Source organism: Rhinatrema bivittatum, chromosome 6 (genome assembly GCF_901001135.1).
Source record: "Rhinatrema bivittatum chromosome 6, aRhiBiv1.1, whole genome shotgun sequence".
Lineage (NCBI taxonomy): Eukaryota > Metazoa > Chordata > Amphibia > Gymnophiona > Rhinatrematidae > Rhinatrema > Rhinatrema bivittatum.
This window is the reverse complement of record NC_042620.1, coordinates 8,702,812-9,239,343: the sequence shown is the minus strand read 5'-3', so window position 1 is coordinate 9,239,343 and position 536,532 is coordinate 8,702,812. Positions and strand designations below refer to the sequence as shown.

Genomic DNA, 536,532 nt, shown 5'->3' with positions numbered 1-536,532 from the left:
CCATTAATCTCCAAAATAAGTGCAGCCCTGTGACGGACTGCCTGACCAGGGAGGCTATGCCTGCTGCATCTCCCCCTCCTGTGCCTGTGGGGCAAGCAGGGAGGCGGCTGCACGCCCAGTTAGTGAATGTGCAGGGCGGCTGCTCTGGCGAGGTGTACATAAGCCCGTACAAATGCTAGTGACCAGTTCAGAGGGTAACTCGTTGTGAAACGGTTGTAACTCTGCATCTCTCACTGCAAGAAGCAGCTTAACTGCTTCACACTGAAAGAGTTAAACTCATTCCCGTCTGCATATAAAATGTTAAATAGCCCCAGTCTGTGGCTGCCAGGGAGAGAAGGGACTGACAGAGACCAAATAATAATTTGGGTAATAAAGTCCACTTCCTAAGACCACAAATGTATTTCAAAGTTATGAGCGTTCCCAGGCAGGAAACACGATAGCTGAAATTGCCAGACTCATGCCCTGCCAAATCTACGGAGACCTTTCCCCTGCTCTGTCTTTATGGGGAAAAGTTTAGTCAATGAAGCCCAAGCTCTGACTATTCCCTGCCCATCCAAGACATTTTAACAAGTTGTTGAAATGTTATGGAACCTGCTTTGGATGGATTCAGGGACCTGTACGCACCTGTTATCTCCGACAGGGAAATATCATCAGGTTGAGAAGCCTAAAGAGAAAACGACAAGAAAAAAAAAGGTTGGAACGTAGATACAAGAATTCGCCCTCACCCATGTCATAGAATCCCACACCCCCGTGGCGCACCACTGCTGCCCCTGCCGAGCACATTCTGGGGCCGCTCAGTGCGCGAGCGCGCGTGAGAAATGGAGAACACGACAGCAGAGCATTTTTATGCTCCAATACGTGTGTGAGTTAAGAAAATTCAGCTTCCACACTAACCTCTGATCTCGTATTAAGGTTTTGTGCTGCCAGCCTTGAGATTTTGTAAGAAGCATCTTTACCCTACAAGGTTGAACTATTTCATAATTGCTTGTTCCAGCACGTGGGAGTGAGGATGAACCAACAGCAGTCGCATCAGCCCAAAACTTACAGCAACAGCTGTGTACACAGCCCACAGAGAGGCAAAATCCCATTTATTAACTGCCGACGCGTGCAGGAACGTTTTGGATGGTTGTGCGAGGTTATTTTTCTTAAATTCCCATTTGAAGGTGCACCGAGAAGGCGGAGATTTGTTACGCAAGTTCTGCGCAGAGCTAGATGTAATGGGGGCGTCCGGTTCTGGACCTAAAGAGGTCGCCCTTCCCTTTACAAAAATGTCAGCAGTGGCTTCAGCTGGTCTGAGTGCCCTCAGAGGGACAGAGGTCTTACTAGGCCTTGCCTTCATGTGTTGTCAGTGTGGGAATAGCAGTCCTCAAGGAGAAGGGAACTAGGAGGGTATAAAAATATCCTCGCGCTCCCTGGTATGAGGGAAAAGGACAGAAGTACAGGGATTCCTGTTGTGCTTGGGGCCAACCAGGCCCAGCTTTAAGCACAGAGAACATAGGCATTTGCCTAGGGCACCAGCCCAAAGAGGAGGAACTGCACCGAGGAGGAGGAGCCTGCCCCTGCGTCCACTTCAAAGGGGTGGGGGTAGGGTGACTCCCCTCACCCCCAAATTTCCAATCTCCAGGGTCTCCCACTCACTTTCCAACCCAGCCTATGGATGCCATAATCTTAAATCCGGTCCGGGGGCCAACTCTTCACAGGCAAGGTTTAGAGGAGACCGAGAAGAATTCCAGGCAAGACGTTCCTGGGGTTCCAGGAGGAGTGAACAGGAAGAGAGATCCTGAGGAGCATCAGATGGAAGGAGGACTCCCTGGAAGCTGAGGGGTGAGTGTACTGGGGGAGGTGTCAAAGAAGAGGCACCAGAGTCAAAGGCTGAGCTAATGCAAATTAGCCAGAGACTACAGAGGGAGAGAGAGAGACTCCAGAGAGAGAGAGAGAGTAGGAGAGAGAAAGAGAAAGAGAGACTCCAGAGAGAGAAAGAGAAAGAGAGACTCCAGAGAGAGAAGAGAGAAAGAGAGAATAGGAGAGAGAGAGACTCCAGAGAGAGAGAGAAAGAGAGAGAGAGAGAGAGACTCCAGAGAGAGAGAGAAAGAGAGAGAGAGAGAGAGAGTGAGAGAAAGAGAGAGAGACTCCAGAGAGAGCGAGAATGAATGAGTAAAGGAACCCCTGTGGAAAAAGATTTTAGCTGCCCAACAGGTACTGCCCACAGTGCTTCCCTGTTTTGGGAAAGGACATTTTTTATTTGTGTTGCTGTATTGCGCTGTGGTGTGCCATGGGATCGTAGGACTTTCTTTCTCTACCATCAGCTCAATAAAGACTTTTGCTGTGAACGGCAGCACGGTTGTGTAGACTGGTGAGCAGGAAGAGTCCCCGAGTGACCAAAACCCTAAGGGCCATGAAAAGACTGAACATAAGACTTGAGTAACCCTCAGTCCTGAAAGTATTGAGAGGAGATTATTTTGCTGGGGGAGAGGTGACATTGTGGGGTGAATTCATCTTTATTGTGGGAGTACCTTAAAAAAAAAAAAAAAAAAAAAGGCAGCTTCTAGGAGAAGGTAAGGTAAGAATCTGATAGAACCAAGTTGGCATTGTCCTTCCACCTGGGTCAGTGGGGAAAATACTCTTGAATGATACCTTCCTAACTCCTCTCTCTTAATGGATGAGAGTCCATTCCTCGGCGACGACTCCCTTCTTTCCAGAAAAATTACATTTCAGTCCCTGGGCCAGAGGAGTCTCAGTCAATAAAGACACAGGCAAAACTCTGAATGAATAAGGGGAGTGTTGCCTTTTCATAGGTAGGGTTGTTACTGTTTGAGTGTATTCCATAATACAGGTGTAACTGTGGGTGGATTAGTTTATGTGCATTACTACAGATCCTGGGAGTATGTTAGGTCGGGTCTGTGTATGTGACAGTGGTGAGGTATTTTACTGTATCGGTCTTATTTGTTGTGTTTTCTCAAGAGGACATGCATTGGTGGTAAACTGCTGTCTTTTCATAAGTAGGGCTATTGAGCCTGGAAGTAGAAGGAGTTTGAGTTGCTGTTACTGAGATGTCACCAGAACCAGAATATATATTTTGTAGGGGTGAGTTGTGTGGGGAATGTCATAATTCGGCTTTACATCCATTATTGTGGGTCAGGGGGGTTCCCGTGGATGCAAACTGTACTTTTACATCTAGCCCTGTGACGATCATGGGTCAGTGTGCCATGCATGTGAGAACCATCTGTCAGGTGTGTCCCGACCGAAACAAGGTTGAGAAGCACTGCCTTAAAGGACTGGGCACAGCTGTCTCGCCCAGTCCTCATTAAGACTGAGACCCACAGGGAATCCTGGGTAAAGGGAGGGGTTAAGCAGGCTCTGGGGCAGAGACAGAGACCCACCATATGAGAAGCCCTGCTATGTTTAAGTTTGGGACTGACATTATTAAGCCCTGCTATGTTTAAGTTTGAGACTGACATTATTAAGCCCTGCTATGTTTAAGTTTGGGACTTGCCTGGAGTCAAGGTGAGCTGCCTCCAGGTGATTGTTTTCCTTTGCATTATCCTTTATTTGTGAGATACCGGAAGCCAGGGTGAGCTGCTTAAATGTTTGGTTTTGCTGTGCACTGCACGTCTGTTTGTTTTTACTGTAAATAAACTGTACTTAAGGAACAGCCCGAGTCTGCCTCCTTTATATAATCTCTGGCTGTTCCTAAGCTGCTACTGCTCCAGTTACCACAAGCATCTATAAGTGAAATTTCTTTTTTCTGCAAGACAGTTTTTTGTGTACCGCAAGAGCTGGATTAGGTTTAAATGTGTTTTTCAAGTTTTTTTTGCCCTGGGGTATTGGGTTTTTAGAATGATTTAATTTTGTTTTTTATTTTCATTTTGTTCTTTGTATGTTTATTGAATTGATTTCTGTAATTTAGTTGGCTGGATTAATTGGTTTTTAAAGGGATTTGGGGATTATGAAGTATGGTTTATGGATGGGTGGGTTTGTATGTTGTACTTATAGATTTAATTCTTTTGTCATCATTTCCAATTTTGTATTTCATTGAGATTTTTTGGATATGATATATACAATTTATTGATTTGTTTGATTAAAGAAAGTTATTGTATATTTTTTATATTTGTATTATTTGATTATTATATACACTTACCTCTGTCCTTTTCATATGTTGATTCGATCAGTTTGTGTTTTTTTTGATTTGCCAGTTTGTTTACCTGATTGGACTGGCGCACAAAAAAACAAACATAAAAATAAAAACAAACCAAGACTGAAAAAAATGGACAATATAGTAAAACTCTGCCTTCCTTCATATAATCATTAAATATACAGTGCATGACTCAAGGCTCAAAAATCCCACCATGACTCAAGCTTGACAAATGGGTTTAATGAAAGGCTTGTTGAAACAAAAAAAAGGTTTGTCGCTCCTTGCATGCTTGTTATTTTGTGCTACTGAACACACCCACTCTAATAAGCCTCGCTAGACACAATGATGGAAAAATCTAGCAGGCCTCCTTGAGATATTAGCGCGTGCGTTGGGTTAGAAATACCTAACATGACATTAATCCATAGAAAAGAGGAGTTCCTCAGTAGCGTAGTTAATATACCATTCTACTGGTGACCAGTGCAAGGTGTGTCCCACCCCAGTCAATAACCAGGCAGCTGAGTTCTGAATAACCTGGAGCTAGCATTCCCATATGTACCGAGTTGAAATAGTCGATACTGGAAAATACTAACATCTGCAGTTCTGTCTGGAATTCAGTTGCTCGCAGCAAAGGCTTCTGTGCAGCAAGCAGAGCTTGAAAAATCCAGATCTCACTATGGTGTCACCTGCTCATGCAGAATTTTGACCTTGATTGGTCTTTCAATTGTTTCTTTAAAGTCCTCTTTCATCTTATCTCTTTCCGCTAACATGCCAGTTTTGTCGAACATTTTTATATAGTCTGCAAAACAAATAGGCACAATTTTGTCATCAATCCCTGTCACATTGAAGAGAACCGGACCGAGCACTGATCCTTGTGGCATCCTGATGCTCACTTTTTCTTTACATTCATCACCCTCTCTGATGCCTCTCTATTCTATTTCTATTTCTCTTCTATCTTCCAAACTAGTTCGCTTCCTCTCCAGTCTTCCACGTGGAACAGTGTCAAAAGCTTTACTGAAATCCAGAGAGATCACAAATACTGGGCCCCCCCAATCTATTATTCTGACCACCTCATCAGAGAAATCAATCTTTTCTTGGCATCGTTTTTCCGTAGGATCCAGTAAGCCACTAATATACGAACATAATGAGTTGGACTGAGGTCCATCACACCCGGTATCCTCTCTGCAGGATCCCAAAGAATAGCTCCAATCCGTTGGCTCATAACCGGGATGAGCAGTGCCTTCCAAGATTACATGGCTAATAGTGGTTTATGAATATTTCCCCCAGGAACTTATCCAAACCCTTTTAAAACCCAGCCTCGCTAACTGCTTTGACCGCATCCTCTGGCAACAAATTCCATAGTTTAATTATTTGCTGAGTGAAAAAATGCTTTCTCTGATTTGTTTTAAAAGTGCTACTCATTAGTTTCATGGAGCGACCCCTAGTCCTAGTAGTATTTGAAAGGGTAAATAACCGTTCCCTATTTACCTGTTCCATCCCATTCATGATCTTAAAGACCTCTATCATATCCCCCCTCAGCCGTCTCTTCTCCAAGCTGAACAGCCCTAACCTCTTCAGCCTTTCCTCATAGGGGAGCTGTTCCATTCCCTTATCATTTTGGTCGCCCTTCTCTGTATCTTTTCTAGTTTTTTGCTGTTGTGTAGAAATTGTGCAGAGATTGAGTAGAAATTACTGTGCTGGGCAGGATACAAAAGGATAATATAAGAAGCTCTATGTCCCAGCACTCTGGCTACTGGGGGTCACTAAACACCATATGGACTCCTGCTGAGTCACTTTGCCTGAGCTAAGCAGGTCTCAAGAACAACGTTAAAAGGAGTTTTTCACTTCTTTGCAAGCAAACACCCTACAATACAAGCCAGAAGGACTGCTTGGATAAGGACTATGTGGCTAGCATGAGGTCACTACCACAGCTTGAACTGACCAATGGCTCAAGTCACATCCCTCAGCCAAAGCAACCAGGGAGAGACGAGCATCCACCCCATCCAGAGATGGACCGATAAAGAGAAGCGGGTCCTGACCCAGTGCCTAAAAATCTGCATTTAAAAAAATAGACACACAATTTGGTATTCCAAGCAACGGAAAGCAAAGCAGCCTAGTGAGGACAACGTCCCTGACTGGAGGGCAGAACGGAGGAGAGAGAGCCTTTCAGTATACACTTTGCTATTATAAGGTAGTATGGTGAGAGCTCCAGAGTCTATAGTGCTCGTGCATTTCCTTGCTCCTTTCACACCTGGCGCTTGCTAAAAGAATCTCTCTCTCTCGCTGACAATACCTTTGACAGACAATTTCCTATAACGCAAGAACTGCATACAGTGCCCAAGATGTGTTAATACAGAGGCAGTATCATAGTCTAAGCTTTATTCCATATTGCTTTTCGGATAATTCCTAACATTCTATTTGCCTTTTTGACCATCGCTGACTACTAAGCCGAGGATTTATTTATTTTAGTGTCTTTAGCTCACGTCTTTTCATTGTTGCTCAAGGCGAGTTACATTCAGGTATGGTAAGTATTTTCAAAGTACTGCCCAAGTGACACCAAAATCCTTTTCATGGGTGGTAACTCTTAATAGAGAACCCTGCATTGAGTAACTATAATTTGGATTATTCTTCTCTTGATTTTGTACTTATCCGTGTTAAATTTCAGCCATTTAGATGCCAAATCCCCCTGTCTCTCAACGTCCTCTTGCAATTCCTCTCAATCAGTTTGTGATTCAGCTACTTTGTATACATTTTGCATCATCTGGGTGAGGAACGGGATGGGTGACAGAAAGCAGAGCATTGTGGTCAGTGGAGCCCACGCTGGCGAAGGCAAAATGACCAGTGGGGGAATCCAGTGCTCAGTGCGAGGGGCGGTATTTTCAATACCCTTATTAGCAAACTTGGAAAGGAATGTAGTGTAGATGCCTGAAATAACCATCAGCAGAAGTGGGATTAACCAAAACTGGGACAGAATTTTAAAATATTTGGCATAGATGAGTAGAGGGCCAAGAAGGGGAGATGATAAAGCAGCAATTTGGCTCTGAGTTCCTAGGGAGGATTAACCTTATTTATTTATTTAAAGAGTCTTCTATACCGATATTAGAGCAGACATCATATCGGTTTACATTGAACTAAAGAGCGGAAATTACAAAAAACAGGGACGAGGGGAGGGGATACAATCGCACCAATAGGAAAGAGAGGAAAGCGTAGGTAAAAAATAACTGACGAACTTGAGAAACTTTGAGAACAGGTACAAGGCAATTCAAACATTATGACATTATAAAGTATAGGGGGAGTGACTGAGGAGGGACTGTTAGGGGTTTTGGGGGAAGGCTTGTTTGAAAAGCCAAGTCTTTAGTTGGGATCTGAATTTTATGATGCATGGTTCTAGCCTGAGATAGGTCGGGAGTGCGTTCCAGTGCATGGGGCCAGCAATGGAGAGCGCCCGATCCCTCGTGGATGTGAGGTGAGCTTTCTTTAATGAGGGCACATGGAGGGTCCCTTTGTTAGAGGTCCTGGTAGGTCGGTTTGGGCATGTGAGGCGGAGGGGCTCGTCGAGCCATTTGGAGTTGTGTGTGTATATAGCTTTGTGAATAGTGGTGAGGGTTTTATAGAGGATACGAGATGGGATGGGGAGCCAGTGCAGGTACTTGAGGATTGGGGAGATGTGATCATATTTATGTGCATTGGAGATAGTTCTGGCTACTGCATTCTGCAGCATTTGGAGGGGTTTTATGGAGGAGTAGGGTAGGCCTAGGAAGAGGGAGTTGCAGTAATCCATTTTGGACGCTAGTGTGGCCTGGATGACGGTGCGGAAGTCACTGGCATGAAGTAGCGATTTCAGTTTTTTCATGACATTTAGTTTGTAGAATCTCTCTTTAAGGACAGCATTGATGTGTTTTTTGAGGTTCAATTGCTGGTCAATCTGAACCCTCATGGATTGGTGCTGGGACTTTGAAAATACTCTCAGATGGAGATGTCACCTAGCATGGGCAGCAAGCTGCAGGAGTGATCAAGCTGCAGGGATTCAAGCTTGCAGCCATGACAGCTGGGGACATCCTTAGAGAAGGGGGATGACCACCATTAGAGCAGAGCAGATGGTCAAGCTCATGCGACTGGCAAGTGAGACATTTGTAGCTATTGCAGACTGAGTGGGCCAACTGGTTCTTAATTCCTGACATCTACTAAGTTACTCTGGGTAAAGTGCAGGGAAGAGAATGCACTGTGCCACAGGCCCATAGGGCGTAACACACAGCATACCCTGCTATACAGCGTGTAATACACCGGCTAGTATTTATTTCCAGAATTTAGATGCTGCTAATCCTGTTAACTCTGTGTAGCTCACAACAAAAACCATAGAAAATGAAAATAAAACAGCCACATTGCTTCCTAGCCTTGGGTCTATGGTACCATCCCAGGGGGTCCCTGTAGAAGGGATGGAAGAAAATTTAGCTAGGGAGAAAATGAGTGGATTGCGGCTTCCTGGGATTAGCTGAGCTGCTGCTGCCACAAGCCAGGAGAGCGAGAGCAGGGCCGCAGGCCAGGGATAGAGGGGGCTCCATTCGCACTCATTAGAAGCCTGAAACTGCACTTCCACACGTTCAGCGCAAGAAGAGCGGGACCGATTGTAAACCCCACCGCCGCACTTCATGAAGATGGGGAGAAGAGGGGGCTGATTGCAGCCTCCGAGGAAAGCTGGGTTATCCCCGTGGTGGAAACGTTTCCCACTACTGCCGAGAGAGAGGGAGAGGAGAGAAGAGCTGCACCCAAAAAAAAAAAAAAAAAGAGAGAGTGGCTGGGACTGGGGCTGGCATTGTGAGGGAAGAGGGAGACGGGAATCCATGACGGAGAGGGGAGTGAGAGTGAACGGAGAGAAGGCGAGGACCTCCAGGAATCCCACCGGAAAGAGGAGCACTAGGGATGGAGGCGGAGGGAGGATGAGGATGAAGCTGACTCCATCGAGTGCCCTCGGCTGAGTGCCCGGCTTTACCTGGCCCTGGACGCGCGTGCAATAAGGGGAGCGGCGCGTCCAGACCAGCCCCTGGCGCATGGAAATTCATCTCGATGAGGCCCTTAGCTGTTACCCACCCTGTGCGCCCGACGCGCACATCTTAACCCTCAAGATCTAAAGCCGGCCCCAGAGCAGGTGTTAACTCTCCAGGAGCCCCAAACGTTTACTGAAAAGCAGAAAATACTGCCTTTTGTACGTCCTCTGACTTAATATTGTGGTGCTATCAAGTCAGAGGAACCGTAAAAAGGAGAACCAAAACAACAAAAATAAAATAAAATGTGGCCGGCAGACAGGTTAGGAGCTCAGTTAACAGCATCCTTTTTCCTAACCCGCTGAGGGCCACTGCTGCAGGGGATGTGCACAGATTCCCCCAGCGCAGCCTTTTCTCTGCGGCAGTCCATTTAAATATTAAATCGGGCGCCCTGGAGAGGTGGATCGGAGAGCGAGCGCCCCGATACTGCATTGGCCTTCTTTCCTTCCCTATTTTACTTTTTCTAAAATCTGAATTATTGTTGTTTGTTCGTAAGAATCAGAAAAGAACAGCAGGCTAAAAGTGGGTCAGTGTTCAGGAAGGGCAAGTTAGTTACCTGGTTATCCACACAGGAAGGTCTTTTGAAAGACGCCTCATTCCTCGCCACCGAGGGTGAACGTAGCTGCACTGTGAACAGCCCGGGGGGCGGAAAGTAGCTGCAGGGATTTAATCTGGAAAGGCTCCTGCACACGCTTCAAAGACTGGGCAGGTCCCTATGAAAATTAGACTGCAGTGCTGACTTTCTGCCAGCTCACACGACGTTGCCAGCCTGGGGCTTGTTTTGAACTCGCTTCCTTTTCCCCGTTGCAGTTGGCCTGGAAGGTGCAGTGCCCGCAAGCTTCAATAATGAGGGCAGTGTTTAAAGAGCTGTGGAAACTGCCCCTCCCTGCGTATTCAGTTTAGATCAGCATTTGATACATTAGGAATGATTCTGGGATGCAGATCAGGATCTTTTTTGTTTTGGCATGCAAGAATGAGAGAGCAGTGTATGGGGGGGTCCGTGAAACTTCGAGACTGAAAAGGGGTCTGTGTTCCCTGAAATACTGCAAAGCACAATCCAGTATTAACCCGTGCCAGGAACCGATTCAGTGTGCCACGTCTCTCAATCTCTGCACGCCAGATTAAATAAAGAAGTCTTCAGCAAAGGTTGGGGTGCACGCGAGAACGCGCAGCTCCTAAGGCAGCGAGTCCCGCATTCCTGGGTCAGCAACCGAGGAGGCCTGCTCAGGAGATGAACCCCACCTGCTGAAGGGTCGCAGAACGCTTGGCGGATTATACGCCACGGCAGAGAATCAGTTCTAAGCAATTCCAAACCATCCTTTCCCCAGTTGGAAGCCAGTGTTGCTCTTTCGAAACAGGAGAGACAGATGTGGTCATGCTTCCCTCGCCCAGAAATTAAGCAGGCGGCTGAGTTAAAAAAAAAACATAGGAACCTAAGAAGCTGCCCTACCGGGTCAGAGCGAGGGTCCATGCAGGATACAAGTATCCGGCGTTAAATGTTCTCCGAGGAAGAGCAGGACGGCGGTCCTGACACGTGGGTGACATCACGGGATGAAGCCCGGCGCAGACCTTTGATCTCAGAGCTTTCGGCACGTCCTACTGAGGCCCTCATCCTGCCCCCTAGGCAGAGCCCCTCAGTCTCCTTCCCCCCCCCCCCCCCCCCGCAGTGCCCTGTGGTCGCGGGAGCCAGGGGTGTCACGGCATTCAGCTCTGCTCTCTCCTCTCATTCATTTTTTCTAGAGCTGCAGCTGTTTTTCCTTACCTTTTCTTTTTCTCCTCTTCCTTCCACTGTCTGCCAGCCACAGGGCGAGCCTTAGTTGCGGTGCAGCCTGGGTCTAAATCTATCCCTTAATTAAATAAATGTTGCACCTGCCGTTTAGTATCGGTGTCTTCTCCTTGCTCTGATCTTGCACCTGTGTCAGGTGCTGGCAGGACCGCGGGCAGCCCGCGAGTGATTCAGGAGGGTCGAGCTGACTTCTACCCGGGCAGGAGTTCCATGTGCTTTCACCGATCGATTTGGCATCGATGGAGGCTTGGGACAGTGAAGAGATGGAGGACCACACCGTTCCTGTGAGGGGCAGAGCTCATCCTTCTCACATTCGGAGGAACTGGTCTGCATGGGCAGCGGCCCCGGATGCTGTCTCCTCGTGAGAGAGGGTGAGCAGGAGCTGCAATGCCCAGTAACGGTCGCTGGTGCACGAGTGTCCAGTGCGCACACAAGCCGACGTGTCGATGCCAGGAACGCGTCAGGGGACCAGGTCTGCCATCCACAGCCATGCTCACCTTGATGCCGAGGTACGTGACTGCCCTCTTGTAAGATTTTAAACACCTCTATCATATCCCCCCTCAGCCGTCTCTTCTCCAAGCTGAACAGCCCTAACCTCTTCAGCCTTTCCTCATAGGGGAGCCGTTCTGTGCCCTTTACTTCTCTGCACCTTCTCCAGTGCAACACCTGCCACACACACAGGTGGGGCGCAGGCAGCCAAAGCATCGCAGTAATCCAGAGTGGGAAGTATTAGTGCCAGGACTGTGGAACAAAAGCCATGCCTGCAAAGTAAAGATTTTAAAGGACTCACTAAATGAAGCTTAAAGCAACCATAGGGGCGGATTTTCAAAGGGATACGGGCATAACCCCCGAAAAGCTGCCCCTTCCACCCCCTGCGCGCGCCGAGCCCATCTTGTATAGGCTCGGCGGCGTGCGCAAGCCCCGGGGCTTTCCTGGGGGGGGGGGGGGTGCGTCATCGGGGGCGGGGCCACAGCCCCCAGCCCAGAACATGGTGTGCTTGCAGCTGGCCGGCAGCGTAACCTGTAAAATAAAGGTGGGGGAGGGGGATTAGTTAGGGCTGGGGGGTGGGTTACATAGGGGAAGGGAGGGGAAGGTGGGGGAGGCCGGAAGGAAAGTTCATTTCGGAGCGGCCTCGGAGGGAACGGAAGATGGCTGCGCGGCTCGACGCAGGCTGACGATTTTGCGCGCGCCAACCCTGTATTTTATAACACGCGTGCAGCAGCGCACGTGCGTGTTATAAAACCGGGAGTAGATTTGTTCGCACCGGGTTGCGCGAACAAATCTACTCCCGCGCGCACCTTTTAAAATCTACCCCATTGTGAATTAGCGCTCTGATCTGGGCAGGCACTCGGTCCCGTAACTTGGGCTACCACAAGAGTGACTGCTCCCTCACAGATAAAACCAGTTTGCAGCGCTGCAGTACCCTGACTTCTGAGGGGGGGGTTTTTTAAGGTTGAAAGCTAACATATTATATGCTCCAGCAAGCGTTAAGCACGGACAGGCAGATGGAAACGACTTCAAACGTGTCGGCCCAGGGTGGTAACATGGGAAGCAAAACCTGGATGTTATCCCCGGATACTGGAATCCGCCACAAAGGTGCCACATCGACACTGAAAAGGAGGGCAAACGGACTGAGCCGTGGGGGACCCCGGGCTTCAGAGCCTGCCGAGAAGAAGTGGTGCCTGAGATCCCAGCAGCAGACAGGGCTATGCGTTCATTCTTTAGTTTCTGCTGCTGCGTTCATTCTTTAGTTTCTGCTGCTGGGCTGTGAATCACCCCCAGCTCTTCCTGGCTGCTTCCCTTCTGGCCCGGCTGCTCCTTTAGGAATAACACAATGTTTGCTGCAAGGAGCAAGTCTGGACGTGCGGAGCAGTCCACAAGCAGCAGCACTGCAGGCCCAGCTCCCCGAGCCCCGCTGAAAGCTGATAACACCAGCTAGTAACAGGATTTCAGGCGCAAGGCACCACACACCAGGAGAAGGAGAGAGAGCCAGAAATAGACACAGACAGCAGGGAAGCCTGCGAGTGGGGAGCCAGGCCCTAGGAGAAGCCGAGCAGGGAAGAGAAGGGGGGGGGGGGGGGGGGAGGACAGCTGCATGGGGGGAAAGTCAGACAGAGGGAACAATGACTGGAGCCTCTTACTGTCTAAGAGCGTCTCCCCACTTACCTGCTGGGCAGTGTCTTCTCCTGCTTGCTCCATGCTGGGTGCCCTGGCTGCTTCTGGCTCACATCAGCTTGCGTCCCCAGCCTGTGCAGATCGTGTGTCAGCGCCAGGGCTCCGGCAGCACATTCCAGGCGTGTCTGTGCCCGGCTTGGCACCAGGCTCCACAAGTCAGAGCCACCGGGCCCACTGCGGGACTGGACGGACTAGTTTTGTTTACACTACACGAAAGGTGACGCGTTTCCCTGCTGAAACAGCCCAGGCGTAATCCAGGCTCAATTATTTGGGAAAAAAGAAAGCAGCTAGTGAGGGCTGGATGTATTCCAGTATCCCAGTCTACTTGGAAATGGGTTGCATGGGTACCTTCTGGAAAACTGAGAACACTGTTTAAAGCCAGACGGGGGATTTTGGCAGAAGTGAATTGCGCTGCTTAAGAAAGATGCATATTCCTGTTTTATTGCTTTATTTTATTTTGAAATGCTAGCATTAATAAAGACATGTTTTAAAACAATTATTTAGGTGAAAGACTCAGTCAGGGCTGGTGCTAGCTTTTTTGCTGCCCTGAGCGAACAATTAGACAGTAACTTTAATCCTGGCGTGTGGGCGCACATGGGCGCGCGTTTGCTGGCTGGCCAAGACGAGTCAGTTGTATAACACATGCACATGTATGCACGCAGGTTATAAAATAGCCTGGACGCGCATACGTGCGAGCCCAATCATCATACACAAAACTGTATACAATCTGGCACCAATCGATCTAACTTACCAAGTTTGCCCTAATAATCCCTCTAGACCATTAAGAAGAGCCTATCAAGGCACTCTCATAGTCCCTCAAGCTAGAACATCACTAAAGAACAGAGCCTTCTCTACGGCGGGTCCCTCTCATTGGAACAATCTCCCACCGGACCTCAGACAGGACCCTTGCCCAATATCTTTCAAGAAAAAATTTAAAACTTGGTTATTTAACCTTGCATTTCCTGAATCAGCTTTTTAGGTTATCACATGCTTTCTATTCACCAAGATGTTTAAATTCTATCTCATATCTCAATTTTCGCTAGCCCTTGGTCCCTTTTAAAAGACCTTCAGACACCTTTCAGTCTTTTACTCCTTTAATCCCTCCATAACTAGAAATATGTTTAATATGTGTCATGCATGAGTATAGGTGTATATATTTTTATTTTATATGTGTGTGTGTGTATATATATATATATATATATATATATATATATATATATATATATATACATACACACATACGTAAAAAAAATACATATACATAAACAAACATACATATATATATATATATATATGTATGTTTGTTTATGTATATGTTTATGGATATGTTTATATATATATATATATATATATATATATATATATGTGTGTGTGTGTGTTATCATATATTACATTACTATGTAATGCAAACTGTTTTCATGGGTCAGTTAAATTTATAAATAAGTTGCCCAGTTTATTATACTGTATGTTCTTGGTTCCATGTATCGCCTTACAGGCAGTTTTTTGTTCCATGTAAACCGGTTTGATTTGTATCTAATGCAAGAAGATCGGTATGTAAAAACTAAAAATAAATAAATAAATAGATTTTAACCGGACGCGCGCATCTGCGCGCAATTGCTGCTTCTAACGCGCAAGTGGGGGAATTTTATAAGGGACCTGCGCCACCATTACCAGATTCCCCAGTTCCTTCCCAGTTTGCCCAGGTAAGGGATAGGACTTCCTAACATCCCTACTTAAATGACCTCCCTTCTCCCCCTTTAGCCCTGACCTTTAAAATCCTGCTAATCCGTTTGGCTTTTTTGTTTTACCCATAGCAGTGGTAAAGTTTAGGCGGCAGGGGACCCCAGTCCCCTCTCTTGGCCGTCCCCTCCCCCGCCCCTGTCTAACATTTTTTCGCTTGTGCGCGCAGCGGGAGAGTCACGCGTTCATCGGCGGCTTATAACATCGGCTCAGCATGCACCGGCCCAACTCGTGCGTATTATTTCCTGCTTTTGGCGCGCGCATGCAGGGCTTTTCAAATTCGCCTTTTACTGTGCTGCCACCTCCCCTCAGTTCATTCATCTTCCTCCAGTAAATCTGACGTCCTAAGTGAAGTTTAAATCCCCCGCCCTCTCCAGCCCTCTACACACAGTTAAAAAGGATACATTTATAATAAAGTTTGCATTAAAAGGAACATTCAGAGTGCAGACTTGAGATAAAATTATCACTTATTTATTTATTTATAACTTTTATATACAGACATTCAATTGAATATCACATCGGTTCACATACAACTGGGGAGCAAAAAACTAGAAGGGTGAAAGGAAGGATAAAGTTACAATTAACAGGGAATCGTAAGGAACGGGGTGAGACTGAGGAACAGTTGAAGAGACCAAGTGAGCGTAATAGCAAGGAAGGAGACAGCAAAATTAAACAACTTTGTTGAGATAGCAACTATATAACATATTATATTATATTATATTTACATAACTGTATGACAGTCAATAAGCACTAATTAATGCAGCAAATTGTAGTTACAATGTATAATAGTTGAGGTTTACCGGAATTGGCTATAGGGAAGTTAGGTAGCAATAGGGGTTACATTGTTAGAGATATGATACCGGGGGTGAAGACAGAGACGAGGCTGGGATTAAGTGAATACTTGTTTGAACAACCAGGTTTTTAACTTTTTTTTTTAAAAGTGTTTGTACAGTGCTCCAAGCGTAGGTCTGGAGGCATCGAGTTCCATAACGTAGGACCTGCGATGGAGAGAGCACGTTCTCGGGTGGATGTGAGCTGGGTGGATTTGTATGAGGGGGTAGTTAGAGTCTCCAGGTAGGCGGATCTAGTAGTTCTGTTGGGGATATGAAACTGGAGAGAGTCATTAAGCCAGTGAATCTCATTATTGTGTAGGGTTTTGTGGATAATAGTTAGGCTTTTATGAAGGATTCTAGCTGGGATAGGAAGCCAGTGGAGGTCTCTGAGGATTGGAGTGATGTGGTCTGATCTGCGGGAGTTGGTAAGAATTCTAGCTGCTGCATTTTGCAGCATTTGCAGTGGTTTGGTGGTGGACGCAGGTAATCCTAGAAGTAGGGTATTGCAGTAGTCGATTTTTGAAAATAGTGTAGCTTGGAGGACAGTTCGGAAATCGTTATGGTGTAAAAGGGGTCTTAATTTCTTCAGTATGTGTAATTTATAAAAGCAGTCCTTTGTAACGTTGGTTATGTGTTTTTGGAGATTGAGGTGGTCATCCAGGGTGACCCCTAGGCCTCTAACATGTTGTGAGAAAGGGTGAGGAGGAAGAGGAGAAGTGGGAGGGTGGCGGGCAGGAGAGATGTAGAGTAATAGGGATGTGAATCGTGTCCTCGATCGTCTTAACGATCGATTTCGGCTGGGAGGGGGAGGGAATCGTATTGTTGCCGTTTGGGGGGGTAAAATATCGTGAAAAATCGTGAAAAATCGAAAAATCGCAAAACCGGCACATTAAAACCCCCTAAAACCCACCCCCGACCCTTTAAATTAAATCCCCCACCCTCCCGAACCCCCCCCAAATGACTTAAATAACCTGCGGGTCCAGCGGCGGTCCGGAACGGCAGCGGTCCGGAACGGGCTCCTGCTCCTCAATCTTGTTGTCTTCAGCCGGCGCCATTTTCCAAAATGGCGGCGAAAAATGGCGGCAGCCATAGACGAACACGATTGGACGGCAGGAGGTCCTTCCGGACCCCCGCTGGACTTTTGGCAAGTCTCGTGGGGGTCAGGAGGCCCCCCACAAGCTGGCCAAAAGTTCCTGGAGGTCCAGCGGGGGTCAGGGAGCGATTTCCCGCCGCGAATCGTTTTCGTACGGAAAATGGCGCCGGCAGGAGATCGACTGCAGGAGGTCGTTCAGCGAGGCGCCGGAACCCTCGCTGAACGACCTCCTGCAGTCGATCTCCTGCCGGCGCCATTTTCCGTACGAAAACGATTCGTGGCGGGAAATCGCTCCCTGACCCCCGCTGGACCTCCAGGAACTTTTGGCCAGCTTGTGGGGGGCCTCCTGACCCCCACGAGACTTGCCAAAAGTCCAGCGGGGGTCCGGAAGGACCTCCTGCCGTCCAATCGTGTTCGTCTATGGCCGCCGCCATTTTTCGCCGCCATTTTGGAAAATGGCGCCGGCTGAAGACAACAAGATTGAGGAGCAGGAGCCCGTTCCGGACCGCTGCCGTTCCGGACCGCCGCTGGACCCGCAGGTTATTTAACTCATTTGGGGGGGGGGTTCGGGAGGGTGGGGGATTTAATTTAAAGGGTCGGGGGTGGGTTTTAGGGGGTTTTAGTGTGCCGGCTCACGATTCTAACGATTTATAACGATAAATCGTTAGAATCTCTATTGTATTGTGTTCCATAACGGTTTAAGACGATATTAAAATTATCGGACGATAATTTTAATCGTCCTAAAACGATTCACATCCCTATAGAGTAATTCAGTTTTCGAGGAATTTAGGGCGAGGTTAAGGTTGGTGAGAAGGCTATTGATTGAGGAGAGGCATTTATCCCAGACTTTAAGGGCATTTGTTACAGAATCCATGACCGGTAGGAGTATCTGGACATCGTCCGCATATACATAGTGTGTAAGTCCAAGATCTGCAAGAAGTTGGCATAGAGGTAGTAAGTAAATATTAAAAAGGGTGGGGGAGAGGGAAGAGCCTTGGGGAACACCATGTGATAACTTGACTGAGTTTGATTCATGATTGCCAATTTTGACTTTGTAGAAGCGGTTGTCTAAGAAAGAGGACAACCAGTTCAGGGCTGAGCCCGCGATACCGATATCTGAAAGGCGATTGATAAGGAATTTATGGTTGACGGTATCAAAGGCTGCAGAGATGTCTAGCAAGGCCAGGATGTAAGTTTGGCCTTTATCTAACCCTTTGAGGATTGTATCTGTAAGAGAAATTAACAAGGTTTCCGTATTGAAGAATTTTCAGAAGCCGAATTGAGAAGGGAATAGCAAGTTGTGACTATCAAGGTGTTCTATGAGCTGAGCGTTAACTACCCTTTCCATGAGTTTTGCTATGAATGAAAGGTTGGATATCGGTCGGTAGTTGGCAGGAACTGCTGGGTCCAAATTGGGCTTCTTTAGGATGGGTTTGAGGGTGGCTTGTTTCAGTTCGTCGGGGACCTTACCTAGGGTGAGGGATCGGTTACTAATTTCGGAGATAGGTTTGGCTATGGCGCCTGGAATAGCAAGGAGCAATTTTGTAGGGATGGAATCTTCTGGGTGGGAGGAGGGTTTCATTTTCTTTAGGAGTCTAGTTATCTCTGAAGCCGAGGTGAGTTCGAATGAGATAAGAGTGTTACAGGTTGATTTTTGGGTGGTAAGGGGGGGGGGGGGAGGTTGGGGGGAATTTCGAGATAATGTTGGTGATTTTGGTGTGGAAATAGTTAGCTAATTCCATACACTTGTTTTTGGCGTCTGTATCTGAGATAGGGGGAGGTGTTGAGTTTGTGAAGGATGAAACATAAGCAAAGAGGGCTTTGGCCTCGTATTGGTAGTTGTGGATTTTCTGAGCGTAGTAGTCTCTTTTTGTTTTCATAATGGAGGTTCTGTAGGTGTGGAGGGTGTGTTTGTAGGAAGCCTGAAGGGCCGGGGAGGGGTTCTTACGCCATTTCTTTTCCTTGGCTCGTAATTGGAGTTTAAGAGCTTTAAGTTTGGGAGTAAACCAAGGTTTTTTTTTGTGTTAGATGGTGTTATTTCTTTGGTGATAATGGGACAATTTTCATCAGCAATTTGTTTAGTGATGTTCTTCCAGGAGCTGTAGGCAGTGTCCTCGTTGGTGAGGTCTAGATTCAGTAGGTTCTTTGAGAGGGATAGGGACAGGTTCTCTAGGGAACAAGACTTCCTGTATTGTTTTGTTTGTTGTTTGGGCTGAGCATTTTGTTTGTAGAGAGGGTTGTTTTTATGAGTGCATGGTCGGACCATGGTATGGAGGTGCAGATGGGGGGTGAAGTTGTGAGGAGGTGGGAGTTTGTGAAAATCAGGTCGAGGGTGTGACCAGCTTTGTGGGTAGGACTGGAAATAATTTGAGTGAAGCCCATGGCTGACATAGAGGTTAGGAAGGCCTCGCATGACGGTGGTAAAGGAATACAGTCAACATGTAAGTTGAAATCTCCCAAGATGATAGCAGGGGTGTCTATATCTATCCGAACTGCAATGAATTTGATGAGTGGTGATGCATTAGCATTGAGGAGGCCAGGTGGGGTGTAGACAAGGCATATTTGAAGCTGTGGAGATTTGAAGTAGCCGACTTCGAATTTATGTAGTTTGTTGACTTCTTGGGGAATCAGCTTTAATTCTTTCTTGGTAGCTAATAGGAGGCCGCCTCCTCTTTTTTTGAGTCTGGGGATGGAATACATATCATAAATGTTGGAAGGGAGTTGATTCAGAAGTACAATATCTGTCTGACTAAGCCATGTTTCTGTGATAGCACAGATGTCAGGCTGGGAGTCCTGCAGTAGGTCGTTCAGGATGGGGAATTTTTTTGTTAAAGATTGTGAGTTAAAGAGGAGAATGGATATAGTGGTAAGGCAGAGGAGTTGTCTTAATGGTGTAATCATGATGGGGACCAGTGATCTGAGGCTTGAAGAGGGGGTAGGGGTGAAGATTTGGTTACGGACATGTGGTCGAGGGTTGAGAATGGAAATGGGGTAGTAAGACATGTTGTGGTAAGGGTAGTAAGTAGTCTGAGTGCTGGGTGGCATGGCTGTGGGTATAAAGAGTAGTAAGGGTGGGATAGGTGGCAAAGGTTGGAAGGGGTGCAAGAGAGAAACGAGTGCGTATAGAAGATTGCACTGTAGGAGCCTAGGACCTGGGGGAAGGGGGATACAGGGTGGACAGTAGGGGGGAATGCAGAGAATGGGAGGTCAGGGGGTGACCTAGTGGGTAGCGAATAAGGGGCTGCACTAAGGAGCGCAACAAAGGGGCAGGCGCGCGACGCCGGGAAGCTGCAGGCAATTTAAATGTCCCGGGAGTCGCCGCTTGCTGATGTCACGAGGGCGCCTGGAGCAGGATTGGCTGCGGGGCTGTGATTGTGTGCGGGACAGACGTGCAGGATCTGAAGCAAGGCCCAGCGAGATGGCAGGTAAGGAGGAGGAAACACCTCGTGGTTGGCGGGGAAGCCCATGTGGGGTAGGAGTGGATTAAAAGGCCTTACACCCTGACGGGCTTTAGCGCCGATCACACAGGCCTGACCAGCGCCTCACTCCACGATTGATTGCAGGGCCGCCGATGGCTGAAGAGAGTGACGCCGGGAAGCTACAGGCAATAACCTGTACATTATATTTACAAGCACTGCTGTGGTGCCAACTAGAAACCCTATAAATACTCCTATATGGTATTAAGAACATAAGAAATTGCCATGCTGGGTCAGACCAAGGGTCCATCAAGCCCAGCATCCTGTTTCCAACAGAGGCCAATCCAGGCCATAAGAACCTGGCAAACCCAAAAACTAAGTCTATTCCATGTAACCATTGCTAATGGCAGTGGCTATTCTCTAAGTGAACTTAATAGCAGGTAATGGACTTCTCCTCCAAGAACTTATCCAATCCTTTTTTAAACACAGCTATACTAACTGCACTAACCACATCCTCTGGCAACAAATTCCAGAGCTTAATTGTGCGCTGAGTGAAAAATAATTTTCTCCAATTAGTCTTAAATGTGCTACTTGCTAACTTCATATCTACTCGTTCAAGAACTCTCATGATCTTAAAGACCTCTATCATATCCCCCCCAGCCATCTCTTATCCATGCTGAACAGCCCTAACCTCTTCAGCCTTTCCTCATAGGGGAGATGTTCCATCCCTTTATTATTTTGGTTGCCCTTCTCTGTACCTTCTCCATTGCAACTATATATATCTATATCTATATAGATATATATATATAAAACCCTCTAAATAAATAAATAAATATCTTTTTTGAGATGCAGCAATTAGAATTGTACACAGTATTCAAGGTGCGGTCTCACTATGGAGCGCTATAGAGGCATTATGACATTTTCCGTTCTATTAACCATTCCCTTCCTAATAATTCCTAACATTCTGTTTGCTTTTTTGACTGCTGCAGCACACTGAGCCGACAATTTTAAAGTATTATCCACTATGATGCCTAGATCTTTTTCCTGGGTGATAGCTCCTATTATGAAACCTAACATCGAGTAACTACAGCAACGGTTATTTTTCCCTATATGCAACACCTTGCACTTGTCCACATTAAATTTCATCTGCCATTTGAATGCCCAATTTTCCAGTCTTGCACGGTCCTCCTATAATGTATCACAATCCGCTTGTGATTTAACTACTCTGAATAATTTTGTATCGTCCACAAACTTGATAACCTCACTTGTCGTATTGCTTTCCAGATCATTTATATATATATATATATATATATATATATATATATATATATTTTGAAAAGCACTGGTCCAAGTACAGATCCCTGAGGCACTCCACTGTTTACCCTATTCCACTGAGAAAATGTCTTTTAATCAGTTTGTAATCCATGAAATGACATCGCCTCCTATCCCATGACATTTTAGTTTTCTTAGAAGCCTTTCATGAGGGACTTTGTCAAATGCCTTCTAAAAATCCAAATGCACTACCATCTACCGGTTCACCTTTATCCACATGTTTATTAACCCCTTCAAAAAAATGAAGCAGATTTTAGGCAAAACATCCCTTGGGTAAATCCATGTTGCTTGTGTTCCATTAAACCATGTCTTTCTATATGCTCTATGATTTTGATCTTCAGAATAGTTTCCACTATTTTTCCCAGCACTGAAGTCAGGCTCATTGGTCTATAGTTACCCGGATCGCCCCTGGAGCCCTTTTTAAATATTGGGGTTACATTGGCCACCCTCCAGTCTTCAGGTACAATGGATGATTTTAATGATAGGTTACAAATTTTAACCAATAGATCAGAAATTTCATTTTTGAGTTCCTTCAGTACCCTAGGATGCATACCATCTAGTCTAGGTGATTTGCTACTCTTTAGTTTGTCAATCTGGCCTACTACATCTTCCAGATTCACAGTGATTTCGTTCAGTTCGTCTGACTCATCACCCCTGAAAACCATCTCCGGAACTGGTATCTCCCCAACATCCTCATTAGTAAACACGGAGGCAAAGAATTCATTTAGTCTTTCTGCAATGGCCTTACCTTCCCTAAGAGCCCCTTTAACCCCTCAGTCATCTAATGGTCCAACCGTCTCCCTTACAGGTTTCTTGCTTCGGATATATTTTAAAAAGTTTTTATTATGAGGTTTTGCCTCTCTGGTCAACTTCATTTCAAATTTTCTTCAGATGGATCCTTCTTCCAATTTTTGAAGGATTTTTTTTGGCTATTTTCTTCAGATGGATCCTTCTTCCAATTTTTGAAGGATTTGTTTTGGCTAAAATAGCCTCTTTCACCTCACCTTTTAACCGTGACGGTAATCGTTTTGCCTTCCTTCCACCTTTCTTAATGTGTGGAATACATCTGGACTGTGCTTCTAGGACTTTATTTTTAAACAATGTCCATACCTGTTAAACACGTAACCTTTGCAGCTGCACTTCCAGTTTTTTTCTATTTTCCTCATTTTAATAAAGTTTCACTTTTGAAAGTTTAGTGTTAAAGCTGTATTTACTTATTGTCCCCCTTCCAGTTATTAGTTTAAATTTCATCATGTTATGATCACTATTGCCAAGTGGCCCCACCACCGTTACCTCTCTCACCAAATCCTGCATTCCACTAAGAATTAAATCTAAAATATCTCCCTCTGTTGTTGGTTCCTGAACCAATTGCTCCATGAAGCAGTCATTTATTACATCCAGGAACTTTATATCTCTAGCAAGTCCTGATGTTACATTTACCCAGTCAATATTGGGGTGTTTGAAATCTCCGATTATTATTGCACTGCCAAATTGGTTTGCTTCCCTGATTTCTCTTAGCATTTCATCATTTGTCTGACCATTTTGTCCAGGTGGATGGTAGTATACTCCTATCACTATACTCTTACCCACACACATGGGATTTCTACCCATATAGATTCTACTGAGCATTTAGTCTCCTGTATGATCTTTATCCTGTTGGACTCTATACCCTCCTGGACATAAAGTGCCACACCCCCATCAAGTTGATCCTCCCTATCATTGCGATATAATTTGTACCCTGATATAGCACTGTCCCGTTGGTTGTCCTCCTTCCACCAGGTCTCTGTGATGCCAATTATGTCAATCTCATCATTTACTGCTATACACTCTAACTCTCCCATCTTACTTCTTAGGCACATTGTAGCGCATGATGGCTATGGGATTGACCTTGAGAAAGCTTTGAGTAAACAATTACAATATACTAAACCTCCCATACTAAATTAGCATTAACTGCCAGCACTCAAGCAATAATAATCTTACCTATGAAAAAGTAACACCACAAATATAACACCAGCTTCTAAAATACCAATTCACCTCCTATTAGGAAAACAGAACAAGCCAGGCTGCTCTACATCCCTACATAGAAACTACACACTAGCAGAATACCTCACCTCAGTAACAGACAGACCATCACCAAACACTGAAGAAAAGACTATAAAGTATAAATAGAAATGTGCAGACAAAAACTGAACTGGAAACCGCAGACTCCATGCAATGCAAGCATAGAAACATTACCATTCATCTCAACCTTGCTTTTCCAGAACCCTCATTTTAGCTAACACATGCTCTCCATTTCTCGCAACATATCCCTCCTCATTTCTCTTCACAATTATGATTTGGTTTATTATAAGTTCTCTCTCATTTTTCACTTTTTCTCTAACTCGCGTTACCTTGAAGAAACCCTCAGATACCCTTTAATCTTTTTCTGCCTAATGGATCCAAGTTCAATTCAATTGGATCGACTGTTTATTGTGACTTTTATTACTATGTAATGCTAATTGTTTTCCTGGTCAATTTACTTTATGACTATGTTACCCAGAGTTTTTCCTTATACGTTAATGGTTCCATGTACCGCCTACAGGCAAGTTCTTTGTTCAATGTAAACTGGTTTGATTTGTATCTAATGGAAGAAGATTGGTATATAAAAACTAAAAATAAATAAATAAATAAAAACACAAAAATAAAATCAAGAAATATAAACCATCAATCACAATAGTAAAACCATATTAACAATGAAGATAAATATTTCAAGATAGCCGAAGAATAAATACCCAATAATTAAAAACTCACATTTTTTAAATTTCCCAAACACCAGTAAAATATTTGAAAACAGCAGACAAATCAAATACCTAATAATTGACCATGATATGGTACTGCTTAATGCTGTTTGCCCTAAAGATTGTGCCTATTGGAAAGGGCATGGCAGAAAAAAAAGGGGGGAGGGCTATTAATTCTTTATCATAAAAATCTTATGGTACAGAAAATTGAGGATGATTGACCACCACCAGTGGAAACCTGAGTAATTCAAGTGCTAGAATGAGCGTTCTGTAGTGTCCACCAGAAACATCCAGGACAGATTTGCTGCATTCTATGGATTTACAACCATTTTAGCTGTAAGATAATCTAATTTAATAATTACTGGAGAATTTTTTTAACTCTTTATTTAATAAAGTCATGAACGGATACATGGTGGAGGCACGGTCATAAAAAAAAAAAAAAAGAGGAATACAGGTATCAGACAGTTCCAAGTATTGACTCTTTGTGAGTGCCAGAATTCTGACAGGGTAGAAAGTGTCCTCTCAGACAAGAACAGAAAGAGCATGGAAAAGTACAAAATGAAAATGCAAAAAAAGTCATCAGTCGATCTGGAACATATGTAAACAAAGCAAGTTTTAATGAGGACATTCAGTTAGTAGCATATCACCATTTACAACATTCACACCTTCTTTTGCCCTTCAAAGAAAATCTAAGCTGGTCAAGGTCTGCAACCATACAACCTTGTTGTTTCCAATAATCAAAACAAGGGCTGAGCTTCCAATACGAGGCAATAGTTAATCGTGCTGTGAAGCCAGCAACTTATAACTAGGGCAAATCAGTGAGCCTGCTCCTCTTCCAAGCAAACCTAACAATCAGGCCGATACAGTAAAAAGTCGCGGGAGAGCAGGCGAGTGCACAGGCCACTCTCCTGTGCGCGTGATTCAGTATTCAAATGAGGGCCCGCGGTAAAAAGAGGCGCTAGGGACACTAGCGCGCCCCTAGCGCCTCTTTTTTGAGAGGAGCAGCGGCTGTCAGCGAGTTTGACAGCAGACGCTCAATTTTGCTGGCGTCTGTTCTCAAACCCGCTGACAGCCACGGGTTCGGAAACTGGACGCCTGCAAAATTGAGCGTCCGGTTTTCAACCTTTGAGCCGCGGGCTGATTTTAAATTTTTAAATTATTTTTTACTTTTGGGACCTCCGACTTAATATCACCATGACATTAAGTCGGAGGCTTTTCTGTACACTTTCCCGGTCCCGGCAGAAATTAGCGCCTACCTTTGGGTAGGCGCTAATTTCTGAAAGTAAAATGTACGGCTTGGCTGCACAATTTACTTACTGAATTACGCGGGAATAAATAACAGGGCCATCAACATGCATTTGCATGTTTCAGGGAGGTTGGCCGCGTGCATTTTTGACGCGCTATTACCCCTTACTGAATAAGGGGTAAAGTTAGTGTGTCGAAAACGCGCGTCCAAACGCGGGTTAACAGTGCGCTCCACCGTATCGGCCTGTTAGACGTTAAATGCACAGGGGAATCTCTCTCAGATCTCTCTTACACCACTTTACTCCAAGCCTCTCACTCCAGGGCAGTACCACTACATATGTAAATACGTGCCTCTTTTCCCACACCCTCGCCAACAGGTGGCATCAGTTAAGAACAGTATTCCTGCCTGCAGTAATTTAATTAGTACTTTTACTTTAGTGGTAACAAATGGAGGTGCCGTGAGCATTCTTCCAGTTGGACTTCCATGCTCTCTCATCCAAGTCAGTTTTCCATTTAGGGATTAAAACCAGGGGAGAATCCTTCCCATATCTGACATGCAATACATAGAAATCCATTTCTTATATGTGTCTATATCAGTGGTTCTCATCCCTGTCCTGGGGATCCCACCAGCCAGTCCGGTTTTCAAGATATCCACAATGAATATGCATGAGAGAACATTTGCATGCACTGCCTCCATAACATGCAAATTTTCTCTCATGCATATTCATTGTGGGTATCCTGAAAACCCGACTGACTGGTGGGGTCCCCAGGACAGGGTTGAGAACCACTGGTCTATATCATTAAGATGGTATGGTATGTGCCCCATACCATTAAGTTGCTGGAATGGTCTTTGTAGGTCAAAATGGATGCCCAAAACCTCCCTCAGCTGCTGATAGGCCTCCAGGGGCTGATGACCTTCTAGGTCAAACTCCTGCTGAAGTACAGGAAACATCTGGAACCCAGTATCACCCCAAAGATACACTAAAGCGAATAAGCCTTTGTCTCTCCAGTCTTTAAAAACCAGCCATGGAGCAATGTTTGAGTTTCTATGTAATGGAGCTAATGGAGAGAGGCATTCAGTAGAAAGACCCGGGCATGTGGACACCTGCCATCATACTCCCACATAGAATGGGCCAGAATGCTGCTATTTATACAGATTAGCCAACTCAAATTATAGGCTGCCGGCATCAGCATTAAAGTTGGTAATCCAACCGTATCAACCTGCTCTTTTTCCAAGGGCAAGCCAGACATTATTTACGTTAGTGAACCAGGGCTAGCAGCCCAATAATAAATCCAAATATTAGGCAAAGCCAGTTCTCCCTGCTATTTAGGCATCCACATCTGACTTAGTCTACCTCTAGCCTGTCTGTTGTTCCAAATAAATCTGATCATGACTCTATGCAGCTCGGTAAACACAGCTGCTGGAACATTGCAAGGAAGATGATGGAACAAATAAAGCAGTCTGGGCAGGATGCTCATTTAACAAGTTATACCCATCCCTAGACTAGAATGGGTAATCAATCCATTTATTGATGTCCTCTTATCTTAGCAAGGAGTACAGTATAATTTAACTTGTAGAGGTCATTATAAGACCATGCAATTTGGATACCCAAGTATTGGCATCCATGTTTGTCTACTCAACTCAAAGACTGTGGGGATTCTCAGCTTGTCACTGAGGGGAAATATTTTGGATTTATCATAGTTCACCTGTTAACCAGATAACCTACCATAATCTGTTAAAAGGCCCATAAGGGCTATGCCAGAGTTAGCAGGAGCAGTCATATAGATCAAGACGTCATCAGCATGGAGCAAGATCTTAATGCTTTATACCACCCAGTCTTATACCTTGTGTGTTTACATCCTGTCTAATTGCTGAAGCAAGCAGCTCTATTACAAGGTAAAAAGGAGTCGAGACAGAGGGAAACCCTGTCTCATGCCTCTAGCAATTGTAAAAAAAATGATGATCGAGAGCCATTGATCAACAATCTGGCAGGAGGTTTTGCATTCATGGCTTGAACCATAAAAAGAAACCTGTCTGGGGTCCTGAACATGACATCACCTCAAACAGGAACCGCCACGAAGTCCTGTCAAAGGCTTTATCCAGATCCAAAGACAAGACCAAAGCAGATACACCTTTCTTTTTGTAAGATGTATAATGTTAAACAGGCATCTGGTATTACAGCTGGAGGCTCTTCCTTTTACAAACCATTTGATCCATAATGCTGAAGAGATAATTACTGGAGATTTTAATATACATTTGGATGACCAAGGAGGTTCTCGTGTACAAAGTTTAATGGCAACGATTAGCACAGTAAACCATCTGCAACTAGTTTAAAGCAGGGACCTATAGAGCTGGGCGTATATTAGATTTAGTGCGCTGCCAAAATGAGGATATGTTTAATTTCTCCGAAGTACAGGAAGTAATGCGGATAAGCATTACTTTGTTACTTTTAAAGTTGAATCCTCCATGCAGACACAACAGAGGATAACTTGGAGTATATGAAAAATGTCCTGTGTAGGGCCCAGAGGATTTTAAGAGAAAATGGGAACAAGAAGTTGTAAGTGTAGATTGGGATACTTTTTCTTGCGAGTTCTTAGCAGAATTATGGAATTAATCCTTATCAAAGGAATATGATGAACTGGCACTGTTACAGGTTATCCATGCTCAAATTAGGGCAAAATATGCACTAAATATTCTCTAAAGAGCTGAGGACCATAAAAAAGTTGAGATTTATTATTTTTATTTATTTAAAATTGTTGTATATTTCTGAAGAAAAGTTTCTGAATCCACTCCTTATCAGTATTTAGAAGGAATGATATAACCAAAGTGGCAGATTGTACTGACTCTAAAGTCGTTGACTCCAGTATATCCGTTACATTTAATGGAATTTGTGGTGATATCCCTTTGTCATTTTCATTTAAATTTTTCCATTGAGGGATATAATAAATTTGGGTTAATGGAGGCAATGTTTGCTGAGGTATTTTTAATACCTCCATTGCATATTTGTTCCAAAGCTCTCTAGCAGAGAGATGGGGGATCTTGGGGAAATTTACCAATCTTAGATTTTTTTCCCTTTGTTGATTTTCCAACCCCTCCATTTTTCTCGTTAAAAATTGATTTTCCTTTATCATTAACTCATTTAAATGTTTTAATTTCTTAAGTTCACCAGTGTTATTTTCTATAACTTGATCTCTTTTTCTATCATCCATTACTATTTTATTTATTTTTTGGTTCATTTCCTCCATATTACTCATCATTGGGTTCAATTGTAGTGTGACATTCTTATTAACTATCACCAATGTTTCCCAAATTGTTTCCAAGGAAATAACTTGAGGTCTTTCTAAAGATATTGTTTCAATTTTCCCTTTTATCAGATTCTGATCCTGAACAGGTGGAGGAACCTCAGCTTCAGAAATATTGGAGAAAAGTTTTATCAACTATCTGTCAGAATGTACCCAGACGTAACTAAGGAAACTCAAAAACGGCGGAAAGAATTTCTTAGCTTAAGGGCTGAAGCCTTAAAATTGGGAGCTTCATATAAATTGAAATTCCCTTGTAAGTGTTGCCTAGAATGCCAAAAGGTAAAATATTGTTTCTACCAACCCTCACAGTTGAAGAAATTCCTGTTGGATAAACAAAAAGATTCTCTCCTGAGCAGTACAGGGGTTATACCTCAGTAAAACCTAACTATTATTATTGAATTATAGGTACTTTGTAATGATTGTCTGGTATTTCCTTGTTTTTTCCAAATTAAGTATATGCCTGAGTATTTCTTGCTTCTTTCTTCCCCATTATTGAGGACTTAGTACAGTGGTGTAATAACAATGGACATGTTTAAGAGTTTATGGAATGTTTATTACTTAAATATATATTGTATATGAGCTATTGTTTCCACCCAATTTCTGTATCAAGTTTATGCTTGTATATTTTAAAATTGATAAATAAAGAATTAAAAAAAAAAAAAAAATTGTTGTATACCACTTCTTCAATAGAGGTAGGTCGAAATGGTTTCCAATAAAAACATACATAATAAAATAAAATATAAAACGTTTGTCGATACAGCATAAAACAAAATAAAATAACAGATTTCATGACAAAGGAGGAGTTGCAGGTGCTTGCGTCAAAACAGCGGGAAGGAAGAGCTCAATTAGAAGCTAAGTGTTTAAAAGCCAAGCTACACAAGCAGGTTTTCAGATAAGCAGAGAAAATGGCATGGGTGGGGGAAGGAAGATGGTAAAATATCTTACTAGCAAGTGTTGAAAGAATATAGATTGAAGTATCAAAAAAGGGCATCAGATTATTACTGTACAGAAATAGTTGCAGCTACTAGCCAGCCTTCTCAACCATATGATACAGCAACTAACTAGGAAAGTTGGTCATTTAGAAGTTGCACCGTCTTGCGACCAACTTGCAGATTATTTTGAAAACAAGATCATCAGTATCCTCACAGGAAGGAATAATTGAAGGCAATCATAAGCCTGATTTGTACTTGGAAAAAATAGCTGAAGGTTGGTCAGAATTTAGATTGACAACAGTGAGGGAATAACATTATGGCAGGGTTAACGTCTTGTGATTCTGCACTTGACCCATGTCCATTTTCCTTGGTTCAATCAATGCAGAAGGTTGTAATGATTCTAAATAAATTAGTTAATGGATCGTTACTAGAAGGAGCTGCTCCTGAGGAACTGAAAAGATCAACAGTAAGGCCTGGGAAATAAAGATTTAGTAAAATCTACTTTGGATTTGAGTAATTATCACCCAATACGAATTCTTCCTACGCTAGGTAAAATTATTGAAAAGGCAGTACTGTTCCGGCTAAAGGATTTTTTGTAAGAACATGAGATTTTTGGATAAAAACAGTTTGGATTTCAGAAAGCACAGAATACTATACTTTTATTGACCGCCCTTCTGGACACTTTACTGTGCAGTTTAGGAGGTAGACCTGGTGTTCTGCTTCAATTGAACATAATTGCAGTCTTTGGTACGGTATACCAAAATTTACTTATTGGCCATTTGCATGCTAACAGGATTACTGGAATAACTCTGAGATGGTTTGCCTCATTTTTACAAAAAAAAGGGTATTACAGGTGAAACAGGGTGACCGTTGTTCATCTTGGTGACCTCTCACCTCAGGAGTACCTCAAGGATCAGCCTTATCCTCTGTTCTGTTTAATAGTGTTTTAGCCCCACTGAGACAGATATTTCAGGAACTTGGCTTAGAATATTTCATCTATGCAGATGACATCCAGGTATTATCGTGGCTTTTTAATCAAGCATATGGAACAGATACCAGCCAGTAATTACCACTTCATGTTTGTCTTTTACTTGATTTTAGTTTATTTCTTATTAAGTAATTTAATAATCAATTTAATAAATCAAGTAACTTTATGTTACTTGATTTTATCAAGTATGTTTATTGATAGTTTTAATTCATTATTGTATTTACCTAAATTATGTCTTTTGGATTTTGTAATCCGTTGTGAAGGTCAACACTAAACATCAGTATATAAAACTGATTAAATAAAAATAAGTTTGGGATATGGGAAGTTCCCCTAGCAGTTTTAGAGAACTGTATGATGGTAACAAAGAAGTGGTCCCATAATCACGGCAGAAAAGGACCAAATGGTCCATCCAGTCTACCCAGCAAGCTTCTTGGCCTAGCATTGAACATTGCAAAACCTAAGCTGCTAGGTGTTGGTAAATTCCCTGTAGCTGTAAATATTTTAGGGACAACAATCCATTTATTAGCTGAACTCTCAGCTGACCTTGAAAGCATATGTACGTCATTCTTCAAACTGAAAATGCTGAAACCATTAGGGCCTAGATTCCACCAACTTGTTCCGTGCAGAATTGCAATCCCTTGTGTTGGGGAATTCAGATTACTGGGGCAGCTTATGTGATGGGCTGCCGGAGGTTTTGTTACAAGTACTGCAGCAGCAGGTGTACTGGGATCATATCATGGAAGCCTTGGAAGGGCTACACTGGCTCCCTGTAAGATGGAAGTCTAAATTTAGACTTAAGTTGCTTTACTCCGAGTATGACTGTTCAGTGAAGCAAAGGTTGCAGTAGTATATACCTGGATGATACCTGCGTTCATGTAATAAAAATATGGTGCTAACTCCCAAACAGGCAGATAAAAGGGTGGGAAGTAGATCTCGGGCATTTTCATAGGCAGCACCTATGTTATGGTACACATTGCCCATTGAACTGCCAAAGATGTTACTGTTTGATTATGCCTTTTTGAATGTGTTAATTGATTGTAAATTGATATCATTTTATGATTATGTACTCTGCATTGAGTGATTGTTTGGAAATACAGCAGAATATACATTTTAAAATAAATATTTAAAACTAATAAGGATAAAAAAATCTCCTATACTTCTTACCTGGGAACATTTGGTTTCCAGTCACTTTCCCCTCTCTCTCATATATGCACTTTAACTTTCTCATACATACTCATGCTTCCTCTCTCAGAAGCACACACACGCTCCTTCATACATATGCTTACATACAGACACTCACTCATACTCCCATTCATACTACCTCTCACATACACACCAGTACTCCCTTTTACACACACATGACATGCTCTCACACACTCCCACACATTCATACTACCTCTCACATGCTCCGTCTCACACATACACACCAGCACTCCCTTTCACACACACACACACACACACACACACACACACAACACGCTCTCTCTTGCTCACACACTCCCACATTCATACTACCTCTCACATTTTCTGGCGGATCCAGTAAATATTCTCTATTTTTTTTCTACTCCAGACGGCAGGTTTTACACCATCTACCATTTCCTGAAGACAGAGAAATACTGAGGGACTGCAGATGGCACACTAGGTTATGTAGTCTGTCTCCATCTGCTGGCAGGGATGCAAAACTCTGGAGTCTGGAATGATTTGGTGTATGAACAGCAACAAATAAAGAGGATGGGGCAGTGTGCATGGGCCCAATTTGGGGTACTAATGCAGAGAAGTGTGTATGTGGTGGGGGTTGCAATTTGCAGAATGTGTGTATGGGGGGCAGAGGGCAATGTGCCAAGAGAGTTGTGTAGTGTGGGGCAGAGTGGTGGGTGAGGTCTGCCAAGGGGAGGTAGGGCCTGTGCAGTGTGAGGTAGTGTTCAGAGGTGTGCAGTGTGGAGTAGTGTGTAGAGATTTGTGTACACAGACATGTGCAGTAGGGAGGCAGTGGGCTGAGAGGAGTGAGTAATGTGTAGTGTAGTGTGCAGAGACATGTGCAATCTGGGTTGCAGTCTGCAGAGACAGACTGAGCAGGACAGGTGAGATCCAGGCAGTGGTGAGCAGTGTGCACTGTGTACTGAGAGGTGTGGGGTGGTTACAGGAGAGTCTGTGTTGGGAGGGTGCAGTAGAAAGCACACACTAGTTGCATAAGCAGAAATCCAGCAACCAGTTGGGCATGCACCCATCTGTGCTGTGTATAAATGAGCCATTTCAGAAGTGGTACACGGTCCTAAGGGAGAGTGAGGTGTGCTTCATATAGGGGTAGATTTTAAAAGAAGCGCGATCAGCCTACTTTTGCTTGCGCATCAGACTCAAGCAAAAGTACGCTGGATTTTAGTAGATACGCGCGGAGCCGCGCGTATCCACTAAAATCCCTGGATCGGCGCGCGCAAGGCTATTGATTTTGTATAGCCGGCGCGCGCCGAGCCGCGCTGCCTAACCCGTTCCCTCCAAGGCCGCTCCGAAATCGGAGCGGCCTCGGAGGGAACTTTCCTTTGCCCTCCCCTCACCTTCCCCTCCCTTCCCCTACCTAACCCACCCGCCCGGCCCTGTCTAAACCCCCCCCTTACCTTTGTCGGGGGATTTACGCCTCCCGGAGGGAGACGTAAATCCCCGCGCGCCAGCGGACCTCCTGCGCGCCGGGCCGCGACCTGGGGGCGGGTACGGAGGGCGCGGCCACGCCCCCGGACCGCCCCGGGCCGTAGCCACGCCTCCGTACCCGCCCCCAAAACGCTGCCGACACGCCCCCGAAACGCCGCGACGACCGGGCCCGCCCCCGACACGCCCCCGACACGCCCCCCTCCGAAAACCCCGGGACGTACGCGAGTCCCGGGGTCTGCGCGCGCCGGTAGGCCTATGTAAAATAGGCTTACCGGCGCGCAGGGCCCTGCTCGCATAAATCCGCCCGGTTTTGGGCGGATTTACGCGAGCAGGGCTCTGAAAATCCGCCCCATAGACTTTAGATATATTTTTTGTAACTATTTTAACAGACAGAATACAATAGACTGTATAAGAACATGCCATACTGGGTCAGACCAAGGGTCCATCAAGTACAGCATCCTGTTTCCAACAGTGGCCAATCCAGGCCATGAGAACCTGGCAAGTTTCCAAAAACTAAGTCTATCTCATGCTACTGTTGCTATTAATAGCAGTGGCTATTTTCTAAGTCAACTTAATTAATAGCAGGTAATGGACTTCTCCTCCAAGAACTTATCCAACCCTTTTTTAAACCCAGCTACACTAACTGCACAAACCACATCCTCTCGCAACAAATTCCAGTTTAATGGTGCGTTGAGTAAAAAAGAACTTTCTCTGATTAGTTTTAAATGTGCCCCATGCTAACTTCATGGAGTGCCCCCTAGTCTTTCTACTATCCGAAAGAGTAAATAACCGATTCACATCTACCCGTTCTAGACCTCTCATGATCTTAAAGACCTCTATCATATCCCCCCCTCAGCAGTCTCTTCTCCAAGCTGAAAAGTCCTAACCTCTTCAGCCTTTCCTCATAGGGGAGCCGTTCCATCCCCTTTATCATTTTGGTCGCCCTTGTCTGAATAAATACAGAATAAAGCTAACTTACTTCCTTAAGCACAAAATCCAACACCCAGAGATGTAATGAACAATGCAAAATCCACCCAAAAATAATCAACCATCATTTCCATTTCCATAGCTGCCCATCCCCCTGCCACCACCATAAACATTGCATTATTTTTGCAAATAATCCCAAAACTTCGTCCAGATATGCTCATATTTATCCATTTTTTCATTCAATGAATAAGTAAGTTTCTCAATGATTGCAGTCTCCACCATTTGAGAATACCACTGTGATATATTGGGAGCGCCCTTCCAGTACAACGGAACTGTGAGCCTGGCAGCAAGGAGACAATGATTGATGATGTCCCCTCCAGTTACCCAAAAGCCCCACACAAGGTGTTAAAGAAAAACAATTATTGCACATTAATTTGATTTCCCTTTCTATATCTTCCCACAAAGATATTACTTGTGAACAGGGTCATGTATGGAAATAAGTACCATTTTGTCCACAGCCGTGCCAACACAACAGAGAAATTGACCCGAGAAAACTGTTAAAAAAAAAAGAAAGGGATAACTATATGTACAATGTAATAATTTTACCTTGAGATCAACTCTTTTTGCATGTATGAATATAGAGTGCACTTCCTGCCAACTCATCCCAGTCAGTATAAAACAATGAGAGTTGTAAATCATCATTCCACTGTTGTATCACCGAGGTAATTCTGTCCCGAATGTCATCTATCAGCTATATAACGATTCATGCAAGATATAATATTCCCCTCCAATGTATGATCACTAAGAAACCACTCAAAATAATGGAGTCCATCCCCTAACTCCTCAGTCTTGTCAGAGCTTCCCTCATCTGCAAATACACAGGCTGAATATCTTTCGCTGTTTGAAACTGCTTATCCAGATCAACAAAACTCAATGCTATCTCCTCTCCATAGCTGCCAGAGGAATCAAAAGCCACGTCTGCCGATTAGCCATGGCTCGAAAAAAGGAACAGTATGATTGATATGGCAGCACTGGGGAACCCTCTCCCCTTGGAATTCCCATAGGCTTACAAGCTTTCCTTCAGAGATGCATCATATGGGCAATTAAGGGATTTCTCCTTATGATTCTTCTGGCAACTACTGATAGAGAGGGCAACATCAGAAGTAGAGGCAATTCATTTCCCTCCATGTGGGTCCTTTCCACTTGAAACTACCCACTGGAGGCTTCCGGGTTAAACTACTCTGTATACACGCCAACCATGCTGCCCAGTAATAACTCTGAAAATATGTTAATCCCATGCCCTCCTGTGATTTGGACCTATACAACACCTCCCTCCGATATATGCTAACTTGTTATGCCAAATGAAACTCCCTACCTGTCCATTCAAAGCCATAAAGTCAGACTGAGACCCATTACATGGAAGGTGTTGGAACAAATACATCAGCTTAGGCAAAATACACATCTTAATCAAATGTATTCACCCCAGCCAGGAAATGCATAAATCAGACCAATCTTTTAGATCCTTCTTAATAGTCACCAGAAGTGGTGAATAGTTTAAGAGAAATAATTCCCTAAAGCCAGAGGTAAACTGAATGCCCAAATATGTGAACCCATGAGACACATCCCTAAAAATGCCGTAAACTCCTAGGCAGCGAGGTCCTACCCCCCAAAAAAAAGAAAGAGCTCTAATTTTGTGTGGTTGATTTGATAACCTGAAAGTACTCCATTTTCAATCAATATCCACATTAAGGCGGAGCCAGAAATATCCGAGTAAGTCAGATGTACCAGGTCATCATCCGCATAGAGTTACTTTAGGTTGAACCCCTTCCACCTTGACCCCCTGAATCCTTGGGTGCTCCCGAATCACCTGAGTGAAAGACTCAATGGTGATGTCAAATAAAAGAGGGGATGGGGTCACCCCTGTTAAGTTCCACTTGCCTCCAAAATAGGAGATGCAAACCGCCCACTGACCCAAAAATATGCCCTAGGGCAAGTATACAAAGCTCGCACCCATTTATTAAGTTCCTCTGGGAACCCAAACCTCTCCAAGGCTTGAAATAAATATAAGAGATTCCAAAGATCAAAGACGACCAAAGGGTATTAATTATCTGCAGATAAAATTAAAAAAGAAACACCTCAACATACACTTAGCAAAAGCTGACTGGATATCTGCATGAAAGATGGAGAAGATACTGGCAACATGATAAAATCTGAAATGGGAATACAAAAGCCAAGCAGTTTAAAAACCAAGAATTTAGACAAAATACTTAGGATGTTTAATATGATCTCTTAGGTACTGTTTTCAAAAACCTTCTAAATAGGTTGACATGTTTCGCATAATTCACAGATACCTGGCGATTTACACATCAAAATAACAGCCTGGATTAAGGTTTCAATAAATGCCTTTACAAAACCTTGACATCTTGTACTAAACCTTTCTCATTACATACTGTGATTCCAAAAATGGGATATAATTGGGCTTTTCTGACAAAGGAAATGGAAAGGCACATTTTTAATCAGTCCTTTGTTCAAATATAAACCTAGCTTTATATTAAATAAATATAGACCTAGGTTTCTGTTAAAAGGCTTAACCTTTGGAGACATTCACCGCATTTACAGTTTAACAAAGGACTGATTAAAGAAGGCTTTCATTACAATTTTATGGTGGTGAGCCTTTTGTTTGTGTTGCGATCCCGGGGCGGCCCCGGGATCGGCACTCACCCCGGCGCGGTTTCGCCGGGGGTGCAGGGACCTCGGGCGCTGCGTCCCCGGCGCGTCCCGACCTTGCTTGGGCCTGCAGGGCCCTCCGGCACCGCGCTCCGGCCTCTGCAGCTCCGCCGGCGTTCCTCCGTGGCTGACTCCGCCCTCTAGACGCACGCGCGCGGCAGGCTCCAAGTCTTAAAGGGGCCAGCGCGGGAAACCTGTGCACTGCCCTCCGGATGACGTCAGACGCTCAGGGTATTTAAACCCTGCACCAAGATGCTTCCCATGCCTTGCAACGAGGTTCCCAGGTTCTCCTGACTCCAGTTGCTGCATCCTGAGCTTCTCTGCGCTTCCTGACCCTTGATCCTGGTTCGGCTGATGGTGATTCCTGGCTCTTGACCCTTGGACTGGCTTACGACGTTTCCCTGGCTTCTGACCCCGGTTCGGCTTACGGTGATCCTCTGGCTTCTGACCCCAGACCGGCTTACGTTGACGCTTTGGCTCCTGACCTCGGACTGGCTTACGGTGATCCCTTGGTTCCTGACTCTGGACTGGCGAGCGACGACCCTTCGGCAATTGACCTTGGACTTCATCCGATTTGGCCCTCGCGGGTCCGCCTAAGTCCCAGCGGCCGGGTCCCTACAGGCTCCTCCTGGGGGGACTCCGGCTTCCAGGGTGAATCTCCTAAGTCCCAGCAGCTGAACTCCTACAAGCTCCTCTCGAGGGAGGATCAGCTTCCAGGGCAAAGATCCTCCCACTACTGGACTGGCTCCGTCGTCTCCACCTTCCTCGCCAAAGCCCTTGGTCGCATAGGGCTTCCAGAGCTCCTCCTTCGGCCAGTTCCGAGCCTGTCTTTGCCGCCTCCCGGTCGGGGCCACTGCTGCCACCATCTACAGCAACTTCTCCTCTGGTTCCGATCGGCCCAAGGGTCCACGAATCCAACAGTTTGAATCATCTTCAAGCGCTGTGTGTTAGAAATGTGCCCTTCCATTTCCTTTGTCAAAAAAGCACAATTATATTCCGTTTAGGAATCACAGTATGTAATGAGAAAGCTTTAGTAAAAGGTTTTGTAAAAGCATTTATTGAAACCTTAATCCAGGCATGGCTTTACCCAGGGCAAGTCTTGCCTCACAAATCTGCTTCACATTTTGAAGGAGTTAATAAACATGTGGATAAAGGTGAACCGGCAGATGTAGTGTATTTGGATTTTCAGAAGGCATTTGACAAAGTTCCTCATGAGAGGCTTCTAGGAAAAGTAAAAAGTCATGGGATAGGTGGCGATGTCCTTTCGTGGATTACAAACTGGTTAAAAGATAGGAAACAAAGAGTAGGATTAAATGGGCAATTTTCTCAGTGGAAGGGAGTGGGCAGTGGAGGGCCTCACGGATCTGTATTGGGACCCATACTTTTCAATATATTTATAAATGATCTAGAGTGAGGTAATCAAATTTGCAGATGATACAAAATTGTTCGAGTAGTTAAATCACAAGCAGATTGTGATAAATTGCAGGAGGACCTTGTGAGACTAGAAAATTGGGCATCCAAATAGCAGATTAAATTTAATGTGGACAAGTGCAAGGTGTTGCATATAGGGAAAAATAACCCTTGCTGTAGTTACACAATGTTAGGTTCCATATTAGGAGCTACCACTCAAGAGAGAGATCTAGACGTCATAGTGAATAATACTTTAAAATCATTAGCTCATGTGCTGCAGCAGTCAAAAAAGCAAACAGAATGTTAGGAATTATTAGGAAGGGAATGGTGAATAAAACGGAAAATGTCATAATGCCTCTGTATCGCTCCATGGTGAGACCGCACCTTGAATACTGTGTACAATTCTGGTCGCCGCATCTCAAAAAAGATATAGTTGCGATGGAGACCACTCAAGTCCCAATGGCCCTTTTTACGATAGATGCTGAAAAAGCATTCGACTTGGTTCATTGGGACTATTTGTTCACTCTTGGAAAAATTGGGATTAGGAGGTAATTTTTCTACCTGGATACACAAGTTATACAGTAACCTCTCAGCCTTTATAAAGGTCGATGGCGGTTATTCTGAGATTTTCCCAATAAGGCGGGGTACGTGTCAGGGTTGCACACAGCCAAGCCGCACATTTTACTTTCAGAAATTAGCGCTTACCCAAAAGGTAGATGCTAATTTCGCCGGGCACTGGGAAAGTGCACAGAAAAGCAGTAAAAACTGCTTTTCTGTGCACCCTCCGACTTAATATCATGGCGATATTAAGTCGGAGGTCCCGAAAGTTAAAAAAAGTAAAAAAAAATAGAAAAAAAAATTTGAATTCGGCCCGCGGCTCGAAAACTGGACGCTCAATTTTGCCGGCGTCCAGTTTCAGAGTCCGTGGCTGTCAGCGGGCTCGAGAACAGACGCCGGCAAAATTGAGCGTCGGCTGTCAAACCCGCTGACAGCCGCCGGCCCCTGTCAAAAAAAGAGGCACTAGGGATGCGCTAGTGTCCCTAGTGCCTCTTTTACCGCTGGCCCTAATTTTAATAAATTAAAATACTGTATCGCGCGCACAGGAGAGTGGCCTGTGCATGCGCCGGGAGAGCGCTCTCCCGCGATTTTACTGTATCGGCCCGAAAGTTGGAGAAGCTGTGGTACCCATATACGATATGGCGTCACTGCTGGCTTATAACCTCCAGAGCTGATGAGATTTATTTAATATTAGGCCCTAAGGTCTGGTAATCCAAATGAGTTCAGACAATATCAGACCCAATTTGGGGGATCCTTATGAGAATTCTTATTCTTTAGAATGGGGGGGGGGGGGGGGGGGGGTACTTTTTGGAAACACAATGACAAACAAGTTTAACACAACAGCAAACAATAGATGTTTGTATGCAGCAATCAGTTATTGTTATGTAATACAACTTATGCTTTATGCATGCTTTCTATGGCTGTCGAATAAACAATAAGTTATTTTTTTTAAAAAGTCTTTTATTCCATCCAGGAACTTTATCTCTCTAGCGTGACCCGATGATACATTTACCCCGTCAATATTGGGGTAATTGAAGTCTCCCATTATTACCGCACTACCAATTTGGTTAGCTTCCCTAATTTCTCTTAGCATTTCACTGTCCGTCTCACAATCTTGACCAGGTGGACGGTAGTATACCCCTATCACTATATTCTTCCCCAACACAAAAGGGATTTCTACCCATAAAGATTCAGTTGTGCATTTAGTCTCATGCAGGATGTTTATCCTGTTGGACTCTATGCCATCCCGGACATAAAGCACCACACCTCCTCCCGGGTGCTCCTCTCTATCATTGCGATATAATTTGTACCCCGGTATAGCACTGTCCCATTGGTTGTCCTCCTTCCACCACATCTCTGATATGCCAATTAATCATTCATTGCTATACACTAACTCTCCAGACTTCTGGCATTAGCATACAGACATTTCAGAGTGTTTTTTGTTTGTATTTACATTATCCCTGACAACTGAAAAGCAGAATTTGGAATCTATTAGCTCAGGTGATTCTTTACTTATAGGCACATGGACTACTTTTCTCCTAGGACAAGCAAGATGGTAGTCCTCCTGTGGATGACATTATCCGATGGAGCCTGGCATGGAAAACTTTTGTCCAAGTTTCTAGAAGCTTTGACCAGCAGACTGAACATGCCCAGCCTGTTACTATCCGCACGTCCATGGGAGGTCCCCCTTCAGTCTCTCCTTTTCTGTGGTGCAGTTGCCTCACAGTCCGTGGAGCTCCAACCTTTTTCAGTTTTTTTCGATTCCTCGAGTTGTTTTCCAAATCCTCATCGGGTCCTCCTTCACGGTTGGTACCTCTTCAGTATGGTAGGTTTGTTTTTGGCCATTTTTTTTTCCAAATTTGCGGTTTGTCTGACAGTCCTTGACCGCACGCCAGGTGTTTTTCATGGCATCGACTGGTTTTAGTCAGTGCCCCCAGTGCCCATAGGCCATGTCCCGGAGGGACAAATCATGCAGAACCAATTTTTCAAAAGCAGTGATTAAGGGGTCAGGGGGCCAGGAGGGACACAATGAGACTTCCAGGATAATATAGACATATCAAATCTTGAAGGCGTAGCTGAAAAGTTTAACCTTTAACATAATCAAAAAGCGTTGAAAAAAAAGTGTGGTTCTTAAAGGGATTGTATTGTATAGTGGGAACAAAAGAAAGATCATGTTGTAGAAGAAGTTGCTCAGATTGGGATAAAGCGCAAGGCGGCAAATTAAATATGGCAGATGAGGCTTGGGTTACTGCCAAGGGTCGAATGTCTGGGTCTGTGATACAGTGGTTCGAGGCATAGGGTTTGGTGGCTTCTGATGAGGACGAGATTGGTTTTGGGGACGACTAAGTAGGGGTGGCGGCTGGTTCGAATCTAAAAACGAGGCAAAAGAGGATTAAGTAGAAGGTCCAAAATCTAAAGCTGGTTGATTGTGAACTGTGGGCAAAGTGGAAGCCCCAATTTCGTCCCCTGAAGAATCATCTGATGAACTTCCTGCAAACTTGACTTTCTTTTTCAGGATACGAGAAGTGGAGGACATCCATGGGTATACGAAACTGCGTGAATAGTCAGAGGCATCTCGTTGGAATTTCTTAAATTTGTTGGCCTTAAGGTCTGTCCTAAATTTTTCTAAGTTTTGTTTGAAAACACTCAGTTGTGCTGAAAATGAATCAATTGGAAGAGCAGATTTTAACTGATCAATCTTCACATTAACCTTTTCTTGCAAAGAGCAAGCTACCTGCTTTGTAGTTTCAACGATCAATGGCGTAAGGTCAAACAAGCATTTCAGTATTTGGTTCCATTTTGCAACAAACTCAAGGTTATCAGCATGTAGACGGGGTTCTTTGTTGACTCTTAATCCACGGGGAATGCGACGGACGCAGCAATATTCAGTTAAAGTAGCAGCATTTAGTTCAGCTCTCATAGCCCGTTTCTGCAGGGTGATGGTCTCAGTCCACATAAAGGTAGGCAGAGGAACGAGGTCTTCAGTGAAAAAGGGGGGTGCAGAGAACAAAGCCTGGTAATCTCCTCAGAATAGCTAAAGACGTATTTATGAGCTGTGGTCGCCATGCAAATTCACCGCAAATTACTGGGCAAAAGCACAGGAGGGCGGATTAAACCGCACACATATAGATAAATAGTAACAAAGGTAATGTGTGGCATGAAATATATTGATTAATAACCGTGAACAATGAGATGAATCTGTAGCTTACTGTCCTAATCAAACCAGAAATAGCCTGAGTAGTTGCTGCTGAAAGAAAAATGTTTCTTTTTAAAAAAAAAAAAAAGTAACAGCAGCATAGCAAAGGAAGAAATTCAAGCAAAAAAAGGAATAATTCCCTGCTGCTGGCAACACCTCTGGGAAGGAGTCTTCAGAGGATAAGAGGGAACCATGACATCTGGCTGTTAGACCCCTGGATCAGCCTGAGGGATGGCCAACGAATGAACCTAACACCCCAGGGAGCGTCTTCTAACTTCTCTTCTTCTGTCCCTTCTATCATTTTTCTTAACTGTAGGTTTGCACCTCTACCATCTGCTGGAGATAGAAATAGTGAGGGACTGCAGGTGGTACTCTCGGTTATATAGCAGTGCCTCAAAGTTTTTAGTTCTCTGCCTCCATTTGCTGGTAAGGATGCAAAACCCCACTTGTCTGGACTGATCTAGGATATGACAGGAACCCTTGCTGTGGTTACACAATGTTAGGTTTGACATTAGGAATTACCACCCAGAAAAGAGATCTAGACATCATAGTAGATAATACATTGAAATCATCAGCTCAGTGTGCTGCAGAGGTCATAACAGCAAACAGAATGTTAGAAATTATTAGGAAGGGCATGGTTAATAAAACGGAAAATGTCATAATGCCTCAATATCGTTCCATGGTGAGACCGTACCTGGAATACTGTGTACAATTCTGGATTATTAGCCCAGAAGGAGATCTAAGCTTATATATTTGAGTGCGTGACTGCCTTTTCCTGACCGTCCGAGCCAATAATGTACCTGTCTTATTTCCATGTTCATATCATCTTTGCTTAGTATACCTGATCACCCATTCAATTTTTCCCAGTGGAGAAGGTACAGGGAAGGGTGACCAAAATGATAAAAGGGGATGGAACAGTTCCCCTATGAGGAAAGGCTAAAGAAGTTAGGGCTGTTCAGCTTGGAGAAGAGGCAGCTGAGGGGAGACATGATAGGTCTATAAAATCATGAAAGGACTTGAACAAGTAAATGTGAATCAGTATTTACTCATTCAGATAATACAAGGACTAGGGAGCACTCCATGAAGTTATAGCAAGTAGCTCATTTAAAACAAATCAGAGAATTTTTTTTCACTCAATGCATAATTAAGCTCTGGAATTCATTGCCAGAGGATGTGTTTACAGCAGTTAGTGTAACTGGGTTTAAAAAAGGTTCGGATAAGTTCCTAGAGCAGAAGTCAATAAACTGCTATTAATAAGGATTAGTTAGTTTTATATACCATCGTTCCAAAAGAAGATCAGTACACCTTGGGATCTATTCATTTAATGTTTGGGTACTTACCAGATACTTGTGACTTGGTTGGCCACTGTTGGACACAGGTTACTGGGCTTGATCGACCCCTGGTCTGACCCAGTATGGCATATCTAATGTTCTTATGGTCTTCTCAGATATCATGACAAAAACTGACAAATTTTGAAGTTACGATGATGAAAAATTATACATGACCTGGAGGCCTGAAGGGCGCATGGTTCAAAACAGGATAGGAATAAAATAAAATAAAATAAAACCTGAATTACTGAGAAAGCAGAGTTGCTTACCTGTAACAGGAGCTTTCCAGGGATAGCAGGATGTTAGTCCTCACAGATGGGTGATATCATCAGATGGAGCCTGGCACAGAAAACCATTGTCAAAGCTTCTAGAAGCTTTGACTAGAACACTGAGCATGCCCAGCATGCCACTATCCGCACGTCCACGCAAGGTCCCCCTTTGTTCTCATAACATAGCAAAATTCAAGCAAAAAAATAAAATAAAACGCAGGAAAAAAACCAACTCAGTGGGGTGACGGGTGGGTTTCCTGAGGACTAACATCCTGCTGTCCTAGGAGAATACCTGTTACAGGTAAGCAACTGTGCTTTCTCCTAAGACAAGCAGGATGGTAGTCCTCACAGATGGGTAAATACCAAGCTCCAGGCTGTTCCCGGCAACAAACGAGACCAACACGTACTGAAAAAGGTGCCAATGAGCACAAAAACAACTGAGGTACTGTTGGAAGTTAGGGAGACAGCCTGGCCTCAAGTAGAGGGCCCTAGGTAGGAAGAGTTCGGTTTAAGTCTGGAAGAGATTGCACAAGACAGATTGTCTGAATTTCCCATCTTGTCAACCATCCTTGTCCAAGCAGCATTGGGCAACGAATGTGTAGGGAACACCACGTCACAGCCCTGCAAATCTCGACAATGGGGACTGCCTGTAGGTGAGCCACCGATGCCGCCACAGCCCTCACTGAGTGAGCCTTAATCTCGGGTTTCCAGTTGAAGGCCCAATCGTGCATAGCAGAAGGAGATGCAAACTGCAAGCCAGTTGGATAAGGTCTATTTGCCCACCGTGACCCCGTCTGTTCTTATCAAAAGAAATGAACAGCTGGTTGGACTGGCTATGGCCCTCTGAGCGTTCTAAGCAGAAGGCCAAAGCTCTCTTGCAAACCAGTATATGTAGAGCCCGTTCCCCCTGATGGGAATGGGGTCTCGGAAAAAAGGTGGGCAACAAAATGGACTGATTAAGGTGAAAATCAGTGTGTATGGGATGTGTATGGAGGACCACACGATCAAGAAAAAATTGTGCGTAGGGTGGGCACGTCACCAAGGCCTGAAGCTCACTTACTCTGCAAGCCAAAGTAACTGCCACCAGGAAGAGGACCTTCCAGGTGAGGAATTTCGGCTCACAGGTGTGCATAGGCTCCAAAGGAGGATGCATGAGCTGTGCCAGCACCACACTGAGGATAGGCTGAATCAAGATGGGTGTGCCAGAAATACTGCAATGGTAAGCACTAATCGTGCTCAGATGGACTCTGACTAAGGTGGTCTTAAGTCTGGCCTTGGAAAGGTGCCATAAGTAGTCCAAGAACCTGGGGAGTAAATGGATCTAATCCATGTCCCCCACATATCACACTGAAAACCTCTCCTAATTTAAATTGTAAGACTTCCTGGAAGCTACCAGTACCTGGGTAACACTGTCTGACAGAGCGAGTGGCTGAAGGACTAGGCGCTCAACATCCAAGCCATCAGGGTTAATGCCCGTAGGTTTGGATAGCACAGGGTGCCCTGATTCTGTGTTATCAGATCTGGCGCAGTCCCCAGGCAGATGGGATCCGTGATTGACAGATCCTGAAGGAGAGGAAACCAGACCTGCCTGGGCCAGTAAGGTGATACCAGGTTCATGGTCCCCTGATCTTGCTGGAGCTTCAGAAGAATTTTCATAAGAAGTGGAAGAGGAGGATATGTGTATAGGAGACCCATGCCCCAGTGAAGGGTGAAGGCCGACCATATTGAATAGGAAGCAAAAATTGCTCACCCTGTGATTTAAAGGGGATGAGAACAGGTCCACATTCGGAGTTCCCCACAAGTGGAAGATCCTGGCTGCCACTTTCGGGTCCAGTGACCACTCGTGCGGATGAAAGGAGTGGCTTAGACCGACCGCCAGCACATTCAGTATCTTGGGCAGGTATGTAGACTTCAGGGACATCCCTTGCGACAGAGCCCAGGACCAGATCTCTATGGCCTCCTGGCAAAGGAGTAATCTCGTGCCTCCTTGCTTGATGTACCACATCACAACCTGATTGTCCAAGGTGGTTTTGATCCATATGGACAAGCAGTCACGGAATGCCCAAAGTGCGTAATGCACTGCCCGAAGCTCCAAGAAGTCTGACGCAGAGCTTCTTGAGTGGTCCATTGATCCTGCGTATGTAGGTTGTCCACATGGCCCCCCCCCCCCCCCCAGTCATGGTGAGAGGCATTGATGGGAAGCACAATTTGAGGTGGGGCAGCCTGGAAGGGAACTTCCAGCTCTGGATTGGTGAGGATCTCCCACCATGATAGAGGGGTCCTCAGACGTTTCGTGACAAAGACACGGGCCTCGAAGTCCTGGGATGCTTGCTGCCACTGCGATTGCAACATCCATTGTGCTCTGCACATGCAGAGACAGGCTAATGGGGTAATATGAACAGAGGCTGCCATGTGGCACAGAGAGCAAAGCAATAGGCGGCCTCTCACATACCGACTGTTTTACACTATGGTTGCCAGCAAGGACAGGGCAAGAGCCCAATTGCAAGGTAAGAATCCTTTTGCCTGGGCCATGACCAGTCTGGCTCCAATGAAGTCCAGCTGGAGAGATGGACAGAGGTGGGATTTCAGGTAGTTCATAAATCCCAGGGACTGCAGCACCCGCATGGTCAGGGCCAAAGCATCCCACACTCCTGCTCAGGAGTCGCTTTTGATCCGCCAGCAGTCTAGGTAAGGGAAGACTTGCACTGCTTGCCGTCTGAGGTGCGCTGCCACCACTGCCAGGCAGTTGGTGAAGATGCAAGGGGCCGAGGTGAAACCAAATGGCAGCACTCTGTGTTGGTAATGAGCTTTCCCCACCACAAAGCGCAAATATTTCATGTCTCTGGGAAAGATGGCGATGTGGGCATAGGCATCCTTGAGGTCGAGGGAGCAGAGCCAGTCCCCCTTTTTGAGCAGGGGGATCAGCGTACCCAGAGAAACCATTTTGAACTTTTCCCTTCTGAGGAATTTGTTCAACGCCCTGAGATCGAGAATGGGCCGCAAGCCCCCAGTTCTTTTGGGGATCAGGAAATACCTCAAACAGAACCTCTGACCCTGGTGGTGATGGGGGATGAATTCTACTGCTCCCACTTGAGGGAGGGCTGAGAGCTCTGCGAGAAGTATGTCCTGTTGGGCAGATGAACCCCATGATGGACATGGGGATGAGTCCTTCAGGATTTCTCTGAAGTTTAGTCGATACCCCTGACAAACAATAGTGAGTAACTATCAGTTTAAGGTATTTATTAACCAATGGTGGGCAAAGCAGAGAAGTCTGCCCCCCAACAGGGGATCGGGTGGCAGGGGTATGACGTGCTGACTCATGCTCCCTCGCTTCCAGTCAAAACCCCATCGACAGAGCCTGTTGGGGGGGCCAACTGGGGGCTAGGAGTCCTCTGTTGGTGGGAGCGGCCCCTGGAAGCAGTGTGGGGCGTGTGAGACCGAGAGGCAGGGGCATATTTCCACTGCCTATAAAAAGAACTTTTAGAACTGGGTTGGGGAGGTTTCCGTGCAGAGGACGGCAGGTCTGAAGCACTGGAGGATAGCTGTTGAAGGGTTTCATGGTGATCCTTCAACTGGGCTACCGTATCCCTGATCTTATCCCCAAAGAGATTCTCTTCTGTACAGGGGAGGTCAGCCAATTTCTCCTGGACCTCTGGCCTTAGGTCGGAGGCACGGAGCCAGGCCATTCTATAGGCACTAATGCCCAAGGCAGCCACCCTGGCAACAGTCTCAGACATCGTAGGTGGATTTCACCTGGTGTTTTCCCGCTTCAAACCCTTGTTGGTGCTGCTGCTGCAAGAGACGTTCCGCAATTTCTTGGACCTGCTTCCGATTATACTGAGCCATGTACAATTGGTAGGAGGCTATCCAGGCGATGAGCATGGCGCCCTGAAAGACCTTCCTGCCCAAGGCATCGAGCTCCCTATGCTCTTGCCCCGGCTGGGCCGAGGCATGGGTGCGGGAGTATTTGACCCGTTTGAGAGTGGACTCCACTACCAGACTGGTGGGGGAAGTGGCGTCTCTTGAAGCCCAAGGCCTGCTGCATCAAATAGGTAGCATCTGCCTTCCTAATCACTGGGATGATGGATATTGGGTGTTCCCACATCCTAAGGAGATCTTTAAAGATGCTGTGGATGGGAACAGCCACTATCTTCTTTAGGGCATTGACAAATTGGAGGACCTCTAACATTTTATGCCGTGGATCCTCCTCTGTGAGAAGCTGGAAGGGGATGGTCTTGGCCATAGTCCGTAGAAAGCCCGCGAAGGAGAAATCCTCCGGGGGAGAAGGGTCTGAAAGAGGATAGTCAGAAATCTTGGAGGAAGACTCTGAAGAATTGTCTCCCGATGGATCATAAGGCTTCTCTTCCTTGCTGAGGTCCCGGTGGGGTCTACACGGGTGAGGTTTGTGCAAATCACTGGACTTGGGCACCAAGGGCCTCGAGGGCACCAAAGGCTCCAAGGGGGCCGACGGTCCTGGTGGAATCAGGGGCACCAAGGGTCTCAAAGCTGGATGGCCCGGGCAAGGGCTCGGGAAGCGACGGCCTTGGGACCACTGCACTGGATGGTGCTGGCGGTCGGTGCGCATATTCCTCCTCTGAGGACCCAATGATGGGAATCGCACTCGAGGGAAGCATCGGTGGCCGCTAAAGAACAGAGGATCCCTAAGGCACCAGTTGTGTCGGGAGTGCTTCAAGCAGGTCATCCAGACACTCAAGCAGGGGCACCAGAATGGATGGCATGGGCTCCAGCATGGGGACGGAGGCAGTTCAGTGTTCCGTAGGGCTCAGAGTACCGCATGGTGCCCGGCACCAGTATTGGTGGGGAATGCCTGGGACTCCCGGGTCTGAGGAGGGTGGGGCCTCCTTGCCATGGGGTTGCTTTGGTGGCTGCTGATGCTGCACCGGGACAGGTGCCATGCGATGGCAACTGTTGTTGGTGTTTCTGGGATCTCCCACGATGCTCGGCCCAGTCTGCACCGAGTAATCTGAGGATCCCGATGGCTTTGAAAGTGGAGAGACCATAGAAGAGCAATCACAGTCTCCATGGTCCTTAGACAAAGTCGCCGGGGGTGTAGAGAGGGAAAGTGTATTAAGTGATTCCCCTCAACCCTGGTGCTTCAATGATTCTGACGAAGGTGTGGATGGAGCAGGCTTCTTGGAGCCAAAAGGTTTCTCCATTTTATCAAGCCATGCACGATAGCCCTTGGGGATCATCTGATCACACAGTTGACACCCCCGGACATCGTGCAATGCCCCCAGGCAGAGGATACATGATGGACATGGGCCATGGGCCCAGGCAAAAACCGGACGACACCATGAAGAAAAATAACCAGCATGTGGTCAATTTCTGGCAGCCACTGAGGAGCAGCTCACCAGGAATCAACCGCAGAGGTAGAAAAATTAAACCTACCGCACTGAGAGGGGGACGCCATCTGGAGAAAGGGAACCCTGCGTGCAGATGGGGAAGAACCAGGACAAAGACAAGAGAAATACTCATAAGAGCCTAAGCTCCAAAACTGCAAGGCAACTGCACTGCAGAAGAAACTGAAGGGGGACCTCGTGTGGATAGTGGCATGCTGGTCATGCTCAGTGCGCAAGTCAAAGATTCTAGAAACCTTGACAAAAGTTTTCCGTGCCGGCTCCATCTGATGTCACCGATCTGTGAGAACTACCATCCTGCTTGTCCTAGGAGAAAACTAGCTAACAAGGAGGACAAAAATATGCCTGAGGCATATTTAATGAATTTGAGCTTAAGTTGCTCTGAAAAACTGGCAACCATGAGTGTGAACAAAAAAAATCTGTGTTTGTTGGCTGCAGTAGAAAAAAAACCTAAGGTGAGCTATGTACACAGAAATTCTCACACATGTTCAGAGTTCTCTTCAAGAAATTCCTAGAAAGCTCTGGAATCAGTCCATTAGCACTAAGTGGCAATATCACCCATCTGTGTGATTGATGATTCACCTTGTCTTCAGAGAATACAAAGATATCAGAGACCCATTTTCTGAGAAGCTGACAGAGAAAATGAAATGCTTCCCACAAGAGAGCATAAAAACCTGGTAATTCTGGGGGAAAGAGAAGAAACAGCAGCAGCAGCACAGTATGTTGAATCCTGCCACCAGGCCAGAAACATAAGACCAGAGACAAGCCTGAACAAGAATAATTGTGTTTATTTCTCTTTTGTGCTTTGTAATTCTTTTCTTTTAGAATTTTATGTATTATTTTGGCAACACATATACAAAAAAAGATCAAAAAAGTTTTCTGAATCAAAATCTGGTAAAAACCATCATTTTATTCTCCTATTTCTATGACATACTTATATACCATCTAAAACCAATTATCTGTCCCTAATATACAGAGGGTCTAGGTGAGAGAAAGGCAGGGAAATTAGCACATGGGCTGAAGTAGATAAGGGGAGCAATAGAGCACAGTGGCGTGCTTCTGCTCCAGGAAGACCCTTGCTCAGAGCAATAGGCCCTTTTCACATGTCATACAGTCACAGGTTATGCCTGTACAAATAATTCCTTCCAATAATGCCAAAATACTACCCTGCCATACACTTACTTATGCACAGCCAGAGCCAAAGAAAGCCACCAGAGGCCAGCTGGGATTCCAGGCGTTCCACTATTGGTGCACTGGGCCATCTCACTAAGGTTTTCAGAGAGGATGCAATAGAGCTCATTGTCTTCATGCACACATCCCTTGGACAGTGTGAGAAGAAAACAGCTGCAGCGTTTGCTCTGTGATGTTCATTCAGCCCAAGCTCCTCAGTAACAGCAAAAGGCAGGAATGGGCCTACACTAGTGGTTTTGACCTTTCGGGGAAGCAGATACCATTTAGATTCTCAAACCTAGAATAAAAGACTGAATGAAAACCCCTAATAAGTGGATGGGATTCTCACTCCTGCCTGCAAGAACCAGGGATCTCTTTTCAGCCCCTCAGAGTTAAGGGTGTGAGCCCTGGTTATGGAACCAGCATTCAGGATTAAGCTTGGACAAGCCTCAGTCTAGAATTGTTAGCTATTAAAGCATTCATTTGGTGGTCAGCTACCGATCCCAACAGCCCAGAGACAGTAATCAGTGACTACATGATCTAACATGCTGGGTTCTTTCAGAGCCAGGTTTACTGCTCCACCTTGGAGATCTTCGCATATTCCAAAGCCCTCTTCCTCCACACTCCAGAAAGAGGAGACATTGGCTTGGGACAAAATATCCCCACTTTGCTGTCTGAAGGCACGAATAGCTCAGTCAGTTTTTAATCACAGAAAATAAAACATTGCTTTATTTCTCAATAAAAAATACTTTATCTTTACAAGTCATCAGCTTTCGACTCTTCTCTTGGTTGAGTGGCACGTTTTCTCCCTGTTCGAGCAGCATTCTCCCGCTATGTGCATAGATGTGAGGTCTCAGACCCCTCTGTCGTCTCTTTACTGTTGAGGTAGGTAGACTCTGGTTTCTAGTACAGGAAGCAGCGGTCCTGCTATCACACAATCAGAGCAATGTCAGACAGGGTGCTGAGGCTCTGTGGCAAGAGATTCTTCTCAGCACCTGCAGGGCTTCGAATCACAGGCAGCCCTGAAGCACAGGTTATCTTGAAGGTTTGAAGCAGTTCCTCCCCACTGCTCGCACTTTTCCCCTTATGAAGGGGGGTTTTACTGCAAAGGAGAAAGAAAATTGATTACAGAGTACAAATCCAGAGTAGCAAAAGCATCAACCTTTCCTCAAATCAGCCAATAAGGCACAAGGGCTACAGAGAAATTACCTAAGCAATGGGGAGAGCAACTTTCAAAGCGTTTTACACCTGCGTCAATCAGCTTTCCAAAAATTGCCCTCCTGCAAGGTGGCTAAAAGTTTTACCTACATAGATTGAAAGTGTTCTTGAGGGCATATTTGGGTTGGGGAAGAAAAGTATATGCCTAGTCTTTTTCAGCTCTGTACAGCCTACTGCACATGCTGTCTTCTCGTGGCACGTTTCAAAGAGAAGCTACCCATCAATGCAGGGGGGGTCTGAAGAGTTCATCTCTGCGGTCTCCACGTTCTGCACAGTAGCACACACCTCTGCATGGGAAGTCACTCAGGAAGGAGCTGCAATCTCTTAGTAGATCAACGGAAGACTTAGCCAAAGATGATGAACTGAGCTTTGCCATGCAGATCCCTTTTTCTGAGCTCTGAGAGTTCAGACGGATCTTCTTTAGATTATTACATTGGTCCAGTAAGAGACACCACAATTACTTGCCTATTTGTCTTCCCCTCTAGTCCTCTACCATGTCTTTTACTCAACATCTCAGCTCTCAATATCTGTCCCAACATATTTACATTTCATTACGGTGATGACCTGCCCCACCCTCTGCTAGTAGGCTATTTTAGGCCTTTGTGTTTTCCTCTTTGGGTCTTAAAAACTCCCCTCATTTCTGTTTTTATATTTTAATTTGTAATGACCAATGCTAAAATTTTACAAGCAATATTTATCATACAAGAGCATCTACCTCTCTCTATATTATAAAAATATTAGGGGCTCCATGTAATCATTGTGTCCCGTCTGCCCATACACGATGCAATGACCTCACCCGGAGCAGCAGGAAGGGCTATAGGTAGCAAGAGAGGAGTGTCAAAGCCTGCATCAGTGTGGGGCCGGCCAGCCAGCCAAGCACTGCTGCCAGCAAGCAGAAACATGATAGGAGCTTCCTGGGCCACCCCAGCAAAAGTGGAGCCATGGCACAAGCAGAAAAAGGGCTGGTGGGGGTTTCACAGTGAAAGGAAACAAACAAAACCTCAAAGAGCTGTCAGTGGCACATGAGCTGATGGCATTTCCCAGGCCCCACAGTGCAGGAGACAAAGAGAGGTGGCAGGCAGCCCCCTCCCTCCAAACACTGAAATCAGAAGGGCTGGTAGGGTTCCTGGGCCCACTACTGCACCAGCAAAAGAAGAGCAAGTATGTAGGCAGCAGATGAACTGGTGGAGGTTCCCAGGCTTCAAAAGCACAGGAGAAAAAGTAGAAGGGGCAGCAGGCAGAAGGGCTTGTGGAGGGTGGAGCTTTCCAGACCCCCTCAGTCGCACAAGGATGTCTTCGGAGCCTGAGGTGAGAGGGGCTGGGAGGGGGCAATGGGAGGATGGGGGGTGGAAGGCGAGTGAGAGGCCTGGAGGAAAACAAGGGATAAGAGGAGGTGTAGTGGGAGAGTGGGATGCTTCATTAAGGAGATCCTGGAGACAGTATCTGCAATGCGTAGTGATTGGATGGATGATCAGGCTGCTAACATTGCTCAATGCCAGAAATCAGTGGCTGAGTTGGAGAAGGCTAACCTGGAGTTTCATGAGAAATCAGAAGATCTGGGGAACAGATCTTGCCGGTATAACTTGTGATTCTGACAGAGTTTGCTGTGTACAAATGGTGAGCAGTATATGTGCAGTGATTTTGGCTTCTGATGACGCTCTATGCAGGACAGTGCATTTGATATCGATAGAGCTTACTGATCACTTGGCCCTCGCTGCCTGTTTCCACAATTTCCAGACCAAGGGCAAGGCTTTCTTCTGTTCTAGGAAGATGGGATCACTTGAGATTTCTAATGATCTCTCTCCTATTACTATTCGCAAGAGGAGAGAGAGAAGGAGGATATCATTACAATTCTTCAAAGGAAAACAGATATCGATGGTTCTTCCCCTTTGGTTTGTTATTCACTATTAGCAGTGTCCCCGAGTCTGCAAATCTATTTATTTATTGAAGGTTTTTCTATACAGACATTCGCTGTTGGACATCATATCGGTTTACAGGCAACAGGCTGCTGGTCTAGTGCTGAATTTTCCTGAGGGCTGCTTCGAATAATGGCAGTGGGTCACTAGAGTTGAAAGGAGGCCGAGGAGGCACTCTGGAGGCTCCTTTTACTTCTCTGAGAGACATAGCCACTTGGCAAGGGAAGGTTTTTCTATTCCTGTGTTTTGCATATGTCCAAGCATCTGATATTGATATTTGAAAGGGGCTTTGCGGTTCTGCATTCTACAATGACTGACTGTGGCCTTTCCTATTTTGGGTTGAGGGAATGAGAGTTTATCATAACCTAATTTGTTTGTGGGTTCGGGGAGGGGGGGGGGGGGGTCAGTTTGATGACACCATTCTCCCTGAAGGAAGATGTCTGCTGGTTAGTAGGGCAGACATTGTGGGGAGGGATGAAGGGCAATTGGAGGGAGGGTTTTACGGATTGGTCTGCACATAACGTTTACATGGGTCTTTTATATGGTGGCAAGTCTCAATTTGTGGGCTGTTCTTTTCTCTACCATTTTACTGCCTGGATGGTGGGGTTTTGAATTCACCTTTTGAGCAGTAATTACTGTTTCGGGAGATTTAAAAGCTATTCTTTTTCGCTAACATACCCAAGGAAAAAAGACCAAGGCTTGTTGCATTTACTTGCATTTATGAGACTAGTACTGGTGGGAGCGGGAAGAATTCAGCACTATTTCAGAATAAAATGTGCTTCAAATCACTGGCAAAATGAACTCTTCACTACGTCCCCTCAATCCCTGCTCTACAACACTTCTGAAATTGCACAAAGTTGAAAGAGCTGGTTTTATAACAAAGTTCATCAAGACTTTCTTCCTCTGTTCGGCCCATTCTTAAGGAAGTCATCGCAGACCAGACTTCTCTGATTAATTATCGCCCAATCTCTTCCCTGCCGTATCTAACAAAAATCCTTGAAGCTGTTGGACTGCACCAACTCTCAGCCTTCATTGATTCAAATGATCTGCTCGACCAATACCATTTGGTTTTTGGAAACATCATAGCACTGAAATACTGCTCTGCCATGCTGAAAAGAGGTTTTGACCGAGGAGTTACATTTATCTTGGTACTTCTAGACATCGCCACGGCATTCGACAATAGATTATGCAATACTCTTATCAAGATCAAAATCCTTAGGAGTATCTGGCCTCGGGTTATCCTGGTTTACCTCTTACCTGGCCAAAAGATCAGAGTGAACTCATGTACATCATATCCTGGGTCACCCTGAGTTCTCGTGTACCTCAGGGCTCTGCCTTATCTGCAGCTTTATTCAACATCTATTTGATCCTGTTATGCTGCCTATTAACAAGCCTTGGGGTACACTATAAATAATATCCAGTTCTTTCCTTGCAAATTCTCTAGGCCTTTGACTGAAGAATTTCTTATAAGTTGTCTCACTACTAGTCAAAGTTGGCTTAATCAGAACAAACTGGCTTTAAATGTTTGGAAAAACAGAAGTTATGTTCTTATCTCATTTCCCAACATTTGACACAAGAGTATTCTTTTTAAAAATCATAACACTGCTAAATTAAATGCTCGCAATCTTGGGGTACTTATTGACCTATCATTTTCCATGAAGGAACATATTAAAGTTGTTACTCAAACTTCCTTTCACACACTTAGATTACTGCGACATCTGAAGCCACTGCTTGATGTTAACGACTTTTGAACCGTTTTGCAAACCCTCTTCTCAAGTATTGATTATTGTAATTCCCTCTTCATTGGCCTCCCAGCATAAGTCACTCATCCCTTCAAATTATCCAAAACTCTGCTGCACGATTACAGACAGGAACCCCGATTCGTGAGCATATCAATCCCACATTTCAATCCCTCCACTGGCTTCCGATACCATACCATACAGGTTTAATGTTTAACCTGAGACCCAAGCTTCCTCCTAAATCTCTCACTCCCCCCCAACTTATTGTACTTAGTTAAGTTATACGTTTAATTACCTCAACAAGTGAATCCCTCTTATTCCGCAAAATCCTTTCCTAGATAATTTGTTCCTAGTTAATCTGTTGGCTACCTTCTTATGCAGTTTTTGTTCTCTGTAAAGGCTATGCCTATTAGAGATGTGAATTGGAACTGAAATCCGAACTGATTTTGGTTCCAATTCACATCTATAGAGATGTGAATCGGAACTGAAATCCGAACCGATTCTGGTTCCAATTCACATCTATAGAGATGTGAATCGGAACTGAAATCCGAACCGATTCTGGTTCCGATTCACATCTATAGAGATGTGAATCGGAACTGAAATCCGAACCGATTCTGGTTCCGATTCACATCTCTAACCTATGTGACAGCTTCTGCTGTCCAAGTTTCTAAGTTACCTGTAAACAGATACGATGTGCAAACGGATGTCGGTATATAAAATACGCCAAATAAATAAAATACCATATACAATATAAAATAATAATTCATTCACTTACTAACAATATTCACTTTCCATGGATTACAGCAATCTTAAAAACTCAGGTGCCAACTAGGTCATTGAGATCTGCTAATCAGATATTCCCTCACCTAAAGCAGCACACCTCAGTGAAACCAGAGACCGTGCATTCTCTATGGCTGGTCTTCTACAGAATTCAATGCCAAAAGAACTAAAACATCAAGGAGCCTACATTTTTAAAAAAGGCTCTAATAACTTATTTGTTCAAGAAAGCATATGAGAATTAGAGTTAGGATACACCCATATTGCTGACATCTTCCTCCTTATTGTCCTTAAGACTTCGTTTGGTCATGATTTAATGTTTTTATTATTTAAGCTGTTTGTTTTTACTTGACTGTATTATTGTATCCAGTCCTGAACATAGGAAGGGCGGGTAACATTTTTTTAAAATAAACACAAATAAAATCTCCAATGACCTTCAAGTGGATGTGAAGGAAAATAGATGGGACATGGAAGGCAGATATTTTGTTAAGTTGTAACATGGGAATGAAATATTTGCTCTGGTCAATTTATATGCCCCTGAGGATCAGAACCCCTTTTTTGATACATTATCTGAAGTGTTGCTGGGTTGTGTGGAAATTTGATCAAAAAGTGGGCTTTCGATATTACTAGAAACCCAATTTTAGATAACTTTTCAGGGGGAGAAGCGGGCACCAAATCATGTAGGGCTCACCTTAAAGAGTTTCATAGAGAGTTGCAATCTTGTGGATATCCGGAGAATATTAAATCCCACTTGCCACAATCACTCATTTTACTCCAAGCCACATAATTCCTATTCCTGCATTGATTATTTTCTAATAGATAAAGTTTTAGAGACCAAAACTTTATCTTCTTTTCCATATCCCAGTTATATTCCCTTGTTTCATTGTAACTTTTTACCTCCTCTAATTACAATCTCATGTTAAGTGTTATTGCTATTGTTTTTGTTAAGATCTTAGTTCTCTGTAAACTGAGTTGATTTGATTTGTATCAAGAAAGTCGGTATAAAAAAGCTCTAAATAAATAAATAAATAAATAAATAAATAAATAAATAAAAGATGCTGCAATAGGTCACTTAACTTTATCAGACCATGGCCCAATCTGGCTAGATCCTCTCTTATTTATTTATTTATTTCGGATTTTTTATATACCGACATTCTCAATACAAGTAAGAGATAGGGGTAAGAGATTTTGATGATATAGCTTGCTCAGCAATAGAGATTTTGGTGATCATTTTATTTATTTATTTAAAACTTTTTTGTATACAGACGTTCGTTTAGCAAACATCACATCAGTTTCCATGTAACATAAAAACTGGCCAACAGGGCTTTACAATGAAACTGATAATAGAACTGGGGGGTGGTAAGGGGGGGAAACGTGATGGGAATTACTGTACAAGGGAAATATAAGCGAGGTAGCATGATTATAAGCATGGGAACATGATTATATATAGGCAATAGAATTATATACAAATATTATATACAAGAAGGTTGTTTACACTGAAAAAGTTCTGGGTAAGGGCGGTGAGGAGGGGGGCAGGGGTTTGGAGAAGATGGGTGAGAAGCGGGGGGTTCAAGTGTAGGCTCGTGCGAAAAGCCAGGTTTTGAGGTTTTGTCTGAATTTTTTGGGGCAGGTGGTGGAAATAAGAAAATTATTCCTTGCCTGCTAATGTTCGTTCCTGTAGTACCATGGATCAGTCCAGACAGTGGGTTATGTCCCCCGTCCAGCAGATGGAGTCAGAACAGAGTTTGAGGGCGTCAGCATATACAGCAGTGCACCCTCTGCTGGAGCTCAGTATTACGCATAGCAAAGCCCAAAAGAACAAGCAACATTTTGGATCCAGATCCGTAACCAGAAAGAAACAGACAAAGATAGAAGTAAAAAACGGTCAACGAGACCACAAAACAGCCAACTTGTGAGGAGCTGTGAACAGCCATAATAACCAGAGAAAGACAGAAAGACAGCTACATGGAAGAATCCGAGCAGGAACCAACGAAACCCCTAGCGGAGGGCGTCTGGACTGATCCATGGTACTACAGGAACGAAAATTAGCAGGTAAGGAATAATTTTCTTTTCCCTGTACGTACCAGGATCAGTCCAGACAGTGGGATGTACCCAAGCTTCCCTAATTCGGGTGGGGTCCTGAGAGACCTGCTCGGAGTACCTGATCGCCAAAATAACCCGTGGTTTGCGGCGCCAGGTGTAGCCTATAATGTCTGGAAAAAGTGTGCAACGACTTCCACATCACCGCACAGCAAATTTCCTGTGAAGACACGGAACGAGATTCCGCCCAGGACGCCGCTTGTGAGCGCGTGGAGTGAGCTGGAATGCCGCGAGGCGGCACCCGCCCCGCTACAATGTAAGCCGATGAAATGGCGTCCTTTATCCAGCGCGCAATGGTTGTCTTGGATGCCTGAGATCCTCTCTTCGGTCCTGATCAGAGGACAAACAAGTGATCGGATACCCGGAAGTCATTGGTAACCTTCAGGTAGCGGAGCAGAACACGCTTGACGTCCAAGAGCCGGAGAGACCGTGGTTCCTCTGGAGCGAACGCTGGGAGTTCCACCATCTGATTTAAATGGAAGGACGATACCACCTTCGGTAGGAAGGATGGCACCGTACAAAGGGAAACTCCGGAGTCGGAAAAATGCAGATATGGATCCCTGCAGGACAACGCTTGAAGCTCTGATATACGGCGAGCAGACGAGATGGCTACCAGAAATACCGTCTTGAGGGTCAGGTCCTTAATGGTGGCCCCCCGCAGTGGTTCAAACGGGGAGCCCGCAGCACCAAGTTGAGGCTCCAGGAAGGGAAAGGGTCCCTGACCGGTGGCCGTAGGTGTTTGGCACCCTTCAGAAAACGTGCGATATCCGGCTGAAGAGGCAGAGAGCAGTCCTTCGGTACCAAGACGTTCAAGGCTGCCACCTGGACACGGAGCGAATTATAGGCGAGACCCTTATCCAGACCATCCTGTAGGAAATGAAGGATCATCGGGACAGTCGCCTCCATAGTTTGGACCCCGCGGTCGGAACACCAAGCTTCGAAGACCTTCCAGACTCGAACATAAGCAAAGGAGGCTGAAGTCTTACGGGAACGCAGCATAGTTGAGATCACTGTCTCCGGGTAGCCTCTGTGGCGGAGGCGGCGCCGTTCAAAAGCCAAGCCGCAAGACAGAAGAGTTCTGCCTGCTTGAAAAATACCAGCCCTTGGCGAAGAAGGTGTGGGAGATGAGCCAGGCGAAGTGGACCGTCCACCGTCATCTGAAGTAGGTCTGTGAACCATGGCCGACGGGGCCACTCCGGGGCAACGAGAATTACGGTCCCTCGATGTTCCAACCTGCGGAGAACCTTTCCTACCAGGGGCCAAGGAGGAAAAACAGAGCAGTTGATCCGACGGCCACGGAAGGGTGAGGGCATCCACCCCCTCCGCGCCGCGCTCTCTCCTGCTGCTGAAGAAGCGCGGAGCCTTGGCGTTGAGAAAGGTCGCCATCAGGTCGAGGCGTGGAGTCCCCCAACGACGGACGATGAGATGCATTGCCTCGGAGAGAGCCCACTCTCCGGGGTCCAGCTGTTGACGACTCAGGAAGTCTGCCTGAACGTTGTCCACCCCGGCGATGTGAGAGGCCGCGATCCGAACGAGATTGCTCTCTGCCCACTCCATCAAGGGAGTTGACTCGAGGGAGACATGCTTGCTTCTTGTCCCCCCTTGACGATTGATGTAGGCCACGGTGGTGGCGTTGTCCGAGAGAACCCTTACCTCTCTGTGTCGCACCAAGGGAAGAAACCGCTGGAGAGCTAAACGCACGGCCCTTGTTTCCAGTCGATTGATCGGCACTTTGCCTCCTCTGGTGACCAGGTTCCCTGCGTGGTGCTTCGTTCGCAGACGGTGCCCCATCCCACGAGGCTGGCATCGGTGGTCACCACCACCCAATTGGGTACCTCGAGCGAGACTCCCCGAGCCAGATGCGAGGGGACAAGCCACCAATCCAGGCTTTCCCTGGCCAATGGTGGAAGAGGCAGGATCACCTGGTACTCCTGGGAGACTGGTTTCCAACAGGATAGAAGAGACGCCTGTAATGGCCGCAGGTGTGCAAACGCCCAGGGTACCATGTCGATGGTGGAGGCCATCACTCCCAGGAGCTGCAGATAATTCCAGGCGGTGGGTTCTGCCAAAGCCGAAAACCGAGTCACGTGCTCCCTCAAGGCTTGAGCCTTGTCCGGGCGCAGAAACACCATGCCTAGCCGGGTATCGAAGCTCGCTCCCAAGAAATCCAGGTGTTGTGAGGGCACGAGGGAACTCTTTGGAAGGTTCACCACCCAGCCAAGAGAACGTAGGACTTGTACGACCCTGGCCACTGAGGTCTGACCATGTGTGAAGGACTTCGCACGAATCAACCAGTCGTCCAGATAGGGATGTACTAGAATACCCTCCTTGCGAAGGGCCGCCACCACCACCACCATGATCTTTGTGAAGGTCCGAGGCGCGGTCGCCAAGCCGAAGGGTAGCGCCTTGAATTGAAAGTGTTGACCGAGAATCTTGAAGCGAAGATACCGCCGGTGAGCCGGCAGGATGGGAATGTGCAAGTACGCTTCCGATAGGTCCAGGGAAGCGAGGAATTCTCCCTTGTGCACTGCGGCAATCACTGACCGAAGCGTCTCCATGCGGAACCGGTTGACCCTCAGGGCTTTGTTTACCTCCTTCAAATCCAGGATGGGCCGAAAGGAACCGTCCTTTTTGGGAACGACGAAGTAAATGGAATAATGGCCCAAGCCCACCTCGCCGAAGGGGACGGGAACTATGGCCCCTATTTCCTGCAGCCGGTCTAGCGTTTGTTGAACCGCCATCCTCTTGAGATCCGAACCGCAGGGGGAGAAAATGAACCTGTCCCTCGGCGGGCGGACAAACTCCAAGGCGTAACCGTCCCTTATGGTGTCCAGCACCCACTGTTCTGTGGAAATATCTGCCCACTCCTCGTAGAATTCCATGAGTCGGCCTCCGATGCGGGGAGGCGAGGAGTGGGCTCCTTTGGCATCATTGGGCTGACTTTGCGGGCGGATTTCCTTGCCCCGAACCCTCTCGCGCGGGCCTCCGCCCATGAAAGGAACGAGACCAGGGCTGGGATCCGGCCGGCTGTGTCCGAGGACCAGGCTGTCGGTAAGACCTGTAGCGACGCTGCGCCCTGGCCCTGGTTCTACCAGAAGAAAAGGACCGGAAGGAACGCTGTCTATCTTCCGGCAGCCGATGCACTGAATTCTCCCCCAATGACTTGATGATCTGATCCAGGTCCTCTCCAAATAGAAACTTGCCCCGAAAGGGGAGGGAGCCAAGGCTCGACTTGGAGGAAGCATCTGCTGCCCAGTTTCGAAGCCACAAGAGCCGTCGGGCTGCTACGACCGATACCATGGACCGCGCCATGACGCGAAAGAGATCAAATAAGGCGTCCGCCCCGTATGCTATGGCAGATTCCAGGCGGTCTGCCTGGGCGGCCTCCTCGGGGGGCAACTCCTGAGAGGTGAGAAGTTGTTGTACCCAGAGCAAACTGGCCCTTTGTGCCAGCGAACTGCACATCACGGCCTGCATCCCTAGGGCGGAGACTTCGAAAACTCGCTTGAGGAAGGTTTCCAGCTTACGATCCTGCGTATCCCGCAGGGCCGTTCCACCCGTGACCGGGATGGTCGTCCTCTTGGTCACTGCCGACACCGCTGAATCCACCTTGGGCACCTTGATAAGATCCAAGAAATCCTCAGGCAGCGGGTATAGCTTTTCCATGGCACGTGTGACCTTCAAGGATGCCTCGGGCGTGTCCCCACTCCCTGGTGAGGAGCTGGAGAAAGGACTCGTGGATAGGGAAAGCCCTCGCCCTAGGACGGAGCGCGGCAAGCACTGGATCCCCTTTCCGAGAGGACGTAGCGACGGCCAGAGCCACAGGGATCGGAGGGTCCGGAGGCGGGTCGAGGTCTAGCTCCTGAAAAATATGGTGGATGAGCTCATCCAGCTCTTCTTTTTGAAAAATCCATAGGGCCCGAGGATCGTCCCCCTCTGTCTGTCCATCCGGGTGCGCCTCCGGTGGTTCCGGGGAGTCGCCTCCTGCTGGCGAAGCCGCCCCCGTGGTACGTCGGGGTGGCACGGGGGGAGAGACCCGGCAGGGACCCAAGCGTAACAGGCGAACTGGTGGGAACACTAGCAAGTTTGGGAGCCTTGGGGGGAGGGGGCTCCAGGGGATTCCCCCCCCGTCTCTCCCATACCCTGCAAATAAGCTCTGTGCATTGCCAGAATAAAATCAGGTGAGAAAAACGAAGAGCTGCCAGGAATCCCTGGGGGGGGACCTTCCTGGGAGCCCCGGTCGGGCAAAACCCCTGCCGCGGGCAAAATCTGTTGAGAGCCAGCACTAAAAATCCTTTCTCCATCTGGGAACGTATCCACCTCACGCTGCCCACCTAAAATGGCCGCCGTTCCCGCCAATGGCGGCGACGTGGCTGGCCCGCGCCGCCTGGGCTGAGGAGGCGGCAGGTCCGAAATTGCACCGGAGGGCTGCAGGGTGCCTTCCCCCTCGGGGAGGCACAGATCGCAGAGCCCCTCCCTCAAAAATTGATTCCCCGGCTCGCCGCAGGCCTCACACCTTGAGGACCGCGGCATGGAAGCTCCGGGTAAGAAAAGCCTCGGGGGGAGGGGCCCAAGAACGAGTCCGTGCCGCGGGGGGGGGCCTGGAATGGCCCACACAACCCGCCGACGGGGTCCAGGAACTCCGGGGGGGCTTCCCCGGTGCAGCCGTGCACACACCCGCGGGCGGAGCCTACGGACCGCGGGACCCACCGGCACCACCGGCATCCACGGGGCACTACCAAACAGAAAGAAGAAGAAAACCTGTGGAGAGAAATAACAAAAAACTGCCACTTACCCCAACGGAAGAGGAAAGAAGCACAGCAGAGAGAAGGCAAAGCAACAGACACACGCCTCCTCAAAAATTGAAATCTTTTTTTTTTCTTTAAACTTTACGGATCCAAAATGATAGAAGAAAAGACAGGGACATACTGTAGAAAAGTAGAACAGAAATTGAAAACAAATGAGAAAGCCCTGTCACTCTGGGGGAGCTTTTGGATCCCCCCACTCACATCTGCTGGAGTCAGAAGAATACTGAGCTCCAGCAGAGGGTGCACTGCTCTATATGCTGATGCTCTCAAACTCTGTTCTGACTCCATCTGCTGGACGGGGGACATAACCCACTGTCTGGACTGATCCTGGTACGTACAGGGAATGAAAATTATCCACACCTTGATACAGAAAGAGGTCCGTTTTCAGCTGCTGGGTGGCTCGACTAATTAGCCGGATAAACATAAACAGACTAACTTTAGGGTAGCCCTACAGCTCGACCAGAGTTAGCCAATTAACTTAACTGGCTGACTCTGCTCCTCCCCAGAACGCCTCCATCTAAATATAGCCGGATAAATCATTTAGGGCCTCATTTACTAAGCATTTTTCCCATAGACACAGAATGAGAGAAATGCCTTAGTAAATCAGACCATTACGATATCCGTCTAAATGGCTTTTGAATATGGACCTCAAAATGTCTCATCTTCAGATCCTCATCCCGATAGTGGAATCCCTCCACAAAACGTGGTCTTACTGGAACAGCTGCCTTTCAACAATCAAAAACCTGCTCAACAGCCTCAACTTCGTGCTAAACACTAGCAAAACGGAAATCCTCATAATTGCCCCAGACAATTGCACCCTGCTCAACCAACCTAGTTCCGCCCAACTCTCCTCTACATCGATAGACCACACACCGCAAGTAAGAGGTCTTGGGGTGATTCTAGACAACCAACTCAACTTCACCAAGTTCGTTAATAACACCACCAAAGAATGCTTCTTCAAATTGCAAGTTTTAAAAAAACTAAAACCACTTCTACACTTCCGAGACTTCTGCTTGGTACTACAAGCTATCATCCTCCCTAAACTGGACTATTGCAACTCACTCCTGGGCCTGACCGCCAGCACCATCAAACCACTTCAGATGGTTCAGAATGCGACGGCTAGAATCTTCACTAACACCAAAAAAAGGGAACACATCACCCCTATCCTCCAGAATCTTCATTGGTTGCCGGTAAAATTTAGGATACACTTCAAATCCCTTATGATGATTCATAAGGCTCTTTACAACATCTCCCCCCTCAACCTATCTTTCCAACTGCAGCAGCACACTTCCAAGAGACCGATCAGAAGTGCATACCAGAACATGGTTCACACCCAGCCGGCTAAAACCTTACTGAGGAAACTAGCTTTGTCCACAGCAGGTCCCCCCGTTTGGAATCTGCTCCCACCGGACCTCCGCCAAGAACCATGCCTCTTGACATTCAAAAAGAAGCTTAAGACTTGGCTATTTACCCAAGCTTTCCCTGAGAGCTAAAACCTGATAAAGCAATAATCATTATATATACCTATGTACATATGTTTTCTGAGTTTGGAACCTAGTTTCAGTTAACTGAGTTTTTGAATGTCTCCCTAAAAGTGCTCCTGTACACCTGTTTTAATGTATTTCCGCCCCAGAGGCGAATGTTCAGTTCCATGTAAACCGGTGCGATATGTATTGTATATAGGATCATCGGTATATAAAAATAATAAATAAATAAATAACACTTTGGGATTGCTTAAAAGAAGTGGTGAGGGGTAAACTGATTTCTCGAGCTGCATCTAGAAAGAGGGTGATAGATCAAACTACAACTGATCTACTTCTACGGATTGCTGAGTTGTAACTCCAATGTAAGAGCAGCAAATCCTAGAACTCTGGATGACTTGGAAGAAACAAGAAATAAGTTAAATGCATTTAAGGTAGAAAATATTCATTTCAGATAGATTTGATTAAACAAATATTTTAAGTTTGGAAATTAGGCTAGCTGACTTTCGATTAGAAGGTTAAAGGATACATTTCTGGAGAACCAAATTCTTAAAATTAAGGCTCAGATGGGACATTTTGTGACAGACAATGAGAGCATCTGGAAGAGATTTACTCAGTTCTAGCAAGAATTGTAGTCACAGGTTGATACTATTCACAAGGAAGATATTGATAGCTACCTAGATGGCATATTTCTTCCATCTTTGCCCCCAGAATGTTAAGAAATGCTTAATGGGGAAATTGCTGAATTGTGGATCATCCAGATGAGTAAGGATTTGAAAGTGACTAATTCCCCTTGTCTTGATGGCTTTTCTGCTAAATTCTATAAGAAATTTAGCACACTGCTAGTGAAAAAGAAAATTATTTCCTTACCTGGTAATTTTCGTTCCTGTAGTACCATGGATCAGTCCAGACCGTGGGTTATGTCCCCTTCCAGCAGATGGAGTCAGAGCAAAAAGTGAGAGTGCGGTCCCTCATGACTGGTACGCCCTCTGTAAACCTTCAGTATTAAGAATATCCAAGCAACAAAGAAAAACACCTTAGATGGATCAATACAAAAATGAATATCAACTAAATTGAACATCAAACTGTAAATCTGAATAGGCAAACTTGCAATGTGAACTCTCAGTCAGTCCCAAACAGGTCCTGAAATGATTACACAGTCGAGCTGAAGGATTAACCCAAAGAAAAAAAACCCAAAATCCTTAGGGTGGGCGTCTGGACTGATCCATGGTACTAGAGGAATGAAAATTAGTAGGTAAGGAAATAATTTTCTTTTCCCTGTACGTACCAGGATCAGTCCAGACCATGCGATGTACCAAAGCTTCCCTTAAATAGGGTGGGCCACTGATATCCCAGCTCAAATGACGTGAGCCTCAAAAGAACCAGAGGTCGTTGATTGCAGATACAAGCGATAGTGATGCGCAAAAGTGTGCAAAGACTTCCAAGTGGCCGCTCGGCAAAATTCCTGTGGAGAGACCACTTGGCTTTCTGCCCAGGAAGCTGCTTGAGCTCGGAGAGAATGAGCTTTAATACCGTCAGGAGGCTAACGCCCCGCGCCAATGTATGCGGTAGAGATTGCTTCCTTTATCCATCGGGCAATGGTGGTCTTTGAAGCCTAGTTCCCCTTCTTGGGACCACTCCAGAAGACAAAAAGATGATCTGATAAGCGGAAGTCGTTATTAACCTCCAGATATAGAAGGACTCCTCGCTTGACATCCAGGCGCCTGAGCTCCTTGGAATCCTCATCCTGGAATGATGGCAGTTCCACCAATTGATTCAGATGAAAAGACGAGACCACCTTTGGAAGGAAAGATGGTATGATACCCGAGGATACTCAGATCCGTAGAGCGGAGATAAGGCTCTCTACATGACAAGGCCTGCAGTTCCGAGATTCTGCGAGCGGAACAGATAGCAACCAAGGAAACAGTCTTAAGAGTCAGGTCCTTGAGGGTAGCGCTCTACAGCGGTTCAAAGGGCGGCCCACCAAGAATACAAAGGATCAAAATCAAAACTCCCTGAGGGGAATAAATTGCGAATCGATGTTTCACATGCTTTACTCCCTTCAAGAATTGGACCATGTTCGGGTGTGTCGCAAGAGGAGGGCCATCCTGATGATGAACTAAGCACCTAAGTCTGCCACTTGAACTCGAAAATTGTAGGCTAATCCCCTCTCCAGCCCTCGCTGTAAGAACGACAAGATCTGGGCTATGGTCGCACGCCATGGAGAGAGATGTCAGGACTGGCAACAACCCTCAAAATCTTTCCAAACTCGGATATAGGACCTGGAGGCGGAAGGCTTCCTAGCCTCGAGAAAAGTGGAGATAACCGCCGCTGGATACTCTCGTCTCCTCAGCCGACACCATTCCAAAAGCCAGGCCGCTAGACAGAAGCGATCTACCTAGTCGAAAAATACTGGTCCCTGCCGTAGGAGATTTGACAGATGCCGCTAGGTTGATTAAGTCTGTGAACCACGGCCAATGAGGCAACTCCGGAGCCACGAGGATCATGGGCCCCTGGTGACCCTCTATTCTTTGGAGCACTCTTCCCATCAGGGACCAAGGCGGTAACACGGAACGTAGGATGTTCCTTGGCCACAGGAGGGCTAGGGCATAGACGCCTTGTGCTCCGTGCTCCCTTCTGCGGCTGAAAAAGCACAGCGCCTTTGCGGTCCCATCACATCCAGATGGGGGAGTCCCCCATCGCGTGATGAGTAGTGCCACTGCCTCCTGGGACAGTTCCCATTCTCCAGGATCTAAGCGCTGGTGACTTAAAAAAACCGCCTGAACATTGTCAACCCCTGAAATGTGAGATGCCGCCAGATGAGACAGGTGGAGTTCTGCCCACGGCATCAGCTTGTTCGTCTCCCGAGTCACATGGAGACTTTTTGTTCCCCCCCTGACGACTGATGTACGCTACAGTTGTGGCGTTGTCGGAGAGGATCCGGACTGCTCGGCCTTGTGCTAGGGGCAGAAAACGCTGCAGCACAAGACGGACCGCTCTTATCTCTAGATGGTGTATTGGCCAAGTTGCCTGTTCTGGTGTCCACTGACCCTGCGTTTAGTGCCGACCACACACTGGCCCCAGCCAGTAAGGCTGGCGTCTGTTGAAAGGAGCACCCATTGTGGAACCTCGAGCTCTACTCCTCTAAGCAAATGATCTAGGTCGAGCCACCAGGTCAGGCTGTCCTTGGGTAGGGGCAGTATCGGCAGAGGAGCCTGAAATTCCTGAGATACCGGCTTCCAACGGGAGAGTAATGCTCTTTGTAAGGGACGTATATGGGAAAAGGCCCAAGGCACAACATTTATCATGGAACCTAGCAACTGGAGAGCGTCCCAGGCTGTGGGAAGTCGGAGGTTCCGAAACGCTGAACCTGAGCAAGGAGCGATTGGACCTGCTCCAGACGAAGAGAACCTGTGCCTACTTTGATGTCGAAATGAACTCCCAGAAAGTCGAGGGACAAGGATCCATTCCTTCCTCAGGGCTGCCGTCACCACTACCATCACCTTGGTAAAGGTGCGAGGAGCGGTTGCCAGGCCGAATGGCAGGGCCTGGAACTGGAAGTGCTGCCCCAAAATCTTGAAGCGAAGGAGGCGCTGATTCTCTTTTAGGATGGGGATATGAAGATAAGCCTCCGTCAAGTCCAAGGACACCAGGAACTCTCCCCAGTGCACCACAGCAATCCCTGAGCGCAGAGTTTCCATCCTGAAGTGTGGTATCTTGAGCGTCCTGTTGACCATCTTGAGATCCAGGATCGGCCGGAAGGAGCCTTCTTGCTTGGGGGCTACGAAGTATACGGAATAATGGCTGAGTCCTTGTTCCGGTAGTGGCACCGGAAGAATGGCTCCCAGACCCAGGAGGCAGTCTAGCGTCCAACGTACTGCGCCCTGTTTCCTTAGTCCGCACAGAGAAAAGACAAACCTGTCTGAGAGGTTGAGCAAATTCTAAAGCGAAACCGCGCTGTAGAATATCCAGGACGCCCTGGTCTGAGGTGATTGTAACCCACTCCTCGTAGAAGAGTGACAGGTGTCCTCCTATCCGAGGAATCGAAGAGTGGGCCGGCAATGTTTCATTGTGAAGATGTAGTGGCAGACCCTTGGGCGAGGGTGTCTTGGGCTGATCCTCATCCCCGAAAGGAATGAGACCAGGACTGCGATCTAGACGAGGGAGGCCTGTAGGACACTGGCCGCACCTGGCGAAAGCGCTATTGTCCTCTGAAACGGTTCCGCGCGGAGCTGTACGTTCTGGATCTCTGAGGACGATCTTCCGGTAACTTAAGTACCTTATGCTCCCGGAGCGACTTAATAAGTTGCTCCATCTCCTCTCCAAACAACAACTTATCCTTGAAGGGAAGGAAGCAGAGTTGAGACTAGGAGGAGTAATCCGCGGACCAGGTCCTGAGCCAGAGGAGGTGCCAAGCTGAGACTACGGAAGCCATAGATCTGGCCAGCACCCGGAGAAGATCATACAGCGCGTCCGCGCCATACGCTATGACGGCTTCTAATCTTTCCGCCTGTTGTGCCTCCCCCTGGAGGCAGGTCTTGACGGCTGAGGGGGGATATGATAGAGGTCTTCAAGATCATGAGAGGTCTTGAACAAATAGATGTGACTCTGTTATTTACACTTTCGAATAATAGAAGGACTAAGGGGCATTCCATGAAGTTAGCAAGTAGCACATTTAAGACTAATCGGAGAAAATTCTTTTTCACTCAATGCACAATAAAGCTCTGGAATTTGTTGCCAGAGGATGTGGTTAGTGCAGTTAGTGTAGCTGGGTTCAAAAAAGGTTTGGATAAGTTCTTGGAGAAGTCCATTAATGGCTATTAATCAAATTTACTTAAGAAATAACCACTGCTATTAATTGCATCTGTAGCATGGGATCTTCTTGGTGTTTGGGTGGTTGCCAGGTTCTTGTGGCCTGGTTTTGGCCTCTGTTGGAAACAGGATGCTGGGCTTGATGACCCAGCATGGCAATTTCTTATGTTCTTATGTCCTGAGTCCTGAGTAGTAGTTGGACCCACCGGAGTCATGCACGCTGCATCAGGGAGCTACAAACAGCAGCCCGAACTCCCAAGGCAGACGCCTCAAACATCCCTTTCGACTTGCGCCGAGGGCGTCGGGTCAGGACCAGTTGGATGGGCAACCAGCTGAACCCTAGAGGATCCCGAAGGGGCCACTGGAACAGCAGGGCCAGAATACTGGTGCTGTTCCGGGCCGTGATGGTATCGATCCCCGAGGCCCCCCTGCCACGTCCGGGAGTTCCCCCAGACTGACCACTTTAGGAGGAGGGGGAGCCAAAACCGCATCCTGGTGCTAGCTGAGCCTTACCAAATAAGCCCCATGCATCAGCAGAATAAATTCTGTGGAAAAAGGCTCCGGGGGAGGGACGGCCGGAGGGGGGGTGGGGGCGGAGGGTCCTCTGAGGGCAGCTCTGCGTCGGGGAGGTGACCTCAGAGTCTGGCGCGCATTTGCTCGCGAAACAGACCACCCTCTAGGGCTCGAGGTGCCCTCCCCGCCAGGGAGGCACCAAGCACACAGGCCGTCCCAGGAGAGCTGCGATCCGGGCTCCCCGTAGGCGCTGCATCGCGTCAGCTGCGGCATGGAGGCAAGTAAAGAAGGGCTTGGAACCCAGACCTCCGAAAACCTTCGATAGCAGGAACAAAATCAAAGTCCTGCACTGCCTGATGAACTTTAACGACCAGTTCCGTTTTTGTTTTCAAGCCAGAGGGATGTCATGTCTCTGAAGCTTAGGGGCTGCCCTGAGGAAACGACATCTCCGGGCAGCGGGTCGACATTGAGTGGGAGAGGTTGGACCACCAACTTCACCCCTAAAGGCAGCAAATGACAGCCCTGTAAAAGGAAACTTAAACTTACCCCCAAAACGATACAGCAATAAATACAAAAGATGACAGGTCTCCCACTGAATGAAAGCTCTGCCTGCAAGCCTGCAGCAGAACAGCCATAGAAAGTAGAGCAAAGCTACAAGGAAAAGCCTTTGCCTTTTTTTTTTTTAAATAAGTTCCATCCAAGTAAAAAGTGTTAAGAAAACAGGAGAAATCAATCAACAAAGACTATTCTCACAGAAAGAAAATTGGAGAACCGATGGTGCTGGAGTCAGAGAAATACTGGGGGTTTACAGAGGGCGCACCAGTCATGAGGGACTGCCCTCTCAGTTTTTGCTCTGACTCCATCTGCTAGAAGGGGGACATAACCCACGGTGTGGACTGATCCTGGTACGTACAGGGAACCTCTGGCTTCCATGTTTAACTAACTTCTTTCAGATACCAAACTAGCCAGAGGCTCCAGTCTAGCTGGGATCACTGCTCTGGTAAAAGGAAGAAAAGAGGCAACTCTGTGCAGTTCATAAAGGTCTCTCTCTCTATTGAATATAGATTTGAAAATTTTGGACAAGGTATTAGTGATTCAATTGGATAAATTGCTTCTGTTTTGGTTCATGGGGATCAAGTGGGTTTTAACCTAGATCACTTAGCATCAGATAATGTGCGTAAAATGTGTAATTTAGTTTGGTGGGTGACAGAAAATAACATCCCATCTCTTTTGCTTACGGTAAATGATGAAAATGTGTTTGACTACGTCCATTGGTGGTTTTATTTAAAGACTTAAAAAGACTGGGTTGGGAACAAACGTTTGCCAATGGATTTGTAAGCTGTATAACTGCGCATCCACCTGTGGGTATTCTAGAGATTTCATGATTGGTCTTGGAATGAGGCAGGGTTTTTCTGTTTTCACATGAAACCTTTTGTGGAATGGGTCCATATTTCACAGAAGATTAAGGGAATAACAGTATGTTCTGTTGATTATAAGATATCATTGTTTGCTGATCTGACTCATCTGAGTGCTCTTCTTACGGAGCTGAAGAATTTTGGAAGGTTAATGAGGACAAATCAGAAATACTGAAGATCATCTTAGCGAGGGATCAGATCGAACTTTGATTTCTGTTTAGGTGGGCTATGGAGAGGATTAATTACCTGGGAGTTAACACTGGCATATAGCACATGATCAGTTGTACCAGCTTAATTATGCTAAATTATTTTGTGAGCTTTCCCAGGATTTGGAAAAATGGGCAGGATTACAGCAGTCAAAATGAACATTCCACCCTGTCTATTTTTTTTCAAACTCTGCGGGTTCCATTTCTTGATAAAGTCTTGAAATTGTGGCAGAGAAATATTTCCAGTTTTACCTGGAGGTACAGACCTCCCTGAATAGTGCAATCTGTGTTATTCCAACCCAAAAATTGGGGTGGTTTGGGTATTCCAAATATTCTATGGTATTCTACAACTTCTAACTTTAAGGTGTTAATTGAGTGGCAAAGAGAAAAAAAATGATTAAACAGTGGGTCCAGCTTGAACAGCGATTTATTGGCAGGGCTCCACTCTTCTTCTGTATGGCTCCCTAGGAGGAACTGGTAGCCTTCTCTTTTTAAGGTTTTACGCTTTCTTGTGGATGACAGAGATTACCATTAGAGCTCATCTTTTATATATAACAAGAATTTCACCCCTGAGGGAGTCTTCTGGATATTTTAAACAGTGGCAGGCCATGGGTGTCCACAGGTTAGGGCAAATCTGGGAAGGGAGGGGACTGCTATCTTTTCATACTCTGCAGAGGAAGCTTTGGTTAGCTTCCAGAGATAGATTCCCCAATACACCACTGGGGGAGGAATCAAAACGAATCTCTTACAAAGTAGACTGTGTTTGAAGGGTAATACGACAAGGCTGATATTTTGACTAGGCCTATTTTTAAAATCTATGCCATGCTGAATGAAGAGTTGAAGGTTAAATCCAAGCATATCCTGGCCTGGTAGAAAGATTTAGGTGAGGTTATGAATGAGACATCCTGGGATCATTGGTCTTTTTTTTACTGCAAGTGTTTCATTTCCTCTTTATTGATAGAAAATGGATATAAGGTGCTTTTCTGATATTACCTCTCCCTGAGCGTCTTCATAACTGAGAATACGAGACTTAAAATTACTTAAATACTATGAATTTTAGATTGCTTTGCATTGATTTATATCATGAATACACAGTTTTATTTTTTGTTTAATTTATTTTAATGGGTGATTTTACATTATCTGACTATATTTGTGTTTATTTTTTATTTTATTTGAATAATTTAGTAGTTATGTTTTATATGAATTTAACTGTACTTTTATTTGCATTTTATGTTTGGAAACTTTGTGATGGCCTGCCTGAATGATGGTATATAAGATTATTATAAATAAATAAATACAACTATTTCCAACTCTAGATAAAAGATATTGGCATGGGTGTGGAGATCTGGGAGCCTTTTACCACCTTTGATGGACTTGCCCTAAAGTTAGAATATTTTGGAAGCAGGTGCAAAATCTGAGAACTATAACGCTTGGGGATTACCATTCAAAAAGACCCCAAATGTTTCTTATTGGTTGTACATGTCCCTACGATTAGTTCTACTGCTGAAGCGCAAACCCTCTTTTTGCACATTTCTTTCTTTAAAATCCCTCCAAAGTTTGGGACGGGTTACATAAAAACATTTATAATAAGAACAGATAAGCCATTGCCGCTCATAGTGAGCTACCTTATTGGTGGAAGAAACTTTCATTGTCCCCTTTATCACTGGTGTGCGCTCTTGTCCAGAGTTTATTACATGGGGAGACTTACTGCTTATAGGAATAATAAAGTTTGGAAAGCTATGTAGAATCATCCAATTGTGAAGCCCTCCTCTCTCCTCCTTCCAGGCTATGGGATTCAAACAAATCATAAACAATCCCACTCACAAGGCAGGCCACACGCTTGACTTGATATTCACAAATGAAACCATCTCGCCCATCTCCCCACCTTCCTGCTCCCCCATCCCCTGGTCAGATCATTCGCTGATAGTCACAGAATTAGCCATTAAACAAAAACAGACCCCCAATGCAACCAAATCCGCTATCCAATTCAGGAAACCTTGTTCCATGGACATTCTCAACAACAGCCTTGCCAAAGACCTAACAAAACTGGACCTCTCTGATGCTGATACCGCCATTAACTCCTGGCAAACCATCACACACTCAGTAGCAAACACATTTTGCCCCTTATCCTCAAAAGTTATCAACCCAGCACGCACGGACAAAAAACCCTGGTTCTCTACTGAATTAAGAAAACTCAAACAAGACCTACAACACAAAGAATAACGTTGGCGGAAAGATCCCTCCCCTACTTCACTGGCCTCTTACAAAACAGCAATGAGCCTCTACAGAACATCCATCACCCACACCAAAAGAGATTTCTATGCCAAAAAAATACATGGCTTCTTATACGACCCTAAAACTCTATTCTCATACGTGGCAGCCCTTACCACCCCCATTCCCCCTACCTTCTCTGAAGAAGAAGCCCAAAACAAATCTACAGAGTTGGCGATTTTCTTTGACAACAAAATCAAAAACCTACTCGCCCCCCTGGCAACATCCAACACTTCATCAATCCCCTCACAACCTCCTAGCCAAAAGCCAAGCCAAAATCCATCACCAACTATCCTTAAACAGACACTAGAATCTCTTGAACCTACATCATCCCTTGAAATAGAATCGATTATCAAGAAAATGAAACCCTCTTCACACCCATTGGACCAAATACCAACCAAACTCCTCCTCACCATTCCCAACACCATTGCCAAACCTCTGGCAGAGATCATAAATTGCTCCCTCAATCAAGGATCTGTCCCTGACTCTTTAAAAATTGCTTCGCTGAAACCCTTACTAAAAAAACCCAATCTGCACCCAGCCAACCCTGCAAATTTCCACCCTATCGCTAACCTACCTTTTATAGCTAAACTAATGGAAAAGCTTGTCAACATCCGACTCACTGACTACTTGGACTCTCACAATATTCTATACCCTTCTCAATTCGGATTCAGGAAATGCCTAAACACAGAATCCCTCCTTCTTTCTTTAACGGACACCATCCTGATGGGCCTTGACAAGGGACAATCATACCTTCTAGCCCTACTCGATATTTCGGCGGCGTTCGACACGGTAAATCATGACATCCTCATCAACCGTCTAATGGAAATAGGCATCTCTGGCTCCGCACTGCTCTGGTTTAAATCCTTTCTGAACAGGCACTACAAAGTTAAAATAAACAACAAAGAATCCCACCCCATTCCGTCGAAACAAGGAGTACCACAAGGTTCTTCACTTTCCCCTACCCTGTTCAATATATATCTGCTCCCATTATGCCAGCTACTCAATAGCCTCAACCTCACCCATTTTATATACGCGGACGATGTGCAAATCATAATCCCCATCTCGGACCCCATCTCCTCTACTCTAAATTTATGGAACTGCTGCCTACAAGCCATCAACCTTCTTCTCTCGAGTCTCAACCTGGTCCTAAATACGTCCAAAACGGAACTCCTGGTTATCTCCCTTAGCGATAACTACTCCTCCGCCAATAATGCAATTATCCCACTAGCAAGCCAGGTCAGAGACCTTGGGGCCACCCTTGACTCTAGAATGAATTTCAAAAAATTCATTAACGCTACAACTAAAGAATGCTTCTTCAAGCTACAGGTCCTGAAGCAACTAAGACCCGCTTTTACACTTCCAGGATTTCCGTTCAGTGCTTCAAGCAATACTGTTCTCAAAGATAGACTATTGTAACGCTCTACTACTCGGTCTCCCCGCTTCGTCTACCAAAACCTCTACAGATGCTGCAAAACACAGCGGCCAGGATCCTCACGAACACACGGCGCAAGGACCATATCACTCCAATCCTAAAACTCTTACACTGGCTTCCCATTCAATATAGAATACTTTTCAAAGCTCTATCATCCACAAATCCGTACTCCAACTCACCTTCCCTCTCGAACTACATACTTCCGCAAGGCCGATCAGAACTGCTTACAAAAGTTCGCTCAAGGCCCCCCCCAACAAATCCTCGGTCCACAACTCTATTCACAAGCGAGCACTTTCGACAGCAGGTCCGCTACATTGGAATTCGCTTCCACAAGACTTACGCCAGGAACAATGCCATCTTACATTCAGAAAAAAACTGAAAACCTGGCTGTTCGCACAAGCCTACCGTTGAAGGAACTTCTTTCAACCAACACTGTCTCTCACCCTTCGACCTCTCCCTAATCCCTCCCCCCTACTCACCTCCCCTCCTCTCACTGGACATACGGTTAACAACACACCATGTTAATAACCGCCTAGGATAAATCTCTGTTTATTTATTACTAATATATTGTTTTTGTTGATTATATCTATCACTCTTCAGTTGTTATAGTTTAAATTCTGCCCTGTCTTCCATCTCCCATGTTTTTACGCTCCCTGTTTAATGTAACTTTACCTTCTACCTAGATGTTAATTGGTTTCCCCCTGTTCTATTGTAAACCGGTACGATAAGACCTGGTCTTGAGTATCGGTATTGTAAAAGAAGTTAAATAAATAAATAAATAGAATGGTTATCTGGGAATGTCTCCCTGCTGTCACAGTGCTGCTGGAGCTGAGTTCTCTGTGTTCTGAATTCATTATGGGGTAAGCAAGGGTTTGATGTATTTCAAAATTAATGGGGCAGAGCCCTTGTTAAATTAAAAGAAAAACAACCTATGAAACTATGAATCCGCCTTGAACAATATATCTGATGAGGGGGCAGACTATACAGTACCTTTTTGTAAATAAACAAAACTGTTGTCTGGTGTCCTGCACTGAGCTTGTTTCAAGATGCTGCCCACTACTGAAGTAAAACTAACACACCTGTACGTGCCCACCTCTTCCCTGTCCCCATTTGTGTGCCATGGGACTACATCCACTGTCCTGCAGGCTCGTGGAACCTTCCCCCGTTTTCAAAGATGGGGTCAGTGGCACTGCGCCAGCACACTGAGCCATAAGGAGTGCGGCCGGCACATGTGAGCTGGCTTAGGGGACCAGTCTTCAAAGCATCTGCAGCTCCAGTCATTCACACCTGCTTTGTTTCATTGAAAGTAACATGTGCAGATATGAAAATAGGATGTACCCTTATTTTCCTCCAGCTAATCTAAACGTGTCCCCGGGAATGCCTCCACGCAATGTGTTGGGGAAAAGTGCATTCTTTTAACTGCATTGAGGGAGGACAACATTCAGACAGCCAACTAATGCAGGTAAAAACGTTAGGTGAAAACTGTCCTCAAGGTGCACACTATCGGGTCCCCCTGTCATCCTTCACTCATTTGTGGATTATTTCCAGTACCACCTCTTCTCTAACTGAGCCTGTAATTAATTTATATGATTAATGCCGTTTCCCATCTTAGGTCCATTGCCTTCCCCTTCATCTAGAAATAGTGAACAAAATAGATTTAAGATTTCTGGTTTTGTTGGTCCTTGAACTCACTATTGCAGAGTGATGATAAATTTGAGGAGAGTGCAGAGCTGAAATATTCCACAGATTCTCCCTCCTTTTCTTGACCTCGCTCCTGCTCCTGTGTCCTGGGTAGGGCACAAACAGGGAGTGTGCTTATTTGTCCTCTAAATATCAGCACCCAGCTGCATCACTTAGGCATGCCCTGGACTCTGCACAGGAAGAGGAGAAAGAAATGGGGGTACGGAGAGAGAGCTGTGTCCCATCTCACATGTTCTGATTGGGACATTGGCTTCCAAACGGGTGCAGTTTTGTGGTATGAGGAGGATGTGCACAATGGAAAAATACCAAATACAGATGCTTACCCCAGTTTGGCAACCTCTGGTTTGCTAAAGCCATTGAGATGCAAGTCATTCCTCAAGTGAGACCTTGGCACAGACCACTGTCAGAAAATTTGGGAAAAGTAAGAGAAATAAGGGTCAGACGTGCTGGGGCTTCTCTCCCATACCCTCAGCCCAAGGCAGAGGAACTGTGCACGCAGAGCTTCCCCCACCAACCAAACGCACTGCACTCGTAGGTCTCCCCGCCATGGGCAGAAAGAGCGTGTACTCTAACTCAGGTCAGACAGGAAATGCTGGAATATGGTGAGAGGTGAACTGTGACAATACTGGAGCTTGCTGATATCAGAGGACAGGAGGTGCTGGAACATAGTGAGGGGGAGACAGATAAATCGATGGGTAGAGCATGCTCGAATATAGTGCTGGTAAGAGTGAATATTACTGAGATCAGAGGCCAGGGCAGCAATCAGGATGGTCCCCGATGTGACAGGGAATGCAGGAGGAGGAGGATGAAACACAATCTGCCCTGCAGCTGCACACATTGCACTGGTCCCTCACCGTTTCTTAAGCCTCCCCCACCCTGCTGTGCAGACCATGCTCTGGGAGGGAAGCATGAGGCTGCACCAGGCCCTGCCTCCCCAGTCTCACACCAGCCTGCTAAGCAGAGATTTATCATCTTTTATTTATGATGAACAACTGGTGGCTGATTAGAGCAAAGGATTTTTTTTGTACACTGATGAACTGGTGACTGGCCGGGAATGAGAGGGGATACTTGGGAGAGGGAAGGAAAGAGAAGGGGCTTTAAAAAACATAAGGGCAACTTTAAACAAATAGGTATTCACTTAAACCTTCTTAAAACGAGGCAGGGCTGACTGATGAGACAAAAGAGCAGGTAGGGGAGGGAGTACATCCTTCCTCATTCCCCCTCTCGTCACTCATCAGCGCTGCAACCTGTCCATGTAATTTAAAGGAAGGTAGCTGGCACACAAAAGGTGGAAAACACTGGGCTCGAGGATGCTGGAACATGCAGGGGTGAGGAGACTGATAATGCTGTAGAGCAGGGCATACTCAATCTGCCCTCTTGACCCCATAGCTAGCTGAGTTATCAGGATAGCATCAATGAATATGCATGAGATAAATCTGCATGTAACACTAACATCTACCTGCTCCCTATATGTCATCTACTAGGCAGCCTTAATCTTAAATACTTTCTCTATGCTGATGACATCCAAATTCTAATTGAGATACAAAATTCACGTGACGAAACCTACAAAATAACAGCAAACCATCTCACATCAATCAAGCAGCTATTAAACAAAATGAAACTTGTAATAAACACTGAGAAGACTGAAATTATAACCCTGGATAGAAAAAGCAGGCCATCACCTCCACCACCCCTCAAACTACAAAATCACATAGACACAATCTCCCCCATCTCACATGCACGCAACCTTGGAGTCATCAGACAGTGAACTATCCCTTAAAAATCACATATAAAAAAATAAGAGAAGGATACCACAAACTACTAACCCTGAGACGTCTAAAACCTTTTCTAACCCCACAGGACTTCAGAACTGTACTTCAACTACTCATTTTCTCCAACCTAGACTATTGCAATTCCTTATTATTCGGTCTACTCCAGTCCACCATCTGCCCCCTACAAATCCAACAAAACTCAGCAGCAAGAATACTAACAGGAACAAAGAAATCCGATCACATAACCCCAATTCTTACATCATTGCACTGGCTACCTATAAAATTCCGAATAGTCTACAAACTTTTAACCTTGCTACACAATGTTATACACAAGGAACAAATCGACTTGCTAGACGTGTCTATCAAGCCCCATGTATCTGCCAAAGGACTCCTGAAAATTCCCCCCCACCGCTCCACACATCTTACCCCAATCAATACCCAACGACCTACAACAACCAGATCTACTACCTCGCGCATATATCAGAACGAGTCCTCATAACAGTCAAATAAATGTCAAGCTTTATATTGTCATGTAAATAAGCCGTCCTATTACAATGTTTAGTACTATCATTTACAATGTTTTATCACTACTTTTTATAATCCTTCCCTTCTCATAACTATTCCTCTCTGCATACTTCGCTCCAGCTTCATATTGCCTCAATGTAAAGATAATATGACCTGTAATCACACTCTCTCACTAAACATCATGTAAACCGATGTGATACCCTCAGGTGAATATTGGTATATAAAAACAGATAAATACATCAACGAGCACACTTTTTCCCTTGCCAGTCCCAAACTCTGGAACACACTACCAACAGAGCTAAGTCTACAGCCCAGCCTGAAAACATTTAAAAAGGACCTGAAAACCTGGCTGTTTACTAAAGCCTATCATGACACACAATAAACCTCAACCAGCACCCTCAACTCTCTTGTAAACTGAGCAAATCCACAGATATCTACCCACACTCCAAACATATATCTACGAAAATAACCTATAACCTATTGTTATAACATCAGTATTTTGTGAGTCCACTGTTAATCTAAGCTACGGTATACAGTTGTATTATGTGAGTTTCACTGTTAAACTAAGCTAATTTGTTAACCTTGTTATCTAACCCTATCTTCATTCTTATAACATGACTAAACTTCTTGAGCTCATTAACTTAAAATAAATTGTAAACCGTTATGAAAGCAACACTACTATGCAAATCCTCCTCCTAACCAACATGTTAGACTGCTGTTAATTTTAACTTCCCCATGACTCCTCTAACAATACTTTGCACATAGCATGTTGTGATGGCAATACCGAACGACGGTATAGAAAACTCTACAAATAAATAAATAAAATAATGGAAACATAGTACATGCAAATTTCTCTCATGCACACTCACTGTGGAGTCAGCAGGCAGGACTGAAAAGCCCTGCTGTAGAGTGCCTGAGGGCAGGGGATGCAGGAATATTGTTTAACTATTTCTATTCTTTCCTCTCTTCTTCCCTCTCCAAGTTCGGCTACCCCTGTTAAATGTAACTGTACTTCGGTCACCACAGTTCTAGTTTTATGTTTATAATGCACTCCCGTTTTATGTAAACCAGCAAGATATGTTTTCATGATTGCCGGTATATAAAAACTCTAAATAAAATAAATAAATAAATAAATATGACAAGGTGTGGGTGGGAATTCTGGAGATTTACGAGTAGGGGATACTGTAATTTGGCAAGGGGGTAGGGGTCATAATGGTAAAGGTAGGAAATGCTGTAATATGATGAAGGGGTGATAATGGTGGAGCCTGCTGAGACCTCAGAGTAGGGGATGCTGTAATATGGCAGGGGGTGGATCACTTACCAAAGGATATGAATCCGAGATATTTCCCATATGGAAGCTCCTCAGACATAATCTTCTTAACACATCAATACCTGGGAGAAGCAATAAAAGGAAGATGTCTCAGCTCCTAGTTTTGTTTATTTATTTAAAAATGTTTCTATACCGCCTTTACAAAGTTTAGTCAAAACGGTGTACAAAGATATAGTTCAAAAAATAAAAATAAAAATCTCTAAAAATTACAAAAACAGATAATAAAATACAATAAACAAAAATCCATAATTATTAAAATTTATATTCTAATAAAACATCATCAATATACGTGCCAAATAATTAGTGCAAGGAGGTAGGATGGTAGCATAATGAAAAGATGTTGGATTATTTGCTGGAATTATTGTTGTTTGATAGGTGTAATTTTGAAAGCAATTTGAAAGAGATGTGTTTTTAAAGATTTTTTAAAATGAGTTGAATTGGATATAGATCTTAATGAGTCCGGTAATGCATTCCAGAGAGTTGGGTGAGCCACCGAAAAGGCCCTTTTTCTTGTAATAACTAAACGAGCCTGTCGAGGTGAGGGAACATCATGAAAGTTTTTTGACAGAGATCTTAAGTGTCTAGTAGGCTTATAAATTCGAAGAAGAGAACACAGTCTGGTAGAAGTAGAATGATGAATAAGTGAATGAATGATAGTGAGGATTTTGTACTGTATTCTAAATTTTATTGGCAACCAATGAAATGACTGAAGTACTGGGGTAATGTGATCTCTGATTGAGGTGCCTGAGAAGATACAAGCTGCTGCATTTTGAACTAATTGAAGTGGGTGAAGTGTATTATCCGGTAAACTTATATATACAGAATTACAATAGGCAAGGCCAGAAAGAAATAAGAGATTGAAGAATAGTATGAAAGTCATGAAAAAATAGTAAAGGTCGAAGATGCTTCAAGAGTTTTTTATAGAAGGAGTTTCTAGTCACCAATGAAATGTGTTGCTTCAGAGATAAATCCGTGTTAATAGTTAGATTTGTTGCAGATTTAGAAATGGGAATAGAAGTGCCATTAAACAGAAAATGTGAAGGGGGACCTATAGAAGATTCTGAGATGGATGTGAGATGGACAATTTCCGTTTTTGCTGGGTTTAATTTCAAACAGTTATGAGAAAGCCATGTATTTATTTATTTATAAACTTTTCTATACCGATATTCGTAGCAACATCATATCGGTTTACATTATAACAGTAGTAGGAAATTACATTGAACCGGGGGGGGGGGGGGGGCTAACAAGGGATATAGAGGAACAGTAAGACTTCGCAAGGAAAAGACAGAAAACCAATCAAGGATAACAGTTACTTAAAATTTAATGCATATAGATAATTGTAGGGGTAAGTACAAAGATACTAGAGATAGAGTGTGTGCCCAAGAAGTGCTGTAAGGTACCATGAACTGTAAGTCGGCAGCATACATTTTAAACTGTAGGTTTAAAGAAGAGAAAAGGGCCGAAAGGCAGAGATGTCTGAGAAGCAGGGGTTTATCCTTAGGCCTCCTGTAACTCCTTTCCCTGGGTTATGCTCTGCAGCTCTATCCTCTTCCTGTTTTTTTTGCCTGGTAGTTTCCTGCCATTCCTTTTTTTTTTTACTTCCATCTCAAACAGAACCAGGGCTGGGATGCAGCGCCCTAAGCCTTCGTTCATAACTACATGGGGAGTCCTTCCCTCTCCCATCCAACATAACTAGCCTGGTCACTGCAGTGGGTCCTTGGCCGAGGTCATGGGCTCTGAATCTGGCCACCGGATTCACCCCATCCCTTGCATTTCTATAGCGCTGAAGATCCACTCTAAGAGAAGCTACCTCACTAGCTATTTGGAAAGGAAACGAAAGCAGAGATGCACAAAAGAGCACAAATAAGTAAGGAAACAGTGAAATCTTACACAAAGCATAAACCAATAAAGTGCGTCCAATTTCCTATCAGGGGGTTCTCAAGCACTGCTCCTGTTCTATGTTCATACAATAATTTAACAAGAGACCCCCAAAGATCCCATGCAGACATGGTGAGAGCATCACACAGCCATGATGCTAGTCTGGAGCCAGATCTATTTTGTACACTTTGCTCTGAGCCAGATATAAACCATCCCCAGACTCAGTCTTCAATGGGCAAAACCAAGTCAGGCTTTCAGGATTTCTATAATGAATATGCATGAGATCTAGCAGGATGCATCTAGATCTCATGCATATTCATCATGGAACTCCTAAAAGCACCGACCTGGTTATGTCCCTCAAGGACCAAGGTTAGGTACTTTTGGTTTAGTTGACTGCAAAAGGTACACTGCCAACTTAAAAAAATAAATAAATAAATAAATTATATATATATATATATATATAAACATCAAACCCCCTCTTTTAGAATGTGTGCTGAGTTTAATTTAAGAACCTCACCCACCATGGAATGGCAGAATGCTACAGTAATGGTCTTGAGATCCATGCTGAAAATCGGTCCGTTCCTGAAATACCACAGATCAGTCAAGACTCCCTGCTAGCAGATGGAAACAGACAAAGCTATTTAACATAGAGTGCCACCTCTACCCAAGCCAAGATGAGAATAATTATATAGAAACATATATATAGAAACATAGAAATGACGGCAGAAGACGACCAAATGGCCCATCCAGTCTGCCCAGCAAGCTTCACATTTTTTTCTCATACTTATCTGTTTCTCTTAGCTCTTGGTTCTATTTCCCTTCCACCCCCACCATTAATGTAGAGAGCAGTGATGGAGCTGAGACCCTCAATGAGTATAAGGGAGGCAGAGCCTCTATGGAAAACTCGTTCCAACAACATTAAGCAGAAGCTCATGTAACCAAACAAAATACCATGACAAGTGGGCTTTACTGAATTGGCAGGGTTCTGGACTGATCTGGGGTATTCCAGGAACAAAAATTAGGAGGTAAGAACCAATTTTCTTTTCCTGTTCATACCCCAGATCAATCCACTCCTGGGATGTACCCAAGCACCCCTATTCTGGGCGGGAATGTGATAGCCTCATTCGCAATACATTCTCTCCAAACCCCTCAGAGTCCGGATCCTGGACATTCAACCAGTAATGTCTGGAGAAAGTGTGTAACGATTCCAAATAGCTGCCTGACATTTATTGTGAAGAAATCAGCTGACACTCGGCCCAAGAGGTTGCCTGCGCCCAAGTCAAATGAGCCCTTAGACCCTCCAACACTGCACGGCCTTTATAAATATACGCTGATCTAATTGCGTTCTTTGGCCATCTCTTAATAGTAAGCTTGAATACCCTGCACCCCTCGTTTGGCCCATTTCCAAGCACAAAAATATGATATCTCTGGAAACTATTAGTTACCTAGAGATTCCTTAACAACCCCATCGCATATCCAACACACAAAGTTCCTTCGTGTGCAGCACAGCAAAATCCAAATTCGGATAGGTGGGAAATTCCACTGTTTGACTAAAATGAAAGGCCGAAACAGCCTTGAGCAGAATTGAGAGCACAGTTTGCAAGGACACCCCATGCTCCATAAGCTGATCTCTACAAGAGAACACCTGGAGTTCTGAAATTCTTCTGGCCAAACTAACCACCACAACTCCCCCCCCCTTCAAGGTTAAATCCTTTAGCATTGTCTTCTGTAATGACTGGAACAAAGCTTCACACAACACCCTCATCACCAAATTAAGATTCTATAAGGAACATACCTTCCATATTGGGGGCCACAAGTGTATTGCCCCTCAAAGAAAACAAATCACAGCCAGATGCGAGGTCAGAGACACTTCCTGCACCTTACCCCAAAGACAGACTAAAGCCTCTACTTGTACCTGAAAGAAATTATAGGCTAGACCTCTCACTAGACCTTTTTGTAATAAGGTCAAGGTATAGAAAATTGAAGCTGAGTAGGCTGCCCAACCTGTTCAACACGATAAGCCTCAAAAATTCTCCACACCCTTACATAAGCTAAAGATGTGGACGGCCGACTGGCTTATAGTAAGGTGGCAATGACATCTTTGGAATATGTCTTCTATCTCAAGAGGTTCCTCTCAAAAACAAAGATGTGATCCACCTGACCTGTAAATATGGGACCCTGGTGCAACTGTCTCGGAAGATGACTGAACCTTAATGGACTGTCCACCGCCAAGTTTACTAGGTCCATGAACCACTGCCAACATGGCCATTCCGGAGCGACGAGAATCATTTTGCCTGGTTGTCTTTCTATGCACTGTAACACCCTACCCAGCAATAGCCATTGGGGAAAGATATAAAGAAGAATCCCTGGGTGGCCATGGTAGCACCAAAGAGTTGATTCCTTCTGCTCCTTATTTTTCCTTGCCATAGTAAAAGTGCTGTCTTGGCATTTTGTCTTGACGCCATCAAGTGCATGCAAAGCATTATCCACCTGGCACGAACGAGAAGCATTGTTTCCTCCTATAGCTCCCATTCTCCAGGATCCAACTTTTACCTGCTGAGAAGATCCACCCACGTGTTATCCAGTCCGGCTATGTAGGATGCTGCCAGAACTGCCAGGTGCTGTTCTGCCCAGTGAACTAACAACTGAGCATCCTGAGAAGCCATCTGACTTTTGGTCGCTCCCTTTCGGTTGAAATAAGACACTGTCGTTGCACTGTCCAATAGAATTTGTTCTGGCTGACCTTATAACCATGGCAGAAAGAAAAACAAAGTTAAACGCACTGCTCTCATGTCTAACTGATTGGTAGACCATGATGCCTCCTCCTTTGACCCTCGCAGTCTGGCCCTGACACACCACTCCCCAATCGGAGGGGCTGGCATCAGTAGACCCTATCACCCAATCTGGGATTTGCAACTCCATCCTCCATTCCATATTGACCTGACCAAGCCCCCCCCCCCCCCCCCCCCAATTGGAAGAGGAATTTACAACTCCTCCAATAACGGGATACAATGGGAGGGGAGTGCTCTTTGAAGGGGCCGCATATGCACAAATGCCCAGGGAACTAAATCTAGCATTGATGCCATAGACCCCCGGACATGCAAATAATCCCAAACTTTGGGAACCTTGAGTCGCGACAGGTGGCCAACCTGACTCTGCAGCTTTGCCATCCTGTCCTCCATGAGAAACATCTTGCCAATCCAGGTGTTGAATTGAGCTCCTAAGTACTCCAAGGATTGGGATGGCATTAGATGGCTCTTTGCTAGGTTCACCACCTATATAGGAACCCTCAACTTCTCTAGGACCCGCTGTACCACCAGCTGACAGTGGTCCACTGACTTTGCCCAAATGAGCCAGTCATCCAGATATGGGTGTACCAGCACTCCTTCCTTCTGAAAGACTACTGCCATCACCATCATTTTGGTGAACATATATGTGTCACTGTCACCAAACTGACAGGAAGGGCACAAAAGTGAAAATGGTCTCCCAAACTCAAACCACAGGAACTTCTGGTGCTCCTACATGATTGGAATATGTAGGTACACCTCATAAGGTCTAGCGATGCCAGGAACTCTCTCTTGCAAACTGCTGCTATGACCGAATGCAGCGTCTGCATACAAAACTATGGTACCTTGAAGGACTCATTGGCCTTCTTTAAATCCAAAATCGGTCTGAATGTCCCTTCCTTTTTCAGGACCACAAAATAAATGGAATACCAACCTTTTCTTCTCGGAAAACCAGCACCATCGCTCTTAACTGTCGCAAGCACTACCTGTTTTTGGCATGAGTAGCACAAGGGGAGACCATGAAGGCTTCCCACGCCAAGCGTGTAAATTCTAATGTGTAGCTGGAATTTTATCACTCCCAAGACCCACTTGTCCATTGTGATTCTGGTCAACTCCAGGTAAATGTAGGCCAACTGCCCACAGCCAGAAGAGTGGGCTGGCCTCATTTCATTGTGAAGACTTAGCTACCCCAGTTACTTGATCAGGGATATCTTGGATAGGCTTTTGCCCACCTCGAAAGAATTGGGTCCTGCCCGAGCTTGGCTTCTGTACTGCCGAAGGGCCTCTGTCTGATGATACCCATCTATAGTCTCTAAAATATGAACAGGTGGGCTAGGGTTACTTTCTCCCCTTCAGCTTGTTCTCGACAATATATTCCCTTGGAATTTCCCAGATGCTTTACCAGCTACACTAAATCTATTCCAAATATGTCTTTGATTGGAAGGGCCCCTATCTGAAACTTTGACCAAACATCTGCAGACCAGTTTGTTAATCAGAGCAGCTGACTGGCCAAAACTACTGATATCATAACTCTGGAGGACATCCTAATCAAGTCACGTCATACAAGGCATCTGCAACATAGGCCACCACTGCCTCCAAGCACTCAGCTTGCTTCGTGGAGGACGATGACTATATGTCTCTTACACCTGCAACTGCTGAACCCAGCGCAAACAAGTTTTCTGCATAAAACTCCTGCATACCACAGCCTGGATACCCAAAGCAGGAACCTAAAAAATCCTCGAGGTGAACTTCCAGCTTCCACTCCTGAACATCTTTCAGTGCAGCGGACCCTGTCACTGGAATGGTTTTCTTGGTTACCGCCAAGATCAAAGCATCTACCTTCAGAAGCATCAAAAGCTCAAGTATCTCCTCCAGCCATGGGTACAACTTCGCAATGGTCTCAGGGATGTCCCACTCCTTGATGACTAGGTGCTTTACTGACTTTTAGAAGGGAAAAGCCTTAACTGGACCTCTCAAGCAGACTATGATGGGGTACACCTCCTTCCTGATTCGACTTTACCTGACGAAGGTTTGATACTTAGCTGCTTAAGCAGCTGTGGAATCAAGGGCCACAACTTTTCCCTGCAAAACTGCCAGACTACCGTAGGGTCATCCCATTTGGTCACCAGCACCTCCTCCAGATCCGGATTAAAAAAAAAATCAGTAGGAGACTCTGCCCCCAGAGAACCATCCAACAGAACATTATTGCCTTCAGAGTCCTGGAGTCTCCTAGGGCTGCCTCGCTGCTTAGCCAAGATGAGCACTCTCCGAATGTTGGGCAATTTCTTTTTTGCAGGACACAAGTCACCTTGCAGCTGACCCTGAATACAAGGGTGCTTTTTCCCTGCTGCTTTTCTAACTAGACAGGCTCTGTGAAGTATTAATGCAAAATCTGAGGAAAAGACCTGAGAATCTTCTATATCCTCCTGCATTAAGGCCTCAGCATCTTCTGAGGCTTCCAGTCTTTCCGCAAGGCCCTGCACAGCAGGTGACTACATTCAAGATGGCCGCAGTTCCCGCACTCATGGGTAAAGGATCTGTGGCAGCTCCCGACCATTTCCTAGGCCTTTTACATGCTGAAACAGAGTCTGCACTCTTACTTGCTAAAACAGAACCTGTTCTGGCTGAGCTGCCTTCTCCCCCGGAGTTGCAGTGCACCCACAAATTCACACAGATGAGACTATTGCGCATATTCCTGCACAAGAGACAGGCCTTGCCATGATGCTTGGCCAGCGCCATGTGCGCCTCACACGTGCAGCCTCCTTGTTTCTCACTGTGGCAGTCTCATCAATGCCAGGATCACCACTACCACCGACTCTCACCTGGGTCTGGATCACAAATCACTCACAGAGCCAGCTGAAGTTGAGAAATGCTCTCCAAGCTGCTGTTTAAAACCATCAGGGCTCTCTGGGGATTGAGGGAACTGGACCATCAGTTAATCGAAACCTTCTTAGTTATCCAGGGTTGAGCCAGCACCTGGGTTTCCAAACCCCTGCTTGTCCACCTCAACCAGGGAAGAATGGCCCCCACCTGGGTCCTAACAACCTCCTAGGAGGAAGCTCCTGAAAGAAATCCATCTTCCTCCTCTTTTTTTTTTTTTTTTTAGATTCCAGACTGCAGGTGTTAAATTTCTACCACCTGCTGGAGAGAGAAATACTGGGGGACTGCAAGCGGTGCTCTAGGTTAATTAGCAGCGTCAGGATAGCTTTTCTTCTCTATCTCCATTTCTTGGCAGGAAGGTAAAACCCAAGCATCTGGACTGATCTTGAATTTATACGCAACTGTTGGGAAAGCTCATTATTGGACGGGAAACCTGGATGGTGGGATTTAACTTCAGTCTCACACTCACTCCCCTTCCCTTACTAAGGGCCTTATTTACCAAGGCTATCCCAGGCTTGCGCTGTTAGTGCATACCTGCGATAGCCTGTGAAGGTAGCGCGTGCCTGCCGACTCCGCTACTAAATCGGGGCAGGGTCAGCCCCGGAAGAGGAGTCGGGGCGTCACCGGGGCCGACTCCGCAGCCAGTGAAAAGGTAAGGGCCTTTTTGCATCCTATTTCGCGCCCAATAACTACACCTTATACGATGGCGCTATTGGGTGCGAAACCGGCAGTGATCGCACCGCGGTGGTGCGATCGCTGCCGGCTAGCGCAGGACCGCCCCCCATTAGCACAATTCTCTAAAGTATCGCAGGCCTGCGATACTTTAGAGAATGAGGCCCATAATCCCAGTCTGTAACCCCCCTCACTAATGTTACCTTAGTAGCTGATGAGACTGAGGCAATCTTTGTGTGAGTGGGTAGTGGCAGGGTGCATGTGCGCATGAGATTGAAGGAGGTTTTATTACTGGTTACTATACTGAGTGGGTATTTTGAATTAATCCTGACCCTTGTTAACAGCTAAACAGCACCTTCTGCTGTTCCAGTCACGTACTTGCTCAGCTTTAGAGGTCTCTCTACTGGTCACCTTTGTGATGTACATTTCTAGTCTGTCCATTATGTTCATGTTCTGTTGAGATATGACCTATGTGTATGTGTTTTTAATATACGATTTCTAATGTATTCAAAATCTTTATCATCTCACAGAAAAGTTGTATAAGAATCTCATTAAACAGTGTAGCGCTTCTTGATTCTTGAACACTTTATTTTATAAAAGGACCTTCATACCACCTATGCATCTCGGTTGTTTCAACTTTAGAGAGCCTTGGGTCACATTTAATCATTGGTCCTACTCGTTCATTTCAATGTTACTTTTTTTAGGTGCAAGTGCCAGTATAAATGGCAACAATACTTGTCTGTGGCAACACAAGAAGATCACTGGACTTTCCCACACTTAGGGGAAGTATTGCTGGCATTTATTCTGGCATTTTACTTGCACCTAAAAAAATGTTACAACGAAATGAACTGGTAGTACCAAGGGAAAATTAAGATTTACCTGATAATTTTCTTTCCTTTACTTCTGCTCCACCAGTTAAGAACATGTGGGCTTAGTCCCCTCATCCAGCAGTTGGAGGCAGAGTTTTGTTTTGGTTTTTTTTTTTTTTTTTTAATGACCTCACCTGTACGTTTGTCATTCATGGAACCAGATACAGCCAGCGTACTACTGTCAAAGCTACATTTAAATTATAGCAACTAGCAAACACAAAAATATAACAACTGAAATCTAAAATTCTGACCTAATCTCAGCAAAACACACACAGAAATCCAATATCTATACTTTGAGATAAATCATCAACTTACACTATGAGAATTACTTTAACTAAGAAATCTAGTCCTAAAAATCCTTGGAGAAATGAAAATCTCCAACCATTGCCCCCTTTTATTCATTTTTTTCTTTTCTTTTTATAATTTATAAGATTTAGTCAATCAGATCTCACTCTCAGAGGCAGCCCAATTTGATGTGGTTTCGCTGTATAATACACAGGGGCGGATTGGCCTATCGGGCATCCCCTGGTGGGCCGGTCGCTCCAGTCACATGGTCACTCCAGTCACGTGGTCTGCCGTGCGCGGCCGTGACGGAGCCACGCTCGGCAGACCACGTGATGTGTCCTGGGCTGCGAATATCCGGGCCGGTCTGACATCGTGAATCCGCCACTGATACTACATACCCCAGGATGATGAAAGATTGAGCGAACTTTTGAGGGAGAATAGAATCCCTTTGGATTTTGTATGTACCTTGGCTTCTATTACTCTTCAGAGCAATTTCTTTTTTATGTTCATTGGTAATTTTTATTTGCAAATAAAAGGAGTAGCAATGGGTGCCATGATGGCACCTGATGTTAATTTGTATATGGGTTGTTTCGAAGAAAAGTGGCTTCCTTTGAACTCATTTATTCAGTGTATAAAGATATGGAAGTGATTTATTGATGATATTCTGATTGTACGGGCTGGGAATGAGAATGGTTTCTCAGTGTTATGCAGTGGTTGGGATTGCTTTACATCAGCATTCAGTGTAGTTGGTTTACCATATCTGGATATTTTTATATCTAGGCATGATTATGATTTTGGCTTTACTAGCATCGTAAGTCAACAGCTAGGAATACCGAGCTTCATTATGACAGCTGTCACCCTCAGCATTTACATGCAAATTTACCAACTGGGCAATTTCTTCGTTTAAGAAGATTGTGCTCTGATATTTATGATTATAAAATAAATCTAAGGAAATGATCAAACATTTTGAGGAACATGAACATCCCTCATATATTCTAAGGAGAGCCCAGTGGATTAATCGGGATCTGTTTATACCATCAAAGAGAGATGGCAGCTCCAAAATGATTAGTGTTTTACCCTATTCACCATTTATATACCATGTTCCGCAGAGTATTTAGGAGGCACTGGCACGTCCTTTGTTTATATGAGGTTTTTCAGCCAGGTCCACTATTTGCTTTGAAACACAGTAAAAATATCAGATATTTTACTACACTCTAATTATGAAGAGAATGCTAGTTGGTCCTTAAACAATGAGGTGAATTTGGGTCGTCATCCATGTAACAACTGCTCTGTTTGTCAGCAGTCCTTTTCTGGTGAGGTTTGGCCTCTCTCTAATAGAGGATTTTTTTAAATCTGTGCACTAACGGATTGCTCCATTAGTGGCATTTGGTGCCCTTGTTTTTTTTTTGTTATATATAGGCAAAACCAAATGTTCTTTGCGAACATGTCTTATTGAACATTGAAGTGCCATTACGAAGGGACGTATTGAAGCACCCTTAGTGCAACACTGTTTATCAAAGAGACATTGTTTTACAGATCTTAATGATGTTTCTACTGCTACCCCGGGTTTGGGATTACTTGCAGGTGCTTGGTTCTATGGCGTCTACTCTAGAATTAGTCCTTTGCTCATATGAGACCCTTGCAGAGGGCGTTACTTTCTCGTTGGGACCCGAAGTCGGAAGAGTTCCAAATCCGATTACCACTCTTGGAACCTGCCAGGTCCAGTCTCCGTTGGTTGATTCCGGCCCATGTGCAGCGCGGGATAGACCTGGAGGAGCTCCAGTGGGTGGTTGTGACGACAGACACCAGCCTTTCTGGCTGGGGTGCGGTTTGCCAATCGAGGGCAGCACAGGGCCATTGGACAGGGCAGCAGGCAAAACAGTAATAAATCGCTTGGAAACCAGGGCAGTATGTCTGGCGCTGCGCAGTTTCCTTCCCCTGGTGAGCCGATCAGTGCGAGTATTGTCCGACAATGCAATAACGGTGGCTTACATCAATCGTCGGGGGGAACCAGAGGTCGTCCAGTGGCATTGGAAGCCAATCAGCTAATGCTCTGGGCGGAGCGCCATCTGGTCCCGGCTGGCAGCTTCCCATATAGCCGGGGTCTACAACATTCAGGCGTGCACTGTATTGCATCGGCCCCTTTCTTTGGGAATGTCTGAGCTTAAAATATACTTATGCACTAAGTTCAGGTTGGTAAGACCCTAGATTGTTTGATTTACACTCTGTTTTATCATCGGGTTTGCAAACTGAACACTATGTGCTGTCAGACTCTGCTGCCTTTTAATGGTCACAGAGAGCACAGCACTAAGACGTATGAACTGGCACATGGCAATCCTCAGTAAATATTTCCTTACCTTAGAAAACCATTCCCAATACAAATGAAGTATCTTTTTCCCCTTTCCTTTTTCTATTATTTTTAAATCATAGCCTGACTTACCTTAGCCAGCTGAAAGCTCTGGTTCTTTTTCTGCTTTCAAAAAGATTAAACAATTTCAATAAAGGAGTGTTACCTTCTCTTCTGAACTGTTTTTTAGTGTACAACCTATTACCACATTAAAGGGATGGGAGCCCTTGAGTCCTGACAAGAGGTGGTGAACTTTCAAACTGTCAATAGCATGCTTCGCTGCAAGCCTTATGAATTGCAGGAGCTTGGCCTTCACAAGCATTTCAGCTCAAACTATATATGCAGTGCTCTCCCTGAGAAAACAAACCCCTTCAGATGGACAGTGAGCTGAGTTGCTGTCCTGGCTCGCGTCACTGCAGAGAACAATCTGCAGGATTCACCACCATGAAAGAGCCATAAAAAGTCTCTTCAGTTAAAAAACCGAGTCAAGTCTTGTCCACAACCACCATCCAATAGCTGTATCTGGTTCCATGCATGACATACGTACAGGTGATCTCATAATAAAAAAAAAAAGAAAAAGAAAAAGTACTCTGCCTCCAGTTGCTGGATGAGAGAACTAAACCCAAAAGTTCTTGACTGGTGGAGCAGAAGAAACATAGAAAGTATAGTATTGTAGGCAGCAAATGCCCATCCGTGCAGGTTACCCCCATGTTTCTCTTAAGGGCAATAACTGCCGCTCCGTGCAGGTTACCCCCATGTTTCTGTTAAGGGCAGTAACTGCCGCTCCGTGCAGGTTACCCCCATGTGTCTGTAAGGGCAGTAACTGTCGCTCAGTACAGATTACCCCCATGTTTCTGTTAAGGGCAGTAACTGCCGCTCAGTGCAGGTTACCCCCATGTTTCTGTTAAGGGCAGTAACTGCCGCTCCACGCAGGTTACCCCCATGTTTCTGTTAAGGGTAGTAACTGCCGCTCCACGCAGGTTACCCCCATGTTTCTGTTAAGGGTAGTAACTGCCGCTCCATGCAGGTTACCCCCATGTTTCTGTTAAGGGTAGTAACTGCCGCTCCACGCAGGTTACCCCCATGTTTCTGTTAAGAGTAGTAACTGCCGCTCCATGCAGGTTCCCCCATGTTTCTGTTAATGGTAGTAACTGCCGCTCCGTGCAGGTTACCCCCATGTTTCTGTTAAGAGTAGTAACTGCCGCTCCATGCAGGTTACCCCCATGTTTCTGTTAAGGGTAGTAACTGCCGCTCCATGCAGGTTACCCCCCATGTTTCTGTTAAGGGTAGTAACTGCCGCTCCATGCAGGTTACCCCCATGTTTCTGTTAAGGGTAGTAACTGCTGCTCCATGCAGGTTACCCCCATGTTTCTGTTAAGGGTAGTAACTGCTGCTCCATGCAGGTTACCCCCATGTTTCTGTTAAGAGTAGTAACTGCCGCTCCATGCAGGTTACCCCATGTTTCTGTTAATGGTAGTAACTGCCGCTCCGTGCAGGTTACCCCCATGTTTCTGTTAAGAGTAGTAACTGCCGCTCCATGCAGGTTACCCCCATGTTTCTGTTAAGGGTAGTAACTGCCGCTCCATGCAGGTTACCCCCATGTTTCTGTTAAGAGTAGTAACTGCCGCTCCATGCAGGTTACCCCATGTTTCTGTTAATGGTAGTAACTGCCGCTCCGTGCAGGTTACCCCCATGTTTCTGTTAAGAGTAGTAACTGCCGCTCCATGCAGGTTACCCCCATGTTTCTGTTAAGGGTAGTAACTGCCGCTCCATGCAGGTTACCCCCATGTTTCTGTTAAGAGTAGTAACTGCCGCTCCATGCAGGTTACCCCCATGTTTCTGTTAAGGGTAGTAACTGCCGCTCCATGCAGGTTACCCCCATGTTTCTGTTAAGGGTAGTAACTGCTGCTCCATGCAGGTTACCCCCATGTTTCTGTTAAGAGTAGTAACTGCCTGTGTAATACACAGAGTTCATATAGAATAGTCATACTGCAAAGGGTTAGATTGCTTATACAGGGACTGGCTGTGTTTAAAAAATGCTTGATCACAGACAGAGAACAAAAAGGTTAATGCAAAGTCTGAGAAAGTGTGATATTTTCCTGCTGTGAGAGGCTCTGTGATGCATTGCTATGCAAACAGATATCAGTGCTGCCTTTAAAATGCTTAAAGGAAAGCACAGTATGTCTTAAGCTGCTGTGAGCTTTTTCCTTTGTTCACATTTTTGTTCACTTTGTTCACATTGTTCCCTTTGTTTGTACAGCTGATATCCTGCTGCTTTGAAAGAGGGGGTGGCAATACAGGTATTGTATCCCTTTTAAAAAATGCATTCTAATGCTGTAAACAAGAGGACAGGAGAGTAAAAACGTGTTTTCAAACTTCTAAACAATGAATAATTGTACCGGAGGGGGGATGTGCAAGACTGGAAAAGGAAAATTGGTTCTTACCTGCTAATTTTCGTTCCTGTAGTACCACGGGATCAATCCAGACTGCTGGGTTTTGCCTCCCTTCCAGCAGATGGAGACAGAGAAAAACTCTCTTAACCTGATGAGACACCTGCTGCTCCTTAATATTTACTCATACCCAAGCAGAAAGAACTTTATATTTCAAAACATTCATTAATTAACCTAACTTTTAGCCCCATAATGAGAAGAGTGTGAAAACACAAGTTTAAAAACACAAAAAACATTCGGCCTTAAACAAATGGGGACCAAACAGGACAAACCTACACCATTCTTCAGGAAAGACCATAACACAGGGGTCCCCAACCACTGGTCCGCGGACTGGGACCGGGCCGTGGGAGTTTTTTGCCGGTCCGCGGCGCTGCCAAGCACCGGCAGATGTGTCGCGCGCTCCCGGTCTCTCCCGCTGCTCTTCCTTCCCTGCTGCCGTTGCCGCTGGGCTATCAGCACGTTCAAGCCCAGCGGGAACGGCAGCGGTGCAAAAAAAAAAAAAAGCTGTGGCATCCACGGCTGGCCTGTTCTTCTTCCCGCACCCCCTCCCTCTGACCCGGAACAGGAAGTGATACGCGGTGCGCGGGAAGGAGAAAGAGCCGTGCCGCATGAAAAAATAGCAGCGGCGACAGCAGCATCGGCCCCCGAGCAATCGAAGCAGCTGATAATAGGTAAAGGAGACAGCAACGTGAGCCTCCCGCGGCCGATGGGATTCTTCTTTCTTGGCCTGCGGGGGCTGGAGGAGGAGGTGGTGCAGCTACCATTTGTGCTACCGTTTGTGCTGGGGGGGGGGGGGAGAGGAAGTGAGTGAGAGAAAGAGAGAAGCAGGCAGCCAGCATGTGTGTGATTGACTGGTCAAGGAGCTGATATGTGTGTGTGTGTGAGACAATGAAAGTGATTGCTCAGGGAGATGACTGATGTGTATGTGAGAGTGTGAGACATTTGTCAGGGAGGTGACTGATATGTGTGTGTGTGTGTGAGAGAGAAAAAGCATGGAAGTGAGAAGTCTGGGTATGTGAGAAAGCATGGGCGTAAGAAGCCTGGTGTTGTGGGGGTGAAAGAAAGCATGGGAGTGAGAAACCTGGGTGAGTGTGCATGCATGAGAGAGAGAGAGACTGCTTGGTAAGGTGACGGTGTGTGTGAGAGAAAAAGACTGGTGTGTGTCAATGTGAGAGAATGTGATTCAGGGAATGAGAAGCCTGTGCACGTGGAGAGTGAGCATGGAAATGAGAGAGACTGGTGTGTAACAGAGAAAGTGATTATGGGAATGAGAAGCCTGTGCATGTGAAGAGAAGAGAGCATGGGAGTGAGAAACCTGGGTGTGTGTGAGACACAGCATAGGAGGAAGAAGCCTGTATATCTGAAAGAGAACATGGGAGTGGGAAGCCTGTGTGTGTGTGTGTGAGAGAGAGAGAAATAAAGTGATTATGGGAATGAGAAGCCTGTGCATGTGAAGAGTGAGCAGGGGAGTGAGAAACCTGGGTGTGAGAGAGACATCATGGGAGGGAGAAGCCTGTATATCTGAAAGAGAACATGGGAGTGAGAGACTGGTGAGTGTGTGTGTGTGTGTGTGTGTGTGTGAGAGAGAGAGACAGAGAAAGTGATTATGAGAGTGAGAAGCCCATATATGTAAGTAGAACACGGGAGTGGGAAGCCTGTGTGTGTGTATGGCATGAGAGAAACTGTTCAGGAAGGAGACTGGTGTGTGTGTGCCAAAGACTGTTTGGGAGATGATTGGTGTGTGAGAGACAGAAACTGGTCATGGGGGCATGACTGGTATGGTGTGTGTGTGAGTCATGGGCACTAAGGAAGAGGACCATAAGTATAGAGCTTAGCTTCTACTGCTGCTTCTGGTGTGTGCCACGGCCTGCAGGGAAGGGGAGTAGGACAGCTGCTGGAGGGGGTAAGTAAAAGTGGCTTTTTAAGTTTATTTTTCTTGACTGCCATTTTAATTGTGTGATGTCTGCTTTTTTGAAATATTTTATTGGTGTTTGGAGAATGTTTAATAGTTTTTATGAGTTTTTAATTGTTGGATGTTATTCTGTTCATAGCTGTTTTGAAACATTTATTCTGCTTATTAGTATAGTTTTACAATTATTTCTCTGTGGGGATCTATAGCTGCTTGCTAGTTCTGTTTTCCTAATAAGAGGTGTATTGGTTTTTACGACCTGATTTAATATTTGTAGTGTTGCCTTTTCATAGATAGGTTTGCTCCTGTTTGAGTGTATTCCATAATACAGGTGTAACTGTGTGCGAATTAGTTTATGTGCATTACTACAGATCCTGGGAGTATGTTAGGTCGGTTCTGTGTCTGTTACCGAGATGAAATATTTTGCTAGCATGTAAGCGTTTGTATCGGTCTTATTTGTTGTGTTTTCTCAAGAGGACATGCATTGGTGGTAAACTGCTGTCTTTTCATAAGTAGGGCTATTGAGCCTGGAAGTAGAAGGAGTTTGAGTTACTGTTACTGAGATGTCACCAGAACCAGAATATCTTTTTTGTAGGGTGAGTTGTATGGGGAATGTCATAATTCTGCTTTACATCCATTATTGTGGGTCAGGGGGGTTCCCGTGGATACAAACTGTACTTTTACATCTAGCCCCGTGACGATCATGGGTCAGTGTGCCATGCATATGAGAACCTATGGTGAGTTGAGTCACATTCACATTATGTCATAATTAAATGATAAATGTGCACTAAAATCCAACCCCCTCCATAACCCCGCCCTCATATGACCAAAGCCCTGCCCCTGCCCCGCCCTGCCATGGAAAAATGGTCTTGCTTGAAGCCGGTCCCTGGTGCAAAAAAGGTTGGGGACCACTGCCATAACAGACATACACAAGTTTGAGCGGACTCTTCCTCTACCCCCAACAACCTTCAATGGGTGGGTGTCTGGACTGATCCGTGGTACTACAGGAATGAAAATTAGCAGGTAAGAACCAATTTTCCTTTCCCTGTATGTACCCGGATCAGTCCAGACTCCTGGGATGTACCCAAGCCACTTCTAAACGGGGTGGGATTGTGAAAGTCCCGCTCGAACGACACTGGCCCCAAAATTGCCAACGTCCGCCTGTTGAACATTTAAACGGTAAGTGTTGAGCGAACCTGTGTAAGTTCTTCCCAGGTACCTGCTCTGCAGATTTCCTGAGGAGAGACCATTTGGGATTCCACCCAAGAAGCCACCTGTGCCCCCGTAGAATGAGCTTTCAGTCCTTCTGGAGCTGAGCGACCTTGGCAGATATAAGCTGAAGTTATTGCTTCCTTTAACCAATGAGCAATAGTAGTCTTAGATGCTTTTTGTCCCTTCTTCGGGCCATGCCATAAGACAAACAGATGGTCCGATAAACGGAATTCGTTAGTGGACGCCAAATAGTGCAATAAAGCCCGTCTGACATCCAGACGCTTCAATTCTCTAGAATGAGGATCCGACAACTCCACATCTGTAAAGGCCGGAAGCTCCGACTGATTCAGGTGAAAGGCTGAAACCACCTTTGGCAAAAAAGATGGAACTGCCCGAATCAAAACTCCAGAGTCCAAAATGCGCAGGAAAGGCTCCCTACAGGATAAAGCCTGAAGCTCAGAAACTCTCCTGGCTGAACAGATGGCCACCAGAAATACCACCTTCAACATGAGGTCTTTCAAGGTAGCTCTCTTAATGGGCTCGAATGGTGCTTCACACAGAGCCCAGAGAATCAAGTTCAAATTCCAGGAGGGACAGAGCTGTCGAGTCAGAGGACGAAGATGCTTTACTCCGCGAAGAAAACGTGTAACATCTGGGTGAGTTGCTAGAGAAGAATCCTGTACCCGGCCAAGCAGACATCCCAAAGCAGAGAGTTGGGCCTTGAGAGAATTAAAGGACAAACCCTTTTGAAGCCCGTCTTGAAGAAAGGAAAGAATAAGGGGTCAGAGGCCTTCCTAGGGTCCTCCTCCCAAGCCCCACATCAAGACTCAAAAATCTTCCAAACCTGCACATAGTCATGGAGATAGAAGTCTTCCGCGCCCTCAATAGAGTAGAGATTACCTCCTCCTGATATCCCCCCCTTCTTTGCAACCTGCGCCTTTCAAAAGCCAGGCCGCAAGACAGAAGCGAGCTGCCTAATCAAAAAATATGGGACCTTGTCTTAGTAGATTCGGTAAATGAGTCAACCGTAGAGGTCCTTCCAGACACAGGTTCACGAGATTGCGTACCATGGGATGGCACGGCCACTCTGGAGCTATGAGAATGACACGTCCCGGATGAATTTCGATTCTCCTTAGCACCTTTCCCACGAGTGGCCATAGAGGAAAGACATACAGGAGTATGTTGGACACCTAGGGAACTACCAGAGCATCGACTCCTTCCGCCCCGTGATCTCTCCTGCGACTGAAAAAGCGGGCTGCCTTGGCATTTGCTCAAGTCACCATGAGATCCACGTGAGGTGTGCCCCACCGGCGAGAGATCAGATGCATCGTGGAGAGCTCCCATTCTCTGGGGTCCAGCTGACGACGACTGAGAAAATCTGCTTGTACATTCGCTGTCCCTGCAATGTGCGATGCCGCCAATCTGTCTAGATGTTCTGCCCAGGACATCAATAGGTTCGCTCGAGGGCTACGGGATGACTTTTTGTTCCCCCTTGCCTGTTGATATAAACCACCATTGTCGCATTGTGCATCAGAACTCAAACTGCCCGATGACGCAGCAGGGGAAGGAAGTACTCGAGAGCCAAACGAATGGCTCTCGTCTCAAGAACATAAGAAAATTCCATACTGGGTCAGACCAAGGGTCCATCAAGCCCAGCATACTGTTTCCAACAGTGGCCAATCCAGGCCATAAGAACCTGGCAATTACCCAAAAACTAAGTCTATTCCATGTTACCATTGCTAATGGAAATGGCTATTCTCTAAGTGAACTTAATAGCAGGTAATGGATTTCTCCTCCAAGAACTTATCCAAACCTTTTTTAAATACAGCTATACTAACTGCACTAACCACATCTCTCGCAACAAATTCCAGAGTTTAATTGTGCGTTGAGTAAAAAAGAACTTTCTCCGATTAGTTTTAAATGTGCCCCATGCTAACTTCATGGAGTGCCCCCTAGTCTTTCTACTATCCGAAAGAGTAAATAACCGATTCACATCTACCCGTTCTAGACCTCTCAATTTTAAACATCTCTATCATATCCCCCCTCAGCCGTCTCTTCTCCAAGCTGAAAAGTCCTAACCTCTTTAGTCTTTCCTCATAGGGGAGCTGTTCCATTCCCCTTATCATTTTGGTAGCCCTTCTCTGTACCTTCTCCATCGCAATTATATCTTTTTTGAGATGCGGCGACCAGAACTGTACACAGTATTCAAGGTGCGGTCTCACTGAAGGAGTTCGATTCCATGAACCCCTGAAGACTGCACAGCTGTGACGCCTCTCGTCTCATCATGCTGCAGTGAAACGCACAGCCATCTTGATTTACTAACATTTGCAACGCAAACGGAACCTAATACGTAATGACGTACTTACGCACTAACGTTTAGTGAACGTGACTCCATTTTGGATTCATATTTTGTATTGTATTAATACGAACGCCGTCGCAAATGTCTAACCCGTCAATTAAATGACGAAACAATAGTCTGATCATAAGCTACACCTATTAGAGACCACGCTAGCTATTGCTTGTTCAGCAGTTTGTAAAATGTTTGTTCAGCAAAACCAGAACGCATGTGTGAAAGATAAGAACTGTAAAGTGTATAAAGGTTTGCTCCGAAGGGGGCGTGGCATGCAGTTGTACTAAGCCGTTGTCTTAGCTGCATCTTGCTGGCAATAAAAGTCTATCTTTACGGATCAGTTGTCTGGACCTCCTTACTGACTAAAAAGAGACGGTTACATTGGCGAGCCAGCCAGGAGGTACCGGAGACGCTATTTTAGCTCTCCAGAAGGTCCGGTAGTTTGGTGGCGGAGCAGTCCCCCAGATATACCTGGTGAGTGGCCACCGCTGAGTTCAGCGATCAGGTTTCTGAGGGGATCGTTCCACAGAAATTCTGCCGGGACCTCTGGGTTGATGATCCGGGAAGAAGGCTTCCACGACGATCGGAAGACCCCTGCAGGCGAGTATTATGGGTATATGGGAATAAGTAAAGACTAGCTAGCAAAGGAAATAGCCCGGTCTTTTCCTGGCGGACCGAGGGGGCCTTGATCACACCCCACGCAGTGTGTTAGTAGGAATTACATTCCGAAGACCACGCGGATGATATGTATGGAAATAGTAAGTAAACGTATACGATAGTGGGAATAGGTTTCTTGTTGTGTGAAAGAGAGTGAATGGCCTCGCAGTTCTAGGCCGGGCTGACCGCGTCCTAGTCGGGGCGATTGTGACCCTTTGTGTCTGACGGATACAGACCCCTTACCTATCTGTCTTCCCTTCCCTCCTTTGTCTGTGATTCTATCCTAATGGGAGGGAGCGGGTCGACTCCGTTAAAAGTCATGACGGAACACTATAGCGAAGTGTTCGATGAACATAAATGTACAAAACCCGGAATGATTCAACGATGCACCCATAAATGGCCCGGTTTCTGTGTAAATTGGCCCCCTACAGGAACTTTTAATTTCCAAACGGCCACACGGGTCCATAAAATAGTCATACGAGAAGGAAACTCGGGTTGCCCTGAGGATATACCATACATAACCGCGTGGATCGCAGTTATTGAAAATCCTCCATCATGGGCAAGGAAACTAGTGGAGGGAGCCGCCCTCGTAATGGTGACTCAAGCATGTAAGATGGGAGACCGGAAATCCCCAAACCGGAAGAGAAAGGGCAAGGCGGCCATATTGGACCCTACAGAGCATGCGTCATCTGAGGCGGCCATATTTGTAGTACAAGGGAATCCACGGACTCCAGAAAAAAAAATTAAACCCCTGCCGCCCGCAGCATTGCCCGACGCTGAAAATATTTTGCCGCCGCCATATGCCCCTAGTTATCCCCCCACATATCCCACGCCACCAAGCCCCTCAGTTCCCTCCAATGCGCAAGCTGATCCAAGAATGGCACTGGCTCATGAAGAACGACCCGAAACGGCGATCGCAAAGGAAGAAGGCGGCGGCGAGTCATCCGTGTCAGACGGAACTCGCAGTAAGACCCAAGCCGCAGCTAGTTTGCAATTACCAATCAGGGAAACATCAACTGTTGTTCCTGTAGTCCCAACTGAAGAAAACGAGCATCGTACTACGCAAACAATAAGATTATTTACCTACATACCTTTCACATCCAGCGATCTTTTTAATTGGAAACAGCTGGGGCCATCATACGCTGAAAAACCAGAACAGATGATAGACTTTTTACGGGGCATTTTCGCCGCCCATAATCCTAACTGGGCTGACATTCGGCACCTAGCCTCCATTCTTTTCACCACTGAAGAACGCCGACAGATACAATTAAACATGGAAGAGGCAGCTCGATTAGGAGCCGGATCAGACGGACGTCCCGAAGACGTAGTAAGAGACTTAGCCCCGACTGCCGATCCTAACTGGGATTTCCAGACCGCGGCAGGGCGGGAGCGCATTACCGCCTATCAGACCGCATTTCTTGAAGCTTTAAAGAAAGGGAAGCAGAAAGTTGTAAACATGGGAAAAATCCAAGACGTGGTGCAGAAGAGAGATGAGTCCCCCGGAAACTTTCTGGAGCGATTAATGGACGCGTACCGTCAATACAGCCCGTTTGATCCAGAGGATCCCAAATATCAATCCATCATATTGATGAGCTTCGTTAGCCAGTCCTGCCCAGACATTCGCCGGAAGTTGCAAAAGCAGGAAGGGTTCGAGGGCATGAATATCAGCCAATTAAAAGTAATGGCTGATAAAGTGTATGTAAACCGAGAACCGGATGGAGACAGCAAGGAAAAGAAAGAAACTAGAAAGTTAAGAGAACGTGTTAGTTTGTTAGCCGCAGCGTTGGAAGAAACTAATTTCGGGAACCCGTCTAGGCAGTATCACGGGTATCCCGGATTCCGAGGAAGAGGCAGACCACCCTCAAGAGGGCTGCCAAGAGGACGAGCGAATAGAGGAGGATTGGTTAGAGGGGGAAGAATGCCATTGGGAACCAACCAATGCGCATATTGTAAACAAGAAGGGCATTGGAAGTCTGAGTGTCCGGTGTCCCTGCAAGCAAAGCAGGAAGAATATGCGCCGCCCAAATCTAAAGAAACGGAATGGCAGATGACTGTAGGTGAAACTTCCGGCGAGGATAGTGAAGCATGACTAGATAGGGGAACTCTTCCCATAGACCCCCTAGTGGAGATAAAAGTGGGGCCTGAAACGTTCAAAGGACTGTTGGATACGGGGGCTCAACGATCTGTGATGACCACAGCCATCACCACGCCTACTTCAAAAAACATCTCTATAGTCGGGGCTTCCGGAAAACCACTAACTGCTCCCTTCCATCAGAAACGGCAGGTTACAATAGGAGGACAATTAGTGTCCCATCAATTCCTCTACGTGCCAGGGTGCCCAGTACCTCTCATAGGAAGAGACCTCCTATGTAAATTAAGGGCTACCTTGCAGTTCGAACCTACCGGTGAAATCAAGGCATCCTTTGCCAATAATCCAGTTTCCCTTATATGTCCACTACAAGAGGAATGGAGACTACATCTCCCAGTCCTTGAACAAATCACTCTGCATCGATACGAAGGGGACGCCCCTCTTAACGAACAACGCAGACAACTGATGGATAGTGTGCCCCAAGTATGGTCCGAGCAGAACCCGGGAGGAATAGCTATCGACGCTACCCCCATATGGATAGAGATGAAGCAGAATGCACAGGTGATCAATCAACCTCAATACCCCATTCCATATATGGCCAGAGAAGGAATTGAAGTACACCTGCAAAGACTGTATGATTTGGGAATTCTCAGGCGAATCCGATCTGCTTGGAACACCCCTCTACTGCCCGTAAAGAAACCCGGTTCTTCTGACTACCGACCTGTACAAGATTTACGGAAAGTGAACAATCAAGTAGCAGATCTAGTAGCCCTCGTACCAAATCCATACTCAATCTTGGCTCAAGTTTCCCCTACATCCAAGTGGTACAGTGTCATTGACCTCAAAGATGCTTTCTTCTCCGTTCCAGTAGCAGAAGAATGCCAGAAGATCTTTGCCTTCACATGGGAAAATGCACAAACTGGAATCAAGCAGCAGTACACATGGACTCGCTTACCGCAAGGATTTAAGCACTCACCCACGATGTTCGGGGAGCAACTGGCAAAAGACTTGAAGATGTACCAAGTCACGTATGGGCCAGTAATACAGTATGTGGATGACCTTCTGTTTCGTGAAACGTATCACGAATGTGCAGTAGCCACTCTCCACTTACTAAAGACGTTGTACTCAAAAGGATACCGTGCAAGTAAAAAGAAGGTGCAAATTTGTGAATTGGAAGTAGAATACCTGGGCTTCCAAATCCGGGAAGGTACCCGCTGCCTTGGAATATCCCGTACCAGTTCAATACGAGGTCAACCTGTACCCACTTGCAAGAAAGAGCTCCGAGCGTTCCTTGGAGCTGCAGGATACTGTAGGCTGTGGATTGCTAACTACGCTGTTATTGCCCAGTCCCTGTACGACAAGCTGCGGGGAAAGGAGGCAGAATCTCAGCCTTTTCAGTGGGAAACCCATGAACTGACAAGCTTACAACAACTGAAAGATGCTTTGATTGAACCACCTGCTCTAGGATTGCCAGATGTAATGAAACCATTCCATCTATTCGTCGATGAAAAGAAAGGCATGGCCATTGGGGTATTGACTCAAACTCTAGGCTCATGGGAGAGACCTGTTGCATATCTGTCAAAAGGAATGGACAATGTAGCAAAAGGATGGCCAGGTTGTCTTCGAAGCATTGCGGCTGCATGCTTACTAATTCCAGAAGCAGTCAAATTAACTTTTGGACAAATCTTGAATGTAACGACCCCCCACACCATTCAAGGACTGCTAGAAACTCATGGACCAAAATGGATGACTAATTCACGTCTTGTAAAGTATCAAGCTTTGCTATGTGAAACTCCTGAAATCCAAATACAGGACAGCAAAAACTTGAACCCGGCCACTCTTATGCCGGCACCTGAACCCGTCGCACATGACTGTGAGGAGGTCATGACTACAATACATTCCAGCAGACCAGACTTGAGAGATCAACCATGGCAGGGAGCGTGGACACTATTTACTGATGGGAGCAGCCAAGTTATTGATGGAATTCGAGTTGCTGGATATGCTGTGGTTTCTGAAGACGACATTATTGAAGCTGAGCCCCTACCTCCTGGGACATCAGCCCAAAAAGCTGAACTAATCGCTCTCGCTCAAGCTTTACAATTGGCAGAAGGACAGACTGTGAATATTTATACAGATTCCAAATATGCTTTCCTCACAATCCAAGTACATGGAGCCCTATATAAGGAGCGAGGGTTTCTAACAGCTGAAGGAAAGCAATTGGCTAATGCGCCTGAAATACATCAATTGCTAAATGCTGTATGGGCACCACAAAAGGTAGCTGTCATGCATTGTAACGCCCACACCGGAAAGTCAGATCCCGTTGCAAAAGGAAACCAATGGGCAGACAAAGCAGCGAAAGAAGCAGCCCATGCCCATTTATTATCAATCCCAACTACAACATGTCCACTTCTGCAATTCCCAACAGAAACCCCTACCTATTCGACAGAGGAGAATGACTGCGAATGATCCGATTAGCTCATGTCCCTGTGCAGACTTGGACCGGTATCCTCGATTGGACTTCCTCACTACCAAATTGGCTTACTTCAATCCCCGGATTGAAGGACATTCTCTTTCCTCTTCTGTTTTTTATTCTAACTTGCATTTTGTTCCCTCTTTGTTTACCTCTTATTTTCAGAAATCTACGATCTATGATTGAAACCATTGCTGATCGCAGGGCTGCAGCTCATGTTATGATGATCAATAAGTATGTGTCGATTTCCTCATTCCCTGATTCTGACGCATCTGACTCTGATGATATCTCTTTTGATTCTGATAACGATTATTTTGATACTAAACTCTAATCCCACCTAATTCAACGAGAGGACCACTTTTGTTGCTAGGGTAAGCCGGGCTACAAAGGGGGTTGACGCCATTAGGGCCCATCCGTCTCAAACCCGTGAAGAAACCAACAACCTAGCAGCATCTTAGGGTCCACCTTGAAGGTTATTAGTATTAATTCTTGCTTCTCTTTACAGTTACTTAACAGCTACAAGTGATACTTCCACTTTCCGTCGCCGTTGAAGTATCAAAGGGGGGAATGAAGGAGTTCGATTCCATGAACCCCTGAAGACTGCACAGCTGTGACGCCTCTCGTCTCATCATGCTGCAGTGAAACGCACAGCCATCTTGATTTACTAACATTTGCAACGCAAACGGAACCTAATACGTAATGACGTACTTACGCACTAACGTTTAGTGAACGTGACTCCATTTTGGATTCATATTTTGTATTGTATTAATACGAACGCCGTCGCAAATGTCTAACCCGTCAATTAAATGACAAAACAATAGTCTGATCATAAGCTACACCTATTAGAGACCACGCTAGCTATTGCTTGTTCAGCAGTTTGTAAAATGTTTGTTCAGCAAAACCAGAACGCATGTGTGAAAGATAAGAACTGTAAAGTGTATAAAGGTTTGCTCCGAAGGGGGCGTGGCATGCAGTTGTACTAAGCCGTTGTCTTAGCTGCATCTTGCTGGCAATAAAAGTCTATCTTTACAGATCAGTTGTCTGGACCTCCTTACTGACTAAAAAGAGACGGTTACATCACCATGGAGTGATACAGAGGCATTATGACATTTTCCATTTTATTCACCATTCCCTTTCTAATAATTCCCAACATTCTGTTTGCTTTTTTGACTGCAACAGCACATTGAACCAACGATTTCAATGTGTTATCCACTATGACACCTAGATCTCTTCTTGGGTTGTAGCACCTAATATGGAACCCAACATTGTGTAATTATAGCATGGGTTATTTTTCCCTATATGCATCAACTTGCACTTATCCACATTAAATTTCATCTGCCATTTGGATGCCCAATTTTCCAGTCTCACAAGGTCTTACTGCAATTTATCACAATCTGCTTGTGATTTAACTATTCTGAACAATTTTGTGTCATCTGCAAATCTGATTATCTCACTCGTCGTATTTCTTTCCAGATCATTTATAAATATATTGAAAAGTAAGGGTCCCAATACAGATCCCTGAGGCACTCCACTGTCCACTCCCTTCCACTGAGAAAATTGTCCATTTAATCCTACTCTCTTTTTCCTTTCTAGCCAGTTTTCAATCCACAAAAGGACATTGCCACCTATCCCATGACTTTTTACTTTTCCTAGAAGCCTCTCATGAGGAACTTTGTCAAACACCTTCTGAAAATCCAAGTATACTACATCTATCGGTTCACCTTTATCCACATGTTTATTAACTCCTTCAAAAACGTGAAGCAGATTTGTGAGGCAGGACTTGCCCTGGGTAAAGCCATGCTGACTTTGTTCCATTAAACCATGTCTTTCTATATGTTCTGTGATTTTGATGTTTAGAACACTTTCCACTATTTTTCCTGGCACTGAAGTCAGGCTAACTGGTCTGTAGTTTCCTGGATCGCCCCTGGAGCCCTTTTTAAATATTGGGGTTACATTTGCTATCCTCCAGTTTTCAGTTACAATGGATTATTTCAATGATTGGTTACAAACTTTTACTAATAGGTCTGAAATTTCATTTTTTAGTTCCTTCAGAACTCTGGTGTGTATACCATCCAGTCCAGGTGATTTACTACTCTTCAGTTTGTCAATCAGGCCTACCACATCTTCTAGGTTCACCGTGATTTGATTCAGTCCATCTGAATCATTACCCATGGAAACCTTCTCCATTATGGGTACCTCCCCAACATCCTCTTCAGTAAACACCGAAGCAAAGAAACCATTAAATCTTTCCGTGATGGCCTTATCTTCTCTAAGTGCCCCTTTAACCCCTCGATCATCTAACGGTCCAACTGACTCCCTCACAGGCTTTCTGCTTCAGATATATTTTAAAAAGTTTTTACTGTGAGTTTTTGTCTCTACGGCCAACTTCTTTTCAAATTCTTTCTTAGCCTGTCTTATCAACGTCTTACATTTAACTTGCCAATGTTTATGCTTTATCCTATTTCCTTCTGTTGGATCCTTCTTCCAATTTTTGAATGAAGATCTTTTGGCTAAAATAGCTTCTTTCACCTCCCCTTTTAACCATGCCGGTAATCGTTTTGCCTTCTTTCCACCTTTCTTAATGTGTGGAATACATCTAGACTGTGCTTCTAGAATGGTATTTTTTTTTTTTTTTTTTTTTTTTTTTTTTAACAATGACCACGCCTCTTGGACATTTTTTTTTTACTTTTGTAGCTGCTCCTTTCAGTTTTTTTCTAACAATTTTTCTCATTTTATCAAAGTTTCCCTTTTGAAAGTTTAGCACGAGAGCCTTGGATTTGCACACTGTTCCTCAAGGCAGTTGGATCAACCATGACGACTCCTCCGGAGACCACTGGCCCTGAGCCGCTTGATCCTGACAGACTGCTCCCCATCCGGAAAGGTTGGCATTGGTCGTCACTACCATCCAATGGGGATTTCCAGGTCCACCCCCACGCTCCAAATGCGGCTGCACTAGCCACCACGAGAGGCTGGCGCTGGCAACTTCTGGAAATGGTAACGGAAGATAGAACTCCTCCAACAGTGGGTTCCAACGGGATAACAAGGCTGCTTGCAAGGGCCTCATATGTGCGAAAGCCCATGGAACCAATTCCAAGGTTGAAGCCATGGATCCCAGAACTTGTAAGTAGTCCCAAACTCTGGGCACCGAAGTCCGCATCAGAGAATGCACCTGACCACGCAACTTGACGCATCTTTCTCCAGAAAGGAAAACTTTGCCCAACTGGGTGTCAAAACGGGCCCCCAAAAACTCCAGTACACCTTGGAAGGGACTAGGTGGCTCTTGGAGAAGTTGACCACCCAGCCTAAGGATTGTAGTTGGCTCAAGAACCTGTCCACCGCCCGAGAACACAGGTCCGCAGATTTTGCCCAAATGAGCCAGTCGTCCAGGTAGGGATGCATGAGCACTCCCTTTCTCATAGAAACCACTACCACCATTACCTTTGTAAAGGTCCTCGGCACCGTGGCTAGGCCAAATGGTAGGGCACAAAATTGAAAATGCTGTCCTAGGATCATAAACCTGAGGAACTTCTGGTGGTCGCTCCGAATGCCTATGTGTAGGTAGGCCTCCGTCAGGTCCAGAGACGCCAGGTACTCGCCCTTTTGCACCACCGCAATGACCGACCGAAGTGTCTCCATGTGGAACCGGGGCACCTTGAGGGCTACATTGACCTTCTTTAGGTTCAGAATGGGATGAAACATTCCTTCCTTCTTGGGGACGACAAAATAAATGGAATAACGCCCCCTTCTTTGTTCTGCCGGAGGAACCAGTACGATAGCCCCTAGACTTTGGAGGCGCATCAGGGTCTGGCGTACAGCCAACTGCTTTGCTGGGGAACCGCAAGGAGACACTAGATAGAGGCTTTGAAGCAGGCGGGCGAGAAAAGTCTAACGTGTAACCGTGCTCTGTTATAAAAAGAACCCACCGATCTGACGTGATATGGACCCACTCCTGCAGGAAAAGAGACAGCTGTCCCCTTATCCTGAGATCCACGGAGTGGGCCGGCCTCGCTTCATTAGGAGGACTTGCAGCTTGCGGTAGCCAGACCAGATCCGTCCGGGGGAACGCGCCGGCCACGATAAGCTGGGGACCAGGACTGAAACCTCCCCAAGGCTTGCCTGTAGCCCGAGTTCTCAGCCCTGCTCTGGTGAAAATGCCTCTGGCCCTGAAAGCGCGGGTGGGCGGGGGAGAACCCCCACTGGCCCCTCAGTCTGTCCTGTCAGAGCTTGTGGACTTTATTCTCGCTCAAGTTTTTGATTAGCTGTTCCAGACCTTCTCCAAAGAGGAGCCCATCCTTAAAGGGAAGAGCCCCCAACTGCGACTTAGAGGAGACATCCGCAGACAATTCCGCAGCCATAACAGATGTTGCGCTAAAACCGAGGAGACCATCGTACACGTGGATGTGTGGAGAAGGTCAGAGGGCATCCAAGCCATACGCGACCGCTGCCTCCAAACGCTCAGCGTGTTTCGCCTCCGCCAGCTCAAGATCCTTGGCACTCTGCAGCTGTTGGACCCATCGCAAGCTTGCCCGGAGCATGTAGCTGCTGCACACTGCGGCACGAATGCAGAGTGCAGACCTCAAAAATCCTCTTTAGGTAGCCCTCTAACTTGCAGTCCTGCAAATCCTTCGGCGCCGTTGCTCCTGCTACTGGAATAGTCATCCTTTTCGTAACCGCAGAGACTGAAGCGTCCACCTTAGGGCTGCGCAAGAGCACCAGGACGTCCTCTGGCAAGGGATACAATTTGTTCATAGCCCGGCTAACCTTGAGACACGATTCAGGAGAATTCCACTCCCGGAGGATCATCTACTGAAGCATGTCATGTAGCGGTAAAGTTTGGGCAGGACCGCACAACCCTGCTAAAATGGGGTCCACTGTGCCTGGACTTGGAACCGTCAGCAGGTCCATGATCCCCAGCTTAACCAGAACGTGGGGAATTAAAGGCGCCAATTCATCCTTCTGGAACAACCGGACCACCTTCGGGTCATTGCCCTTCACCAGAGGGGCCTGGTCTGCCATGGCCTGGGTCATCTATAGGAGGGGAGGGAGCCACAGCCCTTCCCCTGGATCTGAATCATAAGAGACGGGTTCCCAGAGAGAAGGCCGCGACCCCGGAGCCTGCACCCGCCAAATCCGCATCACCACCGGCGATGCATCCCTCCAAGGAACCTTGCACGGTGGGGCGGCAGGCCCCTGAAAAGGAGAAGCCTCCCGCTTGTCCCCTGTACTAGCCAAAAAGGCTTGGTGCATCAAAACAATAAATTGAGGGGGAAAACAGCAGGGGCTCTGCCGAAGTGCCCTCTAAAGGGTCAGAATCTGCATCAGGGGTGCCCCCACCTGCTGCCCGGGCTCCCACAGGGCTCAATTCAGCCGGGGAGAGGGCCGGAGGATGGTCCCCTCCCCCCAACGCCCTGGCCTCCATGGCACGAAAAGTATCTAAGATGGCCGCTGTTCCCACGCTGACCAGGAATGGGTCCTCCGGAGCCTCTGGGACAGCGAGCAGCCTTCTGGCGCTGCGTGAGAATCGCCTCTGCGGCCGCGCCAGAACTCTCCTCCCTGCCAAAGAGGCACCTGCTGCACATTCCCAAAAGACTGCAGGTAAGCTGATCGCCGCAGTGATTGCACCGGTTGGATCGCAACATGGCTGAGGGGAAGGAGAAAAAGCCGTGTGGGAGCTGTCTGCTCAAGAACAAAAAATACCCCTCAAACTGTAACAGGGATTCCCCTGCCTTACCTGCCATCGCCACGAAGAAAAAGAGAACAGGGAACTCCCCACTTGCTTTTTTTTTTTTTTTTTTAACTTTAAAAAAAATCACAAAACAGACAGAAGGACTTCCCTGAAGACTGTGACAGCTAAAACCAGACGATAGCAATAAAGGGGGTAAGAAGCCAGACCTCCAACTATCCCCCGCAGTCTGTCCTGTCAGAGCTTGTGGACTTTATTATCGCTCAAGTTTTTGATGAGCTGTTCCAGACCATGAGCTGTTCCGACCATACTATAAAACCCAGGGTTCCCAACCCCTGCTCGTCCGAAGATGCCTACAACCAGAGGGGATGGTCCCACCAGGTCCTCACCAACCCTCTGGGAGACTCTGATTTCTGTCCTAACTTTTTTTTTTTCCCTAATTTATTAGTGCTTGGATCAGAACCGCAGGTTTTACACCACCTCCATCTGCTGGAGACGGAGAAATACTGAGGAGCAGCAGGTGTCTCATCAGGTCAAGAGAGGGCGCTCTCAAAGTTTTTCTCTGTCTCCATCTGCTGGAAGGGAGGCAAAACCCAGCAGTCTGAACTGATCCGGGTACGTACAGTGAAAGGAGACATGTCATTGCATGTCACAACCAGTAAGACGGGAAAATCAGGGAAATTGTAATGTGAGAAGGACAGAATGCAAAGACCAGCGTGATAGGCCCAGCCTGTATAAAGGTTGGAGACCAACAGGAAATTAAGTGCAGACTGGCCATCCAACTGAAGATAAGGCTGCTCAGTCTACTGAAGCACTTCCCAGCTGTTCCCCATGCAATTCCTAGAGATCCTGTCTGCAGTTAACTCTTCGACTGCCTAGAGACTTTGCCTGCAGTGATCGCCTCCTAGAGCTGATTGTCTCAGGGAAGTAATTTGCCACCAGTTTGTACGTATCTCTTTATTACCATTTGTATTTTATGTTGTAATCTATTTTATTATTGCTAGCAGAAATACATTGCCTTATTATAGCTAAGAGAAAATATAACCACTTTTTACCTATAATTACCCTCTGAGTATTACTGCTATTTATATAGGAATATGACAGACAGGAAATGGGGGGAGGGTAGATGAATGCTTGGTCAGTTCTTATAAGCTGATCATTTAGAGGGTTGCAAGGGCAAGTACAGGAACCTCCTGCATAAGCATACAAGACTGGCAAAACGTGAGGGCTCTGTGTACCCATGTACACAACACTGCCGCTCCGTGCAGGTTACCCCCATGCCTTAGTTAATGACAGTAATACTTACAAGCAAAACCCATAACAAAAATACTGCCACATTGTTAGGTGGTGGGGAGCTGCTTGAACATTCTTTGCTTTTGGACTTGGCCGTAGAAGCTGTATCAGTACCCCAGACCATAAAAGTTAGGGCCCCAGCATCGTCTGTCTTCAGAATCCAATACATTTTTTTCCCTGCCCCACCGTCAAAGCGGAGAGCGATGTTGCAGTTGTGTCAAAATCAAGGCTAATTAAGGGTAGTAATCCCCCATGCCTTCCGTGCAGGTCACCCCCATGCACCCTTTTCCTCATTCCCATCCTCAAGCCCTTAGGGATCCTCAGTGTTTATCCCACGCCCCTTTGAATCCTTTCACTGTTTTCATCTTCACCACCTCTTCCGGAAGGGCGTTCCATGAAAAAGGACAAGGAATGATTAAATGCGACCTGAGGCGTTCCAAAAGTTGAAATGACTGGGATGCACGGGTGGTACCAAGGTCCTTTAATGAGATAAAAAGTGTTCAATAACAAGAGGCTCTATATTGTTTAATTACATTCTTATAAAACTTTTCTGTTTGGTTATAAATATTTTGAATAAGTTGGGAATGCTGTAATTAGAAGAATTAAACTGGTGCATTTGCCATCTTGGACTCATTGTTAGGGTAACTGTTTAATATGTACTTAATGTAGACCTCCCCGAGATTATACCACTTATATAATTGTATTTAGTTATCTAATTCCCCCCCCTGCTTCCTAGTTCCCAGTTGCATTCCCTTGTTTTATTGTAACTTTTTCTTCTCCTTCCAGTTAATGTTTATTGTGGATTGTTAATGTTGTTAAGACCTTTGTTCCCTGTAAACCGATTTGATTTGAATTTGAATCAAAAATGTGAGGAACTAGCTACATTCTTTTATAACAAAATACATTCTATTTTAAAGAGATTTAATTCATCTCCTGCTCCTTTTCACACCAACCAAGCTACATCAGCCGCTCAAGATAAATTTGAAACAAAGCTATTTAATCTTGAGATTACTACTGGTATTGAAGTTGAGTCAATTCTAAAGAAAATGAAACCAGCTTTCCACCCCACAGACATCTTACCTACTAAGACTCTTCTTACAATACGTTCTACAATAGCAAAACCTATTGCAAAGATTCTTAACAAATCCATCACCACAGGCATAGTTCCTTCTATACTTAAACATGCTATCATTACCCCTATGATAAAAAAATCTAACCTAGATTCATCTGATCCAGCAAACTTTCGACCAGTATCAAACCTACCCTTCCTCTCAAAGATTATGGAAAGAGTCATCAACAAACAACTATCTGATTATTTAGATGATCATCAAATACTCTTCCCATCCCAATATGGGTTCAGAAAGTACCACAGCACGGAAACGCTTTTGATATCACTTTCTGAGGTACTACTAAAAGCTTTAGATTCTGGCAAATCATACCTCATCGCCCTTCTTGATATATCAGCTGCTTTCGACACGGTAAACCACAACACCCTTATTACCCGTCTATCTGAAATAGGTATCTCGGGATCGGCTTTACTATGGTTTCAGTCATTCCTGAGCAATAGAACATACAGCGTTAGATGTGGACGAAGTGAATCCAAGCCAAGAAACCTCTCTCAAGGAGTCCCCCAAGGATCTTCTCTCTCCTCCACTTTGTTCAATGTTTACCTTACACCGCTATGCCGGTTACTCTCTAAATTGGGTCTTCAACACTTCATCTACGCAGATGATGTTCAAATACTCATACCTATAACCAGCACAATCACAAATGCACTGAGTACCTGGAAGGTAGCTTTATTAGAAATTAAAACAATCCTCACAGACAACCAATTGGCTATAAATACCAATAAACCTGAACTTATCATAATCTCACCTCCAAAAAATACAATTCTGATCAACTCTGATATTTCTCAAAACAACTCCTCTATTTCACAACAAGTACGCAGCCTTGGTATCATCATTGACAGCAATCTCACGTTTAAAAAATTCATCGCGGACACGGTAATAAATGGTTTCTTTAAGCTATACACTCTTAAACGTATTAAATCTCTATTATACCAATATGATTTCCGCACAGTCTTACAAGCAACTATTTTGTCAAAAATTGATTACTGCAATGCTCTATTACTGGGTCTACCTAAAGCCACCATTCAACCTTTGCAAATGCTGCAAAATGCAGCTGCCCGCATTATCACTGACACAAGCCGCCATGATCACATCACTCCAGCTCTTCAGTCTTTGCACTGGCTACCCGTGGCTTACAGGATAATTTATAAATCTATGTCGCTGATACACAAAGCCATTCAAAACAGAGAAATGCTCTGGTTCACAGATCAACTGCAATTCAAAATGTCTTCCCGCCCAACGAGATTCCAGAATTTAGCCAAACTAAATATCCCAGCACCCAATCTGACTAAACTCTCTAGTACAAAAGAACGATCTTTCATCATTGCTGGATCAACTATATGGAACACCATGCCCTCTGAATTACGCCAGGAACTCTGCCACAAAAAATTTAAACAAAACCTTAAAACCTGTCTATTTAAAAAAGCCTACTATCAATGATCTGTATCCTCAACTACTCTTCCTATCCGCCACAATCTCTCATATATTGCTTATATTCTTTTAATACATAGTTATATACTGTATTGTATTTGTTCAGTTACCATGTTAAATTGTAAAGCGCAATGCTGTATTACTGTTTGAATGTAAACCGAGGTGATGTTTTTTACGTACCCCGGTATAGAAAAATCTATAAATAAATAAATAAATAAATAAATCACGAAAGTCGGTATAAAAAAAAGCTGTAAATAAATAAATAAATAGATAAATGTAAATCACTTTGATTGGGTAGTGGATGCATGGAATAACCTCCCAGTGGGGGTGATGGAAGCAACAGCGATATCTGAATTCAAGAAAGCACGGGATCTCTGAGGGAACGATGGGAATTGTAAGGGCTAAATAAATAAATTAGATGGTTGAGCAGACTACATGGGCCACAGGATCCTTTTCTGCTGCCATGTTTCTGTATCAAGAAAAATAAACAAAACCATATGCTCAGCTGCCTACAGTAAGCACAAGTCTTGGCTTGCTTTGGCTGACCCTTACCTCTCTGTTTGTTCCAGTAGTATTTCTGCTCCCACTGGTTGGTAAGGATATTAAAGTAGCGAGGCTGCTCAAAGAAGCGCAAGTATCTGCTAGTGCTGGAAGAGGGGAACACTCGCTCAAAGCCACCACGTCGAGAAAATTCATCCTCCGTTTCCACCAGGATCCGCACATCGTCGGGGGTCAGTGTCTCTAGGATGGAGGAACAGAAGTCCTACAGCAGGGACAGAGAGAATGGAGTCCATTGCAGTACAAGGCCACATCCCACATCTACTCTCCTTACCCAGAGCCAGCAGGGGGCAAGCCTCGTACCCCCACCCAGAACCAGCATTCTTCCATCCATTCCCCTTCATAGCCAATATGGATGGGAGATTCCCATATTTTCACACCCATTCCCCTTCACCCAGAGCCATTCATTTCCTCTCATCCAGAACCAGCAGGGCACACCTCTTAACCACTCCCCCACCTATTCCCTTCACCCAGGATAGGCAGAGCAAATCTCCCCACTACCAATATAATCCCTCTAAGACATTGGCATGACAATTTTATATATAGAATGATAGACAGACAGAACTGCTGAGACATTTCCCCTTCCCCCCCAGTTTGGCAGGCTACCTTTGCCCACCATTCTCCCTCTTTTTCACGTAGATAACAGCTGAATTAGCCATGCTGTCTGGGTACGTCTAGGTGGCAGAGCTCTCTAAGTCTTTCAGCTAGGTGCTCCCTCCTGTATCCTGACAGGATTACCTCAGTCTCCTCAGTCAGTTTTTTTTCCACGAGACCGTTAGGGCACGCAGAGCTCTTTCTCCAGAGAAAGATATATTCTGTGAGGAAAAAAAGTCTTAAAAAAGTTAAAAGTTAAAAGAAATGATTACTACAGGTAAAAACATCTTAACATCCAAACCAGAAAAGCCTCGTCTAGGCCTTAAATTCTGTTCGAGTGGTAAGTTAATGTCGGCAACAGATAGCCACATCTCCTGCCACTTCTACCTCGGGACCCACGACCAGTCGACTTGTGAGGACTGCAAGAAAATGGCCCCTCAGGACCGGAGGCAGAGAGAACATCAAGAGCTGAGATCCAGGACTTCGGACTCTTATGCCTCTTCAGAAGTCTCTGTCAGATCAGTTCCAGCACCAACTTTGAAGAAAAAGTCCCCTTTGAAGAAGAGGGCCTCTTCTGTCGACCCCCACAGGTCAGGACACCGCCCGTTAAGCGTCAGCCGAAAATCGGCTAAGAGCGTGGGAGATGCGTTGGAGGCATTGCGACTGCATGCTTCACCGACGCATGCATCAAGATTGAAGCAGCGAAGCATCGAAGCACTACCACATCGACGCAGGGAAATGTAATGTTACTGATGCAGACGCCTTTGCTCGACGCATTCGACTCTACATCGACGCATTCGACGCAGAAACACCCTAAGAAGCATCACTCAGGTCACAAAAGACGCAGAGAAGCTTCGACAACACAGGAGATGAGTATCGCTCAACCTACATCTCCACTTTCTCTGTCAGACTCCCCCCCATCTTCACCTGGGGCACTGTCTCATATTTCCATTGACTCCAAGGGTTTGAATAATTCTCCTTCACCAACCAGGAAGCCTCTTCCACCCGCTCTTCCACCCCACATAAGACACTTACAAGATCAGTCTATGTCGGGCTTAGCAAACCAAACTATTTCTCAGATTACTACTCTTCTGATTCAATTTCTATAGTCAATAGAGCAATCTCAGTTGCCACCGAAACTGCTTCTGTCTATACCACAAGCAGATCCGGTACAACCATCTAAGATTCCGATAACGCCATGGGATGTCCCAATCTCCCCAGGGTCTCCCTTGGAGGATCCCATCTGATCCAGATGAGATACCTCCAGAGCATTCATCACCACCAGTGGACCTTACCTATTCTCAGTTGATAGACAAGGTGGGTCAATTACTGAACATACAGACCAAGAAGATACCAGATCTTTGTCAAGAGATGCTGGCTATCCTCAAAATATTGGACGTGCCATCTGAACCAATGGCCCTTCCACAACACACTGCATTGACAGCTTTACTGGAGAAATCTTGGACTACTCCCTTGACAGTTCCTCCAACATTTCGTAAAGTTGACCTGAAATACAGAATGAAGGATTCTCCTTTCTATACCACTGTTCAACTTCCACACCAGTCAATGGTAGTTGAGTCGGCGATGCAAAAGGCTCGCAAATCCAGAATTCACTCCAACACACCGCCGACTAAAGATAATAAGATATTGGATGACTTCACAAAGAAGGCATATTCCTCTGCAATGCTCAATGCCCGCATTCAAAACCACCAGTTTTACATAACATAATATCTTTGAGAGTCTGCAAGCATTGCAACCACATCTTCAGCAATCCTCAGCAGATACTTCCTTACCTCCTCAATACTATAACCTTGAGGAAGGTTTGCGGCATTTACTGAGATCCATCTATGAAGGTTTTGATGTTTCGTCTAAGACTTCAGCAAATGCCTTAGCAGCCAGACGCCTCGTGTGGTTGCGATCTAGTGTCATAAGGGACAATGTCCACGACAAATTGGCTAATTTATCATGTCATCCAGACAATTTGTTCGGAGATCAGTTCACTGATACTGTAACAAAACTCAAGGAGCAAAAAACAGCAGTTCTTGCCTTAACATCTCCGCAACGTCCACATACTTCACGACATCAGTATGCTGCCTCGACTTATCGTAGGTCTTCTTATAAAACCTTTAGATCTTACACTTATTATAAGGCTCAGTACAATCAGCCATCAAGGCAACAGATTTAACAGCAGCCTGCACACCAGCGTACTAGAAATCCTAAGCAACCACGGCAACATTCCCATCCTCAACTGGCAAAAGCCCAGTTGAGTTTTTAAAAATAACAATGCCACCGTCATCACCAGTCGGAGGAAGGTTGTCCAACTATCTTCCAGCCTGGAATCACATTACTTCGGATCAATGGGTTTTATCAATAATACAGAAGGGCTATGCCCTCAATTTCTCATCCCTCCCAACTCTCCCACACTGGGTTCCTCAGAAGGAACATATCCTACAAGAAATCCAACTTCTTTTACAAAATCAGTGCATCCAGAAGCTACCTCCCCAGGAATTTCATCAGGGCTTCTATTCCCAATATTTCCTAATTCCCAAGAAAACAGGAGGTTTACGCCCAATTCTGGACCTACGCTCCCTCAAACACTTACACAAGGAGAAGTTCAAAATTACTTCTCTCAAATCCATTCTTCCATTCCTTCAACCCGGGGACTGGATGTGCTCACTGGACTTGAAAGATGCTTATGCTCACATACCAATGCACCCCAGTTCCTGGTGTTACCTTTCTTTCCAGGAGGAGAATCAACATTTCTAGTACAAAGTTCTTCCATTCAGCCTGACTTCAGCCCCCAGAGTTTTCACCAAATGCATGGCAGTGGCGCACCTTCGTTGTCAGAAGGTGCAAATCTTTCCCTACCTGGACGATTGGCTCCTAGTAGCATCCGATCCAAGATTACTATGAGAATCTTCTCAAAACGATTTCTTGCCTGGACAACCTCGGACTCCTCATCAACTACGAGAAGTCAAAACTGGAGCCCACTCAAATTTTACAATTCATAGGAGCCTACATCGATACGATCCAAGACAAAGCTTTCCTACCTCACCCGAGAGCACTAGCTCTCTCTACAATCTCTACGACACTACTTCACAGTGTGACAGTACCAGCTCGTCAAGTGCTCACTGCCCTTGGGCACATGGCGGCAGCCATTTATGTGGTTCCACACACATGCCTTCATATGCGCCGCCTACAATGGGGTCTCAAACTTCAATGGACTCAATATCTACAGCCATTGTCCACACCCGTTTCCTTGACCACCAGCATGAAACGGGACCTACAATGGTAGTTACTCCCACAAACACTTACTTTGGGTTCACCACTGAGACCCCTTCAACATCAAGTGATACTCACCACAGATGCATCTCCCACAGGATGGGGAGCTCATCTGCAAACGTTACAGACACAAGGTCAATGGACCCCGTTTGAACAGACACTTCATATCAACCTTCTGGAGCTCAGGGCAGTAAAAAAACGCCCTTCAAGCCTTCGAAGATTCCTTACAAGGGAAAATAGTCATGGTGCACACAACAACCAAGTGACCATGTTTTATATAAACAAAGAAGGAGGGTCCGGTTCTTGGAACCTCTGCAAGGAAGCAGTGCAAATGCTGGAATGGGCACAAGAGGAAAGTAGAGAAGTTTTGCTAGGTTTACCAAAGCCCCCTCAGGCTCGCCCCAGCCTTTCTCATCGATTGGTCACAAGACCTATTCTATGCATTCCACCCCCGATACCACTCATCTCTCGAACACTCCAGAGATGCATCGAGGATCAAGTGGATCTAATCCTAATTGCACCAGCATGGCCTCATCAACCATGGTACAATTACCTACTACGACTATCAATCCATAGCCCGACTCCCCTGGGCAACAATCCACAACTTCTCACCCAGGACGAGGGAATACTGCTACATCCTCTATACTCCTTGCTACACCTCACGGCATGGAGATTGCAAGGATCGCTTATCAGCATCTAAACATTTCTCCTACTCTTCAGGACGTACTGCTGTCCTCTAGAAAACTATCAACTAGACTGAATTACCAGAGAAAGCGGACACGCTACACTTCTTGGTGTCCATCACTAGGTATCGACCTGTTAAATTGCCCACCTGAACGGTTTCTTTCATATCTCCATCTACTGTATAGCAAAGGACTTGGTACGTCCTCGCTACGAGTTCATTTAAGCGCTATAGCCGCTTATCATACCCCTCTAGATGGAGAGCCTATTTCATGTCATACCTTAGTATCCAGGTTGATGAAAGGCGTATTACACCTCCGTCCACCAGTTCACAAACCACCGGTACTGTGGGACATTAAGACAGTTCTCAAACAGTTGATGCTTTCGCCTTTTGAACCCTTAGAAACGTGTCACCTGCGCTACCTTTCCTGGAAGGTGTTTTTTCTGGTTGCTTTAAGTTCTGCAAGGAGAGTTAGCGAATTGCAAGCCTTAGTTCACTACCCTCCTTATCTTCAATTTCACAATGACAAGGTGACCCTACGCACTCACACTAAGTTTCTACCAAAGGTGATCTCCAGTTTCCACATTAACCAGATCACCTTGCCTACATTTCATCCTAAACCTCATACTAACGCTGAGAAGAAATTACACACTTTAGATTGCAAACGTGCTCTAGCGTACTACAAAAAACGCATGCTTTTACCCAATCGACCTTCACAACTATTTCTTTCTCATTCAAGCCGAACGCTCCAGGGCGTCCTGTGACAAAAAGAACTTTATCCACATGGATATCGAACTGTATACAGTTTTGTTATCAACAAAGGTTGCAAAATTTACCAGAAACACCTAAGGCGCATCAGTGCGTGCCATGGCAGCCTCGATCGCCTCTCTACATTAAGTTCCTATCATAGACATATGTAAAGCGGCGACATGGTCCTCGCTTCACACCTTCACATCTCACTATTGTTTAGATAAACAAATGGTGAATGATGCCCTAGTGGGGTGGACTATCCTTCAGAAGAGCACAGATTCCATATAATTACAGCCTTCATAGGAACTGTCCGCTATGTTTCCCCGAATTGAGCAAAAAAAACCCCCAACAATAATTATTACACATTACCTGCTCAATACGTCAGCTGGGGGCTCCCAGACAGCATGGCTAACTCAGCTGCTTATCTAGGTGAAAATGTTTCCTTAGATACAGATGAATTAGCCATGTTGACCCGCCCGCCTCCCCAGACAGTTCTAGCATACCTAACTCGCTTTGATACTGACTGAGGAGACTGAGGTAATCCTGTCAGGATACAGGAGGGAGCACATAGCTGAAAGACTTTGAGAGACTTAGAGAGCTCTGCCACCTAGTGGCATGGAAGACGTACCCAGACAGCATGGCTAATTCATCTATCTATGGAAAACACAGTTTACGCTAAGCAAACTTGTTCTTCCCTGCACCTTGCATTTCCAGATTTCTGTATATTTCATTTCAGCATATCCCTGCATAGTTGGGTATTTTACAAGGAATTCAGTGGCTGCTATACCCAGGGAATGACCCATCATATTTCTATCAAAGAAATCAATATCAAGCAAAATAAAATAAACTAACCCAGTAATGAAGGGAATAAACCCTAGAATGAAGGGAATAAACCCTAGAATGAAGGGAATAAACCCTAGAATGCCTAAATGCTTATAGAAAAGACATCAACAAAACCAAGAAAGAATTCTTCTCCAAAAAGATACATCACTTCATTTTCGACTCAAGAGCACTTTTCTCCTACGTATCAGCCCTCACCAAACCATCCACACCCATTATACCAGATGATCAAGCGCTCAACAAAGCCAACGAACTGGCTGTCTTCTTTGACAAAAAAATCTCCACACTGGTCGCCCCCCTCAAGGTTCCTAATCACTCTAATCACTCAGCTTCCTACAGTACCCAACCATCGGACCCATCCAACCAACAACCTAATACTACCCAAGTCACACTCGATACATTCGAACACACTTCCACCATAGAAATAGAAAACATACTCAAGAAGATCAAGCCTTCATCCCATCCTTTGGATCACATCCCCTCCAATCTGCTGAGCTCCATCCCCAACATCATTGCCAAACCATTGGCAGACATCATCAACTGCTCCCTCACTGAAGGCCATGTCCCTAATCAACTCAAGCTGGCAATGCTCAAGCCTCTCCTCAAAAAACCTAACCTTCCCACTACTAACCCAGCCAACTTCAGACCTATAGCAAACCTACCAATGATTGCCAAAATTATGGAGAAAATTGTAAATAGACAACTTTCAGAATTCCTCGATGATAACAACATCCTCACCACAAACCAATTCGGTTTTCGTAAAACCCGGAACACCGAATCCCTACTAGCTTCACTATCAGACACCATTATATTCAATCTGGAGAAAGGTCAACCCTGCCTCCTCGCTCTACTGGATCTATCCGCAGCGTTTGATACAGTGAGCCACCCATGCCTACTTCAGCGTCTTTCAGATATAGGCATTACAGGATCAGCGTTCAAATGGTTCAAATCATTTCTAGACAACAGGTTCTACAAGGTCAAAGTGAACAACAAAGAGTCTCACCCCATAGAATCCAAGATGGGAGTACCGCAAGGATCCTCATTGTCACCCACACTTTTCAATATCTATCTTCTCCCACTCTGTCACCTACTTACCAATCTCAAGCTAACACATTTCCTTTATGCGGATGACATTCAAATACTCATTCCTATAGCTGAATCTCTTCACATAACTATGGCGTACTGGAATAAATGCCTCACAGCAATCAATAACCTACTCGCCAGCCTCAACCTGGTACTAAACACGAACAAAACAGAAATCCTACTCATAGCTCCTGAAAATCACTCTCTACCCATCGCTCCAACGGCTAGCCAAGGTCCAGTCACTTCTTCCGCCCCACAAGTAAGAGACCTGGGTGTACTGCTGGACAACAGATTCAACCTCAACAAATTCGTAAATAACACCACGAAAGAATGCTTCTTTAAATTGCAGACACTAAAGAAACTAAAACCACTACTAAACTACAGAGACTTCCGCCTGGTCCTACAGGCCATCATACTCCCAAAACTGGACTACTGCAATTCTCTCCTTCTGGGACTTCCCGCCTGCACCACCAAACCACTCCAGATGGTAATGAACGCCACAGCTAGAATTCTCTCAAACACCAAAAAAAGGGAACATATCACCCCCATCCTTCAGCAGCTCCATTGGCTACCGATTAAATATAGGATTCACTTCAAAACCATTATGATGATACACAAAGCCCTTCACACATCGCGCCTCTCAACTTAACTTACCAACTCCAACTACATACTTCCAAGAAACCGACCAGAAGCGCATACAAGAACCTGCTAACCACCCAGCCGGCAAAAACTGCTCTAAGGAAACGCGCAATATCCACAGCGGGCCCCACACTCTGGAATTCACTCCCTACAGACCTTCGCCTTGAATCCTGCCATAATACATTCAAAAAGAAACTAAAGACTTGGTTCTTCACACAAGCTTTCCCGGAGAACTAAGAGCAGGATGAGCTAATACTATTTCAGTTTAGCCTTTGACCAGACTCACTTGTTGCCCATAGTCCTTGAAGAGCATCATTGAATCTTAATCAACCCCGATGGTTTACTGTAACCTCTCCTCTAATCTTTATGTTATCTGTTAAAAATGTTAAATGTATTTATAATATTTATAATGTTATTTAAATGTTAATTGTTATTTGTTATAATGTAAGCCGCCCACGTGGCGACAGTTTTTTACTTCACTGTACACCGGTGTGATATGTATTTTATACAGGAACGTCGGTTTATAAAAACTAAAAATAAATAAATAAATAAATAAATATTATGTGGCTGGCAACCTGCCCAATGAGATTGCCCCAGCTCCCAAACATTAAATCTGCTTTGCAAATTTCCACTATAGGATTACCTTATCTCAGGCCTTACCAAACATTTAGTCAATGTGACCCCATTTTAGCTCTTGGAAATTCACATGATCTCAGACAACGACCAAAACAAATTAGTAGGAGTGCAGTCCCTTCTCCCTGCACTCCAGCTGGTTCCCTCTTTTTATCTCCACTTTCTTCAGTCAATCCTTTCTCTCAACCTCTCCCCCCCAGCAGACCCTGCTCTCAATCTTCACCTCTCCAACCTCTTTTGCATCTCCCCCAGCCGATCCTCCCATCACCTTCCTTCCAATCCTTTTCTCACACACCCCAGCAACTCTTACACCACCTAGTGAACCTTCTGTCATTCTTCCTTTCACATCCAATTCCTCAAATCACTCCTACACCTGATCCCTCCATCAAAACAGCATAAGAATTATCATGCTAGATCAGACTAAGGTCCAAGTACAGCACACCCTACAGCATGCGACTGCTGCTGGAAGAGCAAGATTGCACCAGATCACAAAATGTATAAAGAATCAGAAACTTTCCACAGCTGTCAATCATCTACCAGCATCCAAAGCAAGAGAAGAGAATCAATAAACTGTTTTTGTTCAGAGAAACAGTACAGTAGCTGGAGCATCTCTCTGGCTTCTGACCTTTGGCTTAAACTGATAGAACTCGATAAGATCCTCTTGACCAGGAAATCAGTTTAAAATAAAACACACATTGATTTGTCCCATAGTTGCTAACAAGCAGGACAACCAGTTTGCCCCATTCCCCCACAGATAAACTCCTTATCATGGCTGGTCAAGGTCGGCAGAAGGAAGCAGAAGTGTCTTGAGCCATCCCTCCCTTCTCTAGACTCAGTACCCAACTTGCTCTGTGAACTGCATGAAACTACGGTGTCCCTAACGGCTCAAAACATGAATCAGGCTTCAGGCTGCAGGAGAGGAACACAGTCCGAGGGCTACCATTCCTGCTTGTCCTCGGAGAAAGCAAAGTTGCTTCCCTGTAACAGGTGTTTTCCGAAGACAGCAGGATGTTAGTCCTCACATATGGGGGTGACATATTGTAGATGGAGCCTGATACAGAAACCTTATATCAAAGTTTCTAGAAACTTTGACTAGGCACACTGAGCATGCCCTATACCACATATCCATTCGGGTCCCTCTTCAGTTTCGTAACATGGAATTACGATAAAATAAAAAATAGGAGAAACCCAACTTCGCAGGGTGGCAGGCGGTTTCCTGAGGACTAACATCCTGCTGTCCTCAGAATACCTGTTACAGGTAAGCAACTTTGCTTTCTCAGAGGACAAGCAGGATGGTAGCCCTCACCCATAAGTTAATCCCTAGCTACAAGCTGCGCCCCAACACCAAAAGGGGGACCAACAGACACCTAACAAGGTGCCAACAGGCACAACACCTGATAACAGACGGTAACAGCCTGAGCCTAAACGGGCCCTAGGTTAGTAGAGTTGGATTCTACACCTCAAACAAATAGGTTCTGGAGGATAGACTGGACGAACCTACTGTCATGTCAGCCAATCTGTCCTCCAGAACAATATCCAGACAATAATGTGATATGAATGTGTGGAGAGAACTCCACGTCACAGCCTTGCATATCTCCTTCACAAGAACTGCTCGAAGGTGGGCCACTCACGCTGCCATGGCTCTGAAAGAATGAGCCTTGACATGACCCCCAAGATGTAGTCCCGCCAGGGTATAAAAGAAGGAGATGCAATCTGTTAGCCAATTCGATAGTGTCCGTTTGGCAACGGCAATGCCCAACCTATTCTTATCAAAAGAAAAAGTTGGGTGGACTGTCTATGGACTTCTGTCCGTTCCAGATAGAAGGCTAAGGCTCGTTTGCAGTACAAACAGTACAGTGCTTGTTCACCTTGGTGCAAATGGGGCCTCAGAAAGAAAACTGGCAGGACGATTAATTGGTTAAGATAGAAATCCGTCACCACCTTAGACAAGAACTTAGGATGCATATACAAGACCACCCTGTCATGAAAAAACTTAGTGTAAAGTGGGTAAGTCTCTAAAGCCTGGAGCTTGCTGACCCTGTGTGCTGAAGTGACCACCACCAAAAATATGACCTTCCAGGTGAAGTATTTCAGGTAACAGGTGTGCAGCAGCTCAAAAGGAGCTTTCATAAGCTGAGCTAACACTACGTTGAGGTCCCAAGACACAGCAGGAGGCCTTAGGAGAGACTTCAATTGAAGCAAGCCCCGCATGAAATGTACAACTATAGGCTTTACAGAGATGGGCATATCATCTACACCTTGGTGGTATGCTCCAATTGCACTAAGATGAACTCTGAGTTGGTTTTTAAGCCAGTTTCTGATAGGTGTAGAAGGTAGTCAAGCAGTTTGTATGTGGTGCAGGAGAACGGATCTAGGGCATTCTGCTCACACCACATAAGAACATACAAACAATCCATACTGGGTCAGACCAAGGGTCCATCAAGCCCAGCATCCTGTTTCCAACAGTGGCCAATCCAGGCCATAAGAACCTGGCAAGTATACAAAAACTAAGTCTAGTAATAGCTATTGCTAGTAATAGCAGTGGTTATTTTCTAAGTCAACAATTAATAGCAGGTAATGGACTTCTCCAATCCTTTTTTTAAACACAGCTATACTAACTGCACTAACCATATCCTCTGGCAACAAATTCCAGAGTTTAATTGTGCATTGAGTAAAAAAGAACTTTCTCTGATTAGTTTTAAATGTGCCACATGCTAACTTCATGGAGTGCCCCTAGTCTATTATCCGAAAGAGTAAATAACCGATTCACATCTACCCGTTCTAGACCTCTCATGATTTTAAACATCTCTATCATATCCCCCCCCTGTCGTCTCTTCTCCAAGCTGAAAAGTCCTAACCTCTTTAGTCTTTCCTCATAGGGGAGTTGTTCCATTCCCCTTATTTTGGTAGCCCTTCTCCGTACCTTCTCCATTGCAACTATATCTTTTTTGAGATGCGGCAACCAGAATTGTACACAGTATTCAAGGTGCGGTCTCACCATGGAGCGATACAGAGGCATTATGACATTTTCCGTTTTATTCACCACTCCCTTTCTAATAATTCCCAATATTCTGTTTGCTTTTTTGACTGCCGCAGCTCACTGAACCGATAATTTCATTGTGTTATCCACTATGACGCCTAGATCTCTTTTTTGGGTTATAGCACCTAATATGGAACACAACATTGTGTAATTATAGCATGGGTTATTTTTCCCTATATGCATCACCTTGCACTTATCCACATTAAATTTCATCTGCCATTTTGAAACCCAATTTTCCAGTCTCACAAGGTCTTCCTGCAATTTATCACAATCTGCTTGTGATTTAACTACTCTGAACAATTTTATATCATCTGCAAATTTGATTATCTCACTCGTCGTATTTCTTTCCAGATCATTTATAAATATATTGAAAAGTAAAGGTCCCAATACAGATCACTGAGGCACTCCACTGTCCACTCCCTTCCACTGAGAAAATTGTCCATTTAATCCTACTCTCTGTTTCCTGTCTTTTAGCCAGTTTGCAATCCATGAAAGGACATCGCCACCTATCCCATTACTTTTTACTTTTCCTAGAAGCTTCTCATGAGGAACTTTGTCAAACGCCTTCTGAAAATCCAAGTATACTATATCTACCGGTTCACCTTTAGCCACATGTTTATTAACTCCTTCAAAAAAGTGAAGCAGATTTGCGAGGCAAGACTTGCCCTGGGTAAAGCCATGCTGACTTTTTTCCATTAAACCATGTCTTTCTATATGTTCTGTGATTTTGAGGTTTAGAACACTTTCCACTATTTTTCCTGGCACTGAAGTCAGGCTAACCGGTCTATAGTTTCCCAGATCGCCCCTGGAGCCCTTTTTAAATATTGGGGTTACATTAGCTATCCTTCAGTCTTCAGGTACAATGGATGATTTTAATGATAGGTTACAAATTTTTACCAATAGGTCTGAAATTTCATTTTTTTAGTTCCTTCAGAACTCTGGGGTGTATACCATCCGGTCCAGGTGATTTACTACTCTTCAGTTTGTCAATCAGGTCTACCACATCTTCCAGGTTCACTGTGATTTGATTCAGTCCATCTGAATCATTACCCATGAAAACCTTCTCCAGTACAGGTACCTCCCCAACATCCTCTTCAGTAAACACCGAAGCAAAGAAATCATTTAATCTTTCCGAGATGGCTTTACCTTCTCTAAGAGCCCCTTTAACTCCTCGATCATCTAATGGTCCAACTGACTCCCTCACAGGCTTTCTGCTTTGGGTATATTCACAGTATATTTTTACTGTGAGTTTTTGCCTCCTCAGCCAACTTCTTTTCAGATTCTCTCTTAGCCTGTCTTATAAATGTCTTACATTTAACTTGCCATTTCAGTCCGTAGAACTTTCTAGTGGAAGGCTTTCTAGAAGCCACCAGGACCCGAAACACATCCTCAGAAAGATCAAGCGGCTGCAGGATTAACCTCTTAACATCTAGGCAGTGAGCGACAGGGCCTGGAGGTTAGGATGCCACAGCTAACTCCAAGCAAACTGTTAGCTCCGAACTGAACAGATTGCTAACTCCCAAGCAGACTGTTAACTCCAAACTGAACAGTAGTTGAGGACAAATCTTAGTGACTCCAACAACCGAATGGTCAAGCGCACGGACCTGGTGTCACCTGCCTGAAATGTACTCTTGACCAGCCAATCATGCAGATAAGGGAAAACATGCACTCCCAGTCTGCGAAGGTGCATCACCAGCTTGGCCAGGCATTTTGTGAAGACCTGTGGGATGGGCGCAAACCTGAACAGCAATACCCAATACTGGAAGTGCTGTTTTCCCACCATGAATCTGAGATGCTTCCTGTGACCTGGGAACATCTCGATATGGGTGCATGCGTCCTTTAGTTCAAAGGAGCATAGCCAGTCCCCTTTTTACAAAAGGGGATCAAAGTGCTCAGGGAAACCATCTTAAACTTTCTTTTTTTTTTTTTAAATTTGTTCAAGGCCCTCAGGTCTAGGATGGGATGGAGTCATCCTGTTCTCTTTGGAATCAGGAAGTACCTGGAGTAGAATTTCCACCCTCTTTGCCCTGGTGGTATGGGCTTGACCGTTCTGGCCATTAAGAGGGAGAAGAACTCCGTTCGTATTATCTCCTGATGTGCGACTGGCCCCCAAAGTGGGCACAGAGGGCAATTTGGCGGGACACCCAATAGATTTAATTGGTACCCCTGGCGGATGATGGATAGACCTCACTGGTACGAGGTTACACTGGGCCATTGGAGGGTCCATTGTCCCAGATATGGGCAACTGGCTTACGCTCCCTAAGGACAGTCAAAACCCCGTCCCCGAAGTTAACGGAGGAGCTGGCTGGGGCTAGGGAGCTCTCTGTTGCCTGGGACGGCCGTGGGAGCTCTGATGGTGTAGACAGGATCAAGGTGGTGGGGGATATTACTTCTTTTGGCAAAAAGACTTCCTGCCTCCTAGAGGAAGACGACGGGTCTGGAGTACTGGTGGAGAGTTTCATGATGGGCGCGGAGTTGGGCCACAGCATCTCTCACCCTATCTCCGAAGAGATACTCTCCAGTACACGGCACATCAGCGAATCTTTCCTGTACCTCTGAATGGAGATCCAAGGCCCGCAACCATGCCATCCTGCGGGCACCGATTCCTACTGCAGAGACCCTTGATGCTGCCTTGAAGACATCATAGGTCACATGGACCTTGTGTTTCCCACACTCTAGACCCCTGTGCATTAGCGACATGAGGATGTCTTGTCATGGAGCAATTGGTTCAGGAACCAACAAGAGAGGGAGCTATTTTAGATTTAATTCTTAGTGGATCGCAGGATTTGGTGAGAGAGGTAACGGTGGTGGGGCCACTTGGTAACAGTGATCATAACATGATCAAATTTAAACTAATTTATTTATTTAACAGCTTTTCTATACCGATATTAGTAGGCACATCATATCTGTTTACATCAAACAATAGATGGAAAGTACATTGAACAGGGAGAGGGGAGGGGGACCACATAAAGTAACATGGTGCAACAACGGTGCTGCAGCTAGAGGATGCTATAATGGTGAGCCTGAAAAGGAGAACTGGAGAGGTAACAAATTAACGTAATAACTTAGAGGGCATGAGGTTAGCGGTAAGGTGAGAAGGTGAAGTGATGGAGTACATGGAAGGGGGGACAATAAATATATTGTCAATATGTAATAACAAAGGGGGACAATAAGTAAATCTGCAGCTCTAACACTAAACTTTCAAAAGGGACCTTTGATAAAATGAGGAAAATAGTTAGAAAAAAACTGAAAGGTGCAGCTGCAAAGGTTAAAAGTGTTCAACAGGCTTGGTCATTGTTTAAAAATACAATCCTAGAGGCGCAGTCCATATGTATTCCATGCATTAAGAAAGGTGGAAGGAAGGCAAAACGATTACCATCATGGGTAAAAGGTGAGGTGAAAGAGGCTATTTTAGCCAAAAAAACATCCTTCAAAAATTGATAGCAGGATCCATCTGAAGAAAATAGAATAAAACAAACATTGCCAAGTTAAGTGTAAAACATTGATAAGACAGGCGAAGAGAGAATTTGAAATGAAGTTGGCCAAAGAGGCAAAAACTCACAATAAAAACTTTTAAAAATATATCCAAAGCAAGAAACCTGTGAGGGAATTGGTTGGACCATTAGATGACGTAGGGGTTAAAGGGGCTCTTAGGGAAGATAAGGTTAGGGAAGATAAGGCCATTGCAGAAAGACTAAATGAATTCTTTGCTTCCTAATGAGGATGTTGTGGAGATACCAGTTCCTGAGATGGTTTTCAGGGGTGATGAGTCAGACGAACTGAACAAAATCACTGTGAACCTGGAAGATGTAGTAGGCCAGATTGACAAACTAAAGAGTGGCAAATCACCTGGACCGGATGGGTATGCATCCTAAGGTTCTGAAGGAACTCAAAAATGAAATTTCTGATCTATTAGCTAAAATTTGTAACCTATCATCCTTTGTATCTGAAGACTGGAGGATGGCCAATGTAACCCCATGGTGAGACCGCACCTTGAGTACTGTGTACAATTCTGGTCACCGCATCTAAAAAAGATATAGTTGCGATGGTGAAGGTACAGAGAAGGGCAACCAAAATGATAAAGGGGATGGAACAGCTCCCCTATGAGGAAAGGCTGAAGAGGTTAGGGCTGTTCAGCTTGGAGAAGAGACGGCTGAGGGGGGATATGATAGAGGTCTTTAAGATCATGAGAGGTCTTGAACGAGTAGATGTGACTCGGTTATTTACACTTTCGAATAATAGAAGGACTAGGGAGCATTCCATGAAGTTAGCAAGTAGCACATTTAAGACTAATCGGAGAAAATTATTTTTCACTCAACGCACAATAAAGCGCTGGAATTTGTTGCCAGAGGATGTGGTTAGTACAGTTAGTGTAGCTGGGTTCAAAAAAGGTTTGGATAAGTTCTTGGAGGAGAAGTCCATTAACGGCTATTAATCAAGTTTACTTAGGGAATAGCCACTGCTATTAATTGCACCAGTAGCATGGGATCTTCTTAGTGATTTGGTAATTGCCAGGTTCTTCTGGCCTGGTTTGCACTCTGTTGGAAACAGGATGCTGGGCTTGATGGACCCTTGGTCTGACCCAGCATGGCAATTTCTTATGTTCTTACTATTGAGGCAACTACTTAGCCACCTCCTGCACCTGCTTCCAGATGTTCTGCGAGTATTGGCTCATAAAGAGCTGGTAGACGGCTATGTGGGCAACAAGCATGGTGCCTTCGAACATCTTCCTTGCAAAAGCATCCATCACTCTGTGATCCTTCCCTGGGGGCGCCGAGGAATGGGTCCGATAGCGTTTGGCCCTCTCGAGGGCAGAATTGACCCCAGCAATTGGTGAGGCAGCTGACGCTTATCGAATCCAGCAATCTTTTGGCAAGATAATCCCCATCAACCTTATTAACGGGAAGCACTGTGAGGGGGTGTCCCCAAATCCTCAGCAGCAAATCCTTAAAGATTTCATGTACTGGGACAACCATGATCTTCTTAGGAGGCTCCACGAACCGAAGGATCTCAAGCATTTTGTGCCTGGCATCCTCTTCAGTTAAAAGCTGGAATGGGATGGCCTCCACCATCACCCTCACAAAACCTATGTAGGTTAGTTCCTCAGGTGGCGACCTCCTTCGCTCATCTGGAGACGGGTATGACAAGAGACCATCCAAGTCCTTGGAGGACTCAGTTTGATCATCCCCTCAGGGATCATAGGGACCATAATCCTCAATGTATGCCACAGGGGATGGGGTCCTAGGTGCTCGTCCTATGATGGGCGACTATAGGCCTCGGCGGAGCTTTCTCGGAGGAGGAACCAGTGATGACCACCATATCGGTAGGGGAAGGCCTTGGTGCCATCCTGAGAACTGACGCCACCTGGGCCAGTAATGCACTGATGAGCACATTGAGCTTCTTCAGAGGCGGTACGAGGATGAGTGGCTCTGGCACTCCCTGCAGCGCCTGCTCCACTATCAGCTAGACTTGACGCTCCAGCTCTTCCTCAAACATAGCTGATGCTAACACAGACTGGGAGGAAGGAGGGGTGGCCAGATCTTCCTCAGACCCGTGCTAGGGTTGGAGATCATCGTGGATCCCAAGCATTGATGGAGAATGGGTGTTCCTCGCCATGGGGTCGCTTCGGGGGCATCGGGGCAAAAGCCGGTGCATCCCCATGCATTGACGGGGACCTGTGCCAATGTTTCTTCAGAGATCCTTCGATGCTAATGGCTTGGGCTTCTTTGACCCAACTAGCTGATCCATTATGTCGAGTCAAACAGAACCTCCCTTCAGAGTCACCCTGGTGCATAAGTAGCATCAGTGAAAGCCGTATGTGGCCATGATGGGGTGAAGTAAAAGGAGAACAGAATGATGGTGGTGGGCGGCAATAGCTGGCGGGCATCGAGGCACTGCCACCACAGTGGGAACAGACAGTGAAAAGAAAATGTACCCAAACGCCGAAAACCCTGACTGGGGACACTATGGGGAGGCACCAAGAGGGGGATGGACGAAGAAAATGAACGCAAAAAAACACGAAAATTAAGTTTTCCACAAGGCAGAAGCCAAGTTTTTTTTTTTTTAGAGCTCAATCAACGCGCGAGGCTCAAAGCTGGGAAAAAGGAGGAGCTGCATCGCCTCCACAGAGAGTTCCCACTCCCCGGGATCCAAACGTTGTCAACTCAGGAAGTCCGCCTGAATGTTGCCCACGCCCGCAATGTGGGAGGCTGCAAGGTGAGAGAGATGGATCTCCGCCCCCAGGAAATCCAAAGACTGTGACGGAATAAGACTGCTCTTGGTGAAACGGATAACCCAACCGAGGGATTGTAGAAGTTGCACCACCCGAGTGTCCGCTGCATGCCCCTGTGTCAGTGTCTTTGCTCGGATGAGCCAATCATCCAGATATGGGTGAACTAAGATCCCTTCGCATCTGAGGGCTGCCGCCACCACCATCATAACCTTCGTGAATGTTCGGGGGACGGTTGCAAGACCGAACGGGAGGGCCTTGAATTGAAAATGCTGACCCAGGATCTTGAAGCGGAGGAAACGCTGATGCACTTTGAGGATAGGAATATGAAGATAAGCCTCCGTCAGGTCCAGCGAGGCAAGAAATTCCCCCCCGGTGGATTGCCGCGATCACGGAATGTAGAGTCTCCATCCGAAAGTGAAGGACCTTGAGATACTTGTTGACCATCTTGAGATCCAGTATCGGGCAGAAGGAACTCTCCTTTTTGGGAACCACAAAGTAGATTGAATAGTGTCCTGAGTCCACCTCCTTGGGAGGTACTGGAATGATAGCCCCGAGAGCCAGGAGCCTGTCGAGAGTCTGGCAAACAATAAGCTGCTTGTGGGGTGTTCCGCAGGGAGAAAAGAGGAACCTGTCTTTTGGGGGGTCTTACAAAATCCAATGCGTAACCTCGCATTGGATTTTGGAGGGTTAGGATGTCTAAAATCCACTGATCCGAGGTGATGCGAATCCACTCCTTGTAAAAGAGCGAGATGCGCCCCCCGATCCTGGGGGGTCAAGGAGTGGATCAGTCTGGCATCATTGAGAGGAATTGGCAGGAGCCCCTTGGGCCACCCCGTCCTTAGTTGGTCTGCGACCTCGAAAGGAACGAGTCCACAACTGAGATCTAGAAGAGGGTGTCCTAGGCATCATCTGTCTAGTGGTGCGGGAGTGGCCACTAGACAGATGAGAGGTCAGTAGTTACTGTACCCAGCGAAGCCCCGCTCATTGCGCGAGGGAGCTACAGATGGCCGCTCGGATCCCGAGGGCGGAAACCTCAAACACCCTTTCGAGATAGACTTCCAGCTTCCGGTCCTGCAGATCACGCAGGGCCGTGCCTCTTGTGACCGGGATAGTCGCACGTTTTGTGACCCCCAATACTGCAGAGTCTACCTTCAGGACCTTAAGAAGATCCAAGAAGTCCTCGGGGAGAGGGTATAGCTTCTCCATTGCCCTGCTGACCTTCAGTGAGGATTCGGGCGCGTCCCATTCTCTGGCTAACAGTTGCATGAAGGTAGGATGGGTAGGGAAGGCTCTTGATGGAGGACGAAGTCCCGCTAGTACTGGGTCCCCCTTCTTTCCTGAGGTGGAGGGCCCTGGTGGGTCCTGGGGAGCCTCGATGTCTAACTCTTGTAGAATGTGCGGAATGAGAGCATCCAACTCTTCCCACTGGAAAATCCGTACTACCCTCGGGTCGTCTCCTTCCATCTGTGCCGCGAGCAGTGAGTCATCCAGGCCAAGCAGTGGATAGACTAGTCCGGGATCCGGAACTGGATGAACTCCCTCCACCGGGGGCAGTGCAAGCCGCACCCCAGGGGTATCTGCAGCCCTGGGCACTTTGGGTGGCGGGGGTCCTGTCGTGGGGTCTGGAGGCTGACTCATTCGTGCCAGATAAGCGTTGTGTATGAGTAGCACAAAATCCGTGGTAAAACGTGAAGGGCCCGGGGGGGGGGGGGGGGGCAGGGCAGGAGGAGTCCCAGGCTGAAAACCCCCCACTCCATGTGCTGGCTCCCAGTCCTGTCCTCCTTCTTGCCTTCCATCCCACTCCCCATGTCCATTCTACTCATTCAGTGCAAATTTTCTCACTCATTGTCAGTCCAGCCAGGTAGCCAGAGCATATGCAATAGCACCCACAGACGCTCTTCAGGGTTATGACTGTTTGCCTCCTCCAGTCATGTGCAGCAGCAGCTAATTTCAATGCTAGAAGCATCAGCCCTCCCCTCATCCACTTCCTGCGATTTCAGGCTCCTCATAGTGGTGACCAGGTACAATTTTCCCCGCCTCCTCTACATGCCGGTTCAGGTACCTCATGGCATCGATTAGCCCTGTGCTTCCCTGCTTCCTTGCCATGCTGAGGAGGCAGGGAAGAGCAGGTCTGATCGATGCCATGAACATCCAGCAGTCCCATTCTACTCCTGCTCTTCTCTGCGTGACTTTGGGCTCATTGAGCCTGCGATCTTCCTCTCCTCCCGACGTGGGCTGCATGGAAGTAGGCAGTGAGATCAGCTGGCAGCAGCCTTAGAGAATAACTCCTCAGAGAAGAGGTCAGCCTGCTCTATTTCTCAGCAGTTTCACTTATCTCCTTTCCGGCAGAGCCCATGTGGGAACCACTGTATTACATTATCCCTGTATTTCTGGGTGTGAAGTCAGAGTTCTTTTCTGGAAGCTGGGTGACCTCCATTTGTGGAGTTGCATCATCAGAAACCATCAGGGAACGGCTTTGTAATATGTTGCCAACCCCAGCGGTTTGCACTGAGCTCTCAGTACCTCTCTGTATCTGTCCCGGCCTGATGTCTTGCGCTCCCCTGCAGCCTTCCAGCATGGCCTCTGGCATCCTGGCTGTGCCCTGCATTCTGTAACTAATTAGGGAAGGAAAACTGGTTCCTACCTGCTAATTTTCGTGCCTGTAATACCATAGATTAGTCCAGACTGCTGAGTTTTGCCTACCTTCCAGGAACTGTAGACAGGGAAAGTTTTGCAGACATTGTCACATAACCTGGTGTGTCACCTGGAGTCCTTCAGTATTGATAAATACCCACGCCAAGATACCAACAATACCAATAACAAAAATATCATCCCCCTGAATAAGTAGTGGGAAAAGGAAACTTAGAAGAGATAACTTTGCCCACACTAAAAACATACAAGACTAACAAAACCTGTGCCATTCTTCAAATGAATTACAACAACAGATCGAGCAGACTCTCCAAATCTCCCCTCCTCAACTGGGTGGGACTCTGGACTGATCCGTGGTACTACAAGAACAAAAATTAGCAGGTAAGAGCCAATTTTCCTTTCCCTGTACATACCCAGATCAGTCCAAACTCCTGGGATGTACCAAAGCTTCCCTAAACAGGGTGGGACTGCGAGAGTCCCGCTCAAAGTACACTTTCACCAAAGCCCATGGCCTCTGGGGCCTGGACATCCAAACAATAATGCCTGGCGAAAGTGTGCAATGACTTCCAAGTAGTCACCCTACATAAGAACATAAGAAATTGCCATGCTGGGTCAGACCAAGGGTCCATCAAGCCCAGCATCCTGTTTCCAATAGAGGCCAAAACCAGGCCACAAGAACCTGGCAATTACCCAAATACTACAAATCTCTTGCGGCCAGACTTGCTGACATTCGGCCTAGGCGGCCACCTGGGAATGGGTAGAATGAGTCCTTAACCCTTCTGGGATAGGATGACCCTGACAGATGTACGTGAAGCCAATGTCTTCCTTCAATCACCAAGCAATTGTGGCTTTTGATGCCTTATGACCCTTTTTTGCACCACTCCATAGCACAAAAAAGTAATTTGAGAATCGGAAGCTGTTAGTGACTTTAAGATACTATAACAATGTGTGCTTGACATCCAAGAGTTGCAACTCTCTCGCATGAGGCACCGTAGCATCCAAGTTTGGGAAAACCAGGAGCTCCCCTGACTGATTTAAGTGGAACGGCTATACCATCTTCGGCAGAAAGGAAGGAACTGTCCTCAAGGAGACCGCTGAATCCGTAATCCTCAGAAAAGGATCCCTCATGACAAGGCTTAAAGTTCAGAGATCCTTCTGGCTGTAGAAGAGGACCAGAAGGCTCATCTGCATACTGCTCCCAGCATCCCCTGGGAGAGGACACCAAAGGTCACAGCAAGCAATCCAGGCGTCGAGCTCTACAGCCCCAGCTTCCAGAAGCCCCACACCCTTTCAGTAGAAGAGGAACGGAAGCACGTGCTTAATATGAAAATCATCTTAATAGTGGCTGAAGAGGATTGGTAAGTATAGCTTTGGAAATTCTTAGTTTGGAGAGATGTTTAATAGTAGGATAGGGTCCCAACTCTTCTCTGTGAAACTGACGAATCACCTTTGGATTGTTCCCTTCCACAGCCGGGACCTTCCCTGGCCTCTCATTCAGATCCTGTCTCCCCAGGAAAGGATCTGCCTCTGGAGGGCTTTCTCCAGATGGAACCTTAGAAAAATTGTCTGTAGAAGTCCCCTGCGCAGGCATCCCAAGGACTTGCTGAACCCTGGTAGACCCAGAAGCCCCTGAAAGCTTGGATGTCTTCTTGGGCCGCGAACCTTCTGACACCCCCTGTTTGGAAGCATGCCACCCCGCGGCTCTCCAGGCCAAGTAAGCCTTGTGCAACAAGAGAATGAAATCAGATCAGAAGGTGGAAGAATCAGACATCTCCCCCAGGAGGTCCTCGTCCTCTCTCGACTGAACCCTCCGGGCCTCAGATCAGCTGGGGACAGCGGTGAAGGGAGACTCCCCCCCTGCAGCCTCTGAAGCAGCCGTGAAAGTAGCCAAGATGGCCACCGTTCCCTTGCTCTCCAGGAATGGATCCGCTGCTTCCCCCGACACAGCTGAGGACCTCCCAGGCCCGCACTGCCATGTTGAAGCAGCCACGGGAACACAGGCTGGCTCGAGAGAGGTGCGTGTCTCCCCGCACGTGGTGCGCACCTGCATCCGTGTGGCATGCTTCAGCCCACTCAGATGCCCGAGGAAAAAACAAGCCACGAGAGCCGCTAGAGCTGAGCCTGTCTAGCATCAGTCCTGCTCTGCCAGTGCCGACAGGGAAGAAAAAAAGAAAAGCAGCACTAAGTTTTTTTTTTTTTAAAGTTTACTACAAAGACAAAAAGGACTTCCTTGAAATGAAGAGTGGCAGCAGGGTCTGCTAATCCTTCTGGAAGCGAGGGAAGTGGCTTCACCAGCTTGGAAGGATCCCCAACCCCCTGCTCGTCCACTTCAAAACCAGGAGGGATGGCCCCAACCTCCTGGCAGGAAAGTTTCCTATCTTCTACTTTTATTTATTTATTTATTTATTTATTTTAACAGGTTCAGACTGCAGGTTTGCACCTCCTCCATCTGCTGGAGACAGAGAAATACTGAGGGACTGCAGGTGGCACACCAGGTTGTGTGGCAGTGACTGCAAAACCCAGGAGTCTGGACTGATCTGGGTACATACAGAGAACCCACCTAAGACGTATGGAGCTTCAGGAAGCCTTATGGCACAACTCGATGACATAAGCACTGTGTAAGTATTTAATGCTCCTGTTTACCCCTGAACCAGAGCATTTGCTTTGACCTGGACCTGTTCTGACCTCGCTCTGCTTGCTGTCTGTCCCAACCTTGGCTTGGTGCTCCGCCCACCCCAATCCTTGCCTGATTGACTATATTTCCTCCTTGGGTCTTCTCATCTACATCAGCTGCCACCTGTTGGAGTCAGATTTCAGGTGGTGCCAGTGTCAGAGAGCTATCATGTTACCAGCTTGAAGGCAGGGTACTTGGCTCAGCGGCAAGCTGGATTCTAGTTGGCGGTTACATGTGCAGGTAAGTCCTGTATAGTTCTTGCTGGAGCCCTCAAGTAAGCAAGAGTTGACCTCTGGGTGATTTGAGGGGTAGCGACAAGATGTTGTGACATTTTATTCAATACAGCATGACTAACCAACTATTTTAGCACGATTATAAAACATTTTTGATTTGGTGGTTAGCATGGTACTCCCCTTTACATTTATTTAGAAATAGCAAGAGCTCCCCCTGGCAAATCACCGAGTGACAGGGCAGACTGAGAACCACTGCGGACATCCTATATGAATGTGGACGGAATATCCTCTTGCACAGAAAATTTCTCTATTTAAAGTCACAGATGTTGTTAAGAAAAGTATTCTAAAGATAAGTTGCCCTGGTTTAATAGGCATGGGTTGGGATATGTGTGCCTGCTGTCAGCGACTATGTTGGAAGTATCCAAGGTCTTAGAAAATGTCACAATTCTTATTTGACCATTAGATTTTTGTAACAGGAATTAGATCCTACTTTATGGGAAATGCCAAGTACTTTGTGAGCTGGATTGGCCACTGTTGGAGACAGGATGCTGCGCTTGATGGACCTTGATTTGATCCAGAATGGCAATTCTCATATTCCTATTCTTCTGTGGTAATCCCTGTACATATCTTGTACCATATCAAGTTTACAGAGCTACACAGAGGATCCCCTGAACCTAGAAAGAGGTTCTTTGACCAAATGCCATACCTTCCTTTTTGCATGAAAGAAGCTATAAAGAAAAGCAGAATTCAACTGTCAGATAGCACATGTGCTCCTACCTCATCTGGCTGCTTCTGACTCAGGTAATACGCTCTTTTCACCTTCTCCTCTGGGAAGAGCTCCATCATGAGCCTGCATTTCTCCTTCTCAAGGCTGGATAGACTGAGCAGGGAAAAAGGGCAGAGTTATTCTCTCCTTCCATACACTGGGCCGAGCTTCCCACCCACAGTGAAGGAAATGGGAGGCCATAACTCCAACAGTGACCTCCTGTTAGCAAGCAAAAATCAATGCAAGCCAGGCTACTGTTACCGGAGTATCTCAAACAGGGAAGCAGTAGGGGATGGCCCAATGGCTCTGCAGCAGCACAGCACTGCTATGTGGGAGATGTAGATTGGATTCCAAAGCTTGGTTCCTGCCCTTTGGCTGGACATGCAATGTTCACTGCACCTGGTGGGGACGGAAGTGACAATGACTAGACAGACTTAGGGTGTACTGAAGGAGCCATGATCTGTAGTAGCTGGTGGAACACTTGTTACAATAGCTGGGGCTAGAAAAAAGGGAGTCAAAAACTCAGGTAACTCATGATGCTGTAGCCTTATGTAGGGCTGGTTCTGATTGAGCCAGGAGCCCAAAAGGAGGAGGAAATGGCTGAGCAACCCCCCCCCACCCCCACACACACTTCCTCCCCCCCCCCCAAAAAAAAATCTAAAATTTTCTTTTAATAATGCCAAGAAAAATGCAAAAAATAAAACAAAACAGAATGATGTGACAGCCTACATTAATATAATACTGTACTTAGCAGTACTGGAGAAATTACTTACCTGATAATTTTATTTTCCTTAGTGTAGACAGATGGCCTCAGGACCAATGGGTTACGTTCCCCTGCCAGCAGATGGAGACGGAGTCAGGTTTCAAAGCTGACGTCACCCTAGATACCCCCCTGCAGTGACCTCAGCCCTCCAGTGTTCTCTTCAAAAGCCACTGTGGACATACTATTGAAAAAACTTGATTAAAAATGGATAACCGTAACTGTACTCAACCAAACACTGAACCTCAGTAATTATACAGATGCCCTGATCTAGGGATTAGATGACGGCTTACCCATAATTTCCTGGAATTGATATCCACTCCACGGGCAAATCCTTGGCACCATTCTTGGGCAGCCATGGGCAGGATGCTGAGTCCATCTGTCTATACTAAGGAAAATAAAATTATCAGGTAAGTAATTTCTCCATTTCCTAGCGTGTACCCAGATGGAGTCAGGACCAATAGGATGTACAAAAGCTACTCCCGATGGGGGCGGGAGGTTGCCTGTGGTCCGGTTAACACCGCCCTTGCAAAGGCTGAATCCTCTCGGGCCTATACGTCCAAGTAATAGAACCTGGAGAAGGTGTGCAAGGACCATGTTGCCACTCAGCAGATATCAACAGGAGGCAGCTGTCCATCTTCCACTCATGAGACCACCTAAGTCCTAGTGGAATGAGCTTTAAACTGAGAAAGTAGTGGCTTTCTTGCCTCCACATAGGCTTCCGTGACCACCTCATTAATCCAGCAAACTATGGTAGCCCGCAAAGCTAGTTCACCCTGCTTCCTTCCACATGAAGGACAAACAGGCAGTCCATCTTTCAGACTGGTTCTGAAACTTCCAGATACTGCACCAAAGGTCTACTGACATTCAAATGACTGAGGCGGTGGTATTCTTCTGTATTCTTGTGCTTATCTAGAGATGGCAATGAGCTGGACTGATTCAAATGAAATTCAGAGATTATCTTGGGCAAGAAGGATGAACGGTATGAAGCTGGAACGCTCCTGGAGTCATTGAGAGGAACGGTTCCAGACATGACAATGCCTGTAAATCAGAGATGTGACGTGCCAAGCATTTAACCACCAATAACACTGTTTTCAAGGTTAATAAACACAAGGAAAGACTGTGCAGCGGCTGAAAGGAGGGCCCTGCCAAAATTTCTAATACTAGATTAAGATTCCACAAGGGAACTGGCCACCGTAGGGGTGGCCGGAGGTGCTTCACCCCTTTCAGAAATTGGGCCAATTCCGGATGAGCCGACAGGCGAGTTCCATTCACCTCACCCCTGAAACAGGAGAGAGCCGCTACCTGGACCTTCAAGGAGTTAAGGGTCAAACCTTTAGTCAAGCCGTCCTGCAAAAATTCCAGAATTAGTGGGATTTTGACCACCCGAGGGGGGACACCGCATTCCTCGCACCAGGCCTCAAATACTCTCCAGACCTGCACATATGTTAGGGATGTAGAGAACTACCAAGCGCGGAGTAAGGTGGCAATTACTGCCACAGAATATCCTCACTTCATCAGGCTAGTCCCCCCCCCAGGGTCAGACCATAAGACAGAATCGAGGCGGATCCTCATCCTCTCCCCCCCCTAAATTATTTTCTTGTTAACATGTTACTTTTGTTATATGTAAAGTTATTATTATTTTCTAGTTAACACGCTACTATTGTTCGATGTAAAGTTACCTCTGTTACCTCTGTTCGATGTAAAGCGCTACCTCAGGCGCCGTTTTGTGTTACAATGTGAACCAATATGGTATCATTGATGAATGTCGGTATATAAAAATTTTAAATAAATAAATAAATAAATAAAAGACTGGGCCCTGTGCGGTGGGAGGCACGGGGTGTGTGTGTGTGTGTGTGTGTTTCTCAACCAGAAGTCTCCGCATGACCACATACCAGACGCCTGGGCCAATCTGGAGCTACTAGTTGGACTAATCTCTCGTGGCTACGGAGGGAAGGTGTACAGCAACTCTTCTTCCTGCCAGGTCTGAACGAGAGCATGGATCCCTAGGGACTACTATCTCTTCTGCGACTGAAGAATCTGGGAATCTTTGCATTGTGAGATGTGGCCAGCAGGTTGATGGACAGGAGACCCTAGTGATCTATCAGCTGAAAGGCTTTGGCTGACAACATCCACTCTCCTGGATCCAGACTCTCCCTGCTTAGACAGTATGCTCTGACGTCTATTTCTGTGATGTGGGAGGCTGAGATTCCAAGAGGTACATATCTTCTGCACTAGAGGACGCAAATGTTTCACTCCTCGAAGAAAGTGAACCACATCTGGATGCGTGGCCAGGGAGACTCCCTGCACATTACCCCAAAGCAGCCCAAAGTCACCATCTGCACCTGAAGGGAGTTAAAGGCTAGTCCTTTAACCAATCCCCTCTGTAGAAAAGTCAAAATATGTGAAACTGAAGCATGAGTAGGCCGCACTCCCTGATAGGTACACCAGGAATCGAAAACCCTCCAAATCCACCAGTAAGTCAAGGATGTGAATGGTCTTCTGGCCTGCAGCAAGATAATGACGACATTCTTGGAATAACCCTTCCATCTCAAATATTTCCTCTCAAAAGCCAAGTCTCAAGACAAAACTGAGCAACCCGATCCGAAAATACTGGATCCTGATGTTGAAGCTTCAGCAGATGTCCAAACCTTAACGGCTCATCCACCACCATTTTGACCAGGTCCGCGAACTATGGTCGACGTGACCACTCCAAAGCCACCGTAATCACCTCGCCTGGATGATTCTCTATCCACCGAAGCACTTTGCCCACCAGCGGCCATAGGGGAAACATAAAAAAAACCAATTCTCCGAGACTAGGTTAGAACCAGAGAATCTGTCCCTTTTGCCTTGTGTTTTCGCCTACAACTGTAAAAACAAGGCGCCTTCATGTTGTGTCATGATGCCATTAAGTCCATGTGGGGAATTCCCCATCTGATTCAAACAAGGCACATCACTCCCTCTGACAGCTCGCATGCTCTGGGGTCCATTCTTTGTCGACTGAGAAAACCCACCTGAATGTTGTCCACCCTGGCTATGTGAGATGCCTCCAGACATGCCATGTGCTGTTCTGCTCAGCAAACCAACTCCTGGGCCTCCTGCTCTTGATTTCTCCCTGCCAGCTAATGTAGGCTACCCACTGTTGCATTGTCCAATATAACATGTACCGGATGATAATCTAACTGTGGCAGAAAGAAAAGCAATGTGAAATGCAATAGTTCCTGGGCCTTTCAAGTACTATTAGTCTTCTGGTTCCACATAGATGTTTGACATAATTCCCCATTACCTTGTCTGACAAAACTCATCGCTCAACTGTGCAACTATAGAAGAAAGGAAGCCACACTTTGCGAACTGCTCTCATGTCCAAACAAACTCTAGACCACAAAGTCTTCTCCTGAGAACCCTGACCCTATGCTATTTGCCTCCAGTCAATCAGAATAGCATGGGAGGTTACCACCACCTAATCAGGGATTTTCAATTCCATTCACATCTCCAAAGCAGCTCGGAAAAATCATCAAGAGGTAATGGACAGGAAAACTTCTTAACTGCTAATTTTCGTTCCTGTAGTACCACGGATCAGTCCAGACTCCTGGGTTTTACCTCCCCACCAGCAGATGGAGGCAGAGAGGTTTTGACAGACTCTGCCCTATACCCTGAGGTGCCACCTACAGTCCGTCAGTATTTTGTTGTATTAAAGCAGAACTTTTTAAAACCAATTAACCGGAACATTATGAACTCCATACTGGCTATGACTGGTAAAACCTGCTCACTAAACCCAAGTTGAGAAAAACTTTGGAGAACTTGCCTGCGGAGAATATAAGGTAGTATTGAACGAGCGGACTCTCCATTATCTTCACGCTGAAAAAGGGTGGGACTCTGGACTGATCTGTGGTACTACAGGAACGAAAATTAGCAGGTAAGAACCAATTTTCCTTTCCCTGTACGTACACAGATCAGTCTAGACTCCTGGGATGTACCAGAGCTGCACTACACGGGGTGGGACCCTGAGAGTCCCACTCGGATCACACCTTCACCAAACCCCCCAGATCTTGGGGCCTGAACGTCCAATCGGTAATGCCTAGCAAAAGTGTGTAAAGACTTCCAAGTAGCCGCCCTACAAATCTCCTGCGGTGAAATTTGCCGACATTCTGCCCACGAGGCTGCCTGCGAATGCGTAGAATGCGCTCTAAGACCGACCGGAAGCGGCCGACCATGAAGCAAGTAGGCCGAACTAATAGCCTCCTTCAACCAGCGGGCGATCATAGTCCTATATGCCTTGTAACCTCTCTTGGACCCACTCCAGAGAACAAAAAGGTGATCCGACATACGGAAACCATTGGTAACCCACGCATGTCTAATTTCCTCAGATCCCTAGCTTGAGGATCAGAGCAGTCCAAGTCTGGAAACGACAGGAGCTCTATCGACTGATTCAAGTGAAAAGCCGATACCACCTTTGGCAGAAAGGAAGGAACCGCCTGCAAAGAGACCCCCGTATCCATAACTCTGAGGAAGGGCTCCCTGCAGGATAAAGCTTGGAGCTCAGACACCCGGCAAGCAGAGGAAATAGCCACGAGAAAAACCACCTTTAAAGTAAGGTCCTTTAGCGACACCTGCTTTAAAAGGTTCGAAAGGTGCTGCGCATAGAGCTTGGAGAACCAAATTTAAACTCCAAAATGGACAAGGATTCCTGATCTGAGGCCACAGGTGCTTTGCCCCACGGAGAAACTGTGCCACATCAGTCTGTGCTGCTAAGGACACACCTCATATTTTACCACGGAAATAGAGGGCCACTACCTGAACCTGCAAAGAGCTACACTAGATGCCCTTAACTAAGCCAGCCTGAAGGAAAGATAATATGTCGGGCACCAGAGCCCGAGTAGGGTCCACCTTGTGGTCTATGCACCAAGACTCAAAGACCCGCCACACTCTGACATAGGCTAAGGAAGTGGAGGTCTTCCTGGAACGCAAAAGGGTAGCGACAATCGCATCCGAATAACCCTTGCTCTTTAGTCTTTGCCTCTCAAAATCCATGCTGCGAGACAGAAACGATCCGCCTCTTCCAAACAAACGGGCCCCTGACGCAGAAGATTCAGAATGTCCCGAAACCTCAGGGGACCTTCCACCGTCAGGTTGACGAGATCCGCATACCGTGGACGCCTCGGCCATTCTGGAGCTACCAGGATAACTTCGGATGGGTGAGCGTCGATGCGCCTCAGCACCTTGCCGATCAGAGGCCAATGAGGGAACACATACTGGATGTGCTTTGGCCAAGGGAGGACCAGAGCATCCACTCCTTCCACCATTGGCTCCCAGCGCCGACTGAAGAAACGAGGAGCCTTGGCATTCTGTAAGGTTGCCATCAACTAGACACTCGGTCTGGACCACTTGCTGAAAATGAGATGGAATGCTTCCTCGGAGAGCTCCCACTCCCCGGGATAGAGACGGTGACGACTGAGAAAACTGGCTTGGACGTTGTCTACTCCTGCAATGTGAGGCGGTGATGCTGCTTAGGTGCTGCTCCACCCAGCTTATCAACTGTTGGGCCTCGATCACCACAGGCCAACTTTTGGTGCCTCCTTGGCGATGGATATAGGCCATGCTGTCGCATTGTCTGATAGAGCCCTGACGGACTTGGCCTGCAGAAGCAGGAGAAAGGCTTGTAGTACAAATCGCACTGCCCTGGTCGCCAGACGATTGATTAACCATTGAGATTCCTCCACAGACCATTGGACTTGTACCAATTTCCCTTGGCACACCGCTCCCCAGCCGGAGAGTTTGGTGTCCGTGGTGACGACCGTCCAAGTGGGAACCTCCAAGCTGACACCCCGACATAAATCGTCAGAGAGGAGCCACCAATCTAGACTGGAATGTGCAGTGTCTGTAAGAGGTAGGGGAAGATGAGACTGGGCTCCAATGAGAAAGCAATGCTGACTGAAGAGGTCTCATATGAGCAAAGGCCCAGGGAACCAGCTCCAAGGTAGAGGCAATCGAGCCAAGGACCCGCAAGTAGTGGAAAATTCTGGGAAGATCCTGAGCTAGCAAGTCCCGAACCTGTCCTTGCAGCTTGACAAAGCGCTCCTCAGTGAGAAAAACCCTGCCCAGACGAGTGTCGAACAGGGCTCCTAGGAACTCCAAGGACTGGGAGGGAATCAATTGGTTCTTGGCCAAATTGACCATCCAACCCAGGAACTTCAGCAGCTGAAGAATCCGGTCTACTGCCGAGCGACAAAAAGATTCTGGCTTTGCCCGAATGAGCCAATTGTCCAGATAGGGATGGACCAACAAGCCTTCCTTCCGAAGCTCCACTGCCACCACCATGACTTTGGTAAAGTCCTTGGGGGCCATGGCTAGCCCGAAAGGAAGAGCGCAGAACTGAAAATGGTGACCCAGTACGGAAAACCTGAGGAATTTCTGGTGAGTGGTCCGGATTCTGATGTGCAAATATGATTCCGTGAAATCCAGCGATGCTTGATTCACCCCCTTGTGTACTGACGCAATGACAGACCACAGAGTCTCCATGCAAAAGTGGGGCACTTGAAGACATTTGTTAATCCTCTTCAAATCTAGGATGGGCTGGAATGTGCCTTCCTTCTTGGGCACCACGAAGTAGATGGAATAGCGGCCCCTTTGTGGCTCCGGCGGCGGAAACGGAACAATGGCTCCGAGAGAGTAGACGGCGCAAAGTGTCCCCTATTGCCTGACGTTTCTCCCTGTATGAACATGGGGAAACGAGAAAGTGGTCTCGAGGTAACCGAGCAAAATCTAAAACGTAGCTGTGTATTATCACCTTGAGGATCCACTAGTCCAATGTCAGTTTGGCTCACTCCTTGTAAAACAGAGACAACTTACCTCCAATTACCAGAACGGAGGAATGGACCTGCCTCGCCTCATTGCACTGACTTAATCCCTCTTGCGGCTTGGGAGGTCCCAGATCTGCCAAACAGACGCCCTCGAAAGGGCTGGGACCAGGACTGTTGTCTGCTTACATTCTGTCGAGATGAAGAGCCCGCCAAGTGGGGGTAAAGCTTATCCATCGCCTTGCTAATTTTGAGACACAAATCCAGAGTATCCCACTCACGAAAAGAGTCAGTGACTGACAGATGAAAAGGAAAGAACCTGGTCGGACCTCGAAGCCCAACCATGATCGGATCCAAGGACCCCATCCGAGAGTACTCCGGAGAGTTGTCAATGCCCAATTCCTTTAGGATCGCTGGAATAAGGGGTCCTAACTCGTCCCTCCAGAAGAGACAGACCACCATCTCCGTCCATCCCATGGGACCCTGTATTGGAAAAAGGTTCCTGGGCAAAATCGGGATCCACCCCCGGAGGGAGCTTGCCCCTGAAATCCTGCTCCTCTGACTCAGACCTCAGAGGAGAAGTCCGCCCCTGGGCAAGACAAAGTGATCCGAAGGGGGCCCTTAGCCTTCCCGCCCCCCTGCTCCATCTAGAGGTCTGGACCTTTTAAGGGTTCCGGCCCCCAGAACCGTCCAATTGGTGTCCAGCATTGCTGCCTGACTGCCTTTTTGCCGCCCTCCAAGCTTTGAAAGACTTATGCAGGAGCATGACAAAGTCAGGGGAAAAAGAGGAGGAGGAGAAGTCCGAAGCCCCTCAGGGCTCTCCTCTGCCGGCCCAGGTAATTCATTTGACTGTCCGACTCCCCCGGAGGCTGCTCTCTGCGGGGACAAAGGAGGGGGGGGGGGGAATTCCCCTCCCCCTCCATGGTTTGCGCCACTGCGCAAAACGTTGACAAAATGGCTTCCATTCCCACACTCAGCAGGAACGGATCTTGTGAGGCCGATATGGTCTGGCAAACCCCCTGGGCTCTCTGCTCGGCTTGAAAACTTCGCTCCTGGTGCTCCCCGAAGCTCCCTCACCGCGGGGAAGGCAAGCCGAACATAGGCCGTCCCTTGAGATGCGCGCTCCCTTGTTGCCGCACACGCAGCATAACCGAAGCTCTGGGGACGGGACGGCAGAGCAGAGAAAAAAAGCCCGCAGCGGGAAGAAACCAGCGCACAAGGGAAGAGAACGGAGAGTCTGCCCGGCAGGCAAGCGCGCAATATTTTTATTTAAAAAAAAACAAACCAAAACAATTCAAACCTGCAGGAACAGATCCTGTCTTCCTGGGGTGAGTGAGTTGGGCTCCCCGGTATCACCCCCGAGGCAGTCGACAGACCATGCCTGCTTTATCCCACCTGTGAGTGCTTAAATTGGCTGCATTCCCAAGCTTTGTTCAGCTGCGGCGGGACCTCCTGAACATGCTCTTCAGAGACTGGAGGCTAGATTGTTCCCTACGGGTCTCCACAAGGGGGAATTTATTTATCGCGTCTTATATACAGTCGTTCGGTTTCGCCATCACAACGGTTTACAAAGTTTCGATGTTTAACAGAGTTTCCAAAAGGGTCTTATGATTGTTAACATAGATATTGTTGGTTTTATAAATGTAGTTCGGTTGTCGAATTATACAGGTTTCGGTTATGTGTTATATTACTTTCTTGCATTGGTTCCACATATTTGCATAGGATCCGTAGGAGGGAAGTGGTGTTTGAGAGTCATTGGATGATTTGGCAGGCTTTGGTAAACATCCAGGTTTTTAGATCTTTTTTGAAAGTTTTTAAGTTTTATTGAGTCCTAAGTTCGATTGGGAGGGTGTTCCAGAGTTTGGGGCTTCCTAGGGTTATAGCTCTCTTCTGAGTTGAGGTGAGTTTGGAACGAGCAGGTGGAATCTTTAATAGACCTTTATTACTGATCGGAGGTTTCTGCTTGGAGAGTGTAATTGTATGGATGTACTTAGCCAGTTTGTTTGTTTTTTGTATATTATTTTGTGTAATATGGATAGTATTTTGTATTCTATTCTAAATTTTATTGGGAGCCAATGCAGTGACATAAGTGTAGGAGTAATGCAATCATGTTTTTTAGTTCCAGTGAGTATTCTTGCGGCTGCGTTTTGGAGGATTTCGAGTGGTCGGATGGTGTTGATAGGTAAGTTGAATAGCAGGAAAGTAATAAAATACATTACTTCACGTGAATAGCAGGAACTGACAATTCAGCATCACACTGCCGCACACTGCTCTCCAGGTAACCACGTCCCACCTCTCCTCTCTGTCAACCCAGGCCTGCTCAACACACTACACTATGGAAAACTTCCAGCCTACTACTAAACGTTTCACCAGAGCTCAAGCACTGCCGTCCCTGTACAGCAGAAACTGGAACTTGCTGTCACAAACTGTCTCCTCTTTTTTTTCTAACATAATGAGTAAAAGAAAGTTCACAGCCATAAGAGAGGAATCCAGGGAGCAGCAGTGCAGGGGGAGAGAGGTAAGGCAGGGGAATGAGGGAATCAGCACCACCGGCTTTCAATCCCTCCTCTGTCAAGGACTAGAGCACCATAAAGGGCCACCGACCCCCCTGCTTGACCAGGAGGATAACCCCCCACACCAGGGACCTGTCTACTCCTGGGATCCATTTGTCCAACAATCCAGATGACTGCAGGTTTTGCAACTCTTTCTGCTGGGTACAGAGAAATACTAAGGGTATGTAGGTGGCACACTAAGTCATATGGCAATATCGGTGAAACTTTTTTCTCTGTCTTCATCTGCTGGCAGGGAGGCAAAACCCAGGAGTCTGGACTGATCTGGGGTATGAACAGGAAAGCTGTATTACCTGCCTTATCCACAGTGGAAGGCAGGGTACACTGAAAAAGTCACAAAGACAGAAAATACTACAATACAAACATGGTCATACATAGGAAAATTAGTTCTTACCTGTTAATTTTCGTTCCTGTAGTACCACGGATCAGTCCAGACAGTGGGTTGAGCCTCCTTTCCAGCAGGTGGAGACAGACTAAAACTTGAAGGATGCCCTATATCAGGACAGAGCCTATCCTCTACCCCTTCAGTATAACGTATGTCAAAGCATAAAACAACAAACCCAAGAATAGGATCAAGCAAGTAACTGTAAAGCTCAACGGAGCAAATATAGAATAATGTAGAAAACATGGTATACCTATACACTCTTGCATCAACTTGGTATAAGAAAACGACCAAGGCTTCCGGTGTAATTGCTCAGTAATCTTGCACAAAGAAATATATGGAAATCTGCAGACCTGCAAGAAAACAAGCTTCGAGAGGAGACAGACAGGGAAGGGCGTCTGGACTGATCCGTGGTACTACAGGAATGAAAATGAACAGGTAAGAACTAATTTTCCTTTCCTGTACATACCCGGATCAGTCCAGACAGTGGGATGTACCAAAGCTTCCCTAAACTGGGTGGGACCGAGACAGTCCCGCTCGAAGCACTTGCCGCCCAAAGGAACCGAACACCGGAGCGTGTACATCCAGACGGTAGTGCCGAGCAAAAGTGTGCAGAGACGTCTAAGTGGCGGCCCTGCAAATCTCCTGCGGGGAGACAGATTGACTCTCCGCCCACGAAGTAGCCTGAGAACGCAGAGAATGGGCCTTCAGACCCTCAGGAAGCGGACGACCTTGACAAAGATACGCCGAGGAAATGGCTTCCTTCAACCACCGCGCAATCGTGGTCTTAGAAGTCTGTTTACTGCGGTTGGGACCACTCCAAAGGACGAAGAGATGGTCCGATACCCGGAAGTCATTGGTGACCTGGAGATAGCGAAGCAAGACTCGTTTTACATCTAGCCGACGAAGGTTGCCACCTGCCGTACCCGCAATCTCCTCCGGACAGAACGCTGGGAGTTCGACAGACTGGTTGACATGAAAAGCGGAGACAACCTTAGGCAAGAAAGAAGGAACCTTCCTGAGAGAAACCCCGGAATCCGAGAAACACAAGAAGGGCTCCCGACAGGACAGTGCTTGAAGCTCGGAAATACGGCGAGCAGAGGAAATAGAGACCAGAAAGACAGTCTTTAGAGTAAGATCCTTGAGTGTAGCGTGGCGAAGAGGCTCGAAGGGAGCCGCACAGAGAGCACGAAGGACCAGGTTGAGACTCCACGATGGACACGTGGCCCGAGGGGGGGGGCGGAGGGGTCCAATGCCCCTCAGGAAATGAATCACGTCAGGGTGAGCTGCTAAGGCATGACCGTCCACCCAACCCAGGAGAGAGCCGAGCGCAGAGACTTGAACGCGAAGAGAACTGAAGGAGAGGCCCTTAGAGAGACCCTTCTGAAGAAAAGAAAGAATCAAAGGAATCGAAGCGGAGCGCGCAGGGACACCTGCCTCCGTACACGCGGACTCAAAAACTTTCCAGATGCGCACATAGGCCAGAGAAGTCAACTGCTTCCGGGCTCGCAGCAGGGTGGAGATGAGCTCCTCCCTATAATCTTTGCGCCTCAGACGACGCCATTCAAAAGCCAGGCCGCAAGACAGAAGCGATCGGCCTGGTCGAAAAATACAGGCCCCTGCCGGAGGAGATTAGGGAGATGACCGAGGCGCAGGGGCCCGTCCACCGCTAGATTGATGAGATCCGTGAACCACGGCCTTCGCGGCCACTCGGGAGCGACGAGAATCACCGGTCCCCGGTGGAGCTCGATTCTCTTGAGAACTTTCCCCACCAGTGACCACGGGGGAAACACGTACATAAGGATGTCCGCTGGCCAAGGTAGAGCCAGAGCATCCACGCCCTCTGTGCCGTGCTCCCTCCAGTGGCTGAAGAACCGATTGGCCTTGGCATTGCGCAGAGTCACCATGAGGTCGAGATGAGGAGGACCCCACCTGTCCACTATCAGAGCCATGGCTGCGTCCGAGAGCTCCCACTCTCCCGGATCGAGCGACTGCCGGCTGAGGAAGTCGGCTTGAACATTGTCTTTTCTGGCGATGTGAGAAGCCACAAGGCACTGTAGGTGACGCTCCGCCCAAGCGAGGAGACGGCTGGCTTCTAAGGCTACCAGGGGACTGCGAGTGCCCCCTTGGCAATTGATGTAGGCCACTGTCGTGTTGTCGGACAGGACTCGCACCGCCTTGCCACGGATCAGGGGAAGGAACTCCTGAAGCACCAGGCGGACTGCCAAAGTTTCCAGTCGATTGATGTGTCAGCGCATCCCAGCTCTATTAATCTCGCTGACAGTCAGATACGAACTCCTAGTCCCAGTCTGCACCTCCTTCCATTGCCTGACCCAAGGGGAGGGAAATGACTGGCAGGACTGCTGAGTGACAGGCGTCTTCCTCCTTTGGCCACTTTCATGAGGCAGGTTGGAAGCTGCAGATCATCCCCTCTCCTTCTGAATGCTGGGGTAGACAAGGGTCCATGTAGCAGACTGGACATTACAGTGTCCGGTTACCTTTATAACCAGACACCGCACAATTACTTCAAAAACCAGTCTGTGCGGTCCAAAACCGGGCAGTTGGTCACCCTAATACAGTCTTGGGTGGATGAGCAGACTAGTCTTTCTACTGTCATATTTCTAGGACTTTTCCACCTGCATAAGGAAATTCTCAAAGAAAATCTAGGCAGTAGTTTATGTTTGAACACTACTTATGCGCAGACTGTGTACCTAGGTGACCCCTTAATGTTACAATGTAATTTAGGAGAGGAGGGAGGAAGGAACTCATGGGAAAAGGCGTGTGAACTTGGACGTAACGCACCTGATGCTAGAGCTGCTGGCGCTTATGCCGTTCACCACTATTTCTTCCTTGGGAGGAAGGACGAAACCAGCCAGGTTCATGAGATCTCGAATCATTTGCCCCTTGATAGTGATGTCCAAAGAAGAATTCGAATGAAGGCTGAGGAGAAACATAAGAAATAACTGAAGATGCAGTGAGGGCTTCTCCCTACTCACATCCTGTCCTGTAATTCTAGATGGACAGCTCTTCATTCGTCACCATGCTTCCTCTCGGACAGCTGCAGTTTTACATCCTGTCCCTTCTTAACTCTCAGCTCGCATTTGCCTTTTCAGTCTGTAGCCTCGGAGCCCTCCTTGCACATCTCTAATTTCTGTAGCCCTGTTTTCATTTACTGCACTACTGACTGGATTCAATATTTTCCAGGTTCTGCTGCTGCCCAGATCCACCTTTCTCCTTTGGCTCTCTTATGCAGCAACTATTTTCTTTCCTATGGCATCCCTTGGTGCTAAAGACTCCCTGTCAACATGCAGCACAAAGGAAGTAATATACTTACTGGGTGAGAGGACAAATTCATAGACAAAAAGGTTATCAGCCAAAACTTGTTAAAGGAGTAACATGAAATGTGTGTGATTAGTCTTCTTCATCCATTAGATTCATCAGCAAGTTTGTACAACATGAACCAACAACAATGATGAATATATAAACAATTCTTGTTTGGATTACACCAGCAGCATTTGATGATAAAGTAACATGCAACATATATAAAAGGAGAAACATTTCTACAAAGATCTGCTACTAGAGAATCCGTGCTCTGCTTGCAGAAATGGTTCTTCTGAAAACTGCCCGGCTAATATGCAGGTAAAATTATACCCATACACCCTGTACGCACGTAATTTAAGTGCACCAGGACTCCGGGCGAGGTTTACATTTACACAACCCGTACACCCTGTACGCACGTAATTTAAGTGCACCAGGACTCCGGGCAAGGTTTACATTTACACAACCCGTACACCCTGTACGCACGTAATTTAAGTGCACCAGGACTCCGGGCAAGGTTTATTTTACACAGCCCATACACCCTGTACGCACGTAATTTAAGTGCACCAGGACTCCGGGCGAGGTTTACATTTACACAACCCATACACCCCGTACGCACGTAATTTAAGTGCACCAGGACTCCGGGCGAGGTTTATTTTACACAGCCCATACACCCCGTATGCACGTAATTTAAGTGCACCAGGACTACGGGCGAGGTTTGTTTTACACAGCCCATACACCCCGTACGCACGTAATTTAAGTGCACCAGGACTCCGGGCGAGGTTTACATTTACACAACCCGTACACCCTGTACGCACGTAATTTAAGTGCACCAGGACTCCGGGCGAGGTTTACATTTACACAACCCGTACACCCTGTATGCACGTAATTTAAGTGCACCAGGACTCCGGGCGAGGTTTACATTTACACAACCCATACACCCTGTACGCACGTAATTTAAGTGCACCAGGACTCCGGGCGAGGTTTACATTTACACAACCCGTACACCCTGTATGCACGTAATTTAAGTGCACCAGGACTCCGGGCGAGGTTTACATTTACACAACCCGTACACCCTGTACGCACGTAATTTAAGTGCACCAGGACTACGGGCGAGGTTTGTTTTACACAGCCCATACACCCTGTACGCACGTAATTTAAGTGCACCAGGACTACGGGCGAGGTTTACATTTACACAACCCATACACCCCGTACGCACGTAATTTAAGTGCACCAGGACTCCGGGCGAGGTTTACATTTACACAACCCATACACCCCGTACGCACGTAATTTAAGTGCACCAGGACTCCGGGCGAGGTTTACATTTACACAACCCGTACACCCCGTATGCACGTAATTTAAGTGCACCAGGACTCCGGGCGAGGTTTACATTTACACAACCCGTACACCCTGTACGCACGTAATTTAAGTGCACCAGAACTCCGGGCGAGGTTTACATTTACATAACCCATACACCCTGTACGCAGGTAATTTAAGTGCACCAGGACTCCGGGCGAGGTTTATTTTACACAGCCCATACACCCCGTACGCAGGTAATTTAAGTGCACCAGGACTCCGGGCGAGGTTTATTTTACACAGCCCATACACCCCGTACGCACGTAATTTAAGTGCACCAGGACTATGGGCGAGGTTTGTTTTACACAGCCCATACACCCTGTACGCACGTAATTTAAGTGCACCAGGACTCCGGGCGAGGTTTACATTTACACAACCCATACACCCCGTACGCACGTAATTTAAGTGCACCAGGACTCCGGGCGAGGTTTATTTTACACAGCCCATACACCCCGTACGCACGTAATTTAAGTGCACCAGGACTCCGGGCGAGGTTTACATTTACACAGCCCATACACCCCGTACGCACGTAATTTAAGTGCACCAGGACTCCGGGCGAGGTTTATTTTACACAGCCCATACACCCCGTACGCACGTAATTTAAGTGCACCAGGACTACGGGCGAGGTTTACATTTACACAACCCATACACCCCGTACGCACGTAATTTAAGTGCACCAGGACTCCGGGCGAGGTTTACATTTACACAACCCATACACCCCGTACGCACGTAATTTAAGTGCACCAGGACTCCGGGCGAGGTTTACATTTACACAACCCGTACACCCCGTACGCACGTAATTTAAGTGCACCAGGACTCCGGGCGAGGTTTACATTTACACAACCCGTACACCCCGTACGCACGTAATTTAAGTGCACCAGGACTCCGGGCGAGGTTTACATTTACACAACCCGTACACCCTGTACGCACGTAATTTAAGTGCACCAGGACTCCGGGCGAGGTTTACATTTACACAACCCGTACACCCTGTACGCACGTAATTTAAGTGCACCAGAACTCCGGGCGAGGTTTACATTTACACAACCCGTACACCCTGTACGCACGTAATTTAAGTGCACCAGAACTCCGGGCGAGGTTTACATTTACATAACCCGTACACCCTGTACGCAGGTAATTTAAGTGCACCAGGACTCCGGGCGAGGTTTACATTTACACAACCCATACACCCTGTACGCACGTAATTTAAGTGCACCAGGACTCCGGGCGAGGTTTACATTTACATAACCCGTACACCCTGTACGCACGTAATTTAAGTGCACCAGGACTCCGGGCGAGGTTTACATTTACACAACCCGTACACCCTGTACGCACGTAATTTAAGTGCACCAGGACTCCGGGCGAGGTTTACATTTACACAACCCGTACACCCTGTACGCACGTAATTTAAGTGCACCAGGACTCCGGGCGAGGTTTACATTTACACAACCCGTACACCCTGTACGCACGTAATTTAAGTGCACCAGGACTCCGGGCGAGGTTTACATTTACACAACCCGTACACCCTGTACGCACGTAATTTAAGTGCACCAGGACTCCGGGCGAGGTTTACATTTACACAACCCGTACACCCTGTACGCACGTAATTTAAGTGCACCAGGACTCCGGGCGAGGTTTACATTTACACAACCCGTACACCCTGTACGCACGTAATTTAAGTGCACCAGGAGTCCGGGCGAGGTTTACATTTACACAACCCGTACACCCTGTACGCACGTAATTTAAGTGCACCAGGACTCCGGGCGAGGTTTACATTTACACAACCCATACACCCTGTATGCAGGTAATTTAAGTGCACCAGGACTCCGGGCGAGGTTTGCATTTACACAGCCCATACACCCTGTATGCACGTAATTTAAGTGCACCAGGACTCCGGGCGAGGTTTGCATTTACACAGCTCATACACCCTGTATGCACGTAATTTAAGTGCACCAGGACTCCGGGCGAGGTTTACATTTACACAACCCGTACACCCTGTACGCACGTAATTTAAGTGCACCAGGACTCCGGGCGAGGTTTATATTTACAAGCATTTTGAAAAGGGTCTTGCATTTATAGGAAGACTGGCAATGAACTGAGGAAAAGCCTGAATAAATGTGCCTAAGTTACACCAATTTTCAAAGCTAGTATATTATGCTATGAAATCTACGCCTGATACTTTGTGCCAGGGATACACATACACTTTTACATTTTGAAAAATATGCGTATACATTTTTCCAAAGTCTCTCTGGCACAAAGTATCAGGCGTAGATTTCATAGCATAATATACACTTAAATGTGGCGTTCTGTCAGGATGCTATTAAGTCCACCTGATCTGAAAGAGGCACATTGCTGCCCCGGACAGTTCCCACTCTTGGGGGTCTAGTCTTTTCCGACTGAGAAAACCCACCTGAACCTTGTCCACCTGAATAAGTGAGATCCTCCAGACATGACAAATATTGTTCCACCCAGTGACCCAATTCCTGGGCTTCTTGAGCCACCCCTTGACTCTTGGTTCCTCCCTGCTGGTTGGTAGGAGCTCCTGTCGTTGCATTGTCCGATAGAGCATCCTGGTTCCCCTTTATCAGGCAACTGAAGTTACTGTCGACACATTATCCAATGGGAATCTTACTGTTGGAGAGCGCAACCATGGAAGAAAGAAGAGCAATGCGTCTGCGAACCGCCCTCATCTGCCAACAGCTGATATCCTCCGACAACTCTCCCGCCGCCCACCAGCCCTGTGCTGCTTGATGCTGGCAAATGGCTCCCCAGCCTTTCAGACCGGTGTTGGTGGTCAGTACCACCCACTCCGGGATCTCCAAGTCCACACCCAGCTCTAGTGGCCCAAGAGAGTCACTTGGAGTTCCCCTCATAGTGGTAGCCACAACTGGAGCCCCTCTGCACAGAGGATTCCATCAGGAGAGACGAGCTCTCTGAAGTGGCCTCATCTGCGCACCTGCCCCAGAAATCAGAGCAAGTGAAGAAGCCATAGAACCCAAGCCTTGCCCCAGATTGTGAGCATCTAAAGCCGCAATAACCAGCAGTCTTGCAATTGCAATTTCAGCACCCTGTCCTCTGCCACATCTAGTATCAAAGCAGGCTGCTAGTACTCCAGTGACCAGGTTGGAACCATGTTGCTCAATGCCAGACTCACCATCCAACCCAGGGTCTGTAAAATCTGCATGACATGTGAAACCAGCTTCCACCAAATGTCATTTGACTTTCTTCAAACTAGTCAGTCACCCAGATAAGGATACACAAACACCTTTCTTTCGTATGGATGCTGACACTATCACCATCACCTTGGTGAAAGCAAGAACACTCAAACTGAAAATGCTCTCCTAGCCCAATGGAGCGAAAAATGTATTTGCTTTTCAGAGATGGGAAATAGGTAGATACACTTCTGTGACAACCAGAAAAGGTCACAAAATCTTTGCATACAGCCACAATCACTGAGTGTAGGGTCTCTATTCGGAAACATGGTACACTCCAAGCCATCTTCACCCTCACTTGACCTAGACTGGGCTGATATGTACCTTCCTTCTTCGAGACCCCAAAATAAATGAAATACCATCCTCCGTTGACACCTAGACAATCACTTCCAGATGTTGTAGACTTTGCATAGAGCAAACTATTCACCTTCCTTATGTATCAAATTAGAACTAGTACCTTCTTTCCTCGGAACTATGAAGTAGAAGGTAGAACTACTTTATCGTGGCTACCCTTTGGGACCTGGGATCCATCTTGGTCCACCACCTGCTTACCTCTGGAGACATAAAGAGTGAGCAGGAAGCCTTCATGAACTGAGCACAAAGACTAAGGTGAAGTCTTCTCTTATGCCTGCCAGGCCCACTGGCCCAAGGTCACCCTGGTCAACCCTTGCAAGAGAGTGAATCTCCCGCGAAGAGTGGATCAATTTCCTTTTACTGCACGCCAAGTCCTGCGGCTGCCAGTCACCTGTATCTATGCGGAGAACCCTTTGCCTGGCTAGTAGCGCTGGGGAAAGGCTAAGGACCAATTAAGTCCCTAGACAGTACCACCTTAGAAAGTGAAACAGGCTACCAGCCTCTTTATCCTCTTAGTGCCCAACTAAAGACTGGCAAGGCCCAAAAGCAGATACCATAGCTACCCCTAATGGTAAGACTAAACCTTTCTGATTAGCATAAAATGAAATTCCAGTCCCCTATCCCAAGGGACCTTCAGGACCGCAAACCTACGACATGGATTGCTGCCTACTGTGCACCCACTGAATTGAAGTCACTCCCCTCCTGTCAGTGAATCCTCTGCAAGAGGAGGGGAAAACCAAACAGGCAATATAGCCTGCTACTCTCCAGCCCTGTCCTCGGAGCATCCCATCCTTAATAAACTAGGAATGAAGCAGAACAGAGAAAGGAAAAGAGAAATCCCTTCTTGTTTTTCCAAGAATGCTCAGCAGCCCGAAGGACCTGTCTGGGTTATAGGGATCTTCAAAATACCTCATCAGAGGTTTCCAGAAGAGACCTCTCGGGGCCCCTGCGCAGGCTAATCTCCCAAGCCAGGCAGGAAACCGACCCATAGTTAGGGGAAGTAGCACTGGGAGCACTCATCTGCAGAGCTATCTGGACCTTAAGTCTGGCTTCACAGAAATCCAGAAAGGCCAGCCTGAAAAGGTTGTCAACCAAGGCCTACTCCTGGCTATCTGGGTTACAACCCTCCTAGGAGCAAACTGCCCCTCCTTAATCAATTTCCAGCTAGGATACTGCAGGCAGACCAGCCTGCTCCTCCCGGAAAATGAATTATCTGCATCCCAGAGGAAAAAAGGGAAAATCCTGAAACTTTCTGAATCCCTAATACACAAGCGATTGAGGCACCATGCAGGAACACTTCCCGCCGACTCCCCCATACTGGACACTGGCTTCCTGTGCTCAGTGGAAACCACCATATCCACGAGGGACGCGGCATCCCAGTCGCACTGTACTTCAATTCCTCAGGAAATCAGAACCGGGATCCACTGCATTCCAGGCCTGCTTCCTCAAGGAGTCTCCCTGCACAAGCCTCATACGCGCTGTTTCCATTCATCGGGGCCTAAAATGGACGATCTGAGCAGGTCTCTTCTGCAACATCTCGTCCCACAGAAAAAAAAACCCTAAAATGGCTGCATTTCGCGCCCTCCCAGACACGACTCTTAGCTCCAGTGAGGCAAATGCCTAGCTGCTCGTGGAGGTGGTAAGCTCACAAGCAACATCAGCTTAAACCTTTGAAACTCTTCCTGACTACTACTACAGCGGGATCTGCCACAGTAGGTGCGTGGTGCATAAAGCCTCATAGAAATACTGGCTCCGTCCAAACTTCTCCCTATCCTCAGGCAGCGCATCTTATCAACCGGGATCCACAGTGCAGGCTGGACTACAGTGCCCTTGTCCTGAAGCCTCACTCCACTGCTGATATCCTTAGCTGCTTTTTTTTTTTTTTTTTAAAGGATAAATTAAACTTTATACTTTCCTTTGCGTCGTCTTCAGAAGGCCAGGAGGGAACCCACTCCAGATGGGGGGGGGGGGGGGAGAGAAGAGATCTGGGAATGAGGGAGCCAGTACCACTGGCTATCAGACCCACCTCACGGCACTGGTAAGAGACAAACAAGGGCTACCGAACCCCTACTCTACCAGGGGTAGGTATATAAAAAAAACGTTTAAATAAATAAATAAAAATAAATCATGCTCGCTACCCAGACACATTACACATATCCGGTGAGGGTCAGTAATGGACATTGTATGGGTGCAGTCCGGGAATAGACGGAATCCGGATGCCATGGCCTGTGAAAAAATTTAGCCGTGGTGCGGTCGACGGGAATCGACCAGAATCAGGTAAAAAAACTTACCGGACCACCGCGGACATAAAAATGAAAACGCGGGACCCCTGTGAGGTAGAAAGTTGTATAGTAATTCCGTGAGGAAAATTCCTGTCAGGAATCTCTGTGGGGCTCCTTAAGCCCCGTGGCTACTGCTGTGCGGAAAAAAGAAGACTGAAGGGGGACCCCTGCTGGTTGCAGGGTTAGTGCCATCCTGGGCATACCCAGTAGGTGCCAGTCAAAGTTCTAGAAACTGACAAAAGTGTTCCGTGATTGGGCTCCATCCTGTGATGTCACCCATGTGAGGACTACCATCCTGCTTGACCTGTGAGAATACAAATAATCAACAGACCTTACAAGAGAATCAATGCAACGAAGTAGCTCAGTTTTTTTTAAGACAAAATTGAAAAATTAAGAAAGAAAATCCCAAACACAACCAAACAAGAGATTAAGATGCTCACTAGGGACGTCAATTTATGGTCAGAGTTTGAAGAGATATCACACAATGAAGTTGAGAACATGATAAAAAAAGCTGAACCCGGCTCCTCACTCAATTGACACCATACCCATAACAGAATTAAAAAAATAGCCAATACAGTCGCTCCAAAACTAACCAATATTATCAACCTCTCTCTAGAAGAAGGATCTATGCCAGATATACTAAAAGGGGCCATAATCAAACCAATCATTAAGAAAAAGAACCTGGTCCCCCTAAATCTGAGCAACTATAGACCAGTTTCAAACTTACTTTATTTATTTATTTGTACGTTTTTATGTACCAAAGTTTAGCTAGAGGCCTTCATTCCGGTTTTCATTTAAAACAACGAATTACATGTGCAGAAACCATTGGTATAACAGAACAGCAAACTGGTGTAACAACGAGTTACATGTAACGAAATAACTGGTATAACATAACAGGTCTAACAGATGAGGACAGGTTATAACAACGGTTATGACAACGAATGCAAATGGGTTCTTACCTTTAATAGCCAAACTGAAAAAACTGTCCAAAAACAACAGAGCACTTAGAAAGTAATAACATACTATATCCTGCACAACATGATTTCCGTAAACATTACAGTTAGCTCTATCAGACAACATATTAAGAGGATTTGACACAGGAACACACTACATCCTGGTTCTACTAGATCTCTCAGCAGCATTTGACACCGTGAACCATAAAATACTTATCGATAGACTAAAAGAAATAGGACTCATTAACAAAACAATAACCTGGTTTGAGTCATATCTAAGAAATAGATTTTTCCAAGTACAAATCAAAAACTCCCTATCTGAAAAAATTAAGCTACAAACAAGAGTCCCACAAGGATCAGCCCTGTCCTCCACACTTTTTTTTTTTATTTATTTATTTATTTTTTTAACATTTACCTCCTCCCAATATGCCACCTACTCGCAGGACTCGGAATCATCCACTACATATACGCAGACGACATACAACTACTGTTACACATCACAAACACCATTGAAGAAACAATGAAACTAGCCAAAATGTTTCTAGAAATAATAAAACAGCTAATAAACAAAACGGAGCTAGTAATAAACATTGACAAAACAGAATTCTTACACCTGGAACGAAAAAATATTCACCCTATCCAGCCTTCAATCACAATTAAAAATAACCAAACGGTGGATTTAGCCATGAAAGTACGGAACCTAGGAGTAATAATTGACCAAGAACTAAACATGAAACAACACATTTCACAGAAACTAAAGGAAGGGTACGCCAAACTAATGGTCCTCAGAAAACTGAAACCCTTACTAACTCTGAACAATTTCTGCACAGTTCTACAGGCAATGATATTCACAAGAACAGACTACTGTAACTCCCTGCTACTAGGATTACCTCAAGTTACCATTAGACCACTTCAAATACTACAAAATTCCGCTGCGAGAATATTGACAGGCAAAAAAAAAAAAAAAAAAAAAATAGACCACATCACAGGAACACTTGCTGCTCTACATTGGCTACCTATCGAACAAAGAATACAATACAAAGCACTGTGTATAATCCATGGCTTAACACGGCACTTCGAGTACAGGTAGCACACAGAAACCTAAGATTGGCTAATAAAGCAGTACTAACTGTCCCCTTTGTTAAATCAGCGCGCCTTACTCAAGTAAGGGAGAGAGCACGGTCGCTGGCTGGACCTGTTCTGGGGAGCTCCATGCCACTCGAACTTAGCTTCAGGTTACTTTGTAATCTATTTAAAACTAATCTAAAAACCTGCCTTTTCAAACAAGCTTTTTACAAAGACGAAGAGGAGGAGGGAAACAAGTAAATGCTAAGTAAGCACCAAGTAATCAGTTTCTTCTTTAACATCACAAAATACATATTAACACTAGACCTGAACCATTTTAGCAGTTTTTCAACCAACATTTAAGCTTTAATTATCACATAGCTCTATTATTAAAATTATGTTACTGTTCCATGTTGGCACATGTATAACTTGTAATCTATACCAATTAACCTTGAATATCCTTGTGTGCCTTTTTGTAAACCATTGTGATGGTGATTTAACTTAACGACGGTATAGAAAAGGTTTTAAATAAATAAAATCTACACAATCGAGCACCCAGAAAACCGCCCAGGGAAGCACCTTAAGCTGGCTGTTCTGACTCCCAAAAAAGCACCTAGCTAAGCTGGCCACTCGGACGCCGAGATAGGTGCTCAGCTAGATGGTTTTCAGGACGCTCGGACACCGACATAGGCCCCCCCCAAGTCAGTGCTGACACTTAACTCGTGCCCTGACCATGTCGGTAAAAACCTGCATTAAAAAACCCGCACTAGCATTAGCGCGGCTCCCTGCATTGCCTCCTATAAGAACCTCCACATGCAGCAAGGCGCTAGAAACCTTGGGGTTCAGATTGACCAGCAACTGAACCTCAAAAAACACATCAATGCTGTCCTTAAAGAGGGATTCTACAAACTAAATGTCATGAAAAAACGGAACCCGCTACTTCATGCCAGTGATTTCCGCACCGTCATCCAGGCCACACTAGCGTCCAAAATGGATTACTGCAACTCCCTCTTCCTAGGCCTACCCTACTCCTCCATAAAACCCCTCCAAATGCTGCAGAATGCAGTAGCCAGAACTATCTCCAATGCACATAAATATGATCACATCTCCCCAATCCTCAAGGACCTGCACTGGCTCCCCATCCCATCTCGTATCCTCTATAAAACCCTCACCACTATTCACAAAGCCATATACACACACAACTCCAACTAGCTCGACGAGCCCCTCCGCCTCACATGCCCCAACCGACCTACCAGGACCTCTAACAAAGGGACCCTCCATGTGCCCTCATTAAAGAAAGCTCACCTCACATCCACGAGGGATCGGGCGCTCTCCATTGCTGGCCCCATGCACTGGAACGCACTCCCGACCTCTCTCAGGCTAGAACCATGCATCATAAAATTCAGATCCCAACTAAAGACTTGGCTTTTCAAACAAGCCTTCCCCCAAAACCCCTAACAGCCCCCCTCAGCAATTCCCCATAGTGCTATATAATGTTATAACATTTTTCATTTTGCCTTTGCACTTGTTTCAAGTTTTTCAAATTTTCCTACTGTTTTTGCCCTTCTGCCTTCTGTTCTTTCCTATTGGTTTAATTTGTATCCCTTCCCCCTGTTTTTTGTAATTTCTGCTCTTTAGTTCAATGTAAACTGATATGATGTATTTTACTAATATCGGTATGGAAGACTCCTTAAACAAACAAATGATTAGCTAATCGCCTCCTTTGCATGCTGTTAGCATGCATTTGCGCAGGAAAAGCCGCGGGTCTGAGCGCATTTGTGCATGCTTTTTCCTGCACACAAAACCCTTATTACATCACCTTATAGGGCTTTGCGCACCTTATTACATTGGCTAATATCTGCAGAAAATGCAGGCACAAATGACTACAAATACTATGTCTCTGTTCTAAAGCTGACAGATTAAAAGAACCTGAGAACTCTGCAGCAATGTGGGCAGTTGGATTATTGCCCCCTTGTGGCAAAATGAGGATCTTTGTGCCTATTGTGAGTCCTTGTTTTGCCCTGGGACATTGTTTTCCTTAGCGAGAAATCTTTTCCTTTTCAAACACTGATCTAACCTGCAGCATCCTGTAGTTATTGGCAGTCAGGACTAAAAGAATTAATCTTGCTACCTTAATCTAAAATAAGGCTTAGATTTCATGCTCTCCAGGAGCTGTAATGTTGTAACAGTCTGCAGTTTAACTGGTCAAGGAGTCAGTGCTTTGAAGCCCACATGGAACTGGCTTAGAATGTGTCAGAACTCTAGTCTTGACTAAGAAGCACAGCCAACCAGGCCTGTTTCATGACCCTGTCCCACATCTAAAAGGTATTTAGTGGACAATGTTACTGAAGCTTCCCCAAACACTTACTATTAAAGGTTACTTTAATTAGGTAGTGTTATTTGTACAATCCTCTCTTCTTTTCCCTGTTTGTCTCCAGGTTGTATTTTTCATGGTCATTGTTCCTTCTTTTTCTTAATAAACTTCTTGGTTTGTTAGTCCTGTGCCCAATCAGTGATCCACAGAAGTGAGTTATTAGATAAATTGCAGTATTTTTGTCTCTCATCTGTAGGTGTGATCCCTGGGGTCTCACTGTATCTAGAAACCACTATGGATAACTTACAGAACAGGTTACTTGCCCAGAGGTAAGCAGGAACCCAGCTGGCAGGCAGGAGGCTGTCAATATAAGAGAGAGCTTGTGCAGATGCAGGCAAGGACTGAAATGCTTGGTAGACCACTCCAAGGATGTTCAGTGCCTGTTAGAGGCAGCAATAAGGTGTTATGTGACACCCCTCAATGTCTTACATTGACATGATGTACAAACTGACTTGCTAATAACACTTACTGAATATGATGGGAAAAAATGTGTGATTCCATGATGCAAGTTTTATGGGAAAGGGTAACTAGATAGGCTTTTATGAGATTTGCAAAAGAATCAATAGAGGGGACAACTACATGCCAAGCATCAGGGTGCAGGACAGACTGTGCTGCATACCTAGGGGAAATGTTGACTTCCAGAATCCAAGGCTTAAGATTCTCATCTAGGATAATATCAAATCCAAAGAGTTCATGGCAGCAGTAGGGCTTCTGTACATACATCTTCACCAGACTGGTCACGTAGGGTTCAGACCTGGGGGAAAAGGTGGATATAGATATGAGGAATAGAATTTTACAGAAACAAAAGCAGCATGGAAAGGAGCAGATGAGGACCACTTGCTCGTTTGTGCCTAACTTATTCAATCTGTTATCTTCTCGCCCTCTCCACTGCCACTAAAGTACAACGTGTCTGTCCTGTCCCAAGCTCCTATAGCAGCTGATAACCTGCTCTCACTTAAAGTACATTCTGACTTATTTTTTAGCTTCCCTCCCCCCTTCATTTTCATATCAGCTCTTGTCCTTGAGCTGTTCTTTCTTTGAAAATGCTGCCTTCTGATACTTTATTGATATTTTAATTTCCTTAGTGTTCGTGTAGGTCAATCCCAACGAATGGGTTATGCACCTCTGCCAGCAGATGGAGGCAGAGCAAAAGCTGACATCATGGCTATATAGTCCCGCCTCGACATCAGGCCGCCAGTATTCACCAGCAGATGGAGGCAGAGCAAAAGCTGACATCATGGCTATATAGTCCCGCCTCGACATCAGGCCGCCAGTATTCACCAGCAGATGGAGGCAGAGCAAAAGCTGACATCATGGCTATATAGTCCCGCCTCGACATCAGGCCGCCAGTATTCTCCAGCAGATGCTGGACATGCAATTCCCTTCAGGGGATTGCCTGAAAGATGGAAAGGAGATGTCTAGTAGCACCGCTTGCCTCCTGAAGTGTTACCGTGTGGTCCCTCCCTCAGTAGAGTGCCTCAGTCCGGTAGCCTTGACTAGCATGGCCCTAAATTCCAATTAGTGGTTGCAGGCCAAGAGAGGTTCGGAGGTGAAGGCTTTAGCCTTCTTCCCCCATAGCCGGACTCGTTCCTGCTCTCAGCCAGGGAGGGCTAAGCTCAGGTAAACGTTTTAAACTTAAAAATAAGTCAGCAACAGGATGACAGCAGGAGAAGGGTCCGTTCCCTCTACGTTCAGCTGTCCCACTCACGTCTCTGGGGATTCTGTGAGGTTATTGAGCAACCTTTTGGCTAGGCCTCATTTCCAAGCTTCTACCATTTTGGCATGAAGTAGACCGCGGGGTACTTTCAGGCGCTTTTTTGCTGCAGACTATGGACCGTCCAGGTATGCACCCAGTTTAGGTGTCAGTCCTGGGCGTCCAGTTTGGGCATCCAGTGGGACAAGCAGCCTAGACACGTGGGCTTATATGCACATTTTGTGTGTCCATATTAGGAGCGCTTGTATATGTGCGGGAAAGCTAGGCGTGAGCCTTCATCGGGCTGTGTGCTTATAGCATGGCACCTGCGGCAAAGAAACCTAAGCGCCTATCTGTACTCCCTGCCACATCAGAGCCATTCAACCGGAGCTTTAAGCCTATGTCAGTGCTGCCTGGATCCTCAGGGAGGGTTTCTTCCTTTTGATTTTGCTGATGATGGTCCATCTCCTCGGTCTGAAGGGAATGGGACCAAGGGAGACATTGCAGGGGTGTCTCCTCTCTTGACTGGTTTGCGGGCCAAGTCCTTAGGGAACACTGGCTCGCATGATATCAGGTTTGGACCTATGAGGCCTGGAATAGACCCAGCCTCCTTTTCCTGGGTGGAATTCTTCCAGGGTTTATAGACATTTCTAAAGAGTCAGTCTGCTGAAGCAGCAGTTCCTATTAAGGTAGGTCCAGGCTCTCTGAGTGATCCTCCGCCTGTTTCCACAGTTAAGCACCTTAGTGCAGTGAGCTCTGACAAAGCTCGAATGCAGCTGATCAGGATGATACCGATAACGATGGGAGCTCTCCTGATGAGGAAAGTTGATATTCCCCTAGATTTGGAGCCATATATAACTCTTCTACTTTTTTTTTCAGAGAGATGAGTTGCCAGGTCTGATATCTCAGACTCTGAAGAACCTCAGAATGGCTGGGCCTGACTCCTTGGGGACACGGGATTCTATTTTGATCACCCTCTACATGCTGCTTCTTTCTTTCCCCTCTTGGATGCAATCCAGGAGTTGATTGATCTGGAATGGAATGCGTTGAGAGTACTTTAAAGGAGGATGCGCCTTAGCAGGTTTATACCCCTTGGACCGCAGGCTAGAGAGCAGTTGCATTTTCCTAAGTTGGATGCTTTGTGGGTTCTGCCACAAAATATACTACCATACCAGAAGAGGGAGATGCGACTGAAGGATGTTCAGGATAGGAGGATTGAGGTTATCCTGAAGCAAGCCTTTGAGGCAGTAACAATGAACTTGCAATTTGCTTCTCGTTGTGCCTTGGTAGCTCAGGCTACCTTGCGGCTTTGTTAAGAGTCCGATGGCGTTGGAACCGATTTAGGACCTATGGTAGAACCGGGGGCTGCCTTCCTGGCTGATGCGGGCTGAGACTTGGTACGCACAGCCTCCAGAGGGGCTGCTTCAATTACTGTGGCCAGGCAACAGCTGTGGATTTACAACTGGACTGCAGATATATTTCAAAGTACAATTTGCCTAAGCTGCCTTTCAAAGGCTTGCTTTTGTTTGGCAACGATTTGGATAAAAATGGCAAGTAAATGGGGAGAGACCCAGGTCCCATGTTTGCCGGAAGATAAGAAGCCAGTTTCCCAGACTTCTCAGGCAAGTGGCCGCTCTCAAGACTACTGGCGTTTTCAGCCTTATAGGAGAGGTTCTCCCCAGAGATCCTGTCCCTTCCATAGATTTCACTCCTTTTGCTCCCGAGATCTTTGAAAAGATATGGGCTCTGGAGGCAGAACCCCTCGGTCTTCCCAATGAAGGGGTGCGGGCTCACCTGGCGGTGCAGAAGATAGATGACCACATATCCAGGTTTTTTCCCCCACAGGTGGGCACAGATTACTTCAGATTAATGGGTTCTTGAAGTAATTCAAGAATGGGCTATGCTCTAGAATTTCTTCGCATTCCTCCATATGCCTTCATGGTCTCTCCATGCAACTCTCCTCAGAAGAGGGTATAAGGGTGACCAAAATGATAAGGGGCATGGAACGGTTTCCCTATGAGGAAAGGCTAAAGAGGTTAGGGCTGACTGCGGGGGGGATTTGATAGAGGTCTACAAAATCATGAAAGGACTTGAATGTAAATTATTTAATGTAAATCGGTTATTTACTCTCTCAGATAATAGAAGGACTAGGGGGCACTGCATGAAGTTAGTAAGTAGCTCATTTAAAACAAATCGAAGAAAATTCTTTCACTCAGTGCATAGTTGCCAGAGGATGTGGTTAAGGCAGTTAGTATAACTGGGTTTAAAAAAAGTTTGGATAAGTTCAGAGAGGAAAAATCCATAAACTGCTATTAATCAGTAAGGAATAGTAGCTTGAGATCTATTTAATGTTTGGGTACATGCAAGGTACTTGTGACTTGGATTGGCCACTCTTGGAAACAGGATGCTGGGCTTGATGGAGCCGTGATCTGAGACAGTATGGCATATCTTATGTTCTTATATGGAAACATCACAACTGCCCTTGATTCTGAAAGTGGAGATCCTGGTTCCTGCATTGCAGTGAAATACAGGCAGATATTCCATTAATTTTGTCGTGCCCAAGAAGGAAGGGTCATTTCAACCCATACTGGATCTCCAGGGCATCCATTGACATCTACGAGTCACACATTTCATAATGGCGGTTCAAACAGGGGGAGTACCCTATGTCTCTGGATCTGATGGAGGCGTATCTGCATATTTCCATCCAGCAGGAACATCAGTGGTTCCTCCGATTTGCCAACCTTGATTGTCGTTACCAGTTTCAAGCCTTGCCTTTTGTACTAGCCACAGCACCCAGGACATTTTCCAAGGTCATGGTAGTGGTGGCCTTTTGCAAGGAGGGCATTCTAGTTCACCCCTATCTGGACGACTGGTTGATTCGAGCCAAGACACTGGAAGATAGTCTTTGCATTTTCCACAGGGTGGTTTCCTTGCTATAGGAACTCAGCTGGGTGGTGAATCTGGCCAAGAGCAATTTGCAGCAGTCTCAGATGCTGAAGTATTACGGGGTTCGATTCGATACAAGACAAAGCAGAGTGTTTCTGCTGGAGTCTTGGATCCTCTCGCTGATGCTGCGAGTCTGATCCTTGCGGAACTCTGTTCGTCCAACTGTGTGGTTTTATCTACAGGACCCGAGGGTTGATGGCTGCCATAAAAAGTGGTTCTCTGGGCGAGAGCACATATGCACCCCTCTTCAGCATGCCTTGCTCTTCCAATAGAGTCTACAGTCTAAGAATTATGCAGTGAGGCTGCTCCTTCCATTAGACGTGAAATCCCAGTTGAACTGGTGGTTACACATGGACCATCTCAGAAAGGGAATTTCCCCGACGCCAGAGAATTTGATACTTATGATAGATGCAAGCCTCTGGAGCTCACTGTCAGGAGTTGGTGGTGCAAGGACCTGGAATGCAGTGGAGCAGCAGTGGAACATCAAAGACTGGAGGCACGAGTGGTTCAGTTGGTGTGCCTATGGTTCGCTGAACAGCTAGAGGCTCAGGTGGTCCAGATAACGTCCGAAAAAGCGATAACAGTGGCTTATGTGAATCATCATGGTAGAAGCAAGAGTCGACAGGAGTTGGAGGAAATAGATGCGCTCATGGTATGGGCAGAGCAGCATCTCCTAAGCATATCTGCCTCTCACATTGCTGGAAAGGACAATATCAGAGCCAATTTCCTCAGCATGAGAAGCTTGGAACCAGGAGAATGGGAGCTGGCTGACGAGGACTTTCAGCTCCAGGTGGACCGCTGGGGTCTACCGGATCTAGACCTGTTGGCAAACTTCAACAAAGGAAAGTTCCATGCTTCTTCAATCACAGGCAGGACCCAAAAGGGTTGGGCATAGATGTTCTCATTCAGGAGAGACTACATGGCGCCCTGCTGTATGCGTTTGTGCCTTGTCCTTTGATAGGCAGGCTGGTACAGAATATTGCAAGTTAAAAACCAACACCATCCTTTTAGTGGCCCCCAGATGGGGCTTGAAGGCAATGGTACGCAGATCTCCAGAGACTTCTGGTGGGCAGTACCCTCTAGCTACCATCTCAGATGGATCTGTTACGTCAGAGGCCCATTCTACTCGAGGATCCAGGTCAGTTCTGTCTTATCGTTTTGGCCATTGAAAGGGCTTGGCTGTTGAAGAACGGTTATTCGCTGTCTGTAATTTCCACTCTTCTTCAGGCCCAGAAATGTTCTACTTCTCTAGCTTATGTTAGAATTTGGAATTCTGAGGCTTAGTGTTCTGAGTGAGGTACTCAAACACTCAAGGTGGATATTCCTTTGATTCTGGAATTTTTACAGGATGGCTTAAGGGTTTGGCCCTTAATAGCTTGAAGATTCAAGTTGCGACACTGGCTTGTTACAGCAAAAGAGTCAATGGAAGGCCTTTGTCTTCCCATCCGGACGTGCTCCGTTTCTTGCAGGGATTTAAACATCTTCGCCCCCTGTTGCAGCTTCTGGTGCCTTTGTGGGATCTTAACTTGATCCTCTAGTTCTTGGCAGATCTGACTTTTCAACTGCTGCGTACTCTTTCCTTGCGGCTGCATACTTTGAAGACAGTTTTTCTAGTGACAATCTTTTTGGCTCGTCTGGTCTCTGAGCTACAGGTTCTTTCTGGATGCGGTTCAGCTTTGGACTGTGCCTTCTTTTGCTTAAAGTGGTTTTGCACTTTCATTTGAATCAGTCTATTTCTCTGCCTACCTTGGTCAGGGACAGAGATGAAGCTGAGTACCACCTTTTGCATTCCTTGGACATCAAACGTCATTTACTAAGCTACTTGGAGGTGACAAGACTGTTCGGAAGTTTGATCGTCTGTTTGTGCTCCATGGTGGAGTTAAACAAGTAGCACCAATGACACGAGCAACGATGGCCCGCTGGATTAAGGAGGTCATTACAGCAGCCTATGTGGCTGTTGAGGTTGCCTTACCGAAACAGATTAAACCGCATTCCACGAGGGCTCAGGCGGTATTATAAGCGGAACTTCATTTGTTGTCGCCTGCTGAAATTTGCCGAGCAGCGACATGATCATCTTTGCACACCTTCTCAGAGCATTATTGCTTGGATGTTAGGGCTAGGGAGGACGCCACTTTTACGCAGGCGGTTTTGACTGGGTTGCTGGCAGCCTCTCACCCATTTCGGAATTAGCTTTTGTACATGCCATTCATTGGGAATGACCTACCCGAACACTAAGGAAGGATAAATGACTACTTACCTGATATTTCCTTTCCTTTCATGAAGGGTAGGTCAATCCCTGTCCTGCCCTCGGCTGCCGGATTTGGATTTTGTGATTAGCCTTCTTAAAGTGAGAGATGCAGGGAATGAATCCTGCTCTTCATTGATAATTGGTAAGTGGCTTCTCTAGTTCTTAGTTTGCGAGATATGTTCCTTCTTTTGACTGAGCTCATTGTTCCTGTTGGTTGAGAAACACGAATGGTTGCCTGTTGCTAATAATGTTCAAGTTTAATCAGGTTTGTTCACAGTTTGGCTTTTCCAGAGAATACTGGTGGACTGTTGGGGCCGGACTATATAGCAGTGATGTAAGCTTTTGCTTAGTCTCCGTCTGCTGGCAGAGGTGCATAACCCACTCGCTGGAACTGACTAACCCTTCACTAAAGGAAAGGAAATTATCAGTTAAGTAGTATTTTTCTGTTTTCATTATATCTGTCCTTTCTTTTTTATAGAGCAGAGGTGGGTAATTACAATCCTCAAGGGCCGCAAACCGGTTGGGTTTGCAGGAGATCACTAATGAATATGCATGACATACATTTGCATATAAGTGAGGCAATATACATGCAAATATTTCCTGCATATTCATTAGGGATATCCTTAAAACACAACTGGTTTGCAATCCTTGAGGACCGGACTCATCCACCCTGTTCCAGTTTGTACATCTTAAGCTCCAAGAGCCCATATTTGGTACTACTTAGCCGGCTAAGTAGCGGCTACTGAATATCTGGCTACATTCAGTAGTCACCTCTTAGCCGGATAAGCCACTTATCTACCTAAGTAGTTAGCTAGATAATCTTGAGGATGGATTGGGGCGGCACTATTTATCTGGCTAACCTAGCCGGATAAGTGCCAATATTTGGACTTATCAGGTTAAGTTAATCAGATAAGTTAGATCTCCATAGAGCCTGAATACAGAGATATTAAGCAGCACAGCTGTGCTGCTGAATATTTCATGAAAGTTATCCAGCTAAGTTTTATCCGACTAACTTATAATCATTTTCTTTTGAATACTGGGCCCCAAAATTCTATGCCTGGATTACTGTGCAAGTCCATGGATCATTTTTCTGGCCCTATTTTTTAATTGCTTCCACCTTCTCAATGTCCTTTTTTAGGAGTCAACTCCAGAACTGTACACGGTACTCAAGGTGGGATCTCAGCAGAGACCTTTACTTCTTTCTTTCTTTCTATTAGTGATACCTCTCGCTTAATGTACCCAAATATACTAATAGCTTTCCCAATTGTTTGTCACACTGATTGACTACTTTGAAGTTATCAGAGTTGATGTCCCAAGTTCTTTCCTAGAAACACAGAAGCATGACGGCAGAAAAAGACCATATGGCCCATCTAGTCTGCCCATCTGTCCAATTAATGTAGGTTATAATTCTCATCACTTCCTTAGAGATCCCTTGCATTTATCTCAAGCTTTCTTTAATTCAGAAACTGTTTTTGTCTCCACCATTTCCACTGGGAGACTGTTCCACACATTCACTACCCTCTCTCTGTAAAGAAATGTTTCCTAAGATTACTCCCGAGACTAGCCCCCTTCTACCTCTTCTCATGACCCCTTGACCTAGAGCCTCCTTTCCATTGAAAAAGGCTCATCTACCGTGCATGCAAACCTTTGAGATATTTCAATGTCTCTATCACAGCTACCCTATCTCACCTTTCCTCTAGAGTATACATGTTAAGATCTTTAAATCTTTCATCAAATGCTTTAGCATGAAGACCATTGACCATGTTAGTAGCCACCATCTGGACGGACTCCATCCTGTTTCTATCCTTTTGAAGGTGTGGTCTCCAGAACTGTACTCAGTATCCCACGTGAGGTCTCACCAGGGACCTATACAGGGGCAATATCACAACCCTTTTTCTGCTGACCAGTCCTCTCTCTAAGCAGCCAAGCAGCTTTCTGGCTTTTACTGTTGCTTTATCCACCTGTTTAATGACTAGTTCTTCCCATCCAAATGGTATATGGCCCTTTGATTTCTATATCCCAAATACATGATTCTGTATTTCTTTTGGAATAAAGTATAGTTGTTCAACTCGACCATTTTTTCAAATTTTTGAAGTCATGCAGAGGGGAAAAATAATCCCAATTACAGGTATATAATTCTAGGTTCTGTGTTAGAAGTCACCACACAGGAAAAGGACCTCAGAGTCCTTCTGAACAATACCTTGAAATCTTCAGCTCAGTGTGCAGCAGCAATCAAAAAGGCAAACAGAATGTTATAAATTATTTGGAAAAGAATAGAGAACAAAAAGGAAAATTGTTCAGTCCAGATGCATGGGTTTTTCTTCCCTACCAGCAGATGGAGACAGAAGAATAGCTTTTACCGTACACCAGTAGTACATTAGACAGTGTGCCACCTGCAGTCGTTCAGTATGATCTGTACCCAAGCCTAAACATTACACTGTATGTACAACCTTTCTTCCCCCAAAACGGGCAGAGGAGAGGTAACTCCAAATAGAAGAACAAGTTTACATATGGAAAGTTGAATACCAAACCAAGCTAACATCTATGTACATACTGAAGAGCACGGTCTTAAAATCCAGGGTGGGGCTCTGGGAGTGATCTATGGGACTCCAGGAACGAAAATTAGCAGGTAAGAACTTATTTTCCTTTCCTTATCATTCCCCAGATCAGTCCAGATGCATGGAATGTACCCAAGCTTCCCTAAACTGGACGGGCAACACAGTCTTCTCCAAAGCCAGGTGAGTCCAGCACTTGAACATGCAGTTTGTAATGTTTGGTAAAAGCAAGTAATGAAGACTATGTTGCCGCCCTGCAAATCTCTTGAGGCAACACCAGCTAACATTTAGCCCAGGATGCAGCCTGTGCCCTAGTGGAACGAGCCCAAAGACCTTCCAGAACCAGAATCCCTTTTCCTATGTAAGTAAAAACAATAGCCTCTTTTATCCTTTTATCCAATGGGAGATATTTGCTTTTGATGCCTTCTTCCCCTGGTTACATCCCGCAAAGAGCACCGATGATCTGCTCTCCGAAAACTGTTAGTGACCTTCAAACAGCACAACAGCATTCTACACACATCCAACAATCAAAGCTCCCAAGGCATGTGGCAAAAAAGACTCCAAATTCCCGAAAGAAGGCAATTCCACAGCCAGACTTAAACGGAGAGGAAACAACTTTAAGTTAAAAAAGGGAACTGTGTGCAGGTATACCCCAGCCTCTGAAAACTCAAGGAAAGGGTCCCTAAACGACGATGCCTGTAGCTCCAAAATACACCCCCCCCAAACAGATCACTACAAAAAGACTGATTTCAATGTGAGGACCCCCAGTGACACTCTCCATAGCAGTTCCAAAGGCAGTTTGCACAAGGTCTTCAGGACCAAATTAAGGTTCCATGGAGGCAACACTTGGCCAACTGGCGGATGAAAATGCTTCACTCCTTTCAGAAACTGCACAGTATCTGGGTGCGACACGAGTGAGGAACTGTGGACTCTCCTCCTGAAACAGGGCACCACTGCCACTTTCACCCAAGTAAACTTAGGGCTAGTCCTTTTTGAAGGCCTTTCATCAAAAAGGAGAGAATTCAAGCAACAAAGGCTTGTAGTGAGGCAATCCCTTCTTAAGACACCAGGTCTCAAACACCTTTCACACCAGCATATAAGCTAAAGACGTGAAAGGTTTTCTTGCCTGAAGCAAAGTTGCAATAATCTCACCTGATTAAACTCTCAATTTCAAATGACTCTGCTCAAAAGCAATCCACCTGATCCAAAAAAAAGTTGGGCCCTGATCAGCAACCTGGGCCGGTGCACAAACTGCAGCAGACCGTCTACTGCCAGGTTTATCAGAACCACAAACTACCGTCTCTGAGGCCACTCTGTGGCCACCAAGATTACCTTTCCACAATGCAACTGTTGCGTCCGGTCTTCAACGGCTTCGCCTCGCCTACCTCTCTCTACTTTGGCTCCTCCTGCTCAACTTGGACTGATGGCCACCGCGGCATCTGCTTGCCCTTCTCTCCGGCATCCCCGGATCAGTTTTGGTGCTGCCTCCTGCCATTCTCCTTCAAGGTACCTCTAGGGCACCCGGGCCGCCCTCATCTTTAACTTCACGTTGGCGCGAACCTCAGGGGTGTCCCCCTGTTCTGATGTCACGACTCCAGGATATATCTGCCTACAATATTTGCTAGCTCGTTGAGTTAGCAACAGGATTCGTACGGATGGGATTCGCTCTCCGTTCCTAAGCTACTCTGCCACTCCAGCTCTATCTGGAACTTTTGCTACCCTTCAGGGTCGCTAACGAAGTACCCGCTCCTCGGGAACCTCTCTGCTTCTTTCAGGAGCTATCAGGAAACCGGTACTCGCTCCTCGAGGGCCCATGTTCCCTGTATCGCTGCCTGCAACCTCTAACCTTCTACTTGGAAGAACTAACTTACAGTCACTATCAGTGAATACAGAAAACATCTCTCTCTACAGTACTGCTTTGCCGGAATCAGGTACTCGCTCCTCGAGGGCCTGCTCTTTGCTCTGGTGCCAGACCTCTCGTCTAGTGGAATCTCTGCTACTGCTAGTGAGTACAACACCAGAGTCTCTCTGCTCTAAGGGATCAGGTACTCGCTCCTCGAGGGCTTGCTCTCCCTGTCTCGGAGCTCCCCTATTTCTATTTGGGACTCTGCATGCTAATCTTATTGTGTACTCATATCTCTCAGTCTCGTTCCACTACAGCACTGCTCTACAGAGGATCCGCTGTTCCAGCGTTCTGTGGGAGACGTGCCCAGCCGGGCTCAACAACAACTACTCACTACTGCCACCTCTGGTGGTTCCATAAACTGTTTAATAAAAGATTTAAATCTGTGTTTGTCTGCCAGAGTCTAGCCTGACACCGTGGTCCCTCACAGGACTGCCCCCCGTGGGCGTGGTCAGCTGCCACAGTGTCCAAGGATCCACCCAAACACCATTAACCATAACAGCAACTTTATATGCCTGACAATTCTGCAGGACCCCTTGTGGCCAAGGTTGGGAAAGAGCATTGAGCCATTTCACTCATCTCCCATCTGTGACTGAAGAATCGCCAAGCCTTGGCATTTGCACTCAATGCCATCAAGACAACCTGAGGCAGCCCAAGGGACATCACCTCGTTTGACAACTCCCACTCTCTGGGGTCCAGTGTGCCTGCTGAGAAAATCCACCTGCACATTCTCCACTCCAGCCACAGAACCAGGAAGTGCTGCTCCGCCCAACGAAAACTTTTGAATCTCCAAGAAAACCACCTGGCTCCTGGTGTCTCCTTGCTAATTGATGTAGGCTACGGCCATTACCCCATTGTCAGAGACAACCCTCACTATCCGGTTGCAGACAAGTGACAGAAACAAGAGTAATGCCTTCTGGATGGCTCTGGTTTCCAGTCGGTTGATGGACCAGAATGCTTCCATCAATGACCACAGTCCCTGGGCTGCTTGACTTTGACAGGTGGCCCCTCCATTCCTTCAGACTGGCATCCATCTTTACTACCACCCAATCTGAAATCTCCAGCCCCACTTTCCTTTCCAAATTGTCCCATGAGAGCCACCAGGACAGACTGACCTGACCTCCCCAGGAAGGTGTAAACGGAGCCCAAAGTCCTCTGACTGGGGGTTCCAGCATGATAGTAGCACTCTCTGCAATGGATGCATGTGCGTGAACACCCAGGGTACCAGATCCAGCCTAGGTGCCATGGAACCAAGTACCACATGCACAGGCAATCACACACAAACACACACGCTCACCCTCTGCAACACATACACACACAGGCAGTCACTCACCCATACCCATGTACCTGCAGTCACGCATACATCCTCCACACACACACAGCCTATCACACCCACCTAACTCCCCCACCCACAAACACACAGCCAGGCTCTCACCCACCCATCAAGGTAGTCGTTCACACACACACAGGCAATCATACATACACGTAAACCCCCTACACACAGACTCTCACCCATGCACACAAAGCATTTCACTCGCTTACCCACCCACACCCCCTCTCAACCCCCCCCCCCCCACACACACAGCCATACAGCTTCTCACCCACACACCCAGGTAGTCAGTCACTCACAAGCTCTCACCTCCACTACACACGAGCAGTCACTCATACACACAGGCTCTCATTTACCCATACCCAGAGCCTGTAACCCACACATACACAAAATCTCATCCACCCAGACTCTCTCCCACCCATGCCGTCATTCAAACACACAAAGGCAGTCACACAAAGCTTAACCACCCTCCCAGACAAAATCAGAGAGCATGGAAGGCCTCCCATACTTTCTCAGGCTCTCACTGACATTAATAATCAAACACTGCTGCTGGTACCGTTACCTTCAATCTGTCCCTGGCTGATATTTTGCTGTCCTGCTCTGCATCTCATGCATACAGAGCAATTTCAGATTGGAATCTGGTCAGCTGTTCCCGACTAATTTCCTTAATCTGCTTGGTTACCTCAGAGTCCTCCAGCTGATCAAGGCCATTGGCACAACTTCACTGCTTCAGCCAGTAGTTTCCGACCATCCCACACTTGCAGTCTGACTCTGCTTTTCGCACAAGGTAGAAGGCAGGACTTTGTTTCGAGTCGATTTGCCAAAGGAAGGTCCCATCTTCTGTCTCATCCTGCGCTGCTCTGCATCTCCTGCAAACGGTGCAATCATATTGCGTCTGCTGCCAATTGGCCCTGCCGCCATGACCATGAGAATCCCTTCCTGAAGCTCAGACTAATGTTTGCCTTCTTATTAGCTCGGCGGCCCCAGTCCCTCTCTCCTCTGTTGTGCATGTAGGGGACGGGATGCCCGCAACCTGCAAACAGCCATAAACTGCCCTCCAATCTCCACAGAGACAAGAGGCCCTGCAGCTGGAAAAAAAAAGGGTTGAAAGCCAGGGATTAATTGAATCCCTTGAAGGCCCTGACCACAAGCCAGTGCAGGAGGACCTTGCGAGACTGGAAGATTGGGCATCCAAACGGCAGATGAAATTTAATGTGGATAAGTGCAAGGTGTTGCATATAGGGAAAAATAACCTATGCTATAGTTACACGATGTTAGGTTCCATATTAGGAGCTACCACCCAGGAAAAAGATCTAGGCATCATAGTGGATAATACTTTAAAATTGTCGGCTCAGTGCGCTGCAGCAGTCAAAAAAGCAAACAGAATGTTAGGAATTATTAGGAAGGGAATGGTTAATAGAACGGAAAATGTCATAATGCCTCTGTATCGCTCCATGGTGAGACCGCACCTTGAATACTGTGTACAATACTGGTCGCTGCATCTCAAAAAAGATATAGTTGTGATGGAGAAGGTACAGAGAAGGGCAACCAAAATGATAAGGGGAATGGAACAGCTCCCCTATGAGGAAAGACTAAAGAGGTTAGGGCTGTTCAGCTTGGAGAAGAGATGGCTGAGGGGGGATATGATAGAGGTCTTTAAGATCATGAGAGGTCTTGAACGAGTAGATGTGAATCGGTTATTTACACTTTCGAATAATAGAAGGACTAGGGGGCACTCCACGAAGTTAGCAAGTAGCATATTTAAAACAAATCAAAGAAAATTATTTTTCACTCAGCACATAGTTAAGCTCTGGAATTCAATACCAAAGGATGTGTTTACAGAAGTTAGTGTAGCTGGGTTTAAAAAAGGTTCGGATAAGTTCCTACAGGAAAAATCCATAAACTGCTATTAATTAAGCAGCAATAGTACCTTGAACTTTATCTAATGTTTGGGGTACTTGGCAGATATTTGTGACTTGGATTGGCCACTGTTGGAAACAGGATACTGGGCTTGATAGACCCTTGGACTGACCCAGTACAACAATTCTTATGACTTGGATCAGACATCTGCCAACCAATTACTCAGCCAGACACCTAGCTGAGACAGCAGACATCATATTTCTGGCTGATGTGCGCAGAAAATCATACAGAGCATCCGCTATGAAAGCCAAAGCCGGCTTTCAAACATTCTGCCCCTTTGGACAACAGAGAAGCACCCTACCCCTCTCTATTGAATCTACCACAGACAGGAATGTGCCATGAAGCTACTGCACATTACTACTTGAATTCCCAACGCCGAGACTTCAAACATCCTCTTCAGATGTAGCTCCATTTTGCGATCCTGTGCATCCCATAGTGCCCATGCACCACCGCCACTGGAATGGTGGTCTTCGTCACCGCTGAAATCAAGGCATCCACCTTAGGTAATGTCAGCACATCTTCTGGCAAAGGATAAAGTTTCACCATGGCCCTTCCAACCTTTAAGGCTGTCTCCAGAGTGTCCCACTCTCTAAAGTGCAGCTTCTTCACTGTATGATGGAAGGGACTCCGAAGTCTCTCCATGACTGGATCTTCCCCTTCATGCTCCTAAGCTTCTATTAGCTGCTTAATCCCCAGTTCTTTTAAGACCTGGGAAATCAATGAACGTAATTCATCCTTGCGGATTAGACAGATCACCTTAGGGTCATCTCCCTTCGTTACCAGAATCTCTCCCTCCTGCAGGAAGTCATCATCTTCTTCCTCGTCCCCAGGGAGATCCAGCAAGAAGTCCTGCCCCCACCACCACCCCTATATTAGAATTCACTGACTTCCTCTCCAAGACTGGTACAGGGAGTCACTTCCTTTTGGAGGGGCACAACAGAGGTCTCCCTCTCTCCCCAGGGACCACTTTCCTCACTTTGAGAAGCCGAGAAATTCCACTGGAGCTGGTTTGCTTTTCCCATTCCTTTTCTGGCCAGGTAAGCCCTGTGGCATGAGAAGAGCAAACTCCATTGAGAATGCTTCCTCCAACTCAGAATCCCACTCTGTGGATCCTGCTGCCTCCTCCAAGTCTCCCTAGGGACCTTCTGAGGCCTCCACAACAGGAAATAGCACTAGAGGAGAAGCAGCTTTCTCTCATTTACTCCTGCACCATGGGGCCAGAAAGCAAGATGGCCACGGTTCCCATGCTGTAGGGGAAACTTGCAGTGCCTTGCTCCAGAGCCCGGGGTTACTGCTTCCTCCCCGCTGTCTTTTTCATATCTGTTGCAGCACCAGCCAACTCCAAGCCTCCCTCTCCACCACCTACACATGGCCCACATAGGCCTAAGACTTGCAACTTGCAGTGCTTATCCCTACAGGCTCGGCAGCGTTTCCTGGGCTCAGTAGGAACTGCCATTGCTGTCCACCATGCAGTTACTGCTGGCTTGTACTCACCGTGCTCCCTGGTTTGACCTGCCACCAAGATTAAAACCACCCCGTGTTCGACTGGCAGCTGAGTCACACCCTCTGATGAATCAAAAAGATTCCCCACTTGGGAAACACCGGTCCTGCTGCTGCTCCCGACTTTTTTTTAAGCCTTAAAGAAACACCCCCCAAAAACAGAAGTGTACTTTCCTGCTCCAAGGCTTCCACCTGGCCAGACCACTGGCTATCAAAATCCTCCAATCATTCTGGGCACAGCACCTACAAGGGCCACTGATCCCCTGCTTGCCTTGACTCTACCAGGGGGATGACCCCAGCACAGAACATAACACCCTGAGAGCAATTTGTCTCTTTTTCAGAGAATACTGAGTGACTGCAGGTGGCACACTTTCTAATGTATTACTGGTACAGTAAAAGCTTTTCTTCTGTCTCCATCTGCTGGTAGAGGAGACAGGTAATTAAAATATAAACTGTGGAAAGTACCTATTCTGGTAAATATTATTGGTTTATATTCTCCTTTATGTTTCTTTACAATGACTCTCAGACGTAGTATTAAATACTCCTGATGAAAAATTTACTAATTATGATTACAATTCAACATATGATTGCTTTTAGTAAAGTTTTTTCTGTTTAATGTATAACCTTAAATTGTTGAATTGTGAAGAAATGTATTTTGAATTTCAAATGTTGTAATTTGAAATGAATGAAAGATGGCTTTATAATTAAATGAAAAATACAATAAAGAAATATATAAAAAAAAAAAAAAAAAAAAAATCCATGCGCCTGGATTGATCTGGGGAATAAGAAATTGAGAATATCATAATGCCTTCATATAGAATCCATGGTGCCACCTTGAGTAGTGTGTGCAGTTCTAGGTGCACCCATCGCAAAAAAGGACATTAAAAAAAGGTATAGAGAAGGGTGACAAAAATGATAAAGGAGATGGAAAACCTTTATGGAGAAAGTCTAAATGGATTAGAGCTCTTTATCTTGGAGAAGATAAGACAGAGGGGATATAATTGAAATTTATAAAATTATGAGTGGAGTGGAACAGGTAAATAGGAGACACTCCATGAAATCAGCAACCAGCAGATTTAACACAAATCATAAGAAGTATTTCTTCACTCAATGCAAAATCAAGCTATGTAACCTGCGGCTGGAGGATGTGGTCAAGGCAATGAACATAGTGGGGTTTAAAAGAAGGTTGGATAAGTTCTTGAAGGAAAGGTTTATAAACAGTTATTAGCCAGGTAGACTTGGGAAAGCCGGCGCTTATCCCTGGGAGTGAGATACAAACAGATCAACTACTGGGGATCTGATGGGCACTGTCAAGAGACAGGATACTGGGCTCAATGGACCTTGGTCTGATGCAGCATAGCATTTATGTTATCGTCCATTTTATCCGTTCCCTCTAGCAGATATGCTCTTGCAGATTTTCATATCATTTGCAGACAGGCACATTTTCCCTTCTAACCCGTTTCCAATGTTACTTATAAAAAACTAGTGATGAGGTCTGGACCAAGCACTGTAGCAGCCCGCTGGTAACTTCCTTTCACCAGAGAAGACCCTATTGACCACTACTATCCAAGAACTGTTGCTCCACCAGCTTTTCATGCAGTTTATAATCAATCTTCCAACTCCCAGAATAACTAGCTTGCTTACTAGACTATGTGGAACAGTCAAAGATTTTACTGAAATCCAGGCAAGGGGGGTGCAAAAGATATGGCTTACCTACTACTGTGGTCACCTCATTAAAGAATTCAATGAAATTTGTTTGGAAAGATCTTCCTCATATGGACCCAGTTTGCTATGACTATTCTATTCTTCAGTTTCCATTAATTTGCCCACAGTGGTGTCAGAAGAGGTGGTCTATAAGAACATAAGAAATTGCCATGCTGGGTCAGACCAAAGGTCCATCAAGCCCAGCATCCTGTTTCCAACAGAGGCCAAACCAGGCCACATGAACCTGGCAATTACCGACTCCCCCACATGCAACGCAATAACAGACACCCTATCAACCCTAGGACTAAGTCAAATCATCAAAGGCCCAACACACAAAGCAGGTCACACACTAGACCTAGTCTTCGTCAATACTAATATATGGGCTAATTACCACACAAATATCACTAATATCCCATGGTCGGACCACTCTACACCAAACTGTCTTCCAACCGTAAACCTACAACAGAAAAAAGCCCACCTAGATCCTACTCCTACCGGCCACCCTTCAACAGAGACACTTCAAGATAATCTGCAAACAGAACAAACATAGACCTATCTAACGCAGAAAACGCCACCTCATCCTGGCTCAACATCACAAAAACAATAGCAGACAAGATAAACCCCTCGATAAAGAAAACAATAAAAAACCCAAAACACCAGAACCAATGGTACAACGAAAACATCAGATCAGCCAAATGCGAACTCCAAAAAAAAGAAAAAACTTGGAGGAACAACAAAACTATGCTACTGAACACCTACCGATCACACTTAGCATACTACAAAAAACCTATCCACAACACAAAAAAAGACTTCTACTCAAAAAAAAACCAAATACAAAACCAACAAAAACAAAACCAAATACCAACACAACCCAAGAATGCTCTTCAATATTGTACATTGCCTAACCAAATCCTCCAATGACCAGACATCACCAACTTCTAAGCAACGACTTTGCAGACTTCTTTAATGAAAAAATCAAAAATCTCATAAGCAACAACCTCAACACCACGCAAGACCCAAAAATACAAATCAAACAAACACAAAGCTGGCCCAACTTTGATTCAGCATCATCACTGGAAATCCAAAATATCAAAAAACTGAATCCAGCTAAGCATCCTATTATTATTTAACAGCTTTTCTATACCGACATTAAAGTACACATCATATCGGTTTACATAATAACAAAAGGTGGAAAGTACAAACAGGGGAGGGGGGGTGGACAACCGATAGGCAAACAGTATGAGGTTCCATAACAGTGGACCTGACAAACTAAAATAGCAAAGAGAAACGGGAAAGATGGGAACATAGTTAAATATAGAAATATTCAAGTTTACAAGGTTACTCGATTTACAAATTTACATGTGGTTCTGAGATGAGTATTTGATTTACAGGATTGTTTTATAATGATTACATAGGGTTTAATATGAATACAAGTTTTACAGGATTAAGTAGGATTAATTATAAATTAAGTATAAATCCTTTATACTTATTCTCCTAGATCTCTCGGCTGCTTTTGACACCGTTGATCACGCCATCCTCCTCAATCAACTCTCAAACATAGGAATAACAGGTTCTGTACTATCCTGGTTCAAAACATTCCTCAGCAATAGAGGCTATAAGGTCAAAATCCACAATAAAGAATCATCCCGCTATACCTCGTCTTTAGGAGTACCGCAAGGTTCCTCTCTTTCCCCAACGCTCTTTAACATTTACCTTCTCCCGCTCTGCCAACTGCTAACCCGCTTGAATCTAACACATTTCCTATATGCCGACGTGCAAATCTTGATTCCCATTAAAGAATCCATCTCTAAAACACTTGAATTTTTTGACATTTGCCTTCGAGAGATCAATCTCCTTCTTACTAGTCTAAATCTGATATTAAATACAGCCAAGACAGAACTTCTTTTCATCTCCCCAGAAAATAGTAACGTCTTTCTGTGTGTTCCAACCAACCTTCTTACCACCCAAACAAGGGACTTAGGAGTTATTGACTACCATCTCAATTTAAAATCCTTCAAACAACAAAAGACGGCTTCTATAAATTACAGGTTCTGAAGAGAATCAAACCTCTCCTTCACCTGCGAGACTTCAGAACGGTACTTCAAGCAGTAATTTTTTCTAAGATAGACTATTGTAACTATCTTACTTGGACTCCCTTCCGCATCCATCAAACCCCTTCAGATGCTCCAGAACTCGGCTGCGAGAATTCTGACTAACACGAGGAGAAGAGATCACATATCCCCCATTCTGAAGAACTTACACTGGCTGCCTATACACTTTAGAATTATCCACAAATCCATCACCATCATCTACAAAGCTATCCAACACCATGCTATGCTTGACCTACAAATCCCACTCAGACGACACACCTCCACTAGACCCATCAGAGAAGCTTATAAAGGATCACTTCTCGTCCCTCAAACAAAAGCTACTCACCATTTAACTTTTAGAGACCGAGCATTCTCCACAGCCGGACCATCAATATGGAATTCTATTCCCCCGGATCTGAGACAAGAACCATGCCTACCCACTTTCAGAAAAAGGCTCAAGACTTGGCTGTTTAAGCAAGCCTTCCCAGATTCCGTTTGAATGACAACTACATCCTCTAAGAGACTTCACAATATAATGTAAATATTTATTCCTTAACTGATCATTTTTCTTGCTCCAATTCTTTCCCACAGTTAGACTTTACACACAGGCCTTTCCTAACTCCAACATTATTTAACTTCCATCAATCAACACACTTCGCTAATATTAGCATTAATAGCCTCCTCTTACAATGTTGTTATATTTATATAATTATCTGATCTACATTTCCCTTCTTACTCCAAGTTATTGATTTCCTTGTTACATGTAACTGCTTTTCTGCACTATTGTTCTAATTGTAAAGTTTATTATAATCGCACCCCTGTTTCTTGTGAACCAGCATGATGGGACTATCGTCTTGAATGTTGGTATATAAAAAAAAATTTAAATAAATAAATAAATAAAATACCCTGTTCTAATGTAACTTTACGACCTTCGCACTTGTTAATGTTCTGTTATTTGACTCACTCCCCCTGTTATATGTAAACCAGCATGATGTGATTTTTAATCACGAATGCCGGTATAGAAAAACTTTAAATAAATAAAATAAATAAATAATTGTTAGCTGCTGGGGGAGGGGGGGGGGGGGCGCAGATTCATGAAATTAGTCCGGGAAGGCCTGGTGAAAAAGCCCGACTTTAGCAATTTTCTGAATTTAAATGGGCATGGCTCCAGACGAGGAATGGGGGGTAGAGAATTACAGTGCGTAGGGCCAGCGATAGAGGGGGCACGGTCCCTTGTGGCTAAGAGACAGGCTTTAAGTGAGGGGACTTGTATGGTGCATTTGAGGTTCGTTCTGGTGGGGCGGGCGGATTGTGTGTGTTGAAATGGTTCATTGAGCCATGAGGAATTATGATTGTAGACAGCTTTGTGTATGATGGTGAGGGTTTTGAAAAGGATGCATGATGATATGGGGAGCCAATGTAGGTCTTTGAGGATGGGGGTTATATGGTCTGATTTATGTTGGTTACTGAGTATCCTTGCAGTCGCATTTTGAAGCATCTGGAGAGGTCTGATGGTGGAGAAAGGGAGGCCAAGGTACAATGAGTTGCAGTAATCCAACTTAGATGTTAATGTAGCTTGGATAAGTTTTGAGATCATAAGTGTGGAGTAGGGGCTTGAGCTTTTTTATGACCATGAGCTTATAGAAACCTCCTTTTATGACGGAGTTAATGTGGTTCTTAAGGCTCAGATGTGGGTCAATTAGAACGCCTAAGTTTCGTACAGAAGGTTGTGAGATGAAGGAGGTGGTCAAGGGGTCGTTAGGAGTCAGCTTAAAGGTCTGGTGGTTATGGATGAGGAGGAGTTCAGTTTTCACAGAGTTGAGGGCGAGTTGAAGGGAGGTGAGTAAAGTGTTAATAGAGGAAAGGAATTTCTTCCAGAAGCTTAGGGTGGCAGTTAGTGATTCACGGATAGGGATGATGATTTGGACATCATCTGCGTAGATGTAGAATTTGAGACCAAGATCGGATAGATGATGACAGAGGGGGAGGAGGTATATGTTAAATAGGGTGGAGGAGAGGGAGGAGCCTTGGGGTACTCCTTGCAATAGGGTGAAAAGAGAGGATTCTGAGGTACCAAGTTTTACAGAGAAGCGTCTGTTAGTTAGGTAGGATGTGAATCACAGGAGAGCAGTGCCAGAAATGCCAATGTCAGCTAGGCGGATGATGAGAAGATCATGGCTTATCGTGTCAAAAGCCGCAGAAACGTCGAGGAAGGCGATGAGGAAGTTTTGACCTTGGTCAAGGCCGGTGAGGAAGAAGTCCGTGAGAGATAGTAGGAGGGTTTCGGTACTTAGATTTTTGCGAAAGCCAAACTGTGAGGAGTGAAGTATGTTATTGTCGTCAAGGTATTCCATGAGCTGGGTGTTTACTATCTTCTCCATGATTTTTGAAATAAGAGGGAGATTGGAGATAGGACGATAGTTGGACGGGTCTTTAGGATCAAGAGAGGGCTTCTTGAGGGGTTTGACTACAGCATGTTTGAGGGGATCAGGGATTGAGCCAGTGGACAGGGAGCAGTTTATAATGTCTGCTAAGGGTTGAGCAATAGTAGTGGGGATGGAGAGTGGCGTTTTCGTGGGTATAGTATCGGATGGGTGGGATGCAGGCTTAGATTTTTTGAGGATTGCCTCAATTTCCTTAGATGAGGTGTGGTCAATGGAGTCTAGTGAATTTTTCAGGGTAGTGGAGTTATTGTTGGGTTTGGGAGGGAGGGGCATGTGGGAGGGCTGCAGGGGGGAACCTGAGCAGTATGTTGGCTATTTTGTTGTGGAAGAAACAAGCGAGTTCTTCGCATTTTGTGCTAGTTTCTTCCTCAGCGATGATGGGGGTGGAGCGATTGGTGAGAACTGCGACATAGGAGAATAGGGCTTTGGCATCCTATCGATAGCATACCCATACAGACGATCAAAGCCATCGAGCCATCAATAACTAAAACATTAACTGACATCATGAACCTATCCCTCACAGAAGGAAACTACCCCGACTGCCTAAAATCAGCAATTATCAAACCCATACTGAAAAGACCAATCTTGATCCAGAAAACCCACTAAACTACCGACCCATATCAAACCTACCATTCATTGCCAAAATTATTGAAAAAATCGTCCACTCCCAACTCAGTGATCACCTGGAAAGGAACATCCTACTTTCCATGCAATTCAGCTTCAGGAAACAACTAAACACCGAATCACTACTCCTATCATTAAACACCGTGCTCAAAGGATTTGACAATGGCCACAGCTACCTTCTAGTCCTACTAGACCTATCAGCAGCCTTCGACATGGTAAACCATTCAATTTTGATTGACCGTCTATCCGAAATCTGTGTAAAAGAAAAAACCTTACAATGGTTCTCATCCTATCTATCACAAAGGACCTACCAGATGTCAATCAACGACACCCTCTCAAAGAAAATAAACCTTGACACTGGAGTTCCCCAAGGCTCCGCACTATCAGCGACACTCTTCAACATTTATCTTCTCCTGATATGCCACTTCCTCTCAAGCCTTAAACTGACTCTCTTCATATATGCTGATGACATCCAAATACTTATCCCAATACACAACTCTCTGGAAGACGCCTACAAAAAAACAGCCAGTTACCTCACCAAAATAAAGCAACTACTAAGCAACATGAGACTTATCCTAAAGAAATAATCATGCTGGATAGAAAGAATAAACCTCTGCACATACCATCACGCAACATAATGAAAAGTCAGCAATCTCCCCTGTCATCCATGCCCGCAACTTAGGAGTAATAATTGACAAGGAACTATCCTTCAAGAACCGCATCTCCACAAAAATCAAAGACTGATATCACAAACTCCTAACCCTACGACACCTAAAACCTTTCCTTTCCCCCAACGACTTCAGAACAGTCCTCCAACTACTCATCTTCTCCAACCTGGATTACTGCAACTCCCTGCTTTTCAACTTACCTCTCACCACCATCAGACTGCTCCAAATCCTTCAAAATACAGCCGCCAGAATACTCACAGGAACAAAAAATATGATCACATTACTCCAACTCTCATCTCACTACACTGGCTCCCAATAAAATACAGGCTAGACTACAAAATCCTATCCATAATACACAAAAATAATATATGAAAAAACAAATTGGCTAAGTGCATCCATAAAACTCCACTCACCAAACCAAAATCTCTGTTCAGCTAACAAAGGTCTATTAAAAATTCCACCTGCTCGCCAAAAACATACCTCAACTTGGAAAAGAGCCATATCCCTAGGAAGCTCAGAGCTATGGAACTCCCTCCCAACCGAACTGAGAACACAACAAAATTTAAAAACCTTCAAAAAAAGAACTAAAAACTTGGATGTTCAAAGTCTACCAAAACACCCTATGACTATGCTACAACTTCCCTCCCTATCAGCCCATATAAACATGCAGATCCAATCCAAAACATGTAATTTAACCTGTACAACTTACAACCAAACTATGTTTATAACTTCTAAGATAACTATGTTAACAAGCGTATGAATTTTTGAACACTCTGGTAAACATTGAAACTTTGTAAACCGTTGTGATGGCGAAACCGGACGGTATATAAAACTTGATAAATAAATACTTTCGTTCAGCAATCTCCCCATTAATATTTACACCAGAGAGGTGAGGCTAAGCATCCTGTAGATTCCCGCCTCCTCTCTGCCACCACTTTTGTGAAGCAGAACTACAACCGCTCTTCTCCAATCTTGCAGCAGTGCTCCAGTTCCCAGGGATCTATTGAACAGGTCACGCAGCGGAGCCGCCAGCACATCTCTGAGCTCCCTCAGTATCCTGGGATGAACCTCATCAGGCCCCATGGCTTTGTCCACTCTCAGTTTTCCTAGCTCTTCCCATACATTCTCTTCTGTAAAAGGAGTTATGGCTATCCCATTCCCTTCTATGGTCTTGTCAACCAGCAACAGTCTTTCCCCAGGGTCTTCTTTAGTGAACAACGAACTGAAATATTTGTTTAATATTTCTGCAATTCTTTGTCTGTCTCTACAAAAGTCTTCTTTTAAACACTACAATATTACTGGGAAGACCTCATGAAACAGTTCTTAACAGATAAAGCCCAGACTTACGCAATGATAGTTTTGATGACAATATCTTTAATTTTTTCCCAGATTTTATCACTGTTGATACCTTTCTGAATCAGGTAACTCCAGAGAGCCTTTAGTGCCCTGTAGGGAGGGGAAGACAAAAAACAAAATACCTTAATTAGCATTAACATGCAAATGCCACCGATTTTAGAAAATTCTAATGACATGTAAGCAAGCTGACAAGGGTGAGTAAAATCCGTGGTGAACTGCTGAAGATCCAATGTGTGAAACTGCTATATTCACTCAATGCACCTGGAGACAGCCCTCTTAGACCTCTGTGTTGAAGGTTCCGCCTGTAGATTCCAAGGTACACCAGTGCTTCCAGTTTTACAAAACGGAGTTCTTACTTACAGAAGAGAGAGTGGGAAGGAAATATGGTGGGGGGAAACGTTTAAAGAGAATTCCATTATGGTCAGCAACATGAAAATACAGATTTTTAGACTTCCTTTAGCTCTACTTTTAAATTAGAATTTCAAATCAGCTATGTGGTGGTGTTTATCTAGGTCTGTTAAAAGGGGTTTAAAAAAACTGACAAGCCCCCTTCCCCCCCCCCCTCGCAAAACCCATGGAGAAGGAAGTATATTAGGTACCCTAAGCAAACCTTACACCCTTACACACACGCTAAACCCCCCCCCCCCCCCACCCCACACACACTCCCATACCCTTTATAGACAGACATAACTAACTTTTTTTTTTTTTTGTTATAAACAATTTTATTGGGTTTTAGTCAAAAATAGATAACAACACAGAGACGGGTGTGTTCAGATCCCGTTCTGAATGAGCCTACCCAACATACAGTATAGCACCCCCCCCCCCCCCCCCGCCCGCCAGAACCCAACTCCCCCCACCCACCCCCACCCTATTCCCCACCCAGATCAAAACAGACATCAACCACTGCACGATAGTGGCACGATCTTCAAAACGACCAGCCAAAGAGCCACGACCTCCTTCAATCATTTAGGACCAGACTGCGTGCTCGGGGAGTAAGTCGCTGGAGATAACAGTTCCAAGTGTTGGAGAAGATGCGTCGTTTACGTGGAGAACCCCGCGCACCCATGCTCTCCATAGTCAGCAATGCATGGAAATGGTTCCTCCACGCTCCAAAGGATGGGGCATCCGAAGAGCGCCAAACCTGCAGGATTGTCTTCTTCCCCACCATGTATGCCTTTTGTAACAGCAGGCGAGAACCAGGATCTCGGACTCGGAGTGGGGAAATGCAGCCAAAAAGCGCCCACAAGGGTGAAAAGGGTAGGGCCACATCAAGCAGATCTGTCATGTAATCAACAAGCCTGCGCCAAAATTTGTGCACTGAGGGGCATGTCCAAAAAACATGAGACATGGAGCCCACCGCCAATCCACAGCGGGGGCACATCGGCGAGGGCGCTATTTTCAGTTGATAAGCCCTTTGGGGGGATACATAAGCTCGACACAAAAATCTGAACTGCATTTCCCGATAATACGTGTTAGACGAGATCCTGGATATTCGCCTGAAACATACACTAAGAATAAAGTTAGTAATACAAAATGCTCCATCCCCATTCCAGCGCGTAACCAAAGGGGAGCAAACATCTATTGGGGTCTTTCGCTGCAGGGCCTTATAATAACTAGAAAGGGAGGGGACGCTCAACCTCTCAAAATGGAAAATGTCATCCAGCGCCTTATACACTGCCATCTCCTGCGCTGCGGAGGACAATGTCCTCACATAATGTCGTACCTGCAGGTAGGGAAAGGTGTGGGAGGGTCCCAACTGATAAAGGGTGCGAAAGTCCAGAAACTGCATAAACAACCCCTCCCGTGTCCATAAATGCCCCAGGCGAATGATACCCTTGGTTTCCCACGTACGGAACATCGTAGATTGAGAGCCGGAGGGGAACTCAGCATTACCCTGTATTGGGAGAAAGTAAGCGCAAACCGCAGAAATACGTAGAAGGCTAGTTAAACGGCTCCAAGTACTGCGCAAAGGTCGAACAAGAGCAGACGAGTGAAGAAATGGAGGAAGGCACCTAGCCTTAGCCTGCAACACATATGAGGGAGCCAACGGGTGCAAGAGAGCCCTATCCACTATTAAGGGGGTATAATCAGAGGTCTCAATCAACCAATTGCGGATTATCCACAAGTTACAGGCGAGGTTATATTTGGCGAGGTCAGGGACCCCCACACCTCCCCGTGCCCACGAGTTCTGTAGCCACTTCAACGGAAGCCTCGACTTCCCACCACGCCACAGAAAGCGCCGCAGGGTGCACTCTAATGCATTCAGGTCCCTGCGAGTCAAAAACAACAACACATTTTGCAGGAGGTAGAGCCATTTCGGGAGCAGGGTCATCTTAAACAGCGCAACGCGCCCCATCAGCGAAAGAGGCAGACCCCCCCAAAGCGCTAGCTGATCCCTGGTGTGGCGAAGGAGCCCCGGGACGTTAGCTTGATAAATAGACTCTGGATCTGAAGGGAGGCAGACCCCCAGATATCGCAAAGTCTCCCCTGCCCATTGTAACGGAAAGGGGCCAACCCAGGTCTCCTTCAAAGAGGGGGGATATGCTAAAGCCGAGGATTTGAATTCATTGAGGCGCAAACCCGAAAAGGTCCCAAACACCCCTATTAAGCGCAAAAGGGGCGGTAACGAAACTTGAGGTTTAGTGATGAAAACTAGGAGATCGTCAGCAAAAGCCACGTGCTTAAAGATTACAGAATCCATGCGAATCCCCCGGATAGCCGGTGGGTCATTAATTGCAAGTAGAAGGGGTTCCAACTGCAGCAAGAACAGTAGTGGGGACAAGGGACAGCCCTGTCTGGTACTGCGCGAAACCGAAAATGTATCGGACTGAGAGCCGTTCGCTACTATACGAGCCTGGGGCCCGTTGTAAAGCAGGCGGATAGCTTGTAGGAACAGGCCCTCGAATCCCAAACGCCGCAGCACTGAAAATAGGTAATCCCACTCCACCCTATCGAACGCTTTCTCCGCGTCGAAACTGATGGCCAGATAGGGTTGGGACATTCGCTGACTCATGGACATGGCCGATAAAATCTTTCGAATATTAGAACTTGCATAGCGCTGACGGACGAAACCCACCTGATGTTCACCTATCAGGTGTGGAAGACAAATTGCCAATCTGTCCGCCAATATTTTAGCTAGCAGCTTGTGGTCGCAATTTATCAACGAGATGGGACGATAAGATTCTGGGAAAAGGGGGTCTTTCCCCGGTTTAGGTATTAAAACAATGTGCGCTAAATTATCATGTTCCGGGAAGGAACCTTGGGCAATTAACTCAGTAAAAGTCAGGGCCAGAGGCTTGGAAACATAATCCTTTAACACTTTAAAAAATTCCGCAGTAAACCCATCGGGTCCAGGGGCCTTAAAGTTTTTAGAACGAGTAATGGCAAGCTGAACCTCCGATTCAGAAATAGGGGCATTCAGTTTGTCCCTCTGAGCTAAAGTCAGGCACGGGAGCGGTAGGCTCTCACAAAACTCCCGACACGCCGTTTCATCCCACCCCTCGGACGTGTAGAGAGAAGAGTAAAAGGTCCGAAAGCGCTGGAGGATCGTCGGGGTGTCCTGAACGATGTTAGACGGGGAAACGCGTAGGGCCAGGATAAACCGGCTGGCCCTAGAAGACCTAATAAGGTTGGACATCATTTTCCCGGCTTTGTTACTGTATTGAAAAAGCTGAAATTTATAGTAAAGGTAACTTTTTTTTGCCCGTTGGTGGAGTAAGGAATTAAGAGCATGCTGTTTAGACAAGTAAAGGGCGTGAGCGTCGGCCGTGGATGACCGGACCAGAGAAGTCCGCGCAAGACGGACCTGGACACTCAAGGCCAGAATCCGCTTATCAAGCATCCTTCGACGTTGAGAGACATAAGATATAATATCACCCCGCAACACCGCCTTGGCTGTATTCCAAAAAAGTATGGGATGGGATTCGTGAGCTTGATTATGGGTTGCAAATTCTTTCCATTTATCGGCAAGATAGGCGTTAAATTTCTCATCCTGCGCCAGATAGTAGGGATAGCGCCATTGTCTCGGCAGAGTAGCGGGAGGCCGAAACCCCACGTCTACCCATACCGGAGCGTGATCCGAGATTACAATGCTCTCAATTCCTGCCTCCAGGACTCTATGAAAAGCGTGTACACTTAGAAGAAAATAATCAATCCTGGAGAAGGAGGCATGCGCTCTCGAGAGGTGTGTGAAATCTCGTTCCGTAGGATGCAAAGTCCGCCAAACGTCCAATAGGTGCAACTGTGATTCCAACCGAGCTGGACCCCGACCCATCCCCGCATCCCAGCCGCGAGTCTGGGAGGCATCCAGCTGGGCGTCTCTAATGGTGTTAAAATCTCCCCCCAAGATCAGAGTGTCATTCAGATAGGGGAGCAGGTGGGAATATAACCCCTGATAAAAGCGGGGGTCATAAGTATTGGGCGCATACAGGTTACATAGCACCACCGTGCAGTTAAAGAGCTCCGTGACCAAGATAAGAAACCGCCCCTGGGGATCTTTTATTTCCGCGCGGATGGTAATAGGGAGCCCTTTATTAAACAGAATAGCCACCCCCGCTGACTTAGAGGTGGCCGAAGCGTAACGAACCTCCCCCACCCAAAGGCGGCGAAGTTTCTCATGTTCTACGTCCGTGAGGTGGGTCTCCTGTAAGAATGCCACCATTGCCGAATGCTTGCGCAGCAAAGAAAGCACTTTGGTACGTTTTATCGGGGAATGCAAGCCGCATACGTTCCAGGATACCACTCTAGTGGAATTACTCATTAATGAAAGAGAGGCGATAAGTAATAGAGTGTGTTCGCCGAATGTAGCCGGCGGAGGTCCTCCCAGCTAAAACCTCCCCAGCGTAAAGTCCCGCAACAATGGCTAGGTCGAATCGACACTCAGTCGATGATCTTTGTCTGTTCAAATCTTGGTGAGCCCTCCCCCCCACCCACCAACCCACCTTCCCCCACCCCCCATCCAACCCAGCCCCAACTACTACCCACGGAGATAGAGCATAGTCCCACATTACGGTACCAGGCATTCCCCACCCTCCCCCATCCCCCCACCCACTTTCTCCCACCAACCCCAAGAGGACACTTACCCCAATCCCCCATATCACCCATTCCATACCCTCAGCTTGGAGGGCTTAGAGATCTGCATTGATGTGGCCAGACCTACCTCATGGTCAACAAGTGAGTCTTAAGGCCCAAAAAGGAACCTTTGAACATGTTTATACCTGTAACATTAAACCACCACAGGACCAGTAACATATATCAGGGTAAAACAGAACAGAGCAAAATCCGGAGCCACAACACCACCGAACGGAGAGGGCGAGTGGGAGCAGGGCCTGCGCGATCGGCGCCGGAGGCCCGCCGGGGTAAGGCCTACTTGATTTCACTTACCCACGACCGCCTCCGACCCCGACCACGAGGCAGCCCCTGCCTTCCGCCGAGAAACGCTGACGTCATCGGGCCGACCTTCCTCCGCCTCCGAGGGACACGCTGCCGGCGCACAGCCAATCAGGGGACAGCCCTGATTGGCCTTTAAACCCGAGAGGCTCCCGGACTGAGCCCCTTTCAAGCGGACGCCGCCGAACGGAGAGGGCGAGTGGGAGCAGGGCCTGCGCGATCGGCGCCGGAGGCCCGCCGGGATAAGGCCTACTTGATTTCACTTACCCACGACCGCCTCCGACCCCGACCACGAGGCAGCCCCTGCCTTCCGCCGAGAAACGCTGACGTCATCGGGCCGACCTTCCTCCGCCTCCGAGGGACACGCTGCCGGCGCACAGCCAATCAGGGGACAGCCCTGATTGGCCTTTAAACCCGAGAGGCTCCCGGACTGAGCCCCTTTCAAGCGGACGCCGCCGAACGGAGAGGGCGAGTGGGAGCAGGGCCTGCGCGATCGGCGCCGGAGGCCCGCCGGGGTAAGGCCTACTTGATTTCACTTACCCACGACCGCCTCCGACCCCGACCACGAGGCAGCCCCTGCCTTCCGCCGAGAAACGCTGACGTCATCGGGCCGACCTTCCTCCGCCTCCGAGGGACACGCTGCCGGCGCACAGCCAATCAGGGGACAACCTTGTTTAGCCCTTTAATTTCAAATGTAACAGACCCCCAGGCGCCGCGCGCCTAGCGTCGCGCGCCTAAGGAGCACGCCAAAGGAGCCTGCTCCTTTGTGCGCTCCTTAGTGCACTCCCTTTGTGTACCCCGTATACTCCTCTGTCTTCACTGCTCTCCCCTCCAATCCCTCCACAGCCCCCAGCAACTGCCAGCCCCCATATATTCCCTCCAACACTCAACACATGAATCTCTAAAACACAAAAAAAAAAAAAAAAAAAAAAAAAAAAAAAAAAAACAAACCATCCAACACTCAACAACCTGACAACCCCTGCCACCACTCAAAACCCACACAATGGCCTCAGACCAATACATCCCCAAACTAATCCATCGCCACAACCACCACCACACTCCTAAAGCCACACCCACCACTAGACGCCTCACCAAAATTCACACCAACCCTAACATACCCTATACCACAATCACTCTCATCACCCTCCTCCTCATTAATGCACAGTCGATCACCAAAAAAATCCCAGTCATCCATGACATACTCACAGTTGACCAACCAGACATATTCTGTATAACCGAATCCTGGCTGAAACATTCTGATACAGTCCTACTCAATCAACTGCCCAGAAACACATACAATATTTTCTCCATTCCCAGAAGCAAAAGAAAGGGAGGTGGCCTACTATTCCTAGCACACAAAAAACTTAAATTCTCTTCCCACTCCCTTAACTTACCACCTCCTATCGAGACCAACCTATTCAAATCAAAACATCTCCAAATACTCCTCCTATATGCCCCACCTGGTTGCCTACAACATAACCTTTCCCCCCTGATTGAATCCATCACAACCCACATAAACTTACAAGAGCCAGCCATCATACTAGGAGACTTCAATCTCCATATCGACACCCACCCTCCCTCCCCCACAAGCGAACTACTCCTTTCCACCATGTCTGCCATTGGATTCACCCAAATCATCAACACGCCCACTCAAAAATCGGGCCATACCCTGGACTTAATATTCATAAACAACAAAATATCTGCAACTGGACCACCCTCTACAACCCCCACCCCATGGTCCGACCACAGCCTCATCCAAGCCAAGCTTCAAATCCAATCCAACCCAATACAAACAAACAACCGAATCATCGAATTCACCAAACCATGCTCCAGTGAAGACATCGCCGAAGTGCTACCTGAGGCACTAAAAACAATCAACTTAAATGATGCCAACTCAGCCACAAACTCCTGGATAACCATCAACACAGACATAGCCAATACATTATGTCCCACGATAAGGAAGGAAATCAAGCAATCTACAAAGCAAAGAGCTCCATGGTACACCCCAGAACTGAAAACCTCAAAGCGAACACTGAGACAAACTGAAAAACAATGGAGACGAACCCCCACCTCAAACCTGAAAGACAAATTCAGAACACTACTACATAACTATACAACAGACCTCAACACAGCAAAGCGCAATTTCTACACATCAAGAATTCATGATTACCAATATAACCCGAGGACCCTCTTCGCCTATGTCAAAGACCTAACCAACCCCATCCAAAATGACAATAAGCCAAACTCCAGCAACATCTCAAGTGAAAAACTAGCACAATTCTTCAAGGACAAAGTTAACAACATCATCGCCAAAATTCCCCAAAACTACAATGACCCAGTTGACATCCCCCCTCCCATCCACACATGGTCACAATTCACACCCGTTGCTTCCACAGAAATCGAACCTATCATCAGAAAAACCAACCCTGCATCACACCCTCTAGACCCCATCCCCATCAAAACCCTAAAACTCATCAGAGAGATTATTGTCAAACCAATAACCTACATCATCAACTTATCCCTAGAACAAGGAATCTTCCCAGAAAAACTCAAAAACGCTATCATCAAACCAATCATCAAAAAACCTCAACTCGACAAATCCGACCCAGCAAATTACAGACCAGTCTCCAACCTCCCATTCCTAGCAAAAATCATCGAAAAAACAGTCAACAATCAACTCACAGAACACCTTGAAACCTATAATGTTCTACAGCCCGCACAACATGGTTTCAGAAAATTCTTCAGCACTGAAACCCTCCTCCTCTCTCTCACTGATACCATCCTTAGAGGACGCGACAAAGGCAAATCTTTCCTCCTGATACTTCTTGATATATCCGCCGCCTTTGACACCATCAATCACAGAACTCTCCTCACTAGACTTAAAGAAATTGGTCTCCAAGACACCACAATCAAATGGTTCAACTCCTACCTCTCAAACAGATCCTACATCGTCAAGACAAACTCATCTGAATCCTCTCAAGTGCCCCTCACTCATGGAGTCCCTCAAGGTTCTTCCCTATCCTCAACCCTATTTAACATTTACCTCATCCCACTATGCAAATACCTTTCAGAGGCAAACCTCACCTACTTCATCTATGCAGACGACATACAAATATTACTCCCCATAAACAAGTCCATTCAACTAACCATGGAAAAATGGAACAAACTCAGCTCAAATCTATCCCACTTGCTATCTCAATTATCTCTATGCCTCAACCAAGCCAAAACAGAAATCATTCACATCCACGATGACCGACCCTCTCTTCCACTCAAGTGCACCCCCTCCGACCACCCAGGAAGCTCAACCAACCCGGGAGTGCTCCAAATCTCACCCACGCCGTCCACAAGAAACCTAGGCGTAACAATCGACAGCCATCTCAACTTTAAACGACACATCTCCAATACAATCAAGGATGGATTCTTCAAACTCCAGACTCTAAAAAAACTCAAACCCCTTCTCCAAGAGCACGATTTCCGAACAGTCCTTCAATCAATTATCTTCGCAAAACTTGATTACTGCAACTCCCTCCTCCTTGGCCTACCAGAAATTCACATCAAACCCCTCCAAGTGCTACAGAACGCTGCCGCCAGAATCATCACTAACAACAAAAAATCCTCACACATCACACCCACTCTCAAAGAACTCCACTGGCTACCCATTACCCAAAGAATCCAGTATAAAACCCTCACCCTCATGCACAAAAAAATAAACAACAACAACATGAACTGGCTAAACAACGGAATACAACCTTACCCTACTCAAAGAACTCTCAGATCCACCAACACTGGCCTCCTAGCCGTACCCAATCTCAAATCTGCACACCTCAACGTCACCCGCAAACGAGCCATAACAATTGCGGGCCCCTCCTTATGGAACTCCCTCCCCACCTGTCTCAGAAATGAACCTTCATTGCAAGTCTTCAAAAAACACCTCAAAACATGGCTGTTCCTAAAAGCATTCCCACCTGACACGTAACCTACCCAAATTCAACTGCAACACACCACGCCCCCCTACACAAGCATCTCGCATCACCATCTTCCCTCCCTTGCACCACCTTCCCCCCTCCTATCCCCCCATTCCCCCCTTCAACCCTCCCTGCCAACCTAACCTTAATATATCCTCATCAACAAGTCATTTATGTACATATGTTATATACTACATCAAATGTTCAACGTAATCCTGTTATTCCTGTTATAATTTGTATAATTTGTTATATTTATTACAATGTTACAATTTATTATTTTTATTACAATGTTATAATGTAAAATAGGGCTGTTACTACCCTATTCTTTGAGTTATCTGGAAACCGATGTGATATCTCGATCGAACGTCGGTATATAAAAGAAATAAATAAATAAATAAATAAATAAAGTGTAAGCAAGCAGGTCTTGAGAGCATCCCGTAAGCACAGTGCTGCTGCAAAGGAGTGCACACAGGAAAGCCGAAACACATAAAACAAAGAAGAACAAGATAAAATGCACGAGCAACCGTCATCGTGGAGAGCGCAGAAGGGGAAGAGAAACAGAACCCCCAAAAAAAGCACACAGGGCAGGCTTGAATCCTAAATAGTTCAGGAAGCCCCACAAACAAGGCCAGGGTGTTGGTATTTAGGCTGGGGGGATATACTCGCAGTAAATACGGTAATTACAACTTCTTGCATAAAGGAAACACAAAACCAAAGCGGCTTCATCCATGCCGTGATAAACTAGCTGTAATATGTGCAACTGTATACAGTCGTGGCACTGTCTCTTACGTAAAACCCTGCAGTAAAAGAAGGAGAAAAAAAACCAAAAGACCACGAGTCTGGTAGCTAGTCCAATCCAGAGTCACTGATCAAAGTCCGGTGCCGGGGGGAACGAAAAAGGCATACCACCATAGAAGGATCAGTCCAGTCAGGCACCATCCCCCCTCGGTGATCACAGCGTCGCACGAGGTTGTAAAAGTAGTCCCGGGTCCCAAAGGGAAGGACAGATAGGCCAAAAAAATTAAATGGCGAAGAAGAACCGGACCGAGACGCGAGGAAAAAACAAAAAAAAAACAGGAGGTCTCCTGTATCGGAACAGTCCAAATTAAAAAAAACTTTACCTTAAATCGGCAAGTAGTTCGCCGCCACCTGGGCTAGAAAAGTACGAAAAAGATAAAAAAACCAGTTTTCAGCCATTAGCCAGTAGACCATTAGCCAGTAGACCAGGAAGGTGGAGGATCTTCATCGGATGACGTACGAGGAGAGATTGAAGAATCTAAATATGTACACCCTGGAGGAAAGGAGGAGCAGAGGTGATATGATACAGACTTTCAGATACTTGAAAGGTGTTAATGATCAAAAGACAACGACAAACCTTTTCCTAAGGAAAAAAATCAGCAGAACCAGGGGTCACGATTTGAAGCTCCAGGGAGGAAGATTCAGAACCAATGTCAGGAAGTATTTCTTCACGGAGAGGGTGGTGGATGCCTGGAATGCCCTTCCGGAGGATGTGGTGAAGACCAGAACTGTGAAGGACTTCAAAGGGGCGTGGGATAAACACTGTGGATCCATAAAGTCAAGAGGCTGCCAATGAAGAGTGGGTGACTCGCCAGAATGATGGCTACTGCCTGGAGTCAATACCCTTATTAAATAAACATACACAGGCTTGACTCCAACATCGCTCTAAGCTTCAACAGCAAGAGGAAATGTGGAAAAAAGGATTCACACTCACAAAGAGGGGAATAGCTGGCTTGTTACGGCGGTTACTACCCCAAATCAAATAAGCCTGATACTTCACTTTCAATGCATATACAGCATAGTTCTCTGATTCAACGGCAGGGGAAAAGAAAAGAGGGTTCGCACTCACAAAGCGGGGAGTAGCTGGCTTGTTACGGCGGTTACTACCCCAAACCAAATGGGCCTGATACTTCACTTTCGATGCACATCCAGCATGGCTCTCTGCTTCAACGGCATGGGAGAAGACTTATACGTCACGCATATCCAGCATAGCTCCCTGCTTCAACGGCAGGGGAGAAGAAAAACAACCAATAAGGGCTAATAACATAGTCTGGGTAAAACAAATAAGCATGGGTGCAGCTTGCTTATTGCGGCGGCTACTACCCCAAACTAATCAAGCTAGATATTTCACTTGGATGCAGCTCCATCACTGCTCTCTACATTAAAGATGGGGATGGAAGGGAAATAGAACCAAGAGCTAAGAGAAACAGATAAGTATGAGAGAAAATATGTGTGAAGCTTGCTGGGCAGACTAGATGGGCCATTTGGTCTTCTTCTGCCGTCATTTCTATGTTTCTATGTTAAGTCTCCAAAAAACCCTGGGCAGCCGCCAGAGTATCAAACAGGTGCGGTTTGTCAGCATGCCACAGACGGAGGCGAGCCGGGTAGAGGAGAGAGAATTTGATGCCGCGATTGTGAAGAGTCGTGCATAGCGGGGAAAACCTCCTGCGCGCCTCAGAAACGGCCATCGAGAAATCCTGAAATATTCGAATGACGTGGTCTTGGTACTTTAATTGAGTTTTACTACGGGAGGCCCGCCATACCTCCGCCTTGTGAGCGGAATTAAGGACCTTAGCGATGATAAGGCGAGGCCGGCCTGAGTTATTAGACCGGGACCCCAATCGATGGGCTCTTTCCACAACTAACTTCCCACGCAGTTGCGGCAGTTCTAGGGCAGTCGGCAACCAGTCCTCCAGCAGGGAGCACAATGATTTCTCCGCGATGTCTTCGGGGAAACCCATAAAACGCAGGTTATCCCTACGAGTCCGATTTTCTAAGTCTTCTATTTTTTGTGTGAGCGCCGCTATAGTCGTCGTGTGCGCGGCTAAGCTGCTGGAGGCCACCCCCGCGCCATCTTCCAGATCGGACACGCGAGTTTCAATCAGGTCCAACCGGGGGTGTAGGGCCGCTATAGAGTCCCGAACCTCCCCAAGTTCCGAATGCAGTAGAGCCCACTTCTCATCTAAGGCTTCCTTAATCGCCGTTTTTATTTCCGAAACTGTGAGAGCTGGGGGGTCGGCAGCAGGCTCACCTTCACTAGCGGCCGCCATCTTGGCATCAGGAGCCCGCGGTTTTTCTTTCTCTCTCCGCCCGCTTTTTGTGGTCATGCCAGGCGATGTCCGACACCAAGTATGAATGGTGGACATACAATAGTTAAAATTGTGCGATGTGGCTAGAGTCAAAAGCTAATTACACAGGTAGATGGGCCACGATGTGCGAGGTAGGCCTGGGAGCCAGAGGCAAGTACGTCCTGCCGGCTCAGCACATCACGTGATCTCTCAGACATAACTAACTTTACATGAAAACAGAACATTCAAGAGTATAATCTTCTCAGGCAAAAAAATAACAGCATGCATATTATATTTAAACGCACTGCTGTGGTGCCAACCAGAAAACTCTGCAAAAAAGATACTTGGAGCACCTATGGAATTAGACTTTTTGTAATGCGTATTGGATGCAAGCTTGGCCCTCAGAAAGCTATGAACAAACAGAATTATCATTACAATATAGTAAACCTCCCATACCAAAACAATCCTAACAACCGTATCTATTAAAAGGCAACACTGCACATATTACACCAGGCCCTAGAACACCAATAAAAGCTCTCTTATTAGAAAACCAGGCTGCTATAGATCCCTACACAGAAATCACATGCCAGCAAAATACCTCACCTCTGTCACATATGCAGAATACAGATAGACCCTGACCAAATAGAGAAAGAAGAGATCATAAAGTACAAACAGCAACGTGCTGAGAAGTGCTGAGAAGAACTGAACTGGAACCCACAACAAGCCAGGCCTCTACATGCACAGCAACAATGGAAAAATAGAAACATTACCATGCTTCATAAAACATTAAATAATAAAATAAAAATATTTAAATCATAATAGTAAAGTCATAGTCATACAAAGAATATTTCAAACCAGTTTATTAATAGAATATTGAAAATTTCCCAAACACCAACAAAATTTCAAAAATCTGAACAAAAATCCAATTAAAAAATGTTCTATTCCACCCTCCTAAAAAAAAAAAAGATGTCAAAAGAGCAGAATCATCAAATTCACCCAATAATTAAAACTAATGAGAAATTACTACTTACCTGATAATTTCCTTTTCTTTAGGACAGTCAGATGAATCCAGAACAAGTGGGTTATGCACTCCTACCAGCAGATGGAGATGGAACAAGCTGACATCTGTATCGCTCCATGGTGAGACCGCACCTTGAATACTGTGTACAATTCTGGTCGCCGCATCTCAAAAAAGCTATAGTTGCAATGGAGAAGGTACAGAGAAAGGTGACCAAAATGATAAGGGGAATGGAACAGCTCCCCTATGAGGAAAGGCTGAAGAGGTTAGGGCTGTTCAGCTTGGAGAAGAGACGACTGAGGGGGGATATGATAGAGGTGTTTAAAATCATGAGAGGTCTAGAACGGGTAGATGTGAATCGGTTATTTACTCTTTCAGATAGTAGAAAGACTAGGGGGCACTCCATGAAGTTAGCATGGGGCACATTTAAAACTAATCAGAGAAAGTTCTTTTTTACTCAACGCACAATTAAAGTCTGGAAATTGTTGCCAGAGGATGTGCTTAGTGCAGTTAGTATAGCTGTGTTTGAAAAAGGATTGGATAAATTCTTGGAGGAGAATTCCATTACCTGCTATTAAGTTGACTTAGAAAATATACCACTGCTATTACTAGCAACGGCAACATGGAATAAGCTTAGTTTTTGGGTACTTGCCAGGTTCTTATGGCCTGGATTGTCTTATGGCCTGGATTGTCCTGTTGGAAACAGGATGCTGGGCTTGATGGACCCTTGGTCTGACCCAGTATGGCATGTTCTTATGTCCTTATGACATCATAGTACATATACCCCTGTAGTGACCTCAGCCCGACAGTATTCTCTTCAAAAGCAACTGTGGACAGACTAGGAAAAAACTTGATTAAAAACAGAACATATCAATATTCAGCCAACAGGCAACACTGAACTCAGATAAGAACAACACTAGTCTAAGGACTGGAGTAACACTTACCTGTAAATCCCTGTAACATGTAGACACACAGGAGGAGCAATATGCAACTACATGGCAGCCAAGGGAGGGAAGCTGGATTCATCTACTGTCCTAAAGAAAAGGAAATCAGGTAAGTAGTAATTTCTCATTTCTCAGCATCCAGTCAGGTGATTCCAGAACAAACTACTCCCAAATAGCTACTCCCAAATAGGGTGTGAGGCTGTCCACGGTCCAGACAAAACTGCACACGCAAAGGCTGCATCCTCCTGGGCCTGAACATCCAGGCGATAATACCTGGAAAAAGTGTGTAAGGAGGACCATGTTGCAGCTCCGTAAATGTCAATGGGAGACAACAATCTAACTTCTGCCCATGACACTGCCTGAGCCAGATTGGAATGAGCCCAGACCTGACCAGGTAATGGCTTCCCAGCATCCACATATGCAGCCATGACTGTCTCCTTAACCCAGTGAGCTATAGTAGCTCACGAGACTGGCTCTCCTTGTCTAGTACCACCACCATGAAGGACAACAGGTGACCCGACTTCCGCAAAGGCTCAGTAAACTTCAGATAGCTAATATGCCTCTTGACATCCAAGGGTCACAATAGACTATACTCTTCTGCATTTCACTCTTTATCCAGAGACCAAAGGGCAGCACCCGAAACTGGAAGTGGCATCCCAGAATTGCAAACTGCTGGATGAGTTGATGCTCTAGTTGGATGGGAATGTGGAGATATGCCTCACAGATCCAGCGAGGTTAGAAATTCCCCCAACTGCATGGCCATTATTACCAAGCACAAGGTTTCCATCTGAAAATGCTTCACTCGCAAATGACTGTTGATGCCTTTCAGGTCCAGTATGGGGCGAAAGAAGCCCTCCTTCAGCACAATGAAAAATATAATATCGCCCTGTATTTTCTTGAGACGTGGGCACCAGAACCACGGCTCTCAGACTGAGGAGCTTTGCCAATGTAACCACAACCACCTGGTTCTTCTGCAGGGAGTGGCAAGGAGGTGCTATGAATACGTCCCAAGGAATATTGTGAAGCTCCATCGCATAGCCTTCTCATATCACCTCCAGGATCCACTGATTGGATGTGATCTTGACCCACTTCTGATAAAAGAGAGAAACGATCCCCTATCTCCTGTTCCCAGGGGTGGGTTGCCAAACCTTCATTAGGAAGGTTGGGAGGGACCATCACCCGAGCCTGCGCCTTATCTGGGTTGATGGGGACGAAAGAAATGAGACCTACCGAAGGGCTGTGTCCTCTGAAAAGTCGCTCCTCTATAGGGTCGAAAACACCTGAATCCTCTAGCATGACCTCTCATGAGAAGGGAGCGCTGTGCCTGTCATCTTCCAGCAAGAGAGGAACCGGAGATTCACTCCACTTCCTGGCCAGTTTCTCCAACTCACTGTCAAACAAGTGCAAGCTGTTAAAGGGCAATTTGGTGAGGTTAGCCTTGGAGGTCACATTAGCCGACCAATGTCTAAACCATAACTGACACCTGGCTGCCATAATCAAAGCCACTCCTCTGGCCGAAGTGCAGACCAAATCACAGCCTGCATCAGCTGGTTCCATAACTGATCTGGGATTGACTCCACAGTCATCAACCTCCTGGGAAAGAAGAAAACAAGAGTGAGCCACCAAGGAACAAGAAGCAAACTGCAAGGACATTGCCACAGCTTCAAACACCTGCTTAAGGATAGTCTCAATCTTTTTATCATGAGCATCCTTCAAGGCCACTCCTCCTTCCATGGGAATAGTGGTCTGCTTTGAGACTGAACACACCAGCGCATCCACCATCGGAAAACGTAAACGTTCTCTCACCACAGGATCCCTGAGGCACCCCATTCAAAATCACTCAATTCCTGAATGGCTTCCATCACGGGGGGAAAACCAAGAGGCTTTACACAAGGAAAACAAAATAGAATTTCCTCTTTGGCTCAGAAACTGAATCCGTACTCCAAGCATGGTCAAGGTCTGGGAAATCAGAGCTGGCAGTTCATTTCTGTGAAAGAACCGCAACATAGTTCTATGTGGTTCCAATCTGGGGGGGGGGGGGGGCCCCAATCCTCAAGAGAGGCAGGATTGGCAACATCATCCGTGCCATCTTCATCTCCACTATAGGAGCCATTGTCGCTCAGGGGATACACTCTGGCACATAACAGAAAGTACAGGCAAGATTCTACTGCACCTTCGCTCTAGGAGCATTGGACAGGGCTGAGAACCAAGTCTGAAGAAAGGATTGTAACCGCTGGAAAAATTCTACCCTTGAAAAAGTAGAAACATTCAGACCAAGAGGTACCCAAGGAGTACTGACTGAGCTATCGTCCTCTGCTGAGGAACCAGTTAGGGGAGATCAAAAATCAGGTGCCCCACTTGCGACATCTTTACCCAGGCCTACATCCGGCTGGGAAGAACCAGGCTTAGCGAAATCAGAGGAAGATAATTCACCCTGAGCCTCCAAACAGCCTGACAAGCAGTACAGAGTGAAAGGCGCTTAGGCTTCTTAGGTACAGGCGCCATTAAGGAGGATGGTCAGGTGTGCATAATAGTTATTTGAATGTAGTATGTATCTAGTGGTGTTTTAATTAACAGCATTTACAAGTTGTGCGCCTTGTGAGATATATTAAGGTGTTTAAAAATTTCTGTGTGCCTGAAAAAGTATTTTCATATAGCACCTGAATTGTGATATATTTATTAACGCTTGTATATAGAATTGATGTTAATTTATATTCAGTATTTGTTTGTATGTATAACTGACATTAAAAATTTATATACAGGAGGCGCTGTTGAGCATTGATGGAGACAGACGCATGCTAGTGAGGCTCCGCTAGTCCTAGAACCTTATCCTTTATAAAACTCCCAAATGTTTTCAGTGATTTCCCTCCAGAGCCTTGGACGCAGAGCAGATATACTGCAGGAAGAGAAATAAGATTAAAATCATAGAAACAGAAACATAGAAATGACGGCAGAAGAAGACCCAACGGCCCATCCAGTCTGCCCAGCAAGCTTCACACACCTTTTCTTTCATACTTATCTGTTTCTCTTAGCTCTTGGTTCTATTTCCCTTCCACCCCCACCCCTATTGTAGAGAGCAGTGATGGAGCTGCATCCAAGTGAAACACCTAGCTTGATCAGTTAGGGGTAGTAGGGGTAGTAACCGCCGCAATAAGCAAGCCACACCCATGCTTATTTGTTTTACCCAGACTATGTTATACAGCCGTTATTGGTTGTTTTTTTCTTCTCCCCTGCCGCTGACGCGTGAAGTATCAGGTTTTTTCTTCTCTCCTGCCGTTGAAGCAGAGAGCCACGCTGGATATGCATTGAAAGTGAAGTATCAGGCAAATCTGGTTTGGGGTAGTAACCGCCGTAACAAGCCAGCTACTCCCCGCTTTGTGATTGCGAATCCTTTTTTTCTTCTCCCCTGCCGTTGAAGCTATGCTGGATATGTGTGAAGCATCAGTTTTTCCTTTTCCCCTGCTGTTGAAGCAGAGAGCTATGCTGGAAATGTGTGATGTATCAGTCTCTCTCCCATGCCTTGAAGCAAAGAGCCTTGCTGGATATACATTGAAAGTGAAGTATCAGGCACATTTGGTTTGGGGTAGTAACCGCCATAACAAGCCAGCCACTCCCCGCTTTGTGAGTGCGAACCCTTTTTTCTTCTCCCCTGCCGTTGAAGCAGAGAGCTCTGCTGGATGTGTGAAGTTTCAGTTATTCTTCTCCCCTGCTGTTGAAGCAGAGAGCTATGCTGTATATGCATTGAAAGTGAAGTTTCAGGCATATTTGGTTTGGGGTAGTAACCGCCATAACAAGCCAGCTACTCCCCTCTTTGTGAGTGCAATCCTTTTTTCACATTTCCTCTTGCTGTTGAAGCTTAGAGCGATGTTGGAGTCACAGTAAGCATGTGTATGTTTATTGAATAAGGGTATTGTGTCCAGGCAGTAGCCATCATTCTGGCGAGTCACCCACTCTTCATTGGCGGCCTCTTGACTTTATGGATCCACAGTGTTTATCCCACGCCCCTTTGAAGTCCTTCACAGTTCTGGTCTTCACCACATCCTCCGGAAGGGCATTCCAGGCATCCACCACCCTCTCCGTGAAGAAATACTTCCTGACATTGGTTCTGAATCTTCCTCCCTGGAGCCTCACATCGTGACCCCTGGTTCTGCTGATTTTTTCCTACGGAAAAGGTTTGTCGTTGTCTTTGGATCATTAAAACCTTTCAAGTATCTGAAAGTCTGTATCATATCACCTCTGCTCCTCCTTTCCTCCAGGGTGTACATATTTAGATTCTTCAATCTCTCCTCGTACGTCATCCGATGAAGATCCTCCACCTTCCTGGTCGCCCTTCTCTGTACCGCTTCCATCTTGTCTTTGTCTTTTTGTAGATACGGTCTCCAGAACTGAACACAGTACTCCAGGTGAGGCCTCACCAAGGACCTGTACAAAGGAATAATCACTTCCCTTTTCTTACTCGATATTCCTCTCTCTATGCAGCCCAGCATTCTTCTGGCTTTTGCTATCGCCTTGTCGCATTGTTTCACAGACTTCATATCGTTAGACACTATCACCCCAAGGTCCCTCTCCTGTTCCGTGCACATCAGCCTTTCCCCCCCCCCCATCGAATACAGTTCATTCGGATTTCCACTCCCCATATGCATGACTTCGCACTTCTTGGCATTGAATCTCAGCTGCCATATCTTTGACCACTCTTCCAGTTTCCTTAGATCCAGTCTCATTCTCTCCACTCCTTCCGGTGTGTCCACTCTGTTGCAGATCTTAGTGTCATTCGCAAAAAGACAAACCTTACCTTCTATCCCGTCCGCAATGTCGCTCACAAAGATATTGAACAGGACCGGTCCCAACACCGATCCTTGCGGTACACCACTTAAAACCACTCTCTCTTCAGAGAAGGCTCCATTTACCATCACACATTGTCTTCTGTCCGTCAACCAATTTGCAATCCAGGTCACCACCTCGGCACTCACTCCCAAGCTTCTCGTTTTATTCACCAGTCTCCTGTGCGGAACCGTATCAAAAGCTTTGCTGAAATCCAAGTATATGACATCGATCGCTCTTCCTTGATCCAATTCCTTGGTTACCCAGTCAAAAAAGTCAATCAGATTTGTCTGACAGGATCTTCCCCTGGTGAATCCATGCTGCCTCTGGTCCATCAATTCTCCAGACTGTAGATAGTTCACTATTCTCTCTTTCAGCAGTGACTCCATTACTTTTCCCACCACCGAAGTGAGGCTAACCGGTCTGTAGTTGCCAGCCTCCTCCCTGTTCCCACTCTTGTGAAGCGGGACCACCACCGCTCTTCTCCAATCACTCGGCACCACTCCCATTTCTAGGGATCTATTGAACAGGTCACACAGCGGACCCGCCAGAACATCTCTGAGCTCCCTCAATATCCTTGGATGAATCCCATCAGGCCCCATGGCTTTGTCCACTTTCAGGTTCTTTAGCTCTTCCCACACATTTTCAACTGTAAAAGGATTTTCATCTATTCCACTTCCCTCCAGTTTCTTGTTGTGTAGAGATGGTCCTTCTCCAGGGTCTTCTTTATTGAACACAGAGCTGAAGTATTCGTTTAATATTTCTGCCATTTCTTCGTCTCTCTCCACACATTGATCATTACCACCTTTCAATTTCACTATACCACTTTGGACCTTTCTCTTTTCGCTGATGTATCTAAAAAATGTTTTGTCACCATTTTTTATCTCCTTGGCAATCCTCTCTTCCGCTTGACTTTTTGCCAACTTGATTAATTTCTTTGTCTCCCTCAGTTGATACAAATATTCTTCTTTGTGCTCCTCCCTTTGAGATCCTTTATATTTTTTGAATGCTGTTCTTTTAGCTTTAATTTTGTCAGCCACCTCCTTTGAGAACCAGATAGGTTTCAATTTTCTTTTGCTTTTCTTTACATTTCTAACATATAGAGCAGTTGCCTTGGTGATTGCTCCTTTTAGATTGGTCCACTGCTGCTCCACATCTCTCTCGTTCTCCCATCCTTTAAGTTCATCCTCCAGGTACTTCCCCATTTCCTCAAAGTCTTTGTTTTTGAACTGTAAAACTCGGGTCTTTGTGGTTCTTTTCCCTATTCTTTTAGTGATATTAAACCATTCTGAATACTCAGGATATTTGCCAATACAGATGCAATGGCTACAAGGCGAACACGCAGCGCTCAGGAGCAGCCTATCATGGACTTTTATCGGAAGGAAGGAGATTCCATGCCCGGGAGTGAAACCAAGACACAAAAGTTTGGCCCTCACCTTCATAATACTGATAAAAATATGATGGAGAAAATCTTGCAAGAAATTAGAAAGCTGAGTGCGGAATGGCTCAGGACATGAGGGCCATGAAAGTTTCCATTGAAAAGTTAAAGACACAGAACGAGTTGTTAGGCCCCAGGATGGAGGAGTTAGAGAACCAGGTCTCTGCGGTTGAGGACTAGGAATCCACTGCAGCGAAATCTATTATGGCCCTAAAGAAGCAGGCCAAAGTTTTGGAAGAAAAAATGGTCGACCTAGAGGATAGGTCTCGGCGTAGTAATATTCATGTGGTAGGGCTTCCTGAGTAAGCAGAATGCCAGGAGACACGGCAGTTTCTAGAAACATTTTTGTGTGAGCTATTTACACCAGGGGAACTTGACTCGAAGTTAACTCGAGGACAGACTACCGGGCCGGATCCTGCAGAACAGCAGCAGACCGCACACCTTCATTATCAAATTACACACAGGTCTATCCAGTAAAGTGTGGCCGCGTTTACCCAGCTCCTAACCCGCATTCTACTCACTTTCCGGCCGCGTTAGCCCTTCCTGCGATCCTGAATCCCCTTTAACCTACTCCTACCGCATCCTAAAATCCCCGGGCAACCCCTTCCGCACGCGGCATGTATATTGCATGCAAACGAGCGAATTAGCTATTCCCTAGCATCCCGTAACCCGCGCCTGACTATCGCTATCTTTCCCTGCCATTTTGTCGTGCGTTTAACCTGCTAACTTACCGCCTACCCTTACCCCTGCGGTAGAGGCAGGGGTAAGGGTAGGTGGCAAGCTTTCCCCCAGCCCCCGCTCACCTGCCCCGGCCGCGATCATGGGTGCCGGTCTCCGGGGCAGCCCCAGTCCTCTCCCCTCCTCCCGAAGCGGAAAAAAAAAGCGAAAAAAACATTGCAGCCCCCTCCGATGTCCGGAGGGGGCTGCAAAAAGTAAGTCGCTTCGCCGCTTTGTACTGCCACGTCTTGAGCGGCCAATTGCACGCACAGGGGCCGCTTTCCCCCGTGCAGGCGTCCATCTTCGCCGGGAGGCAGGAGAGCCACGATCCGTTCCTGCTGATGGCCGGAGGGCTGCAAAAAAAGTAAGTCGCGCAGCGGGAGGCAGGAGAGGTCCGATGGGGGCTGCAAAAAGTAAGTTGCTTCGCCGCTTCACACTGTCGGTGTCTCTTCTTCCCTCCTCCCGAAGCAGGGCGCGAAAAGCAGCCTTGCTCTAGGAGGAGGGAAGAAGAGACACTGACAGTGTGAAGCGGCGAAGCAACTTACCTTTTTTTTTTTCTTTCATTTATTTATTTATCAATTTTGCATATTATACACAAAGAATCCTTTACATTCAATCAAGAGGAATACACAAAAGAAAATTGTTACACCACATTAATTGTAATAATACAACTACTTTTAAACAAATATTTATCCCCTTTATTCTAGGTAATGTTGGGAGAGAGGAACAGGAAAAAAGAGGAGTGAAAAGGGAAAAATTAAACCAATACTCTCTTAACAACCCATTCCTTTAGCTGCATTTCTAAACTTCCATGCTCCCTAGATATACCCAGTTCCTGACACACTGTGTCCACTCCCTCCAATTTGTTCACTGGACTCAGTGGTACTGTGTTCAAATTGGTGGTCACAAATGGTGGAGACTGACCTGGAGCAAGTGGCGTCCTCAGATCTGGAGGGCTCAGTGTTGTTTCCCCAGACAGTCGCGATGCTCCCAACAGCGCCCCATCAACGGGGATTTGGGCTCCTCCTCCATGGTAAATAGCAGCGAGTTCGGGGATAGTGGAAGGAAATAAAGAAGGAGAAGAGCTGGTAGGGGCACAAGGAGGAGCTGCAGTTTCTGAACTAATTAAGGAAGGCCCGGTGACCCTAGAATCTCTTTAGGAACTAGTAGCCTCATATGGCCCACGTTTTCAAGGGCTGACGAGGCAACTGAACTCAATATCTGGGAAATTGGATAAAGTGTCCCAGGAACATGATGCTAAAATTGGTGAAAATTCAAGCAAAATCATGGAATTACAAACAGCAGTACAATCGTCTCAGAATATGTGTCAAGTGTTAATTCAAGATAAATTAGCTACTAATAGAAAAGTGGAATTTATTGAAAACAGTCTTCGCAGACTGAATCTAAGACTTTTGAATTTTCCAAAAGTTATAGGGGAATCTCCCCGAATGACATTGAGGAGATATATGTTAGAAAGTCTGAAAATGTCTACTGATCAGATTCCGTGTATAAATAAGATTTATTTTCTTCCATTTAATAGGAATAGAGAAAGTAATCCACCACAAGTAAATTTTAGTAACTTGACAGAAATGTTAGAATCCTCTATAGAAATTCATGAAAGGGCGACTTTACTGATTTCCTTGACTACAGAAATGGATGTTAGCTTGTTAATGAAGTGCTATTTTCAAAATATTAATGAGAGTTTTATGGGCCAGAAAGTCCAAATATTCCCAGACCTATCTAAAACAACTCAGGAGAGGAGGAAGGCCTTCCTTTCTATGAGACAGGAAGTGAATCAACTCGGGGCTAAGTTTCTTCTAAGATACCCCTGCAAAGGGGTTGTTACCTATAACAGAGATGTATATATTTTTTATGCCCCAGAACAACTTAGAGTATTCATAGACTCTAGAAGGGGAGCCTTTATTACCTCCTCTCCTAATCAGGAACCGGGCTGATTTATTCAGATCATAAGGAAAGGAGGTAAATTAATTAAGTATGACTTATTTTCTTGATAGATTTATTTGTATTTCTTCTTTGGAACTCCCAAGGTTTTCTTCTCCTCTATTTAATTTTTATTATTTTTCAAATCTTTGTGGTCTAATAAATAGATGATGTTTCGGAGATATTATATAATATATATGGAAATAATGTTACAAAATTTCTGTGCAAAGTATTCTCTTTGTAATGTTTAAAAAAAACCAATAAAGAAAAAAAAGAAAAAAAACCCAACCCATTCCTTTATAAATTAGAACCAGATCTTCTATGTTATGGGGGTTTCCTTTCTGGCATCTATGAAGCCCCTTAATTGTTCTGGGTTAAAGAATATATATGTGTTCCCAGAGTACTTTACTACGCATCTTGCGGGATAACGCAAAAGGAAATTTGCACCAAGAGATATAACTTCAGGGCGCATAGTTATGAAGGATTTTCTGCGTAGTTGTATAACCCTGGAAAGATCAGGAAAGATGCGGATTAATCCACCCAAATATGTTATATTAATTGCTTTAAAGTAATGTTTCATAATTAAGGCTCTATCGAACTCTGAAAACAGAGAAACAAAGAGTACAGTTCTTTCACAAATTTCAAGTCCAGAGCTTTCCAAGTACTCAGATAGGTTGTTAAAATTCCCAATGTCCCCTACTGGGGATATCTGTATTTGGCTCTGTCCTTGTCTTAAGAATAAGATCTTTTTTACAGCTGGTATTTGCTCTTTTGGAATCTGTAGGATTTCGTTCAGGTATCTCTTAAAAGTCAGTAGTGGAATTTCCCCCACCACTTTCGGAAAGTTCAGAACCCTAAGGTTTAGCTGCCTGAGGTAATTTTCCACAGATTCTAGCCGTCGTGTTAAAACCGCCTGGTCCTTCACACATACGGCATTAATATCAGACATTTGTTTTAGATCTAATTTTACTTGCTGTAATTCTTGTAATTGTTCTGTTCCCCTCAGATGTAATTGCTTTTCGATAGAGTCCATTTTGAGTGAAATTTCCTCCGTTTTTAGGGTTTGCTCATTAAATGCCGTGGTTAACCCCACAACCAAGTCCCAGAGGGACTCCATTGTGATTTCCGCCGGTCTTTTCACCTCTATGGGGCCTCTTACTAGGCCACTCGTTGCCTCTCCTCCACCCGCAGCTGTTCTAAATCTCTGCAACATATCCTCATTTCGGTACTCACTCCTTGCTGCAGTTTCGAGAGGGCTCGAGGCGTCGGGTGATCCCTCCACATTCGCAGTGCCTCCCGGCAGTCCACCCAAAGAAGTCGCTCCTGTGACGTTTTGCACTGGCGACTCAACTTGCCCGGCTGTACACGCTGAGGTAGCATTCGGCGGTAGTCGTGGTTCTGGGGGGGGACAACGATATTTCCCCAAGCGAAGAGGGGACTCCTCTTCCCATACCGCTAGCGGGGCTCGTTGTTCCTGATGGAATGGGGGACGCATATTCGGTAATTACCCGCTGTCCTGCGGTAAGTGAGGGCTCGGGTGGGTAAACCCTCACCTTCCCCTTTTTTTTTTATGAGGCATTAAAGAAATTGTTGAAGAAAATCCAGTTAGGTATAACGAAAGGCAGGAGCGTCTGAAAGTGCGTCTGGTCAGGGAGCCATCTTGAATCCTCTCCCCACAGCTGCAAAAAGTAAGTCGCTTCGCCGCTTCGTACTGCCACGTCTTGAGCGGCCAATTGCACGCACAGGGGCCGCTTTCCCCCGTGCAGGCGTCCATCTTCGCCGGGAGGCAGGGGAGCCACGATCCGTTCCTGCTGATGGCTGGAGGGCTGCAAAAAAAGTAAGTCGCGCAGCGGGAGGCAGGAGAGGTCCGATGGGGGCTGCAAAAAGTAAGTTGCTTCGCCGCTTCACACTGTCGGTGTCTCTTCTTCCCTCCTCCTGCGAAAAGCAGCCTTGCTCTGGGAGGAGGGAAGAAGAGACACCGACAGTGTGAAGCGGCGAAGCAACTTACTTTTTGCAGGCGTCCATCTTCGCGAGCAACTGGAGGCAGGAGAGGTCGTCCGATGTCCGAAGGGGGGTGCAAAAAGTAAGTCGCTTCGCTTCAGTCTCCCACCCCAGCCAAGACCCCGAGGGACTCCGGGGCTACTGGATCGGCTAGGATACCGGTTCTGCCAGACCCGGTGGACCCGGGGGATCCGTTTTCACCGGACCCGTTGTCATTGGATGAGAAGGGGGATGTGGTCTCTCCGGTGGAGGAGGGTGATGCACAGGTCCTAAGGCTGTTCCGTAAGGAGGAATTGGACAATCTAATCTTGCACGTGCTCCAGGAACTGGAGCTTCCGCCATCACAGGATACGTCACAGGTCTCCACGGGGGATGCTGTTCTGGCGGGGCTTTGTGATCCACCGCAGACTTTCCCTTTCATCCGAAGCTGTCGCAGATTGTGTCCCGGGAGTGGGAGGCTCTGGAGGTCTCCTTACGGGTCACTAGAGCTATGGAAAAGCTGTATCCTCTTCCGGTGGAGACGCTAGACCTCCTTAAGGTTCTCAAGGTGGATTCGGCAGTCACGGCAGTCGCCAAGCACACCACGATCCCGGTGACTGGAGGTACAGCGCTGAAGGATCTTCAGGATCGGAAGTCGGAGGTGTTGCTCAAACGCATTTTTTAAGTGGCCGCCTTGGGGGTCCGTGGGGCGGCTTGCAGTAGCCTCATACAGCGGGCCTTACTTCGTTGGGTGCAGCAACTGTTGATGGCCCAAGACCTTCCCCCTGGAGAGGCGGAACAAGCGGCCCGCATGGAATCAGCTGTGGCTTATACGGCAGATGCGCTCTATGATCTTCTGCGGACTTCAGCACACACGATGTCGTCAGCTGTCTCGGCGCGTCGTTTGCTGTGGCTCCGGCACTGGTCGGCAGATGCTTCTTCCAAATCCCAGCTCGGGTCTTATCCTTTTAGGGGTAAGTTCTTGTTTGGAGATGAGCTGGAGCAGCTTATTAAGGCATTGGGAGACAACAAGGTGTATAAGTTGCCCGAAGACAAGCCCAGAGCAACCCGTTCGGCTGACGGCTTCCGAGGCAGTTACCGAGGACAGCGGCGTTTTAGGTCCAATAGAGGGGCTTCGGGCTATGTCCCTAGTCAGTCTGCTTCCAGGGCGCAGTCCTGGCCTTCTTCCTTTCGAGGCAGGCGGCCTCAGCGATCGGGAGCTCATGCCTTTGCTAACAACAAGTCCATGCAATGAAGGGACGCCAGCCCATTCCTCCATTCCGAACATCGGGGGTCGACTGTCTCACTTTTTCGAGGAATGGGCCTGGATTACGTCCGACCAGTGGGTGCTAGATATTATAAGACACAGCTACGCTTTGGAATTTGCTTGTCCCCTCCGGGATCTCTTCCTGATGTCGCCTTGCGGACCGCCCCACAAGCAGCAGGTGATGCGTCAGACGTTGGAGCATCTGAGGGCGCTGGAGCCATTACGCCAGTTCCTCCGTCGGAGCATCGGACCTGTCGTTATTCCATCTATTTTGTGGTCCCAAAGAAGGATGGTTCCTTCCGCCCAATTCTGGACCTCAAACAGGTCAACAAAGCGTTGCGAGTGCCTCGCTTTCGCATGGAAACGCTGCGGTCGGTGATTGCAGCAGTGCAGAAGGGAGAATTTTTGGCTGCTTTGGATCTGACGGAGGCATATCTTCACATAGGAATTCAGGAGCACCATCAGCGATTTCTGAGGTTCATGGTCCTAGGGCAGCACTACCAGTTTTGGGCTCTGCCTTTTGGTCTGGCGACTGCTCCTCGCATTTTTACCAAGGTGTTGGTGGTGGTAGCGGCAAGCTTGCGTCGGTAAGGAGTTCCGGTTCATCCGTACCTGGACGATTGGCTCGTTCGGGCGAAGTCGGAAAAGCTCTGTCTCGTGGCGGTCCATTCGGTGGTGAGTCGCCTGCAGTCTCTGGGTTGGGTTGTCAACTATGCCAAGAGCCAGTTGGCACCCTCTCAGGTGATAGAGTTCCTAGGAGCGCGCTTCGATACATCGGCGGGCAAGGTTTCCCTACCTCTCGATCGCATGCAGCGGCTGATGTTCCAGGTTCGGCATATTCTTTCACTTGCTTCTCCGGTGGTATGGGTCTATTTGCAGGTTCTTGGATATATGGCATCTACCCTGGAGTTAGTCCCTTGGGCCTTTGCTCAATTACGACCGTTACAGCGAGCGCTACTCTCGCGTTGGGACCCCAAGTCGGAGGAGTATCAGGTCCCCCTGCCTCTGATCGAACCAGCCCGGTCCAGCCTGTCCTGGTGGCTCAATCCGGATCACCTGCTGAGGGGAGTCTTTCTCGAGAGTCCACGTTGGATAGTGGTGACAATGGATGCCAGCCTCTCCGGTTGGGGGGCAGTGTGCCAGTCGCGGTCGGCTCAGGGCCGTTGGTCTCCCTGGCAGGCACAATGGTCCATCAACAGGTTGGAGACCAGAGCAGTTCGGCTGGCCCTGCAGCATTTCTTGCCAATGATACGCAACAAGGCGGTACGGATTCTCTCCGACAATGCAACCATGGTGTCCTATATCAACAGGCAGGGCGGTACCAGAAGCCGGGCCATGTCCGAGGCCGATTTGTTGATGAAATGGGCGGAGCGTCACCTCGGATTGCGGCGTCTCACATAGCCGGGGTCGACAATGTTCAAGCGAACTTTCTCAGCCGGCAACGGTTGGACCCCGGAGAGTGGGAAGCCATGAGAATGATCATTCGGAGATGGGGGATCCCGCACCTGGACCTCATGGCGACTTGTCAAAACGCAAAGGCGAATCGCTTCTTCAGTCGCAGACGAGACCACGGGTCCGAAGGGGTGGATGCCCTGGTTCTCCCCTGGCAACCAAAGTTCTTCTGTACGTGTTTCCTCCATGGCCCCTCGTAGGGAAGGTGTTGCGCCGCATAGAGTCACACCAGGGGCCGGTGATCCTGGTCGCTCCCGAGTGGGCTCGGAGGCCATGGTTTGCCGATCTGGTCAACCTAGCGGTGGACGGACCGTTACGGTTCGGTCGCCTCCCCGGCCTGTTGCGTCAGGGTCCAGTATATTTAGAGCAGGCACATCGATTCTGTCTAGCGGCCTGGCTTATGAGAGGAGGCGTTTAAGAAAGAAGGGATACTCTGAGGCTGTGATTTCTACGCTGCTCCGAGCTCGGAAAACCTCTACGTCTCTCACTTACGTCAGGGTCTGGAAAGTCTTTGACTCATGGTGTCGGCAGTTCAGCTTGTCCCCTCGCCAGGCTACTATTGGTGACATCCTGTCTTTTTTGCAGGCCGGGTTGCAGAAGGGCCTCTCTTTCAGCTCGCTCCGGGTACAGGTATCGGCCCTGGGCAATCTTTGTGGCAAGATTGGTGGTCGTTCCTTAGCGGCTCATCCGGATGTGATACGTTTCTTGAAGGGGGCCAAGCATTTGAAACCACCGGTTCGTGCGGTTTGTCCGTCTTGGAGTTTGAATTTGGTTCTCCGTTCCCTGTGTGATGCACCTTTTGAACCATTGAAGCGAGCAACGCTTAAAGACTTGACACAAAGCGGTGTTTCTTGTGGCCATTTGCTCAGCTAGGCGCGTCTCCGAGCTTCAGGCTCTGTCATGTCGCGAACCGTTCCTGTGTATTACGGATTCGGGTATTTCTCTTCGCACAGTACCTTCTTTTTTGCCAAAGGTTGTTTCGGCTTTTCACGTGAATCAATCCGTCGAATTGCCAGCCCTTTCGGGGGCAGACAAGGACTCCGGAGGTTGGACGTCCGTCGGGTTCTTTTGAGGTATTTGGAGGTTACTAATCAGTTTCGCGTGTCGGATCGCCTTTTTGTTCTGTGGAGTGGTCCAAAGAAGGGGGCGCAGGCTTTTAAGACTACCATTGCCAGGTGGTTGAAGACCGCTATTGCTTCTGCTTACATAAGCGGCGGGCGTCCGGTACCTGAGGGTCTTAAGGCACACTCTCTTAGGTCTGAGGCGGCATCTTGGGCCGCAGGAGATTTGTCGAGCAGCCACGTGGAAGTCCTTACACACATTTGCTAAGCATTACCGATTGGATGTGAGGGATCCTAGAGTGGATTCCTTCGGTGATAGGGTGCTTCGCGCGTGACTCTCCAGGTCCCACCCCATTTAGGGCAGCTTGGGTACTTCCCAGCAGTCTGGACTGATCCTGGTACGTACAGGGAAAGGAAAATTATATCTTACCTTCGATAATTTCCGTTCCTGTAGTACCAAGGATCAGTCCAGACGCCCGCCCATGTAACCGGAGAGTCCAATCAGTGTGTCGTTATCTTTTACAGATCAATGTTGAGCTTGAAGAGCCTGTATGTTGTATGTGTTGCGGAACAAGTTACCCCTTCGTTGGGGGCAGGTTTAGGTTAGATTTAACTTGATCTAGTCACTAGTTGCAGAGTGTCTCTAAGTTTTAATCTCTCTCAAGTCCTTTTGGGAGGATAATGGTTTTTCATTCTGCTTTGTTATCAATAACACTGAGGGATCGCAGGTGGCACCCCGGGTTATATGGGTGGTGCTTTTCAGTTTTATCTCTGACTCCATCCGCTGGAAGGGAGGCATAACCCAGCAGTCTGGACTGATCCTTGGTACTACAGGAACGGAAATTATCGAAGGTAAGACATAATTTTCCTTTATTTACACTTTCAAACAATAGAAGGACTAGGGGGCATTCCATGAAGTTAGCAAGTAGCACATTTAAGACTAATTGGAGAAAATTCTTTTTCACTCAACGCACAATAAAGCTCCTGAATTTGTTGCCAGAGGATGTGGTTAGTGCAGTTAATGAGGCTGGGTTCAAAAAAGGTTTGGATAAGTTCTTGGAGGAGAAGTCCATTAACTGCTCTTAATCAAGTTTACTTAGGGAATATTTATTTATTATTTTTTATATACCGACATTTGATCTCAATTGAGATATCACACTGTTTTACATTCAGGTACTGTAGGTATTTCTCTATCCCCAAAGGGCTTTACAATCTAAGTTTTTGTTCCTGAGGCAATGGAGGGTAAAGTGACTTGCCCAAGGTCACAAGGAGCGACAGCAGGACTTGAATCCTGGTCTCCTGGTTCACAGTCCACTGCTCTAACCACTAGGCTATTCCTCCTGATGCAATTAATAGCCACTGCTATTAATTGCATCAGTAGCATGGGATCTTCTTAGTGTTTGGGTAATTGCCAGGTTCTTGTGGCCTGGTTTGGCCTCTGTTGGAAACAGGATGCTGGGCTTGATGGACCCTTGGTCTGACTCAGCATGGCAATTTCTTGCGTTCTTATTTGTCAGACCCAGAGGACATACCAATTGCGGAGGGAGTGGTCTGGCTGCTTCTCGAGGAGTTAAGAAGACCCCTTATTCCTCATGTCCTGGAAGAACTGGACATTAAGATGCTGCAGGAGGAATCGGATAATGGAGTGGATCCGGTTCTGGATGGCCTTTGAGATCCCCCAAAGGATTTTCCGCTCCCCAAGAAGGTTAAGAAGCTGGTGAATCGGGAGTGGGATTCTCCAGAAGCTGGTCTTAAGGTGGCCAGAGTGATGGTAAAGTTATATCCTTTAATTGAGGATATTTTACGGCTTTTGGTGCTGCCCAAGGTAAATGTTTCGGTGTCAGCGGTCACCATTAAGACATCTATCCCAGTTGCGAGGTCGGTGGCGCGAAAGGACACTTGGGACCAGAAGCTGGAAGTCCAGTTGAAGAGGATGTTTGAGGTCTTGGCCTTAAGCCTTCAAGAGGTTATCTGTGGTAGCCTGATACAAAGGGCCTGCTTGCACTGGGTGCAGAAAGCCCAGGAGAAGGCTTGGGGGTTCATCTGGTGATTCTAAGCAGGCGGCCCAGTTTGAGGCTGGGGTTGCATATGTTGCCGACATGCTTATATGATTTGATCCAGACTTCGGCCAGGAGTATGGTATCAGCATGCCATCTGCTGTGGTTACAGAATTGGTCAGTGGATATGTGGTCCAAGTCTCAGCTCTGCAATCATCCCTTTAAAGGAAAGCTGCTATTTGGAGAGGATCTGTAGCAGTTAATGAAGCAGTTGGGGGAGTGAAAGGAAAACAAACTGCCAGAGGATAAGAAGAGCGTCAGAAAAACCTTTCCTGCTTGCTCCCATTTCCGGGATGTGAGCCATTTTCGCCCCAACAAGAGTTCTTTGGTGACATTGCAAGGATTGAGAAGGCAGCAGGCTCCTCAGGGTTCCTAAAGACCTTCCAGAAATAGTGCCGGTCAGGGTACCGGAGGTAGTAAGTCCTCGTAACGAAGCCATATCGATCCACTTTCCCGAGGAAGCAATCAGGGGAACTCCTGACATGATTTTACTGGGAGTGGACCAGGATCCCCTTGGACCAGTGGGTTCTAGAGGTGATAAGACGGCTGTGCTTCAGAATTTTCTCACCTTGTCAGGGAAGCCTTTATGGAATCTCACTGCATGTCCCGCAGCAAGCGAGAGGCGCTACTGGATACATTGCTTCAACTTCAGAGGTTAGGTGCAATCGTTCCAGTGCCGGAAAAGGAGCAGGGATCTCAAGAAGGAATGTAGTTTTCGGCCCATTTTCGACCTGCAGAGAGTCAATGTGGTGCTAAGGGTTCCATGCTTTCGTATGGAGATATTGAGAACAGTGATAGTGGCAGTTTGAGAGGGAGAATTTCTGGTCTCATTGGATTTAATAGAGGCCTATCTACGCATCCCCATACGTGTGGAGCATCAGATTTTTTTTTTGCTTCATAGTGCTGGGGCAGCATTTCCAGTTTCAGGCTCTGCCTTTCGGGTTAGCAACGGCTCAGTAGACTTACACAAAGGTGATGGTAGTGGAGGGGGCTGCACTGCGAAAGGAAGGTGTTCTGGTTCACCCTTATCTGAGTGGCTTATTTGAGCAAAGTTGTAAGTAGAATGTTGCCATTCAGTTCAGAGGATGCTGGAGATGTTATGTTCACTAGGCTGGGAGGTGAACTTAGCAGAGTCATCTCGCTTCGAGCCAGTCTTTGGAGTATTTGGGGGTGAGATTTGACACTCATCTGGGCAAGGTATTTCTTACCTCAGAGAGGATTCTGAAGTTGCAGTCGCAGGTAGCCCGTCTGTTACGTAGGGCTTGGGTTTACCTGCAGGTTTTGGATTCTATGGCTTCTACATTAGACTTAGTTCCATGGGCCTTTGCTCACATGCATCTGCTTCAGAGGGCATTTCCAACCTGTTGGGATCCATTATCGGAGGAGTTTCATCGACTCTTACTGCTGCAGGGGGTCTCAGATCCAGTCTCTCATGGTAGCTGTTGTAACCCAATTTGGAGAAAGGAGTGGATCTGGAAATCCTGGACTGGGTAGTTGTTGACCACACTGCTAGTCTCAGAGGCTGGGGGGGGGGGCAGTTTGTCAAGGGCGGATGGCCCAGGGGCAGTGGTTGCCAGCAGAGGCGACCTGGTCTATCAATCATTTGGAAATGAGCGCAATTCGCAATGTGTTGAGGGTGTTCCTTCCTCAGGTGCGGGGTCAAATGAGAGTTTTCTCAGACAATGCAACAACGGTGGCATATGTCAGTCGTCAAGATGGGACGAAGAGTCTAGGAGTGGCTCTGGAGGCCTAAGAATTATTTGTCTGGGTGGAGCAATATCTACAAGGGATTGCTGCATGTTACAGGAGTGGACAATGTACAGGCAGATTATCTCAGCAGACAGCAGTTGGACCTGGGAAAATGGGAGTTGTCGATGGAGGCCTTGGACCTCATCTGGGCCAGATGGGGCAATCCCCAACTGGATTTGATGGCATCGCGCAGCAATGCCAAAGCAAGGAGATTCTTCAGTCACAGGGATTGACACTTGTTCTTCCATAGCCAACAGGGATTCTACTGTACGTTTCCTCCATGGCCTCTTGTAGAGCAAGTCTTAGGCACATAGAGCAACATCCAGTTAGGGTGGTATTGGTGGTGCCGGAGTGGTCGTGGCTACCGTGGTTTGTGGATCTGCTTCATCTCGTTGTGGATGGACCCATCAAGTTGACTCATCTTCAAGGTCTGCTCAGACAAGGACCTATCTTCTCAGATCGGGTGGAACTTTGTCTTGCGGCTTGGCTTTTGAGAAGAGACGTTTAAGATGAAAGGGGATACTTGAAGTCTGTGATCATTACATTGCTTCAGGCACAGATCTGCCACATCCCTAGCTTATGTATCAGGCTGTGGAGAGTGTTTGATTCCTGGTATGTAAAGGAGGGCCTGGGACAGATGCAGCCCTAGGCGAAACACGGGACTGTGTCAGGGGACGCGTTCTAAATTGTTGCTACTGTAAGTCAGTGGAGTTGCCGCATGAAAAGAATAAAAGTGTTCTGCTCCTTAGAGCTTTTGATGAATCTCCGTGGTTGGGGCTAAATTCTTTTTCTGCACTTTTGTTTGGGGATATTACTGAAGTGCAGCGTTTGCTCTTTTGTGTTTTGGGTTGGTAATTGAAATCTCCCAGTACTGTCTCAGTTCTTCCCAGACCATTCATTAGTTGGATCATCCCTAGGATCATCTACAAGCTCAACAACTGCCAGATCATCACCTAGATCATCTTGCAAATCCTCTGAATTATCTGAATCCCCATTCCCAGTGGGATGGCTAAGACCTAACCGGCGGAGCTGTCCCCCGAACCCCTGGGCAGGGACCCTTTAGACCAACTTTTGACTCAAGGGCCATATACCCCTGCACCTTTCCTGGCCAAATAGGCCTTGTGCAGGAGTAAAACAAAATCAGTAAGAGAATTCCTCCCCCTCACTGCCCCCACAATCTGGTGCCTCCAGGACTTCCTCCCCCTGATTCTCAACCCTGGGCTGTACTGCCGGAGTCAAAGGAAAGGGGAATCTCGAGGCTCACGAGAAGGCGCCTGCTTCCTGCCATGAGCAACCCTCCTGCCTGTTGCAGCAAATTCTTCTCCAGAGGCCTCTTGGCAGGACCCTGGGGTCGGCTAGCTCTTTTGTCAGCTGCTGGCCCTGAGGAGGGTCCATAACTGGAACAAAACACGGCCAAATTAAGCTGCAAGTGGTGGCTGCCACAGGCTCAAAGGTTGGCATGCTAGAAAGTCAGCACAAGCAGGACAGCCTGCCTGCCATGCCAAATTCCAACAGCCACGGTGCACGTCACATCAGTGACTGCCCCGAAATCAATGTGGCACCGCTCACCAACTTCTATCCCCTGAGCAGAGCAGCCTACAACACCTTAGGCCGGCAGGATCTACGCTGCAAACTCCCTTTTTTTTTTTCTTAAAGACAGACAAAAAACAGAAGAAAGGACTTATTTTCCTGCTGCTGGTCACTGACTGAAGACTTGGGGAAGAAGACCTCAGGGGAAGGATGGAACCAGGACCCCCTGGCCTTCCTACTCCTGGATGCTGCGGGCTAAAGCCGAACAGGGATTGCCAACCACCCACTTGCCCTGAAGGATAGCCCACGAAGGAACCTAACACCTTAGGGAGCATCTCCTCTAATCTTTTCCCAATTTCTTCTCCTCCTCTAATCTATTTTTTTTTTTTTTTTTTTTTTTGCTAGACTGCCGGTTTGCACCTCTACCATCTGCTGGAGAGAAACACTGAGGGACTGCAAGTGGCAATTTTGGTTAAGTAGCAGTGTCTGAAAAGCTTTTAGTTCTCTGCCTCAATCTACTGGTAGCGATGCAAAACCCACTTGTCTGGTCTGATTTGGGGTATGAAAAAGCACTCGGATTGACCCTCCACATGGTCCTAATTTGTACAAGATCCAAAGACAGCAGTGCCATAGGTGCTGGCCTTACAGAAAAGCAAGGCTGGAAGGACCAAGATTTTTCTACTTGTGTGACCTCTTTAGGTAACAGTGTTTTATATGCTAGGGCTTCTGGGTCCATGCTGCATTCTTGATTTGTATATGAAATTAAAAGGAGATGCTACTCAATTCTGGCAAGTACGGGATGACCACTCTACATGTGGAGGCATCCGTGGTAGAAGGAAAAGTAGAGAAGAGCATTTGGATTTAGACCAAGAGGCTGCTGATTCTAAGACATACTACTTCCCTTTCCTGTGCCTAAGCTGTATCACAGATCAGCCCAGCCTCACTGGAGCACGGAAGCTGAAGCTACCCTTTTACATAATTGCAAGCTTGACAAGCTGTTCATACCAATTAATAATGCTCCTTTCCTTTTTAGAAAATATGCGGGGGAACCTCACAAACAGCAGCAATAAGGAGGGGACCTGTGGGATTTGGGCTGTTACAGAATCCAACTGCAGAAGTCAAATTTTGTATTTAGAGCACTTAATGAAAGTCCCCTTGGATAAAAATCAAAACCACTAGCTTCAGATATAAGAACAAAAGAACTGGATACTATGAGATCTACAGGAGCAGCTCCAGGCACTGATGTAAGATGGTGATTTCCTACAGGCTCTCCTAACAAAAATACAACCAGTATCTGCTTGCTCAGGAAACAGCAGAGCAAAAATCCTCTGACACTATTCTGGCAATTTATGTATTTATTTAAACTATTTATAGCTCGCCTATCCACAATGCTAGGTGGGTAACAATATAAAACATCCATAATTTCAAGAGTAAAAAATATATATATATATATTTTTTTTTTTTTTAAAGACCACTGATTGCACATGAATACTCCATGTTCAATATTATGTAGAGTGAGTATTGTGCAATCAAGTTTACGTGTTCATGGTGGATTGTAAATACATAACATATATATTGTTACCCATCTGGAGAAAGAGCATTTTTGCTGAACAAAAATGATTTTCAAAAAACAAAACAAAAAAAAAACAAACCAAAGACCAATTATGCTATTCGCTCTGTAAATGTCTTCCACCCCATCCCTACATTTACCAAGGCACTGCAACAGCACTGTTTCCTCACCCTCCACCCCTCACCAGTTAATGTACGGGCACTCAGAACAGCAGACATTCCCTCCCAGCACCATATATGCTTCCAGTTCCCCATGCCTACCATTTATGCCCCTGGCACGCTGTCTCATCCGTGTTAGTTTCATATTCTGTATTTTTCTTGTTCACACTGTAGTTGGTCAGATGCATAAACTTGTTGTTGAGGGTCTTTGTGGAGGATGAATACCTGATAAAGGGAAACAAGCAGTTAGGATAAAATATCAGTGATGGGACCTGCATGGTAAGACTGACATCTTTATCTTGGCTGCTTATATCATGCTTGGAGTCTTTTGAAGTGTGGTTGGCATGAAACCACAAACCGTGCGTTATCTCCCTCCCCAGGGCAGGTCTAAATTTCAGTAAGCCCTCAGACTCTTACTGAACTGCTGTTTGCTAGAAATTGGTTATATCATGTCATGGAAGTTACTGTCAGGGAGAGGCATTTTCTACATAGCAGTCTCAAACACAAGACAGACATCTCAAATCCAGTCACATGAATCTATGAATCTGGAAAGCAAATAAGCTTTGAGGAAAAGTTAGCTGGTTAGATTGATATAAAGGCTGATGCTCAATGGGACCAATTTACATTTGTTTCTAAAGATGGGATTTTCCATAAGGTAGCTAAAATTAACTCAAGTCCTTTGAATCCTTGTTCTACCACACTATTGAATGTGCTTGCTAAGAACCAATATTTTAATTTATCCTTGGAAACTGGATCACTTCCTATAGTTTTAAAAAAGATTATAGTAAGATCATTTCTAAAGATGCCTAACCAAGATTCTACCATTCCTGCTAACTACAGACATATCATCTCACTTTTTTCGCTAAACTCATTGAGTCAATTGTGCATTCTCTACTCTCTGATTTCATCAAGGAGCATGCATTTGTGGATAAGTTTCAACTTGGATTCCAAAAGCAACATAGCACAGAAACCCTTCGATTAGCCAGTATTGAATCATCATTAGATGTTTCAGCAGTGGTGCGCAGCATGGCATGATTTTTCTTGACATCTCCTCGGCCTTCAATACCATTAATCACAATATCCTTATTTCAAGATTAGAATCTCTCGGCATTTTCGATGAAGTACTTAAATAAGTCATTTCATTCATTCAAGACAGATCACATTACATATGTTTAGGTAATGCATGTTCTTCAGTGAAATCAGTTTCAACAGGAGTGCCCCAAGGATCTGCACAGTCTGCTGCCATTTCCAACATACACATTGCTCCCATCTGTAAGCTTTCCAGTACTCTCGGTGTCAACTAGAGAGTTTATGCCAATGATGTTCAATTTTTCGTATTGTATTCCCTTTCATGGTCAGGTACTTTTAAACATGTTTCCCTCTGTTTGCAGAATACAAACATATGGCTATTTCACAACAAACTACTAAATATAGATAAGAGAAATTTTGTCTTGAGCAAATTTTCTCTAACAGATCTTCCTTCACATTTGGCATTTGATAATTATAACATTCCCATTTGTAGACCAGTGTGCAACCTTGGGGTGTTGCTAGATTGTGAGCTTTCCTTCAGTCATCATATTAAGTCTGATGTTAAGAGCTCGTTTAAGCTAAACTTGGTTTAAAAAAAAAAAACAAACTGCACTCACTGCTTAACACCAATGATTTTTGTACCATTCTCCAAGTACCTGTTCTCAGTAATTTAGATTTTTGTAACGCTTTGTACGTTGGACTTCCTGACTCTACCCTGCACCTGCTCCAGTTGGCTCGTGGCATGTTTTATCTGAGGCAAGGCTCTACAACCTTATTAGCAGATTATTAGCAGATTAACAATATTAGCAGATTTTCATTGGCTTCCTATTAAGTGGAGAATAATGAATATACTTCCTGCCATTATCTTTAGGCTCTTGAACGCTGACCATCTAAATTGGGTAAACTCTGTTACTAATTTTCAGGCCGCCACATTCTTTGAGAACTGCTCAAAAGAATTTACTTGAAGTTCCAACTGGGAAGTTAGTCCACTTTATCATCATTCGGGGCAGAGCTTTTTGTTGCAGGCCCGCTATTTTGAAATTCTCTTCTCGATGATACCAGGACAGACACTTCTTTTAAGACCTTGAAAGGGGCACTGAAAACTTTCCTTTTTAAGAAAGTTTTTTTGGTTGAGTAGATCTCTTCTTTTTATAATCTGTTATTTGACTATGATTTGATTTATTTATATTTTTGTATTTTTTTGGTTATGTATGTTTTGTTCTTCATTTGTAAACTGCTTTGAAATTTATGATGTTGCGATATATAAATTTTAATAAACCACGAACATGATGGAGGTCACCTCATTTCCATAGCGTATTCCCATCATCCTTGGACATGGTCGATATGGATCACTGTCAGTCCATTGTTGACAATTTGAACATAGAGATACGTGGTAAATCCTAAATTGCTTAAACAAATCGTTGTATCCTCTTGTCTGATTATTTTAATTCTGTTATTCAATGTACAATCCATGTTGAAGAAAATCCCAATTATCACCGATTTGCTTTATGAGAGAAACCCCTCTATTTCCTGTTTTAGAGAGACTTAGTTAAGGGACTCCGACAGCGTACCAATTAATCAGATTAAACCCCCCCAGATTACTCTGTTGTATCCCTACCTAGGTCAGGTAAGTGAGGAAGGGGACTAATAGTCATATCTTAAAAACAAAAAAAAATATTTGCTAGGTCTTTCTCCCATGGACATTTCAATTGCATTTTTTTTAAACTTATGTATAAATTTCAGTATTAAAGCATAAAAGACTTTATACAGAAAAGAAGATTACAAAAACTAAATTTCATCAGCATTAGGCACATAAATGCCAAACATCTTTTAGTACAGGCATCCTCTTTAGAGAGAAGAAAAATAGGAGGAGAAAAAAAAAATTAGGATATAACAAAAGAAATTACCAGAAAAAAAAAAAGATCACTAAAGGAAAATTGGTTCTTACCTGCTAACATTTGTTCCTGGAATACCACGGATCAGTCCAGACTCCTGGGTTTTGCCTCCCTTCCAGCAGATGGAGACAGAGAAAGTTTCACTGACACTGCCACAGAACATGAGGTGCCACCTGCAGTTGCTCAGGATTGACCTGTCCCTAAGCCAAGATAACCACGCTAGAAAACTAACAGCAAACTCTCTGAAACAGGAAGATGGTGACACTGTAACCAACTGGAAACTCCTTCCCAGAAATTAAACAGAGTGGAAAACCACTAACAACTCTACATTACATACAAACCATCAGAACAAGCGACAAACTTTCCCATCCTCACTGGGCAGGTCTCTGGACTGATCTGTGGTACTACAGGAACAAACATTAGCAGGTAAGAACCAATTTTTCTTTCCTGTATTTAGCTAGATCAGTCCAGACTCCTGGGATGTACCTAAGCTCCCCTAAACTGAGTGGGACCTGGAGAGTGGGGGCTGGAGTCCCAACATCCAAGTGATAGCGTCTGGCAAAAGTGCACCGCAACTCCCAAGTAGCCACCCGGCAAATCTTCTGTGGAGATACCTGCTGATCCTCAGCCCAAGAGGTCACCTGAGAACGTGTCGAGTGAGCCCTCAAACTCTCAGGCACTGGATGACCTTAGCAAACGCGCCATGGTAGGCTTAGAAGAGACAACTCTTCTTCGGACCATTCCACAGAACAAACAGGTGATCTGATCTATGAAACTTATTAGCAACGTTCAGATACCTCCCCAGTGAGCACCTTATGTCCAAGAGCCTCAGTTCTCTTGCTTGAGGCATGGAGGAATCCACATCTGGAAAGGCTGGAAGTTCCACAATCTGATTAAGATGGAATTTTGAAATCACCTTAGGAAGAAAAGAGGACACCATGCATGTCATCCCCCCAACTCTGAAATTTGCAGAAACTGATCTCAACACAACAATGCCTGGAGCTCCAAAATCCTCTTGGCCGAGCAAATAGCCACCAGAATAAAGCACCTTAAAAGTTAAAGTTACCCTTTCTCAGTGGTTCCAACGGAGCTGCACACATTCCTATAAGCACCAGATTAAGGTTCCAAGAGGGACAGATCTTTCGCATCAGATAACGCAAATTCTTCACTCCCCAAAGAAAATGCAACACACCCAGATGCACAGACAAAGATGAGTGTGTGGGGGACATACTGTACCCCGAAGACAGCCTAAAGCTATCTACACTCTCAGAGAGTTAAAGGCCAGACCCTTGACCAAACCCTCCAGCAGAAAAGTCAAAATTTGTGAGCCTGAATAGGCTGCATTCCACAAATGGTACAGGAGGACCCGAAGACCCTCCAAATCCTGACAAATGGTAAGGATGTGGAAGGTCAAATGGCCTACAATAAAGTGGGATTAACCTCCTCAGACTATCCCCGTCTCAGTCATCCAAAGTACATAAGCTACTGGAGGACAAACCAAAAGACAGAAGATCTTTTCCCACTTGTGCTCGCTTTCGGGACAATAAGAGATTTCGCCAGAATAAAGGCTCATTGGGATCTCAGAAGCAGGGTTCAGACAGGGCACCATCCTGGGAATATCCCATCCACGGTGGGTGCAAGCCATTCTGGGACAACTCTGGCACAGGAATTGGTGGTACAAAGTCCTCACAGAGAAACACCCTGCTCTGCTCCATATCTAAACTCACGCTGAGATACCCTAGCGCCTGAGACAGGTGTAGAGTGCTCTTGGCAGAGTTCACCATCCAGCTCCTAAAACAAGGAAACAATCTTGCCAGACACAGTGACTGTTCTGTTCTTTTGACCAGCATTACCCAGTTGTCCAGAGACGGATGGACCAGAATGCCTGCCTTCTGCAGACACACCATTACATGGCCTTGAAAGTGGTCCTGGATGCAGTAGCAAGCCCAAAGAACAGGGCCTAAAATGAAAAATAACACTCAGAACAGCAAAATGCAGGTAACACTGACGTTCCTGACAAATGGGAATATGTAGATAAACCTCTGCCAGGACAAGACACATACTGACACTATTATGGAACACAGAGTTTCCATTCTGAAATGAGCCGCACACAAAAGTTGATTGATCCCTTTTAGATCCAGGATGGGCCAAAAGGACCCCTCTTCCTCCTTGGGAACGACAAAAGAAAAGGAATAGTGCCATATTTACACGAGATCCAATAATAGGACTATGGCCTTGAAACCCAACAGCCTCCTTAATGTAGTCTCCACTACCACTTTCTTCTGTAGAGAGTTGTATGGAGAAACCTTAAATACATCCAGAGGAATTCAGAAAAAATTCTAGAGCCTGGCCATCTCTTACCACTTCCAGAACCTACTGGTCAGTCGTAATCTGGGCCTACCTTTGATAAAGTGAGCTAGATACCCATATACTCCTGATTCAGTAGATGAGCTCGCCCACCTTCACTGTGAAGATCAAGATGCTCCAGCTCCGAAGCCCCCATCCTTGCAAGGCTTTTTAGGCCGAAAGGTCTGAAATCTTTAGAAGGGAAGAGATTTTTGAGTAGTTGCCTCTGGAGCAATTGAAGAACCTTGGATTTGGCCCAGGTATTCACCATCCTTTCCAACTCACTCCCGAATAAGAAAGAACCCCTAAGGGCAACCTTGTGAGATTGGAGTTGAATATATTGTCCGCTAACTGCATAGCCATAAATGATGCTAGCCATTATCATGGAAGCTACACCTCTGGCAGCTATCCGCATCAAGTCACAGCCTCCTTGGCTAATAATGAGGCTCCTGGTTCCAACAGCAAACTGCCATCAGAACTCACTCCTTGTGTCTCCTGAGAGAGACACAAGGAGCGAGTTCCTGAGAGAGATACAAGCCAGCTGAGTCATCAGGCAGCAACAAGAAGCCATTTACAATTTTATAGCCATGGCCTCCAAGGCCTGCTTAAGGATAACCTTAATCCTCCAATCCTGATCATCATTTTGAGCTGCCCCTCCTTCCACCTGGATGGTGGCTCATTTTATACCAGCAATTACCAATGGATCTACCTTCAGCTGTTCCCTTGCCTTCGGGTCCAAGGGGCACAAACTTGCCAAAAAGCGCCCCCCCCACCTTTTTCTTTTTTACAGGAGAGGAAGAAATAAAGACACTTTACTTACTGACCAATATGGGATCTTACGATTGCAAGCCTTTCGCTTCATCCCCAGCTCAATATCTGCAGGATCTGAGCCAACAGACTTGGCAACTCATTTGTAAAGAAAAAAATATGAGTAGAGTTCGAAGAGGCTCCCAATCAGGTGCAATTTTTCCATCTTCCAGAGATGAGAAAGCCAATTCCCCATTGGAATCCTTTGATGTATCATAATCCACATCCAGTTATAGCCTCCCTGCAGCATTTGTTTTCCTGCTGTGGCTGACACATGGGAGGCCCAAGCACGCAATCCCTACTTAGATTACTTTGTCTTTATCGGGTATCTCTAAGAAAGGTCTGCAGGCCCTGGAAAAATGACCCCTCACCCCTTCCCCAAGAAGAGGACAGATCTATCCTGGGGCCCATAGATCCAAACCTGGCCCTCTCCGACCCCTCTCTCAGGGATTCTTCTGCCATTGGGAAGATGAGGTAAAAGAACTGAGCATTGTCTCGCCTCACACTCTACTCCCCTCCAGAGACATTATAGGCCAAGGGAATATCCCAACATTGACAAAATCTCTAGTATCCAACTTGCATTGAGCATCTAGACAGTGCTGAGACAGGCGTAGAAAGAACAAAGGTTGGATTTCCCTCGGGTGGTGAGCCTTACAGATAAGCAGGTGCTTGGAATTGTTCATTCCCAGCGCCTAGTTCTCCTGAGTTTCAACCTCAGATGGCCTCCTGCTTGCACACCAATGCCACCCAGGTATATGCTCACAAATACATGCGTAAGTCTAGCTTGCAATCATACATGCACAAGTACCTGTGTAAGTATGCGCACAAGTCCAGGCTGCAGCCATATGTGTACAAGCACCCATACATGTGGCTCTCATGTCAAGAAACCATCATGTGGCGAAAATGCGCATGAACAGATAACTGGTGCTGCGCCCTATCACGCAGCTGACCAAAGCCTGCCTGCACATTCACAGCATTTAGGCCTGGATCTGCAACAACTGGCCTCAAAAATTGCTGAAAGCCTGAAGAGCTTTCCACCCCCCACCCCCCCCAACAAGCTTTAGTAGTGCATCTTTAGTAGTGCAAACCCCCCGGCAGCCAACTCAATCGCTTCCTTCAGCCACTGAGCAATTGTAGCCTTAGACACCTTACATCCCTTCTTTGGGACCACTCCACGTTAGAAAGAGGTGATCTGATCTACCGAAATCATAAATGATCTTTAGATACTTCAATAATGCATGCCTCCCTTCTAAAAGCCTAAGCTCCCCCGCATGAGGCGTAAAGGAATCCAAATCCAGAAAACCTGGAAGCTCCACTGTCTAAGATGGAACGCCAAGACTACCTCAGGCAGAACAGAAAGCACCATGATTAAAGATATCCCCAAATCTGACATCTGCAGGAAGGGATCTCAATATGATAGTGCCTGGAGCTCCGAAATTCTCCTGGTTGAACAAATAGCCACCAAGAAAACTACTTTAACAGTCAAGTCCTTAACCGTTGCTCTTTAGTTGTTCAAACTGAGCCTTACACAATCCTCAGATTCAAAGACAAACGTTCCACACCTAAGGATGCTAGTTCTTAGCTCCCCAAAAGAAATGTATAACATCCGGATGTAAGGACAGAGGATACCCTTACACCTTACCCCGGATAAAACCCAATGTCACTACCTGGACACCCACAGTCAAAGGCCAGTCCTTTGACCAGAACCTTTCTGTAGAAAAGCTAACATATGCAACACCATAGCCTGAACAAGCTGAGGCTGCACTCCATCAACAGCAGACCAGGATTTGAAGATCTTCACAAATTCATACATACATCAAGATTGTAGGTGGTCATCTAGCCTGCATTTGAATTTGAAAAGAAGTTGGCCGTAGAGGCAAAAACTCAAAGTAAAAACTTTTTAAAATATATCCAAAGCAGAAAGCCTGTGAGGGAGTCAGTTGGACCGTTAGATGATCGAGGGGTTAAAGGGGCACTTAGAGAAGATAAGGCCATCGCGGAAAGATTAAATGATTTCTTTGCTTCGGTGTTTACTGAAGAGGATGTTGGGGAGGTACCCATACTGGAGAAGGTTTTCATGGGTAATGATTCAGATGGACTGAACCAAATCACGGTGAACCTAGAAGATGTGGTAGACCTGATTGACAAACTGAAGAGTAGTAAATCACCTGGACCGGATGGTATACACCCCAGAGTTCTGAAGGAACTAAAAAATGATATTTCAGACCTATTAGTAAAAATTTGTAACTTGTCATTAAAATCATCCATTGTACCTGAAGACTGGAGGATAGCTAATGTAACCCCCATATTTAAAAAGGGCTCCAGGGGCGATCCGGGAAACTACAGAACTGTTAGCCTGACTTCAGTGCCAGGAAAAATAGTGGAAAATATTCTAAACATCAAAATCACAGAACATATAGAAAGATATGGTTTAATGGAACAAAGTCAGCATGGCTTTACCCAAGGCATGCCTTGCCTCACAAATCTGCTTCACTTTTTTGAAGGAGTTAATAAACATGTGGATAAAGGCGAACCTGTAGATGTAGTGTACTTGGATTTTCAGTAGGCATTTGACAAAGTTCCACATGAGAGACTTCTAGGAAAAATAAAAAGTCATGGGATAGGTGGCGATGTTCTTTTGTGGATTACAAACTGGCAAAAAGACAGGAAACAGCGTAGGATTAAATGGACAATTTTCTCAGTGGAAGGGTGTGGGCAGTGGAGTGCCTCAGGGATCTGTATTTGGACCCTTACTTTTCAATATATTTATAAATGATCTGGAAAGAAATACGGCAAGTGAGGTAATCAAATTTGCAGATGATACAAAATTGTTCAGAGTAATTAAATCACAAGCAGATTGTGATAAATTGCAAGAAGACCTTGTGAGGCTGGAAAATTGGGCATCAAAATGACTGATGAAATTTAATGTGGACAAGCGCAAGGTGATGCATATAGGGAAAAATAACCCATGCTATAGTTGCACAATGTTAGGTTCCATATTATGTGCTACTACCCAAGAAAGAGATCTAGGCGTCATAGTGGATAACACATTGAAATCGTCGGTTCAGTGTGCTGCGGCACTCAAAAAAGCAAACAATTTTGGGAATTATTAGAAAGGGAATGGTGAATAAAACGGAAAATGTCATAATGCCTCTGTATCGCTCCATGGTGAGACTGCACCTTGAATACTGTGTACAATTCTGGTCGCCGCATCTCAAAAAAGGTATAATTGCGATGGAGAAGGTACAGAGAAGGGCGACCAAAATGATAAAGGGAATGGAACAGCTCCCCTATGAGGAAAGACTAAAGAGGTTAGGACTTTTCAGCTTGGAGAAGAGACGGCTGAGGGGGGATATGATAGAGATCTTTAAAATCATGAGAGGTCTAGAACGGATAGATGTGAATCGGTTTTTTACTCTTTTGGATAATATGAAGACTAGGGGGCACTCCATGAAGTTAGCATATGGCACATTTAAAACTAATCGGAGAAAGTTCTTTTTCACTCAATGCACAATTAAACTCTGGAATTTGTTGCCAGATGTGGTTAGTGCAGTTAGTATAGCTGTGTTTAAAAAAGGACTGGATAAGTTCTTGGAGGAGAAGTCCATTACCTGCTTTTAATTAAGTTGACTTAGATAAAAACCACCGCTATTACTAGCAACGGTAACATGGAATAGACTTAGTTTTTGGGGTACTTGCCAGGTTCTTATGGCCTGGATTGGCCACTGTTGGAAACAGGATGCTGGGCTTTATGGACCCTTGGTCTGACCCAGTATGGCATGTTCTTATGTTCTCAGTAGTCTCCTCTCAGAAGCAAAGCTGTGAGTCAGACGTGAGCCACTTGACCCAAAAATATAGGGCTCTGGAGAAAAAGATGACCGATGTCTGAACCTCAGGGGCCAGTCTATGGCTATGTTGATCAGATCTGGGAAGCAAGGTCGATGTGGCTACTCTGGATCTACCAGGAAAATGCTTCCTGGATGATCCCCATCTGCCATAATCCCTTGTCCACCAGAGGCCATGGAGGGAAGACAAAGAAGAATCCCTTGAGTCCACGGCAGCACCAGAGCTCAGATTCCTTCTGTAGAATGTTCTGTTCAGCAGCTGTAAAACCATGGATGCCTTGGTGTTATCTTTGGTCGGGATATACCCATCTTCCGTGAAGGAGATACACTGCTGCCTCCAACAGCTCCCATTTCCTGGGGTCTAATTTTCTCCAGCTGAGAAAATCCACCTGAATGTTGTTCACATTGGTGATGTGAGACACTGCCACTCACTCCAAATGCTACTCTGCCCAGAGAAGTAACTCCTGAGCCTCTCGAGCCACTACCTGAATTCTTGGTTCTGCCTTGATGGTTGATGTAGGCCACAGTCGTCGCATTGTCTGATAGGATCCGTATTGGATCGCTGTGTAACCTTGCCAGACAGGCAGGCAACGCAAAATGCACCGCTCTAGTCTCTAACTGATTTATAGACCATGAGTCTCCTGTTTCGACCAGTGGCCCTGCGTCGACTGATCTTGCCACCTTGCCCTCCATCTGGAGAGGCTTGCATCAGTGATGACGATTACCCAATTTGGAACCTCCAATTCTGCACCACACTCGAGACCGAGGCAAGTAAGCCACGGCTCTCGTGCTAAATTTTCAAAAGGGAAACTTTGATAAAATGAGAAAAATAGAAAAAAACTGAAAGGAGCAGCTACAAAGGTAAAAAGTGTGCAAGAGATGTGGTCGTTGTTAAAAAAAAATACCATCCAAGAAGCACAGTCCAGATGTATTCCACACATTAAGAAAGGTGGAAGGCAGGCAAAACGATTACCGGTATGGTTAAAAGGGGAAGTGAAAGAAGCTATTTAAACCAAAAGATCTTCATTCAAGAATTGGAAGAAGGATCCAACAGAAGGAAATAGGATAATGCATAAGCATTGGCAAGTTAAATGTAAGACATTGATAAGACAGGCTAAGAGAGAATTTGAAAAGAAGTTGGCCTTGGAGGCAAAAACTCACAGTAAAAACTTTTTAAAATATATCCAAAGCAGAAAGCCTGTGAAGGAGTCAGTTGGACCATTAGATGATCAAGGGGTTAAAGGGGCACTTAGAGAAGATAAGGCCATCACAGAAAGATTAAACAATTTCTTTGCTTCGGTGTTTACTGAAGAGGATGCTGGGGAGATACCCGTACTGGAGAAGGTTTTCATGGGTAATGATTCAGATAGACTGAACCAAATCACGGTGAACCTAGAAGATGTGGTAGGCCTGATTGACAAACTGAAGAGTAGTAAATCACCTGGACTAGATGGTATACACCCCAGGGTTCCAAAAGAACTAAAAAATGAAATTTCAGACCCAAAGCTGAATCAAAGCTGGCCCAACTTTGATTCAGTATCATCACTGGAAATCCAAAATATCATCAAAAAAATGAACCCAGCCAAGCACCCTATCAATAGCATACCCATATACAGACGATCAAAGCCATCGAACCATCAATACCAAAACATTAGCTGACATTGTGAACCTATCCCTAACAGAAGGAAACTACCCCGACTGCCTAAAATCAGCTATTATCAAACCCATAATGAAAAAGACCAACCTTGATCCAGAAAACCCACTAAACTACTGACCCATATCAAACATACCCATTCATCGACAAAATTATTGAAAAATCGTCCACTCCCAACTCAATGACTACCTGGAAAGGAACAATATCCTACTTCCCACGCAATTCGGCTTCAGGAAACAACTAAACACTGAATCACTACTTCTATCATTAAATGAAACCTTGCTCAAAGGATTCAACATCGGCCACAGCTACCTTCTAGTACTACTAGACCTATCAGCAGCCTTCGACACAGTAAACCATTCAATACTGATTGATCGCCTCTCCGAAATCTGTGTAAATGAAAAAACCCTACAATGGTTCACATCCTATCTATCACAAAGAACCTACCTGGTGTCATCAACGACACCCTCTCAAAGAAAATAAACCTTGACACTGGTGTTCCCCAAGGCTCCGCACTTTCAGCGACACTATTCAACATTTATCTTCTCCCGATATGCCACTTCCTCTCAAACCTTAAACTAATCCACTTTATATATGCGGATGACATCCAGATACTGATCCCAATACACAACTCACTAGAAGACACCTACAAAACAAAACAGCCAACTGTATCACCAAAATAAAGCAACTACTAACCAACATGAGACTTATCCTAAACATAAATAAGACAGAAATAATCATGCTGGATAGAAAGAACAACCCTATGCACATACCAACGCTCAACATAATGAATCCAAAAAACGGCAATCTCCCCTGTCACCCATGCTCGCAACCTAGGAGTCATAATTGACAAGGAACTATCCTTCAAAAACCACACCTCCGCAAAAATCAAAGACCGATATCACAAACTCCTAACTCTATGATACCTAAATCCTTTCTTTTCCCCCCCAACAACTTCAGAACAGTCCTCCAACTACTCATTCTCCAACCTGGATTACTGCAACTCTCTGCTATTCAACTTACCTCTCACCACCATCCGACCTCTCCAAATCCTTCAAAATACAGCCGTCAGAACACTCACAGGAACTAAAAAATATGATCACATTACTCCAACTCTCATTTCACTACACTGGCTCCCAATAAAATACAGGATAGACTACAAAATCCTATCCATAATACACAAAATAATATATGAAAAAACAAACTGGCTAAGTGCATCCATAAAACTCCACTCACCAAACCAAAATCTCCGCTCAGCTAACAAAGGTCTATTAAAAATGCCACTTGCTCGTCACAAACTTACTTCAACTTGGAAGAGAGCCAATTTCCCTAGGAAGCCACAAACTATGGAACTCCCTCCCAACTGAACTGAGAACACAACAAAATTTAAAAACCTTCAAAAAAGAACTAAAAACTTGGATGTTCACCAAAGCCTACCAAAACACCCTATGACCCTATGCTACAACTTCCCTCCCCACCAGCCTATACAAACTTGCAGAACTAATCCAAAGCATGTAATATAACCTGTACAATTTAACAACAAAACTATGTTTATAATGACTAAGACAACTATGTTAACTTTTGAACACCCTAAAAACATGGCTATTTAAACAAGCATACCGCAAAGAGAATGGAGAATAGAATCCAAAGAATTGTAGAAAGCGATGAGTTTGTGCTTTGACACAACACACCTACTCATAATGAGTCTTTTTACTTTTAAGCAGTAACAGATAACCTGTAGATTATTAATAATTTTGAACCGACCTGATAAACCTAAACACACCTCACCTAGCATCATATAGCTATTATGAAACTCTGTACCGTACCTTACAGGCACCTGTCTAGATGTTAAAATAAGTTAAACAACATTATTTTAAGTGCCTTATTGTTAACTGTTGTGACGGCTTCTAGCTTAATGACGGTATAAAAAAGAGTTTAAATAAATAAACCCTGTTAAACATCGAAACTTTGTAAACCGTTGTGATGGAGAAACCAGATGGTATATAAAACTCGATAAATAAGTAAATATTAGTAAAAATTTCTAACCTATCATTAAAATCATCCATTGTACCTGAAAACTGGAGAGTGGCTAATGTAACCCCAATATTTAAAAAGGGCTCCGGGGCGATCCTGGAAACTACAGACCAGTTAGCCTGACTTCAGTGCCAGGAAAAATGGTGGAAAATGTTCTAAATATCAAAATCACAGAATATATAGAAAGACATGGTTTAATGGAAGACAGTCAAGCATGGCTTTATCCAAGGCAAGTCTTACCTCACAAATCTGCTTCACTTTTTTGAAGGGGTTAATAAACATGTGGATAAAGGTGAACCAGTAGATGTAATGTATTTGGATTTTCAGAAGGCGTTTGACAAAGTCCCACATGAGAGGCTTCCAGGAAAACTAAAAAGTCATGGGATAGGAGGCCATGTCCTTTCATGGATTACAAACTGGCTAAAAGACAGGAAACAGAGTAGGATTAAATGGACAATTTTTCTCAGTGGAAGGGAGTGGGCAATGGAGTGCCTCAGGGATCTGTATTGGTACCCTTACTTTTCAATATATTTATAAATGATCTGGAAAGAAACACGACGAGTGAGGTAATCAAATTTGTAGTTGATACAAAATTATTCAGAGTAGTTAAATCACAAGCAGATTGTGATAAATTGCAGGAAGACCTTGTGAGGCTGGAAAATTGGGCATCCAAATGGCAGATGAAATTTAATGTGGCTAAGTGCAAGGTGATGCATATAGGGAAAAATAACCCATGCTATAGTTACACAATGTTAGGTTCCATATTAGGAACTTCCATCCAAGAAAGATCTAGGTGTCATAGTGGATAACACATTGAAATAGTCTGTTCAGTGTGCTGCGGCAGTCAAAAAAGCAAGCAATTTTGGGAATTATTAGAAAGGGAATGGTTAATAAAATGGAAAATGTCATAATGCCTCTGTATCGCTCCATGGTGAGACCGCACCTTGAATACTGTGTACAATTCTGGTCGCCGCATCTCAAAAAAGATATAATTGCGATGGAGAAGGTACAGAGAAGGGGAACCAAAATGATAAGGGGAATGGAACAGTTCCCCTATGAGGAAAGACTAAAGAAGTTAGGACGTTTCAGCTTGGAGAAGAGACGGCTGAGGGGGGTTATGATAGAGGTGTTTAAAATCATGAGAGGTCTAGAACGGGTAAATGTGAATTGGTTATTTACTCTTTCGGTTAATAGAAGGATTAGGGGGCACTCCATGAGGTTAGCATGTGGCACATTTAAAACTAATCGGAGAAAGTTCTTTTTTACTCAATGCACAATTAAACTCTGGAATTTGTTGCCAGAGGATTTATTTATTTATTTATTTAACATTTTTATATACCGACCTTCATGAAAGAAATTCATATCAGATCGGTTTACAAATAACATGGGGGAATAACAAAGTCAAAACCATATAACAAGAGATGAAAGTTACATATAACAAGGGGTATTAACCTGGAGGGCTAGGATAGCCGCAGCGATAGTAAGGCATAACTGAATAAAATTAGATAATACAATAATATGAAGAGGAGAGGCATAAGTGTATTGACTACACTTGTAGGAGTGTTTAGTAAGGAAACAGTGTCTGAACTAGTGAGGAATTGCTGGTTCTGTAGGCTAGGGGAAGGCTTGGATGAAAAGCCATGTCTTAAGTTTTTTACGGAAGGTAAGCGGGCATGGTTCTAATCTGAGTTCTGTGGGCATCTTGTTCCAGATGGCTGGGCCGGCTGTAGAGAAGGTTCGTTCTTTGGTTGATGATAGGCGAGTAGATTTCGTTGTAGGGGGTTGCAGGGTGCCTTTATATGCTTCTCGAATCGGTCTGTCTGATGAGTATAATTTGAGGGGAATCTGGAGGTCTAGTTGTTGTTGGTTGTGAATGACTTTGTGGATTATAGTGAGAGCCTTGTGTAATATTCTATATTTGATTGGCAGCCAGTGAAGGTTCCGTAGTATGGGAGTGATGTGAGTTCCTCTGTTGGTATTGGTCAGGATTCTAGCCGCAGCGTTTTGGAGCATCTGTAATGGTTTGATAGATGAAATGGGGAGCCCGAGGAGAAGAGAGTTACAGTAATCTGTTTTGGAAAAGAGCGTGACTTGCAGCACAGTCCTGAAGTCTTGGAAGTGGAGGAGGGGTTTGGTTAGTGCAGTTAGTGTAGCTGGGTTTAAAAAAGGGTCGGATAACTTCTTGGAGGAGAAGTCCATTACCTGTCATTAAGTTGACTTAGAGAATAGCCACTGCTATTACTAGCAACAGTAGCATGGGATAGACAGTTTTTGGGAATTTGCCAGGTTCTTATGGCCTGGATTGGCCACTGTTGGAAACAGGATGCTGGGCTTGATGGACCCTTGGTCTGACCCAGTATGGCATGTTCTTATGTTCACGAAAGACTGTCTCTGGGTTCCCCATCTAATGGAAGAGGAAGATGAAACTCTCCCAATAACGGATTACAGCGAGAGAGAACAGCCTCCTGCAGAGGCCGCATATGCACAAACGCCAGTGTCGAAACTACAGAATCCAGGACTTTTAAATAGTCCTAATCTGACTCTGCATTTCAGCAATCTCTCTCCGTGAGAAACACTCTCTCCGCCAGCATGTCGAACTGAGCTCCCAGATACTCCAGAGTTTGAAAAAACTAAATGGCTCGTTGTTAGGTTCACCACCCATCCTAGAGACTTCAAGGGCATCGGTACCTTTTGAACGGACTGTTGACAGAGGCCGTCTGATTTCAGACAAATGAGCCAGGAGTCCAGATATGGATGCACTAACACATCCACCTTTTGTAATGCAGCCACCCCACCAGCATCACCTTGATGAAGGTACATGGAGCCATTGCTAGTGGAAGGGAATGGCTCAAAACTGAAAAATGTATCTTAGGACCATAAACCTCAGGAATCTCTGGTGCTCCGGCCTAATGGCTACGTGTAGATATGCCTCTGTCAAGGCGAGAGATGCCAAGAACTCTCCATTGCGTACTGCCGCTATGACAAACCTCAGAGTTTCCATGTGGAAATGGGGAACCTTGAGAACTGCATTTACTTTCTTTAAATCCAATATCACTTGAATTGGATACAGGGGGGGAAAGAAACAGAATGCTTAACTTAAAATTGATCTCTGGCCACACTAAGCATGTTCAGGGTCTGAGTCAACAGACTTAGGAAGACATCTCTGTGAAAAAAGGAAAAAAATGAGCAGAGTCCGAAGCGGCTCAATCATATGCAACCTCTCCCTCGTTTACAGGTGAAAAAAAACAATTCCCCATTGGAATCCTCCAATGTTTCATAATCCACATCCCCTTGAACATTACCAGGGACAGCCTACCTGTGGCATTTGTCCGCCGTGACTGGCAAATGGGAGGCACGAGAACGCGATCCGTACATAGTAGGGTGTTTCGCCTTTGCTGGGCGTCCCTGCAGAAAGGTCTGAGGGCCTGGAAACATCCTCCTTCTCCTTCCAGGAGGAGGATGGATCTATAACGAAGCCCATAGGCCCAAACTTGCTCTCTACAACCTCTCTCTTTCGGTGAAGCTTCTGCCCTCAGGAACAAGATAAGAGGAGAACTGACATCTGCCTCGCCTCCTACTCCAACCCCCTCCCCTCCAGAGACACCAGAGGACCAACATGGGCCAAAAGCTGTAGACAAATCGCTTTCAGCATCTAAATAACGCTGACACAAACAGAGAGTGAGGACTGAATTGCTATCAGTTTGCAGGTCTCACATAGTAAGGTGCTTGGACCTGTTTTTCTCCAGTGCCTAGCACTCCTGAACTTTGGCTCTAGGTGGCCTGCAGCGCGCACACCAATGCCACCTGGGCAATCATGTACACCCCTCCAGGATGCATGCAAATACTAGGTTGCGGTCATACGCGCACAAGTACATGCGCAAATATGCACTCATGTTTATGTTGCATTCTTAGGCGCACAAGTCCCCTCACAAATAGGTGCTCCAGAGTAGGTCGCGGCCTTACATGTTCCTGTACCTGCACCAATACGTGCTCCAAGTACCTGCGCAAATACGTGCTCTAGACCAGGTCACAGACGTATACACTCAAATCTAGGCTGCGGCCTTATGCGCACAGGTCCCCACATATGCAACCACCACACGGAGAATGTGCACACATACCTACGCACGTGGGAAAAGAACTACTGCCGCGGCCTACCACATGGCTGAGCAAAGCCTGCCTGAACCTTCAGTGCATTTAGGCCCGGATCTGTTCAACATCTAGCACCGAAAATCATCGAAGACCTGAAAAGCTTCTCAACAGCTCGGCCTCTTGACCAGCCGAGAATCCATGGAGACTGAAGCAGACGGCCAGCATCCACCTCTGCTTGTTCTTGCCTCTCCTGCCGACGCTGCTAGATAATCCAAAAGGGCTGCTGTTTCCTCATTGATGGGGAAAGCCTCAGCGCTAGACCCCATCACCCGCGAGGCTCGTTCTACCAGTGCGGCCATACTCGACGCAGATCCCCAAATGCCCTGCTGCTTTTGCCGCACGCGCACACTGTTCCTCCCCACACCTGCGGCACCACCAGCAGCTCAATGGCAAGCAGGGGAACAGTCACTCTGCGTTATGGAGCCAACATCTGGTTTCCTCTGCAGAGAGAAGCTGCTGAAAAACCCTATCGCTGAGCTCCCTGAGGTGCTAAGTTAGCTCCCCCACTGGAACATCTAACTAGTTCCTTGTTCTCTTTTTTTTTTTTTTTAAACTCCAAGAACAAATAAAGATACATAGAAACCAATACTTTCCGGGGACTTCCGGCGATGACGTGTGGGAGACGGAAGTGAAAGGGGAAAGCTCCGAGGCTCCGCTCCCCTGTATCAGCAAAAATAACTATTAACTGCTTACCGTTTCGCCGCCCTGACTACTGGATCGGCTGCTGGAAGTGCTATCGCACAGCTGAGACCGGGTAGACCCGTGGGTGATGCGCAGGTCGAACACCCGTGGCAAGCTTGAGCGCCGACCGCACCGACTGCGTGTAGCCAAGATGGCCGCGGCAGCCCAATCTGGAGAGCCCCTGCTTGCTACGGTCACAGAGGAGGCCCTGCAAAAAATATCGCAGCGAGTCACAGAAGCGCTGGATGGCCGCCTCTACAAATTACAGACGGCGATGGAAGATATCAAGTCGGCGGTGGAGGGCCATGCGAAGCGGCTAGACACCGCGGAGGGCCTTATATCAGACCTGGGGGACCGGTTGGCTACGACGGAGCAGCGTCTGGTGGGCCTGCAGGGCAGACAGCAAGAGCTCCTGGCTAAGATGGAGGAACAAGAGGACAGGGGACGCCAGAACCATCTGAAAATAATAGGTCTCCCGGAGGAGGTGAAGGAAGGGGACCTAAAAGAAATCGTTGAGCAGTGGCTCCCACAGCAGGTAGGCCTCATTCTTCCCGGAGACAGGATCCAGTGTGAGCGGGTACACCGCGTGGGGCCCATGCGGGACCGGCCTGGGGCGCCTGAGACCGGTAATGACCAGGATCCTTAACTGGGATCATAAGACCCGCCTTTTAAGGTCTTATCGCCAAAAGAAGGAGGTGGACTATAAGGGCCACAGATTGTTGTTATTTAATGACTTATCAGCCGCCACGGCAGCGCAGAGGAAGGAGATGGCTCCGGCCTGCACGGCTCTATATCAGCGAGGTATTCGCTTTGCCCTGCTCTACCCGGCTAAACTGCGGGTCCAGCATGAAAATAAAACCCTTTTTTTCAACTCTAAGGAGGAGGCTGAAGGATTTGTGGCGAGCCTTCCTCATGCAGCTGGAGAGTGAGGGGCCTAACCTTTGAGGACTTAATCACAATTGGGATGGTCTTTTACTTGTTTTTTACAACGACCACAGTTTTTCCATTTTCCCTTCTCTTGGAACTCTGATGTTGGACTATCACCATCTAAGGTTAAGAGGTCCTGATCGTGTGGTTTCAGTGATGAGGATTGGCGCCTCCTGTTCCGAGAGGCTTTGGGACCGTTGCTGGGGAAGGATTCTTACCCCACTGAGTTATTTACCCTTGTGGAACCCTGGCCAGTTGTTTAAGTGCCTCAGAGCCCAATATCTCAGGATCTACTTTGCGGAACTTGTCTAGCTCCCAACTGATGGACCCCACACATGGATCTGCTGTTCGGAGGCAGGGGTTATAGGCTCTTTTGGGGGCTCTACTAATTATGGTTAGAGGCAGCGGACGGGGGGGGGGAGCGGGGCGGGAGATGGGAGTAGGAGAGAATAGGGGTGTTCCTATGGAGCTCAGCAGTTTGAGCCCTATGGAACGAAGGGGGAAACTTATGTTGATGATGTGGATGTGTTGTATGTATGTGAGTATGAGTGTTAAGGGACTGGGGTGGGAAGAGAAGGGGACTCAGGGATTCTGGTCTTCACGAATTCTATTGGTGGCAAGAGTATGGATTGCAACTTCCCCTCAAGGCCTAGGCTGGGAGGCCGGGAGGGATTCCAACAAACAAGACGGGGGGGATTAGGCGGCTTCGGCTACCCCCTCCCCTTTTTCCTAATGATTGTATTACTGCTATAACGTAATGGAGCCTGTTAAAATTGTTACTATGAATGTGGATGGTATCCACTCCCCAATCAAGCGGACCAAATTATTTGCATTATTCAAACGTATGAAAACGCAAGTGGCGCTCTTACAAGAGACGCATTTGGAGGACGTGGAACATGCAAAATTAAAAAGGGATTGGGTGGGACAAGCATATTATTTGTCCTATAATAGACGCCAAAGGGGAGTTGCCATTCTTATTCACAAAAATTTGCCGTTTCAGCTGGAGCGTATCTGCCAGGATGTGGAGGGCCGATATGTTCTTGTGGCGGGCACTTTGTTCCAACAACGTATTGTTTTCTGTGCTGTTTACGCCCCTAACGTATACTCCCAGGGGTTTTTTGTATCACTAATCAATCTCCTGACTGAGTTTTCGGATTACAGTCTCGTAGTGGGTGGTGATTTTAATATAGTGGCAAACCGCCAGCTTGATCATGCACCCCCCAAGCTCACTTCCCGAGGGGAGGGTAAGGAGGGGGTAAACTTGCTGTGTCACGAGCTCCAATTGCTGGACATTTGGCGCGTATTGCACCCGCAAGAGCGAAATTTCACTCACTTTTCTCATCCGCACAATGTATATTCCAGGCTGGATTATTTGCTTGTCTCAGATCAGTGCTTTGCTAAAATACAGGAAGCTAATATAGGGACTCTCTCGTTATCTGACCATGCCCCAGTGACCATGGTTATTCATTGAGGGTTAACGGCTCGACCCCTGCACTCTTGGCGCATGCGGCCCGATCTCTACTTAGACCAGGAATTTCATGGGTACCTGCAGGCCTGCTGGAAGGATTATGTAGCAAATAACACGACCCTGGAGGTTACCCCATCGACTGTGTGGGAGGCGGGGAAAGTGATCATGCGAGGGGCCATTATTGCTTATGTGGCTAAGAAAAATAGACGCTGCAACGCCGACATTTTGAGGCTTACGGGAGTTCTTAAAGCGGCCCAAAGTGCCCATATGAGGGTTTTGTCTGAGGATACTAAAGCCCAATTGGATCGGGCGCGGGAAGCTTTAAATAGCCTGCTACATCAGCGGGCTTCTAAATCCCTTAGATTTTACCGATACCAGCTGTATAAGTACGGCAACCGAGCCAGTCAGCTTATGTCCCACCTGGTTAGACCTCGAGGTCAGCGTGCCTCGATTGTGGGAATTAAAGATAGGAATGGGGTGCACCAAACAACTCCTAACGGAATAGCGAACCGGTTTTTAGAATATTACACGACCCTATATGCCTCGAAGCCAATGGATAAGGGACTCGCAGATAAGATGTTTGCAGACTTACCTTGGCCGCAGTTAACTCTCTAGACCATTTAGAGATGCTGAATAGTCCAATAACTACCCAAGAAATCTATGCGGTTATCAAAAAGCTTCAACTGGGCAAAGCGGCGGGCCTCGATGGGCTGGGGTCTGAGTATTATAAAATTCTGAGTTTTGGGGTGCTTGAGCCTGTGCAAGCTTATTATGCTGATTTACTACATACTGGTAAAATAGCGCCAGCCTCCAATCAATCAGTCATCGTAGTACTCCCTAAGCCCGGGAAAGACCCTGCGGAGGTGGGCTCTTACCGCCCAATCTCGTTGCTAAACGTGGATGTTAAAATATTGGCTTCTGGGTGTCTACCGTCCTGCCGAGTATCATTCATGAGGACCAAACTGGGTTTATCCAGGGTCGTCAGGGGGTGAGGAATGTGCGGCGTTTAATAGCTGCGTTAAGTTATCAGGTGAGGCTGAAGCATTGATCCTGAGCTTGGATGCGGAAAAAGCGTTTGATTCGCTTTCCTGGGAGTACCTGTTCTGGGTGTTGCAAAAATATGGTTTCTCAGGGGCATATCTAAAATGGCTACAGGTACTCTACCAACACCCTAGCGCCACTATCTTAATTAATGGCCTGCCCACTGAGGCTTTTCTGATCTCCAGGGGGGTGCGACAGGGGTGCCCCCTATCTCCTGTGTTATTTGTTATGGCGCTGGAGCCCTTGGCCATTTGTATACGGCGTGCAAAAGCCATTAGTGGTATCAGTCTGGATGGGCATCCCCTGAAGCTGGCCATGTTTGCAGATGACCTTTTACTATTTGTGGGGAAACCGCGTACAAGTGTACCAGCCATTATTCATTTATTTGATCGGTTCCAATTGGTTGCTGGTCTCAAAATTAATTATGATAAATCGGAAGCCTTGTCATTACATGAAACTCTTCCAGCTACGTGGGGAGGGGAGTTTCCCTTTCGTTGGGCCGCCGGCAAGATTAAGTATTTGGGGGTAGTGATCCCGAGGGACTTAGGGCAGCTGCACTCCTTAAATATAGCCCCCTGCATTGCCAAATTCCAGGCTCAGTTGGGGATGTGGAAAATGTTGCCCCTCTCGTTTTTTGGCAGGGGCGCCCTGGTAAAAATGGTGTTGGTGCCAAAACTTTTGTATTTTTTACACATGCTCCCTTGCTGGCTGACAGTAGCCGAGGTGCGCCGCCTACGTTCTGCCATTCAAAATTTCTTATGGCGAGGGAAACACGCACGATTAGCATATGTGGCTATGGAATTTCCACGAGAGTGTGGGGGGCTGAATTTGCCGGATTTCCGGCTTTATAATGTGGCCTGTCAAATGAGGTTCGTGGGGGAATGGTTAACGGGGTCCTATTGTTACTGCGATGTAATGCTGGGGCGTATGTCTACCCCTGGGTCTCCGCTGAACCTCATTCAAATGAGGGTGGATCAGCGCCGGGTAGCATACTATCCTACAGTTCTCCTAACCCCCTGTATCAAAGCGTGGAGATGGATGCGGAGAAAGTATAAATTATCGGGAGGGCGATCTCTACTGCTCCCCTTTTTGAATAATGTGGAATTTCTCCCTGGGCGTGATTGCAGACCAGTATTTCGTCAATGGGCAGAGCAGGGGGTGATGTTTGCCTTTCATATGTATGATCCTGTTTCAGGTACTTTGTTGGACTTTGCTACGCTGGCGCGGACCTTCCAATTGCCTGCCAAGCAATTTTTTGCCTCTCTCCAGGCCCGCCACTACCTGACTGCCTTTGCTTGGACACGTCTGGAGCTTGAAGCTGAAATACGGTTCGCCAATAACATTTTTGATACTGCGTATCTCCGGAACACCATCACTAGTTGGAAGAGACTGGGACAGAAGCTTGGTGATGCTGCTCCCGTTCGCCGTATGGCTGTTCGGTGGTCTACAGTTTTGGAATCCCCGATCGCCGAGAGACAATGTCTAGCTGGTGTCGAGACCTATATAAACTGTTACCTGATATCAGTCTTCGGGAGCTTCAGTTTAAGCTTCTTCATTCTCTTTACTACGATGATGTTCGGCGGTTCAAGATGAAGTTGGCTACCTCACCTACCTGTATTAAATGTGGAACTGCTGATGGTACCTTGGTGCACCGACTGATTACCTGCCCGTTACTCCAACCCTTTTGACACGAAGTGCTGGAGGTGGTGGGGAAATGCATAGGTGTGCCTCTGCGGCTCACTGCCTGGATGTTACTTTCGTGTATGTCTCCTCGAAATCTACCTGGCAGTTGTGCTAAGGCCCGATTTGAGAGGGTAGCTGTTTTGATGGCATGTCGCACTATCCTGGCTGGTTGGACAGAGCCATTGCTTGCGCCTACACTAGCCGCCTGGTTTGGGAGAATGGCCTCTCTAGCACAAATGGAACGACTGGACTACCTGGCAGGCAAGAGGCGGCCAGACCCAATGTACTGTGCCTGTTGGGACACTTGTTTTGCTACTCTCCCTAAATCATTGCAGGAGGAACTGTGTCGCAATGGGTATACTCTAAATTGGTCCTCTAAAGTGAAGGGGAAAGGGAGGGGGGGGGGGGGGGGAAGTAAGGTATGAATGCTGGATGGATGAGTGGTGTTTGGGGTTGGGGGATCGGGGTTAGGGAGGGGGGAACTAGGAGGGGGGAACTAGGGGGGGGGGGAAAAGAAAATTGGGATGGGCAGTGTGATGAGTTCTTGTTGGTTCTACACTGTTTGCACTGTTGTAATCATGTGCTTAAGTACTGTGTTTTACAAGTTTTCATGGTGTTATTGCTGGTTGTCTCTGCCACCCCGGTTAATAAACTATTTTGAAAAAAAAAGAAACCAATACTTTCCTTTGGTGCAGAGTTTCCGGTTCCAGGAGTGCAGGCCGCACAGCAGATCAGAAAAGAGCCAAACCACTGGCTATATCCATCTCCTTTCGCCAAAGATTAGTAACTCAACCCAGGACAAACCGTATAAAAGGAATCCTTCCCTGCTCCACCAGGCTTGCCGTGCAGAGCTGCCAGCAAGTTCCACCGCTGTCTCATGAGGGATGAGGGATCTGGACCATCAGATGTCTACCCCACTAATCTCTGGACTGAGCTATCAGAAGGGTCACCAACCCCCTGCTCATCTGCCTCATACCAGGGGGAATGGCCCCACCAGGACCCAAGAACCCCCAGGGGGATCCAGAAATCTATTTACTGAATTCTTAAGTTAAATTTTAGGTTGCTATGAGTGTAGGATTGCATACAATTAGGGGCCTTTAAATGTATTGGTGTACTCATTATATATCTGGTAGTGGCCTATAAGGGAATGATCAAACTCTTGGATAAGGTATGGGGAATTTGTGAGTTTAAGTTAAAAGACTGATTTGTTTAAGTGTGAAAGTGACACCTGCCTATAAATTAAAGGATGAGCTGGGGTGGGAAATACAAAGACACAAACTTCTGTTTGTTGCCTGACTACCTATTTAAAATCAAACACATGAACACTAATATACCACAATAGTTTACTTCTCCCCAATACTTTTAAGTTTAAAAACTTTCTCCAAGCAGTGCTTACTGATTCTAACCAGCCTCCAGCAAGGTGATCCTCTCCTCTCAGTGCTCTGATCATAGTTCAGAGGTAGCAGAAGGGGCAGAGCTGGTGGAATTATGTGCGGAACGTGAGAGAGCAGCCTGCAGTTGCTCAACAGGCCCAAAATGTGTCATATTAACTCTGTTCTGTTTCAGAAAGGAGCAACAAGAGTGTTGCTCTTCCTAAGGGATGAAGGTGCAGTACAGCAAAGGACAAAAAGTACATTACAAGGTAGCTGTTTCAGGGCTGCTCTTCCTGAACACAACATGCTGAACTTACTTGCAGCTTGCAAAGCGAACCAAGCCATCTGTAAACATGTAAATGCGGAGAGGGTCATACGACGTGACGTAAACATAAATACGCAGATCAAACTTGCTTCCACTGATGAGGTAGGGTTTGTGTATGTATCTAAAGGAAGAGGGAAAGCAAGCAAAAAAAAAGAGCATTATCACACCTTTCATCAAACACATTTTTCAATGACTAAAAAGGCAGCAAACAGCTGCTTCTTAGGCGGGTAGCCTGGCTACAAGTTTTGAAACAAAAGGGTCAATATTTAGCTATAACAACTGTTCTCTAAAGAGAAACATCCCTCATAGGCACATGACCTATTCTTCCAAGCTCTGGAACTTTCTCAAAGTTCACAAACCACTATTTCAGGTTGTAATCATTGCGATCTGCTCCTCTTTTGATAGTAATGAAAAGGGAGAAGGGACAAGTCCCAAAAGGAGACTGTCAAGCTTTCTGGCTGAATAAGGCGGCTACATTCTGAGAATAATCACAGGTGACTATCCTCTTACAGCACTAAATTCCCCTTTCTACGGATATGAGCATCCTTAATAGAGTGACACTCATGGAATTAACTGCAGACGGCAAATATTCAGAGAAATAAAGATGGGTGCCTTTTACAACTTTAGTTTTTCATAAAGTCAGATAACACTGGTGAAAGGAAAAGTGGTTCTTACCTGCTAATTTTCATTCCTGAAATATCACAGATCAGTCCAGACAAGTGGGTTTATTCATCCCTACCACCAGGAGACAGATAATTAAACTTTGAGGCACTGCTACATCACAGACTGCCACTTGCAGTCCCTCAGTATTGACCTGTATCCAAGCCAAGATGTCTACCTTAAACCCCAATAAACCTGGGGCGAACAGAGAGTTAAAGGTTGGAGCCCCTAAAAATAAGGCCCCCTTAACCTAACAGAACACACATCTCAAACTAGGTACACTTATTACTCTGAATACATCACATATCAGCTCAGCAACATCCAGAAGAAAGGAAGTCTTTCAAAAGATAGGGACGGGTCTCTGGACTGATCCGTGGTACTTCAGGAATTAAAATTACCAAGTAAGAACCAATTTTCCTTTCCTGTTCATCACCCGGATCAGTCCCGACAAGTGGGATGTACCCAAGCCCCTCTATTCTGGATGGGAACTTGAAAGTCCCGCACGCAACACACCTCCTCCCGGTGCCTGCACATCCAAGCGGTAACGTTTGGTAAAAGTGTGAAGAGAAGACCATGTCGCCGCACAACAAATCTCCTGCAGAGAAAGCAGTTGACACTCTGCCCATGAGGTTGCCTGCGCCCTAGTGGAATGTACTTTCAACCCCTCCAGCACGGACTGGCCCTTTCAGTCATCGTGCTCTGGGAAGCCTTATTTCCCTTCTTAGCGCCACTGCACAAACAGATGATCAGATCTCTGAAAGGCATTTGTCACCTTAAGATATCGTAAAAGAATTCTGCGCACATCCAACAAGTGAAGCTCTCTCATCACAGGAGCATCCACAGACAAATTCGGAAAGGCCAGTAACTCGACCACTTGGTTAAGGTGAAAGGAAGAAACCACCTTAAGCAAAAAGGCATGGAATCCTACATAAAGGAAATCCCCTTCTCCGAAAAACGCAGGAAAGGGTCCCTACAGAACAAAACTTGCAGCTCGGAAATCTTTGTAATCCTGTATTTTATACTTTCAAATATGTAAACCGTCGTGATGGCATGTCTGAATGACGGTATATAAAACTGTGATAAATAAATAAATCAATCCTTCCAGCTGAACAGATAGCCAGCAGGAAAACAGCCTTCAGGGTTACGTCTTTTAGAGAAGCTCTCCTAACTAGAGATGTGAATCATGTGCCAGATAGTCTTAACGATCAGATTCGGCTTGGGGGGGGGGAATCTGATCATTAAGATATGTGAATTGAAATAGTTTCCGATTCAAATTCACATCGCTAATTTTTTTTTTTGGGAGGCCCGCGCCGCTAAAAAAAACAAAACCCACCCGACCCTTTAAATTGACCCCCCCCTCCCGACCCCCCCAAAACCTTTTAAAATTAACTGGTGGTCCAGGGGGGCCTCGGGGAGAGGAGAGATCCAGGGGGGCCTCGGGGAGAGATTTCCCGTTCCCAGGCATCAGCTGTTCTAAAAAAAAAAAATGGCGCCGATGCCCCTTTGCCCTTACCATGTGACAGGGTATCCGTGCCATTGGCCGGCCCTTGTCACATGGTAGGAGCACTGGATGGCCAGCGCCATCTTTAAAGATGGCGCCGGCCATCTTTACTCATCAGCCCCTATAGGGGCTGATACAGGGGCTGATGAGTAAAGATGGCACCGGCCATCCAGTGCTCCTACCATGTGACAGGGGCCGGCCAATGGCACGGATACCCTGTCACATGGTAAGGGCAAAGGGGCATCTGCGCCATTTTTTTTTTAGAACAGCTGATGCCTGGGAACAGGAAATCTCTCCCCAAGGCCCCCCTGGATCTCTCCTCTTCCCCGAGGCCCCCTTGGACCACCAAGTAATTTTAAAAGGTTTTGGGGGGGGTTGGGTGGGGTTTTTTTTTTAGCGGCGCGGGCCTCCCTAAAAAAAAAAAAAGGGTCGGGAGGGTGGGTCGATTTAAAGGGTCGGGTGGGTTTTTTTTTTTTTTTTTTTTATAGGCGCCGATGGCCCGAGAGCGGGAGATCGCGCCGGGCCCCCCCCCCCCCACACTGGACCACCAGGTAACTTAACATTTTGGGGGGGTTCGGGAGGGTGGGGGAGGGTAAGGAATTTGTTTTAAAGGGTCGGGGTGGGTTTAGGGGTTGTTTTGGTGTGCCGGTTTTCCCGCCCTCCCCCAAATAATTCCCGTGCCCTATTTAATGATACAATACAAATGCCCCTGACGATAAATCGGGGGCATTTGTATTGTATCGTGCACTCTAACGATTTAGAACGATTTTAAAATTATCTGACGATAATTTTAATCGTTCAAAAACGATTCACATCCCTACTCCTAACCAGTTCAAAGGGAGGACCACACAGCACCCAAAGAACTAAGTTTAGATTCCATGCTGGACAAATCTTCCAAACCGGAGGACACAGATGTTTTGCCCCCTTTAGGAACCAAACCACATCCGGATGAGACGCCAACAGTCTTCCCTGAATCCTACCTTGAAGGGAACCGAAGGCTGTCACCTGAACCCAAAAGGAATTACAGGCCAAACCCTTAGCCAAACTGCTTTGCAAAAAGGCTGGAATCTGCAGAACATCCACCTTCAAAGGCTGCACCTTATTCTGTAAACACCAGGATTCAAAGACTCTCCACACTCAGACATAAGCCAAAGACGTGGACAGTCTCCTTGCCTGAAGCAAAGTCACAATCACAGACTCTAAATAACCTTTCAAGTGGAGCCGTCGCCTCTCAAAAGCCAAGCTGCTAGACAGAAGTGATCCTCTCAGTCTGAAAATCCAAGTCCCTGCCGCAACAGCTCTGACAAATGGGCCAAGCGAACGGGAGCATCCACCACTAGACAAAGGAGGTCTGCAAACCATGGCCGGCGCAGCCACTCGGGTCCCACCAGAATCATCCTGCCGGAAAAAAGTTTGATGCGCTGCAGCACTCGTCCTACAAGAAGTCAATTTATTAAGGCTTTTATATACCGACTTTCTTGATACAAATCAAATCAATTCGGTTTACAATGAACTAAGCAGAATATACAATTAACCAATCAACAAGAGATACGGAGCATACAGTTACATTATAACAATGTGGAAACACGTACTGCAACAGGTGTGTTGGCCACGGCTAAATGACAGCGTCGATGCCCTCCGATCCAACCTCCCTTCTGTGACTGAAAAACCAATCTGTCTTCGCATTTCTTGGAGTTGCCATGAGGTCTACCACTGGTTTTCCCCACCTGGCCTGAATCAAGGCGAAGGCCTTCACTGACAACTCCCACTCCCCTGGATTCAGACACTGTCTGCTGAGGCAGTCTGCCTGCACACTGTCCACTCCAGCCACATGGGAAGCCACTATCCTTACTAGATGTTACTCTGCCAAAACAAACAGTTCTTGCACCTCCGGCGCTACTAGATGACTCCATTACACCCTGACAGTTGATGTAAGACACTGTTGTCACATTGTCCGAGAACACTCGTACCGACTTGCCCTGAATGAGTGGGAGATTGCCAGTAAGGTTTTGCGCACTGCCCTGGTTTCCAGCCAATTGATGGACTAGGTCGCCTCCTCCAATGACCACTGACCCTGGGCGATTTTCCATGACAAATCACCCCCTAGCCCAAGAGACTAGCATCTGTGGTCACTACCACCCAGTTGGGCACTTTGAGGTCCATTCCTTTCTCTAAACTGTGCCGAGATAGCCACCATGAGAGACTGGACCTGGCCTCCTCTGGCAATGGCAAAGGAGGCTGAAATTCCTACAAAAGCGGATTCCTCATGGACAACAGAGCCCTCTGCAGAGGATGCATGTAAGCAAAGGCCCATAGAATTAATTCCAGTGTAGAAGCCATGGAACCCAGGACCTGTAAATAATCCCAGACCCTGGCAACAGACAGCCGCCGAAATACCTGACTCTGCAATTTGACTATCCTTTCCATAGTCAGAAACACCTTCCCTAACCGGGTATTGAAGCGCACCCTCAGATATTCCAACAACTGGGTCGGCATCAAATGACACTCTGCCAGAATCATCACCCAGCCCAATGAATCCAGGAGTTGCAAGACCCACTGAACTGAGCACCAACACTTCACTTCTGATTTTGCCCATACAAGCCAATCATCCAGGTATGGGAGCACCAGGATACCTTCCTTCCTAAGTGCCGTTGCTACCACCACCACCATTACACCTTTGTGAATGTGTGTGGCACATTCGCAGGCCAAAAGGAAGGGCCCGGACCTGGAAGTGCTCCTCCAGGAACCTCTGGTGTTCGGACCAAATGGGGATACGTAGAAGGGCTTCTTTCATGTCCAACGACATTAGAAACTCCCCTTTGCGCACTGCTATCACCATGAGCAGTGACTCCATCTGAAACCATGGCACCTGGAGGACTAACCCTCTGCAGATCGAGAATGGGCCAAAAGGTCCCCTTGTTTTTTGGCACCACGACGTACTCTGAGTACTGACCCTGCCCCTCTCCAGAGGGGGCACAGGAATAATGGAACGTTGTAAAGCTTTCTCTATGCTTTTGGCCAGGGACACAAGAACACAGACTCAGTAAAAGTATAATGTATTTTTATTAATCAATATAAGTGTTCTCGGGAGATGCTGGGTACTGGGTGCCCTTAGTCTTACAAACTGACCAGCATCTCTCTGGATACAGGAAGTGACCCTTGTTTTATAGATAACATTCAAATACAGGAAAAGGATAGAAGGTTCTAGAGATTTGCATGACTGCCCAAAGGATCATTTACATAAGTTGTAATGTCAACTGCATGACAACATCATCGCTAACTACCCTGATTGGCTTTCCAGGATGTGTAGCCCATTTCCCATGGCTCTCTTTGTTGTGTTAAACTCTTACTGGACAAGACAATCAACACGTCTGTAGTTATGTTGATTACAAACTCCTGAGAATATTGCCTGAAGCTCCCCTGTGGTTTCTTCTTTGTGACCCTATGAATAGACATCACCTGTCTGGTGCCAGCTTGCCTGCTTCTACAGATATCCAGGGACATTCTGTAAGTCACTCAGAGTCCATTCAGCCCAGGCAGGCCAAAGACACGCAGAGGCTTCTGGGGATTTCCTTTTCTCCATGTTGGTTTTCTGTTCAGGCATACTTCTCAACGTAGGAGTTGTAGCCGTTGCAATGTCTCTCGTGCTGCCTCCCGCACTGTTTCTCACTTGCCCCAGGAGATGTAGCAGGAGATTACAAAGGCGTCCCTAAGCGGATGAGAAAGTTCTAAGGTGTAGCCATCTCTCACCACCTCCAGGACCCACTGGCCTGATGTGATCTTGGTCCACTCCTCATAAAATAGGGACAGCCTCCCTCCAATAGCCTCTGGAGAGGAGCGGACTAGCCCACCTTCATTGACCAATTTTACTTCCGCCTTCCCCTTGGGGGCCACCATCCCTCGAAGGCCTGCGTTGGGCTTGAATGGAAAGCTGTCTGCCCGAACTCTGTTTTTGCGCAGCACCGGCACACGGCTTCTGCCAGTGCAAAACCTCCTCGCTTCTCAGAATTAAGCTCGGGGAGGAAAAACCTTCTTGTGGGTTTTCTTATCCTCAGGCACCTTATTCCCCTTTGATTCCCCCAATTGCTTCATGAGCTGCTCCAAATCCTCTCCAAACAGCAGCTTTCCCTTAAAGGGGAGATTAGAGAGCTGGGCTTTAGACCGCACATCCACTGACCAATTTCATAGCCAGAGGAGTCTCCGCGCCGCTACCGCCAAGTCCATGCTTCTGGCGGAAGTTTGGATCATGTCAATCAAGGCAATCCACCAAATCCACTTGGAACCCCAGCTTCCAAGTGGGCAGCCTGAGTTGCCTCAATGGCATTTCCAGACTACTTATCATGCACCTTCTACGCCCAGCACAAGCAGGCTCTCTATATCAGACTTCCACAGACTGCCACACATAAGAACATAAGAAATTGCCATGGTGGGTCAGACCAAGGGTTCATCAAGCCCAGCATCCTGTTTCCAAAGAGGCCAAACCAGGCCACAAGAACCTGGCAATTACCCAAACACTAAGAAGATCCCATGCTATTGATGCAATTAATAGCAGTGGCTATTCCCTAAGTAAACTTGATTAATAGCAGTTAAAATGGACTTCTCCTCCAAGAACTTATCCAAATATTTTTTGAACCCAACTACACTGGGTAATGATTCAGATAGAGTGAACCAAATCACGGTGAACCTAGAAGATATGGTAGACCTGACTGACAAACTTAAGAGTAGTAAATCACCTGGACCGGATGGTATACACCCCAGAGTTCTGAAGGAACTAAAAAATGAAATTTCATACCTATTAGTAAAAATTTGTAAACTGTTATTAAAATCATAAATTGTACCTGAAGACTGGAGGATAGCTAATGTAACCCCCATATTTAAAAAGGGCTCCAGGGGCGATCCGGGAAAGTACAGACTGGTTAGCCTGACTTCAGTGCCAGGAAAAATAGTGGAAAGTATTCTAAACATCAAAGTATTCTAAACATCAAAATCACAGAACAATCTCCAGAATCTTGGAAAGAATAGTAAATAAACAACTCTCGGAGTTCTTGGACTACAACAAAATCCTCTCTCCGTCACAGTTCGGCTTCCGCAAATCCTGAAATACAGAATCCCTCCTAATCTCTTTAACAGACCCCCATCCTTCTGAACCTTGACAAAAAACAACCTTGTCTTCTAATTCTCCTCGACCTATCAGCGGCATTTGACACAGTGAACCACACTATTCTCATAGATCGACTATCGGCATCAAAGGTACCGCCCTCAGCTGGTTCAGATCGTTCCTTCAAAACAGATTCTATAAGGTTAAAAACAACAATAAAGAGTCACACCCCATCAGCTCTACCTTGGGAGTCCCACAAAGATCCTCATTATCTCCAACTCTTTTCAACATATACTTGCTCCAGCTTTCCCAGCTCCTTTCCAAACTAAATCTAACTCATTACTTATACGCAGATGACGTCCAAATTCTCATACCGATTACCGACTCGCTAGATAAAACACTGGAGTTCTGGAACACCTGCCTTCAATCCATAAACAACCTTCTTTCAAGCCTCAATTTGATTCTGAATACTAACAAGACAGAGCTTCTCCTCGTCACCCAAGACGGAAATTATCCAGAGACCAACACACACCCCTCAATTCAACCAGTTTTCTCCCCACAAGTCAGAAACCTAGGAGTCATCATGGATAACAATCTGAACCTCAAAAGTTTCATCAATAACACCACAAAGGATTGCTTTTTTAAACTTCAAGTCTTAAAACGGTTGAGACCCCTCCTCCACTTCCAGGACTACCGCACAGTTCTCCAGGAAATCTTTTTCAAAAATCGATTACTGCAATTCACTCCTCCTCAGCCTCCCTTCCAACACCATCAAACCTTTACAGATGCTGCAGAACGCAATGGCAAGAATTCTGACCAAGACCAACAGAAGAGACCATATTACTCCCATCCTGTGGAATCTCCACTGGCTCCCAATCAAATTCAGAATTTTATACAAAACTCTAACGATCATTCACAAAGCCATTCACAACATCACACCACTGGAACTCAAGATCCCACTTTGGCCACGAATACCCTCTAGACCGGTGAGATCAGCATATAGAGACACCCTCCACGCCCCCCTCATCAAAACGTCAGTAAGAAAGAGAGCGCTTTCCACATCTGGACCAACTCAATGGAACTCTCTCCCGCCAGATCTCCGGCTCGAAAGATGCACGATTACATTTAAAAAAAAAAAAAAAGACTCAAAACCTGGCTGTTCACCCAAGCCTTCCCTTGCCCAGACGAACAGTAGAGGCATCAAGGGCGTAGATGGCTCCTCTGCTCTAGTCCTCTTCAGTGGTGGCTCTATGGTCATTGGAGCCGCCCCAGGAATCGAGCCAACATCGGGTGTAGAAGTTCGTCGATGTCTGTGCCGATGTTTTTTTCGGTGCTCAGTACCTTTCTTTTCCAACACCGAAGTTGATTTTATCGATGACCTGGATAGCGTCGGGGATGGGTAGTCACCACTTCCTTCACGAAGCCGCTTGGTTTTATGTTTAAACGGTTTTTATTGTTTTAATAACAATGAATAATACAAACCTGGGGAGGGTGTGTTCCTGAACCCTCCCCATATCTTAACGTTCAAAAATACAAGCAATAGCAACAAAATATACCCAACAACAGAAGATACCCAACCCTCCCCCCTTTCCAAACTCACAAAGGCAAGTAGATGTGTTACAGTCCACCCGTAATAAATCCATCCAATACTATCCATTCCATAGTATCAATAGATTAATCATTGAGTACCAGACTACGTATGCGATGGGGGAGTGACTGAAGATAGGACTGCCAGATATTAAGAAAGCTCTTTCTATAACGTGGTGAGTGTCGAGAGACCAGGCATTCCATGGACATCATGACATGTAGACTTTCTCTAAGCCCAGAAGGATGGGATTTCGGATGATCGCCAAACTGAAAGAATTGTCTTTTTACCGACAAGACATGCTTTTTACAAAAACAGGCGGGAACCAGGATCTCGAATCCGAATAGGGGATACACATCCAAATAACAGCCACAAAGGTGTCGCGGCGAAGGCAATACCCAGTAAGTCTGCCAAGTAGTCCGCCACGCGCCGCCAAAAGCACAAAATAGGGGGGGCAGGACCAGAAGGCATGGGACAATGGGCCCATCCGGTGTCCACACAGAGGACAACCCGCCGACAGGGCTATAGTTAAATGGAAGGCTACTTGAGGCAACACATAAGCCCGGCTAAGGAATTTAAATTGTAATTCCCGGTAATAAGTATTGATTGAGATCCTGGTTATGCGCCGAAAACAAACCTTTAGAATATTTTGAGTAACAACAAAGTCCCCATCTTTATTCCAACGAGATTCTAAGGTAGAGTACATGTCTCCCTCAGATAGTCTCCTTATAAATCAATAATAATTTGACAAAGATGGGGATTTAGTCCTCTCAAAGCGAAATAACTGATCTAAAGCTTGGAACACTGAGGGATCTCTATTGATGTCCAATTTGGAGATATGGGAAGGTATGCGCAACCCCCAGTCCATACACCGCCTGGAAGTCTTTAAACGGTATTATCGTCCCCTCCTGTGTATGTGACCCAAGCGGGTGATACCTTGTGATGCCCAAATCTGGAAACTAGAGGATTGTGTACCCGGGGCGAATTCAGCATTTCCAGATACTGGGAGAAAGTAGGCACATAAAGGAGATATCTTGAGGAGTCGCGTCACCCTCCAAGTCAGGCGAAGGGGCCGCACAAGGGCCGTACCCTTGAGAAAAGATGGGAGATGCAGAGAGTCAGATTGCAGTACATATACGGGAGCCATCGGGGCCATTAGGGCCTCATCAGAATATAACAGGGTATAAATCGAAGCAGCCGTTAGCCAATCCCGAGCAAGTCGTAAATTACAGGCCAAATTATAGGCAGCCAAATCCGGGACCCCCAGGCCTCCCCAGCCCCACTGAGCTTTCAACCGGATGAGAGGTATACGGGATTTCCCCCCTTTCCAAATAAATCATCTGAGCACACTATCAAGCCTGTTTATATCCCCCCCCTTTTTTTTTTTTTTTTTTTTAAAGAACTGGTAAATTTTGAAGCACATAAAGCCACTTGGGTAGAATGGTCATTTTGAACAAGTTTATCTGGCCAATCAGTGAGAGGGGTAGGTTACTCCAATTGGTCAGGGTAACTATGGTAGTGTGTAATAAACAGGGAATATTTGCTTGATATACGAGTTCGGGATTGGACGGGAGATATACCCCCAGATAACAAAGGTCCGGTCACCCATGTTAACGGAAAAATATCTGACCAGTTTGATTTCAGGGTAGGCGGGTGAACTAATACTGCGGATATAGACTCATTTAACCGAAAGCCAGAAATTCCACCAAAGGTCTTCATTAACCGCGTTAGGGTAGGCGGTGAGGAGAGAGGGTTTGTAATGAAAACTAATAAGTCATCCGCAAATGCCACTCCCTTAAATATCCGCGACCCAAATCGTACCCCCCGAATTCCAGGACACTGATGTATAGCCAATAGGAGGGGTTCTAAGTGTAAAATAAATAGGGGTGACAACGGGCACCCCTGCCGTGTGCCCCTAGTCACTGCAAAGGATTCAGATTTAGCTCTGTTCGCAAGGATGGCTGCCCGTGGGTCCGTATACAGCAATTTCACCGCCTGAAGAAAAAATCCGTCAAACCCCATATGTTCCAATAGATGGAATAAATACTGCCACTCTACCCGGTCAAATGCCTTTTCGGCATCAAAACTAATAACCAAGTATGGGGTATCCATCTGTCTGCACATTGTCAAGGTCTTCAGCATCCGACGTATGTTGGCTAGTGCGTATCGTTGCTGGACAAATCCCACCTGATGATCACCCACAAGAGTAGGCAAAATTGTCGCTAAATGGTCTGCTAATATTTTCGCCAACAATTTATGGTCCAAATTTAGCAGGGATATCGGGCGGTAAGACTCAGGTAGAAGAGGGTCCTTGCCCATCTTGGGGATAAGTGTGATTAAGGCCAAATTTTCATGGGGGGGAAGTAACCACGTGTTACCAACTCGGAAAATCCCTCTGCTAAGGGCCCCGAAGCCGCTTGGTTTTAATGACCACTTTTTTAGCCGCTCCTGCCGGTGACGACTGTGTTGACGTCGAGGAAGAAGCTGAATTTGGAAAAGGCTTTCTATTTTTTCCAGATGGGGCCGTCTGCCTTTAGCAGTCATTTCAGCACATTGAGGGCACGCAGTCACACTATGTCCCGCGCTCAAATGACACACTCGACATGGGGGTCAGTGATTGGCATTGTACGAGGGCAATTTGGGCATTTTTTGAACCCGTTTGCCATTACAAATAATTGTTTGAAGGCCGGACAGCTGTCGACAGCCTTCCGGCAACAAAACCCGATGGAACGGTATCTACCGCAAAAAAGTTTACTCAGTGATCGATGGAAAAACAGGAGACCCCTATGAAGGGGGAAAATTTTGATAATTTTTTAAAACTTTTTCCATGAGGAAAAAATATGTGAAGTATCACACAGGGCTCCTTAACCGCGAAGCTAACTGCAGCGCGGAAAAAAGAAGACTGAAGGGAGACACCTGTAGCTCAAGGGATAATGGCATGCTGGGCATGCTCAGTGGGCTCAGTGTGCCAGTCAAAAGTTTCTAGAAACTTGGACAGAAAATTTTCCGTGATAGGGCTCCGTCCAGTGATGTCACCCATATGTGAGGACTATCATCCTACTTGTCCTGGGATAACTGCAGCCCCCACCTAGGGAATATTCTAAGACTTCATCTGTTCCGGCAAGGGATATAATTTAGTCACAGCTTTGGCTATCTTCAAGCCCATTTTGGAAGATTCCCACTCCTGATCCACCACCATCTTAGGCAACAGAAAGGGCCCACCTAAGGCTATGTAACCCCTCCAGGTCTGGGTTTACGCCCTCATTATCCAAATCTTCCTGAGTGACCTTAATCCCCAGTTCCTGCATAACTTGGGGAATTAGCAGGCCCAACTCATCCCTGTGGAACAGGCGGACCACCCGAGGATCATCACCATCCATGATTGGGACCTCGTCCGGGTGCAGTATTAGGTCCTCCAACACAGTAACCAGATCCTGGTCCGGATCACAAAAGCATAAGAATGTGCTAACAGAGTCCCTGCCTGGATCCACCGGCCCTCCCTGAATCTGATATGGATCATCCATCTCATCCTATGTGTCTTTTTCCACCTCAGACCTCTTGAACCTAAACCCCGCAGGATCCCTCTGGACTCCACCTGCCTAGGCTTCTTGGCTGCCCAGGACTTCCTAGGTAAAGGCCTCTTGGTCCCTTCTCCCTTCCTGAACAAATAGGCCTTATGGAACAGAAGAACAAAAGCCCCGGGATCTGAAGAAAAAGGGTCCGGGTCTGCATCCCCCTTTACCTGATCCCTTCCCCTGCCACCAGCAGGGTCTTGTTCCCCAGGAAACAGCATGGGAGGGGAGTCCTGAGGCTCTGAAACAGCAGTCTGTCTCCTAGCACATATAGACAAAATGGCCGCCAGCTCCTCTGCCCCCCCCCACCCCCCCAAGCCACCAGAGCTGGCCCAGCCGACCTTGTGCTCCTACCTCTTCCTACCCCCCCTCCCCCCCAGAGGTCCTGTTTAGGTCCCAGCCCCTCTGGAGTCACATTTGTGGCAAAACGCTGCCGAATTGAGGACCGCTCAATGAGAACTGCAGCCACGACAAACTTTGCCACACTGCACGGGAGGCGACATACCAGCATGATCGGGCCTAAAAATAGCCCCTGACGCAAGAAAAAGAGCAGCGCTGTCCGGTGCTGAAAACAGCCCCTGGGCTCGACCGAGGAACAAATTCACAACCCCCACCCCTGCACCCTTACCTGCCTCCCGGCAGAGAACTCCAGCTGCTCACACTGCCTCAGCCCTGCTTGTTTGTTTTTTTTCCAATAAACTTAAAACAAAGACACACAGGGCCAGGGAAGGGAAGAAAACATACTTCCCTGCTTCTGAAGGAGGCCGAGCACTGAGGGTGCCAAGGACCCACAGGAGGCGAGGGAACCAGGACACTGGTTTTCACTCCCCCCTGACAATGAGGGATAAGCTAAACACAAGGGATCTCCAACTCCCTGCTCTACCCAAGGGATGGCCCACGAAGGAACCTAACACCTAGGGGGAGCTGAATTCTCCTTATAATATATATTTTTTTAAACTTCAGGCTGCAGGTTTGCACCTCTATCATCTGCTGGAGGCAGAGAAATACTGAGGGACTGCAGTGGCACTCTCGGTTACGTAGCAGTGCCTCAAAGTTTTGGCTCTTCCTCCATCTGCTGGTAGGAATGAATAAACTCACTTGTCTGGACTGATCTGGGGTACAAACAGGAAAAATAATATAAATGGGCTTTAATCTGAGAGCAATCCCGAAAGTCCTAAACCAAAGGCTATGTCTATAAAATAAAGGCTCTTGGTGAGTCAATGGCCAAAACTGCAGGCCCCAGCTGGGCAAATCTCGGTGAGATACACAACCAGCTAGTCAATTAAAGTTGAATTTTAAAAGCCAAGTGAGCACCAAAATCGGGAGATATTTATTTATTTATTTATTTTTAATTTTTTATAGACCGAAGTTCTTGTAGGAACTACAAATCAATCCGGTTTACATACAACTTTTAAATGCCCAAAAAGAGTAGTGGGCTTTACATAGAACAGTTGATCAATAAAACAGGTAACAATAGAACTAACAATAAATTATGGAACAAATAGAATAGATAACCAATTAAACATAGTAATGTAGTAATAAATATTATATAGAAAAAAAAAAAAAAAATGCGCAAATGTAGGATATGTACACGAACGAACCCAGGCGCTTGTCACACAACTATTTCTGCTATGGAGGTGTAAGTCTTAATAAAACTATTTCCAGGCATATGTATGGGGAGAACCAGTGGGATTTGGAGGACCTAGCTCTAGACTGGGCGAACTGGTGGATGAACTGGTCATGACGTGGACACACACCTGTTATAAGATTCCCTCACTTCCACTGCTGGGCATGCACAAGCATAAAATGAGGCGCACATATACGCGCGCACCTAGGCTATTTCATAACAGACGCATATGTGCGCACATTATAAAACTGCCGCATCTCTGAGCATGCAACACATGCATATATGTGCGCTCGCATGCCCATTTGAAAGGTACAGTCCTTGATCTTGAATTTTAATTCATTTGTTGTGAGCAAAAAGAAACCAGATGGACTTTCTAAAGGCTTTAGTCCAGGGGTTCCCAATCTTTTTGGGAGCATGGACCACTTTTCAACCTTTGAAATTTTCACAGACCCCCACATGCTTCTCTTTAATTTTTACCTGAGTCACATGCCATATTATATATATATATAAGTTATTAATGTAACAAAGTTATATGCACATACTCATTCACAATAAATGCAACTTATATAATGCTTACTGATATAAACTGAATACATATAAATGAAAAGCACAGCAGTAAATGTGCAAGAATGTACTCACAGTCATTAAGTTATGCGGTGTAACTACAGGCAGCCACAGAGTTTGATCTGTCTGAATCTGGAGCGACTGGTGGCGTGATGGGGGAAGAGAGAGACTGGCAGAGGGGGAGGGCAAGACAGACTGACAAGGATGGAATGGTGGAGGGAGAGAGAGGGACTGAGCAGGGTGGACTGATGGAAGGAGGGACGGCAGAGAGAAAGACTAATAGGAATGGACTGGTTGAGAGCGTGTGCGACTGGCTGGTCTAGACTAGTGGAGGGAGGGAGAGAGAGGGACTGGTTGGGCTGAACTGTGGAGCAGAGAGAGAAAGACTGGTGGGAAAGGGAGAAGCAGGGATGTTTGAGACAGACCCACATCACTAAAAGGGAGATGTGGAGAGAGGTTTGGTGTGTATATTTCCCTCCCAAACCCCCAAAATGTTTTTAGGGGGTTTTTTTTTAAGAAAATCACCTGTGACAGGGAAACCACCCTGTCACAGGTGATTTTGTTGGGGGTCCAATAAGCTCCCTCTCCACAGCTTCCTGTTACCAAATTCCATACCTGGAGAGACAGGTCACCCCCACTCAAAGCACGTGTCACCGCTACAAGCATTTTGCACCATTAGTGCAAGGTGCTGGGCATGCACGTCCGAGGCATCGCTAGACAGAACCATCTCTTACGTAAGACAAACGTCTGGCCAATTTCAACCAGCTCGTAAAATTACCACTAAAATTATTCAAGAGCAATCAATCAACAAAAATTCTTCTATATGGGAGTGAGACAGAATACCAAGATAAACCCCGCACCTCAAATTCTACCTTAAGTACTCTGTGTTCACAGAAACTCCCCCAAACAAGGCTGCAGAGCAGAACAAAATCATTTTCCCTTACCACTCACAATAAAAAAAAAAAGTAGTCAAATTCTGGTGTCACCTCAATAACAGCAACACAAACCCCCTCCACTACCAGGAATATTGTATAATACAAAATCCTGCAAAAAAACACACTCTGAAACTATAGCAAACATTCCCTACCATAACACCCTAACTGCCAAACTCAAACAGTAACAACTTACCTATAAAAAGGCAACACTGCATATATTAACACCACACCCTAAAATACCAATACACCTTCTATTAGGCATACAGAACTGGTCAGGCTTCTATAGATCACACACATGCAGCAAACAGACAGATCCTCGCCAAATATAGAATACAGACCACAAAACAAACTGGAAACCACAAGAAGCCAGACTCTGTATGCAGTGCAATAATGCAAAAACAGAAACATTACCATTCTTTATAAAACAATAAAATCAAGAAATATACAATCATAACAGTAAAAACATAATAAAAATAAATATTTCAAAGCAGCTGATGAATAGAATAAAATCAAATTAGAAACTTACTAAAATTTTGCCAAACAAAATATTTCAAAATAGACAAATAATAATAATTAGAAGTAATAATAATTTAAAAAATCTTCTGCTCTCCATACCTGGGAACTTTTGATTTCCAATCACCCTGAGATATCTTAGATTAGTGGGATGTAAAGGGGCACACAAACTTTCTCCTCTCTCTGTCATATACACATTCTGAAACACACATGTTCATTCCCTCACTCATACTCTCTTACACACACATACTCCCTCTCTCTCTAATGCTCTCATATACACATGCTTTTACTTACATATGCTCCCTGTCTCTCTCACACACGCTTCATCTCTCATACACCTGATCACACATGCATGCTTTCACTCTTTTTCTGAAGTCTGCGGGGGATGGGTGGGTGGAGAAGATGGGGTCTTCTCCCTAAAGTTGCCGGCAGGATGGGGTACAGCAGCAAGCTGTAGGGCCCTCTTCTTCCTAGGTCAATGGTCTGTTGAGACTTCTCTCATACACATATGCTCTCTCTCTCATACACACATGATCTCACACATTCTGTCTCATTTATATGCTTTCACATATATGCAAACCTGCTCTTATATATACGTATGCTCTCTCATATAGACATGCTCACACACACACACACACACACAAATACACATGCTCTCACTCTTTTCCTGAAGTCTGTGTGCGGAGGGTGGATATCGCGATCTCCTACTCACTCAGGCTGCCAGCAGGATGGGGTGCACCAACAGCATCTCAAGCTTTTTCTTTCTTGGCCACTAGGCTTGTAAGGCCTCTTCTTTCTTGGCCGCCGGCGGGATGGGGTGTACAGGTGGCTTGTCAGGCCTTTTTTTTCTTGGTCGACAGCTGATGGTATTTGCTGCAGCCTGTCTGGTCTCTTCTCTCTCTTTTTCTTGATCACCAGCACGATGGAATGCGCCAGCGGCCTGTCAGGCCTCTCTTTTCATAGTCACTGGCTGATGGGATGTGCTGCAGTCCATCGAGACTTTTCTTTCTTGGTCACCAGCAGGATGGGGTGTGCTGGCGGCCTATTGGAACTTTTCTTTCTTGGCCACTGGGATGCTGTGTGCCAGTGGTCTGTCGGATCTCTTCTGGCCACCAGCACTGGCGGCTTGTTGGGCCTCTCTTTTGTGGTTTCTGTCAAGATTGGATGTGCTGCATCCTGTTGGGCCTCTTCTATCGTGGCCAACATGAGATGAGGTCTGCAACAGCATGACAGACCTCTTTCGCAGCGCAGACCAGTCTTTCTCCTCTCTTCTCCTAGTTCACTTCCTGCAAACCCCCTATTATGGTCTGGCAGACCCCCTAGGGGTCCGAGGACCACAGGTTGGGAACCACTGCTTTAGTCTTCTCCAGAGAGTGAAGAAGAATTCTCTTAAGTTCATGGTATGGAGACAGCTTCTCCCTTGTGGGCATGAGAGAAAGTAAATATGTATAAAGACAACTGGCTGGTCAACATGGAAATCCAATGCCACACAGAAGAGAAATGTTTTATGCATACACCATGGCAATCACTAGGGCCTGGAGTTACAAACACTTTGGTGGTATCAGACATCATCTTCCAGGTCAGGTGTTTTTGCTCACAAGTCTACTGGCTTTCAGCAGATATCCTGTGACACAGCACAGTCTTTGCTCATAGACACAGTCCCCAATGACCTCTGTCTGATTGTTAAAGATTCAATATCAATTATGTCACAAATTTGCATAATTTAGCATTAGGATTACATCTCTCACTATAAAAAATATTTTTTTTTATTGGAAAACTTTAACTATATGTAAATACTAAATTTACCAAGAACACAAACTATGTATCAAGATCTTCAGAGGGATAACCATGTTAGTCTGGTGTAACAAAAATGACATGAGGTGAGTAGCACATAAGAACATGCCATACTGGGTCAGACCAAGGGTCCATCAAGCCCAGCATCTTGTTTCCAACAGAGGCCAATCCAGGCCATAAGAACCTGGCAAGTACCCAAAAACTAAGTCTATTCCATGTTACCATTGCTAATGGCAGTGGCTATTCTCTAAGTGAACTTAATAGCAAGTAATGGACTTCTCCTCCAAGAACTTATCCAATCCTTTTTTAAACACAACTATACTACCTGCACGAACCACATCCTCTGGTAACAAATTCCAGAGTTTAATTGTGCATTGAGTGAAAAAGAACTTTCTCCGATTAGTTTTAAATGTGCCCCATGCTAACTTCATGGAGTGTCCCCTAGTCCTTCTATTATCCGAAAGAGTAAATAACCGATTCACATCTACCCGTTCTAGACCTCTCATGATCTTAAACACCTCTATCATATCCCCCCCTCAGTCGTCTCTTCTCCAAGCTGAAAAGTCCTAACCTCTTTATTCTTTCCTCATAGGGGAGCTGTTCCATTCCCCTTATCATTTTGGTTGCCCTTCTCTGTACCTTCTCCATCGCAATTATAATCTTTTTTGAGATGCGGCAACCAGAATTGTACACAGTATTCAAGGTGTGGTCTCACCATGGAGCGATACAGAGGCATTATGACATTTTCCGTTTTATTCACCATTCCCTTCCTAATAATTCCCAACATTCTGTTTGCTTTTTTGACTGCCGCAGCACACTGAACTGACGATTTCAATGTGTTATCCACTATGACGCCTAGATCTCTTTTTCTTGGATTGTAGCACCTAATATGGAATCCAACATTGTGTAATTATAGCATGGGTTGTTTTTCCCTATATGCATCACCTTGCACCACATTAAATTTCATCTGCCATTTGGATGCCCAATTTTCCAGTCTCACAAGGTCTTCCTGCAATTTATCACAATCTGCTTGTGATTTAACTACTCTGAACAATTTTGTATCATCTGCAAATTTGATAACTTCACTCATCGTATTTCTTTCCAGATCATTTATAAATATATTAAAAAGAAAGGGTCCCAATACAGATCCCTGAGGCCCTCCACTGCCCACTCCCTTCCACTGAGAAAATTGTCCATTTAATCCTACTCTGTTTCCTGTCTTTTAGCCAGTTTGTAATCCACGAAAGGACATCGCCACCTATCCCATGACTTTTTACTTTTCTTAGATGCCTCTCATGAGGAACTTTGTCAAATGCCTTCTGAAAATCCAAGTACACTACATCTACAGGTTTACCTTTATCCACGTGTTTTATTAATCCTTTCAAAAAAGTGAAGACTAACCAATTTATTGAAGGATGAGCTTTTGAGGACAGAATCTATCATCAGATTCATGAAGTGTAGTACAGGGGTGGGCAAAATATATGATGGATGGAGGGAGACAGAAAAAAAAGGTAGTGAATAGTCAGGCAGAGAGTGAGAGCAAACTGATGATAGCATTATAGTTCAGATTACTGACAAATGACAGAATGATCTGAGAATAATTAAGTTCATAGATAAATGAGATGAGTGATGAAGTCATGGTCTCTGTTCAGACCTTGGGTAATGGTGTTTTTTGATGAGTTCCAGTTCAACAGTTTCTCCCTGGTGTGTTCCTTTGAAGTTTCTCTTTTGGAGTATGGCAACCTTAAGGTCAGACAGAGAATATATCCTGTAAGGTTAAAATGTTCCCCTATTGGTTTCTGAATGTTGCCATTGCTAATGTCAGATTTATGTCCATTTATTTTTACCTTTGGGATTAACCTGTCTGTCCTATGTAGAGAGCAGAGGGACACTGCTGGCGGGTAATGGCAGATATCACATTGGAAGAAGAGCAGGTGAATGAGTCCCGGATGTTGTAGTTGATGTTGGGTCCTGTGATGTTACCTCAGTTAATATACAGCAGAGATGCAACTGGGTTTCTGGCACGGTCTGGTTCCTGAGCTGGTGTCATTGTTATGCAATTTGTAATTGCTGGTTAGTATCCGTTTGAGGTTAGGAGGCCGTCGGTAGGCCAGGATATGTTTGCCACCCACAACCAATGAGAGGAGGGTGGTATTGTCCAGGATGGGTTGTAGATCCTTGATGATAGGTTTCAGTGGTTTCAACTGGGTACTACAGACAATAACCAGAGATGTTCCATTATTTTCTTTTTTTGAGATGATCCTGTAGCAGAGTGGTCCTGGGCATTTGTCTGGCTCTGTTGATCTGTTTTATTACTTCATTAGATGGATACTGTAATTCCTGCAGATGGGAGTTGCTCACTGAGGGCTCAGATCAGATGAGTTTGAACCATAGGGCTTGGTTGTAGACAATGGACCTGGATGTAGGAGATGGGTGGAAGCTGGAGGCATGTAGGTATAAGTGGCATCAAGATGTAAATTACAAGCTTAACTGTGAAATGTCAATTTTTTAAAAAATTGAAATATAGTCCAACCATCCTTTACATATTTTCTTGAAAACGTCCTTGCGTTTCCAAGCATATGGATGCTGAAAATGCCCTCAGCATCAGAAGTTTGATCTGCTGTTAACTGCATAAAAAGCTATGTGCATACACATTCAGGCCGATGCTATATAGTGCACAGCTTTACATGCACATCCAAAGCCCCTTATACAATAAGGGAATTCGTGCGTCCAAAATAACCGTCCAAACCAGCACATAGCTAATAGTGCTCATCACAAGTAAATTCGTGTTGATGAAACTATTAGCTATTACCCACCTATGCAAAAACAAAACTGTGCCCAACACGCACATTTTCACTCAAAAATTAATGCCTATCCCGGAGCAGACATTAACTCGAGGAGCCCCCTAAAGTTAACAGAAAAGCAGTGGCAAAATTAAATCGGAGGAACCAAAAAAAGGAGTAAGGGGGGGGAGGGAGTCACTGGTGGTCAGGTTAGGAAAACGGATGCTCAATTTCCATTTTCCTAACCTATGGCACCTCTCCTGGCCTCCTTTTTACTGTGGCACTCCATTTAAATATTAAATCAGGAACCGGGAAAGGTGGATTGGCACACATTAGGAGAGCTGACAGTCATGAGCGCCCGTTTTACAGGCGCCGATATTAAGAACATAAGAAATTGCCCTGCTGGGTCAGACCAAGGGCCATCAAGCCCAGCATCCTGTTTCCAACAGAGGCCAATCCAGGCCACAAGAACCTGGCAAGTACCCAAAAACTAAGTCTATTCCATGTAACCATTGCTAATGGCAGTGGCTATTCTCTAAGTGAACTTAATAGCAGTTAATGGACTTCTCCTCCAAGAACTTATCCAAACCTTTTTTGAACCCAGCTATACTAACTGCACGAACCACATCCTCTGGCAACAAATTCCAGAGTTTAATTGTGCGTTGAGTGAAAAAGAATTTTCTCAGATTAGTCTTAAATGTGTTACTTGCTAACTTCATGGAGTGCCCCCTAGTCCTTTTATTATCTGAAAGTGTAAATAACAGATTCACACTACTCGTTCAAGACCTCTCATGATCTTAAAGACCTCTATCATATCCCCCCTCAGCCGTCTCTTCTCCAAGCTGAACAGCCCTAACCTCTTCAGCCTTTCCTCATAGGAGAGCTATTCCATCCCCTTTATCATTTTGGTTGCCCTTCTCTGTACCTTCTCCATCGCAACTATATCTTTTTTGAGATGCGGCAACCAGAATTGTACAAAGTATTCAAGGTGTGGTCTCACCATGGAGAGATATAGAGGCATTAAGGAAAATTAGTTTCTTACCTGATAATTTTCGTTCCTGTAGTACCAAGGATCAGTCCAGGACACCTGGGTTGTGACTCCGCACCAGTAGATGGAGACAGACTAAAACTTGTGGGCGGAGCCATATATGCCCCTGTGCCAGTCACAGCCCCTCAGTCATACGAATGTCAAAGTAGAAAAGCCATAATACAACATAGCTAACCATACAAACTCGTCAGGTAAACGAAAATAACTCCAACACCCCCACAGGAACCAGACTCTCCAAACCGAGAGAGCGAAGTACAAGGGGTCAGTGTACTGATGACAACAATGAGCGGACTCTCCGTTACAACAGCGCAGCACTGCGGGCGGGATCCTGGACTGATCCTTGGTACTACAGGAACGAAAATTATCAGGTAAGAAACTAATTTTCCTTTCCCTGTACGTACCAGGATCAGTCCAGGACACCTGGGATGTACCAGAGCTAAATTACCGAGGGTGGGACGCAGAGAGTCCCGCTCGGAGTACCCTCTCTCCAAAACCCCCGCAATCAGTAGCCCGAACATCCGATCGGCAATGTGTAATGAAGGTATGTAACGACTTCCAGGTAGCAGCCCTGCAAATCGCTTGAGGCGACACCTGTGAAAATTCCGCCCAAGACGCCGCTTGAGACCGTGTCGAGTGAGCCCTGAGGCCCCCAGGAATAGGTTTTCCTCCCGCACAAGGTATGCCGAACCAATGGTTCCTTGTTTGCCAACAGACGATCGTCTTGCGGGATGCCGCGGCCCCTTTCTTTGGACCCGAAAAGGAAAACAAAAGATCTGTCATCGGTAGCGTGGAAGGGAACTCCGCACAACAAGTCCCTTGAAGTCCCTCGCTGGAGGATCAGAGGAGCTCCCGTCCGCAAAGCGGGCAGCCCCTCTGACTGATGCCGATGAAAAGACGAAAACGACCTGAAGGAGAAAGGTAGGGATCGGACACAAGAATACCCCCGAATCAGAAAGACACAAAATGGTACTCTACAGGAGAGAGCCTGCAACTCAGAAAAGCGCCGCGCCGAGGCAAGCATCACCAAAATACCGTCGTCAAAGAGAGATCCGGAAGAGTTGTGCGCTTCAAGGGTGCAAACGGTGCCGAGCACCAGGTGGAAAGAACCGAATTGGAAAACGCAATGGCGGACGGAGAAGCTTAGCCCCCCAGAGAAAACGGGAAAACATCCGGACCCGCAAGCAACCAAGCGCGGACCCCCCGGGAACTGCATGCCAAGCCTTTGGCCAGACCAGCCTGGAGAAGCCAGAACATCAGATACCGAAGCGGCAGTGGAATCCACACCCCGCTGCACGCACCTTACCGAAAAGACTACCCAGGCCCGGACGTACGCCAAGGATGGAGACTGCTGCCCGGAACCTCAGCAGCATAGCCACCAGCGCGGCAGAGTAACCTTCCCCGTTTAGCCGAGTCCTCTCAAAACGCCAGGCCGCGAGACAGAAGGGATTCTCATCCTCCCAACAGACGGAGCCCTGACGGAGGAGCCCCGCGAATCCCTGGAGACAGATGGGACGCATGGGAGCCGCCACCGACAAACTGAACAAGGTCCGCGAACCACGGACAGGGAGACCATGCCGGAGCCCCCATGATCACGTTGAACGGGTGCAAATCTATGCGGCGCATAATCGTGCCGAACATCGGCCACGGAGGAAAGACGTACAGCCGGACATCCATCGGTCAGGGAAGCACCAAGGCGTCGACTCCTTCTGCTCCTCTTCCTCGGCGCAGACTGAAGAATCGCAGAGCCTTTGCATTGTGGCCTGTGGCCAACCAGTCCATGTGGGGAATACTCCACGTCTTGCAGATGAGGCGAAACTTCGACCGCCAGCTCCCATGCCCCGGGATCCAGATGATGACGGCAGAAAATCCGCCTGGACGTTGTCGACCCCGACGATGTGAGAGGCTGCAATGTATGTGAAGCTGCAATGGACGTGAGATTTTGCTCCGACCAAGCCATCAAGAGCCGCGCCTCGTCTGCCACCTGTGGACTTCTCGTCCCTCATTGGCGAGTGATGTAGGCCACTGCGGTTGCGTTGTCCGACAAAACACAGACTGCCCGTCCCCTCAGCAGAGGTAGGAACGATTGCAGCGCCAGACGGACCGCTCTGGTCTCCAGTCGGTTGGTAGCCCATCGGGCTTGAGACGCTGACCGTAGGCTTGGAACTGACGTCCCTAGGCAGACTGCTCCCCATCTGGAGAGACTGGCATCCGTGGGCACCACTGTCCGGTTGGGCAATAGGAGTGACCCTGGAGAGGTCAAAAGACTGGAATCGAGCCACCAGGACTGGCCGGATCTCGCCCGGCCTACGAGTGGAAATGGACGGTAGAATGCTTCCGAAACCGGCTGCCAGCGGGATGGTAAGGACGCCCGCAATGGCCGTAGATGAGCAAACGGCCAGTGGACCAACACGAGAGTGGAGGCCATAGTACCCAGGACCATGAAGTAATCGCCGACCCGCGGTAGCCGGAGCGACAGCAAGCGCCTCACTTGAGCCTGTAGTTTGTACCTTCCTTCCTGCGATAGGAACGCCCTGCCCCGTTTCATCGAATACGGCTCCAAGGCATTGCAGGGTCTGCGTGGATACCGGCGTGGGTACCAATGGACTTCTTGTTGAACTCGACTAGCCAGCCTAGAGACTGCAAGAGTTGTAGGCCCCTGGCCACTGACAGTCGACACTGATCCTCGGACTTCGCCCGAATCAACCAATCGTCCAGGTAAGGATGAACCAGAAATCCTCCCGGCGAAGTTGCGCCACCACCACGACCATCACCTTCGTGAAAGTACGAGGTGCCGTTGCGAGCCCCAAACGGGAGAGCCGTGAATTGATCCTTAGGCATCGCTGAAGAGACGGTGGAATGCCTAAGTGAAGGTACGCCTCCGTGGAACCTAGTGAGGCCAGGAACCCTCCTGGATGCACCGAGGCTATCACCGACCGAATAGTCTCCATTTGGAAGTGAGGCACCCGCAGGCATCTATTCACCCCTGTTAGATCCAGGATTGGTCTTGAAGTGCCGTCGTTCTTTGGAACAATGAAGCAAATAGAGTGACGTCCTTCGCCGTGCGGACTGATCGGAACGGAGGAAATGGCTCCCAAATGTTCCATGCGCCGGATGGTGATTAGCACTGCTGCCTTCGCTTCGGGAGCCTTGCACGGCGAGACCAGGAATTAGTGTGCTGGGGAACGAACAAAATCTAATGCGTCGCCGTGCTTCATCACGTTGCGGACCCCCTGGCCCAATGGTATCCAGGCCCCCTCGCTGACGGGGCTCCACCGTGTCTATCGGAGCGTGTACCCCGAAAAGACTGCTGCCATTGATGGTTACGGGAAGAAGCCGACCTATAAGAAGAACCGGTAGACCTGTGATGACGCAACTTCCTGGGCCCTCGGAACCGGGAGCTGGGCGAGCAGACGGAGCGCGCCCTGAATCTGTCCTCGGGCAGCTGCTGTGAATGAGCCATCTGCAGCCAGGTTGCGCAGCCACAGCAGGCAACGCGCCGAAACAGCCGCCACCCCGGACCTAGCAGACGTACGCAGCAAATCGTGGAGAGTATCTGCCCCATACGCTATTGCTGCCTCCAACCTATCTGCCTGTGATGCCTCTTCCGCCGACAGACCTGCATTCGCCTGAAGAATATGGGCCCAGCGCAGACTCGCTCACATAGCGAAGTTGGTACAGAAAGCAGCCCGCACACCCAGGGCAGACACCTCAAAATCTTCTTGAGTTACACGTCCAGCTTCCTATCCTGTATATCCCGGAGAGCCGTGGCTCCCGTAACCGGAATGGCCGACCTCTTCGTCACCGCAGAGACTGCGGAATCCACCTTGGGCCGGCGAAGGAGTGCCAGCACATCCTCCGGTAGCGGGTAAATCTTGTCTATGGCCGTACCGACCTTAAAGGCGTATCCCATTCATTGAACAGGAAAACTGTCGATGAAAATTGAAAAGGAAAATCCTACTGTCGGCCCCGAGAGACCTATGCTCCTCTTCCTCGGAGAGCATCGGATCCAGGATTGCCTCTTGGCAGATCCATGTTTGTCTCTCGACGGGCCCCCCCCCAGCGGAGCCTCCATTGCCAGTTCCTGAAGCATTGCTGGAGTTAGTAGGTACAGTTCCTCCCTGCGAAAATAGTCGTACCACCTGGGGGTCATCCCCTTCCATGGCGAGTGCCCCTTTGCCCACGCTGGGCTGGGCAGGACCGTCCGCAGCCGAGGACCGTCCGCAGCCGCCTCCCCGGCCCCCATCAGGGACTCCTCTGGAGACTCTGAGTCAACTGCCGATGAAGAATCCGTCTCAGACTCCTGAGGTACGCCACGCGGCGGACGCTTCCCCCGCGAGGGCTCCCGAGAGCCCCCCGCAACATCCATAGTGTTCTAGCCTTCGGAACAGACCTGCGGGTGGCCCCCCCCCGCGCGACGCCCCTCCGGCAGCGCTAAATACGCTTATATTTTAAAAACCCCGCGCAACAGAAGCGCAAAAAAAAAGATAAAAATCTGAAGAACCATCCGCGGGAGCCAACGGGGAACGAGGCCCCTCCGTGGGGAACCCCCCCCCGCCGGATCCCGCTGCGGGGTTTTTTTTTTTTTTTAACAAAGCTTGCAGCTGTCCTTGGTTCTGGAGCCCTTTTCCTGCAGGGGTGAGTGAACCGGGCTCCCTGGTGTCACCCCTGACGCTGCCACTAGCTCAGCCGGGTCCTCAACCCTGGCAGCGGCCTCAACCGGGGGAGGGTAGTCCCCTCAGGACCTCTCAACCCCCCCGGGAGGCAGGGCACCCGGGACTAAAATTAAAAACAAAACCCAATTTGCCACGAATACCTCGCAAAAACAGTCAGGCCTAACAAAATCAGCCCCTAAAAAGCAAAACTGACTAACCACCAAAATCAGGTCAGGTCAGGCAGGGCTGTGACTGGACCTGCACCATCTACTGGAGACAGAGTAAGACTGAGGGGCTGTGACTGGCACAGGGGCATATATGGCTCCGCCCACAAGTTTTAGTCTGTCTCCATCTACTGGTGCGGAGTCACAACCCAGGTGTCCTGGACTGATCCTGGTACGTACAGGGAATGACATTTTCCGTTCTATTAACCATTCCCTTCCTAATAATTCCTAACATTCTGTTTGCTTTTTTGACTGCTGCAGCACACTGAGCCGACGATTTTAAAGTATTATCCACTATGATGCCTAGATCTTTTTCCTGGGTGGTAGCTCCCAACATGGAACCTAACATCGTGTAACTACAGCAAGGGTTATTTTTCCCTATATGCAACACCTTGTACTTGTCCACATTAAATTTCATCTGCCATTTGGATGCCCAATCTTCAGGTCTTGCAAGGTCCTCCTGTAATGATCACAGTCTGCTTGTGATTTAACTACTCTGGTCCAAGTACAGATCCCTGAGGCACTCCACTGTTTACCCTTTTCCACTGAGAAAATTGACCATTTAATCCTACTCTCTGTTTCCTGTCTTTTCACCAGCTTGTAATCCACGAAAGGACATCGCCTCCTATCCCATGACTTTTTAGTTTTCGTTGAAGCCTCTCATGAGGGACTTTGTCAAATGCCTTCTGAAAATCCAAATACACTACATCTACCGGTTCACCTTTATCCACATGTTTATTAACCCCTTCAAAAAAATGAAGCAGATTTGTTAGGCAAGACTTCCCTTTGGTAAATCCATGTTGACTATGTTCCATTAAATCCTGTCTTTCTATATGCTCTACGATTTTGATCTTGAGAATAGTTTCCACTATTTTTCCCGGCACTGGTCAGGCTCACTGGTCTATAGTTATCTGGATCGCCCCTGGAGCCTTTTTTAAATATTGTGGTTACATTGGCCACCCTCCAGTCTTCAGATACAATGGATGATTTTAATGATAGGTTACAAATTTTAACTAATAGATCAGAAATTTCATTTTTCAGTTCCTTCAGAACCCTAGGATGCACACCATCCGGTCCAGGTGATTTGCTACTCTTTAGTGTGTCAATCTGGCCTACTACATCTTCCAGGTTCACAGTGATTTCGTTCAGTTCGTCTGACTCATCACCCCTGAAAACCATCTCAGGAACTGGTTTCTCCCCAACATCCTCATTAGTAAACACGGAGGCAAATAATTAATTTAGTCTTTCTGCAATGGCCTTATCCTCCCTAAGAGTCCCTTTAACCCCTCTGTCATCTAATGGTCCACCCGACTCCCTCACAGGTTTCTCACAGATGAAATAAACTTTTCAAATATTTCTGTCATCTGCTGACCCTCCTCACTAACCCCACATTGGAGAAATTACTTACCTGATAATTTTGTTTTCCTTAGTGTAGACAGATGGACCCCAGTTAACATAACATTACATCATAATATATCATACTTTATCTTTTGGATTGAATTTTTTATATTGTATTTATGAATAAAAAAGATAAAGTATGATATATTATGATGTAATGTTATGTTAACTGGGGATAAAAATTTCTTTTTCTTCATATTGTATATTTGGGTAAAAAGTGTTTAGATTCCCTATATATATATGTTAAGCTGGTGAAGGATTAGGGAATCTGTGCTCGCTCCATATTTGAGTACCATATGTAGTTACACAATGTTAGGTTCCATATTAGGAGCTACCACCCAAGAAAGATCTAGGCGTCATAGTGGATATTACATTGAAATAGTCAGCCCAGTGTGCTGCAGCAGTCAAAAAAGCAAACAAAAGGTTAGGAATTATTAGGAAGGGAATAGTGAATAAAACAGAAAATTTCATAATGCCACTATCATTCCATGGTGAGACCGCACCTTGAATACTGTGTACAATTCTAGTCGCCGCATCTCAAAAAGATATAGTTGCGATGGAGAAGGTACAGAGGAGGGCAACCAAAATGATAAAGGGGATGGAACAGCTCCCCTATGAGGAAAGATACTATGGGTACTTGCCATTTTACTCTGCACCTCTTAATCCTGACAAGACATCATCATCATCCATCCATTTTCTTGAAGTGTAGAACCCTTGTTCTAGCATGGTTCGGTTCCGGGCCAATTTCTCCCTTGAGCGGCATGGTGTGATCAACAGACTCCAGGTAGTTCTCCATTATAACCTCATCTAGTTGCTTGAGAAATACCCCCGGCAAGGATTCAGTATCCTCCTACAGCTAGCATGCTCCAATCTCTGTTCAGTAGATTTAAGTACCCAATTAACAGCACCTCTTTTGCATAATATGTCCATATCTCTCTCTTCCCCTTGTGATGCCGGTCAAAAGATTATATCTAGATAGATATTACACCCCTTAGGTTTTTTCAAAACAAACTATAGCGATTCAGCTGCACTTTGATCACTTGGCTTTTATTTTGTCCATATAGATAGAGACATTCGTTTTCACTTTTCCTGGGAATTTTAATCTACCTATTTCAGCTAGACGTAAAATGTAAAAGCTTGGTTGTGGCACTCTGTATGCTCCAAGGAAAATAGTCCACTTCATCTCAGCAATTGCTTGAGGTTGTATCAACCTCTGAGTTTAAGATCAAGTCCGGTGACCTGCTTAGAAATTCCATAAGTAAAAATGTTTCACTATCAAACGAGAGTTACAAATTGTTAATTAAGTTACTCTGTTAATATGTAAAGTAATAAGACACCATTGTCATATTATTCCATTAGTTAATCTGTAAACCGATGTGATATACCATATTGAATGTCGGAATATAAAAACAAATAAATAAATAATGAAGGTTTGAGAAGGGAGCCTTCTTGACATCTATTCCAAAATTGTGAAATGCCCTACTCCTGGAGTTCAGACTGAGATGTGTGACCACGCCCCCCCCCCCCCCCCGACGTCACTGAGAGCTCCGTCGGCAGTTGAAAAGCGCCTCACCACCAGGCACCGCGCACCGTGTGTCACGCGACAAAGGGGTTCTCCCCTTTGTGCACCCCCTTCGTGCAATCCTTTGCGCTTCATTTTAAATTCTTTCATTTTTTTGTTAATTAACCTTTTTTCCAAGTTCTTACCTTATGGCTTGTTAATTTTTTTTATTATAAATGTTCATTGTATTTGACTATGGAAATATATTTCCTGCATTTTCTGTTTTAATGTAAACCGGTATGATTTGCATTTGATGTAAGAATGTTGGTATATAAAAGATATAAATAAATAATTTAGGAAAAAATGAAAGGCCTGGCTGTTTCAGGAGGGTATATAGTTATGATACGGAAATAATTGAAGAGCGAGGTTTGGGAAAAGGATATCTGGTATAGACAGTCTTCTAAGAGCAAGGAGTTTGGTCTATGTTTATGATTTTATGTTCATTTGTATTTTATGCTTTTATTATGGTTTTTGTTATATTGAAATTTTGGTTGTATTTATTATGTTGTTCACTGCTTTGGGTCACATTATCTGGAAGGTGGTATATAAGTATATATAAAATGTTATAACAAAAAAAGTGAAAAACTTATTGCTATAACCGTGGGAAAAAAATCAGTGGAAAAGTCATGATTAGCAGTGAACCCCCCACTTATGCTCTAATCACCGAGGACTCCTTCCATTACCCATCTCTCTCAACATCTCCAGTTCTTTCCTATCCCCTGTGAGGGACAGATCCAAATATACTGCAAGGTAGTCAGAAGTCCAACAGTCCTCAAATGCACTGAATAATGCAATACGCCGATAAGCAAAGAGCAACGTTACCTCTGCACCAGCAGCGGCCTTCTCTTGGGCAGCTGGCTCCATTTGTGAATTACTTGGATCCCAATGCCTCTGGCAGATGCTGGCTAGAAAACAGGATGACAGCATGAGATTATATCCTACACAAGGTCTCTCCCCATCCCCTGTCTCCCCAACTTACCGGCTTCACAATCCATTTCTGACGAATGCCACCATCCTCCCAAGCCTTCTTCAACAGCTTTATGTCTTGCGGTAACACAAAGGACTGTGGAAAGAAGTTAAACTCTTTCCTGCCGAAACGAATCTGCATCTTGCACAGGTTCCGCCACAGTCTGTCTTTCCTCCCAATTTGAAAGGTCCCAGGAAAATGATTTAGCTTAAGAAGAACAACATCTTTTTAAACAACTACCTGTAGGGATATTATTTGTATACTTACAAGCCCCACACAGCACTGTACTCACTGTAAATTAGGCTCATGTACCCACCTACATTTATAGCTCCTTCTATGATGCAGAGCACCACACCGAAGGCTGTAATCCCTTTCATTAATGCCATGCAGGAATTAAGCAAAGGCAATAATGAACATGTTCACCCTCTGTATGATAATTCAGAGCACAAAAACCCAGCTACAGACAATTCTACAGCCCAGCGGGCAGACACCACATGATGCTCACCACTTTTCTTTTCAGTTTAGCTTTCTTACATATGCCTGTTTTGCTCCAAGAAAACAAATACAAAACAAAAAGCTACCAAATTCATTTCTTCTTCTATTCCCTACTTCAGCGCAGTAAGTGCCTAATATCATTACTGCCTCTAAAAGATAAAATGTTTTGAATACAGACACTAAGTAGTCGAGAATGACTGTGCTCACCAGGCGACCAGGAGCCAGTATGAATCTCTAAGGAGCCCAAGGACGTCAGTGATTTTTAAAAAAAAATGTATTCCCCCTCCACCCCCACTCACAACAATGCATCCTACATGCAACATGACTAAGAGCACAATCACAGCCACCATTTCATGGGCATAAAGCTGCAGAGCTCAGTTTAATACCTTCTGATATTCACGGATGCTTTTAAACCCTGGCGACTTCATATGATGGCCCCAGCATCCCAACCAGTCATAGTTTTCTGTAGAAAGGAAAAGTACAGGTACAGATAGAAGCAATACATCCCGCCACTCTACAGACACAGCTGGACTGGCATCATCTGTATTCATCTTTACTGGGAAATGTTAACACTTGCAAAGAAATGCACCCTACTTACTTTCTTCATGCATCACCTTTTAACAAAATTAGTGTCTATGCATGACAAGCTGATATTTAAAAGAATATACAGAGAACCATGATCTGATCACCAAATAGAAAAAAAAAACAACTAGAATTAAAAAAAAAAAAAAAGTAGAAGAGAAGAGCTTTAGAAATTATGGCCATGAAAGAGTGCCAATCCAGACCGATGGTTTTAGAAAAAAAGAGAGATTGTAAATGATCTATTAAAAAAGGTGAAATCACTATTTACCTGAATTTCCTTTCCTCTAGGACAGGCAGGCCAGTCCACACAATGGGTTATGCACTCCTACCAGCAAATGTAGACTAAGATTTATTTATTTATTTATATTCTTTTATATATTGAAGTATAGCTGAGTGCCTTCACCCCGGTTTACAGTGAAACAACTTCATACAGAGAACGAGTTATAAATTGAAAGTAATTACAGATAATATAAATGTAACATCTCGGCAAAAAGCAGAGTGGAACAGGTTATCAGTAGGCAATATATAACTTAATTAGAAAAGGCTTGTTACAGAAATCAAGAAGTAGGATAAACCAAGATTTATCATATCAGACTGTGAATGATTGTCTAAACAACCATGTTTTTAGTTCTTTTTTGATAAACTGCCTAGCTGATGTCAGACTCATGGAGCACTGCACTGACATCAACCTGCCAGTAGTCCTTCAAAAGCCAACTGTGGACAACTAATTAACATTATGGGGCCGATGCAAAACAGTGCACTCAGCTGAGAGCACTGTTTAACTGTGGTTGGAAGGCGTATAGTAGAGTCCCCAGTGTCCAGGTCATTACCAGGGCATCGATCCCTTGGGACTGCAGTTCCCACCTGCGGCTGAAGTATCTGGATACTTGGGCATTGGATCTGTTTGCCAGAAGGTCCATGTGCGGTGTCCCCCACCAATTCACTATCAATTGGAAGGCTGCGGACGACAGCCTCCATTCTCCTGGATCTAGACTTTCCCTGCTGAGGAAGCCTGCTGTAATGTTGTCTTTCCCGGCGATGTGGATGGCGGAGATCTCCTGGAGGTTTGCTTCTGCCCACGCCATCAGGGGGTCTACTTCTAGCGACATCTGTTGGTTCCTGGTTCCCCCCTGCCGGTTGATGTAGACCACTGTCATGGCGTTGTCTGACATTACTCTGACCGCTTTGTTTCGGAGTCTGTGAGCGAACCGCAGACAGGCTAGACTGACTGCCCGTGCTTCTAGGCGGTTGATGTTCCATCCAGTCTCATCTGCATTCCACTGCCCTTGAGCGGTTAACTCCTCGCAGTGTGCTCCCCCATCCTCATAAACTGACATCTGTGGTGAGTAGCGTCCAGGCTGGGGAGGATAGTCTTAATCCCCGGCTCATGTGGCTGGTCTGCAGCCACCACCTTAGTTGGGTCCGAGTAATAGACGTACGGTGTAGTTCTGGGACCGTGGGCTCCACCGTGATAGGAGGGAGCGCTGTAGGGGCCTCATGTGGGCTCGCACCCATGGCACAACTTCCAGGGTGGATGCCATCAGCCCGAGGACTTGCAGGTAATCCCATACTGTGGGACGAGGATCGTTCAAGCAAGGTTTGCAGCCGGTTCCACAATTTTGATCTCCTTGTGTGGGTCAGGCTGACCTTGTCCTCTTTGGTGTCTAATCGGACTCCTAGGTATTCCAGCGACTGTGAGGGCTGTAGGGAACTTTTGTTTGGGTTGACCACCCATCCTAGGCTCTCCAGTAGGGTTATGACCCTGCTGGTTGCTTGGCGGCTTTCCTCCGATGACTTTGCCCTGATCAGCCAGTCGTCCAGGTAAGGGTGAACGAGGATTCCTTCCTTCCTCAGTGTTGCCGCCACCACTACTACTACCTTGGTGAACGTCTGGGGTGCTGTGGCTAACCCGAAGGGTAGTGCCTGGAACTGGTAGTGACGGTTCAGGACTTTGAAGCATAGGTAACGCTGGTGTTCCTGATGAACTGGGATGTGTAGGTAGGCCTCCGAAACATCCAGGGCTGTGAGAAACTCTCTCGATTGTGTCACCCTTATTACGGATTGTAGGGTTTCCATGCGGAAGCGGGGAATTCTCAGGTGGCGGTTGACCGATTTGAGGTCCAGGATGGGTCTGAATGTTCCCTCTTTCTTGGGGATGATAAAATAAATGGAATAATGCCCAGTATTTATCTCTTGCGGAGGCACTGGGGTTATGGCCTCGAGGGCCAGTAGCCTGGACAGTGTAGCTTCCACTGCCGCCCTCTTGGACAGGTCGTGGCAGGGGGACTCCATGAACTTGTCCGGAGGGATTCGTAGAAAATCCAGGTAGTACCCCTCCCGAATGATGGCTAGGACCCACTTGTCCGACATTATCTCGACCCTTCTGCGGTAGAATAGGGCTAGTCTGCCCCCTATGGCTTCTTCCTTTGGATGAGCTAAACATTTCCAAATTATCTCTATCAACTGAAAAGCAGGTTGTTAATATAAACAAAAAACACACTTTGAAATGTCTGTATGCCAATGCCAGAAAACAAAGAATTAAGATGGGAGAGTTAGCGTGTATAGCAGTAAATGATGCGATTGACATAATTGGCATCACAGAGACGTGGTGGAAGGAGGATAACCAATGGGACACTGCTATATCAGGGTACAAATCATATCACAATGACAGGGAGGATCAACTTGGTGGGGGTGTGGCACTTTATGTCTGGGAGGGTATAGAGTCCAAAAGAATAAAGATCATACAAGAGACTAAATGCTCAGAAGAATCTATATGGGTAGAAATCCCATGTGTGTTGGGTAAGAGTATAGTGATAGGAGTATACTACCGTCCACCTGGACAAAATGGTCAGACAGATGATGAAATGCTAAGAGAAATCAGAAAAGCTAACCAATTTGGCAGTGCAATAATAATGGGAGATTTCAATTACCCCAATATTGACTGGGTAAATGTAACATCAGGACTTGCTAGAGGCAAAGTTCCTGGATGTAATAAACGACTGCTTCATGGAGCAATTGGTTCAGGAACCAAAGAGAGGGAGATATTTTAGATTTAATTCTTAGTGGAACACGGGATTTGGTGAAAGGTAACTGTGGTGGGGCCTCTTGGCAATAGTGATCATAACATGATCAAATTTAAACTAATAACTGGAAGGGGTCAATAAGTAAATCTGCAGCTCTAAACACTAAACTTTCAAAAGGGAAACTTTGATAAAATGAGAAATAGAAAAAAACTGAAAGGTGCAGCTGCAAAGGTTAAAAAAGTGTTCAACAGGCTTGGACATTGTTAAAAAATACAATCCTAGAGGCGCAGTCCATATGTATTCCACGCATTAAGAAAGGTGGAAGGAAGGCAAAACGATTACCGTCATGGTTAAAAGGTCAGGTGAACGAGGCTATTTTAGCCAAAAAAACATCCTTCAAAAATTGGAAGAAGGATCCATCTGAAGAAAATAGGAAAAGCATAAGCACCGTCCGGTGAAGAGAATTTGAAATGAAGTTGACTGTAGAGGCAAAAATTCATTATAAAAACTTTAAAAAATATACCCAAAGCAAGAAACCTGTGAGGGAGTCGGTTGGACTGTTAGATGACAGAGGGGTTTTTAAAGGGGCTCTTAGGGAAGATAAGGCCATTGCAGAAAGACTCAATGAATTGTTTGCTTCTGTTTTTACTAGTGAGGATGTTGTGAGATACCAGTTCCAGAGTTGGTTTTCAAGGGTGATGAGTCAGATTAACTGAACCAAATCACTGTGAACCTGGAAGATGTAGTAGGCCAGATTGACAAACTAAAGAGTAGCAAGTCACCTGGACCGGATGGTATGCATCCTAGGGTTCTGAAGGAACTAAAAAATGAAATTTCAAATCTATTAGTTAAAATTTGTAACCTATGATTAAAATCATCCATTGTATCTAAAGACTGGAGAGTGGCCAATGTAACACCAATATTTAAAAAGGGCTCCAAGGGCAATCCAGGAAACTATAGACCAGTGAGCCTGACTTCAGTGCCAGGGAAATAGTGGAAACTATTCTAAAGATCAAAATCACAGAAAGACATGATTTAATGGAACACAGGTGTTGCGGTTCCGGTTGCGAACCTCGCAACCGGACCCTTACCTTCTCTGCCGTAGGAAACGCCGGTCAAGCCTCTGGATCGCCCGGGCCTGCTTGGGCCTACATCACGGCGTCCCCATGAGGGAGATGCCGCCGAATGCTACACAGGCCCCGCCCCTTAGGCTCACGCGCGCAGAGGGAACCCTTTTAAAGGGCCTCTGGCGCGAAAGCTGAGCCAGCCCCCTACAATGACGTCAGACGCCGAGGGGGATTTAAACCCGGTGTCTGACCCCAGGTTTTGCCTTGCAACGCGGTCGACTCGTTTGAGTGGAGAGTTGGATTTTCAGAAGGCGTTTGACAAAGTCCATCATGAGAGGCTTCTAAGAAAACTAAAAAGTCATGGGATAGGAGGCGGTCTTTTTGTGGATTACAAACTGGTTAAAACACAGGAAATAGAGAGTAGGATTAAATGGACAATTTTTCTCAGTGGAGGGGAATGGGCTGTGGAGTGCCTCAAGGATCTGTATTGGGACCCGTACTTTTCAATATATTTATAAATGATCGGGAAAGGAATACAACTAGTGAGGTCCTCAAATTTGCAGATACAAAATTATTCAGAGTACAGTAGTTACATCACAAGCAGATTGTAACTCATTGTAGGAGGACCTTGTGAGACTTGAAGATTGGGCATCCAAATGGCAGATTAAATTTAATGTGGATAAGTGCAAGGTGTTGCATATAGGGAAAAATAGCCACTGCTTTAGTTACATGATGTTAGGTTCCATATAAGGAGCAACCACCCAGGAAAAAGATCTAGGCATCAAAGTAGATAATACTTTGAAATAGTCTGCTCAGTGTGCTGCCTCAGTCAAAAAAGCAAACAGAATATTAGGAATTATTAAGAAGGGATGGTTAAAACGGAAAATGTCATAATGCCTCTGTATCGCTCCATGCTGAGACCGCACCTTGAATACTGTGTGCAATTCCGGTCGTCGCATCTCAAAAAAGATATAGTTGCGATGGAGAAGGTACAGAGAAGGGCGACCAAAATGATAAACTGGATGGAACAGCTTCCCTATGAGGAAAGGCTGAAGAGGTTAGAGCTGTTCAGCTTGGAGAAGAGATGGCTGAGGGGGGGATATGATAAGAAGTCTTTAAAATCATGAGAGGTCTTGAACGAGTAGATGTGACTTATTTACACTTTCGGATAATAGAAGGACTAGGGGGCACTCCATGAAGTTAGCAAGTAGCACATTTAAGACTAATCGGAGAAAATTCTTTTTCACTCAACGCACAATAAAGCTCTGGAATTTGTTGCCAGAGGATGTGGTTAGTGCAGTTAGTGTAGCTGGGTTCAAAAAAGGTTTGGATAAGTTCTTGGAGAAGTCCATTAATGGCTATTAATCAAGTTGACTTAGGGAATAGCCACTATTAATTGCATCAGTAGCAATTACTGATCTTCTTAGTGTTTGGGTAATTGCCAGGTTCTTGTGGCCTGGTTTGGCCTCTGTTGGAAACAGGATGCTGGGCTTGATGGACCCTTGGTCTGACCCAGCATAGCAATTTCTTATGTTCTTGTAACGTACAACTTTATTTTCTGATATGATCGCTCGTTTAGAATGTGATTGGCAGCGCGTTTTTGACGCGCATCTATTACCCTTATACAGTAAGGGGTTTAGCGTGTCGAAAACGCGTGGCCAAAGCCCCCCCCCCCAAAAAAAATATTAATAGGGCTCATAACATGTTGATGAGGCTATGAGTTAGTCCCCGGGATACTGAAAGTAAAATGTGTGGCCAGCAGTTTTCCTAACCTGTGGCTGTCAGGTTCCTAACCTGTGGTTCACTGACAGCCACCTCTACTACTAATATGGAGGTACTAGGGATAATAGCAACTCCTCATTTTAAAACTTAATCATGCACCTAGGAGAGGTGGCTGGGTGCGCGTCGGGAGAGTGGGAGCTCAGAGAGCGCCTGCTCTCTCGTGTTTCTTTCTGTATTGGCCTTTAGGGGGATCCACTGTGTTTATCCCATGCCCCTTTGAAATCTTTCACTATTTTTGTCTTCACCACCTCCTGCAGAAGGGCATTCCAGGCATCCATCACCTTCTCCATGAAGAAATATTTCCTGACATTGGTTCTGAGTCGTCCTACCTGGAGTTTCAATCTGTGACCCCTTAGTTTTACTGATTTCTTTGAAACGCAGGTGGTTTGTCGATTGTGCATCATTCAAACCTTTCAGGTAGCTGAAGGTCTAGATCATATCTCGCCTGCAGAGATATGATACATACCTTCAAGACAGAGGCATTACTCATGGACCAGGGATCAGAGCATGCTGTATTGAATGAGTCAGTAAATACTGTCACTTCAGGAGCCGCTCGACTGTTGGCCCAAGCCGTTACCCGCAGGAGCCGGAAAAGAGGCCAATAATCCACTGGGTCCTGCTCAACTGCAAAAATAAAAATCATCCTCACTGCAGAAGCCACTCCCAAGCCTCTCATTCTGATCATTTGGCCGAGCTAGGCCACATCCAGTAGATGGTGGACATACAGTAGATGTATGTCCATCTACTGGAGACAGAACATACTGGAAGGCTGGCGTCCGTGCAGGGCTATATGATTGTGACATCAGCAAGTCAGTTGATCTCAGTCTCCATCTGCTAGTAGGTGTGCATATTTATTTATTTAAAAATATTTATATACAGCTTTTAAAAATAAATTATTTTTTGTCAAAAACGGTTTACAAAAATATAAAATAACTAAATTAAAAATAACCCACTTGTGTGGACTGGCCTGCCTGGATGAAGAGGAACACTAAAAATTAGCAAAGATTTCCAGTCAATTACTAAATTAAAGCAATTTTTCATGCTTCATGGTGTTATGTTTTTTTATGCCTGTACTCTTGTAAATCAATTAGATTTTTAATAAGTGGTATATAAATTTTTTAAATAAGTCAACATCAGTTCAAAGAAAAGATATACCTGTTCCATGTAAACGTTTGAATGCTATTTTTTTTACTACCTGTTCTATGAAAACCGATGTGATGTTCATACGAACGTTGGTATAGCAAAATTGCTTACCTTGTAATAGGTGTTATCCCAGGACAGCAGGATGTAGTCCTCACATATGGGTGACATCAGTAATGGAGCCCTATGTACGGAAAAACTTCTTTAAAAGTTTCTATAAAACTTTTGAATGGCACCGGAGTGCCTACTGAGCATGCTCAGCATGTCATGATATTCCCTGCCACAGGGGTCTCTCTTCAGTCTTGTTTTGTAGCAATACGCGTTAGCCAAAAATAAAAATAAAATAATAAAACGTAACGGACCCAACTCCGCGGGGTGGCGGGTGGGTTTCGTGAGGACTACATCCTGCTGTCCTGGGATAACACCTATTACAAGGTAAGCAATTTTGCTTTATCCCAGGACAAGCAGGATGCTAGTCCTCACATATGGGTGATTAGCAAGCTAGAGGCTGAGTCATTTTGTAGTGAAGCAACCGTGAAGTATTGTTGATGAAATGAATCAGCCGAAGATCACAGCAGGTCGGATGTAGAAGGAGTTGGGATTATACTGGAAACAAGTTCTTTAAGACGGATTGTCCATAGGCTGAATCTTGTCTTCCTTCTTTGTCTAAACAGTAGTGAGCTGCAAAAGTGTGAAGAGAACTCCATGTTGCTGCTTTGCAAATGTCCAGAATAGGTATAGAGCGAAGGTGTGCTACTGAAGTTGACATCGCTCTTACTGAGTGTGCTTTTACTCGCCCTTGAAGAGTAAGGCCTGCCTTTTCATAACAAAATTGTATGCAATCTGCTAGCCAGTTTGACAGAGTATGCTTACCCACTGCTTTACCTGGTTTGTTTGGATCATAGGATACAAATAGCTGACTGGATTGTCTTTGGGCTGAAGTGCGGTTTAAATAGAAGGACAACGCACGCTTACAGTCCAAAGTGTGTAAGGCTCTTTCTCCCTGGTGAGAGTGAGGCCTGGGAAAGAATGTAGGTAAAACTATTGATTGGTTCAAGTGGAATTCCGTGACAAGTTTAGGAAGGAATTTTGGATGTGTCCGGAGGACTATCCTGTCATGTAGGAATTTTGTAAAAGGTTCGTATGTGACTAGTGCTTGTAGTTCACTGACCCTTCTAGCTGATGTAATGGCTATGAGAAATACCGTTTTCCAAGTAAGGTATTTCAGGTCACAAATATTTATGGGTTCAAAAGGAGAACGCATAAGCCTAGCTAATACTACGTTCAGATCCCATGGTATGCTTGGGGAATGAATTGGAGGTTTAATATGAGTTAGGCCTCTCATGAATTTACTGACGAGAGGCTGTGTGGAGATAGGTGCATCTCCCAACTTGTTATGATAAGCTGAGATGGCACTTAAATGTACCCTTACAGATGATGTCTTAAGACCAGAGTCTGAGAGATGGTAAAGGTAATCTAGTAGCGAGGTAGTGGGGCAAGTGAAAGGATCTAAGTCTTTCTGAGTGCACCACAATGTAAACTGTTTCCATTTGTAGGAATAATTCTTTCTAGTGGAAGGTTTACGAGCAGCTATAAGTACTTGAGATATAGTGGTTGGAAGGTTGAAAGGTTGTAAGATCAAGCTTTCAACATCCATGCTGTCAGGGACAGGGATTGAAGGTTGGGATGGCGCAACTGACCCTGTTCCTGAGTTATGAGATTGGGAGCTACTCCCAGGCGAATTGGATCCCTGACTGATAGATCTAGCAGTGTGGGGAACCATACCTGTCGAGGCCAATATGGGGCTATGAGTATCATAGTCCCCTTGTCCTGTTGTAGTTTGACTAGTGTTTTGGTTATGAGTGGTATCGGTGGATACGCATATAACAGGCCTGAATTCCAATTGCGAGCAAATGCGTCCTTTGGTAGGCTGTTCTGCTGCCAGAGGAGAGAGCAGTAATTGTTTACTTTGTAGTTGAGATGGGATGCAAAGAGATCTATCGTCGGTTGACCCCAGCGTTGGAAGATCTTGGATGCTATTGCTGGATCCAAGGACCATTCGTGTGGTTGGAACTGACGACTGAGGCGATCCGCTACTGTGTTGTGGATGCCTGCTAGGTATGTGGCCCGTAGAAGAATTGAGTGTAGTAGGGCCCAGTCCCAAATCTGTGCTGCTTCTTGACAAAGAAGGTAAGAACCTGTTCCTCCTTGTTTGTTGATGTACCACATGGCTACTGTGTTGTCCGTCTGGATCAGAACAGTCTTGTGTGATAGGCAGTCCTTGAACGCATGCAGCGCATAACGTATAGCTCGAAGCTCCAGGAAGTTTATTTGAAAAGAGGCTTCGAGTTTTGTCCACTTGCCCTGTGTCTTTAGATGACCAATATGTGCTCCCCACCCTAAGGTGGATGCATCTGTAGTCAAAGTCACTTGTGTAACTGGTTGCTGGAAAGGTAGGCCTTTGAGCAAGTTGTTCATTGATGTCCACCAGAGGAGTGCAGACCTGAGCTCTGCTGTGATATGAATGGGAGTGGACATTGGTTGAGTGGCCTGTATCCACTGTGCTTTGAGTGTCCATTGCAGTAGTCGCATGGTCAATCTGGCCATGGGAGTTACATGAACCTTGGAAGCCATGTGCCCTAGAAGAATGAGGCACTGGTGAGCTGTTACTTGGAATTGGTTTCGAAGATTGTGCGTCAACAGGACAAGTGTTTGAGCATGGTCTCTTGGAAAAAAAGCCGTTGCTAGTGTAGTGTTCAATTCCGCACCTATGAACTGTATCAGATGAGTTGGTGACAGATGGGATTTCTGGTAGTTGATGAGAAATCCCAAGGAGTGAAGCACTTGGATGGTGAGCTTGAGAGAAGTGAGAGCTCCTTCTTTTGATTGACTCTTGATGAGCCAATCGTCCAGGTAAGGGAACACATGCACTTTTTGCTTGTGGAGGTGTGCCACTGCTGCAGCCATGCACTTTGTGAATACTCGTGGTGCTGATGCAAGGCCGAATGGCAGCACTCTGTATTGAAAGTGTTGATCCAGTACCCGAAAGCGCAGGTACTGGCGATGAGGAGGAAAGATGGGAATGTGAGCGTATGCATCTTGAAGATCCAGAGAGCAGAGCCAATCTCCCCTTTGAAGAAGAGGCAGAATGGTGCCTAGGGATACCATTCTGAATTTTTCTTTTCTTAGGAATTTGTTGAGATTTCCAAGGTCTAGAATGGGTCGAAGGCCTCCTGTTTTCTTTGGAATGAGGAAATATCTGGAGTAGAATCCTCTGCCCTTTTGAGGCCCAGGGACTGGTTCTATGGCCCTGGCTCTCAGAAGGGTGGATAATTCTGTTTGAAGAATTATGGAATGTTGATTTATTGTGCAAGAGTGAAGTGGTGGATTTTCCATTGGGATAGTTAAGAAATCCAGCCTGTAACCGTGAGTCGTGATGGATAACACCCACTGGTCGGTGGTGATGGAGGTCCAATTGTTGTGGAAGTACTGAATGCGACCTCCTACTGGTGTTTCTGGGAACGGGTTGATGTGGCTGCTGCTCTCTGGGGCTTTTCAGAAACCAGAAGTAGTTGTTGTTTGTGGAGGTGGCTGAGGTCTTGCTGGCCTTTGCCTAGGCTGCTGGCGTTGTGTTGGGCGGTTAGCCCTTGGCCTACCTGCTGGGGGGTAGTATCGACGTGGGCGGTAGTACGGTCGGCGAGTGTCACGTCTTGGATACTTTCTGGAAGAAGTTTGAGTTTCCTGAGGTTGAGAGGATAATTGTTTTAATGTCTCGGTGTGGTCCTTTAAGGTTGCCACAGCTTCCTTAATCTTCTCTCCAAAGAGGTTATCCCCCAGGCATGGTAGATCCGACAAATGCTCCTGAACCTCTGGGCGAAGATCAGAGGCCTTCAGCCATGCCCACCTTCTTGCAGCTATACCAGATGCTGATAATCTTGCTGCTGTCTCAAAGCAATCATAAGTTGCTCGAACTTCATGTTTGCCCGAGTCAAGGCCCTTGTGTATAATATTTTGGAAGGACTCCTGAAATTGCTCTGGAAGAGAAAGAGAGAGTTCCTGAACCTGTTTCCAAAGGTTCCTTTGGTACTGGTTCATGTACAGCTGGTAAGAAGAAATTTTTGAGACCAGCAGGGAACCCTGAAAAATCTTTCTTCCTAAGTTGTCCAGGAATCTGCTTTCTTTCCCAGGTGGTACGGAAGCATGGGACTTTTGTCTTTTTGCCTTCTTTTGGGCAGATTCAACCACCACTGATTGGTGAGGCAGTTGAGATCTTTGGAATCCTGGAGTAGGCTGTACAAGGTAAGTGGCTTCAGCCCTCTTGTTTACCGCTGGTACAGAACTTGGGTGCTCCCAGATTCTGTGCTGTAGTTCCTGGAAGACTTCGTGAACCGGGATTGCCAACATTTCCTTGGGAGGGTCCACAAATTGTAGGACTTCCAAAGTCTTTTGCCGTTCATCCACCTCTGTTTGGATAGGAAAAGGGATGGTGTCCGCCATCTCCTTAACGAAATTCGTAAATGAGAGGTCCTCAGGTGGAGATTTTCTATGGTCATCCGGTGGAGAAGGCTCTGAGAATAATTCTTCATCCGAAGAATACTCAGAAGTAGAGTCCCCAGGCTCATGATGTGGCATGTGGTAAGTAACTGGGTCACTAGGATGTGGTGGTACAGGTGAACGAGGCCTAGAAGGCCTTGGTACTCCCGATGGGCCTGGAACTGGATCCTGTGGTAATTGCCTTGGTACTCCAGATGGGCCTGGAACTGGATCCTGTGGTAATTGCTTGGCAAGGATATCCAAGAGTGTGTCCAGTTTATTAAAAACTGGATGTAGCATGGAGACATCCTCCTTAGGTACCGGTGCTGGCGTCGCTGGCACCGAGGAAGGGATCGGTGGAGGCGTATGCGGCATCGGTGACTGTACCGGGGTAGGAATCGCTTCCGGTTCCCGTGCCATCGTCGGTGACCTCGGAATCGATGGTAGCGGAATGGGCATAGATGGTGATGGAATCGGCATCGATGGCGGAATCGCCTCACGTAGAGCTTGTTGCACCGCTTGACGAATGAGGGAATCAAGTTCCACTCTCACAGCTGGTGAAAACAGAGCAGCTGTGGAGGGAGGCGGCGGAGGCGATGCCGATACCCCCTCAGAGCCCTGAGGAGGTTCGGAACCCGGCACCGATATCGGTGGGGATCGCCCTTCAGTAGGCCTTGGAGCCTCTGTCTCCGTCCGGGTTTTCTTTGCCGGAGAGGCCGTACCTGTGGAAGTATCTTCGGTCACCGTATCCTGTCGCCGTCGATGGCGATGCTTCTCTTTTTGTTTGTCACTTCCAGAAGTCGATGCTTTCGATGATATCGACTGGGATGAAGCCGAGGCGTCTCCCGCCTCCGGATGTTTTTTCTTCATCATAAGCTGACGAACTGAAGTCGATGGAGAAGACTGAGTTGAAGTCGACGCCCGTGGAAGCAGTTGTATGGAAAAAAGCTGCTCCATTTTTTCAGCCCTAAGACGTCAACCTTTACTGGTCATTTCAGCACAAGACTTGCACATTTGAATGTTGTGGCTTTGCCTAAGCAAAGAACACATTCAAAATGCGGGTCGGTAATCGACATGGTTCTTGTGCAGTTTGGGCACTTTTTGAAGCCGGAGGCCATGGCGCCGGACGGCCGTCGACGGCGAAAAACCCCCAAAATTATCGTTCCCAGCCGGGAATCGATAACAGAAAAAAGTTACTGCCGGTAATAAAATGGAAAAACCCCTGCGGTGAATCAAATTTTTCCGACTTTTTTATAAGGTGAAAATCACCTCAAGACTCCAATCAACCCGCGATGCTAACGGCTTCGCGGAAAAAAGAAGACTGAAGAGAGACCCCTGTGGCAGGGAATATCATGACATGCTGAGCATGCTCAGTAGGCACTCCGGTGCCATTCAAAAGTTTCATAGAAACTTTTAAAGAAGTTTTTCCGTACATAGGGCTCCATTACTGATGTCACCCATATGTGAGGACTAGCATCCTGCTTGTCCTGGGATAAAAACAAAGCTTCAAATAAATAAAAGAGTTGAAGATAATAGCTCAGCTATCTTAACCTACCATACAAAAAAGTGCATGAGTACTGATATTAATTTACCCCACAAAAACAGGTATAAAGATGAAAGATAAAATCATTAGGAACATATATATAAAATGAACAAAGCCCAACCTGCATGTGTCTTGACTGCCAGAGTCTGTTTCAAGGGTACCTTTTACCAGTGAAACCAGATATGGAAGCACATATGGAGTGAACAAGAACTAGGTATTGTGTGGTCCCTACAATGAAGGCAAAAAGCCAGATAACTTACCGTTGAAACAGTCTCTAGCAGTGGAAATCCATGTAGGTCTGGCATTGTGTTTTTAGCCTCCTTCCTGAGGGAAGAAAAGTAGGCGTAGAGCTGAGTGTATGTCCATATACCCACTTGGGTTTGGTGTCTTATCCACACCAACGTTTCAGGACATGTTGGGGGGTAGGGATTCCAGAAGATTCTGAAAGGGATATCAACTAAAGGTGTGGATGTATAATGCCTGGAAAGTAGGCTTTAGTTCTGCATGGAACTTCATGTAAAAACAGATGTTCTGCAGATTACCAGCTTTTCATGCTTTAGAGGTATTTGTTTCAGGATAAAAGGAAAATTGGTTCTTACCTGCTAATTTTTGTTCCTGTAGTACCAAGGATCAGTCCAGACCGCTGGGTTGTGTCTCCCTTCCAGCAGAGGGAGTCAGAGAAAATAAACTGAAAAGGCACCCCTCTTAACCTGGTGTGCCACCTGCGATCCCTCAGTATATACGATATCAAAGCAGAATAACCATTAAAGGAGAACAAATCCTCAAACATAACAGTGGCTACAACAATATGCGCGGTAAAATAAACAAACCGAACCGCCGCATAACATATCAATCAAGAAGATTCCTTCCCCTGCCTGTAAAGAATTCTGCCGAGGTAAGAAGGAAGAAAACATACAGAAAAATCGGACTCGCCAAAAAACCCAAGGGCAGGCGTCTGGACTGATCCTTGGTACTACAGGAATGAAAATTAGCAGGTAAGAACCAATTTTCCTTTCCCTGTACGTACCAAGATCAGTCCAGACTGCTGGCATGTACCAGAGCTACCCTAATTGGGGTGGGATCTGGAGAGTCCCGCACGAAGAATACTGCTGCCAGTCTACCTCTGGATCCCGGACGTCCACATGATAATGTTTCGCAAAAGTATGCAAGGATTTCCAAGTGGCTGGTCTACAAATCTCCTGCAGCGAGACCGATTGGCTCTCCACCCAAGAAGCCGCTTGAGACCTGGTAGAGTGTGCTTTCAAGCCTTCTGATATGGCACGTCCTGCACAAAGATAAATGGAGGAAATGGCCTCCTTCAACCACCTAGCAACCGTAGCTTTGGATGCCTTGTGTCCCCGTCTAGGACCACTCAATAAGACAAACAAATGATCCGATAATCGAAAAAAAGCATTGGTCACCACTAGATAGCGAAGGAGAACTCTGCGCACATCCAACTTATGCAGATCCTTATCCGTCGCAGAAGTTGGATCCAAATTCGGGAAGGCCAGTAACTCTACCGTCTGATTGACATGAAAAGCCGATACCACCTTGGGCAAGAAGGAGGGAACGGTCCGCAGAGAAACTCCAGAATCCGAAATACGAAGATACGGATCCCGACATGACAAAGCTTGAAGCTCTGAAATTCGCCGTGCGGAGATAATGGCTAAAAAAAAAAAAAAACAACAAAAAAAAACAGTCTTGTGTCAAATCCTTCAACATAGCCCGCTGGAAGGGCTCAAAAGGAAGACCACATAAGCCCTTGAGAACTAAATTCAAGCTCCAGGCAGGACAAATTTGTCGTACCGGTGGGCGAAAATGCTTGGCCCCCTTCAAAAAACGGGACACATCTGGATGAGCTGCCAGTGAAAAGCCATCAATCTTGCACCGCAGGCAACCCAGTGCCGCGACCTGCACCCGGAGAGAACTGCAAGCTAGACCTTTCTTCAGTCCCTCCTGCAGGAAGGATAGGATGTGTGCCACCGAAGCCAGACACGGGGGGACGTTCAAACCTTGGCACCAAGAGTCGAAAACTCTCCAAACACGAATATAGGCCAACGACATGGAATCCGAATATCCCCTATTCCTCAATTGCCTCCTCTCATAAGCCAGGCTGCTAGACAAAAGCGATCTGCTCGATCAAAAAATACTGGACCTTGTCGAAGGAGATTCGGAAGGTGGGTGAGAAGCACCGGACCGTCGATCGCCAACGAGATCAGATCCGCAAACCACGGCCTTTGGGGCCACTCTGGGGCTACAAGAATGACAGACCCCACGCGGTTCTCTATCCGACGCACGATCTTGCCCACTAGTGGCCAAGGCGGAAACACATACAGCAGTACGCCACGAGGGCACGAAAGGACGAGAGTTCCACTCCTTCCGACCCGTGGTCTCTCCAATGACTGAAAACCCGGAGTGACTTTGCATTTGTCCGAGTTGCCATCAAGTCGAGGTGTGGAACTCCCCAATGACGAGTGATCAGCCGGAAGGCTGCGTTGGACAATTCACTCTCGCTGGGATCTAGATGCTGGCAGCTGAGGAAGTCTGCCTGCACATTGTCCACCCCGGCTATGTGCGAGGGCACCAACCGGACCAGATGTCGCTCTGCCCACGTCATGAGCCTTTCGGCCTCCCAGACCACCAACCGGCTCCTGGTTCCCCCCTTGGTGGTTGATGTAGGCTACCGTCGTCACGTTGTCTGACAAGACTCGCACCGCACACTGAGCTACCAGAGGGCGAAAAACATGTAACGCCAGGCGTACCACCCTGGTTTCCAATCGATTGATTCACCACGTCGCCTGATAAGTTGTCCAACGACCCTGAGCGGATTGAGACTGGCAAACTGCTCCCCAACCAGTGAGGCTGGCATCCATCGTGACTATTACCCACTGCGGCTCCTCCAGGTCCATCCCCTGTAACAAGTGGGCTGGAATCAACCACCAATCGAGACTGGACCTGGCTGGTTCTTCCATCAGTGGAAAAGGCAGGCGAAACTCCTCCGATTTTGGATCCCACAGAGAAAGCAATGCGCGTTGTAATGGTCTCATATGCGCCCACGCCCAGGGAACCACTTCCAGAGTAGACGCCATGGAGCCAAGTACCTGCAAATAATCCCATACTATGGGCAGGGGTAAGGACATGAGCTGACAGATCTGCGCCACTAACTTGAGCCTCCTCTCCCGAGTGAGGAAGACCTTGCCTACAGAGGTGTCGAAGCGTGCTCCCAGGAACTTGAGAACCTGAGATGGTACCAACTGGCTCTTGGCAAAGTTGGCCACCCAACCAAGGGACTGGAGCTAGAGTAGAACCTTGCTCACTGCTTCCAGACAGAGGCTCTCCGATTTGGCCCGGATGAGCCAATCATCCAGGTATGGGTGAACCAAGATCCCCTCCCGCTGGAGGGCCGCTGCTACGACTACCATTACCTTGGTGAAGACCCGAGGCGCTGTCGCTAAGCCGAACGGAAGAGCTTGGAACTGATAATGCTCCCCCCCCAGAACCATGAACCGGAGAAACTGCTGATGGTGCTCGTGTATCCAAATGTGAAGATACGCCTCAGTCAGATCCAAAGAGGCCAAATATTCTCCTGAGTGGACGGCCGCAATGACCGACCGTAGAGTCTCCATGCGAAAACGGGGAACCCGAAGTGCTCGGTTGACTGCCTTGAGATCCAATATTGGCCGGAAGGACCCCTCCTTCGGGACTACAAAATAGATGGAGTACCTGACGGCCCTGCGCTCTTTTGGAGGGACTGGAACAATAGCCCCCAGGGATTTCAAGCGACTCAGGGTTTGCGCGACTACCTCTTGCTTGGTCAGAGAGCCGGCAGGAGAAATCAGAAAAAGATCCCTTAACGGGCGGGCAAAATCCAACTCGTAACCGTGGGCGATGATACTGAGGACCCACTGGTCCGACGTGATCCTGACCCACTCCTCGAGAAACAGGGAGAGACAACCTCCCACCACTGGAACCGGGAAGAGGGTCGGAACACCTTCATTGGGACTGCTTACCTCCGGTGGCCCCTTGAGAACCTCCCTCCTGAAATGGCCTCCAACCACAAAAGGAAGTAGGCCAAGACTGAGCTCTCTGAGTCTGTTGACGGGCGGGGAAAAGCGGGCGGCCGCGACTTCCGAAATCTGCGCTGTCCTCGGAAACGGTAACGTGCTGCCCCAAAGGGCCTGGAAGACTTAGGCTCGTCTTCTGGCAATTTATACACCTTATTCTCCCCAAGAGACTTAATAAGGGCGTCAAGTTCCTCCCCTTAAAAGGAAGAATACCCAACTGAGTTTTGGAAGAAATGTCCGCGGACCAGTTCCGGAGCCAGAGAAGCCGTCTAGCCGAAACTGCAGTGGCTATGTTGCATGAAGATGCCCGCAACAGATCATAATATGCATCTGCTGTGTAAGCTACCGCGGACTCCATCCTATTCGCCTGATCTGCTTCCTCTGGCGGCAACACCTGTGATGTGAGCATTTGCTGGACCCACCCGAGGGTCGCTCGCTGTATGAGGCTACTGCAGACCGCCGCTCTAACACAGAGCGCTGACACCTCAAAAATGCACTTGAGGAGGACATCTAGCCACCTATCCTGCAAGTCCTTAAGAGCCGTCGCTCTCATAACAGGAATGGTGGTCCGCTTGGTGACCGCAGTAACCGATGCGTCCACCTTGAGAATCCTGAGGATATCCAAGGCTTCCTCGGGTAAAGGGTAGAGTTTGTCCATCGCCCGTCCCACTCGCAGGGTCACGTCCGGAGATTCCCACTCCCGAGTGACCAATTGCTTAAGCATTGGGTGGAAAGGAAATGTTTGGGGCAGGGCACGCAGCCCCGAGAGTACTGGTTTCCCCTTAACTGGCTCCGAACTGGGGACTGGTGCCTCCACTTCCAGTTCCTCCAGGACATAGGGGATCAAGGGATCCAACTCCTCCCGGCGAAACAGCCGAGAAACCCAGGGGTCAACCCCCTCTACCGGAGCAGACTCATCAACACCCCCATCTAGGTTTTGGAGGAAAGGATCCAGAAAAGATCCCACGGGAGCAGGATCCGGAATCCCCCAGGGGCCGAAATTGCATCCAGAGACGTGTCCTGCCGCGCAATCTTCGCGGGAGGGGGCTGCTCATCCTGCTGAGCTGCCGCCTCCAAAAAAGCCTTATGCATAAGTAAAATACATTTTGAAGAAAAAACTGACTGGCCCTTTAAGGGATCCGATAGGTGAGGAAGAGGAGGAAGGGGGAGGACCGGGCTCCCTGAGGAGGCGGGCCCCGGATCGCTTGGTCGAACGGGACTCAGACTGGGAGGAGAAATCGGAGAATCCTCTCCCCCAGTCAGCAGGCAGGGCTCCGACAAAATGGCCGCCGTTCCCGCACGCACCGGTGATGGACCCGGACGCGATTTGCGCCATTCCGCGCCTCATTGTAAAATGGGCCCAAAATCTCCCCCCCGGACGAGCCCTCTTCCCCCCCCCCCCCCCCGGGGAGGCAGCGGGCGTAAACCCTGTCCCGCGAGATGCAACCCCGCCTCCCCACATGCTGAGCACGATAGCCCTCGTGGCATCCCCCGGGGGGGGGGTGTTCCAAACAGCACAGTAGGAAAGAAAAAGGAAGAACTTAAAATACCCTGCCGACTCGCAGCCTTCTGTAGCTCTGGGAACGCTGCAGCACCTGAGGAAACTCGTCTCGGGGCGCCGAGGGGAGGGACCAGCCCACCGGTTAATCCCCCTCCAGAGATAGACGGCCCTCCGGGAACAAGGCTTTTAGAGCTGCCAGCTCCTGCCTTACCTCTACCGCTGCTAAGTGAAAAGCCTGGAAAAATAAAAATCGCATTGAGCTTTTTTTTTTATACAACCAACTTGCTGTAGCCAAAGGTGTTAGCTAAAGCTTCCAGAGCCTTAGAACTCTGTAAAAAAAAGATGCAACTAAATTTAAAGAAATTGAAAGATCAGGACCACAGGTTCTGTCAACCCTTCTGCTGAGAGTCAGAGAAAATACTGAGGGATCGCAGGTGGCACACCAGGGTAAGAGAGGTGCCTTTTCAGTTTTTTCTCCGACTCCCTCTGCTGGAAGGGAGACAACCCAGCGGGTCTGGACTGATCCTGGTACCTAGAGGGAATGAATATTATTGGCTGTTATGTACTTTTCTGGGTGAGTTTATTCCCTGCTTTATGTTTTTACGATACAGTTTTTGGATAGATGCATCCACACATTTTATCCTCATTTCATCTTCCAGCATAGAAGCAAGATTTTACAGCCTTATCAATCACTCCATAGAACAAAAGAAAGGTGCTGTTCTGGAGTGAGGAGAGGGTAAGAGAGGTGCCTTTTCAGTTTTTTCTCCGACTCCCTCTGCTGGAAGGGAGACAACCCAGCGGGTCTGGACTGATCCTGGTACCTAGAGGGAATGAATATTATTGGCTGTTATGTACTTTTCTGGGTGAGTTTATTCCCTGCTTTATGTTTTTACGATACAGTTTTTGGATAGATGCATCCACACATTTTATCCTCATTTCATCTTCCAGCATAGAAGCAAGATTTTACAGCCTTATCAATCACTCCATAGAACAAAAGAAAGGTGCTGTTCTGGAGTGAGGAAGAATAGTGCATCCACTGAAGGAGAGGACTTACTCTTGGTAACTCGGAAGTGGGAGCGCAATACGATCTGCTTCACTATATTTGGCGTGACTGTGGTCATTTTCCATTTCAGCAGCTTCCTCTGTGCCCATGGCAATAACTCCACTGAAGGGAAAAGGAAGCAAAAAGAAGTAAAACCTGTGCTCAGGTACAATGACAGGGAAAGGAGGCAAAAAGAACAAAGAAAAAAAAATCCTAAGAGTAGAGACAGTGACTTTTGTTTCCCTACAAGTTGAAATCACACCATCAAGCTCAACCCAGGTCAAACAAGGCTCATCAGATATTTGGATGTAAAGATCCAGAAGAAGGGGAAAAACATCTCAAGCAGAACTTCAGTCCCATGAGGGCCAAAAGATCTGAGTATTCAGTAGTGCCCCATCAATCTCTAAGTGCTGTGACCTTCCAACCCTTCACTCAGCGAGACTTCCCATCCCCACAGACTGCAACTGACACCCCACACACTTTGGCACATCTCCAATCCACACTCCCATTCAGCAGTGCACTCACACTCGAGTGAGGGATTTAGGAGCTTTGTTATCCATAAGATTGGATTTTATAATGGTATTGGTTTTCTTTTGGGGGGGGGGGGGTTTCTATAGTTCCTCCTTTCTCTTCCAGCTCAATTGGAACCAGTGCTGGGATTCTGGTGCGGCGAGCCTTCATTCATCACTCTGCTATGATCAACCTTAGTGCCAGGATCTGAAGATCTCCGTCTCTACAGAGTGAAGTGGCCACCAGCTTTCATCAGCAGAGATAAAATGATCAAACTTAGTGCCAGGATCTGAAGATCTCTGTCTCTACAGAGTGAAGTGGCCACCAGCTTTCATCAGCCAAGATAAAATGATCAAACTTAGTGCCAGGATCTGAAGATCTCCGTCTCTACAGGGTGAAGTGGCCACCAGCTTTCATCAGCCGAGATAAAATGATCAAACTTAGTGCCAGGATCTGAAGATCTCCGTCTCTACAGAGTGAAGTGGCCACAAGCTTTCATCAGCCAAGATAAAATGATCAAACTTAGTGCCAGGATCTGAAGATCTCCGTCTCTACAGAGTGAAGTGGCCACCAGCTTTCATCAGCAGAGTTAAAATGATCAAACTTAGTGCCAGGATCTGAAGATCTCCGTCTCTACAGAGTGAAGTGGCCACCAGCTTTCATCAGCAGAGTTAAAATGATCAAACTTAGTGCCAGGATCTGAAGATCTCAGTCTCTACAGAGTGAAGTGGCCACCAGCTTTCATCAGCAGAGTTAAAATTACAGAGGTCCCAGTGGGTAGCTTGATGGGGAGCTTCAAATGAAGCAAACCCCATATGATTTTTATTTTAAAAACATTCTGCTGGATATTTTGCAACTAAAAAGCTGAACAGACACCACTTTCCTTTTACATAATGATGGTATTATGGTAACTGCACCAAGATGTACCCTAACAAGAGTTGGTTTTAAGCCCAGACTCCGAAATGCATAAAAGGTGTTCAAGGATTTTGAGTGAGAGACAGGAGAAAGAATTAAGGATTTCCCTGTTACATCAGACTACAAACCTCCTCCATTTGCAACCATAAGACCACCGAGTGGATTCCTTCCTGGAAGCCAGAATTATCTGTTACCGAACTAGAGAGCCAAAAAATCATATTACCTAGCTGTCAACATCCAAGCCATGGGGACATGAGATTTGGATGTAGGAAATAAATTTGGCTCTGCATTATCTCCAACCTGACTGCATTCCAGATGAACACACTTTGGAAAACTGAAAACCAAATGGGCCAAAATAGGGCTATGAGACTCAGACTCCTAATCTCTGATGAGTATTAATAAGGTCTTCCCTTCAGAGATATGTACAGAAATCCCCTCCACAAGGATGCCATCCTGCAGAGAGTTGGTACCTTTCTGTTCTGACCCACTGCAAACAGATCTTGGGATTTTCCCACTGATAAAAGATGCTATTCACTAAGTTCTGATTCAGGTAACTGATAATTCATCCTGTCTGCCAGAATGTTTGTCCTTCATATTGTCCTGTATGACCTGGCCCAGCCCCAGTCTTATGGTTTCAGACACACAAAAGATCCTTTTCCTCCCTGCTTGTTCAGGGAAATTGTCTGAACAAGGACTATTTGATTTCTAAAACCCTTAGAGTACAGTATATTGTCTTTACCAGAAGACTGATGTGGAGCATCTTCTCCTCGAAGGACCAGGGTCCATCTAGGTAAGCTCCCCAAAACAAGATGGCTGTATCTGTGGTTAAGACAATTTAGTGCTGGTGAATTTGGAAAGCCATGTCCTTGGACATGTTAATGGAAAAGCCACCAAGACAGTGAGTCCAGACGTCTCTAGTGCACATAGATAGGTTCTACTGGTCCTTTAGTGTCCATAAGGCCCAACATTCTCCACATGGCTCCAATTCTTCAACTGGAGATATTAAGTATGAGATTCTAGCATGGAAAATTGCCATGGTCTCTAGACTTCTTGGGCAGAAATTGGACTTGGAATAACTGATGACAAACCCTAGCAACTGGATTTGTCCATTACTACCTGAGAAGTGCCCTTAATCAGCCAATAGCCCAGGAGGGGAAACACGTAAAAATGCTGTGATGAAAGCCAAACATCTTGCAATGAGCTGAGGAGCCGAAGTGAGGTCAAATGGCAGTGTAGGCAATGTAAAGGTATATGTAGCCAGGAGGAGACTGCTGGCTCTCTTGTCCCTTCGTTCTCCGGGGAGTACTGGCCGCACCACAGAAACTTACCACTTATACCTTTCTTCCAAAGCCCATGTTTATGCTCCCTGTTCAATATAACATTACCTTCTTTATATTGTTAATTGGTTTCCCCTAGTTCCATTGTAAACCGGTACGATAAGACCTCGTCTTGAGCATCGGTATATTAAAAGAATTTAAATAAAAAAATTAATAAATACCGTATATTCGATATGAAAAGCCCAGGAAAGGACACCTGTGTCTCAGAATCAGACAACTTTATTTTCAGACATTTCAGGTTTACCACTTAGAACGAGACAGACAACACATGCCTCTACAGCCCTTAACACAGCATAGGCTTCTACTGAGTAAAGCTCTGCAACATTATTTATTCTTATTTATTTCTATACAGTCGTTCTGTTAGACAATCACAAGGGTTCACATTCAAATTAAAATGTAATTTAAAATTCTTATATACTGCTTCATCATAAAAAAAATCAAAGCGGTTTCCATAAAAACATACGTAAGTAAAATCTTCGATGTACATAAAAAAATAGAGCCTACAATAAATCAAAACAAATTACACACCACATAAATATAAGATAGTACATACATCAAATCAAAGTTACTTAACTATAATTCAACCTTTAATCACACTTCACTCTGTCAGGCTATTCTCTTCATCTTGTCTAATCAGTTTCGAAAGCTATTTTAAATAGCCAAGTTTTTAATCCTTTCCTAAAAATGTTAAGATCTTTTTGAATTCTTAAGTCTTCGGGTGGCAAGTTCCACAACCTTTGCCCAGCAATTGAGAGTGCTCTCTCTTACCTCTGATAACGCTCAGTAAGCCCTTGTTAGCTGACCTTAGATTTCTTTGGAGAATATGAAAATGTAGTGCTGCTCCCAGCCAATCCACATCTTTGTTGTTTATAACTGCATGAATGGAGCTTAGAATCTTATATTGTATTTGATATTTTATTGGCAACCAATGTAATGACATCTAGATTGGGTTAATATGATTGTATATCCCCCCCCACCCCCATCATCATCAGCACTCTTCTCACTGCATTCTGCAGTAGCTGCAAAGGTCTTAAAGTTGATGCTTGAAATCCCAATAATAAGACATTACATTAGTCAAAACTGGAAAATATCATGGTTTGTAACTGTACGAAAATCATTTGAATTCAGTAATGGCTTTAATCGTTTAGTAAGCAAAGTTTATTGTAGCCTGATTTAATCACCATATTGATATGTTTGTTTTTTTTTATAACCAGTTTATCTATTATTAGGCCTAAGTCTTGGGCATGTTAGACTTTATCAAATATGCTCCTACTGTGAACTGTAAAGATGTGTTGATGGGCTTTATCCTGTTAAGCCAAATAATTTCTGTTTTTTGCATATTTGATACTAATGTGAGATGTGATAGCAATTTTGGAATGGCAGATAAAGGAAAATTGGTTCTTAGCTGCTAATTTTAGTTTTGAAGTACCACAGATCAGTCCAGACTCCTGGTTTTGCCTCCCTTTCAGCAGATGGAGACAGAAAAAACTTTAACCCGTTGGGGAACCTGCATCTCCTCAGTATTGATCCATACCCAAGCATAAAATATTCAACAAAACTTCTAACAAATTAACCCTACTACATTCCCCGGAACGACCAGAGGAAAAAGAACATTCGTAATTAAGAACTGTAATTAAATTTAGAATACTTCTTGAAAACGACTAAAGAGAAACCTGTGCTATTCTTCAGAATTATTATAGTGAACAGATCGAGCTGACTCTCCAAAATTCCTCTCCACCACTAAGCGGGACTCTAGACTGATCTGTGGTACTACAGGAATGAAAATGAGCAGATAAGAACCAATTTTCCTTTCCCTGTATGTACCCAGATCAGTCCAGACTCCTGGGATGTACCAAAGCTTTCCTAACCGGGATGATTAATACCCTTATTCAATAAACACACACGGTTAATGCGACTCCAACATTGTTCTATGCTTCAACGACAAGAGGAAATGTGGGACAAAGGATTTGCATTCACAAATAAGCGTGGGATTAGCTTGCTTGTTGCGGCGGTTACTACCCCTAACCAATACTTCACTTTGAATACATATACAGCGCAGCTCACTGCTTCAACGGCAGGGGGAATGAAGAAAAGAGGATTTACATTCAGAGAACTACCAACTAGGATTGAATTCCATAGTCTGGGAAAACAAATAAGCGTGGGAGTAGCTTGCTTGTTGCAGCAGTTACTACCCCGAACCAATACTTCACTTTGAATACATATACAGCACAGCTCACTGCTTCAACAGCAGGGGGTATGAAGAAAAGAGGATTTATATTAGGACAGCCAACAAGGAATAAATTGCACAGGCTGGGTAAAAAAATAAGCATGGGAGTAGCTTGCTTATTGCAGCGGTTACTACCCCTAACCAATTAGGCTTGATACTTCACTTTTATGCAGCTCCAGCACTGCTCTCTACATCAATGGCAGGGGTGGAAGGAAAATTAGAACCAAAAAGTTACCAATAAGGGCCCTGGCCTCACCAGTCACAGTAACAGCTAAGTATGAGAAAAATAACTGTGAAAGCTTGCTGGGCAGACTGGATGGGCCGTATGGTCTTCTTCTGCCTTCACTTCTATGTTTCTATATATGTTTCTATGGGACTGTGAGAGTCCCATTCAAAGAACACTTTCACCAAAATTGCAGATGTCTGGCACCTGGACATCAAATTGTAGTGTCTGGCAAAGGTATGCAAAGACTTCCAAGTAGCCGCCCTGCAAACCTCGTGACAAAACTAATTAGCACTCTCCCAGGAGGCTGCCTGTGAATGGTAGAATGAGCCCTTAACCCCTCCGGGATGGGTTGACTGCAATAGAAATATTCGGAACCAATAGCTTCCTTCAACCAATGTGCTATCATGACCTTTGACAGTTTCCGACCCTTTTTTGCACCACTCCATAGCACAAAGAGGTGATCCGACATTCTGAAACTGTTAGTGACCTCTAGGAGGCGAAACCTAACAACGGCATATAAAACTCGATAAATAAATAAATACCACAACAAAGCCCTTCTGACATCAAGATGTCTTAATTCCTTTGCATGAGGCATATCAATCTCCAGATTTGTAAAGGCTGGAAACTCCACTGTGACTTAAGTGGAACGCTGAAACTACCTTCGGCAGAAAAGATGGAACTATCCTCAGCGATGCTCCAGAATCCGAAATCCACAAAAAGGGTTCCCTACATGACTGGGCTTGACGTTCAAACACACTTCTGGCTGAACAAATTGGCACCAAGAAAAGCACCTTCAAAAATCAGATCTTTTATGGTAGCCCTCTTAAGAGGCTAAAATGGTGCTTCACACATGCCCTTGAGAATCAAGTTAAGGCTCCAAGAAGGACATACCTTACGAAAGGGGAGTGCAAATGCTTCGCCCTTCAGAGGAAACGCACCACAGCCGGATGCGCAGTCAGAGTTGCTCCATGAATCTTGCCCCGCAAGAAGCTCAAGGCCAACACTGGCACACTAAAGGAACTAAAGGACAAACCTTTTGTTAGGCTTCTCTGCAAAAAGGCCAGAATCTGCACCACAGATTCTTGCTGTACACCAAGACTCGAAGACTCTCCAAACCCGGACATACACCAAGGAAGTAGAGGTCTTGCGAGCTCGCAGCAGAGTAGAAATAACATCCTCAAGATATCCTTTCTTCCTTAATTGCCTCCTTTCAAAAGCCAAGGCACTAGACAAAAGCGATCCGCTTGATCTGAAAATAATGCCCTGCCGCAGAAGATTTGGTAGTTGCCCAGATCTGCAAACCAAAGCCTTTGTGGCTACTCCAGAGCCACAAGAACCACATTTCCTGGGTGGACCTCTATTCTCCTTACAACCTTGCCCACCAGCGGCCATGGAGGAAACATGTAGATCAAAACATTGTGCGGTCAAGGAAGCACCAGGGCATCAACCCCTTCCACTCCATGCTCTCTTCCGCGACTGAAGAAATGCGGTGCCTTGACATTCCTCTGGATTCCCATCAGAACCATATGAGGCATGCTTCACCTGCGAGAAATGAGGCTCATTGCTTCCTCTGATAGTTCCCATTCTCCAGGATCCAATTGTTGTCATCTGAGAAAATCTGCTTGCACATTGTCGGACCCCGCTATGTGCAACGCCACTATCAAAGCCAGATGCTGCTCCACTCAGGACATCAGTATCTCCGCTTTCAGAGCAACCGCTCAACTCTTGGTACATCCCTGGTGGTTGATGCAGGCCACCATCGCATTGTCTCACAGGACTGATTGCACGGTTGTGCAGAAGGGGAAGAAACCCCTCCAGAGCCAACCGCACCATTCTCTTCCCTAGGCGATTGATGAACCAGGTCTCTTCCTCCACCGACCATTAGCCCTGCTCCGACTGGGACTGACATAAGCCCCCAACCAGTGAGATTGGCGTCGGTAGTCACTACCATCCATGGAGGCACCTCAAGGTCCACTCGGCGGCACAAATGGTCCCAGCCAAGCCACCACAAGAGACTGGACCTGGCTAACTCTGTAAGCAGTAGTGGAAGATGAAACTGCTTTGAAATCAGATCCCACTGTGATAGCAACACTTTCTGTAGAGGTCTCATATGAGCAAATGCCCATGGGACCAGCTCCAAGGTCGAGGCCATGAAACAGAGGACCTGCAAGTAAATCCCAGACCTTGGGCACTCGGGCCTCCAACAGGTTTTGAACCTGCACCTGCCGTTTGACAATCCGCTACTCCATAAGAAAGACCTTGCCCACACAGGTATCGAAGTGGGCACCCAAGAACTCCAGAACCTGTGAAGGAGAAAGGTGGCTCTTGGCCAGATTCACTACCTAGCCCAAGAATCTCAAGCCGTGCAAGACTACTTCCACCACCTGTCTGCAAAGATCCTGAGACTTCGCTCGGATGAGCCAGACATCCAGTTATGGTTGAACCAGAACACCCTCCTTTCTGAGGGCTGCCGCTATCACCACCATTACCTTGGTGAAAGTCCTCCGAGCAAGGACTAGACTGAATGGAAGCGTGCAAAACTGAAAATGCTTCCCAAGGATCATGAGTCTGAGGTACCTCTGATGAGCTCGGTGGATCCCAATGTGTAAAATGAGTCAACAGACCCCCGATGGCTGGGATTGAGGAGTGGGCAGACCTCATTTCATTGTATGGACTTGGCTCCGCTAATCCCTTGGCTGGAGCCCTCTCTGTTCACTCTGCATCCACAAAAAGACTAGGACCAGGACTGAGACCTCCCCCAAGGTCTGCTTCTGGCTTGCACCTGGAGACACCTTTGGCCTCGAAAGCGAGAGCGAGCTGGCATAAATCCTTTGGGCCCATCCACCAGTAGCTTGTGCACCTTATCTCCCAGATGCTTAATCAGCTGTTCTAAGTCTTCTCCAAAAAGAAGCTTGCCCTTAAAAGGAAGCGCCCCCAGTTGAGCCTTCAACAAAACATCTACTGACCAGTTTCGCAACCATAAAAGCTTCCTTAGCAGAGACTAGACACCACTGCCCTAGAAGAAGCGTGGATAAGATCATATAAAACATTGGCTCCATAAGCAAGCGCTGCCTCCAACTGTTCCACCTGCTCAGATTCCTGAGGTGACAGATCCCTGGCACTCTGCAACTGCTGCACCCATCTCAAGCTTGCCCGAAGGATAAAACTGCTGCATACTGCAGCCCGGATCCCAAGAGCCAAAACCTTGAAAATCTTCTTGAGGTGCACCTCGAGCTTCCTGTCCTACAAATTTATTTATTTATTTATTTATTTATTTATTTAAATGCTTTTAAAATATACCGACATTCATAGGACATATCATGCCGGTTCACAATCAACATTGTAAAGGAGGAAGAGGAAATTACAAATAACAGGGAGGGGGGAGGTGGAGCAGTGAAGGAAAAAGGAGAGGATGCTGGTGCAGCAGCTTCAGAGCTGCTGCACCAGCTACTGGAATGGTGGTTCTCTTTGTGACAGCCGACACCGAAGCATCCACCTTCGGCACCCTCAAGAGCTCCAAAGTCTCCTTGGGCAAGGGATAAAGCTTATCCATAGCCCTACTCATTTTAAGGCCAGTCTCTCCCTGACCACCAATTATTTAACCATTCTATGCAAAGGAAAAGTCCTGGCCAGGCCCCGTAAACCAGCCATGCCTCAATCCACCGTGTCCTGGTCTGGCTCCTCATGCGGCACCGCTATTTCTAACTCCGCTAGGACGTGCATGATCATAAGATCCAGCTCCTCCCTTTGAAACAGGCAAATGACCTTAGGATCATCCCCTTCCATAGATGGAATCTTCCCATATTCCTTCTCCTCTCCCACTGTTGGGCGGAGGAACATTGAGAGGGCCATCCCCAGAGGGCATCCCCTGGTCGGATTCCTCAGAGGAAAAGTCATCTGTGGCACACAGCCCAGCTAGACCACTGACCTTACGGATCTTTGTAGCCCCCAGAGCCTCTGACCACCTGGGCACCTTTCTGGGCAGGCCCTCAGAAGGCCTGCACCTGGAGTAGAAGCTCCTCTTGATTTTGCTGGCCAGATATGCTTTGGCATTAAGAGGATAAAGTCTGGAGAAAAGGGATAAGGACCATAAATTACTCCTCCAAGGGAGCAGGATCCCCCCTAGGCCTCAGCGGGGCTAGAATCGGCTGGTGACAGTGCTGGCGGGAGATCCCCTCTCCCTGCCGCTCTCTCCTCTGCAGCGGTGAAAGTTTTCAAAATGGCCACCTCTCCCGCGTTTAGCAGGAACGGGTCAGCCGTTTCTATTAAAGCAACCAGCAACCAACCAGGCCCATGCTGCTTAAATGATGCCACCACAGTCTCCCTTGAGGTATCCTCCCCACCAGAGAGAAAGCAGGAGCATCAGCCGGCCTTGGAGAGCCGCGAGCAATGCTCCCCACATGTGGAGCAGCGGCTCGCACGCAGCATGGCCCGGTGCGATTCAGACCGCGCAGTGCACGGCAAATAGACGGGATCAGGAGTTGTGAGAATGATTCACCTAGAATGACCTGCCTCTGTCTGCCCCCAGCGATAGGGAGAATGAAAGAAAAAAAAAATCACTTTTTGTTTTTACACTAGAAAAAAAGAAAAAATTTACTTTCCTGAAAAAAGGGTGGCAGAGGCTTCCCACGATCCTTGCTGAAAGGGAGGGAACTGGACCACCAGCTTTCACCCCGTCGTGACAAAGAGCAGTTTAAGGTCCCCAATCCCTGCTTGTCCTATCCTACTACCAGGAGGGAAGGCCCCCACCAGAACCTGCCACACTCCTGGGAGGAAAGTCTCAAAACGTTCCAAAACATCCAAGTCCTCTTAAGTCTGGTACAGAACCGCAGGTTTTGCACCACCTCCATCTGCTGGAGACAGAGAAATACTGAGGAGATGCAGAAGGCACACCGGATTAAGAGGCGGTGCCTTTGAAATTTTCTCTATCTGCTGGAAGGGAGGCAAAACCAGGAATATGGACTGATTTGGGTACGTACAGGGAAATAGATATTCAAAGTTTTAAGAGCATGATCAAAATAGTTGTATACTGGAATAATGAACTGCACATAGCATACATAAAAAACTGAGACCTAGGAGGATCACGTGATGCAGTGAACACAGATGTCTGATCTTGGGCTCTCGGCATCATCCTCAGAAAATAGTGTCCCATCGCAGTTAATTTCACTCCTTTCTGGACAAGAACTTACAAAACAGCAGCTAAATAGTATACAGATTTATAACCCGAATTCCCAAGGTAATGTCCACTAGATTCACCAAAAGAGAGAAGGAGAAACCGCACCTGTCTGACTCAAAAATGGCCGCCACAAGAAAAAAATATACTTTGCCACTAATGGTAAAAGACGCAAACATCACGGCACTTACTGAAGTGGTAGTGGCGGTGCTGAGCAGTAAACTGGATGCCATATCTGCTCAGAATGCAGAGGCGCACACCATAATCGCTGATTTTGGCTCATGTCTAGATGTGGTGGAAGGGAGAGTCAACGTGGTGGATGACGACTCCATGGCAGCTGCGGTGAAGATACATAGCTTGGAAAAACTGGTACTCCATCAATCTGAAAAGACTGAAGATTTATGGAACCACTCACGGCGAAATAACCTGAAAGCAGTAAGCATTCCTAAATTGGTGGAAAAGAGACAACTGAAATCAATGCTGAAAAAAGGGCTAGTGAAAGAGTTGGGCCTTCCAACAGAAAGCAGGCCTCTTCATTGAACGTGCGCATAGGCTGGGTGGAATCGCGGCAGAAAGAACTAGGCCTAGCATGGTGATCTATAAATTACTGAATTTTGCACAAAAAAGTAGAGATCATGCACCCGTATCATAAAAATAAAGCACTCCGATTATGTGATCAGCGCCTTTTACTACTCCAGGATTTTTCTCCACAGGTCTCCTCCAGAAGGAAGACGTTTGCAACAGTCTGCTCGGCATTTGTGAAAAAACAGATCCAATTTGCATTGTTGTATCCGGCAAGGCTATAAGTTTAGCATAACAAGGTAAATCTTTTTGAATCTGTGGCAGATGCACAAAAATTTGTGGAGGAATTACCTATTGCTGGGGAATGAGAAAGCTGTCACGAAAAATCTAATGAGGAACTGGATACGGCCTCCAGAACAAGCTTATTTTTCTTTTTTTTGATCTGTCACAATACCTATCTTGTCATCTGAGGCATGAATCTTTAGGATATTGATTGACGTTTATGGCGGAGCCAGAGACAGTCGACTGCAGTTGAACTTGAAACTAGCAGCTAATGTTTAATCAACTGCCACCAGGTTTATATGTTAATATGTCACATAGTAACCTGAAAGGAGGTGGAACATAAGAACATAAGAAAATGCCATACTGGGTCAGACCAAGGGTCCATCAAGCCCATCATCCTGTTTCCAACAGTGGCCAACCAGGCCATAAGAACCTGGCAAGTACCCAAAAACTAAGTCTATTCCATGTTACCATTGCTAATGGCAGTGGCTATTCTCTAAGTGAACTTAATAGCAAGTAATGGACTTCTCCTCCAAGAACTTATCCAATCCTTTTTTAAACACAGCTATACTAACTGCACTGACCACATCCTCTGGTAACAAATTCTAGAGTTTAATTGTGCGTTGAGTAAAAAAGAACTTTCTCCGATTAGTTTTAAATGTGCCACATGCTAACTTCATGGAGTGCCCCCTAGTCTTTCTACTATCAGAAAGAGTAAATAACCGATTCACATCTACCCGTTCTAGACCTCTCATGATTTTAAACACCTCTATCATATCCCCCCCTCAGTCGTCTCTTCTCCAAGCTGAAAAGTCCTAGCCTCTTTAGTCTTTCCTCATAGGGAAGTTGTTCCATTCCCCTTATCATTTTGGTAGCCCTTCTCTGTACCTTCTCCATCGCAATTATATCTTTTTTGAGATGCGGCAACCAGAATTGTACACAGTATTCAAGGTGCGGTCTCACCATGGAGCGATACAGAGGCATTATGACATTTTCCATTTTATTCATCATTCCCTTCCTTATAATTCCCAACATTCTGTTTGCTTTTTTGACTGCCGCAGCACACTGAACCGACGATTTCAATGTGTTATCCACTATGACACCTAGATCTCTTCTTGGGTTGTAGCACCTAATATGGAACCCAACATTGTGTAATTATAGCATGGGTTATTTTTCCCTATATGCATCACCTTGCACTTATCCACATTAAATTTCATCTGCCATTTGGATGCCCAATTTTCCAGTCTCACAAGGTCTTCCTGCAATTTATCACAATCTGCTTGTGATTTAACTACTCTGAACAATTTTGTGTCATCTGCAAATTTGATTATCTCACTCGTCGTATTTCTTTCCAGATCATTTATAAATATATTGAAAAGTAAGGGTCCCAATACAGATCCCTGAGGCACTCCACTGTCCACTCCCTTCCACTGAGAAAATTACCCATTTAATCCTACTCTCTGTTTCCTGTCTTTTAGCCAGTTTGCAATCCATGAAAGGACATTGCCACCTATCCCATGACTTTTTACTTTTCCTAGAAGCCTCTCATGAGGAACTTTGTCAAACGCCTTCTGAAAATCCAAGTGCACTACATCTACCGGTTCACCTTTATCCACATGTTTATTAACTCCTTCAAAAAAGTGAAGCAGATTTGTGAGGCAAGACTTGCCCTGGGTAAAGCCATGCTGACTTTGTTCCATTAAACCATGTCTTTCTATATGTTCTGTGATTTTGATGTTTAGAACACTTTCCACTATTTTTCCTGGCACTGAAGTCAGGCTAACCGGTCTGTAGTTTCCTGGATCGCCCCTGGAGCCCTTTTTAAAATATTGAGGTTACATTTGCTCTCCTCCAGTCTTCAGGTACAATGGATGATTTTAATGATAAGTTACAAATTTTTACTAATAGGTCTGAAATTTCATTTTTTAGTTCCTTCAGAACTCTGGGGTGTATACCATCCGGTCTGGGTGATTTACTACTCTTCAGTTTGTCAATCAGGCCTACCACATCTTCTAGGTTCACAGTGATTTGATTCAGTCCATCTGAATCATTACCCATGAAAACCTTCTCCATTACGGGTACCTCCCCAACATCCTCTTCAGTAAACACCGAAGCAAAGAAATCATTTAATCTTTCCGCGATGGCCTTATCTTCTTTAAGTGCCCCTTTAACCCCTCGATCATCTAACGGTCCAACTGACTCCCTCACAGGCTTTCTGCTTCGGATATATTTAAAAAAGTTTTTACTGTGAGTTTTTGCCTCTACAGCCAACTTCTTTTCAAATTCTCTCTTAGCCTGTCTTATCAATGTTTTACATTTAACTTGCCAATGTTTATGCTTTATCCTATTTTCTTCTATTGGATCCTTCTTCCAATTTTTGAATGAAGATCTTTTGGCTAAAATAGCTTCTTTCACCTCCCCTTTTAACCATGCCGGTAATCGTTTTGCCTTCTTTCCACCTTTCTTAATGTGTGGAATACATCTGGACTGTGCTTTTATAATGGTATTTTTTTTTTTTAACAATGACCACGCCTCTTGCACATTTTTTACTTTTGTAGCTGCTCCTTTCAGTGTTTTTCTAACAATTTTTCTCATTTTATCAAAGTTTCCCTTTTGAAAGTTTAGCACGAGAGCTGTGGATTTGCACACGGTTCCTCTTCCAGTCATTAAATCAAATTTGATCATATTATGATCACTATTGCCAAGCGGCCCCACCACCTTTACCTCTCTCACCAAGTCCTGTGCTCCACTGAGAATCAGATCTAAAATTGCTCCCTCTCTCGTCGGTTCCTGAACCAATTGCTCCATAAAGCTATCATTTATTCCATCCAGGAACGTTATCTCTCTAGCGTGACCCGATGTTACATTTACCCAGTCAATATTGGGGTAATTGAAGTCTCCCATTATTACTGCACTACCAATTTGGTTAGCTTCCCTAATTTCTCTTAGCATTTCACTGTCCGTCTCACCATCTTGACCAGGTGGACGGTAGCATACCCCTATCACTATAGTCTTCCCCGACACACAAGGGATTTCTACCCATAAAGATTCAATGTTGTATTTAGTCTCATGCAGGATGTTTATCCTATTGGACTCTATACCAATTGATCAAAGTTATTAAGTCTCATAACATCTCTTTTTCGATTTGAGATTTATATATATTCTAATGGGAACGATTTGGTGTAATCAGAGGTCTGCACTATTATACTGGTAAGACTGGTGGCAGTTGACAATGGGGGTGGCAGGAAATGGCCAATGAATTTGGCACATCACCTCCAAAGCAATACAGGATATGGGAGGAGAAGATAAAATCAATCAGCCCAAAAAAGGTACCTAGGAATTTCTACAAATCAAAGGAGAAAAACTGGAAAGCTATGACTACAAATGCTCAGTTTGGGCAATAAAATCTCTGACCTGCAGGCCCTAATGGTAAAGGCGGACTTGGACACAGTTGCTGTTAGGGAGACATGGCTCACGGATTCTCATGATTGGGATACAGCCATACCGGGCTATAACTTGTTAAGGAAGGACAGAGAGGACAGAGAAGACAGAAAAGGGGGAGGAGCAGCTCTTTATGTCAAAACAATATTTAAGCTACTGACCCGATAGGAATGTGGGGTAGAGAAGAAGCATCATGGGCCATCCTAAAAAAAGATGATGGTACATCCATTTTTACTGGTGTGGTTTACAGGCCTCTGACTCAATTGGAAGAACTAGACAGAGATCTGGTCAAAGATATCTAAAAGGTAGGAAAGAAGGGAGAAGTGTTGATTGCTGGAGACTTTAACCTGCCTAACAGACTGGAAAATCCCTTCCCTGGAAACGAGCAGAAGAAGAGATAGCGGATGCCCTGCAAGGGGCTCTCTTTAAACAAATTGTAATGGAACCCATGAGGGAGGTAGTTATACTCGACCTAGTACTCACTAACAGGGATAATGTTGAAAATGTCTGGGTAGGTGCCCACCTCAGCATCAGTGATCATCAAACAGCATGGTTTGACATCACAAACAGGATACAGTGAAGTCACAAGACCACCCAAGTTTTGACTTTAAAAATACAGACTGTGTCAAAATGGGGACATACCTAGAAGGCAGAACCAGAAGAGTGGGAGAAAATGGGAGAGGTGGAACAACAGTGGACAAAACTAAAGGGAGCAGTCACAAAAGCAACAAATCTATATGTTAGAAAAGTAAACAAAAGTAAGAGAATTAAGAAACCAATCTGTTTCTCAAAAGGTGACTGACATAATAAAAGCAAAAAAATAAAAAGCAGCATTCAATAATTCTAAAGGATCCCAAAAAAGAGGAACACAGGGAAGAATATCTAGTAAAACTTAGGACGATGAAGAAAATAATCAGGAAAGCAAAAAGTCTGGCAGAAGAAAGGATTGCCAAAGAGGTAAAAAGCAAGATGACAAAACATTCTTTAGATACATCAGAGAAAGGATAAAGGTCCAAAGTGGTATAGTGAAATTGAAAGGTGGCCAAGATCAATGTATGGAAAGAGACAAAGAAATGGTGGAAATATTAAACAAATACTTTAGTTCGGTGTTCACTAAAGACGACCCTGGAGAAGAACTGTTGCTAATTAACAAGACTGTGGAAAGGGGTGGAGCAGACGAAACTCCGTTTACAGAAGAGAATGTATGGGACGAGCTAGGAAAACAAAGTGGACAAAGCCATGGGGCCTGATGAGGTTCATCCCAGGATACTGAGGGAGCTCAGAGATGTGCTGGCGGCTCTGCTGTGTGACCTGTTCAATAGATCCTTGGAAATGGGAGTGGTGCTGAGTGATTGGAGAAGAGCGGTGGTGGTCCTGCTTCACAAGAGTGGGAGCAGAGAGGAGGCGGGAATCTACAGGCCAGTTAGCCTCACCTCGGTGGTGGGAAAATTAATGGAGACTCTGCTGAAAGAAAGGATAGTGAACTATCTACAATCCGGAGAGTTTCTTGATCCGAGACAGAATGGATTTTCCAGGGGAAGGCCCTGTCAGCCAAATATGACTGATTTTTTTTGACTGGGTGACTAGAGAATTGGATCAGGGAAGAGCGCTCGATGTGATTTACTTGATTTTAGTAAAGCTTTTGATATGGTCCCACATAGAAGACTCATGAATAAAATGAGAAGCCTGAGAGTGAGCGCCAAGGTGGTGGTGTGGATTACAAACTGATTGACGGATAGAAGATAATGGTGAATCATGTGATGGTAAATGGAACCTGCTCTAAAGAGAAAACTATGTTAAGTGGAGTGCCACAGGGATCGGTGTTGGGACAGGTTCTGTTCAATATCTTTGTGAGCGACATAGGGGAAGGGATAGAAGGTAAAGTTTGTCTATTTGCGGATGATACTAAAATCTGCAACACAGTGGACACAGAAGGAGTAGAGAGAATGAGATGGGAATTTAAGGAAGCTTGAATGGTGGGATTCAATGCCAAGAAGTACAGCGTCATACATCTATGGTGTGGTAATCCAAAAACGTTGTATGTTGCCAGTGCACAGGCTGGAGCAGATTTCTCTTTGTAGAACTGAATTTGCATTGTGGCTAAGTTTTCTTGCTTATTACTTACAAGTTTTGTAGAAGGCTTCTGTGAATAATTCCTGTCTGTGTTTTCATTTCTTTATAGTAAGATATTATTCTAGTAAATTAATTTGCTGTTTGGTTGCTCTGCTATAGAGTTAAGATTGATTACTGCAATGCTCTGTTTACTGGGTCTACCCAAAGCCACCATTCAACCTTTGCAAATGCTGCAAAATGCAGCTGCCCGCATTATCACCGACACAAGCCGCCATGATCACATCACTCCAGCTCTTCAGTCTTTGCACTGGCTACCCGTGGCTTACAGGATAATTTATAAATCTATGTCGCTGATACACAAAGCCATTCAAAACAGAGAAATGCTCTGGTTCACAGATCAACTACAATTCAAAACGTCTTCCCGCCCAACGAGATTCCAGAATTTAGCCAAACTAAATATCCCAGCACCCAATCTGACTAAACTCTCTAGTACAAAAGAACGATCTTTCATCATTGCTGGATCAACTATATGGAACACCATGCCCTCCGAATTACGCCAGGAACTCTGTCACAAAAAGTTTAAACAAAACCTTAAAACCTGGCTATTTAAAAAAGCCTACTATCAATGATCTGAATCATCATCTACTCTTCCTGCCACAATCTCTCATATATTGCTTATATTCTATTAATACAAAGTTATATACTGTATTGTTTTCGTTTTGTTACCTTGTTATATTGTAAAGCGCAATGCTGAATTACTGTTTTAATGTAAACCGAGGTGATGTTATTTACGTACCCCGGTATAGAAAAATCTATAAATAAATAATAAATAAATAAATAAGAAAAGAAACAACAAAAAACACTCCAGCTTTAAATCTATTTCTCTTTTGCAGTTAGCTGGTACAAATAATCTGTTTAAATCTTAATATTGGGACATAAAGACTGTTTTAAAAAAATTGACAAAAAAGGATAGACAAACTTCTAGAAGAGACCTGATCCAACTGGATTGGGTGTGTCTCAGACCTTGGGGGGAGGTAAACTTAGTGAAGCAGGAGAGCCATTGTGGCCAGTGCACAGGCTGGAGTATATTATTGGTCTGGCTGTTTGATAATTTGTTTGCTTTAAGATTCAGTATGCCTGCATTTCTCTTATTGTAGAGCTGTCTTTAATATTCTGTTTAATATTGGCACATAAGTGCTGAGGGATCATTTAATAGATAAAGGACTATTAACGTTCCAGGAAGTGCCCTGCTTTACCCAGCTTGTCCCAGGTTAAACTGTTTGACTCCCTCCCACCCCTGGGGTTTGTTTTCTAATATAGACTGCCTTACTTAACATTAGCAACAAGATAAATTAGTAAATTGTTAACAGTAAAGGAAATACCAATCCAAAAATTTACCAAAATGAGGACTATCCAATGTAACTGCTGTGGAGCCTTTATTCTGAGGGAAAGCATCTGGAAACTTAGAGCTTGCCCAATTTGTGCACAACTCTCTTCCTTGAAAAAGGAGCTGACTGAGGTTAAAGCTCAATTAGCTTCAATTACAAGAATTACACCCACATTGCATTACTCAGAAAATAATTCCCCAATACCACAGAAAAACCAGGAGTCAAGAAAAAGAGATTCATTAGGCTCAGGCAGGACACACAGTCACCCATTCTTGACAGATGGGCAGCCAACAGGTATACCCCCCCACTCAAACAGGTCATTAAGGAATTCATTAAAAACCAGGATTACACTGGGCTCTGGTAGAATTAGACCTGTGATGAGGAGACACACACTGTACCAAATGCAAAAAGAACAAAAAGCCTTCTCTATATTAAAAACTGAAGAAGTTCTTGAGAAAAACATTGAAGTGTTACCAGAAAAGGGAAAAAAAAACCCCAATGCATGCAGAATTTCAAGATCCATAACCAAAAGAAAAATCTAATTGAGATGGATAACTCTGTCAACAGTGGCACAACTGCAAAAGGAAAGAGTGAAGTGAATAACAAATCTCAACTAAAGTCTCATAAGGAGTCCAGGAAAAGCAATAACCTTAAAGAGAGTACCTGGAAAGCTATGACCACAAATGCTCATAGTTTGGGAAATAAAATCCCAGATCTGCAGGCCCTAATGACGGAGGCAGAATTGGACATTGTTGCTATCACAGAGACATGGTTCACAGAATCTCATGATTGGGATACAGCAATACCAGGCTACAACTTGTTAAGGAAGGACAGAGAGGATAGAAAAGGGGGAGGCGTGGCTCTTTATGTCAGAAACAATATCCAAGCATCTGAGCTGCAAGGAAGTTGGGGCAAGGAAGAAGCACTATGGGTCGACCTAAAAAAAGATGACGGAGCGTCCATTTATATTAGAGTGGTTTACAGGCCTCCAAATCAAAAGGAAGAGCTGGACAGAGATCTGGTTGAAGACATCCATAAGATAGGTAAGAAGGGAGAAGTGGTGATCGTTGGTGACTTTAATATGCCAGATGTAGACTGGAAAATCCCATCTGCAGAATCTAAAAATAGTAGAGCGATAGTGGATGCCATGCAAGTAACTTTGTTCAAACAAATGGTAATGGAACCCACGAGAGAAGGAACTATACTCGACTTAGTGCTCACTAATGGAGATAACGTCTCTGATGTCCAGGTGGGCGCCCACCTCAGCACCAGTGATCATCAAACGGTATGGTTTAATATCACTAAAAGAATATGGAAAAGAACCACAAAGACCCGAGTTTTACAGTTCAAAAACACGGACTTTGAGGAAATGGGGAAGTACCTAGAGGAAGAACTAAAAGGATGGGAGAACGAGAGAGATGTGGATCAACAGTGGTCCAATCTAAAAGGAGCAATCACCAAGGCAACTGCTCTATATGTTAGAAACGTAAAGAAAAGCAAAAGAAAATTGAAACCTATCTGGTTCTCAAAGGAAGTGGCTGACAAAATTAAAGCTAAAAGAACAGCATTCAAGAAATATAAAAGATCCCAAAGGGAGGAGCACAAAGAAGAATATTTGATTCAACTGAGGGAGACAAAGAAATTAATCAAGTTGGCAAAAAGTCAAGCGGAAGAGAGGATTGCCAAGGAGATAAAAAAATGGTGACAAAACATTTTTCAGATACATCAGCGAAAAGAGAAAAGTCCAAAGTGGTATAGTGAAATTGAAAGGTGGAAATGATCAATGTGTGGAGAGAGATGAAGAAATGGCAGAAATATTAAACGAATACTTCAGCTCTGTGTTCACTAAAGAAGACCCTGGAGAAGGACCATCTCTCTACAACAAGAAACTGGAGGGAAATGGAATAGATGAAAATACTTTCAGTAGAAAATGTATGGGAAGAGCTAAAGAATCTGAAAGTGGACAAAGCCATGGGACCTGATGAGGTTCATCCCAGGATACTGAGGGAGCTCAGAGATGTGCTGGCGGGTCCGATGTGTGACCTGTTCAATAGATCCCTAGAAACGGGAGTGGTGCCGAGTGATTGGAGAAGAGCAGTGGTGGTCCCGCTTCACAAGAGTGGGAACAGAGAGGAGGCTGGTAACTACAGACCGGTTAGCCTCACTTTGGTGGTGGGAAAAGTAATGGAGTCACTGTTGAAAGAGAGAATAGTGAACTATCTACAGTCCGGAGAATTGATGGACCAGAGGCAGCATGGATTCACCAGGGGAAGATCCTGTCAGACAAATCTGATCGACTTTTTTGACTGGGTAACCAAGAAATTGGATCGAGGAAGAGCGCTCAATGTCATCTACTTGGATTTCAGCAAAGCTTTTGATACGGTTCCGCACAGGAGACTGGTGAATAAAACGAGAAGCTTAGGAGTGAGTGCCGAGGTGGTGACCTGGATTGCAAACTGGTTGACGGACAGAAGACAATGTGTGATGATAAATGGAACTTTCTCTGAAGAGAGAGCGGTTTTAAGTGGTGTACCGCAAGGATCGGTGTTGGGACAGGTCCTGTTCAATATCTTTGTGAGCGACATTGCGGACGGGATAGAAGGTAAGGTTTGTCTTTTTGCGGATGACACTAAGATCTGCAACAGAGTGGACACGCCGGAAGGAGTGGAGAGAATGAGACGGGATTTAAGGAAACTGGAAGAGTGGTCGAAGATATGGCAGCTGAGATTCAATGCCAAGAAGTGCAAAGTCATGCATATGGGGAGTGGAAATCCGAATGAACTGTATTCGATGGGGGCTGATGTGCACGGAGCAGGAGAGAGACCTTGGGGTGATTTTATTTATTTATTTATGATTTTTATATACCGGAGTTCCTGTATACAATACATATCACTCTGGTTCACAGTTAACAGTAATAACTACTGCCGGGTGGCAGTTTACATGGAACAAATCTTGGAACAAAAAACAGAAAATTTGGTCTAAGTAAATAAGATAGTGTCTAATGATATGAAGTCTGCGAAACAATGCGACAAGGCGATAGCAAAAGCCAGAAGAATGCTGGGCTGCATAGAGAGAGGAATATCGAGTAAGAAAAGGGAAGTGATTATCCCCTTGTGCAGGTCCTTGGTGAGGCCTCACCTGGAGTACTGTGTTCAGTTCTGGAGACCGTATCTACAAAGAGACAGAGACAAGATGGAAGCGGTACAGAGAAGGGCAACCAGGAAGGTGGAGGGTCTTCATCGGATGACATACGAGGAAAGATTGAAGAATCTAAATATGTACTCCCTGGAGGAAAGGAGGAGCAGGGGTGATATGATTCAGACTTTCAGATACTTGAAAAACTTTAATGATCCAAAGACAACGACAAACCTTTTCCATCAGAAAAAAATCAGCAGAACCAGAGGTCACGAGCTGAGGCTCCAGGGAGGAAGACTAAGAACCAATGTCAGGAAGTATTTCTTCACGGAAAGGGTGGTGGATGCCTGGAAAGCCCTTCCGGGGGAAGTGGTGAAGTCTAAAACTGTGAAGGACTTCAAAGGGGTGTGGGATAAACACTGTGGATCCATCAAGTCTAGAGGGCGTGAATAAAGAGGAGGCAGCAAAACACTGCACGGAGCGGCAGTAGCCACAGAGGCATTCACGGAGCGGGATGCCAGTGGTTGGAGTTCCACCTTCACGGAGCGGAAGGATGAAGGGCTGCCATCTCCAAAAAAAAAAAACAGGGGTGGGTAAGAGTATGGGGCAGGGGTGTGGCCTGCTTGTTACAGTGGTTGCTACCCCTAATTGAGCTGGATGTTCACTTGGATGCAGATACGGCACTGCTCTCTACATTGGTGATGGGGTGGAGGGAAATTGTGGTGGGGTGAAGGGGAATTAGGGCTGGAGGGTACTGGAAGCCAATAGTAACAGGTGGGAGAGAGAAAAAGGGAAATAAAAAATGGATAAAGTGCGTAGCTTGCTGGGCAGACTGGATGGGCCGTTTGGTCTTCTCCTGCCGTCATTTCATTTCTATGTTTCTATGAGATGGGGGGTGAAGGGCTGTTGTGCACAGAACAAGAGAGACCTTGGGGTGATACTGTCTAGCAATCTGAAAATGACGAAGCAATGTGACAAGGACTCAGAGCTTCTCATGGTATCCTAACAGCTAAGCACTGGATCTCTGGAGACAGACATGGTGAGTGTAGAGGTTCCCATTTCTCAGAGCTGTGCAAAAGGAATTTTGCCTTCTTCAATGGGCCCTTAGCGCCCTCTCTCCGCAGCTCCATCTTAGTTTAGCTGCTTCACACACCAAAATCCAACTCCAGTCTTACACACTCCCTCTAAAGCATGCTCACAAACATTCACTATCATTAGGCCCTAACACACATCTTACAAGACATACCATGTGGCACACCTAGTACTAGTCTTACCTGTTTCATCCCGTGTTCCAAAATAGAGAGTGGGAGGCACATTAGGGAACATACTCAGAGAAAGAGCTGGTTTAATGATCTTCTCTTCATGCTTTGACACTGGGACCAAATTGTCACATTCTCTGGGGAAAGCAGAAAGGTAAAACACTGCAGAAGATCCAAACAAACAAGGCATCTTTGACAAAACAATAGAGCTAAGTACTTTTCAGTAGGAAATCAATTCCACAATTAACTTGTCTCCTGACATACTAAAGAGTAGCCAATGAATACTTTCAGCCCCCATCATAAATAAAACAAAGATACTAGTTGTTATTGTCAGGCATGTAGCCCCAGGCCTTCATGAGCAGATAGTCCCTCTATCCTTATCATATATCATTTCTGGGCAAACTCCTCTGCCTCACCTGGATACAACAGTCATGGATGCAGAGGGTGGGGATCCTGTCTCTGAAGAATAATCCGACTCATCTGCAAGGGAGGAAGAAAAGATAAGGCATCTTATTAACTAAGACCCGTACCAGGAAGAGGAAGCTGCATCAAAGTGCTACTCTTTGGGCTGCATTTGTGCCAGATCTGTGTCTCCGAGAACTTTAACCCAGAATCTATTCCCAAATCTCAAACTCCTTGCCCAACATAGCTGTCTGGATGTCCTGACACAACTTATCTTTCCTCTCAAAGCCACATCCCCCTGGTTTGTTTTTTTTTACCTATGTGAATAATATGGTCATCCTCCCACTCCCCTCAGTCCATTACCTTGAGGTCATTTTCAATTTTTTTCTTCTGTACCCACATCCATCTCTTCCTTTCTGAACACACTAACAAACTTTACCTGCTCTCTCATCACTTCTCACTTAGACTGCTGCATTCCCCTTCTCAAAAGTCTCCCACTAAACCACTGCGCGTCACTACAGTCTATTCAAATTTCAGCTGCATGACTCATTTTCCTGCACTTACGTCCATATAACCCCCTTTGCTAGGCGATATAAGGTGTGCGTGGCAGAGGGCCCAGTTTAACCTGCAGTTCTGTGCACATACATTTCTACTGACACAGCAGGGAATTCTGCACACACAATGTGCATACAGGTTAGCGACCTCTCATGAAAATCCCATGATTTAGTTCTTTGCTTTATTTATTATGTAAAACTGTTTATTGAAAACCAGAAATATCACATACATTTGACATACAGGACTCTGTAAGCATGCCAAATTAAACCAAAACTCAGCCACATATGCAATTAAACCATTTTTATATATACTTTCTCCCACAGAACCATCCCCCCTTCCCAAGTGAGAACTAACAAGGGAAAGAAAAAAAATACAGGATAAAACCTCTTGTAAAACTGGACATACACATTCAGGGGTAGTTGATAAGCTCACTTCTTTCCCTAGGGGACAATCTTTGCAAATAAGTCTGCCAAATACTAAGGAAGGCAACCAGAACAAAATTAGATTGGTGTCAGGAAATACTTTAATTAAATGTAAAAACCAATGTATTTCCTGACACCAATCTAATTTTGTTCTGGTTGCTTTGCTGCTATGTTGATTCAGCTTCCCTGTTGTTTTCTGGGACCAAATACTGAGGAAGGTACATTTCGATTTGAACGAGCGCGAGCTAGTCTGATTCTGCATTAATGCATGCAGTTTATTCCTCCAAAATCAGATACTTGGAGGGGGGTGTCTTTCTCATGTCCGTGCAAAAGAATGGCCTTGTTCGTAAACACTTATCCCTCTCCCGTATCTGAAAAAACAAGACTACATCAAAAAGAACACCTTCAGGGTGAAAGACCCAGCAACAGGGACAGATATCTTCGAATCTTATCCCAAAAAGTTCAAATAGCTGGACAATTCCAAAAACCATGCCCCTAAATGTCTGACACTTGCTACACAGCTCGGAGTTTAAGTAACCCACTCTGTACAGCCAAGAGGGAGATAAATATGCCCCGAGTAAAAATTTATATTGCATCCTCCGTCAACTCAGGTATACACTTTATGGCATGATGGAGAGAAAATCAGCCAAGGAAGGTATCTCTGCCTTCCATCTAGCATATAATTCTACCCTGAAATCTCAGCCTTAAAATTAAGGAGCGATTTACAATGATGAGAAATTCCCATCTGACCCCACCTATCTACTTGAAAAAAGTCCTCCAGCTGATCTATGAGCCCATCACCAAGGTGAGACTTCATCATTATGTACAAACATTACGGAAGTTGAAGGTAGGCAAAAAAGGACTTAGGGGAGAGAGAAAAGCACATAGAGAGAGTATGAAAGGACAACATAGCACCCTCAGAGTCCACCACATGCAATAAGATTATATCCTTTGCCTCCCATTAATAAAAAAAAAAAAAAAAAACCCATACCCTGTATATGCCTGGGAGAAAATCCAAGTTACACAGATTCTAGCGGACACTGACCCAATCTATGACAAAGATATGCCCACGCCTTATGCAATGTTATCACTGCAAAATGACATCATATAGAGAGGCAACCAAGCCATCCAAGCATGTAGGACATACAAGGGACGCAATGGTTTAATCAGTTCACTCTCCAGCTCCAGGAATTAAATATCCAATCCTTCATGTGCTGCAGTAAACAGGCCATATTATATTCTTCTAAATCAGGGACCCCCATTCCCCCATGAACCCACCAAGTGGATCATGGAAATCCTTGCTCATTTCCCACGCCAGACAAAAAGAGATAACATATGAAAATTAGGTCTTACCTCCGATAATTTTTGTTCCTGTAGTACCTAGGATCAGTCCAGACTCCTGGGTTATGCCTCCGCACCAGCAGGTGGAAACAGAGCAAAACTTGACAGGCTCTGCCATATATACCAGGGTGCCGCCCACAACCTGTCAAGTATTACGCCATGTCAAAGCAGTGTGGTTCCCCAATATAAACTAAACTATATACATGAAGAGCAACGGGGAACCCTCGGGTCACTTCCCCCAACAAGAACCTGATCCAGACAAACGAATCACAACAGATTGAAAAAATGTTGCCATGAGCCAAACATTTCTTTGTTTATCCATAACAGCGGACTCTCCAAACGTGCTGCAGCATAGGGCGGGACTCTGGACTGATCCTAGGGTACTACAGGAATGAAAATTATCGGAGGTAAGACCAAATTTTCATTTCCCTGTACATACCGGATCAGTCCAGACTCCTGGGATGTACCAGAGCTAATTACTTAGGGTGGGAACCTGAGAGGCCCGCTCTCAACACGCCTGCTCCAAAATTTCCCTCTCTGGGACCCTGTACATCTAGATGATAATGCCGCGCAAAGGTGTGTAACGATTTCCAAGTTGCTGCCCTACAAATCTCTAGAGGAGAGATCTGTTGAGACTCCGCCCAGGACGCAGCCTGGGCGTGCGTGGAATGCACTTTCAGCCCCAAAGGCAGCGGTCGACCCCTCAGGAGATTTGCCAAATTTATAGCTTCCTTCAACCAGCGCGATATGGTTGTCTTGGAAGCCATGTCCCCCTTCCTGGGACCCTTCCAGAGCACAAAGATGGTCCGAAACCCGGAAACCATTGGTAACTCGAGATAGCGTACAAGGGCCCTACGCACGTCCAACTTCCTCAAGTCCTTGGAGGACAGATCTGATCGCTCGAGCTGTGGGAACGCCGGAAGCTCCACAGACTGGTTCAGATGAAAGGCCGACACTACCTTTGGGACGAAAGAAGGAACCGTCCGGAGAGTAACACCAGACTCAAAGATCCGCAAGAAGGGTTCCCGACAGGATAAGGCCTGAAGCTCAGAAACTCTTCTGGCGGAAGTGATTGCCACCAAAAAGACCACCTTCAACGTGAGGTCCTTCAACGTAGCTCCCTTCAAAGGTTTGAACGGGGGCCCACACAGCGCCTTAAGCACCAAATTTAAATTCCAGGAAGGACAAGGGGACACCAGAGGTGGACGTAAATGTGTCGCCCCCTTCAGGAATCTAATCAAATCAGGATGGGATGCCAACGATCCACCGTCCACTACGCCGCGCAAACAACCAAGGGCAGCAACCTATACTCGCAAGGAATTCCAGGACAGACCCCTTGACCAAGCCCTCCTGGAGGAAGGCTAATATGTCTGGAATGGAAGCCTGGGTAGGTCGAACCGCTCGGGAGACACACCAGGACTCAAAATCCTTCCATACACGCATGTAGGACAAAGAGGTTGACACCTTGCGAGACCGCAAAAGAGTGGCCACCACCGCATCCGAATAACCCTTGCCTTTCAACCGGCGCCTTTCAAAAGCCATGCCGTTAGACAAAAGCGATCTGCCTGATCGAAACAGACGGGGCCCTGATGAAGAAGATCTGGAACTGCCGGGAGACGGAGCGGGGGTTCCAAGGTCAGATTGATGAGATCCGCGAACCACGGCTTTCGGGGCCACCAGGATGACCTCCGCGGGATGGTCCTCTATGCGACGCAGGACCTTGCCTATGAGAGGCCACGGGGGAAAGACGTACAGAAGAACTAACGTCGGCCAGGGGAGCGCCAGGGCATCCACGCTCTCCACACCTGGTTCCCTGCGACAGGTGAAGAAGCGTGGCACCTTGGCATTCTGAAAGGTTGCCATCAGATCCATGGCCGGTCGTCCCCACCTGTCGCAGATGAGCTGGAAGACATCGTCCGCTAGCTCCCACTCTCCTGGATCTAGCTGGTGACGAATCAGGAAGTCCGCATGTATGTTGTCTACCCCTGCGATGTGAGACGCAGCGATGCTGATCAGGTGCCTTTCCGCCCATTGGAAGAGCAACCGGGCTTCCAAGGCCACTGGGCGACTCAGAGTCCCCCCCCTGACGATTGATATAAGCCACTGTGGTCGCATTGTCTGACAGGACCCTGACCAATTTCCCCTGAACTAATGGTAGGAAAGCCAGCAAGGCCAGGTGAACCGCCCTGGTCTCCAACCGATTGATCGACTAGCGCGACTGTCGCAGACCAGTGACCTTGCACGGACTGTCGTAAGCATACCGCCCCCCAGCCGGAGAGGCTCGCGTCCGTGGTGACCACTGTCCAGTCCGGGGCCACAATCGAGACCCCCTGCAGAAGATTGCCCGGATCCAACCACCAATCCAGACTGAAACGGGCCGCAACCGTCAGAGGTAACGGGAGAGTAACGCCGACTGTAAGGGACGCATGTGCGCGAAAGCCCACGGAACCAATTCCAGCGTAGAAGCCATGGAACCAATCAACTGCAAGTAGTCCCAGACTGTCGGCGGCTGCATCTGCAGAATAGCCCGGACTTGAGCTTGTAGCTTGCAGCAGCGGTCTACCGAGAGGAAAACCTTTGCTTGCCGTGTGTCGAAGAATGCTCCCAAAAATTCCGGAGACTGTGAGGGTTGAAGACGACTCTTGGCTGTGTTGACCACCCAGCCGAGCGAGTGTAACAGCTGCAAAACCCGCTGAATCGCTGACCTGCACAACTCCACAGACTTTGCGCGGATCAGCCAATCGTCCAGGTATGGATGGACTAGCAGGCCCTCTCGGCGCAATTGGGCTGCCGCCACCACCACCAGTATCTTGGTGAAAGTTCTGGGGGCCGTCGCTAGCCCAAACAGGAAGGCCTGGAACTGATAGTGCTTCCCCAACACAAAGAAGCGAAGGTATTTCTGACGCTCCTTGCGAATCCCGATGTGCAGATATGCCTCCGTGAGATCCAGCGACGCCAGGAATTCTCCCGGTCGAACGGACGCAATCACCAACTTCAGAGTCTCCATGCGGAATCACGGGACCCAGAGACACCGATTGACCTCCTTCACGTCGAGAATGGGTCGGAAAGAGCCCTCTTTCTTTGGAACGATGAAGTATATGGAGTAGTGTTCTCTTCGTTGTTCCGAGGCGGGGACGGGGGCGATGGCACCCAGATCCACCAACCGGACCAACGTCTGGCGCACCGCTTCCCACTTGACAGACTCCGCAGGGGGAGGGAAAAAACCGGTGCTGGGGAAGGCGAGCAAAATCTAAAGCGTAGCCGTGTCTTTATCACTGAGAAGTCCCATTGGTCTGTCGTGATTGCAGTCCAAGCCTCGTAGAAGAGGGACAGCCTGCCCCCTACCTTCGGGACCGAGGGATGGACCGTTGCCAAGTGGGTGGAGGCGGGTCTACCGAAGCGTCTACCTCAAAAGGACAGAGAATGCTGCCTCCCGCTTCCTGAGCGAAAGGAAGAAGACGACAAAGAGGTACCCGGACGGGATGACCGGGACCTACGACTGCTCAGATAGCAGGATTGGGACGAAAAGGACCCCTTAGACCTATACCTGTCCTCCGGCAGACGGTATCCTTTATTCTTGCCCAGTAGCTGGATCATGTCATCCAATTCCTTACCAAAGAGCAATTTTCCCTTGAAGGGGAGGGACCCCAGCCGAGACTTAGAAGCCCCGTCCGCCGACCAGTTCCTCAACCACAAGAGACGTCTGGCCGAAACAGCGGAGACCATGGAAAGAGCCAATGTCCGGAAGTGGTCATGCAGGGCGTCTGCACTGTAGGCTACCACCGCCTCCAGGCGTCCGGCCTGCCGAGCTTCATCCTCTGATAGGCCCTCGTTGGCCAGAAGCTGGTGCACCCAACGCAGGCCGGCCCGCAAGGCGAAGTTACTGCAGATCGCAGCTCGGGCACCCAGGGCAGAGACTTCGAAAATCTTCAACTGAATTTCCAACTTCCGATCCTGAAGATCCTTCAGCTCTGTGGTACCCGTGACTGGAATGGTCGACTGCTTTGTCACCGCCGAAACAGAGGCGTCCACCTTTGGGACCCTCAGGACCTCCAGCGCCTCCTCTGGCAAGAGATAAAGCTTATCCATGGCCTTCGATACCTTCAGACCCAAATCCGGAGTATCCCATTCTCGAAAGAGCAGATCAGTCGAGGAAAAATGAAAGGGAAAAGTGGTAGGAGGTCCACTGAGGCCCAATAGTACTGGATCCATGGAGCCGATCCGGGACTGCTCCGGAGGCGTCGCAATCCCCAATTCCTCCAAAATGGCAGGAATAAGGGGGCCCAATTCATCGCGACAGAAGAGACGTATCACCCTCGGGTCGTCTCCTTCCGAGTTCTGGCCTTGTTGCGCCGCTCCTTGCGCGGGACTGCCATCCCCCTCTGCCCCTCTCGAGGGCGGGGAGAGCTCCTCCTGATCCTCAAATTCCTCCGAGACATCCGAGAAATCCGTATCCTCTTTGGGTGGAAAGGCCCGCAGCGGCCGCTTAGCCTTGGAAGGACCGGCGAAGTCGTATGGCCGTGAACAAGCCTTGGGCGCCGTGGGCAGGGACCCCTGGGGCAACGGCTGATACGGGTGCTTCTTGAGAACCTTGCGGGCTTTAAAAGCCCTGTGCATAGCAAGAATAAAACCCAACAAAAAAGAGGCGCAGGAGCCATCCGAATCTGTGTCAGTCTCCCGCGCAGCTCCCTTTCCCGCAGCCGCTGCAGGGGAAGTCGGTCCAGAAGCTGGACACTGTGGGGAGAGGGGGGAGGGGGGAGAATCCCTGGACCCCTCCGCGGTCGACTCCGCACTAACAGGTGCCGGCGGCAAAATGGCAGGAGTTCCCCCGCTCCTCCTGGACGGCTTAGAAACCTGAGGGGATCGTGATCCCACCGCGATCGCTACGGACGTCCTCTGTACCAGCACCCACCGAATCGCCCCTCGCCTCCCGGGATGCAGGCCGAGCACAGCCCGTCCCGGGAAAGGCGCGCGCTCCCGGTCCCGCAGGCCGCGCCACGTGGCATGCCTGCCCGACTCAGATAAGCAAAACCGTGAAATTCCCCGGAACGAGCACCACGAGGGAGGGGGTAAAACCAGAGGAAATCGCCGCCGCACTGCTCGGAGAGACGCCACAAGAAATAAACAGTATCTTGGGTTTTTTTTGTTTTGTTTTTTTTAACCTCATCAGCGCTGTCCCCCGACAAGTGCTGGAACGGGTCGGCTGGGATGAGAGAGCCGGGCTCCCTGGTATCACCCCGGCTGGGCTTACGCAAGTAGGGTCCTCAACCCCTAGCCCCAGCGCTCTGCTCGACCAGGGGGGATGGCCCTCTCAGGACCTGACAACCCCCTGGGAGCAGAAACTGTTCCTCTAGCCTGTGAGAGGGAATAACAAACAGAAGACTAGGTTTTTTTTTTTTGTAAACTTAATTGAAAAAGACAAAAAGCCAAAGAAGAAAGAACACCGACTCCCTAGCTCCAAATCTAGTCCTCAAACTTCACTATTCCCCCTTATTTATTTTTTTTTCTAGGCTGTGAGCTATGCACCCGTACCACCTGCTGGAAACAGAGAAATATTGACAGGCTGTGGGCGGCACCCTGGTATATATGGCAGAGCCTGTCAAGTTTTGCTCTGTTTCCAGCAAGTGGTATGGGTGCATAACCCAGGAGTCTGGAATGATCCAGTATGTACAGGGAACACAGACTAGTTTAACATCTCTCCTCTGGAGCAACAAGGAGACACTTTGCAAAATATATAAGCACTGGGGCCAGATAAGCATTTTAGATAAGTTCACCCTACCTATCACTGAAAGAGGTAGAGCTTTCCATTCCAAAAATATATTCTTAAGAACATAAAAACTTGCCATGCTGGGTCAGACCAAGGGTCCATCAAGCCCAGCATCCTGTTTCCAACAGAGACCAAACCAGGCCACAAGAACCTGGCAATTGCCCAAACGCCAAGAAGATCCCATTCTACTGATGCAATTAATAGCAGTGGCTATTCCCTAAGTAAACTTGATTAATAGCAGTTAATGGACTTCTCCCTCCAAGAAGTTATTTTTATTTTATTTATTTATTGGGTTTTATATACTGGCATTTGAATTCATCATTATAAATCCATCATAACAGTTTACAAAATATAAAGGTTACATGTTAAGGGAAAAACAGAGTTTCAAAAAGGTTCAAACTGTTAAACATAGGGGAAACAAATGTTAATTACTGTTCTGGTTTACTTTAACTTGTCCATAGTTGTGATAAGTTAATTTAATCTATCCAAACCTTTTTAGAAACCCAGCCGCACTAACTGCACTAACCACATCCTCTGGCAATAAATTCAAAAGCTTAATTGTGCGTTGAGTGAAAAAGAATTTTCTCCGATTAGTCTTAAATGTGCTACTTGCTAACTTCATGGAATGCCCCCTAGTCTTATTATCCAAAAATGTAAATAACCGATTCACATCTACTCATTCAAGACCTCTCATGATCTTAAAGACCTCTATCATATCCCCCCCTCAGCCTTCTCTTCGCCAAGCTGAACAGCCCTAACCTCTTCAGCCTTTCCTCATAGGGGAGCTGTTCCACCCCCTTTATCATTTTGGTTGCCCTTCTCTGTACCTTCTCCATCACAACTATATCTTTTTTGAGATGCGGCGTCCAGAATTGTACACAGTATTCAAGGTGCGGTCTCACCATGGAGCGATACAGAGGCATTATGACATTTTCTGTGTTATTAACCATTCCCTTCCTAATAATTCCTAACATTGTTTGCTTTTTTGACTGCTGCAGCACACTGAGCTGACGATTTTAAAGTATTATCCACTACGATGCCTAGATCTTTTTCCTGGGTGGTAACTCCTAATAAGGAACCTAATATGGAATATTTAACATTGTGTAACTACAGCAAGGGTTATTTTTCCCTATATGTAACACCTTGCACTTGTCCACATTAAATTTCATCTGCCATTTGGATGCCCAATCTTCCAGTCTTGCAAGGTCCTCCTGTAATGTATCACAATCCACTTGTGATTTAACTACTTTGAATAATTTTGTATCATCCCCAAATTTGATAACCTCACTCGTCGTATTCCTTTCCAGATCATTTATATAAATATTGAAAAGCACCAGTCCAAGTACAGATTCCTGAGGCACTCCACCGTTTACCCTTTTCCACTGAAAAAATTGACCATTTTATCCTACTCTATTTCCTGTCTTTTAACCAGTTTGTAATCCACGAAAGGACATCTCCTCCTATCCCATGACTTTTTAGTTTTCTTAGAAGTCTCTCATGAGGGAGTTTGTCAAACGCCTTCTGAAAATCCAAATACACTACATCTACCGGTTCATCTTTATCCACATGTTTATTAACCCCTTCAAAAAAATGAAGCAGATTTGTTAGGCAAGACTTCCCTTGCGTAAATCCATGTTGACTGTGTCCCATTAAACCATGTCTTTTTATATGCTCTACGATTTTGATCTTTAGAATAGTTTCTACAATTTTTCCCAGCACTGAAGTTAGGTTCATTAATCTATAGTTAACCAGATCGCCGCTGGAGCCCTTTTTAAATATTGGGGTTACATTGGCCACCCTCCAGTCTTCAGGTACAATGGATAATTTTAAATGATAGGTTATAAATTTTAACTAATAGATCAGAAACTTCATTTTTTAGTTCCTTCAGTACCCTAGGATGCATACCATCTGGTCCAGGTGATTTGCTACTCTTTAGTTTGTCAATCTGGCCTACTACATCTTCCAGGTTCACAATGATTTGGTTCAGTTCGTCTGACTCATCACCCTCATCACTCCGGAACTGGTATCTCCCCAACATCCTCATTAGTAAATACGGAAGCAAAGAATTCATTTATCTTTCTGTAATGGCCTTATCTTCCCTAAGAGCCCCTTTAACCCCTCCATCATCTCATGATCCAACCGACTCCCTTACAGGTTTCTTGCTTCGGATATAGTTTTTTAAAGTTTTAATTATACGTTTTTGCCTCTATGGCAAACTTCATTTCAAATTCTCTCTTCACCTGTCTTATCAATGTTTTACACTTAACTTAACAATGCTTATGTTTTATCCTATTTTCTTCAGATGGATCCTTCTTCCAATTTTTGAAGTTTGTTTTTTTGGATAAAATAGCCTCCTTCACCTCACCTTTTAACCATGATGGTAATCGTTTTACCTTCCTTCCACCTTTCTTAATGCGTGGAATACATCTGGACTGCGCCTCTAGGATTGCATTTTTAAACAATGTCCATGCCTGTTGAACACTTAACCTTTGCAGCTGCACCTTTCTGCTTTTTTCTAACTATTTTCCTTATTTTATCAAAGTTTCGTTTTTGAAAGTGTAGTGTTAGAGCAGTAGATTTACTTATTGTCCCCCTTCCAATTATTAGTTTAAATTTCATCATGTTATGATCACTATTGCCAAGTGGCCCCACTACCTTTACCTCCCTCACCAAATCCTGTGTTCCACTAAGAATTAAATCTAAAATAGCTCCCTCTCTTGTTGGTTCCTGAACCAATTGCTCCATGAAGCAATCTTTTATTACATCCAGGAACTTTATGTCTCTAGCAAGTCCTGATGTTATATTTACCCAGTCAATATTGGAGTAATTGATATCTCCCATTATTATTGCACTGCCAAATTGGTTAACTTCCCCGATTTTTCTTAGCATTTCATTACCTGTCTGACCATTTTGTCCAGGTGGACGGTAGTATACTCCTATCACTCTGTATCGCTCCATGGTGAGACCACACCTTGAATACTGTGTACAATTCTGGTCGCCGCATCTCAAAAAAGATATAATTGCGATGGAGAAGGTACAGAGAAGGGCTACCAAAATGATAAGGGGAATGGAACAGCTTCCCTACGAGGAAAGACTAAAGAGGTTAGGACTTTTCAGCTTGGAGAAGAGACGACTGAGGGGAGATATGATCGAGGTGTTTAAAATCATGAGAGGTCTAGAACGGGTAGATGTGAACCGGCTATTTACTCTTTCGGATAGTAGAAAGACTAGGGGGCACTCCATGAAGTTAGCATGGGGCACATTTAAAACTAATCGGAGAAAGTTCTTTTTTACTCAACGCACAATTAAACTCTGGAATTTGTTACCAGGGGATGTGGTCAGTGCAGTTAGTATAGCTGTGTTTAAAAAAGGATTGGATAAGTTCTTGGAGGAGAAGTCCATTACCTGCTATTAAGTTCACTTAGAGAATAGCCACTGACATTAGCAATGGTAACATGGAATAGACTTAGTGTTTGGGTACTTGCCAGGTTCTTATGGCCTGGATTGGCCACTGTTGGAAACGCCCTCCTCCTCTCCCTTACTGATACCATCCTCAGAGGCCGTGACAAAGGCAAATCGTTCCTCCTGATACTCCTTGACATATCAGCCGCCTTTGACACCATCAATCACAGAACACTCCTCGCCAGACTTAAAGAAATTGGTCTTCAAGACACCACAATCAAATGGTTCAAATCCTACCTCTCAAACAGATCCTACATCGTCAAGACAAACTCATCCAAATCCTCTCAAGTGCCCCTCACACATGGGGTCCCACAGGGTTCTTCCCTTTCCCTCAACCCTCTTTAACATTTACCTCCTCCCACTATGCAAATACCTTTCAGATGCAAACCTCACCTACTTCGTCTATGCAGACGACATACAAATACTTCTCCCCATAAACAAGTCCATCCAACTCACCATGGAAAAATGGAACAACCTCAGCTCAAATCTGTCCCAATTACTATCCCAACTATCACTATGCCTCAATCAAGCCAAAACAGAAATCCTTCACATCCACGATGACCGTCCCTCTTATCCCCTCAAGTGCACCCCCTCCAACCACCCAGGAACCTCAATCAACACGGGAGTGCCACAGATCTCACAAATCTCACTCACTCCATCCACAAGAAACCTAGGAGTAACAATTGACAGCCAACTCAACTTTCAACGACATCTCCAATACAATTAAGGATGGATTCTTCAAACTCCAAACCCTGAAAAAACTTAAACCCCTTCTCCAAGCGCACGACTTCCGAACAGTCCTTCAATCAATTATCCTCTCAAAACTCGACTACTGCAACTCCCTTCTCATCGGCCTACCAGAAATCCACATCAGACCCCTCCAAGTTCTACAAAATGCCACCGCCAGAATCATCACCAACAACAAAAAATCCTCCCACATCACACCTACCCTCAAAGAACTCCACTGGCTACCCATCACACAAAGAATCCATTACAAAACACTCACCCTCATGCACAAAAAAATACACAACAACAAAATGAACTGGCTAAACAACGCAATCCATCCACACCCCACACAAAGAACCCTCAGATCCACCAACACTGGCCTCCTAGCCATCCCCAATCTCAAATCTGCACACCTCAACGCAACCCGCAAACGAGCCATAACAATAGCGGGACCCACCCTATGGAACACCCTCCCCACCTGTCTCAGAAATGAACCATCACTGCAAACCTTCAAAAAACACCTAAAAACATGGCTGTTTTTAAAAGCCTTCCCACCCGACCCTTAACCTGCCCGAACGCAACACACCTCATCCCATACTCAGTCTTCTCACCCCCCTGAATCCCTCACTCCACTACTTCCTCCCACCCCACCTTCCCCCCTCCCTTCCCTCATCCCCCCCACCTCTATTCCTAAATTACCTTACCAACAAGTCCCTAATCCTAAATTTATTTTATCAACAACACATTCATGTACATATGTTATTTTCTATAACCTTTTGTTATATCCTATAACCTTTTGTTCCATGTACCACTGTTATAATATGTTATAATTGTTTTTTTTTTGGTTACCATGTTATAATGTAAAATAGGGCGGACTACGCCCTATTCTCTTGGTTATCTGGAAACCGATGTGATATCTCGATTGAATGTCGGTATATAAAAGAAATAAATAATAATAATAATAATAGGATGCTGGGCTTGATGGACCCTTGGTCTGACCCAGTATGGCATTTTCTTATGTTCACTATACTCTTACCTAACAGACATGGGATTTTTCCCATATAGATTCTACTGAGCATGTAGTCTCTTGTATGATCTTTATCCTGTTGGATTCTATACCCTCCCAGACATAAAGTGCCACACCCTCACCAAGTTGATCCTCCCTATCATTGTGATATAATTTATACCCTGATACAGCACTGTCCCATTGGTTATCCTCCTTCCACCAAGTCTCTGTGACGCCAATTATGTCAATCTCATCATTTACTGCTACACACTCCAACTCTCCCATCTTATTTCTTAGACTTCTGGCATTGGCAAACAGACATTTCAAAGTGTGTTTTTTGTTTGTGTTAACAACTTGCTTTTCAGTTTATTAGGGATAATTTGGAAATCATTAGCTTTGGTGATTTTTTACATGTAGGCACATGGACTACGTTTGCTTTTATTGGAACCTCTCTGTTGGGATCCCCTAACTCTCCTGTTTCATTAGTATCCTTCAAGGATACATTTCTCCGAACCATGCACTGCTGAGCGACTATCTGCTTTCCCCCTTGTTCTAGTTTAAAAGCTGCTCTATCTCCTTTTTGAAAGTTAGTGCCAGTATCTTGGTTCCACTCTGGTTAAGGTGGAGCACTTCCTTTCGGAAAAGTCTCCCCTTTCCCAGAGTTTCCCCAGTTCCTTACAAAACTGAATCCCTCTTCCTTGCACCATCGTCTCATCCATGCTTTGAGACTCCGGAGCTCTGCCTGCCTTTGGGGACCTACATGTGGAACAGGAAGCATTTCAGAGAATGCCACCCTGGAGGTTCTGGATTTCAGCTTCCTACCTAAAATCCTAAATTTGGCTTCCAGAACACCTCTCCCACATTTTCCTATGTTGTTGGTGCCCACAAGTACCACAACAGCTGGCTCCCTCCCCAGCACTGTGTATAATCCTATCCTATTATTCTTAAGTGACTAACAGGGGGAGTATATTAAAATCAGATTTTTTTTCCAAGGAATAAGACAGTTCTATCCCTAGATACCGGAAGGATGGTCTTTCCCATTTAAAAGGAAACTTCCTTTCCCAATCTGCCTGACAATGGGCATGGAAAAAGCCATGTTTAATTTAAAACCAGAAAAGGCCCCAAATATAGCAAAGTCCTCCAACAAGGCTTTCAATGATGCCAACAGATAACTGAGATGTACCAACAAATCAGCTGCGAAAGCCGCTTCCTTAAAATTTCTGGTTTTAACGGCTATCCCTGAAATAGTGACATTCTGTTGAATGGCAACTAATAATGGTTCGAGGAATAACAAACAAAGGTGATAGCGGACATCCTTGCCGGGTACCACGCTGCAAAAGAAAATCAGCAGAAAGAGATCCATTAACTAATAGCTGAGCTCTGGGTGCAGAGTATAAGAATGAACCACTCTCAGCCAATCACCACAAAACCCAAATTGCTCCAGGACAAAGAAAAGGTAATCCCACGCTACGTGATCAAAAGCCTTTTCAGCTCAAAACTAACCAGCAAGGATGGCAATTCATGAGAGATACTCCACACAATGGAAGCCAAAACTCATCTCACACTGAACACAGTGGTATATGAAGCATTGTAGAGATTACTTACCTGATAATCTCCTTTTCCTTAGTGTATGCAGATGGACTCAAAACAAATGGGTATAGTGTGCTCGTGCTAGCAGTTGGAAACGGATCTGACGTCAGCACGGGTACATATACCCCTGCAGGAAGTCTAGCAAATCAGTAATCTTCCTTGCAAAAGCTTTATGGATATATGTGACACTGACCGATCGATTAAATGAACAGGATTACCCTGACCAATTGATGGTAGCTGGAGACCGCCAGTGTACTCAGCCGGAAGGCTGAGTACACTGGCGGTCTCCAGCTACCATCAGGGTGGAAGCCCTATTATAAGCAAAACATGGCTTACCGCGAGTCAGCAAATCCCCATGTATACCGGCAGCCGGGCGGGATGCTGAGTCCATCTGCATACACTAAGGAAAAGGAGATTATCAGGTAAGTAATCTCTACATCTCCTAGCGTGTAGCAGATGGACTCATTACAAATGGGATGTACAAAAGCTACTCCCGGACTGGGCGGGAGGCTGCCCGAGGACCGTTTAGGATTGCCCTCGTAAATGCTGTGTCCTCCCTGGCCCGGATGTCCAGACGATAGAAACTGGAGAAGGTATGGAGGGAGGACCACGTCGCCGCTTTACATATCTCTGCAGGCGACAGCAGCTTAGCTTCTGCCCAAGAGGCCGATTGTGCTCTGGTAGAATGAGCCTTGACCTGTAGAGGCGGTGGTTTTCCCGCCTCTACGTAGGCTGCCTTAACTTCTTTAATCCAGCGGGCGATGGTCGGCCGTGAGGCCGCTTCCCCTTGCTTCTTCCCGCTGTGCAGGATGAACAGGTGGTCCGTCTTTCGTACTGCTTCTGACATTTCCAGGTATCTGGACAGCAGTCTGCCGATGTCGCGATGGCGTAGCATTCGACCTTCTTCCGACTTCTTCAAACCTTCCGTGGTAGGCAAGGATATGGTTTGGTTGAGGTGAAATTGTGAGACCACTTTGGGTAAAAAGGAAGGAACCGTGCGAAGATGGATAGCCTCTGGAGTGATTCTGAGAAATGGATCACGGCAGGACAGTGCTTGTAGCTCTGAGATGCGGCGTGCTGAACACACAGCCAGTAAGAACACCATCTTCAAGGTTAACAAACGGAGAGACAGGCCTCAAAGTGGCCTGAAAGCGGATCCCGCTAGAAATTCCAATACTAGGTTGAGGTTCCACAAGGGCACTGGCCACTTCAGTGGCGGGCGAATGTGTTTTACTCCTTTCAGGAAGCGTGAAACGTCTGGGTGTTTGGCAATGGAGTTGCCGTCACTCCTGGGACCGTAGGAAGACAGCGCTGCTTCCTGAACCTTGATGGAGCTGAGGGACAGACCCTTCTGAAGTCCATCTTGTAGGAAGTCCAAGATGAGAGGAATCTTAGCGGCATGTGAATTGGTGCTGTGAGAGTCGCACCAGGCTTCAAAAACTCTCCTGATATATGTCAGTGATGTGGAGAACTTGTGTGCTCGGAGGAGTGTATCTATTACCGGCTCCGAGTATCCTCTTTTCTTCAATCTAGCCCTCTCAATGGCCAGAGCCTAAGAGAGAATTGAGCTGGATCCTCGTGGAGGATGGGACCTTGCTGCAGCAGGTCCCTGTGCGGAGGATGGCGTAGAGGGTTCCCTGCCAGTAGTCTTCTCATGTCTGCGTACCAGGGTCTTCTTGGCCAGTCCGGGGCCACTAGAAGAACTAGGCCTCTGTGTCGCTGAATCTTGTGTATAATGGCGCCCAGCAGGGGCCACGGAGGGAAGGCATATAGCAGGATTCCCTGAGGCCACGGCTGTACCAGGGCATCGATCCCCTGGGATAGCGGATCCCGCCTGCGGCTGAAATATCTGGGTACTTGAGCGTTGGACCTGTCGGCTAATAGGTCCATGCCCGGCGTCCCCCACTGATCCACAATAATCTGGAAAGCTGTGGGCGACAGCTGCCACTCCCCCGGGTTTAGGCTTTCTCTGCTGAGGAAGTTTGCCATCGTGTTGTCCTTCCCGGCAATGTGGACGGCGGAGATGTCCTGAAGATTTGCTTCTGCCCAAATCATCAGGGGCGTTATTTCTAGGGACACTTGTTGGCTTCTGGTTCTGCCCTGTTGATTGATGTATGCCACCGTGGTGGCGTTGTCTGACATCACTCTGACCGCTCTGTCGCGAAGTCTGTGGGCAAATCGCAGGCACGCTAGCCTGACTGCTCGTGCCTCTAGTCGGTTGATGTTCCACCTGGACTCCTCTCTGGTCCACCGCCCTTGGGCGGTGAGTTCCTCGCAGTGTGCTCCCCATCCGTTCAGGCTGGCATCTGTGGTGAGCAGAATCCAGGTTGGGGAGGACATTCTTGACCCCCGGCTCATGTGGCCGGGCTGTAACCACCACCATAGCTGATTCCGCACTCTGGTTGGCAGAGGTAGGTGTATGGTGTAGTTCTGTGATTGTGGGCTCCATCAAGATAGAAGGGCGCGTTGCAATGGTCTCATATGAGCCCGCGCCCATGGCACCACCTCCAGAGTGGATGCCATGAGGCTGAGGGATTGTAGGTAATCCCGAGCTGTGGGCCGGCTGGCGCTCAGCAGGACCTGCAGATGATTCCGGAGTTTTGACTTTCTCTTGGAGGTCAGGCTGATCTTGTCTTCTTGGGTGTCGAATTGGACCCTTAGGTATTCCAGCGACTGGGACGGCTGTAGGGAACTCTTGTGTATGTCGACTACCCATCCTAGGCTTTCCAGAAGAGCTATAACTGTTGGTTGCCCGGTGACTCTCCTCCGGTGACTTTGCCCTGATCAGCCAATGGTCCAGGTAGGGATGGACGAGAATTCCTTCCTTCATGAGTGCCACCGCCACTACTACTATGACCTTGGTGAAGATCCGCGGCGCGGTGGCTAACCCGAAGGGTAAAGCTCGGAACTGGAAGTGCTGATTCAGGACTTTGAAGCGTAAATAGCGCTGGTGATCCCGATGGATTGGGATATGTAAGTAGGCTTCCGACAGATCTAGGGAGGTGAGAAACTCCCCTGGCTGTACTGAATTCTTGACAGACCGCAGAGTTTCCATGCGAAAGTTGGGGACCCATAGGTGTCGATTGACTGACTTGAGGTCCAGGACAGGCCTGAAAGTGCCCTCTCCTTCTTGGGTACTATGAAATAGATGGAATAATGCCCAGAATTTCTCTCTCCTGCAGGTACTGGGATTATGGCTTTTAGGGCCAGGAGCCTCTGTAAGGTCACTTCTAGTGCCACTTTCTTGAGCGGTGAGCAAGGAGATTCCACAAACTTGTTCGGCGGAAGCCGAAGAAAATCCAGGTAATATCCTTCTCGGATGATGACGAGGACCCACTGGTCCGAAGTGATCTCGACCCACCTGCGGTAGAAGAGGGTTAGCCTGCCCCCTATGGCTGCTACCCTCGGATGGGTCGGCTGATTGTCATTGTGGGTTGCGGCTGGGGCCAGAACCCGAGCCGGTTCTCTTCTTGTTGTGCTTAGTCCGAAAGGGCTGGTTCCTGGCCTGAGAACGAGGTGCTTGATAGCGAGTCCTGTAGGGGTTGAAGCGCTGAGAGTTTCTACCTCTGGATAGTCTAGAAAAAGAACGCTGGCTCCTCCTCGACCTGTCTTCTGGTAGACGGGGTAATGGAGAGGCACCCCATTTAGTAGCCCAGTTCTCAAGATCGCTGCCGAACAGTAGGGAACCCTTAAAGGGCATTCTTGTGAGTCGTGTCTTGGAGGACGAGTCTGCCGCCCAATTACGTAGCCAAAGCTGTCTCCTGGCTGCCACTGAGGAGGACACTCCCTTGGCTGCCGTACAGATGAGGTCGGAGGCTGCGTCAGTGAGAAAAGCAAGAGCTGATTCCATGTCTTCTCCCGGGGTGTTTCTCGCTTGTGATAAACAGGAACGCGTCACCACGGTGCAGCAAGTCGCAATTCGTAGGACATGGCTGCTACCTCAAAGGCTTGTTTCAGAATGGTGTCCATGCGTCGGTCATGCGTATCCTTGAGGGCCGCTCCCCCCTCCACCGGAATGGTAGTGTGCTTCACAATTGCGTTAACAATGGCGTCTACCCTGGGGCACGCCAGCAGCTCCTTGGACACCGGATCCAGAGGGTACATGCCTGACAAGGCCCGACCCCCTTTGAATGAGGCCTCCGGTGCCTTCCATTCCAGATCGATTAGCTGCTGTGCTGCTTGTAGGAGGGGAAAATGGTGAGCAGTTTGGCGCAGGGCCCTCTAACAGGGGATTCATTTTGGGGTATCCTGGCCCGGAATGGCCAGCTCTGATAGGCATTGTGAGACCAGGCCTGGAAGAACTTCTTTCCGAAAGAAGCGTCTCATGGTCCGATATGGTTCTATCTCCGAGAGAAGTTCACCCTCCTCGGGGGGCTCCTCATTTTCCTCAGAGCAATCCGAATCCCCATAATCGGGGCTGTCGGGTGGCGAGTGGCCGCGCCTAGGTCTCGAGGGTCCAGGGGCCGGATCAACCGGGACGGAAAGACCCATACGAGGAGCAGACTGCATCTGGACAAAGGCGTCAATCCCCTTGAATAATTCCACCCAGGAAAGCGAAGCCGGATCTGGCCGTAGGGGCACCAGGTCTCTCGGGTTCCCTGGCTGCTCGCCGCGGCCTGCTAAGTCCGGTGTGTTCCCTGAGGAACCGCTGGGCTGGGACCGGTCCTGTCCTGGAACTCCCATAGCCTCCTCACATTGGGCACATAGTGAGTCTGCTTCCTCGCTCTGTGTGGCTCTGAGATTGCATGCTGAGCAGAGGCTTAGAGCTTTCATGCCTGATTCTGGAGGTGCTGGCTCTGCGGACGCATGGGCTCTCTCATGCTCCATTCGCCTGAAATTCGGTGTCGCCCAACGATGTGCACCTAACAGCATGCGCCTAGAACGGGCGCCTAGTCAACGTGCGCCTATCGCGTGCGCTAGCAACGTGCGCCTATCGCGTGCGCTAAGCAACGTGCGCCTATCGCGTGCGCTAAGCAACGTGCGCCTATCGCGTGCGCTAAGCAACGTGCGCTTAGTTGGCGAAGATGAGTGGGCAGGCAAAATGGCGACCTCCTTGGTGGGCTGCCTCGTAGGCAGGCCCAGTTAGTCCACACTTCCTCGGAGACCAAGTAAAGATGTACGCCTTACCTTGTCTTCGGCGCTTCCCGGCTGCGACCCGGGCGGTTTCCGGCTGCGGGGGGAGAGGGTGAGTACCTTCACCGCCGCACTTAAGGAAGTGCACCCGCTGCCTCTAGGCCGCGCCCGAACTGGTGTCGCTCAGGGGCCAAGTCCACGCCGGGACCGAGGCTGCCTCTAGGCCACGCCCGAACTCATCTCGCTCGGGGGCCAAGCCGCGCCCGAGCCCTTCTCACTCGGGGGCTGGGTCCCTGCCGCGAACCGGCCCGAGGCTCTTATCTCCGAGGGACCACGGAAGTCAGCTCGGGAAACTCAACTGGGTGAGTTTCCGCCTGGTATCACCACAGGAGTGTGGGGCTCGTCTTCAGTAAGTTTCTTCTATGAATTTAGTCGTTAAAATTCGGAAACACGCTCAGCGAGCGTGAGGTAGCTCCAAACTGCTTTGGAGACGGAAATTACTGATTTGCTACACTTCCTGTGTGGGTATATGTACCCGTGCTGACGTCAGATCAGTCTCTAACTGCTAGCACGAGCACACTATACCCATTTGTTTTGAGTCCATCTGCTACACGCTAGGAAATGTCAGTTTTACTTTCTCTGTCTCCATCTGCTGGCACGGATGAAAAAACCCAGGAGTCTGGACTGATCCGTTGTGCTGAATGCATGATAATCTATCTGCATAAATCTTGTCAAGTAGCTTTACGTCGAAAATGAGCAAGGAGATTGGCCTGCAAGAACCTGGGTCCATGGGATCCTTACCTTTTTTAGAAATTAAAGTGATTAGAGCCTTATTGGAATGAGCTGGGAAAGATTGTTTGAATAAACTCTCAAAAAAAAGAAGCAAGGGTGGTGCCACTTTCTTTTGGAGGATCTTATAGCCCCCCACCCCCGTATCCATCGGGCCCAAGCGCTTTATATGATGAGCCCCCATATTGGATTTCCTCCAGGTGTAACAGCGCATTTAATTTTTCTAATTGCATATCTGAGTAGTGGGAGAGCAAATCTTTGGAAGAAAGACGACCTGGCTGAGACATCCCCTGGTTGCCAAGCATAAAGCTGCTGAAAATACTTAAGAAAACCACCACAAAGCCCCTCATTTTTTCTGGGTCTTGTCCCAAACCGCCGCTATACATTTTGCCCCGTATTTACGTTTTACCATATTAGCTGGTAATTTCCCCGATTTACTACCATACTGAAAAAGTTGATATTTGTAATAGAACATAGATTTAACTGTGCGCTGGTGGATCAGGGAGTTCAGGGCAGCCAATGAGGTTAAATAATTGGTCCTTGCCAACTCAGAACGTTTACTCCCCAGCCTTTGTCTATCACCTGCAGTTCCAACTTCAAGAGCCAGGCATCAAAAGCCCTACGCCTGGGTGCAACATAAGCTATGATCTTACCCCAGAGTACCACTTTACCTGTTTTCCAAAATAGCACCGGCATAGTGACATGTCCCTTATGTTCTTGAAATGCATCCCAGCGTTGCTGCAAAAAAATCTTGAAAATGTTTTATCATTGATCAAAAATGCTGGGAAACTCCAAGCTCGCCTCCCTTGACCATCCGTACCCCAATATAAATCCACCCAAATGAGGGCATGATCAGAGATCAGCAAGAGACCAATCTCTGTGGCAGAGACATGAGAAAACAAAGCTGGCGAGAGCAAGAAGTAGTCTAATTGAGATTGAGGGAAGAATTTGCCAAACATCTAATAAATACAACTATTTACATAACAGGGGGATATGCTTCAAGATCACCTCTGTTGGGCCAGGGTGTGACTTAACTGAGGACCACTAACCACATTGAAATCTCCTCCCAGAACCAGAGGGTATGTCTCCCAGAAGCTTATAAAGAAAGCAGAACCATACTGGTTCGGGGCATACACATTACAAACCGTAATCGGTTTCCCCTGTAAGGACCCTTTAAGAATCTAGTATCGACCCCTAGGGTCACTGATCGTGGCACTATGTTTAAAAGACAATGATCTGTGCAATAAAATAGCTACTCCCACTTTATGAGTTCCAGAAGAAGCCCAGAATACTTCACCCAAATCATTTAACAACATGGATGTTCCAAAGCTCCCTAAATGGGGTGGGACCTGGAGAGTCCAGCTCACAAGACACTTTCGTCAAAAGACCGAAACTCACGAGACCCCACATCCAGCCGATAATGCCTTGCAAAAATATGCAGAGACTTCCAAGTCGCTGCTCTAAAAATTTCTTGTGGAGAAACCAACTTAAGCCTCCACCCAAGAGGGCCCTCAAACCTTCCGGAACCAGCCTACCCTTGAGGATTTAAGCCGATCCAATAGCTTCCTTAAGCCACCTCGCAATAGTCGTTTTGGAGGCCTGAGAACCCTTCTTCGGACCATTCTACGATCAGACACGCGCAGCAGCCTGACCTCACCAAAGCTGCAGCAGTCGGGGCAGCCGCGAGTTCTCTTTCTTTTGTGGGTGCTGGGAGTTCGGAGGGCCCCTCCCAAAACGCAGGCCACACGAGACCGTGGCGATTCAACCGCACAGGAGTTGCTCCACACGCACAGCAGGCCGACCCCCTCACCATTGACCCGCAGGAGGACTGAGAAACCCAGGCCGAAAAAAAAAGAGAAACCCCGAGAATTAACAATGCCGTCACCTGCACGGGGGGGGGGGGAGGGGGAAGAGAGCGATACTTACAGTTGATCTGCTTCACCCTTTTCTTTTTTGAACAAAAGAACAAAACTTTAAGCAGCCTCACCGTAGCTCCCTGCTCCTAACACTGAAGAGAGCTGTCCAGCTCAATTCAGCAAATTAAGAGGAGGAAGAGAAAGTGAGCCAAAAGAAGAGTCACCTAAGTGACCTCGTGAAGGGGAGGGATCTGGACCACCAGATGTGCACCCCACAGCTAGCCCTGGACTAGGAGTACAAGAGAGTCACCAACCCCCAGGCTGTCTGCCTCAACCAAACAGGGTAGGGATCCCTCAATAGCGACCCCGACCCCTGGGAGGAAGGCTCAAAAAAACAAAAAAAGTTAAGAGGAAAAAAAATACTGGCACCAACTGCAGGTTTATGCACCAGCCACCATCTGCTGGAGACTGAGAAATACTGAGAAAATGCAGGTGGCACCAGGGTATATGAAGCAGTGTCAGTTTTACTTTCTCTGTCTCCATCTGCTGGCACGGATGAAAAAACCCAGGAGTCTGGACTGATCCGGGTACGTACAGGGAAACACGCTTTGTGTGTTTTTTGCACAAAACAGAGAGGGGGAAGGCAGTTTTTCTTCTGCCCCGGTGCTTTCCTTTCCTGCACCACCAGAGATATCGTCTGGATCTTGCTCCCTCCCTGGGCAGAGGGCTCAGTCCTAAGCCAGAAGCTGGCCTTATTTGTTTTAATTGCTTACAAAAACCTAAGCAATTTACAAACAAAATCAAAAAAATACAAGTCATGATCTTCAAACAGAAGACAAATAGATCTCTATAAATGCTAAATCAAACACTTGTTTAAACAAATTAGTTTTTAACATTGATTTGAAGGTCTTCGAGTCCTTTGTCAAGTGCAATGTTTCTGGAAGGGAATTACTGCTTAGGCCTTGCCCATTCTGCAGGCCCAAGCAGCCCTGGTAGCTCCCCCCACCCTGCCAGAGTAAAGGAAGTAGTATAGAAGTCACCGCCATGGATCATCCTCCTCCTGCAGACATTTCTCCCAGCTCCCAAATGATCTTTTATGTGCACAAAAGGAGAAGATGCGGCCATGGGTGCAGGAGGAATAAGCAGAGAGATTTTTTTTTTTTATCTTGGAGGAAAATGGCAGCAAATGGAAAGTTTATGTGCATATAATCACCTTCCTCCCACATATTTTAATTTGGGCTTGTGTGTTTTTTTTCTTCTCTCTCAGACAAGCAGGATGGTAGTCCTCACATATCAGGATGGAGCCCTATCATGGAACACTTTTGTCAAAGTTTCTAGAACTTTGACTGGCACACTGAGCATGCCCAGCATGCTACCAACCCTGCATCCAGTAGGGGTTCCCCTTCAGTCTCTTTTTTTCCACGCAGCAGTAGCCTCGTGGTTCTCAGGAACTCTGTGAGAATCTCTCACAACTTTTTCCTCACTGAAAATTTCTTTAAACTTTCACATTTTTTTCTCCACCCCGGGTCCCCCATCAACTGCCAACCTCCGCAGATGCCGGTAAGTTTTACCTCTTTCTTAGCGGTCGGTTCCCGGCGGTGCTTTCATCGGTACCTGATGGCCACCGACCACGTGCCGCCCTTCTTTTTTGAAAAATGGCGACTGGTTTTCGAAAGTGCCCCAAGTGTCAGAGGACTATGTCCATTACGGACCCTTATAACGTTTGTGTCTTGTGCTTGGGGCCTACCCACGACGTCCAATGGTGCACTAGCTGTGCCCAGATGACTCCTAAGGGCTGCAGGGCCCGTTTAGATAAGATGGAACACCTTTTCAAGCATGTGTCCCCGTTTGCACCGGCCAAGACTACATTGGGTCGAAAGCCTTCATCTTCATTGGCCCGTTGCCATTGACATCTCAGCGCCATTGAGACACCGGTGACCACCCGTCACCGGCATCTTCACATTCAAAGGCATCGACATCTTCGTCCTCTGTGCCGGAGAAGGACCGAGCATCGGGAAAAGCACCATCAGCCGGGCAACACAGGGCACCAAAAACCCAACCAGCTCTGCAGACTGGTCCAGCATCGGGGTTTTGACTCTTTACTAGAGAGCAAAAGTCAAGGATTCTACTCTCGGTATTTTCTAATTCCAAAAAAGTCAGGCGGCATTCATCCTATCCTGGACCTATGCGCCCTAAACAAACATCTCTGCAAGGAAAAGTTCAGAATGGTATCCTTGGACACCATGCTCCCTCTCTTGCAAAGGGGAGATTGGCTCTGCTCTCTAAACATAAATAAATAACATAGATCTTCAGGAGGTTTATGCCCACATTGCCATATTCCATCCTCATCGAAAATACCTCAGATTCAAAGTAGGCCACAGTCATTTCCAATACAGAGTGCTGCCATTCGGCCTAGCATCAGCACCTCGCATATTCACTAAATGGCTAGCAGTAGTAGCATCTCACTTGCGACAACTCAGCATCCACGTCTACCCATATCTGAACGATTGGCTGCTCAGAGGTCCATTCAAGGAGGCAGTCCTTCACTCGCTCCATTTTACCATCAATCTACTACAATCATTGGGTTTTCTCAAACTATTCCAAGTCACATCTGATTCCATCACGCTCCCTCTCATTCATCGGAGCAGATCTCATCACCATCCAAGCCAAAGTGTTCCTCCCAAAGGACCGACCACAGACGTTATCAACTTTGGCCAAAACAGTACAGACTCAACGAACCACCACAACTCACCAACTACTAACCTTGCTAGGCCACATGGCGTCCACAGTTCATGTTACGTCAATGGCTTGACTAGCCATGAGAGTAACTCAATGGACTTTAAAGTCCCAATGGTCCCAATCAAACCAAGATCTGTCCCACACTGTCCACGTCACCAGCCAGCTTAGTCTCTCACTAGCGTGGTAGATGCAAGAGTCCAATCTTCAGATGGGACTACCCTTCCAACCTCCAGAACCTCAAATTACAACAGATGCCTCCAACCTGGGTTGGGGAGCCCATGTCAACAATCTCCAAACTCAGGGAACCTGGACCAGAGCAGAAGCAAAGCACCAGATACATTTTCTGGAGCTCCGGCAATTCGTTATGCCCTCTTCGCTTTTCGGGATTGCCTATCCAACAAAGTAATCCTAATTCAGATATTCAGATAGACAACCAGGTAGCGATGTGGTACCTCAACAAGCAAGGGGGCACAGGCTCTTACCTGCTCTGCCAAGAGTTGGTGCAGATCTGGACCTGGGGTCTCTCCCATTCCATGCTACTGAGAGTAATCTACTGGCAGGCGTGGACAACGTGATGGCGGACAACCTCAGCGAGACCTTTCATCCCCACAAATGGTCCCTAGATCCCACTGTAGCAAACAAAACTTTTCCACCAGTGGGGCCGCACACACATAGACCTCTTTGCGTCAATCCACAACCGCAAAGTAGACAATTTCTACTCTCTACACCGTAGTCAGACACCACCACGAGATGCCTTCGCCTACTCGTGGGCAACGGGTCTTCTCTATGCCTACCCTCCACTTACCAGCAAGACTCTTGTGAAGTTATGGCAGGACCGGGGCTCAATGATCCTCATAGCCCTTCACTGGCCGTGACAGGTTTGGTTTCCCATCCTTCGCGACCTCTCAGTCCAGGAACCAATACGCCTGGGCACAGATCCAACTCAACACAGAACGGGATTCTCAGTCTTCTGAAGCTCCACTCCCTGCCTCTGACAGCATGGATGTTGAAAGGTTGATATTACAATCCCTTAACCTTTCAGACAATGTGACCCAGGTACTCGTAGCTTCACGAAAGCCTTTTAATAGGAATTCTTATCATTCCAAATGGAAAAGATTCTCCTTGTGGTGCACGACAAATGGAATAGATCCCTTTTCCTGCCCTATAACAAGGTTCCTGGACTACTTCTGGTACCTCTCGGAGTCTTGCCTACAAAGTTCCTCCATTTGGGTGCATGTCAGGGCCATAGCCGCTTACCTCAAAGGGATAGGAGATTCCCCGATCTCGGCACAACCCCTCGTAGGGCGCTTTATGAGAGGCTTACTCCAACTAAAGCCTCCACTGCATCCTCCGGTTCCGGCTTGGGACCTCAATGTCATCCTAGCGCAGCTCATGCGGTCTCCATTTGAGCCTCTACATTCCTGCGAGCTACATCATCTCACTTGGAAAGTGCTCTTTCTGCTTGCTTTAACATCTGCTCGCAGAGTCAGTGAGCTACAGGTGCTGGTAACATATCCTCCTTACACAAAATTTCTCCAGGATCATGTGGTACTCCGCACTAACCCTTAATTTCTGCCAAAGGTAGTGTCTTATTTCCACTTAAATCAGTCCATTGTACTTCCTACCTTTTTTCCAAAACCTCACTCACACCCAGGTGAGCGGGCCCTGCATTCCTTGGACTGTAAACGTGCGCTCGCTTTTTATTTGGAGCGCACTACAGCCCATAGGAAGTCCACCCAACTGTTTGTATTCTTCGATAAAACCAAACTCGGAGTTCCAGTGGGCAAGCAGACCCTGGCTGGCGGACTGTATTACCTTCTGCTACCAACAAGCAAGCCTTCCGCTACAAGGACGCATGAAAGCGCATTCCGTAAGGGCCATGGCAACGTCAGTAGCGCACCTCCGTTCTGTACCTCTTGCTGACATCTGTAGAGCTGCTACATGGAGCTCTCTCCACACCTTTGCAGCTCATTATTGTCTCGACAAGGCTGGCAGACAGGATTCCATCTTTGTCCAGTCTGTCCTGCATAACTTGTTCCCAGTTTAATAACCAAACTTCCTTCCTGCGACCCACTAAGAAACTCAGGCTGCCCTCATATCCAAAACCACCCCTGTTGTGCCTGTTGCACGTTGTTGGGTGCTTTTGGTTCACATATTCGGGCATCCTGTAGCTTGCTATTCACCCATATGTGAGGACTATCATCCTGCTTGTCCTGGGAGAAAGCAGAGTTGCTTACCTGTAACAGGTGTTCTCCCAGGACAGCAGAATGTTAGTCCTCACAAAACCCGCCCGCCAGCCTGCGGAGTTGGGTTCGCTTACATTTTATTATTTTATTTTTCGCTCGTACTTTTTGCTACAAACTAGATTGAAGGGGGACCCCTGCTGGATGCAGGGTTAGTGCCATGCTGGGCATGCTCAGTGTGCCAGTCAAAGTTCTAGAAACTTTGACAAAAGTGTTCTGTGATAGGGCTCCATCCTAATGATGTCACCCACATGTGAGGACTAACATCCTGCTGTCCTAGGAGAAAGAAGAGTTGCTTACCTGTAACAAGAGTTCTCCCAGGACAGCAGGATGTAGTCCTCACATGTGGGTGATGTCACTGGATGGAGCCCTATCATGGAAAACTTTGTCAATGTTTCTAGAAACTTTTGACTGGCACACAGAGCCCACTGAGCATGCCCAGCATGCCATGATCCCTGCAGCCACAGGGGTCTCCCTTCAGTCTCGTTTGTAGCAATAAGTGTGAGCGAAAAAAATAAAACGGCAGTGGACACAACTCTGCGGTGTGGCGGGTGGGTTTCGTGAGGACTACATCCTGCTGTCCTGGGAGAACACCTGTTACAGGTAAGCAACTCTGCTTTCTCCCAGAACAAGCAGGATGGTAAACCTCACATGTGGGTGATTAGCAAGCTACAGCCTGATTCATATTTAATTTCGACCAACAGCATACAACTTGTGCAACAGGCACAACAACTGGTGTACTGTTGGGAAAAATGAGGCAGCCTGAAAAATCACAGCAGGTGGATGTGGTAGAAGTTGGGATTAAATTGGAAATAAGTTCTTCAAGATGGATTGGCCCCTGGAGAGGAAGGCCTGCTTTCTCATAGCAGAATTCGACAGTTTCCTAGCCAGTTGGAGAGAGCTTGTTTGCCCACGGCAACTCCTGGTTTGTTTTTGTCAAAAGAAACAAAAGAGTTGGGTGGATTTTCTATGGACTGCAGTGCGGTCTAGGTAAAATGCGAGTGCACGTTTACAGTCCAAGGTGTGCAAAACTCTCTCGCCCTGGTGAGAGTGAGGCCTATAGAATATAGACTGATTCAAGTGAAAGTCTGTTACCACCTTGGAAAGGAATTTAGGGTGAGTGCGGAGTACCACTCAGTCACGGAGGAACCTTGTATAGGATGAGTATGTGACAAGGGCTTGTAATTTACTGACCCTTCGAGCCGATGTAATGGCTACTAGGAAAAGGACTTTCCATGTAAGAAATTTTATATCACGGGAATGGAAAGGCTCAAACGGGGATCGCATGAGCCTTGTAAGCACTACATTTAAGTCCCATTCTGTAACCGGTGGTCGAATGGGAGGCTTACGGTGAAGTAAGCCCTCATAAATTGACTCACTAGGGGTTGCACTGTTAGAGGGGCATTACCTATTCCTTTGTGGTATGCCGCAATGGCACTCAAGTGTACACGTACCGAAGATCGCCGCATCTCAAAAAAAGATATAGTTGCGATGGAGAAGGTACAGAGAAGGGCAATCAAAATGATAAAGGGGATGGAACAGCTCCCCTATGAGGAAAGGCTGAAGAGATTAGGGCTGTTCAACTTGGAGAAGAGACGGCTGAGGGGGGATATGATAGAGGTCTTTAAGATCATGAAATGTCTTTAACGAGTAGATGTGACTCAGTTATTTACACTTTCAAATAATAGAAGGACTAGAGGGCATTCCATGAAGTTAGCAAGTAGCACATTTAAGACTAATTGGAGAAAATTCTTTTTCACTCAACGCACAATAAAGCTCTGGAATTTGTTGCCAGAGGATGTGGTTAGTGCAGTTAGTGTAGCTGGGTTCAAAAAAGGTTTGGATAAGTTCTTGGAGAAGTCCATTAACGGCAGTTAATCAAGTTTACTTAGGGAATAGCCACTGCTATTAATTGCATCAGAAGCATGGGATCTTCGCAGTGTTTGGGTAACTGCCAGGTTCTTGAGGCCTGGTTTGGCCTCTGTTGGAAACAGGATGCTGGGCTTGATGGACCCTTGGTCTGACCCAGCATGGTAATTTCTTATGTTCTTAGATGTCTGGAGACCAGAATCTGAGAGGTGGCATATATAGTTTAACAGAGATGGAGTGGGACAGAAAAAAGGGTCAAAATCTTTTTGAGTGCACCACTTGGTAAATCTAGTCCACTTGGAATGGTAAGATTTGTGTGTGGAAGCTTTCGTGAAGCTACAAGAACCTGAGAGACTTGAGTTGAAAGATTGAGTGGGTGTAGGATCAAGCTTTCAACATCCAAGCTATTAAAGCAAGTGTTTGTAGATTTGGGTGGCGTAATTTACATAAGAACATAAGAAGAACATAAGAAAATGCCATACTGGGTCACACCAAGGATCCATCAAGCCCAGCATCCTGTTTCCAACAGTGGCCAATCTAGGCCATAAGAACCTGGCAAGTACCCAAAAACTAAAGTCTATTCCATGTTACCATTGCTAATGGCAGTGGCTATTCTCTAAGTGAACTTAATAGCGGGTAATGGACTTCTCCTCCAAGAACTTATCCAATCCTTTTTTAAACACAGCTATACTAACTGCACTAACCACATCCTCTGGCAACAAATTCAAGAGTTTAATTGTGTGTTGAGTAAAAAAGAACTTTCTCCAATTAGTTTTAAATGTGCCCCATGCTAACTTCATGGAGTGCCCCCTAGTCTTTCTATTATCTGAAAGAGTAAATAACCGATTCACATCTACCCGTTCTACACCTCTCATGATTTTAAACATCTCTATCATATCCCCCCTCAGTCGTCTCTTCTCCAAGCTGAAAAGTCCTACCTAACCTCTTTAGTCTTTCCTCATAGGGGAGCCGTTCCATTCCCCTTATCATTTTGGTAGCCCTTCTCTGTACCTTCTCCATCGCAATTATATCTTTTTTGAGATGCGGCGACCAGAATTGTACACAGTATTCAAGGTGCGGTCTCACCATGGAGCGATACAGAGGCATTATGACATTTTCTGTTTTATTCACCATTCCCTTTCTAATAATTCCCAGCATTCTGTTTGCTTTTTTGATTGCCGCAGCACACTGAACAGACGATTTCAATGTGTTATCCACTATGACACCTAGATCTCTTTCTTGGGTTGTAGCACTTAATATGGAACCCAATATTGTGTAATTATAGCATGGGTTATTTTTCCCTAAATGCATCACCTTGCACTTATCCACATTAAATTTCATCTGCCATTTGGATGCCCAATTTTCCAGTCTCACAAGGTCTTCCTGCAATTTATCACAATCTGCTTGTGATTTAACTACTCTGAACAATTTTGTGTCATCTGCAAATTTGATTATCTCACTCGTCGTATTTCTTTCCAGATCATTTATAAATATATTGAAAAGTAAGGGTCCCAATACAGATCCCTGAGGCACTCCACTGTCCACTCCCTTCCACTGAGAAAATTGCCCATTTAATCCTACTCTGTTTCCTGTCTTTTAGCCAGTTTGCAATCCACGAAAGGACATTGCCACCTATCCCATGACTTTTTACTTTTCCTAGAAGCCTCTCATGAGGAACTTTGTCAAACGCCTTCTGAAAATCCAAGTATACTATATCTGCTGGTTCACCTTTATCCACATTTTTATTAACTCCTTCAAAAAAGTGAAGCAGGGGGGCTGATGACGTCAGCGGCTCGAGTGGCTGCCTAACCCGGAGCTCCTGGCTATGCCGGTTTGCATCCGCTGATTATCTCAACCATCCTCCTCTTTTTCGACCTGAAAACCTTGCCTGGCTCTTCCCTGCAGGCTATAGATGTCGATTCGAGCTTCCAAACCCGACTTTCATAGGTTTTCGTATAAAAAATCGGACCGGGAAGATTTGGCTGCAAAAAACAAAATGGCCGCCGCGACGGGAGATATGCTGCCGGAGGACACGGCTGAGCCGGCTGAAACTGCGGCGCTCCCCGATTCTGAGGTACCCTCCAGGGGTGAGTTTAAAGCCTGGTTTGGGGCTCTGAGCCGTGATCTTACCGCGTTTAAGTCCGAAATCAGGGAAGTTGTGGGAGACATGAAGGAGGAGCTCAGTGACATGGGCAGGAGAATTTTTGAATATGAGACATTCACTGAGGCTCAAACGGATAAACTGAGCTCTCTACAGCATAAGCATCAAGACATGGCTACTGAAATTATGCAGCTTTCCTCCAAACTGGAAGACTTAGAAAATAGGAACAGGAGAGCTAATCTCCGGTTTCGGGGCATCCCTGAGTCTCCGGAGTTTGCTGACTGTATGCAGGTCATTACTACGTTATGCACTGAGTTACTGCAACCAGAGCCTGGAAAGGAGATTGCTAACGCTGGGGAGCTGCTCAAGGTGAAGCTGGAACGCGCACACCGAGTACAGGGACAGCGGATCCTCAATAAATCTAAGGATGTGATAGCCTGTTTTCATGACTTTCCTGTGAAGGAGCAAGTTTTAGCGCTGGCGAGACAGAGGGGGAAGCTGCTGCTGCAGGGGCATGAAGTGCAAGTATATGCTGACCTTTCTCCTCTTACAATTAAAAAACGCCAGGACATGAAACCCATCACTGCTATCTTGATCAGAGAAAATATCAGATACCGTTGGCTCTTCCCGTTTGGCATCAGTTTTTCCCTGCAGGGGAAATCATACAAAGCGCAATCGGTGCACGAAGCGGCTGGAATCCTCAAGGATCTTGGTTATAGTGTGGCGGATCTGCAGCCCTCGTCCTCTCCACGAGCTGATCGCCGGGAGGAACCGCGTTGGCAGCGGATGGGAAAAGGGGGCAAGAGATTGCGGAGAACCCCTGATCCAGAAATTGTGAAAGGAGCTCCTACTTGATCTGGACTTTAATGTTTTGCTGACATGCTCTATGTTTCTCCTTCCATGCTGATTCTGTTATGCTGGAGGGTTGGTTACAGGTTATTTGCTTGTTTTATATGGATGCTACCGGGTAGGATAGCGACTGGAAAGCTGTCATCATTTACCCGAGTTTGTTGGTGGAACCCAAGAGCTGATTGTGGTTCCTATGGGGATGGGGGGAGGGGGGGGGGGTGAGGGGACGATGGGGGATCTCATTTATTTAAGCGTTCTGACAAGGGGTATCCTGGAAGGGACACTAAGGGTTACCTTTCGATTTAAGTGGAGTCTCCGTGTAAGCTCTCTGTGCAGGGGACTTTTCCTCCATTACCACTCTTTCAATGACTACCTTTAAGGTTATGTCCTTTAATGTTAAAGGGCTCAATACGCCGCGTAAGCGTAAACTGCTATACAAAGATCTACGGAGAGCTGGTATAGCCATTGCCTTTATACAGGAGACCCACTTGAAGAGGCGCTATGAAAGTCTAATGCACTCTGATTTTTATCCGCATCAGTTTTGGGCACCCAGTTCTAAATTGGCCAAGTATGCAGGTGTGGGGATCTTGTTCCAAAAAGATTTTGCATTTGAGCTGCTTGAATGTATTGCTGATCCTATGGGTAGGTACCTGCTGCTTCGCCTTACTATTGCGGGGGAAAAATATACATTACTTAATCTCTATGCCCCCAATGTACACCAAGGTAAATTTTTTGACTCTGTTGCGGAGCTGGTCCAAACGAAACACGAAGGACAACTTATAGTCATGGGTGATTGTAATATTCCTTTGGATTCCTCCCAAGATACATCTGGCGGGAGGAGCTCCACCTCCAAAAAAGATCGTACCAGTTTGCTTCAGTTTCTCTCGCAATTCCAATTGGTGGATGCGTGGCGTTTCCTGCATCCCACTCTGAAGGATTTTACTTTTTTTTCGAACCCCCATAATCTTTATACGAGGATAGACTATATTTTTGTTGATAAAGGGGTGTTACACAAGGTTCGTAAAGGAGTCATCGACCCGATTACCTGGTCTGATCACTCGCCGGTATGGGCTGAGATCTCCTTCCCTAAATATGATCAGGGCCTACGTTTTTGGAGGTTAAACGATAGCCTTCTTGACGATGAGCCTTTTGTGGCTCAGTGCCGGCAAGTTATCGCTGACTATACCACTCATAATCAAACACCCGGCCAATCTCCCATACTTTATTGGGATTGCTTAAAAGCGGTGATTAGGGGGACCTTTATTGCTCGTGCTACCTTTGTTAAGAAACGGGATGCGCGAGAGCGTCTATCCTTAACTACCACCTTGATGGAGCTAGAGCGGCAACATAAAGGTTCACCTACAGCAGCTCTTCGGATGGCTGTGGATGATTGCAGGACTCAAATTGGGGCGTTGGACGCGGCTAAAATTGCCCATGAGTTGGAGCAAGCCAATCAAGTTTTCTTTGAGGGGGGCAATAAAGCCGGGAAACTTCTCGCGAATAAGCTGAGAGTTAAACGCTTACAAAATATTATTCCAAAAATTATGGATGACCGGGGCATTATGCTCACATCTAACGATGCTATTCGTGAGCGTTTCCTTCAATTCTATTCTGGGTTATACTCTCAGAACAAAGATTGACACCGGGGATGTACAGGCCTTTTTACGGGACACCCCCTTGCCCACCTTACCAGAGGCAGCTAAAACGGTGCTTGATCATGAAATCTCAGAAGCTGAAGTGCTATATGCCATTAAGGAGCTTAAAGCTAATAAATCACCGGGGTTGGATGGCTTTACGGCCAGATTTTATCAGTGCTTTGTCCACGAGTTAACTACTCCGCTTACTGCTATGTTTAATGCACTCCGAACCGATGGCACCCTACATCACAATTCTAATGTGGCAGGCATCACGGTTATTGCCAAGCCGGGGAGGGACCCCGCCAATTGTGGCTCCTATAGGCCTATATCCTTGCTGAATATAGATCTTAAGCTCCTAGCTAAAATTTTGGCCAACAGGCTTAATGGCTATATAGCACAAATCATCCACCCGGATCAAGCCGGTTTTATTCCGGGCCGTATGGCGTCCGACAATGTCCGGAAGTTGCTGAATTCCCTCTGGTGGGTGAGACGTCATAATATTCCTTTTCTTTTTATGGCCATGGACGCAGAAAAAGCGTTCGATTTAGTGCACTGGCCCTTTTTATTTCAGGTATTACGTACTATGGGTTTTGGGGAGTTCTTTATTAAATGGATCCAAAAATTATACGATAAGCCGAGGGCTTGCATTAAAGTTAATGGGGGCTATTCCCCGTTCTTTACTGTAGAATGGGGCACGAGACAGGGGTGCCCGCTATCACCTCTGCTCTTTGCCTTGTTTATTGAACCCTTGGCCCAAAGGATTCGAGACTCTGGGGAAGTTGTGGGTGTCAATGTGGGTAACTATTCCTCCAAGTTGGCTATGTTTGCCGATGATGTCATTCTGACCCTGACAGATCCGGTGCGATCCTTGCCGGCTGTGGTGGATATCATTAAATCTTACAGCCAAGTCTCCGGGTATTCTATTAATTGGGATAAAATTGAAATTTTAAATGTCACCTTACCGGAGGACCATGTAAGAGACCTGAAAGCACGTTTCGCCTTCCGGTGGGTGAAGGACAAGATTAAATACCTTGGTGTATATATAGGGGCGCATAAGGATATCTTTAGTCTTAACTATCCCCCCCTACTTACCAAATTATATCGGGAAATGGAAGAGTGGAACCGGTACCACATTTCCTGGTTGGGCCGGATTGCCACGTTCAAAATGAACCTGCTGCCACGGATAAGCTATTTATTTCAAACTATCCCCTGTATGATCCCTGTTGCCACCCTGTTGAAATGGCAACGTAGGATTATGAAGTTCCTGTGGCAGGGGAAGCAACCCAGAGTGGCTCAAAAAGTTTTATACCAACCTAAGGTCAAGGGGGGCCTCGCAGTTCCCAATCTCGTACGCTATTATGTGGCTGCTCAACTTCGTGCTGTAGTAGATTGGCACAGATTAACCACTCGCAAACCCTGGACCACCTTGGAGCAGGAATTGATAGGGCCCTTTTTGTTGACTAACTTGCTTTGGCAACCTTGTCGCCAGTGGCCTAAGTTGGAGGATTTACCTACTCCAATACAGTGTACTCTACAACTTTGGCATAAATGGAAGCCTTCTGTAGTGGGGGATAAGATGGGATCTATCCTCTTTTGTCCCTTTTATTCCAGGACTTTTCTAGCGGGAACGGCTCCTCAAGTATTTCAGGGCTGGCTAGCTAAAGGTATCTGTAATTATGGTCACCTTTGGGAAAATCACTCGTGGGTGGAGTTTTCAACTCTGCAGTCCAGATATGACTTACCACAGGGTGAACTCTATCGATATCTACAGTTTACTAGTTATGCCCGGGCCTCCAATATTTCATCGGATTTGCTGAAACCGATCTCTCTCTTTGAGAATTTCTGCAGATCCGCTGATAAAGTCACCCGCTTAATGTCCAAAATTTATAGATTGCTTATTCAGGGCATGCATACCAAGCCTTCCTTTATTACCTCTTGGGAGGCAGATCTTGGGTCGCCCCAGGGTGAGGATTTTTGGGACACTATCTTTGCTACTGGCGGCAAGGGTGTGATCTCGGCCGCGTTTGTGGAAAATAGCTACAAGCTTCTTTATAGATGGAATTATACCCCCTCTAAGCTGCACAGAATCTACCCTACCACTTCCGACAGATGCTGGAGGGGGTGTGGGGAAAGAGGATCTTTTTACCATATGTGGTGGGAGTGTGCAGTTGTCTCCAAATTATGGAAGAATCTAGATACTTGGCTCACGGATATTTTACATATACCTATAACTTTGACTCCCATAGTGGCTCTCCTTAATGCCGATTACGCTCAAGGGGACACAGCGTTGCATCGTTTCATTAAATTGGTGGCCACTTCTGCACGTTGCAGGATTGCGTTTCACTGGAAGGATAAGGGGGTTCCAACATTGGTGCAGATCCAATCTCGGGTGGCTAAATTATGTGCTCTTAGCAAGATTAAGCACATAGGCGGAAGCAGTTTGGGGTCTTTCAACGAACTTGGGCTCCATACTTAGCATGGACGCAACTTCAGATGCGGTCTTGACCCATTTTTTTGGATTTCCTTTGATTTTTTCCCTTCCGTATGAGATCCCTTGTGCTGACGGGGGGAGGGGTGGGAGTTAGGGGGGGTATTAAACGGGAAACACAGAGACTGATTGAAAGTTTCTATTGTATTTATTTTATTGTCTATATTCTTATTGTACGTTTTATGCAGATGAATGATGGTTTTGTATCCTTTGTATTACATTTCTCGAATAAAACTTAAATTTCAAAAAAAAAAAAAAAGTGAAGCAGATTTGTGAGGCAAGACTTGCCCTGGGTAAAGCCATGCTGACTTTGTTCCATTAAACCAGGTCTTTCTATATGTTCTATGATTTTGATGTTTAGAACACTTTCCACTATTTTTCCTGGCACTGAAGTCAGGCTAACCGGTCTGTAGTTTCCCGGATCGCCCCGGGAGCCCTTTTTAAATATTGGGGTTACATTTGCTATCCTCCAGTCTTCAGGTACAATGGATGATTTTAATGATAAGTTACAAATTTTAACTAATAGGTCTGAAATTTCATTTTTTAGTTCCTTCAGAACTCTGGGGTGTATACCATCCGGTCCAGGTGATTTACTACTCTTCAGTTTGTCAATCAGGCCTACCACATCTTCTAGGTTCACCGTGATTTCATTCAGTCCATCTGAATCATTACCCATGAAAACCTTCTCCATTACGGGTACCTCCTTGCCTTGATTCTGTGTTATGAGCTGGGGATCCATGCCCAGACGAATGGGTTTCTGGGCAGAGAGATTGAGAAGTATGGGAAACCATACTTGTCGAGGCCAGTACGGGGCTATGAGGATCATTGACCCTCTGCCCTGTTGTAACTTCACGAGAGTTTTGGCTATGAGCGTTATCGGAGGATATGCATAAAGGAGGCCTTTGTTCCAGGGGCGAGCAAAGGCGTTCCTGGTGAACCTTTGTCGACGGCTGTGGAGGAAGTAGAACCTTTCCACTTTGTGGTTCAGTTTGGACGCAAAGAGGTCAATGGTTGATTGACCCCAGCGTTGAAAGATTTTGCTCACTATACAGGGATCCAGAGACCATTCGTGGGGGTGGAAACGTCGACAGACTGTCCGCTAGGACATTCTGTATGCCTGCCAGATAAGTGGCTCTGAGATGCATGGAATGTGCCAGGGCCCAGGCCCAAATCTGCACTGTTTCTTGGCAAAGCAAATATGAGCCTGTACCTCCCTGTTTGTTTACATACCACTTTGCTACTGTGCTGTCTGTTTGTATCAGCACAGTCTTGTGTGAGAGTCAGTCTTTGAAAGCATAAAGGGCATAGCATATCGCTCGACGTTCTAGAAAGTTGATTTGAGACTTTTCTTCAAGTGGGGTCCACGTACCTTGCATTTGGAGGTTGTTGACGTGAGCTCCCCAACCCAAGGTGGCTGCATCCGTTGTCAAGATTACTTGAGGAGCTGGTTGCTGAAAAGGTAGGCCAGTCTGTAAAGTAGTTTTGTTTGTCCACCAGCGAAGTAAGAGATGTAATTCGTGGGTTACTCGTATTAGGGACGAAAGTGGCTCAACAGCTTGGAGCCAAAAGATTTCAAAGTCCATTGAGTCCTTCTCATGGCTAACTTCGCCATCAGGGTAACGTGGACTGTAGACGCCATATGACCCAGTAGTGTAAGAAATTGATGGGCAGAAGCTACTTTGCACATGCTCAGAGAATTTGCAAGGTTGTGTGTACGGTCGCTCAGCAGAAAACCTTTTGCGACTGTAGTGTTGAGGTCTGCTCCAATGAAGGTGAGGAGTTGAGACGGGTTCATATGTGATTTCTGATAGTTTATTAGGAATCCTAGAGAATGTAACAGACATGGTGCTTTTTAGGGCAGCGAGAGCTCCTTGTTTGGATTGACTCTTGATGAGCCAATCATCTAGGTAGGGAAAACGTGAATGCTGTTTTCTCTTGATGTGCAGCAGCTACTGCAAGGCATTTTGTGAACACCCGAGGGGCTGAAGCTAGTCCGAATGGTAGAACTCTATATTGGAAATGCTTTTGCCCCACTATGAATTGCAGGTATTTTCGATGTTGTGGGGAAATAGGGATGTAAGCGTAGGCATCTTGAAGGTCAAGAGAACAGAGCCAATCTCCTTGTTGTAATAAGGGAAGAATGGTCCCGAGGGAGACCATCCTGAACTTTTCTTTTTGAAGAAATTAATTTGTTGAGATTGCGGAGGTCTAGAATGGGACGGAGGCCGCCTGTTTTCTTTGGAATTAGGAAATAGCGGGAGTAGAACCCTCTGCCTTGTTGAGACCGGGGAACAGTTTCTACAGCTCTGGAATTCAGCAGGGTGGAGAGTTCTGACTATCTGAGAAGTGTAGTTGTTGTGTGACCACAATGGAGTGGGTGGTGAATCCAGAGATATCATGAGAAATTTGAGACGGTATCCTCGGTTCATTATGGCTAACACCCATTGATCTGTGGTTATAAGGCGCCAATTTTGTTTGAAATAATGGAGGCGACCTCCTACAAGCAAGTCTGGGCTTGGATTTTTGGAGTGGCTGCTGCTTTCTGGGAACCTTTCAAAACTCAGATGCCGGTCCTGTTTGTGGGGCTGGTTGAGTCCTGGTTTGTTTTGTCTGGCGTGGACGTCCCCGTTGAGGTGGTTTTGTAGGTCACACGCTAGATGCAGGTGGGTATCGACGAGTCGGTAGAAGGGTTTCCTAGTGTCCCTTCTTATGGGCTTTTGAGCGGAGGATGGATGCTCAGCCGGTAACTTTGAAAGCTGGTGTAGTGTCTCATGGTGATCTTTTAACTGTGAGACAGCATCTTGAATTTTATCACCGAAGAGGTTGTCTCCGGTGAATGGAAGATCTGCCAGTTTATCTTGCACTTCTGATTGGAGATCTGAAGCCTTTAACCAAGCCCATCTCCTGGCACTGACTCCTGTAGCCAACATGCGTGCATAAGTTTCAAATGAATCATATGCCGCTCGTACCTCGTATTTTCCTGATTCAAGGCCTTTTTAGATATTAGCATTAAGTGGTTCTCTTTGTTGTTGTGGAAGATTGTCTGTTATATCCTGTACCTGTTTCCACAGGTTCCTCTGATACTGTGTCATATAGAGTTGATAGGCTGCTATACGTGACACTAGCATGGAGCCTTGGAATATTTTGCGGGCCTACCACATCAAGAAATTTTTGTTCTTTCCTGGGGGGGCAGAAGAATGAGTGTTTTGTTTTCTGGCTTTCTTCTGTGCTGATTCCACCACCACTGATTAATGTAGTAGTTGTGGTTTTTGGAACCCCGGTGTGTGCTGTACAAGGTACGTCACATCAGTTCTTCTATTGACGGGTGGAACTGTACAGGGATGTTCCCAAAGACGGTGCTGTAGATCTAGAAGCACTTCATGGACCGGTATAGCCATGACTTCTTTGGGGGCATCGAGGAATTGGAGGACTTCCAGTGTTGCGTCTCTGGTGTCCTCTTCTGTAACCAGGTCAAATGGTATTGTCTCAGACATTTCTTTTATGAAATTTGTGAAAGATAAGTCCTCGGGGGGAAGACTCTTCTTTCCTCTTGTGGAAAAGGCTCGGATATGAGATCTTCTGTATCTATGTCCATATCCACATCTTCCCATGGAGTATACTGGGGTTCTAAATGGGATCCAGGTGGAGGAAGAGTATCCTGCATAACAGGATGTTTTGGCATCGATGAAATTTTCGATCCTTTTGAAGGAGGATACTTTGGCATCGATGGAGGTAAGTCGGGCATTGACGGTAATCCGGACGGCATTGATGGAAATCGACGTCCGGTGTCCCCCGATGGACTGGGAAGAGGCATCGAAGGCATCGACGGAGTTCTCGGTCGGTGGGGTTTTTGAAGTCCCAATGGACCAGGTAAAGGGTCTGATATCGATGGAATCAGCAGAATAGGACTAGAATCCATATCCTCATCTTCCGATGAACCCGGAAAGGGTATTGTTGGTGGAGTCATCGGAGGTTCCATCAGTGTCACTGGCATAGGCTGTGTTCGGAAGGCGCCAATCAAGGCATCAAGTCTGTTTAACAATGGCGCGAACACAGATGGCTCTGGTGTTGTATGGGAACCAGACAGGCAGTCATTGAGGCATTGTTGAATGCCTCAATGACTGCCTGTCTGACCAGGACATTTAGCTCTTCCCTGGAGATTGGGATAGGATCCACTGTCACATGAGAAGGCACAGTGGGTACTACTGGCTCAGCCAAATGAATATGTGGTGGCTCAGTCTCCAACACAGATCCCGGTGGGGAGCGCCTCGGTGCCTCGGGTACAGAGGGGCACAGAGACTCGTGTACCCGGGCCTGTTTCGCTATCGGATCGATGGCCATCGATGCCCATGCAGTACCGGTTCCTTCACTTGGCATGGATTTGGTCCGATGACGCTAAACAAAAGCGATCGGCCTGGTTGAAAAATACAGGCCCCTGCTGAAGTAGATGAGGAAGATGGCCTAGCCGAAGAGGTCCGTCGCCAGGTTGACGAGATCCGCGAACCATGGTCTGCGAGGCCATTCGGGTGCTACCAGAACCACGAGCCCACGGTAGAGTTCTATTCTCCTGAGAACTTTTCCCACCAGAGGCCACGGAGGGAACACATACAGAAGGACATCCGTGGGCCAAGGGAGAGCCAGCGCATCCACGCCCTCCGAGCCGTGCTCTCTCCAGCGGCTGAAGAATCGATTGGCCTTGGCATTGCGCAAGGTCGCCATGAGGTCCAGGTGGGGGGGACCCCACCTGTCAACAATCAGATCCATGGTTTCTTTCGAGATTCCCACTCTCCCGGATCGAGCGATTGGCGACTGAGAAAATCGGCCTGAACATTCTCCTTGCCCGCGATGTGGGAGGCCACCAGGCAATCCAGGTGTCGTTCCACCCAAGCAAAGAGACAGCTAGCTTCTAGGGCTACCAGGCGACTGCGGGTGCCCCCCTGACGGGTGATGTAAGCCACGGTGGTGGAGTTGTCGGACAGCACCCTCACCGCTTTGCTGCGTATCAGGGACAGAAACTCCTGCAGAACCAGACACACCGCCCGAGCCTCCAACCGATTGATGTGCCAGCGAGTCTGAACCGGCGACCAGATCCCCTGGGTGGACTGGGACAGGCAGACCGCACCCCTGCCCGAAAGACTGGCGTCCGTGGTTACTATCATCCACTGAGGAGCTTGAAGGGGCATTCCCCGGAGAAGATGAGGAAGCGAAAGCCACCACTGCAAGGCGGCGAAGGTAGAGTCCAAAAGCAGGACGACTATGTGAAACCGTTCTGACACCGGCTGCCAACAGGATAGCAAAGTTTTCTGTAACAGTCGCATATGAGCAAAAGCCCAGGGAACTAGGTCGATGGTGGAAGCCATGGACCCTAAGACCTGCAGGTAGTCCCAGGCTGTTGGAAGAGGCAGCGAGAGCAGATTCCGAATCTGGTCGATCAACTTGAGGGCACGCGCACGAGGCAAGAAGACCTTGCCCACTCGAGTGTCGAAGTGGGCTCGCAGGAACTCTAGCTCCTGGGAGGGCTGAAGCTTGCTCTTGGAAAAATTCACTATCCAACCGAGAGACGCGAGGAGAGCTAATACCCGATCCACCGCCTGTCCGCAAAGGGCCTCCGACTTGGCTCTTACAAGCCAGTCATCCAGATAGGGGTGGACTAGGATTCCTTCCCTGCGAAAGGCTGCCGCCACCACCAGCATGACCTTGGTAAAGGTGCGAGGTGCGGTCGCAAGGCTGAAAGGCAGCGCCCGAAACTGGAAATCCCAGTTGAGTATGTGGAAGTGAAGATACTTCTGGTAATTGCGGTGAATCGGAATATAGAAGTACACCTCTGTCAAATCGAGCGAGGCGAGGAACTCTCCGGGGCGGACCGCCGCGATGACCGCCTGCAAGGTTTCCATGCGAAAATGTGGGATCTTGAGGGCCCGGTTGACCCTCTTGAGGTCTAACATCAGCCGAAAAGCCCCGTCCTTCTTGGGAACCACAAAGTAAATAGAATACTGGCCTGCGCCGAGCTCCACTTTCGGAACCGGGACAACTGTGCCCAGACTCAATAGTCTGATGAGGGTTTGCTCTACCGCTTCCCGCTTGAGACGACCGCATGGGGAGAATACAAAGAAATCCGGTAGGTTGCAAACAAGCTCGAAAGCGTAACCGTCTCTGACAATGTCAAGGACCCACTGGTCCGACGTAATTTTGACCCATTCCTCGAAGAACAGGGAGAGGCGACCGTCCAGAAAAGGGACCAAGGAATAGGTCAACTGAACTTCATTGTGTGGCAGGCTTAGGGGTTGGGCGCTGGGACTGGCCCTCGCGAAAGGAGCGACGCCCACGAAAGGGCTGCGACCAAAATTGAGACCAAGAAGAATAACCCCTGGAGAAGCCACCTCATCCGCGGGGCGTATATCTCCTCTGTCCCCGGAAGTGAGGACGGGAGGGTGTAAAGGAGCGCGATTGTTTCAGATGGTCCTCCGGAAGCTTATGAACCTTATTTTCCCCCAAGGAATCAATAAGCTTCTCAAGGTCCTCTCCAAAGAGCAACTTACCTTTGAAGGGCAACGTGCCTAGCCTTGCCTTGGAGGACAGGTCGGCCGATCAATTACGCAGCCAGAGGAGTCGTCTAGTGGATACCGCCGAGACCATCGCCTTCGCCTGGACGCAGAGGAGGTCGTAGAGCGCATCAGCCCCATAAGTGAGGACGGCTTCCAGACGTTCAGCCTGCTCCGCCTCTGCAGACAGGAGGTCCTGGGTGCTGAGTAATTGTTGAACCCACCTGAGACCTGCCCGCTGCATGAGACTGCTGCAGATAGTCGCTCGGACCCCCAGAGCCAGGACTTCAAAAATACGTTTCAGATGGGCCTCGAGCTTACAATCCTGGCCGTCCTTCAGAGCCGTGTATCCCACCACAGGGATAGTGGTGTGCTTGGTGACCGCAGAGACCGAGGAGTCCACGGTGGGAATTTTCAACATATCTAAGCATTCCTCCGGGAGGAGGTAGAGCTTATCCATAGCCCGCCCCACCTGGAGTCCCACTTCGGGAGCCTCCCATTCATGGAAGAGCAGCAACTTGTGCATAGGATGAAAAGGAAAAGCGCTTGCCGGAGCTCTGAGTCCCGCCAGAACCGGATCCATATTCTTGGGCAAGGAGACCGTAAGGGTATCCGCAGAGGGTCCCTCCAGCCCCAATTCCTGGCGGACAAAGGGGATGAGGTGCTCCAACTCCTCCTGCTGAAACATGTGGAGAACCCTAGGATCATCCCCCTCCAGGGGCGGGAGGGTGCTCGCTGAATCTGAAGTGGGATCGGGATGCGGAATAACTGGGGCCACCGGGGGGGGTCAGGGATGGAGGCCACCCCCGGAACCACTCGCACCCGAACAGACCCCAAAGGCTCCGTGGCCGGGCAAGCAGGTAATGGCGCGGGGCGTGGAATCTTTGCCCTGGGGGGGGGGGGGGGCCGGGGGGGGAACCCCTCCTCCTCCTCCTGCAAGCTAGCCAAATAGGATTTATGCAGGAGGAGGACAAATTCTGAGGAAAAACGAGACCTGCATTTCCTGGGGGGGGGGGGGGGGGCGAGGAGGGGTCAGGGACCACATTCTGGGGGGCCTCGGGGCTCAAATCGGAGGTTGGGGGGAAAAATTTGCAAAAATCTGGCTCCCCAGCCTCAGGCAGCTCTAAATCGGGAGCTGTAGAAAAGCCCAAGATGGTCACCGTTCCCGGGCTTTGCCAACCCGGGAACGGCCTTGGCCATGCGCTGGGGATTCAGTCCCCAGGCTAAATTTGTCTGCCCTGCCGAGGAGGGGCCTTCCTCACCCAGCAGGTGGGCTGAGCAGAGCCCCTCGCATGATAGGCGCAACGAGGGCTGCCCACAGCGTCCTCAGCAAAGATGTGCCACGCGCTAAAGAGAAAAAGTTAAAAATAGAATTGATTGGCAGCCCGCCGGCAGGAGCGAAGGCAGGGGAGTGACGCCTGCACGCTCCTGCCTGTCTGGCTGCCGGTAAAACCAAAAAATTCTTTTTTTTTTTCAAAACTCAGAACTGAGCACAACAATGGAGCACAATGCTCCCCAGGCAGCCAGAAGGGGGGGGGGGGGTGGGGGGGGGGGGAGACGAGCGACTGGACCACCAGCCTCGGTCCCCACACCTGGAAGCTATCATGGACTTAGGCTATGCTCCGCACAAGGGGCGAAGATCCCTTGAGTCCAGCAAGAGCCAGGAGACGGGACCGTCTTCTGCACAGAATAAAAGTTAAACTCTCTATTTTTTTTTTTTATTGGAAGAAATCCGACCAAAATCCCTAAGGAAGAAGTACTTGCTTGATCCAGGAAGAGAAAGAAAGGCTGACTAGCCTAAACCAGGAGACCGAAGGGTGAGCTGATCCACCTGCTGGAGACAGACAAATACTGAAGGGCTACAGGGTAGGCTCTGTCCTCATATAGGATACCCTTTCAGTTTTGGTCTGTCTCCACCTGCTGGAAAGGAGGCTCAACCCACGGTCTGCACTGATCCAGGTACATACAGGGAAAGCCCTATGGCGTTTTGACTGGCTGCAAGGGAGCATAAGCCCCATGTCCGTACCCTTGACACTGGAGCCCCTGGTTGGAGGTCAGCTACGGTTCTTTTTGGATCACTGACCACAGGTCACCTCGGACCAGTGGGTCCTGTCCATCATTTGTTGCTGGTATCGGTTGAACTTCCTGGAAGTCCCTGCGGACTCTTGCTCCTGTCCGTTGTGGGGCCAGTCCCTGCATCAGGAAATTCTCTGGATGGAGCTCTCTGCCCTCGTAATGGCCAGAGCAGTAACACCTGTACCACTGCATTAGCAAGGGCAGGGGTTCTACTTCTGTTATTTCCTGATTCCAAAGAGAACAGAGGGGCTCCGCCCCATCTCGGATCTGAGGGCCTTGAACAAATATCTGTGAAGAGAAAAGTTCAAGATGGTTTTGCTGGGTGCTCTGATTCCCCTCTTGCAAAATGGGGACTGGCTGTGCTCCCTTGACCTCAAAGACACATACGCCCACATCGAGATCTTCCCCTGTCACATGAAGTATCTACGGTTCCTCGTAGGCAACAGCCACTTCCAGTACAGGGTGTTGCCGTTCGGCCTGGTTTCAGCCCCATGGGTTTTCACCAAATGCCTGGCAATAGTGGGTGCCACCTCAGATGGCTGGGGCTGCACATGTTCCCCTACTTGGACGATTGGCTGTTCAAGAGCACCACTTGGGAGGGGGCGTTTCGCTCCCTGCACTTGACCATTCAGGTAGAGTCCCTCGGTTTTGTCATTAACTACACAAAGTCCCATTTCACCCTACTGCCTCAGTTGGACTTTACCTGGACACGTCACAGGCCTGGGCCTTTCTTCCTCGCGGTCGGTGTTGCTCTGGCTTCTCTGGCGAGTCAAGTCCGCCGAAAGTGACAGGTGTCAGCCAGGCTTCTGCTTCACTTGCTGGGTCAAATGGCCACATCTGTCCATGTTACTCCCTGGGCTCGCTTGCAAATGTGGAGGGCTCAGTGGACCCTGCAGTCTCAGTGACAGCAAGCCACCCAGGACCTCAGTGTACGTTTGCGTCATGCCACCTCTCCAGATCTCCCCGTCATGGTGGGAGAGTCTGCCCAATCTGGAGCAAGGAGTTCCTTTTCAGCCCCCCCCCCCCCAGGTTGTGCTTACCAACAGATGCTTCCACCTTCAGTTGGGGTGCGCATAAGAGCGGCCTCCGCACACAAGGTCTGTGGTCTGCTCAGGAAGCTCAATGCCAAATCAACTTCGTGGAGCTTCGAGTGATCAGGTATGCGCTCTGGGCATTCCAAGATCGCTTGTCCAAGCGGAGGGTGGACTGAACCAAGTGGCAATGTGGTACATCAACAAGCAGGGAAGTATGGGATCGTCTCTCCTGTGTCAGGAGGCTGTCCAGATTTGGTCCTGGGCTCAGTCCAAGGGCGTGCTGCTCTAGGCCATCTACCTGGTCAGGATGGAGAATGTAGTGGTGGACCGGCTAAGTCGAGCGTTCCAACCCCACAAGTGGTCCCTGGATCAAGCAGTGATGGATCGCATCTTCCGCCTCTGGGGGATCCCGGATGTGGACCTCTTCACCTCCCCCTGCAACAATAAGGTGAGCCACTTCTGCTCTCTGTACAGGGGGGGGGGGGGACGGATGGCCAGCTTCGGACGCCTTTGCTCCTCATTGGAGCAAGGGCCTTCTGTATGCTTTTCCTCTGCTTCCGCTGGTGATGAAGACCCTCCTGAAGCTCCGGCAGGACAGGGGGACCATGATTCTCATTGCCCCTTGTTGGCCGAGACAGATCTGATTCTCACTCCTGTGGGAATTCTCTGTCAGAGAACCAATTGGTCTGGGGACCTCCCCCAGCCTGATCTCGCAGATCAGGGCAGGCTGCGCCATCCCAACCTCAGGGCACTGTCTCTGATGGCCTGGATGTTGAAAGGCTAGTTCTGCAGCCCCTTGACCTCTCTGACAGCGTGTCTCAGGTCCTTATAGCTTCCAGGAAGCCTTCCACCAGGAAGTCTTATAACCTGAAGTGGAAGAGGTTTTCCTTCTGGCGTGAGTCACGGCTTGGATCAGTTTTCTTGTCCCACTCCGAGGTTGCTTGACTACTTGCTATACCTTTCGGACGCTGGTCTGAAGACCAACTCAGTCAGAGGTCAATGAGTGCCATCGGGTCCTACCACCAAGGTATTGATGGTTCACCGGTCTCCATGCAGCCCATAGTGGGCCAGTTCATGCAGGGCCTGCGCTTCAGCTGAAGCCTCCCCTGCAGCCACTTATTGTGTCCTGGGACCTCGACATGGTGTTGGGCTTGGCTCATGCGAAATCCTTTTGAGCCACTGTGCTCCTGTGATCTGAAGTACCTGACCTGGAAGGTCATCTTCTAAGTTGCAATCACTTCAGCGTGCAGGGTAAGCGAGCTTCAGGCATTGGTGATGTATCCACCCTACACGAAGTTTGTTCACGATAGGGTGGTCCTTCATACTCACCTTAAGTTCCTGCCGAAGGTGATCACTGATTTTCAACTTAACCAGTCAATAGTTTTGCCCACCTTTTTCCCCAAGCCTCATTTGCACCAGGGAGAATGGGATCTGCACAGCTTGGATTGTAAGAGGGCCTTAGCTTTCTACCTTGAGCAGACAGCAGTTCACACAGCTCTTCATCTCCTTCGAAAAGAATAGGTTGGGACTGCGGTTACCAAACAAACACTGTCAAACTGGCTGGCGGATGGTATTTCCTTCTGCTATGCGCAGGCAGGCCCTCAGCATGGAGGCCAGATCAAGGCTCACTCCGTCAGAGCTACAGCAGCTTTGGTGGCCCATTTGCGACCCGTCCCCATGGCCAAGATCTGAAAGGCTGCAACACATTTGCTGACCATTACTGTTTCGACAGAGATGACAGACAGGACAGCAGCTTTGGCCAATCTGTTCCTGGGAATCTCTTCCTGTCTAGGGCCCTTGTTTCAGGCTGTCTCCCTGTGTTCTCCACAGCACCACAGTTGTTGTGCCTATTGGCACCTGCTTCAGTGCCTGTGGGTTTAGTAACGTTAGGGAGCAGCCTGTAGCTACATATTCACCCATGTGTGAGGACTACCATCCTGATTGTCCTAGGAGAAAGCAGTTGCTTACCTGTAAAGGTGGTCTTCTAGGACAGCAGGATGTTAGTACTCATGAAACCCGCCCACCACCACCGGGCTCCGTCTGATGATGTCACCCATGTGGGAGGCCTAACACCCTGCTGTCCTAGGAGAACACCTATTACAAGTAAGCAACTCTGCTTTGTATGCTCCGCCATGCAGGATAAAGTAAGAAGGACACAGCTCTGTGCAGTACCCAGGTGTGAAAAGAGCACAATGCAAAGGTCTCAGTACACAGTAAGCTCAACAAGACTACCAGCAGCAGCCCTTGCCCCACACATACTAACACCACCCAGAAGACCACTAGCAGCCCTCACCACACATAACCACTTCATCCAGAGGGTCAGTAGCAGTCTTCATCAAGCCTCACAGACAGCAACAGCATCCAGACGGCTACTAGCAGCACTCACTTACCATCATTCTCCTCCTGACTGCTGGCATGTTCTAAGTTATCTGGAAGCTCTTTCTCCACATCTTCAGCCTCAACTGGGTCTGAAAGAAGCCAGTCTGTTTCTGCACTGCAAAGAAAAAACAACCTATAAGTGAAATGGAAAGCCTGCAGATCTGCACTTCTTTTCCCAGTTCCAACTTAGCAACTACTTGTATCTGAAAATACATCTTCCCCAGACTCCTTTTTGCCTCCTTCAAGAACATACAGTATGGGGCTTGTTACACTCAAAGTTTCTATTTGCACATATGATTTCCATACAAAAATACCTTCCCCATAAAGCTTCTCTCACACTTAGCAATGTCTCCTGATATTGGGTACAGAAGATCCCTCACAGGGTTACCGAATAGGCAAGCTAAGTCTAGGGAAGTCAAGCAAGAAACCTATTGCAAGTAGCTCAGCATTACTTACTTCAGGTCTCGCAGATTGTCTACCTCCCATTTTCCTTTCTCCGGACTGCACTGTCTCTTGTCCAGCTGGATGGTGGATATCTGCATGGTCATGTCACTTACATTCATTTGCTGGGCTCCAGCTCCCTTCATAGCAAGGTCTTTGTTTTTCATCTGAACTGGAGTCACAATTATATTTGTACTAGTGTCAAGCTTGTCTGGGTTAGAGGCTAAGAGGTGAACACTAATCCGTTTTGTGCAGACATTGGTGCTGCCCGTGAGGTTACCAGAAAAGCTCAAGTTTCTGCTCTCCATGAGATGAGGTTGTGTTTGGTTGCCTTCTTCCTTGGAAGTAAGTTGAGACGCAGACTGCATTTGCCCTCTGCTGCTCCCACTGGGCACATCGTTGTGTAAGCCTACATCTGTCTGATGTTCATTGTCCAAGCTGAAGTCACTGCCCTTATTTTTGCCCCAGCTGCTTATCATCACTTTCTTCACAGCTTCAGTCAGCCTCATCTCTCTGTTCCTGGCATGAAAGATCTTCTGGCCTTTCCCATTTTCTTCCATCTGACAAGGAGCTTTATCCAGTCTTAGTGATGTGCTACTTTGATCATGCAAGGCAACTGCAACATTAGTGGCTGTTTCCAAAGAAACAGGACTGTTCTTGAGAGACTTGAGGGGAAGGCTTGGGGCAACCCCATCTCCAGTGCCCCCAGAATGATGCCAAGCCTCAGGTGCAGTGGGTTGAGGTAGATGGGCAGTCTTCACCTTTCTACTCTGTCTGGACTGATATGAAGGCACTTTAGCACTGTTTGGCCGTAAGAATAAATTAGTATTTAGTGCTGGCTTGAAAGAATTGGAAATGAGCTTTCCTGAGCTGTTAGGCGGTGAGCTCCTCACCCCAGGGTTTGGCAGCTCCCCAGTGGCACTTGGTGGGAGGTACGGATTCGCACAGGATGACAAAGATGACGACATGACACTCTCAGCTATACCAACTTTTGTGACAGAGGTGCAGTTTAGTGGATTCCTGTAGGGGGACGAAAGGTCTCTCCTTCCCAAACCCCCAAACTTTAGGCACAGAGATTCCAGTTTCTGATAGGATTTACATCCAGAAGAATGAGCAGGTTGCTGAGAAGGCAAAGTACCCTCAGAAGAGTTGTTGAGAGAATGGATGAGCTGTTTTGTTGTACTCTGTGCAGCTGTTGTAAGTGGTGGTGGAGTAACATTGGCATTACAAAATGGATCCGAGTAGAAACATAAGGTTCGTTGAGGAGGAATCCCTGAGTGACCCAGCTTTTGATCCTGTACCGAATTCACATTCTTCCTCTCCAACCTCCAGATTGACTTCACCTGCTGCACAGGGGGGCTCCTGGCATTGCTGTCTTGGGGTCTCTCAGCAAGTTGGACCCTGAAGCTCCGTGACCTGTGATGGTTGTTCTTTCCAAAGCTTATATTGAATTGTTCGGTACTTGCAGAGGCCATCAATGGCCATGTCACTAGAAGCTCAAGCTGACAAAGGCAACATCTCCTCACACAACCGTCCACCTGAAGCAAGGAAAAAGAACTGTCAAACTTTACATTCTAAACTAGGAATTTATTTTGCAGATTGCGATACTGTTGATTGGCTTGATGTAAGAACCACCTCAATACGAATTTGAGATCACCTAGGTCCCTTCATTAGAAGAAAGATAAGACAGGCTCTCTGGTATCTAGAGATGTGAATCGGAACTGAAATCCGAACTGATTCTGGTTCCGATTCACATCTAGAGAGATGTGAATCGGAACTGAAATCCGAACCGATTCTGGTTCAGATTCACATCTAGAGAGATGTGAATCGGAACTGAAATCCGAACCGATTCTGGTTCAGATTCACATCTCTAGTATCTATCATGGCCAAACCTCTCACAACAAATTAATTCCTCTGAATATGTACCATGTGGTGATAGGCAATACCTTCTTCCTTTTGCACCTCGCTCTCTGCAAAGGAGAAATTACTACTTATGGGATCATTTCTGTTTCTTTATTTATTTAAAATTTGTTATATACAGACATTAGTAGGGAACATCGTATCTGTTTATATCTGAACTAAGCAGGTGGAAACTACAAAAAACAGGTAATGGGGATGGGTAGTGAACAGAAAGAGGCCGAGGGGGGCCAGAGACAAAGCAGAGAGGAATATAATGCAAACAACAAGTTATGTACTAAAGTAACATTTGACAACAAAAACTTTACAGGCTCAGTTGAACAAATTGAACAAAACCTTTTTATAGGCTCGGTTCATATGGAGGATGGCAAGGGGGTGATGTTAGTGAGTCTAATCAGGGTAGGCCTGCTTAAAGAGCCATGTCTTTAATTTCTTTTTGAATTTGGTGGTGCAGGGCTCAAGACGAAGAAAGGTGGGAAGTGCGTTCCATAGCGAGGGACCAGCAATGGAGATGGCACGATCTCTGGTGGAGGTGAGGTGTGCCTTTTTTTAAGAGAGGGAACCTGGAGGGTTCCTTTATTGTTTGCTCTGGAGGGTCGGTAGGAGAGTGTAGGGCAGAGGAGTTCATTGAGCCAGTTGGAATTGTGGCAATAGATGGATTTATGAATGATGGAGAGAGATTTATAGAGGATGCGTGATGGAATAGGGAGCCAATGGAGGTCTTTAAGGATGGGAGTGATGTGGACAGATTTCCGGGCATTTGTGATGACCCTAGCGACTGCGTTCTGGAGCATTTGAAGTGGTTTTATTGTGGAGTAGGAAAGCCCTAGCAAGAGGGAGTTGCAATAATCCAATTTGGAGGAGAGGGTGGCCTGAATGACAGTGCAGAAGTCATGAGAGTGGAGTGGGGATTTTAGTTTTTTTAGGACATTAAGCTTGTGGAAGCCCTCCTTGAGAATAGAATTGATATATTTCTTTAGATTCAGTTGCTGTTCAAGGAGGACCAAGAGGTCTCTCACAAAAGGCTGAGAGGATATGGCATGATAGGCGGGATCACTAGTGAGCGCAGGTTTAGGGGTTTGGTGTTGGGATATGAGGAGCAGTTCAGTTTTGTTGGTGTTTAAGGCCAGGTGGAGGTTTGTAAGAAAACTGTTGATGGACGCGAGGCAAGAGTCCCAGAGCTTCAATGCCTCAGATAATGAATCATGGATGGGTATAATGATTTGGATGTTGTCAGCATAGAGGTAGAATTTGAGTCCAAGGTCCGATAGGAGATGGCAGAGGGGTGTAAGATAGATGTTAAATAGGGTAGAGGAAAGGGAGGAAACTCTGTGGGACAACTTGGGACAGGGAGTAAGGTGTAGATTCTGCATTACCGATTTTAACAGAACTTTCTGTTGGATAGATAGGATTTGAACCACAACAGAGCTAAGCCTGAGATGCCTATTTCCGACAGATGGGTGAGGAGGAGGTTGTGATTGATAGTATCAAATGCTGTGGAAATATCCAATAGGGCTAGAAGGTAGCAATGACCTTGTTCCATACCCCTGATGAGGTGGTCAGATAGGGAGAGTAAGAGTTTGTGTATTAAGGTGTTTGCAAAAACCAAACTGGGATGGGTGGAGGATCTTGTTGCTTTCAAGATAAGCCATAAGTTGGGAATTAACTATATTTTCCATAATTTTAGAGATAAAGGGAAGGTTTGAGATGGGTCGGATGACTGAAGGGTCGTTTGGGTCTAATGAAGGTTTTTTGAGAAGGGGTTTAACCACTGCTTGTTTGAGAATGTCTGGGACTATGCCAGAGGAGAGCGAAGAATTAATGATGTTAGCTAGTGGTTTGGTGATGGTGTCCATGGTGTGGCTGTCTGGTTTGAATTTTTTTTTTTTTTTTTAGAATTGATTCAATTTCCTTAGATGAGGTAAGATTGAGGGAGTTGAAGGAGGCAGAAATTGGGTCAGGGCGCGAGTGGGTGGAGTGTGAGGAGTTTGGGAATCTGAGGAGGATGTTAGCAATTTTCGTATGGAAGTACAGGGCTAGTTCTTCACATTTAGCCGAAGCTTCATTGTCCTGGATGGGAGGCAGTGCAGACTTGGTGAGGTCAGCAACGTAAGAAAACAGGGCCTTGGGGTTGTACATGTACACTGGTGTATTTTGGACGCATAGAAGTCACGTTTGGATTTGAGGGTGGTGAATCTGTAGTGGTGGAGGGCAGATTTGTAGCTGGAGGCATGTTGCAGTGACGGGTCTTTTCGCCAAATTCTCTGTCTGAGATTGTTTAATATTTTTAGATCCGCAGTGTACCAAGGTTGATTATTTGTTGCGGATGATAGCAACTCGCATCTGGAGGTAGGACATGGTTTATTAGCAATGCTGAGAGTGAGGTTGCTCCAGGAGGCCAGGGCTACGGCAGGGGTGGAGCAGTCAAGTTCGAATAGGGCGTTGGATAGAGCTGAAATTAGGTCCTCGCTCGAACAGGGTTTTCTGAAAACAATAGTTGTGCTTAGTGCCTGGTTCTGTGTGGCTGGAGCATTTATGGAAAGTAGTGTTTCAATGAGGAAGTGGTCTGACCAGGGTACCGGAGTGCAAGAGGGTGAGTTGGGAGAGTGAATACGTGGATTAATGAAGATAAGGACATTTAATGTCTTTTTAATATCTTTTTAACCTGTCCTCTTTAATGGAGGACAGGTTAATCCACACCAGTGGATTATGCATCTCTACCAGCAGATGGAGACGGAGCAAAGCTGACATCACGGTGTATATATACCTCTACACTATCATCACCCTGCCAATATGGAACAGCTCCCCTATGAGGAAAAACTAAAGAAGTTAGGACTTTTTAGCTTGGAGAAGAGACGGCAGAGGGGGGATATGATAGAGGTGTTTAAGATCATGAGAGGTCTTGAACGGGTAAATGTGAATCAATTACTTACTCTTTCAGATAATAGAAGGACTAGGGGGCACTCCATGAAGTTAGCAAGTGGCACATTTAAAACTAATTGGAGAAAGTTCTTTTTCACTCAACACACAATTAAACTCTGGAATTTGTTGCCAGAGGATGTGGTTAGTGCAGCTGGGTTTGAAAAAGGTTTGGATGAGTTCTTGGAGAGGTCCATTACCTGCTATTAATCAAGTTGACTTAGAAAATAGCCACTGTTATTACTAGCATCAGTAGCATGGGATAGACTTAGTTTTGGGGTACTTGCCAGGTACTTATAGCCTGGTTTGACCACTATTGGAAACAGGATGCTGGGCTTGATGGACCCTTGGTCTGACCCAGTATGGCATGTTCTTGTGTATTCTTTGCAAAAGCCAACTATCTTTTCCATAATTTTAGAGATAAAGGGAAGGTTTGAGATGGGTCGGATGTTCGAAGGGTCGTTTGGGTCTAGTAAAGGTTTTTTGAGAAGGGGTTTAACCACTGCTTGTTTGAGAATGTCTGGGACTATGCCAGAGGAGAGCGAAGAATTAATGATGTTAGCTAGTGGTTTGGCGATGGTGTTAGGGATAGAGATCATAGCCATTAAGACAACCATTCAAACAATCAGTTAACAGAAAAAAAGAACAAAAGAACATAAGAAAATGCCATACTGGGTCATACCAAGGGTCCATCAAGTCCAGCATCCTGTTTCCAATAGTGGCCAATCCAGGCTACAAGTACCTGGCAAGTACCCAAAAACTGAGTATATTCCATGCTACTGATGCTTCTCCTCCAAGAACTTATCCATCTTTTTTAAACCCAGCTACACTAACTGCACTAACCACATCCTCTGGCAACAAATTCCATTGAGGTCAGACAAGGAGTGTAATATCACTAATCTAGGGACTGGATCTGACACTTACCAGTAATCCCTGCAAACGCAGCCAGTTAGGAGGATAATGGCACCACCATCTGGCAACCAAGGGCAGGAAGGTGGATTAACCAGTCCTCATTAAAGAAAAGGAAATTATCAGGCAAGTAGTAATTTCTCCTTTCTTAGCATTCAGACAGGTTAATCCACACCAGTGGGATGAACCAAAGCCAATCCCGAACAGGGTGGAAGGCTGCCCACGGTCCGATCAACACCTCACACATGAAGGCTGCATCCTCCCATGCTTGCACATCAGGGTAATAAAACCTGGAAGTTGAAGAAAGAAAGAACATGTTGCAGCTTGGCAAATCTCGACAGGAGACAATCATCTAATCTCCACCCATGAGACTGCTTGAGCCCTAGAGAAATGAGTGCTAACCTTAATCCAGTGGGCTTCTGTAGCCTGCGACACTGGCTCACCCTGTTTACTCCCATAGTAGAGTATAAACCTCCGGTCAGTCTTCCTTAGATGTTTAGAAACCTCCAATACCTCAAAACATGCTGCTGCTTAAAACCCAAGGTCCATAACAAGTGATGTTCATCCACCTCTCTTCTTCTGCCCCGAGTCAGCAGGGATAATTGATTCTAGTGAAAATTTGAGACCACTTTGGCCAAAAGGATGGAACAATTTGCATTTGAACCGCTCCCGGAGACACTTGCAGAGACTGTTCCCGGCAAGACAGAACCCGCAGTTCGGAAACTCTACGCACAGAACATCATCCTCTACTAAGTAACCTCAGGAAAAGGCTAAGCAATGGTTGAAAGGTGGGATGAACCAGATTAAGACTCCACAAGGGCACCGGCAACCATAAGGGGGCACGAAGATGTTTTAGCCCTTTCAAGACCGTGCCACAACCTCTGAAAAACAGACCAGAGCTGCCACATGTACCTTCAAGAAATTAAGGACCAAATCCTTAAACAAACCATCCTGCAAAAATCCAAACTCAGCAGGATTTCAACTGAACGAGAATGAACCCCTCGTTCCTCACACCAAACCAAAAACATTCATTCACCAAACATGAACATAGGCTAAGGAAGGGAATAACTTTTGCACTAGAAGTAAGGTGGAAAACACCGCAGTGGACTTACCATGGTTCTGCAACCGAACCTTCTCAAGGGCCACATTGTAAGACAAAAATCAATTCGGATCTTTGAGAAGAATAGGCCCCTGCCGCAGCAGATCCCTTTGGCTGGTAATTGGAGAGAATATTCCACCAGAAGCCTTCGCAGATCTGCAGACTACACTCTCCTGGGCCAACCCTGTATGTGTCTTGAATTTCCGAATCATTCTGCCCATAATGGACTTCAGCGGATAAAAGGCATATAGAAGCTTGCCTTCTGGCCACTCCTGCCCAAGGTCATCAATGCCCAAAAATTTCCAATCTCTCCTGGGACTGAAACAGCAAGGAAACTTTGCATTGTGTGAGTCACTAACAAGCCTAGAAACAGAAGGTCCCAGAAGCCCAATATGAGCTAGAATGCTTCATTGTACCATTTCCTCTCTCCTGGATCTAATCTGCTGAGAAGGGCAGCTGTTACATAGTCTTTTCCTGCATTGTACGAGGCTGAGATCTCCTGAAGATGTACTTCCGCCCATTCCATGAGTTGGGCTATTTCCTGTGACATTTGCTGGCTTTTGGTTCCTCCTATTGATCAATGTAAGCCACTGTTGACGCATTGTCTGAAATTATCCAGACCACTCAACCCTGCAAGCAAGCAAAAAATCGCAAGCAATTCAACTGAACGGTATGGGTTTCCAGCCGATCGACGCTCAAGAGGTGGTACTCTGTACTCCAGCACCCCAGCGCTTTCAACTCCCGAAAGAAAGCCTCTCAACCCTGGAGGCTTGTATTGGTCATGCTTTGTAGCCAGTCCGGGGTTCATAGTCGAACATTCCTCATTAGATGTTCCACCTGCAACCACCACTGGAGTCAGATGCTGATCTCCACCAGTAACTGAAATTGTATCAAGAAGTTCTGAGATTGTGGACTCCAATGCATAAGCAGTGTGCACTGAAGAGGACACAGATGCACCCTTGCCCATGGAACCACCTCTCAGATGGCTGCCATCAACCCTCGCGCACTTGTAGATAAGACTACACCGCTGGGCATATTGTTTCTGTCAATAGTCTCACTTGTGCTACCAGTTCTGAATGCAGACCCCAACAGGGACACATATCTTGCTTTGTATCGAAAACAAACACCTAGATAGTCCAGTGTCTGGGATAGCTGCAGATTGCTCCTGGCCAAGATCACCATCCAATCTAGTTCATGCAACAAGGAGATCACCTTGAGTGGGGCCTGAAAATTCTCTCTCATAGCTCTTGGTTTGATTAGAATGCCATCCTCTCTCGGGAGATCCAAGATAGCTACTTGCTGATGGAAGCAGCTTCATTCTTCTTTACCTCTTCAAAATATTGCTTCATATTTACCTTTTTCCTCGTTTTGGTCATGGGCAACAGGAAGGGTAAGGCTAGAGTATACTCAGAAGCTTATGAGGTTTCTTCTCCAATTGGTCCAATGGACAAGCACATCTCTCAGAGCTCTGATCTTCCTATGTGACTGTGCCAGACCTGGAGTCGTCATTATCCCTAGAGATGCGCCGTATTCCTCTGCAACCCAGGTCTCCCGTAGCCGCTGAAGTTGTCAATGGTAGCGTTTTCCATCCGTCGCTTTCGGATGACATCGGAGCGACCATCTCAGCAGCATCTGGGGGTGCCCGAATGTCAGATTCTAGTCAGGTTTCTCTTGACTGAATGTTCAAGGAGTTGAACCTCTGCCTGATTCATTGTCTTCAATTTCCACGAAAGGGGACGTTTCTAAAGAGGTACAGTTTGTTCCTTTAAGCAGCCTACCAACATTGCACTGAATATCAACTGGGAATCTATTGCAAACCTTTCTACTCAGGTTGCACAGTTTGTCTCACAACAAGACCTTTCTAATTCGGTTCAAGCTACTCACTCTCAAATGCTTGATATTTCATCAAGAGCTGATTCACTGGAAATTAAGAAGGCAGCTTTACAGAAAACTGTAGATGTGGTTTCTTCTGGTCATCTATATTCGCCGCAGGAATATTAGGATCATTAATTTTCCTAAGAAAAAGAGGTCATCTCCTGTAGAGCTGTTATGCAAATATTTTATGGAGATTTTATCTATTTCTGAAAGTTTGCTTCCTCCTATATCGAAAGCCTATTATACTCCTATGAACCAGAAAGTTAAGCCGGTGAGTAATTCCTGCTGTTGCTGATTTGAATCTTCACATCTCTCCTTTTCTTGAAAAATCAGAAGATGAAGAAATTCAACCTTCAATTTTGCTTGTTACTTTTGTATTAGGCTCTGATCGTGACTATCTTGAAGTTTTTTCAGAAGAGAGATTCCATTTTAGGGCTTAAGATTCATATGTTTCCAGATGTAGCTAAAACCACCCAATCCAAAAGGAAACGTTTCCTCTGATGCATCCTGTTTTGAATTTGGGGGCATTATTTTGATTGTATTTTCCTTGTAAGTATGTTGTTAAATACCAAGGAATCAAATATGCTTCGACTCCTCTTAAGTGAATGTTTTCCTCAGTCAAAGCAGACAGGATCCTACTCCCCCAATCGGTCAATGATTTTCATGGTTCTGGGCGCTAATAATTTTGTTGAAGATCTCCCCTTAGCTTTCATCTGATTTCTTTGTATTTTATTTCTTCTTTAAATTACATTGGTTTCCCCACTTTGTGATCTGATAAAGTACTTGAGATCTATTATTTCCTCAATTTATATTCCTGTATTGTTTATTCTGATCTCTGTACTATTTCCAATCAAGTTTAACTTTATTTATACATTTTCAAAATATAACAAGAGTATAAGAATGTCATCCTCACTCAACACTGTGCTACCAGCACCACGACCTTAGAGAAGGTGCTGGGTGCGGTGTCCAAACCAAAGGGTAGCACTCAAAAAGTGATGTCAACCCAAAACAGCGAAACACAAACCAATGATGCTCCAGCCAGATAGGAATATACAGATACCCCTATGACAACTCAGAGACTTAAACTCCCCTGTCTGTACTGCTCTTATCAGCAAGCATAAGATTTTCATGCAGGAACGAGTCAGTTGCAAAAGTGGTTGACTCCCTTGAGATCCAGGATGGGGCGAAGGAATATCGTCCCAAATTACCTTAAGACATGGGCCCTCGTATCACAGCCCGCAGACAAAAGTCCTGACAACTTACACTCCCACTGTATGTCTCTTCTGCAGAGAGCTGCAGGGAGTCACCATGAAATGTCCCAAGGCACGCCGAGAAACTCCTGAACACAGCCATCTCTTATTACCTCCAGACCCCACTGCTCTGACGTGGTCTTGATCCACCTCCAATAAAAAGGAGACACAGATTACCCCTTACCTCCTATTCCTGAGAGTGGATCGGCCCACACTCATTGAGGGGTTCGGGAGGGCACCACTACTTGAGCCTGCACCCCATCTGAGCTGCTTGGGATGAAAGATTGAAATCTACCCAAAGGTCGAGCCCTATGAAAAGTTGCTCCTCTGTAGGGTCAAAAACAATTGAAACCCCCAGCACGATGTATCATACCAAGCAAGCGTGGTGCCTGCTTTTAATCCTCTGGTAACTGAGGAACCTGGGATTCACCCCCCCTTATTGGCCATTTCTTTTTCTTTTTTTACTCCCAAACCAATGTAATCCTTAAAAGGCCATTTCGTAAAAGTAGGCTTTGAATTGTCTCAGCACCCATTTGTCAGCCATAGCTGACGCTCAACCCTAGTTTCTGAGATCAGACAAGATCAGGCTCATCCAAGTGTGGTGAGGCAGCGGGGCATTGCTCCAAATTCAAACCAGACTCATCTACTTCCTGAGAAAGAGCAAGGAAGATCGATCTACCAGGGAGCAGCAAGAGGCCATCTGCAATTCATCACCACCACCTTGAGGCCTGCTTAAGCATAGCCTCATTTATCCTACCTTGCGCCTCCAAGACGCTCACCCTTCCACAGGGATAGTCACCTGCTTGATGACAGCACACACCAACTCATCCACCTTCAGAAGCACAACTGCTCTCTCTCTGCCAGATCCAGGGGTACAGCACTACCATGGCTCATCACCCTGTAAAAATACCATCTGAGACGCCCCATTCAAGATCAATCAATTCTTGAATATCATTCATAACGTTTCACGTAAGGAATCTAACAGGATTCTTGCTTGGCTTCAGCACCAAGCACACCCAGCATTTTCAGTGCCTGAGTGATATGAGCTGGCAACCCATTCTATGAAAGAAATGCAACAATGTGCTATACAGTTCCAACCCGAGAAACTTCCCATCCTCCAGGGAGTAAGGGCCGCTTTCACTATCCGTGTCACCTGGGTCTCTATCAACGTGACCCGTAGCAAGTGTAGACACACTCCGACACTTACCTGCGATCCTGAACTCTTAGGCCTACCACGTCTGTAACTAAGCAAATCCCGTGAGTGGGGCCTAACCAAACAGTTGCTCAACCTACAAGGTGTTTTACGGCAGACTTGCACACAGAAAAGCTCACTTACGCCACCCGTGGTCCATACCAAAATCAGGGGGCATTGATCCTGCCCCCATTGAGAAGCCTTCCCCTGCTCACACTCCAGTTAGGGGAACCCCAAAACCAGGCGACACCTCTGACAGGTGCCCCTCCGGACTCATTCCTGCATCATGCTGGGAAGGGTGAGCTCAGCAAATGCAGCCAGAGGAAAAAGAAAAAACCTCTCCCTGAGCCTCCACGTAACACTGACACAATTGTGTGTGTGTGTGTGGGGGGGGGGGGGGGGGGAGGAGACAAGCTGAGATGCCTAAATATGACAAACAGCACAAAAGTGCACGCTCAACCCACCAAGCTGCTATGACTTCCCCAGCAACCTCGGAGACATGAATAGATGTTGGATCGACGCATCGAGGCTCAGACCCAAGAAGGGGAATGGAAAACCTCCCTTTTTTTTTTTTGACACTCCTTACCTGAACTCAGCTTGTCCCGGCCGAGTATAAAGTCTGTCTCCGGCTGCGAGGTGAGAGGGCAAAGGGCTTCGCTGCTGCGCTCAGATTCCTGCACCCACTAGCCTCTCAGCTGTTTCTCTCTCTACAGCTAAGTCCACACCGGAAAACCAGTTACCAGACTGAGGCAATCATCTGAGGGAGAGATCTGCAGATATCACCTCAGGAAAACTCGACTGAGGGAGGGACTGTAAGGTATCACCCCAGGAGAGCGGGACAAATTAATTTACTCCTTTTTCTCTATTTTCAATATTTTATTTTAAAAGTAATCCCTAGTAGGGAGATGCACATCCATCATCTGCTGGAGATAGAGAATAGTGGCGGGGCTGATGCTGGTGTAGGGGTATATATACCGTGACGTCAGTTTTGCTCCATCTCCATCTGCTGGCAGGGGCACATAACCCACTGGCATGGATTAACCTGACAGGCCAATACAGTAAAAGTCGCAGGAGAGCGGACGAGCGCCCACTCTCCTGTGCGTGCGCGATTTAGTATTCAAATGAGGGCCCGCAGTAAAAAGGGGCGCTAGGGACACTAGCGCATCCCTAGCGCCTCTTTTTTGACAGGAGCGGGGGCTGTCAGCGGGTTTGACAGCAGACATTCAATTTTGCCGGCGACTGTTCTCAAACCCGCTGACAGCCACGGGTTCGGAAACCGGCAAAATTGAGCGTCCGGTTTCCAACCCGCGAGCTGCGGGCCCATTTTAAATTTTTTTTTTTTTTTAATTATTTTTTACTTTTGGGACCTCCGACTTAATATCGCCATGATATTAAGTCGGAGGGTGTACAGAAAAGCAGCTTTTACTGCTTTTCTGTGCACTTTCCCGGTGCTGGCAGAAATTAATGCCTACCTCTGGGTAGGCGCTACTTTCTGAAAGTAAAATGTGCGGCTTGGCTGCACATTTTACTTACTGAATTGCACGAGAATAACTAATAGGGCCATCAACATGCATTTGCATGTTGCGGGCGCTATTAGTTTCGGGGGGTTGGCCGCGCGTTTTCGATATGCTATTACCCCTTACTGAATAAGGGGTAAAGCTAGCGCATCGAAAACACAAATCCAAATGTATCGGCCTGTGAATGCTAAAATTGTATGCATTAAGAAAGTTTTAAGAAACATCAGAAGAAAAAATAATCTGCTTTATTATTGGAGCCAGCTTTTTTTTTTTTTTTTTTTTTTTTTTTTTTTTAAAGACGAGTCCAATACTGCAAAGTTGTACCATACTGGGCCTAGAGAAAACAAGACTGCAAAGTTAGAAACCTTTCGCTGATCCAACAGAATTATACAAAGATGATGCACTATGAGATTAAGGCCACATCTAAAAAAAAAAGATTTCCAGTCTTTAAAAAAAAGAAAAATAGCCTCACTGGTATGAAGTCCCTTTACAAAGCAAACCTTGCCCTGACAGAACTTGGCAAATAGTTTGCAACCAAGGTTAATACAATACAGCGCCTTTTATCCAGAATTTGGTTCAGATAATGGGAGTTTTCAGATATAAGGAACTTTACTGCACTTCACTTAGTCTGCAATGTTAGTTTTCTTTAACAAAATGTAATACCAATAACTTAGATAACCCTACAAAATGTCAAAGAGAAAAACTGCATCATGGTATACAGACCATTTAAAAGTAATCAAACGCAAACTTCAAAATCTAGAACGACGATGGAGACTGAATCCACATCCAGACAGAAAACAAGAATTTCATGCCATTCTACGGAAATATAAAAAAGAAATAGCTAAAAAGTCATTTTATGCAACAAAAATAAAAAACGCTTACGGAAATCCGAAAGTTCTATTCTCAATAGTAAAAATCTTACAACAATCCCAGATTCTACCTCATTGACAATCTCAGACGACTTAAGCTGAATATTTTGAAAAGAAAACAAATATATCTGCCGAATTTGAAACTTTGCCTATTCCGAATCCATCAATGCCACATCCAGTTTATTCATTATCAGAATTTACAAATATTAGCATTGATTCTGTCATTAACATCCTATCTAAATCTAAACCATCAAATAGTCCATTTAACCCATGTCCTGGTTACCTACTTAACGAAATCAGAGAACATTTTGCACCATCACCAAAATAGTTAATGCTTCACTATCACAAGGTCACTTTCCAGATTCCCTCAAAAAAACTTCAGTTTTGCCAATTCCAAAAAAGAAAAACCATGACCCCTCTGATTTGACAAACTATCGACCAATTGCTTCACTCCCATCTATTGCAAAAATAACTGAATCCGTTGTTTTACGCCAAATCTCTGATTACATTGAAACAAAAATTTATTACACAAGAATCAACATGGTTTCAGAAAATCTCACAGTACTGAAACTTTACTTTTCATCTTTTGATTTCATTTTTAGAGACTTTGACTCTAATACCAATTACATTTTAGTTCTAATTGATATCTCCGCTGCATTTGATACTTTAAATCCCAACATACTATTACCCAATCGATCCCACATAGGTATCACAGGTTCAGTACTAAAATGGTTTTCCTCTTTCATTTCAAATCGATCACAGCATATTACCCTAGGACATTCAAAATCAAACTGGTACTCCACCAAATCAGGTGTACCACAAGGATCATCGCTATCTGCTCTCTTATTTAACATCTATCTAATCCCTCTCTGTCGCCTTTTAGAAGGCCTCAATTTGAACTTCAATATTTACACTGATGATATCCAATTTATGATTCCATTCTCCGTTTCTTGGTCTAACACTTTTTCCTTATTACACCTCTACTTAACGACCATAAAAACCTGGTTATCCCACAATAGATTAAAACTTAATGCTTCAAAAACTGAATTAATATACTTATCTACTGCACCAGACTTGGCTCTTCAGCCTCCACAATCTTTCATGTTTGAAAACCAGACTATTCCTATAAACAATCACGCAAACAATTTAGACATGATTATAGATTCGAAATTATCCATGACAAATAACATATCAGATACAGTCAAAAAAGTTCTTCTTTAAATTACTTATGCTTAAACTCAAACCCTTACTAACGACAGCTGATTTTTGCTCTATAACAAAAGTACTAATTTTAACTAAACTTGATTACTGCAACTCTCTATACTTAGGTCTACCTTTGTCAACAATACACCCTCTGCAGCTTGTTCAGAATGCGACTGCCAGAACCATTTTCAACTTACCAAGATCAGAACATATAACACCAATATTACAACAATTACATTGGCTTCCAATTACCCAACGTATCACCTATAAGGTCCTAACCATGATCCATAGTCTGCTTTACAATACAAATACTGTCTGGCTTTGTTCACTATTACATATCTATAAACCTTCAAGACAACTCCATTCGATGGACAAATGCATTTTAGAAATTCCTTCAGACAAGTCAGCAACCCTGGCTTTAACTTGAAAGCGTGCTTTTTCTGTGGCTGGCCCAACCCAGTGGAATGCTTTACCTGATCACATAAGATTGACAATTAATCATAACGAATTTAAGAAAAAACTGAAAATTCATCTTTTTTTTTTAAAGCATTTAATAACCTGTAACCCAATCTGCTGAATCTTTTACCAGTTCTGATGTACCTAATGTATTTAATGTGATTGTTTTGTTCCTACTTTTTATGAGTTTAATGTTGTAAACCACCTAGATGGGCAGATACCTGCCTTATTTGTGCTGTATGTAAGAATTTTAAATAAATAAATATCTATTTTATAGAAATAAAAAGGAAGAAAAATGTTACAAAAACCCAAACTACACTGTAATGCATCACTTCTCAAACCTTTTCTATCTTAGATATATTGAGGAGCTTTGACAAATCATGAGACCCACAAGAAAGAATGAATTTCAAATCCTAATAAAGCTGCTAAAGCTTAGTTTAATAGAACATCTCTGGTTGTAGCTTATAATGAAGAAAACCCTAACTATATTCTAGCAGAGAAGCAGCTGGTGATCTATACAGATACAGGGTCATCCGCTATTTTATCAGGGGTGGGCATTTCTGGTCCTAAACAATAAACCGGTATCCCTAACATATGCATGAAAGATCTGCATACAACTAAGGCACTGAACATGCACTCTGCACTGCTCTGGTTCAAATCCTTTCTGAACAACAGGCACTACAAAGTTAAAATAAATGACAAAGAATCCCACCCCATACCTTCTAAACAAGGAGTACCACAGGGTTCTTCACTATCACCTACCCTGTTCAATATCTATCTACTCCCTTTATGCCAGCTACTCAATAGCCTCAACCTCACCCATTTTATATACGCGGACGATGTGCAGATCCTAATCCCCATCTCGGACCCCATCTCCTCTACTCTAAATTTTTGGAACAGCTGCTTACACGCCATCAACCTCCTTCTCTCGAGTCTCAACCTGGTCCTTAATACGTCCAGAACAGAACTCCTGGTTATCTCCCCTAGCGATAACAACCCCTTCGCCAATAATGCAATTATTCCACCAGCAAGCCAGGTTAGAGACCTTGGGGCCACCCTTGACTAGAATGAATTTCAAAAAGTTCATTAACACTACAACTAAAGAATGCTTCTTTAAGCTACAGGTCCTGAAGCAGCTAAGACCGCTCTTACACTTCCAGGATTTCCGTTCAGTTCTTCAAGCCATACTGTTTTCAAAGACCGACTATTGCAAAGCTCTACTACTCGGTGTCCCCACCTCTTCTACTAAACCTCTACAGATGCTGCAAAACGCAGCGGCCAGGATCCTTACAAACACACGTCGTAAGGACCCCATCACACCAATCCTAAAAATCCTACACTGGCTACCCATCCAATATAGAATACTCTTCCAGACTCTCACCATCATCCACAAATCTGTCTACCAGCAATCCACACTCCAACTCGCCATCCCTCTCGAACTACATACTTCCGCAAGGCCGATCAGATCTACCTACAAAGGTTCTCTCCAGGCCCCCCCCCTAACAAATCCTCAGTCCACAACTCCATTCATAAACGAGCACTTTCGACAGCGGGTCTGCTCCATTGGAACTCGCTTCCCCCAGACATACGCCAGGAACAATGCCATCTCTCCTTCAGAAAAAAACTGAAAACCTGGCTGTTCACACAAGCTTACCGTTGAAGGAACCTCTATCAACCAACATTGACTCTCACCCTCCGACCACTTCCCTAACTCCTCCCCTCCTCCTCGCTGCAGTCCCTGCCCTGCCACCCCCCCCCCCCCCCCGCCTACCTCCCCATGTTTCCTCCCTCCACAGGATATATTATGTTAATAATCGCCTAAGATAATTCTGCTGCCGAGCTCAATTAATCTGTTTATGTCTCGCTACTCTATTGTTTTTCGTTGACTATTTTATCACTCTCCAGTTGTAATCGTTTAAAATCTTTCCATCTCCCATGTTTTTGCTCCCTGTTTAATGTAACTTTACCTTCTATATAGTTAATTGGTTTTCCCCAGTTCCATTGTAAACCGGTACGATAAGACCTGGTCCTGAGTATCGGTATAGTAAAAGAATTTAAATAAATAAATAAATAAATAAATAAATAACTTACACGTATTCATTAGGGTTACCCCGAGAACCCGACCAGTCTGCAGCCCTTGAGAACATGTTCTAGAATCGAGATAGCAAATATCGTTAAGGGTTCTCCATGACACCTGGGAATAAGGAGCCCCCCATCATCTGAAGACTGTATGCCTAAATGTTTAATCACAGGCCTACAGAAAACTTGTATATTTTTGCAATAAAAAAAAAAAACAACCACCACCACCTCATACCATCAGAACTGAACTTTTTTTTTACATACTGAAGTATAACATGGCCATAGTTTACCAAAGCTTTGCCTTGAGGGCAACCTTAAAATATCAATTTTTCAAATGAAAAAAAAATATACAAGTTTTAATAAACCAATATATCCGATTCCCATATTGCACTGTTGATCAAGCAGGACAATCAGAGCAGTTTTAAAGAGAAGGCTCCGTACTTAGCTTATTTATCTTTTTTTTTTCTTTTCATTTACAGATGACATTACATTATTCTTGTGGTCGAAACCTGTCCAAGCTCTGAAGTGACTACATATTCACCTATTAAATAAGAGTATAAACTCAGAATTAGTTTTTTTTTTCGGGCCGATTCAGTAAAGTCTGCAATAGGCCTGGCGGTAGAAACGGGCAAAAGGAGGCGCTAGGGGCACTAGCGCGACCCTAGCACCTCCTTTTGGCCCGGAGCGGCGGCTGTCAGCAGGTTTGACAGCCGACGCTCAATTTTGCCGGCATCGGTTCTCGAGCCCGCTGACAGCCACGGGCTCGGAAACCGGACGCCGGCAAAATTGAGCGTCCGGTTTTCGAGCCGACAGCCACTGGCAGACTTCAAAAAAAAAAATAATTTTTTTTTTACACTTTTTTTACCCTTTGGGACCTCCGACTTAATATCACCATGATATTAAGTCGGAGGGTGCACAGTAAAGCAGTTTTTACTGCTTTTCTGTGCACTTTCCCAGTGCCCGAAGAAATTAGCGTCTACCTTTGGGTAGGCGCTAATTTCTGAAAGTAAAATGTGCGGCTTGGCTGCACATTTTACTTACTGAATCGCGCACGAATACCTAATAGGGCCATCAACGTGCATTTGCATGTTGAGGGCGCTATTAGGTTCGGCGGGTTGGACGCACGTTTTCCACACCTTACTGAATAAGGGGTAATGGAAAACCCGCGTCCAATGGCGGGTTAACAGTGCGCTCTGGATACGGGCCGATACGGTACAGTGCGCTCCGGAGCGCACTGTACTGTATCGGCCCGTTTGTTATGTAAGTACTTCAAGAACTAATGTTCTTCACCCTGTTCCAATCCTTTCAGTGATATTAAGGCTCTTCTTAAGATCCCAAAGTTCAGCTTTTAATTAGTGACTGCACATAAAAGTCCAAATACCATGGAAGGAACTAAAAACCTAAATTCCACCCTAACTCAAAAGGACAGCAGGCGTTCTCCACTGCCAGATTCTTCAATCTACAAACCAAAGGGTCCTTAAACACTCCGCTTCTTCCTATATTCAATGTTACTTTTCATTTAACCAGCCTATTAATATGGAAGGCGCCATTTCTGAGGGGGAGCCAGAATTGATTTATACAGCTGACTCTACTGTGCCTCCTTAGGTCCTGAAAAAAAGGTGGCAGTGGGCCTTTCTGGGTTCTTACATCAGAAATTAAGCCCTGGATAACAGACACAAAAGGGGGTTGAATTAGCACAAGTTTGAAACTTGTGAGCTGTCATCAAGGCCAGGGTAGAGCGCTTACATTTAAAAGCTTGTGCTAATTAACCCCTTTTTGGGGCTGTTGTTTTTCTGCAGTATTTGCTTCAGTATCGCTCTTTCCCCTACTGTTCCCTGTAGGAAAGAAGGCTAGCTCTCTCTACTTCCTGTAAGGCAAGGGGCTGGAGCAGAGCACGCCTGCAGCTCTGTCTCTTTCTGAAAAGAAGTGGCAGAGCTGCGTTCCAGGCTGTTTCCCTAGAAATGAAGCCCTGCTTGTATCCCGGGGTAAGGTGACCTGCCCCAGACTAGAGGGAACAGCCACTGCTATTACTGGAATCAGTAGCATGGGATAGACTTAGTTTTTTGGTACTTGCCAGGTTCTTATGGCCTGGATTGGCCACTGTTGGAAACAGGATGCTGGGCTTGATGGACCCTTGGTCTGACCCAGTATGGCAATTTCTTATGTTCTTATTTTTTTTAAACATTTGCTTTTTCCTTTAAATTGGCAATATGATACAGTTTTAAGGTTTCTTTTGAGACGGAGATTTGCCCAAAACATTTTTTCTTTAATGTTTTGATCCAGTGTTTGTTAGTTTTAATTTTTTATCTGTATTTCTAAAGATGTGCAACACAAGCCCATTTTATACAAAAGAGGCATTTATTCATTGAAAAAAGATCAAATAAAAGCACTCCCAGAGCTTCTGCCCATGCTAAGTCCTCCTCCAAGTGTATAGGTAAGCATTTCCAAAGCCATGAAACCTATTTCCAGAATCGGAGCTAGCTGCATTCTTACCGCATGGCTCGGCTGCACCACCAAGGGTTAAAACAAAGGGGTAGCCCTGGATCATGGGTACACACACAACCAGTAAGAGTAAAACCATCCTGCCCCAGTATCCCAGGAAGAAAGGGAATGCCACCTTCCAAAAGTCATAAGCTACAACCCTGCCACATGAATATGCAACCACCGACTGACTAAAGCACATGGACTAGACTAACTACACTTACAAAAGAGGATAGTGATTAATATTAAGCAGAAGCTTTTTGCAACTTTACTACTATTATGTATTTCTATAGCACTACAGTTTCACATACACGACAGTCCCTACCTATAAAGCTTACAAGCTATTCAAGACATACATACAGAAAAGAGAGTTTAGGAAATTCATTTAGTAAGAAAATATTGAAAACCAACAAGGCTGTGATCAGGATACCTTGTATGCTATCAAGGACTGCTGTTAGATTCTACCTTAAGTTCAGAGTTCCATTTATGAGCAAAGATAGACGCGGGCTTGAAGGTCAGATTCTCCGCCATCATACACTGATATACAGCAAAAATAACCTTGAAGGCTGAACATAGTTGACCACCTGTTCAAGGACATCAGAATTCGTCAGGGAGCAACCAGCACACCATGCTGCAACAAACTCTTAGGGGACTGGAGGTGTAAGTAATGCATGTGTCTAAGTAGCAAATTCTGTAACTAATTACAGATGTTTGCTGTGGTCAGCAGAACAAAATCAGTCATACATGTGGGCAATGTCACTGACAGAGCCAACCAGAGAATGTGCTCGCTCTTTCCGAGCACGCCAGGATGATCCCAAGCAGTCCCTTCCTTAGTTCAACTTCCACTCAGTGGAGGCAGGTGGGATTGTATGGCTGATTTGCTCTGCTGTCCACAAACACTTGTTACAGGTAAGCAAAGCTGCTTTCTCTATAGCAAAGCAGGTACAAATACAGTCACGCAAGTTTTGCAACCCGGTTAAGAGAGGATGGAGGGAGAGTTGAAACTATGAATTGAATAAGTTCTTTAAAACTACTTGTCCAAAGTTACTATCGTTGCAAGAGTCCTATTCTAGATAGTAAGATTTGGTAAAGGTGTTTACAGATGTCCTGAATTGTAGCAAAGTGAAGATGCATTAGTGAAGCAAAAGGAAATGCACTTAGAAAGCCATTTAGATAAAGGTCAGTTTTTGTCTGGAAGGCCTTGCCTGGATATGTTATACCAAAAGCAAGAAACAATTATGGAAAATTTCCTGAAGGATTTGGTTCTCTCCAAGTAGAACAAAGCTCTCTAGCAATCTAAAGTATGAAAAGATTGCTCGGCAGAAAGGAATTAGGTTTTGGGAAGAAAGAAGGAAGAAAAATGAGGTCAATAGATTCATTTAAATGAAACAGTAACTATCCTAGGTAAAAAAGTTAGAATGAGTTCTAACACACTACCCTATTTTAAAAATCTACATGTAAGGAGTATAGTAACATACAGGCTAATACAGCATGGTGCACTCGGCTGAGCACACCGTTTAGCACGCGATTGGCTGCGCGTTCTCGATGCGTGTCTATTACCCCTTATACCGTAAGGGGTTAAGCGCGTCGCAAAAGCGCAGCCAAAGCCCCTGAAAACTAATAGTGCTCATCACATGCAAATGCATGTTGATGAAGCTATTAGTCAGTCGCCCAGGATACTGAAAGTAAAATGTGCAGCCAAGCCGCACATTTTACACTCAGAAATTAACACCTGCGCTTAATTTCTGAGCAACCCAGAAAAGTGTACAGAAAAGCAAAAAATACTGCTCTTCTGTACATCCTAATTTAATATCCTAGCGATATTAAGTCGGAGGAACCAAAAATCTAAAAAAATAATAATTTTGTTTTAATCTGCCTGCAGTCAGCAGGTTAGAAAAACCAACGCTCAAAATTTTACCAGTGTCCATTTTCCTAACCCATGGCTGTCAGTGGGTTCGGAAACAGACGCCAGTAAAATTGAGCGACGGTTGTTGGAACCCGCTGACAGCCACCTCTATGCTAATATGGAGGCACTAGGGACGTGCTATTACCCCTAGCACCTCCTCATTAGCGTGACCCCTCATTTAAATAAAGAATTGTGCGTCCAGGAGAAGTGGCTGGGCACGCAATACAGAGTGCCCACTATCCTGCGATTCTTACTCTATCAGCCTGATAGTAAGTGAAGGAAGATAAAGACAGCAGCAGATAAAGATACTAAGGTTTGCAGTTGAGGTTACTGCTATGAGAAATAAAGTTTCCAAGGTAGAAATCTGAGCTCCACAGTTGCTGAGTTTTCAACTGGGCCTAAACTTCATTAAGGTCCTACTGCATAAGAAGAGGGACTTTGATTGGAGGTTGAAGATGGTAGAGGCTTTTTATGAATTTTGTTATTACTGGATAACTAGATACTGGTAGTCCTTGGAAAGCTGATATGCTGCTATCAAGCTCAAATGAACACACATTTAAATCCTGATTTGGAAAGATGTAGGAGATACTGGAGTAGAAGGGAAGTGGAGCAGCTGAATGGGTCCTCATCACAAGAAGAACACCAGAAGGAGAAGTTTTTCCATTTGAGATTGTAAGAGCATCTGGTGGAAGACCTCATGTTAAAATAACTTGCTTAACTTCAGAAGGGAAGGGTATGGCCAGCACTATTTTGATTTCAACAGAGCTAAAGATTGAAGGTTTAAGTGATGAAGGGATTCACTCAAGTCAGGAGAGTTGGAAATACTTGAAGACGGACTGGCGAATCCACCATTTGTCTCTGAAGCCATGAAAACCAAAAGGAGCTATGAGAATAATTGCTCCCTTGTCTTTCCTGAGTGTCATTTTTTGGTATGAGTGGAATTCGAGAGAAAGCATATGTGACTGTCTTGATCCATGGAACAGATAATACATTCAATGCCAAGGAATCAGGTGCTGGTCTCTTTGAGCAGTAAAGTGGGAGCTTGCGAATGCATGGAGTCACGAAGAGAACTATCTGTGGTGTCCCCCAGATTCAAAAAATGGATTGCATCATGTTGGGATATAGAGACCATTTGTAAAGTTGAAGGATGTCAACTCAATGAGTCTGCTAAAGCATTGTCCTTTTCCAGAAAATACACAACATTTAGATGTATTTTCCATTTCACCTAGTTCCATATCTTGACAGCTTCCTTACATAAAACTTTGAAGACCCTGTTCCTTCTTGTTTATGTAGAACATTGTCATTTTATTATTTATCTGAATTTGAACTACTGATCCCTTTAACCATGTTTTGAAGATGCCTCAGAGTTCCAAGAGACTGATGTGAAGATTCTCTGAGAGATCCAAGCTCCTTGAAAGCAAGATGTTGAGATAGGCTCCCCATCCATGAGGAGAGGCATCCATGGTTAATATCTGTTGGACCTGCAAAGGATAAAAAGTTTGGTAGCAAAGAAGATTTGGTTTTGTCCACCATTGTAATGAGCAAATGAGAAGTTTAGAGAGATAGTGTACAACATTGGTTGTAGATGTTTCCATCGTTGATATATGCCATTGAGCTTGTCTCATATTCAGATACACAAAGATTGTGCCATGCACTGTAGTTGTCATATGGCCTAGTGTCCTCATGAGGGACTTGGCAGGAACTGAGTGACATTTGGATAGAGTTTAAACTATATCCATCAAAGCATACATTCTTTGGATTTGAAGAAAGGGGTCTCTTTTCTTGGTGTTCAAATGCACACCTATGAAATACAACTAATGCGCTGAGGATCAAGACAGACTTCTCAAAGTTCACTATGAACCCTAGGGACTGAACTATAATAGAGTGTATAAAATGTATCATGCATGAATTCCTTGCAGCAGAGCCATAGCTAGCCTATGGCCAATATGGCCACGGCCATAGGCACCATCCTTCCTAAAGCACCACTGCTCATACACAATATTGGGGAAAAGCCGCCTCCCCTCTTCCCAATACAATCCAGAGGTCTGCTGCCAGGGGGAGAATATGAAATGCACCTGCACTTGGAGTCTTATCTTTAAGTTTCAAAAGATTCATACACCGTCCTGAGAAGATGGCGCAACCCTTCCTCCATGTCTTATATAGGTTGAAGAAGCCCTGAAGATGTTTCCAATGTTGGTAGAAGAGACGTTACCTATTGTAAACAATCATATAAGTACTGAACAATGTAAAACTGGTGTTATCTAATACGAGCACCTAGCATCGCTAATTGGAATGATTTTTTGGCAAAATCATCCAAGTACTTATGATCCTTTCCAGGAAGGTTATTGGAATGGGTTCTTGTCCTCTTAGCACGCTGCATAGCTGACTCAACCACAATGGATTGGTGTGGTAATTGTTGGGTTGAATACATTTTACATTGCTTCATCTTATATTTGAGGTCAATCTTTCGAGATGTGGATGCTATGTTGAAGGGAGTCTCCCAGGATTTCTCAAGCAGTGCATCGAGGACTTTATGCGATGGTAGGCTAGTCTGTTCCGTAGGTAGGTCAAATATTTTTAAGAGACCTAAGGTTTCAGATCGTGGATCCGGTACCGTTTGAATTTCCAATTGTAGAGCCGAACCCACCTTGCTAACAAATTTAGGGTAAGATAGATCTTCAGGAGGAGAGTATGGCTCCTGTGGTCCATCAGCAGGATCAGATAGGTATTCCATTGATGAGGTGGGTAACAATGGTATAGAAATCGGCTGCTGCGGAATTGAGGAAGGACTTGGTTGTGCTGGTTGAACTGGCAATGGACAAGTCGGAGACGGTGACCTTGGAGATGTACTTCTTGGTCTTTTAGGAGAATGCATTCTCAAGTCCGAAGGAGAACTTGGAGGGCTCTGTGGTGAAGGTTGAGGAAGTTGATATGCTGTTTGAATTGACGTAAAGAGTCCCGTGAGAGCTATGGAAATCTGGCACAACAGGCTTTGGTGCAGATCAGGTACTTGAGGTGGTAGTGTGTTCAGTGGCAATGGCCAAGGAATGGGTGCCTGTAAGTCATCCCCACCTATTGGATCTGGTTGGGTAGGCGGTGGTGTTAATCTTAAATTCCCGTGGTCGTTTCCTTTGGATGGGCTCATGAAACTCTGAATTTCTGTCTCGTGAATGTGAAACTGAGGACAAATCTGATGACCTCCGGGAAGATGGAGATGACTGGGAGGAATGAGAAGAAATATTCACCCACTCATCTGCTGAGACTATCTGTGATGTAGGAGATCGATGATGAGTAGAACTCAGTTCTAAGGGTAAAGTACGCTGTAGTCGTGCATGACATGAATGGTCAGCAGGCGTAGAGGTACCTGAAATATATGAATGTGTCACATGTTTCCTCTTATGGGAACGTTTTCGCGGCACGTGCTCAGAGTGACGATTGGGTGATGTGTCTTCTCTTTGTTTTTTCTCCTGGGACACCTCTGATAGGGCTGATACAGCAAGGCTGCGCTTATGGGCCCTTTGTTTTAGATGTGTCAATCTTACCTCATCCTGCATCGAATGAAGAGGAATGTTCCAGTATTAATAATGGAGCCGGCGTTTTCTGATGCGTCAGCATCTGTGGGTGCGTTACTAGTTACGTCGGCGTTTGCACAGGCATCAGTAGATGAGTCGGCATCGACGAAAGCACCCACTTCAAAGGTTGCAAAGTTTTGTGTGGCGCCAACCGATGCATCGGTCTCGAAGCAGTCAAAGGCCTCGATTGCTGCACCAAGGGTAAGATATCCCGAGGCTGTGTCGAACTTCGCTCGGACTGTTTTTTATGGGCATGTCTATGTTTAGGGACCTTCTCTGTTCAGCGGTCTCCCTCACACGAGGAAGGGCTTAGTGAGGGTGCCCGTTTTGTAGTCAGTGCCTGTCGCTTCTCCGGTCTCGGAGAAGAATGTGATTCTAAGGGGGGGGGCATACGAGCTTCTCGCCCGCCTCAAATTTTCGATTTTTTTTCCGCCCTTTGGCGTCTTGCCCTGGGCAACATCTGGCCACAGTATCTACAGTTAGCCTGATCATGGTCTGGGCCCAGACACACAACACATAATGTCAGTGTGACATTTTTCCATAGGCACAAGGTTTGAACCCTGAAGGCCTGGGAACTTTACCTTCCTTCATTTTCTGTCTTTAAACAATTATATTGCTGAAGAAAAAATATCTTCGATGAGATCTGGTGCTCCGCGTGTGTTCCCACGCACGGAAAACACAAACTGGGGAGAATCTGCTTTTCCTGCGCGAGAACGGATGCGCACAGAGTTGAACTCTGTGTAACAGCTTTGACAAGCTCCACCTTCCCGGCCTGACGGACAGCCCAAGACAGCACAGCTGATTCAGCCTGCTATCTACGGGAAAAGAAGTTTCTAAATGATACATTTAAAACTAAGAAGAAAGGAGGAGAGAGTGGAGGTGAACTCTATTGCCTGCTTGGAGGTGAGTTGAACTGCCTCTATTACTTAAGGAAATTGGAACTGAATTGTTTTACCTATTTTGCGAAGTTTGGAGGTGAGACAGTTTGCCTGGGCTGAATTGAAACTGAGACGTGAGAGCTCTTTAATCTTGATGGAGAACAGCTGTTTGTGACGCATGACATGAGGACGAACCCAGAAGCAAGCCCATAAGAACGGGCTTGATTGCAGCGCGCAGCTGACGCCAGCGAGCAGTTAAGGCTGGCTTAGCCTGGACTTTGATCAATAATTTTTCCATATTAAATTTCATCTTGAGTCTTCAAGAGCTCCATATTATACCTCAGGTAGGACTTTTGTTGTTGTTTCACCTCTCAGCTCTCCTAAGAGAGTAAACTTCTGAATGTTTATATGTTGTTTTGGGCCTTCTGAGGCTATAAAGGGCTCAGAGCAAATACAATCAGTTAAATATGCCTCATACCAAGAGGAAGGCCAAAGTTAAGGCTTTCTTCAATTTCCTCAAATATGGACTCTGGCAACAGAGTATTTTAGAACGGCTCGGAACCCCAGTAGTAAACCCTAACGGATAGAAGGAATAGTGCGAAATCCTACTTCTATGGTCCCTGAAACATCTTTAAATCCTGGGGCACTGGAGACACCTCCCCCACCCGGCAGTGAAGGGATTTTCCCTTCGGTTAAGCTGGGGATAGTACAAGATACTTTAAAGCCTCAAAAGTTTCTGGAGGGAAAAGAATCGTTCAAAGATATTTACTTAGAGGCTGAATTACAACTTGCACAAGTCTTAAGTGAATTTCTAGAAAAAACTGATATTGACTCCTATCGGTTACTCCCTGAGGTAGAAAGACGGATGGAGCCATGCAACAGGAACTGTGATATTAAAGCCCCCTGGTATCACATTGGAAAATTTATGGAACTTTATGGTTAAGTTAGATGCTTCAATTGTTAAGCTTACTCGAGAAGTTAGAGAAACAAATAACTCTCAAAGAAAATTTAGAATAAGTTTAAGGTCATCCTAAGAAAATTGAGTTAGATAAGAGATGTGAGCATATAGGAAAAAAATTCAACATCAAATTAAGGTAGAAGATGAATTTCAAAAAAAGTTTGAAAGTTTAGAGAACAATATTAGGGCTTTAAATTTAAGGGTAACAAACTTCCCTATATTAAAACAGCTGGGACCAAGGGAATTGTTTAAAGAATATGTTACGCTGATCCTTAAAATACCAGATGCAGATTATCCAGTTATTGTGAGGGCCTTTTTTGTAGGTATAAGGAAAAAAAGAACAGGCAGGATTAGGACAAATACAAGTAATACCACAGAAAGATCAAGGTGGTCATGATCAGGGTCCTTTATTAGAATCTTCAATTAATATTTCAGAATTAATACAAAAATCACAAGAATTAGATATAAAAAATAGAGGCACATTGATGTTACAATTTGCCTTTATCACAGATAAGGGCAATATTTTAAAACTTTTTTTCCCCGCAATAGATCTAAAACCTTTTACGGACAAAAAATCTGGATGTTTCCAGATTTGGTTAGGGCCATCCAGCTCCGTAGGAAAAGTTTTCTCAATTTAAGAAAAGAGGTACTGGATAAAGGAGGATTCTTTTTATTGAAATACCCCTGCAGATGTATTATCAAGTGTGACAGAAAAAATTCTTTTCTAGACCCAGAGCGGCTTAGAAATTTTCTTCGGGGGGGAGGGAACATCCAGGTGAAATAGAAATAATGGGGAACCCCATAACATTACCAATTAGATGAAGATTACAAATTATTAATTTCGTTTGTGGTATTTCTCACAGAAGTTACTCTTTTTTTTCTTGTAGTTAGCGTTGAACAGGGAAAATTATATTATTGTAAAAAACATTTTTGTGTTTTTTCCTTGATGTTTATTTTTTGTTTCCTGTTCTGAAATTTCAGACAACAAATTGTATGACTGATTATTGAAAATTCATAAATTAAAAATAAATAAATAAAACTAAGAAGAAAAATATTTTTACTCCACGCATAATTCAACTCTAAAATTCAATGCCAGAGGATGTGGTGAAAGCTATTAATGTAGCTGCGTTTAAAAAAAGATTTGGATTTCCTTGAGGAAAATTCCAGGAACAGGAATTTATGAGGGGTGAAAGTCTGTAGTGCCGACCACTCCCCCTAGCCCCGGAGTTTTCCTTTTCCCCTTCTCCCTTTCAGGGAGCGATTGGAGTTCCCGCCCTGCAGCTCTGCGACGACCCCTTCCCCAGAGCTGCTCACCGTCGGGATGGCGTTTTTCCCTGACGGTCTCTTGGGGATGGTGACGGGTCACCCCTCCCCCTCCCTCCCGCCGCGATGCAAAAATCGCCGAACGGCTCCGGAGCTCGGCACGGGCTTCAGCAGACCTCAGAGGGATTTTCTTCAGCTTTTCCTGAGGGGGAGTATGGCTTACCTGGTAGGCAGCTTGGAGGAGAGTCGGACCGCGCTGGCAGGAAGCAGCATGCCCCGTTTCCCCTTAGCGCGGGAACGGCGGCCATTTTCTCAGCTGACTCGGAGGCAGCTCTCTCTGAGGAGGACGCGACGCTCCTCTCCAGGTTTCCTCTAACAGTATGGAGTTTCGGAGCGCAACGGACCAGGGCAGGCAAGGGGACGACGTCTCGGGGGGCCCCTCATCAGCACTTCCCGCTTTTTCACAAGAATTCATTGTTTTAATGCACAAGGCATTTTTACAGAGCAGGGATCCGAATCTTGGAATTTGGGGTCCCCCTCCCCCCAAACTGGCCTGCTTGACACAGCTTTCGACGGCAGACCCTCCCTTAGGGAGGGCTTCTTTGCCCACAGGGGGTGCGGGGTCCACTCAGCCCCCCCCCCCCCCCGTGATTCCTATACCGCTGCAACAACCGTCGGGGGATCCATGGCAAGATCCAGATGCGGATGATCCCTCCCTGGCGACCCAGGTAGAAGGTGACGACCCGAGGGTCCTCCGTATTTTTCAAGCAGCGGAATTGGATGATCTCATCCCCCACATCCTCCAGGAAATGGACATTGACCCTCCTCCGGATCCTGTGGCTCAGGATCCGAAGATTAAGAAAGGGGATCCTCTCCTAGCGGGCTTACGACCTCTAGCGAAAGCTTTTCCCACGCATCACAACATCTTGCAATTGATTTCAAGGGAGTGGGATACTCCTGAGGCCAATCTTCGAGTCGGTCGAGCCATGGAAAAGTTATACCCTCTCCCCACTGATTTCTTAGAGATTCTTAAGGTTCCTGCTGTTGATTGAGCGGTATCCGCGGTCACGAAACATACTACCATCCCGGTCATGGGCGGGACGGCGTTGAAGGATGTCCAGGATCGCAAGCTCGAGGTTTACCTCAAGCGTATCTTCGAAGTCTCAGTGTTGGGGATGAGGGCTGCTATCTGCAGTTCCCTAGCACAGCGAGCAGCTCTGCGTTGGGTACAACAGCTTCTCACTTCCCAATCTTTGCCACAGGCAGAGACTATTCAGGCTGATAGACTTGAAGCGGTGGTTGCCTATGGAGCTGATGCTTTTTATGATCTCTTAAGGGTCCTCGCTCGTTCCATGGTGGCGGCGGTGTCCGCTCGTAGTCTTTTGTGGCTACGCAACTGGGCGGCAGATGCTTCGTCTAAGACGCGCCTGAGTTCCCTTCCTTTCAAGGGTAGGTGCCTATTTGGGGAAGATTTGGATCAGATCATCAAATCTCTTAATGAGAATGCGGTGCACAAGCTACCAGAAGATCGTCCACGTTCTTCTAGATCTTTTTATTCCTCCAGAAATAGGTACCGGAATCAACGGAGGTCGCATCCTACTAGACAGCAGACACCTCGTGCTCCTTCTACACGATCACACACTTGGAACCGGTCCTTTCTAGGGCGCTGCCACGGTAAGGATACTCAAGGGGCAGGTCCTTACTCGAAGGCTTCACAATGATGCCAGAAGGACCCAAGAGGGGATCCCCCACCTGGGGGGTCGCCTTACTCTCTTTTACAAGGAGTGGGCCCAAATTACGTCGGATCAATGGGTGCTGGACATCTTAAGACAAGGCTACGTATTAGATTTTGTACACGAACCCCGAGATCGTTTTCTGTTTTCTCCTTGCGGTTCCCGTCTCAAACAATTAGCAGTCTGACAGACTCTCGATCGACTGCTACAGCTGGGGGCGATAGTACCGGTAGCGGCCTCCGAACTGGGAAAAGGTCATTATTCAATCTACTTCATGGTTCCCAAGAAAGAGGGCACTTTTTGACCTATCCTAGATCTCAAGACGGTCAACAAGTGTCTCAGAGTTCCTCGTTTTCGTATGGAAACGCTCCGTTCAGTGTTAGCAGCCGTGCATCCGGGAGAATTCTTGGCCTCTTTGGACCTTACAGAGGCATACCTTCACATCCCGATCCATCACCATCATCAGCGCTTCTTACACTTTAAGATTTTGGGACAGCATTTTCAGTTTCGTGCTCTCCCTTTTGGTCTAGCGATGGCTCCGCGTGTCTTCACCAAGATCATGGTAGTGGTGGCGGCGGCGCTCCGCAAGCAGGGTATCCTTGTACATCCCCATCTAGACGACTGGCTCATTCGGGCGAAGTCGAGGACGCAGGGCTACCGTGCTGTAGACAGGGTAGTACAGCTTCTTCAGTCTCTGGGATGGATCGTCAATTTCTCAAAGAGCAAACTGCTACCATCCCAATCGCTGGATTTTCTGGGAGCACACTTCGACACCAGCCGAGCCAAGGTATTTCTGCACCCGGACAGAGCTCAGGCTTTGCGTGCTCAGGTAACACGGTTCATGGCACTAGTTGCTCCCACGGCATGGAATTATCTCCAGGTACTGGGAACCATGGCCTCAACAATCGATTTGGTTCCGTGGGCCTTCGCTCATCTCAGGCCTCTCCAGAGATCTCTGCTTTCACGATGGAACCCAGTGTCGAGAGATTTTCAAGCAGTACTGCCCATCCCGGATGTTGTCTTGCATCCCGGATGTTGTCTTGCTCAGCTTACAGTGGTGGCTGGACCCTCAACAATTAGCTCAGGGGTGTCTCTACAGAACCCGGATTGGGTGGTCGTCACCACGGATGCCAGTCTCACCGGCTGGAGGGCGGTCTGTCAGGACAGGTCTCTCCAAGGCCGATGGAACAGTCCACTTGGCCCATCAATCGGCTGGAGACCAGAGCAGTCCATCTAGCGCTGCAGGGGTTCTACCCACTGGTACGCAGTCGAGCAGTTCGGATTCTTTCGGACAATGCAACCACAGTGGCGTACATCAATCGCCAGGGGGGCACCAGAAGCCATTTAGTCTCGTTGGAGACCGACGAGTTGATGACATGGGCGGAGCTACACTTACAGCGGCTAGCAGCTTCGCACATAGCGGGCGTGGACAACGTTCAGGCAGATTTTCTCAGTCGACAACACCTGGATCCCGGAGAGTGGGAACTCTCGGAGGATGCAATGTGAAGGATAGTACAGCATTGGGGGAGACCCCATGTGGATCTAATGGCAACCGCGACAAATGCAAAGGCCGCCCGTTTCTTCATCCGCAGGCAAGAGCGCGGCGCGGAAGGAGTCGACGCGCTGGTTCTTCCCTGGCCTCGACAGTGTCTCCTGAATGTCTTTCCTCCGTGGCCTCTAGTGGGCAAGGTTATCCGACGGATAGAGACGCATCAAGGTCCGGTGATCCTAGTTGCACCGGAGTGGCCTCGTCGACCATGGTTTGCAGATCTTCTCAATCTGGCAGTAGACGGCCCTCTTCGGCTCAGTCATCTGCCAAGTCTTCTTCGCCAAGGACCAATATTTTTCAAGGAGGCAGATCGCTTCTGTCTTGTGGCTTGGCTTTTGAGAGGCGTCAATTGAGACGGCGCGGATATTTATTTATTTTATTTATTTTAATTTTTTATATACCGGCATTCGCGATGGGAGTCGCATCATGTCGGTTTACAATTAACAGGGTGTGACAAGAGGAGAAAAACTTAGAACATTAACATGTGATATAAGAAGGAATAGCAGTTACAATAAAACAGGGACATAAAGTAACTTGGAAAGTAAGGAAAGCGATAGAAAATTAACAATGTGATAAAAAGAGTAACAAGGTAATATACCGTATATAATAAATTTATATAATATAATAAAATATAATATATAATATATAACATACCGTAAGCAAAATTGCTTACCTTGTAATAGGTGTTATCCCAGGACAGCAGGATGTAGTCCTCACATATGGGTGACGTCATCCACGGAGCCCTTAAGCGGGAAAAACTTCTGGCAAGTTTCTAGAAGCTTTTAACTGGCTGCCTGAGGCTACTGAGCATGCCCGGCATGCCATGATATTCCCTGCCACAGGGGTCTCACTCCAGTCTTGTATGTAGCAATAAGCATAAGCAAAAATAAAATAATAAAGTCTGAGGCCCAACTCCGCGGGGTGGCGGGTGGGTTCCGTGAGGACTACATCCTGCTGTCCTGGGATAACACCTATTACAAGGTAAGCAATTTTGCTTTATCCCAGGACAAGCAGGATGCTAGTCCTCACATATGGGTGATTAGCAAGCTAGAGGCTGAGTCATTGTCCGTGCATGGAGCGGTGATGCTTTGTTGTGGAAATGATGCAGCCGAAGTTCACAGCAGGTTGGTTGTAGAAGGAGTTGGGATTAAACTGAAAACAAGTTCTTTAAGACAGATTGTCCATAGGCTGAATCCTGTCGTCCTTCCTTGTCTAAACAGTAGTGAGCTGCAAAAGTGTGGAGAGAAGTCCATGTTGCTGCTTTACAAATGTCAATGATTGGTACTGAACGAAAATGCGCTACTGAAGTTGACATTGCTCTTACGGAATGTGCCTTTACTCGCCCTTGGAGAGGAAGGCCTGCTTTTGTATAGCAAAATTGTATGCAGTCTGCTAACCAAGTGGATAGAGTATGCTTTCCCACTGCTTTACCTGGCTTATTTGGGTCATAAGAGACGAAAAGCTGATTGGATTTTCTGAGGGACGTAGTGCGATTCAAGTAATAGGACAATGCACGTTTACAGTCCAAAGTGTGTAAAGCTCTTTCGCCTTGATGAGAGTGAGGCTTTGGAAAGAATGTGGGTAGAACTATAGTTTGATTTAAGTGGAATTCCGTAACTACCTTGGGAAGGAATTTTGGATGTGTTCGGAGAACCACTCTGTCATGGAGAAACTTTGTATAAGGTTCATATGTGACAAGTGCTTGTAATTCACTAACCCTCCTAGCTGAAGTAATAGCTATGAGGAAAATAGTTTTCCATGTGAGAAATTTAAGTTCACAGGTATCTATGGGTTCGAAGGGAGAACGCATTAATTCTGTTAAGACCAGATTCAGGTCCCATTGCGTAGCTGGGGGCCGAATTGGTGGTTTTAGTTGAGTAAGTCCTCTCATGAATCTACTGACGAGAGGTTGTGTTGAAATTGGTGCATCTCCTATCTTGTTATGATAAGCTGAGATTGCACTTAAATGTACTCTGATTGACGATGTCTGAAGACCAGAGTCTGAAAGGTAGTACAGATAATCTAGTAGAGTAGCTGTGGGGCAAGTGAAAGGATCTGTATTGTTTTGCTTGCACCAGGAAGTAAATCGTTTCCACTTGAAAGAATAATTCCTTCTTGTGGAAGGTTTGCGGGAAGCTATAAGCACCTGAGAAACATTAGTTGAGAGGTTAAGTGATTGTAAGATCAAGCTTTCAACATCCATGCTGTCAAGGATAGGGATTGAAGGTTGGGATGGCGCAACCGGCCCTGATCCTGAGTGATGAGAGTGGGAGCTACTCCCAGGCGTATTGGATCCTTGATTGATAGGTCTAGCAGTGTGGGAAACCATACTTGTCGAGGCCAATATGGGGCTATGAGAATCATGGACCCCTTGTCCTGTTGTAGCTTCACCAACGTCTTGGTGATAAGCGGTATTGGAGGATATGCATACAGTAGGCCTGAGTTCCAAGGGCGAGCAAAGGCGTCCTTGGCTGGTTGGTGCTTCTGGTTGTGTCGAGAACAGAAGCTGTCCACCTTGTGGTTCAGATGCGATGCAAAGAGGTCCATTGTTGGTTGTCCCCAACGTTGGAATATGTTGGTCGCAACAGAGGGATTTAGGGACCATTCGTGTGGTTGGAACTGGCGACTGAGTCGGTCTGCTAGTACATTGTGAATCCCTGCTAGATAAGTGGCCTGTAGGAACATTGAGTGGTTCAAGGCCCAGTCCCAAATTTGTGCCGCTTCCTGACAAAGGAGATACGAGCCCGTACCTCCCTGTTTGTTGATGTACCACATGGCTACAGTATTGTCTGTTTGGATTAGCACAGTCTTGTGTGAAAGGCAGTCCTTGAACGCATGCAGTGCATAACGTATAGCTCGAAGTTCCAGAAAATTGATTTGGTAAGTGGCCTCGAGTTTTGTCCAAGTCCCTTGCGTTTGGAAAGAGTTCACATGAGCTCCCCATCCCAAGGTGGATGCATCTGTAGTTAATGTTATCTGAGGGATCGGTTTTTGGAAGGGCAGGCCCTTGCGCAAATTGTCCTTGAGTGTCCACCAACGTAGCGATGAGCGCAGCTGGTGGGTTATTTGGATGCGAGAGTGAAGTGGTTGAATGGCTTGGATCCATTGTGATCGAAGAGTCCATTGGGTTAGTCGCATGGCAAGTCTTGCCATAGGAGTGACGTGAACCGTTGACGCCATGTGGCCTAGTAAGATTAGAAATTGATGAGCTGTTGCTTGCGGTTGTATGGACATGGAGTACGCCAACCGGGACAGTGTTTGAGCACGATCTTCTGGAAGAAAAGCTTGTGCAAGGTTTGTGTCTAGTTCTGCTCCTATGTACTGTAGCAGATGAGACGGCTGAAGGTGGGATTTTTGATAGTTTATTAGAAACCCCAACCTGTGAAGCAACTGTATTGTGTAACGGAGAGACGTTAGTGCTCCTTGATGCGACTGGCTTTTTATTAGCCAATCGTCTAGGTAAGGGAAGACATGAACACCTTGTTTGTGTAAATGTCCTGCTATTACTGCTAGACATTTTGTGAATACTCTGGGAGCTGAGGCAAGGCCGAATGGTAGGACTCTGTATTGAAAATGCTGGTGTCCCACCTTGAATCTTAGGTACTTGCGATGAGGTGGGAATATAGGTATATGAGTATAGGCATCTTGAAGATCCAGAGAACAAAGCCAATCCCCCCTTTGTATGAGAGGAAGCATGGTGCCTAATGACACCATCCTGAATTTTTCTTTCTTTAGAAATTTGTTGAGATTTCTGAGATCTAGAATGGGACGAAGTCCTCCTGTTTTCTTTGGAATGAGGAAATATCGGGAATAGAATCCTCTTCCCTTCTGGGAGTGTGGCACGTGTTCCACAGCCTTTGCTTGCAGAAGAGCAGATAATTCCATTTGCAATTGAGGAATGTGTTCGAGATAGGAGTGTTGTGGAGGAAACTCCTGCGGGGAAGTTGTGAAGTCCAGATGGTAACCTTGTTGGACTATGGATAGGACCCATTGATCTGTGGTGATGTTTTCCCATTCGTTGTAAAATTGGGAAATCCTTCCCCCTACTGGTAACTGTGGAAAGGGGTTTGGTTGGCTCCGTTCTCTGGTACTGCTTTCAAAAGCCAGAGGTGGAAGCAGTTTGGGGCGGAGGCTGAGGTCTTGCCGCTCTCTGCTGTCTCTGTTGAGGCCGTTGTTGAGGTCTTGTAGAGCGTGGTCTAGAAGCCTGAGGGTAATATCTCCTCGGCCTGTAGAAAGGTCGTCTTGTATCCCTACGCGGAGGCTTGCGGGCAGGATGAGTTGCAGGATCATGCGACAAAGTGGAGAGCTGCTTTAAAGTTTCAGAGTGCTCTCGAAGCTGTGCCACGGCGTCTTGTACCTTTGTTCCAAACAAGTTGTCACCTTGGCAAGGTAAGTCTACCAGCTTATCCTGGATTTCTAGACGCAAGTCCGAAGCCTTCAACCAGGCCCATCTACGGGCACTGATACCAGATGCTGCCGTTCTGGAGGAAGTCTCGAAGGCATCATATGCCGCTCGCACCTCATGTTTGCCCGCATCCAGTCCCTTCTGCACAATCTGTTGTGCTGCCTCTTGGTGTTGTTGGGGGAGAGATGGGAGAAAGTCCTCTATCTGCTTCCACAGATTTCTTTGATGCTGTGTCATATATAGTTGGTACGCAGCAATTTTGCCATTTAGCATCGCTCCCTGGTAAATTTTCCGCCCCATCAGGTCCAGGAATCTATTATCTTTCCCTGGAGGGGTAGAGGCGTGCGTCCTAGATCTTCGTGACTTTTTCTGCGCCGATTCTACAACTAATGAGTTGTGTGGCAGTTGTGGTTTCTCGAACCCTGGGGCTGCTTGGACTAAATATGTAGAGTCCACTCTACGATTTACTCCAGGTGTTGTACACGGGTGCTCCCAAATCCTTTGCTGAAGTTGCAGCAGTACGTCATGCACTGGGATAGCCAAGTTATGCTTTGGGGGATCTACAAACTGTAGTATCTCCAGTGTCTGCTGCCTTTCATCCTTCTCTGCTTGAAGTTGAAAAGGGATGGATTCTGACATTTCCTGTACGAAGGAAGCAAAGGATAAATCCTCAGGAGGGGATTGCTTCTTGGCCTGAGGCGGAGTACCTTCCGATAAAAAATCCTCAGAAGAGTGCTCTGACTGTGTATCAGACCATGAGTCTGTTGGGACCTGGTGTGAACGATGGTCTAGCTTTGCAGATGGTGCCATACCAGATGGTCCTTGTAGAGGATCTTGAGTGTCCGGCTCACTCTCACCGGTATCACTCTGTCCCTCAGGCTGTGCAGGCAAGGAAGCTAATAGATCCTGGTATCTTTTTGTTAGCAGTGCATGCAATCTTTTGTCAGAAGAAACTTCTGTAGCCTGCAGGGATGTATGTTTAGATTTCCCTGATGCCTTTTTCCCTTGTCCTGGAGTTCTGGACGGGGCTAGGGTGTACCGTGGTGCTACCTGTGCTGCAGTAGGCAGTGCTGTAGTCAGGAAGGAGAACATAGAGATGGGAATCAAGGAGGAGATAGGCCTAGGGGCCATTGCGGACACCGATTCCATCGATGGATCTGAAAGCTGTATCGATGATGAAGCTGCAGAGATCATCGGAGTAGCAGGTATCGCTGAAGAGCAGCTGGTCGCATCCATCGGCACAGAAAGTGCTGTTAGCGGAGATGCTGCAGTCGTCCTCGGCACCGAGATCGATGATGGCACCGGCAGTGGCATCGATATCGACGATGGCACCGACAGTGGCATCGATATCGAGGAGGGCATCGACTCGATAGCCGGCATCGATTGAGTCATCGGCATCGGCCCGATGGCCGGCATCGACTGAGAAGTCGGCATCGACCCGGAGGTCGGCATCGGCCCTAGGGTCGGCATCGGCGATGTCGCCGGCATGTTTTCCTTGAGGGCATCGGTGACAATTTTCTTAATTAACGCCGTTAAATCTGTCACGGAAGTCGATGGAATCGATTCCTCTGTCGGTGCTGCGGAGGTCGATGACAATTTCCGCTGCTTAGATACCGGTTCCTCTGGCGGTGGTAACGGAGGGATGGAATGATGTCTGCGGTGTTTGTGCTTTGTACGAACCTCAGACACGGATTTTGACGATGCCACTGACGGTGTTGGCGATGAAGCGTCTCCTGAACCCTCTGGAATTCTCGTCTTGAGAAGTATCTTCTTCGATAAGCCTACCGGTGAAGATTTTGTCGATGTCGAGGGCGACGGCGATGGCCGGATTTGAAAAATCTGGGCCATTTTTTCCTGGCGAAGTTTCCTACCCTTCACCGTCATTTCTTGACACTGGGCACAGGAGGCGATGTCATGGTCTCCTCCCAGGCAGCGGACGCAGTCGACGTGCGGGTCCGTGATTGACATAGTCCGGTTGCAGGCCGGACATTTTTTGAATCCGGAAGTTTTTTCCGTCGACATCTTTCGATGATTCCGGATTCCTTTTTCACAAAAAAAAATTATGTGATGTTTGTCACCAGCCGGTGACAAACGGAGTAAGACCCGAAAAGGGTAAAAATTTGTAATTTAAAGTTTGTAGTTGTGAGGTGACTCACAGGACTCCTGGAAGCCGCGATGCAGATAGCAGCGCGGAAAAAAGAAGACTGGAGTGAGACCCCTGTGGCAGGGAATATCATGGCATGCCGGGCATGCTCAGTAGCCTCAGGCAGCCAGTTAAAAGCTTCTAGAAACTTGCCAGAAGTTTTTCCCGCTTAAGGGCTCCGTGGATGACGTCACCCATATGTGAGGACTAGCATCCTGCTTGTCCTGGGATAATATATAATATACCGTGTATAATAAAAGCAACATAAAAAACCTGCTCATTTAATGAGAAATAACATTGTGGAGTTGTTAGAGTTTATGTTTACCCTGAGGGGAGGTCTTAGTTGGTTTGGTTGAGAGAAAGTTCAATTTGTGTCTGGAAAGGCTTTCATAAATAACCAGGTTTTGAGTCTTTTTCTGAATGTAGGAAGGCAGGGTTCCTGTCTCAGTTCTGGTGGGATGGAGTTCCACAAGGTAGGTCCTGCTGCAGAGAAAGCCCTGTCTCTGAGCGTTGTATGGTGAAAGGTTTTGGCAGGTGGAACCTGTAGTGAATCTCTATATGACTCTCTGATAGGTCTGGTAGAGGTATGTTTTTTAAATGGTATTTGGAGGTTAAGCGGAGAGAGTTGATGGAATGCTTTGTAGATGATGGTGATGGACTTGTATAAGATTCTATAGTGCACTGGCAGCCAATGTAGGTCTTTGAGAATCGGAGATATGTGTTCTCTTCTTCTTGTGTTTGTCAAAATTCTGGCCGCCGTGTTCTGAACCATCTGGAGAGGTTTAGTATGAGAAGATGGGAGACCTAATAGAATGGAATTACAATAATCTAACTTAGAGAAGATTATTGATTGCAGAACTGTTCTGTAGTCGTGGAAATGGAAAAGTGGTTTAATTCTTTTTAAGACGTGCAGTTTATGAAAGCAGTCTTTAGTGGTTTGATTAATGAAAGATTTAAGATTTAGCCGATTATCAATGATGGCTCCTAGGTCTCTTACGTGTGATGTTTGAAAGCCGGATGGAGGATTTGCGGTGAGATAACTGTTTTCGGGGGAAATTATGATGAGTTCAGTTTTTGCAGAATTTAAGATTAGATTTAGACTGGAGAGGAGGTTGTCAATATTTTGAAGGCAATTTTCCCAGATTTTAATAGTTTTAATAAGGGATTCTTTGATAGGGATGACAATCTGGACGTCATCTGCGTATAGAAAGTATTTGAAGTTCAGATTGGTTAATAGTTGACATAGGGGTAAGAGGTAAATATTGAAGAGCATGGGGGAAAGAGAGGAGCCCTGAGGAACTCCCAGAGTGGAAGGATAGAACTGTGATTCTTTGTTATGTATTTTGACTTTATATCCTCTGTTTCCCAGGAATGATTTGAACCAGTCTAGTGCAGAGCCTGTTATTCCGATGTTCGCTAGTTGATTTATGAGATGGGAGTGATTCACGGTATCAAAGGCTGCCGATAGGTCAAGGAGTATCAGCAGGTAGGCGTGACCTTTGTCGAGGCCCATGATGAGGTAATCTGTCAGAGATATGAGAAGTGATTCTGTACTTAAGGATTTCCGGAAGCCGTATTGAGTGGGGAATAAAATCTTGTGATCATCGAGGTATTCAGATAATCTGGTGTTGACTAATTTTTCCGTAACCTTAGCTATAAAAGGGAGGTTGGAGATTGGGCGGAAGTTGGAGGGCTCTTTAGGATTTAGATTAGGTTTTTTTAGTAAAGGTTTGATAGAGGCAATTTTCAGGTCATCTGGATAAACTCCTTGGGCTAAGGAACAATTGATGATGTCAGTCAAGGTTTTGGCGATGGTATCAGGTATTAGCAGCAGAAGTTTGGAAGGGATATGGTCAAATGGGTGAGATGAGGGTTTCATTTTCTTCAATATTAGCATGGTCTCAGATGTTGCAATGGGTTCGAAGGCTTGTATAGCAGTGTCTTTGCAGTGATGGTGGTATGTGTTGAATGGAGCTAGGGTATTCGGTTTTAGTAGAGATTGCAGGTTGGAGATTTTGTTACTGAAGTAGATGGCTAGCTCCTCAGCTTTTTTGTGCGCTTGGTTGAGAGGAATGTCGAAGGAGTTGACTTGTGTTAAGTTCGAGACGTAAGTGAAGAGGGCTTTTGAATCGAAGATGAGGTGGTGTATCTTGTGAGCATAGTAGTCCCTTTTTGTTTTTAACGTGGTGCTCTTGTATGTATGAAGCGCGAGTTTGTAGGCTGATAGGGAGGTCGGAGATGGTACTTTGCGCCATTTATTTTCTTTTTGTCTAAGGGAATGTTTGAGTTTTTGCAATTGTTCGTTAAACCAGGGTTGTCTTCTGGATGCATTATGTTTAGGTTTTTTTGTTGCCAGAGGGCAGAGTTTATTTGCTGCCGATACTGTGATGTTAGACCATGATTTGAGAGCAGAGTTAGGCGTGGAGATGTCTATATGAGGGAGTTCTGGGACAAGGTGTTCGTGAAGTTCATTTGAAGAACAAATGTTTCTATAAGAAAATTGAGGTTGAGGATCGTGTTTGATGCTTGATTGATCCAGCGAAAATGTGGTAGAGATTAGTGCATGGTCTGACCAGGGGACTGATTGGCATATGGGTGGTGCAGAGTGTGAGATGCCTGAGTTTACAAAAATGAGATCCAAAGTGTGTCCTGCTCTGTGTGTGGGATTGTTGATTAACTGTTTGAATCCCATGGCAGTCATGGCGTTTAGGAAGGTTTCACAGTTTGTAGAGGGAGAGGGGTCGTCAACATGTAAGTTAAAATCTCCCAAAATGATGGCTGGAGACTCAAGGTTTATGTTAGTAGCTATAATTTCTAAGATGGGAGAGGTGTCTGAATCCAGAAGTCCCGGAGGGGCGTAAACTAGAATGATTTGTAGCAAGTCTGATTTGAAAAAGCCGGCTTCAATTTTTGTAGGAGAGTGTACTGGGAATTGAGTAAGTCTCAGCTCTTTTTTGGCTGCAAGGAGAATACCCCCACCCTTTTTTTTCTGTCTGGGAATAGAAAAGAAATCATGGGTTTCAGTTGGCAATTGGTTTATTAGTGCGGTGTCCGTATGTTTTAGCCATGTTTCCGTTATTGCGCAGAGGTCGGGTTTCATGTCCAGTAGAAGGTCATTGAGTATTATTGTTTTTTTGGTAAGAGATTGAGCGTTGAATAAAATCAGAGAAAAAAGAGCTAGGCCTAGTGTCTGTGTGAGGGGGGAAATCATGATAGGAATGAGTGATTTATAGGTAGGTGGACGTGAAATCATAGACGTATTTCTTATGAAAAATGACCTTTGTTGGAGAATTGGAATAGGGAGGCCAATATGCATAGTGGCTTGTGGTCGCAGGAAAGCTGGTTAATTTGTCCGAGAGGAGGATTGTCTGTACAGTTTGATGAATATTGAAAGAGTGCTGAATCCTCGAGTGTTGGATGTGGAAAGGATGATCGCTGGATGATTGCTGGTGTGGAAGGATGAGCGCTGGATGATTGCTGGTGTGGAAGGATGAGCGCTGGATGATTGCTGGTGTGGAAGGATGAGCGCTGGATGATTGCTGGTGTGGAAGGATGAGCGCTGGATGATTGCTGGTGTGGAAGGATGAGCGCTGGATGATTGCTGGTGTGGAAGGATGAGCGCTGGATGATTGTCAGTCTAGTACAGGAGTGCTTGGAGTTACAACAAGTGGCGATGCTGAGAGAAGATGGTAAGCGTTAATATTGGAGTCTCACCCTGACCTCACCAAGGGGCTCACTAAGGGGCAGGCCCCTTAGGTCGTGCCCCTTCGGACGCGCGACGCCCGGCGCGCGACGCCACCGGTGTATGCGCTTGTTTAAAGGTCTCCGGTAGCAGTCTGATTGGTCTAATGCCCTTCAGGGGGCGTGGTTTACGCACAGCGTGAGTCTCTTCTGTTGGCTTTTCTTTTACTTTAAAGTGATCTTTCTTTCTGTTCTGCGCAATTTAAATTCGAAAGCGCTCGCCTAACTTCTGCACGGCTCACCTATGAGAGAGCGGGTTCTAGCCCTGGATGGGCCGCAGGAGCCCCGGCAGAAGGGACGAGGTAGGCGCTGGAAGCGGGCGGGAGTCGAAAGAGTGTTGGGGTTTAAAACCCCCGCTCACCTCCATGTTGTCACGTGGGAGCCCTGCAGCCTTCTTAATTGGCTGTTGCTGCGGGGAGGAGGAGAAGCGCAAGCCTCGTGGCCGGTGCCTGGGCCGTCTGGAGGTAAGAGTAAGCGATCGCGAGGCCTTACCCCGGTGGGCCTGGGCGCCGGTTGCGCAGGTCCTCGCCGTGTCCTCCCTCTCCAATTAACAGGACAGCCGATCGCGGCAGCAAAGGGGTTCTCAAGGGGAGTGCTGGGGTTTAAAACCCCCGCTCACCTCCGTGTTGTCACGTGGGAGCCCTGCAGCCTTCTTAATTGGCTGTTGCTGCGGGGAGGAGGAGAAGCGGAAGCCTCGTGGCCGGTGCCTGGGCCGTCTGGAGGTAAGAGTAAGCGATCGCGAGGCCTTACCCCGGTGGGCCTGGGCGCCGGTTGCGCAGGTCCTCGCCGTGTCCTCCCTCTCCAATTAACAGGACAGCCGATCGCGGCAGCAAAGGGGTTCTCAAGGGGAGTGCTGGGGTTTAAAACCCCCGCTCACCTCCGTGTTGTCACGTGGGAGCCCTGCAGCCTTCTTAATTGGCTGTTGCTGCGGGGAGGAGGAGAAGCGGAAGCCTCGTGGCCGGTGCCTGGGCCGTCTGGAGGTAAGAGTAAGCGATCGCGAGGCCTTACCCCGGTGGGCCTGGGCGCCGGTTGCGCAGGTCCTCGCCGTGTCCTCCCTCTCCAATTAACAGGACAGCCGATCGCGGCAGCAAAGGGGTTCTCAAGGGGAGTGCTGGGGTTTAAAACCCCCGCTCACCTCCGTGTTGTCACGTGGGAGCCCTGCAGCCTTCTTAATTGGCTGTTGCTGCCAATTATATCCAGAATCTGTCATCTCCACGCTCCTGAAAGCTAGGAAGACATCCACGTCGGTTACTTATGTCAGAGTATGGAAGGTTTTTGAGGAATGGTGAGAGTCAAAATCGATTAAACCAACGCAGGCCTCGGTGACACATGTGCTTTCCTTCCTACAGGCTGGTCTGGATTTGGGCCTTGCCTATAATTCTCTTCGTGTGCAGGTGGCGGCGTTGGGAGCCTTCCTACGTAGTAATGACAGGGAGCTTCTGGCCTCACATCCAGATATCCTACTTTTTCTAAAGGGGGTAAAACACTTGAAGCCTCCAATTAGACCACCTTGTCCTTCTTGGAATCTCAATTTGGTACTCCGGGCTCTATGTGCACCGCCTTTTGAGCCTCTGACTTCGGCCACACTCAAGGATGTCACCCTTAAGACCATCTTCCTGGTGGCGATCAGCTCAGCATGTCGGATCTCTGAACTACAAGCTCTATCATGTAGGGAGCCATACCTTCGTTTCACGCCAGGGGGAGTATCCCTGCGGACAGTTCCATCTTTTCTGCCGAAAGTGGTCTCGACTTTCCATCTCAACCAATCGATAGAGCTTCCGTCATTTTTATCCTCTGATTCTTCTGACCTACGTCGGTTGGATGTCCGACGTTCTTTGATACATTATTTGGAGGTCACTAATGAATTTCGACTCTCCGATCATTTGTTTGTCCTTTGGTCGGGACCCAGGAAGGGTTGCATGGCATCCAAACAATCAATCGCTCGCTGGCTGAAAGGAGCGATTATAGCCGCATACATCAGAGTGGGTAAGTCTCCACCTTTAGCTGTTAAGGCGCATTCTCTCCGCGCTCAAGCGACGTCGTGGGCGGAAAGTTCTGCAGTCTCTTCTCAGGAAATCTGTAGGGCGGCCACATGGAAGTCTCTCCACACTTTCGCAAGACATTATCGTCTAGACATTCGCACGCCGTCTCACGGTCAGCTTGGAGACAGGGTCATACGGGCATGCTGTCCGCGACCCACCCATGATGGGGAAAGCTTTGGTACATCCCACAGTCTGGAATGATCCTGGTACGTACAGGGAAAAGAAAATTATTCCTTACCTGCTAATTTTCGTTCCTGTAGTACCATGGATCATTCCAGACCCCTCCCTGGTTTTGGGGGTTCTTTGTGGGCCATCCCTGCTTTCCTGTCTTCACAATATTTTCACTCTGTATCTCTAGTTATTGCGAGCTGTGTCTTTGAACACAGTGCTGTTTGCAAGTTCTCAGTTACAGTTTGAGTACAAGTTAGTTGCTGTCACAGCTGTTATTTTTTCTATATATTTTTGAGATTAATTGATTCCTCTGGTTCTGTCTCTTCTCGTCTTGGCTTTGCTAGTCCAGTTACTGAGGACTGAGGCGAGGGAGGCGTGGCTATGTAGGTCCTCCCCTGGGAATTTTTGGTTCTAACTCCATCTGCTGGACAGGGAACATAACCCACAGTCTGGAATGATCCATGGTACTACAGGAACGAAAATTAGCAGGTAAGGAATAATTTTCTTCTACGCTTCCTGTGGGGGTATATATACCCGTGCTGACGTCAGATCCGTCTCCAACTGCTGGCACGAGTATACTATACCCATTCGTTCTGAGTCCATCTGGCTACACGCCAGGAAATAGCTCACTTTTTCTCTCACTTTTCCATAAAATACACACAAAGCAAGAAGCGCCAATACAATTTCAATAAAAATCAAATGCTACTGTAAGTCAACAAAATAAAACAAAAGGGATAATGTATGCATAACATCAGGGCACATTTCAAGCTCATTGTTGGGTTGTTAGATGTATACAAATGGGACAGTCACTCAGATGGATGGACAGACGGAATGAGCTAACAATAGGTGTTCTCGCACTAGTGAAGGAAAAACGCATATAACAAGATCAAAGTAAAAGATCTAAATTAAAACATTAAAAAAAACAAAACAGTTAAAAAAAGTCTACATGCAGGACTGGCTCTAGTACAAATGGTACCCTGGGTAAAAATCGGCTCCTTGCTAGCTCTTCCTTTTTTTCAATACTCCAACCAACATAACAGGCAATGCTGGTGGTGCTCTGGACATCCTTCAGCTCATAGCAACCACCCAGCATGCCCTAACCAAAAGCCAGCACTGTCTACATGACAGCAATATATGAATAGCAGCAATACAGAATCCAACCATAAAACCCAAACACCAACTTATATAATGCAGCAGTAAGACAATATTCACACCATAAAAGCCTTCATAAATTACCAAGTCTTAACCATTTTTCTAAAAATAAAAAATGAAAATAGCCATGCCTAAAATGTTTCTAACACAAGCTGAATCTTGCTTGACAAATTTATTTTGTTAATATTTTAAAATAAAAATGATAAACCCCAGGATAAAGATATCTGGTTGTAAAAGTTTGTGCGCATCATCTCTGGGAAATTCCTTGTTTACTATATAAAAAAAAAAAAGTCCAGATCTTCATAAATGATACAATGCAGCATAAGAGCTATTAAATGCCAAACTAAAAGGAGAGAAACAAACACAAGAAACATGCTATTAAAATTGGCAATAATAGGAGATTTCAATTACCCCAATATTTATGGATAAATGTCACATCAGTATATGCTAGGGAAGTAATCATGTTACAGCAGGTCATAGAAGCAACTGGAGGAGGGAGGGGCCCCAAATTTAGATCTAGATCTCAATGGAACATAGGACCTGGTGCAAGAAGTAAAGGTGATGGATTTGCTTGGCAATAATTATAATGCAATTAAATTTGACTTAATCACTGGATGGCAGATACTATGTTAAACTACTGGATTTACCCAAGGGACGTCTTGCCTAACAAATCTGCTTCATTTTTTTGAAGGGGTTAATAAACATGTGGATAAAGGTGAACCGGTAGATGTAGTGTATTTGGATTTTCAGAAGGCGTTTGACAAAGTCCCTCATGAGAGGGACTTTGTTCATGGTGAGACCGCACCTTGAATACTGTGTACAATTCTGGTTGCCGCATCTCAAAAAAGCTATAGTTGCAATGGAGAAGGTACAGAGAAGGGCAACCAAAATGATAAAGGGGATGGAACAGCTCCCCTATGAGGAAAGGCTGAAGAGGTTAGGGCTGTTCAGCTTGGAGAAGAGAAGGCTGAGGGGGGGATATGATAGAGGTCGTTAAGATCATGAGAGGTCTTGAACAAGTAGATGTGACTCAGTTATTTTCACTTTCGAATAATAGAAGGACTAGGGGGCATTCCATGAAGTTAGCAAGTAGCACATTTAAGACTAATCGGAGAAAATTCTTTTTCACTCAACGCACAATAAAGCTCTGGAATTTGTTACCAGAGGATGTGGTTAGTGCAGTTAGTGTAGCTGGGTTCAAAAAAGGTTTGGATAAGTTTTTGGAGGAGAAGTCCATTAATGGCTATTAATCAATTTTACTTAGGGAATAGCCACTGCTATTAATTGCATCAGTAGCATGGGATCTTCTTAGTGTTTGGGTAATTGCCAGGTTCTTGTGGCCTGGTTTTGGCCTCTGTTGGAAACAGGATGCTGGGCTTGATGGACCCTTGGTCTGACCCAGTATGGCAATTTCTTATGTTCTTGTGTACTGCAGTAGCATTTAACTTTATACAAGGAGACTACCATAAAATGAAGAAATTAGTAAGGGAAAAAAAAAGTAAAAAGAGCAGTTACCAAGGTTAAAAGTTTACACATGGCTTGGACATTGTTTAAAAATATCTTAGAAGCCTAGACAAAATGTATTCCATGCATTAAAAGAGGTCCAAGGAAGACCAAATGACTGCCAGCATGGTTTAATGATGAAGGTGAAAGAGGCAAATAAAGCCAAAAGGGGATCTTTCAAAATATGGAAAACAGACCCATATGAGGAAAATGAGGAGAAAAAGCACTGACAAGTTAGACGTAAAACATAAGACAGACCAAGAAAGAATTTAAAAAGAAGCTTGTCAGAGATAAAATTAAATAAAACAAATGCCTGTGGGGAGATAGCTGGACCTCTAGCTGACCAAAGGGTAAAAGGTGTGCTCAGGGAACACAATGAAATAGCAGAAAAACTAAATGAATTATGTGCCTTGTTGTTTGAGGATAATGTGAGGCAGAGTTCCTTACCAGAAATGTTCTTTGATGGTGATGACTCTGAGCAACTAAAGCAAATCATTGTGAAACTGGAATATGTACTAGATTAAACTTGCAAACTTATGAGTAATAAATCACCAGGACTAAATGGTATCCATGCCAGAGTTCTGAAAAATTAAAATATGAAACTGCAAAACTGTTACTAGTAACTTGTAATCATTTAAAACAGACACAGTACCCGAAAACTGGAAGGTCACCAATGTATAGACCAGTGCCAAGCAAGATGGTAGAAGCTTTTCTTAAAAACAAAATTACTGGAAATGTAAACAGAGATGGTTTAATTGGTTAAAACACAGGAAGCGGCGGGTAGGACACAATCAGTTTTCTAAATGGAGAAAAGTCATTAGTGGAGAACCACAGGGATCTGTACTAAGCCTGTGCTACTTAACATTTACATAAATGAACTGGAGAAAACAACAATGAGTAAGGTGATCAAATTTACAGATGAAACATGTATTCAAAGTTGTTAAAACAGCAGCAAATTGTGAGGAATTACAGAAGGACTTTACCACACTAGAAAACTGGGCATGTAAAGAGCAGAAGAAATGTAACGTGGATGTACAAAGTAATGCACATAGGGAAAAATAACCCCAACTATAAATTCACAATCCTGGGCTATTTATTAAGATTCATCACATGAGAAAGATACCTCAGAGTCCTTGTGAATAACACTTTGACATCATTTCAGCATGCAGTGGCAATCAAAAATGAAAATAAGATGTTAGGAATGATTTGGACAAGAACAGGGAATAAAAGTGAGATTATTATAATGCCTATGTATCAATGCATGGTACGTCTGTACCTTGGATTGTGTGTGCAGTTCTGGACACACCATCTCAAAAAAGAAAGTGGAATTAGAAAAGATACAAAGGCTAATTTTCCAAAGAATGTACATGCTTAAAACTGGGATTTACAAGTATTATTGCACTTTATTCATGTAAGCAGAGTTTGGAAAATTGCTACAATAGTGTTGAAATTTGAATTATCAATAGGTTTTACATTCCTAAATGCATAAATGGGCTTTTGAAAATTGCAATCATAGTATGTTACATTTGAAAATTACCTCCTTAGATTGTAAACCCTCTGGGGACAGGGAAATACCTATAGAGCCTAAATGTAATCTTGAAATGCGGAATATAAATAAAACAAGATTCAGTGGAAATGAAAACTGATAAAGGGGATGAAACATCTCTCCTCTGGTGAAAGGCTTCACAGATTAGGTCCCTATAGCTGAAAAAGATAGCCGAGAGTGGACATGATAGAAGTTTATAAAATCATGAGTGAGGTGGAACTGGTAAATAAAGGACAGCTCTTTACCCTTTCAAATAATGCTAAAGTAAATGGCCACTCCAGAAACTAACAAGCAGTAGATTGAAAACGGCGCCCTATATCAAGCTGTGAAATCTGTTACCAGAGGACGGGATCACGGTGAGGAGCACAGCGCGGTTTAAACGAGGGCTGCACGAGGTAGGTTACAGAGAGCCATTGCTAGCCTTGGGCAGTGAGGATCTGCTTGATGGTCCCCTGCCAGCCACCCATGACCTGGTTTGGCCATTGCTGGAAACAGGATACTGGGCTCGCGAGACCTTGGTCTGACCCAGCACGGGCGCTGCTCACCCTCCTGAACAGCTGCTTTACCGTCAATCAGGCCTGCCCATCCCGGGGGGGGGGTGGGGCACGGCTCCAGGCTGGTCTCATACCGCAAGCAATGGGGCGGGGAGGAAGAGGAGGGCGCTGCGGCCTGTCCCCGGCGGGAGGGGGGGCAAAGTCGGATCCCCCCGGGCCAGCGCGCGCCCTCACAGCTCCGTCCTTAGGGCTTCCTCGTCGGGGGCGCCGCACGTCGACCAACCCGGCCCGCCCCCGAGACTCACCGACGGCAAGCCGGCAGCAGGACCGGCTTCCTCCCGCCTCTCCACCGGACGCGCCCCGCCCGCAGGAGGCCCCCGGCTCCCCTAGCAACCGCGCCACGCCGACGCACGCTGCGCGCCTACGTCAGCGCGGCGGCAGTCACGTGCCCCTCCCGGGGGCGGGGCGGGGCTTGCTCTGTCTCTGCACGCGTCGAGTCTTCCTCCTCTCCCTCGCCGGCTTTGGGGGGTTTTTTGTGTCTCGGCTCACTGCCTCTCTCCCCCCTCTCACGTCTCTGTCGGTGCTTCTCATCCCTCTTTCCACCCCCCCCCCCCCCCCCAATGCATCTGCCCAGCCTCTCGCCGCACTGTTACGACTACTTAACACGTCAATGCCCGACTGGAATATGCGGCCAACATACAAGAGAGGGTCCCTGCTCAGGAGAGCTTATAATCTAAGCAAGACACCTCTCGTCTTTGTCAGATTCAAATCACTTTATAGGTAGGACAACGTTACATCTGACCAGAATAATATACAACATGATTAAAATAAAAGGTTAGGAAAGGAAGAAATGACAAAATGGCACTAGGTCCAGGTTAGGGAAAGTCCAGCAGGGAAATGGCTCTGGCCCTGAAGGGCTGTGCTATGCTTCTCCCCTGCCTCTCACCCCATGCTGGTGGCTCTTCCCCGCTTGTTCCCCTTCTCTCGCTCTCCCATCTTTCTGCCATGCTTCTGGCACTTGTGCCTCTGCTCTGCTGCTGCTTCATCTTCTCCCTCCCTCAGCTGCAAGGAGCCTTGAAACTGCTTCTCCAGCATGCACAAGGCCCCACACTCTTTAAAACCGACATGTGGGGCTGTGCTGCTTCTTCAGGTACAAACCCAAGGGCTCATAAGAACATAAGAACTTGCCGTGCTGGGATAGACCAAGGGTCCATCAAGCCCAGCATCCTGTTTCCAACAGAGGCCAAACCAGGCCACAAGAACCTGGCAATTACCCAAACACTAAGAAGATCCCATGCTACTGATGCAATTAATAGCAGTGGCTATTCCCTAAGTATAATTGATTAATAGCCATTAATGGACTTCTCCTCCAAGAACTTATCCAAACCTTTTTTGAACCCAGCTACACTAACTGCACTAACCACCTTCTCTGGCAACAAATTCCAGAGCTTAATTGTGCGTTGAGTGAAAAAGAATTTTCTCCGATTAGTCTTAAATGTGCTACTTGCTAACTTCATGGAGTGCCCCCTAGTCCTTCTATTATTTGAAAGTGTAAATAACCGAGTCACATCTATTCGTTCAAGACCTCTCATGATCTTAAACATCTCTATCATATCCCCCCTCAGCCGTCTCTTCTCCAAGCTGAACAGCCCTAACCTCTTCAGCCTTTCCTCATGTACTAAGCATTTTGCCCATAGACACAGAATGAAAGAAAAGCATTAGTAAATTGTAAGCTCTCTGGAGATGGGGAAATACCTACTGTACCTGAATGTAATCTGCTTTGAGGTGTCACCAAAGGAAGAATATATGTAAAAAAAATATTTTGCTTTTTTACAGGCCCGGAACCTGTGCTCAGGTTCAAAAGTGTTCTCAGGAATGAGTTTCAGCCCATTGTACATTAATCCACACAGCCCAAGTTTTCAATACTAAAGGCAAGGATGCCGAGAGCAGCAGGAATGAGAGTGAGTGAACAAGCAAGCAGGACCTCTACCACACACTCACTACCTGTAGCACCAAAGAAATGTACTAAAATAAAATGGCCATGAGTCTTGATGAGACTGTAAGCACCATTAAGCAAGGTCTGTCTCTTAGGTTTACCTGTACAGTGCTGCATATGTCTAATGTACATAACATAAGCACCATCAAGTCCAATCTGGGTCACAAGTACATGGCAAATCCCAAAAAGTAAAATCCATTTCTTTTTGCTCACTTCCAGAGATAAGTTGTGCTTTTCTCCAAGCCTACCTGGCTAATAATTGTTTATGGACTTTTCCTCCAGGAATTTATCCAAACCCCTTTTAAATCCAGCTATGCTAGATGCAGTGACCATATTCTCTGGAAACAAGTTCCACAACTTGATGGTATGATGAGTAAAAACATACTTTCTCTGATTTGTCTTAAATCTGCTGCCTGTTAATTTCATGCAGTGCCCCCGTGTCTTAGTACTATTTGAAAAGATAAATAACTCTTCCCTATTAACCCATTCCACCCACTCATGATTGATATCCTCTCTCAGTCTCTTTTCCAAGCTAAAGAGCTCTAATCTGTTTAGCTTTTCTCCATTAGGGAGCTGTTCCATCCCTTTTATCATTTTTGTCACCTTTCTCTACCTTTTCTATGGCTCCTATGTCTTTTTTGAGATAGGGCGACCAGAACCGCACACAATACTCAAAGGTGTGGTTGCACCATGGATCTATACAAAATGCATTATGATAGTCTCAGTTTTGTTCTCTATTCCTTTCCAAATAATTTCTAACATCTTCACTTTACAGACACTGATCCACAAACATGTAAAAAATCATCCGCTCAGGGAGAATATTCCCGTTTTATTGACTGTACAAAAGCCAGCCTGGCCTTAACCTTAAACTACTACAAAGTAAACTTGGGGGAAACACCTGTGATATAATTAAATCCATATATTCATCCATCAGCTGTAAGATAAAAGTAATCAAGACCTCATTTCAGAAAGGATAAAGACATAATGGAAGCAGTCCAGAGAAAGGTGTTACGCGTGCCATCCACGGCGCGGCCCCCTCTCCTTCTTACACAGACTCCAGTTCCTGCTTCCTCCTCGCTAGTGGCGGTGAGCCGCTGGCTCCGACCTCGGGCCACCCCCGGTGCCTCCGGCTCTGCCTTGGGCCCCAGTGCTGCAGCTCAAGATGCCATTGCTTGTCGGGCCTCACCGCGTGGTCTGCGGAGAGACGCCACTACTCGCGCCGCGACCCTCCCTAGGCGCACGAGCATGCATCGCTGAGCCTTATGAAGGGCCCACGGCGGGAACCTGGCCGTGGCCCCGGATGATGACGTCAAACTCTTCAGTGTATTTAAGCTCAAGCCTCTCTCCATAGGTTTGCCTTTGCAACAGGTTTTCTCACTACTTGAGTACTTGTTGCTACTAGAGAATCCTCTCTACTCTTCGTTCCTGACCTCCGTTGTTCCCGGTTCCTGTCTTCTTCGTTCCTGCCCTCTTTATGTTTTGGACTGACTCTACGGATATCGACTTTGCTTTGTTTGACTACGCTACAGCTTATCTCCAGACCCAGACCTCCGCTACGCTGACTACTGCCTATCTCCGAACCCAGACCTCTGCTACACCTGACTACACTACTGGCTATCTCCAGACCAGACCTCCAGTACACCTGACTACGCTATTGCCTATCTCCAGACCCAGAAATCCGCTACGCCTGACTACTCTACTGCCTATCTCCGAACCCAAACCTCCACTACGCCCGACTACGCTACTGCCTATCTCCGAACCCAAACCTCCGCTACGCCCGACTATGCTACTGCCTATCTCCAGCTCCAGACCTCCGCTACGCCCGACTACTCTACTGCCTATCTCCAGACCCAAACCTCCGCTACGCCCGACTACGCCACTGCCTATCTCCAGACCCAGACCTCCGCTACGCCCGACTACGCCACTGGCTATCTCCAGACCCAGACCTCTGCTACGCCTGACTACGCTACTGGCTATCTCCAGACCCAGACCTCCAATACGCCTGACTACGCTACTGGCTATCTCCAGACCCAGACCTCCAATACGCCTGACTACGCTACTGGCTATCTCCAGACCCAGACCTCCAATACGCCCGACTACGCTACTGCTATCTCCAGACCCAGACCTCCAATACGCCCGACTACGCTACTGGCTATCTCCAGACCCAGACCTCCAATACGCCCGACTACGCTACTGGCTATCTCCAGACCCAGACCTCCAATACGCCCGACTACGCTACTGGCTATCTCCAGACCCAGACCTCCAATACGCCCGACTACGCCACTGGCTATCTCCAGACCCAGACCTCCAATACGCCCGACTACGCCACTGGCTATCTCCAGACCCAGACCTCCAATACGCCCGACTACGCCACTGGCTATCTCCAGACCCAGACCTCCAATACGCCCGACTACGCCACTGGCTATCTCCAGACCCAGACCTCCAATACGCCCGACTACGCCACTGGCTATCTCCAGACCCAGACCTCCGCTACGCCCGACTACACCACTGGCTATCTCCAGACCCAGACCTCTGCTACGCCTGACTACGCTACTGGCTATCTCCAGACCCAGACCTCCAATACGCCTGACTACGCTACTGGCTATCTCCAGACCCAGACCTCCAATACGCCTGACTACGCTACTGCTATCTCCAGACCCAGACCTCCAATACGCCTGACTACGCTACTGGCTATCTCCAGACCCAGACCTCCAATACGCCTGACTACGCTACTGGCTATCTCCAGACCCAGACCTCCAATACGCCCGATTACGCTATTGACTTCTCAGTGATCAGAACCTAGCATTGCTTGCCACGACCTCTGCTTGCCGCCGGCTCTGATCCAAGCCTGTCATTGACGCCTCTCCTAGCCTACTCCTTGGACGTGGAGTTATTAGGCTTTGGCCTACCTTTGCTCGAGCGTCCCCAGCTCATCTCCGTTCCATTGGCGCCCGAGTTCCAGTACCGTACCCAGTCCAGGGTAGGACTATGCCACCTATCGTCTGCTGTCTCTGGGCTAAACCAACCTGTCTTACTAACTAACCTTGAGGCCCACCTAAGTCCTGCCGGCCCCAGCACCCAAAGGCTCAACCCGCGGGGAACGAGGGCTGGTATAGGGGAAGCTCTAGTGGCCTCTATCTTCAGCCCACTCCACCTGCTTACAGTGGGGACCCGTAGGTCCTCACCTACGAATTGCGTCAACCCCACCTCCGCCCAAGGGTCCACCTCCGACGCAACAAAAGGCAACCAAAATAGCATGGGGTCTGCCCAGAAAGCCATATCAGATGAGACTGAATGATCTTAATATGTACACCCTGGAAGAGAGAAGAAACAGGGGAGATATGATACAGACCTTCAAATACCTGAAACAAAACTCTAATCTTTTCTGATAGAAAGGAAACTGTAAGACCATAGGTCACGACATGAAACTCCAAGGGGGAAGATTCAGGAAAACCATCAGGAAAGATTTCTTCTTGGAAAGATTGCTGGATGCACGGAATGCCCTCCCGAAAGAAGTGGTGACAACAAGAACTGAAATGAATTCAAAAGGGCATGGGACAAACAGATAATCCTTGCTGACTCGAGAATGGAAATGAATAAATGGAGTAACTTTTCTGCTGTTCATATAAGAACATAAGAAAATGCCATACTGGGTCAGACCAAGGGTCCATCAAGCCCAGCATCCTGTTTCCAACAGTGGCCAATCCAGGCCATAAGAACCTGGCAAGTTTCCAAAAACTAAGTCTAACTCATGCTACTGTTGCTATTAATAGCAGTGGCTATTTTCTAAGTCAACTTAATTAATAGCAGGTAATGGACTTCTCCTCCAAGAACTTATCCAATCCTTTTTTTAAACACAGCTATACTAACTGCACTAACCACATCCTCTGGCAACAAATTCCATAGTTTAATTGTGCGTTGAGTAAAAAAGAACTTTCTCTGATTAGTTTTAAATGTGCCCCATGCTAACTTCATGGAGTGTCCCCTAGTCTTTCTACTATCCGAAAGAGTAAATAACCGATTCACATCTACCCGTTCTAGACCTCTCATGATTTTATAGACCTCTATCATATCCCCCCTCAGTCGTCTCTTCTCCAAGCTGAAAAGTCCTAACCTCTTCAGCCTTTCCTCATAGGGGAGTTGTTCCATTCCCCTTATAGTTTACATTTAGGCTTGGGGGTGGCGTGCATGGAGCGGCAGTTGCTATTACCCTAAAACTAAACTAAAGAAAAAAAGATTTAAAACAAATTGCTGAGCAGACTGGATGGACCATTTTGGTCTTTATCTGCAGTCATTCACTATTATACTATATTATTAAGTATCCAAAAAACACTGGATCACACACACTTCAAATAATTGATAAAAAAAAATACAAATGTTTGCCTATCACAAGTCAGCATCATATATGAACCTAATGGCTATATGTTGCCATAGGTGGATCAATGTAGATATATAATCATTTGCCAAAATATTTTAGGGTTTCTTTTGTTTCCTCTTTTGATGCTACCATAGCTGAGAGAGAATGATGTTGACAGGTGGGGGGGAGGGAGAGACTGTGGTATGGATGGGCTGCTGGGGAGGAATGGAGCAGAAGGGGATAAGGAGGGGTGACCACCTTGCCCTGGACAGCTATTTCGAGGAAGTTTTTTAAAGGTTTATAATCCTTTTATGAGGGGCAGGGACTTGATTCGGGGCCGCTGGTACCCTCCAGGCCTGCTCGTTTGGGCAGGAAGCGGACCAGGATGAAGGAGGAGAAACATGTTGGGGAGAATAATTTTTACTCCTCAGACTTACTAAGTGGCCTTAGTGAGTAGGAACTGGAGGAAGATTAATGTCCTTCTTGCAATAATCTAACTTGAGTCTCAATCTCACTAACTTTCTTAACCACAGGGTTGAGCTGAAGTGTTACGTTAGCATTTAAAGTAACAATAGCGTCCCAAATTGTTTCTAAGGAAAAGACTTCAGGTCTTACCATGGCAAGGACCTTGATTTGGGGAATTCCATCAGAAGCAGCTGCACCCTGTGTTAAATCTTCATGCTGCTGTAAAGATCCTCTGCAAGGGATCTCCCCTGATATGCCGAAAATATCAGATTCCATAACGGTGTCTGCCGATACAGCGGTCTAGGGATGGCCCTCGAGCTCCGCATCATCAGCTCGCGACAAGAGCAGACGCTGTGTGATGGATCTGGACTCCGCCAGATTCTCAGGGGCCATGCATTCAGCCGGAGATAAAGATATAATAGTCATGGAGAGGGTCTGCTGTTGTTCCATCTTCTCGACCCGACTCCAGCGACTGCTGACTTGGCTGCCCAATTCCACAATGCATGTGGGTGTCTGGAGAGGCTTCCGAGACTGTCCTTTCCCGGGCCCTCCGTTTTCGGCTAGAATGCAGCATGAGTCTCCTCTAGGCAGAGTAAGGAAAGAGACGCTCAGCATGCAGCGGCTAGTACGCCATCTTGGATCCCCCAGGCTGCGCTCCTTCTGACTGTTCAGACCTGTCCTAAAGTTAGCATGCTGCGCGATGTTTTTTAATTTGAACATGGCTTTTCTTGAATTCTTATCTTCCTGATAGATCACTCATTTTAAACCTTACCTTATACATGGGTCAATGCATTTCTATGGATTTTGGTCTCAAAATTGCCTATCAACTTACACATGTGATAGACTTACAGATGAGTATATATGATATATCCTCTGAATCTGCTCCAGAAGGAAAAGTTTTGTTTTCCCAGAGTGGATATCTTGGTTTGCTCTGTGACCAAGAGAACCACTATTCCTGTAAAGGGTGGTTCAGCACTTAAGGATGTTAGAAAGTGCTAGGAGAGCGGTTCCGCTTTCCAGGGGATTGTGTGTTCTTGGACCACGACTCGACCCCAGAGGAACTCCGAAGAGGTGCCAAGGCAGGTGAGCATGGGCTGGACAGGAGCAGGGCTGGACTGAAGACAGACGATGGAATCCAGAGCAGGAGCAAGGCTGGACTGAAGACAAGGATGACTAAAGGCACTGACCCTCCACCGGACCTGCACGCTCCGGGAAGACCAACAACGCAATGGTGGTCTTTGAACAGTCCTCCGACCGTTCCAAGCCCTTTCGGACCTGCCGCTGGGTAACGGCAAGAAGCGGCAGGTAACAGCAAGAAGCGTCGGAGGTCAGGGGCAAACGAAGGCCTTGGAACATGGAAGGCTCAGGCGAAGACACTTGGACGAAGACTCAGGCGAAGACACTTAGACGTGGATTCGGGAGCAAGGTACTGAAGATGAGGATTCAGGAGCAAGGTTCTGAAGACGAGGATTCGGGAGCAAAGTGTTGGGTTGAGATGTGACTCAGCGCGCCCTACACAGCCCAACCACGGGGCTGGTTACGGACCACGCCGGACTCGAGGCAGACTCTAGATGAGATAGTGGAGCGAGTGAGAGAAACATGTCCCAGAGACTATAGAGGCCTGCACCGGAGCGTGCCCTAGACAGCCGCCAGTGGCTGGTCGCGGACCACGCTGGAGCGGCACAGGTTCAAGCAGAGACTGTAACATGGACGGAGCAGACGCAAGGAACTCCATAGACCAGGAACAAGGCTTCAGGCGGAAGTCTCCTGGAGGCTTGCACTGCAGCTGTGAGGAAGGCCTTGTACCACGAGGCGCCCTACTCAGCCCGCCCATGGGGCTGGTCGCAGACCACGACATGGCATGCCAGGAAAAGTGGTGACGAGGGACCAGGGGTTCAGGACATCTGGACTGGATCACGGACATCAGGACCGGAAGACAAACATCTGGACTGGATCACGGACAGCAGGACAAGACAAGGAGCTCCAATGAAGAACACAGGACCTTGAAGAAGCAATAGAACAGCGGGGACTCCTGGAGAAAAGGAAAGGAACATCCAGGAGCGTCTAACTCCTTGCAAAGGCAAAGCTGGACTGAAACAGGGCCCCTTTTATAGGGCTGAAGCAAATCAGGTGGAAGTCATCAGTGATGAGGGCCATGGAACCTTTTCCCGCTGCTGGCCCTTTAAAAGAAGAGGAGAGACGTGCGCCCACGCCTAGGGAGAAGCAGGAGAGAGGCAGGGACGTTGGTGGCTTCCCCAGCCACGTGGAGGGCCCGAGATTAGCAAGGCAGACTGCAGAAGCGGCTCCATGCCGTGAAGACAGGAAGAAGGGATGCAGGCAGGCTACAGGCACCGGAGGGACGGCTTCCCTGCTAGGTAAGGACCCCGGCAGCAGCAAGGATGGCTTCCTTGCGTCCGAGGACCCCGGGAGCGGCAGCAGCGATCCCGGTCACGAGGGAAGGCTCCTGGCGGGGCACAGCCCTGCCGCGCAGGGCAGAAGAAGAACACGGTTTCTGTGCTGCGGAGGAAGGCGGCGGACTGCCGCGCAGAGTGCAGCTGATGGGAACAGAGTCAGCGACCCGACTGGCCGCGAAGGAAGGCGCGGGAAGGTTCACAACAAAGGATTCTCAGGACAGGAAAATAGAATCTGTCAGCATGGCTCTTTAGATCTCTACTTGCTATTGTATAGTAGCAAGGTCTAGTTGGAGACAAGTGCAGGGTGTACAGGAGGACTCCTTGGAGGATTTTTCAGAGTTGAAACCAGGAGCAGCTTATTTTGAGGATGCGTGCTTTGATTTGGTACACTTTTTGGCCAAAGGGGTGGCATCCATAATAGCGGATCAAAAGCTTCTCTGGTTGCAGAATTGGTCAACAGACTCCATCTCTGAGCCTGTTCAGCAGATTCAGACACAAGACTGCACACAGTGCACAGTGGCCTCAGTCACCACTGAGTCCTGCCATGGTTCCCAAAATGTTATGCCCTAAATCATGCTTAAGGCACTTCTCCATGTTCACAAGGATACCACACCAAAATTTGGAGAAAAAAATATCAAATTTTTTTTTATTGTATATCAATAAACAATACAGGTATCCTTGGGAGACAATCCAGGCCATAAGAACCTGGCAAGTTCCCAAAAACTAAGCCTATTCCATGTTACCATTGCTAATGGCAGTGGCTATTCTCTAAGTGAACTTAATAGCAGGTAATGGACTTCTCCTCCAAGAACTTATCCAATCCTTTTTTAAACACAGCTATACTAACTGCACTAACCACATCCTCTGGCAACAAATTCCAGAGTTTAATTGTGCGTTGAGTAAAAAAGAACTTTCTCCAATTAGTTTTAAATGTGCCCCATGCTAACTTCATGGAGTGCCCCCTAGTCTTTCTACTATCCGAAAGAGTAAATAACCAATTCACATCTACCCGTTCTAGACCTCTCATGATCTTAAACACCTCTATCATATCCCCCCTCAGCCGTCTCTTCTCCAAGCTGAAAAGTCCTAACCTATTTAGTCTTTCTGTTACGCCCGTGGGTTGCAGTTGGCTGCGACCACTGTTGCTCACCTCTTTCTTCACTTCCCTGACTCCATGGGGTAGACTGGCAGCCCCCGCCAGTTGCTGACGGCCTGCTTACCACTCCCAGGCTTTCCAGCGCGGCATGGACGCTGCCGACCGCCATCGTGCCTTTGGAATCCCTTAGGCACGCATGCGCGTGCATGGGCCAGTCTTAAGCACGTCATGGCGGGAACCTTGGGGGCGTCCCCTCCAGGTGATGTCATCCCTCCAGGATATTTAATCCAGCTGGCCCTGCCTACCGACGACTTGGACCTTTTTCGGGGTTCCCTGCTATCATCTCTACGGAGGACCTTCACCAGTATACCCCACTCTGCGGACTATTACCATCTCTCCTAACGACCTGATCAGGCATACCCCGCTCCGCGGACCATTACCATCTCTACTAAGGACCTCATCGGCATAATCCGCTCCGCGGACCACTGCCAACTGTGCTGAGGACCTTCTTCAGTGTACCCCGTTCCATGGCCCATTACCATCCACACTGAAGACCTCATTGGTGTACCCCACTCTGTGGACCATTACCAACTCAACGGAGGTATCCTCTCTGGGTATTCCCCATTCCACTGATCCTGTGTCTCTGGGTCTGTGAGACCTCCTCTCTGGCACCTCCCGCTCCGCGGGAAGTGCCACTCTCTCTCTTTAATAAAGACTCTAACCTGATTCTGTGTCTGACATCAGCTGAGACCTCACCTCCCAACGGTGAGGCTCCTCCCTGTGGGTGGTACCATCTCTCACCTCGGCGCAGGGCCCACATACTAACTAATCCATCCCCTTTATCATTTTGGTTGCCCAGTGGTTAGAGCAGTGGACTACAAAGCAGGAGGCCAGGGTTCAAGTCCTGCTGTCGCTCCTTGTGACCTTGGGCAAGTCACTTTACCCTACATTGCCTCAGGTACAAAAACTTAGATTGTGAGCCCTCTGGGGATAGGGAAATACCTGCAGTACCTGAATGTAAACCAGTGTGATATCTCAATTGAGATCAAATGTTGGTATAGAAAAAAAAAAACAAACCTTCTCCATCGCAACTATATCTTCTTTGAGATGCGGCAACCAGAATTGTACACAGTATTCAAGGTGCGGTCTCACCATGGAGCGATACAGAGGCATTATGACATTTTCCGTTTTATTCACCATTCCCTTCCTAATAATTCTTAACATTCTATTTGCTTTTTTGACTGCTGCAGCACACTGAGCCGATGATTTTAAAGTATTATCCACTATGATGCCTAGATCCTTTTCCTGGGTGGTAGCTCCTAATATGGAACCTAACATTGTGTAACTACAGCAAGGGTTATTTTTCCCTATATGCAACACCTTGCACTTGTCCACATTAAATTTCATCTGCCATTTGGATGCCCAATCTTCAGGTCTTGCAAGGTCTTCCTGCAATTTATCACAATCCGCTTGTGATTTAACTACTCTGAACAATTTTGTATCATCTGTAACTTTGATTACCTCACTTGTCGTATTTCTTTCCAGATCATTTATAAATATATTGAAAAGTACGGGTCCCAATACAGATCCCTGAGGCACTCCACTGCCCTCTCCCTTCCACTGAGAAAATTGTCCATTTAATCCTACTCCCTGTTTCCTGTCTTTTAACCAGTTTGTAATCCACAAAAGGACATCACCACCTATCCCATGACTTTTTACTTTTCCTAGAAGCCTCTCATGAGGAACTTTGTCAAATGCCTTCTGAAAATCTAAATACACTACATCTACCGGTTCACCTTTATCCACATGTTTATTAACTCCTTCAAAAAAGTGAAGCAGATTTGTGAGGCAAGACTTGCCCTGGGTAAAGCCATGCTGACTTTGTTCCATTAAACCATGTCTTTCTATATGTTCTGTGATTTTGATCTTTAGAACACTTTCCATTACTTTTCCTGGCACTGAAGTCAGGCTAACCGGTCTGTAGTGTCCCGGATTGCCCCTGGAGCCCTTTTTAAATTTTGGGGTTACATTAGCCACCCTCCAGTCTTCAGGTACAATGGATGATTTTAATGATAAGTTACAAATTTTTATTAATAGGTCTGAAATTTCATTTTTTAGTTCCTTCAGAACTCTGGGGTGGATACCATCCGGTCCAGGTGATTTACTACTCTTCAGTTTGTCAATCAGGCCTACCACATCTTCTAGGTTCACAATGGTCCAGCCTTGTTTTGTCTTCAGCATGACCCTTGAAAGGCTGAGTTTGAATAGGAAATTAAGTGGTTTCTACTCTGTTGAGAGGCAGGAAGGTGTCTACATCTCTGGCTTATGTGAGTCTGGAAAGTGCAGGCCAAGGCATTGTGGCAAAGGTGGCTTGTTTGGTAGATATTTTAGCCTTTTTACAGCAGGTCTTGAAGAGTTTGACGCTGAACTCCTTGAAGGAGCAGGTTGCAATCACTGCCTGTCATATAGGTGTGATTACCGACAGACCAATGGCTTCCATTCCGGCTGTGTCTCGTTTTCTTAGGGGGGTTAAGCATATTAGGCCCCCCCCCCCCAACCCAGGAGGGACATGGTTTCTTCCTGGGATGTCATTTTGGTGCCGAATTGCTTGAGCGACTCACCCGTTGAGCTGCTAAATTGGCATCTCTTAAGGATCTTATCATAAAGACAGGTTTTCTAGTGGTCATTTGTTCAGCCAGGTGGATTTCAGAATTGCAAACCTTGTTGTGCAGAGAGCCTGTCTTATGATTTTCTGATGAGGTGGTGTAGATCCTTCATTTATTCCAAAGGCGATGTCTCATTTTCACCTAAACCAGTCAGTAACGCTTTCGGCTTTTAAGGAGAAGTCCTGTCTGGAAGGCTATGAGTGCCTTCATTGTTTGTGTTTGCAGAATTCTGCTTAGGTATCTAAAGCTGTAAAATGATTTCTGGAAATCAGTCCGTCTTTTTGTCCTCTTTGGTGATACAAAGGAAGGGCCAGTGACCTATAAAATATCCACAGCCAGATGGATTACGGAGACAATTGCTTCTGCTTCCATAGCTAAGGGTCAGCCTTTGCCCAAGGGTCTGAAGCCTCATTCAAGCAGAGCTCAAGTTTCATCTTGGGCGGAACTTCAATTAGTGTTGTCGGTGGAGATTTGCAAGGGGGTAACATGGGCCTCCTTGCATTCCTTTGCAAAGCACTACCATTTGATGTCCAAGCCAGAGAAGAGGAAGCATTTGATTTGGGCATCTTGAAGGCAGGTCTGGCAGGATCCCACCCAGTTTGGAATTAGCTTGAGTACTTCCCAGATGTCTGGACTAGTCTGGCTGGCTGATGAGGAAAGAGAAATGTAATTTACTTGATAATGTCTTTTCCTTGAATCCAGCCAGAGCAGTCTTGATCCCTCCCAGACTGCCAGATTTCTTCGGTTTATGCTGTTGCTGATTAGATACTTCAGCAGGTTTTTCAAATCTGCCCTTGAGATTCTGTACAATGTAAGGTTGGGAAGCCTGGTGAGTTTGTATTATAATTGTTTACTTCAAGGGGAGTTAATTCCTTCCCTGAAAGGCTCCTGGCAAGCAGGGGTAGTTAATGGTTATAGGTTAATTTGGTTAGCTTCTTACATTGAATACTGGCAGGCTGAGTGTAATACAGGACCCTATATAGGGCAATGTTAGCAAACCTGTAGTTCTCTGTGTCCGTCTGCTGGCAGGGGAGCATAACCCATGTGTCTGGACTGGTCTGGCTGGATTCAAGAAAAGGAAATTATCAGGTAAGATTACATTTCTCCTTACTATGAATTTCCCTGCCTGATTGAAGGAGATGTTGCAGACAACGGAGGAGGGAAGACTGAGTAGGAGATGGAGAGCATAATACTGGGGAAGGTGGAGGGAAGCGGAGTGGACAAAAGAGGCATTGTTGGGAGGGAGAGAGAGTGGGAAAATGAAGCACGAGAGAACAGAGAGAAAAAGAAGATGGCAAAATAAGTTTTTCATTTATGTATGTTGATTTGTATGTGGCTTTGGCATAGGCGGGGTATAAAGAATTGGAATAAACTAAAATAAATACCTGAGTGATACACCAGTAACCTGTAAGGGAGACAACCTGCATTGTACAGACTTCACTAGGGCTTGAGGAAAGCATGGGGAGTGTTGGCCATGCTTGGGACAGGTATGCGACGAGGGGGGAGAGATCGGGTGTAAGACCCACCCGGGGAATTGGTGTTGGGTTGCATTTAAGAATTCTATATGCACAATTTAGCAAAAGAGGATGAATCTCAACCGGGCAGACTGGATGGGAGAAAAAGCAGAAGAAAATAATTTATCTAGGCACACACAATAAAGTTTGAAAAACTATTTTATTTTGTTAAAGGAAAAGGTTTAATATAGAAAGAGTTGCACTAACCATGACTTTTTTGTGTGTAAAACTACATGCAAAGGTACTGCAGAAGAGTCCTGAGCTGCCACAGGAGAGCGGGGGGCCTTGCATATTCACGGTTTCATAGAGACATTGAAATCCCTCAAAGATATAAATAATGCACAAGAGACCAACACTCAGAAAATAAATCAAACCAGCGCCTCCTCTATAAAGGACGGCACCAGGATTCCTGCACCAGCTTAATCCCACGTTTATCCCAGACTGGCTTTTGGAGAGCCTAGGTAACCTCAGTTTGTGTCTGGACTGCTCTGTAAATCTTTACACACCTTTGAGTCAGAAATGGCTTCAGAGAGGACAGGTTCTGTCTAAACAAGTGTTTGCATAGGTACGTGTCCTTAGAAGCATGACACACGTGTGCCTGTCTGCGTGAGTGGGCTCTGACCGAATGCTCAGCTCTACTTCCCAATCAGACTGCTTTTCAAAATATGCGCAATGAATATGCATGAGATAGATTTGCATACAATGCAGCACCAGCATATGCAAATCCACCTCCTGCATATTCATTCTGGCTACCCTGAAAAGCAGAACTGGTTGGGAACCACTGCATACCCGACCATGTCCCATCATTTGGTTTTCTGATTAGGCACGTGAGTCCGTTGTATGCTGGGCACTGGGAGATGGAAAGCTCCGTGAACATTTGCCAGTGCCCAGCTTACAACCTCCTATTTTTCAGGTTTTGATCTATTCGGCTTCCATCCATACAATAACCACACCTCTTTCGATGGAACGCGACCCAGGGAATCTTCAGGCATGCACGTGTCTGCGTGTGTCGCTGCTAACCAGGCACAAAAAAAGTTTTAAGCCTTTCAAAATCCATGTTTGGTCTCAGGGAACAGAGCTGGCGATGTGGAGGATCTGTCCAATGTTGTCCCTTTGGAGGACAAATGAACGCCAGGTTGGAGAGTGGATTCCCGTGGCTGTTTACGTCTTTCTTTGACTCGCTGTGACTGCTGCAACAGAGAAGGCTGAACACACTGTCCGTGGATGCTGTGTGGCAGGGGATGCTCGGGTCTGTGTGGTTGGATTTGTGGCAGGACCTGGAAGATGCAAGATCTCGCAAGTGATTTATGCAGTTGGAACAGGGTCGGGGAGCTGGAGGGACAGCTTTCTCAGTGTAACTCAGAGCTGTGAGGACAGAGCCCCAGAGATACAGTGCTGTAGCAGTGACACTGGAGCGCCTCTCCTCGACATTGTTTTCCTGAAAGCAGGGGGAGACGGGAGCCGAGGAGTTGGGAACCTCAGGTACTGGTTCCAGGGACTGCGCCATGTCCGAGAGAGGACTCGGGGGCATCTCAGAGCCCAGCTCTGGCTCTCCATCCACGAGCAGCCCACCAGATTGAAGGGTGACCACCAAGGAGCTCCACCCAGACCCTCCATCTGACGTGTTCTTCATACAGGTTGCCTGGTGTAAAACAGCAACAGATGCAAAGAGGGCCGCCACGCCTGTCAAATACACCACGCCCAGGATACACGCCAGCTGCGGAAAGAGGAGGAAAAGGAGGGTTGAGGACGCTCACAGGCGGCTGAAGCCAAATTCTACAACCCAGAGGGCCTTTTCTAAAGAAACGTAATATATTACACTTAAATATTCAAATATAAAGAAAACCAAAAATAAATATGCAAATCAAACATATCAGTGGAGCGAACAATTGGAGGAGGTACAATTAGGGACACTACAGTAAAAATGACAAGGTCAATATTCAAAACTAAACATTTAAATAGATAACCTATGAATTAAATGGATAACAGAGTTAGGTGGATAAGTTGGAGAAAGATGGATAAAGGAAATTGGTTCTAATCTGCTAATTGTCATTCCTGTAGTACCACAGATCAGTCCAAACAAGTGGGATTTGGATCTCTGCCAGCAGATGGAGGCAGAGAACTAAAAGCTTTTCAGGCACTGCTACATAACCAGGATGTCCACCTGCAGTCGCTCAGTATTGACCTGTACCCAAGCCAATATAGAGTGAACAATAATCTCAAATAACAATCTTCCCCCTCCTAGGGCGAACATATAAAGATAGGTTGGAGTCCCCTGAACTGGAGCCCTCTCATCCAGGGCCACAGAAAGCTAACTGCGCATAGGTCCCAGAACCCAATTATATATAGTTCTCATTTCTGCTGAAAATATTAACCACATTAATACTGTCTTTCAGAATTGAGGGGATGGTCTCTGGCCTGATCTGTGGTACTACAGGAACGAAAATCAGCAGGTAAGAACCAATTTTCCTTTCCCTGTACGTACCCAGATCAGACCAGACAAGTGGGATGTACCCAACCTCCCCTATACTGGGTGGGAACCTGAAAGACCTGCTCTCAGAACACGCTCACCAAGGTCGCCTCCTCTAGCACTCTTACATCTAGACAATAATGCTTGGTGAAAGTGGGCAGAGACGACCAAGTGGCCACTCTACAAAACTCCTGTGACGGCACCAACTGACACTCTGCCCAGGAGGTTGCCTGTGTTCTAGTTGAATACGCTGGCAACCCCATCAGGACGGATCGACCTTACAGAGATAGGTAGAACAAATAGTCTCCTTTAACCAACAAGCGATAGTGGCTTGAGATGCCTTGATTCCTTTCTTTGCACCACCGAACAGGAGAAAAGATGATCTGACCACTGAAAGGCAGTCATAGCGCAACAGTGCCTGCCGAACGTCCAGAGAGTGAAGATCCTTTACCAACCATCCTTCCCTCTCCACACTTGGGAACGCAGGAAGTTCCACCATCTGGTTAAGGTGGAGAGATGAAACAACCTTCAGTAAAAATGAGGGTACGGTCCGCAGAGATACCCTATTGTCTGAAATTCATAGGAACGGTTCTCTGCAGGACAAAACCTGCAACTCCAAAATCCGCCTGGCTGAGCAAATTCCTATCAGGACACCATCTTTAATGTAAGGTCCTTCAATGACATCCTCAGCAACGGTTCAAACAGAGGACTACAAAGCTCCCACAACACTAAGTTCAAACTCCATGAAGGACATATCCTCTGGACCGGAGGTCGCAGATGCTGGACTCCCTTGAGAAAATGCACAATATCCGGGTGAGCCAACGGCCTTCCTTGACTTTTCCTTTGAAAGCATCTTAAGGTTGCCACCTGTATGCAAAGTGAATTAAAAATGGCTCCCATAGACAAACCCTGCTGCAAAAAGGCTAGGATGCAAGAAACATCCACCCGCAAAGCACCTAAGTGCCTTTCCACACACCAGGCCTCAAAGATTGTTCTAGTTTAAAAGCTGCTCTAAGGGGAAAGCCGATAGTCGCTCAGCAGCGCATGGTTCGGAGAGAGGTATCTTTAAAGGATACTAATGATGCATTAGAATTGGGGCATCCCGACAGTGAGGTTCCAATAATTAGAAAAATAGTCCAAGTGCCTGTAACTAAAAACTCACCTGAGCTAAAAAATTCTAACTTATCCCTATCAATTAAAAAGCAGAATGAAATACAAACAAAAAACAAACTTTGAAATGTTTATATGCTAATGCCAGAAATCCAAGAAGTAAGATGGGAGAATTAGAATGTAAAGCAGTGAATGATGACATAGACTTAATTGGCATCTCAGAGACATGGTGGAAAGAGGATAACCAATGGGACAGTGCTATACCGGGGTACAAATTATATCGCAATGACAGAGAGGAGCACCCAGGAGGCGGTGTGGTGCTTTATGTCCAGGATGGCATAGAGTCCAACAGGATAAACATCCTGCATGAGACTAAATACAAAATTGAATCTTTATGGGTAGAAATCCCTTGTGTGTCAGGGAAGACTACAGTGATAGGGGTATACTACCATTCACCTGGTCAGGATGGTGAGACGGACAGTGAAATGCTAAGAGAAATTAGGGAAGCTAACCAAATTGGTAGTGCAGTAATAATGGGAGACTTCAATTACCACTATATAAGAACAGTTAATTATTAAGTGCAACGAACTACACTTGTCTCACAAAATAAACGTCGCATAGATTATAATTTTTTAGATTTTTTTATGTGCATAGAATTTATCTGGAACAGTGGACCATCATAACACCCTTGGTTTTTTAGGCAGTAAGCCACACTTTCAACCTTACAGGGTCATGTTTAATCATCGGTCCATTAAATGTCTTTTGTCTTCTTTATTCAAATGTTCTCTTACTCCTTCTTTTTTATCTTTTTTATAATTAGTAAAATCCTTTGTAATAAATTCAAAGACGGAATTGCCTTACTTGTGCGGAGCGCCGCTGCGCTCCGCACAAGTAAGGCAATTCCGCACAAGTAAGGCGCGGCGGCACAGGAGATAAAGGTCGGAAGCGCAGCGGCGCTCCGCACAAGTAAGGCAATTCCGTCTTAAATTTATTGCAAAGTAAAGCACGACAGCGCTGGAGATAATAGCGCGGCGGCACAGGAGATAAAGGTCGGAAGCGCAGCGGCGCTCCGCACAAGTAAGGCAATTCCGTCTTTGAATTTATTACAAAGGATTTTACTAATTATAAAAAAGATAAAAAAGAAGGAGTAAGAGAACATTTGAATAAAGAAGACAAAAGACATTTAATGGACCGATGATTAAACATGACCCTGTAAGGTTGAAAGTGTGGCTTACTGCCTAAAAAACCAAGGGTGTTATGATGGTCCACTGTTCCAGATAAATTCTATGCACATAAAAAAATCTAAAAAATTATAATCTATGCGACGTTTATTTTGTGAGACTTCAATTACCCCAATATTGACTGGGTAAATGTATCATCGGGTCACGCTAGAGAGATAACGTTCCTGGATGGAATAAATGATAGCTTTATGGAGCAATTGGTTCAGGAACTGATGAGAGTGGGAGCAATTTTAGATCTAATTCTCAGTGGAGTGCAGGATTTGGTAAGAGAAGTAATGGTGGTGGGGCCGCTTGGCAATAGTGATCATAATATGATCAAATTTGAATTAATGACTGGAAGGGGGACAGTAAGCAAATCCACGGCTCTAGCGCTAAACTTTCAAAAGGGAATATTTGAGAAAATTAGAAAAATAGAAAAAACGGAATGATGCAGTTACAAAGGTAAAAAGTGTGCAACAGGTGTGGACATTGTTAAAAAATACCATCCTAAAAGCACAGATCAGATGTATTCCACGCATTAAGAAAGGTGGAAGAAAGGCAAAACCATTACCGGCATGGTTAAAAGGTGAGGTGAAAGAGGCTATTTTAGCTCAAAGATCTTCATTCAAAATTTGGAAGAAGGATCCAAAAGAAGAAAATAGGATAAAGCATAAGCATTGGCAAGTTAAATGTAAGACATTGATAAGACAGGCTAAGAGAGAATTTGAAAATAAGTTGGCCATAGGAGCAAAAACTCATAATAAAAACTTTTTAAAATATATCCGAAGCAGAAAGCCTGCGAGGGAGAGGTTGGACCGTTGGATGATCAAGGGGTTAAAGCAGCACTTAGAGAAGATAAGGCTATCGCAGACATGTGACTTGGATTGGCCACTGTTGGAACCAAGGCTTGATAGACCCTTGGTCTGATCCAGAATGGCATATCTTATGTTATTATGTACACCTTGATAAAGCCAGCGATGCTGAGGGTCTCCGAGCCTGAAGCAACATAGGGATCTCAGCCTCTGAATACCCTCTGGATCTTAAACGTCTCCTCTCAAAGGCCAAGCTGTGAGACAATAGTGATCCACCTGATCCGAGAAGATAAGTCCTTATCTGAGAAGGCCCTGCAAGTGAGCCAACCTGATGGGCCCGTCCATAGTGAGATGAATCAGATCTGCAAACCAAGGATACCGTGGCCACTCTGGCGCCACCAACACTACTTTGACCAGATGCCTTTCGATGCGCCACAAGATTCGCCCTACTAGAGGCCCTACTAGAGGCCATGGAGGAAACATATATAGCAGAATCCCTGTTGGTTATGGAAGGACCAGAGCGTCTATTCCTTCAACTCCCGATTCTCTTCTGCGACTGAAAAATCTCTTTGCCTTGGCATTGCTGCGCGCTGCCATCAAGTCCAGTTGGGGATCGCCCCATCTGGTCCAAATGAGGTTGAAGGCCTCTGACAACAACTCCCATTCCCCCAGGTCCAACTGTTGCCTGCTGAGAAAATCCGCTTGAATGTTGTCCACTCCTGCAACATGAAATGCCGCAGTCCCTCATAGGTATTGCAACACCCAGCCAAATAGTTCCTGGGCCACTTCTCGACTCTTCATCCTGCCCTGTCGATTGATATATGCCACCGTTGTCGCATTGTCCAAAAAACTCTCACTATTCGATCCCGAACTTGAGGAAGAAAGATGTTCAGTGCCTTGCAAACCACTCTATTTCCGGACAGCTGATAAAGCAGGACCTCTCTACTGGTGACCACTGTCGTTGGGCCGTCCACCCTTGACAGACCGCTGCTCCCCCCCACCCCCCAAACCTCTGAAGTTGGCATCCGTTGTCAACCACCACCCAGTATGGGACTTCCAGATCCACTCCCCTCTCCAAACTGGGTCGCGACAGCCACCAAAAGAGACTGGATCTGGAGACCCCTTTTAGCAGTAAGGGCAGATGAAGCTCCTCCGACAATGGATCATAAAAGGACAGAAGCACCCTCTGGAGCGGACGCTTGTGAGCAAAGGCCCACGGTACCAAATCTAGATTAGATGCCATAGAATCCATAAAACTGCAGGTAATCCCATGCTTTGGGTACTGGCATAGGCAACAGTTGGCTCACCTGAGACTGCAACTTCAGAATCCTCTCTGAGGTAAGAAATACCTTGCCCAATCGAGTGTTGAATGTTGCCCCCAAATACTCCTATGACTGACTCAAAACGAGAGGACTCTGCCAAGTTTACAAACTAGCCAAGAGAACGTAACATCTCCAGCACTCTCTGGACCGATCGGCCACACTCCACCTCTGACTTTGCCCGGATAAGCCAGTCGTCCATATAAGGGTGGATCAGAACACCTTCCTGCCGCAACGCAGTGGCCACCACTACCATAACTTTTGTGAAGGTTTGTGGAGCCTTCGCTAACCCAAAAGAGGCCCCAAAACTGAAAATGCTGACCCAGCACCATGAATCGAAGAAACCTTTGATGTTCCATGCAAATGGGAATGTGTAAATAGGCTTCCATTAAAACCAAGGAGGCCAGAAACTCTCCCTGTCGAACAACTGCTATCACTGTTTGTAATGTTTCCATATGAAAACGCGAAACCTGCAGTGCTGCATTGACTTTCTGCAGGTCTAGAATGGGCCGAAACGTCCCTTCTTTCTTAGGAATGATGAAGTAAACTGAATATCTTCCTCAACCTTGCTCTGTTGCTGGAACCAGCACGATTGCTTCTAATCTCTGAAGCCGAAGCAGTGTCTCTTGAACTGCCTCTCTCGCCTGCCGAGGGAATGAGCAGTGAGACTCCAAGAAGGCTTCCCATAATTAAAAACTCACCTGAGCTAAAAGATTCCAATTTATCCCTATCAATTAGAAAGCAAAATAAAAATACAAACAAAAAACACACTGAAATGTTTGTATGCTAATGGCAGAAGTCTTAAGAAGTAAGATGGGAGAATTAGAATGTATAGCAGTGAATGATGACATAGACTTAATTGGCATCTCAGAGACATGGTGGAAAGAGGATAACCAATGGGACAGTGCTATATCGGGGTACAAATTATATAGGAAAATTGGTTCTTACCTGCTAATTTTCGTTTCTGTAGTACCACGGATCAATCCAGACTCCTGGGTTTTGCCTCCCCTCCAGCAGATGGAGACAGAGAAGCTTTGACTGACTGTCGTATACCCTGAGGTGCCACCTACAGTCAGTCAGTATTACACTGTATCCAAGAAGAACATTTTAAAACCAACATAATCAATAAACTACTTTAATTTGAATTTTATCCCCGCCTGGACCGGGAGAAGAAAAACCCTGCAACACACATCCTGTTCACTAACCTCAAGTAGGAGAAGAACCCGTGAAAACTTTGAAAACTAGTCTGCAGAGAAGATAAAGAAGTACTGAACGAGCAGACTCTGTTATCCCAACGCTGAAATGGGCGGGACTCTGGACTGATCCGTGGTACTACAGGAACGAAAATTAGCTGGTAAGAACCAATTTTCCTTTCCCTGTACGTACCCAGATCAGTCCAGACTCCTGGGATGTACTAGAGCTCTCCTACGTGGGGTGGAGCCCTGAGAGTCCCGCTTGGATCACACCTTCACCAAACCCCCCAGATCCTGGGGCCTGGACGTCCAATCAGTAATGCCTAGCAAAGATTTCCAAGTAGCTGCCCTACAAGTCTCTTGCAGCGAAATTTGCTGACACTCTGCCCACAAGGCTGCCTGCGAACAGGTAGAATGTGCTCAAGGACCAACTGGAAGCGGCTGGCCATGAAGCAGGTACGCTGAACCAATAGCCTCCTTCAACCAGCGGGCGATTGTAGCCCTAGACGCCTTGTGCCCTCTTTTGGGACCACACCACAACACAAAAAGATGGTCCGACATGCGGAAGCTATTTGTAATCTCCAAATAATGCAACAGAATCCGGCGCACGTCTAGCTTCCTCAGATCTCTAGATTGGGGATCAGAGCGGTCCATGTCTGGAAAGGATGGGAGTTCCACCAACTGATTCAAATGAAAGGAGGAAACCACCTTTGGGAGAAAGGATAAAAAAAGGATAAAAAAAAAAAAAAAAATCCGAAATAAATAAATAAGGAAGGAGCCGTCCGCAGAGAGACTCCCGTATCCACAATTCTTAAAAAGGGCTCTCTGCAGGATAACGCCTGAAGCTCTGACACCCGGCGAGCTGAGGAAATAGCCATGAGAAAAACCACCTGTAACGTAAGATCTTTTAATGTCGCCCTCTTTAGAGGCTCAAATGGCGCTGCACAGAGCTTTGAGAACCAAATTTAGGCTCTACGAAGGACAAGGATTCCTGACCGGAGGACGCAAATGTTTTGCCCCTTGGAGAAAACGCACCACGTCCGGATGCGCGGCTAAGATTATGCCTTGTATCTTACCCCAGAGAAAACCGAGGGCCGCTACCTGCATCCTTAGAGAGCTGCACGATAAGCCTTTAGCCAGGCCGGCCTGTAAGAAGGACAAGATATCTGACTCCGAGCTTATGATCCTGGAGATCTCTTAGGGCTGTTGTGCTTGTCATCGGAATGGTGGTCTTTTTGGTGACTGAAGACACCGCCGCATCTACCTTGGGGACCCGAAGGAGGTATAGGGCTTCTTCTGGCAAAGGATACAGTTTATCCATCACTTTACTGACTTTCAAACCCAAATCTGGGGTGTCCCACTCCCAAAACAATAAGTCAGTGACTGAAAGATGAAAAGGGAAAGACCCGGTCGGATCATGAAGACCCATCATGACCAGATCAATGGTCCCCATCCTGGAGTCCTCCAGAGGGGCATCAACTTCTCTGTCTCCATCTGCTGGAGGGGAGGCAAAACCCAAGAATCTGGACAGATCCGGATACGTACAAGGAACGCAATGACAGAAAGGAACATCTGGAAATTTGGAATTCTTTAGCTCAAGTGATTCTTTACTTATAGGCACATGGACTACGTTTGCTTTTATTAGAACCTCTCTGTCGGGATGCCCTAACTCTAATGCATCATTAGTATCCTCCCTCCGAACCATGCGCTGCTGAGCGACTGTCGGCTTTCCCCTTTGTTCTAGTTTAAAAGCTGCTCTATCTCCTTTTTAAAGGTTAGCGCCAGCAGTCTGGTTCCACCCTGGTTAAGGTGGAGCCCATCCCTTTGGAAGAGACTCCCCCTTCCCCAAAAGGTTCCCCAGTTCCTAACAAAACTGAATCCCTCTTCCCTGCACCATCGTCTCATCCACGCATTGAGACTCCGGAGCTCTGCCTGCCTCTGGGGACCTGCGCGTGGAACAGGGAGCATTTCCTCTCTCCACTCCCCAGTCACTGCAGGACTCTCCTCCCTCTCTCCATTCCCTTATTACTGCAAGATCCTCCCCCTCCAACCACTTCCCAATCACTGCAGGACTCTCATCTTTTCACTCCCCCATTACTGCAATTTCCCCCCCTCTCCACTTCCCAACCACTGTAAGATCCTCCCTCTCTTTCCACACCCAATCACTGCAGGGCTCTCATCCCTCTGCTCCCTAATCACTGCACGATCCTCCCCCCTTCCACTCCTCAATAATTACAGAATCCTCCCCCTTCCCAGTCAGTACAAGACACACACCCTCCCTCTGCCCCAGTCATTACAGGTCTCACCCCCTCCCCTCTGCCCCAGTCATTATAGGTCTCACCCCCCTCCCCTCTGCCCCAGTCATTACAGGTCTCACCCCCTTCCCTCTGCCCCAATCATTACAGGTCTCACCCCTCCCTCTGTCCCATCATTACAGGTCTCACCCCTCCCTCTGCCCCAGTCATTACAGGTCTCACCCCCTCCCTCTGCCCCATCATTACAGGTCTCACCCCCCCCCCCCTGCCCCAGTCATTACAGGTCTCACCCCCCCCCCCTCTGCCCCAGTCATTACAGGTCTCACCCCCTCCCTCTGCCCCAATCATTACAGGTCTCACCCCCTCCCTCTGCCCCAGTCATTATAGGTCTCACCCCCTCCCCTCTGCCCCAGTCATTATAGGTCTCACCCCCTCCCCTCTGCCCCAATCATTACAGGTCTCACCCCTCCCTCTGCCCCATCATTACAGGTCTCACCCCTCCCTCTGCCCCAGTCATTACAGGTCTCACCCCCTCCCCCTGCCCCAGTCATTACAGGTCTCACCCCCTCCCCTCTGCCCCAGTCATTACAGGTCTCACCCCTCCATCTGCCCCAGTCATTACAGGTCTCACCCCCTCCCTCTGCCCCAGTCATTACAGGTCTCACCCCCTCCCTCTGCCTCAGTCATTACAGGTCTCACCCCTCCCTCTGCCCCAGTCATTACAGGTCTCATCCCCTCCCTCTGCCCCATCATTACAGGTCTCACCCCCTCCCTCTGCCCCAGTCATTACAGATCTCACCCCCCACCCCCTCCCTCTCTGCCCCATCATTACAGGTCTCACCCCCTCCCTCTGCCCCAGTCATTACAGGTCTCACCCCTCCATCTGCCCCAGTCATTTACAGGTCTCACCCCTCCCTCTGCCAGATCATTACAGCTCACCCCTCCCTCTGTCCAAGTCATTACAGGTCTCACCCCCCTCCCTCTGCCCCAATCATTACAGGTCTCACCCCCTCCTTGCCCAATCATTACAGGTCTCACCCCCTCCTAGTCATTACAGGGTCTCACCCCTCCCTCTGCCCAGTCATTACAGGTCTCACCCCTCCCTCTGTCCCAGTCACTATAGGACTTCCTGTCTCCCTACACTCCCCAGTCACTGCCAGGTCTCCGTTTTTCTCCTCCCTTTGCCAAGGTCTCCCTGCAGCCTCTCTAGGAGTTTCACCTTGGTCACGTGCTGATAGAAGTGGCTGAACGCCTGCTGCCACAGGCACTGCTCCAGCAGCACACACAGGTCAGTGTAGGTGAACCAGCCTCTCCTCCGGCCCTGCTGCTCTGCCACTCTGATGAGAAACAAAAAAAAGAACAAACGAATTAGACACAAAACCCTAAAGAACTGCAACAAAACCCTGCTCGTATCTGCTCGAGCTTTCCCCACCTCAGCCTCCCTCTGACCCAGGCAGTGCCACTGCTCCAGGACAGGATCTCTCTCTGAAGCTGCCCCTTGCACGTCCCTCGGTCATGGGTCTGGCCCCTCTAAACTCGGTCCCTTACACTCGCCAAGCCTTAAAGGCTGCTCTGATTTAGCACGCCGACACTGAGGTGTAGGCACAGACCAGCTTCTTCACAGCTGTGCAGCTCTCACTTCCTGCATTCGGCCGCTAAGCTTTTCCAAAGAATCCACAGGCACAACCTACTGCTCTCCGATCATCCAAGACACAAATGGAGGAAGATGCAATCAGTCTGCAGCAGCATCCCATCCCAGGTCCCACACACCATTCCACCTCCGGCCTCCAAGGGCAGACCAACTGAATTTTGGACTTAGCAGCCATCCCTTCCTCTCACACATCCAGTGGCAGCAGCTCTGCAGTTCCCTCCCTGAGGGGCAGACAGTGAGCGTTTCCCTGTACCTACCCGGATCAGTCCAGACCATGGGTTAAGCCCCCGTTCCAGCAGGTGGAGGCAGACCAGAGTTCTGAGGCTGCCCATATAAGGACGGAACCCACCCAGGAACCCTCAGTATTTGTCTGTCTCCAGCAGGTGGAGACAGACCAGAGTTCTGAGGCTGCCCATATAAGGAAGGAACCCACCCAGGAACCCTCAGTATTTGTCTGTCTCCAGCAGGTGGAGACAGACCAGAGTTCTGAGGCTGCCCATATAAGGACGGAACCCACCCTGGAGCCCTCAGTATTTGTCTGTCTCCAGCAGGTGGAGACAGACCAGAGTTCTGAGGCTGCCCATATAAGGACGGAACCCACCCAGGAACCCTCAGTATTTGTCTGTCTCCAGCAGGTGGAGACAGACCAGAGTTCTGAGGCTGCCCATATAAGGACGGAACCCACCCAGGAACCCTCAGTGTTTGTCTGTCTCCAGCAGGTGGAGACAGACCAGAGTTCTGAGGCTGCCCATATAAGGACGGAACCCACCCAGGAACCCTCAGTGTTTGTCTGTCTCCAGCAGGTGGAGACAGAGCAGAGTTCTGAGGCTGCCCATATAAGGACGGAACCCACCCAGGAACCCTCAGTGTTTGTCTGTCTCCAGCAGGTGGAGACAGAGCAGAGTTCTGAGGCTGCCCATATAAGGACGGAACCCACCCTGGAGCCCTCAGTATTTGTCTGTCTCCAGCAGGTGGAGACAGACCAGAGTTCTGAGGCTGCCCATATAAGGACGGAACCCACCCAGGAACCCTCAGTATTTGTCGGTCTCCAGCAGGTGGAGACAGAGCCAGAGTTCTGAGGCTGCCCATATAAGGACGGAACCCACCCAGGAACCCTCAGTGTTTGTCTGTCTCCAGCAGGTGGAGACAGACCAGAGTTCTGAGGCTGCCCATATAAGGACGGAACCCACCCAGGAACCCTCAGTATTTGTCTGTCTCCAGCAGGTGGAGACAGACCAGAGTTCTGAGGCTGCCCATATAAGGACGGAACCCACCCAGGAACCCTCAGTATTTGTCTGTCTCCAGCAGGTGGAGACAGACCAGAGTTCTGAGGCTGCCCATATAAGGACGGAACCCACCCTGGAGCCCTCAGTATTTGTCTGTCTCCAGCAGGTGGAGACAGACCAGAGTTCTGAGGCTGCCCATATAAGGACGGAACCCACCCAGGAACCCTCAGTATTTGTCGGTCTCCAGCAGGTGGAGACAGACCAGAGTTCTGAGGCTGCCCATATAAGGACGGAACCCACCCAGGAACCCTCAGTGTTTGTCTGTCTCCAGCAGGTGGAGACAGAGCAGAGTTCTGAGGCTGCCCATATAAGGACGGAACCCACCCAGGAACCCTCAGTGTTTGTCTGTCTCCAGCAGGTGGAGACAGACCAGAGTTCTGAGGCTGCCCATATAAGGACGGAACCCACCCTGGAGCCCTCAGTATTTGTCTGTCTCCAGCAGGTGGAGACAGACCAGAGTTCTGAGGCTGCCCATATAAGGACGGAACCCACCCTGGAGCCCTCAGTATTTGTCTGTCTCCAGCAGGTGGAGACAGACCAGAGTTCTGAGGCTGCCCATATAAGGACGGAACCCACCCAGGAACCCTCAGTGTTTGTCTGTCTCCAGCAGGTGGAGACAGACCAGAGTTCTGAGGCTGCCCATATAAGGACGGAACCCACCCAGGAACCCTCAGTATTTGTCTGTCTCCAGCAGGTGGAGACAGACCAGAGTTCTGAGGCTGCCCATATAAGGACGGAACCCACCCTGGAGCCCTCAGTATTTGTCTGTCTCCAGCAGGTGGAGACAGACCAGAGTTCTGAGGCTGCCCATATAAGGACGGAACCCACCCAGGAACCCTCAGTATTTGTCTGTCTCCAGCAGGTGGAGACAGACCAGAGTTCTGAGGCTGCCCATATAAGGACGGAACCCACCCTATGAACCCTCAGTGTTTGTCTGTCTCCAGCAGGTGGAGACAGACCAGAGTTCTGAGGCTGCCCATATAAGGACGGAACCCACCCTGGAACCCTCAGTATTTGTCTGTCTCCAGCAGGTGGAGACAGACCAGAGTTCTGAGGCTGCCCATATAAGGACGGAACCCACCCTGGAGCCCTCAGTATTTGTCTGTCTCCAGCAGGTGGAGACAGACCAGAGTTCTGAGGCTGCCCATATAAGGACGGAACCCACCCAGGAACCCTCAGTATTTGTCGGTCTCCAGCAGGTGGAGACAGACCAGAGTTCTGAGGCTGCCCATATAAGGACGGAACCCACCCAGGAACCCTCAGTGTTTGTCTGTCTCCAGCAGGTGGAGACAGACCAGAGTTCTGAGGCTGCCCATATAAGGACGGAACCCACCCAGGAACCCTCAGTATTTGTCGGTCTCCAGCAGGTGGAGACAGACCAGAGTTCTGAGGCTGCCCATATAAGGACGGAACCCACCCCAGGAACCCTCAGTATTTGTCGGTCTCCAGCAGGTGGAGACAGACCAGAGTTCTGAGGCTGCCCATATAAGGACGGAACCCACCCAGGAACCCTCAGTATTTGTCTGTCTCCAGCAGGTGGAGGCAGACCAGAGTTCTGAGGCTGCCCATATAAGGACAGAACCCACCCAGGAACCCTCAGTATTTGTCTGTCTCCAGCAGGTGGAGACAGACCAGAGTTCTGAGGCTGCCCATATAAGGACGGAACCCACCCAGGAACCCTCAGTATTTGTCTGTCTCCAGCAGGTGGAGACAGACCAGAGTTCTGAGGCTGCCCATATAAGGACGGAACCCACCCAGGAACCCTCAGTGTTTCTGTCTCCAGCAGGTGGAGACAGAGCAGAGTTTTGAGGCTGCCCATATAAGGACGGAACCCACCCAGGAACCCTCAGTATTTGTCGGTCTCCAGCAGGTGGAGACAGACCAGAGTTCTGAGGCTGCCCATATAAGGACGGAACCCACCCAGGAACCCTCAGTATTTGTCTGTCTCCAGCAGGTGGAGACAGACCAGAGTTCTGAGGCTGCCCATATAAGGACGGAACCCACCCAGGAACCCTCAGTGTTTGTCTGTCTCCAGCAGGTGGAGACAGACCAGAGTTCTGAGGCTGCCCATATAAGGACGGAACCCACCCAGGAACCCTCAGTGTTTGTCTGTCTCCAGCAGGTGGAGACAGACCAGAGTTCTGAGGCTGCCCATATAAGGACGGAACCCACCCTGGAGCCCTCAGTATTTGTCTGTCTCCAGCAGGTGGAGACAGACCAGAGTTCTGAGGCTGCCCATATAAGGACGGAACCCACCCAGGAACCCTCAGTGTTTGTCTGTCTCCAGCAGGTGGAGACAGACCAGAGTTCTGAGGCTGCCCATATAAGGACGGAACCCACCCAGGAAGCCCTCAGTATTTGTCTGTCTCCAGCAGGTGGAGACAGACCAGAGTTCTGAGGCTGCCCATATAAGGACGGAACCCACCCTGGAGCCCTCAGTGTTTGTCTGTCTCCAGCAGGTGGAGACAGACCAGAGTTCTGAGGCTGCCCATATAAGGACGGAACCCACCCAGGAACCCTCAGTGTTTGTCTGTCTCCAGCAGGTGGAGACAGACCAGAGTTCTGAGGCTGCCCATATAAGGACGGAACCCACCCAGGAACCCTCAGTATTTGTCTGTCTCCAGCAGGTGGAGACAGACCAGAGTTCTGAGGCTGCCCATATAAGGACGGAACCCACCCTGGAGCCCTCAGTATTTGTCTGTCTCCAGCAGGTGGAGACAGACCAGAGTTCTGAGGCTGCCCATATAAGGACGGAACCCACCCAGGAACCCTCAGTGTTTGTCTGTCTCCAGCAGGTGGAGACAGACCAGAGTTCTGAGGCTGCCCATATAAGGACGGAACCCACCCTGGAGCCCTCAGTATTTGTCTGTCTCCAGCAGGTGGAGACAGACCAGAGTTCTGAGGCTGCCCATATAAGGACGGAACCCACCCACGAACCCTCAGTATTTGTCTGTCTCCAGCAGGTGGAGACAGACCAGAGTTCTGAGGCTGCCCATATAAGGACGGAACCCACCCTGGAGCCCTCAGTATTTGTCTGTCTCCAGCAGGTGGAGACAGACCAGAGTTCTGAGGCTGCCCATATAAGGACGGAACCCACCCAGGAACCCTCAGTGTTTGTCTGTCTCCAGCAGGTGGAGACAGACCAGAGTTCTGAGGCTGCCCATATAAGGACGGAACCCACCCAGGAACCCTCAGTGTTTGTCTGTCTCCAGCAGGTGGAGACAGACCAGAGTTCTGAGGCTGCCCATATAAGGACGGAACCCACCCAGGAACCCTCAGTATTTGTCTGTCTCCAGCAGGTGGAGACAGACCAGAGTTCTGAGGCTGCCCATATAAGGACGGAACCCACCCAGGAACCCTCAGTGTTTGTCTGTCTCCAGCAGGTGGAGACAGACCAGAGTTCTGAGGCTGCCCATATAAGGACGGAACCCACCCATGGAAGCCCTCAGTATTTGTCTGTCTCCAGCAGGTGGAGACAGACCAGAGTTCTGAGGCTGCCCATATAAGGACGGAACCCACCCAGGAACCCTCAGTGTTTGTCTGTCTCCAGCAGGTGGAGACAGACCAGAGTTCTGAGGCTGCCCATATAAGGACGGAACCCACCCTGGAACCCTCAGTATTTGTCTGTCTCCAGCAGGTGGAGACAGACCAGAGTTCTGAGGCTGCCCATATAAGGACGGAACCCACCCTGGAGCCCTCAGTATTTGTCTGTCTCCAGCAGGTGGAGACAGACCAGAGTTCTGAGGCTGCCCATATAAGGACGGAACCCACCCAGGAACCCTCAGTATTTGTCTGTCTCCAGCAGGTGGAGACAGACCAGAGTTCTGAGGCTGCCCATATAAGGACGGAACCCACCCTGGAGCCCTCAGTGTTTGTCTGTCTCCAGCAGGTGGAGACAGACCAGAGTTCTGAGGCTGCCCATATAAGGACGGAACCCACCCAGGAACCCTCAGTAGTTTGTCTGTCTCCAGCAGGTGGAGACAGACCAGAGTTCTGAGGCTGCCCATATAAGGACGGAACCCACCCAGGAACCCTCAGTGTTTGTCTGTCTCCAGCAGGTGGAGACAGACCAGAGTTCTGAGGCTGCCCATATAAGGACGGAACCCACCCTGGAACCCTCAGTATTTGTCTGTCTCCAGCAGGTGGAGACAGACCAGAGTTCTGAGGCTGCCCATATAAGGACGGAACCCACCCAGGAACCCTCAGTGTTTGTCTGTCTCCAGCAGGTGGAGACAGACCAGAGTTCTGAGGCTGCCCATATAAGGACGGAACCCACCCAGGAACCCTCAGTATTTGTCTGTCTCCAGCAGGTGGAGACAGACCAGAGTTCTGAGGCTGCCCATATAAGGACGGAACCCACCCATGGAGCCCTCAGTATTTGTCTGTCTCCAGCAGGTGGAGACAGACCAGAGTTCTGAGGCTGCCCATATAAGGACGGAACCCACCCAGGAACCCTCAGTATTTGTCTGTCTCCAGCAGGTGGAACAGCTCACCCTCGGTCCCCTGTTTAGCTTGCCCTATGGATTCTTCTTCTTCTTCTTTCTTTTTTCTTAAGGGCAAGCTCACGCAAGTACTCTTATTTTGCTTTCTTTAAAAAAAAAATTAAAAAAAAAAAAGTATTACATTGAGACTTTTTTTCCTCTGTCTGTATTAGGGTAGACACTTTTGTCTCCCTCGCTCTTAGGGGGGCTTTGCCCCCTGATATTTTTCAGCCTAGGTTCCCTTCCCGGTGACCTGTGTGGGTGATACTGGTGGTGCCAGTCCCTCTCCCCACTGCTGCCGTGCCCCGAGTGGTCTATTCCTCCGATGTGCCTTTCAGGGATGATTTTCATTCCCCTGACTCTGTGAGGAATTAAAACATTTTTTGTCACTTTTTCCACAGAGCTTTGTTTTCATACAGTTCTTTAAAAAAAAAGAATAAAGAATACTTATAAAATTTAAAGTTTTTAACTTTAAGGCAGTTTTATTATTTGAGGTGAGAGCAGGGGTTCAATCTCCCGCCTAACTCCTCTGGGGCTCCCAGCTCAGCTGTTTTGCTTAATTACATTGCGGCTCCTGCTTTCATGCCGCGGCCATTGTGCTGCACTGCTTGTGGAGAGTCGGCCTCCCGGCTCTCCCGTGAAGGGGTTTGTTCTCGGTGCCTTTCGGGGGGTGAAGGTCCCTCTCTTGAATCGCCAGCAAGTAAGCCTCGGGGAAGGACTCCCCGCCGTGCTGCTAAGCCTTTTTCGTCTCAGGATTGCGCGGCTGCGGCGGCCATCTTGGATTTTTCTCTTCTGCTTCTCCGGATGCAGGGGACTCGAAATTTTCGCTTTTTGCGCCCGATTTGAGCCCGGTTCGCTCTCGGGGCGCTGGCTCTGACCCCCCCCTTGCCTTTTCAAACCCCCCCGCAAAAAGTTCGGCCCGGGTCCGTTTTTCTTCGGATTTTGTACTTTTAATGCATGATTCATATCTGGCCAGTCTGCAAAGGGATATGGACCCCCCTCCTATTGTTCCCCCCCCCCCTCCAATTCCACCTAGGCCTTCCTCTGAGGAGGGTTTGGACCCTCAGGGCCCCGTTAGGGTTCGCGTGGTCCCGGGGGCCCCCCCTCCTGCCGCGGAACCCACCCCCCCTCCTCCTGTGGACCCTCACGATGTTGGGGTTGATGATGATTCTACTCCCCCGCCCCTAGAGGGTGATGATCCGCGTGTTCTGCGTCTATTTAGGCGGGAAGAATTGGAGCCTCTTATTCCCTTCATTCTTCAAGAACTGGGAATTGACACCCCCCCCCCCCCCCCCCCCGAGAGGATTCTGTGGCTGCAGCTATGACTCCAAACGCGGACCCGGTCCTGGCGGGACTGAGGGCCTTACCGCGTTCTTTCCCTTTTCATCCCATGCACCGCTTGCTCCTCCTCAGGGAATGGGAGTCTCCTGAGTCTGGACTTCGTGTTGGGAGAGCTATGGATAAATTATACCTGCTCCCTGAGGACTGCCTGGACATGTTAAAAATTCCCAAGGTGGATTCGTCTGTCACAGCTGTGACAAAGCGCACTACCATCCCAGTGGTGGGTTCGACGGCTTTACGGGATATACAAGACCGTAAGCTTGAATTTTATTTAAAGTGCATTTTTGAAGTCTTAGCTCTTGGTGTCAGGGCAACAATTTGCAGCAGTCTCATGCAGCGGGCAAGCCTTAGGTGGATGCAGCAGTTACTCAGCACCCAGCACCTCCCGTCTGCACAGGCTGAGCAGGCTGAACGCTTGGAGGGTGCCATAGCCTATGGTGTGGATGCCCTCTATGACTTGCTTCGGGTCCAAGCTAAAGCTATGGTTTCAGCGGTATCTGCCAGAAGTCTTCTCTGGTTGCGCAATTAGTCTGCTGATGCTTCTAAGGCTCAGTTGGGCACTCTTCCTTTTAAGGGCAAGTTGCTTTTTGGTGAGGACCTGGAGCAGCTTATTAAGTCCTTGGGTGAAAACAAGGTCCATAAGCTGCCAGAGGACCGTCCCAAACAGTCAAGGTCCTTTGTCCCGTCTCGTTCTCGCTTCAGGGGCAATCGCCGCTATGTCAACAGAGCCCGTGGTTCTTTTCCCAGGGGAGGAGTATCCAGGTCACAGTCTTGGTCCCATTCCTTTCGTGGACGCCGTGATTTCCAAGACGGCCATCAGCAGTCCACTTCTTCTAAGTCTATCACAAAATGAAATTCGGCCGGTCCATTCCTCCGAACGAAACTTAGGTGGGCGTCTTTCCCTGTTTCTCGAGGAGTGGGCCAAAATCACTTCCGACCTCTGGGTCCTCGATGTGATAGAACACAGGTAGCAACCGCCGCAATAAGCAAGCCACACCCATGCCCACCTGCCCACCCAGATTAAATAATTCAGTCCTTGTTGGTTGTTGTCTGTATATAGATCCACCTTTCTTCATTCCCCCTGCCGTTGAAGCAGAGAGCTATGCTGGATATACGTGATGTATCAGTCTTTCTCCCCTGTCGTTGAAGCAGAGAGCTATGCTGAATATGCTTGAAGTATCAGTCTTTCTCCCCTGTCGTTGAAGCAGAGAGCTATGCTGGATATGCGTGAAGTATCAGTCTTTCTACCCTGCCGTTGAAGCAGAGAGCTATGCTGGATATGCGTGAAGTATCAGTCTTTCTACCCTGCCGTTGAAGCAGAGAGCCATGCTGGATATGCATTGAAAGTGAAGTATCAGGTTTATTTGGTTTGGGGTAGTAACCGCCGTAACAAGCAAGCTACTCCCCGCTTTTTTGTGAATGCAAATCCTTTTTTCCACAATTCCTCTTACCGTTGAAGCTTAGAGCAGTGTTGGAGTCGCATTAACCGTGTGTGTGATTATTGAATAAGGGTATTATCTCCAGGTAGTAGCCGTTATTCCTGCGAGCCACCCACTCTTCATTCACATCCTCTAGACTTTATGGATCCACAGTGTTTATCACCCTTTAGAGGTCATTTGGTCGCACAAATGATACCCCCGGACGTCGTGTGAGGCCTCCAGGCAGAGGATACACACCTCATGCACATCCATGATGGACAAGGTCCACGGGCACTGGGGGCACAGTCGAAAACCTGATGACGCCTTTGAAAAAAAGAGGCCGGCATGCGGTCGATGACCGAAGGGCACCACGGTGCGAAAGTCGGGAATTGACCATGAAGAACATAGGCAAAAGCCAAGGGTACCTACCGAACGGAGGAACCGAACGTGAAGGGGGACCAGATGCAGAAAAACCCCTGAAAAACAAATCAAAAGCGATTTGGAGCTCCACCACCGCGAGGCTGAAGGGGGACCTTGCATGGACGCGCGGATAGTGGCAAGCTGGGCATGCTCAGTCTGCCAGGCTCCATCTGATGATGTCACCCATGTGTGAGGACTAACATCCTGCTGTCCTAGGAGAAAATCCAGTTCAGCCAATCTACCTTCTAAGTCCTGACTCAGCTTCTGAAAACCTACCCCAATGTACTTCCTAAGTGAGAGGGCCTTGGTCCCTTACGGGTTATAGTCATGGCGTGTCAACGATTCATGCAATCAAGCTGATCACTCAGCATCCAGCCAGAGAAGGAATGCGACGGAGGAACTCCCAGCCCCGGCCGCCACTTACCGTCCCTCCAGCCAGCTCAGCACTTCCAGGAACTCCTTTGGATCTGTGTACAAGCTCCAGTCCTGGAAAGAAGGGGAGACTTCTGAGCTTCCAGCCATGGAAATCTTTTCCTTCAGATTAATCCCAGCTCCCCCACTTCCTCTGCCTGCTATTCTCGGGTAAGAAATCCCCTTTCATCCCGCTGCTGGAAGCTTGCATCGCCTCCGGGTGTCTGCATGCTGGGCTCCTGCTCATTGACATTTCTAACCCTGCCTACATGGCAGTAAAGCAAGGTGCGGGGGGAAGAGCGGGCAACAGACTGCTAAGGAGGTCGGGGCAGGAGACCAGGCAGATCTTTACAAAGGGCAATAGGAGGTCCCTGCAGCTTCCTGCTATACAAGGTGAGAAGTAGGGTTTTACCGTGCTTACACTGGGGCATTGCCAGGGAAAAAAAAAAAAAACAGTCCTTAGCTTCCGCCTTCAAGGTGCAGGGGTCCTCAGAGCAGAGGGGGAGAAACACAAGATAACAGAAGTAAGGAAATCAAGAGACTTCAGAAGATCACAAGGAGGCACTCCCTGTCCCACATTCTAACCTCATCCCAGAAATAACTTAGCGCTGGCTTACGATGGCACGGAGGAAGTTCATTTCCAGCACATTCACAGTCTGCACATCCAGCTTCCCTGCAGCTCCCCACTCATCATTAAACACCTCCTCCTCCTCGCCTTCATCATACAAGTACTTACTGGCAACCATCTGCGAGAGAAGAAAGAGGAGAGCGGTCACGGAGAGGGGAGAGGGGAGAGAGATCCCATACCAGGGCCTGAGGCCACACTAAGAGAGGAAACATTCCCAGTACGGAAGGAATGAGAGCAGTCACACCTCAGGGAGGGAGAGGGGAGAGAGATCCCATACCACACTAAGAGAGGAAACATTCCCAGTACGGAAGGAATGAGAGCAGTCACACACTAGGAAATAGAAGAGGAGACAGAAGGATATCCCATACTAAGGACAGAGAGAGCAAGAGATGTCAAACACTAGGAGAGAGAGGGGGAGAGCCCACACTCGTTGTGAAGAAAGGGAGCACCCAGAAAAAAGAAGGGAGAGAGAGAGACTGCATACCAGGAAGAGAGGGAGCACAAAGACAGGAGGAGAGAAAGAGGCTTCACGCCAGGGAGAGAGGGAGAGAGACTTTACACTGCATGCATGCAACTCTGGAAAACAGAAATAGCAATGCATTATCAGACCGAGTGCACTCCCGTGGTTGTACATGCGTCCACAACCCCTTATGCCATAAGGGGATTAGTTCGTCCAAAACGTGCATCCAACCCCCCGCAAAACTAATAGTGCTCATCACATGTAAATTCATGTTGATGAAGCTATAGGAAAATTGGTTCTTACCTGCTAATTTTCGTTCCTATAATACTACAGATCAGTTCAGACAAGTGGGTTTTGCCTCCCCTCCAGCAGATGGAGGCAGAGAACAAAACTTTGAGGCACTGCTACATAACAGAGTGCGCCACCTGCAGTCCCTCAGTATTGACCTTTACCCAAGCCAAGATGTCTACTTTACACAAACCCAAATAAACTTTGGGCGAACAGAGACTTAATTTGGAGCCCCCTGCAAACTAGGCCCCTTGATTTAACAGAAAAACTATACCAAACTATGTACACTGCTTAATAATCTGAGTATATCATATGCCAGCTCCATCAGCTCAGCCATATCCAGAAGCGAGGAAGTCTTTCAACAGATGGGGGGCGGGTCTCTGGATTGATCCGTGGTACTTCAGGAACGAAAATTAGCAGGTAAGAACCAATTTTCCTTTCCTGTTCGCACCCCAGATCAGTCCAGATGAGTGGGATGCACCCAAGTCCCTTTATTCTGGGCGAGAACCTAAAAGACCTGCGCGCAAAACACTTTCCCCAAACATCACTTCCTCTGGGGCTTGCACATCCAAGCGGTAATGTTTGGTAAACTGTGAAGAGAAGTCCCCGTCACCACATGACAGATTTCCTGTGGAGAGAGAAGCAGACACTCCACCCACAAGGCTCCCTGCGCCCTGGTGGACTGCGCTCTCAACCCTTCCAGCACCGACCGTCCCTTTCAGATGTAAGTCAACGCCATCATCTCTTTTAACCAACGAGCAATAGTGCCCTTGGAAGCCTTATTTCCCTTCTTTGCTCCACTGAACAGAACAAACAGATGATCTGTTGTCCGAAAGTCATTCGTCACCTTGAGATATTGCAAAAGAATTCGATGCACATCCAAAAAGTGAAGCTCCCTAGCCATCAGAGCATCGGCCGTCAAGTTCGGAAAGGCTGGAAGCTTGACAACCTGATTGAGGTGAAAAGAGGATACCACCTTCGGCAAGAAAGAAGGAACTGTACGTAAGGAAACTCCACTCCCCCGAAAAATGAAGGAAGGGATCCCTGAATGATAATGCTTGTAGCTCCAATATTCACCAAGCTGAGCAGATAGGAAAACAGTCTTCAGGGTTAAATCCTTCAGCAATGCCTTCCGCATTGGTTCGAAGGGAGGACCACACAGCATGCGAAGAACCAAAATTCAGATTCCAATCTGGACAGATCTTCCACACCGGAGGACACAGATGTTTTGATCATTTCAGAAAATGAATCACATCCGGATGCAACGGTAATGACCTATCCTGCATCCTGCCACAAAGGTAACCCAAGGCTGCTACCTGGACCCAAAGGGAATTATAGGCCAAGCCCTTCACTAAACCGCTCTGCAAGAAGGCCAAGACCTAAGGAATGTCCACCTTTAAAGGCAGCACCCTGTTCTGCAAACACCAAAATTTGAAGACTAGCCATACTCAGACATAAGCCATCGAAGCGAAAGGTCTTCTTGTCTGCAGCAAAGTTGCAATCACTAGTTCAGAATAGTCCTTCAAATGAAGCCACTGCCTCTCAAAAGCCAAGCCACTAGACAGAAGCGATCCTCCCGGTCTGAAAATATGGGACCCTGCCGCAGCAACCCCGAGAGATGAGACAAGCGAACTGGACCGTCTACTGCCAGATGCAGAAGATCCGTAAACCACGGCCACCGTGGCCACTCAGGCACTACCAGAATCACCCTGCCCGGATGTAGTTCGATGCTCCGCAGCGCCCAACCTACGAGAGGCCACGGGTGAAACACGTGCAGCAACAGGCACGCCGGCCATGGATGAGTGAGAGCTTCGATGCCCTCTGATCAGACCTCCCTTCTGTGACTGAAAAACTGATCTGCTTTGGCATTCGCTGGAGTCGTCATGAGGTCCACCACTGGTTTGCCCCACCTTGCCGGCAGTAATGCAAAGGCCTCTGCTGACAACTCCCACTCCCCTGGATCCAGATGCTGCCTGCTGGGGAAGTCCACCTGCACATTGTCCACTCCGGCCATATGAGAAGCAGCTAGCTGCCATAGATGTTTCTCTGGCCATTTGAACAATTCTTGTGCCTTCAATGCCACCAGATGACTCTTCGCGCTGCCCTGCTGATTGAAATATGTGGGAAATATGCGCTTGCCAGCAAGCCATTTCATCAGGGTTTAAACACTAACTTCCCTTCTCCCTGGCCTTGCCTGAATAAAAGCATCACTTGTGCTTAAGTCTCTGCCTAGGAAAGGATACCTGACTTCATGTATTTCTCTGGCTTATAATTAATCCTGATAGCCTGAAAGTAGGGCTGGGTGTTCCCTAGTCAGAGGCAGGACAAAGTCAGGAGGTATAGATTTCAGCAGCCAATGAAATGATCCGTGCACACCCCCTGAGCCAAAGCCAATAGTGTAGAGACTCGTCTGTTGCTATGGGAAAGTAGCCAATCATGTAATGACACATCATCTGCCTTTGTATGAATGTACAATAAAAGAGAGCGCTACATTGTGCTCAAGCCCTTTTGACCTGCCTGCCATGAAAGCTGCCTCAAGTGTCTTCTTTGCCTCCATACTCTACAGAAATATGCCACTGTCGTCGCATTGTCGGAGAACACTTGCACCGACTTGTCCCGGACAAGCGGAGAGGAAGAAATGCTAACAAGGTCTTGCGCACCACCCTGGTTTCCACCCGATTGATATACCAAGTTGCCTCTTCCTTGGGCTGACTTCCCCTAGCAAACTGCACCCCCCCCCCCGTCCAAGAGGCTGGCATCCATGGTCACTAACACCCAGACGGGCACTTTCAGATCCATTCTTTTCTCCAGATTGTGCCGAGACAGCCACCATGAAAGACTGGACCTGGCATCCTCCAGCAACGATAAGAGAAGCTGAAATTCTTCCGACAGCAGATGCCAACGAGATAACAGAGCCCCCTGCAGAGGACACATGTGAGCAAAGGTCCACGGCACCACCTCCACTTTAGATGCCATGGAACCCAGCACCTGCAGGTAATCCTAGACCCTGGGCACCGACAAGTTCAGTAACCAAAGGACTTGACTCTGAAACTTGAGGACTCTTTCCATAGTCAGAAACAACTTCCCCAGCTGGGTATCGAAGAGAGCTCCCAGATATTCCAGGGATTGGGTCGGTTCCAGATGACTCTTCACGAGGTTCCTCACCCAGCCCAGCGACTCCAGATGCTGCAGTACTCACTTGCCTGAGTGAACACACTCCACCTCCGATTTTGCCCATATCAGCCAATCTTCTAGGTATGGGTGCACCAGGATACCTTCCTTCCTGAGAGCCGCCGCCACTACCACCATCATCTTTGTGAAAGTGTGTGGCACTGTTGACAATCCAAAAGGAAGAGCTCGAAACTAGAAGTGTTCCCCCAGTACCATGAACCTCAGAAACATCTGGTGGTTGACCCAAATGGGGTTGTGCAGGTAGGCTTCTGACAAGTCCAACATCATCAGAAACTCCCCTTTGCGAACTGCTATCACTGTGTGCAATGTCTCCATCCGAAAGCGCAGCACTTAGAGGGCCACACTGATCTTCTGCAGATCAAGAATGGGCCGAAAAGTGCCTTCCTTTTTGGGCACCACGAAGTACTCAGAGTAAGGACCTTGTCCCCTTTCCAGGGGTGGCACTGGAATAATGGAGCGCAGCAACTGCAGATGTTGCAACGTCTCCCGCACCGCCTCCCACTTGCTCTGGGAGATGCAGCGGGAGATTACAAAAGCGTCCTTGAGCAGCCAAGAAAATTCTAGAGCATAGCCTTCTCTCACCACCACCCGCAAGACCCCCTGGTCCGACGTGATCTTGGTCCACTCCTTGTAAAATAGGGCCAGTCTCCCTCCAATGGCCTCTGGAGAGGATTGGACCCGCATGTCTTCATTGCCTGATCTTGTTACCAGCCCCATCTTTGGACCCATTGTCCCTCGGGGGCCTGCGCTGGACTCGAAAGGACAGCAGTCGGCCAGAACTCTGCTTTGGGGCAGCCAGCGCCTGACTCCTGCCAGCACAAAACCTCCTTGCCTCCCGAAATCGACAATGTGGAGGAAAAATCTTCTTGGGGTTCTTCTTGTCCTCGGGCAACTTTTTAGCCTTAGACTCCCCCAATTGCTTCATGAGATGCTCCAGATCCTTTCCAAACAGCAGCTTCCCCCTAAAGGGAAGGTTAGACAGCTGAGCCTTAGACCACACATCCACTGACCAATTTCGTAGTCTCAGGAGTCTCCTCGCAGCCACTGCCAAGACCATGCTTCTGGCAGAAATCTGAATCATGACGTACAGGGCATCCACCACATAAGGATGCTTGCACTGCCTCCACAGTCAATCCCGACCTCTTATCGCGCTCCTTCTGAACCCAGCACAAACAGGCTCTCTGCATCAGACTGCCGCAAACTGCTGCACGCAGGCTCAGAGCTGAAACTTTAAACCTTTTCAGGAGGATTTCCAGTTTTCGATCCTGAACATCCTTCAATGCCGCTGCACCTGCTACCAGAATGGTAGTCTTCTTGATAACCGTGGATACCGTCACATCCACCTTGGGAACCTTCCACAACTCCAGGGTCTGTTCCGGCAAGGGATATAATTTGGCCATAGCTCTGGCTACCTTCAAGCCCACTTCGGGAGATCCCCACTCCTGATCCACCAACTTCTTCACCATCTTAGGTAACAGGAAAGCCTTAGGAAGCCCCCGCAATCCCTCCAGGACTGGTTTCACCCTCTCATTGTCCGACTCCTCCTGTGTGACCTTATTCCCCAGTTCTACCATAACCTGGGGGAATCAACAGGCCCAACTCCTCCCTGCGGAATAAATGGACCACCCAAGGATCGTCCCCGCCCGCAGGCAGAATCTCGTCCAGATCCTGCATAGGCTCCAGTACAGGGGTGCTAGGATCCTGACCCAGATCCAGCGCCATACCAACAGGGTCCCTACTCGGATCCACCGGACCTCCCTGTACCTGATTCGGATCATCTGTCTCATTAGACGTGTCTTCCTTCATCGCGGACCTCTTGAGACCCAAGAGCCTCAGGAAACCTCTGGACTTCGCCTGCTTAGGCTACTTCGCCGCCCAGGACTTCCAAGGCAAAGGCCTCTTGGTTCCAGCTCCCTTCCTGGCCAAATAGGCCTTATGCATCAAAAGGACGAAATCTGAAAAAAAAAGTTTCCAGATCTGAAGAAGGGTCTGGATCCGCATCCATCTGCAGCTGCTCCCCCACCCTGCCACTAGCAGGGTCTTGTTCTGCAGGAAAAAGCATGGGAGGGGAGTCCCGAGACCCTGAAACAGCAGCCTGGCTCCCAGCATGTGTGCACAAAATGGCCACCAGTTCCTCAGACACCCCCCCCCCTCCAGGGCCCGACGAATTCGGGTTCCTGCCGTCCCATGGAGCGTCCATGGAGTTCCCTACCCCTCCGGAGGTGCATTTTCCACAAAGCGCAGCTGAATCGAGGCGAGAGCACCTTGAGCCGCAGCCCCGGCAAACTTTCCCGTGCAGGAGATGCAATGCTAACAAAAGCAGCCGAAAAATAAACCCTGCCTGCAAGCACTGCAGGCGGTGCTGTCCGGGTGCTAAATCAGCCCCACTGGCCCCGACACACACAGCTATTCGGCCCTGCTCACCTCGAGCTGCCCCCCAGCAGTGAAACCTGAAGCCAGCCGCTGGAGCACAGCCTAAGGCAGCACCGTCCCTTTCATCTTCTTTTAACTTTTTTTTAAAGCAACTTAAAGGGACCCAGAACAAAAGGGAAGAAATCTGAAAATACTTCCCTGCTTGTGGTGAAGATGGCTGAGCCCAGGCAGGTGACAGGGACCCAGAGGGGATGAGGGAACCAGAACCACCAGCTATCACCCCCCCTGAAGGTAAGGGCAAACAGTATAAGCTGGGTAAAGCAGGGCACTTCCTGGAACGTTAATAGTCCTTTATCTATTAAATGATCCCTCAGCACTTATGTGCCAATATTAAACAGAATATTAAAGACAGCTCTACAATAAGAGAAATGCAGGCATACTGAATCTTAAAGCAAACAAATTATCAAACAGCCAGACCAATAATATACTCCAGCCTGTGCACTGGCCACAATGGCTCTCCTGCTTCACTAAGTTTACCTCCCCCCCAAGGTCTGAGACACACCCAATCCAGTTGGATCAGGTCTCTTCTAGAAGTTTGTCTATCCTTTTTTGTCAATTTTTTTAAAACAGTCTTTATGCCCCAATATTAAGATTTAAACAGATTATTTGTGCCAGCTAACTGCAAAAGAGAAATAGATTTAAAGCTGGAGTGTTTTTTTTGGTTTTTTTTTTTTTTTTATCTTAACTCTATAGCAGAGCAACCAAACAGCAAATTAATTTACTAGAATAATATCTTACTATAAAGAAATGAAAACACAGACAGGAATTATTCACAGAAGCCTTCTACAAAACTTGTAAGTAATAAGCAAGAAAACTTAGCCACAATGCAAATTCAGTTCCACAAAGAGAAATCTGCTCCAGCCTGTGCACTGGTCACAATGGCTCTCCTGCTTCTCTAAGTTTACCTCCCCCCAAGGTCTGAGACACACCCAATCCAGTTGGATCAGGTAACTTCTAGAAGTTTACCCCTCACAGCTAAGGATCCCAGGCTATCTGGAATTGCACTACTGTTCTTGCCTATACCATCTGCCCTGGAGGCCCTTCCAGACATTCACTACCTTTTTTTTGAAAAAATATTTCCTGTTACTGCAAAGCATCGTATCAGGACTGCCTAATTCTTTGTGCCAGTGCCACCTATGCTGCGTTCCCAACTTTACCCCGTAGCCTGCTCACCATGGATATCAGGAAGAGGTCGGATGAGGAGATCTGCTGCAGGTAGTCAGGGTTCCGGTGACGAAGTCTCTCAATATAAACCAGTGCCAGCATCATGGAGCAAGGGGAGATGCAAGCTTCCCTGCAAGAGCAGAAACATGGGCACCATTAAGGGGGGAGGAATGTCACAGTGTGAGCAAGAACACAGACAGCAGCAGGGGAGGAGGCAGAAAGCTTTGGGTTGAAGCTGGAGAGCGAGACAGACTCCGAAGCACTATCCCAGTTTCTAGATTTCCTATAGGAACTCAGACATTTAACTTTGTCTGCAGTGCTGGTTTTCAGGAGAACCAAAAATAAATAGTTATCAGAGTCTTAAACCAAACGAAGGCAAAATTAACAGGTTCATTTGCAAAACCCGCTTAACCTAAAATGCAGCCCTCCTGGACTGGATCTGTGCTTTCCTGACAGAGCGGGGTCAGTCAGGAGGGGCTCATCTGAGGAGGTTCAGGCAGGGCCTGTTTCTATCACTTTAAAGGATGAAATTTGGACTTTGGGTCATTTTTTCCTGGAGTCACAAAGAGGTCAATATGGCCATATTAACTTATCCGGCTAACGTGGCCGAAATATTCAGCGGCACAGCTGTGCCACTGCACTTACTCAGCTATCTCACAGTTAGTTGCAGACGTGTATCTGGTTAACTATAGGCCAGGCAAATAGCTATTCCAGACTTATCCCATAAGTAGCTGCTCCCAGAAATGCCCTGGCTAACTGTTTAGGCAGACAGACAGTCTATGTCACCAAGCTGAACTGTACAGCAGAGTTGCTTAGCTGTAAGAGCTGTTCTCCAAAGCCAGCAGGATGGCAGTCTTCACACATGGGTGACATCATCAGATGGAGCCCAGTACGGAAATTTGATTTTGAAGTTTCTGGAACCTGTGAACTTGCTCTATTGGGCAGGTGCAGCCCGCTATACCACCGTGCATACACAGGGGGGGGGGCCCCCCCGTCAGTCCATGATTTAGATTATACTTGGAGAAACCAACTCCAAGGAGAGGCAAATGGATTTTGTGAGAACTGACATCCTGGTGTCCTCGGAGAACTCCTGTTACAGGTAAGCAACTCTGCTGTCTCCAAGGACAAGCAGGATGGCAGGCCTCACACTTATTTATTTAACATTTTTATATGCCGAAATTCATGTAGACAATTACACATCACTTCGGTTTACAGTATAACATAAAGTAGCAGGTAAGATTGCTTGTACATATAACAGGTATAATATAACTTGGAGCCAAGTAACAGGGTCAAAGAACAATAAAATTATAGGCTTTTAACGAGGGGCCTTAGAATAGGCTGTCTAAATATCTGAGTGGGATTTGGATAAATTAAGGGTAAAAGGTAAACATGGAGTCCAATTAGTTTAGACATCTGTCAGGTTAGAGTGCTAGCCCGAGTTCTAGACTATTGGTGTGAAAGTCATGACCTGGGACCATCCTCTGTATGAAAGAAAAGCCACATTTTCAGTCTCTTTTTGAAGGTAGTATGGCATTGTTCTAGGCGGAGCTAGGGGAATCCTTAGCTACAGACTGGCCCCACACATAAAAAGGGAAAAATCCAATGGGCAAAAACTCTTTTCTAGGGATAACCTGGAAGCAGAGCTGAAATTGTGTTCTGCACTCCCCAGGACAGACTGGCCAAACCTACTGTCGCGAGGAAGGTCCCTATCCAAACAACAGTGCGATGTGAATGCGTGGCCTGGCAGATCTCCTCCACTCAGGCCAGTTTCTACCATATCAGAGTCTGAGCTTAACGGGAAACGCAATCTAATTAGAAAGGTTCTGCTTGGCAACAGCAATTCCAGGTCTGTGGGGTCAAAAGAACAAATCTGGGAGGACTTTCCAAGGGCTTCAGCCCAAGGCACTCTTTCAGTCCAAACTGTTTAGCGTTTCCTCACCTTTATGGGTCTGTGGCCTGGGAAAGACTCCTGGAAGGACGATTGATTGGGTCAGGTGGAAATCTGATATTTATTTCTTTAAAATCATTTGCTATCTGCCTGTTGCAGGACCACTGCACTAAACTAAAACAATCTCACATCACAATCCAAAAGCTTTATCATACATAAACACTTACACATATACAAACTCAAAGCCTGATCCACATACCTCTTTCGATATAGGCGGAATATAAATCGTTCATGATTCTGGCAGTTTATTCCACAAAACTGGCCCTACCTTAGGCAGGAACGTAGAAGTATCCTATCTTGAAAAACTTGTTATAGGGTGGATGAATCACTAGGGCCTGGAGCTCTCAGCCTCTGCATGCCGAAGTGACCACCACCAGAAATATTTGTATTATTTTATTTTAGATCTTTTAGATTCCACTAGCTCAATAAATTGCTCAGAGCGGATCATAAAATTCACATTCATAATCCCCATAAATCAAATATTAAAAAACCACACCAAAAACAAATACATAATACAATATAAAACAATAGCATTAAGAACACCACAATAAAATCAGCACATTTAAACATGTACTGATACGCCTGCATGAAGAAGATTGCTTTAACTTTATCCTAAATTTTTTCAGAACAACTTCCTTCCTAAGTTCAACCGGTGGAGCATTCCACATGACTGCCCTGCATAGAAATCTGATCGAGATTGTGACCTTCCAGTTAGGTCCATCAGCTGAAAAGGAGCTTTCATCAGCTGCATTAATAGCACACTGAGGTCCCATGACACAGCGGAGGCTTCAAATGAAGAAAGCGCCAGATGAAATGGACAACAGAGACGGGTTTACCTTCCACATTGTGGCAGTTAAGTGCTGACTGAGTTGGTCTTAAGACCAGACTCTGAAAGACGTAGAAGGAAATCAAGCAGTTTTTGTGTTAGGATAACGAATTTAGGGCCTTTTCCTTACACCGAAAGGCAAACCTCCCCCACTTCAATCCACAAATCCTCCTCATGAGTCCTTCCTGAAAGCCAGAGAAACATGACACATATCCACAGAAAGATTCAGAGGTTGTAAACCTAGGGGCCCGATGTAGGGATGGCACAACAGCTCCCCAGGCTTCAGTGATGAGAGTGGGAGAATTCCCCAGCCTGACTGTAGTTCTGATGGACATTTATTTATTGAAAATATTTATTGTCCACCTATAAAGGGCCTGCTGTGCTAAGTAGATTACAGTGAAGTTAAAACAAAATAATAAACAAATTTAATACTAACATAAATCGTAGAAGTGGGAACAAAATCTCTCTCAATCAGAAAGGGTGCTATGAGAATCAAAGTTCCCCAGTATCTTCTGACTTTCAACAGGGTATCTGCAACAAGAGGAATTGGAGGATGCAGTAGACCCTGCTCCAATTTAAGGCAAAGGCATCTGAGGCTCGTTTGCCTTCATTGTGGTGTTTGGAGCAGGATGGGTGTTCTCCACTTGCAGAATATATGGTTTGCTATCTCCCTTTCCAGGAACCATGCGTGGGGTTGCAGGATCTGACTCAGTTTGTATGCTAGGACATTCTTCCCACTTGCCAGATACATGGCTCAGAGGACTATTCCTTGAGAGATGGCCCAATCCTACATCTGCATAATATCCTAACACAGAAGTGGGTGTGGAAATCCAAAAGAACAGTATTCGATGGGGGGGGGAGGGCTGGTGTGCACGGAGCAGGAGAGAGACCTTGGGGTGATGGTGTCTAACGATCTGAAGTCGGCGAAACAATGTGTCAAGGTGATAGCTAAAGCCAGAACAATGCTGGGCTGCATAGAGAGAGGAATATCGAGTAAGAAAAGGGAAGTGATTATCCCCTTGTACAGGTCCTGGGTGAGGCCTCACCTGGAGTACTGTACTCAGTTCTGGAGACCGTATCTCAAAAGGAACAGAGACAGGATGGAGGCGGTCCAGAGAAGGGCGACCAAAAAGGTGTATGGTCTTCATCAAATGACCTATGAGGAGAGATTGAAGAATCTAAATATGTGTACCTTGGAGGAGAGGAGGAGCAGGGGTGATATGTTACATACTTTCAGATACTTGACAGGTTTTAATGATCTAAAGACAATGACAAACCTTTTCCATCGGAAAAAAATCAGCAGAACCAGGGGTCACGATTTGAAACTCCAGGGAGGAAGACCTAGAACCAATGTCAGGAAGTATTTCTTCACGGAGAGGGTGGTGGATGCCTGGAATGCCCTTCCGGAGGAAGTGGTGAAGACCAAAACTGTGAAGGATTTCAAAGGGGCGTGGGATAAACACTGTGGATCCATAAAGTCTAGAGGATGTGAATGAAGAGAAGAGGCATGGGGATGGCTTGCGGGAATGACGGCTACTACCTGGAGATTAATACCCTTATTCAATAAACATACACACTGTCACAATGCGACTCCAGCATTGCTCTATGCTTCAACGGAAGAAAATGTGGTAAAAAGGATTTGCATTCACAAAAAATAGGGGAGTAGCTTGCTTGTTGCGGCGGTTACTACCCCAAACCAAATAAGCCTGATACTTCACTTTCAATGCATATACAGCATAGCTCTCTGCTTCAACGGCAGGGGGGAAAGAGGAAAAGAGGATTTATATTCAGGCAACAACCAACAAGGACTGAATTACATAGTCTGGGTAAACAAATAATTATGGGTGTAGCTTGCTTGTTACGGCAGTTACTACCCTAAATCAATTAAGCCTGATACTTCACTTGGAATACATATCCAGCGCAACTCACTGCTTCAACGGCAGGGGGGAAAGAGGAAAAGAGGATTTATATTCAGACAACAACCAACCAGGACTGAATTGCACAGGCTGGGTAAACAAATAAGCGTGGGAGTAGCTTGCTTATTGCAGCAGTTACTACCCCTAACCAATTAAGCTAGATACTTCACTTAGATGCAGCTGCTCTCTACATCAATGGCGGGGGTGGAAGGTAACTAGAACCAAAACGTTACTAATAAGGGCCAAGAGTAACAGATAAGTATGAGAAAAAAAAAATAAGTGTAAAGCTTGCTGGGCAGACTGGATGGGCCGTTTGGTCTTCTTCTGCCGTCATTTCTATGTTATGTTTCTTTATAGAACATTGCCACTTGATTGTCTGTCTAGATGAGCATAATTTTATTGGCCAACTGATCGCTGAAAGCCTTCAAAGCATATTTAACTGCCCTTAACTCTAGGAAATTTATTTGATGAAGCTTCCTGAACCAATCAAAAGACCCCAAGTATAGAGCCCCTCTATATGGGCTCCCCATCCCTGGTGGGATGTATCCATGGTAAGGACATTTGAACTGGTCAGTTTGAAAGTGTATACCCCTGGCCAGACTGCAATGGATTAGCCATCAGGACAGAGTGTCCTTCAGAGGTTGTGCGATTCGAATGCTGTCCCAAAGATCCTGAGTGGCCTGATCCCACTGCGATCTAAGGGTTCACTGGATTCTTTGCATATGAAGATGTGCCAAGGGAGTAACAGGGACTATTGATGCCTTGAGGCCCAACATCCTCCAAATTTCTCATGCTGATGCTTGCTGACTCATTCTTCTCATCTCCATTGAGAATATCAATCCAATAATCCTTTCCTCTGGGTGGAAAGCTCTTGCCTGAGTTGTATCTCGCAGTGCTCCTATGAATTCCAAATGAAGTCATGGGCTCAAGTGGGACCTGTGGTAGTTGATGATGATTCCCAGTAACTCCAACACCTGGATGGTTTTTCTCATAGTTTATGTGGCACTACCTTGAGATTTGCTCTTGCCCAACCATATGCACCCTCCAATCTACCGACACCACTGCCACTTTGTGAAAACATGTACTACCGTTTGACCTGGTATCAGTGCCATGCGATATTGGAGGAGGGGTTCCCCTCTTACAAATCTGAAATATTTTCTGTGACTTGGAGACCTCTCTAAGTGGGCGTAAGCGTTCTTTAGAACTAGAGAGTATGGCTAGTCTCCTTTTTCAAGAAAGGGAATAATGGTGCCTAGGGAAACCATCTCGACCTTTTCCTTTTTCAGGAACTTAGATTTAGGATGGGATGAGACCCCATCCCTGATTTCTTTGGGATCAGGAAACTTTTGAAGTTAAACCCTCGCCTTCCTTTCCCTGATGGAAAGGGCTTGACCTCACTGACTTCTAAGAGGAAGGAGAGCTCCATTTGTAATAGTACTTAATGCTGAAACACTGACCTAGTGGGTTTCGATTGGTGATTTGGACGAATGTCCAATAAGTGCAGACTATACGCTTTTAGTATTATACCAAGGACCTAAGTGTCCTAAGTTATTCAGGACCAATAGTTTATGTAAAACCATAGCCTGCCTCATACAGGAAGGTCCTTTGGCATGGGTATTGGGATCTCAGCTATGCTCTCTATGATCCAGTCAAAACCTTATCCCAGATTGTGGCTTTGGTGCCCTCTGCTGCTGACTCTGAGCACAAGGACCCTGCTGTTGAAGGGACTAAGTGGGCCAAGGAAAACATCTCCTTGGCTGGTAGAAATGCATCCTCAACATTCCATTAGTTGAGGAGGGTGGGTCTGGAGTAGCAAAGGAGAAGATATCCTCACCAATGCCCACCACTATGATCATATCACCCTTGTCCTCAAACACCTACGCTGGTTGGCAATCACATCCCAGATAATATACAAGTCCCTCACCATCATCCATAAATCCCTTCACAACCAAAATATAAATTGGTTCAATGAGCACCTCCTATTTCGCACCCCTGACAGACCCACCAGAACACAATATCTGGCAACGCTGGATACACCCTCGCCTAAACTCACAAAACTTATGTCCACCAAAGACTGTGCACGCTCCATCGCAGGTCCTGCTCTTTGGAACAACATGCCCTCTAGTTTTCGCCAGGAAATATGCCCAAAGAAATTTAAACAGAACCTCAAGACCTGGCTATTTAAACAGGCCTACACCTGAACTATCTTATCCACTACCCTCCCCAAGTCACTCACCTCTACTGTTCCTTCTTTTGTAAATACTCTCTGTTAATACATTATCTCTAAAGCCTTTACTCTGATTGTACATATCTCTTTCTGGTCATAGCGTCTTACTTTGAATGTAAACAACTATCTTGGTCTTCCCCCTGCTTGGAAATTTATGCCCTCCTTACATGGTTACTTAGTTTGCATTGATAGCTCTTAGACTCAATTCCCCTTTTCCGTGTTTTTTGTAAAGCCTGTTGCTGCATTATGTTATCTGTGAACCGAGGTGATGTTCCCAATGACCTTCGGTATATAAAACTGTTTAAATAAATAAATAAGGTCTGAAGCTCTTTATAACGTGTCAAACAGCAGTCTTTAATCTGAGCCTCCACTTTATTGACCTTATCTCCAAAGAGATTCTCCCCATTGCACAGCATATCAGCAAGCCTTTCCTGAATATCCTATCAAAGATCCGAGACCAGTAGCCTGGCGAATCTATGGAAGTCAATATCCACTGTAGAGATTCTCGATGCCATCTTGAAATCAAAAGTTTGTTTAGACCATGTGTTTTCCCACTCTTCATGCCATCGTCTACCGGTGCTTCAAACTCATCACTCTGCTTCAAGGAAGCTACTCTGCTGCACTCCTTCATGCACTTCAGAATATCCCACACATACTGGTAAGGACGGACTTGGGGAGAGAGAGAGATAGCAACTGGTGGAGGAAGAGAAAGAGTGACTGGCAGGGATGAACTTGTGAAGGGAGAGAGAGCAGGGTGGGGCTGGGCTGGTGGAGTGAGAGAGGGGGCCTGTTGGGGATTTTTTTGTGGAGCAAAAACCTCAACCGAGAGACTGGTGGGAAAGGGAGAAGGAGGGATGTTTGAGACAGACCCACATCACTAAAAGGGAGATGTAGAGAGAGGTTTGTTTGGTGCGCATATTCCCCTCCTAAAAACCCCCTCCCCACAACTTAGTATTTTTTTTGTAACTACTATTATGTGTTTAAAGAAAAGCATCTGTGACAGGGAATCCACCCTGTTAGTTTGATCTTAGTGGGGATCTAATGGCTCTTCCCACACCTGCCTGTTACATAGATGCAGAGACAGGACATCCCCCGCTACAAAGATTTTGGACCATTGTCACAAGGTGCTGGACATGCATGTCAGTGGCATCTCTAGCCAGAAGAACCAGTAACAAAGAAACCCCTGGCCAGTTTCAACCATTAAGTAAAACTACTACTAAAAATTGTTCAAGAGCATCAATCAAAAATTCTTCTATGAGAGAGTGGGATAAATCTGAATATAAAACCTGCACCACAAGTTCTACAATACCCTGCGTTCACAGAAACTCCCCCAATGGAAGGGAGGCCCCAATGATCAGGTGAAAGGTCTTGGCTGACAACATCCACTCTCCTGGATCCAGACTCTCCCTGCTTAGAAAGTCTGCTCTGATGTTGCTTGTTCCTGCAATGTGGGAGGCTGAGATCATCTGTACATGTATTTCCGCCCATTCCATAAGGAGATCTATCTCCTGTGACACTTGTTGGCTCTTGGTTCCTCCCTGACAGTTGATGTAGGCTACCATTGTTGCGTTGCCTGACATCACGTGGACCTCTGGACACTGGAGTCTGTAGCTGAATAGTTGACACACCAATCTGACTGCCCAGGCTTCCAGGCGGTTGATGTTCCAAGGGGCCTCTTCTTCCATCCAACATCCCTGGGCCAACAGCTCCTGACAGTGAGCACTCCAGCCTCAGAGACTTGCATCTTTTGTGAGGACCAGCTAGTTCGGGGATGACAGAGGGACACCCCTGCTCACATGAGCTTCTTGTATCCACCACTGAAGGCGAGAGCAGACTCCCATCGGTAGGTGGAGACGAATCGAATAGTCTTGAGTCTGCGGGTTCCAACGTGACAGCAGTGAGTGTTGTGGCGGTCGCATGTGTGCCCTTGCCCACAGCACTACTTCCAGGGTTGCCGCCATTAAACCGAGAACTTGGAGAAAGCTCCACACCATCGGGCATAGAGTGCTCATCAGCTGATGCACCTAGGACATCAACTTCCTTATCCACGAGGTCGGAAGGAAGACCTTTGCCCTGCTTGGTTTTGAACCAGACTCCCAGATATTCCAAAGATTGGAAGGCTTCAGACTGCTCTTGTCCAGATTTATTACCCAACCGAGCTCCTGAAGCAAGGACATCACCCTGTTGGTCACCCGGAGGCTCTCTTCCATGGACTTGGCCTGGATCAGCCAGTCATCCAAGTATGGATGCACTCGGATTCCCCCTTTCCTCAATGCTGCTGCTACAACCACTATAATATTGGAAAATGTTCTGGGGGCAGTGACTAGGCCAAAGGGCAGCGCCCGGAACGGATAATGGCGGCCCAGTACTGCAAAGCGTAGAAAACGTTGGTGTTCTTGACGGATTGGACTATGGAGGTAGGCCTCGGATAGGTCCAGGGAGGTTAAGAACTCTCCCAATTGTAAGGCAATTATCACGGACCGTAAGATTTCCATGCGGAAATGATTCACTCGTAGATGTCAATGATAAAATAGATGGAATAATGCCCCATCTTTTCCTGGGGCACAGGTACTGGGATTACAGCCCTCATCTTGAGGAGCCTTAAAAGAGTAATCGCCACTGCTTGCTTCTGGTTTTGGGAGTGGCAAGGAGACATCATGAATATGTCTCAAGGAGTGGTGTGAAATTCCAGCACATATCCTTCTCATATGACCTCCAGTACCCATTTCTCTGAAATGATCTTGACCCACCGCTGGTAAAAGAGAGAAGGTCGGCTCCCTATCTCCTTGTTCTGAGGTTGGGTCGGCAAAATGTCATTCGGGGTTTGGGATGAACCTGAACCCGAGTCTGCCCCTCTCTTGGGCTGTTGACTACAAAAGGACTGAAACCTCTGAAATGTTGAGTTTCTGTAGGGGCGAAAACAATGGGAACCCCTGGATATGCCCCTCATAGGCGAGGGGTGCTGTAACTGCATCTTATTATCTGGTAACCAGGGGACTGAAAATTTACTGGCCAGCTTTTCTAATTCGCTTCCGACCCCAGCTCCTCGGATAGCTGGACATAGTATGATTCTTCAACACTGTGAGCTGATATAGGGCAAGGATCTTCTCCAAACGGGAGATGACTGACACTCTAGAGGGAATTATTTATTGTAACGCCTTTTATTGTAATCCTTTTATTGTAATCCGTTTATTGTAACGCCTCACCGCGATAGTTTTGTTTTATGTAAACCGACCTGATTTGATATTTGTATCGAGAATGTCGGTATATAAAAATGCTAAATAAATAAATAAATAAATTACATTAGATTTTCAATGAGCTACCGATACAATTATGAGATGGACTAATTTGCTTGTTTCAACATTGATCTCAACAGGTAGATTAAGTAATACGCATTTGGGTTTAAATAACACTGCTTCTGATGTGAACTCCTGAATAATTGTAAACATCATTTCCCAGAATTGAGTGATTTTAGGGCACTCCCACCACATATTGAAAAAAGTGCCCCACTGCCCACACCCTTTCCAGCACAGATCTTCCCGCCTAGGATACGCCTTATGAATCCTAACTGGAGTAAGATGCCATTGCAATAGCACTTTATAACTATTCTCAGACACTGCAGCTGAGAAGGAGCCCTTCTTAGTATAGTAGAAAATATTATCCCATTGTTCCTCTGTCAAAGTGTGGTTTAGGTCCTTCTCTCATGCTATAACAAATGCTGGTTTAATCACCGGATCTGTATTGAAATATTTATATAAACAAGAGATCAGGCCCTTCATTCTATCTGCCCAAGGCTAAGCCCATTCCACCCTTTCTGCTACCATAAAATTGTGGATTTGAAGATAGAGGAATACATCTAGTGGGGATAACTGAAATCTATCCTTTATTTATTTATTTACAAGCCGTTAAGCCCGTTAAAACGGGCTACATCCCTCTGTCTCTCACCTCCCCCTCATTCTCTCTCCCCTCACTCTTCACCACCCCCTCCCTCACCCACTCCTCCCCACCCACCCTCCCTCTCCTCTCACTCAGTCTCTCCCTCCCACTCAGTCTCACTCACTCCCTCCCCCCTCTCTCCCTCCCTCTCACTCACTGTCCCACTCCCTCCCTCTCTCTCCCCCTCCCTCTCTCTCAGTCCCACTCACTCCCTCTCACTCAATTCCCCCTCCCTCTCACTCAGTCCCTCCCCCTCACTCAATCCCTCCCTCCCACTCAGTCCCCTCCCTCTCACTCAATCCCTCCCTCCCCCCCTCTCTCCCTCTCACTCACTCAGTCCCACTCACTCTCCCTCAGTCCCACTCCCTCCCTCAGTCCCACTCACTCCCTCTCACTCAGTCCCCCCTCTCCCTCTCACTCAGTCCCACTCCCTCCCCCCCAGTCCCTCCCCCTCACAGTCCCTCCCCCTCACTCAATCCCTCCCTCCCACTCAGTCCCTCCCTCTCACTCTCTCTCTCCGTCCCTCCCTCCCACTCAGTCCGTCCCTCCCTCTCTCTCTCTTCTCCCTCCCTCGGTACTGGCCGCTACCGCCGCCGCTACCGCCGTCCGCTACCGCCGCCGCCGCTCGCTACCGCCGTCGCTGCCGGTACCGCTGCCATCGCCCGCTGCTGCCACTGGACGCCGCCATTTTTTTTCTTAGCGTCAGACCGACGTGCTCGCCCGCACATGCGCGGTAGAGCTGGTCTCTACTGCGTATTTGCGGCACGTCGGTCAAGCTTCGTTTATAGGTATTGATTTAGAGACTTTTTGATACCGAAGTATAGCATAATGCTTTCACTCCGGTTTACATTTTAAACAACTTAATACATGTAACACTTCCGAATGCTAAATTTATAAGTATACAATAAAACTAGAAAACTAAAACTAGTTACATTTTGGTTTCTGTTAATAGATTATGGATAGGTATATAAGAATATAATATAAGTCGGTTATATTGAGTGAGACTCTGGAAGATTGGTAGAACATGAAATGTAATATAGATTTTTTACTTTACGATGAAAGGAGTGTTAGTTGAGCTTTTAAGGTGAGAGGTGATAGAGGGGCGGACAAGTGAGCAGGAGGAAGGGAAGGGTTAGTGGAACAGAAAGGACGAATCGGGAAAGAGTAAAGTATTAGACGTTGAGAGGGTGAGAGGAAAAGGCTAAAAAGGTCCCCGATTCCCAGAGCTGACCCAACCAATAAAGCCCCTTCCCTGCCCAGGAAGAAAAAAAGTTAGCATTTCCGCCCGCTGAGAAGGAAAGGTTGTGCTGAATTGAAAAATACCAGCTTCATGCGCCACTGATGCCACAATCTCAAGAATGTGGACTTAGCTGGTGGCAAATTTATTATAGGGTGCCAAGGCATCGCTCACAATGGCATTTTGCCAAGCAAGACTTGTTCCAAAGTTACCCAGGATTTCTGTTCCCCCTTCCTACTCCAATCAAGTAGAGCTGCCACATAATACCAATCTAACCGTGGAACCCCTAAGTCCCCTTTAATTTAGCCCTATACATAATGTTCCTAGCAACTATAGGGGGCCTCCACTTCCAAAGGACTTCCCGCACGATCAGTACATGGAATAGAGATGAGCTCCTATCTACTGCTGTTTAGCTGGCGGGTGCAGCAAGCTGTCCCCCAGCCCCGACTGCAACTGAGGGTATCTGCTGATCAGCCCATAATGCTGCTTTTAGAAGGCAAATGGCCCTGATGCCATCCCGTTAAGTGTTTGAAGGTTTTATTTTAATGTTCTTCTTAATGTGGTGTGTGAAGTTTTTGTCCGTGTTATGGTGTGCCAGGGGATTTTGTTGTTACTGTAGTTATGTGTGTTACATTTATTTATATTGTACTTTTCAATACATTATTGTTAGTGTTTATATGGCTGTAAGCTTGCCTCTGGCACTGACCAAACGGAAAAGAGGCTTGGAATAAAAAATGGAGGAAACTGAAATATCTGGGAGGCAGCCGCATACCGAGACACGTGGGAGGCGTACTTCTTCTGCAGTCTGCGGATCGGACTCGGTGCAGTCTTCTGAAGCAGCTCCACGGCGATATCTGAAAAAGAAGCCACCGACGGTGAAGACCAGTCAGAGGGCCAGACAGGAAGGGCGAGCCCCATGGGGAGATGAAGACAGCAGTGTCACATCTTACGTTGCCACCCTCCATCTGTGAACACCAAAGCCCTCCCTGTCAGGCTCTCTCAGCCCCCTCGGGGTATTGCCAAGCCTGTTTCCTTGTATGTGCATCGCTGCCCCTCTCTTTCCTTAGGAAGGGCACATTTTCCTCCTCTGGGGGAACTTCTCCCAGTGATGGATTTAGGATCTGGTGCCAATGCCCCAACCCCTGACAAAGGACACGAGAGCAGGTCTAAGACCCAAGCTTCTTAGTTCTGCTTTATCTGCTCCAGATTTACCTCCCCTCAGGTGTAAGCCAAGCCTCTCTCCCTGTGCAGGTACCACTGCCCCCCCCTCAGGTGTATTTCAAGCCTCTCTCCCTGTGCAGGTACCACTGCCCCCCCCTCAGGTGTATTTCAAGCCTCTCTCCCTGTGCAGGTACCACTGCCCCCCCCTCAGGTGTAAGCCAAGCCTCTCTCCCTGTGCAGGTACCACTGCCCCCCCCCTCAGGTGTATTTCAAGCCTCTCTCCCTGTGCAGGTACCACTGCCCCCCCCCCCTCAGGTGTAAGCCAAGCCTCTCTCTCTGTGCAGGTACCACTGCCCCCCCTCAGGTGTAAGCCAAGCCTCTCTCCCTGTGCAGGTACCACTGCCCCCCCCTCAGGTGTAAGCCAAGCCTCTCTCCCTGTGCAGGTACCACTGCCCCCCCCCTCAGGTGTAAGCCAAGCCTCTCTCCCTGTGCAGGTACCACTGCCCCCCCCTCAGGTGTATTTCAAGCCTCTCTCCCTGTGCAGGTACCACTGCCCCCCCCCCCTCAGGTGTAAGCCAAGCCTCTCTCTCTGTGCAGGTACCACTGCCCCCCCTCAGGTGTAAGCCAAGCCTCTCTCCCTGTGCAGGTACCACTGCCCCCCCCCTCAGGTGTAAGCCAAGCCTCTCTCCCTGTGCAGGTACCACTGCCCCCCCTCAGGTGTAAGCCAAGCCTCTCTCTCTGTGCAGGTACCACTGCCCCCCCTCAGGTGTAAGCCAAGCCTCTCTCCCTGTGCAGGTACCACTGCCCCCCCCCTCAGGTGTATTTCAAGCCTCTCTCCCTGTGCAGGTACCACTGCCCCCCCCCCCTCAGGTGTATTTCAAGCCTCTCTCCCTGTGCAGGTACCACCGCCCCCCCCCCCTCAGGTGTATTTCAAGCCTCTCTCCCTGTGCAGGTACCACTGCCCCCCCCCCCCTCAGGTGTATTTCAAGCCTCTCTCTCTGTGCAGGTACCACTGCCCCCCCCCCCCTCAGGTGTAAGCCAAGCCTCTCTCTCTGTGCAGGTACCACTGCCCCCCCCTCAGGTGTATTTCAAGCCTCTCTCTCTGTGCAGGTACCACTGCCCCCCCCTCAGGTGTAAGCCAAGCCTCTCTCCCTGTGCAGGTACCACTGCCCCCCCCTCAGGTGTAAGCCAAGCCTCTCTCCCTGTGCAGGTACCACTGCCCCCCCCCCCCCTCAGGTGTAAGCCAAGCCTCTCTCCCTGTGCAGGTACCACTGCCCCCCCCCCCCCCTCAGGTGTATTTCAAGCCTCTCTCTCTGTGCAGGTACCACTGCCCCCCCCCCCCTCAGGTGTATTTCAAGCCTCTCTCCCTGTGCAGGTACCACTGCCCCCCCCCCCTCAGGTGTATTTCAAGCCTCTCTCCCTGTGCAGGTACCACTGCCCCCCCCTCAGGTGTAAGCCAAGCCTCTCTCTCTGTGCAGGTACCACTGCCCCCCCCCCTCAGGTGTATTTCAAGCCTCTCTCCCTGTGCAGGTACCCCTGCCCCCCCCCCCTCAGGTGTAAGCCAAGCCTCTCTCCATGTGCAGGTACCACTGCCCCCCCCCTCAGGTGTAAGCCAAGCCTCTCTCCCTGTGCAGGTACCACTGCCCCCCCCCCATCAGGTGTATTTCAAGCCTCTCTCCCTGTGCAGGTACCACTGCCCCCCCCCCCTCAGGTGTAAGCCAAGCCTCTCTCTCTGTGCAGGTACCACTGCCCCCCCCCCCTCAGGTGTAAGCCAAGCCTCTCTCTCTGTGCAGGTACCACTGCCCCCCCCCCCTCAGGTGTATTTCAAGCCTCTCTCCCTGTGCAGGTACCACTGCCCCCCCCCTCAGGTGTAAGCCAAGCCTCTCTCTCTGTGCAGGTACCACTGCCCCCCCCCTCAGGTGTATTTCAAGCCTCTCTCTCTGTGCAGGTACCACTGCCCCCCCCTCAGGTGTATTTCAAGCCTCTCTCTCTGTGCAGGTACCACTGCCCCCCCCCCCCTCAGGTGTAAGCCAAGCCTCTCTCTCTGTGCAGGTACCACTGCCCCCCCCCCCTCAGGTGTATTTCAAGCCTCTCTCCCTGTGCAGGTACCACTGCCCCCCCCCCTCAGGTGTATTTCAAGCCTCTCTCCCTGTGCAGGTACCACTGCCCCCCCCCCCCTCAGGTGTATTTCAAGCCTCTCTCCCTGTGCAGGTACCACTGCCCCCCCCTCAGGTGTAAGCCAAGCCTCTCTCTCTGTGCAGGTACCACTGCCCCCCCCCTCAGGTGTATTTCAAGCCTCTCTCCCTGTGCAGGTACCACTGCCCCCCCCTCAGGTGTATTTCAAGCCTCTCTCTCTGTGCAGGTACCACTGCCCCCCCCCTCAGGTGTAAGCCAAGCCTCTCTCTCTGTGCAGGTACCACTGCCCCCCCCCCTCAGGTGTAAGCCAAGCCTCTCTCCCTGTGCAGGTACCACTGCCCCCCCCTCAGGTGTAAGCCAAGCCTCTCTCTCTGTGCAGGTACCACTGCCCCCCCCCCTCAGGTGTAAGCCAAGCCTCTCTCCCTGTGCAGGTACCACTGCCCCCCCCTCAGGTGTATTTCAAGCCTCTCTCTCTGTGCAGGTACCACTGCCCCCCCCCCTCAGGTGTAAGCCAAGCCTCTCTCTCTGTGCAGGTACCACTGCCTCCCCCTCAGGTGTAAGCCAAGCCTCTCTCCCTGTGCAGGTACCCCTGCCCCCCCCCTCAGGTGTATTTCAAGCCTCTCTCTCTGTGCAGGTACCACTGCCCCCCCCCCTCAGGTGTAAGCCAAGCCTCTCTCTCTGTGCAGGTACCACTGCCCCCCCCCTCAGGTGTATTTCAAGCCTCTCTCTCTGTGCAGGTACCACTGCCCCCCCCTCAGGTGTAAGCCAAGCCTCTCTCTCTGTGCAGGTACCCTGCCCCCCCCCTCAGGTGTAAGCCAAGCCTCTCTCTCTGTGCAGGTACCACTGCCCCCCCCCTCAGGTGTATTTCAAGCCTCTCTCTCTGTGCAGGTACCACTGCCCCCCCCCTCAGGTGTATTTCAAGCCTCTCTCTCTGTGCAGGTACCACTGCCCCCCCCCCCTCAGGTGTAAGCCAAGCCTCCCTCCCTGTGCAGGTACCACTGCCCCCCCCTCAGGTGTAAGCCAAGCCTCTCTCTCTGTGCAGGTACCACTGCCCCCCCCCCCTCAGGTGTATTTCAAGCCTCTCTCTCTGTGCAGGTACCACTGCCCCCCCCTCAGGTGTAAGCCAAGCCTCTCTCCCTGTGCAGGTACCACTGCCCCCCCCCCTCAGGTGTATTTCAAGCCTCTCTCTCTGTACAGGTACCACTGCCCCCCCCTCAGGTGTAAGCCAAGCCTCTCTCTCTGTGCAGGTACCACTGCCCCCCCCTCAGGTGTATTTCAAGCCTCTCTCTCTGTGCAGGTACCACTGCCCCCCCCCCCTCAGGTGTATTTCAAGCCTCTCTCTCTGTGCAGGTACCCCTGCCCCCCCCTCAGGTGTATTTCAAGCCTCTCTCTCTGTGCAGGTACCACTGCCCCCCCCCTCAGGTGTATTTCAAGCCTCTCTCTCTGTGCAGGTACCACTGCCCCCCCCTCAGGTGTATTTCAAGCCTCTCTCTCTGTGCAGGTACCACTGCCCCCCCCTCAGGTGTAAGCCAAGCCTCTCTCTCTGTGTAGGTACCACTGCCCCCCCCCCTCAGGTGTATTTCAAGCCTCTCTCCCTGTGCAGGTACCACTGCCCCCCCCCTCAGGTGTATTTCAAGCCTCTCTCTCTGTGCAGGTACCACTGCCCCCCCCCCTCAGGTGTAAGCCAAGCCTCTCTCTCTGTGCAGGTACCACTGCCCCCCCCCCCTCAGGTGTATTTCAAGCCTCTCTCTCTGTGCAGGTACCACAGCCCCCCCCCTCAGGTGTAAGCCAAGCCTCTCTCTCTGTGCAGGTACCCCTGCCCCCCCCTCAGGTGTATTCAAGCCTCTCTCTCTGTGCAGGTACCACTGCCCCCCCCCCCTCAGGTGTATTTCAAGCCTCTCTCTCTGTGCAGGTACCACTGCCCCCCCCCCTCAGGTGTATTTCAAGCCTCTCTCCCTGTGCAGGTACCCCTGCCCCCCCCTCAGGTGTATTCAAGCCTCTCTCCCTGTGCAGGTACCCCTGCCCCCCCCCCCTCAGGTGTATGCCAAGCCTCTCTCCCTGTGAGCCTACCCTCTGCCCTTTGGAGTGAGTGTTGAGCCTCTCCGTGCATATCTTTACTCCCTCTGGGTGGCTGTTGAGCCTCTCTCCCTGTGCTAGGAATATTTTCATACTCCCTGGATACACCTGACTCACCTGCTACAGGGCTGGAGAGATTGTCCAAGCTGCACTCTTCGTCCCAACCATAGTAGAGACGTTTGCACACTCTCTCACTCAGCTGCTGGTGTCCTGGTAGAAACTGCACATAAAGATATAGAAAGAGAGAGATAAGAGACAGGCGGCTTAAATCTAGTGCACATTCCTTCAGCTACCACAGAGTCTGGAAGGGATGGCTTAGGTCACTTTCAGAAGGACGCAGTAACACAGTAACAGAGCAGCTATCAGCAGATCAGGAGCCAGCAGCCCACCCAGTCTGCCAGGGGGCTCCTCTAGCTGGACACTGCCATTACTGCTGCCTTCCCGAGCTGTTGCAAGAATACTAGAGCGAAGTAGGTCCAAAAAGCAGCGCCTCGGACGTCCTGCCATCCTGCCCTCCACAGGCAGTAAAGCCTCAGGGGGCAACCTTCAAACTGGCCGCATTGCAACAAACTGCACAGCTTCCTTCTGCCCGCAGACTTTGCTTGCTCTGGAAGCGAAAGCTGTGCGCAGTTTAAGCTTCCCGGGCCACTCCTTTCCAAAGCGGTGCAGGAGCAGGAAAGCCTTGCAGCCCGCTCCTGGGCAGGAGTTAATCGTTACCTGGGGGGAGGCCCGGGACCGACACTGCAGGTGGGTGGCTGGGTGGGCAGCCTGGTTTCACTTATATTTTAAGAACGGAGAGCAGATTTTGGAAAGGGGGAACCCAATCTGCAGATTAGGAGGGGTTGGGGGAGGTGCAAGGCCTGACAGGGTCTTCTGTGAAATTTTGAGAGAATGGAAGGGGATTAGGCTGCAGGCCCAATGACATCTTTTTTTCTTGTTTTTGTCTAACAACGCTACTTAACTGCATGTCTTTGGATGATATCCAGTTAAATAGCAATTTATCTGGCCACACATGGTCAGATAAGTAAAATAACCGCTTAGGTTTTCCGTTATCTGACTTACTGAATATGTTAGCACCATAGTAAATGATGGCAGAAAAAGACCATCTCGCCCACCTAGTCTGCCCGGTTAATCCTGTCCACACTGCTACGGAGACATCCCAGCTGCCAGTCACATAGTGCGTTCACCTTATCCAGGACAGCCCTTTTGGCTTCCCTCTTTGTACGCCTCCATCTTGGTCAGAAGACCATAGACGATAGGAAAATGTGTTCGTACCTAATAATTTCTGTTCCTGGAATACCACAGATCAGTCCAGACGCCTGGGTTTTGCCTCCCTGCCAGCAGATGGAGACAGAGAAGGTTTTACTGCCACCTGCGGCCCCTCAGTATTGACTTGTACCAAGCCAAGATAGCAGAAACACTAATACCAACAACAAATTAATACCCCCCTGAAGGAACAGTGGGAACAGATAAACTTGTCACCATTAAAAAACATGAAGGATTAAGCAAAAACCTGTGCCATTCTTCAGATTAATTACAATAACAGATCGAGTGGACTCTCCAAATCTCCTTTTCCCAACCGGGCGGGACTCTGGACTGATCCGTGGTACTACAGGAACGAAAATTAGCAGGTAAGAATCAATTTTCCTTTCCCTGTACGTGCCCGGATCAGTCCAGACTCCTGGGATGTACCCAAGTTTCCCTAACCTGGGTGGAACTGTGAGAGTCCTGCTCGATGCCTGGCAGAAGTGTGCAAGACTTCCAAGTAGCCGCCCTGCAAATCTCTTGAGGTGACGCTGGCTGACATTCGGCCCAGGATACCACCTGGGGAAGAGTAGAAAGAACCCTGGAGGCCTCCGAGCTTCCTTCAATCACCGCAGAATTGCGGCTCTTGATGCCGTATGCTCTCCGCCCCTCCCCCCTTTTCTTACCACGCCACAGCACAAAAGGCGATAGGACAACCAGAAACTGATAGTAACTTTAAGATACTGAAACCATGCACGCTTGAAAACCAAAAGCCGCAACTCTTTCACACGAGGCGCCAGGAACTCCAATGACCGAGTTAAGTAAAAAGACGAAACTACCGTCAGCAGGAAGCTGGAACCGTCCACAAGGGGAGCCCCAAATCTGAAATTCTCAAGAAAGGATCTCTACATGACGAGGCTTGAAGCTCTGAGATCCGTCTAGCGGAATTAACTATCACCAGAGTGAGATCTTTTATAATCGTCCGTCCAAGAGGCTCAAACGGGACCACACACAGCCCTTCAGGAATAAGTAAAGGCTCCAGGAGGAACTGGATGCAAATGTCTCGTGCAACGGAGGAACACACCCCCCATCCGGACACGCAGCCAGAGTCACTCCATGCACCTTGCCCTGAAGACAATCTAAGGCCACCACTTGAACTCTGAGGGAGTTAAAGGACAAAACCTTCACCAAGGAAGCTCCCACAGGGAGAACCCCCTGCTCTGTGCTCCAATCCTCAAAACATCAAGGAGGTGGAAGATTTTCTAGCCTGCAAAAGAGGAGAAATAATATCATCAGAGTAACCTTTCCCTCTCAAGTGTTTCCTCTCCAAAGCCAAGCTGCAAGACAGAAGAGAGTCATCGGATCTGAAAATATGGGAACTTGGTGCAGAAAGTTTGGCAGATGAGTAAGACTCAATGGGCCAGCCACAGATAGATTGGTTTGCGGATCTGATCAAGGACTCTGAGGCCACTCCGGAGCCCCCAGAATCACGTCTCATGGGTAAAGCTCCACCCACTGCCAGCCACGGCGGAAATACATACATACATACAAACACATACACCTTGGTTCTTCCTGCCGCCAAGGAAGAACTAAGGCGTCGACACCCTCTGGTTCGCGCTCTCTTCCGTGACTGAAGAAGCGGGGTGCCTTGGCATTTTGCTAAGTTGCCATTAAATCCATGCAGGGCTTGCCCCACCTGCAACAGAAAAGAGCCATTGCTTCCTCCGAGAGCTACCACTCTCCAGATCCAGCTATAGATGGCTGAGAAAGTCCGCTTGCACACTGTCAGCCTCGGCCGCTATCAACTCCAGGTACTGCCCCGCTCAGTGAATCAGCTGCCGAGCTTCCTGAGCCACCGCTGGACTCTTGGTATCACCATGCCAGTTGATATAAGCCACTATCATCACACTGTCAAACAAGCCTCTGACTGGACGGCTGAGCAAGAGAGGAAAAATGCACTCCATGCCAACCACACCACTCTCGTCTCTAAGCAATTGATAGACCATGACACTTCTTCTGCCGACCACTGGCCTTGCCCCAATTGATCTTGGCAGATAGTTCCCAACCAGAGAGGTGGCATCGGTGGTAACCACTGTCCACTCTGGAACTTCCAAGTCCACCCCTTGACACAAGGGATCCCAACCAAGCCACCAGAAGAGACTGGATCTGGCTAACTCCATAAGTGGCAGTGGAAGCAAACTGCTCCAAGAAAAGATTCCACTGGGAAATGAGCAAACGCCCAAGGCAGGAGTTCCCACATAGATGCCATGGAGAGCAGATGGCTCTCCAGCAATCTGTGGACTTGCAATTGCAACGTGACAATGCACTCCTCTGTAAGAAAAAAAAAACCTTCCTCAGCTTGCTATTGAAGTGTGCTCCCAGAAATTCCAAAACTTGAAATAGGACGGGATGACTCTTGGACCAATCCACAATCCAGCCCAGTGATTGTAAGTGCCGCAGCACCAGATCCACCGCTTGTCTGCAGTGGATCCTCGACTTTGCCCAAATGAGTCAGTTGTTCATTTTCTATTCAAAAATGAGGAACCTCAAGAGCCACATTCACCTTCTTTGGATCCAAAATTGGATGGAAAGATCCCTTCATTGTTTTGGTACCATGCAATCTATGAACTACCTTCATGACCCTTGTTCTCCCAATGGAACGGGAACTACGGCTCCCAGAGCTTGCAATCGGTCCACGGTTTCCTGAACCACATTTATCTTGCCAAACAGAGTGCAAGGAGAAACCTTAAACAAGTCCCACAGTGGATGAGAGAATTCTAACACGCAACTGACTTTTACCACTTTGAGAACCCACCGCGCCGATGTGATCTTGGTCCACTCCCTGAAAAATAGAGCCAGAACCCTCCAATCAGAGAAAGAGAGGAGTGGACCAAGCTCACTTCATTGGGAGTAACTGGCTCCACCGAAGTCCTGGCTGAGATGTTCTTGGCCAGATTTTATGCCCCCTCGAAAGGGCTGGTTCAGGACTGCTGCCTCCTGTGCCTTGCCTCTGAGCTCCCACTGAAGGCCTACAACCGGGACCGCCCTGCAAAGAAACTCTTGTTTCCTCTGGGCTTGTCCTCTGGCAGCCTATGTCCTTTAGCGATACAGAACAGTGTTTAAAATCATGAGAGGTCTAGAACGGGTAGATGTGAATCGGTTATTTACTCTTTCGGATAGTAGAAAGACTAGGGGGCACTCCATGAAGTTAGCATGGGGCACATTTAAAACTAATCGGAGAAAGTTCTTTTTTACTCAACGCACAATTAAACTCTGGAATTTGTTGCCAGAGAATGTGGTTCGTGCAGTTAGTGTAGCTGTGTTTAAAAAAGGATTGGATAAGTTCTTGGAGGAGAAGTCCATTACCTGCTATTAAGTTCACTTAGAGAATAGCCACTGCCATTAGCAATGGTTACATGGAATGGACTTGGTTTTTGGGTGCTTGCCAGGTTCTTGTGGCCTGGATTGGCCACTGTTGGAAACAGGATGCTGGGCTTGATGGACCCTTGGTCTGACCCAGTATGGCATTTTCTTATGTTCTTAACATCCCCTACATAAGCTGCGGCTGCCTCAGAGTCTGCCTGTTTGACCTCGGATGGAGATAGCGGCCTTGTAGCCTGGAATTGCTGAACCCAGGGCAAACTAGCTCTCTGCATGAAGCTACTGCACCCAGCAACCTGAATGCCAAGCTTGGATACCGCAAATATCCTCTCGAGACAAATCTCCAACTTTTCACCTTGCACGTCCCTCAGTGCCACCGAACCAGCAATAGGAATGGTGGTCCTCTTGGTGACCACAGAAAATGATGCATCCATCTCAGGAATCGGCAACACAAGCGTGTTCTCCGGCAAGGGCTATAACTTTGTCACTGCCTGGCCTACTCCCTGTCCACCAGTTTTCCTTACAGACCTGAGAAAAAGGGAAGGCTTTCGCTGGACCCCTCAAGCCATCCATGACTGGGTTCACTCCCTCTTGATCTGATTCCTCTTATCCGGGGCATCCGTGTTATTGTCGGGTACAGTCGGATCGTTGCTGAGCCCAGGAGTGCCAAAAAGGCAGGAACCCACAAAGTGCCATCTGACTCATTGGAGGCAATATCCAGACTACCTGCCACTGTCCTTATCCTGAAGACCCTGGGCACTCCTCGCGGAACCAGACTCCCAGAACTTGCCGGTGTCTCAGCAGGCCGCGGAGCACCAGGCCTTTGAACCCGGTCCGCATACTTCCCACTTGCCTATCGTGCCAAATATGCTCAATGTAAAAGCTGGACGAAACTGGAGAAGAAAGAGCGGGCTCCTCCAACCCAGCTCCGGAAGTATTCCCCCTTCCCCGCCGGAAAATAGGGTCTTTATGGTAGATAACACCCTGGCCCACTAGCGATAGCGGAGGGAGAGTTTGTCATCCTGATGGACCTTCAGCCCCAGACAACATGGCTGCCATTCCTGCGTCCCATGGGGGGAGGGAGAACAGACTTGCCAGGTGCTCCCGCATCAGATTAGGTTTATTTTGCAGGTCCAACCTGGCTGCCTTTCCTGCGCCCGGCGGGGGAGGGGGTGCAGAATTGCCAGGTGCTCTTGCATCAGATCTAGATCTAGTCTGCCGGCCTGACATGGCCACCTTTCCCACACCCAGCGGGGCAGGGGTCGCCAACTTGTGAGGACATATTTCAATTTAGTCTGATGCGGCCTCTGACAGCCCCGACCCGCCCTTTCTCCCGGAGAGGCAGCGGACGTAAACATAACATAAGAACTTAAGACATGCCATACTGGGTCAGACCAAGGGTCCAACAAGCCCAGCATCCTGTTTCCAACAGTGGCCAATCCAAGTCAGATGTACCGAGCAAGTACCCATACATTAGACAGATCACAAGCTATTATTGTTTATTAATTACCGTAATATAAATTTATGGATTTAACCTCTAGGAACTTATCCAAACCTTTTTTAAACCCAGTTACACTAACTGCTGAAACCACATCCTCTAGCAATGAAGTCCAGAGTTTAACTCTGCGCTGAGTGAAAAAGAATTTCCTTCGATTTGTGTTAAATGTGCTACTTGCTAACTTCATGGAGTGCCCCCTAGTCCTTCTATTATCTGAGAGAGTAAATAACAGATTCACATTAACTTGTTCACGTCCTTTCATGATTCTGTAGACCTCTATCATATCCCCCCTCAGCCGTCTCTTCTCCAAGCTGAACAGCCCTGACCTCTTCAGCCTTTCCTCATAGGGGAGCTGTTCCATCCCCTTTATCATTTTGGTCGCCCTTCTCTGTACCTTCTCCATCGCAATTATATCTTTTCTGAGATGCGGCGACCAGAATTGTACACAGTATTCAAGGTGCGGTCTCACCATGGAGCGATACAGAGGCATTATGACATTTTCCGTTTTATTCACCATTCCCTTTCTAATAATCACCCACACTCTGTTTGCTTTTTTGACTGCTGCAGCACACTGAACCGACGATTTCAATGTGTTATCCACTATGACACCTAGATCTTTTTCTTGGGCTGTAGCACCTAATATGGAACCTAACATTGTGTAACTACAGCAAGGGTTATTTTTCCCTATATGCATCACCTTGCACTTGTCCACCAGGCCCGACCGTGTGGGAAAAATCAGCTCCACCATGTTGCGTGGCTGAGAAACACCACCACCAGGAAACCCCCACGCAGCCCTGTCAAGGCTCACTGCAGCCTACCTAGCCACTAACAGCCTTGCCACTCCTCTGCTCAAACTCTATTTTCTTATTTTTTTTCTAACTTTACTGAGCCAGAAGAAAAGGCAAAAAAAAAAAAAAAAAGAGTACTTCCCTGACAGAAGAGCTGCCGAACTCCAATTTGTTCTCCTGGGGCCGAGGGAACCAGGTCCACCAGCTATACACCCCCTGGGAGGCGACAGATCGAGGAATAGCCCCACCAGGGCCTAGCAACCTCCTGGGAGGATAACTCGACAAGTTTGAGATTCTCTTCTCCCTGATCTTTTTTTTTCTTTTTTTCAGACTGCAGGGATTGCACCTCTACCAGCTGCTGGAGACAGAGAAATACTGAGGGACTGCAGGTGGCGCTCTGGGTTATGTCAGTGAGACTTTCTCTGTCTCCATCTGCTGGAAGGGAGGGATAATCCCAGGAGTCTGGACTGATCTGGATACGTCCAGGGAACCCTAATTAGTTCCCTCCTCTGCCTAAGCACAGGGCTATAAAATAATCTAAAGAAATAAACCGGAAACCAATCCAATACTGCAAGCAGCGACCAAGAGATGAGAAGGACTGAACACCAGGAATTCTTTATTCTGCACAAACCATCATAAAAAGCCCGACTCAGGCAGAGTTTCGCTCAATTGAGCTGCTTCAGGGGCTACTACAGCAAAACTGATACGATCACATATAAAAACATATACACCAAACATACATAATTAAATCATACAAAATAAATACGAATAATGACAAAGACCGTGACACAGTGTAATAACAAAAGCTTTTGAAAAATCTCTATATATAGGTGATCTGTATCTTACTGTAAAACTTATTGATTGACATATCAGCTTTATTCAAAATGGTAATGTAATGTAATAAAACCTATGTGTGTATGTATCTATTTATATCTCCATATTAATTGTATCCGTTGGTGCACTACATTGAAAATATCCAAAAGAATTTATCTACTCAAACCACAATAGATGCCGGTGGTTGCTTGCATGCAGCAGTTCATATATTTTCCTTAAGCACAGGTTTCTTGAGTGCACTAAAAAATATAAATAATTTTTAAAAGGATAACAGAATCTCACCTGACTAAAGGACAACACTGGAATTCATAGCGTACCATATATGGGTGGTCACCGTCTCAGCAAACTTGTTTAACAAGAACCTTATGTAGGATTGACCTCCTGCAGATGAGTTTTTTAATCTGATTTTTATTTTTGGTGTAGCTGCCATGCTGTTCCTTATTTTTTAAGAATTAAAACCTCCATTGTCTTGGTTTTATCTGTCATTAAAGAAGGGGTGATTTGACGCGGATTTAAGCATTAAATGACCAGCAACCCGCTGGCCAATAGTACAAATATGGTGGAGAAGTTGGTTTCCAGTATGGGGAATCCCTGGTTTTCATATTTTTAGCAATTTAAGGTTTGGTGAGTTACAAGTTGTCGTGTGTATCAGTTTGACACAATAGTCTCCAGGAGGCTAATCCTTTGTCTTTTATTTGTATTGACTTTTTAATACTGGTTTTTAGAAAGACTGCGTGATTGGCAGATGCGGTCATAATATTTCATAATATCCTCCTGTGCTTAAGGAAAATATATGAACTGCTGCATGCAAGCAACCACCGGCATCTATTGTGGTTTGAATAGGTAAATTCTTTTGGATATTTTCAATGTAGTGCACCAACGGATACAATTAATATGGAGATATACATAGATACATACACACATAGGTTTTATTACATTACATTACCATTTTGAATAAAGCTAATATGTCAATCAATAAGTTTTACAATAAGATACAAATCACCTATATATAGAGATTTTTCAAAAGCTTTTGTTATTACACTGTGTCACGGTCTTTGTCATTATTCGTATTTATTTTGTATGATTTAATTATGTATGTTTGGTGTATATGTTTTTATATGTGACTGTATCTGTTTTGCTGCAGTAGCCCCTGAAGCAGTTCAATTGAGTGAAACTCGGCCTGATTCGGGCTTTTTATGATGGTTTGTGCAGAATAAAGAATTCTTGGTGTTCACCGGTCCTATAAAATAATCTGAACAGCCAGCAATACTAACAGGGCTGTAGCCCAAACATCCGGCCCTTTAGATCCCCCAGCCTACCAGACAGACCAAGCTACATGAGCGCCTGCGTTTCCACCACGACTTCTAGTTATTACAGAACCTGCAGCCTGCCAGACAGACCCGGCTACGTGAGCGCCTGCGTTTCCACCAGGACTTCTAGTTATTACAGAACCTGCAGCCTGCCAGACAGACCCGGCTACGTGAGCGCCTGCGTTTCCACCAGGACTTCTAGTTATTACAGAACCTGCAGCCTGCCAGACAGACCCGGCTACGTGAGCGCCTGCGTTTCCACCAGGACTTCTAGTTATTACAGAACCTGCAGCCTACCAGACAGACCAAGCTACATGAGCGCCTGCGTTTCCACCACGACTTCTAGTTATTACAGAGCCTGCAGCCTGCCAGACAGACCCGGCTACGTGAGCGCCTGCGTTTCCACCAGGACTTCTAGTTATTACAGAGCCTGCAGCCTGCCAGACAGACCCGGCTACGTGAGCGCCTGCGTTTCCACCAGGACTTCTAGTTATTACAGAGCCTGCAGCCTGCCAGACAAACCCGGCTACGTGAGCGCCTGAGTTTCCACCAGGACTTCTAGTTATTACAGAGCCTGCAGCCTGCCAGACAGACCCGGCTACGTGAGCGCCTGCGTTTCCACCAGGACTTCTAGTTATTACAGAGCCTGCAGCCTGCCAGACAGACCCGGCTACGTGAGCGCCTGCGTTTCCACCAGGACTTCTAGTTATTACAGAGCCTGCAGCCTGCCAGACAGACCCGGCTACGTGAGCGCCTGCGTTTCCACCAGGACTTCTAGTTATTACAGAGCCTGCAGCCTGCCAGACAGACCCGGCTACGTGAGCGCCTGCGTTTCCACCAGGACTTCTAGTTATTACAGAGCCTGCAGCCTGCCAGACAGACCCGGCTACGTGAGCGCCTGCGTTTCCACCAGGACTTCTAGTTATTACAGAACCTGCAGCCTGCCAGACAGACCCGGCTACGTGAGCGCCTGCGTTTCCACCAGGACTTCTAGTTATTACATAACCTGCAGCCTGCCAGACAGACCCGGCTACGTGAGCGCCTGCGTTTCCACCAGGACTTCCAGTTATTCCAGAGCCTGCAGCCTGCCAGACAGACCCGGCTACGTGAGCGCCTGCGTTTCCACCAGGACTTCTAGTTATTACAGAACCTGCAGCCTGCCAGACAGACCCGGCTACGTGAGCGCCTGCGTTTCCACCAGGACTTCTAGTTATTACAGAGCCTGCAGCCTGCCAGACAGACCCGGATACGTGAGCGCCTGCGTTTCCACCAGGACTTCTAGTTATTACAGAACCTGCAGCCTGCCAGACAGACCCTGCTACGTGAGTGCCTGCGTTTCCTCTAGGACTTCTAGTTATTACAGAGCCTGCAGCCTGCCAGACAGACCCTGCAGCCTGCCAGACAGACCCGGCTACGTGAGCGCCTGCGTTTCCACCAGGACTTCTAGTTATTACAGAACCTGCAGCCTGCCAGACAGACCCGGCTACGTGAGTGCCTGCGTTTCCTCTAGGACTTCTAGTTATTACAGAACCTGCAGCCTGCCAGACAGACCCTGCTACGTGAGTGCCTGCGTTTCCTCTAGGACTTCTAGTTATTACAGAGCCTGCAGCCTGCCAGACAGACCCTGCAGCCTGCCAGACAGACCCGGCTACGTGAGTGCCTGCGTTTCCTCTAGGACTTCTAGTTATTACAGAACCTGCAGCCTGCCAGACAGACCCTGCTACGTGAGTACCTGCGTTTCCTCTAGGACTTCTAGTTATTACAGAGCCTGCAGCCTGCCAGACAGACCCTGCTACGTGAGTGCCTGCGTTTCCTCTAGGACTTCTAGTTATTACAGAGCCTGCAGCCTGCCAGACAGACCCTGCAGCCTGCCAGACAGACCCGGCTACGTGAGCGCCTGCGTTTCCACCAGGACTTCTAGTTATTACAGAACCTGCAGCCTGCCAGACAGACCCGGCTACGTGAGTGCCTGCGTTTCCTCTAGGACTTCTAGTTATTACAGAGCCTGCAGCCTGCCAGACAGACCCTGCAGCCTGCCAGACAGACCCGGCTACGTGAGCGCCTGCGTTTCCACCAGGACTTCTAGTTATTACAGAGCCTGCAGCCTGCCAGACAGACCCGGCTACGTGAGCGCCTGCGTTTCCACCAGGACTTCTAGTTATTACAGAGCCTGCAGCCTGCCAGACAGACCCGGCTACGTGAGCGCCTGCGTTTCCACCAGGACTTCTAGTTATTACAGAACCTGCAGCCTGCCAGACAGACCCGGCTACGTGAGTGCCTGCGTTTCCTCTAGGACTTCTAGTTATTACAGAACCTGCAGCCTGCCAGACAGACCCTGCTACGTGAGTGCCTGCGTTTCCTCTAGGACTTCTAGTTATTACAGAGCCTGCAGCCTGCCAGACAGACCCTGCTACGTGAGTGCCTGCGTTTCCTCTAGGACTTCTAGTTATTACAGAGCCTGCAGCCTGCCAGACAGACCCTGCAGCCTGCCAGACAGACCCGGCTACGTGAGCGCCTGCGTTTCCACCAGGACTTCTAGTTATTACAGAGCCTGCAGCCTGCCAGACAGACCCGGCTACGTGAGCGCCTGCGTTTCCACCAGGACTTCTAGTTATTACAGAGCCTGCAGCCTGCCAGACAGACCCGGCTACGTGAGCGCCTGCGTTTTCACCAGGACTTCTAGTTATTACAGAACCTGCAGCCTGCCAGACAGACCCGGCTACGTGAGTGCCTGCGTTTCCTCTAGGACTTCTAGTTATAACAGAGCCTGCAGCCTGCCAGACAGACCCTGCAGCCTGCCAGACAGACCCGGCTACGTGAGCGCCTGCGTTTCCTCCAGGACTTCTAGTTATTACAGAGCCTGCAGCCTGCCAGACAGACCCGGCTACGTGAGCGCCTGCGTTTCCACCAGGACTTCTAGTTATTACAGAGCCTGCAGCCTGCCAGACAGACCCGGCTACGTGAGCGCCTGCGTTTCCTCCAGGACTTCTAGTTATTACAGAGCCTGCAGCCTGCCAGACAGACCCGGCTACGTGAGCGCCTGCGTTTTCACCAGGACTTCTAGTTATTACAGAACCTGCAGCCTGCCAGACAGACCCGGCTACGTGAGTGCCTGCGTTTCCTCTAGGACTTCTAGTTATAACAGAGCCTGCAGCCTGCCAGACAGACCCTGCAGCCTGCCAGACAGACCCGGCTACGTGAGCGCCTGCGTTTCCTCCAGGACTTCTAGTTATTACAGAGCCTGCAGCCTGCCAGACAGACCCGGCTACGTGAGCGCCTGCGTTTCCACCAGGACTTCTAGTTATTACAGAGCCTGCAGCCTGCCAGACAGACCCGGCTACGTGAGCGCCTGCGTTTCCTCCAGGACTTCTAGTTATTACAGAACCTGCAGCCTGCCAGACAGACCCGGCTACGTGAGCGCCTGCGTTTCCACCAGGACTTCTAGTTATTACAGAGCCTGCAGCCTGCCAGACAGACCCGGCTACGTGAGCGCCTGAGTTTCCACCAGGACTTCTAGTTATTACAGAGCCTGCAGCCTGCCAGACAGACCCGGCTACGTGAGCGCCTGCGTTTCCACCAGGACTTCTAGTTATTACAGAACCTGCAGCCTGCCAGACAGTCCCGGCTACGTGAGCGCCTGCGTTTCCACCAGGACTTCTAGTTATTACAGAGCCTGCAGCCTGCCAGACAGACCCGGCTACGTGAGCGCCTGCGTTTCCACCAGGACTTCTAGTTATTACAGAACCTGCAGCCTGCCAGACAGACCCGGCTACGTGAGCGCCTGCGTTTCCACCAGGACTTCTAGTTATTACAGAGCCTGCAGCCTGCCAGACAGACCCGGCTACGTGAGCGCCTGCGTTTCCACCAGGACTTCTAGTTATTACAGAGCCTGCAGCCTGCCAGACAGACCCGGCTACGTGAGCGCCTGCGTTTCCACCAGGACTTCTAGTTATTACAGAGCCTGCAGCCTGCCAGACAGACCCGGCTATGTGAGCGCCTGCGTTTCCACCAGGACTTCTAGTTATTACAGAACCTGCAGCCTGCCAGACAGACCCGGCTACGTGAGTGCCTGCGTTTCCTCTAGGACTTCTAGTTATTACAGAGCCTGCAGCCTGCCAGACAGACCCGGCTACGTGAGCGCCTGCGTTTCCACCAGGACTTCTAGTTATTACAGAGCCTGCAGCCTGCCAGACAGACCCGGCTACGTGAGCGCCTGAGTTTCCACCAGGACTTCTAGTTATTACAGAGCCTGCAGCCTGCCAGACAGACCCGGCTACGTGAGCGCCTGCGTTTCCACCAGGACTTCTAGTTATTACAGAACCTGCAGCCTGCCAGACAGTCCCGGCTACGTGAGCGCCTGCGTTTCCACCAGGACTTCTAGTTATTACAGAGCCTGCAGCCTGCCAGACAGACCCGGCTACGTGAGCGCCTGCGTTTCCACCAGGACTTCTAGTTATTACAGAACCTGCAGCCTGCCAGACAGACCCGGCTACGTGAGCGCCTGCGTTTCCACCAGGACTTCTAGTTATTACAGAGCCTGCAGCCTGCCAGACAGACCCGGCTACGTGAGCGCCTGCGTTTCCACCAGGACTTCTAGTTATTACAGAGCCTGCAGCCTGCCAGACAGACCCGGCTACGTGAGCGCCTGCGTTTCCTCCAGGACTTCTAGTTATTACAGAGCCTGCAGCCTGCCAGACAGACCCGGCTACGTGAGCGCCTGCGTTTCCACCAGGACTTCTAGTTATTACAGAGCCTGCAGCCTGCCAGACAGACCCGGCTACGTGAGCGCCTGCGTTTCCTCCAGGACTTCTAGTTATTACAGAGCCTGCAGCCTGCCAGACAGACCCGGCTACGTGAGCGCCTGCGTTTCCACCAGGACTTCTAGTTATTACAGACCCTGCAGCCTGCCAGACAGACCCGGCTACGTGAGCGCCTGCGTTTCCACCAGGACTTCTAGTTATTACAGAACCTGCAGCCTGCCAGACAGACCCGGCTACGTGAGCGCCTGCGTTTCCTCCAGGACTTCTAGTTATTACAGACCTGCAGCCTGCCAGACAGACCCGGCTACGTGAGCGCCTGCGTTTCCACCAGGACTTTTAGTTATTACAGAACCTGCAGCCTACCAGACAGACCCGGCTACGTGAGAGCCTGCGTTTCCACCAGGACTTCTAGTTATTACAGAACCTGCAACCTGCCAGACAGACCCGGCTACGTGAGCGCCTGCGTTTCCACCAGGACTTCTAGTTATTACAGAGCCTGCCAGACAGACCCGGCTACGTGAGCGCCTGCGTTTCCACCAGGACTTCTAGTTATTACAGAGCCTGCCAGACAGACCCGGCTACGTGAGAGCCTGCGTTTCCACCAGGACTTCTAGTTATTACAGAACCTGCAGCCTGCCAGACAGACCCGGCTACGTGAGCGCCTGCGTTTCCTCCAGGACTTCTAGTTATTACAGAGCCTGCAGCCTTCCAGACGGATCTGGTTACTTGAGTGCCTGCGTTTCCACCAGGACTTCTAGTTATTACAGAGCCTGCAGCCTGCCAGACAGACCCGGCTACGTGAGCGCCTGCGTTTCCACCACGACTTCTAGTTATTACAGAGCCTGCAGCCTTCCAGACGGATCTGGTTACTTGAGTGCCTGCGTTTCCACCAGGACTTCTAGTTATTACAGAGCCTGCAGCCTTCCAGACGGATCTGGTTACTTGAGTGTTTAGCACCAGTGTAACATTCCATATGCCGTATAGCAATAGGTTCTGTTTAAGGGTATATATTACACACAACACTACTGATTTCACAGCTTTGCACATTTTTTAAACTTGGGTCCTTAAGACCCTCTTCCTTGTGATCTCCCTTTGTATACTACAATTCCCTTTAAATCATCCACTCTAACTAGTGACAAAACAAACAACCACCAAACACTACAAGAGAACCAGTGCAACGAGGTAGCTCAATTCTTTAAAGATAAAATTGAGAACCTGAGAAAACAAATCCCTAACACTACGAAACAAGAGATTAAAATGCCCACTAGAGACGTTAGTAACTGGTCAGAATTTGAAGAAGTATCACAAGATGAAGTCGAGAAATTGATAAATCAAATGAACCCTGCCACCCACGTAATTGACACCGTTCCCATTACCGAACTAAAAAAAATAACCAACACAATACCCCCAACCCTAACTAAGATCATCAACCTCTCACTTGATGAAGGAGTAATGCCAGATACCCTGAAAGGAGGCATTATTAAACCAATAATTAAGAAAAAGAACCTTGACCCACTAGTTCCCAATAACTATAGACCAGTCTCAAACTTACCCCTATTAGCCAAACTAATCAAAAAACAGTACAAAAACAATTGTCAAACCACATAGAATGTAATAACATATTTTACCCAGTGCAACATGGGTTTCACAAACACTACAGTACTGAAACTCTGCTATTAGCTTTATCAGATAATATCCTAAGAGGTTTTGATACAGGAACACACTACATTCTAGTTCTATTAGATCTCTCCACAGCATTCGACACAGTAAATCACAAAATACTACTCAATAGACTGAAAGAAATAGGTCTCGCTAATAAAACAATAAAATGGTTTGAGTTATACCTAAACAATAGATGTTTTCAGGTACAAATCAATAATACACTCTCGGACAAAATCACACTGCTAACTGGTGTCCCACAGGGATCGGCCCTGTCGGCCATACTCTTTAATATTTATCTCCTCCTGGTATGTCACCTACTAGTGGGACTTGGAATCACACATTACTTATACGCAGACGATATACAGCTACTGCTGCCAATTGTAAACACCATTGAAGAGACAATGAAACTTGCCAATATGTATCTTGAGATAATTAAACAGCTCTTAAACCAGATGGAACTGGTAATAAACATCGACAAAACGGAATTCTTACACCTTGAACGTAAAAACATACATCATACACAACCAACACTCACAATAAAAAATAACCAAACCATTGAGCTAGCAACAAAAGTACGAAATCTAGGAGTAATAATTGACCCTGAGCTAAACATGAAACAACACATCTCGTTGAAAATAAAAGAAGGATACGCGAAACTAATGATCCTGAGAAGACTAAAACCTCTACTAACGCTGAACAATTTCCGCACAGTTCTGCAGGCAATGATATTCGCAAGTACAGACTACTGTAACTCACTACTTTTAGGACTACTTCAATATACAATTCGGCCACTGCAAATATTACAAAACTCAGCTACTAGAATTTTGACTGGCAAAAAAAAAGAATGAACACATTACAGGAACGCTCGCTGATTTACACTGGCTCCCAATTGAACAAAGAATCCAATATAAGGCTTTATGCATAATACACAAACTAATCCACGAGGAAAAAGCTGACTGGCTTAACACTGCACTTCGCATACATGTCCCGCAAAGAAACCTAAGATCTGCTAATAAGCTCTACTAACTGTCCTCTCTGTCAAATCAGCACGCCTCACGCAAGTAAGGGAAAGAGTACTGTCACTGGCTGGCCCCCTGCTATGGAACACCATGCCACTCAAAATAAGGCTGCAGAGTAATTTCAAAATATTCAAAACCAACCTGAAAACCTGGCTTTTTAAACAAGCATTTTATAAAGATAAAGAGAAGGAAAAAAGCAGTTGATTGATAAGGGCGCACTGAACTAGAAGTGGTTACTTGTAAGATACAAATGCACATTAAGGTTAAATTCAATCCGCTTAATATGTTCCCAACAGACAAGCTTAATGAATGTACACACATAGTTTATTGAAATGAATTGTTACCGCACAATGATGGCACATGATTAATTTGTAATCTATACCACTCACATTTTTATTATCGGGCCTTGCTGTAAACCGTTGTGACGGTTATCTAACTTAACGACGGTATAGAAAAGTTTTAAAATAATAAATAAAATAAATAAGAGAGACTACAGCTGGTGCACAACACGGCTGTTAAGCCATGCAGGAATTGTAATAGCTGCCGGCTGCATTCTAATACTGCAGAATATGTGTAAAGTATTGTATAATTGGTATCGAACCCCACAAAGAATCAACAAGAACTTATCCATGAGTATCCGGAGAATACTGGAGACAACGTGATGACAAGGGCAGTTTGTTACGTAGCTGGTGGGATCGCCCACAAAGCGGGCACTAATGCAGGGAGGTCCACATGGGAATTACCAAGCCCATGCATGCTGAGGGGCCCTGGAATCCCGAAGCCTAACAGGAAGAGCAAGGTTAACCCATTATGCCCCAGTGTCTTATTTGGAGGATTGCCTCTTTAAAAAGTTGGGACATTATCAGGTCAATGCAGTAAAGTGCGGCCGCGTTTACCCCGCTCCTAACCCGCTTTCTCCTCACTTTCCGGCCGCGTTAGCCCTTCCTGCGATTCACAATCCCCTTTAACCTACTCTTACTGTGTCCTTAAATCCCCGGGTAACCCCTTCCGCACGCGGCATGTATATTGCATGCAAACGATCGAATTAGCTATTCCCTACCATCCAGTAACGGGCGCCCTGACTATCGCTTTTTTACCCTCTCTCCCCTCCTCCTGGAGCAAGGCTGCTTTTCGTGCCTTGCCTCGGGAGGAGGGGAGAGAGGACTGGCAATCCCGAGCGTAGGATTGCCCGTCCTCTCTCCCCTCTCTCTTGCTACTTTTTTTTTTTTTTCGATTTTTTCCGCTTTGGTTGCTTGCTTCGGGAGGAGGGGAGAGAGGACTGGCAATCCCGAGCGTCGGAGAACTGTCCACTTCCTGGTACCTGTCATTTCAAATGACATTTGAAATGATAGATACCAGCGTGTCCGTGAAGCATTAGGCCCGCGCACCCAGGTTACTGTATAGGCGCTGTATAGCGCTCTATTCAGTAAAATGGGTTGCGCGGGCCTAACGCTTCACGGACACTTCTTAGATGCAGCTTGCATTTGCAAGCTATTTACATACAGGATCGAGCAGTAGGTGAGCTGCACTGTGCGGACGGCAACCGCGGGTGCGCCGGGCACTAACGCAGCTCTTCCTACCACTCGTTACTGGATTGACCTGTATGTGGGTTAAAAGGAATAAGCTAATTTTATTGCAGACGATATTAAGATCTGAAAAAGAATGGATACTCCTGGGGGCAGAAACAAAATGAGACGTGATCTATGAAAGGTCAAGGAGTGGCCTAATGCTTGGCCGATAAGATTCAATGCAAAACAAGTGCTGACGCTGAGATGAAGCAAGCGTATTTTATAGTCATTTGCCTGTTCCCGGATGTTTCATGTTTAGGGACAGTTTGAACTTGCAATCCCTTTGGATCTGGCATGTTTCCAGGTTACTTTAATTTTCATTTTGTTTATCGGGTGTTTGCGGACAGTTTGCGATGGCAACTCCTTTGCATAGTTTGCATGTTAGGTTATTTATTGTTGACTTTGTGGCAATCTGCCTTGAGCATCTGTTGGAAAGGAGATTAAAAATGCAAAACAAATAAAAAAACCAGAGACAGGGTGATGATGTCTGATGATCTAAAGGTAGCAAAACAGCGTGACAAGGTGGTTGCCAGAGCGCCTAGAGAAAGGCCTACTCAAGAGGGAAAAGGAGGTGATGAATCCCTCTGCACAGGCCATTGGTAAGCTCGTATCTGCAATACTGCAACTCCTGTACTGGAAGCTCAGGACGGAGGCCCTCTAGCAAAGGACTACCAAAATGGTAAAAGGGCTGCACCAAAAGCCTTAAAGAGATGGGAGTTAAGGACCTGAATATATAGACCTCAGAAGAGAGGAGAGACTGGAGGGGTACAACAGATACAAATACCTGAAAGATACAAATCAGACTCAAGAACATAGCTGGGAGCTAAGAACATAAGAACATGCCATACTGGGTCAGACCAAGGGTCCATCAAGCCCAGCATCTTGTTTCCAACAGAGGCCAATCCAGGCCATAAGAACCTGGCAATTACCCAAACACTAAGTCTATTCCATGTAACCATTGCTAATGGCAGTGGCTATTCTCTAAGTGAACTTAATAGCAGGTAATGGACTTCTCCTCCAAGAACTTATCCAATCCTTTTTCAAACACAGCTATACTAACTGCACTAACCACATCCTCTGGCAACAAATTCCAGAGCTTAATTGTGCGTTGAGTAAAAAAGAACTTTCTCCGATTAGTTTTAAATGTGCCCCATGCTAACTTCATGGAGTGCCCCCTAGTCTTTCTACTATCCGAAAGAGTAAATAACCGATTCACATCTACCCGTTCTAGACCTCTCATGATTTTAAACACCTCTATCATATCCCCCCTCAGTCGTCTCTTCTCCAAGCTGAAAAGTCCTAGCCTTTTTAGTCTTTCCTCATAGGGGAGCTGTTCCATTCCCCTTATTATTTTGGTAGCCCTTCTCTGTACCTTCTCCATCGCAATTATATCTTTTTTGAGATGCGGCGACCAGAATTGTACACAGTATTCAAGGTGCGGTCTCACCATGGAGCGATACAGAGGCATTATGACATTTTCCGTTTTATTCACCATTCCCTTTCTAATAATTCCCAACATTCTGTTTGCTTTTTTGACTGCTGCAGCGCACTGAGCCGGCGATTTCAATGTGTTATCCACTATGACACCTAGATCTCTTTCTTGGGTTGTAGCACCTAATATGGAACCCAACATTGCGTAATTATAGCATGGGTTATTTTTCCCTATATGCATCACCTTGCACTTATCCACATTAAATTTCATCTGCCATTTGGATGCCCAATTTTCCAGTCTCACAAGGTATTCCTGCAATTTATCACAATCTGCTTGTGATTTAACTACTCTGAACAATTTTGTGTCATCTGCAAATTTGATTATCTCACTCGTCGTATTTCTTTCCAGATCATTTATAAATATATTAAAAAGTAAGGGTCCCAAATCAGATCCCTGAGGCACTCCACTGTCCACTCCCTTCCACTGAGAAAATTGTCCATTTAATCCTACTCTCTGTTTCCTGTCTTTTAGCCAGTTTGCAATCCACGAAAGGACATCGCCACCTATCCCATGACTTTTTACTTTTCCTAGAAGCCTCTCATGAGGAACTTTGTCAAATGCCTTCTGAAAATCCAAGTATACTATATCTACCGGTTCACCTTTATCCACATGTTTATTAACTCCTTCAAAAAAGTGAAGCAGATTTGTGAGGCAAGACTTGCCTTGGGTAAAGCCATGCTGACTTTGTTCCATTATACCATGTCTTTCTATATGTTCTGTGATTTTGATGTTTAGAACACTTTCCACTATTTTTCCTGGCACTGAAGTCAGGCTAACCGGTCTGTAGTTTCCCGGATCGCCCCTGGAGCCCTTCTTAAATATTGGGGTTACATTAGCCACCCTCGAGTCTTCAGGTACAATGGATGATTTTAATGATAAGTTACAAATTTTTACTAATAGGTCTGAAATTTCATTTTTTAGTTCCTTCAGAACTCTGGGGTGTATACCATCCGGTCCAGGTGATTTACTACTCTTCAGTTTGTCAATCAGGCCTACCACATCTTCTAGGTTCACCGTGATTTGATTCAGTCCATCTGAATCATTACCCATGAAAACCTTCTCCAGTACGGGTACCTCCCCAACATCCTCTTCAGTAAACACCGAAGCAAAGAAATCATTTAATCTTTCCGCGATGGCCTTATCTTCTCTAAGTGCCCCTTTAACCCCTCGATCATCTATCGGTCCAACTGACTCCCTCACAGGCTTTCTGCTTTGGATATATTTAAAAAAAGCTTTCTCTCCACTGCAATCTATTCAAAATCCTGCTGCGTGAGTTATCTTTCTCCAATGGTGCCACACCCGTATAACCTCTCTTAACATTCCTATGTACAGTTCAAGCTCCTCCTATTCACCTACAAATGAATTTATTCTGTACTTCCTCACTGCCTGTCCCCATGAAATCCACTTAACAGGCAATGATATTCAGAGGGAGAGCCGTGTTCGTCTGCTGTAGCAAAAAATGACACGAGGCGGGAGGCATCACCCCAGTGTGCCTGGAACAGGCTTACTGATTCACAGGCCGACACAATATCAAACGGGTGCTCACTCTCTTAATGCACGCCGATCCACCTCTCCCGTGCGCCCTATTTAATATTTAAATGGGCTGCCGTGGTAAAAAGGAGGCGCTAGGGAAAAGTTTGCATCCCTAGCGCCTCCTCAGCAGCGGGCGACCGGGAGAGGTGGCTGTCAGTGGGTTAGGAAAACAGACGCTCAATTATATGAGCGGCCATTTTCATAACTTGTCTGCCAGCGACACTATTTATTTTTTTAAGAACATAAGAACATGCTATGCTGGGTCAGACCAAGGGTCCATCAAGCCCAGCATCCTGTTTCCAACAGAGACCAAACCAGGCCACAAGAACCTGGCAATTACCCAAACACCAAGAAGATCTACTTTTTATTTTTGTTTTTCCAGTTCTCCTTTTCACAGTTCCTCCAACTTAATACTACCATGATATTAAGTTGGAGAAACTACAAAATAGCAGTATTTTCAGCTTTTCTGTAAACTTTTGGGGCTCAAGAATTAACACCTGCTCTGGGGCTGGAATTAATTCCTGAGAGTAACGTCGGGCACACTTTTTTTTTTTTTTGCATTGGGGGAGAATAGCCAATAGCCTCATCAACATGAATTTACATGTAGCTTCATGCTGGTTTGGCTGCGCATTTTGGACATGCTAATCCTCTTATTATATGAGGGCTTTTGGATGCGTGTCCAAGCGCCTGTAAAGCTGTGCGCACTATTTTGCATCAGCCTGTCAGTATGTCATGCTCCTTCTTTTATTCATATCCAGCCTAAATACCCACTTTTTTGATTCTGCTTTTAAACCTTACCCCCGGTTTTCATAATTATACCCTTGTTGGTTTTAACCATTTTCCATAATAAATAAAATTCCCTAAGTCTCCTATTTGTCTGTGCTGAACAGGTTTTAAGGCTTACATAGCTACAATATGTGAACTGTAGTTCACCTTTATCTCAGAAAGTGAATAATTCAATTGAAAATCCAAATCCAGCAGGGATTGTCTCTTATGTGTATTTGTACCGTGCTGTGTAAGCCTAGAAGCGCTTCAGAAAAATAGTGGTGGTTTGACCCGGATTTCAAAAGGAAATCTCTGGGGTCTCTGGAGCACCTGGGAATCTGAGTGCCAGCCCCTCTCCTCCTGCTCCCCACAGGCTGCCTGAGAGGAGGAAGAGGGGGCTGATTTAGGCAGCAGGGCTTTCTCAGACTCACCCCCTCCCCTTCTATACCTTGCAGGCTGCCTGAGAGGGGGAAGAGACAGGAGAGGAAGAGGAGCTGATTTAAGGCAGCAGGGCTTTCTCAGTCTCACCCCCTCCCCTTCTATACCTTGCAGGCTGCCTGAGAGGGGGAAGAGACAGGAGAGGAAGAGGAGCTGATTTAGGCAGCAGGGCTTTATCACTCCCCCTCTCCCTCCTATACCTTGCAGGCTGCCTTGAGAGGGGGGAAAGAGGAGCTGATTTAGGTAGCAGGGCTTTCTCAGTCTCACCCCCTCCCCTCCTGTACCTTGCAGGCTGCCTGAGAGGGGAGCAGGAGCTGTTTCTGAAGAGTGAGATGTGTGCCCGGTCATACCTAGCAAGGGGGAGAATGCAGGGGTGGGGTCATCCCTGGAGGGCAATGGGGAGAAAACAGAGGGAAAGCGAGCCTGTGTTGTGTGAGAGGCGTGAAAGAGAGACAGTTGACTCACAATCTCTCCCCCCCCCCCCAATATCTTTGTAACCACAACTCAAAACTTCCCGGGTACCCACAAGAAGGAAACCTTGTTCAGAGGGGAAATGCTCAGGAGCAGGAGGAAGATGAGGGGATATTCCTTCATGGAAAGGGAGGTGGCTCCTGTTGCGGCCTCTCAGGGACGTGAAAACGGAAAGTGAGTTCAAGCAGGCCCGGGAGAGAGGATGCCGAGAAGTGAAGACAGAGGGAGGGAGATTCAAGGCCAGGGACTGGGATGGGCGCAGAGCTCCTCGGCGCCGGTCACCCCTTCCTGTAGGCCTGACCGGGCCCAGAGTGCAGCCGCGGCCTCTCGTAGCGCCCCACGCTGGGAAGGACCGCAGAGACCCGGGACAGCGGGCTAGGAAAGTCCGGGGGCTGAGCCGGAGGACGGTCGGCACTTACCGTGAGATCCTGCAGGTCGGCGGGGAAAGAGAAGGCGCCGTCCCCCTGCTCCTCCCGCAGGAGCCCCGCTAACAACCCACGCATGGCCCGGCCGCGCTGCCTCGGACTCCGATCTCCTTCTTCCCGTCTCCTTCTCCCGCGGCGTCCCGCCCGGCTCTCCCCGTCTCTGCCGCCTCTAGCGGAGACGCCGAGCAACAACGTCCCGAGGCCTGGGCAGGGCCCTGAGCACCATCCCCCGCCCCCCGCCATCACCAGGCCCCAGTCGCTGACACCCGGAGACCGAAAGAGAGGAGGCTCCCCCGCCACCCGAGCCTCATCCCGACCCAAGCCCCCAGCCCAAACAGAGCCAGACACAGAGGAAGACACAGACGAGCCCCACCCCGAGCGAGATCAGCCGGACATTGCCCACGTCAAAGAGAGCCACGAAGAGGGAGACACACATACACACCCCAATGACGGACATGAGCTTCATGCAGCCCCCCCAGACACAGACACACACAGACACAAACACACACAAGGCAAAGACAGACATCAGCCCGATGCTACCCCACCCCCACACACAGAGAGGGGAGCCTGCCCCCCCTCACCCCAACAGTGATCAGCCTGACATTCCCCACCCCAGTCACAGACATCAGCCTCATACAGCCCCCCCCAAAATAAGACATCAGCCTGATGCTACCCCACCCCCCACACACAGAGAGGGGAGCCTGCCCCCCACCCCAACAGTGATCAGCCTGACATTCCCCACCTCAAACACCCCAGTCACAGACATCAGCCTCATACAGCCCCCCCCAAAATAAGACATCAGCCTGATGCTACCCCACCCCCCACACACAGAGAGGGGAGCCTGCCCCCCACCCCAACAGTGATCAGCCTGACATTCCCCACCTCAAACACCCCAGTCACAGACATCAGCCTCATACAGCCCCCCCCAAAATAAGACATCAGCCTGATGCTACCCCACCCCCACCCCCACACACAGAGAGGGGAGCCTGCCCCCCCTCACCCCAACAGTGATCAGCCTGACATTCCCCACCTCAATCACAGACATCAGCCTCATACAGCCCCCCCCAAAATAAGACATCAGCCTGATGCTACCCCACCCCCCACACACAGAGAGGGGAGCCTGCCCCCCCTCACCCCAACAGTGATCAGCCTGACATTCCCCACCCCAGTCACAGACATCAGCCTCATACAGCCCCCCCCAAAATAAGACATCAGCCTGATGCTACCCCACCCCCCACACACAGAGAGGGGAGCCTGCCCCCCACCCCAACAGTGATCAGCCTGACATTCCCCACTTCAAACACCCCAGTCACAGACATCAGCCTCATACAGCCCCCCCCAAAATAAGACATCAGCCTGATGCTACCCCACCCCCCACACACAGAGAGGGGAGCCTGCCCCCCACCCCAACAGTGATCAGCCTGACATTCCCCACCTCAATCACAGACATCAGCCTCATACAGCCCCCCCCAAAATAAGACATCAGCCTGATGCTACCCCACCCCCCACACACAGAGAGGGGAGCCTGCCCCCCATCCCAACAGTGATCAGCCTGACATTCCCCACCTCAAACACCCCAGTCACAGACATCAGCTTCATGCAGCCCCCCCAGACACAGACACACACAGACACAAACACACATAAGGCAAAGACAGACATCAGCCCGATGCTACCCCACCCCCACCCCCACACACAGAGAGGGGAGCCTGCCCCCCCACCCCAACAGTGATCAGCCTGACATTCCCCACCTCAAACACCCCAGTCACAGACATCAGCTTCATGCAGCCCCCCATACACACAACCCCCCAAAATAAGACATCAGCCCGATGCTATCCCACCCCCACCCCTACACACAGAGAGGGGAGCCTGCCCCCCCTCACCCCAACAGTGATCAGCCTGACATTCCCCACTTCAAATACCCCAGTCACAGACATCAGCTTCATGCAGCCCCCCCAGACACAGACACACACAGACACAACACACAGAAGGCAAACACAGACATCAGCCCGATGCTGCCCCACCCCCACCCCTACACACAGAGAGGGGAGCCTGCCCCCCACCCCAACAGTGATCAGCCTGACATTCCCCACTTCAAACACCCCAGTCACAGACATCAGCCTCATACAGACCCCCCCCCCCAAAAATAAGACATCAGCCCGATGCTACCCCACCCCCACCCCTACACACAGAGAGGGGAGCCTGCCCCCCACCCCAACAGTGATCAGCCTGACATTCCCCACCTCAATCACAGACATCAGCCTCATACAGCCCCCCCCCCATACACATAACCCCCCAAAATAAGACATCAGCCCGATGCTACCCCACCCCCACACACAGAGAGGGGAGCCTGCCCCACACCCCAACAGTGATCAGCCTGACATTCCCCACCTCAAACACCCCAGTCACAGACATCAGCCTCATACAGCCCCCCCCAAAATAAGACATCAGCCTGATGCTACCCCCCCCCCCCCCCCCCCACACACAGAGAGGGGAGCCTGCCCCCCACCCCAACAGTGATCAGCCTGACATTCCCCACCTCAATCACAGACATCAGCCTCATACAGCCCCCCCCCCCATACACACAACCCCCCAAAATAAGACATCAGCCCGATGCTACCCCACCCCCACACACAGAGAGGGGAGCCTGCCCCCCACCCCAACAGTGATCAGCCTGACATTCCCCACCTCAAACACCCCAGTCACAGACATCAGCCTCATACAGCCCCCCCAAAATAAGACATCAGCCCGATGCTACCCCACCCCCACCCCTACACACAGAGAGGGGAGCCTGCCCCCCCTCACCCCAACAGTGATCAGCCTGACATTCCCCACCTCAAACACAGACATCAGCCTCATACAGACCCCCACCCATACATACAACCCCCCAAAATAAGACATCAGCCCGATGCTACCCCACCCCCACACACAGAGAGGGGAGCCTGCCCCCCACCCCAACAGTGATCAGCCTGACATTCCCCACCTCAAACACCCCAGTCACAGACATCAGCCTCATACAGCCCCCCCAAAATAAGACATCAGCCCGATGCTACCCCACCCCCACCCCTACACACAGAGAGGGGAGCCTGCCCCCCTCACCCCAACAGTGATCAGCCTGACATTCCCCACCTCAATCACAGACATCAGCCTCATACAGCCCCCCCCCCATACACACAACCCCCCAAAATAAGACATCGGCCCGATGCTGCCCCACCCCCACCCACAGAGAGGGGAGCCTGCCCCCCACCCCAACAGTGATCAGCCTGACATTCCCCACCTCAATCACAGACATCAGCCTCATACAGACCCCCCCCAAAAAATAAGACATCAGCCCGATGCTACCCCACCCCCACCCCTACACACAGAGAGGGGAGCCTGCCCCCCACCCCAACAGTGATCAGCCTGACATTCCCCACCTCAATCACAGACATCAGCCTCATACAGCCCCCCCCCCCATACACACAACCCCCCAAAATAAGACATCAGCCCGATGCTACCCCACCCCCACACACAGAGAGGGGAGCCTGCCCCCCACCCCAACAGTGATCAGCCTGACATTCCCCACCTCAAACACGGCCACACACCCCAGCCTCATACAGCCCCCCCATACACACAACCCCCCCCCCAAAAAAAAGACATCAGCCCGATGCTACCCCACCCCCACACACAGAGAGGGGAGCCTGCCCCCCCCCCACCCCAACAGTGATCAGCCTGACATTCCCCACCTCAAACACCCCAGTCACAGACATCAGCCTCATACAGCCCCCCCCCCCATACACACAACCCCCCAAAATAAGACATCAGCCCGATGCTACCGCACCCCCACACACAGAGAAGGGAGCCTGCCCCCCCCCACCCCAACAGTGATCAGCCTGACATTCCCCACCTCAAACACAGCCACACACCCCATTCACAGATATCAGCCTCATACACCTCCCTCCATACACACAACCCCCCCAAAGAAAGAAATCAGCTTGATCCTACCCCACCCACACACACAGAGAGGGAAGCCTCCCCCCCCACCACACCCCACCCCAACAGAGATATCAGCCGGACATTCCCCACATCAAACAGCCGCACACTCACACACCCCAATCACAGACATCAGCTTCATACTGCCCCCCCACACACACACACAAGACACACAACCCCCAAAAAAAACTAAACGACATCAGCCTGATCCTACCCCACCACCACCCAGAGATAGCAGCCTGACACCCCCACCTCCACAAGAGAGATATCAGCCTCACATTCCCCACCTCAAACACAGCCACACACACCCCATTCACAGACATCAGCCTCATACACCCCTAACCCATACACACACACACACAACCACAACCACCCAAAAAAAAGAAATCAGCCTGATCCTACCCCACCCCCACACACACAGAGGGGAACCTACCCCCCTACTCCAACTACAGAGATATCAGCCGGACATTCCCCACATCAAACAGCCGCACACTCACACACCCCAATCACAGACATTAGCCTCACACTGCTCCCCCTACACACAGACACACAACCCCCGCCCCCCCAAAAAAAAAAAAAGACATAGGAAAATTGGTTCTTACCTGCTAATTTTCGTTCCTGTAGTACCACGGATCAGTCCAGGACAGCTGGGTTTTGCCTCCCCACCAGCAGATGGAGACAGAAGAAGACTTTGCGGACTCTGTTCTATACCCCTGAGGTGCCACCTAGTGTCTGCCAGTATGATTCAGTACCCAAGCAGAAATAAAGATATAAAAAACCATAACTACCAACCATAAAAAAGCCACCTCCCTCGAAGAGCAGAGGATATGAAACACTGCATAAACCGCAAGTAACGAATACAACATGTCGACAAAAAAAAATAGAGCCCCAAAAGGGACAGACAAGAAAACTTGCATAGAGGTTGACCAGCCGAGCGGGCTCTCCATCTTCTTCCCGGGTGGGCGTCTGGACTGATCCGTGGTACTACAGGAACGAAAATTAGCAGGTAAGAACCAATTTTCCTTTCCCTGTACGTACCCAGATCAGTCCAGGACAGCTGAGATGTACCAAAGCTTTCCTAACCAGGGTGGGACTGAGAGAGTCCTGCTCGGAGCACACTGGCCCCAAAGGAACCGGGCTCTGGAGCCCGGACATTGAGCCGATAATGCCTTGCAAAGGTATGCGGAGACTGCCAGGTGGCCGCCCTACAAATTTCCTGTGGCGACACCTGCTGGCACTCCGCCCAAGAGGTCGACTGCGAGCGAGTAGAATGAGCCTTAAGGCCAGAAGGAAGCGGATGACCCTGAACCAGGTAAGCGGAGGAAATCGCCTCCTTCAACCATCGGGCAATCGTTGACTTAGATGCCTTCTGCCCTTTTCTGGGCCCACTCCACAGCACGAAAAAGTGATCAGAGAGCCGAAAACCGTTCGTCACCTCTAAGTAGCGCAACAAAGCTCTCTTCACGTCCAACTTCTGCAACTCCTTTGCCTCTGGAGAAGAGGAGTCCACCCCCACAAAGGAAGGAAGTTCCATGGACTGGTTCACATGAAAAGAGGACACCACCTTCGGGAGAAAAGAGGGAATGGTTCTCAAGGAGACTCCCGCCTCGGAGATCCGCAAGAAAGGCTCCCTGCATGATAAGGCCTGCAGCTCGGACACCCGCCTAGCGGAAGAAACCGCCACCAGAAAAACCATCTTCAAGGTCAGATCCTTCAAGGTCACCCGTCGCCAGAGTTCAAAAGGAGCCGAACAAAGCGCCTTGAGTACCAGGTTCAACCTCCATGAAGGACAAGGGCTCCGGACCGGAGGGCGAAGGTGCTTAGCGCCCCGTAAAAAGCGAACCACATCCGGGTGAGAGGCTAGAGGCAACCCGTGCACCTTCCATCAAAAACTGCCCAGGGCCGCCACCTGCACCCGCAGCGAATTGAATGCCAAACCCTTGGCTAGGCCAGCCTGTAAGAAATCCAGAACTTCCGGAATAGACGCCTCGGCGGGCTGCACACAGTGGTCGATACACCAGGACTCAAATATTCCCCAGACTCGGACATACACCAGGGAGGTAGAAGTCTTGCGGGAACGTAAGAGCGTGGCCACTACCGCATCAGAGTTACCCCTACTCTTCAACCGGCGCCTTTCATAAGCCATGCCGCTAGACAAAAGCGATCTGCCTCGGTGAAACAGACGGGCCCCTGTCGCAGTAGCGTGGGAGACACAGGAAACCTCAGTGGACAGTCTACTGCCAGAGCCAAAAGATCCGCAAACCACGGGCGCCGGGGCCACTCCAGGGCCACGAGAATCACTTTTCTGGCGTGCTTTTCGATGCGGAGAAGGACCTTGCCCACCAACGGCCATGGAGGGAACACGTACAGTAGAATGTCCTTGGGCCAGGGGAGGACCAGGGCGTCCACCCCTTCCGCCCCCGGTTCTCGACGACGACTGAAGAACCGAGGGGCCTTGGCGTTGCGATGTGTCGCCAACAGATCCATAGCCAGCGTTGACAACCGGTCGCACAAACGATGAAAGGCGTCGTTGGAGAGTTCCCACTCCCCAGGATCCAGTTGGTGACGACGGAGGAAATCCGCTTGGACGTTGTCCACGCCGGCAATGTGAGACGCCGCTATCCGGTAAAGATGCGCCTCCGCCCAGCGGATCAAAAGTTGTGCTTCCGCCGCCACCGGACAGCTCCTGGTGCCGCCCTGACGATTGATGTATGCTACTATCGTCGCATTGTCGGAGAGCACCCTCACCGACTTGCCCTCCACCAATGGTAGGAGGGCCTGAAGCGCTAAGCGAACCGCTCTGGTCTCTAAGCGATTGATCGACCAGGAGGCTTCCTGCCTGGTCCACTGACCCTGGACAGCCGTGTCCCGACAAACCGCTCCCCAGCCAGAGAGGCTGGCATCCGTGGTCACTACGGTCCAGCAGGGAGTCTCCAGGTCCATCCCCTGACGCAAGTTGTGCGGAGAAAGCCACCACTGCAGACTGGAATGCACCGCCCCCAACAGGGGAAGGACAATGTCGTAAAGCTGCGAGCGAGGCTTCCAGCGGGACAACAAATCTGAGTGAAGAGGACGCATATGTGCAAATGCCCACGGCACGAGATCGATGGTTGAGGCCATGAAGCCCAGGACCTGCAAATAATCCCAGGCCGTAGGATGAGAGAGAGATTGGAAATCTGTCACCTGTTGCATGAGCTTCCAGACTCTTTCCTCCATCAGAAAGACCTTCCCTAAGGCAGTATCGAAACGAGCCCCCAGGAATACCAAGCTCTGAGAGGGGGTGAGATGGCTCTTCTCGTGGTTGACCACCCATCCTAAGGAGTCCAACATCCAGAGGACTCGCTCCACCGCATCCCTGCAGAGACTTTCCGACTTCGCTCGAACCAACCAATTGTCCAGGTATGGATGGACCAGAATCCCCTCCCGTCCCAATGCGGCCGCAACCACCACCATCACCTTGGTGAACACTCTGGGAGCCGTTGCCAGACCAAACGGGAGGGCGCAGAACTGAAAGTGGCGCCCCAGGACCGCAAACCGCAGGTATCTCTGATGATCCGGATGGATGGGGATGTGGAAGTACGCCTCAGACAGGTCCAGAGAAGCTAAGAACTCCCCCTTGTGCACAGACGCTATTACCGAGCAAAGCGTTTCCATCCGAAACCGGGGCACCTTCAGAGCGTGATTTACTCGCTTCAAAATCAAGGATGGGACGAAAGGACCCGTCCTTTTTTGGGACCATGAAGTAGATGGAGTAGCGCTCACGCCGCAGCTGCTCTGCGGGCACTGGAACTATGGCCCCTAGATCTTGCAGGCGTTGCAGGGTGACCTGTACCGCTCTGCGCTTCTCGCTGTACGCGCATCGCTGTATGCGCAAGGGGACACTATGTAATGGTCCTTGACTGGCCGTGTAAAATCTAAGGCGTAGCCGTGCTCTATTATGCCTAGGACCCATTGATCGGACGTCAGTTGGGCCCACGCCTCCCGGAAAAGAGACAACCGTCCCCCGATCTTTGGAACGGAAGGGTGGGCCGGCCGCACTTTATTGTGTAGCCTTGGAGCCCCCATGGGACAGGGGGGCACCGTCCCTGGCTGGGCGACGGCCCTGAAAGGACTGATTCCAAGAGGCCTGTCGGGGCGCGTTCTGGCGAAAGGACGATCCGGTGGACCGAGAAGACCGGTATCGACGATTCCCCCGAGAACGATTTCGAGGAGGAAAGGTACCTTTGCACCGGTGCCTATCCTCCGGCAACCGGTGAACCTTGTTCTCACCCAGAGACTTAATCAAATCGTCCAACTGTTGCCCGAAGAGGAGCTTCCCCTTAAATGGCAAGGAACTCAGCTGCGCTTTTGAAGAGGTATCCGCTGCCCAGTGCCTGAGTCATAGGAGCCTGCGGGCCGAAACCGCTGAGACCATCGTCCGGGCAGACGTCCTCAGAAGATCATACAGGGCGTCAGCGCCATACACAACTGCCGCTTCCAGCCAACTAGCTCGATCCACTGCCGCGCCAGATAGGTCGGACTCAGCCTGCCAATCCTGAACCCAGCGGAGACAAGCCCTTTGGGCGAAATTGGTACACATAGCTGCCCTGATTCCAAGGGCCGACACCTCAAAAATCCTCTTAAGCTGCAGCTCCAGCTTACGATCCTGCAGATCTTTCAAGGCTGTGCCCCCTGTTACCGGAATAGTGGTCCTCTTGGTGACCGCGGCCACAGCGGAATCAATCTTGGGAAGCCTGAGGAGCTCCAACGCGTCCTCCAGGAGCGGGTACAATTTTTCCATCGCTCATCCGACTTTCAAACCTAGCTCCGGATTGTCCCATTCCTTATACAATAAGTCCGTGACCGACCAGTGAAAAGGAAAAGAACGAGCTGGACCGCGGAGACCCACCATGACGGGGTCCATAGATCCCACCCTGGAATCCTCAGGGGGGACCTCAATAGCGAGCTCCTCCAGGATGACCGGTATAAGGGGCCCCAGCTCATCCCTTCGAAACAGGCGCACCACCTTGGGATCATCGCCATCCGCCGCCGGGACTGCCCCCAGCTTGGCCGGCTGAGGGTGAAGCTCAGGATCCTCTTCCTGCCTGTCGCCTGGAGTCAACGGGGGCGCTGGATCATCCTCCGATGAGTCCGATTGAGAAGACTCCGTCAGTTTGGACCGAGACCGGAGAGGACGCTTCGGTTTGGGGACATCCGCCCCCTCCGATTGTCTAGACCGTTTACGTGCCAAAGCCTCCCAGGGCAACTTAGAGCGTGACCTCCGCCCCGACTTGCGAGCCTTGAAGAACTTGCGCATCATGTCCACAAAATGGGAGGAGAACGAGGAAGAAGAACCATCAGACTCCGGATCCTCCTCATCTGAGGAAACCCCGGTTGGAGCCGGCACCATGCCCCCGCCAGGAGCAGCCGGCCTCGGGGAGAGCGGAGGAGGAGAAGACCCCTCCCCCAGCGCTGCCTTTTCCTGGTCTCGGAAGGTCCCTAATAAAGCCTCCGAACCTGCACTCAGCTGGAACGGAACCAGGTCCTTTTCCGTCTGATCGGGTCTCCGGGGCTCCCGACGCGATTTGGAGCCTTGCCCAGGCTCCTTACCAAGCAAATCCTGTGAGGAGCCCTCCCCCCCGGAGAGACAGGCCGTGCAGACCCCAGCGCGGGAAATCCGCGCGCGCACTGCCACAGGCCAAGCAGGCCGCACCGCGAAGCATATCCCTGGCCTCGATTTTGGCTCTCCCCGAAAAAAGAACTGCGACGGACAGATTTCCCAGTCAAAAAACGGGCCAGGAAAGCGGCGAAAATGGAGCGGACGCTTTTTTTTTTCTTAGCTGAAGACAAGGCTGGCTGAAGGTGAGTGAGCCGGGACCCCCAGTATCAGCCCTCGCCGCAGCAGTATCAGGGTTCCCAACCCTCTGCTCTCCAGCCTCGAATACCAGGGGGGGGGGATGGTCCCACCAGGTATTCGAGGCTGGAGAGCAGAGGGTTGGGAACCCTGGAAGGCTACTCGCAACTCTCCAATCACAGCTCTAACCAAACTTTTATTTTTTTTTAATTGAAAGGGATCCTTAAACTAAGCTTCCCTTGTAAAATCAAGCGCTAAGAGGCTAAAGTCAGACCAAATCCAACCCTAAACTCAGCACCTCTACCAGACACTAGGTTTTGCACCTCCACCATCTGCTGGAGACCGAAAAATACTGCTTGGGTACAGTATAATACTGGCAGACACTAGGTGGCAGCTCAGGGGTACAGGACAGAGTCCGCAAAGTTTTTCTCTGTCTCCACCTGCTGGAGGGGAGGCCAAACCCAGCTGTCCTGGACTGATCCGTGGTACTACAGAAACGAAAATTAGCAGGTAAGAACCAATTTTCCTTTCTTTTATCTGTTTCTGTTTGCAGTTTAAATCTTTTAACCACTCACCGTTCCTACTTTTTCTTAATAAACTTATTAGCTTGTTGGACTATCAGTGCTGGTACTGTTTAGATTTGGTCTGTGGGTGAACTTTTAGGAACTGTGTGAGCCTTGGTTGTGAGGGGTCTCAGTGTCCCTAGAAACCACCAGGGAATAGATAGCTTGCGGGCAGGGAGGTTGCCCAGAGGCAAGCAGAAGCCCAGTTGGTGGGGGGGAAGGTTGCCAGGGTAGAAGCACATGGCAGGACCAAGTGGCCACACGGTTACCCTGTATGGGTATTAGGGATGGTGCTGTGGCATTACGCGATACACTTTGCCTGTATTATTTCTGTTTATGATTTCTTTTAATTTTTTAGCATATCAGTTTGTTGCGGTTCTGGGCGCGAGCACCGCGGCCAGACCCTCGGACCTGCTCCTGTTCCCCGAGGCCTAGTTTGTGGCCTGGATGGCGGCGTCCGCTGCGAGCTCCTCCATAGATGCCCTGTGCTTAGGCGCGCACGCGCGCGCCACTTGGGCACTTTTCTAGGCCGTTTCCCGCCAGTGGTGACTCCGCCCAAATCCTGACGTCAGACGCCGCGGCCTTGATAAGCCGGCCGCGGCCATCCAGTCTTTGCCTTGCAACGGGTTTGCCTCCCGGTTTCCTGTTGCGCTGTGCCCCGGAGTGACTCGCTTTGCTTCGTCGCTCCGTTCCTGCTACAGTACCTGTTGGTTCCTGCTTGCCTGCTACAGTTCCGGCCTGGTTCCAGTACCCAAATCCTGCTACAGTTCCTGCCTGGTTCCAGTACCCGTGTCCTGCTACAGTTCCTGCCTGGTTCCAGTACCCGAATCTTGCTACACTTCCTGCCTGGTTCCAGTACCCGAATCCTGCTACAGTTCCTGCCTGGTTCCAGTACCCGAATCCTGCTACACTTCCTGCCTGGTTCCAGTACCCGAATCCTGCTACAGTTCCGGCCTGGTTCCAGTACCCGTATCCTGCTACAGTTCCTGCCTGGTTCCAGTACCCGAATCCTGCTACAGTTCCTGCCTGGTTCCAGTACCCGAGTCCTGCTACAGTTCCTGCCTGGTTCCAGTACCCGAATCCTGCTACAGTTCCTGCCTGGTTCCAGTACCCGAGTCTTGCTACAGTACCTGCCTGGTTCCAGTACCCGAATCCTGCTACAGTACCTGCCTGGTTCCAGTACCCGAATCCTGCTACAGTTCCTGCCTGGTTCCAGTACCCGAATCCTGCTACAGTACCTGCCTGGTTCCAGTACCCGAATCTTGCTACACTTCCTGCCTGGTTCCAGTACCCGAATCCTGCTACAGTACCTGCCTGGTTCCAGTACCCGAATCTTGCTACACTTCCTGCCTGGTTCCAGTACCCGAATCCTGCTACAGTTCCTGCCTGGTTCCAGTACCCGAATCCTGCTACACTTCCTGCCTGGTTCCAGTACCCAAATCTTGCTACAGTACCTGCCTGGTTCCAGTACCCGAATCCTGCTACAGTTCCTGCCTGGTTCCAGTACCCGAATCGTGCTACACTTCCTGCCTGGTTCCAGTACCCGAATCCTGCTACAGTACCTGCCTGGTTCCAGTACCCGAATCGTGCTACAGTTCCTGCCTGGTTCCAGTATCCGAGCCTTGCTACAGTACCTGCCTGGTTCCAGTACCCGTATCCTGCTACAGTTCCTGCCTGGTTCCAGTATCCGAGCCTTGCTACAGTTCCTGCCTGGTTCCAGTACCCGTATCCTGCTACAGTTCCTGCCTGGTTCCAGTACCCGAATCCTGCTACACTTCCTGCCTGGTTCCAGTACCCGAATCTTGCTACACTTCCTGCCTGGTTCCAGTACCCGAATCCTGCTACAGTTCCTGCCTGGTTCCAGTACCCGAGTCCTGCTACAGTACCTGCCTGGTTCCAGTACCCGAATCTTGCTACACTTCCTGCCTGGTTCCAGTACCCGAATCCTGCTACAGTTCCTGCCTGGTTCCAGTACCCGAATCCTGCTACACTTCCTGCCTGGTTCCAGTACCCGAATCCTGCTACAGTTCCGGCCTGGTTCCAGTACCCGTATCCTGCTACAGTTCCTGCCTGGTTCCAGTACCCGAATCCTGCTACAGTTCCTGCCTGGTTCCAGTACCCGAATCCTGCTACAGTTCCTGCCTGGTTCCAGTACCCGAATCCTGCTACAGTTCCTGCCTGGTTCCAGTACCCGAGTCTTGCTACAGTACCTGCCTGGTTCCAGTACCCGAATCCTGCTACAGTACCTGCCTGGTTCCAGTACCCGTATCCTGCTACAGTTCCTGCCTGGTTCCAGTATCCGAGCCTTGCTACAGTACCTGCCTGGTTCCAGTATCCGAGCCTTGCTACAGTTCCTGCCTGGTTCCAGTACCCGTATCCTGCTACAGTTCCTGCCTGGTTCCAGTACCCGAATCCTGCTACACTTCCTGCCTGGTTCCAGTACCCGAATCTTGCTACACTTCCTGCCTGGTTCCAGTACCCGAATCCTGCTACAGTTCCTGCCTGGTTCCAGTACCCGAGTCCTGCTACAGTACCTGCCTGGTTCCAGTACCCGAATCTTGCTACACTTCCTGCCTGGTTCCAGTACCCGAATCCTGCTACAGTTCCTGCCTGGTTCCAGTACCCGAATCCTGCTACACTTCCTGCCTGGTTCCAGTACCCGAATCCTGCTACAGTTCCGGCCTGGTTCCAGTACCCGTATCCTGCTACAGTTCCTGCCTGGTTCCAGTACCCGAATCCTGCTACAGTTCCTGCCTGGTTCCAGTACCCGAGTCCTGCTACAGTTCCTGCCTGGTTCCAGTACCCGAATCCTGCTACAGTTCCTGCCTGGTTCCAGTACCCGAGTCTTGCTACAGTACCTGCCTGGTTCCAGTACCCGAATCCTGCTACAGTACCTGCCTGGTTCCAGTACCCGTATCCTGCTACAGTTCCTGCCTGGTTCCAGTATCCGAGCCTTGCTACAGTACCTGCCTGGTTCCAGTACCCGTATCCTGCTACAGTTCCTGCCTGGTTCCAGTATCCGAGCCTTGCTACAGTTCCTGCCTGGTTCCAGAACCTGAACCCACTTACAGTATTGCTATTTCCTTAGTCTGGTTCCAGTTACCTGTCCTGATCCACAACTCGTCTAAGTCCCAGCGGCTGGGCCCCTACGGGCTCCTCCCGGGGGGGGCTTCGGCTTCCAAGGGTGAAGCCACCTAAGTCCCAGCGGTTGGGCTCCTACAGGCTCCTCCCGGGGGAGCACCAGCTTCCAGGGTGAAGAGCATCTACGTCCCGCCTGAACATCTGCCTCTCGGCCTGCTATTCATTAGAGACATTGACCATCTTTCCAAGTCTCCAGCAGGTCGGCCCAAGGGTCCACTAAACAGAGACTCCCATAACATCAGTTAACAAAAAACAAAACAAAGGGGAATAAGAGTTTAAACAGTTTATAACCTTGTATTAGCATAAGAAAACCACACACACCATCTCAACATTCCACGCTATCAAAAAATAGTGTCTATATCCTGAAAAAAATGTAGAATGGAAACTCGGTGGTTAGGGTAGGGGCCTATGCAATAAAGGTTAGTGTGCACAGTAAGAGGCGTTTGTGCTGTTAAAAACTGCACACAATGTAATAAAGTCCTACTGTCTGATGCCAACAGCAGATCCATGTACAAGCAGCACCTATCTGCATGTAAATGAGGGCATGTCATATGCAAATGAGACTTTAGTAGGCTCAAGGTAAACACTGCAGTATGCACCCCTCCAGCTGCTATTTACCGTGCCATGGCTAAGGCCTAAACTTTAATATCTGCCTCAAAGCAGGTGTTAAACATTTGGCGTGCACATAGCAGCTGAAAATCCCTCATGCCTACCAGCCCACAGTGAAAGAACCTGTTAAGCATGAGAGACGGTGTTCACCCCAATACCTCCCCTCCCCCCAAAATCAAATTTGCCCTTATCTCCTCCTCCCAAGAAAGTCTAACCCCTCACACATCAGAACACCCCCTCTCTCCCCAAGAAACCACAATTCCCTATACGTACCTGCAACCTAGCCTTGAGCGCATATTTGCATGCATCCAGGTGGCATTGGTGTGCACAAAGGAGGCCGCCTAGAGCCGAAGCTCAGGAGAGCTAGGCGCCAGGGACGAACAGGTCCAAGGGCCTTGCTGTCCCGATAGCAATTCAGTCCTCACTCTCTCTCCGTTTGTGTCAGCGCTGTTTAGATGCTCAAAGCGATTTGACCACCACAGCTTTTGCTCACGTTGGAACATCCCGTTGGCCTATGGTGTCTCTGGAGGGGGAGGAGAGGCAATGGTTGGTTCTCCTCCCTTGTTCCCAAGGGCAGAAGCTTTCCCGAGAGAGGTTGGAGAGCGCAAGGTTGGGCCTGTGGACTCTGGGGTATAGATTCATCCTCCTCCTCCTAGGTGGGATGTTTCCAGGGCCCGCAGACCTTTCTACAGGGGCACCCAGCGAAGGTGAAGCAACCTACTATGTACGGATCATGTGCTCGGGCCTCAGGCAAATGCTGCAGGGAGGCTGACCCTGGTAATGCTCAAGGGGGTGTGGATCATGGGACATCGAGGGAGTCCAATGGGGAATTGGCTTTCTCACTTCCAGAAGAGGGAGAAATTGCATGTGATTGAGAGCCGCTTTGGATTCTGCTCAGATTTTTCTTTTTTCCACAGAGATGTCTTGCTGAGTTTGTTGGCTCTGATCCTGAACACGCTCGGCGTGGCCCGAGTCTGTTGGCTCTGACCCAGAACATGCTTAGTGTAGTCAGAGGTCAATTTTAAGTTAAACATCCTGTTTCTTTTTGCCCCCTATATCCAAGTCAAGAGATTTTGGATTTAAAGAAGGTAAATGCAGCTCTCAAGGTTCCCGTTTTCCCCATGGAAACTGAGGTCCATCACAGCGGCGATACACAAGGCAGAGTTCTTGGCATTTCTCACCTTGACAGAGGCGTATCTGCACATAGCCACCAGAGAATCCTGAGGTTCAAGGTCCCATTTTCGGTTTCGAGCCCTTCCCGTCAGCTGGCAAAGGCCCCGTGTAACTTCACCAAGGTGAGGGTGGTGGGGGCAGCTGCACTGCAAAAGGAGGGGGTGTTGGTGCATCCATATCTGGATGATTGGCTTATTCATGCGAAATCAAATGACCTCTGTTGACAATCAGTACAAAGGCACCGATGCACTTGAAGTCTCTAGGATAGGTGGTGAACCTAGCAACGAGCCATTTAGTCCTCTTACAAACTCTGGAGTATCTGGGAGCTCAGTTCAACATACTGGCAGAGAGAGTGTTTTTCATGGAGAGAGACTGCTGAAATTGCAGAGTCAGATTAGGCTTTGCTAGAGATTTCGGTTCCCAGGGTCTGGGACTATATACAGGTCTGGGTTCTATGGCATTGACCAGTGGTCCCCAAACCTGTCCTGGAGGGCCACCAGCCAGTCGGGTTTTTGGGATATCCACAATGAATATGCATGAGAGAAAATTTGCATGTTATGGAGGCAGTGCATGCAAATTTTCTCTCATGCATATTCATTGAGGATATCCCAAAAACCCGACTGGCTGGTGGCCCTCCAGGACAGGTTTGGGGACCACTGGCATTGACACTGGAATTAATGCATTGGGTGTTCCCACATATGGAGCCTCTGCAGGGGGCTCTTCTCCCGCTGGAATCTGTTATTGGAAAAGTTTCATCTTCCTCGTCTGTTAGAGGGGGAAGTCTTTTGTGGTGTTTGCTCGCACCAATCTTGAGCGTGGTGCGGAATTGGAGAGTCTGAAGTGGATAAGAGTCATCACCGATGTAAGCCTCTCTGGATGGAGGGCGGTGTGGCAAGATCAGCTGGAGTAGGGCCAGTAGTCGAAACAGGAGGTCTCATGGCCTATCAATCAATTAGAGATGAGAGCGGTGCATTTTGTGCTGCTTGCCTGTCTGCCAAGGTTATGTGGTCTTCCAGTGTGGATCCTATCAGACAATGCGACGACGTTGACCTACATAAACCATCAAGGTGGATCCAAGAATCAGGCAGCGGCTCGAGAGGCCCAGGAGTTGATTCTCTGGGCAGAACAGCACTTGGAGCAGCTGGCAGTGTCTCACATCGCTGGAGTGAACTACATTCAGGTAGATTTTATCAGTCGGAGAAAGTTAGATCCCAGGGAATGGGAGTTGTTGGAGGCAGCGATGTGTCTCATTCACGGAAGATGGAGATATCTCGACCAAACAGAACATCAAGGTGTCGTGGTTTTACGGCCACTGAACAGAACATATTACAAAGGAATCAGAGCTCTGGTGCTGCTGTGGATTCGAGGGATTCTTCTTTGTCTTCTCTCCCTAGGCCTCTGATGGACAAGGGATTACGGCGGATGGAGAAACATCCAGGCAACGTGATCCTGGTAGTTTCAAAGTGGCCATATCAACCATGCTTTCCAGATCTGATCAACGTGGCCATAGACGGGCCCCTGAGGTTGACATCGGTCAACTGTTTTCCACCAGGGCCCAATATTTTTTGGTCAGGCTTCTGTCTCGCGGCTTCACTTCTAAGAGGAGACAACTGAGATGGCGGGGATAGTCCAAAGCAGTTATTTCTACATCCTTGACATATGTGCGAATTTGGAGGATCTTAGAATCCTGGTCTGCTGTTGATGGAGTGCAGCCTTAGTCTGTTCAGGCTACGGTGTCGCATATTTCGGCTTTTCTACAGAAAGGTTCTGGTCAACCCCAAATCTCCCTCTTAAAAGCCATGCCCTCCCCCTTCGACTTCTGCTATATAGACAGGACCCCCCCTCCCATTCATCTGAATGGCTTTTTACAATTCTGAAGGGTCCCTGTCCCAGTCCTCACCAGCAGCAGGGCCATGATAGCCTCCGCCTGATACCACAATCATGTGCCAGTGGAGAAGTGCTGCCTAGGGGTGTCACTCAGGGTGAGGACTAGGATGGGGACCCTCTAGAATGGTAAAAAGCTGGAAGGGAGGCATAACCCAGCAGTCTGGGCTGATCCAGGTACGTACAGGGAAAGCCATTTTGGAGGAGGGGAATGGTTGAGGAATGTGTGTACATGTGTGGTGTTGCCTTGAAGGGGGAGAGGAACTGCATGGGTCTGTGGTGTGGTGTTTGACCTTCTGTGCGTAAAAGGGGATGGGGAAGAATAAGCTTGATGGAGGGTTTAGGCTGAGGGAACAATCTCCCAGGGTAGCTGGCCCTTTCACGTGGAAGGGAGGGGGTGAGATTCCATGTTCATACCGTACACACGCCAGTGCTGGTGATGTTTACCATGCACACAGTAACATTTCTTTACAGAGCCCGCTAAATGGCACTTTAGCATCTGTATTAAAATTTTACTGAGGTGCATGTTAAAAAAAAAAACCAATTGTAGAGCACATTTTACTACACAGGCCCCTTGTAGTTATGTAACCACAAGCCCCAGGCAGAGAGAGGTTACAACTTTTGTCTCTTTCTCTTCTACTGTATAAAATTTCATAAAAGCAACTCCTTTCCTATGTTCTCCCAGAACACGACATCTGGAAGGAGCAGGCGAACAGTGCATCACAAATCCTGTAGTGTTCACCTCCTGGGAACAGAACCAGAAGATGGTGCAGAGTGTTTTGGTTGGGGAGTAGGGAGGGTCAGTCAATGTCCCTTCTTGGTGGGAGACCCTGAGCCAGGAGCGACAGTCTCTCTGTGTCCTTTCCTTGCTGCGGGCTGCAGTTTCTCAGTGCTCCGGTCTTTGGTCTCTGTGTCAGAGGCAGAGTCGGATGAGTCGCTGACCTGCTGCTGCTTCTGCCACATGCCTGCATACACGCCACCCTTTGCAAGGAGCTCCTCGTGCCTAGGAGAGAGAGCAAGTAAGAGAAATCTGGGAACAGGAAGAGAAAGGCAACACCAAACGCATAGCACACATGCCCCCACTGATGACATCTACTCTGAGCCTGCTAACCTCCCTCCACCCCATGGCCTCTCCAATACCAGGCGGGAAAGAAATAGAACTTATGGACCAGAAGAAAAAAAAATCAAGGAATGAGGTTGGAAAAGATTCTTGGGGTTTCCAGTCACATCCCAGACCCTACTGGATAATCTCTCCCTATCTTTCTGCCTCATGAACGAAATCCCGTGCCCTAAGATTAAATCCCTCTAAACACAAAGTTCTTGTTCGTTACAGTTCCACAAGGTCTCTCATCATTGATTCTGCCTCCTCTCATTGTCCAGGCATGGCACTCACCCCTTCATCAGGACATTACCACCTTCTGCCCTTCTTCGTTCACGAAGTCCTGGTTCATTTTTCTCATGCCTGAGCTACTGCACTTCTCTTCTGTGTGACTCATCCCCCTGTTCATTCTATCACCTCCAAAACTCTGCTGCTCACCTCCTCTGCTCTTCAGACACTGCCCTTGATGCTTTCCCATTATTAGCTTCTTGTTACATACAGCACAACACATGTAACACAGGGGATGACAGCAGATAAGAACCACACTGCCCGAGCTAAGAAGATCTCCCAGCTGTACAAGCTTGGCCATCTGCAGAATATCACTTTGTATCCAAGTCAGTTTTTGTCTTCATAAGAACATAAGAACTTGCCATGCTGGGTCAGACCAAGGGTCCATCAAGCCCAGCATCGTGTTTCCAACAGTGGCCAATCCAGGCCATAAGAACCTGGCAATTACTCAAACACTAAGAAGATCCCATGTTACTGATGCAATTAATAGCAGTGGCTATTCCCTAAGTACATTTGATTAATAGCAGTTAATGGACTTCTCCTCCAAGTACTTATCCAAACCTTTTTTGAACCCAGCTACACTAACTGCACTAACCACATCCTCTGGCAACAAATTCTAGAGCTTTATTGTGTGTTGTGTGAAAAATAATTTTCTAAGATTAGTCTTAAATGTGCTACTTGCTAACTTCATGGAGTGCCCCCTAGTCCTTCTATTATTCGAAAGTGAAAATAACCGATTCACATCTACTTGTTCAAGACCTCTCATGATCTTAAACACCTCTATCATATCCCCCCCTTCCCCTCAGCCGTCTCCTCTCCAAGCTGAAGAACCCTAATCTCTTCAGCCTTTCCTCATAGGGGAGCTGTTCCATCCCCTTTATCATTTTGGTTGCCCTTCTCTGTACCTTCTCAATCGCAACTATATCTTTTTTGAGATGTGGCAACCAGAATTGTACACAGTACTCAAGGTGCGGTCTCGCCATAGAGCGATATAGAGGCATTATGACATTTTCTGTTTTATCAACCATTCCCTTCCTAATAATTCCTAACATTGACTGCTGCAGCACACTGAGCCGATGATTTTAAAGTATTATCCACTATGATGCCTAGATCTTTTTCCTGGGTGGTAGCTCCTATTATGGAACCTAACATCGTGTAACTACAGCAAGGGTTATTTTTCCCTATGTGCAACACCTTGCACTTGTCCACATTAAATTTCATCTGCTATTTGGATGCCCAATCTTCCAGTCTTGCAAGGTCCTCCTATAATGTATCACAATCCGCTTGTGATTTAACTACTCTGAATAATTTTGTATCGTCCGCAAATTTAATAACCTCACTCGTCGTATTCCTTTCCAGATCATTTATATATATATATTGAAAAGCACAGGTCCAAGTACAGATCCCTGAGGCACTCCACTGTTTACCCTTTTCCACTGAGAAAATTGGCACTTTAATCCTACTCTCAGTTTCCTGTCTTTTAACTAGTTTGTAATCCATGAAAGGACATCGCCTCCTATCCCATGACTTTTTAGTTTTCCTAGAAGCTTCTCATGAGGGACTTTGTCGAACGCCTTCTGAACATCCAAATACCCTACATCTACCGGTTCACCTTTATCCACATGTTTATTAACCCCTTCAAAAAAATGAAGCAGATTTGTTAGGCAAGACTTCCCTTGGGTAAATCCATGTTGACTGTGTTCCATTAAACCATGTCTTTCTATATGCTCTACTATTTTGATCTTGAGAATAGTTTTCACTAATTTTCTCGGCACTGAAGTCAGGCTCACTGGTCTATAATTACCCGGATCACCCCTGGAGCCTTTTTAAAATATTGGGGTTACATTGGCCATCCTCCAGTCTTCGGGTACAAAGGATGATTTTAATGATAGGGTACAAATTTTAACTAACAGATCAGATTTTTGATTTCCTTCAGTACCCTAGGATGCATACCATCCGGTCCAGGTGATTTGATACTGTTTAGTTTATCAATCTGGCCTACTACATCTTCCAGGTTCACAGTGATTTCGTTCAGTTCGTCTGACTCATCACCCCTGAAAACCTTCTCAGGAACTGGTATCTCCCCAACATCCTCATTAGTAAACATGGAAGCAAAGAATTCATTTAGTCTTTCTGCAATGGCCTTATCTTCCCTAAGAGCCCCTTTAACCCCTCGTCATCTAATGGTCCAACCGACTTCCTCACAGGTTTGCTTCAGATATATTTTTAAAAGTTTTTATTATGAGTTTTTGCCTCTATGGCCAACTTCATTTCAAATTCTCTCTTTGCCTGTCTTATCAATGTTTTACACTTAACTTGACAATGCTTATGTTTTATCCTATTTTCATCAGATGGATTCTTCCAATTTTTGAAGGATTTTTTTTGGCTAAAATAGCCTCTTTCACCTCACCTTTTAACCATGCCGGTAATCGTTTTGCCTTCCTTCCACTTTTCTTAATGGGTAGATAAGCATAAACAAACTCTTCCATCTCACCTATAAATGAATCCATACTCTTGCTCCCCCTATGCTCTTACTCACTATGCTCATAGGCCATCACTTTGCAGATTATCCCTCCTACTAACCACTTCCCCATTTTCCAGAGTTCTCATTGATTGGACCTTCACAATTCCCTCTAAAATATAATCAAGGCTGGTAGATGTATTTCGTACCCAATTAAGGGTGCAATATGCATTTCATTTTATGCACATAAAATGTGTTTGCTCCAATAAAGATAAAAGACCCACATTGTGAGCTGTCCAAAATTTTCAAAAGGAAACTCCATGAGGTTTCAAAATCAGCCTGTAAAGTCTTCTCTCCCATCTCACTCCCTCTTTTCTCTCCCTGGTCCATCATCCTTCCTTTGCTTTGTACCGTTATTTCTCTGTTGTATGACGCCCTGGTCCACGTATGATCTTCAGAAGGAACCTGAGCTGCTGGTAGCTTCATGGATGGATGAATCGCTTTCACCCTATGGTCTTCAGCTTGGTCCTGCTGGTCAGCTAAGTACTTATGCATAACATCTGAGCATCTCTCGACCTTCTATCTCCCACGGCCTACGAATACGAAGCCCGCCTCGCTCTCAGAACTGCCTGGTGAAGGGCACGACCCTCTGCCTGCCCTGGCCTTGTACTGTGGAAGGCCAGGATTCGGAAGTGTCCAGTACTTTTTTTCAAATGGAGAACTTATGTATTTTAGGGAATAGGCACAAACCTCTGTGGTGATCACTGCTGTTGACTGGCGAGTCCTAGCACAAATTCCATCAGTTTGAGTATAGTCTATTGTCACTGGAACACCAAGACTGACCTAAAATAAGACTCGGGCATGACGGACATGTGAATGCCTGAAAGGCTGCGAATGGCTCCTATAGAGGCTCAATGTTTGAGTGAAAAATCTGAACTACAGATCCCAGGATGCCTCAGTATTTATGGAAGCACACATTACTTTGTGGTGCAATACCATTCCTTCACATGAAGGGTCTATGGCTATAACGACAAATCTGAGAAGGCCTCAGGGCTGCGGGCTTGTGAATGACACCTCAAAGAAGAGAATGCGATGTTTCAGCCCCTGTGGAGTTTAAGGTGGCCCTCTGTACTGGGGCTCCTTACCTCCCACGCTCCATGATCCGCCCCTCCTTCAGCACCAGGATCTGGTTGGCATTAATGATGGTTGAAAGTCTACAAAATAAGAATAGGACATGGTGTCATTCATTGTGCCCTAACAGAACTAGACAGAGATTTACATCTTTCCTGACTAAAACTATGGCAGACCTGACAACACACCATCACAAACTAACAATGGGAAATATACTTTTTGGTATTTTCAAAAGTTAGTTATACAAATAAAAAGACAGCACAGAATTCTCTCAACTCAGAAATCAGGTGTCAAATCATATACTCATGGATATCTAGATCAGATGGAGCACCGTCACTTTTCTTAGCTTGCACAGTCAGTGGTACTTGTGTAACACCTATGGCCCCTGGACTCTTGCGATGCCATGGCCAGTAGCCACAAAAGCATAGCCTTATCATAGGGGCCAAGCTGAGCTGGGAAGGCAGCTCAGCGGTGAGAGTGCGTTCATCTCCTTCCTTCAACGGACCATTCACCCTCTCTACGTGTGCCAATCAGGCCGGAAGGAGCAGCGGATCCTCAAGCCACATCCTCCTCCTCTGTGGCCTGGGGCCGGACCGCACTCAAGGCACAGACTGCCAGCCAGGCCCCCATGTGGCAGAGGAGGAGGATGCGGCTTAAGAGAGAGAGGAAGATGTAGGAGAAATGGGATTCACGGCACCTGATCCATACAAGCACGTGTTCTGGGTGTGATGAATATTAGTCTGGAGACGCAGAAACATTGAATGTGCAGAAATAAGAGAGGGACTGACAGGCCGCCGTGACAGCCTCTGTCGGTTGGTTTCCCCCACCCCGTCAAGCATCCTGCTACACGAGCCCACTGTGTTTGGCGTTGCTAGAAGAGAGATCAGGGTGCATCCTATGGTCATAGATTGGCTATAAGAGCCGGCTCACTACGGAAGGCGAAGAACCGTGGGGAGAGAGAGATTTCCATCAGGACCTCCCCTCCTGTCTGCTGGACCCTGCTTGCCCCTCTTCCGGTTGTTTCGTCCTGCCCCCTCATGCTGTTTTCCAACAAAAGAGCCGGCCTGCTGCGGGTGATTCTCCCTTTGAAGCACCTGGGAGGGTTGGGGAGCATTTTGTTATAAGGAGTGCTGGTTTGGAGAATGTGGATTCAGTTGTCCCCACTGCCATGATCTGCTGCCATCTCTGGTTTTCAGACCCCTGGCTACTGCAGGCTAAAGCTGATCAGGGATTGCCACCCCCCTGTGCTTGTTCAGCTCAACCTGAGGGATGGCCCACGAAGATACCCAACACTCTCAGGGAGCAGCTCCTCAAATCTTCAGCTTTTCTTCTGCTCTTATTCTAACCTAATTTTTCTTTTTATCTCAGACTGCAGGTTTGCACCTCTGCCATCTGCTGGAGACAGAGAAATACTGAGGGACTGCAGTTGGCACTCTTACTTATGTAGCAGTGCCTGAAAGGTTTTCGTTCTCTTGCCTCCATCTGCTGGTAGGGTTGCAAAACCCACTCGTCTGGACTGACCTGGGGTATGAACAGGAAGTGGGTTAAGTTGTTCCCACTGTCATGACCTGCTGCCATCGCCATCTGACTCCACAGACCAGGCTTCCCCAGTCAGGTTCTCGCTGCAGGCTCCCTGGGAAGTGGCACGATGATGGCTAGCACTTCAATACAAAATACAGCTCAGCACAGGCTTCTTACAAAGTTCTGTGCAGTTTGTTCGGAGTAACCTGTATATTCTGTGCACAAACATTTTAAATTCTGCAAACTTTGTATTGGTCAAAATAACCCAATATACATGACAGTCTTTGAGTAATTAATGTACTACAGAAAAGTTATTACTCAAAGATGAAGAGTTTTAAATATTTTGAGCAGAATTCCACTAGAAGTTCACTGTAAGAGTGTTCCTTCTACCTCTCTCCCTTCTCCTCTGGCCAGAACTCTTTTACTCTGCCCCCTCAGGCCCTATCTCCTCTCCCCTCCACTCTCTCTCCTCTAAGCTCAACCTCTTCCACTCTGCTTCCAACTCCCAGCCCTGCACTCCCACAATTTGATCCCTCTATTATACATCCCCTCACACAGGCTCCTTCTGTCTCTCTCACCCCCCCCCCCCCCTACAAAGGCTCCCTCTGTCCCTCTCACACACATACAACCACACACAGGCTCTTGTCTCTCTCTCACCCCCCCACACAGACTCCCTCTCTCTCCTGTACACACACACACACACCCCTTCACACAGACTCCCTCTCTCTCCTGTACACACACACACACACCCCTTCACACAGGCTCCCTCTCTGTTGCACGCGCACACACACACCCTCACACAGGCTGTCTCTCTCTCTCTCTCACACACATACAACCACACACAGGCTCTTCTGTCTCTCTCTCACCCCCCACACAGACTCCTTCTCTCTCCTGTACACATACACACCCCTTCACACAGGCTCCCTCTCTGTTGCACACGCACACACACTCCCTCACACAGGCTGTCTCTCTCTCTCTCACACACATACAACCACACACAGGCTCTTCTGTCTCTCTCACACCCCCCACACAGACTCCTTCTCTCTCCTGTACACATACACACCCCTTCACACAGGCTCCCTCTCTGTTGCACGCGCACACACACACCCTCACACAGGCTGTCTCTCTCACACACAATCAAGCAACCTCTCTCATTCACACGCTTGCTCACAAATACAGGTTTCCCTGTACGTACCCGGATCAGTCCAGACCGCTGGGTTATGCCTCCCTTCCAGCAGATGGAGAAAAACTTGTGAGGCACCCCCTCATGGACTGGTGTGCCACCAGCGATCCTTCAGTATTTCTCTGTCTCCAGAAGATGAATGTGGCAGAACCTGCGGTCCTGATCCTTTGACAAAAAAAAAAGAAAGAAAAGAAACGCAGTTGACCTTCAGTTGTGAAGGTTACTGTGCCTTTAAATTTTTTCTTTGGCTAGATCAACTGGTTTAAAAAAAAAAAAGTAATTAGAAACTCATCAGGAGGAGAGAAGTGCAAGTCCTCCCAAGGGGTTGGAACCTATCCCCCTTGGTAGTAGGCCTGGCTGGGGTTGGTGACCCTGTGAGCCGGTTTACACGGAGCTGGTACTTCACACCGGTGAGCAGGGGGATTTACCGGTGGGCCGGTCCCTCCCCCTAACAACCCAGAGACGCTTACATTCCTCTGGTGAGACCTGTGCTGGTGTATTTGGTCCCAGGGACGTGTTATTATTTGTGATAATTGTGGGTGGATCCTTGTAGATGACCTCGCCCCCGGGGGAAGATCCCGAGAGGGATCACCGGTCAGGCTCAGAGTTGGGAGACAAGACACACACACTAATTCTTTTATTAAACTGTTTTAGAGAACCACCAGAGGTGGCAGTAGTGAGCTGGAAGAGCCTGGCTGGGCTGTAGTTCCTCAGGCACTGGAACAGCGATCCCAGGATGGCTGAGCTGTAGAGAAACTGAATATAGTGAGTAGGCAGAGTATGCAGAGTTCAGGTAACACTCACACAATAGTCTCTTTGAACAGCCCAGGAGCTGGAATGGATTAGGCCCTCGAGGAGCGAGTACTGGTTCCAGGGAAAGCTCTGAGAGAGCGATGGTAACTCACTGGTGTTGTAGGCAGCGGTGACTTCCTGACAGAAGTTATATTCAGTAGCAGGTCCGGGAACGTGGGCCCTCAAGGAGCGAGTACCGGTTCCAGACTGCGATCTGAAAAGCAAGAGAGAGAGAGCGAGGCCCCCGAGGAGCGGGTACCAAAGAAAGCACTTAGCTGCCAGGTCTCCCGGGCCTCCGGAGGTACTATTTTGGAAGTTTTTTGTTTCCCTCGTCACAGCTCCGAGGGGGGATGCCGCAGGGATCGCAGTGTTCATCCTGTGGGGAGCTGGCTGTGTGACTCTCCCACGATGGTCTCTGCTCCCGATGCCTTCCCGGCGGTGAGGGTCCGTCGGGGGCATCTGGGAGTGGCAGCGGGGCGTCTTTATCACGGGCCCGAGGTGCAGGAAAGAAACTGCATGCTCGGAGGCCTCGGTCTGCCCTGTTCCCGATCAGTGCGGGAACGGTGGCCATTTTGGATCCCCCTCGCTCCGATTCAGTGCTGTGTTTGGGGGGAGGGAATTTCCCTCCGCAGCTTTCTCTGCCGAATCTGAGCCCTGAATGACCTCAGGGCTGAGTGCCTGCTTCCCCCCCCCCCCCCCGGTTCAGGATTGCCCCGGGGGGGAAGGGGGGGGCCTTAAAGAGACAGCACCCTTTTTCTTCGCAATTTGTGCTGTTGCTGCACAAAGTGTATTTTGAGGCAGAGGCTGGTTTTCATTTGCCGGAGCCTCCGCCATCGAAGGTTTCCAAAGCCACTGAAGGCCAGGACACCACCAGAATTTGGACAGTCCGGGGGACTTCGGACGAGTCAGGGGCTCAGGTAGCCAAACAGCCGGATTTCTCATCACAGGACCCTCTCGGTTTGGACGCGAATGAGGGAGCTGAAAGTTCCAACCCGGTGGAGGGAGATGATCCGCAGGTGCTCAGGTTATTTTGAAGAGATGAGCTTGATTCTCTGATCCCTCGTGATCTGGCAGAGCTGGGAATCCAGGCTCCGCAGCCATTTTCAGAGCTTTCCATGGCGCTTAAGGATCTCCAGGATAGGAAGCTTGAAGTCCTTCTTAGGCGAATTTTTGAGGTATTGGTGCTTGGCGTCCGAGCGGCAGTCTGCAGTAGTCTCATGCTTTAGATTTTGTTCGCCTGCTGCGTGAACTGTTTTTGGTGTCTCCCTGCGGGTCCCAGGCAAAGCAAAAAAAAGTGGTGAATCAAACCCTGTGTCAGTTGAAAGCCCTGGGGGCCACTGTTCCAGTTCCTCCGGCCGAACACAGGACTGGCAGGTACTCCATATATTTCATGGTTCCCAAGAAGGAAGGCTCCTTCTGCCTGATATTGGACCTGAAGAATGTGAAAAGAGCACTTTGGGTGCCTCGTTTTCGCATGGAAACTCTATGGTCGGTCATTGCGGCCGTCTGCTCAGGCAAATATTTGGCCTCGTTGGATCTGACGGAGGTGTATCTTCACATAGGGATCAGTGATCATCATCAGAGGTTTCCGAGGTTTATGATCCTCGGCGAACATTATCAATTCCAAGCACTTCCGTTTGGTTTGGCGCAGCTCTCCACGTCTTCACAAAGGTGATGGTAGTAGTAGTGACGGCTCTCAGGCGAGAAGGGATTTTGGTTCATCCCTACTTGGTTCATCCCTACTTGGATGATTGGCTCATTTGAGCGAAGTCTGAGGAGCTTTGCAAGCTGGCAGTTCACTTGGTATTGCAGCGTCTCCACTCTCCACTCTCTCAGATGGTGCAGGACTTTTTGGGAGCACAGTTCGAAACCTCTGTCGGCAAAGTTTTTCTCATGCAGGAGCAGATCGACAAACTAATGACTCAGATTCGGCGGTTGTTGACCCTGCCAATGCCCAAGGTATGGGATTATTTATTTATTTATTTATTTATTTATTTAAAGTCTCTTATATACCGATGGCCGTTCGCACATCGCATCGGTTCACAATGAACAAAAACCTTTGGGCAGCGCCCTTACATATAACCGATAACAATACAAATAACCGGGGGAGTAGGGAATGCAAATTAATAGATCAATAAATAGTGGAGACTATAAAAATAACATACATAACTATATACAATGCATCAGCAGTCATAAAAGCACAAGTCATAAATCGTTTACTTGTAGGTTCTAGTCTGGAATTAGTCCCCTGGACCTTTGCTCATATGAGACCCTTGCAGAGGGATCCCAAGTCAGAAGAATTCCATTTACCCTTACCGCTCATGGATCCCGCCAGAGCTAGTCTCAGCTGGTGGTTGGTCCCTGATCACTTATGGCGCGGGGTGGACTTGGGGGTGCCCCAGTGGGTAACTGTAACAACTGATGCCAGCCTCTCCAGTTGGAGGGACAGTTTGCCAATTGAGGTCGGTGCAAGGTCGATGTACACGTCAGGAGGCGAAGTGGTCCATAAATCGCTTGGAAATAAGAGCAGTATACCTGGCGTTGTGCAGCTTTCTCCCTCTCGTGCGGGATCGCTCAGGGCGGATTTTGTCCAACAATGCGACGACAGTGGCATACATCAATCTTCAAAGGGGAACAAGAAGTCATCTGGTGGCCGCGGAGGCGGACAAGCTAATGGTCTGGGCAGAACGCAATCTCACCAGACTGGCGGCCACGCACATAGCTGGTGTAGACAACATTCAGGCGGATTTCCTCAATCAGCGGTTAGACCTCGGAGAGTGGGAGCTATCCGAGGAAGTGATGCAGCTCTTAACTCGTCGGTGGGGTGTGCCTCGACTGGACTTGATGGCGACTCGACGAAACGCGAAGGTGGCTCGTTTCTTCAGTCGCAGACGAGAGCTCGGGGCAGGTGGAGTGGATGCTCTGGACCTTCCTTGGCCCCACAACATTCTGCTTTACATTAT

General features: G+C 47.0%; 3 protein-coding genes across 8 annotated transcripts in view; all 3 read right to left on the bottom strand.

Moving 5' to 3' along the window:
* Positions 1-49,995: 49,995 nt before the first annotated feature.
* Positions 49,996-423,623, bottom strand: TTLL4 (tubulin tyrosine ligase like 4). Of its 6 annotated transcripts, none has more exons than XM_029605017.1 (19): positions 423,516-423,623; positions 374,404-375,926; positions 373,959-374,062; positions 325,418-325,481; positions 325,017-325,138; positions 302,526-302,636; positions 282,623-282,699; positions 281,754-281,948; positions 281,597-281,679; positions 251,252-251,380; positions 226,105-226,227; positions 189,852-189,950; positions 165,499-165,633; positions 152,771-152,908; positions 139,471-139,573; positions 115,357-115,567; positions 80,408-80,478; positions 77,113-77,189; positions 49,996-51,499 (listed from the first exon to the last, which is right to left on the bottom strand). In XM_029605017.1, the coding sequence occupies exons 2-19, from the start codon at positions 375,861-375,863 to the stop codon at positions 51,328-51,330; spliced, it is 3,474 nt and encodes a 1,157-aa protein (XP_029460877.1). In that variant the 5' UTR covers positions 375,864-375,926; positions 423,516-423,623; the 3' UTR covers positions 49,996-51,327. The 6 variants fall into 6 exon arrangements, with proteins under 6 accessions (XP_029460877.1, XP_029460879.1, XP_029460880.1 ...); XM_029605019.1 differs by lacking the exon at positions 423,516-423,623 and adding an exon at positions 423,262-423,481; XM_029605020.1 differs by lacking the exon at positions 423,516-423,623 and adding an exon at positions 423,283-423,481.
* Positions 423,624-437,859: 14,236 nt separating this feature from the next.
* Positions 437,860-508,182, bottom strand: CNPPD1 (cyclin Pas1/PHO80 domain containing 1). The gene is made up of 8 exons (XM_029605016.1): positions 507,917-508,182; positions 484,851-484,953; positions 480,133-480,214; positions 467,280-467,400; positions 459,723-459,851; positions 459,119-459,180; positions 449,317-449,434; positions 437,860-439,435 (listed from the first exon to the last, which is right to left on the bottom strand). The coding sequence occupies exons 1-8, from the start codon at positions 508,163-508,165 to the stop codon at positions 438,734-438,736; spliced, it is 1,566 nt and encodes a 521-aa protein (XP_029460876.1). The 5' UTR covers positions 508,166-508,182; the 3' UTR covers positions 437,860-438,733.
* Positions 508,183-523,814: 15,632 nt separating this feature from the next.
* The window catches only part of ABCB6 (ATP binding cassette subfamily B member 6 (Langereis blood group)), a 206,922-nt gene continuing 194,204 nt past the window's right edge, over positions 523,815-536,532 (bottom strand). Inside the window, exons 19-20 of the mRNA XM_029605015.1 lie at positions 530,088-530,156; positions 523,815-526,097 (exon numbers count right to left, since the gene is read on the bottom strand). Coding sequence (XP_029460875.1) covers positions 525,899-526,097; positions 530,088-530,156 — 268 coding nt within the window. The 3' untranslated portion in view covers positions 523,815-525,898. The remainder of the gene's footprint in view (positions 526,098-530,087; positions 530,157-536,532) is intronic.

Coding starts and splice junctions, on each gene's coding strand:
- TTLL4 (XM_029605017.1), bottom strand. CDS start 375,863: ATGGCCTCTGCAAGTACCGAACAATTCAATATAAGCTTTGGAAAGAAC. Junction 189,951..226,104: donor GCGTGCCAGGGGCATAAATG/GTAGGCATGGGG, acceptor CCCTCCCTACAG/GGCACTAAAGGCTCTCTGGA. Junction 152,909..165,498: donor GAAGTCAACATTTCCCCTAG/GTATGCAGCACA, acceptor GTTTCTCCTCAG/CCTTCATTCGAATTCTTCTT.
- CNPPD1 (XM_029605016.1), bottom strand. CDS start 508,165: ATGGCGGGGGGCGGGGGATGGTGCTCAGGGCCCTGCCCAGGCCTCGGG. Junction 480,215..484,850: donor TCTCTCCAGCCCTGTAGCAG/GTGAGTCAGGTG, acceptor CTTCTTTTTCAG/ATATCGCCGTGGAGCTGCTT. Junction 449,435..459,118: donor CTGAGCTGGCTGGAGGGACG/GTAAGTGGCGGC, acceptor GTTTCTCATCAG/AGTGGCAGAGCAGCAGGGCC.